Source organism: Macrotis lagotis, chromosome X (genome assembly GCF_037893015.1).
Source record: "Macrotis lagotis isolate mMagLag1 chromosome X, bilby.v1.9.chrom.fasta, whole genome shotgun sequence".
Lineage (NCBI taxonomy): Eukaryota > Metazoa > Chordata > Mammalia > Peramelemorphia > Peramelidae > Macrotis > Macrotis lagotis.
Window position 1 is genome coordinate 603,447,805 of NC_133666.1, and position 576,716 is coordinate 604,024,520.

The window sequence follows — 576,716 nt, forward strand, 5'->3', positions numbered from 1 at the left end:
GGTTCCTTCCCATGCCTTCTGCAAAGTTACTTTCCCATCCCTTTCTTTTTTCATTATATTAAGAGCTGATACTATGTACAATCCTATATCCTCTTTTATCAAAATATTTTTGCAATGAACTGGTATTCAAAACTGGTATTTTGTAGACTTTTAGAATTCTTTGATCAACAAGGAGATCAAATGTTTTCTGAGCAAGACAGATTTTTGGGTTCCTTTGACCTCCTTATTAATTATTAATTATAATAAAAATTAAATATATTAATTTTCTATGAAATTTCAATGATAAGAGAGAATGCTTTTTCTTTCATTTATTGGCTATATTTTCAAATTTTGCAGCAGATTTAAATAGCACAGTTTGGTAGTGGAGTCAATACGCAGTGTTTTTTCATCTTGATCCTTTATTCTAATGATATTGGTTTTGACTGTAGCTATCTGATAGTCAGATGCTACATAGATAGTTGATTCAGAAATGATGCACCAGGTATCATTTGTTTTCCTATCTCCTAAGACAGAATCAATTTCATTTTTGTAATGCTTTTCATTGTTCACCATATCTAGTGCTTACTGACTCTTTTCTTGGAACATTTATGTTATATGATAAAAAAAAAAGGTCCTAGGTAATCTACAAACCTTTAATCTTTTTTTTACTTCTCAACAATTTTTCCAACTATTCTCTCCTATATCTACATTCACACTGAAGTCACTTATTACAAAGGCATTTGTGACTAAGTTTGGATAATTCTATCAAGTTATTCATAGTATTTCTCCACTTAATACTCTGACACAAATGCTTGCCAATTAGCTGTACCTATCTTCAAAAAATCTTTTTGTTTATGCTCAACAGAGCACTATGACACAGGACAAGCAGGTATGTCATTAAATGATGTTTCTACTTTCCTGCCAATGAACAATGACATCAACTTTATCAAAATCCATATTCTATTTTCTGAGAAAAATGTGCAAATTATTCCTTCATGTAGCTTAAATTTCTTTATGTCTTCTGAATTTATTTGTAGAAAAGATGTCAATATGGATCCTAGGCCATGAACTGAAATGGTCCTCAGAAGCAATCTAATTCAGTCCTTTCAGTCTTACAAGTGGAAAAATTGAGACCTGAGAAAATTAAATGATTTTTCCAAGGTCACACAAGTGACCTTGAGAGACAGACATGAAACCAGGTTTCCTGACTACAGAATCAGTGCCTTTCCTCATATAATATACTACTTCTATGTCATTCAATTTCTCCAGTCAAGTACAATTCCTCAGTAAATAAACAATGAAGTCACCATTATGGCAATATGAGGGAAAAGCATAAGATATGCCTCTGAATCATGAAATACCATGATGCATCAGAATCACAATTGTAGGCACTGTAAGAATAGTCAAAAAACAGATGGTTAGTCAGAAAAGACTAAAAGAGTAATATACTTAAATACATGTTACCTTAATACATATTGCTAATGCCAAATTGCTTTGAAAAAGTAACATAAAAACATCATTAAGACAATATGAAATCAGAGTTAAAGAATGAACAAATAGAAAGGCAGTGAAGTGGTGATACATAGCACTGGAATCTCCAAAATTTTAAAAGAAACACAAATGGGGTTAAAGCAGATTGAAAAATACTCTTTGGCATTTTATGGAAAGACATCAGCAAGAATTTTGTAAAATAAGCATGGATAGGCCAGTATCAATGAGTAGAGGGAGAATCAACACTAAGGAAACCATGGCTCTATCTAAGTGTAGATGCAATAAAGCCATTGCAGGGTTTTCCCATTTTCTCTAATTTCAAGTTGTTCAAATTTCAAAATGTTCAAATCATTGTTCAAGTCTGCTGAGATCTTTATGAGTCTTGAATCTATACCTTGTTGTTAAGTCTAATATCCAGGTATGAGAATGGTTAATAAGACAAGACTTTATTTTTTTTAAGAAAAAGTTAGATGGTGTGTTATAAACTAGGTCCAAACATGCATTCTGTGGTTATAGATAACTTTGAATCTTCCTAAACCCATTAAGACCCATAATATCCTATCACTTGAATCTAGAGTTTTTTGGAAATAGAATGAAGCTAAGCAAGCAGCTAAAACAAAACAAAAGTCATTTTTTTTATTTTGAAAGTGATTTTAAATAGTAATATAATGATCTCACATAGTTATAAGTCTTCACCTTTCTGTTGAGTATTCTTCAGAGGTTTAAATATCTGTAATCTTCTGTCAATTCTTCTTCCTCCCCTCCCCCCAACTTAGAAGAAAATAAGTGCAAGCTAGCATTCTTTATATGAGACCTGGATATTTTTATTTTTGAAGTGTTCTCTTAGAACTTCATTACCCCCTTGGTAACCATTCCAACTGTGTGGGTAACTTGACGCCATAAAAAATGTTTTGTTTCTGATAATTTTGCAGAACCTCAATGTCTATGGTTTTATTGTACAACTTCTGTTAATGTGGGAGAAATTGCTTTGTATGAGACTCTATGCTGACAAAAAATAGTGGATTAAAAGTTGGACACATCACTTTATTGCTGTTGCAATAATGTTTTACATTTCTGCAGGGCCTTTCAGATCAGAGCACTTTTCAAATCACAATAGGCAAGGATAAATAACTTGATTCACTGTTGAAATAGAGCATATACTTTAATATTCCACAATCACAAATAACCTTTAAGGGCAGGAGGTAAAGGAACAGAGGATTATAGTTCCAGGCAAAACAGTGAACCATTTTATTTATATGATGACTATTACAAGAGCTGAAATCACTTTCCAAGGTTCTCTTCTATCCTCACCCCCAAATTTTTACTATATTTGTCAGTCTGTTGAATAATAGGTAGAATCACTGTTATTTATATGTTACAGACCTGGAGAATCAGACTCAGGAAGGTTCTGACTGACAAAACCTAAAGTAGTCAGTGATATGAACAAGGAATAGCTTTGAGTCCCTTTTCCCCCAATCCCCTACCCACAAAACCATGCAGTAAATAAGTTTAGTTCTTATACATAGTTTAGTTATGAGAATCCTTGTTAAATATGTGCTAAAGAGAACTGTGCTGTGTTCTAGAGAAGTGAAAATTGTACATAAAACACAGTCCTTATAAAATTTATAGTTTAATTGGTAAAGATAATAACACAGATAACTATAATACAACTTCTGGGTCTCCTTGGTTGCAATTTCACTTTATAATCTCACCAACTCTCATGTTACTATGTCTATGTTGATGATTCTCAGATTTATCTTTCCTGCCCTATCCTCTCTGATGACCTCAAACTAGATGCCCAGAAGACATCTTAAACACAACCTGCCCCCAACTGAACTCATTCTCCTTCTCTCTAAAACTCCCCTACCTACTATGTTCCTTTTCCCTAGAGAGATTATCAAACTCCAATGGCTTCCTATTACCTATAAGACGAAATACAAAAACCTCTGTTTGGTGTTCAAAGCTCCCTCTTGTCAGTCTAGACCACCTGCTTCTTAACTACTTCAATCTCAGGGCATAAGCTTCCTTTCTGTTAAATATACAAATGACACCATTTCTCAGCTCTGGTCCTTTCCTCTGGCTATCTTCTATATCCTCACCTTAGTCCTTTGATAAGTGCCAATTAAAATCCTGTCTTCTTCAGGATGTATTTTTTCAATCTTTCTTAATTCTAATGCCTTTTTCTCTTTTTTTAAACTTATTTATCCTTTATATAGCTTTTTTTGTACATATTTGCTTGTTACCTCTCCTACAAGACTAAGCTCCTTGAGGAAAGGACTGTCTTTAGTCTCTTTTTAACAGTTCTTGATGCATAGTAGATACGTTATGTCTATTGACAACAATATAAAATACAGTAAGACATGATAAATTTAATTACAGTAATGCAAGGTACTTCTCTATAGTAATGTCAGTCATCCTCTCTGGCCTCTTACCCCCTCCCTATGGAACTAGTCTCAGATTGTGGAGAACTTGTGAAATGTTGATTTGGGGAGGGGGAGCACCTCCAGTCACAGAAATAAGAATTTTTAAATGTGAGATGGAGAAAAGCATTCTTATTATGGAACTGGAAGAGTTGATGACTTACTGGATATTAAACTGTGAGCTTAACAGAAGGGACTATTTTCATGTTTCTTTGTATTCTCTGTGTTTAGCACAATACTAGATAACAAATGTGTCTTGACAGTTGATTATCGACTGATTGAAGATACAGAAGCTAACTACTCGCCCCCTTACTATTTTTTCCTTTTGTTGTTAGTAGTGCAACATTACTTTATTGAGCACCTGTTTATATGAGACCCCACCCCTAAATATGTACATGGTCTGCCTAGATAAACTTGATCCTGGGTTTGAATTCTTCTCATCAGTTGATTGTAAAAGTATTCAAGTTAAATTTTGTCATTCTGTTAATTTATGCTCTGAGACTTCAAAGTTCAATATTCCTTTTGTGTGTAACAAATTACCTGTCCCATACCTGATTCACATTATCCAGTAAAAACCTTGTTTTATTCCGTCTTTGGGGGAAAATTCTAGTTCTTGTCCTTCATTATTCACAATACTATGTCAGAGATAAGTGATGTTGTCTCTACTAAGGCTGATCAGAACAACACAAGTTCCGAATGCTCTACTACAGATTGGTTACAAATAGTATCTCACATTCCCTTTGAGCTACTTCAATACTACCTTCCTCATAGCAGCACCCTCATTGATGAGGCCACCCCATGCTGGATGGTCCTGTGCCAGTGTCTCCTATGCTGCATAATCAATTCCAAAGTTCTTAAGAGAGAGACCTTCAGGGTGTCCTTATATCACTTCTCTTGAAAACCCTCCCTCCCTTTCTTCCCCTCAATCCTCCCCGCAACTCACCCAGCACTTGCCCTGCTTGAGTTCTCAAGAAAATAGCCCTTGTGGCAAGTGTATGTTTAGCAACCTAACAATGTAGCCAGCCCTTTGGAATAATAAAATTTGGATACAAGTTAGCTTGAGAAAGGACTTCAGTATCTGGTATCTTCGCCTGCCAGGTGATCTTCATAATCTTCCTAAGACACTTTATTTTATTTTTTTTAGGTTTTTGCAAGGCAAATGGGGTTAAGTGGCTTGCCCAAGGCCACACAGCTAGGTAATTATTAAGCTCCAAGGCCGGCGGGTGCTTTATCCACTGCACCACCCTAGCCACCCCCCCCCCCCCAAGACACTTTAAATGGAAGCAATTCAGTTTCCTGACATGGCGCTAGTAGACTGTCCAGGTTTCACAGGCATATAACAATGGCTATGTAGACCTTCAGTTTGGTAGTCAGTCTAATACCTCTTCTCTCCCACACTTTCTTTCAGAGCCTCCCAAATACTGAGCTAGCTCTGACAATGTGAGTGTCAACTTCTTTGCCAATGTATATCTCTCTTGGAAAGGACACTACCAAGGAAGTGAACCTGTCCATAGTACTCAAAAACTTCTCCATTTGATAGCTGATGGAGCACCTGGATTTTCTTGGTGCTAACTGTTAGATCAAAATGAGCATAAGCAGCAGAGTATCAATCAACACTTTGTTGCATCTCAGCTTCAGAGGCTGCATTGAGTGAACAATCATCTGCAAAATGAAAATCCAACACCAAAACATCCTCCACTTTGGTCTTGGCTTGTAGCCTTTTCAAGCAGAAGAATTTATTGATAGTGCAGTAATTGCCCTTGATGCTTCATCCTCAGTGAAGGCGTTTAATAACATGACCGAAAACATCATGCTAAAAAGTATGGTAGCAAGGACACATCTTTGTTTTACTCCACTTGGTGACTGAGAAATCTCGAGAGCAGCAGGGGGAAATTCTAGACAAGCCTAAACCTAAACTTATATACTTTTCCTTTGGGGTTCTTGGGTGAAACATTTAATGAGTGAATTAATTTGAAAAAGGAGCATTCCTCTGCTCCCCATTAAATGCAGGAATCTCCAAGTCTAAATCTGGTCCAACTACATGCCTGAGTATAGAACAGGAGAGGGAAGTGTTCCAGCCTCTTGAGCCAAGCAGTGGTGCCTCATTGTCAAACTAGTCTTGTTTTCTGGGAATTTGTCTTTGAAAAATAGAAAGTTTTATTGTAAATTGAGGAAAAGAATAAATCTTTATTAGGTACCTATCATATGCTGGACATTATGCTAATCACTTTCCAAATATTATTTCATTTGAAATAATGCTATGAGGTAGGTACTATTATTACCTCCATTTTACAATAGGGACAATAGAGACAGAGATTAGATGGTTTGCCCAGGGTTACACAGGTGCTAAGTTCATGGGACTTCATGGCCTCAGGTACAATATTCTATAACTATATGATTTCCTCTTCCCCCTCCCTCCCCCCTCCCTCATCCCTCCTTCCCTCCCTCCTTCCTTCCTTCCTTCCTTCCTTCCTTCCTTCCTTCCTTCCTTCCTTCCTTCCTTCTTTCATTCCTTCCTTCCTTTCTCCTTCCACCCTTCCTTTCACCCTTCCTTCTTCTACCCTTTCCCCCATTATTCTTTATTCCCCAAATAAGACTTGGACCCCAGATCTTATAGATCTAGTTGCCTCTTTCAAAACCACCCATATCCACTCTAAGTGTCTAATGCCAAAAAGAATAAGGCAGCTCTCTGATCCACTCCCAATTAAAGGATGCCACAAACAAAAGTTAAGAATTTTTTTATTAACTTTCAGAGTGTGTTTCCAATTTAGCCACAAGGGGGCATGTGCGTAATATCGGTAGTTGCATTAGCAGCTGGAACACTCCTTGGTATCTGCCGGCGAATTTGGCCAGAGTAATCTAGGTAGCCAGTTGTCATAGAGAATAAGGAAGAAGTTTAGATTTATGGGGTGGGAGAAATTCAGGAGTAGAGACTGAGTGATAAACATGGAACTTGAACAGCGAGCCGGAATAATGGTCCATGGAGACCAAGAAAGGCTTGTGAAGAATGGGGCTGAGGGTGAGATTGGTAAAACCCTGCAAAATCTCATGCATCTGACTTTGGTGGAGCTCCCTTCACAGGAAAAATTTGGGAACTTCTCTAGTGATATGAGTCATCTTTGTGGTGCTGTGGAGGTTTCATGGCATGTTGTTTGTTCCTCCTTCTTGTAAAATTGGTGCTGCCATGGCATGCATGGGAATTGTATTTGATGGATATCAGAGAAGTGATGTAATCCAAAGGTGATGAAATCCAAGTGAATTGGAGTTCAGTAAGAGGGTGCATGTTAAGTTACCAGTCTCACTTTCTCCTCCGGGACCCTCTGGGACCAGTGGTCAGATATGAATCAGGACAGATTTAAGTGATTTACCCAAGATGATACAGTCAGTGACAGAATCCAAATTTGTACTCAGATCCTCCTGACTTCAGAGGCTTAAGCTCTAACCACTGTACCAAACAGCTGTACCCTCTGCAAGATCTCATATATTTGGCTCTAGTGGAGTTCCCTTTCAGAGGTCAACTCCAGTGATATGAGTCAGCTTTGTGGTATTTTGGAGTTCTATTGGCATGAAGCACTGAACTAAGATTGGATTTAAATCCTATGTCATTATGTAAGCCTTTGCAAATCATTTAACTTTTCTCTGTTTCAGATTTCTCATCTTATAAAATGGGTATAATATCTCACATGGTTATGAGGATCAAATGAAATAAGCTAGGTGCTTAGTAAACTTAGTTATACGCATGAAAATATGACTCATGACTCTTTTGAAAAGAACATGCATTTTTCCAAGATTTGGTCCACAAATTTAGAGCTCTAAGGAACTTTGGGAATCATCTACTCCAACAGCTTCATTTTTCAGAGATGAAAATTGAGAACCAGAGTGACTTTCAAAGTCAGATAGATAACTGTCAGAACTAGGATTTCAGTTCTGATTTTCTGATTTCAAATTCAGAGTTTTAGCTTTTATTCATAATAGGAATTTGATGATATCTCTAGTGTATCTTCTCTTTTTTTCTCCCTCTCCCTCTAATTTAGGTGGAAGTCTTAGATTAGACTACAGGGTCAGTCTTGCAATTGTGAGATTTTTATTTGGAGTTTGGCATGGTTGTATTCCTATATATGGAAGTATGGTATACCTCAAAGTGCTCTAGGCCAAAGGTCAGGAGATCTGTGCCCAGATTTTGACTCTTATAGTTAATTTCAAGATGTGATCTTAAACAAATTCCTGAATAATTCTTGGCCTTTGTCTCCCATTCTGATGAGCAGGCTGAATTAGCTTGCTCAATGTCATTTCCAGAACTCTGATTCTATAAACTGAACATCTGTAACATTAGGAGATGTTGCAAATACAGTACAGCAAGAAAGAACAACAGATCAATCACATTAGTCCTTATAAAAGGAGATATTTATTTATGGAAGTATTTTCTGCTTTCTGAGGTCTGAGAACTTTAAAAGGTTTCTCAGTGTCTTTCCTTAATCTCTTATAAAGTATTTTCAGAGTTTTTTCACCTGTCTGAAAAATATAGTCTCTTTTCTAACAGACTTTAGCCAAAGACCTGATAGAACATTTTCTTGATTTTTTTCCCCACATATCAATGACTTATTTCTAGGTAAGGTTGTGCCATCTTTTGGTGTTTGTCCTGCATGACAAACTTATTTAATGGATTTATTGTTGACCTAAAATATGTGCAGAATAAAGGGTAGTAGTACCCCATTCTCTGTTTCTCCAGCCAGATCCTCAATCTTTTATAGTGGGTGTTCTCTGTCCTTAGTCACCCCCTTTTTCTCTCTACAACCTTTTTCTTTGTCATTCAATTATTGCCTTACCACAAATGACTTTCAAATCTTTATTTCTCATCACCAATTCTCTTTGGAGCTCCACACCCATATTTACAATCCAATATAATACATTTCCATTTGGATTACCTGACAACACCTCAAAGTCAATTTCCCAAACCTAGCATATTAGCTAATTTATCATTTACTATTTCTGTCAGTATATGACTATTTACAGATGTTCAAAATCTACCTTTGGTTCTTTTTCTTCTTCACTGTTGATACCCAATCAGTTGAAAGATTCTACTTGTACATTATCTGCTGTATTTGTTAAGGGGACATCCTTCATACTCTATTTTACATTTCCTCTCATATTTCTATTGTTTATAGCCTCATAAGGCTGTTATTACCTTCCACCTATACTATTTCGTTAGCTGCCAAACATGATTTTTGCCACTGCTCTCTTCCTACTACAATCCATTTTTTCTTACTGTTATTAAACTAAACTTTCTTAAGATTAGCCTTTAGATCTAGTCTTCATTTGTTCAAAAAAGGAAACTCTTAATAGGATTTCCATTGCCTGTTAATAAAGTTTAAATAACTTAGCCTACCATTCAAGGCTCTTCACAATTTAATATTACTCAATCTTTCTAGCATTATTTTCCTAAAACCAAAAATTCCATCCAAACTGTATCACTTATATAGGATTCTTGCATTTCTGCTTTGGTTCCTAATCCGGGACCCTGTGATCTCCTCTCTCCTTCAGTTCTACCTGTTACAGTCCTACTTAACTTTAAGATCCACTTAAAATTCACTTTCTTGGGGAATATTCTCTGGTTTTCTCCAATTCCCCCCCCCACCTCTCTGTCTCTCTCTCTCTCTCTCTCTCTCTCTCTCTCTCTCTCTCTCTCTCTCTCTCTCTCTCTCTCTCTTTATATATACATATATATATATATATATATATATATATATATATATATATATAAAATGCTCTTGTCATGCCCTTTCCCTGTCAACTCCCTTCAACCCTCTATGCATGTTATATTTTTTCCCTATGGAGATTTTCTATAGAATTACAATCTTCCCAAGGTTTCTGTGTAATAAGTACCTCTCTCTCTATATATATATATAGTCTATATGCAAAACAAAGGCAGATTTAATATTTTATCTAAACTTTATATCTCTCCTAGTTTCTAAGATAATACTCTCTTATATGATAGGCACTTGACACATTTCAAAAACTGAATTTAGTTGATTGGCCTATGACCAGAAGTTTAATGACAGTTGACAGGTGTTAGGAAAATTTGGTTGGAGCTTAATACACTTCTGAAATAGAAGAGAGGAAGAAGTGTTTACAAAAATGTGGACAGTAGCTTCTATGGTACATTTTTATAAATATATCTTTTTATTTTGGCCAAGTAATTTACACAGATCAAAAATTTAGCTCTGCAGAGGTCATCTTGGTTTATGCCCTCACTTTATAAATGAGGAAACTGAGGATCAGAAAGATGAATTTGCTTTATGATCATACAGGTAGGAAATGGCAGGAACTAGGATCAGAACCCAGATTTTCTGACATCACTTCCATTACTTATTCCATTATAGGATGGCAATTGAGGAATGGAGTTTAAAACAACAAATACACAATAGATTACAGGCAGATGATTTTCTTCTGTGTCCTCTGATGGCTCCCAGAAATGGAAGTAAATTCTCCAGAAAACTCTAGGTGCATTAAGTCTGTGGAGCATATGGATCTGAGGAGAATAAAACAGCCAGAATTTTCTAAGTGCATTTTAGAATTCCCTTTAGCATAGAGAAAATTCATTTCTAAACTAGGATTCATATTCAGTCTAGAATGAATACTCATCCCAGCATTGAGCCAATAACATAATCCTGTAAGACTCCAACATAGTGAAGTCAGAAATACCTTGCTGTGAGAAGGGAATTGCAGGGGAGGTGCTCCACAGCCAACAACTTTGGCAGGTTTGTGGGTGGAAACTATTTTCTGGCATCTCAACAAGACATTTATCACCTTCTCTCCCAAAGGGCTTGAGACTGGTCATTAACACACTGTTGGGTACCTGCCCTTTTGGAGGGAGCAAAGAGAAGGAGGGTCAGGAGCATAAGATTCAGTGTCTCCACTGACAGTTTCTCCGTGTATATAGCCCTCCTTCCCAGCTGCTTTCAGAACACTAATGCCAAATACAATGTAGAGATAAGAGAACAAATAGCCAGTTAGAAGGCTCAAGTACAATGCTCTGAAATGTTTACCCGTCCTTTGGGATTCAATGTCTATGGCAGAAAATCTGGATACTTAGATGAGGTAGGGAAAAGGGAGAGGGGAAAAAAAAGGGAAAATGGTGCTGGCCAGAGATGAGATTAGCTATGGCCTTGGAAATACGATGTAGTCAGAGAGGCTGTCATTGGGTCCCTCTTTAGGGGGCCCTAACCCGTTGTTCTCTTAAGCTCTTTTTGCAGCTCTTTTTTCTTTCCCTTTCCTTAAGATACTTTGTCTTGCAAAGCTTGCCGTGGAAGAGATCCAGTGTCTGTCTGTCTGTCACTTCGACCTTACTTGGTGAGCGCTGAAATCTTTGTGCTTTCCTGGACATTGCTATTCATTTACAGTATTGCAACACACACCGAACCCGAAGTGCTACTATCTATGAATGAATGAATGAACCAAAACAACATTCCCGAAGCCAAGCGCTATGCTAAGTGCTAGGAATAGGAATATAAAGCCCTAAAGCAGGACCTTAGCTGTGCTTCGGGGAGTGACAGATGAGGGAGCCGGGCGCAGGAAGGGCGGTTTGGTCCTAAGAATTATGACAGTCAAAGACAGGGATCCAAAATGACGCATCTTCTCCGGGAAGATTGATAAAGTTCCACAACTGGACATGGGGGGAAGAGAAGGGAACGGAGCAGGGAGCGAGGCGGAGTCCTGTGGGGGCCAGGAAGGCGAGGGGATCAGTCCGGGCGGCGGGACCCAAAGGGAAGCTCCGGTCCCAGAACCTCGCAGGCGGACCCGGCCTGGCCCGGAGGGTCCGGAATCTGCTTGGGGCCCGGGGAGGGCCGTGAGGGAGAAGCGGGGGCCGCCCTCAGGCGCAGGCGCTCCGGGCTCCGGGCTCGCCAGGCCCCGTCCGTGCCGCGGGGCGGGGGCGCGGCTCCCCGGACCAGAAGCCTCCAGGGCGCCCCCTGCAGGCGCGGGGCCGCCAGTGCCAGGGCACCGGGGGGACGACGGGGGGGGGGGCTCCGGCTCGCGGGGTGACTGTGCCCGCCGGCTGCGCCGCGGCCCGGAGCCCGGGAGGGGCCCGGCGGGGGCGGGGCGGGGCGGCACTGGGCATGCGCGGCGGCGCCGGCGGCGGGGGGCGGGGCCGGGAGGCGGGGCTCCGGGGCGGCCGCTCGGCCGCCTCAGTCTGCGCGGGGCAGGCGCGCGGGGTGGATGTGGCTGCGGCGGCCGCGCGGCGCGGGGGGCGGCTGTCGCTGACTCGGGGCCGGGGCCGGGGCCGGGGGCGGGCCGCGCGGCGAGGAGCCGGGCAGGGGGCCGCGGGCCCCGAGGGGGCGGGCGCTGAGTGCCCCCGGCCGGCGCTCCTCTGCTGCTCCTCCCGCCCCGCCGGGTCCCCGCGCGGCGCCCACTTGAGCCTCGCGGGCCCGGGCTCCGGGCGGCCGGCGGGGCTGCTCCCCGGGGCCGCGGCCGCTTCCCGCCGGGACCCGAGCCGCGGAGCCGAGCGGCGGCCGCAGGGCGTGCGGGCAGCGGCCGCACTTCTGTCCCTTCCCGGAGGGCAGGGCGAGCGGGCTCGCAGGTGGGCGCCGCCCCGCAGCCCCCGGTCCGGCCGCGCCGCCGCCTCCTGCCAGCCCCGCCGGGGTCGGGCCGGCAGCCCGCGGGAGCCCGCAGGATGGAGGAGAAGTACCTGCCCGAGCTGATGGCGGAGAAGGACTCGCTGGACCCCTCCTTCACTCACGCGCTGCGGCTGGTGAACCAAGGTGAGTGTCGGAGTCGGGGTCCCCCTCCTGCGCCTCGGGGGGCCGGGCGGGGGCTCGGCCGTTAACGGCGCGCCCTGGCCGTTGGGGGGCGGGGGGCCGAGCGTGGCCGGCAAAGGGGCTGAGGGGAAAGCTTGGGGGGACCCGGAGAAACTTGGGGAAGCGAGCGGGAACCCGCCGGGGGGGGCGTCGGGAAGGAAAATCCGGGGAGAGGGGCCCCGGGACCAGGAGACATTTGGAGGAAAATGGGAAGGTGAGGCTCAGCCTAGGAGATGCCCGGCAAGCCGGGGTTGTGCAAAACTGGGGGACAGAGGGGAGGGGGAGCCGTCCGAAGCCCGGGACCCGCATCCGGGAGCTCGGCGTTGGGGGGCAGGCAGCGAGCAGCCTCCTTTCGAGCTGGGGATGGAAGGAGGGGATGCTGAGGGTCCCTGGAGGATGAAAGCGGTGGCGGACCCCCCAAGGCGGACAGACCTTAATGAATTGATTCAAGGGTCTGGGACTGCACGGAGCGGGATGAAGTTTGTGTCCCTCCCGGCTTCATCCCTGCCCCGGGTTTTCCTTCTCGGGAATTAGAGATAAGGGGTCTGCTCCTTAGAGGGGGGCTGATGGAGGGCAGGTTAAGGGCAAGGGAGACCCTTTTCTGATCCATCTTTTTCACCGCTTGAGGTTTGGCACATCGCGGAAGAAATTGTTTTAGATATCCTTTTAGTAACACTTCAGCTTAGGACAGGGGTGGACTTGAAGGGACTTGGAAGGCATAGGAAGAGGAGAAGGGATTTTTGAACACCTGCTAAGGACAGAATTTTCCCTGGCAGTGTTCATCCAAAATGTTTTTTTTTCCAGGCAGTCTGCAGGGATGAATGATGAATTAACCCTTCATCAAGCAGCCCACTTCACTTACAGCTCTTTGTGCTCTGTAGTAAAATATACTGTCCATAAAGAGGGGTTCTGGAACCACAGATTTTTCTTCTCTGTCTGTTGACATACATTTTCCCCCAAGTAGTTTACATTATATAAGATTTGTCATGTCCAAAGGGCGATTGTAGTGCCTGTGTAAAATGTCATCTGTTGAGTGCAGTTCTGGTTGTGTCTAATTATCGCAACTGTTTCTGTCGTGTCTCTGATGAAGTGACTGGGAGGGTTCCAGGCGAAAATGACAATACTAAGAAATGGGAAAGAGAATATTTTGAGCTGATGAACAAAGCGGCATTGCAGAACTTAATTTCTTGTTCTTTGCAAATGTATTTTTCTGTAACAAAGGACTCATGTTAGAAATGTTACATAAACATTCTTGAAGGAAATGTAAATTTCCCAATTAAGTTTTTTTATATTAATAAGTTCTTTGTGATTTAAGTAAATCTATTGTTGCCTGTACTGGACTATCTTTTTGTGAAAAAAAAAATTTCCTTGTATTGTGTTGACTGAGCCATTAGAGACATCTTGGGTTTCATAGTCAGAATACAGTTTTCTTACAAAGAATCTCCATCAAAGTACTGTCACAATCAGTTAACAAGATAAGTTTGGTTAACTAAAAGTATAATGAGTTGGTTTTTTTTGAGTCTTGATTTATTCTTCCATGCCACATTACTTTTCATAAGCTGTAATCCGGATTGTTTAAATTTCCAGTATTCAATATTTTAAAAACCTTCGTCTTAACATGAAAGTGTTTGTTCTAAATTGTCCTGTAAATATAGCTATCTAGTTTTATGTAGTCTTAATTATAGTTATCTAAACTAGTGAGCTTCTCTGCTAAAAATGAGATTGCCATTCTCAAATTGCATATTTAAATGAAGGTGATAGAACCCAGATGTTATATAATATAGATCTTGTTGCTGTAAAGTGTGCTTTTAAAAGTCCACCATAGATTTGGTAAAATATTTTTAAAAATAGTACACTAAAAATATCATTTGTCTGAACTTTATTTTTTAAGTAAGATATGAATATGTTCTGTTATATGAATCTCAAGTTTCTAGTTAATGACCAAATATGGTATCTTTAAAAAGGATATTGATTTCCAAAAAAGTTAAAAAAAAATTTGTCTGACTTCAGATAATCATTTTGTCCTTGGCTTTCTGAAAATTTTTATTTATTTAAATACTTGAGATCTTTGAAAACTGTTTCATATCAATTCTTTTTAATCTCAACACTTGAATCACTGTTAGTAGAACCTGTCTCACGAGTGATTATACAGTCAAGGTAGAGAATGAAGATGCCACAGGTTTTGTTGGCTTCTGTGCTTTGATGATAAATCAACGTAGGAGAACTAGCTCATATATTAAAAGCTCTAAAACTTGAACTAATTATTACAATTTTAAGATGAACCTGTTTTGTGAATGTGTACTCTTTGAGTTTTTGTGCTATTTATTTTTAAAATTTTATTTTAATAATTTGTCATTATTGTTAGAATCTTTTTTTGGAGGACATAATGGTTCATGGGGGACTTTGGCTAAAGAATAAAATACTTTATCAGAGTATCCCATTAGATTCTTAGCAGTTGTATGGAAATATTTTATAACTTTTTCAAAATAAAGTCATTTATTATACTGGAAGCACTAATTTGTAAATAAGTCTTAGCTAAGTCATATAGTTCTTATAATTAGTAATTTTTATTTTAGGACTATGTTATCCAACTTTTATAACCCTGATATCATAATTCATTCCTTCCCTCTCCTTCCCCCATCTCCCCAATACCAACACCATCACTGAGTTAACTTCACATGAATTCTCAAAGAATTGATGCAAGTCTGACTTGAAGTTATGGAATGGCGTACATGATGGAGTTTTTCATATTTTAGATAGTATCATCACTCTTCTGGTCAAGAGGTGATGTACTTGAAGTACAGGGAGAACTAAGCATTTTGGTGCTTGTGGGAAGTTTGTTTTGCCAGACCATGTGGATGTTTGTTGAGGGATCCCCCCCCCCCCCCACAGTGTAGGTAAAGGATGATGATTTGAAGGACAGACTGATGGAAAAATAGTTCATTTGAAAAGTGAATTGATAATTAAAATATTTTATATGGCAGATGCATATTAGATTTTGTGTTTTTTAAAGTATATACATTTACAATATCAATGATACATTAGCTTCATGTGTTTTCTGGCATTCCCTTTTTTTTTCCCCTGGAGAAAAATGTAAATGTGTGTCATTGTTTTCCTGAGGCATTCTAATAAGAAATCAAGAAAATGGAGTTTTAATAACATGGAAACTCATGCATTTCATCACTTGTTAGATATTTGGAATATCTAGGTGGACATATATCCCACTTTTAGGGAATAAGTTACTTATGGAATGAATAAAGTATTGTAGGGGCTTTCTAGGGGGAAAAATTCTTATATGAATGCTTCGATTCCTTGTACTATTTCGATAGTGCAAATGAAGATGGATAGTAAGTTGCATATTTTGTATTTATTGGTGGGGCTACTGACGCTTGCTCAAAAACATTTTCAAATATGCCTTACGTGAGTTCAGCTCTCCAATATTACCATTTGATGACTTTATACTCAAACCAAGTAACCGTTAAATAAGATTACATAACCTCTTATTTTTAATTATTTAAAATAACCTATGGATTGGTATCTGATTCTCTGCCAAGTTATACTCATTTGCTATTAGCTGTTATAAGGAAATGGAAAATAGTTAAGGTTAAATTGTTTTTTTTTTTGTTTTAGATCCAGGAAGGTTGTGTTTTTGCTTTCACAATGGAAATTCAGTTGCTGTTTCGGGAATAAAACTTTTGCATTGATGCAACTATTCATCAAATATTTGGATTCTCAATATGATTTAGAACCTCTTCTGTGCCAATTGCTAGTTTAACATAAAATGTTTTTAGTTTGAAACCTTGGCACAGTGGAAAGATTTGAATTCAAATCTGTGTATTTTGTGTGTGTGTGTGTGTGTGTGTGTTTTCTCTCCATAGACCTTAGACAAGTCTCCTAACCTTTGTGGGTCATGGTTTCCCCATATATTAAATTTAATTTGCTCTACATGACTCTTTGAAGTCCCTTCCAGTTCTCACTGACTTTTGATCTTAACCTCCTGGTTTTACAGGGATTATTAGTAACCTAATCAGAATGTAAATTTACTTAGTTAAGAGAGAGAGGGGAAAACTGATTTTAAATCCTTTTGAATTAATATATTTTTAAGGAATCATTGCAGCTTGTAAGTAATAGTGAAGAAGGCTAAAATTGCATAAATGTTACCATGAACTTAAAAAAGCATATGATCTATTTCATCCTATGTGGAATACTTAGCTTTATTCAAGTTAGCAAAAATCTTTTTATTAAAGCAGCTGACGTTTTCTATTTTAATAAAATATTTCTTGGTTTAGGTTTAAAGTGCATAGTCATTCTGATAACACAGAGATTACTGTGGTTTAAGGGTAACAAATCAAAGCAACAATAAAATTTTGACAAAACAATTTTTAATTACTGAATATTGGTGATGTAATTTATTATTTTGAGGTCAAATCTACTCTTTACCTTCCCAAAGGAAAAGGGAACATCTTCAGAAATGTCTCTTTGAGGTGCATTAGTGTCTATTTGACATTTAAATAAATTAGTAGTTACAAAATTGGTCAAGGTTTGATGGAATATCTAGTTAAGTACAAACTGGTTGTGAAGATATTTCCCCTGCCCAAAATGGAAACTACTTGAGGACTGGAAATATTTTGTTTGGCTCCTTTATCCTTAATGACCTGTATTATATCTAGAGAAAGTCAGTGCTTAATAAATATTAAGTGAATTTATATTAAGATATGGTAGGTACATAGTCTAGTATCTTATATTGATACACCAGATCCTATGTAATCTAGTGCCACTTTACATACCATTGGAATGACAGTTGACACCAGCAAACTCATAATCTTCATGCCATTTTGTGGCATAGGATCACTTATTTAACAAATATTCTTTGATTGTCTAATATCTGTAATAGACAAGATTTCTCTTGGGGAAGGGTCTCAAATAAGATTTTTCCAAGTTTAATAGTAGATTTTTTTTGCTAAAGTGCAGTTTTATTAAACAAGCTTTAGAGCAATGCATTACTGTTTAAATGGGGTAGAATAGTTGGGGTTCTTCTGTGGGAAATGAGAAGATGGTGTCATATCTGCTTTGAATCAGATGTTTCTTTACTTTATTCTTGAATTTCTTAAGCCCATGCACTGTAATGCAATTAACTTTTGCTCAATAAAATCCTAATTAGATTTCAAATGACAGATTTTTTTTTTTTGCAAGGCAAATGGGGTTAAGTGGCTTGCCCAAGGCCACACAGCTAGGTAATTATTAAGTGTCTGAGACCAGATTTGAACCTAGGTACTCCTAACTCCAGGGCCAGTGCTTTATCCACTGCGCCACCTAGCCGCCCCCAAATGATGGATTAAAACCAGAAGCCTAGAGATCTTACCACATGCAAATAAGTAAACTTTGTTGAAAGAGTTAATCTAAACTTTTTTTTCTCTATAAAAAATGGAAAATGGGTTGTCACTTGAACTATGAATGACATGGTATTCTTTGTTGGCTCTTGTGTTCAAAGAACTTGTAAGCTAGTGGCTACCCTGAATTAGGAGAGGTGAGGTTTTCCCAGGAGGCAGTAATTTTGGAAGGAATTTGAGTGAAGCAGGACTTTTATGATAAAGATATTGCTAAGAAAGAGAAAATCAGGATTTAGCATTTTTAGAGTTAATGGAATCATAGAATGTTGAAATTGGAAGAGCAGAAAGATCATTTTGTCTAACACCCTTGATTTTATGGAGAGTTGAAATGACTTGCCCCAAGGTCATATAAAAATTTAGTGGAATTCTGACTTCCAGCCTAGTGTTGCTTATATCAAACCACACTATTTCCTTTAAAAAGTTTCATTTTTTTAGCTAACTTTTTTATTAGCAATAATACATTTTAAAATACCCAATTAAATTTAACAAACATTTATTGATCACCTAATATAGTATTTCTTACATAGTACTACTGCCTTTGGTCACATAACTATGCTGCTTGATAGGCAAAAAAAAAAATTACCTTAAGGTGATGTTTATTCTGGCAAAAAAAAAATGCCACTCTTGTTTTAGATGTAGAAGATGCACTTCTTTAAAAAAGTAGATTTTGAATTTTTGTATGGTCTCTGGTAGTATGCTTTATAAGTCTCCATGAAGAATTCAAAGCAAGTACTTTAATTGTGTATTTTAAAAAGGCAGGCAATAAAATATGAACAAGTTTATTCCTTTCTATAGTATAATTTGATACTAAAACTTCTATCCTTCCCCACCCCCGAGACGCTGTTGGAGAATTAAAGAGAATCTTCCTATTTTAATAAAGTATTTCTTTGATGGTAGAGACTTAGTTTTTATATGAACTAAATGATTTTTTAATGTAATCATTGTTTTGAACTGTGAGGGGCAGTTTTATGTCATAGTAAATTTTCTTTCTCAGAAATACTCAAGAAATTTGATTTTTTTTAAATACAGTGAAACAAAAGCATACCCCTTTGATTAGCATTTCAGTATCAGATTAACAAGATTTCTAGAAATAAAGGAAACAACAATAGTGCTTTATGCAAAATGGCATATTAGATACAGAGAATCAAAAGCCAACTTCAAAAAATTAAGTTGAAAGAGTTTTAGAGCTAAAATGAACCTTGGAGATTGGAGCAGTGTGTAGCAAATAGAGTGCTAGACTTGGAGTCAGAAGGGTTTCAGTTCTGATATCAGCTTCATGACCAATTTATCTGTAAAATGGGGATAACTGTAGTACCAATGTCTCAAGATTGTCATGGGCCTTAAATGATATCTTATTTGTTAGGCATTTTGTGATATACAATCTAATTATTGTTTTATCTCTAAAGAGAGTATAGGACTATGACAGAAAATAATTGTATCAGAAGGATCAGAAGACGTTTGTTTGAGTATTGACTGTGTCCAGCTTTTGTTAAGTGTGTGTCTTGGGTGAGTTACTTGTCTCACTGAGGAGTGTTTCCTTCTTGTAATAATAAGAAATTTCCTATTACTGATGAAGGTATTTTCATCCTAGTTGCCCAGATTTACAACCAGGTGTCATCCTCACTCTTTCCTCTCGATCACAACCCCCATCCCTACTCTGCCCCCCCCCCCCACACAGTGGCCAGGGGCTAGAGGGCTATAGATTTCAACTCTGCAACATCTCTTGAATAATCTGTCATCTCTTTTTTTATGGGGGGAGGGTTGCAAGGCAATAATGGGGTTAAATGACTTGCCCAAGGTCACACAGTAAGTATCAGGCTTCTGGTGCTGGATTTGAACTCAGATCCTCTGGACTCTAGGGCCATTGCTCCTATCTGCTGTGCCAGACTAGCTGCCCCGTCTCTTTTCTGTGTTTGCTTCTTCACTGTTACAGATCCTGTTCATCTGGACACTTTTGCTGACAGGCCTCCCACATCTGGAATGCTCTTCTTCTTCATCTCTACCAGGTTTGATGACTTCCATCAAGTATCAGTTAAAAATTGAACCTATTCTAGGAAGGCTTTCTTGATTCTTCTTAATTATTTGGACCTCCCTGCTTTGATTTTCATGATGATTTCTCATTTAACCTGCATAGATTTGGTTTGCATGTTGTCTCCCCCATTAGATTGTGAGCTCCTCTTCAAAAGCAGGTCTATCTTTGCTTTTCTTTATAGATCCAGCCCTGAACAATTATTAGCTTAATAAATACTTACTGACCAACTGACTAAAACAGACAATAATATTTGCACTATTCTCCTCACAGGGTTATTGTGAAGAAAATACATTGTAAACCTTAGAAAGACCTTTAGATGTGTGTACTACTATTATCAACATATGTAGTCCTACAACCACCTCATTTTACCTAAGGGATGAAGCTGGGTCCAAAACTAGAGAATTAAATTGCTCAAAATCACACATCAGGGAGCAGCTAGATAGAGCACCAGCCCTGGAGTCATGAGGACCTGAATTCAGATCCAGCCTCAGACACTCTTGGAAAAAACGGAAAAAAAAATTGGCAGAATAGGGATTGAAACTAGGTTCTCCTGGTTCTCAGCTCAGGCCTTTTTCTGTTTATAGGAAGGAAATCTTAGTCAAGTAACATTTGGGATAATAAAAGAGAGCAAACTGCTTAATTCCTGTGGGATACAGTTCAGCTTTCTAAAACTGTGTATTATGCCTGTCTTTCAGCTATGCAAATTGGCAAATATCCAGGGCCTACAATAACTGAAGTAGCAGGTATAAATGAAAACATAATAACTCAAGAGTCTTATTTTCTATTTGCTTTTTGTTAGGTTTTCATGGGAATTTTGTGTTTTGTGTAGAACCATGAATTAATTTGTTGCACTAATTCCTAGTGATCCAGTAAGCATAAAGGAATGTCTTTCTCTGAGGGGACGGAAAGTGATTTTGCAACAATTTGTAAAGAACCATCCCATATTTAGCCATCTGAAAAAATTTGTTTTGAACCTATTTGTAATACTGTTACATGAGCTTGTTTGTATGTTTACCCCTCTGTACACTTAAAAATCTTTTATTGTATAGCTCTTTCATGTCAGTAGAACTTCATTATCCGTGCTCATGAAATATTTAAGGAAAAAATAATTGTTAAGTTATTGACTTTAATGTAGTTAATATCTGGCAAAATAAATCAGTAACATTAATTGACTTATATTGAAATGAAGGTTTTACAACTGTATCCTAAAACATGTCTGGACAATCACTAGTCTTTTTTTTAAAATAAGTATGAGATAGTTTACACTATCAGTTTTGTATATCCCTAACTTTTCATATTTCTATGATTTTCCACTAGACAACACTTCTCAACACTTTCAGAACTTTTTAAAAAGGTGTTCTTGACAAATTTTTGATGTAACTAGTCAGTTTGATAGTGAGAATCTTTTGGGAGCATCATTTCTGAATATCATTTTTAGATTTAAATCTTACACTTGAGGTCACTGTTGGCTCAGGCACCCACAGAGAAAACATAATGGAGATAAGAAGTGATAGATTTTTTTTCTTTCCTTTTTTTCTTGTATCTTTTAGTGGTTTTTTTGCTATGTTTTTATACTATCTTTCCACTAGATGGCCCTCTTTGTACCATTGTTAACTTCTTTAAGGTAGAATTAAAAGATATTTATAATCAATTTGCAATATCTAGATTTTTCCTACTTTTGTGCTATTTTTATAATGCTTTAGATACTTAGTGAAAAATCAAGATTCCCTTATTTTACAGGAAATGTAAGGGTTTTTGCTTTTTTAAGAAAATTTCTGTGAGAATGAGTTTAGCTATGATTAAAGTCATCCTTAAAGTAAAATTTAGGGAATAGTTTTTTCCTCCTTTGGATGTTGATTTAGAAAATAAATCTGACATTCAGATTTTTGTAAGTTCCTCCTTTTTCAGTGATTCATGTTATATTTTTCTGGCTGTGATCTTAAAGGGGGGGGGGGTAGGGAATGTCACATAATGGATTTAAAATTGACCACTTTGTCAAGGTCAATATCTGGTTCAAAATCTTTCTAAATCCAAATCATTGCCTTCACTCTTGAGGACTTCAGTATATCTGTTACTCTCTCCTTTAGTACCATGGCTCCCCGGGTTTATTAGCCTCTGAAGCCCTCCTGAATTCTAGGTACAACACACAGGTGTTGATTTGACCATCAGCCACAACTGCTGTACAACTTTTCTTTCACTCTTTTCTGCTTTCTTAACATGACCCTAATTGTCATCCTCACTGTGATCGCCAGTCTCTGTACGCATACTTTTTATTCCATTACCCATGTTTTGTTCTCTCTACACTATTGAACCTATTTTTGGTTTTTCAGATATACCCCGATTACCTTTGTTTGACCTTTGTCCTGCTTGGGCCGTTTGCCAAAATACAAACCTGGATTATTTCCATGACTTGCCTTTTTTTTTTTTTTAAATGTGCAAATGCTGTTGAGGACTGCTTGAGGAAAAAGCAACTGTAGACAGGGTTCATTACAAATTCATGTTATCTCAAGTGGACAGAAGTTGAGGACTAGCAATGATTCTCTCTCATTCTCTTAATAGTAGCTAAAGGACCTTCCTCTTTGTAAGATACTTCATCTCCAACTTTATTGAGGAAAACAGTTGGGACTAGGTTGGTTAGTGGAGTCAGGAAGACCTGGGGTCAGAGTTAGCTTTAGATGCTTGTTAACTGTGTGACTTGGGGAAATCAGGACTTCTGTTTACTGTTTGCTCATCTGTAAAATGGGGATAATAATAATATCTCCAAGGGTGTTTATTTTTATGATCAATTGAAAGAATAATGTAAAGCAATTAGCACAATGCTTGATACATATGATAAAAATACTAGCTTACTGCCTCCTCTTCATTAATGCTATTATCATTATAATCATCATTATTTATTATGACCATCTTCTACTTTGAGCTTCTGCTTCTTCTGTCTGCTTTTCAAAACATTCAGCTAGGGTAGGTAGGATGTCACTGGAGGGGTGTGTGTGTGTGTGTTTGTGTGTGTGTGTGTGTGTGTGTGTGTTTGTGTGTGTGTGTGTGTGTGTGACATGATTATGCTTTCTCTTCAGGAAAATCCCTTTTATTGACTGAATAGAGAATGGATTGGAGTTGGCTGAGATTTTAGGTAGGCAGATTATTGGAGTAATCCCAAGTCTTGAGGGGATGAGTGCCTGCACCTGAGTTGTATAGTGTGAGAGGAGAATAGGGGGCATACTCAGGAAATACTCTGAAAATGAAAGCTGCAGACCCAGGCAAGAGATTGGATATGACAGGAGGAGGGTAAGGGATGGAAACATAGTAAGTTCTGTTTTGGACCCATGAGTTTAAGATATCTACTGATTTGAGATGTTTAAAAGGCATTTGGAGATGTGAGATTGTAGGTAATCAGAGAGATTGGGGCAGGAAGGGTAGATTTGTGACTCATCATTATATAATCTATACTCCTATCTATGTATCTATGGAGAAACAGAATCCAGGAAAGATGCCTGTGATTAGAGGAACTGAACTGGAAGAGAATCCAGCAAAGAATACTGAGGAGGAATGATCTGACAGCTTGATAGGCAGAAAACCCGGAGACAGTGATGTCACAAAAAACTAGAGAGAAGGAGGGTATGGAGGAGAGAAATTGATCATTATTGCTCACAAGCAGAGAGGTCAAGGAGAATGAGCAACTGAGAAAAGACCATTGGATTTGGCAACTAAGAAATCATCAGTAACTTTGAAGATAACAGTTGCAGTGAATGATAAAACTGGAAGCCAGATTCTAAGGGGTTAAGAAAAGACTGAGAGGAGAGAAATTGGAGGCATAGATTATAAGTGACCATTTGGAAGAGTTTAGTTAAAAACTTCAGAAAGGATATTGCATGATAGGTAGGGATGGGAGAATCAAGTAAGGATTTTTTCAGCATAGGGGAGATATTTCTGTGGGAGTAGGAAAAGAGCTACTAGAGAGGAGAGGTCAAAGTAAATGAAAAAGTGGGAATGACAGAATGGGACTGTTTGAACAAGGAGAGGAGTTAGCTTTGGTAAGAAGTCACTTCATCATATGAGACAGGTAAAGAAGAATAAAGTCTCAGAAAGGTATCTGATAGTAGATAAGGGAAAAGAGGGAGTTCACAGTGAATAGCTTCACTTTTTTTTTTTCCTTCTGTAAAATATGAGGCAAGGTTCTTACCTGAGAGAGAAGGGAGAGAGCCATAGGAAGTTTGAGGAGATATGAAAAGGATTTAGAAGAGTCACTGTGGATAGTGAATTGATAAGGGAGGTATAGTAGGATTGCTTAATGGCAGTTGAAGGCCCAATTGAGGTTATGTAACATAAATTGTAGTTGACCTACTCAGAATGGTTGTCTTTTTTCAACAGCATAACATGTAAGGTGAGGAATGATAAGTCTGACATTTGGCTGGTTGAAATTGGTGATATAAGGGGGCTCTCCATTGAAAAGAAGGAGACAATATAGAGTTTGAGTTAGTTCACCAAGTAGTTAAGATGAAAAGACAGTAGCTGGTATAGAGGAGATGGTTTTAGAAAGAATTAATGGGTCAGGGGATTAGAGGTCAGAGAACTGAGGTAGAGAGTTACTTAAGATATGGGAGAGAGTGTAGGGTGGGGAGAATCAATAGATTGTGATTGCATAAGGGGATTTTAAAATTCTTGTAAGTTTGGAGGTGATGGCAATATCAATGATATGAACCTTTTTGTGTGTGGCTGACTGAAGTAGGGTGAAGGGACTTCATTGGAGTTGAGTAGGGTAGGTTGAGGAACTGAGTGGTTAGGATATTTAAGGGAAAAATCATTATGAAGGTGGAAGTCCTCTTATATGGAGATAGGAATTGGGGAGAAAAAAAAGCTGTAAACCATGTACAAACTCAATGAGGAAAGAAGGGAAGTGATCTGGGGATTTTGTAGCCCCAGGATTTTGATAAGGTGATAGGCATGAATATCATAAACCTCAAGTTATTAGTGATAGAGGAACAGGGGAGAGGTTAGATGTGGCCTTGGGGGACAAGGAATATTTTCATTGTCCCATTTTGATCAATGAACTAAGGAGAATGAGTGAAGGTGCATTCTCTAATGGAAAGGGTAGCCAGGGAGGCTGTGTCAACAGGGGGAAAGCCAGATTTCAGTAAGAACTAGTTGATGGAAGGAGTAAGAGAAAAATAGATTAAGATAAAAGAATTTTGTTGAATATGTAACAATCATTTCAGGAGGGACACAGTGAAGGAATGGGTTGGAGTTAGGATTATATTTTGGAATGGGAGGGTTGGAAGGGGACAAGAATTGAGTGGTAAGACATGTGGAATGACTTTCTAAGCATAAATTCCTTAGGGGGAACAGATTGGCAGATCCTTTTTAGGAGTAATGGTTGTGTTGATTTGATTATGATTCCAGTTATAAGGGAGCATGAGGAAGGAAGAAAGTGAATTGTAACATGACCAGGTAAAAGAATAAAATGTTACAGGACAAGGCCCCAGGAGCCTCAGACCAGTGGAACCTTAAGGTAAGAGTAGCAGAGATGAGAGGTTAGTGGTTTCTGGATCTGTGACAATGCAACTGTTGAGAACAATTGATTTTATTTGCATTTCTCATATATATATGTACATACACACACGTGTGTATATATATATTATATATATATTCACACACATATGTATATATAGACACATACTTATGATTTGGAGCATTCTTTTATAAATATTTTTATTTTTTTATTTTGTCTTTGCATTGCTCAGATTTCCCTCAATGTTTTTCCCCTTCTTCTTCCCAAAGAACCATGCAAAGACTTTTTTCCTGAAGAGGAAAAAATAAATTCTGTATTATCAATCAATACATTTGAAAAAAAATTCAATGTTTTAGGAAATGCTCTACACCGTTGAATTTCAACTCCAAGAAGTTATCTTTTCATATCTCCTCTTTGAGGCTTGTTCTTTATTAGTAGTAAGATGTTGTCTTCATTGTTTTCTGATGGTTGTTTTTGACATTCTGTAATTATTGTTTTCCTGATTCTGCTTACTTTACTTTGCATCACATCATGTATTTTCATGTCTTTGTAGTCAGCACACTTATTTTTACAGCACAATAATATTCCATTATTTCATTAAAATATGCCATAATTTTTCTTCAGCTACTCCTCAATTAATGAAATTAATTGTTATAAATACTTTGGTGGACATAGTCTTTTAAAATTTTTTTTTAATCATTTGTAGCTTCTGTATTCCACTTGCAACAGAATCTCTGGGACATTTTAGTAATTTTTTTTTGCACGACTCTAGGTTACTTTTCAAAATGATTCTATCAACTTGACTCCAATGCAATTGTATGCCTGTCTTTATAAGACCTCCCTCAGGGACTTCTCATCTTTTATCATTTCTGTCATATAATTCTTAATAGTTTACAATAGTTTCAATTCTTTTGAGAACTGCTTGTTCAAATCATTTGGAGAATGACTTTTGATGTTTTGATGTTTTTGATGTTTTATACATACATATATATATATATATATATATATATATATATATATATGTAGTAACTTGGACATCAGTTCTTAGCACTCTCTTCCTCTTGAAACTAAATTAACTTACTTCCTTTTACTTATTTTTATGTTTTATTCCTTCAGTAGAATGTAAGGGCAGAAATTATTTTTGTCTTTGTATTTTTTTATTATATATTTATTACTGATATTTAACTGTAATTTTTGAAAAGCTTGGAGAGTCATAATTTCTGGTTAATTTTTATCATTTTATTAATAATGCCAGCATTTAAAAAAAAGGATGGTTATTTGGGTCTTCTCTTTGTTATCAGAAAATCATGGTGGCAGCTTTATGGCTTCTATGCCCATTTGAAGAAGGGTGGCAGTCAGGCTGATTGGTTAGCAATAGTTATTTTCATTAATTATTATGAGGTACTAAATCTATTCAAATGAATATTGATTATGCCTTCTAAGTCACTCCCTGCCTTGGGCAATTTATTCAAAGAATTTAATTTCACCAAGGACCCAAGCACAGTCTTCTCTATTTGGGTGAGGTCTGGATAGAAAAAGTTAGTTTAGCTTTCAGAGACTTGAAATGAGGATGATAAAAGGGGGATTCTGAATATCTCTCAAACATTGGTGATTAATAATCATTTCTCTCAGATGGAAGGCGTGCTGAGATATTGGATGCCCAAGACTTGGTTAGCACAGTGTATTTAGTAAGCCCTGTGTTGTAATTGACAGTTTGAGGACTGAATGGTTGATTTCTGATAGGAATTAAGTCCCCTTCCTCCCCCCCCCCCATTTGAAACTTATATTATCAAATTTCATCCTGCTTTATTTAAATGAAAAATCACTTCCATCTAGAGTATCAAAAGTACCAAACCAGTAAACAAATAGTTTTATAGAATAATGAAAGAAGCTCAATCACTTTTCTGTTTTCGCATCTTATACTTAAGAGACCAAAGTCCTGGCCATCAGGGTCAAGACAGCAAAACAGAGGACACAGTTATGTTAGAGAATCCCAGAATATGAAGGTGGCCCTGCCCTGGAGAGGTGAGCCTCCCTCCTCCTCTGGGCCACGCTACAGAAAAACGGGATCTTGAGATAATTCCAAGTGGTTCTAAGGGTTTTTACCATACCTGGTAAAACCTAATGATAGCAGGTTCCAGAGATAATTGTAAGTGTGCTGCAAAGAAATTCGGTTATTTTGGCAGGAGAAATGGATTTAGAATTGGGGGTAATGAGCAGGAATCTCAGGTCTGCTGCTTGCTTGTGTGACCTTGTACAAGTCGCTGAGTTGTTCTGGGCCTCAGTTCATCATCTGGACAATCTGAATAACTGGCTTTTAGTATTGTGATGCAGTTCCCCAAATCACTCTTCTAGGGGCTTATACTGGGTTGTGTTTTCTATTCTGAATTTAGGAATTTTCCAGTGCTTGTGGGAGACAGTTTTCTAGGTTTCCAGGGGATGAAGCCACATTTCCTTAATAGTTCTTGATCATGGAAAAAAATAGAAGCTGGATGTTAAAAAAGTAGACACAGTTCTGATGAGTAGTAGATATTCAAATGTGGGGGGGGCGGGGGGAGGTGAAATTTGAATTTTCAGTGCCTCCCTCATCAAATAAATGTTTTTCTCATGAAATTTATGATCTTCCTAATCTAAACATCAAAGGATGAGTTCTAAGTCTTATTTAAGTGTTTATTCTCATCTTCAGTCTTTTATAAAATTTAACCCTTTGCTACTGGAGGAAAAACAATTTCTGGCATTGAATGTGGCAAACAGCAAGACATATTTGAAGTTCTAGAAGTTGAATTATGATAGTTATTAGTATATTTTGATGATTTTTCCTACTGCTTTATATTTTAACCACAAAGTCCTGATACACCTCATCAAGGTGATCAAATTTTACAATCAACTGCATTTCATCCTAAATTTACCCTTTCTTGAAATATCTATCAAGAGATTCCCAACACAAGAACTGCTTGGTAAATTCAGACGACTTTCCATTGAGGATAGTTTTTTTTGCAGAACTATTAATTATTGGGTCAGAAGGTGATCATGTTATCTTTATCGTGCTATATGTAATGTGTATATATAGGAAATATTGAGAAGAAACATTAGCTTGTTAACCTGAACTTCTTTTTCTGATAATGAAAAGACTCTTAATGGGCATGTAACATATGTAGATATAGATAGTAAAAAGATAGTCATGAACTGTCAGCTAAAGAGATCTTAAAGGTCATTTAGATTCCAGTAAAAAAGCTATTTTTTATGTTGATTAGGAATCTAAAACTCAGTGACATTAAATTATGACAGACAAAATAACTGACCTTATAAACATCTATCTTCATTGTTGTGACTAAGAAATCTTAATTAAGAAATAATATTGGAGGTGTTGTCACACAATTATAACCTTTCAAAATTATTTTCTTTGAGTTCAGTAATTACATATACTTGTTCAAATTTTATAGCTTATTTTATGGGAATTTATGATAGTTTGTTTTTGTTTTTTTAATTTTCTTTAAAGAAGATATCACATTGAAAGTCTGCTAGTCTATTTTTTTATTATTTATTGCTAACAGATCAGTGGTACTGGATAGATGTCTAGCCTTTCCCATGCAATTCTTTTAAAAGGCTGTAGTTGAAAACATAAAACCTCATGTTTAAGTTAAATTTTTCTTAATTCAACCAGTGCTTGTGATGAGTAAGTTCATCTGGGGTTTGCCCTGCTCCCACAGTCTTATTTGCCTCTCAAGGCCTCTCTTGATCAGTAACCATATCTGATTCAAAATGACTTTCATTTGACTTGTAAATCTAAGATTGCACTTACTGAGTGATTATTTCTCAAGATTTTAGATTTAAAGACATTTTATTAGTTCTAATCCACTCTAGTGGATGGGCATCAAAACTATAATCTCTTGGTTTTCATTTTTTGGTGTTGGGAAAAGGCAGCAGAAATAGCTAACTTATATTTATAGTCCATACTTTATTTACTGTACTTTTTAATTGGTATGTTTTCCTGAGAAATATTTAAAAAAAAATATTTTCTTTGAAGTTTTGCTATCCCCTTGAAAAATGACCCCTTATCTCCTCCCCCAAAAAGCAATCAACTAAGACTTTGATTTAGTTTCTTAGTGGAAACATTGACCACAAGGTGTAATAAAATTCACACTCCGGCATTCTGAAAACTGGCATAATAATAATATAATAAAAGAAATGTGTTCATTTTGCAGCAAAACCGTAATCAGATTCAGAATACTAATAGACTTCAAACCAATGATAATTTTTTCCTTGGCACATAATAGTATTTTCCTTCTTATTTGTGAGGGGGGGGAGGCATTTGGCAGTGGGATGGGCCTAAGATTTTATTGGCTTTTTGTGAGGCAACTACTTCTGGATTTGAGCAGTAATTTATAGTCTTAGAGAATTTCCTGAAACACAAATTCTGGTCTAATATCCCACAACTATCATCAGAAGAGGAAATTTAATTTAGATTTTTCTTAAAAGGGTATTTGGTCTTCTATCTATTGATTCAAGGTTCTTCTCATACTGTGTTATAATCTAAAGAATCTTTATCTAGATACATTCCAGAGGGGCTTGTGTTATAGGTGTTTCCTACCCTTCAAAATTCCTCCTTTTTTAAAAAATTTCTTAAAAAGATAGCATTTTGAAAAGAATTTCTTTTGAATATTTTATTTAATGTCCTTGCAAATAACTAAATTGATGATAATTTCTAACAATTTCTTTACAGTGGAGGTTTGCAAACTGTTAATAGACTTAAGAAAATATCTATATTACTGATTAAGTGCAGGGAGATTAATTTAAAAATGGAACCATTTACAAGTATTTTTCTTTATGTTGTGAATTCTGACTTTAGCTCTGACTAGTCAGTGGTTCTGATGATAGGGGAAATGGATGGTGGTGTCAGAGGAAGAGTACAAAGATCAGGGTTCTTTAAGTGAAAAACCCATAAATTGACATCAGAGATGGGAAAGGTTTAATTTACATATCTGCAAAGTACAGATATTTTATAGATGACAAAGAGTTCACAAATTAAACTTCTTCTGGAGAGGGAACTCCTTAAGGACAGACTGAGGGAAAGAGAGAAAGGAAAAGAAACCATAAGAAATGACTGGGTTCAGACCTAAGAGAGTTCATCAGCTGGAGGGGGATGTGGGCCAAATTATAGAGTCCTACCCACTTCGGTGCAAGGAGGAGTCAGGAAAGTAGGTCAAAGAATGACCTCCTCTATGACACTGGGGTCAGGTACCTACTCTGGAAGACTGAGAGCCTGGAATCTGGAGGAGGGCCTCAGAAAATATGAGACAGGCATAAAAGATATTTTCTTAATATATAAAAAAAACTAGAATGATATTCTTTCCTTCCTGACATTGCAGGCAAGCTGATCTTGTCAAAATATAATGTTTATTTTCTTTTGTGATATTATTTGATGATCTCTCTGTCTGTCATGTAGGGGCAACTAGATGGTACAGAGGATAATAGAGTGTTGGGTCTGGAGTCTGGAAGACCTGAGTTCAAATGTGGCCTCAGACACTTAATAGCAATGGACCCTGAACAAGTCACTTAGCCTTCTTTACCTCAGTTCCTCATCTGTAAAAGAAATTGGAAAAGGAAATGGTAAAGTACTCCCAATATTTTTGATATGAACACCACAAATGGGCTCACATAATCAGAAATGAAGACAAAACGACTAAATTAAAATATGTTTGGCATCAATCATTTTTTTTTCTTGAAGAAACTGTTCAAGATATAAGGTGTGAGGCTTATGATCTAAGTTTTTGATTTCTTTCATTCTTCCTGAATTTTATTTTCTCATATATTTATTCCCATCCTTATATTTTCCTGCTTTTTCATTAAAGTTTCCAAGTTTAGTTAAATTTTCTACTAGGTTTTTTCTTCCTCTTTGGGGTTTAAGTTGCTATTATTTTTGTGATGGACCTTTTAAAATTACATATAGTATCTCAGTATGAGACATGAAATAATATTGCTTGTTTATTGACTTGCTTGCAATAAAGCACACTGTGCCAACACTTTTCTGCTTTTCTCTAAGGAATATCTGGGAGCTATCTTTTTAACTGCAACTTCCTTCTCTTTTTGTTTATACCAAAAATGTAAGAAAATGTTTATGATTCACTTCTTCCTGTGTAATATGACCATTAGCTGGTCATTTAGAGTGTTAGTTTTAAAATAAAAGTTTTTATCATCTTTTTTGCATCTTCTATCCCCATTCTTCCCTCTCTACCACAATCATTGCAGAATTAGAAGGGTACTGCACAGGACTACAGGGCAGCTGGGTGGTGCTGTGGCAGAGGACCTGGCTTCAGATCTAGGGTCAGACTTTTACTAGCTGTGGGACCCTGGGCAAGTTCATTCATCCCGTTTGTCCAAGTTTTTCCTCTGTAAAATGAGATATAGAGGGAAAGGGCAAAGCACTCTTTACCAAGAAAATCCCAAATTGGGTCACATAGAAGTTGGACCTGGCTGAAAAAATGACCAAACAGATACAGGTCTGAGCATTCTATAGATTTAATTGCTTGTGTCATAGTTTGCCATTTTAAAAGTATTTAGGTTCTCCTTAACCAGACTTTTCACTGGAAAATGGTCATGATAAAAACATGTTTAAAAAAAAAGTTCAGCAAATCAGCACCCCCCCCAAACAAATTTATCCTCAAAACACTTAATGATAAAAATGGAATATTGACAACAACTGTAAGAAAAATGGATGATTGTAAGTCAATGCATTAAGTACCAGAGTTTTGGGTGTGTTATAGGAGCAATAAGTGCACAAAAACCAGAAAAACGCTGGATTAAAACAAGTCTATATAAAGGCAATTTATATTAGTTGTAATGTAATAGCTTGGTCACTGAGGTATTGATATATCCACATTCTTGAGACAAGACAGGGGAACATCCTAGGACCTTATTAATATTGAAAAAAAGATTACTGTAGGAATGCTAGTAAATACCAGTTGAACTCAAAAGTACCAAAGAACAAAATTCTGGGTTCTGATAGATTCAAGGGACAATTTTGTCAAATTTTAGAGAATCATTAATGTCATCCTTATCAAGTGTATTAGCAGGGAACTAACTACCAGACTTTTGCAAGTCTCATTCAGCAGTGGACTACATCTTTATCATTTCACAATTGACTTAAAAGAGAGAATATATAAAATCCACCTGTCTTTCCTATTCACAAAGTGAAATTATTTAGGATTTGAATAACAAATAATTCTGATATAACTATTCAAAATATAAAACAGGGCAATATTTGTGCAACAAATGAATTCATCACTTTGAGAATGAAGGTTGAGGATAGAGAACAAATTGGATTTTCTATGAACAGTGCATTATTCTAGATGCTCCTATTTGAGGAAGACATTATGTTAATTATGTCAAGCTTTGAAACCTTGCACAATCTCCTGGAGTTTGGCTTCATCAGGGACACAGGAAATGCCAAGGATACCTTATAACATACATTTGCATTTATAGTATTTGTAATCTGGGGCTCATACAGTTCAAATGGACAACCAGTGGGTCCCAGAGTTGAGTAAGAAGAAAAGAGCCTTCTTGAAATTGCAAAGTGTTTTGAATGCTTTAATGCTTTTTATAATGCCTGAAAGTAAAGGCCCATCTTTTAATTAAACAATATTCTTCTAGTATTTCGCTCTGATAGCTGGTCTCCACCAAGCCTAGTTCACGTAGTCTAGTGATTGAAGTGCAGTGAAACATTAGTGGATCACATAAAATTCAATAAAAATGAATTTGTTTTCAATAGATAACTAGGAGATATTTGTAGATTTCCCCCAATCATCAAAAAAGGGGAGTAATTGAATCTCTTAGACCACCTATTTTTGACCACATAGCTTGATTTTAGATATACCTCCCCTCTAGGCACACTCTTACTTCATTTGCATTGAAAAGTGGAAATTGCTTATAATCAGGTACTTATAAAGTTTATTGTGATCCCACCTGCTTGGAGATATTTTGCTCAACCTATATTTTAATGTTTAGGACTAGGCTCCTCAGGGGTCTCACTTGGTTCTCCCTTTACTTGGGAGAAGCTTATTTATGCAGATTGCCATTAAAAGCTCTGGATCCACTTGACTTCATTTTGCTAGACCAGAAATGAGAATCTCTAGCCTATGAAGTTCTTTATAATCAAAAACTAGGACCACCCCTTATGTTTGCATTTTCGTTGCCATGAAGACTGAAGTAAGGGAGAGCAATTGTGTTTTTTTCTAGAGAAAGTTAAGAGTTGAGGTAAATAACAGGTTAGTAAAAGGAAACAATTAAGATTTAAATCTTTGCCAATTTTGACCAAAAAAAGTGAAGCGGGGATAGAGAGGGAGTCAGTTCATTAGTTGGTTGGGATTCCTTAGGAAAGACCATTCCTATTATTCCTCAAGATTTTCATTGGATATATAGTTGTAAACTTTTGATGGCATCTACTTAACACATGTGTGGGATGAGTCTACCCACTTAAATAAAATTTGGAGATTTCTCAAGGTATGAAGGGAAAAGTTTTATTCAATTCATGAGAATCAGACCTCTCCTGAGAGAGAGAGAGACAGAGGGACCCTGAACTAGAAATTCACAATCCTCCCCCAACTGACCCATCCTCCTTAGTGAAGAATCTATATGTGTAAATTATTCTAAAGAAAAAGCATATAATTCAGAGACAGGTTCTCCCCCTCCAGGACAAGGAATGTAGAACCATCTGTACTTGTCCAGATAAGACAGGGTCGGTTTACTTTTTATATTCTGGTCAACGTAACATTAAATTGCTTGTCAGGGGAGGAGGGGCAGAAGTGTCATAACTATTTAACTTAACTATTTAATAATAACTTAACTAGTTCTAATCTATAATATTCTACTGAAGAAATCTCAGACTTTATTCCATTTATACATACCAGTTTCTTTTCAAAGTATCTTCCATCCTAGTTACTCTTGGATGTTGCTGTTTTGTTTTGTATTCGATTTTTTTTGACATTGCTATTGTCACATCCCTTCTAGTTTCCCAGGTTGGCATAACCCTACCCATTTTTGTCCAAACTATGTAAGAGATACTTTCTTTTCTCTGACTTGGAAGACTGTTTCTTTGAGACTTTGGACTCCAGGATTTCTTAGGTTCTTTAGCTAGAACTCACACCTATTCACAAGAGAGCCAGTCAAATTCCCAGTTACAAGTAAATTATTAAAAAGATGGATATTGCTTACTTATTCATAATGTATATTGCTTTCTTCATCTTCTGAATTTGCATGGGCAGAAATACCAGGATAAATAATATGAGCTTCAAGGCATAAGCAGCAGCAACAATTGATATTTTGATGGTGCCTTCTATGTACTAGGGACTGTTTTAAATGCCTAACAACATTTTATTATTTGATCCTTACTGTGGGAAAGTGTTTTGCTTTCACAAGGGTGAGAAAGGGTATTGCCAGAATCTCACAGATGTCTGTGAGGATAATACATTACAAAAGCTAGGCTGTCTGGTCTTTGTGGAAACCCAAAAGATGCTAAATCTGTTTACATGAAGGAGAGAGTTAGACAAAGGGAAAGCTAATTAAAGAAATAACTTTGCAGCTCTTGAATGAGTCTGTGTTATTGTCCTTTCCACCTGCTCAAGGAGGTAGGTAGCTGTTCTTACTCATCAGTTTATTGAGCAGGATGGGGTGGAGGGGCATAAGGAAGTGATTTTATCAATTAGATTGTGACCCAGCACATGATTGGCACGAAGGGGGAGGAACAGACCTTTCAAACTGCTTATAAGTCGGTGCTTTGTTGTTATTTTGGTGCCCCTCTCCTCTTAAGAGAGAGGTGGTCCTTTTGTTAAGAGTGATATCTTAAGTATTTATGAGCTATTTATAATATTTACTACACTCCTGTGAGTTAATTATCCCCATTTTAAAGACAAGGAAACAGGCAAAGAAAGATTAACAAAAATAAGGGAGTAGTTTGCCATTTTTTTAAATTGACTTTACAGATGAGAAACTGAGGCAAAAAGGGTGAAGTGACTTGACCAAGGCCATATCTTTAGTGTCAGAGGCAAGATTTGAACTTAGGAAGTTGAATCTTCCTGACTCCTGGCCTACTTATTATTCTATCCATTAAGCCACGTAAGTGTCTTGTCCTGTCCATGAAAAATTAATATTTCTCTAGTTGTTTATATCTCTATTTGTATGAAGATGTTTCATATTTATGTTCATATAATTTTTGTGTTCTATAGATGGCAGTTTGACTCCTGTTGGTTATTTTAAATGGTATTTCTCTTTCTGTCTCTTTTTTGTTGTTTTGTTTGTAGTATGTAAAAAATGTAAAAAAAAACTTTCTGAATTTATTTAACTAGTTCTTTTAGTTGATTCTCCAGAGTTATCTAAGTATATCTCATCATGTCATCCACAGAAAGTGATAGCTTTGTTTCCTTCTTTCCTAATTTTATCCTTTAATGCCCCCCCCCCCCCCTTATTGCAATAGCTACCTTTTCTAGTATAATACTGAATAGTAGTGTTGACAGTGGATAATCTTGATTCAGTCCTGATCATATTGGTATGATTTCCTTCTAGTTTATCCCTGTTACAGATATATACCAGATTTTAGATAGATACTATTTATCATTTTAAGAAAGACTCCACTGATTTCTATACAATCCAGTGTTTTTAATAAGAATGCATATTTTAGTCAAAAGTATTTTCTATATCTATTGATAATAATTACAACAAGTATCATATGGCTAATTGTAAGTGTCCTAATTTTGAACAAACTTTTTGCCTGGTATAAATCCTGCTTGGTCATAAAGAATAATCTTTGTAATATTTTGCTGTAATGTCCTTGGCTAGTATTTTATTTAAATTTTTGCATCAATGTTGATTCAATAAGAAAATTGCCCTCTAGTTTTCTGTCTTTTTTTTGATCTCTGGTTTACATATCAAAACCGTATTTGGGTCATAAAAGGAGCTTTAGAGGACTTTTTTTTAGCAGTTTTCTCAAATAATTTATGTGGTATTGGAATTGTTCCTTAAATGTTTGGTAGAATTAATTTCTGATTCTATCTGGTCCTGTGTATTTTTTTCTTGAGGAGCTTATTGATGTTATGTTTCCTCTTCTGTTAGTCTAGGGAGTTCATGTTTTTAAATTTTTAAAATATTTTTAAATTTTTAAAATATTTGCCCATTTCATTTAGTTTTTTTACTGGCACGTAGTTAATTGGGCAAAGCAGCTCCTGACAAATCCTTTAATTTCATCTTCATTGGTGTGCCTTTACCCCTTTTCATTTTTGTTATTAATGATTTGCTTTTCTTCTTTCCTTTTTAAAATAAAATTAACCGGTGCTTTGTTCTTCCCAGTCCCTTCCATTCTCAACTCCCCACTATCCCATTGGGTAAAATTAGGTTTTCCATCTGCATTGCTTTTCTTATTTTTTATTTTACTTTTTTTTTGTTTACATTTTTGCAAGGCAAATGGGGTTAAGTGGCTTGCCCAAAGACACACAGCTAGGTAATTTTTAAGTGTTTGAGACCAGATTTGAACCCAGGTACTCCTGACTCCAGGGCTGGTGCTTTATCTACTGAACCACCTAGCCACCCCTGCATTGCTTTTCTTATCCTATTCCCATCCTGCTTCCATTTTTGGTAAGATACATTCCCTACTACCAATTGAATATGTAGATATATGTTTTGCCCTCTTAGAACCAATAAAGAAGTAGTTCAATAATTCTTAAATTATCTTTTCTCTATTTTCCAAGTCCATTCATTTTCTAATGTGGTATTTCACATGTTTTTTTTTCCTTCATTCTTTTGACTTTATTTCTTGATGTCTCTTGGAGTCATTAACTTATTTTACGTCTTTTTTTACAATTTGTTGCCTCTGCAATTTTTCCTTTTTGCTTTCATTTCTTAATTTTTCCTATACAATTCTTTATTTCATTTTGAAAATCATTTTTAAATCTTTTCCCAGGAATTCTTTTGGGTTTGTGTCTAATTCACATTTTACTTTGGGGGTTTTCTTGACTTTGTTTTTCTTCTTTTTGAGAGTGTTTCTTACTCCTTCTCATCAGAGAATGAAGACTCGCTCATTTCCCCTCACATTCCCCAGTTCCACTCCATTGTGGAAGCTTTTTCTTGACTCTTATGTGAAATATCTTTTGTCCCTTCTTCCTCTCCTTTCTCTTCCTCCCAGTACTTTACTTCACCACCCATTGACTCCATGTTTTTACTGTATTATACCATTATGTTCAGCTACTTCCTGTGCCTTATCTACATATGTTCCTTCTAACTGCTCTTATAAATGAGAAAGTTCATCTGAGTCATCAGTATCTTCTTCCGATGCAGTTCCCATGGAGTTCAGTATCATTAAGTTCATCATAATTAGTCCTTTTCATCCTCCTTCAATATAGTTCAACAGAGTCCTGTACTTGGAGATCACACTTTCTGTTCAGCTCTGGTTGTTTCAATAGAAAAGTTTGAAAGGCCCCTGTTTCATTGAAAGTCCATCTTTTCCCCTGAATGAGGATGTTCAGTTTTGCTGGGTGGTTGATTCTTGATTGTAAACCAAGATCTTTTGCCTTCAGAATATCATATTCAACGCCCTACAAGCCCTTATTGTAGATGCTGCCAGATCCTGTTTAATCCTGACCATAGAGCCATGGTAGTTGAATTGCTTGTTTCTGGAAGCTTTTAGTATTTTCTCTTTGACTTGGGAGTTCTGGAGTTTGGCTATAATATTCCTGGGAATTTTTCTTTTGGGATCTCTTTCAGGAGGTGATTGGTGATTCAGGAGAGTCAGGAGGTAATTCCCTCAATTTCTATTTTATCCTCTGCTTCTAGTATCTCAGGGCAATTTTGTTGTATTATTTCTTGAAAAATCAAGTCTAGGCTCTTTTCCTGGTCATGACTTTCAGGTAACCCAATAATTTTTAAATTATCTTTTCTGGATCTGTTTTCAACGCCAGTTGTTTTTCCAGTGAGATATTTCACATTTTCATCTAATTTTTTTTGGCATAGTTTTATCAGCTTCCTTTAGTTCTATTCTGCATTTGAAGGAGTTATTTTCTTCAGAGAGCTTTTTTATCTCCTTTTACAGCTGGACGATTGTGCTTTTTAAGGCATTCTTCGCCTCATTTGACTTCTATGTTGCTTTTTCCATTTGGCCTAAACTGATTTTTAATATATTATTTTATTCAGTATTTTTTTGTATTTCTTTCACCAAGTTGCTCACTTGGTTTTCATGATTTATCTGCATCATTCATTTCTCCTCCCAGTTTTTCCTCTACCTCCTTTAACTGCTTGTCAAAGACTTTTTTGAGCTCATCCATAGCCTGAGCCCATTTTCTATTCTCTTGGAGGTTTTGGATTACAGAAGCTTTGATTTTTGTCTTCATCTGACTATCTGTTTTGATCCTCCATGGGACCAAAGTAATTTTCTATGGTCACATTCTTCTTTTTTTGTGTTTGCTCATTTCCTCAGCCTATGACTGATTTACTGCACTTCCAAGGCACTGGGGAGGGGTTTGGGAACTTAATTCCTCCAAGGTCATATGAGAGGCTCTGACTGCTCAGGTTCTCCTGCTGGGCTGCTCTGACACCGGAGCTCCACCCCACATTCACTCCAGTGCGACAGGGTTCTCTCACACCCCTTCCAGCTGGGCCAGGAGGTCTGGAAACTGCCCCCTCTCTCCCTCTGACCTAGGTGTCTGGCTATGCTGAGCTGCAGCTGTGCTGTGGCTTTTGCCAACCCCTGGTCCCAGTAGAACAGACCTTTCCTGCAGGATAGTTCTCTTGGACTGGTACATTATATCACTCAGCCTTTCTGTGCGTTCTGCCCATCTAAATTTTGGCTAGAGTCATAATTTGACAGCTTTTGGAGTTTTTTGGAGAACGCATGTTTAGAAATTCCTGCCTTCATGCCACCATCTCAGCTCTGCCCCCTGCTTTCTGTAATTGCTTTCTTAAGAGCTTTTGAATTCGTTGATGCTTCTTCTATCTCCACCATGTGATCCCATCACTGGTATTTCATCAGTGCAGACTCTGGGCCATCTTTCTCCCTCATGTCAAAGATTACTCTTTCTAAGAAGACAATGATATTAGGGAGGTGATGTCATGACAAGCACATGAATTAGATTTGAGGGGGGAGGGTGCTGTGCTCAGTCACCTGCCTCACTTTCTCCTCCAGAGCCATCTGGGTCCAATGGCCAGACATGAACCAGAAAGACTGGAATTAACACTGGATGTGAGACAATTAGGGTTAAGTGCCTTGCCCAAAGTCACACAGCTAGCAAGTATCCAGTGTCTGTTGTTGGATTCAAACTCCTATCTTCCTGACTCCCAAGACCAGTACTTTATCCACTCTGCCATCTTGCTCATCTAAGTTCTAGTAGGCTGCATTATAAAACCAATATAAAATCAAGAATGGGAGTAAAAAATGTCTTAAAGAAAATATATAGTAAGAAGAGAAGATTGACTGGTTACATGATGAAAGAGAAGGATGATTGGTGTGGTTAGTTAGTATTCCAGTGGTAACTTTGTGATGTCAGGAAGATCTGAAGTACATTGGATATTTCATCTATGGTTAAGTATAGAAGGTCATTGTTAAAGAATCACTCAGAAGAGGCAGCCTTTTTTTTTTTTTTTTTTTTTGGCTTACTTCCTGTACTATGGGAGGGAAGTTCCAAACAAATGACTATAATATAGTCCATTTGAAGTGAGTTTGACTCATGGATGAAATGAATAAGAATTAATTTTGTTTTTGTTTTTTTTGCTGAAAAATAGTCAGTGAGATATGTAGAAATAATGAGCAGCATCTATTCTCCATCTGCATTTAATGAGTAGTCATCTTCATCTTATATTTAATATTCTACAAGTGAGGTTTCAGTAATATGTGAACTAAGAAGTACATTTTTGAAGAGGCAAATAAACTAGAGAGAGATCAAATGGTCAACATTTACTAACCATTATGGGGAAAGGAAGGGATTGACTAATTGATCAGTGCTCTAAAACTTTTGACTTATATAGATCACAGCAAAATGTGTCAAGTCTCATGAGCCTATATGTGGACCACGAAGCAATAGTTAGAACTGAACACGTGTAGCAACTGATTGGTTTAATTGGAAAAGGTATATGACAAGGCTTATATTGTCACTTTATTTATCTAAAAGATATGCAGAATACATCATGCAAAATGACAGACTGGATGAATCAAAAGCTGGAATGTTCCTGGTAGAATGCCAACTGTGTCTGCTATGCAGAAGATGGTGGAAAGTGAAGAAGAATTTCAAAAAATTCTTGATAAGGGTGAAAGAGGAAAGTTTAATATATTTAAAAAAACAAAGCAAAACTAAACTAAGATCCTGGTACCTGTCCATTACTTCTTGACAAATAGAAGTGGCAGAAATAGGAGCTGTGTCAGATTTTATAGTGTTGGGCTGTATATATTGTAGACAGCAACTGCAATTATGGAATTTGAAGCTATTGAAAATCTGAATAACAAAGCAATGAAAATTCTGGAAAGAATTTGCAAGACATCACCTTGTCAACAAAAGTTCATATAGTCAAAGCTATGGTTTTTCCTGTATCTGTGCACAACTGTGAGAATTGGACTAAATGTAGCATTTTCAAATTGTGGTGCTGCAGAAGACTTTTATAGTCCTTTTGAGAACAAGACTATCAAATCAGTCAATATCTAAAGAAATTAATTTAGGCTAATAGAAGGTCAAATATTGATGCAGAAGCATAAATACATTTACCACACTATGAAAAAATGGGTCTCGATGGAAAAGGGGGTGGCAGAGGATGAAATGGTTTGATAGTGTCTTGGAAACAATGAATATGAACTTGGAGGGACTTTGAGTGATACCACCCCAGACCTGTTTATCCTCTCCTATGCCTCCTGGAATCATGAAAAATCTGACATGACTGAGCAGCTGAATCAGCATCATCTCCATCTAGCTTTTGCTTGAAAGCTGTCAGTGTGGGGGACCCAACTACCTCTTCAAAATGTTTGTACAGTACTTTAAATGCCCTAAATTTAGCTTTATGTAAATGTAACCCATTATTGTTACTAAAAGTAATATGAATCTAGAGGTCTTTTACAATTTTGAGATTCTGTGATTCTGACTATATCTTAGTTTTTTTTCCTAGCTCTGTACATAAAAATCAATGTTATTTATATTGATATATTAAGTATTTTAGTATTTTAAGGTTTGCAGAGCCCTTTACACTTCTCATTTGATCCTTCCAATGCCATTATATAGATTCTACTATTATCCTCATTTTTTGAAGCAGAGGTTAAATGACTTTCCCTGAGTCACACAAATAGCATCTGAGCAGGACATTCCAAATTAGAAGTCAAGTCCTTCTCTACTGTACGACTTTACTGCCCCAATCTTAATAGGAACTTAAGAAGGTATCTCTTGAGATAGCTTTCTGTGTTCCATTTTTGTTATCTGTTTGAATATATATTTAATGGTAATATCCACAAGATGGGGCTTTTCAAATTAGATTTGAGGCAATTTGTATTATTATTGCCCAAGTGGATGTTTTGGGAGTAAATTATACTGGAGTTTGTTGTCAGGCTTCTTATGTTTTTCATGAAGACTGGTAATAAGGTCACAATGCATCAATTAGATATTTTTCTTTTCCTCTTATAAATTGAATTTTTACTTAGCATTTAAAGGTTGCTTGATTGCTAGGATAAGTAAATATCTTTCATTGACAAAATTAATACAATTATAGGTATACAAAGAATTAATAATTCTTCAGAGCCTGTGAAAAGCACCTGTAGACCTTTTCATTATTGCTTTGCATTGTTCAGTAAGAGGTGTTAATTAAAATTGTTGTGCGTGTTTCATTAATCTTTAACCTCAAAGTAGCTGCATGTATTTGAAGTTGTTAGAGTGGAGAATCTTAATCACAAATAAAACTAAAATAATTAACCAGAGTGTGTGGAATTTGAAGACTTTAATTTAAAACAACTTATGATTAAATTCCAGAATTCTTCCTATTGTCACTTTTCTTTTCATATACAATAACTTTTTTGTTTTATTTTCCAAAAACTATCTGTTTTTCCACTTACACTGACCAGTAGTTTTTCCAGTTTTTTTTTTTGCAAGATTTTGAGTTTTATATTTTTCTCTTCCTCTTCCTTCCCTCTCCCCTTCCCCGTGACAGAAAGTAATCTGATATAGAGGTTCTAAATTTATAACCATGTTAAACAATAGATCCATATTGATCATACTATGAGAGAGGAATCAAATATAAACAGAAGAGAGAAAACATTAAGAGAGAAGAAAAATGACATAATACATATGACAACTTTTAAAAAATTGAAGATAATAAGCCTTTGGTCTTAATTTACTCCACACTTCCTTCTCTGGATATAGATGGTATTTTCCATCACAAGACTTTTTAAATTGTCTTGATTATTGTACTGCTGAAATGAACAAGTCCTTCATGGTTAATCATCACCACATGTTATTGTTCATTTGTAAATGTTCTTCTAGTTCTGCTCATTTCATTCAGCATTGATTCATGCAAATCTTTCTAGGCTTTTCTAAAATCCCTTCCCTTGTTTTTTTATTATAGAACAATAGTGTTCCATCACATGCATATACCACAATTGAAGACTGAATTTTCAATTCTTTGTTCCTATTAAAAAAAATGCTACTATGAATTTTATACGTGTGAGATTTTTTCCCTTTTTCATGATCTCTTCATGATACAAACCCAATATTGCTTTTGAGGCATTAAGGGTATGCACAATTTAATTGCCCTTTGGACAATTGTGTTCTCTAGAACACAATTCCACCAACAATGTGTTAATGTCCCAGTTTTCCCATATCCCCTCCACACTGATCATTTTCCTTTCTAATCATATTGGCCAATCTGAGAGGTATGAGGTAGTACCTCAAAGATGTTTTAATTTGCGTTTTTCCTATCAGTAATGATTTAGAACAGTTTTTCATTTGACTCTAGATAGCTTTGATTTCTTCATCTGAGAATTGACCTTTCATATCCTTTGGGAATGGCTTGATTTTTTAAAAATTTAATTCATTTATATATTTTAGAAATTACTCCTTTATCAGAAACACTGTTAAAATTGTTTCCCAACTTATTTACATTCCTTGGGTACAGAGAGTGGTTGGTTTGTGCAAAATCTTTTCAAGAAATTCTCCAGAAAAATTGCCCTGATAGCCGCAAAGCAGAGGGTAAAAATAGAAATTGAAGGAATCTATCAATTACCTCCTGAAAGAGATTTCAAAATAAAAACTTCCAGGAATATTGTGCCCAAAGGGTCATAAACCTGTGCCCTTTGATCCAACGATATCACTACTAGCCTTTATCCCAAAGAAATCACAAAAAAGGGGAAAAAGCCCCACATGTGCAAGACTCTCAAAGCAGCTCTTTTTGTGGTGGCAAAGAATTGGAAGTTGAGGGGATGCCCATCAATTGGGGAATGACTAAGCAATTTTGGGTATATGAATATAATAGAATATTATTGCTCTGTAAGAAGTGAACAGATTTCAGAACAACCTGAAAAGACTTACATGAACTGATGATGCTGAGTGAAGTGAGCAGAACTATGAAAATGCTGTGCAAACTAACATCATTGTTGTATGATGATCAACTTTTTATAGACTTAACTTTTTCTCAGCAACACAGTGATAAAAGACATTTCTAAAAGTCTTGTGACAGAAAATACCTCATTCAGAGAAATAACTATGGAGTCTAAAGGCAGACCAAAGCTTACTATTTTAATTTTTCCAAAAAAATTTTTTTTGCCTTTTCCTTCTTGCAATTTTCACCTTTTTGTTGCAATTCTTCTTTTACACATATTTTCGTATTAGTTAAGTGGTAACATGCTTGTGCATCTTTAATTTATGTCAGATTACTTGTTATCCTAGGTTAGAAGGAAGGAAAGGTAGGAAGAGAAAAAATTTACAAAATGAATGTTGAAAATTATCTTTACAAATAATTAGAAAAATAAGAAATGGATTCTTAATATTGATAAATGACAGAAATAGCTTAATCATTCCCAAATATAATCAGAAATTGTTGGAGGGATTATGGAAATTATTTAAACACACTTTTAATGGAACTACCAAGTCTAATTATTCTGGAATACACTTTGAAATTATCCCAAGAAAGTAACTAAAATGTTTATAATTCAGACATTTCAGAACTAGACACTTTCATAAGAAGAAAGGTTTTATAGACACCAGATATTTATAAGAAAACTAGGAACTAGAAATTGTAGAAGCTCATCATTTGGTTGAATGACCTAACATTATTTTTTCATTCATTGTTTTGCTATATAATCAATTATGAATATTTAGAAAGTTTGATATGGAAGACTGTATGAACTGATGCTGCATCAAGCAGAATAAGAAAAAAAAAACCAATACAAACAGTGGTTATGATAGTAGCCACCTTTTATTTAGCTTTTACCATGTGTCAGGCACTGTGCTAAGTGCTTTGCAAATATTAGTTGATCCTCACAACAGATCTATGATGTGGGTTCTATTATATCCCCTAGAATACAAATGAGAAAACTGAGGCAAAAAAGTGACTTTCCTAGGTTCACCTAGCTGGGAAGTGTCCTAGGTTGGATTTGAACTTTGGACTATCACTATATGTACTGCACCATCAGCTTTCCCGTATAAATGAAAAATCTTCCTTTCTGTGATTTTCAGTTATCCATCATTACTAGTTATACCCCCTGTGCCAAGTAGAGTAACATTAATTTCTTTTTGGATGTCAGACCTTCATATATTGTAAGACAGCTGTCATGGCTTCCCTGAATATTCTCTAGGCTAAACATTTCTAGTTCTTTACATTTATCCTTTTCTGTATGATCTTCAGTCGCCACTCTGGATTCTCCATTCTGGATCTTTTGTAGGTTGTTAATATCTTCTAATTGGGGATGGTGGTTGGGGTAGGGCAAGATCACAGATATGTTTTTTTTTCTTCATGTAATTTAAGGACTCTGTAGCCTAGGAAGTTTTGTGGTTGAGGTGTACTAATTCATTACATTCCAGGCATAGGGAAATTAACTATGAATATAAGCTATTTTGAGAAAATTTGAGAGCAAAACTCAACTTTCTTAGTTCTTTATGCAACATCTAAAGGTGATCTCTTGAACTAAATCAAGAGTCAGCAAATAGGGTGGAGTTGTAAATAAGGGAATAGAATATTAATAGAAATTCCATTCTGTAGAGACATGAATGGGAAGCCTGCCTGTTAAATTGTTAAATATAACTTTGAGGGCTTATTTTAAATGTATTTGCAAAATAAAAATGTATATTTAATATCACCATGAAAGAGATGGTAGAAAATATCATATTGTTAACCCTTAAATGTAGACTACAAACACTATGCTAGTTTCTCCTCTCCTATTTCATTATAAATGAAGTTATGGTAAAATGATAAATAACTATCCACAAATTATCTTTACATTTTAGCTTCAACAATTTCATTTCTAATTTTAATATTTTAAAATTCAGATAGAACTAACAAGTTATGTTTGTTTAAAAATTTGCTCACCTACTTCATGGTATCAGTTACACATATATTTAATTGCTACCTTTAAAAAGTTGTTATAAAACTTTCAGGATTCAGACATTATTTTCTGTATGAATTCTCCATTATTGACTTTTATAGCAACAGGCTTAGTATATGATCTGCATTTTCATAAACTAAGTTAGTTTATCCATGAAGTCTTTTCTTCTTCTAGGATCTTAACAAATCCAATGAGTAGATGGTATCCTTAAAGATATCAATCCTGATAAAAAGTTTGGGGAACATATTTATACAGAAAGGACAAAGAATCATAGAACTGAATTAGATGACCAATGAGAGTTCATATAGATGACATAGTTAAACATTATGATCCTCTCATAAGTTATATTTGCCTCAAATTTCTTTTGCTAAGAATTCCACTTAAACTGGAGAGGGAATGTTTATAAAATAAGCATAAAATTTCTCTTCTCATGCAAGATTTATCTTTTCTCAGTGCAAAAAGGGTTTATTCATAAACTCAGTGCAAAAAAACTCTTTGTAACATAGGTTTGCCAAGAAATATGGTTAGACAATATAAGGGTCACAAAAAGTACATAAAAGTGGGAGATACAATTGCAGTATCAAAAAGTAAATTATATAGATCAAAACAGGGCAGTTTCCTTTGTGCTTCTTTTCTGTTTGGTCTTTATAATTAAACAACAAAGATAAATTCAGGTCCATTTCTTCTGGAATCAACTGATGAAGTTCAGTGGCTTTGGATGTTGTTTCAGAGGCCTTCTTCAGTCTTTGTAGTTAAAGAACTTAACATAAATTTTTTTTTCAAATTAAGAGTTATATTTAAAATAAAATTCTGAAATCTCTTAGATCATGATGATTCACAATTTGATTTGCCAATTGTCCTGTTACTATTCAAAGAAAATTCAGTTACAAATAGAAATCAATTGATATTTTTAAAATTTTTTATTTGAAACAGCTATTTCACTTAATAAAATAAGAGCTTCCCTTAGGATTCAACTTCAAAAGTGAATTCATTAAAGATTGTCAAATTAATTAGAGCTTCTAACATATACATTTGATAATCATTTTAGCCGTTAAGTGATTTACAAATAAAAAAGTTTTAACCTTTTGGTAATGTTTAAAATGAAATTAAAAATCCTTAATTGAAAAATGAGTTTGTCTCTAAAATGATTTTAAAATGATCATCCTCTTCATATACATAGTTGACTAATATTCCTTTCCTTAAAACACAACTCGAGACTGTTATAATACAGAATCATATCTTTGTATCATAAAAACTTATTGTTTCAGTTTAATGTGTTCCCATGGTATTGTTAAAAAATTAAATGATTTTAATTCTCATAGAAACAAATGCCAAAGCTTCTACACTAGTGTACTGGGCTGTTATTTCTGTATATGACTTTTTTTTGGCAAGGCAGTGGGGTTAAGTGACTTGCCCAAGGTCACACAGCTAGACAATTATGTATGTGATTTTAATATTGTTTATCTAATATAATTACAGCAATTTGGCATAAAGACCTGGTACATAAGAAAGGAAAAATTCTCTTATTTATTTAAATGCCCAGCCTATACACATGATCAAATGCTTTGAGACAAGACTTTAAATCTTCCAGGTGAGATATTTTCCAAATTTACATTTGGGAAACTGAGTTAGGAAAAATAATGTCTTAAAGCTAATTAAGAGCCATTTTCCCAGTTCCCCCCCCCAATGAACCTGTTACCTGCAGTGTCCATATCCCATATGGTTACATTGACCCCAAAACATTTATTTTGCTGATCATATGTGGTGTCTGACACAAAATAATATCTATTAAACAATCTCATAAGATCTTAAATATCAAATTCCAACAGTCAGACCTTTATGTGGGCTTATAAGGATCAAATTTTGATAATTTTTGTGATAATCTCTTGTGATTTCCAATGTAAGATTATAATCACAAAAAATTACAATTTATTTTCATCCATGTTGCACAAAGTGATTTTCCTCAAAAGCAAACAACCAAAGATTTGACTTGTATAAATACAATAATTCCAAAGTTCATATAGAAATAATTTTCTCTATTAATATATCAGTTATTATTCATTTTCAAATACACATAAACAGGCAAACTATTGCTTCCAGAATTCTTTAAAACAAGCAAAATATTTTTCGATGATTTTTTAAAATAATTTACATATTTTTGCAGGTTTTCTGGTTCCAAATGTAGGAAGGATAAGACACATTAGATTCCAAATAAGATGACATATGAAACATTACCCTTCATTAAACATAATGCTTCCATGCTGAAATCCTATTTCTTAGATCTAAACACAGCAATAAAAAGGTTTCTTAACTAAAGTTAAAATTAATTAGTAGATTTTACATTTTGTTTCATACCCCCAAATTCTCTCATTCTTAAGAAAATGAGATTCTTCAGGAATTTAATATTATACATGTGATAAGTTCAAAACTCTGAAGTAATTCTTATTTATGCTATGAAATGACAATTTTAGTCTACTTGCAATTACCATAGTTAATTTAAAATGCTTTTAATAGTAACTCAGTGCCTAATTGATTTTGTATTTTAATGAAAAGCTTCCAATTTGAAAATAGATATTTTGCTATGAGAGTTATAATCAATGCCATCACATTGTTGCAATGAATTAGCTTACAGATTTGAAAATTTAGTAGGCCCTACTGCATAAATAATACATTTACAAAACATTTCTCTTGAGAGTGTTTTTTTCTTTGTTAAAAACAGCAGCAAATATTCCTCTTGTTAAAAGGACAATCACAAAACCTTCATGAATTACATTAGTTGGAAACTTGTAAAATGATAGGTATCTCTTTATTTTTTTTTATATTTTTGGTTTTTTTATTTAAGACAATGGGGCTTAAGTGACTTGCCCACGGTCACACAACTGGGTGATTATTATGTGTCTGAGGCCAGATTTGAGCTGAGGTCCTCCTGACTCCAGGACTGGTGCTCTATTCACTGCGCCACATAGCTCCTTCTTATTCAACCTTAACACAAAAATATCTTTAAAACTGGAATTTATTAAATCTAAATTCGTATTTATTTTTAAGTATCCTAAATAAATCTCAAAAGTTCTTAAGCCACAAATAAATCCCAGTTATCACAAAGTTTTTACTACTTTCCTTGAGCCAAATGGCTTTTACAATATTGGGAGAGCATACCTAATTCACTTCCTTTTCGTACAAAATAACAAAATTTACTAAGTCCTAAGGATTTACCAAATACAGTTTTCTTTGTCTTTACCTCTATCACTGGAAATAATCTCACATTAAATCTTCAAATATATTCTAGGTTAATTCTCATGCAAAGCTTTCCTCCTTTTACTTTCTAAAATTATGCATCATAGAAAATTCTTGATAAAGTTTTATGACCAGAAATTTTTAGAAATCTTTTCATGGTTACAAGATTTTCTTTGAACCTTGCTGTAATAGCCAAAAAGTTTGTTATAACAAACAATAATATTACATGAGTTTATTTTGCTTAAATTTTCTTAATTCTTTCATTCTGCTTTGTTTTTAACAGCACAATTTTAAACTCCTAAATGTTAGTTTATAAGAGTGCTTCTCTTTACTAGTAATCAACTTATCAATTATTGACAAGTATTTCTTAATATTAGAACATAGAGGAACATCTTAATATAATCAAAATTATACATTTTAAAAACTTGAAAACTCCTTAATCTAGTTACATACATTTTTAGATTACTTTATGCAGATCAGCCCATATAGATTATCTAATTGAAGAGATTATATAGAAATTAACATTCACATAGCAATTGGTTTCATGCCAAACACCTATTATAGCCATGAGTCTGTTTTTTCCTTACAGATGAATTACCTTAAGTAGAGAGAACTTTTTTTGTATTGTGTAGTTTTAAAATTTCTTAATAGCAAACACAAATTATTAGTAGATGTATTCTTGTTCTCTTCAGAACTAAATTTTTGATTAAATTAAACTAAATTTGGACTTAGAAATCTCTGTCTTATTAACTTCTAATAAATATATTCGTCTCTTCTTTATGAGAACAGTTTGAAAAATCCTATAAGCACACTTTGCAAACTTTTCATCATTTTTTAACTGATCACAGACTGACCTCTAAAACCTCTTCTTTCTGCAGTTTGCTGCTAAAGTTAAGCCACTACATTTTTTGTACTCTAGCATGAAGTAGTCTCTGAAATCTCAATTCAAATGATAATCTTCTCCACGTTAGTGTTTTATAAACTTCAAGAAAATAAAAAGGAGTTCACATTTTGATAAGTTTTCAGTATTTCTGGACTTCATTATTTCCCAGGATATATCCTTTGTTAGAAATGTGCACATATCTATCACACTAATTTTTTTTGTTAGAGTTTAGTTATCCCATAAAAGATAAAAACATAACCAAATTCACTTAGAGAAATTGAGTTGGATAGTTGATTCACCCCTTTCAAGTCCAAACAAAAACTTCTTCCAAGCTCAAAATCTGCCCTTAATGCCCGGACCCTTTCTGCTGCGTGGTTAGGAAAGTATCTTAATGTTTGCAAGTTATATGTCCATCTTAACTAAACTATGAAACAAAAGTTCTGTTTGAAAAGCAGCAGGGATTTGAAAAATTACAGACCTCTTTCCTTCTAATGAGGGGGATAAAAAGTCTGTCCTTCTTTTTAAAATCTCCATTCATCTGAGTCACAGCACCATTACTGTTAATTTTTATTTTCTTAGGCTAAAACTGAAATAACAACAAGTTAATACGTTCACCTATAATTCTCAAGAATCTTGATGAATTCATGAGTAGATGGTATCCCTAAAAATATCAACCCTGATATAAAGCGGCATATTTATACAGAAAGGACAAAGAATCATAAAATTGAGTTGCACAACAAATGTGATTTCATATGTAGATGACATAATTATAAGTTATAAAAGGTCCATCCAGCCTTTTAAAAATTTTAATTGAAACAATAGACAATATATTTTGATTTGCCATTTTAGTGAGAGTTCTGCAGGAACTGGGCTTCGTTTATTAAAGAATTTAGTAAACCCACAGGTGGGCCACATGAATTCACACTGCAGGCAGCATGCAGCCACATTTTGGACAGCTCTGAGTTATGTTTGCTCCAAATTTCCATTACTAAGAATTTCATTTATATTGGAGAGGGAATATTTATACACAAAGGATTTCTCTCTCCTCATCCAGGATGTCTCCTTATTTTGTAATTTGTTGACTCAGGTAAAGGAATTTATTGGTGCTATTACACTGCTGACCAGGTAGTATTGAAAGAGATCAAGTCAACATTGAAATGGAGAAGAGTAGGCCTTGACATATTAGATTGACATTTTTACACACAGAGACAGCATTCAGATTTATAAACCTTAATTAGAAGCTGAGAAACCATTTTTGATCAGAAATATAAGATTTAAATTCTTAACTTTCCCAGTTGATATAACCTTCCCATGATTAGTAAATCATGTAATACAGAGCAGTACATCAAATTCTTGCAATTAAAATAAACAATGCAAAGAGGTTAAAACTTAATTTTATTGCTTTTTTTAAAAATTTAGACACTGTCTTAACAATATTTATTTTGGTTCTAAATCTGGTGTCTTTAAAAGCTTGATTGCAATCTATAAATAATGTTCCGTTCTTTTGAAAAGGTAGTTTATTTGAAGAATATATTTTTGATTTGGAAGGGGCATGAATTTACGTGAATATTTGCAATTATACTAATGAAAAAAAATTATAATATAATTTTATATAACATTATGATGATAGTCTGTGTTCACTACTAGTTATTTTTTTCTATTTTTCTATTTTTCTCCTTAACCAACTAAGTTCCATATTAGGAATATTAAATGGATTATATCATAAAGCATGACTTATATAAACATGTTGTATCATTCTGGAATATTAATTGGGAATAATAGGTTGAATTCAAGAAATATACATATAATTGGTAGTTTTTGTTTTTGCATTATTCTGATAGACTACTTAGTACATTAGAATTGCACAAACTTTTAGGGCAGGGGTATTGAACATTTTAGCTCTTCTGGGGCTCTTGCCTAACAAAAACCCTCAAGGTTTTCAAACAGAATTCAAAACCCATTCATGAATACAATATAACCTACCACAACTGAGCACCATAATAAATGCTATGAGGCCCACAGAGCCCCTGAGAGGCAGGTTTGACACACCTACTTTTGAACATTTTAGAATGGCTAGGTTTTTAAAAGCCTTAGGTGCTGCTTTCCATTCTCTTCAATTTTCTTTTTCCAAACTTGACATTTTACTTTTCTTTGTAGATATATATCACCAGAGAAAACCTGGACTAAGCTCTGAATGAAGTCAGAGAACCCCCCGTTCAGTTTCAGCCTGGGATTCTGAATAATATGGATCTGATATTTACTTACTATATGACCCTGAGAAAGTCATACCCTTCTTAGACCTCATTGTGTTCATGGATAAAGTGAGGGGCTGAAGTGAATAATCTGTGAGGCCCCTTCCACCTATGATGAATTCCAAGAATTCAGAATAAATGATTGATTATGAAAGTCTTCTAAAGTGGTTTTCCTCAACTGTCCTTTGAGTTCCTGTAGTGTTAGACTAATTCTAATTCATTTATATGTAATCAGGCTGAGTAATGTTATTGATTTGCTTAGGGTCATATAATTAATAAGTGGTAGAGTCTGGATTTGAAGGGTAAAGCATTTACAATGTGTTTTTAGTGTTATTTCATCAGGATGCATGTATATTATTTTCATTGTCATATGTCACTTTAGAAAATGCTGGTGAGATGTTTCTGTTTCTAAAGAGGGTAGAGAGACTGTAATGTCTTTTAGAACATTGACTCTAAATTTTTATTTTCATGTCTAGTAGGAGATTTTTTTAGAATGTGTTACAATCACACAGGAATTCAGGAATTCAAATTGGAAAGGATTTAGTGTTGTTATAAATGGCTCAAGAATACTTAGTCTAGAGTGATTAAAATGGTTTTTATTAAGATATCTTAACAAAATGGCACACCTCTCTCATGGTGGGAGGGAGGGTCAGGGAAATCCCAACATACGAGCTCTTTTATGCATTTTGAAAGATTTTTTTCGTGCCCCTTCAAGCCAGCCACAGACCGGGGTCACAAATCTAGTTGATACATTGGTTCCTATACATTTCCCCACCCTGCTCAATAACAGGCAGATCTCCTTGAGCATGTACAAAGCAGAAGGTCAAGACTCCAGGTTACTGTTGACCAGTTAAGGATTTCAAAGGGGCCCCCTTCCACACACTGTGAAGACCAACAATGCCCTTCAATCCTCACAGTGTCCTTGTAATTGAAGACATTGTTGCAGATGAGATTTAGGAATCTCTAATTAAAGATTGAGGGTTACTGAAAAATAAAGGAAGTCACCTGCTCCCTGGAATTTTAAAAACTGCTCAGGATTTATCACAAATTATTACAAAGTAGGGGGCGGAGCCAAGATGGCGACAAGAGAGGTTCTTCTCTTAGGCGCTCTCTCATAAAACTTACAGACTAAGGACTCTAACTAAATTTTCGAGAGACAGAACCCACAGAGGGACCCAGTGAGGCAGTTCTCCTACTCAAGGTAACCTGAAAAATTGTAGAAAGCCTTGGGTGGCCAGCAAGAGCAAAAGAACTTCAGATGCCCAGAGGCAGCCCCAGGGTGCTGGGAGCCACAGCACAGCAGTGGGGGAGTTTCCTGACCTACTGGAGGGGGAGAGAACTCTGCCAGAGGGAACACGTCAAACCCAGCCCTCAGGGCACACAGCAAGCAGCTTGGCCATAGCAGCCCAGATCCAGGAACAGGAAGCAGAAACCTGTAAGCAGGAGCCTCCAGGGCATGAGCATACTGAGCCTAGGGAGGGAGCAGAGAGAGCTGTCTTCTGTCCCTGGAACAGTATGCTGGGGTTCTGACCACATTCAGATCCTGATCACAGTCTAGGCCCCCCATAGAACAACAGGCCCCCCCCCCCACCTCAGCCCCGTGGCAGAGGGGTGTGCTTGTGGTCATTCACAGACCAGGAGGGAGGACAGAGCCTGACACACTGAGATCCTTGTGGGAGTGTCTCAAAATCTCAGGAAGCACCCCAAAACCAGGCTCAGGCTGGGAAAATGAGTAAGCAGAGAAAAAAAGAGGAACACCATTGAGAAATACTTTGCCTATGAGCCCAAGAAGGATCAAAACACCCAGTCTGTAGATGAGGAAGCACAAGCTAATGCATCTAAAGACTCCAGGAAAAACAGAAATTGGGCTCAGGCTAGGACAGAGCTCAAAAAGACTGAAAATCAAATGAGGGAAATGGAAGAAAAATTGGGAAAAGAAATGAGAGAGATGCAGGAAAAACATGAAAGTGAAGTCAGCAGCTTAGTCAAGGAGATCCAAAAAAATGCTGAAGAAAATAGCATGCTTAGGTCAAATGGATAAAACAGTTCAAAAAGTTATTGAGGAGAAGAATGCTTTAAAAAGCAGAATTGGCCAGATGGAAAAAGAGATAAGGAAGCTCTCTGAGGGAAACAAATCCTTCAGACAAAGACTAGAACTCAGGGAGATTGCTGATTTTACAAGAAATCAGGACTCAATGCTTCAAAACCAAAAAAAAAAATGAAAAATTAGAAGAAAATGTGAAATATCTCATTGAAAAAACAACTGATATGGAAAACAGGTTTAGGAAAGATATTTTAAAACTTATTGGAATACCTGAAAGTCATGATCAGGAAAAGAGCCTTGACATCATTTTCAAAGAATTACTACAGGAAAATTGCCTTGATATCCTAGAAGCAGAGGGCAAAATAGAAATGGAGAGAATCCACCGATCTCCCTGAGAAAGAGATTCCAAAAAAAAAACCCACCCCCCAGAAATGTTATAGCCAAGTTCCAGAACGCCCAAGTCAAAGAGAAAATATTACAAGCAGCCAGAAGGACACAATTCAAATACCGTGCAGCTTCAATCAGGATCTCACAGGACTTAGCAGCAACAACATTAAAAGCTCATAGGGCTTGGAATGTAATATTTTGGAAGGCAAAAGAGCTTAGAATGCAACCGAGAATCAACTACCCAGCAAAACTGAATGTCCTCTTCCAGGGAAAAAGATGGGCTTTCAATGAACCAGGGGAATTTCAAATGTTTCTGTTGGAGTGGACAGAACTGAACAGGAAGAAGGTTTGATCTTCAAATGCAGGTCTCAAGTGAAGCATAGAGATTGGAGGAGAAGGGGAAAATATGAGAGACTTGATGATGAACTGCATGTATTCCTGCGTAGAAAAAAATGACACTGATAATACTCATGAACCTTCTCAATTAACAGAGCAGGTAGAAGAAAGCTGAATTTGAAGATAAAATATGGTGTAAAAATGGAGTCAATAGCAAAAAAGGGAAATGTAATGGGAGAAAAAAAAGGAGAGGGGGAATAGACCAAGATATTTCATATAATAAGATTTTTCTTTATTACAATGAGCTATTGCAATGATATGGAAGGGGGGAGGCAAGGGGGAATGAGGGAATCTACGCTCTCATCAGAGGTGGCTAGGAGAGGAAACAGCATATATACTTAATGAGGTATAGACATCTGGAGTAAGAAGGAGCGGGGGGGGGGGACAGGGGGAAGAGGGGGGGATGTGAATGATGGAGGAGAGGATGGACCATGGTGCGAGAGTGGTCATATATAACACATTTTCTTTTTGACTTCTTGAAAGGGGCTGAGATTGGATGGCCTGTCCAGGACCATAAGGCCAGGTAGATGCTGGACCTAAGGGGTGGTATGGGGGCTCAGGGCCTCTTGGCCCCAGAGCCAGAGATCGGTCTGCTGCACCACTCAGCTACCCTACAGCAGAGTCAGAATGAAAGGAGAGAGAAAAATAAAGTAGTGGAGAAATATGAAAGGAGGGAGTTGCGATCAACAGTGGCAATGGTGGAAAAATATGAAAGTAACTTTTGTGATGGACTTACCATAAAGAATGTGATCTACCCGCGACAGAGTTGGTGGTGTTGGAACACAGAGTGAAGCACATTTATTATTATTGTTATTAATTATTATTATTATTTTGGGGGGTGTAGGGCATATGGGGCTGGGTGGCCTGCCTGTAGTTGCATAGCAGAGTGATCGTTGGGTGTCTGAGGCCAGATTTGGACCTGGGTGCTTCTGGCTCAAGGGCTCTATCCACCACCTGGCCACCCCTACTATTATTACTATTTTATTTTATTTTGAGTCTTTTCCTTCTTTTTTTTTTTTTTTTTTTTTTTTTTGGTTTTTGCAGGGCAGTGGGGTGTAAGTGGCTGGCATGTCACACAGCTGGGTGATTGTTGGGTGTATGGGGCAAGATTTGGCTTTGGGTGCACCTGGCTCCAGGGCTGGTGCTCCATCCACTGCGCATCCTGGCCAGACCTACAATTATTACTATTATTTTTTAATTTTTATTTTAATTTTTTTTCTCCCCCCTTTACTTTATCGCTCAAGTGAGTCTATTTTTTGGGGGGAGGGGGTATTTTGTTTACTCTTAAGAATATTTTATTAATGTATATAAATCATTATTTGTACAAAATGAGAATAAATAAATACTAAATAAAAATGGAAAAAAAACAAAAAACCAAATTATTACAAAGTATACAGATTAAAACTCCTAGAAAAGCAGTAAACACTTTGAGGACAATGAATAAAGTTTGAGTAGAGTGAGAGTGAGGGGGGGAACGGGGGGATGGGGACAGGCAGCCATGAAAGCTGGCTTAGTCCACATGGCATGGGGACCCACAATGAAGTGTTAGCTTGGGAGCTTGGCGGGGGGGCAGTCCAGCACCTGGACCACGTATCCTCCAGTGGCACACTACGTACTGGTCTTTCCTGTCCCAAAGTGTATGACTTCTAAATTCAACATGTCACTTCCTGTAATGACAGCATCAATAGGTAAGGTCAGGTAACTAGGAACTAGAAGCTGGGTGAAGGGGAATGGGGAGATAGACAGTATACAAACAGCCGGGTCAGTTTACATCTCAGGAGCAAACACATTCCACAATTGTAAAATTTAACAGCATAAAAGATTACAGAATTTGTTTCTAATTATAAATTTCCTATATTCACAATTCTCTGCATCAGTATTGCATAGTGAATTCCCACTGCAAGACCACTGAAAAATAATTATTAGTTTCTACTTGAATTCTCCTAGAGAGGATGGCTCCACCATCTCTTCCAAGATGGTCTGTTCTCTGTATGGTTGGTTCTAGTTGTTAAGAGTTTTTTTCCTACTTCAAATCTAAATTTCTCTCTGCAACATCCATTTATATTGTCCTTTTTTCTGCTCTCCCAGTCTAGCCAGAAGAAACCCAATTATTCTCTTCATATGACAACTACCTCTAATTTTGACAGTAGTTATCTTAGTTCATAAATGTTTATTGAATTGAATTGATTTGAGATTTATGACTAGCAGGATCCAGAATGCATGGTTCTCTGCAAAACTCAAAAGTCCACAACAGCATAACATTTAGAAGTGTTCCAGATGTATTAAAATCACATCCAGAATAGGAGGTGAGAAACACTTTCACATACTACTGTAAAGCTTTAAAATAACCCTGGAGAGTTAAGTGAATGAATCACACTCCCCAGGGAGGAACTGCCTACCCTACCTTGGACAAGCCTCTAAAGTTTGCATCAAAATAATGTTTTGTGAAATATTTAACTACTAGATTGGGGGAGGGAGTGGAGTTTATAATACATTATTAACACTTTAAGTATAGACCACAAAACAAATTAAGATTGAATTATATCTATTTAGGATTTCTGAGGAAAATTTAATAATTATTGGAGCTGGTTAGAACTAGTTCTAGTCCACCTCTCCTCTTACTCTTCTCTGAGACCTGGAACTGGTGAACAGTTTGATAGAGAGGTCCAGCAGTGAAGGTTTGCTTTTATTCCTGTATGAAAGGAAATGAAGTTAATGTAGTGAAAAGAATGGTGGATTTGAAGCACATGACTTGTGTTCAGATTCTGATTCTGCTACTTAATAGATAGAAGAGAGGAATCTATTCATAGCCTGATAATACCTTTACATTTTGAGCAAACAGATTCCAAAGGGTTGAGAAAGATATCTAGTTTGTCATAGACTAAAATGCTTTTGAGTAAGTCAGGTCAACTCAGGAAGAAGAGTCTAGGAATAAACTTCTAAAGACAGAAAAAAAGGAAATAATTCCAATGAAGAGGAAAAATGGCATTTTTCTGATGAGTTTAATGTAGATATACAGAGGAAATTTTAGAAATGTACCAAAAATGGAAGTTAAGACTAGATTAAGAGTGGGTGAAGGTAAGAGTATGACATGATTCTATAAAAAATAGCATTATGAATACCAAACCTCAGATTGAGCCAGAAATTGGTGAGGGGAAACTAAAGACAAAAAGTATTGATTTTTTTTCCTATGTTGAGAAAAAGGAGAGAATTAAAGAAGGGCTTAGTGAAGATCTATAGAGAAGATTGCCAATACAATGTCAGTCATAATTGAAAGAAGAGGAAAAAAGAAAATATATCACAAAATTAGAGAATGGCAAAAATATCTTATCTTTTCAAATAGAAAAGAGAACAGAATCTGCAAACCATAGGGACCAGTAAGGTTGAATTTTATTCCTGGAACATTCTAGAAGGGATGAATAGCGAACCTTTAGGAAGATAGTGAAAGTTAGAAAGAATGACTTTTTGAAAATCAGACTAACATTTTATTTTTGGTAAGAATAGTAAATGAGAGGATTACTATGAATAAAGTTTACTTATAGAAAAATCTGATAAATACTGGAGAAATGGAATACCTTGGATTAAGTGATAAAATAGTCAAGTGAATTCAGAACTAATTAAGAGATCAAAAATAGTTTTTAGTAGTTGAATGTCATTTGTGTCAAGAGATCTGTAGTAGGTTACCAAAAAGGATCTTTGTTTGCCCTGTGTTGTTTACATTTTTTTTCAATATTTTTGATGCAGGAAGTTATAAACATAGGAGATGTTGTGATTGGCAATAATATTCTTAATCTTTTACACTATTAAAAATTTGATCTGTGGGGGTACTTCCTTTTCAATCTGACCATGGCCATGCCCTCATTGATGGGCCAAATTTACACAGGTACCACAATCATCTTAATAATAGCCTGTCCAGAACCAAACTCTCCAGTACAAGACCATTCCCAAAAAGGCAAGCTCTCTAATGCAGGACTCTGATATTTCCCAAAATTGTCTGATGGGGAATATGTAGAAGGAGAAATGTCTAAATGTAGGAAAAATATCTACCATATTTCCCCATGTATAAGATACACCTTTATTTGGGGACCTGAAAGTTGGAAAAAATGTATTACATAAAGTTATTGAACTCAAGCTTTATTCATCATAAGAGTCATATAACTCCTCATCACTGTCAAAACTTCCATCCATTACTTGTCCTCATCTCTGATGATGAATCAGTGCCCTAGGAGAGGCTTTGACTGCTCTCCTGCCTGTGTTCTGGACTGTGACTGACCACAAGCACTCTCTGGGCAAGTCTGGTGCATGTGCACATGCTTAATCCATTCTGTTTCATGAACCTGAAGCACCAGTTGTGTCCTTTGAAATCAGTCACTTCTTTTCCATCAGCAGTTCTTCTTGCCTCATGCTGAACCATCTTTGTGGATTACAGGAATGCCAATTGTCCTTTGACCTTCAATCCATTTCTTCAGTTCCCTCTCTCAGGCCATTTGACTGAGTTGCCTCTCATGGCCTTCTTCTGCTGGGGCCTTTTCAGTAGGGTATATTCTTCTTGAAGCTAGTCTTAGATTGTTTTCTCAATCAATTTGGTCCTCACTAACATTCAGCAGCACAATTTCCATTCACTTTCGCAAACTGGATCACTTTGAACTTGAATTCAACACTGTAGAAAAAAAAATCTTTCCTGAGCCATTTCTGGGCAGAATGTAGCAAAACCTAACCTAATAACCAGTAATAAATGCGAAACAATGAGTGCAAAGACAAGAAGCAGGAGAAAGCAGCAAATGCAAGTAAAAAATTCTATAACTATTATATATGATAATACCAGTTTTTGGCCCCAAATTTTTTTAAAAAAAGGGATCATCTTATACATAGAACTTGATCAGATATAAATTGGCTCCTATTGCTATTGAACTCCATTGTTAAATGTAAATTGGACAAGATAAGGGTGGAATACCACCCCCCCCCCAGCTTCCAGTCTTGACCCCAGTCATGGGAGGGATTTTCCCCTTTGACCAAATTCTGCTCAGGAAGTGGGCACAACTATAAAAGTCTGGCCTAAAGACACTGGCATCAACTCACTTGAGTCTAAGCCCAGTCAGCTGCCTGGCTACCTTCCTTTCTCTCACCTGGTCATACTTGCAAGTTCCTTGTGCTTATTCACCCCTCTCCTCAAGCAGCTTTCTGTCTCTCTAGAGAAAAATTATAATCTGTAAACTTGGCTTATAAGAAATCCTGAGCTGTTTTATTAACTCTAGGATTAAATGTAAATTCATTCACTTTCACCAACACTAAATTTTAAATGGTGACACTGATCTTTCCAGCAACAGTTTGGATAAAGACAGTTTTCTCAACTAGTTCTTATTTAAGGCAATACTCTTATAATTTAGGTTTGATATTGCAATAAAATGATTCACTACTAGGTCATGCAGTAGTTAATAAAAATTGATTTACTTAGCCATAGTATAGGCATTGAAGAAGACACATTGAGTTAATTGAGCTCTCAGAAGCTCCCATTCTTTCTGATTTACTACCCAAACCTTTAACACTTTCTCCCCTAAACCTCCATCAAAATCTTTATGGCTCATCATCTGAGGGAAGGATATCAGCAATCTGAGTCCTTAATCTCCCGAATCAAGCAGGTCTTGAAGAATGTCTCCATTTTTAAAAAGTAAATGTTTTGTTTTCAAACTATATACAATGGTAGTTTTTACCAGTAATTTTTTTATTGTAAGGCTTTGAGTTTTACAATTTTTCTCCCTCCCTCCCTCCCCCCACCCCTGAACAGAAAGCAATCTATAGGTTTTACATTTGTAATTATATTTTATACATAGATCAAAATTGTATGTGTTGTGAGAGGAGAATCAAATCTAAACAGAAGGAAAACATTAGAAATAATATTACATAATATATAAGACAATTTTTAAAAATTGAAGATAATAATCTTTGGTCTTAATTTAAACTTCCCATTTCTTTCTCTGAATCTGGATGGTATTTTTCCATTTTTCCATCACAAGTCTTTTAAAACTGTCTTTATTCTATTCATGAAAGGAACACATTCATCATGGTTGATCATCACTTCATATTGTTGTTAGTGTGTATAATGTTCTTTTGGTTCTGTTCATTTCATTCCACATCAGTTCATATAAGTCTTTCCAGGCTTTTCTGACATCCTATCCCTCATGATTTCTTATAGAAAAATAGTGTTCCATCACATACATATACCACGATTTGTTCAGCCATTCCCCAATTGATGGGCATCCCTTTAATTTCCAATTCTTTGCCACTACGAAAAGAACTGCTATAAATATTTTTTACATGTGGGAGTTTTAAACCCCCTTTTCCATGATCTCTTCAGGATACAGACCCACTAGTGGTATTGTTAGATCAAAAGGTATGCACATTTATTTTCCTTTGGACATTAAATGTCTCATTTTTAAGGAAAATCTATCCTTACCTTCCTGTTGGGAGATACCATCCCATAGTCATAGATTGTAAATTTATTTGGGAGGAATAGCTAATACTGATGGAATTAGGATTGTGGAAGATCTCAATAGATTAAAACATTGGACTGAATGTAATAAGGTGAAATTGACTAGAGATAAATATAAAGAGAGAGATATGCAATATAAAGATAGAAAATTTACTTCACAAATATAAAATACGGAGGGAAGAAGCATACTTAGCAGTTGTTAAAAAGTATCTTAATTTTATTGAACTTACAACCATTATCAGTCAAAAGTGTGATGTGGCAGTTTGAAAACTAAAGTGACATTGAACTGTAATAAGAATGTCATATATTTTAGGAAAAAAACCCTGATTATTCCACTGTATTCTAGCTTTCTTAGACCTAATGTAGAGTATTGTGTGTGGAATTCTAGGAATTGCTATTTAAGAAGGCCATTGACAAACTGGAGAATGTCCAATGCAGGGAAGATAGGGTGGTGAAGGGCTTGAATTCATTATATATGAGTATTGGTTAAAGGGACTCTGCATAGTGTATTTTGTTTGAGACTAGAAGACTCATAGGGTACGTGATAGTGCTATTGTAATCCCTTTGATTGAATAGACTGACTTTTTAACTAACATACCTTTAATATTGAATTTACAACCACCACCAATATTTTCTCATTGTCTATTGTAAATGTCCCTGTAGACAGACGGATGTATCATTTGGCAAGTGATATGTAATATATAGATATTTCATGGAAATAAAGGATAATGAAATTTTAGATTTGAATCGGAATGTGGCCTTCATATTATAGATAAAGAAACAGGCCCATAGTAGTGCTATGTATTATATCCTTTCTTTTCTATTTTCATTGTCATTACCCTATTTCAGATTCTTATTTGTCTATTTTATCTGTTATAGCTATCTCCTAACTAGTGTTTCTGTTTGTAGATTGTAGAACATTTGTTTGAATTTTTAACTAAGTATCAATTAGTACTCTGGAGTTAAGGTTAATCATTTTATTTATCTGAATTATTATGTCTTATTTTCATTTGTTGTAGTCATTGTGTACTATTGATTCTGTTTATTTTTCTCTAAATTAACTCCTAGAAATCTTCTCATGTTTTCTTAATTCCATATATTCATCATTTCCTATGGTGTGCCTGTATTCTGTTAACATCTTATGGTTGCATCAGTTCATATCTCTACCAACAGTGCATTAGTGTCTAAAGTTTCCCACATCTCCACCATTATTTTCGTTTTCTGTCCTATTAATCTACCTAATAGTTGTAAGACAGGATCTAAGAATTGTTTTAAATTGCATTTCTCCAATCAATAGTGGCTTGTGATATTTTTATACGACTGTACATAATGGGAAAAAATAATTTCTCATTACTATATTGTGCTCTTTAGAGAATACTAGGACAATAGACTTGAAAGATGAACAACTTTTGTTACAAGAGAGCTCAGCAGATTGTGTATATATATATATATATATATATATATATATATATATATATATATATATACATATATCTCCAAATGGCAACCCTGGCTTGTCTGGTAATCTGAGCCTACTCTAATATCGAAGTTATCCAAAATTATAAACTTGGTTTCTTTTGGTACAATGATGATAAGGATCTCCAGGTCTTCATAAAATTTTTCTTTTAACTTCATCAGTGTTCCTCATGGTGCGAAGCATAGGCCCTGATGATGATAGCATAGCATTTTCCTGGGAGTGGCAATCTCATTGTCATGAGTCTGTCATTCACTCCTTTTGGTAGACATTCAAGAATGCTGATTGGATTAGTTTTGATTGCAAAAACCTACCCCAGCTTCATGACCTTCCCTTGCTTTCACTACGGCCATCCCAGAAAAAACATGTATCCAGTTCCAACCTCAGTAAGATGGCCTTCATTTGCAGCCGAGTTTATAATTTTGGGTGACTTCAATGCTCGAGTAGGCTCAGATTACCCGACAAGCCAGGGAGTCCTTGGGGAAGAATGGAGTTGGAAATAGCAACTACAGTGGTCACCTTCTACTGAAGACTTGGGCATCTCATGACCTTCTCATGACAAACACTGTCTTTTCATTTACCTAAATGCAGTAAACTTTCTGGATGTATCCTCATAGCAAATATTGTCATCCATTAGACTATGTGACTATAAGGAAAAGAGACAGATAGGATGTGAGAGTGACAAAGGCAATGTGTGGTGAAGAGTGCTGGACTGATCACAGACTCATCCTCTTTATGCTAAATATTCACATTCAGCCAAAGTGGTAGCCCCAAGGCAAAATGAATGCTAGAAGAATTTCATGTCAGAAGACTCAAGTGTCTCTGAGTGGGAACAGTTTGTTGCTAATTTGAAAGGAAAACTGAACCAACACAGTTGGCAACAGTGGAGCAGAAAAAAAGAGTGGACAGATTTTAGGGATCTGGTCTACAGCACCTCCATTTGCTCATCTGGGCCAAAACACTGACAAACACCAAGACTGTTTTGATGAAAATGAGGGGGGAAATAGAGAAGCTGCTGGATGAAAAATAAGAACTCCACATCTGTTTCTAGGAAGGCAGCATTTAATTCCTTCAAAGTAAAGTCCAAGCAAAGCTTAGAGAGCTGCACAATTCTAGACTTAGTAAGAAGGCAGATGAAATTCAATTTTATGCAATACCAACAAACTAAAATGCTTTTATAATGCCCTGAAAGCTGTTTATGGGCCAAAGATGATGGTGCTTCTCACCTACCCAGTACTGATGGATCCACATTGATTAACAATAGGAACGTGATCCTAGAGAGAGGGACTGAACCATGTCCATGGTATTCTTAACAAACCATCATTAATCAATGCAGGCCATTTATCTCAAGTCAAAGTCCATCAGACCCTAGCTGAAGTTCCAACTGAAGAAGAGGATTTAATGCCATTAGACTCCTTTCAAGTGGCAAAGCACCTGGTGCTGATTCCTTTTGAGTTGAGATCTGCAAGGTGTGTGGGGGGGGTCCATTGCTCATCCAAAAACTGACTGAAATTTTCTAGGTTATATGGTATAAAGAGATTATCCCCCAAGGATTCAAGGATGCCTCTAATCGTTCATCTCTATAAAGGTAAAGAGAATGGATTGTCCTGTAACAATCACAGTAGTATTTTTTATTTAGTCATTGCTGGTAAGATTCTTGCCAGAGTCATTCTCAATAGGCTGATCCTTTGTCTGGAAGATGGTCACTTCCCTGAGAACCAGTGTGGCTTCAGAAAAGGTCAAGAAACAGTTGATATGCTGTTTGTTGCTGGACAACTCCAGGAAAAATGCCACGAACAGTACAGAGATCTCTATACAACATTTGTAGATTTGACCAAGGTCATTGATGCCGTCAGTTGAGAGGTTTTATGGAAAATTTCATCAAAATTTGGTTGCCCGAAATCTCATGATCACATGCATACCCAAATTCTGGATAGTGGCTGATGCTCTCAAGATTTCCCAGTCACCAGTGGAGTAAAACAAAGGTATATCCTTATTCCTATATTTTTTAGCATGATGTTTTCAGTCATGTTATCAAACACCTTCAATGAGTATGAACATGGCCTCAGATAACTACCTTCAACTTGAAAAGACCACAAACCATGACCAAAGTGGAAAAATGTTGGTGCATAATGTTCTGTTTGCAGATGATTGTGACTGCAATGCAGCCTCTGAAGCCTGAGATGCAACAAAATATGATTGACTCTGCTGATTGTGCTCATTTTAGTCTTAACAGTTAATACCAAGAAAACCCAGGTGCTCCATCAACCAACCCCACAACATCCACGTATGAAACCATTGATTACAGCAAATGGAGAAGTTTTGAGTACTGTGGACAAGTTTACTGACATTGGCAGTGTCCTTTCCATTGACAATGAGGTTGATACATTGCCAGAGCTAGTTCAGTATTTCAGAGGCTCTGAAAGAAAGTGTGGGAGAGAAGAGGTATTAGACTGACTACCAAACTGAAGGTCTACAGAGCTGTTGTTCTAACTGACCTCTTGCCTGTGAAACCTGGACAGTCTACCAGACCCATGGCAGGAAACTGAATCGCTAACATTTAACTTGTCTTAGGAAGATTCTGAAGATCACCTGGCAGGAGAAAAGATAGCAGACACTGAGATCCTTTCTCAAGCTAAACTACCTAGCATTTCAACATTACTACAGAGAGTGCAACTACGATGGCTTGAGATGTTGTTAGAAAGCCAGACATATGCTTGCCAAAAAAAACTTTCATGGAGAATTCACAAAGGGCAAGAGTGGGGAGGGGTCAGAAGAAGCAATGCTTAGACAGCCTGAAGACCTTATTGAAGAACTTTAAAATTGATTGTGCAGCATGTGAGACACTGGCAAAGGACTGCCCAGCATGGGGTGCTCTTATCAGTGAGGGTACTGCACTCCAAAGACTGCAGAATTGAAGTAGCTCAAAGGAAGTAAGACATCTAAATTTAGAGGACCCACCCAGGTGTTCACATGGACTATTTGTGCCCAACCCTCTAGTAAAGCATTCTCAGATTATATTGGTCTGATAGGCCACAGTCAGACACACTGCAATTTTTCTCAAATATAGTGATGTCATGTTGGGCTTATTCAATACTGGAAAAGAATCAGTCAACTAGGCTTCATGTCAGATTACCTTGCCTCTCTAGATAGAAATTAAATGCTCTGTGTTAAATACAAATCTAGGAGAACAGTGCTCAGGATTTAAGGAGACCATCCTCACAGAAAGAGGCAAGAGAAGAATTTCAGAAGAGATCCAAAGAAATAATCTTTGTAGAGATCAGTTTCAGGTAGAGATATTATGCAAATTCCTTTGTTTAAACCACTAAGAATAGTCAATAATTTTCCCCTATTATTCGTTTTTGGATAAATTTGCCTGTGTTTCCCTCGGTGTCCTTGTGCAGATAACCACCCCAGACACCTCAAAACAACCCAGTCATGTGGTTTCAGGAAGGCCTCCCAAACCTTGCAAAAAACAAAACAAAACAAAATTGTGTTGTATCTGACTACCCTCTCCCTTGATCTACCCTTTCCTCTATCACCTATGACCCCCTTCTTGTTACCTTTCTCCCATCCCCTTCCTCTTCTTTTTCCTCTAGAATATAATAGATGTCTATACCCTATTAAGTGTATATGCTGCTTCCTCTCTGAGTCATTTTTTTTAGGTTTTTTTAAGGCAAATGGGGTTAAGTGGCTTGCCCAAGGCCACACAGCTAGGTAATTATTATTAAGTGTCTGAGACTGGATTTGAACCCAGGTACTCCTGACTCCAGGGCTGGTGCTTTATCCACTACACCACCTAGCCGCCCCTCTGAGTCATTTCTGATGAGAATAAAGCTCCCTCATTCCCCCTTACCTTCCCCCATTCCACTCGATTGCTAAAGTTTTTTTTTTTATATTGACCCTTTTACATGACATATCTTAGCCCATTCTACCTCTCCTCTCCCTTTCTCCCAATACATTCCTTTTTCACCCATTGACTCCATTTTTATACTTATACCTCATATTCAGCTCCCTCCTATACCTTATCTAAATATGCTTCTTCTAACTGCCCCAACAAATGAGAATGTTTATGTGAGTTATCAGTATCATCTTCCCCCTGCAGGAACATAAACCAATTCAACATCATTAAATTCCTCATAATTAGTCCTTCCCATCCATGCTCTCTTATGTTTCACCTGAGTCCTGTACTTAGTATCAAACTTTCTGTTCAGCTCTGGTCATTTCAGCAGGAAAGTTTGAAAGTTCTTTATTTCATTGAATGTGCATCTTTTCCCCCTAAAAGAGGATGTTCAACTTTGCTTGGTGGTTGATTCTCAGTTGAAATCCAAGCTCTTTTTTCCTTCCAGAATATCGTATTTCAAGCCCTATGAGCCCTTAATGTAGACACTGCTAAATCCTGTGTTGTCCTATGGCTCCATGATATTTGAATTGTTTCTTTCTGACTGCTTATGATATTTTCTCCTTGATTGGGAGTTCAGGAATTTGGCTAAAATATTGCTGGGAATTATTTTTTGGATCTTTCAGGAGGTGATTTTTGGATTCTCTCAATTTCTGTTTTACCCTCTGCTTCTAGGATATCAGGGCAATTTTCCTGTACATATTCTTTAAAAATGAAGTCAAGGCTCTTTTTCTGATCATGACTTTCAGGTAGCCCAACAATTTTTAACTTATCTCTCCTGAATCTGCCCTCCTGGTCAGTTGTTTTTCCAATGAGATATTTCATGTTTTATTCTAGTTTTTCATTCTTTTGGTATTGATTTATTGTTTCTTGATTCTTCACAAAGTCATCTACGTCCTTTAGCTTCATTCTGCTTTGAAGTTGTTTTCTTAAGAGAGCTTTTTTTAAAATTTCCTTTTCTAACTAGTCAGTTCTGCTTTTTTAAGGCATTCTTCTCATTGATATTTTGGACTGTCTCTTCCATTTAACCCAAACTGGTTTTTAAGATGTTATTTCCTTCAGTATTTTCTGTATCTCCTTCACCAAGCTGCTGACCCAGTTTTCATGATTTTCCTGCATTGTTATCATTTCTTTTCCCAGTTTTTACCTCTACTTCCCTTACTTGATTTTCAAAATCTCTTTTGAATTCTGTAATCTGTGATCAAGTTCTATTTTTCTTGGAGATTTTGGACACAGAAGCTTCAACTTTGTCATCTTCTGAGTGTCGTATTTTGATCCTCCATAGGACCAAAATAATTATCTATGGTCAGATTATTATTTTTTCTTTTTGCTCATTTTCCCAGCCCCTGACCTGGTTTAATGCACTCCCAAGCTTTTGAGTGTTTTGGGAACAACTCATCATGGACCTTAGCTCCTTCAAGATCTTCTGAGAGGCTCTTAACTGCTCTCCTTCTTGAGCTCTGTTCTGGGGATGACCACAAGCACTCCCTCTCTGCCCTGGAGCTGGGAGCTGTGAGGAGGGGCCCTGCTCTGCTATGTCAATGGGTGGCCCCAGACTGTGACTAGGGTCTGAGAATGTGCAAAACAGTAGGATAACCTGTCCCAGGGATAGTCTCCCCTCACCCTGGCACCTTTTCTGGGCTGAGACCTCTGGGAGCAGCTGCTGGGCCATTCCCTGCTGGGCAGTTCTGTGGGCCTACTCTCTGGACTGGAGCTGCGCGGAGGGCCATGGCTATTCTGAGGCCCCAGGCTGACCTTGCCTTCGCACTCACCCTGGCAGGGTTTTCCCCACTGACCTTCTAAGTTGTGCTTGCTTGGGTGGGCAGGTCTGGTACCTGCTCCACTTCCAGGTACCTGGGGTCCCCAAGGATCCAGGCACTCTGAGGGCTGTTCCTGGAAGGCTGTGCCTGATCTTGGTTGTGCTGCTGCCTCCTCCAACCCCAGTGGAATAGAACCTTCCCATTGATCTTCAAGTTAACCTGGACTGTAAAATTGTTTCACTGGGTCTTTTTGTGCATTCTACCCCTTCTACCCTTCTAAACTGTGGTTAGAGTCATAACTTGAAGATTTTTAGAACATTTAGGAAGAGAACTTCTGGTAATTTCTTCCCTCAAGCTGCCATCTTGCCTCCGCCCCCTGAGAATGTATGTTTGAGACAATTTGATGAGAATATTGGTAGATCAGGCTCAAAATTAAATATCCTTCCTCTACCTTTCCTTCAGCTCTTTCTTTCAAATCCTGCTTTACTTCTCCCTTCCCTTCTCTCCCTGAGTTTTTCTTTTTCTCACCCCTTAATTTTATTTATTTTTAAAATTTTTGAATGTCATTTTTGTATTTATATGAAGATAATTTTCAGCATTCATCTTTTTGTAACCTGTTGAGTTTCACATTTTTCTATTTCTCTCCCTTCCCTTCCCCTCCCCATGACAGAGAATAATCTGATATAAAGAATAATTTGAATATGCATATTCAGTTATATTTAATATATTTCCATATTAGTCATGTAGAAAATGGAGAATTAGAACTCAAAGGAAAAACAATAACAAAGTAAAAAAATCATAAAAAAGTTTTAAAAGGGTAAAAATAATATGCTTTCATCTGCATTCAGACACCATAGATTTTTTAAATCTTTTTTAATGTTAATTATATTTTATATTTTCCATAAAAATGTAAAAACAGTTTTTAGTATTCTTTTTGTAACTTTTTGAATTCCACATTTTTCCACCATCCGTCCTTTCCTCCCCCCCATGACAGCGAGTAATCTGATATAGTTTATACATGTTACAATTATTTTCAATGTTACCATTTTAGTATTGTTGTGAAAGAAGAATCAGAACTAAAGGAAAAGAAAAAAGCATGAAAAAACACATAAGAAATTTAAAAAAGTGAATATAGTATGTTTGTTTTGCTCTGCATTCATAGTCCACAATTTTCTCTGTATTTGCACAGCATTTTCAACAAGTCTCTCAGGATTGTCCTATGTCTCTGAACTGCTGAGAGGAATGGAGTCCACTATAATTGATCATCTCATAATGTTGCCATTAATGTGTCCAATGTTCTCCTGGTTCGACTCAGTTCACTCAGCCTAGTTTAGGCAAGTCTTCTCTCTTATGATTTTTTACAGAGTAGTAGTACTTGTTCAGGCATTCCCCAGTTGGATATTCCCTCAATTTTCAGTTCTTTTCTATTACAAAAAGAGCTGCTATAAATATTTTTGTACACATGGATCTTTTCACCTTTTCTTTATGATCTCTTTGGATTCAGTAGTGCTATTCCTGGATGAAAGAATATGTACAGTTTATTGTCCTTTGAACATAGTTACAAATTGCTCTCCAGAAGGGTTGGATCAGTTCACAACTCCACCAACAAGGTAAAAGTGATGGTTTGAGAATGACTTCGTTAACATGAGGAGAAGGCTGTTCAGCTCACCCCCTAAAATTTCAGGGTCAGAGTTCAGTGTGCTGAGGAGATGTGTAGGGATGAAATAGAAATTGTGGAAAACTGACAGATTTTGTAGTAAATAGAATTTCTTTAAAATGATTACTAAAAAAAATCAGTTAACCTGAGCAGTTATGTATGTAGGTTTGGTGGTAGGTATGTCACCAAAGTAGTTACAAGTGGTTATGTTGTTTTGAAAAATTTTATAAAGACATCAGGTGATTTAGTATCTCATTATAGTATGTTACTTTAGGTAATTTTTGTTTTTACTCTTTACTTGACTTCATTTCTTGAGATCTCGAATTTTGAGTTTTACTTAGTATAAAATATTTGAATGTGATACCTCTAAATTCATTTTCTCATCAGAGCAATAACTACCAATATGATTTGTACACATAGTGCCTTCTGGTATTCACAGCACAGTTTGTAAGCTTAATTCTTTGAATAACAAATGTTTTAAGGATGATAAAGACTTTTCCTCCAAATAACATAGGCAATGTTTATCTTTTCATAGAAACTAGGTATATGTTATTCAAATTAAATGCCAAGAGGTATACTAAAAAGGCAAATAGTGTGTTTTATGGTATGTATTGAATCTTATTGTCTTCTTAATATTCTAATTGGGGAAATAAAAACAAAACTTAGTTCAGGTAATTCATTATCCAGGAATATTCATTTTAGGTTTTTTAGCATATTTGATGATATTATATTGATGACAGTTTTTTCAATAGGATGAATGATGTTAGAATTTATATTGAGATCAACCTTTGTTTTATTTTTCTGACAAAAAAATGAGGGTGATGATACAGTAACACCCTACTTATGTTTTTAAAATTTATTTATTTTCACATTACCTATAGTAGTAGTCTTGTTGTAAAAGTAAACAGCTCTCCCTCACTCCACAAAGATAGAGAAACCCCAAGAAAAATAAAGTGAGAGAAAAAGAAAAAAAATGAACTTCAGTCTATGTTCAGAGGCCATCAGCTCTGTCTCTGGGATGGATCACATTCTTTATTATAAGTCCGTCAGAGAAGTTGCTTCAATATTTTTTCTCCCATAGTTCCTATTGCTTAACTATTTCCCTGCATTCTATTCCTTCCTACTCCCACTTATTCTTTTCTCTCTCTCTCCTTTCACTTTATCCCTCCTCAAAAGAGTAACACCCTACTTATGAGAAGAATTATGTTTCTAGCAAGTTCAATCAGAGAAAATCTAGTTAAGAACCAAGAAATAAAACAAAAAAGTGAAGATTTAAGAGATATCAGTTTCCACATACCAAAAGTTTAATTTACTTTAACATGTAGCTCTTCAGCTTCCCCAATTAGAATCTATTTTTTCTAGTTGACACAAAATGTTTAAAAGTTGGTCTGCTTTCCCATTCCACAATAAATTAGAACCAAGTTATTAGATGGGATGCATGTATATTATGGTGGCAAGGCACTATTAAGATTTCAGGACAAATGGAGAGGAGGTAACTCTGTAACAGTTTGTTAAATTGTTTATGTCAATATGATAGATATATGAACAGCAGCATGTCAAGCGGTTTCAACTGCTAGCAAAGGAATGGAAAAAAAGCATGGGAAATATTAAATAAACATACTTAATTGAGCAAAATAATAAACACCAAGTGAATGCTGAGTTGTGGAGTCCAAAAATGTCCAATTTGCAAGAAAAACCACTGGGGCAAAACCATAGATCCTCCTTAAGATCTGAGATCCTTTGCACTCCAGGACCTTGTTTTTATAGGTTCTATCTATTTTATAGGTATCTATCTGTTTTACCAAGTTCCATTTATACTTGTACAGTCTGAAGAGGCAAATCAAAATAGAAAATCCCATTGGTTGACAGACTTTTTTGAGTGCCAAAAAATGATATATCAGTCAAAATATATATATTAGCAAGGAGGGGGTCATAGATTGGGTGAAATCTGTATTATCTCTGCTGACTAATTGATCATATAAGATGGGCAAAGCAAGAGTCATCACCAGTAGCTAAATGGTTGCATGAGATGGCCACCTTCTTAGATTGGACACGAATGAGTGGTCTGGAGGTACAAAAATATTCACAGGGACTTTCCAAAGAATCAAGGTTTATTCCAACTACACTGGCATGTCATTTTAACATGGGATTTGAGCAAAGTGGATGGAGAGATCTTGTAAGCATTCTTGGGGTTGTGCAAGTGAGCATCATAACTAGTAAACAAGAGGTGAATGCTGGATTAAAGTATGATGCTTGTTATAAAGGCCTACTATTAAAACCTGTCTTATCTAAATAATGCTATAGTTTATGCAAATATCAAACTGATTAATCTTGATTGGATTAGAGTTGGGGTCCAAGTGAATAATTTTCACAGGGCACTATATCATAAGCTAGGAAAATACAAAGATTATTATGGGATGGGAGTATATGACAGAAACAAATATAATTATTCCAGAATTGAATATGAGTTCAAAAGAGAGATACAGGTAAAGTTCTGTGATCAGCTCTAATGGCAGGAAGATAATTAATAACTGATGTTGGAATAGAGAAATCCTGAAAGGAAATCTTACTAGAAGTGGCATTTAAACTGTGTTTGCAAAGACAAATTCAGCAGACAAAAAGGGAGGGACCAAGGCACTCCCAAGTATGATGAATAGAGTGAATAGGCAGATGTATGATGTGAGTAGGTCAGGGGGACAGCTATGAATGTCCATGTGATTGGAGTATAGAAAAACACAAACTTGAGATTAGATGTAAAATTTTGGTTTAGATATTTTTAATTTTTCATATTTATTTGTTCCTCATTAACTTTATTAAAAATTTACTACCTTTTTTGAGTCATTATGGAGCTTTTGATGCTCCATGCTTTTTTGGGAGTCTACAGGGTTTGTATTTTACCAAAACCATTGGTTCGTTCACTTTTCTTGTTTTCAAAGGAGAGATTTGGATTTTCTTTTGGACAATTAGTAATTATTAAAGTATTGAATGTGGAGTTAGGATCTGAGTTCGTGTTTTTTTTCATGTTTTCCTAACTCAGTTTTTAGATGTTGTGACTCTGATCCAGTCACTACAGTTCTGTTTGTCTCATTTTTCATCTATAAAATGGGGCTAATGATACCTATTCTCCATGGTTGTGAGGATAAAATGAAGTAGTAATAGCAAAGCAATTTACAAACTTTAAAGTAATATATAAATCCTAACCCTCTTTTCTGCTTCCTCTCCTTTTCTCCTCTTCTTCCCTCTTCCCTCTTTTTCCTTCTCCCATCTTCTAGAAGTTACAGCTCTTGTTCTCTTTTGTTTCAGATCTATTTATCTGTGGTGTTCTGAGGACTTTTTCTCTTTTTTAAAAAATTTTTTCTCTTAGTATCTCCTTATTACTTTTTTATTTTTAAAATTATTTGTACCCCTCCCCGTTTTGTAACATTCTGCTTTGTGCCTCGATCCTCCCCCCATGAATTAGCTTTAAGGTCTACATAGTGGCCTTGATTGGAGCAATGCAACTTTCTAGTTCTCTTCTTCTTGAAATTCTTTAGCATTTTTAAAATATTTGCTATGAATTTACTTAACTTGTGAGAATATTTGATTCCTCTATCAGACTGCAAATGTTTCACCAGTAGAGGCTACTCTTTTTCTCTTTGCATACCCAGTATTCTGCTCATATTAAGTGCTTGACCTGAAAATGAAGGTTAAGGGGCAGCTAAGTGACGCAGTGGATAGAGCACCGGCCCTGGAGTCAGGAGTACCTGAGTTCAAATCCGGCCTCAGACACTTAATACTTACCTAGCTGTGTGGCCTTGGGCAAGCCACTTAACCCCATTGCCTTGCAAAAAAAAAAAAAATCTAAAAAAAAAGAAAAGAAAAGAAAGGTTAGCCTTTCGTTGGAATTTGGCATATTTGGAATGTTATTGTTTTTATTTGCATGTTGTGAAGAATTCTGATTTGGCCACAACAAATGATCAGGTAGAATTAAGTAATGGGGGGAAATTTGTGCTTTTGAGACATACAATTTGCTAGATGTAATCATACACTATATAGAGTCACTTATAAACATCATTATATCCATTTATTTGTGTGTATGTGTTTTAATATATACATATATGTATATATTATCTCATAACCATGCTTTTTAGTTATTCTTGTTCTGATTATTAGTCTGTTTATGAAATAACTTCTCAGTTAATAGTAGATGCATTTTAGTTAGGATCTAATTGAATTCTTTCATATTTTATCCTTGGAAGATTGCAAAAAAGTCATTGAACAATAATACTTCCAATACTTTATCTTATTTTCAGTTTTCTGACAGTTATACTATAGTAATCATTTCTGATATTAAAGACTGAACAGAAAATTCATCTATTAAAATATAGGTAAATGATTTATTTGTATCCTCTTTATAGTTTCCATGGGTTTGACATATAATCTCTTTTATCATAGAATTTTCCAAAGGATACTCAATTTTCTGCTGATAGATATTGATGTAGTATTCAGTTAGATGAATTTATTATATGCTTGTTATAGAATATCATTAGAACAGTCATATTTCTATCTCATAGTGTGATAATGCCAGCAGGACAAATGAGAAAGACTTTGAATCTTCATACAAAGGAAATGGGTTTTATAATGAGTGCAGTCTGAACAGAACTAATCTCCTTTTTTGGATCATTACTTCACCTAATCACAAAGCCTTTTTTAATTCAAATCCTTGCAGGGTTCTAATTGGTGACCTCTGGAGCCTGATAATTGTATAAGATAACTGGTCTTTTGCAGTATTGCTAATGATATTGGCAATTAAAAGTGAGATCTGTAGCTTAACCCTTAGGCCAATATAGCTTGAAAGGTGAATTCTGGCTTCATTTTTCTAGATTTAATAATACAAATATATTCAGGTAATTATTTGAATTTTTACTAACTTGCTTATTCTATTAATCTCTAGTTCTCTATAGTACTCATTTCATAAATACTTTGAATTTAAAATGTAATAGAAATGAATAGTTTCATTTAAAGAATGTTTTGATAAAAAAGAAAACTTGATAGCTTTCCTGTTTCATGTCATTTTTATGAACATAATTTTCCCCCAATCATAAATATGTTTCTATTACAGTCAAAAAGAATCCTTTCTTTAATGATTTGCTCATAACTCTGTGGCCCTGGACTAGGCATATCTATGTACTAATTTTCTAATCTGTAAATTGCGGAGGTTGGACTAATATGATTTCTTTAAATTCTCAATCTAAGATCCTATAATCTTATTATCCATTGTATAGAATATATGAGGTTCCTCAAATAGTAAATGAGAAACTTGCAGTGACTATTGAAGTATGTCTCTAGGCAGACTGTCACAATGATTTTCCTCCTCCTTCTACCTCCTCACTGCCCTCTCCCTAGGAGAAAGTCTCAGTCATTTCCTCTTTTTTTGACACTTTAAACTGCATGGCTTTAATTCTCTCATTCACCCTTTTTTGGGCACAATCATAATTTTGATTCTTTGTTGAGAAAAAGTTGGGAATTTCTATCTTATTGACTTGTTTCTCATTGCTTATTATAAACTGTCTGTAGTTTTTAATATGTGAGTATCTTATGTATCTTTATTGCTACACATAAAAATTAGACTAGACACATTTGAATTTAACTATTAGACTGACAAAATCATTTTAATGTCATCCAAAAAGTTAATAGGTTGTGGGGAAACCAAGGTTTTTACTCCCTGCAAGGATAATTGCCATTGTTGGAAAATCCTCCAATTTTGGCAGTTAATTGATTTATGTCCATGTGTACTTTAAAATATGTAGGGATAGAGTGGGTAGAGTGGATAGAGCACAGTGGATAGAGCACTGACCCTGGAGTCAGGAGGACCTGAGTTCATATCTAGCCTTAGACAAATAATAATTACCTTGGACAAGTCACTTAACCCCATTTCCTTGCAAAATCAAGGGGGAAAAGTGTGACACACACACACACACACACACACACACACACACACACACAGTTTTTTCCTTGGTATACATATATGCATGTATACATATATATGTGTGTATATATATATATATATATACATATATATATACATATATATACATGTGTGTATAGATAGATAGATAGATAGATAGATAGATAGATAATTCTCATACTTCAGTAAGTCTGCATTTATTCCAGAGACCAGAAGTTATTCTCTACTCAATGCCATATCCTTTCTATATGTTTAGTATACTGCTAGAAAGAGCATTAGTTCTGTGAGTCTACCTGGATTGGTTGGGATGTATTACAGTATACTCTGATTTTAATGTAATTGGTTAAAATAATTCTATATTCAAAACATTTGTAATTTTTAGTTATTAGTTTCTATTCTTACTAATAACTACAATAGCATTTTAGCAGTATTTACGATAGCTGTTCTATTGTATTATATTGTAAATACTTGTGATATCTTTTGAGGTAAATTTCAGTCCTTTAGCCAGATAATTTATTATTTTGAAATAGATTTCAAATTATTGAACATGTTTAAATATTATTCTAGTATGAACTATTCATTTTATTTAGAATTCAAACAAATCTAATCTATTAAGATGATAGATAAAAGGGAATTCTTTTGAATCTATTAAGTAGAGATAGGCAGCAATGATCTTTTCTTAAACTAGTGATATAAAAATTCTCTTGAATTATTAAATTATCTGCATTTTAAGTAAGCTATGGATTTTATTAAATTTCTACTTATTGTGATAACCAGCTTTTCAGAAAAATGATTCAGTAATAATTTTTCTTTGAAAACATTGGTTTTAATTCATAATATTCTCTGAGAAATTATTTTTGAATGGAGTCCTAAGCCTTTAGAAAGAATTTATTATTTATTAGCAATTATTTTTAAGACACTGACAAATTTAATTGATTAAATTAAATTTTCCACTTATGAAGAAACAAATGATTCAGTTACCATTGGCAGTTTCAGATCCACATGGGAGGTAGAATTAGAACTTAAATATACTGTTCTCATTTCAGAACTGCAGTGTTGCCACCTAGCCACTACCCTTTCCCTTCATTTCTAGACAAATGAAATATCTATTAACAGGAGAATAACATGTATTAATGAGATTAAAATGAAATAAAGCAGCAGGATAGCCTAAAATTGTTCAGCACACAAGGTCCACAGAGTATTTGTAACATGGTGATTTGCTATGAACATCACTTCTGAACTTTTGAATGTTATCATTAATAACATCTATTTAACATTTTGACCTAAAGTATCAGGAGCTTTGCATTGGATAGATGTAGCTGAAAATGTCTGAACTTTTGAACTGTGGTACTAGCTGATAGTATCAGGAAGCCTTTGATTAAAATGTTTGTTTTGATTCTTTTTGAAATTGAGATTCATTGAAACATTAGAGAAGACATTAAAATAGCTCTTTGAAAAGTTCTTTTTTGTAACTGTCTTTAGGATGTATTGAAGTAGGGAAAGATTAGGATGAAGAGGTCAATCAGGAAATTATACAGTAATGTGATACTAAAACCTAGATAAATACTGTCTGTAGAAAAAAATCTTTGGGTGATGTGTAGGTTATTTTTTGGAAAAGGTGTTTACAATGATTCTCTTTTGTAGATACTCTAGAGAATTGCCATCATGTTTAATAGTATTTAAATGTGATTATGACCAAATGTATTTTGATGACTAAAGGAAAAAGCCATAAAAATTTGTATTATATTAGAAAGGATGGAATTTCAAGAATACTTCTTCTAGGCTATACATGTACATGAGCACAGACACAAATAAAAGACACCCAACTTACATAACTTACTATATCCATTTTCATACATGGTGTTACAGGTACTATTGTTTTCCTCTTATTTTTTCAAATTTATGTTAGTTTATAGTTGTGTTGAATAAAAATGTCATAGGTTGATTTATGAACAATATATTTTTTTTTGAAATGGTAACTGGCAAAATCTAGGCCTCAACATAGAAAGAACCTTAAGAAGTACTTACGATCATTTAAGGGTGTAGATTACCCAAATTTAAGTCCTGGAGTACATGTTCATGAAGTACACATGTACCTTTGTGTTTCTGATTCATAGAATCCAACTATGACTGGAATAATTTATTTGTTAAGTATGGTTTTCATGATTCTTAAATTTATAATGTCCATTTCTATGACATTTTAAATATAATTGTGCTAAATTGTGTTGCTTTAAAGTAAACAAGTTTATTTGTTAAAGTTGTTTTGATAAAAGAATAATATATTTTCCATTAAAATCTATTTTGAATAATTATTTATGTTGGCAAAAGTTTTGCATTTTTATCCATATCTAGTTAAATTCTCCATTGAGTGAAAACTAACTTAAATAATACTCAGTGCTTTATTGTTATTCATCTTGTAGGTCCTAGTTAAATAGTAGAAAACTGAATTGAATTATTGATGATAAAAAAAACTATCCAGGACTCAGAGCCAATCATATTTTTAATTAATCTCCCTCCCTTAATATCACACTATGTTTTGAAGACAGGTCTTTTAAAAAATAAAAACAACATAGACCAGAGAAACACTTGTCAATTCACTTTGTAAGTTACTTATAGTCAAATGTAACATTGGTTATTATTTTTAAGAGAATTTTTATCTAATGGGGCATGAAGATTCCTAGACCTGTGAATTTATTAATACAGGGAGAAACTCAAGGCCTCAGTGTTAAAAACCTTGCATAGAAGCAGGAACTAGCAGGCACAAAAAGAATACGAGAAAATTCTTGAATTCCACAATGCAGGAGATAATTCAGGAAAAATACTCAAAATTTCAAAATAAATAGAAAAATCCTTAGATCACTGCCACAAACAAACCAGCACTTCAAGTCATGTAGTGTTTAAATTTAATCATTTGAACAACATATTCTGATGGATACACAAGATTTCTTAGCTTCCAGAAATCATAAAAGGAAATAGAATAGTGTATTGCAAAGGCTGTCAAGCTGCAATCCAAAATAGACTGACATACCATTCAAGCCTATGGTTAATTATCGATTTAAAAAAAAACATGAATGCTCAAAACAAGACATTTCATGCATTCCTATTATTTTTATTTTGAATCTGGTGGATGCAGAATCTTTGATTTAGAACATTCAAAACAGCAAAATATAAAACAAGTGTAAGTAAAGAATTATGGAAAATGAGGAGTGTTAGGACCTAAAAGAGCTCAGATCTTCCATACATACCTCTGTAAAATACTATATATTTCCCAGAAAGGACCATGATGAAGAGAACCAAAAAGAAGCAGTTACAAATTCCTCCAACTTTTTCAGGACTGAATAAAAATAATTGTAGAATTTTGAAGAAATATGAAAGACACGAATCAGTATAGATTAAGCAAAACAGCCTTGTTTTACCAGGAGCTGGAAACTGTGCTTACAGAAGCACCTAGCATAGGACCCCATGACTAACATGAGAAGGACAACCCAGCATAGCCCCTTTCGACTCAGTATCCAAGCAACCCATCCCCAGCCCTGCATCCAGAATGCATGGACCTGAAACTCCCTTTATACAAGGCCACTAATGTTCTATAGAAAACAGGAACTAGTATTAGCCAGAGAGCTAGGGGGTCAAGAGGACTTCTTAAGGAGAGCGGTGAACATTACTAGGAGCCACAAAATCAGAAACTAGGGCTAGCAACATGGTGATGCACGTCTTCCACCAGAACACATTTCCTAATACTTTGTCTTTTCAGTGAGTGACCCAGGCTTTGAATGCTATCCCTCTTTACCTCTTGTTTATTAGCCTCTCTGGCATTCAAGATTCAGTTCAAATAGCAGCATCTGAAATAGATCTTTCTCAGTTCCCCTCACAATTGTGCTTTCCTGCTGAGATTCTTTCCCATTGATTAGTTATATTTTTAATATACATAATAGTCTGTATATTGTCTCCCTCCTTAGAATGCAAACTCCTTACTGGCAAGGACTGTATCTCTCTATCTTCAGAGGTTAGCACAGTATCTGGAAGGTTACTGTAAATACTTAGCAAATTCTTGTTGACTGAGTAACCAAATAGAAGAAATTGTGAAAAGAATGAAAAAGTACCTGAGACTTGAGAGAAGTCTAAGGAGTAAAAACTCCAAGGAAGAAATTTATTCCCAAAAAATTGCATAGAGAGCCTCAGAGAAAATTCACTTCAGTAAATGTCATTCCTTTGTTTTATTTTATTGTCTTTAATGTTATTTCATATAAAATTTCCCCATTTTCTCTAAAATGCTCATCTTAATCATATCTAATAGTAGAATAGAAATTCTATCACATTTATTTACTGTCATTTTTTCAGTCATTCCTCAATTGTTGGGCATATCCTCAATTTCTATTACTTTTCTCATTGAAAAAATGAGCTGTAAATATTTTTTTTGACAAGGAATTGACTTTTTCCTTCAACATTTCTAAACATTTTTATTTTGGAAGTTCAGAAGTGGATTCTATTTCTACTTTTCCTCTGATTCTAAGGGATCTGAGCAGGGTTTTTGCTTTTGCTTTTTTATGGGGGGTGTCTTAAACGATTTCCTAACATATGATTCTAGACATTTTTGAATAGTCATGGTTTTTAAGAAGCAAGTGATAAATTTTCTCTTATCTGTTCCAGGTCAGTTATTGATATGAGATAACTTATATTGTTTTCAATTTTCATTCTTTTGACTTTTCCACAAAGCAAAAAGAAATATTCAGACTTTTTGTTCCTTTATTTTTTGCTTAATAATGTTTTGTACTTCTTTTGTCACACTGTTAGTTCTTTTTCTTTTTCTTTTTTTTCTTTTTTAGGTTTTTGCAAGGCAAATGGGGTTAAGTGGCTCGCCCAAGGCCACACAGCTAGGTAATTATTAAGTGTCTGAGACCGGATTTGAACCCAGGTACTCCTGACTACAAGACCGGTGCTTTATCCACTACGCCACCTAGCTGCCCCTGTTAGTTCTTTTTCAATAACTTCTGTGGCTCTTGTTTCTTTTTCTTTTTCTTTTCCATTCTTGTTTCTTTTCCATTTATTCCTCTTGTGCTTTCATTTCATGTATTAAAAAATAAACTCTAGTTTCAACTTTGTTCCAGAAATTTTATTTAAATTTTATACATAAGCTGGGTTTTTCTTTTAGGTTTTGCTTGAAGGTATTTGTAGTCATTGTCTTCTTCTGGGTTTTTCTCTTCATCTCCCCTGACTGTATATTAACTTTTTACAGTAAAATTCTTTTTTTACTTTTTTTTATACATCCAAACTTGCTTCCCGAGAAAGTACTTATTGATAGACCCATACTCTGTATTTTGATGAAGAATGTGTAGGTTGGTCTTCTCTTGCTTTCATGGAATATTGACTGTTTTGGTTATTCTAGGACCTCAGAGACAGCATTGGGGGGTAAGGAAGGATCTGCAAGCTTTAAGTGCTCCTGAGCTGTTGTGATCCAGTGTAAAATCGTATTCCTGCTCCCACAACTGTCCTTACCTGTTCCTGTCCCTGGACTTGGGTCACACTGCTACTGGATTCAGCCACAGTCACACAGCTGGACAGCTCTGCTTTGGCCTGCACTCCCAACTCTGTTGTTCCAACATAAGTTTCTGACTTGACTGTATAAAAGGAATTGAGTCTTGCTCAGCTCCTGGAGCCTGAGCTACACACTTGATTCTTCCTTATGAACTTGCTACTCTCCTAGTATTTAGCCTAAAATCAAAACCACTCCTTCCCTTGGAATGACTCTTCCAGATTGAAGACCCCTCTACATTCTATCCAGGATCTGTGACTTTAAACTGTGTGGTGGAAACAGAACTCTCAGTTGGCAGTGTCTTTATTGTATCTGAAAACCTTCTTATCACAGTGCACTTTATCTTTGCCTGCATTAGCTTAGTCTGAGAGGTCCAGCAGGACTGCCCCCAATGTCTGCAGACTTCTCTGCCAACTGAGCTGAAAAAAAAAATGATCATGTGTGATTTTTTTTTCTTTGATTTCCTAATTAGAAATCATTCTGATTTTCTGGATCTGATTTGAGTTTGTTGTTGTTGCTTTGGGGTGTGGCTTGCGAGAACTATGGTTTTTTTTCTGTACTCTTAACTCTGCCTCTAGAATTCTTTATTAATAGTAATTTACATAAATAAAAATAATTTTTCATTTATTGTAAAATAAAGAATATGTTCCCATTAGAAAGTGAAAATAATGTATAGCCAAATTGGTTGTGTAGAAAGAAAAACTCCTCTCTTGTCCTTTTATAATAGTAATAATAATAATAATAATAATAATAACAATAATGTGTTCCTATACTTAAGAAAACCCAAGAGAATAAGACTTATATTCATTGAATTTCTTGATGATGACAATCTTCTAAATTCTCATTCTATCAAAAATTTTATTGAGAATAACACTAAAATTGACTATATAAATCTTGAATTTAGAGATTTCTAGGTGGCAATAATTAATTCTATATTACCTGGCACAAAGTAGGTTTTTAATAAATACTTGTTCAATACCTGAATGATTTATCTTAAGCCTTAAATTTAATAGTTGAATTCTTATTATGTGACAAATAACGGCATTACTGGTGAAGTGTCAAATCTATGTCCAGGTCTATCAAAGATAAGTATCCAGATACTTGTCTTTTTCCAAGATTTTTAGGCAAAATACTTTAACAATGCATTTTTTATTTTATCATATTTTACAGGGTGAGTGTAATTATGCTGTTTTATGGTGATTTTCAGGAAGAAAAATTAGCATAAATTTGCCAATATTTATCTTGAAATTTCTTTTGCAAGGATGTATTTAGCTAATCTAACAGGGTATTGATTTTATTCTTTTTTGACATCTAAAGAACACTATTGTATTCTTTGGGAACCTATTGCAAAATCAATGATTGCCAAAATTTATAACATTTTATTGCATTGCATATATTGTGATTTTGATATTCAGAAAAAAACTTTTAATTCGCATTTTATGAATCAAGGATAGCTATTCATTCTTGATATTTACAATGGAAAACTATCCATCAATAATGGTGATTGCGGGGGCAGAGCCAAGATGGTGGAAGGAGAAGAGCCTCTGTCTTAGATGCTTTCTCCAAAATATTTCAAAATCCTTAAAATTATGACTCTAATTAAATTTTCAAGAGACAGAACCCATAGGAAGATTCAGTGAGACAATTCTCCAGCCCAAGGTAACCTGGCAAATAGTGGGAAGGCTCTGTCCACAGGGTTGGAGGGGTACCAGAGCAAAAGAACTTCAACTTCCCAGGAACAATCCCAGAATGCCTGGGAGTTGTCAGCTCCTGGAAGCAGAAGCAGTTTCCTGGTCTGTACCCCAGGGAGCACCAAGCACAATTTGGAAGATCAGCAGGGAGACCTCTGCCAGAGCAAGTGCAAACAAAGCTCAGGAAATGGAAGCTGGCCTGTAGAACTGCCTAGGCCCCCACATAGAGCAGGACTCCCCTCCACACACATACAGCCCCATGGCAGAGAAGTGAACTTGTGATCATTCACAGACCAGGAGAGCAGTCAGAGCCTCACACACTGAGGTCCTTGTGGGGAGGGGGCCAATAATACTCAGAAGCTCAGGAAGCACACCAAAACCAGCCACAGGCTGGGGAAATGAGTTAACATAAGAAAAAAAGAAAAGGAACGTGTCCATAGACAGTTATTTTGGTCCCATGGAAGAGCAAACTACATAATCAGAAGATGAGGAAGTCCAAATTTCTGCATCTAAAGACTCCCAATAAATGTAAAAGTTGTGCTTAGACTATGACAGAGCTCAAAAAAGATTTTGAAAATCAAGTAAGGGAGAGAGAGAGAGAAGAAAAATCAGAAAAAGAAATGAGAGAGATTCAGGAAAAACATGAAACTGAAGTTCATCAGCTTAGTCAAGGAGTTCCAAAAAAATGCTGAATATAATAATATGTTAAAAAACCAGCATTAGGTCAAATGGATAAAACAGTTCAAAAAGTTAATGATGAGAAGAATGGTTTAAAAGGTAGAATTGACCAGATGGAAAAGGAGATAAGAAAGCTCTCTAAGGAAAACAAATCCTTCAGCTGTAGAATGGAGGTAACAGGAGCTGATGGTTTTGAAAGAAATCAAGACACAATAGTTTGACACCAAAAGAATGAAAAATTAGAAGAAAATGTGAAACATCTTATTGAAAAAAACAACTGATCTGGAAAACAGATTCAGGAAAGATAATTTAAAAATTATTGGGCTACCTGAAAGCCATGATCAGGAAAAGAGCCTTGACCTCATTTTTAAAGAATTTCTACAGAAAAATTGCCCTGGTATCCTAGAAGCAGAGGGTAAAATAGAAATTGAGAGAATGCACTGAGCTCCCCCGGAAAGAGATCCAAAAAGAACAATCCCCAGAAATATTATAGCCAAGTTCCAGAATTCCCAAATCAAAGAGAAAATGACACAAGCAGCCAGAAGGACACAATTCAGATGTTGCGGAGCTGCAGTCAGGATCCCAGAGGACATAGCAGCAACTACATTAAGGGCTCATAGGGCTTGGAATATAATATTCTGGAAGGTAAAAGAGCTTGGAATGCAACTGAGAATCAACTACCTGACAAAATTGAACACCCTCTTGAATTTCAAATGTTCTTGTTGAAACAACCAGAGCTGAACAGAAAGTTTGACCTTCAAGTACAGGACTCAGGTGAAGCAAAGAGAGTGGAGGAGAAGGTTAAATTATGAGGGACTTAAAAGATAATGAACTGTGTATATTCCTGCATGGAAAGGTAATACAGATAATACTCATGAACCTTCTCATTTAATAGAGCAGGTAGAAGGAGTTTTTATAGGTGAGGCACAGGAGAGAGCTGAACTTGAAGATATAATATATTGTAAGGGAAATGTACTGGGAGTAAGAGAAATGAGAGGTGGAATTTCAGGCTAATATTTTATGTAAAAGATATTTCATGAAGCTTTTGCAATGTATGGAAGGAGGTAAAGTGAGGGGGAATAAGTGAACCTTCATTTTTTTCAGGAATGTTTTGGAGAGGAAACGGCATATACACTCAATAGGAGGAAAAAGGAGGGGGGGACAGAGAAAGGAAGGGGGGGATGTCGGTGATAGAGGAGAAGGTAGATCTTAGGAGAGGATATTTAGATATAATACATTTTATTTTTTTATTTTTTGCTAGATGTTGGGATTGGGTGGCCTGTCCAGACAAAGGGGCCTGATTGTGAGGCAATCAGGCTTAAAGTGACTTCCTGGGTCTCTGGGGTAGAATGTAGGCTCCTCTGCCCCACAGCACATTTTTGAAGAGGGACAGAGAGAAAGGAGAGAGAAAATATTATAGATGGTAGTGGGGAGGAATGGATGGAGGGAATTATAATCAGCAACAGCAACTGTGGAAAAATATGGAAGTAACTTCTATGATGGACTTATGATAAAGAATGTGATCCACCAGAGACAGAGCTGATAGTATCAGACTGAAACACATCTTTTTTCCTCTTTCTTTTACTTTATTTCTCATGAGGTTTTATGTTTTTTTGTGAGGGAGAGGGAGCATTATGTTTACCCTTAACGAAGAATATTTTAGTAATGTGTTAATTAAAGAAAAATAAAAAAAAGAAAAACCAGGATATTATACTTGAGATTCAGAGCTTTATGCAAAATCTTCATTTTTTATGTTTATGTTCTGTACATAAAAATGCCCATATTATTTGAAAAGTTCAGAGTATTAAACATAATATTAAACTAATAAACAATAATAAATTAATAAATTAAAAAAGAATGGTGATTGATAGATTGATTTCCCCAGGTATATCTGCCTTTTTTTTTCTGGCTAAACATTGCATAAAATAATTTTTAAAGAAAACTCATTTTGTTAAGTTTCATATTTTATATTACTGATTATATAAAATGAATAATCATATTATATATAATAAATGTAACATATTTTACTTCCAAAGATGTGTTTATTTTAGTTAAGGGTTATATACCTGCTTTTAGAAAGTCCTTCTTAGAGGGAACAGGGGCAAGGGAAGGGGAGTGTAGCTGATAGAAGAGGGTAGAGGGTAGTCAGATAGAACACACTTTAGAGGAGGGACAGGGCAATAGGAGAAAGAAAATAGAATAAATAGGAGTGGGGAGGAATAGAATGGAGGGAACTAAAGTTAACAATAACCACTTCTCTAATGGACTTATGATAAAGAATGCTATCCATCCCAGGGAGGGATGTTGTCTGAACACAGACTGAAGTACACTTATTTTTCTCTGTTTATTTCTCTTGAGGAATGTTTACTTTCACAACAAAATCATTGTAGTAATGTGAAAATAAATAAATCATTAAAAATAAAAAAGCTCATCTTAAATCATAACTTAAAGACACATTAAAAAGGTCACTTGATATACAAAAACCAAATAGTGTTTCTTTGCTTTGTAGAAATATTCCTTGGTGGTAACATTCACTAGGGAATGTAATTGTTTGTAAAATATTATTTGAAATGAAATCATATATATTTTATTTTCTAGAAACACTTATCCTTTAAAGTGAAGCACACAATTGCTCTTGATCAGATAGTTTCCCCTAGAAATGCAAAACACAAATATTTTTTTCACACACAAGTAGCGTCTGTCACATGAAATACTTTATTGTTTTAAATAAAAAAATTCTGCTTCTTAAGCTCCCTAAGTTCTTCAAGTGTGTGCATATTTATATATATGTGTGTGTATAGATATACATAATATACATAATATATATATATATATATGTCAGAGAAGTTTTTGATAATAATTCATTATTAGAACTTCCCATCTTCTTAATTTGCATCAGGGTACCGAATAGAAAGTTTGCAACTATGATGGAAGAGAATTTTGTCAATCAGTTAACCAGAGATGATGATGATAATGGTGATGGTAATGTTTGTTCTTCATTCTCAAAGAAGATCATGATTTCAGGAAGGTGATGGATGCCATGGCAAACACCTGAATTGGATTTGAGTGAGGGGTTGCTGTGCTGGATTACCAGGCTTACTTTCTCCTTCAGAGCCATCTGGGGCCAATGACCATTGGAAATGGCTCTTGATGTGAGGCAATCAGGCTTAAGTGACTTGTCCAAGATTTGTAAGCAAGTAAGAGTCAAAGGCCAAATTTGCACTCAGAACGTCCTGACTTTAGGGCTGATACTCTACCCATTATACTGTCTGGTTGTCCTAAGCATTTTATTAAGCACTTACTATGTCCCAGACACAGAGTGGTTGGAACAAATGACAAAGGAGAGTCCAACCTCTGAAGGGCTCATCTAATGGATTAATATCATAAAAATGCTGTTTTTTGACAAAGTAGTTGCTCATTAAATATTTGTCAAAATGTATTAAATTTTCTGACTTTTCAGAACTTCAAACAATTATTAATGAAAATTTTGTTCTCTTTAGATTTGCTTTTTGAAATAAGCACCTCAAGCTAAATTCTCTCAACATTTCCCTTCAAACAATTTTAAAGTAACACTTAATGTCAAATTTTGGAGCATAAGTGTCAACAAAAAGTTGGGGTGAGATTTTTTTTTTACCTAAGAAATCATAAGAGCTAGATGGAAGTTTGTATATAATACTGAGGGTGGAAGTTTAGTGACGGTCTGGTGACTACCTTTGGTGGGGATAATAACTACTGCAGCAGCAGCTTTGGGAACACTCAGCCCAGAGATTGAGAATGTTGAAAAACAACTGATAAAGACATTAGAGTGTAGTTTACTGATTGGTAACTGTTGCCTATATGCAGTTCTGGATTGCATTTACAGGGTATAGCAGAACTTGGGGAGAAGTCACAAGGGAATAGAAATCCTGATCACAGTACCAAAGCAGTGAAGAGGTTTAGCATTTACTGCTTTAAGAGGTCAGTAGTTCTTGCTTGGTAAAGACCAAAGTGGATCAGGAAAGAAGTGGTCTCCTAGGATCATACCATCTTGAAAGTATTAAAAGCTATTGCAGACTCTCTAGAACTATCTCTGAAAAGAGCAACATGAAAGAATCTGAAGCTGATCAGAGTCCAACTTTGCATAAAGTTCAAAGTCAAAAAATAGGCAAACAGGAATTGGGAGTAGGGGGCAGAACCAAGATGGCAGCATGAAGGCAGCATTCCCCTAGAACACCAAACCCCCCCAAAACAGAGGATGGCTGTAGCCAAAATTTAGCAGGGCAGAACCCACAGAAAAACGTGAGTGATACATTTTCCCAGTCCAAGATAACTTAGAACTTCTGTGGGAAAGGTGTGCTTCACCAGGACTGGGGGTTTGGCAAAGCCCAACACAGCCCAGAAATCACTGGGCAGCAGCTTGAAGGGGAGGTGAGAGAACTCTGCTCCACCTGGGTGAGTGTGGAGTGAGGAGTATTGGCCTTAGAACCTATATGAAGAATCGGTAGAAAGCAGCCTGCACCTTCAGAGACAGAAGGGAAGTCTGCAGAGATTTCTCTGCTCTCCCTGGGGTAAGACTCTGCTGTTTGCTTACACTCACATATTGCAGTTTGGGCTTCCATAGTAAGATAGCTGGACCCTTCCTTAAAGCCCCAGGGCAGAGGGCAATGCTGTGGTCATCTACATATCGAAACACAGGCAAGAGGGCATAAGACTTTGGAGGATTAACGGTGCCAGTGGGGTGTCCCCCCCAAAAAAAAACAACCCCAAAGCTTGGGAAGTGCTGTAAATTAGCCTTGGGCTGAGGAAATGAGTAAACAACAGAAAAAAGAAGAATCTGACCATAGAGAATTACTTTAGTCCCATGGAAGATCATAACACATACTCAGATGATGACAAAATCAAAGCTTCTGTATCCAAAACCTCCAAGAGAAATAGAAAATGAGCTCAGACTGTGGATGAGCTCAAAAAAAAAGACTTTGAAAAGCAATTAAGGGAGGTGAAGGAAAAATTGGGCGGAGAAATGAGAGGGATATAGAAAAATCATGAAAACCAAATAAAAAGGTTAGTGAAAGACATACAAAAAATAGGCAAAAAACAAAATTAGAATTTGGCCATAAAAAGCTGTTATAAGGGGCAGCTAGGTGGTACAGTAGATATAGCACTGGCCTGGAGTCAGGAGTACCTGAGTTCAAATGTGGCCTCAGACACTTAATTACCTACCTGTGTGGCCAGTCACTTAACCCATTGCCTTGCAAAAAAAGAAAGAAAAAAAAAAGAAAAAAGAAAAACTTTCTATGGTGTCAGGGAAGAACAAAATGCAAACCCAGAAGACTACAATGTGAAAATATGTACAAAAACCTTTATGGTTAATGCTAATTGGATCCAAGCCCAAGAAGAATTACTGGAAGAGTTAAAGAGATGTAAAGGGAAAATTGGGAAAAGAAATGAGACTAAAGCTAGAAATTATGAAAAGAGAATTAAATAGTTTTGTAAAAGAGGCACAAAATTACTAAAGAATAATAGCCCTTTAAAAAAATAAAATTTCTGCAATGATGAAAGAGGCACAAAAAAAAATCCCTGAAGAAAGGAACCCCTTAAAAAGCAGAATTGGCTAAACCAAAGATTCAAGCATAAAAGGTAAACATGAAAGAGTAACCTTAAGGTACTCAATAAAATTAAACTGTTTACATTCCTACATGGGAAGATGATACATGAAATAACCCAAGAATTTTTATTACCTTATAATGATATTCACATAAACGGGAAGAACATCAGTATGAATAGATTGTTAGAATTATTTTCTAAATAAAGAGGGATGGAGAAAAGATATACAGGTAAGGGAGGAGAAAAAGGGAGAATATATTATGAACTTTTATAGTGGGGGGTAAATTGGGGGAGGGTAGAGGTAGCAAACAATGCTTGAACTTAACTATCATCAGAATTGGCTCAGAGGAAATAACATGCACACTCCTGAGTTCAGAAATGTTAACATGCCCCATAGGGGAAAAAGTAGGGGAAGGGAATAAGATATTTGGGGGGGGGGTGATGAGAAAGGGGAGGGCAGATGAAATGAGTCTTAACAGTTAGAAGCAAATAGTGTGTTTAGGGGGGGAAATGGAGGAATTCACCCATATAATATAAACAAGAGAGCAGAATGGATTAAAAACTAGAATTCAATAATACATTGTTTGTAAGAGATGCACTTGAAACAGAAAGACATCCCACTTCCCCATACACAGAGTTAAAAGAAAGGATTGGAGCAGACTATTATTCTCCCAGTAAAATAAAAAAAGACAGAAGGTAGCAATCACGAACTCAGACTAAACAAATGGAAAAACAGACGTAATTAAATGAGGTAATTATGGAAGCTGCATTTTGCTAAATGGTAACTACTGACAATGAAGTGATGTCAAAAAATTTTCTAGCAAGTTTCTCATAAAAACCTCATTTCCTTAAATACATACTGAGTTTAGAACTGAGTTGATTTTATACAAATAAGAGCTGTTCCTCAATTGATAGTCAAGGTACGGGAAGTTTTCAGAAGAAGAAGAAATCAAAACTCTTATAACCATACCAAAAAATACTCTAAATCACTATTGAAGCAATTCTTAGCTATAACTTCATACTTGTCAGATGTGACAAATGTTGGTTGGTATTCAGGAAAATAGGTACACTAATAAATTGTTCACAGATTAGTGAACTAATTGAATCATTCAGGAGAAAAATTTGGATCTATGCCCAAGGATTGTAAAACTACGTACTCTGACCTAGCAATGCCACTGCTAGATGCGTACCCCAAAGAGATGAAAGAAAAAGAACTATCCATTCAAAAATCATTTAGAGCAGTCATTTTTGTGTTGACAACGTGTTTAGGAAATCAAGGGATGCTGATCAATAAGTAATAACTGGACAAATTGTGGCATATGATTGTCATGGAATATTGAAGTGTTATAAGAAATGATAAGTGGGGGTGGCTAGGTGGTTCATTGGATAAAGCACTGGCCCTAGAGTCAGAAGTACCTGAGTTCAAATCCAGTCTCAGACACTTAATGATTACCTAGCTGTCTGGCCTTGGGCAAACCACTTAACCCCATTTGCCTTGCAAAAAAAAAAAAACTAAACTAAAAAAAACAAGAAATGTTAAGTGAAGTGGTTTCAGAAAATACGTATCATGCATATGAACTGATGTAAAATGAAGTGGGAAAATCCAAGGAAACAGTGTCTACACTACTAACAATGTTATATTGATTATCAACTGTGAAAGACTTGGTTCCCCTGAGCCATAGGATTGTAACTACAAAGGATTTAGGATGAAAAAATATCGATCTATAGAGAGAGAACTGATGAAACTCTGAGTGAAATTAAAGTATAATTATCATATTTAATTTTTCTTGATTTTTACCGTATGACTAATATGAAAATATGTTTTATATAATTTCACATATGTATTTGATATATGCTTGCCTTCTTAATGAATGGGAAGCAATGGGAGGGAGCAGGAGAAATTGGAAGTCAATTTTAAAATATTTTTTAAAAAGGCAAAAATGTACCTTGTTATAATAAAATTATACAAATCTTGTTTTTTGCCTTATGGATTGAATGTGTTTTTAGGTTAAGAGGAAAGCAGTAATTGTTTGACATTCTATACCTAAATGAAAACAATGTAATTATTGTTTTTGCTTTCTTTTTGAATTGCCAGAAATTTGCTAGTTACATCCCTCAAATCTGTGATTTTGCCTGTATTATATTAAATTTTAGTCATATATATATATATATATATATATATATATATATATATATATATGCTCAAAATTTCTGAACTTGAAAATTACATTGTTATATAAAATCAAATAGTAGAAAATATAATTTGGTATTACAAAAAATGTATACTTCCCTAACCATCTGACCTGGAAAATCTGATTGAATTTTCTCTCTTCTGCCTTCAGTTTCAGTATTTAAGGAAAGTTTGTTTGAAATAGTTGTCAAATGATTTCTCAGTCTTTCTCCAATTTTACAACTTTCTATTTCTTTGAAAAGGAATGTAGTATTTGAAAAAAATCTACTTTGTAGAATAGTAAAGCAGATTAAATTCTAGATACCAGTTGGATGTTTTTTCCATTGCTTTAACCAAAATATTAGTTTTTGATTAGTAGCTTCTCTGGTTGCTATCATTTTACATTGAAGTTCAAGATTAAAGGTTTCAGAGGTTGAGATATCTAACCCAACACCCGAATTTTGTACATGAAAAATCAGTGACCCCAAGAAAGTAAATATTTTATCTAGTTTGTCAAATCAATTAGCAAAAATTTTCTTTCAACTCAGGTGCCTCACTGTATTTGATAGAACATTCTGATGGTATTTCAGATGGTGGTACATAAATGGCATTATGAATGAAGAATGGAACACTGTGAGGTTGAAGTAAGGAAGAAACGTATACTAAGCATTCAAAGGGAACAAAGACCAGGAAATGGAGAAAGTCATGAGTAAGGAATAGAGAAGACAGTTTGGTTGGATTATAGATTAATATCTGGTAAGATTACTATCTGGTGAAGTTAGAAAGCAAGATTGGAGTCAGGTTGTGAAGAACTTTAAAAGTTAAATAATTTACTTTTTATTTTAGACTGGAGGCAATAGGAAGCTACTAGAGTTGGTTGAGTTTGGGAGTCACATGGTTATAGCTTTGCTTTTTTTTCTTTTTCTTTTATTTTTCCCCCCAGTTACATAATTTTCAAATTCAACCTTTTGTAAACTTTTGAGTTCCCTCTTTTCTACCATCCTCTGTTCCCTTCCCTTCTTTCCATGGTAACAATTTGTATTTGTCGATTGTATATGTGAAGTCATGTTTAACATTTCCATATTATTCATTATTATGAAAGAAGAACTAGAACTAGGGGGGAAACATGAGGAAAAAACATAAAATAAGTTTTTAAAAAGTGAACATTTTTTGTTCTCCATTCAGGCTCCATAGTTTTTTTTTGGCAGATGTGGTTGGTATTTTCTAAAACACATCTCTCAGGATTTTCCTTGATCACTTAACTGTTGAGGGGAGGAATCCATCATAACTGATCACCCATCTCACAATGTTGCTTTTAACGTGTACAGTGTTCTCCTGGTTCTGCTCACTTCACTCAGCAAGTTCACAATTTCTTTTTTTTTTTTTTTTTGGCTTTTACGAGGCAGTGCGGCTTAGTGTCACAGCTAGGCAGTTATTGAGACAGGATTTGGACTTGGGTCCTCCTGATTCCAGGGCCAGTGCTCTATTCACTGTGCCATCTAACTGCTCCCTTTGCCTATGATTTCTTATAGAAAAATAGTACTTCTTTACATTCATATACAATAACTACTCATGAATATGAAATATCATATGATTTCTGTAAATTTGGTGATAGTTTTCCTAATGTTGAATCATCTCTGAATACCTGGCATCACATGTATCTGATCATAGTGTATTATCATAGTGATGACTTGATAATAATAATCCCTTTGATAAACTTTCATTAAAAATTTTTTGATTAGCATTCATTAGCAGAATGTTCTATATTCTTTGTTTTGACTCCTGGTTTAGGTATGTTGTTGTTGTTACAAAAGGAACTACCAGAACTTCACATATTTTTTAAAAACAATTTATATAGAATTAGAATTAATTTGTCTTTAAATGTTTGGTGGAATTCACTTGTAAATCCATTTGGCACTGGAGATTTTTTCTTAGTGATTTTATTGATAGTTTATTCAATTTCTTTTTCTAAAATAGGGTCATTTAATTATTTAATTAATTCATTTCCTCTCATTAATCTGGGTGATTTATAATTTTGTAAATTTCATCTATTTCACTTATATTGTCAGATTTAGTAGTTACATTTGCAAAAATAATTCAGAATTATTTAATTTCTTATTGGTGCAAGTTCATCCTTCAATTTTGATACTGGTAACTTTGGTTTCTTTTTCAATCATATTAAACAAAGGTTTATCTAGTTATTCATAAAACCAACTTTTAATTTAATTTATTCAATGGTTTTCTTTAAATTTTATTAAGTTTTCCTTTGATTTTCATAATTTCTAATTTGGGATTTAATTTGGAATTTTAATTTTTTTTTCTAGCATTTTATTTGCATACCTAATTCTTTTATTTCTTCTTTATACTGAGATCCTCTGTCCAAGTATATTCCCTCCAACTGTCCCAATAGAAATAGAACCCTCAAGAGCTAAAGCATCATCACATTATAATCAATTTGTGCCTACATAATCTGTTTTAAGTTTGCTCCCTTTAACTGTTCTAAGAGCAATGCAGTTCTTAAGAGTTACAAGTATTCTTTTCCTTTGTAAGGACTTGTAGACAGTTTAAATATTTTTTCCATTTACCTTTTTACAGATCTCTTTAGTCTTTTATTTGAAGACCAGATTCTCTCTTCAGTTCTCGTTTATTTTGTAAGGAAAGTTTGAAAGTCCTCTATTTCATTGAAAGACTGTCTTTTCCCCCTAAAAGAATAGGCTGCATTTTGCAGGATAGTTGATTTTGGGTATAATCCAGCTTATTTGCCTTTAGGAATATCATATTCCAGGTTCTCTGATCCTTTATTCTTTATTGTTGAAGCACTTAAGTCCTGCATAATCTTTTTTTTTTAGCTTTTTGCAAGACAGACGGGGTTAAGTGGCTTGCCCAAGGCCACACAGTTAGGTAATTATTAAATGTCTGAGAGCGGATTTGAACCCAGGTACTCCTGACTCCAGTGCAGGTGCTTTATCACTACACCACCTAGCCTCCCCAGTCCTGCATAATCTTGACTGTGACTCCCTGTCATTTAAATTTCTTCTTTTTGACAGCTTTCAGAATTTCCTCCTTTAGCTGACTATATAACTTGGAGTTTTTAATTTGGGGATCTATTTCTGGGGGTGATTGATGGATTCTTTCCAGGACGTTTTCATCTTGTTCTTAGATATAAAGGCAGTTTTCTGTAAAAATTTCCAAAAAATTTCCAGATATTGACCAAATTCTTATTTTCTGATGATAATGTTCAAGTGGACCAGTAATTTGTAAATTCTTTCTCTAGGATCTATTTTCCAGGTTGATCTTTTTTTTTTAAAGGGTACTTACCTTTATTTTCTATTTGTTCAGACTTTTATGGTTTTGTTTGATGGGATCTTGGTATTTCCTAGAATCATTACTTACCATTTGTCCAATTTTAAATTTTAGGCTTTTATTTTCTTCAATTAGCTTTTGTGTTTCCTTTTCCAGTTTTCCAGTTACTTTTTAATGACTTGTATTTCATTTCCAGTTGGTCAGTTTTACTTCATGATAAGTTACTTCCTTTTCTTGTTGGCCTTATTACTTTTGAAAGAGTAAATTTATTTTTCCATTTGACTGGTTTTACTTTTAAAAGTATTACTTGGGGCGGCTAGGTGGCGTAGTGGATAAAGCACTGGCCTCTGGTCTCAGACACTTAATAATTACCTAGCTGTGTGGCCTTGGGCAAGCCACTTAACCCCATTTGCCTTGCAAAAACCTAAAATAAAATAAATAAATAAAAGTATTACTTTATTCAGTCAATTTTTCATAATTCTCTTCTATGACTCTCATTTCTCCTCAATTATTCTTCCTTCTTTAAATTTGAAAATCATTTTTGTGCTCTTTTCAGAATTCTTTTTGGATTTGAGACAAATTGATCAACCTTGATTAATGCACATAAGCATTTTGTCACTGATTTCTTCTTCTGAGATAGCCTTATCTAATGTTTATCTAATGTTTAATGCTCTGTTCCCCTTCCCCCTCATTTTTTGAGATCTAGTCCTAAAGCACAAGGTATATAGTCCCAAGTTTTGTTCTGTGGTCTGGGAGTCTGGTCCCTGGCTTTCCACTGTAGTGTCTCAGACTTTCAAAACTTGCTTCCTCTCTGAGTGTAGCCCAACCCAGTACCATCTGCTGCATTAGCATTCTCCTACTTGGACTTTACTTCCCAGCCTGGGGTTGGGACCCTCACTATTGGCCTACTGTACAGCTGGCCTGCTGTGGTTAATTGCCTCCCACTGGCTCTCCAGCCTATGCTGAACTGTGCTTTCATTTTACCCACATGAGACAGAACTTTACTAAAGTTGATCATTGAAAAGTTGTTTCATTCTGATTTTTTGTTTATTTGTTTGGTTTTGTAGGTTTTGTTGCTGTAGGGCTTTTATAGAAGTTTCACTTAAAGTTGTTTTAGGAAAAAACTCCAGGAGCTTCCTAACTTGAGTGATCATGTTGGTTCTGCCCGGGCAGCCTCCAGATCTGTTCTTAATGGAAAATTACTTGATAGAAATGTACAGGATAAACTGGAGTGGTAGTCTAGCACAGTCAATTCTATGTTATTGCAATTATCCATTTTGTGAGGAGCCGAGGAGCTGAATGAAATAAGTTAACTGTATCTAGCTTCTGCTTCAATTATATGCTACTAATTTTCTTCAACAGCTTGAATTTCTGATCTTCTTTAAGTTATTTTTTATTTTATTTTTATTTTTTCATGTTATCTCTTCATTAGATTGTGAGCTCCGTGGGAGAAAGGATTTGGGTTTTTTGCCTTTGTATTCTCTGTATTTACTATAATGCTTCAGATGATTAATAAATGTATGCTGAGCTACCAATTGACTGCTTTCTCTAATCTGTGTTAGCACATATAGTTATCTTCTTAATTTCAAGAATACTTGAATTTCATTTCAACTGAATTTCATTCAGGTTATCAGATTTATTGGTATACAGTTTGGTAATATAGCTCTGAATTATCTTTGTACTTTCCTCCTCATTGAGTTAGTTCACCCTTTTCATTTTTGATACTGGTAATTTGGTTATCCTCTTTTATTGTTTTTTTTATAAAACCAACTCAGCTTTATTATATTAATGGTTTTCTTGCTTTCAGTTTTGTCTGTCTCTCCCTTGATTTTTCAGAATTTCTAATTTGATATTTAATTGGGGATCTTTAATTCATTCTTTTTCTAGCATTTGAAGTTGTAGACCCAGTTCATTGAGACCCTCTTTCTCTATCTGATTCTCACAGGCATTTAGAGATAAAAAGTTTCCCCTCAAAACTGTCTTGGCTGCATCCCATAAATTTTGGTATGATGTCTCATTGTTAACATTTTCTTGGACATAATTATTAGTTCTATGATTTCCTCTTCGATCTACATGTAATTTTTATTGCACCATGATCTGAAAAGTATGAATTTATTTTGTCTGCCTTTGCATTTGGTAATAAGGTTCTTATGCCAATTTTGGTATAGGGGCCAGGTACTGCAGAGAAGAAGGTATATTCTTTTCTTTCTCCATTAAGTTTTGTCCAGAGATCTATCTAAATTTTCTAAGATTTTTATTCACCCTCTTAACTTGCTTATTTATTTTGTGGTAAGATTTATGTAGTTATGAGTGAGGGCAGTTCAGGTCTACCATTTAAGTTTTGCTGTCTATGTCTTCTTGCAATTCATCATCTTTTCTTCTGGGAATTTTAATGCTATACCAGAAAGTGCCTGCCTACAGGTTTAACAATTATAGCTTTATTAACTTTGGGTGCCTTTTAAAAAGATGTAGTTTTCATCTTTATCCCTTTTAATGAATTCGATTTTTGCTTTTTGCTTTATTTGAAATGAGGATTGCTACCCTGTTTTTTTATTTCAGCTGAGTGTATATATATCTATATATGTATATACATATTTTGCTCCATCCTTTTACCTTTACCCTATGTATATCTCTCTGCTTCAAATGTGTTTCTTATAAACAATGGATCATGGGATTTTAATCCATTCTGCTCTCTACTTCCTTTTTTTTGGGGGGGAGTAGTTCATCAAATTCATGTTTACAGTTAAGATTACTAATTCTTTATTTCCCTGTATGCTATCTTTCCCATTTATATTTTTCTCTTTCCTTCCTCTTATTCCTCCTCACCAAAGTTTTATTACCTTTAATTTTTCTTTTAAATTTTGAGTTTGTCTTTCCCTCACCCCCTCCTCCCCTCTAGAGTAGTATAAGTTTTTAAACCCAAGTGTAAATGTGTTTTATTCCCTCTCTGGGACAAATCTCTTGAATAGAATTTATGCAGTGTTCACATCCTCCCTTCTTTCCCTCTACAATAATAGATCTTTGTGCTTCTTCACCTGGTGTTATTTATCTATAGAAGTAATGTCAATCAACTATCATCTATGAAATTACCATCAATCAAGGGTTGATTAATTGATTGCTTGATTACTTGATAAGCCACATTGCCTCATAATCACTTAGTACCTTACCTTTTCTGCTTCATTAGAAATATACTTCTCAGCTGTCATGAGTCATACCAAATTATGATCATGTTATACCATGTCCATGTCCCCCTTTCAAGTGCCTTCCAAGGATACATAATCCTCAGGAGCCAAGGGATCATGCAAAGTCAAATCTAATTTGGTTATGCTATTCCTAACACTAATTATCTAGCATTTCCTGGAAAATCCCTGCTAATAAGGAATTTACTAACCAACAATAGCCCATTCTAATTTCATGCATTTTAATTTTTAGGGAGTTTTTTTTTTTAGATTTTTCAAGGCAGTGGGGTTAAGTGGCTTGCCCAAGGCCACATGACTAGGTAATTATTAAGTGTCTGAGGTCGGATTTGAACCCAGGTACTCCTGACTCCAAGGCCGGTACTCTATCCACTGTGCCACCTAGTCGTCCCCTAGGGAGTTTTTAAATAGGCAGATTTGCCTTCCAATAATTTCTATCCATTTGTCCTAATTCTCATTCTGTGTCTTAATTCTTACTGTAGATTCTGTTTTACAGTATGGGAACAATCAGTAAGCTGATTTTTTTTTTCTTTCCCCTTCTTTGATCTCCTTTCTTCTTTGATCTCTACTGGAATTATCCTATTTCACTTCCAGTACCTTTCCTAAAAACATAGTAGTGGACTGGAATGTATCTTTGCCTAAAATAATGAAACTAGCCTGTTTTTTTTTCTTCTACTGGGAATAGTAATTTTCTTTTCTGAGATGTAAATCCTTTTCTATAATGATGTCACTTTCTTCCTAAACTTTAGAGTGATAGTTTTAAGCCTTCCCTGGATCTGCCTAAACTTGAGAATATGTCTTCAGTGCTTGTGAATACGCCTTCAGAAGAATATGCTTCAGAAAATGTCTTCAGAGCCATTAGAGCAGATCTAATCTAATTCAAATATCACCTATCATACTCTGTGATCTTTCTTGGTACTTCCAAAGATCCCATTCATGTTTCCTGAGCCTTGTGTGTCACATTGTTGGATTACATTGACCTTATATTATAGCACATGAAGACATAATTGTTTTCCTTTGTCTGAATTTCATTTTCTAGCTTCCATTTGTCCATTCTATACTCGGGTATTTGATAATTTGTACGGTCTTTCGTTATATAGAGCTTTAGGTTTTATAAAGCATGTTATTTAAACAATCTCACTTTTTTCTCACATCTCCTCTGTAAGATAGGTACTATTTTCTCCATTTTACTGATGAGAAAAGTGAGACTGACCTGGAGGCTGAGTTACTCAAAAGGAGAGTAGTACCTGAGAGAGTTTGAACTCATTTTTCTTTTAAATTTTGAGTTTCAGTCTTCCCCCTGCCCACCTAGAGTATTATAAGTTTTTAAACCCAAGTATGAATGTATTTTATTCCTTCTGTGGGCCAAATCTATTGAATAGATTTAGATTTTTTCTAAAGTGCAGCACTATACCACCAAACTTTATTATGAATTCTTAAGAAATTATAATTGTGAGTTAAAGAACAATATAGAGATGCATTGTGAATATTATATATAGATTTCAGTTTGTTAGCTTTTGTGCATAAAAATTGCTTTAAGGGGTGGCTAGGTGGCACAGTGGATAGAGCACTGGCCCTGGAATCAGGAGTACCTGAGTTCAGATCCAGCCTCAGGCACTTAATAATATTATTACTTAGCTGTGTGGCCTTGGGCAAGCCACTTAACCCCATTTGCCTTGCAATAAAAAAATGCTTTAAGGAAATTTAAAGGTGGGATGGTCATGTATCTAGATCTAAAGTGACATAGAATAGCCTGAGTCCTACAATGATAACCATAATGATAAAATGTAAAAGGTTGAGTCAAATATATTCTAAGGGAAAAATTTATGGGATCACAGGGGACAACACTTGCTCAGTATGTGAATACATGGATGGATTCTTTTTCTTCACTCTGTAGTGATAGAAAGTAATACCCATTTTTAGATGATGTTATTGCTAGATTTCATCTTTGCCAAATATTTCTACATTTTGGTTTATTTTAGTTCCTTATTATCCTTTCTAAATTATGGCACAAGAAAGTTTGAATTAGAGTGCCATTCATGGCTTCATCTTATTAATTGATTCAAAAACTTCTTTTATGAAGGCATATGTTTGCAACATTTATATTATTGTTCTCCCTTCATATTGATTGATCTATTCATCAACACATTTCAGGTTAGCTAGTTTTGAACCCATCTTGTCTTCATTTCATCCCTGTTTCCTCAATATAATTTGTGAGATTCTTTTGACAGCTTCCTAATGAAATATAGAATTAATAACCAGATACTGGGTGCAGGTAAATATTTTTTGAAAAGATAATACATTTTATAACTCTATATATCATTTATCTACATTTCTAAACTCAGAACTTTTTATAATAAAGAACTAGGATTGTCTGCAGTATTCCAAGCTGTGGAACCCAGGGGTATAGTTAAAGACAACTTGATCTTTTAAAGCAGTAGTATCAAACTCAAATAAAAATCACTCTTCAGGCTCATAATGACTTATAAAAATGCAAAAGTTAACAGCATTTCTTACTTTTATTTATTTAGCCAAACATTTCTCAGTTATATTTTCATCTGGTTGGGAACACTTGGGAGTTTAAAAGTATGACAACTTGGTCAGATGTAAAATTCTTGATTATTGGTGAGAAATTTCTTTAAGATTTCACCATCTAATGACTAGCTGAGAAACTGGGCGTGCTTATTCTGTTAAAGACTATTTAAAATTAGGATATATAATATTTATTTTCAACTATTCAAAAACCCTAATTTTGAATGAATGATTTAATGGATCAAAAATTGTCAATTACTATATGTTAAGGCACTGTGTGAAATGCTAGAAATCCAAAAGAGATACGGATTAGACATTCTTTTTTTTCCTTAACAGGCATAACTTATATCAAATTCTAAAAGTTAAAAATGTGGGTAAACTTATGGATTAATGTTCTTTATGGTTCTGAATGTTTTGTATATGAAGTTCAGGAAATTCCTAGGAAAATATTTTTCTGTATTATTCATATTAATGTTGTATATTACAAGGAATTATTGCAGTTAATCTGATTATGTGGATTCTTGTTCTTTGATACTTTTATTAAAGTGTCCTTGAAATTAAATATCAAAGTAGACATCTTCTATAGACACTTCACATTTTGGTTTTTGAATATATATTTTGAACCATGATTAAGATGATGAAGAAGTTTCCAACTCCATCATATGTAATTTTTTTAAATCTCCTTTTAACCTATAGAAATTGAGAAATTTCAAAAAGGAGAAAGCAAGGAAGAGGAAAAGTACATTGATGTCGTGATTAATAAGAACATGAAGCTGGGGCAAAAAGTGTTAATTCCTGTAAAACAATTCCCCAAGGTAAGTGATTCAGTTAATATTAAATGAGCTATAATTTTTCTCATTAACTTTTTGAAATATTTTAATTGTTTCATTTTAGGAATTTAGAAACTATTCTTTACATTTTCGCATCCAAAATGTTGTTTTTATTATTAATGAATATTTATTTTATTATTGTTATTACAAATTATTTTATCATTATGTTATTATATAATAACAAATTTGTTATTTTATTATTAACAAAACTGTATCAGGGAGCAAGTACTTAATAATTACCCAGTTCTGTGACCTTGGGCCAGTCACTTAACCCCCATTGCCTTGAAAAAAGGAAAAAAAAAACTGCTTCAGATCAACTTTTACTCAAAGATCAGTAGGTTGACATTGTGCTTCTGAATGGTGAGTTGTATTAAAATAAAATTATAGGAATTTATATTTAGAGCTTGATAGAATCTTAGACATCATTTAGGTTCTGCTTATAATTATTCTGCATGAAAGTTGCTAATCAGTTTTGGATAGAAGGTGAAAATTTGCCAAAAGACTGCTCAGTTAAAAAAATAGCCATAAAAGCTTTGGTGTTCCAAATAAATAAACCTGAGTACAGGATATTTAATAGCCTAAAACTGTTCTCTGACTTTTGAAATACTCCATATTTCTAATCACCCACCGCACTCTGTTCTAGGAATCATACTAGGTTCTTTCTGCAGGGAAAAAAAAGTAGACTTTACCTCTCAAAGATATTATATTCTTCATTTATAAATACTACAACATTTAATAATAAAATGGAAAATACCATTATGGATTTTTCATTTGCATATTCTCTCCCTTATTAAATATGAAGCTCTTTGAGTTCAAATACTGTCTTTGGCCTCATTAAAAAAAATATCTAGAAGTCTGCTAGTCAGCACAGTGAATAGAGTGTTGGCACTGAAGTCAGGAGGACCTCAGTTTAAATCTGGCCTCAGAAACTTAACTGGCTGTGTAACCTTGGAGATGTCACTTAACCCTGATTGCCTCACATCTGGGGTTGTCTCCAATCAGGCTGTGGAGGAAAAAGTGAGATTTCTGACTTAGCACATCCCCTTTTCAATTTAAATCACATTCATGTGCTTGTCATGGTGTCACCTCCCTGAAGTCATGGTCATGGTCATCTTCTTCTTTTTCTTTTCTTTTCTTTTTTCAAGGCAGTGCATTTAAGTGGCTTGCCCAAGGCCACATAGCTAGGTAATTATTAAGTGTCTGAGGCCAGATTTGAACTTAGGTACTCCAGACTCCAGGGCTGGTGCTCTATCCACTGTGCCACCTAGCTACCCCATCTTCTTCAAGAACAAAGGACAAACGTCAAATCTCTAGTATTTAGCACAGTGTTGGCATATAGTAGATACTTGATCAATGTTTATTGATTTATTGAAGAGAAATGGACTTGGGAAGAACAATTATAAATTCAATTTTAGACATATTTAGGTTAAGGTCTCTCTTGAACATCTAGTTTGATTTGTCCAATATGCAATTTATGATGTGGAACTGAAAGTCAGGATGGAATTATAGATCTGGTCATCATCAGGAAACTAAAGTTATCAGGCATTTATTAAGCACTTACTATGTGGTAGGTGTTGTGCAATGTGCTGGGGATAAAAGAAGCATCTGGAGACCACATTAAAGATACAGTGTAACATACAAGAAAAATTTGAGATCTACTCAAGAGAATGTTGCGATGTAGGGTGGACTTGGAAAACAGAGTTCAGATTTTAGCCGAGTTGTGATGGAAGTTGTATTATAAACAAGAAGAACAGCTTTTACCAGTAAACAAGAAAGTCAAAAGAAAGAGTGTGGGGAAATGGAGTGTCACATGTGAGGAATAGCAAGAGGGCCAAAGCTAGTTAATGAGAACATATGGAGGGAGCCAAACAATAAAGAATCTATAAAAGTCGGTGGAATGTTGCACATGATGAACCAGGAAAGAGATTGAGAAGAACAATTTGACAGAGCAGACAAAAACAGTATCACAAAAACTCAGAAGAGAAAGTGGTCAAGAGAGTCAAAGACAACAAATGTATCAAGAAAGCTGTTTTGGCAGTTGAAATTATTAAGCAAAAGTGGGGACTTCCAGTGCCAGTAGGGTCGCATGAACAAGGAACTTCCTCAAGTTCTCCTCCCAACACCTTGAAAACCATCTCAGAACTGATCTAGGATCTAAGATCAAGCAAGCACCTTAATAGCATAGAAGAAAAGGTCAGTATGCAAGAGGTGGGAAGTGGGAGAGAAGGCCATGAGCAGCAACCACCAGCCTCACAATAGGGGCCCTGCAGTAAAGTTTCAAATTGGGCCCTATTCTGATTGACAGCAGTCATTTTTTAAAAGAAATTATTTTTTCAGTGAACTTTTGTATATCTTTTTCCATGTTATTGACTCTTTTTTCATGATTATCCTCCTCCCCAAAGCAAGCTAGCTGTCCATATTGTACAGCAAGGCCTTACCCTTAGTACAGACCAGCAGTGAGATCCATTAATTGTAAACCTGCCACTCCATCACCTGGCAGCTAAACCAGGCCCTCTAGATCTCTATCAGAAAAGTCTGTAGCCTGCGGCCAGCCAGCAACAAAATCCCTCCCACAGGGCCAGCCTGCCAAAAAACCTTGTTTCCATTTCAATCAGCAGCAAGACCCTATCCCTGGGGACAGACTAACTGAGTAACCCCAAATCCAAAGGAGGCCAACGGGGGAAACTTCATCCCCCACCCCCAGTAGAAACCTGTCCTCTAGTGCAGGCAAGCAAGTCCCTGGAATCCGGTGAAAGTCAGCAACAGAACTCTGAACCCCATCACAAAAAACTTACTATAGAATCTGAGACTAACTCTTACGTAAAAATACCAAGTCACAAAATAGGCAGAAAAATGAACAAAAAAAGAACTTGGTTATAGAAAGTTACTATGGTGACAGGGATCTTAGAAGAGGACTGCAATGTCAAAATGACTACATGTAAAGTCTCAAAAATATCATTTGGTCTCAGATCCAAAACAAACTATAAGAAGAGTTTTAAAAGAAATTTTTTTGGGGGAAGAATAATTATGAAAAGTCAAGAACTTGGAAAAAAAGATATAGAAAAGTTCAATGAAAGAATAAATCCCTTAAAATGAATTTATCAAATAGGGATATATGAAAACTCTGAAGAAAGTTCCTTAAAAATTAGAATTGGGCAAGTGGAAGCTAATGACTCCATAAAACATTGAAATATAAAGCAAAATTAAAAAAAAGAAAATAGGAGAGATAATTTATGCATTATCAGACAGCCTGGAAGGCATGATCATCTCCCCTGACACCCCTGCCCTGCCAAAAAAGCTTGAACAACATCTTTCCAAATGTTGGAGTTCAGTGACTTGCTCAAGATCACATAGCTAAGTAAGCGTTAAGTGTCTGAGGTCACCTTTTGAACTCAGGTCCTCCCAACTCCAAGGCTGGTGCTCTATCTACTGCGCCACTGGGCTGCTCAGCAGCTAGATTTTGGAAGGAGAAATTGAATGATAGTAAATGTAATTCTTTTCTAATCATAATTTATATTCAATAATGGAAAATAGAAATAATAGATTAAAATTAATTGGAAGCTAAATAATGTAATTCATAAAAAATTTTACTTTTGTTTTATTTCCTTGTGTTCCACATGTGCAAACTGAAATTTCTTCCTCTTGAAAGCTTTTAATGACTCTCCGCCCCCACCACTCATCTTTATTCCTTTAACATTGACAATTTACCTTCAACTACCTCTACTTTATTGTCATCCTGACAGCTGGACCTCAAAGCAATCTCAAGTTTCTTTTCATGTTGGAAAACTCAGATTTCCCACCTTTTGTTCTCCCAGGTGAATCAGATTAGGTCCCATGTGGATTTTTGAATAACCCATTTTCTCACCTATTCCCACCCTTATACCCAAACTCCTCTTCTTTGGGATTGTGGATTGGGGGAGGTTACCAAATGAGTGGGCAGAGTAGATGTTGGCTCCTTGTTGCTAAGGAGTATGAGTTGATAACAAGGAGTCTTTATTTTCCAGTTGAAACTAAAGTGACTTCAGAGAATTTACTAAGTCTGTCTCATAGTAAAGTCCATTGATGTACACACAGCAAGTGCAGAGACAAAAAAGAGTGACCTGGTTAGGGAGTGTTATCTATTTTTAATTGATAGTGTTATTGGGCTTCTAAAAATACTGAGACCAACTGAAGTTGCTTTACCATTTCCCCATGATTATTATTTGTGGGAGTTTTTGAAAGTTTATGAAACCGAGAAAACATGTCTAACCCCTCTAGTAGTTTAACCGTATTAGTTATATGTATCAGAAGAAAAGTTTTTATGAAAACTCGATTCTTTATATTTAAGTGGCTGAAATATTTTTAAATGCTGAGTGCCATTTTTCTTGCCTTTCTTAAAAAATAAAACAAATACATTTTATTGATTTTTAAAATTATTTTTGAAATGCTTTCATTTGCTATCATGTCCTTTACTTCCATGTATATTCCCTGTGACATCATGAGGGAAGAAGGAGGGGAGAGGAGCAGTTCAGCAAAACCAGGCAACATCACAAAAAACATCTGGCATTATTTGTAACTTTCCACACCCAGAGTCCCCAACCACTACCCAAATGAAGGAATTTATCTTCACATCTCTTTATATTTCCACATAGTTCAGTTTCAGTTGTTAGTGTTTTTCCCTTGTTGTCATAGTCCTCTTTATTGTTTTCCTGGTTTTTGATTCCTTCATTTTGTATTATTCCCTATGTTTTTCCATGTAGTTTAGCAGTAATTCTTTAAGATCAATATTTTAAAAATTGTCTATTATATTGATATTGTGCTTCCTTTTTGAGTCATTCCTCAATCATTACTCATTTGCCTCATTTCCAATTGTTTGCTGCCATATAGTGCTAGGATACATATTCTAATATCCATAGGGCCTTCATTTCCATCATGGAAATTTTTTTTCTGGGGAAGGGGGGGTGCATGCCTAGCAGAGGAATCTGAGTGAATATGTGTAGTCATTTTACTCTATCCCTTTACCAGTGTCTGGAACAATAGATACTTAATAATTACATACTGAGTGATAAACTGGTTTTAGAAAGGATCATTAGATTTCAAGAGATCAACAATATAAACACCCCATTTTAAAGAGAACATCAACAGACTTGGGTGTAACAAGAAAAGGGGAAATGGAAAGCTCAATAGTCATTAAAATTATTTTATATGGAGAGTAGTTAAAAGAATTGTCCTTCTATAATCTGAAGATAAGAAGGCTTAAAGAGCACATGATTGCTGTCTTCAAGTACAGCAGTTTCCTTAGGAAGGAGCATTAGAATTATGGTTTGGGTCACTGTTCTTGCCTCATTATCTATATTGCTTTGGAAATTTTCCAAGGTTCCTATAAAAAAGATAGATTTTTCAGAGAGCCTTTTACACACTTGCACATCGCAGCCCCTGTTCTTATTTACATGACCCAAACTCAATGTTCTTTGTCCCTCCTGCTTTTGCACTGGTTAGATACCTCAGGTCAGGAATAGCCTCCTTCTTCACCTCCATTTCCTAGAGCCTCTGATTCTATCTCGATCAATTCATGTTCCACTTCCAGTGGGAATCCTTTCTTTCTCCTTGTAGTTTTTAGCATTTTCTTCCTCCTCATAAAATTATATATAGATTTTATATGATTGTTATATCTTTACCTATTATATGTGTATATATTAATCTTGTATATGTCATTTCCTCAATGCATTGTAAGTTCCTTGAGGGCAGGGATTCATTTATTCATTTTTGTTTTATTTTTATACCCTCTCTGCATAACATAATTGCTTTCTCTTGAAGAACTACTAATATTATTTGTTTGGTGTTCATTTTTAATAACAGTAATGTCTAACTTGTGGCAAACAACCTGTTTCCTACATCTGTTCCCTGAGTTTAGGACTCAGTGCTCTGTCACCAGGGATTCCAGTGAAGGTTAATTTATTTAGGGCAAGCTTCCTCTTCTTGATGATGGGGTAGATAACTTGTTCATTTTATTCTGCTTGGCAGTTAGAATGATCCAACTGTACCTTAATGCAAACAGAATTCAGTTGTCTTCTTTAGTCTTTTTCCATCTTATTTCTCTTTGTTCCTGATCTCTAGATATCACCTTGTATTTATAACTTTGAATGGACAGAGGAAAGATCTTAAAATGTGTGAAAAAGATTTTTTTCTTGTAGGATAGTTGAGCATAATAGAAGTTCATTGATCAGGATATGAAGACACAAATCTCAATGCAGATGTTAACTGTAAAGGGAAAAGTACTTCTTAGTCATAATTAGACTAATTAATAATTCTCCTTTTTTGTAGTAAACAGTCATAGAAACTCAGGTTCAGAGTTGAATGGGACTTTAGTTTACTCATAATAAGAATCCTTAGGTTCCAATTAGAATATAAGTGAAAGAATATTAATGAGAATACTGATAGGGTAGTAGCCTCTCTTTCCACAGATGCAGTACTTTAAGGCATAAATTCTTATGAGGTTAATTGGAAATTCTGAGCTTTTATTAGAAGTGATGTTAAGCAAATTTTGCTTACATAGACTCATGGCCCTGCTCTTATCATGGAGATGTAGTTTGTGTAGCACCTGAAGAACTACCAAGTGAGGGTAAAAAAATGGCTGAATAGGTATTAATAATCCTAAATGTTTTCCTCAAAGTATAGAAAATCACTTTTTCTTCTTTTCCTGTAATATCAAGGAACTAAAAGTTATCTGAATTAAAAACAATTAATTCAAAATGTCATGGAAACTAAAGTAGACATACAAGGTCTTAATATAAAGTATATACTGTTTTAAGAATTTTTTAAAAATAAAGTTTTTGAAAGAGTTAGTTGATCAACATATCTATTTTTCAGGAAAGTGATTTTTCTTGACTATTCAGTGAAGATGATCAGAGTATTCTAGAACAAGTGGTAGTTTATTATCTCCTTGAAGATTTCTAGGAAAATAGATTATTACAGATAAAAAGGTTTTTATTTGGTCCTTAAAATTGACCAAAGGACAGATAGGTGCAGTGAATAGAGTGACAGGCCTGAAATCAGGAAGACTAATCTTTATATGTTAAAATCTGACCTCATACACTTAGTCACCATATTACCCTGGTCAAATCACCTAACCTTGTTTGCTTCAGTTTCCTCATCTGGAAAATGAGCTGGGGAAAGGAAATGGCTCCTCATATCTTTGCCAAGAAAACCCCAAATGAAAACATTAAAAATTGGGTGCAACAAACAATGTAATATGCATGCCATTGGATGCATCCTACAAATAGCAAGGGGAAAGTGGATCTAAAGGTCAGTGAGGAAAGTGGATTTTGAATTTTCTTTGGCAGGGTCATGGATGGTGAAAGGAGTCTGTCTTCTCTTCAAAAGGGTGAAAAAAGGGTAATTGACAGGATAGTTGAGAAGGGATTTCTGGAATAGGAATAGGAAAAAAATCAAGGCAATTCTGCTTGGTTTGATCTCAGTTTCTTGATTGAATACAAGTTATTTCCTTTGATCCAGTTCAGTTTAGAGTTTCATTGGATAAGACTCATTATTGGTTCATTTTTTATATATATATATATATATATATATATATATATATATATATATATATATATATATATTATAAATGAGTGACCTTTTTCTGACCTTTTCTGCTTTTACTTTTTTCCCTTTAATTAATTGTTACAATTAAAATTCAAAGACTGCTTGAAAAATAACCTTCTTCTTGCATCACTTTCCAGATATAGTAATTTTAATGTTAAGTATGAATGAAAATTGAACTCTTGATATAAAGATACCATTTCCATGAAGAATATTTCTCAGTGATATGACATTTTAATTTCAATTTCCCCCGAAGGATTGGTATTATTTTGACTTTAGTATAGTATGCCAATTAATGATAGTTGAGGAAAACAACTTACCTTCACCAAATGAAAGAAATAAAATCATGTGAGCTTGAAAATAATGTGCAGTAATTGTATATTTTTAAGTTACTACATATTTGAATATTCTTAGTGGTAATTAAAGAAATCTTCCTTTGAAATTCTTAGTTTTAACTGTATAAATGAGTTATATAAAACAACAAATCCACACTGTTGAATGATTTTTCTGTGTTAAATAATTCTGTGAGTGTACTTAATATTTTTTTCATTAAGAATAATAGTGGAAATAAAAATTGCCATAGAGAAAAAGTGAAGGTAACATTCCCTAATAATCAGAAACTAGTCAGGGATAAGAAGCTCACTGGAAAGCAATAGGTGTTGCTTAATATTTTTTATTTGGGGTTTTTGAATCCTTTTTATTTTTGTTATTATCTGGACTTCTGACAGATTGACAAAATTTATGCATCCCTTCTCAGAATAATGTTTTTAAATGCATAAAATAAAATATTTAGGATTAACAAGTAGCTGGTTTCATTGAAATATAATTCTCTGTCTCTGTAAATGGTCACAGACTCTAGATTGAACACCTGCTCTATCAATTAGTATACATTCTAGGTGTTCTGGGCACTGAAAAATTCTGGGGATATAAAAAGGCATAAGTCCATCAGGAAACTTAACATTTAATGGGAGTGACAACATGCAAAGAAATATATAGAGGGAAAGCTATATACAGGATAAATAGAAAATAATAACAGTTGTAAAGCACTAAAATTAATGGGCTAGGGAAGACTTTCTTCATGAACATAAATTATTTATAATATAATGTATTGATATGCCTAACTTAATACCATTTATTCTTTTCTGTTAAGCAGATCTTACTTATTCATCAAAACTCATGAAACTTTAACTTACTCTAGTTCAAAGTTTTCTTTTTTTGTGCATATGATATCTTAGAATATTCTTAGTCTATATTATGACTGTATTATTACTTAAGCTCTTTTGACCACTTAAGCTCTGAGACAGTGATTCCCTTCACCATCCATGACCCTTGCCAAAGAAAATTCAAAATCCACTTTCCTCAATGACCTTTAAATCCACTTTCCCCTTGCAATTTGTAGGATGCATCCTACGGCATGCATATTGGCCTCTCAACCAGTTCTGAACATGCAGAGAAGACACTTTGATATATTTTGTTAAATTATTTTCAGGTCATCTTTTCCTAATAGAAGTCTGTAGATTGAAAAGAAAGATGTATTTTACTTATAACAGAAAGGATAGACCAGTAAAATCACCTAAATTACTTGGAATACAATTCATTGAGTGCAAATTTACTTTAATATTATATATTAGAGACCTGCTATGGACAAAGCATGAATTTGGAACAATGTATATAAAATGAAAAACAAAGTAATACTTAGAACCTGGGAAGAGTAATATAATGAGGAGAAAGAGTAGCAATGTATAGAAATATTTAAGATAGTAATAGAATGGGGTCAAACCAAAGAGGGGATTAGGTAAAAGACCTTATAAAATTAGAGATAGGATCAGGTATTTTTAGCTAGACTATTAGAAGGGAAGGTTTTATGAAGTAGCTGAATAAAATTGTTGGCCATGAAAGGTGTGAATTTAGAAGCAGTGCATTTCTAGGAATGAAGAACTATTGAAATAGGATACTAAGGGGAAAAGAGGATAAGATCTGAAGACACTTAGTGATGCAATTGACCATAGATTGTATGAAGTAGAATAGAAAGAATTAAGCTTGCAGTGATATATTTGGAATTATACCAAATTATCTTAAATTAGAGACTTTTTCCTGTAAGTGACAGGAACCAAAAAAGGTTTCTGTGAAGGACACATTGACAGATTAGCAAATAATTATTAATCAATGTAGAGATATAAATTTAAACTATAGATTTTAGATTTATTTATAATGCTAAAGGAAACCTAACTTTAGATAACTAGTAAAACTTTGTTACTTTTTGATTGTGTAGTTTTAATTTTGTTTGAGATGTTTAAATAATTGTCATTAAATGATTTTCTGGATTTCTGGATTTTTTTATTGTTTACACAACTGCTTCATATTTTTAAACCATATACTTCACATAATATAGTTGCCACGTTGTTATATGTATAGACTTTACAGAGTAAGAGATGGAAATGAGGAGGAAAAAGTCACATATAAAATTGAAGATGATGATAATAGAATGTGATAAGATCAAAAGTGAGGGCAAGGTAAGGAACTACAGCATTTAAGGAGGATGAGAGCACTTGCAACTTGGTGGCACAGTGGACAAATTTTTGGAACTGGAGTCAGGGGGACCAGAATTCGGATGTGGATTTGGATACTTACTGTGTGATCCTGGGAAATTAAATTACCTTCTGTTTACCTCATTTTCTTCATCTCTAAAATGAGACAATAATAATACCTATCTCTCAGTATTGTTGTGATGATAAAAGCAAGATAATTTGTAAAAAACTTTGCAAACCTTAAAGCCTGTATAATTGCTTTTATCATCATCATATAATTTTCTATTCAGGTCAGTCTGTATGTTTTAAATTGTAGCTTGTTTGTTTCTTATTTCTTTCTTTTTTTTCTAGTTTAACTTCGTTGGAAAACTCTTGGGTCCACGTGGAAATTCACTAAAGCGTTTACAGGAAGAAACTTTAACCAAAATGTCCATTCTTGGAAAAGGTTCCATGAGAGACAAAACAAAGGTAATAGACTTAGATAGAAGGAGTCTTGGAGTTCATTTATTATTCCCTAATTATACAGATGTCAAACACTAAGACGCAGAAAGTAGATTTAAATTCCTAGATCTAAAATGTAATAAAATCCTTATTAAAATTAATCCATCATTTTCACTGTACTGCTCTTTTCATGGTATTAGGTCAAAATAAATGATGAGTTGATTTTTTTCACAGTTAAGTATTTGTCTTTTTAATCTATAAATTAAATTTTTGGATCTTAAATCAGGAATACTTGAGTTCAAATCTGGCCTTGGATACTTACTAGCTTGCTAGCTTTGTAACTTTTAACAAGTCACTGAGTCTGTTTTCTGATCAATATATGGTATTTATTTTGCATGGTTTCTATGAGAATCAAATGAGATATTTGTAAAGTGTTTTAGAAACCTTTAAGATATATATATATATATATATGTATATATATATATATATATATATATACTAGCTCTTGTTGTGTTTTTTATTATGTTCTTTCCATTATGTCATTCTTAATTTCATTTCTTATTGTCCTAAACCACTCTTAGAATTTTCTGCCCCATTTAATATAATATATCTGTGTGTGTCTTTATAAATCCTGAATGAATTCTGAGGATTAAATTTGAATTAAACCCAGGGGAAACTGAGGAAGAGGTGGTTTGCCTTTTGTGTCTCCAGATCTCTTATTCCTTAACATTCCTACCACCTTCCAGGAGGCACAAGTGATCAGTGAAGACTAATTTCTTTGGTTCTCTTGAACCATTTTTTCTGGGGTACCACCCAAGTCTTTTTGCTCTAAGAAGCTTTAGAATGTGTAACAGACACAAACTGTTTTGCTGGACAGGTAAAAAAGGTTGAGGATATCCAAGGAACCTCAAAATCCATTGGTGAGTTAGGTTAGGTGTCTTTCGAAGGCTACTGTAAAGAGGTAGCTGTGAATTTGTTCCAACAGTGGCAGCAGGTGTTATGGAGAGCTTGAAACTTGGTTAGATTTTTTTTTAAATTTATTTACGGCATTGAGATTAAGTAACTTGCCCAGGGTCACACAGCTAGGTAATTATTAAGTATCTGAAGCCGGATTTGAACTCGGGTCCTCTTGACTCCAGGGTCACTATTCTATCTACTGCACCACCTAGCTGTCAAGTCTTATCCTGAAGTTCCTGTCATTGGAGATATTCATGGAAAGTAAATCACCATGTGTCATTGATGATAGGCTACAAGGATTTAAAAAATATTCAAGATGAATAGTTTAACATGATTATATAAAATGACAATGAACCTCAGAAGTTTAGATAACTCAGCCATCACATAGGTAGAAATACCTGAAATACAATCAAGGTCTTCGGATATATATAAGGAAAGTCTTGCTTCTGATATAAAATAAAATAATAATCAATATGAAAATAAAAGATGGTGACATATCTTGGACTTTCAAACCATGCTTAACTGAGAATCCATTCTACAACTTATCTAAATTATCATTCAGCTCAACCTTGCAAATCTCTGGAGTGGAAAAAACCTCCACTTGCTGAGGTAGTTTAATCCACATTTGTATAGCGTTCCATTGTATAGCAAGACAAAATCCCCCATTAATAAAGTTCCACTCATTCTACCCTCTAGGCCAAAAAAGATGAGATCCAATTCTTCTTCAGTAGAATAGCCTTTTAAATTCTTGAGAGTTATTTTGTTACCATCAACTTTCTTTTCACCTGGTTAACAGCCGATCTTTGAATAAACAGCATCATCTTGGTTCCCTTTGCCAGTCTGATTGCTTTTTCAGTATATTCTACATACTATCAAAGACTTTCCAAAGTGTGCTATTTGTAAATGAGTACATATAGATGTGTTTGGACAGAAGCAGAGCAAAAAGAATTATCACCTTTCTCATCCTGTTTAGCTTAAGATTCCATTAACTACTTTGAATTTTATATTTGGTTCATTATTCTACTTAGGATTCTTTTTTTTGGATCCGGTTCCAATTGTATAATGGTCCCTATGGTTTGTAGAGCTGCACTAACTTTATACATTTGATAATTTCCCCATCAAAGTATTTATATAAATCATTGTTATACTGCATGGGCTAGCCTAAAGACTTTATACTAATGACCTCCCTCCAAATTTTCACAAACTCTAAATAACTACTTTTAGAATCCAGGCATTTAACCAGTTCCAAACCCTCCTAAATGTAGTCAATTATGCTCTCTTGACAACAGTACTACATTTTGTTTATAAGGATAATGTGCGAAATTTGGTCAAATTTACATTTGTAAAGTGCTTTAATGTTCTGAATGTAAATTGGTGGATATAATGTTGGACTTGGAAACAAGAAGTCCTGAATTCAAATTCTGCCTCAGACATTTACTGGCTGTGTGAATAGCCTAGGCAAGTTAGTTAACCCCTCATAGCTTTAATTGTGATAGTATTTACTGCAATAGATTAATTTTAAGACCCCAAAGAAAACATATTATATATATATATATATATATATATATATATATATATATATATAGAGAGAGAGAGAGAGAGAGAGAGAGAGAGAATAGATATGAAATACTCTGTAAATATTGATGCTCTATAGAAGGCTTTTTGTCATTATTATTAATTTCATACACTGACATGTATTAATGCAAAATTGTGGCATAATTTTTATAAAGTATTCTGTAAATTAAGGTTATGCATTAATTTAAAAGATTTTTGTCTGTTTTAAAAGCTATCATTTATCATTAGGCAAGAAAACTTTGGGTGAGGAATGAGGAAATTGTCTTCCTCCTCTACCTTATAATATCAATAGACCACAGTCTGATTGCCCTAAGTGAGTTCAGTTTCCTAATCCCGGATGAAAGAAATCCCTAGGTATCAAAAAGAACTGATTCTTATGATTATTGATCTGCTTTCATTTATCTTTGACAGATTTTTAGAGAATGGCAAAAATGCTATAGAGCTTGAGCAGGGTAGGTATACTAATTTTGAATAAATAATAAACTGGATTCTGTAAATTATAAACCAAGTAAGTTTATCATTTTGTTTCTGACAAAATTCTTGACATTATTTAAAAGGATAATAGTTAAGCAGAGATCAAGACATATTAGATTAATTTCATTCACCTTTTTAATGGGGAAACTAGTAAATAGTCGACACAGTGACAATATACTTTTTCAGTTGTTTCAATAGTGTTCAATTCTCTGTGATTCCATTTGGGGTTTTCTTGGCAAAGATATTAGAATGGTTTGCCTTTTCCTTCTGCAACCCATTTTACAGATGGAGATATACCAAGGTAAAGTACTTGCCCTGGGTTACTTAGTTAGGATATGTGAGACCAGATTTAAATCCAGTTCTGGACTATAGACTCAGTACGTTGTCCACTGTGCTACCCAACTGCATCAGTAGTGTTTCCAGATTTACTCTTAATCAATTTTTGGTCTGAGAAAGATAAGTAATAACAAATGACAGGATCCAAAAACTTCTCAGTAAGACAGATTGATGGAAAAAATTGAATAAGATGAATTTTATAGGGATAAAGGTAAATAAAGTCTTATGCTCAGCTTCTAAAGAAATAACTAAGCAATTTAAGATACAGGAAATTTAATGGCCAGCATTTATTCTGAGAAAGTTCTCCAGTTTTATTGTATTTGTTTTATTGTAAATTAGACATTAATGTGAGTTGTGACATGATGACAAAAAATGCTAATCTTACTTTAAATTGCATCAACAAGCATCATTTTCAGAGTAAGAAAATAAATCTACCAAGTCAGACCATATTTGAGTTGCTATATTCAAGTTTTGGGATCAAATCTTTTAAAAATGATTCATTAGATGAAATAAACTCAGAGTTCCAGACGATATTCCATAAAAAAAATCAATTGAAAGAACTGCAGATAATTAGTGAGGATAATAGAAGACTCAGGGAAGCATGTCCTGAAACCTGTTTTGGGGGCAGTAGTATTAGACCTATTTTACATAGACTTTGAGTGTGATGCATTTTCTATGATTCTACTGTGATATCAGCAGACAAATATTTTTCAATATTAATCCTGAGGTCTCAATTTAAAAGAAAGAGAATTGAGGTAAAACCAGTCCCTCACTTGATTCTTTTACTTAACTTTATATTTTACTATTTCAGTTAACTTTTGTTCTTTCAAAATATTTTTTTGAAAAGCAATTAGGTTAATTCATGGGTATACAAAATCTTTTGTAGTTATACCTAATTGTGTGTGTGTATCTGTGTGTGTGTGTGTGTGTGTGTGTGTGTATATAACATATATATAGTATATATATATAGAATCTCTAATTTTTAATAAGATTTTGTTGCATACAAAATGATTTTTGATTAATTGATTTTCATTAATCTTTTACAACATATTCCATGGATCTATGTATTTTAATCATAATTTTTCTCATAATTGCACATTATCAAGAATTATTTCTTTTTTCTTCAGGAAGAAGAGTTGAGGAAAAGTGGAGAAGCAAAGTACTTTCACCTAAATGATGATCTACATGTTCTCATTGAAGTTTTTGCTCCTCCAGCAGAAGCATATGCTCGAATGGGACACGCTTTGGAAGAAATTAAAAAGTTTCTCATTCCTGTTAGTATAGTAATTTTATTTATTTTGAATAATATACTTAAGCGAAAGTTATGTATGAATTCCTTCCTCAGTTTCTTTACGAGATCCTTATTTTTATTTTGTATCTTTGTTTGGCATAAATTTCTAAGCTCCATGACAGTATTTATGGATAATAAGGGATTTGATAACCAGCATATTGGGGGAGGGAAAGTTTGCCATACTTATTATCATCATTTTTTCCTAGAAAAAATTATTTGTCATAACTTTTTGATGACTGTGTTTTGATACCTTGCTCCCAGTAACTCAATCCAGCCAAAGTTTATTTGACCTGTGATATCATATCTCCATCTTGGAGAAAAAAATGACCAACAATTTACCCTGATTTCTTTTCTATACTTAAAGTCTTTGATATTTTTCTAGAGCTTATTCTCTGCTGTTCTATAATTGGACTACAGAATGATGGACTTGATAGATATCAATATATATCTAGATAAATATCTTTATAGTCATCTAGCAGAAAATGAAGAGACATATTAAGCTGAAAAGGAGTGTAGAAACAGCTCCAGGAAGCAAAAATATAGATATAATTGCATGATAACATAGTCCTGGAAAATAGTGTCAGAAACACTAATTCTAAGAATGTACTACTACTACTACTTGTCATGGCCCTGATGACAACAACAAAATGAAAATTTTTTCTCCTAATATGCTCACCTAACAAACCAAACTTTCTATTTTTTTCTATCCCATTAACCTGGTAACAAATAAAAGGAGCCTTTTTTCCTTCCCATTAACTATTTGAATCTTGGATTTCCTCACATATGTTGAAGATTTTTTTTTATTACAATCATGAACTTGAAAAGCAGCAACAAACATTTCACTACTTAAAAAAGAGAATTGCTTAATGAAGCCACAAATCCCCCAAACCTATGATTTTTATTGTTGTTATTTTAGTTTATTTTTCCAGTTACGTTATGAATATTTTTTCAACATTCATCTACCTGTATATTTATGTTACATATTTTTCTACCACCCTCCCTTCCCAGACCCTTCCCTGCATTGGTGAACAGTCTGGTAAAAGTTGTACATATACCATTTATGTTTAACATGTTTACATAGTAGTTATTTTATATATGAGGAATTAGAACTAAGGGGAAAGAAAGAAAATCATGGACTAGAAAGGGAAAACATAGAAGTTTTAAAAATGTGAACATAGTATCTTCAGATTCTGTGGGGGGTTTTTTTGTTGTTTTGTTTTTATTATTTTACTTTCTGGATGTGGGATGGTATTGTCTATATATAACAGGTCTCCAAGGGTTGTCCTATGTCAGAAGTGTTGGGAAGAGCTGCATCCATCATACTTGATCATCTCACAGTGTTGTTGTTAATAATGTGTTTAGTGTTCTCTTGGTTCTGCTCCCTTCTCTCAGCATCAGTTCATGTAATTTCTTGACCATTTATGATTTTTAATAGTAAAAATATTGCTCCATAGCATTCTTTTTTATTATTTTAATATGTATTTATTTATTCTTATTTTGTACAAATAATTTTTTATGCATTAATAAACTCTTCTTGTGTAAGAATAAACATAATACTCCCTCCCCTCCAAAAAATAGACCCACATGAGCGATAAAGTGGAGAGAAAAAAATTAAAATTAAAACTAAAAAAAAATAATAGTAATAATTTTGCGTATGTTCAGGTGGCATGGTAGACGGAGCACCAGCCCTGGAGCCAGAAGCATCCAAGCCCAAATCTGGCTCCATACACCCCACAATCACCCATCTGTGTGACCCCATGCATGCCACCCCAACCCCATTTGCCCTGCAACATCCCCTGAAAAAATAACAATAAAAAATGTGCTTCACTCTGTGTTCCAACACCACCAGCTCTGTCGTATGTGTATCACATTCTTTATGATAAGTCTATCACAAAAATTACTTACATATTTTTTCACCGTTGCCATTGCTAACGCAACTCCCTCCTTTCATACTTCTCCACTACCATGTACTATATTTTCTCTCCCCTTTCACTCTGTCTTTGCTGTAGGGTAGCTGAGTAGTACAGCAGACAGATCCCCGCCCCTGGGGTCAAGAGGCTCCGAGCCCCCATACCACCCCTTAGGCCCAGCATCCACCTGGCCCTATGGTCCCGGACAGGCCATTCAATCCCAGCCCCTTGCAAGAAGTAAAAAAAGAAAATGTGTTATATCGGACCACTCTCCCACCATGGCCCATCCTCTCCTCTATCACTCACATCCCCCCCGCCCTCTCCCTGTCCCACTTCTCTCCTTCTTACTCCTGTTGTCGTCACCCCATTCAGTATATATGCTGTTTCCTCTCCTAGCCACCTCTGATGAGAGCGAAGATTCCCTCATTCCCCCCTTGCCTTCCCCCCTTCCATATCATTGCAATAGCTCATTGTAATAAAGAAAAATCTTGTTATATGAAATACCTTAGCCTATTCCTCCTCTCCTTTTTTCCTTTCTCTATTACATTTCCCTTTTATCTATTGACTCCATTTTTATACCACATTGTATCTTCAAACTCAGCTCTCTTCTGTGCTTCATCTATAAAAGCTCCTTCTACCTGCTCTATTAAATGAGAAGGTTCATATGACTATTATCAGTATCATTTTTCTATACAGGAATACATAGAGTTCATTGCCATTAAGTCCCTCATATTTTTCCCTTCTGTTCAGCTCTGGCCATTCCAACAGGAACATTTGAAATTACCCTGGTTCATTGAAAGTCCATCTTTTTCCCTGGAAGAGGATGTTCAGTTTTGCTGGGTAGTTGATTCTCGGTTATATTCTAAGCTCTTTTGCCTTCCAGAATATTATATTCCAAGCCCTATGAGCTTTTAATGTAGTTGCTGCTAAGTCCTGTGTGTTCCTGACTACAGCTCCACGATATTTGAATTGTGTCCTTCTGGCTGCTTGTAATATTTTCTCTTTGACTTGGGAGTTCTGGAACTTGGCTATAATATTTCTGGGGGTTGGTTTTTTTGGATCTCTTTCTCAGGAAGGTGGGTGGATTCTCTCCATTTCTATTTTGTCCTCTGCTTCTAGGATATCAGAGCAATTTTCCTGTAGTAATTCTTTGAAAATGCTCTCAAGGCTCTTTTCCTAGTCATGAGTTTCAGGCATTCCCATAATTTTTAAATTATCTTAACTAAATCTGTTTTCCAGGGGCAGCTAGGTAACACAGTTATGGATAAAGCACCGGCCCTGGAGTCAGGAGTACCTGGGTTCAAATCCACTCTCAGACACTTAATAATTACCTAGCGGTGTGGCCTTGGGCAATCCACTTAACCCCATTTGCCTTGCAAAAAAAAAAACCTAAAAAAATCTGTTTTCCATTATCAGTTGTTTTTTCTATGAGATGTTTCACATTTTCTTCTAATTTTTCATTCTTTTGGTTTTGAAGTATTGTGTCCTGATTTCTCATTAAATCAGCTATCTCCCTGAGTTCTGTTCTTTGTTTTCCTCAGAGAGCTTTCTTATCTCTTTTTCCATCTGGTCAATTCTGCCTTTTAAAGCATTCTTCTAATTACTTTTTGAACTGTTTTATCTATTTGATCTATCCTGGTTTTTAACATGTTATTTTCTTCAGCATTTTTTTTTTGGATTTCCTTGATTAAGCTGCTGACTTCATTTTCATGGTTTTCCTGCATCTTTCATTTCTTTTCCCAATTTTTCTTCTATCTCCTTCACTTGATTTTTAAAGTCTTTTTTTGAGCTCTCTCATAGCCTGAGCCCAATTTCTGTTTTTCTTGGAGTCTTTAGATGCAAGAGCTTGTACTTCTGATCTTCAGATTGAGTGTTTTGATCCTTCTTGGGATCACAAGCAAAGTATTTCTCAGTGGTGTACCTCTTTTTTCTCTGCTTACTCATTTCTCCAGCTTGTGCCTGGTTTTGAGTATTATTGGGACACCCCCCACAAGGATCTCAGTGTGTGAGGCTCTGTCTTCCCTCCTGCTCTGTGAATGACCATAAGCACACCCCTCTTCCACAGGGCTAAGGTGGGGGGGGGGGCGGCTAGACTGTGATCAGGATCTGAATATGGTCAGAGCCCCAGAGTCCTGCTCCAGGGACAGAAGACAGAGCTCTGCAATCTCTCTCCACTCCCCTCCCTAGGCTTAGCACTCATGCCCTGGGGACTCCTGCTTACCAGCTCTGCCTGCTTCTGGTTTCTGGATCTAGGCTACTGCAACCAAGATGCTTACTGTGAGCCCTGAGGGCTGGACTTCACTCTAGCAGAGGTCCCCCGCTGATCCCCCAAGTTGTGCCCTGTACTACCCAGGGTATAGGTCAGGAAACTCCCCCGCTGCTGTGAGCCAGGGCTCCCAGTGCTCTGGGGCTGCCTCCAGAAGGCTGAAGTTCTTTCATTCTGGCAGGCCACCCCTCTGGTGGACCATACCTCCGACCCCATGGAGCTGAGCCTTTCTGCTCTTTTCCAGGTTACCTTGGGTTGGAGAACTGCCTCACTGGCTCCATCTGTGGATTTTGTCTCTCTAAAATGTAGTTAGAGTCCTTAGCTTATAAGTCTTAAGAGACGATCCTCTCGTTGCCATCTTGGCTCTGCCCCCCATAGCATTCTTAAACCATAGCATGTTTAACCATTCCTCAACTGATGGGCATTCCCTCAATTTCTAATTCTTTGCCACTACAAAAAAGAGTGGCTATATTTTTAAACATGTGAGATTTTTCCCATTTTTGTGATTATTTTTTCTAGTATTGGTATTGTTGGGTCAAAGGGTTTTTATTGCTCTTTAGGCCTAGATACGGTATTGTTGGGTCAAGTGGTTTTTATTGCTCTTTGGTCCTAGATCCATATTTCTCTCCAGAATTGTTGTACTAGTTTACAAATCAACCAAGAGAGCCTTAATGTTTCAATCTTCCATTAACCTCTCCAATATTGATCATTTTCCCTTTTTTTGTCATCTTAGTCTATCTGATAGAGTGTGAAGTGGTATCTTATAGTTGTTTTAATTTATATTTCTCTAATCAATAATGATTTTTCTTATGATCTCTGTATGGCTTTAATTTCTTCATTTGAAAAATACCTGTTCATATTCTTTGACCATTTAACTATTGGGAAATGACTTATAACCTTATAAATTTGATTAAGTTCTCCATATAGTTTAGAAATGAGATACTTATCAGAACCCTATCTTTGAAAATTGTTTCTGCTTTCCTTCTAATTTTGGCAACATTGCTAAAATTAATGAAAAACTTTTAAAATTTAATAATACTCAAAATTATCCATTTTGCCATTTATGATATTTTATTTCTTGTCTGATTATAAATATCTCCCCTTTCCACAGATCCAAAAGATACTTTTTCCTGATCTGTTAAGTGGTCCATGGTATCACCTTTTATATCTCAATCCTATATCCATTTTGACCTTATTTTCATATGGGGTATAAGATATGGATCTGTGTTTTGTTTTTGCCATATTATTTTCCAGCTTTTCCAAGCAGATTTTGTTGAATAGTGACTTCTTATCTCAGAAGCTAATACATTTGGGTTTGTCAAAAAATAGATCATCATAATCATTTACTGCTGATTCTTCTGTACCTATACTAATCCATTGGTCCATTACTCCATTTCTTTCTTTCTTTTTTCTTTTTTTTGTTTTTTAGTTTTGGGCTAGACAATAAGGTTAAGTGGCTTGCCCAGGGTCACACAGCTAGATGATTATTAAGTGTCTGAGGCCAAATTTGAACTCAGGTTCTCCTGATTCCAGGGTTAGTGCTCTATGCACTGTACAACCAGTACCAGGCAGTTTTGAGGACTGCTGCTTTATAGTATACTTATAGATCCAGTACAGCTAACCACCTTCCTTTGCTTTGTTTTCCCTTCAATTTCCTTGATAATTCTTTTCCCATTTTTTACAATTTCTTCTGGATATAGTCATAGAATTGGAATTGCTGGGCCAAAGGGTATGAACAGGTTTTTTTTGCTTTTTGGGCATAGTTATATATTGCTCTCCAGAAAGTTTGAATCTGTTCACAACTCCACCAGCAATGCATCAATGTCCCAATCTCCCACAATCTCTCCAAAATTGATCATTTTTGCTCCAGATGAATTTTGTTAGTATTTTTTCCTAGCTTTGTAAAATAGTTTCTTGGAAGTTTTATTAGCATGGTACTGAATAAGTAATTTAATTTGATTAGAATTGTCATTATTATTATATTAGCTTTACCTAACCATGAGAAATTGACATTTTTCCAGTTGTTTTGACTTAACTTTATTTGTGTGAAAAGAATTTTGTAATTGTGTTCATATATAGTTTTTGGATTTTTCTTGAGGCAGATTCTCAATATTTTATATTGTCTAAAGTTACTTTAGATGGAATTTCTCTTTCTCTTGCTCTTGGGCTTTGTCATTCATATATAGAAATGCTGATGATTTTTAATGGGTTTATTTTATATCCTACAATTTTGCTGAAGTTATTGTTTCATGTAGTTTTTTGGTTTATTTTCTATATTTCTTTGAGTATACCATTATATATACCATTATAAAGAGTGAAAGTTTTACTTTCTATTTTCAATTCTAATTCCTTTGATTTCATTTTTGTATTACTAAATATAATATTTCTTTACTGTATTGAATAGTAGTGGTGATAATTGGCATTCTTATTTCACCCCTGATCTTACTTACTGGAAATGCTATTAGGTTAAACCCTTTCCATATGTAATGTTTGCAGATGATGTTTAGATAGATATTGCTTATTATGTTAAAGAAAACTATTTTTAGTAGGGATGGATGTTATATTTTGTCAAAGACTTTTTCAACACCCATTGAGATAATCATCTGATTTATTTTGGTGTGTTTTTGATATATTCAGGTATGTTGAGTGTTTTCCTAATATTTGAACCATTCCTGCCTACCTGGTATAAATCCTACCTGATCATGGTGTATTATCCTTGTAATAGCTTGTTATCTCTTTGCTAGAAGTTTATTTATAATATGTACCTCAGTGTGCAATAAGTAGATTAGTCTAATTTTTTTTTTGTCTTTTTGACTTTTCCTGGTTTAGGTATCAGCACCACATTGGTGTCATAAATGGAATTTGGCAGAACTCTTATTTTTATTCTTTTAAATTATGTGGAATTAGAGTTAATTGTTCCTTAAATATTTTATAGAACTCACTTATAAATCCATCTGGACTTTTTGTAATTCAGTGGGGTTAAAGGACTTGCCCACACAGCGAGGTAATTATTGTCTGAGGCCGGATTTGAACTCGAGTTCTCCTGACTCCTAGGCTGGTGCTCTATTCATTACATCACCTAGCTGCCCCCTTTCCCCACTCCCCCCCGAGACTTTTTTTTAAAGAATTTGTTGGTTTCTTCAACTTCTTTTTCCTGAAATGAGGTTATATTTTTGAGTAGTTTATATTTTTGTAAACATTCATTTCACTAAAGTTGTCAAATCTTAGGCAATTGTAGTTGGGAAAAATAGCTCTGAACTACCTCTTTAATTTCTTCTTCTTTGGTGATGAGTTTATCCTTTTCATTTTTGGTATTGGTGATTTGGTATTCTTTCTTTTTTTAAAATCAGATTAACCAAAGATTTATGTATTTTGTTGTTTTGTTTTGAAATAAAACCAACTTTTAGTTCTAATAGATCATTGATTTTCTTATTTTCAATTTTATTAATTTCTCCTTTGATTATCAGAATTTACAATTTGGTAGTTAATTGGCAATCTTTAATTTGTTCTTTTTCTAGCTTTTTTAGTTGCAAATTTAATTCATTAATCTCTTTCCTTATTTTATTAATATAAAATTTAGAGATATGAAATTTTCCCCAAAAAATTGCTCTTGCTGCATCCTGTAAATTTTGGTATGATTTCTCATTGTTGCCATTTCTTTGATGATTGATTATTTCTATGATTTATTGTTTGATCCACTTAATCTTTAAAGTTAGATTATTTTAATTTCCAATTTTTGCTTTATCTTTCCATGATCCTTTATTAAATTTAATTTTTATTACATCATGATCTGAAAAATATGCATTTATTATTTCTGCCTTTCTGCATTTGATTGTAGAGCTTTCATGTCCTCCTAGTACTTGATCAGTTTTGATATAGGTGGTATGTACTATGGAGATCAAGGTATATTTTTTTCAATTCCCATTCAGTTTTCTCCAGAGGTCTATCATATCTAAGTTTTCTAAGATTTTATTCACCTTCTTAACTTCCTTTTTGTTTATTTTGTGGTTAGATTTATTGAGTTCTGAGAGTGGAAGATTGAGGTCCCCCATTGTTAAAGTTTTTCTGTTTATGTTTCTTTGTAATTTATTTGACTTCTCCTCTAAGAATTTGGATGTCTTGCCACTGGGTGCATACAGTGATTTAACTCCAAATATGGTGGAATAGAAACAGGAATTCCCAGAAACTCTTCTCCAGAACATTTCAAATGCCCTAAAATTATGACTAACCAAAATCTAGAATGGTAGCATCTGCAGAAAGAGTGTTTTCTGGCACAAGCAGCTTGGAAGATCTGTGGGAAGGTTGTTTCACGAGGACCAGGGTTGGAAAGGGCCACAGTACCTCCTGGGCCACAGTACATCCCAGGCCACAGTCATGCTGCACCTTAACAAACCAACTTCAGCTTTCCAGGAACAGCCATGGGGCACTGGAGTCCCTGGGGACACCTGGCAATTTCCAGGGATTCTTCTCAGCCTAGGGATTAGTAAGGATAATTTGGAAGGTCAAGCAGGAAAACGCTGCAACACCAGGGTGAACTCGGAGCCCAGTGCAACTCAGTAGTGCAGCCTCATCCTGAGAACCAGAATCAGCCTGTGGGGTTACCTGGCTGATGGTAATGGGGGATGGGGAGACTGAAGAGGTCTCTCTTCTATCCCTGGGACAGAACTCTATTGCTCTGCGCAAGCTCAGATCCAGGTTGCAGTCTGGGGCTCCGTGCAGCCATAGCAGAGCAGGTACCTCCTCCTCACAGCCCAGGGCAGAAGGAGAACCTGTGGTTATCCACAGACCAGAGCACAGGCCAGGAGAGCAGACAGACCCTCTCATAAATCCTTGAAGTAATTGAGGTCCCATGGGGGGGGTGTCCCCAAAATACTCAAAATCTTTGGAAACGTATTAAATCCAAGTCATAGACTGGGGAAAAGAATAAACAACAGAAGAAAAGGAACCTGGCTATAGATAATTTCTTTGTTTGGAGGATCAAAACACATTCAGAAGATAAATTAGTCAAAGCTTCTGTATTCCATAGCCTCCAAGAAAAATAGTAAATGGTTTCAGGTTATGGAAGAGCTCCAAAAAGATTTTGAAAATCAAGTAAGGGAGGTAAAGGAAAAAGCTGGGAAGATAAATGAGTGATGTAGGAAAATCATGAAAACCAAGACAGCAGCTTGGTAAAAGAGATACCAAAAAATACTGAAGAAAAAACATGTTAAAAATCAGTTTAGGTCAAATGGGAAAAGGACAATGAGGAAGAATACCTTAAAAAGAAGAATTGTTTAGATAGAAGAGAAGAAAAAGCTCTGAAGAAAATAATTCCTTCTGTTGTAGAATGGAATTCTGCGAAGCTGATGACTTTGTGAGAAGTCAAGAAATAATAAAACAAAACCAAAAGAATGAAAAACTAGAAGAAATGTGAAATATCTCATTGGAAATACAACTAACCTGGGAAAAGTGATTCAGGAGAAATAATTTAAAATTGTTTGGTTTACCTGAAAGATATGACCTAGATTTCCTTTTTAAAGAAATTCTCCAGAAAAATTGCCCTGATATCCCAAAAGTAGAAATAGAAATTGGGGGAATCTACCAATTACCTCCTGAAACAGATCAGCCCACCCACAAAAACAAAACAAAACTCCCAGGAACATTTTAGTCAAATTCCGTAACTCCCAAGTCAAAGAGAAAATATTACAAGCAGCCAGAAAGAAACAATTCAAATTTCATGCAACTACAATCAGGATTATACAGGACTTAGCAGCATCTGTATTAAGGGCTCTTTTAATATGATATTTCAGAAGGCAAAAGAACTTGAACTATAACTGAGAATCATCCAGCAAAACTGAACTTCCTCTTTCCGAGGAAAAGATGAACGTTTAATGAAATAGAGCACATTTAAACCTTCCTGTTGAAATGACCAGAGCCTAAGAGAAAGCTTTGTCTCTAAGTACAGGACTCAGGTTAAGAATAGAGGATGGACTGGAAGAGCAAATTATGAGGGATTTAAAGATGTTGAATTGTTTTTATTCCTGCATGGGAAGATGATTCTGATGATATTCATATGAAGCTTCTCGTTTATTAGAGCAGTTAGAAGGCACATATATAGAAAAGGATAGAGCTAAATATGAAGGCCTAATATATTAGAAAGATGGAGTTAATGAGTGAGAAAGCAATGTCCTGGGAGAAAGGGAAAGGAGAGGTAGAATAGACTAAGATATTTCATTTTAAAGAATCAAGAAAAATCTTTTGTAATGGAGTGGAATGGGGGGAAGGTGACTGGGAATGAGTGAGTTTTCATTCTCATCAGAAGTAACTCAGAGAGGAAATAACAAAAAACTCATTAGTGTATAGAAATCTTTCTTACCCTAAAGGAAAAACGGAAATAAAAGGGATGGGAGAAAGGGAACAAGGGGAGTGGAGGGGAAGGTGTTGGTGATAGAGGAGAGGGTAGTTCATGGGAGGGGGTAGTCAGATACAACATACTTTTGAGGAGGGACAGGATAAAAGGAGAAAGAGAGAATAGAATAAATGGTAGTAAGGAGGAATAGAATAGAGATAAATACAGTTAGCAAAAGCATCTGTGGGGAAACAATATTGAAGCAAGTTCTCTCATGGACCTATGATAAAGAATGTAATTCATCCCAGAGACAGAACTGATGGTATCTGAACACAGAATGAAGTATAAACTTTTTCTCTTTTTATTTTTCTTGAGATTCCTCTATGTTTGTGGGATGAGGGGGAATTATGTTTACTTTCACAAAACAAGACTGTTAAAATAAGATGAAAATAAATTTTTAAACATGATGTAACTTTGTTTCCTAAGGTACCTTTAAAGGTGATGTAGTTTCCTTCATTAAAACTTTTTAATGCGATCTCTTTTTGCTTTTGCTTTTTCTGAGATTAGGATTGCTTCTACTATTTTTTTCTTCCACTGAAACATAATATATTTTGTTCCAGCCTTTTAGCTTTACCCTATGTGTTTCTCTCTACTTCAAATGTGTTTCAGGTAACATAGGATCCATTCCACTCTGCTTCCATTTTATGGGAGAGCTCATCCCTTTCATAATTACCTTTAAGATTAATTCCATATTTCCCTTCATACTATCTTTCTCCATTTATTCTTTTCTTTTTTTTATCCCTCCTCACTAATGTTTTGCTCCCTTTAACTTTTCTTTTTAATTTGAGCTTTAAACTTTGACTTTTGCTTCCTTTTTATCAGTCCCTTCCTCCCCCCCCCCCAACTTCCTTGTGGAGTAGAATAGATTTTTAAACTTAATTGGGAATATATCTTATTTCTTCTCTGGGTCAGATCTATTGAGAGTAGCATTCTTTCCCTCTTCTGTGGAGGGTCTTTGTGCCTCTTCATATGTTGTTATTTATCTACTAATGCCTAGCCTTCTCCATTATGTTATTTATCCACTAATGCCTAGCCTTCTCCTCCTATTGTTCTTTCTTTTATGTCTTTGTTGTTTTAACCATTCTTAATATCTACAACCCCTTTGTCAAAATATTCTCCTTTTATCTGTCCAGATAAGAGGTACCATTCTCAAAGGTAAATTGATTGATTACTCTATTGACTGATAAATAGTATTGCCTCATAGTCACCAAGTTCCCTCCCTTCTTCTATCTCATTAGAAATACTTTTCTCAAGGGTCATAAATAGCATTGAATTATAATTGATTTATTCCACCCCCATTTTCAACTACCCTTCATGGACACAGTCTTCATGAGCCAAAGCATCATATAAAACAAAATGATTTCATCAACTCTTTATACCCCTCCCTCCTTGTCTTCCTCTCCCCCTCCCTCCTCCCCCCAACACACCTCCTCCAATTGGAGCCAAAGCATCAAGCAAAGTAAAATCATTTCAGGATCTTTTCATGTCCAGTCCCCTAATTATATTCTCCCCCTCATTACTATAATACTTCCTCCATAGCTCTACAGCCCTCCACAGCCAAAGTATTGGGTGCATTCTCTTCCTCTGTCTCTTTAGCACCCCAGCCATAGTACTCCAACCTTTGTTAAAGTATGGATTAATGCAGCATTACTTCCAAATCTGTTTATGTCCAGCCCTTCTAAGAATCCTTGCCCCTCTGTCCCTGTTGTACTACAACCCTCTTTAACTAAAGATGGAACAGTGGATAGAACACTGGTCTTGGAGTCAGTACAGAAGTGCCAATCCAGCCTCAGATAACTGACTCTTCCTAGCTTTGTGACATTCAGTAAGTCACTTAACCATGATTTCTTCATATCCTGGGTCATTTCTAGTCACTCTGATCCATTATCTGGCCACTGGACTCAGATGGCTCTGGAGGAGAAACTGAGGCTGGTGAGAGTAGCACAGCACCGCCCTGCACTCAAATCTAATTCACACACTTGTCATGACACCTCCCTAATTGGTGATTTGAGAAGGAAGCACCTCCCTGTACTCTTTGAGAAGAAAGAACAATGTTTAGTAAAATAAGGTCACTTCCTGATTTAATTATTATAGAGTCTCTAAGAACCTTCCCTCCCCTTTTCTCTATAGGAAATAAATCAACATTGCATTTATGTCCCATTTATACCCATGTGCTCTAAGTTACAAGACCTTTAACTTTATTCAACCCTTTAACTATCCTAAGAGAAAAACAATACTGAAGAGATATTGGTGTTATCTTCCCTTGTAGGAATGTACACAGTTTCATGTTCTTGACCAGTATTTTTCCCCCTTTCTGTTTACATTTTATGCATTTTTTTGAGTCTTACATCTGAAGATCAAATTTTCTGTACCTTTCTGGTCTTTTTATGAGGAAATTTTGGAAGTCATTTCATTGAACATTCATATTTCCAGAACATACTGAATTTTGCAAGGTACTATATTTTTGGTTGCATTCCAATGTCCTTTACCCTCTGATATTATTTCAGGTCCTTGGATCCTTTAATGTTGAAGCTGCTAAGATGCTGATTGTGCTTCCTTTCTATTTAAATTGCTTCTTTCTCACTGCTTAAAGTATTTTCTCCTTTAGTTGAGAATTCTGGAATTTGGTTGGGATATTTCTTGGTCTTTTTATTCTGGATTCTCTGTAGGTGTTCAGTGTATTTTTTCAAGGGTTATTTGTCTTCTTGAATTAGTGCAGTAGAACAGTTTGACCATTATAATTTCCTGAAAGATATTTCCCATGCTCTTTTATTGAGCTAGACTTTTTTGATCTCCTGAATCTATTTTCCAGATTGATTTTTTCCCAAAAGCTACTTTATATTTTCTTGAATTTTTTCAGCCTTTTGATTTGGTTTGATGGAATCCTGGTTTCTCATCTTTTTGTCCAATTGTAATTTTTAGTTATTTATTTTCTAAAGTTAACATTTGTGTTTCCTTTTCCAGCTGGTTAATTTTACTTTTAAATGAGTTATCTTCCTTTTCCAGGTGGTTGATTTTACTTTTTGCTGAGTTAACATTCCTTTTCCAGTTAGTTGATTTTATTTTTTTTATGAGTATCATTCTTTTTCCACTTCATCATTTTTTTCTTTTAAAGGAGCTGATTTCTTCAGTCAATTTTTCATAATTCTCCTGCCTGACTCTCATTTTTTTATTTTTATTTTTCCTTCTCTTTTTTGGTTTTTAAATGTTTTTAAAGCTCTTCCATGAGGTTTTGGATTTGAGTCCAAATTAATAAACTCCTTTAAAACTTCCCATCTAGTTAATTTTCATTGTTTTCTTTTTCTGAGGTGGCCTTTTTATCTTCTATTTCTTATAGTAGTTTTCTATGGTTAATGTACTTTTTTGTCTTTTTGTTCATTTTGAATGTTTAAGCTCTGCTCCAGGGGTAAAGAGAAAATAGTTTCAAGCTTTTTGCATTGTGGCCAGGATTTGGATCCTGGCTTATCACTTGCTAAGGTGTTGTCTGTGGAACCTAGGCCTTGCCTAGGCAGAGGTTTGTCCCTTCCTAGTCCTCTCCATTGCTTCAATGTTCCAGGGATCAGCCTTTTTTCGGGAGTTGGAACCCTCTCTGGCCAGCTCTCTAGCTGAGCTGGGACCTGGGCTGTGTTGTGGCTAGAAACCTCCCTTGGCTTTCCTGCTCTCCTGAGCCAGGCTGTATTTTTCCTTTTTCCCCCAAAGAGACAGACCTCCACTGAAGATCCTTTATGTCTGGCGTTGTGAACTTATTTTGTCCTTTTTTTGTGGGATTTATAGTTTTAATATCAATGTAGAGGCTTCATTTAACATTTTGTAGGATAAAGCTCCCGGGAGTGTGCTAGCTTCATGCCAGAAGCTCCATCCTAGAAGTCTAAAGCTGAGATTTCTATTACAATATTAATAATGGTGGTGATAATGGGCACCCTGGTTTTTACCTCTTAACTTATTGGGAATACTTCTAGTTTATCCCCATTACATATAATGTTTGCTCATGCTTTTACAGAAAAAAAATATCATATAGTTATGATCACTATTGCTTTAAAAGTTGCTTTAAGATACATGTCTTTCCTGTGCCATTTTTTCTGGGTTTTGTTTTGTTCTGATAGATGAATTTTATTTTTTTTATTCTGTTGTTGCTCATTTTCCCTTTTCCCTTCATTTGTTTTTTTTTAATATTTTATCCAACTCTTGTTAAAGGATTGATTTGAACTCATTCATACTAGAAAGAAGCCTTTTTTCTTATAGAATATGCATAATTTTGAAGGCATATGATTTTAGGTTGCATTTTGTTTCTTTTCACGTTTTTAATGATTTTTCAGGTTTTACTTTTGTTTCAAGTCGAGGGAATTGTACTGAATGATTCTGGAATTTCTTGTTATGTGATCTGAACTTTTCAAGCAGTTTGTTTGCATTACTTTGCAAAGATTTTTCTGAATGAATAAGTCCAATTTCCTTTTCAAGTGATGTTCCATACATTCTGAAAATTTGGATTATATCTTTTGAGAAATATGTCTCTGAAAAGTATTTCAGAGGCTATAAATCTCTCTAATCCCTTCACTTTTAGATGAAATAATTTAGGTCAAGGGAGTACAATTACTTGTAAAAATAATCAAGTTATCAGAAACCTGATTTGAACCCATGTTCTCTGACTGCAGAAATGTGTCTTTTTGTTGTTGTATCTTCAGTTTATAATATATGTAATTTTTATATGTTTTTTGAAATATTGTAAATAAGCCTTTTTTTCCCATCACAGTTTTCTGGGGAAAGTGAATTTGACTCTGTGTTTGAGACCTGTCTTCCAAGTCAGGTGACAATAGTGTTTGGATGATATTAATGGTAGAAGTAATAGTTGTAGTAGTGATCATTGTTTTTTTTGTTATCTAGACCTCATTTTTTCTCCCAATTTTTTCCATCTCTTGACTTTACACAAATTATTCTTTTTTTTCTTCCTGTATTCTATAATTCTGCCTTAATTTGTGTCATTCATATGGCAAAGTGGAAAGGCACTGGCCTGGAGAGAGATAGTGTTTAATTCCAATCAGGTCTCAGATTTGCTAGTTGTGTGATCCCAGGCCCTACAACCTTTTAGCCTCAGGATCTTCAGCATCTTATGTGGTTAAGAATAGCATGTTCCCAGGACTGTGTGGAGAGCCAATGAAATACTCTTTTCAAAGCTTTCAGCACTGGGCATGGAGTGTGGTGAACCCTTAGTACCTCTTGCCTCCCTCTGATCCTTTTTCTTTTCAATATAGCTAAATGAACCTCTTAATAATAAATAACCTTCCTGCCTACTTGAGTGAATTAACTCCAGGTCTGTTGATTTTAATACAAACTAATGAGAGTATAGTAGGAATGTTTCTGATTTTACAATGTATCGTTTTCTTGTTGCAATAAATTAAATCCCACATTTAGTTAAGCAGTAAATTTTATGGAAGGAAATCCAGTACAGTTGAGCGATTGCTGTACTGAATTCTTGTCATTCATTTCCCTCCTCAACCTTTCTAGTAGTTTTCCTCCTTTTTCCCTTTTCTCATGAACAAGACATTGCCTGGGAGTTATGTATTTTTTTTCTGAGCTCTTTTATTTTTGGTTTGACACTTAAGAAGATGAAGTGTTGATAGTTTTTATGATCTATTAAAACGTATATGTAACTATGTTCTGATGAATTCAGCATACAGAAAGTATGTTTTCTTTAATATTTTAATTAGCTTTTCATAGATGAGAGTAATTCTTGGAAATATTGTTTATATCTGAAGGACTTAGGGCTTTCAAAATATGGTTATGCTAATTCACTACTGTAAATAGGATTGAAATATGGTTTCAAATTTTATTTTTTAAGATCAGATATTTTCTTACTCCATTATATACTCTATAAAGTATTATTTTAGTTGGTTGATTAAGAAAATAACATTTTCATTTTATTGGATTTGTTTTTGCATGAATACTGAATAGTCCTCACTTATTTTTTTCTTTTAGAGTATTTAGGGTATATTGTATATATTAAAGGATTTCATTTGCATTAATAGTGTTTTTTTCATTTTCTATTTATTTTGAAGTGAATGCCCTTTCTTTTTGTTTTGACTTTGTTCAAATATAATTTTTATTTTTTGCATGCTCATTATATAACTTGATATTTAACAGTAGTTGATTGCTGCCATTGTTTCCTTTGCTAATTCACTATAGTTTTCTAAGCAAGCCCTCATTTTATCAGAAAATAAATTTTATTTCTTCCATAAATACATACACACATCTATAATTATATACACACACACACATACTCATGCTTAAATCTCATATCTAGTGGCTGTCACTAACATATCTAGAAAATATCAATTAAAATGGTGAAAGGGAGTATACTTTTTTAAGAGTTTTTTTGGTTTGTTTTCCTCCCACAGCTCTTAGGAAAGTTTCTAATATTTCCCATGAAAAATAGTATTAGCTCTTGGTTTTAGAGGTTTTTAAACCAAATTAAAAACTGGCCTTTCTTTGCTTTATAAGGTTTTTCTTTTTAGGCAAAATTAAAATTTGAAATTGAAAGTAATGGGATTAATTTTCCCAATCTTGAACCTTCTTTATATCCCTAGAAGAAATCAACCTTCATTAAAATAAAATAAATTTTTCTTTAACCTCATTTAAAAATTATTCATTCAAATCATTAAGAAAATTGGTCTGGGGGTAGCTAGGTGGCGCAGTGGATAGGGCACTGTACCTGAGTTCAAATCCAGGCTCAGACAATTAATAATTACCTAGCTGTGTGGCCTTGGGCAAGCCACTTAACCTCATTTGCCTTGCAAAATTCTAAAAAAAAAAATTGGTCTGTATCTCTCTTTTTATTCATTTTCCCCTACTTTTGTTATTATGATTAGGTATAATGATCACTTAACCTCAGTCTGCTTTAGTTTCTGTAAAATGAGGATAATAGCATCTGTTTCCTAAGCTTGTTGTGAGGATAAAGTGAGGTATTTATAATATTTTAAAGTTCTTTGCAAACCTAAAAGAATTATATATGCATTTTTCTATGGACATATGTATAGACATACATATCTATGCTAGCTATTATTATAATAATGATTATGCAGTAAGTCCTAATGTTTTGACCTTTAATAGTTTAAAACTGTTCTGAGAATTTAGAGATGGTCCTTTGTTTCATATGTTTTGTTTTTTTAATTTTCATTTTTATGAATAATTTATGTAAGTATACTTACAAGGTTGTTTAAATTTTTGATGAAATCAAATGGAAATCCATTTGGACCAAGTTCTTTCTCTCACTCCTTTGGTGGTACTTCTTATATTTGTACTTACATTTTTCTTTTTGATGACATATTAAATACCTTATTTTATTTTTTTGTTAATTTAGTCATTTTCATGTTTCTTTAGACAATATTTCATTTCATTTACACTTTCCCTTTTTTGATAACATATAACTATATAAATAACACATATTTCATATATTTTATGTTGGGAATGTCATTGTTTAGAATTATGTCTGAAATCTGTTTCAGGGACAAGTAGGTGGCTCAATGGCTCAGAACCTGCATTCAAATCCAGCCTCAGACACTTAATAAATGACTTGGACATGTCACTTAGCCCATTGCCTTAAATAAAATTTTTAAAAAATGAAATGTTTCAAGAATTTCTGAAAAGTTTTTTTTTTTTTAGTTTCTTTGCAAGGCAATGGGGTTAAGTGGCTTACCCAAGGCCACACAGCTAGGTAATTATTAATTGTCTGAGGCCATATTTGAATTCTGGTACTGCTGACTCCAGGGCCAGTGCACTATTCACTGTGCCACTTAGCTGCCCCTGAAAAGTTTTTTTAACCTTATTTTTATTGGGTTTTTTGTTTGTTTGTTTTTTGCAAGGCAGTGAGTTTAAGTGACTTTTCCAAGGGCTTCTTTGACTCTGGCTGGGCAATTATTAAGTGTCTGAGATTGGATTTGAACTAAGGCCCTCCTGATTCCACTGCTCCTCCTAGGTACCACCGAATAGTTTTGACTTACAAAGATATCTTTTTTTGGAAACATTTTTTGAGGAAGCCTTATGATCTCGCGAATATTTTTTTCATTTTTTGCATATTTTAGTTAATTATAAAATAATAAAGATGTTGTCCATTGTTGAATATCATTTGGAAAATTTTACTTTCCTTATCAATTTCTTCCTGCTGTTTTAGGCATGGTTTATGTATTGTATAAAAATTTTATAGAGGTACGAGATGGCATATCAACATGAATTTGACATTTTCTTTATAACCAACAAAAGTATTCACTACTAAGATAAAGTGATTAAATCCATATTTGCTGTTTAAGGGGACTTTCTCTGCCAATCATGATGTATTTCAGGTACTTTGTTTGCATATATTATTCTGATGGATGCAACAAATCCTGGAACAATATACAACATCAATCAATATTTATTAAAGATGTATTAATTTGGGGCGGCTAGGTGGCACAGTGGATAGAGCACTGGCCCTGGTCAGGAGTACCTGAGTTCAAATTTGGCCTCAGACACTTAATAATTACCTAGCTGTGTGGCTTTGGGCAAGCCACTTAACCCCATTTGCATTGCAAAAACCTAAAAAATTGATTTTATGAATTGAGAGTAAGCATTTAAGGATAATGTTGATATTATGATCATCTGACACTGGAAGGATGGCCATATTTTCCAACAGATACAGGGAATTTTGAAGGAGAATTTTGGGAGAAAGATAACGATTTTAGTTTTAGTGATGTTATTTTGAGATGTCTCTGGGACATAAGTTTGAAATGTCTAATAAGACAACTGATGACATAGAGCTGAAGTTTGGAAGAAGTTTAATGTGTAAATGTTGAAATCATTAACATAGAGACAATCTTTAAACTTCCATGAGCTACTGAAATTACCAGAAGAAAAATATATCAAGGGAACACAGAAGATAGGGAATCCTCATCCTTTTCTTTTATTTTTAAAACCCTGAATTCCATTCTTCCCTCTCTTCCCTTCCTACCTCCCACTCATTGAGAAGGAAAGCAATTGAATATGAGTTATACATGTGTAGTCATGCAAAACAACTCTAATAATCATATTGTGGGAGAAACCATAGACACCCCCCCAAAAAAGTCATGATAAAGTTTAAAAAAGTATTCTTCAATCTGTATTCAGACACTATCACTTCTTTTCCCTGGGACTGAGTAGCATTTTTTAGCATAAATCTTTCAGAGTTGTTATAGATCATTATATTGCTGGGAAAACTGAGTCATTCCACAGTTGATCTTCTTGTGATGTTACTTTAATCTTGTACATAGTCTATTTCCCTTTGCATCTGTTCATAGACTCTCCATCTTTTTCTGAGTCCATCTTGCTCTTCATTTCTTATAGCAGAATAGCATTCTATCATAACAAAATAACCCAATTTGTTCAGCCATTCCCCTAATTGATAGACATCTCCTCAGTTTTCTTATTCTTAGTCACTAGAGAAGAACTAACTTTAAATATTTGTGTATACATAGGTCCTATTCCTTTTGTTTATTAACTCTTTTGCTATATAGCCCTAGTAGTCATTATCTTCAATTTGATCAATTCTAATTTTTAAGGAATTATTTTCTTCAGTGAGATCTATACTTTTTTCCATTTGCCTACTTCTGCTTTGAGAGAGAGTGTTTTGTTTTTTGGCTACAGTGAATTTTTCTGTCTTTTTCTATTTGGCCAATTCTATTTTATAACGCATTTTTCTAGTCTACTTTTTAAGTTATTTTCTGTAGTATTTTTTATGTCTCTTTTACCAAGCTGCTTATTCGTTTTTTCATAATGTTCTTATATCACTCCTATTTCTTTTCCCAATTTTTCCTCTATCTATCTTACTTGATTTACAAAATCCTTTCTGAACTCTTTCATGACTTGAGGTCAATTTGTATTTTTCTTGGAAGCTTTGGATCTAGAAACTTTGACTTTATTATCTTCTTCTGAGTGTGTTTTGTTCTTCTTATCATAGTATCATTTTATGGTCAGAAATTTTTTGTTGTTGTTTGCTCATTTTCACAGCCTTTGACTTGAATTTTAAAGGACTCTGCTTCCAGAGTGGTGGTCTCACAGCTTCAGGATTCAGGGGTTTTGTGCAGCTGTTTTCAGAGATATTTTTAGAGACCTTAAATTTTTATTTCTCCCAAGGGGGTATGACCTATGAGAGGTATTTCCTAAAGTTTCATGGCCTGGGCTTGGGTCTGTCAGGGATCACAAGTTAGACCTTGTAAGGTCCCTGCTCCCCTGTGCCCACAAGTTCCTCCTCACCAGTACTGCCACCCAGGGCTGTGCCTGGTTGCCAGTATGTGCAAAGCAGCTGATTTGACTCAGGGCCAACAAAGAGATCCCTGAAATCTCCCTCTTGACTACTTGGTCAAACCCCCTCACCCTCTGCAGATGGCCCCCATGACCTACTCTGCTTCTCGTCCTAGTGCAACACAATTTTTCTGTTTACAAGTTGTCTTGGGCTGTGTGTTCTGCTTCTGTAGAATTTGTTTAGTTGAGGCAGCTAGATGGCACAGTGGATAAAGCACTAGCCCTGGAGTCAGGAGTACCTGGGTTCAAATCCGGTCTCAGACACTTAATAATTACCTAGCTGTGTGGCCTTGGGCAAACCACTTAACCCCATTTGCCTTGCAAAAACCTAAAAAAAAAACAAAAAAAAAACCAATTTGTTTAGTTGTCTCTGCATCCACTTGTAATTCTCCTTGATGCTTGCTCCTCTGGTTTCTCCTGTTGCTCCTTTCTCTTGCTTCTCCTCTCCCACGCACCATCTCTCCTTCCCAGGCTTACTTTGCTGGAGCTTTTCTGGATTTTTGACAAACTCTTGAAAACCAAAAATATTTCCGAGCTACTGTTGAATGTATTTAGAGTTGGTTTTAGAGAACTTTCTAAAAACGAAAGCATTAACACATGCATACACTCAAATGGTTCTTTAAGGCAAACAGATTTTCCCCCCCTCTTGATCTCATGCTCCTTGATTATTTATTTACTGTTATCTATTAGATGTTTTCCTAAACTGTTTGGGTTCCCTAAATCCTGGTCATTTACTCCTTTTACTCTAAACAATATCATCTCCTTGTCTTATTGACTCCAATGTCTTTTCCCACATTAGCTTAAACTCTGTTCTTCTGCCAAATTGATGCTGCTTAAAACAGAGGCCTCTCTATAGATGCCAGCCTCCCCTCCCCATTCATTAAATTCCTCTGGCTCACTATTACTTGTAGGATCAAATATAATCTCCTATCTGATCTTTAAAAACCCTCATAATCTGTTCTGCTTTTCTAGTCTTCTAGTTGTTAAGTCATTGCACCAATTTTCTTTCACAAAGTGTCATTTGTAAAGTATATGAATTATTGATTCAAATTTGTAGGAATAAACCATTCTTCATCTGATAAATGATCAAGAATATAATTAGACAGTTATCAGTGTAATAGATCTGAGTTATCTACAGCGATATAAGAAAACATTCTTTGTCACTAATTACAGTAATGTATGGGGGCGGCTAGGTGTCCTAGTAGATAAAGCACCCGCCCTGGAGTCAGGAGTACCTGGGTTCAAATCCAGTCTCAGACACATAATAATTACCTAGCTGTGTGGCCTTGGGCAAGCCACTTAACCCTCTTTGCCTTGCAAAAAAAAACAAAACCTGAAAAAAAAGTATGTTAAAATAATTCTTAGGTTTCACCTTACAACCATAAAATTGGCAAAGTTGACATAAAAAGGAAAATACCAAATATAGAAGGAGTTGTGGGAGTAAAGATTAAGAAGGTTAGAAAAGCAGAAGACCAGATAAGACAAACACATTATTTCCCTCTTGTTCTCATACTACTTGATTATTTATACACTATTATTGGACATTTTCCTTAATTGTTTGAGTTCCCTAAATCCTGAATCATTTTCTCATTTTACTCTAAACAATTTCATTTAGTGATCTTATTGCCTCCTCTGGATTTAATTATCATCCATTCATAAATATTTCTCAGAGAAGTTTGAAGATCCTAACCTTCCTCCCTCCAATGAATATCTTCATTTTGATCTCAAACTGAATTGACATGTTAAATAATATGTCTAAAACACTATAGTTATTACCCCACCCCACCCCCTGAAAATCCAAACTACCTTTTCCTTCTCTATTGTTCAGGACAGTATTATTGTCTTAATCACCCCAGCTTGTAGCCTCAATGCCAACCTTGCCTTTTTATTCTTATCCACATAACCCATTCTTTTGCCATCCTGCTGCAGACCCTCATTACCTCATTCCTGACTGGCTATTGCAGTAGGCTTCTGGTTGATTTTCCTGTCTTAAGTCTTTTCCCACACTACCTCAAGCTCTGTTCATCTGCCAAATTGATTTTGCTTAAAACATAGACCTCACTACCTATCTATCGCTGTTTCCATCAATCTCTCCTCTATCTTATGTGTGTGTGTGTCTATGTCAGCCCAAACTAAACCACAATTTCCTCATTTACCCTCATAATCAGATAGCTCCTCCCCTCCATAAGAATCCTCCTTGAACAACATTTTAAGTTTGAGCTATACTGAAGTCTCCAGATCAATTTATGCTACTGTTCAGAGTAAGATGCTGATGTATGAAATGGAAAAGGAGGATAGGCATGATGTCAGAGCAAAGTGTGAGAAGAGTTAGATGTATTTGCATAGTTCTCATAATAAAGGAACTCTACAAAGCTAGGCAATGTGGTTAGATTGATGTTGTTTTGCAAGTTATAGAACTTTTTCATTTCAATAGGAATTATTGACTTGTGATTGCATTTTACTGTCTTGCAGATTATTCAACTTTATGTGTAAAAAGTGTCTTTCTCGTAATACAAATGAGCAGAAAACTGATTTGTTAAATATTTCTTCTATTCAGGATTATAATGATGAAATCAGGCAAGCACAGCTCCAAGAACTGACATATTTGAATGGTGGTTCAGAAAATGCAGATGTTCCTGTTGTTCGTGGAAAACCACCAATAAGGGCACGGGGAGTGCCAACTCCTGCATTATCCAGGTTGGTGCTTCCACATCTCACTTAATTTTAATTAATTTTATTTTATTGACTTCTTTTCATATTTAAAGGTTTTTAATTTTTTTCTTTTTTAATCTTAACTAATATCATCCTTGTCCTTTGCAATTGAAAATGATAGTGCTTGTTGACCATGGTTACATAAAGTCCCATTTGATTTGTTATTTTTTTCTAGTTGTGGTACACCTGTGTTAGAAAATCCTTACAGCTCTTTCCATTTTTGGAGAGCTCTAATCACCAGATTTTCCTTGTATCATACTTAACTTTTTTCTCTTTATGATTTGAACCTATTATTCCTAGTTCAGTGCATCGGGAGTCAAGCAGAAAAAATCTAATCCCACTTTCATATGAGAGCTTTTCAAATACTTAAGGCAACTATCACCACCCCCCCTTCTCCCCCATTGCCCCCAAGTCTCTTAGCATAGTGAATAGGGCTCTGAGCCAAGAGTTGGGAAGAACTGTGTTCAGATCCATCCTTAATTCAGTCTCTGGGCCAGTTATTTAACATCTGCCTTAGTTTTGAAATCCAAAAATGGGAATAACTCTAGCACCTATTTTACAGGGTTGTTATGAAGATAATTAAAACATTAGTTATGCACTTATCATGGTGCCGATGATTCTTTTCTCTTCCCTCTGCAGATTAGGCATCTTCATTTCTTTACAAATCCTTTATATTACTTGAACATTCCTGGTTGTCTAATTCTGTATGCTTTCTAATATATCAGTGTTCATTGGTAACATATGTCACGGGAACTGAACTGAATTAATGACTTACGAGTCAATTTTTTAAAAATAAAATATTTATTATATCTGACCTCTGGTAACAGATAAAAACTTGAAAAGTCTCTGCCCTCATGGAATTTAAAGTACTCTTCCAGGTGTTAATTACAGGAAGATGGCAAGGATAGTTTACATTATAGAATGTGAAACATTAGCTTATTCTGGTCTGAGATTGCATAGACATTTTGGAGTAATTGAACATAGTATTCTATATGTGATCTGAGGGTACAAAAAGACTCATTCATTTCTGAACATTATTCATCTTTTTAAAAGAATTTTCATTTTTTGTTGTTTTTACTTTCTAAATTTCTCTATTTCTCCTCCCTTTCCCTTCCCAGCATGCCATTCTGTATGACAAATTATTTTAATAGAAAACAGGGTGGGGAAGGGAGAAGAGAAGACAAAATTAGTAAAACTTATCATTCTATTAGAAAAAATGTGGAAAGTATGATGATCTCCATGAATTTGATCATTTAGTAAAGAATTAAATTAAACATGGTGTTAATCTCCAGAAGTGTCCTAATAAGGGATAAATGTCTTAAGAAAGTACAAACAAGAATTACGTTAACATTTATTTAAATTTCTCTAAAGTTTGCTGATTATTTTCAGGCATACTAGAAAGTTGGACCTTCAAAATGAAGTTTTAAGAGGAATTTTTATATAATTCCACTATTAGAAGACAGGATCTGAAAGATCTGCCTGTCCCTCAAGGCAGTGGCCCTCAATCCAAAGTGGAGTTGGATAGCAGACATTCCTAAAATGTATGTCAGGGGGACATGCCAGGGAATGACTCCAGCTCAGGATTTTTGTGTATTAGTTATCCTAAGTCTCCATAAAGCATATGCATCTTACCCCTCCTGGATGTCGGTGCCCAGTGATTTTTAATTTGTTATTAGAGGTCAATAAGCAATATTCCATTCCTAGGGATCCACTGCTCAACATTTTCTCATTTCTCTTCTTTAAAGGCTATTGTTGTTATACATTCTTGCTTCTCAAAGAGAACTAGTGGCATCAGACCCATGATGTCTTTATTTGTATATGAACTGGATTTAAATGAGACAGAGTAGTACAAAGTCATCAACCTTATTCTCTCCAGAATTTTTTTTTGTGAAAACAAAATTTATGACCCTCAAAACAGAAATAATTGGCAAAATAGAAAACTTGAATCTAGAATAGCAAGTTTTGCCAAGTAAAGAAAACAGAGGAGACTGATAAGGAATGTATTATGTAAAAGTGATGGATAATATGAAACTAGAAAAGAAAAAAACAATGTTATTTTAAAAAAAATAGGATCTCCATTCAAACAAAATATGTAGATCTTGAAACCAAGATGTATAGACATAACTTAAGAATTATCTCTCATGGGGCAGGGGAATAAAACAAAACATGAAAAATAGAAAATTTAATATTATAAAGCAAGAAAATTATCTCTTCTGCTTAGAATCCTGAGGTAAAGCAGAAGTAGAAAAAAATCCACTTATCACTCCTGAATGAAACCCCAAATTGAAAATACCAAGAACATCATAGCCAAATTCCAGAACTTCCAGGTCAAAGAAAAAAGTACTTCAATTAGACAAGAAAGAAGAAATTCACCTATCAAGGGGATATTGTGAGGATCACGTATGATTTCAGAATCTGCCATTAGTGAAGAACTTGATAGATGATTTTTCCAAAAGGCAAATATGGGTTTACATTCAAGAATGACTGACTCAGCAAAACTGAGTAGAATTCTATAGGAAAAGAATAATCATTAATTAAAATAGAGTACATCCAGGTATTGCTGATGAAAAGACCAGAGTTGTTGGCAAAATTTGAAGTATAAGCAAGCGTAGAAGTGAAGAAGAAAAACTTAAAAAGGTAAACACAAATGAGTAATGATTAAACACTTAACCAAATTATTTCTTTTATCCAAACATAGGGAGATGATACATATGTCTTCTATAAACCTTAAAGAGTCATACATAAAGGAAAACTAATTAAGGAAGACCTGGGAATGGTTCTATGAGATCTTAAGATAAGCATGGAAAGAGAGGGATAAAGAAATACAGTGTAAAGTAAGATAAATGAAGGTTGGGAGATTTCTCAAATGATAAAGTAGATAACTACAGACAAGGAGGTGGGGATGAGGCAGAGATGCTGACACTTGAACCTGGCTCTTGTCTGGACTGATCAAAAGAGGGAAAATGCTTAGCTACACAGTTGGATGTAGAAATACATTTCTATGTATTTAACAGTGATGCAATAATAATAACATTTATATTGTGTTTACTATGTCCCAGTAGATACTTATATTATTATTCTCATTTTACAGATGAAGAAACTGAGGCAAGGTCACACAGTTAAATAACCTGAGCCCAAATTTGAAATCTAATCTTCCTGACTCTAGGCCCAGTGCTCTATCCACTGTGCCAGCAAGCTGCCCTCGAGTTGATGTCCTTGGCTTTTATGTCTAACAGTGGCTTCTCTGGATCCTTTTCATGACTGTGTATTCTCCTGATTGTCCTCCTGTTTACCTGATACTCCTTTGCTGTATCTTTAAAGGTTATACTTACTTCTGTGAGATTACCCAGGGTTCAGTCTTTGTCCGTTTTTTTCTTCTTGGTCTATACTGTATCACTTGATGAGTTCTCATCAATTGCCATGGATGAAAGTTATAATCCCCATCATCTAGATAATGTATAAGATCTAATTTTCCATCTCTTAACTTCTTTACTTACCTCACCTTACCTTCACCAACTGCCTTTTGCCTTATAATCCCGGGCAACTCACCTAATCCCATCATACCTCAATTTCCTCAATTGTAAGTGAGGGTAATAACTACCTAACAAGGTTTTTATTAGGATTTAAATGAGACCACATTTGTAAAGTTCTTTTAAAAATTTTAAAGTACTAAGTAAATTTTATTGTTTTTATTTATAAAAATAGTAATTTTGGATGCCTCAACCTGGGTGTTTCTTAAGACATCTTTAAATTCTGCATGTTCAAAATACATTACTCCCCCCCCCCCCATACATTCCTTTTCCAATCTTCTCTTTTACCATCAGGGACACAACTGTTCTCCCATTCACTGAGACTCATAATCTTGCTTTACATCTTTACCTCCTTAGTGACTAGACAGTTAAAGGAGGGAATATTTTCAAAGAGAATAGATTATCTTTTATTCTTGTTAATGTTTGTTGGAACTGATTCACACTGATATGTTGTTATTATTGTTGTTGAGTTTGGTTATGTCAAGCTGTTTGTAAAGCCCATTTGGAATTTTCATGACAATGATCCTGAATTGATTTGTCATCACCTTCTCCAGCTCATTTTATCTCTCATGGGGCAGGGGAACAAAACAAAACTTTAAAAGTAGAAAACTATCTCTTCTGCTTAGAACCCCAAGGCAAAGTGTTAATAGAAAAAAAAAATCCACTTATCACTCCTGAATGAAATCCCAAAATAAAAATAGAAAGAGCATCATAGCCAAACAAGACTTACCCAGGGTCATTCAGCTAAGTAAAGGTCTGAGGATAAATTTAAATACAAGAAGATGCTTTCCTAATTCTAGGCCAGTCACTCTTTCCACTATCCACCTAATCGCCTCAGCTGACTTCATTAGTAATGTTTAATTCCCCTAGTTGTTATTTTATTTGGGAGTACAAAAATAATTTCATCTGTCTTTTCTCTAAATTCTTGCCTCCATATTCAGAAAACTGCAGCATTTAAAGTAATCTTTCATAGGAGTCCATCAATTTATCCATGGATTTCTCTTTGTCTTATTTAGAATTGGCCTGTACAATAAGGGCAGCTAGATGGCACATAAGTTAGAACATTAGTCCTGAAGTCAAGAAGACCTGAGTCAAAATTCAACCTCAAACATTAACTTGTTATGTAACTTAAGTCACTTAACCCTGATTGCCTCATATCCAGGGCTAGCTCCTGCTGACTTGATTCATATCTGGTCTTTGGACCCAGACGCTTCCTGAGAAGAAAGTATGACATAGTTCAGCAACCTCTCCCCCGCCAAAAAAAATTTTTTTTAGAATATTCCTTTTGGATTTTATAAATATGGCAGGCATTGGCAGGCATTTGCATGTATTTGCCAAGGTGCTATTAATTCCAAAAAAATGATATATTTGACCGTTAATTATTTAAATTGAATATAGTAGTTTTTCTAGGGACTTCAATTTAAAATAAATTTTGGGGAAACTTGAATTTTCAGTTTTTCATTTATAAAATTTAATGTAGATGGGGAAAATTGCCTTAAAATAATCAAAATTATATTATAATTATAAATGAACTTTGAACACATTGAATTAGATCAGAGATTTTTCAGTCTCTTGCTTATGACTGTATTCATCCAGATTTGATTTTATGTAAAATTGTTAGAGAATTTTATTCCTTTAGATAATTATAGTTGGTTGTTTCGCAAATCGGACTGGTTGCCACACCATTGAAAGAATGATAGTGATGGAAGAATTGTTAGTAGGACAACAAAAAAAATAATACACAAGACAAGACATGGCTATTTTATTTTCATTTTTTCTACTCCCCAAGTTTTGTAATTTATGAATCTTAAAAAAAAACTGAGAGAAATTGAATATTGGAGGCAAACTAGCATAGAGGGGAAGGAGTAAAAATTTCTGGACTAGGTTAGATTTGATGTACAACTTTTCAAATCTGGGAAATCCAAGAGCCAGAAGACAGCAGGAAGAGCATTTCAGGTATAGTATATAAACAGTAAAAAATGCATAAAGTCAATATATAGCTTTCTATTCAAAGAAAAGCAAGGAGTTCACTATCACTGATTCTTGAATGGTAGTAAAATGTAAGAAGACTGATTAAATAGGAAAGGAGCAGAAAAGGACTTTAAAATACTCACAGTGGTCAAAGAATAGGAACAAATAGTCTTCAAAAAATGTAAACTTATTAACAGCCATATGAAAGAAAACACTGAATCTATATTAAGAGAAATTCTGGGGCGGCTAGGTGGTGCAGTGGAAAAAAGCACCGGCCCTGGAGTCAGGAGTACCTGGGTTCAAATTCGGTCTCAGACACTTAATAATTACCTAGCTGTGTGGTCTTGGGCTAGCCACTTAACCCCATTGCCTAGCAAAAACCTAAAAGAGAGAGAGAGAGAGAGAGAGAGAGAGAGAGAGAGAGAGAGAGAGAGAGATTCCAATCAAAATAATCCTAAAGTTTCTCCTCATATCCTGCAAATTGGCAAAGGTAATAAAAATAAGAATTATCAAATTTGAAGGGATTGTTAAGAGATTTCTTTTTTTTTAGGGTTTGTTTTTTTTTTTTTTTGCAAGGCCAATGGGGTTAAGTGGCTTGTGCAAGGCCACACAGCTAGGTAATTATTAAATGTCTGAGACCGGATTTAAACCCAGGTACTCCTGACACCAAGGCAGATGCTTCATCCACTACGCCACCTAGCAGCCCCTGTTAAGAGATTTCTAATGATGGTGGACCTATGAATCAGAATAGTTACTGAATAACAATCTTAAATTATGCTTAATAGTGATTAATTGTCCTTACCCTTTGACCAAATAAGTCATGTAGTGAACGTTAAGTGCTTACTTTGTGCCAACAATTGTTTGAAGTGCTGAGTATACTAAGAAAAACAAAAGATAGTCTCTTTGTTCCAGGAGCTCACAGTTGAATTCAGGAGACAACATTTAAACAATGAATACAAGCAAGCATTATGCAGGAAAAATTACAAATAAGCAACAGAGGGGAAGCACAAACATGGTGCTTGTGAAAGGCCTCTTGCAAAAGGTGAGATTTTTAACTGGGTCTTGAAGGAAGCCAACAAGACTGGGATATAGAAATGAGGAGGAAATTGTTCCAAGCATGAGAGGTAGTCAGTAATGCCTTTAGTAGAACAGCAAAGATTCCACAGAGTTTCTATTAGAACCCAAGAGTATGTAGTTAGGGAAGTGCCATAGAGAGAGGGGACTGGAATGGTATGAGAGATCTGGTTATAAAGAGTTTTAAATACCAAACAGGATTTTATATTGATCCCAAAGGTGAAAAGGAGCCACTAGAGTTGGATGGGGGTCTGTTGAGGAGAGGCTGGCATTAGAGAATTGTGACATGGAGACCAACTATCATTCTATTGTAGTAGACTAGGTCTGAGGAGATGAGGCACTGGACCAGGATGGTAGTAGTTTCAGGAGAGAAGAGAGTTTACAGAGATGTTATGAGAGTAAATTGGTCAGGGTAGAGCAACTAATGGGATTTGGTTTGGGAGGAGGTGAGGAAATTGAGGGTTGCAAATCTGGTTGCCAGAAGAATGATGGTACACTTTATAATAAGAAAGAAACAGTGAAGAAGGAGACTAATAAGCAAAAGGTATTTTGAGATTTGGTCTCACAGAATTTAAGATCTCTATAGGACATCTAGTTCAAGATGTTTAATAGGGAATTGGATATTATTACAGATAATCAGAATGGGGGCTAAATAGATAGATTTGAGAATCATTAGCATAGGGATGATAATTGACTTCAAAAAACATGTTGAATCATCATGTAAAACAATACAGAAGGAGGAGAAAAGAGTCCAGGATATCCCTTTGAGATACTCTTAATTATTGAATGCACAGTAATTAAGACTAAGAACCCACAAAGTATTCTGAAAACTGAATACAAAAGTAGAAGAAACTAGGTAGAGTACTATCCTAAAAATCTATTTAGAAAAGTGTTAAAGAGAGGCGGCTAGGTGGCAGTGAATAAAGCACCGGCCCTGGAGTCAGGAGTACCTGGGTTCAAATCCGGTCTCAGACACTTAATAATTATCTAGCTGTGTGGCCTTGGGCAAGCCACTTAACCCCGTTTGCCTTGCAAAAAAAAAAAAAAACCTAAAAAAAGTGTTAAAGAGAAGAGGAAATATGTCAAAAAGGCAGGTGATTGTGAAAATATCATTGGAGATCATTGCTAACTTTGGAGAGGGCAGCAATGGTTAAATGATGAGGCTAGAAACAAGACTCATAGAATTAAGATTATAAGTAGAAAGGAAAATGGTAATGGAACTATCCCAGATAATCTTCCCAAGGCATTCAGCCGCTTAAAGGAAATAAATGGAGTAATAGATGTTGGGAGACGATTGTTATCAAGTGAAATTTTTTAAGGATTGGAGTGGCAGAAGCATATTTTTAAAATTTAATTTAATTTTTAAATTTTTACCCTAGCTACATGCAAAAAGCAAGTTTTCAGCATTTACTTCCCAAACCATGGGTTTCATTTTCTCTCCCTTCCTCCCACTCCACTCCCCTCATTGAGAAAGTAAGTTATTTGAAAAAAACATTACTATATTACTACATTAGTCATGTTGTAAAAATAAACAACCTCCCCAACACACACACACACACACACACACACACACACACACACACACACACAAACATATGCACATACAAGCACAGACACGCACACACAAAGGAGAAAGCTCAAGAAAAATAAAATGAAACAAAAAAAGTGTGCTTCTCCCTGTATTCAGATAACACCAGCTCTTTGTTTGGGGTGGATAACATTCTTTATCATAAGACTAACAGAGAAATTGTTTATTTTTTCCATAAGTTGCTATTGCTAGTTCTATTCCCTCCATCCTGTTACCCTCAGTAACCCTTCAGTGTATTGAATCTGATTCCCTCTCCCATGATCTTCTTTCTCTTGTCACTTTCATTCCTCTCTACTCCCCTCCCCTGTCTTTTTCTCCCATCCTTTCTTTCCTCCTTTCCTGTAGAGTAAGATAGATTTCTCTGCCCAGTTGAGTGTGTATGTTATTTCCTTTCTGAACCACTTCCAATGAAAGACTCACTCACTCTCCCTCACCTCTCCCTCTTCCACCCTATTGCATTAATTTTTTCCTTGCCTCTTTTAGGTCCATTCTACCTCTCTTTTCCCTTTTCTCCCAGTGTATTCCTTTTTCACCCATTAATTCCATCTTTATATCTTATACCTTCATATTCAGCTCCCTCTTGTGCCTTGTCAATATAGCAACTCTAATAAATGAGAAGGTTCATTTATCAGTATCTTCTTCCCAAGCAAGAATACAAGGAGAGTTCAAAATCATCAAATTCCCTCATCATTTGCCCACCCTCTCTATGCTTCACCTGAGTTGTGCGTTTGGATATGAAACTTTCTCTTCATCTCTAGTCATTTCATCCAGAAAGTTTGAGAGTTCCCTATTTCATTGAATGTTCATCTTTTCCCCTGAAAGAGGATATTCAGTTTTGCAGGGTAATTGATTTTCAGTTGCAATCCAAGCTCTTTTCCCTTCTGGAATATCATATACTCCTATGTATCCTTGATGTAGATGGTACCAAATGCTGTGTTATCTTAAGTCTCCATGATATTTCAGTTATTTCTTTCTGGCTGCTTGTAATATTTTCTCCTTGACTTAGGAATTCTGGAATCTGACTATAATATGCCTGGCAGTCTTCATTCTGGGATCTTCTTTCAGTTTCTATTTTACCTTCTGTTTATAGGATATCAGAACAGTTTTTCTGGAGAATTTCTTTAAAAATTTTTTGCATAATGACTTTCAGGTAGTTCAATAATTTTTAAAATATCTCTTCCAGTTCAGTTGTTTCTCCAGTGAGATATTTCATTTTTTCTTCTGATTTTTCACTCTTTTGTTGTATTGTTTCCTGATTTCTTAACATAGTCATCCACTTCCCTTAGCTCCATTCTTCATTTTAAGGAATTATTTTCTTCAGAGAGCTTTTGTATCTCCTTTTCCAACTAGATGGTTCTGGTTTTTAAGGCATTATTCTCCTCATTTACCTTGTGGACTGCTCTTTCCATTTGACCCAAACTGGTTTTTAAGATATTCAGTATTTTTTTTATTTCACCAAGCTGCTGACTTGATTTTCATGATTTTCCTACATCACTCTCATATTTCTCTTCCCAGTTTTTCTTCTACCTCCTTTACTTGATTTTCAAATTCTTTTTTGAGCTCCTCCATAGCCTGAGACCAATTCATAATTTTGCTTGGAAGATTTGGATTCAGAAACTTTGACTTTGTTATGTTCTGAATATGAGTTTTATCCTCCAAAGGACCGAAGTCATTGTCTATGGTCTGCTTTTTTTCTTCCACTGTTTGCTCATTTCCCCAGCCTATGACTTGATTTTAACTCTTTGTAAAGGTGGGGCTCTGCTTCCAGGGTGGAGGGCACATTGTCCCAAGCTTTTGAAAGATTTTGCAGTTGTTTTCAGGGACACCCCCCTAGGGATCTCATTCCTCCAAGATCTTATGAAAGTCTCTGACTGCTCTCCTGGCCTGTGCTCTGGTCTGTTGATGACCACAGGCACTCTGCCCTGGAATCATGAGGAGGGGCCCTGCTCTGTTGCAGGCAGTGAGATCTGTTGTGCTTCTGCTCCTTTTCCTGGGCCTGGTGCCTGTATGAGACCTGGATCTGTGTATGGTCAAAACTACAGAGTCCTGCCTCAGGGAAAACAAAGAGACCCCTGCAATCTCCCCCAAACTTATTTCCATCTATGGGCTGAGAGTGCCTTGGGAGCCCAGGGTTGATTCTGCACTGAGGCCTACACTGAACTGGGCTCTGTGGTGCAGCAGAGTTTTTCTGTTGATCTTCCCAAATTGTCTTTGGCAGTTCTTAGGCTGAGAGGTCTAGAAACCACCACTGCTACCAGGACCACATCTGGACTAAGGGCCCTTTCTAACCCTGGTGCAAGAGACCTTTTCCATGTTGTCTTGGGCTGGAAAATTCTTTCTCTCAGTCTTTATGTGGGTTTTGCCACTCTAGAATTTGGTTAGAATCTTTATTTAAAGGTATTTGGAGTGGTTTGGAGGAGAGTTTGTGGAGTCCTTGCCCTTACTCCACCAACTTGACTCCTCCCACAAGAAAATGTCAGGGATGTAGCCAATAGATAAAAAGAGATTGAAAACAAGTTGGCAAGAAGGCATGGTTAAGGGGCAATTATTTGGAGAAGATGGGGGGAATGGAATCACGTGGAAACAAATCCCTTAGAACAGTTTGTCTTGATAAAACGAAGAGTGATAGTTTCATGTTACACACAAGTGAAGACAGAGTGGCAAAAGCCTTCTGGTTGATTTGAGAAGGGGTAAAAAAGAACTCTAGATGAGGGCTTAAATTTTTTCAGGGAAATCTGGGAAAATGTTCTCAACTGAGAAAGTGGGTGGAAGGAAGCCCAAGAGAGGTGCGAGGAGGGTTGGAAAGGTTTGTATTGCAGTAATTTTGTAGGTGTAATAGGATTCCCTTATTGGAGTAATGGCCCAGTTGGCATTATGCCATTGATTTGTAGAGGATCCTAGTCAACATGGTTTTGTGATTTTTCTCCTGCGTTGTTCAACTGTTCATAAGAAGTACAGTAAACAGATATTGGGGAAAATCCAAGGTAGAGGTTTATTTAATAAGAAGGGCAAGATTGGTGAAAGGATAAGGGATAAGGAATTCCAAGAGAAATGGACAGTGTAGAATTGAACTGGTTCTCCAGGATAGATAGGGAGGTAATTGTATATTGTGCTAGGCTAATGTCCTGGAAAATAATTAAATGGTCTAATATGTTTATTGATGGTTACAGTGAAGATGAACAGAGTATGTGCTGTAAGGCAGAGGGAGAGGTAGAATGACAACTGATCTTTTAATCCAATAATAGAATTTCAGAATTTATGAATATGGTGCATTTTGAGTGATGGCAAGATCCAGAATATGTACGTTTGTTGATAGTTAAGGTGGAATGAATGAGTCAGTTGAGGAAATGAAAGGTGTTTTATTTGAGAGCATATCAATGTGTATGTTGAATAACTACTAAGCTAATAACTCATAAGTATTTAAGTAAATAGAACTTTTATGTTAGTAAGAATTGAAGGAGATTAAATACCCTTCTATTATGTAAGAACACATAAATTATAACATTGTGGTCCATGAATATTACAAATTGAATCATTGTGGTACATGATTATTATGTAACATTAATGTCCTGCAAGAAATTATGATTAATATGATTAATACAAAGATGTGTAAACAATTTCAATGATCTGACAAAAATGCAAATAAACGGATGAGTGAAAAGTGTGCAAAAACATAAATAAGTTATGAAGAATGTTTTCCAAAAAGATATTAGAAACACCCCACTCTATTCAAATCTCCTTGTAGAGGTGGGAGGACTATAATGAACGATATAAATACTTTTTTAATGTGTTCAATCAGTTTTTCACTTGCACTCTCACATGCCCAACTGTTGTGGTTTTTCAAAATCCATCCCAGATTAAACTCCTTAATCCTAATTTGAAATTATTCCCAAAGGACAATAATGATAATAATAATAATAATAATAATAATTATTATTATTATTATTATTCCCCTTTGATCTAACAATACCACCACTAGGTCTATATCAAGAGATTTGTAAATAAAGGGGAAAAGATGTATGCAAAATATTTTATAGTGGAAAAGAATTGGAAAGTGAAGGGATGTCCATCAGTTGAGCACTGAATGGCTAGACAAGTTATGGTATATAATGATTAAGTATTACTATTCTGTAATCATGAATGGGGTTCCATGGGCAAGATGATACTGTGAAGCTAGGAAGCTCCTGATGCTTTTCCCAAAACAATTTTAAATAAATCCTCTAAACAGATTCTATAGAAAAATTCTATAGAAAAATCAGAGGGGAAATAAGATATCATGGAGAAATTTCTATAAAGGTATTTCTCCAGTGCATAAAAGGGGAGTGTAGCCCAGGTGGGAAAGCCCTAAGAACAGCATGAGGCTATTAGCCCCAGTCCAGCTCAGGTCCAGGCTCAGGAGGTCAGTAGTGCAACAGATCAACAGGGGCTTGAACCTGTGTCTCGGAAGACAAAAACTTGGAAAGCTGGTTCAATAGGTGATATTGGATTTGGCCTCCCTAACACGCTAAAACAAACCATTGGTACCTGAAATGTCCTAGGCAAAGACTAAGTCAGGGACCTGACCCTTGCCCCCCTCCCCTCACCCCACCCCCTGCACACACAAATCTTGGGATTGTGTCCTTGGAGGAGAGTTCAACTATTAAAATGATTTTTAAAAAAAGCAAAAATGGCATTATCCATTGACAGCTAATATTCTGATAAGGACAATCAAAATGCCATATTAGAAGAGGAAAGGAGTGACAAAATACCTACTTATGAAGTCTCAAAGGAATCTTTAGATCTCAAATCCACAAAAGCTGAAAAAAATTATTTTTCCCCAATTTATATGTTATTCTATTTTTTCATTTGCATGTTATGAAAGTTTCAATATTCACATGCACATACACATTTATAAGTTACATAATTCCTTCCACCCTCCCTTCCCACTCCCCTCCCCTCAACAAGCAAACAATCTGGTAAACATTATACATATACATTTGTGTTTAACATGTTTACAAATTAGTCATTTTCTGTATGAGGAATTAGGACTAAGGGAAAAGAAAAACAATGAGATTAAAAAAAAACTTGGGAAATTTTTTAAAAAGGGAACACAGTGTTCATTCAGATTCTGTGTAGTTTTTTGTTTTGTTTGTTTTGTTATTTCTTTCTCTGGATGGGGATAAAATTGTCCATTGCAGGCTCTCAAGATTTCCCCATCTCTCTGAACTGCTGAGAGGAGCTGCATCCATCAAGGTCGATCAGTACACAATGGTGTTGTTAACATGGACATTGTTCTCTTAGTTCTACTCCCTTTCTCAATATCAGTTCCTGTAATTTGTCCCTTTCTACTCTAGAGTCCAACCTTCATAGTTTCTTATAGAACAGTAGGACTCCAAAACATTCATCTAACCTAACTTCTAAAGCCATTCCTCATTTTCCAATTATTTGCCACTACTGAAAGAGCTGTATTTTGGATCATGTGGGACTTTTTCCATTTTTTTTATGATTCCATCTGGATATAGCCCTAGGATTTGCTGGGTCAAAGGGTATGAACAGTTTTATTGCTCTTGGACATAGTATCATATTGCTCTCCAGAATGGTTGGATCAGTACACAACTCCACCAACCATGCATCAATGTCCCAATCTTCCCGCAGTCTCTCCAACATTGATTGTTTTCCCTTTTTGTCATTGTAGCCAATCTGATAGGTGGGAAGTGAAACCTCATAGTTGTTTTAATTTGCAGTTTTCTAGTCAATAATGATTTGGAGCATTTTTTTCCTATACTTATATATAGCTTTACTTTCTTCATTTGAAAACTATTCATATCCTTTGATTGGGAATGATTTGTAACCTTATATATTTGATTCAATTCTATATATGTGTATATATATACATATATATTATATATATTTATATATTTGAAATAAAACCTTTATCAGAACCCTTAGCTATGAAAATTGTTTCCCAGCTTTTTGTTTTCCTTCTAATTTTGGCAGCATTGATTTTATTAGTGCAAAACCTTTTTAATTTAAAATAGTCAAAATCATCCATTTTACAATTTATAGTGTACTCTATTTCCTACTTGCTTGTAACTTTCTCCCCTTTCCATATATCTGACAGATATATATGTCATCAATGTCACACTTTTTGCCTAAATCTTATATCCATTTTGACCTTATTTTGCTAGAGTCTGAGATTTGGGCCCATGCCTACTTTTTTCCCCCATATTATTTTCCAGTTTTCCTAACAGTTTTCCTAACAGTTTTGTCAAATAGTGACTTCTTATCCCAGAAGCTAATTTCTTTGGGTTTGTTAAACTTTAGATTACTGAAGTGATTTACTACTTTCTTTTCAACCTACTGGTCCATTACTCTATTTCTTAACCATTACCAGACAGTTTTGATCACTGCTGCTTGATAGCATAGTTTTAGATCTGGTAGAGCTAGGCCACTTCCTTTACAATTTTTTTTATCAGTTCCCTTGATATTCTTGACCTTTTGTTGCTCTTGATGAATTTTGTTATTATTTTTTCTCACTCAGTAAAATACCTATTTGGTAGTTTGATATGGCACTGAATAAGTAATTTAATTTGAGTAGAATTGTCATTTTTATTATGTTGACTCAACTTAACCATGAGCAATTGACCAATTATTTAGATCTGACTTTATTTGTGGGAAAGTTGTTTTGTAATTGTGTTTATACAGTTTCTGGGTTTGCCTTGGGAGGTAAATTAATCTAACCACAAAATAAACAAGATGGAAGTTAAGAAGGTGAATAAAATCTTAGGAAACTTAGATAATGATAGATGAATGAGGATTTAAAAGAATATACTTTTTCTCTTCAGTACATGACATCTATATCAAAATTGTGACTATGTATTAGAACATAAAAACCTTATAATCTACTGCAGAAAGGTAGAAATAATAAATGCAAACTTTTCAGATCATGATGCAATAAAAATTGCATGCAATAAAGAGCCATGGAAAGATACATCAAAAATTACTTGGAAATTAAATAACTTAATTTTAAAGAATGAGTGGATCAGACAATAAAATGTAGAAATAATCAAAGAAAATATTAACAGTGAGACCTCAAACCAAAATTTATGGCATGCAGCCAAATCAGTTTTTAAAGGACATTTTATATCTCTAAATGCTTCTATGAATAAAATGAGGAGATCAGTACATTGGGTACACCCCTAAAAAGCTAGTAAAAGAACAAATTTCAGGGTGGCTAGGTGGCGTAGTGGATAAAGCACCGGCCTTGGAGTCAGGAGTACCTGGGTTCAAATCCGGTCTCAGACACTTAATAATTACTTAGCTGTGTGGCCTTGGGCAAGCCACTTAACCCCGTTTGCCTTGCAAAAAACCTAAAAAAAAAAAAAAGAACAAATTTAAGATCTCCAATTAAATACCAAATTAGAAATTCTGAAAATCAAGGGATAAATTAATAAAATTGAAAGCAAGAAAACCATTGACCTAATAAAACTGGGTTGGGATTATGAGAAAACTAATAAAATAGATAGATCAGTGGTTAATCTGATTTAAAAAAAACAAAAGAAAAAAACCAAATTACTGGTACCAAATATGAAAAGGGTGCACTCACCACCACCAACAAGGAGAACATTAAAGAACTAATTCAGAGTTGTTTTGCCCAATTGTATGCCAATAAATTTGATAAACAAAATAAAATTATTGAATATTTACAAAAATACAAACTGCTCAGATTAACAGAAGAGGAAATAAAATATTTTAATATCTCCATTTCCGAAAAAGAAAATTGAAGAAATCATCAATAAACTCCCTAAGAAAATGTCTCTAGATACAGATGGATTTACAAGTGAATTCTACCAAGCATTTAAGGAACAATTAATTCCACTTCTGCATGAAATATTTAAGAAAATAGGAGTTCTGCCAAATTCCTTTTATGATACCCATATGGTGCTGACACCTAAACCAGGAAGAACCAAAACAAAAAAAAATTCTAGACCAATCTCCCTAATGAACATTGATGCAAAAATCTTAAATATTACTAGGATAATACACCACCATACACCAAGTAGGATTTATACCAGGTAAGCAGGGATGATTCAATATTAGGAAAACATTCAACATAATTGATCATATAAGTAACCTGATCAAGAGAAATCATGATTTTCTCATTAAATTCTGAAAAGGTCTAACAAAATATAGTATCCATTCCTATTAAAATCAATATGCAGTATAGGAATAAATGGAATTTTCCTTAAAATAATAAGCAGTATCTATTTAAAACTATCAACAAATATTATCAGTAATGGGGGTACATTTATAATAGGATCAGGTGTGAAACAATGATGCCCATTATCACCTTTACTATGCAATATAATATTAGAAATATTAGCTTTAGCAATAAGAAAAGAAAAAGAAATTGAAGGAATTAGAATTGGCAATAAGGATGCAAAACTTTCATTCTTTGCAGATGATATGGTGGAATATTTAGAGAACCCGAGAAAATCATCAAAACTACTTGAAACCATTAACAAATTCAGAAAAGTAGCGGGACATAAAATAAACCCACAAAAAACAACAACATTTCTATATATGAACAACAAAGCCCAAGAGCAAGAAATCAAAAGAAAAATTCCATTTAAAGTAACTGCTGATAACATTAAATACTTGGATATCTGCCTCCCATTACCAAGTCAGAATTAAAAACAAAGAAGAAAGGAACAAAAATGGAGAAATGAAATGAAAATCATGCAGAATTATTTTTAAGAAATGACTGAAGAAATCAATACCTTTAAAATTAAGATTGAGTGCTTCAAAAAATCAACTCCTTTATATGTGAAATTACACAATTGGTGTAAGGAAGCAACAAAGCTAATTGAAGAATACAAAACCTTAAAAATAATAGTTGGATAAATGGAAATAAAGGGTTGTAGATTCCATCACACAAACCCAAAAGACTGAAAAAATAGAAGAAAATATAAATTAACTCTTAGAAAAAAAATGACTGACCTAGAAAATAGATCCATGAGAAAAAAAGCCTGGAAAATATCTTTGAAAAAGTTATTATGCCACACTATCCTAATAGCCTAGAAAACACGGATTGATAAATCCTTTATTTCACTTTATTTTTTATTTTTATTAAAGATGTTATTTGAGTTTTACAATTTTCCCCCAATCTTGCTTCCCCCACCCCCACCCCACAGACAGCACTCCATCAGTCTTTACTGTGTTTCCATGTTTTACCTTGATTCAATTTGGGTGTGATGAGAGAGAAATCATGTCCTTAAAGAGAACAGAATTCTCAGAGGTAACAAGATCAGACAATAAGATATGTTTTTTTTTTTCCCAAATTAAAGTGAATAGTCCTTGTACTTTGTTCAAACTCCACAGCTCCTTATCTGGATATAGATGGTACTCTCCTTTGCAGACAGCCCAAAATTGTTCCCAATTGTTGCACTGATGGAATGAGCAAGTCCTTCAAGGTTGAACATCACTCCCATGTTGCTGTTAGGGTGTACGGTGTTTTTTCTGGTTCTGCTCATCTCACTCAGCATCAGTTCATGCAAATCCCTCCAGGTTTCCCTGAAATCCTGTCCCTCCTGGTTTCTAATAGAACAGTAGTGTTCCATGACATACATATACCACAGTTTGCTAAGCCATTCCCCAATTGAAGGACATTTACTTGATTTCCAATTCTTTGCCACCACAAACAGTACTGCTATAAATATTTTTGTACAAGTAATGTTTTTACCCTTTTTCCTCATCTCTTCAGGGTATAGACCCAGTAGTGGTATTGCTGGGTCAGAGGGTATGCACATTTTTGTTGCCCTTTGGGCATAGTTCCAAATAGCTCTCCAGAAGAGTTGGATGAGTTCACAGCTCCACCAACAGTGTAACAGTGTCCCAGATTTCCCACATCCCTTCCAACAATGATCATTATCCTTCCTGGTCATACTGGCCAATCTGAGAGGTGTGAGGTGGTACCTCAGAGAAGCTTTAATTTGCATTTCTCTAATAATTAATGGTTTAGAGCATTTTTTCATATGGCTATGGATTACTTTGATCTCCTCATCTGTAAATTGCCTTTGCATATCCTTTGACCATTTGTCAATTGGGGAATGGCTTTTTGTTTTAAAAATATGACTCAGTTCTCTGTATATTTTAGAAATGAGTCCTTTGTCAGAATCATTAGTTGTAAAGATTGTTTCCTAATTTACTACATTTCTTTTGATCTTGGTTACATTGGTTTTATCTGTGCAAAAGCTTTTTAATTTAATGTAATCAAAATCATCTAATTGGTTTTTAGTGATGTTCTCCAACTCTTCCCTAGTCATAAACTGTTCCCCTTTCCATAGATCTGACAGGTAGACTAGTCCTTGATCTTCTTATTTGCTTTTTATGTCTATGTCCTGTAACCATTTGGATCTTATCTTGGTAAAGGGTGTTAGGTGTTGGTGTAATCTAAGTTTCTTCCATACTAACTTCCAATTATCCCAGCAGTTTTTATCAAAGAGGGAGTTTTTATCCCAATGGCCAGACTCTTTGGGTTTATCAAACAGCAGATTACTATAATCCTCTCCTGCTTCTACACCTAGTCTATTCCACTGGTCCACCACTCTATTTCTTAGCCAATACCACACAGTTTGATGACTGATGCTTTATAATATAATTTTAGATCGGGTAGTGCTAAGCCACCTTCGTTTGCATTTTTTTTTCATTAAGCTCCTGGCAATTCTTGACTTTTTATTTCTCCATATGAATTTACTTACAATTTTTTCTAACTCATTAAAGTAATTTGTTGGAATTTTGATTGGTAGGGCATTAAACAGATAGTTTAGTTTTGGTAGAATTGTCATTTTTATTTTATTAGCTCTCCCTATCCATGAGCAGTTGATATTTGCCCAGTTATTTAAATCTGATTTAATTCGTGTGAGAAGTGTTTTATAATTGTTTTCAAAAAGATTCTGAGTCTGTCTTGGCAAATAGACTCCCAAATTTTACACTGTCTGAGGTTACTTTGAATGGGATTTCTCTTTCTAGTTCTTCCTGCTGTTTCTTGCTAGACATATATAGAAAAGTTTGAGGATTTATGAGGGTTTATTTTATAACCTGCAACTTTGCTAAAATTGCTAATTGTTTCCAGTAGTTTTTTAGATGATTTCTTGGGATTCTCTAGGTAGAACATCATGTCATCTGCAAAGAGTGAGAGTTTTATCTTTTCCTTCCCAATTCTAATTCCTTCAATTTCTTTTTCTTCTCTAATTGCTGATGCTAACATTTCTAATACAATATTGAATAGTAGTGGTGATAATGGGCACCCTTCTTTGACCCCTGATCTTACTGGGAATGCCTCTAGCCTCTCCCCATTGAATATAATGCTTGTTGATGGTTTCAGATAGATACTGCTAATTATTTTAAGGAACAGTCCATTTATTCCTACACTCCTCTAGTGTTTTTAATAGGAATGGATGCTGTATTTTGTCAAAAGCTTTTTCAGCATCTATTGATATGATCATATGATTTCTGATAGGTTTGCTGTTGATATAATTGAGTATACTAACAGTTTTCCTAATATTGAACCATCCCTGCATTCCTGGAATAAATCCTACTTGATCATAATGTATTATCCTTGAGATGACTTTTTTTGTACCTCTTAGTGTAATGAGATTTGTCCCATTCAATCCCCTCCCTCCTCCCGTCTCTTTCCTGTCCCCCTTTTTAGGGAGGGAGTGTATTTTTTTTAGATCATTCTATCTAGGTCATAGAAAATTCTGAGTGTCTGTCCCTTCTAGTTCAGTATATTCTATTGAATAGAGTCAAAATTCCTGAGAGTTATTAGAGTCTTTCTCCCAAGTGGGGTTAAAGCCAGTTATATCCCATTAGATAGCAGTCTCATGGATAGGTCATGGATGTCCATCATTTCTGGCTAGGTATATTCTCTCTGTTAGAGTTACATTTTTCAGGATTTTTGAGAGTCTCTCCCCCCCCCCCCATGCTGAGATATAGCCAGTTTCAACTTACTGGATTGCATTTTTTTCCTTTTACCGCCCCCCCCTTTTTTTACCTTTTCATGTGTCTCTTGAACCTCCTGTTTGATGTCCAAATTTTCTGTTTAGCTCTGGTCTTTTCATCAGAAAATTTTTGGAATTCTTCCATTTCGTTAAATGTCCATCTTTTTCCCTGGAAGAGAAGGCTCAGCTTTGCAGGAAAGTAGATTCTTGGCTGCATTCCAAGCTCCCATGCGCTTCGAAATTCCTTGTTCCAGGCCCTTCGGTCCCTTAAAGTTGATGCAGCCAGGTCCTGCGTGATCCTTACTATGGCTCCTTGATATTTAAATTGTTTCTTTCTGGCTGCTTGCAGGATTTTCTCTTTTATCTGATAGTTCTGGAGTTTGGCCACAACATTCCTTGGTGTTTTCATTTTAGGATCTTTTTCTGGTGGAGATCGATGAACTCTTTCAATAACTACTTTGCCCTCCGATTCCATGATATTGGGGCAGTTTTCCATTCCTAGATCCTGTAATATTAAGTCCAGGCTTTTTTTCTCTTCAATGTTTTCAGGAAGTCCTATAATTTTCAGGTTGCCCCTCCTCAATCTATTCTCGAGGTCAGTGGTTTTGTTGATGAGGTATTTTACATTTGCTTCTATTTTTTCTATTTTTTGATTTTGTTTAACTGACTCTTGCAGTTTCATGGAGTTATTAGTTTCTGTAGACTCCATTATTTTTGGGGGGGAGGAGTTTTCTTCATTAACCTTTTGCAACTCGTTTTCCAATTGGTCAATTCTACTTTTGAAAGAGCTTTCCATTTGACCAATTGAGGTTTTGAGAGAATTAATTTCTTTTTGCATTTGCTTGTTTGAGGATCTGAGAGAATTATTCTCATTTTGTAGTTGTCCAGTTGATGATCTGAGAGATTTATTCTCCTTTTGTGTTTGTCCAATTGTACTTTCTAAGGTATTAATTGTCTCTCCCAAATTTTTAAGCTCCTTCCTTATTTCTTCAAGGAAGTCTTTCTGTGTTGGAGACCAGATTTTATTCTCCTCAGAGGTTCCAGGTCTCTCTGTCTTTCCCTTCCAGGAATTTTTCTATGGATCCACCTTTCTGCTGACCCTTCTTCATTATGCTAAGACCTTGAGTTGGGGGGGGGGGGTGGTGCTGGTTCACCTGGGCTTGAGATTGCTGAAGGCTTTACTGGGTGCAGTTTCTCTGGCTGGCCAGTAGGAGGTGCTGGTTGCCCTCTCTGGGGTGTCTGTGATCTTGGTTGGGAGCCCTTCTCCCTTTGCCCAAAGGCAGGAATTGGAACTATTGAATTCTTTTGTCTTCAATCAATGGTGGGCTTTACCCTGGCCTGAGGTGATTCCTCAGCTGTGCAGGTTCTGCTCACACACCTAGGCCTGAGGCAGAAGTAATTTGCCTTTGTTTGAGGAGAAGCCTCTGGGCAGTGGAGGGTGCCCACAGAGTTTCTCAGACCAGAGAAGCCTAGAAGTATAGGGATGGTGTCCGCAGCTCTCCTGCACCAGAACTCTTCCCCCAGCCTGGTCCCTGAGCTCTAGGGGGACAACACCAACACCAGCACCTCTGCTTCCCCACAGACCCAAGCCCCTTTCATCCAGCCCTACCACTGATTCAGCAGGTCTGGCTCTTGGGCCCTCAGAATCCCAGTTCCAATTCAGCTGTTAATCTGGCTGATCCCAGGCTGCGTCTCCCTGGGAGTGCAGACTCACCCTCCGGTACTCAGCCAAGGCTGCTGCAGGAGACAAATCCTGAGATAGATTTTCCTCTCCTGGCTTTTCTTTCTGGGTTTCCTGGTTCGGCTTACTTTTAAGAGGTTTGTTTCATGTGATAGATGGGGAAGAGATCAGGAGACTTTAGAGCTGTGCCTGTCTTCTCTCCACCATCTTGGCCAGAAGTCTGGATTAATTAATCCTTGAAAAAAAATCCAATGATGTCAGAAAGAATTCTAAAATAAAAATTCCAAGGAATTTTCTAGCCAGATTTCAAAATCATCAGCTAAAGGAGAAAATGCTGCAAGTTGCCAAAAAGAAGTAAAATAAATACTAGGGAACTATAGTCAAGATTACATAGAATTTATTAACTTCAAGGAACTGAAGACCTGGAATATATTTCCTAGGGTAAAGGAGCTTAGATTACAGCAAAGAATCAACTACCCTGTAAAATTTAGCATATTATTTTAGGAGAAAAGATAAACTTGATAGAAATAGTAGACTTTCAAATTTAGCCTTATCAAAAGACTGGAATTGAACAGGAAATTTGACCTTCAAATAAGTGATGTGTAAATAGGTAATGGAAAGAAAAAAACAAGTCAATAAGATTAAGGAAAAAAAATATTTGTCAATTATATTAAATGGGAAGACAATACCTGTAACTCTTGAGAATTGTATTTTTCTCTTAGGACAGTTGAAAAGAATTAGAGTTGTGGGTATAAATTGATCATGATGGGATGATTTACTTTAGCTCATGAGGAATATATTTCTATTGGGTCAGTTGGGGAGAGTGTACTTGAACAGTGGGTATAGTTACAAATTGATCATGATGGTGTTTAAACGTATGACTCTTGGGAATTGGACTTCTATCAGGATAGTTGAAAGGAGTATATTTTGTGGAGGATTGTGGTGCAAGACTGGTAAAAAACAATTAAGACATGAAAAAAAAGGATTATACTGGGAGAAGGCAGAGGCATTAGAGGTTAATTAAAATCACAGAAAGGTACAAAAGACTTTTTATAGCAGAGGGAAGGAAAGGAGAATGTAAATACTTGAATAAATCTTATTGTCAGCAGATTTGGCTCAAAGAGGAAATGAGAAACATTCTTAGTTGGTTTTAGAAATTTATCCTACACCACAGAGAAGTAGAAGAAAAAAGGGGAAAGGATACCCATGTGAGCAGGCTGCAAAGCATTGGTGAGGATGGGGTTACAGGGAAAGGAGAAAGAAAAATACAAATGGGGGAAGACAGGAAGGAAGGAAATAAAAAGTTTTTTCACAAATAGATTCAATAAAACAGAGTTTAGAAGGAATACTGTAAGCCAGAAAACGATTTTCACAACTAGTTTCTAATAAAGGACTCATCAACCGAGTCAAATTTATTTAACAATACAAGTCATTGCTCAGTTGATAAATGGTCAAAGCATATGAACAGATAATTTTAATATTAAAGAAATTAAATCTTTCTATAGTCATTTGAACAATGCTACAAAATCATTAATGAATAGAGAAATGCAAAGTAAAACAATTCTGATGTATACTACCTCACATCTATCAAATTGGCTAAAATGACAAAAGGAAAATGATCAATAATGGAAAGGATGTGGGAAAACTGAGAAACTGATGCATTGTTGATGGAGTTGTCAACTGATTCAACCATCCCTGAGAACAATTTGGATCTATATCCAAAGGGCAACAAAACTGTGCATACCCTTTGATCCAGCAATACTACTACTGAGTCTGTATCCCAAAGAAATTTAAAAAAAAAGGGAAAGACCCATATGTTCAAAATTATTTATAGTCTCTCTTTTTTGTAGAGGCAAAGAATTGGAAATTTGGAGGATACCTATCAATTGGAGAAGGGATGAAGAAATTATGGTTTTTGAATACTATCAAATATTATTGTTTTGAAAGAAATCATAAGTGACTGAACTTTAGAAAAGCCTGGAAAGCTTTGCATGAATTGATGCTGAGTGAAGTGCCTAGTACCAGTAGAATATTGTGCACATTAGCAGCAATATCGTGAAATGAACTGCCATGATGGACTCAGCTCCTCTCAGCAGTTCAATGATCATGGACAATCCTAAAAAAATTTGTGATACAAGATGACATCTGGGGGCATCTAGGAGGCACAGTGGATAGAGCACCAGCCCTGGAGTCAGGAGTACCTGAGTTCAAATCCGGCCTCAGACACTTAATAATTACCTAGCTGTGTAGCCTTGGGCAAGCCACTTAACCCCATTTACCATGCAAAAACCTTAAAAAAAAAAAAGAAAATGACATCTAACATAGAGTTTACATTGTATTTAGCATATTTCCATAATAGACATGTTGTGAAAGTATTAGAACTAAGGGGGGCAAATGTTATAAATGTATAGTTATGCAATTTATGAAAAAATATATAGTCCATCCCCAAGTGAAAGATGGATTAAGAAAAAGTGTGCTTCAGTCCATATGCACTGATGTATGGTCTTCTTTGTCATAAGTCCTTCAGAGTTCTCTTGGATCACAATATTGCTGAGAAAAGATTATCATTCATTACTGATCATCCCACAACATTGCTTTTCCCCTCTGTATATAGTCTATTTCCCATTGCTTTGGCTCATAAAATTTTTTTACTGTGAGTTTCATTTCTTATCACAAATAGTGTTTCAACTAAATCCACAACTTGTGCAATCATTATATACACACATAGATGTGTGTGTGTGTATGTGAAGAGAGAGAGAGAGAGAGAGAGAGAGAGAGAGAGAGAGCGTAGTTCCAAATTGCTCTACAGAGTTGTTGAATCATTTCACCACTCCTTCAATAGTGCATTAATGTCTCATATTCCCAACATCTGTCATTATTGTTAGTATCTCAGAATTGTTCCAATTCGCATTTTTCTTATCAATAGTGAGTTAGGGCATTTTAAAAATTGTAAGGACAACATTGAAAACCAACTAAAAGTATATTATTCCCACTGTGAGCCAATTCTGATGGAAATAAGATTCATATTCTCCCCTTCTTGTTTCCCCTACTGAAAAACCTCTTTCAGCCCTTTTATGTTGGACAATTTATGCCATTCTACCTCTCCCTTTCCCTTTCTCCCAGTACATTCTTCTTTCCCATCCTTTAATTTTTTTTAAAGAATCATACCACCACACTTCTGCTTTCTCTATACTCCTAATTTTGCTTTTTCAATAAAATTTTTAGATGTTATAAATATCATTTTCCCATGTCAAAATTAGTTAAATTTTATTGAATCCCTTACGAATTGTCTTTCCTGTTTACCTTTTAATGCTTCTTTTGCGTCTTGTATTTGAAAGTCAAATTTTTCTATTCAGGGATGCTTGAAAGTCCTCTCTTTCATGGAATATCCATTTTCGCCCTAATAAATCATTACTCAGGTGTGCTGGGTAAGTGATTCTTGATTGTAATTCAAGTTCCTCTTTTACCTTCCCAAATTTCATATTCCAAGCCATCTGATATTTAATGTAGAAGCATCAAAATCTTGTCCTATCCATATTGTGGTTCCACCTTTTGACTGCTTGCAATAGTCCTGTTGACCATTATAGAATTTGGTTACAATATTTATGGGACTTTTCATTTTGGAATCTTTTTCAGGGAATAAGTGATGAATTCTTTCATTTTCTATTTTTATCCTCTAATTCTAGATTGTCAAAAAGTGATTTTCCTTGATAATTTCTTGAAAGATGATGTCTAGGCATTTTTTTATCATGGTTTTCAAGGAAGTCCAATAATTTTAAAATTATCTTTCCTGAATCTACTTTAAATACCATGTTGTTTGGTTTTCTACTGAGATTTTTTTCATTCTATTGATGTTTTTTCTTGATGTCTAATAGAATTATTAACTTCCACTTAAATTTTAAGATATTTTTTCAATGAGTTTTTATACCTACCTTTTCTTTTGGTTAATTCATCTTTTTAAGGACTTAACTCTATTCAGTGAATTTTTTATTATCTTTGTCCATTTGGCCAATTTTGCTTTTCATATCATTCTTCTCTTCATTGAATTTTTGTGTCTTTTTTACCTGGCACAATGGTTTGAATCCAGCCTTAGACACTTGACACCTACTGTGTATGACCCTGGACAACCCTGATTGTCTGTCATCCAGGGCCATCTACAGTCATATTATCCATATCTGGCCCCTGGGCCCAGATAGCTCTGGAGGAGAAAGTGAGGCTTGTCACTTAGCACAGCACCCTCTAACTCAAATCTAATTTATATGCTTATTATGGCATCACCTTCCTGATGTCATGGTCTTCCTCAAAAACAAAGGACAAAATATCATCATCATCATCATCACCATTTGACCTATTCTATATTTTCAGGTGTTTCCTTCAATTTTTTTGAATGTTGCCTTTGCCAAGTCGTTGACTCTTTTTTCATGATTTTCTTGCATCACTCTCATTCTTCTTCCCAACTTTCCTCTATATCTCTTATCTGATTTTCAAAATTCTTTTTTAACTCTTCCATACACACAGACCAATTCATATATAACTTTAGAGACTTTAGATGCAAAAATTTTGACTTTGTTTTGTCTCTTTTTTTGTCTTCAAGTGTTTATTTTGATCTTCCATGTTACTGTAGGAACTTTCTGTGGCCAAAATTTTTTCCTGTTTGCTTATTATCTAATCTATTTCTTGACTTTCAACTCTGCTAAAATGGGGCTCTGTTTCCCAAATGCAGGGTACGGCAGTTTTCAGAGGTATTTCTGGGAAACTGTAAGTTTCCAGCTCTTTTAATGAGATATTACTAGGAGAAGTGTGTTTACTACTATCAAGGTGCACTGGTCACAAGCAGTCTTTTCTGTTCCTGAGCTGTGATGAGGGTCCCTGCTTCCCTGCAGCTACACATATTGGTGTGCTCATGTTCTTCCCTTGCTCTGGACCTGAGACCCAGTTCTGGGTACAGGCAATGTAGCAGAGTTTGTTACTGGTGCCAGTAAAGGTACCCCTGCAATCTCCTCCTGACCAGTTATTCTACTCCCTAAATACCTGTGGACTGAGAACTCTGGAAAATAACAACTGCTACTTTGACTTAGTGACTCCAACAGCTGGCTCCCAGTTTGCTGGGGCCTGGTCTGCACAAGTGCAGCTTGTGCTGGAGTGTGCTCCTCTCTCACCTTGGTACCACCCTGCTGTTTACCTTCGAAGTTATCTTGGGTTGGAAAATTCTTTCACTCTGTCTTTTAGTCAGTTCTGTTGCTCTAGAATTTGTTTAGAATCATTTAAAGTAATTTGGAAGAGTTTAGGGAAGACCTTAGGAAAGTTTCTGCCATTGTTCCACCATCTTTTTATTGCCTCAGTATTTTCCCCTTAATTTTTTGAATTTTTTGTTGAAACAGAATTATTGTTTATCAAACATTTGGTCTAAATTACTTGAATATTTGTTAGAACTGCATTTTCCATACCTGTCCCCTAATCCTTTGTAATAATTCTTTAATTCCTTGTTAAATTTCGTTTTCTGAAATTTGATGTTTAAGATTTCAGTTTATTATTATTTGGAGTATTTTATTTTTTAAAATAATCTATCACTTTCAATTTCTCAGTTTTATTAATATGTAATTATATAGGATTAGTTCTAATTATTCTTTTTATGGCTTTTCTTTTTTATAATTGCAGCTTTACATTTTTTTATTTTGCTAATTTGATTTATGTACTATATTCAGTACATGCATTAATGCTAGTTGCTGATAGTCCTAATGTGAATGCTTCATATGACATATCTAGGTTTGTTATGTCAGGTTATGTTTTATATATGTTAATGTGTACCTAGATAATTTGCCTGGCTCTCAAATTGTTTACCTGGGGGGAAGTATAGGAAAACTGATTTTTATTTACCAAAATATAGTCAAGTTTTGCTGTTAACAATAAAAGTAATTAGCCTCATTTACCTTTTGCCCTGGCTAAAATTCATTTGTGTTCAAACCTTGGACCACAAAGTATGTAGGAGTTGGAATTCTAAATTAGATCTCTAATGGAAGATTTTTATCTTTAATGAATATAGAAGAATTAAAAGGTAAGACCTAATGACATTCTGAGAAAACTCTTTTGTTTGTCAGATGCTGTGGCTCTTCATCTTTAAAGAACTTTCATATACCCTGTCAGGACACTGGACCCTTTGTTGTCCTTGTTGTTTTATCAGTTAGTCATGTTTCTTTGTGAACTATTTAGAATTTTCTTAGCAAAGATTCTACAATGATTTACCTTTTCTTTCTCCAGCTCATTTTACAGATGAGGAAACTGTTAGCAGTGACTTGACTCAAGGTTAAACTTGTTTTTTAAGTGTCTTGAGGTCAGATTGCACCTTAGGTTCTCATGACTCAAGACCAGCACTATATCTACTGTGCCACCTAGCTGCCTTTAGTTAGCTGTTTATATTATAATTTTAAGCACTATTAAGGACTGAAACTGAGATGACTTGAATTGTCAGACATCACTTGGATCTTTGAAACTGGTTTCAAAGAACAGTGCCCAGAAGAGACTGGAGTGCTCCAAGGAACTAAAGGAGCCCATTGGACAGCAAACAAAGCAGAACTTATCCAGAATAACAATTCTCAAAGCGTTTTCAACAGTAACATCTGTTAGTTCCTGCTCTCTGATAGTTTAACATTTGTAAATCTAAGGTGACTTCTACTATATAATGATATATCACCATAGGATTTCTTGGAAGATAAGAGAACTAAATCAGTTAGCGAACATTTATTAGATCTGTGCCAAGAACTGTGCTATGCTTTGGTGTTACAAAAGGAAAAGCAAAAATACCCCCCTTACCTTAAGGAGCTTATATTCCAATGAAGGAGGCAAGATTTATATGTCTCTTTTTATAGGTAGGTCGGTAGATAAATAGATGAATGAGTGGCCAATCAGACAGAGAAATCTTAAAGTAAACCTTTGTTTTCAGTTCTTCAACAAGCATTTATTAAGTCTTTATTGTGTTTCCTACATGGCTGAGTGTTGAAGATATAAAGGCAAAAATATTGTCAGTGTGACCTGAAATTTCACTAGTGCAGGGAACTCAGAAATGAGGAATAACTCCTTTTACCCATGAAAGTCCTCAACTGCCCTGAAAATCTTAGAACACTGAGAAGATAAATAATTTTCATAAAATCACACAGCAAGTATATGTTGAAGGTAGAATTTAAACCCTGAGCTTTATGGTAGAAATCTTAGAACTTTGCCCAGAACACTAAGAAGATAAATAATTTTCATAAAAAATTATTTAAGATAGAATTTAAACCCTGAGTTTTATGGTGTATTATCCAGTTCTCTTTTCATTATGCACAAGAAAAATCATTATGCAGCCCAAGGAGCTTAGAATTGTGACCTAGCTCACTAGAGTTCATTGTTTGGCAAATTGTTTGGCAAATGGCAACCACATTTCTTATTTGTTTCTCTAACTGGCATTTAAACTGAAAACCCTTTTCAGTGAATATTAGAACTCTTATTTATTTAATAGTATTTGTACATTACTCGCCATTATCCTCAAGTGATAAAAACCACATGTTTTCCTTCTCTGGTTAACTTAAATGTGGCAGTCTACTACTGGAGACAATACTTAATAGTAATTTAATATATTTTTATTTTTATATATATATATATATATATATATATATATATATATATATTTGGGGGTTTTTAGGGGGTTTTTTGCAAGGCAAACGGGGTTAAGTGTATATATTTGTTTTTGCAAAGCAATGGGGTTAATTGACTTTCCTACAGTCTCACAGCTAAGCAAGTATTAAGTGTCTGAGATTAAATTTGAACTCAAAGCCTCCTAACTCCAGAGCTACTGCTCTAGCACTACACTATGTAGCTGCCCTCAATAGTAATTTTATATTGCCAGGAAAACCCCAAATGTGATTGTGGACATTTAAATAGAATTAAAATGACTCAACAGCAATAATTTTGAGATCTCCAAAAATAAATTGAATTAGGAAATAGAGTTCACAGCTTAGTGTTGAAAAAGCAAATAATGGAGTTTAATCTCAAAGAAAAGTTCTGCCATATTCTGCTCAAGGACTGTGACAATGCCCAAACTCAAAACTTTAATAAAGAGTTGAACTAAAAAATTTGTATCAGTAGCAAAATACAAGAAAATTAGTATATTTAAAATTTATTTACAATGTGACCAGGAAACAGATTATGTTTTACAAACAAATAACAGAAAGTTAAGTAGATTTAGCAAGGTATCTTTACTTTTTGTTTTGTATTCCTTTGTTAAGTAACAAAGAAAGGAAAGATATAAGAGAAAGCAAAACCTTGGTTAAAATTAATTTTATATAGGTGTGTGTGTGTGTATATATATATATATATATATATACTGAGATTTAATATTAACATTATTATAAGATATTCATTACACTGATTTTAAAATTTTATGGACCATGTGTTAACTTATTCTCATGTCTCTCCTAAGTATTGCTATAAAGTTTTTTAAAAAATCACATTTTGTATGTTTTAAAACCTAACACTGTAATGTTCAGAAGCATCTCAAACTATTTTAGGAGATAGATTTGAATTTACATTATAGAGAATATGTTTATGCTAGAAAACAAATTTTTCCATGTTTAAAGGAAACACTTTTGAGAATACGTTTTAATGATTTGACAGGAATTTTTACATTTTATTTTTTAATTGCTGAAAAAAACATTTTCAGATTACCATTATATAGTATGATGTAATGAAAATGCACTAGACTTAAAAAATGTAGAACTGTTTTTGAAAGACATATCAAACATATTGCAAAGTTGCTTTATCAATTTGCTAATGTTTTAAATTGCTCAGTTCTTTTCAATAGTTGTGAATCTGACAGAAGACTATAATGTTTCAGACTTTGGTGAAATCAGGAAAATATTATCTATAGGTAGAACCATAGAAAGGACCTCAGAGGGGATCTTTCTCATAAATTTGAAATCTTTCCTTATATCTCTTTCATTACCATGGCAAATAGACATTTGGCAAGCCTACATCTCTTTCTTTTTTGTCTTTATAATCAGACAATCATAATCTCTTATTTTATCTTTCAAAACATCTTGAATATTTTGGTGTATAAGAAGGAAATCACCTTTTTGGTTAAAGCCTTTAAGGCAGAAAAGCATTTTTCTCTACCAATTAAAATACTTTTTATTGCCAACAAATTAATGAGTTCAATATAATTTTATAGTTAATCGTATATTGATAAAGATATGATCAAATGTAACAAGATTCCTTTTATTTACAGTACTTTCATATATTAGGCACTATATAAATGCTAGCTAGTGTTATAACTCTTGATATTGTTAATTGTTAGAAATTCTTCATCCATCAAAATTTTATTTTTAAAGTATATAGTTAAACTCTTAAGTCATTCTTCTCCATTCAGGTGATCTTTCATTATGAAATGTACAATGTTTCTTTTAGTTGCTGTTTCTGTTTAAGAAGTTACAAGGTAGGGCTGCCAGGTGGCACACTGGAGTCAGGAGTACCTGAGTTCAAATGCAGTCTCAGACACTTGATAATTACCTAGCCCTGTGGCCTTGGGCAAGCCACTTAACCCCATTGTGTTGCAAAAACTAAAATTACAAGGTGCTACTCTTGCAGTGGTTTCCAGCTTCTTTTGGATTCCTTGTTGTTAGAATTAATTTCCATTGATTGAACTTCAAAAACTCTTAGATACTCCGGTATACGTTTCCATCCATTTTTCATTTACAAGTATTCAGACTTAAGTAATTCATTTTAAAGTTGCTTTAAGTGATTAATATCCTGATTTGTGTTATGATTTCATATTAATTTTTTTCTTGAATAGCAACAACTCCTTAATTTCTTCCTCAATGAGAGTCACACTATTCTTTCATTTTAGTAGAGCTTCATTTTGCCATCTGTTTTTATTTAAAACTAAAATATAGATGAATTCAATGCATTATCCTCAATAATGTTAATGTTAATCCTCAAAAATGTTAATGTTCACTCATTATTCAATTCAATAGAAGCAGACAAGCTCATGGATATTTTTTTTCCTTCAGTTGTTTCCATTGTATCACACTCTGTGATGCCATTACAAATTTTCTTGGTTAAAGATACTAGAGTGGTTTGTCATTTCTTTCTGCACCTCATTTTCCAATTCAGGTGGCAGATAGGGTAAAGTTGCTTGTTCAGGCTTACACAATAGTAAATGTGTGAAGCTAGATTTGAGCTCAGGGAAAAAAGTCTGATCATAAACCCAGTGTTCTATCTTGTCCCTAATAGTTATAGGGTGTGTTCAAGGCAGACTAGTATCTTGGTGTGAGGGCTGCAGAGCCCTCTTCAGGACTGCTTTTCACCTTTGATGTCCACCTGAGCTACCTCACTCTCACCTGTAGTGCCAAGAAGCTGTAGCACATACAGCAGCCACACCCCAGTACACTATTTCAGCAGCAGTCTAAATCAGGTTGAGGGTAACTGAGGGAGTCTCAAACTCATCTGTGAATTGTGGGGAGTGTCTGTCCCAAGCATGTAAAGTCTTCCACTGTAGAATGAGTGAAAGAATAATTTCTTATAATGACCATGAAGGCAGCTGAAACAGGTGCTATGGAGCCCTCATCCTCTCTAAGCTAGATATTCACATTCAACCAAAGCAGCACATTTACTGGAAGAATTGTCAAGAGATTAGATGTCTCTCTGAGTGTTGCTAACTTGGAGGGAAATCTGAGCCAACACACAGTTAGCACCAGTGGATCAGAAAATGAGTGGGCAGCTTTCTCCTCTGGACCAGAATACTCACAAACACCAAGACAGGTTTGATGAAAATGCTGGGGAAATACAGAAGCTGCTAAATGAAAAAACAAAATTTCCATAGGTTTTACCAGCAGGATAGTTCATTTCTATGAAGGCAACATTTAATTCCATTAAAAGTAAATTTCAAGTGAAGCTTAGATTGATACTTGGACTCTTGACTAGTAAGAAGGCAGATGAAATTCAATTTTATGCAGACAGTAACAAACCAAAATGCTTTTATGATGCCCTGAAGGTAATTTATGGGCCAAAGGCATATGGTGCATCTCAACTACCCAGTGCTTATGGAGAGCCACATTGATTAATGATAGGGGCATAATCCTAGAGAGATGAGCTGAACCATTTCTATAATGTCAGTCCCTAGCTGAAGTTCCAACTGAAGAAGGTATTTTGAATGTCATTAGACTCCTTTCAAGTGTCAAAGCATCTGGTGCTGATTGTATTCCAGCTGTATTCCAGGATCTACAAGATGGCAGGCGGGGGGGGGGGGTTCCATTGCTCATCCAAAAGCTGATTGAAATTTTCCAGGTTATATGGCATGAAGTGGTTATCCCCCAAGAATTCCATTGTCCATCTCTATAATTGCAGGGATATTTCTCTTTTAGTCATTGTCAGAGTCCTTCTCAATAGGCTGATCCTTCACCTGGAAGATAGTCATCTCCCTGAGAGCCAGTGTAGCTTCAGAAAGGGTAGAGAAACAGTTGATATGGTGTTTGTTGCCTGACAACTCCAGGAAAAATGTCAGGAACAGAACAGAGGTCTGTATACAACATTTGTAGATCTGACCAAGGTCTTTGATATCATCAGTTGTGAGAGTTTATGGAGAATCATATCAAAATTTGGTTGACCAGAGAAGTTCCTCAGTATTGTATGCGCAGGTGTTCACATAGACTATTTGTGCCCAGCCTGTGGTAGAGCATTCCAAAGTAGTATTGGTCTGGTCAGTCATAGTCAGTAGGACACACTGTAATTTGTCTCAACCATAGTGATGCCATTTTGGTCTTCTTCAATTACGAAGGACAAGAATCAACCATATCTGTCCCCTTTTCTACTGCTCTGACAATTTTGACACAGATATAGGGAGGCCTTACAGGACAGAGATGGATTTTGCATTCATTGTTTTATGGATAAATAATAACCTATAACTAGGTTCTGGATAGTGGACGATGCTCTCAAGATTTCCCAGTCATCAAAGGAGTGAAACAAGGATGTGTCCTCCCATACTTTTTAGCATGATGTTTTCAGCCATATTATCAAACACTTTTCACTGAGGATGAACCTGGTCTTAAGGTCAGCTACTGCACTGATGGCAAATTCTTCTAACTTGAAAAGGCTACATGCCAGGACCACAGTGGAGGAAGAGTTGGTGCATAATCTTCTGTTTGCATATTGTTGTGCCCTCAGTGCAGCCTCTGAAGCTGAGATGCAACAAAGTATGGATCGATTCTCTGCTAATTTTGGTCTAACAATTAACACCAAGAAAATACAGGTGCTCCATCAGCTAGCACCACACCATCCATATGTGGAACCATCATTTAGAACAAATGGAGAAGTTTTGAGTACTGTGGACAAATTCACTTCCCTTGGCAGTGTCCTTTCCAGGGAGATACATATTGATAATGAGGATGACACATGTACTTCCAGAGCTATCTTAGTATTTGGGAGGCCCTGAAAGAAAGTGTGGGAGAGAAGAGGTAGTAGACTAACTATCAAACTGAATGTCTACAGAGCCATTGTACTACCTCTTGGCTCTATGCCTGTGAAACCTGGACAGTCTACTAGAGCCATGTCAGAAAACTGAATCACTTGCATTTAAATGGTCTTAGGAAGATTCTGAAGCTCACCTGGCCCAAAGACACCAGATACCGAGGTCCTTTCTTGAGCTAAACTGTCTAGCATTCCAACATTTCTAAAGAGAGGCCAACTAAGATGAGTTAGACATGTTGTTAGAATGCCAGACTTAAGCTTGCCAAAAAGACTACTTTGTGAAGAACTCACACAGGGCAAATGTTCACTGTTGCATCCCTTTCTGAACTTTTATGTTGAGTCCCACTTCTGGACTCCCTCGATCTTCCCCAGGTGAATGTTGGAGGGGCAGGAGACAAGTTCTCCAAGATCCCCAAGTACTCCATTTATTGAACCAAATACCAGTGCCTAAATATCCTTCCCAGTCTCTAATCTACTCCTACTCCCATGGCAATCAGGAAAACAAGGCTCTGATGCTCAAGGACACCAGGTGAAGATAATTTACAGTGCTCCCATACACAACAGTTCCTAACAGTTCATAAGGGAGTCAGAAGAAGCAATACCGAGATACCCTGAAGGTCTAATTGAAGAGCATTTAATTGACTGTATAGCATGGGAGTCACTGGAACAGGACCACCTAGTATGGTGTGCCCTCATCAGTGAGGAGGGTGCACTCTATGAAGGTAGACAGAATTGAAGCAGCTCAAAGGAAGCATGTCATCCATAAGTTTAGATTGCCCAGGTGTTCACATGGACTATTTGTGCCCAACCTGTGGGTAGAGCATTCCAAACTAGTATTCGTCTGGTCAGTCACAGTTGGTAGGACACACTGTAATTTGTCTCAACCATAGTGATACCATTTTGGTCTTCTTCAATTATGAAGGACAAGAACCAACCATATCTGTCCCCTTTTCTACTGCTCTGACACTTGACACCGATATAGGGAGGCCTTACAGGACAGAGATAGATTTTGTATTCATTGTTTTATGGATAAATAATAGTTGATCATCAAATGACCATTTGAATGACCATAATGAATTTTTCAATATTTATGTGGACTGTAGTACTCAGAAAGCAAACAAAAATGTTTTAGATAACCATCTTGGAAAACATTTAAGAATGGTAGACCATACCAAGGCAAGGGCTTTGTTTTTTGGAAACGGGGTTGCCCCAGTAGGATGTCAGCAGAAGCTAAAAGTTTGCCTTGTGAAAAAAGGTAGATGCTAAAATGAAAAGAATAAAGGAAGATAGACATGACCCATCCTAGAAAGCATTGGAGGCTTTATAACTTAATCACCTAGGAAGAGGCTTTTGTGAATTTTGATCCTCACGGGCCCTTTGATTCCCAAAGTCAAATGGGAGATGGAACTGCCTGAATGGATGCAGATTGTAATAAGGCAGCATGGGGAAGTTTAGGGAAGGGGCTGCTGAACTAGAGAAGTCCTACCTAGAGAAAACCCCCAAATATTGGAAGAAACTGAGAATATCATCAGGGTAGACTTCTGCTGTTTATCAACAGAAAATTGTTTCTTCTCCAGTCCAAGGTGAAAAATGTAGTCTAGATTAGGTAGTCTGAAAGATGGAAGTTAACAATTCCAACTGTTCGGGGGCAGCTAGGTGGCATAGTGGATAAAGCACCGTCCTTGGAGTCAGAAGTACCTGGGTTCAAATCTGGTCTCAGACACTTAATAATTACCTAGCTGTGTGGCCTTGGGCAAGCCACTTAACCCCATTTGCCTTGCAAAAACCTAAAAAAGGAAAAAAAATTCCAACTGCTCAGTGAGTAATGACCACTTTAAATTTATGTTCATTATTCCTTATCTTATCCATCCCCTGAATCAAGTTGATCTTTGTGGAGACTGTGCTCCTGATTTTGTTACTTTGGTTCAAGCAATTCTGTTTAAGTAACTTTTGTTGTTGTTCAGTCATTTTTCAGGCATCTTCAACTTTCCTTTAAACTCCTTTAGAGATTTTTTTCTCAAAGATACTGCAGTGAGTGGATTTCTGTTTTCTTCTGCTTATTTTATAGATGAAGAAACTGATGAAAATAGGACTAAGTGATTTGCCTGTAGTCCTGTAGTCACACAGCTAGGAGGTGTCTGAGTGCAGATTCGAATCTAGGTCTTCCTGAATGCATGTGGCCCTCAATCCACTGTGCCATCTAGCGGTCCGGAACCAATAAATTTCCTATTCTGGCTTTAAATGAGATACAAAGATGCAAAGTAACATATATATTATACTATTATCAAAAGCTTGTGAGTAAGAGATCTCTGTACCCTAACTATCCCTCCAAAAGTATAAGTGACCTTTGGATATAGTAAAAAATCCTTCTATTATACCCGTTTGTTTTTTTTCTCAAAAACAAACTAAAAGCTGTGTGATGGGCAATAGTTATTTCTGCTTTTCTAGTGTTTTATAATTGATAAATTGACGGACAAAAACTTTTCAAGAGTTCCAAATTCACTTCTTCTATTAGAGTTTCCCTTCCTAGGATAAAAATAACTTGAGAATTGTGGTAGATTTGATGCTACTGTATACTTACAGAGTACATTTAGTCTTTAGTTTTTCCATTTCTCTTTACTCATATTATTTTGCTTATCATATTTGTCCATGAATCTCATTTAATCCTCACAATAACCTGCAAAGTAAATGTTAGTATTATCATTCTGCATCTTAAAGTTTAAGAAACACAGAGGTCAAATGATTTTTCCCAGTAAGTATCTGAATCTGCATTTGAATTCTCATCTTCACTGTAGATACATCACTCTCTCCACTTTTCCTCCTGATTCCTGAAAGTGTAGAAACATGGCTTAAAGAGATGATCATAATAGTGCACATGTGTGCACATGCACAAACACACAAACCTCATACATGTATGGCATGCATGTGGACTTGGTCATTAGGAATAATTCAGTGTGTTTGGAACCATTCAAGAGGTGAATGACTTGCCTTGCAGATAGTGGATGCTATCTCATAAGATATTAAAGGGAAGTCTAAACAACTATTTCTGGAATATTGGAAAGGAAATTTTTTTGAGAAGTTATTTAGATGGCCCTTTAAGGTTCTTTAATGACTTTGAAACATGACTATCTCTGCTTTAGATTTTATAGGTTTTAAAAAATGTTAATTATTTTGATACTTTTTCATATCACCTCAATTTCCAAATACATCCTTAAATTATCTTTTAAATAAGAAAAAATTAAACAAGGAAGATATAAATGCCAGTTCAGCAGAATGACCCAATTCTTAACCTGAGTCTACCTCATGTTACTCACCCATCTCTGCAAAGAGAGGCAGATGCTTATTCTCAATCTCTTGTTCAGAACCCATCGTTGTTACTATAAGTGCATAATATTTAATTTGTATTTATAATATATTAGTTTCCTGGTTATGCTTTCTTAACTTTGTATTAGTCATTTTAATTGTCAAACTGAATTTTTCAAATCCATTATTTTTATGCTAATAATTGCACATCATATACAGTTATACTTGTATATAACAGTTTATTTAGCTATTACCTAGCTATTACCTCATCTATTTGGTTTTCCCTTCTATGCTATACAAAGAAGTACTATACTAGTTTGGATAGTTTGGTATATAGTGAGTCCTATCTGTCTTGAATCTCTGTGGATGATCTACCTAAAAGGGAAAATCTCTACCTTCATGATTGGATAGTGGTGCTAGTGATGGAAGTGTTTTTATGACAGTACAAATTAGGAGAGTTATATGTTATTGAATATTTAGAAAGATTGAAGCAAATAAATTTTTGGAAATTAAACTTTTATTGTAGTGAAAGTGAAATATTCTTAATTCAAGAGTGTCTAATATATTTCTCAATACAAAAATCTTCAAAAATGACTTGTTGGTTATTGAATTGTTGAAATTTCTATTGCATCATATAGTCCTTAGTTTCTGATGTCCAGCAGAATGCTGCTTCATTCGGTATATCATGAAGACTTTTACATGTGTACTTTTTTTGATATTGAGAAAGGAATACCTTACAACCTAGTTGGCACAAAAATAACATACTTGTGCTATTCTTTAAGAATTCCTGTCCAGTGAATTCCAACTATTTATGGAAAAGTCAAAGGAAATAATGTGTGGCTGATATTTTAGTCAGTTGGACATAATATCACTTAGAGGATTATTAAAGAATATATGTTGTTTTCCTTTTTTAATTTGTTGATTGCCTGAACTTATTTATCTCCACTGTCCATGCAGTGTATTAGAACAAGTATTTTAAGAGTATGAACTTATGAACCACTTTAACTATAATAGTCATGCATCTACATTTACATTTTAAAGTATGCATTGAAAGGATGTTTCTTTTCATGTTATTACATTAAAATTCTTAATCCATTTGTCCTTTCCTACCTTAAAGGTCTCCAGGTGCTCCCGGTGTTAGTTAATCCAATGACTTTGACCTCCTTAATATTCCTCTCACAGGACACACTCTCTCCCAATTCCATGAATTTCATTGACTCTCCCTTTTGCCTGAAATCTCCTTCTTTATCATATCTTGTTTTGGACAGATTTCTCCCAGATATTTAAAATACTTTACTTTCCTTCAAAACCTACCTCTGGTGCTACTTCTCCAATTTTCCCAAGGAGTTATATAATTCCTCCTTGTATTTTGGACCTCTATATTGCATTTATATATTCCTAATTTTTGACAAGACCAGCAAAATTCTAAAGTATTCAGTGCTTTCCATAATAGTCAGTTTCTTCATTTCTCTACTGCTTTTTATAATGTGTATAAAGGTATAGTTTTGCTTCTTGAAACTATGTAACTTCAGTCTTCCTCACTGAATATGAGTCAGTACTGTTACAATAGAATATGTGCATCTAAAAATTTGTGCATAGATAAATAAGACCTTTGACTTATTTGTGTTTGAAATTTTATTCCTCACCCCTGAACTCTCCCTAATCTCAATTAGCATATCAAATATTTGTTTCCCCAACACCTTCAAAAAAAGAATGAGGTCCCTGAGGGACAGTCTCCCAGAATTTCCCTCTTCTTTATCCAATAATAACTTCTGCTAGAGGACACACTCACCTTGTTAGCTTAAACTTGTATAAATCAGGGAACATTGCAGTTGTATAAGTTAAATCCTCCCATAAACAATTGCTGTCCTCAAAATTCCAAACCATAGAACTAAAAGTAGTTAGCAGATAATACCTTTCTCCTCATCAATCACCATCTAACATCTTACATGTCAGAAATGGCATTTTTTCTATTTAAAGGGAGGGGGCGGTTAGGTGGTACAGTGTATATTGCACCGGCCCTGGAGTCAGGAGTACCTGAATTCAAATCAGGCCTCAGACAGTTCATAATTATCTAGCTGTGTGACCTTGGGCAAGCCACTTAACCCCATTGCCTTACCAAAAAAAACAAAAAGAGGGAGGGAAAAAGCTAGAAATTCCTCTTTAGAGCTGTCATACCACCAATCCAAAGGGCTGCCACATTACCTGAATTGCTACTCAGTACCCATTCCCATCTCCAGCTGGCTACTAAAAATAGAATGTGTGTGTGTGTGTGTGTGTGTGTGTGTGTGTGTGTGTGTGTGTGTGTGTGTTATTTAAAGTATAAAAATATACTCTAAAAATCAGCTTTGAGCATATTAAGTCTTGGGTGTGGGTTTTTTTTCCCTGATATGGGCACATCATAATCACTGAATTGGAGAGTCTATGCAGCCAAATAACTTGAAAGAGGTGAATGAAAGAAGTCAATCAAATCTCTTCATTATTAAATTACTCAAATTTAGGAAATCCTCATGCCAAATACTTCCATGGATGACAAAGATATAACATTGCATCCTATTTATTTGAACTGATAGTTTATATTCCTTTAAATAATCAGTTTCTTGAGGGAAGTTGCTTTTTTTTTAACTATGTATCCTCAGCCATTGGAAAATGATCTTGCACTTAACATACTCCTCTTTCTTTTAATTGATTTGTAGAAGTGACATCTAACTAATTCAATATATCCTTTCATTTTGTGACAACCACCTTGTATTATTACTTTCATCATATTTCTATCTTGCATATAGCTATATAAAGTAAAATGATTCTGTATCTATTGTTCTAGTTTTATGGTATGTTTTTACTCTGTCCATTATAACAAGCTGAACTTTCCATTATCAATCTATATTCTTCATTTGTTATTTATGTAGAACAGAAATATGAGATATCTGGAATTCCTATGCAGAAAAATTTCAGTTACAAAAAAAGTCGAATAACATGAAAATTCAAATTCTGATTATTATCTAAGTGGAAATATTAATATCTTATTCAAGACTGAAAGTCACAAAAATTAAACTCCAAGTTTCTTAAAGTATAAAGATCCTCCTCCTCTGTGCCAGGTTGTATATTAAATGCATACATCAACAGGAGGAGATGATGGTAAATGATTTCAATAAATCTCACCAAGTTTTGGCCAAATTCTCAATCCCATCTCCACTACACTCTGTACACTCATTAAACTTTTATTCAGTACCTATGAACCAGACAATGTGCTAAACACCAAAGATATAGAAAGAAGCAAAAGATATTCCCTGCCCTCAATGAACCTACCTTCAAATGGAATGATATAACATACATATACAAAAGTATGAAGCAAGTTATATACAGAAAAAATATATAGGCAATAATTAGAAGAGGGAAAGTAGAATTGGAATTCAGATGGGATTAGAGAAGGCTTTTCGTGTGACAGGATTTTAACCTAGTCTTAAAACAAACCAGTGAAGATATGAGAGACAGGGACTGTTTTTGTTTATGGAAATATCAAAAGACAGTTTTAATGAATGGAAGAGTATGCATCAGGAAGTAAAGTGAAAGAAATCTGGAAAGATAGAAGACTAGGTTTTCAGGGGCTTTCAACACCAATTACAGGTAATAGAGAACCCCTGGAGTTGAAGTGTGGGAGGATTGGACTGGGAAGCAAGGCAAGGATATGATTAGATCTGTTGAGATCACTTTAGTGACTGAATGGAGAATGGATGAATTGAGGAAGGACGTAAGGCAAGCCTGTCCCCCAGTAACTTATGAACAAGGTGTGAGATAATGAGGTGGCAGTGTCAGAGGAAAAATGAGGAGGCGTCATATAGGAGTGGCTTGCCAAGGTGAAATGGACAAGTCTTGGCAACAACTTGGATTTGGGATGGGAAGTGAGAGGTGATAAGAAATCCTGGATGACTCAGAGATTATAAGCCTGAAGGTTCTGTTCTTCTCTATGTTAATAGGTTGGAGGGTTTTAAGGGGAAAAGTACTGAGTTCTGTTTGAATATGAGTTTAAAATATCCACTGGACATCTATTTTGAAAAGTCTGAAAGGCAGGTAGGAGATACTCATGGTTAATGACCTCAATTTTTTTTTTCTGTCATCGAGACAAAATTCTCAACTGAGAAAGTAGAGGAAGGGAAAAGGGAAACCATAACAAGTTTGAAAAGGGATGAAAAAGATTGGAAAAGCCACTATGGAGAATGAATAAAAGAACTAACAATTTCAATGGAACCCTAAGTCCATTTAAGAAAGTTCATTTTTGGTCACTCTCCTCCTGTGGTGCGTATGCCTTGCAGGGAAGTATCTGGGTCTAAAGAAATATACATTTTAGTCACTTCCTTAGCATAATTTCAAATTGCTTTTTAGAATAGTGGTACTGTTTCACACCTTCACAAACAGTATGTTAACTGTGCTTGTCTTTCCACAAACATTACAATATATATTCCATCTTTTGTCTGGTTCTTTTTTTTATTTAATAAATAAGAAGTAAATCCTCAGAGTTGATTTGATGTGCAGTTATTTTATTATTGATGATTTGGAGTAGTCATTCATATGATTGTTAATATTAAAAAAATTGAGATCAGTTTCTTCAAGTACTCTGATCCCTTTTGTTAATTTCCTTATATTTTGGATATGAAGTCTTGATAGAATGGACAGAATGAAATAATATTTTTGTTGTTGTTGCATCCCTTTACACTGAGCTGTGAGAGGTGAATAATTTGGTTTCTTAATAATTTTTAAAGTTACTTGACCGTAAGCATTCAAGTCATATGTCTCTAATGTGGTTTATGACATAGGATGTTGGTGTAAACACAATTTCTGCCAAACTATCTTCCTACAGTTTTCTCAGTTATTCAAATAAGAAGCTCTTCCCCATTTATGTATTTTCTGTGATTTATTGAATATTATGTGATTGATGTCAGTTTTTAAAAATTATTTCTAATCTTCTTCACTGAAGTTTAACTAATCTATTGTCATCTAATTTTGAACCAGTATAAATGTATTTACTTTTGATAGTATAATCTTATATCTAGAGGTGCTATTTTGGCCTTTTTTCCCCCCTCCAAAATAATTGTGTTTTATGTAGCTCTGCATTTCCTTGCAAATTTAGTATATCACTAAATGTATAAATTAATGTAGTTAGTATTGACATATCTATTGTCAAGATGCATCTATAAGCATAGAATATGCCTCCTGTTTTAAATTCTTTTATTTCTTTAAGTAATGTTTTTTATCTATACTAGTGTTGAAAGTGACTTGGCAAATGGATTCCCTTTATGCATTTTGTGGTAATTTTTGAATGAAACTTCCTTTCCTAGTATTTTTCCTAAATTATTGCTATATAGAAATATTGTGGGAGTGGGGCATGATTTTTTGTGCTCCTACTTTATAGTTTACATTTCTATGACACTTAAAAGTTTGCAAACCAGTTTAAATTCATACTTTTATAAGATCTTACCTGCAAACACTATGAGTAGGTGATATTATCTCTTATTTTACAAATGATGAAAATGATGCTAAGAAGTGAAAATGAATTAACACAAAAATGTATTGTGTCAAACTATTTGTAGAAAACTTGAAGATCTCTAGGTCTCTGACTCTTGAACTATAAAAATGAAAGGAATTAATTCTTTCCTCTCTGGGGTCATTTTTAAAAATAAAAATGGTATTCCATAAATTTTTAAAAAATGTTAAGAGAAGAAACAAAGAAAATAGCTATATCCATTAAACAATCCTTTTTTTAAAAAACAACAATTGGAATAATTCTGAAAATAGAGAGCATAATTTACAATGAGTCCTTAAAAGTAATTTGAAACTCAGAGAACTTAATCACCTTATGGTTATAAAGTCAAGTCAAAGGTGACTTGAATCCAAATAGTAGATTAAGATAACTGTCTAATCTGGGAGATAACTGATACAGTGGAAAGAACATTGACTAGAGTAATGGAACAGGAGTTCAAATCTAGTGTATAGCCTAAATGACTTTGGAAAGTCACTTTTTCTTGTTTCTTCCATTTTGTACATATCTCTTGAGTTTTGTATTTGAAGATCAAATTTTGTGTTAGATTCTGGTTTTTTAATCAGCTAAGCTTGAAAGCCTATCTTTTCCTCTGAAAGATTATGCTAAATTTCACAGGTTAGTTTGATTCTTGATTGTAATCCAAGCTCTTTTGCCCTCCAGAATACCATATTCCAGGCCCTTTAATGTTGAAACTGATAATTTCTGAATAAACCCAATTGTGGCTCCATGATATTTAAGTTCTTTTTGGCTGCTTTTAAAGCCTTAGCTGAGAATTTTGAAATTTGGGATCTCTTTCTAGTGGTGATTCATGGATTCTTTCAAGGACTGTGTTATCTTGTTGTGGTATATTAGGGCAATTTCCAAGATTATTTCCTGCATGATATTATCCCAGCTATGTTTTTGATTCTGGCTTTTCAGGTAGACTAGTAATTTGTACATTATCTCTCCTGGATCTATTTTCCAGGTTGGTAGTATTTCCTAAGAAGTAATTTACATTTTTTTCCATTTTTTTTTCAGCCTTTTGGTTTTGTTTGATGGAATCATGGTGTCACATGGGAACATTCATTTACATTTGTCCAATTCTAATTCTTTTTTTGTTTGTTTATTTGTTTGTTTTGCAAGGCAATGGGATTAAGTGACTTGCCCAGGGTCATGCAACTGGGCAATTATTGTCTGAGGTCAGATATGAACTCAGGTCCTCCTGACTCCAGGGCCAGTGTTCTGTCCACTGCATCACCTAGCTGCCCCCCACTCTTAATCCTTGAAGTTTTATTTTCTTCAGTTAGATTTTTTGTTTCCTTTTGCAGTTTGTTCATTTTATTTTCTAGCTGGTCAAATTTACTTTTAAAATTATTGTTTTCTTCAGTGAATTTTTCATAATTCTGATACTTGATTTTCATTTCTTTCCTCCAATTTTCTTCTTCCACTTTTCTTTGGTTTTTAAAATCCTTTTTGAGCTCTTTCCATAGCATCTATTTGGAATTAATTCATCAACCCCTTCAAGACTTAACATCATGTTGTCATTGCGTTCTTCTTCTGAGATAGCATTTTAACACCTTTATCATAATAGTTTCTGTCAGATTTTAGAACATTGGGGGGCAAGGGGTTGGTCATCTTGTCATTGAACTCTGTTTCTGTGATAATAGGGAGTACAATCCTAAGCTTCCCCCCCTTCCCGCTGGGGGTCAGGGTTCTAGACCCTCCAATGTTTCTGATGTTCCCAATTTGCTAGCTTCCCAGGACTTAAAATCTTGCTCTATGAGCTGGGGGTTAGGACTCTCCTGGCTGGTAAAACTGGGCCGAGACCTTAGCTGTGCTGTAACTAAAAGCTTCTCATTGACTTCAGAACAACAGAACACATGATAAAAAAAAAAAAAAAACAATGAAAACAAATTTTCAATGTTATTTCTTAGAGGAACTTCAGGGAAAAGTCTGTGGCATGGGTAAAAGGGGGAGAATAGTCAAAGTTGTTTTAGGAAAAGCTTCAGGAGTTCCCTAGCTTCACTCCACCATCTTGGTTCTGCCTTGTGGTCTTTCTGAAGTCCTTTGTAAGACTCGATCTGTTATTTCTATGATTCTATGAACCTTTGGAAATCTGTCTTACCAAAATCCAGGGCAATTGTCAGTTTGGTTGACTTTCTTATAATGTTATGTTACAATTTCGTGTGTGTGTGTGTGTGTGTGTGTGTGTGTGTGTGTGTGTGTGTGTAATTTTTGTCCAAGATTCAAATTATTTGTTTCAACAGTAAGCTTCCTTTTTATGGTTTATCCTAAAACAAATTATCAAAAAGTGAGGAAGTATTCTGTTTTCAGTTAGACCCCTTCAAATAGAAGTTGGGTGATTCAGGTGATCCACTGTTGTAAATATAGAGATGATTATTGTTCAGGTATACGATGATCCCATTTAGACCTTGGCTTCTGTGTTGTACTATATGGTCACATTTCAGACATAGGATCATAAATTGAGAAAGACAAAGAACGGTTATTGAGTCTTATTCCCTTATTTTACAAATGAAGTAATTGAAGCCTAGAGAGATTAATTTTATTTGACTGAGTTCACAAAGATACATTCTCTGGGGGCAGCTAAGTAACACCAGTGGATAGAGCACTGGTCCTGGAATAAGGAGGATCTGAGTTCAAATCTAGACTCAGACACTTAATAATTACCTAGCTGCATGATCTTGGGCAAGTCACTTAACCCCATTGGCTTGCAAAAACCAATTTAAAAAAAAGAGATAAGTTCTCTAACTCCAGATTCAGTGTGTTGTTTTTTTCCTAACCATATTTTTCTAAACCCTCCAAAATAACTTTTAGCTTTCTCCATCTTTAAATAAATAATAATAATAATAATAATTTCACTGAGGTAAGTCAAGAATTGATCAAATGCTCTACATTTGACTTGAAGACCTCCAGTGAGCAGGAATCCATTTCATAGAGAATACAAACTTGTACTTTACTCATTAATTTTATTTGGTAGAGGAACATGTTTTGCTGCCCTAAAGGCTTTATTTCAAAACAGTGACTTTGATCAATATCTTAAAACATTCAAGTTTGTTTTGGATAATATTATAATTCTAATATAATAACTTCAAAAAGAAGTGTGATATCAGATATTCCTGAACAACAACAATGAAAGTCTTTTAATTTTTAAAATATTTGTCATCAAAATATAATGTGATGTAAGGATAATATCCTTCTAAAGGGGAAATTCAAAGTAATGTCAAAGATGTAATTTGAAAGTTTTCTAATTAATTAAAATTATTATTTATTTTTTCTCAAATTCATAAATAATGTCTAAATTAGGATGTAATATGCAATTGCAAAAATAACCTATAGAATCTGGTCACTTGTACGTCTTCTCAGGACGGATGATATGAATTGACAATGAACTGGGTCTGGAAATAAACTGAAGAAGACTGTACTGGATTGCCTTAAGTCAAATATAAAACCCCCTTTTAATATACAAAACTTTTCCCTGAAAGAAAGGTCCATATCTTATTATCAGTATTCTGCCAGTTATTTTTATTTTTTACCTATGTATCTAGCATGGGACACAATTCTTAGGGTCTCCAAAGGTGGGTGGAGTCAAGATGGCAGGAAAGGCAGGAAGGTGCCAGAACCCTCCACAGTCTCCCTTGAAACAACTTTAAGCCATACCTCAAAACAAATTCTGGAGCAGCATAACCCACAAAAGGAGTGAAAAGAATTTTTCAGCCCAACATAACTTAGAAGGACTGCAAGAAAGGTCTGTCTCACATTGTGAAAGGGAGCTCAGGCATTGTGCAGATACGCCAGCAGAGACTGCTAGCCCGGCACAGATGAACCCCAGAGGTCCCATGATAGCCCCTGCACAGCAGGCTAGTGGTTAGCTCTGGGAGGTGGGCTGGGAAGCCCCTGCACAATAGGCTCGATTAGGCCAGGCAGCCCCAGTGCAGCAAGGGAGCCCTCAGGCCCAGAGACTCCAGCGCAGAAAGCCAGTGCCCTAGCTTGTGGCCCCTGGTTCTTGGACAGTGCTCCCTACAACCCAGAAGCAGAGCTCAACTTTAAAAGTCACAAAATAGACTGAAAAATGAGCAAAAGAAAATAAAAACAACAAAAAACCTACTATGGCCAAGATCAAAATACAAACTCAGAAAAGGACAGCTATGCCAAAAGGTCTATATATGCAAAGCCTTAAAGAAAATATAAATTGGCCTTAAGCCAAAAAAGTCCTCATGGAAGAGCAAAAAAAGAGATTTTTAAAAATCAAATAAGTGAAGTAGAACAAAATTTGGGAAAATGAGAGTTCTGTAAGAGAATCATGAAAAAAAGGCTGCTTGTTAAAGGAAGCACAAAAAACTGGAAAAAGGAAAAATTATTTAAAAAGTACAATTGACTAAATGAAAATAAGATATAAAAGCTAACTGGAAAAAATAATTTGTTAAAAAGTAAAATTGGACAAGTGGAAGCTCATGACTTCTTGGAATATCAAGAGACAATAAGACAAAATCCAAAGAATGGGAAAAAATGGAAGAAAATGCAAAATATCCCATTGAAAAAAAACACCTGACCTGGAAATAGTTACAGGAGAGATAATTTAAGAATTATTGAACTAGATAGAGAACATTATGGAATGCAAAATGGATAATTTTTATCATATTAAATTTAAAAGGTTTAACACAAGCAAAATCAATGCAACCAAGACTAAAGAAAGCAGAAAACTAGGAATTTTTTTTTTAAATAACAAGGGTCTCTGATAAAGGTTTTATTTCTTAAATGTATGGAGAATTGACTCAAATTGATAAGAATATACTTTATTGCCCAATGAACAAATGGTCAAAGAATATGAGCAGGCAATCTTCAGATGAAGAAATCAAAGCTATCCATAGGCAAAAGAAAAAAAAGTTCTTAAATCTCTATTGATTAGAGAAATGCAAATTAAAACAACTCTCCCCTTATACCTATCAGATTGACTAATGAAAAGGGAAATGATAAATGTTGGAGAGGTTGTGGGAACATTGGGATACTCATGCATCGTTGTTGGAGTTGTGAACAGATCCAACCTTTCTGCAGAACAATTTGAAATTATGCCCAAATGACAGTCTATGTGTATGCCTTTGATCCATCAATACCACCACTATTTATATATCCCAAATTATTATAAGAAAGAGGAAAGGACCTATATGTACAAAAGCAGTTATTATAGAATGTCTCATTGTAGTAATAAAGAATTGGGAATTGGGTAGAACAGCTGAAAATTTTGTGATATATGATTACAGTGGAATGTTTTTATGCTTCTAATAGCATGATGAGGAGGAGACTTTCATAAATGTTGAAAAGACTCATATGACCCAATGCAAAATGAAATAAGCAGAACCAGGAAAGTATTTTACCCAGTAACAGCAAGATTGTGTGATAAACAATTCTCACATTGTTCTCTCAGCAATACAGTGACCCAAGACAATTCCAAAGGACTTAAGATGAAAAATGCTTTTTAAACTCCAGATAAAGGACTGATAGTAACTGAATATCAGTAACTGAATATAGATTGAAGCATACAGTTTTCACTTTTCTCCTTTTTGTTCTGTTTCACAAAATGATTAATATGGAAATACATTTTACATGACTGCATATACATATACACACACACACACTCTTGTATCTAATTGCTTACCATTTTAGGGAGGGGGAGAAGGGAAGGAGGCGGAGAAACTTTGAAACTCAAAATTAAAAACTAGAAAAAATTTAGCAAAAAAACCATGAGTGTCTATGGAAGAGTATGGTCTCTGAGGAAGTTTCAGCATATTAATAGTTAACAACTATAAAAGAATAGGAAAAGAAATTAATTCTCATTGATCTATGACAATAATAATTAAGAGATCAAAAGTTAACATGTTGATAATCCTTCACTAAGCAATCGCTTAATTTCTGAAGAAAGCAAGGAAGTCCTCTGGTATCCTGTTAGGATAATCTTCTAAAGCAAAATCATGAGCAGAAAAACCAGCAAAGTAGAGGAAAACCAACCCCATAAGAATAGCAATCTGTATAGAGGGGAGATCCAAATTGATGAGATGACATATTTGAGTTTTGAAAAATTAGGAATTTTTTGTTTGCTTAGTAATTAATGGGTTATAGTTCTACTTAACTGATATACTAGTGTCAAGCACAATTATTCACACACATGGGAAATCAGTAAATAATTGCCAAATGAATGAAATCTCATTGCTTTTTTGATAGAAGACACAAGTAATTGTTAGGTTTTCAAAAACTGATTACAGTGTATTCCTGATTTTACTTGAGTAAAAGTTAGGGAGAATACAGTTTAGATGTACTTGGATGCAATATTATGAGACTAAAAATTTCTATCCATCATTTTGTTCACAGGGGAAGGGGAGGTGTTGCACCCCGGCCAGCAGGTGTACCAAGAGGTGCCCCAGCTCCCAGAGGAGTTCCTCCCAGCCGAGGTCCAGTCAGCCGTGCTAGAGGGCTTCTTACACCTAGAGCAAGAGGAGTACCCCCAACAGGATACCGGCCTCCTCCACCACCACCCACACAAGAGACATATGGAGAATATGTAAGTAAAAGTGTTTCATGTGACAAATTTCTTAACTCACTAGGGATTAAGTGACTGTAAAAGGCAAATCATTTGTCATTCACTAATTTGTTAGTATAGTTAAAAGAAGAAGTAAATATAAATGTAAATGAAAGGGGAGATAACTTTACAAGAATGCCTACCCACTGATATCATTAATATGTCTACCTAATTGTAAATGAGAAAAGGATGTAGCTTTGAATAACTCATTCATAATATCAGACTATTAGAGACATAGTAATATGAGTTGTAAACAACTCAATAGGGGGAAATAAAACAATTTGTAAGTCTTCATAATATCTTACCTTAATTATATAGGCCTTTAACAAATAAAAATTAATGTACATAGTAGGATTTTCATAACAACCCAGTAGGGTAAAGTAAGCAAATAACAGTATTCTCATTTTATAGTTGAAGAGACTGAATCTCAGGAAAGTTAAATGACCTGTTAAGAGCAAATAACAGTATTCCCATTTTATAGTTAAAGAAGTTGAATCTCAGGAAAGTTAAATGACTTGTTAAGGATATATACAGTCAGGGAATGCAGCCAAGTAACAATTTAATTTAATTTAATTTAATTTTTATCCTTTTTAAAAATTAAACAGTTTATTCATTTGTTTTTCTCACTTCATACAATGATGGTTTTTTACCAATCATTTTTTGCAAGGTTTTAAGTTTTACAATTTTTTCCCTCCTTCCTTTCCCTCCCCCTCCCCCTGACAGAAGGCAATCTGATATAAGTTCTGTATTTAAAATCATGCAAAATTTAGATCAACATTGAACATGTTGTGAGAGAAGAATCAGATCCAAATGGAAGAAATGAAAACTAGAGAGGAAACAGTGATATAGTACATGACAGTTTTTTTTAAAATGAAAGTAATAAGTTTTGGTCTTTATTTAAACTCCACAGTTCCTTCTCTGGATATGGGTGATATTCTCTACTATAAGTCCGTTAAAATTGTCTTTGATTATTGTACTGCTGAAATGAACAAGTCCATTATGGTTGACCATCATCCCATATTGTTGTTGATGCATATAATGTTCTGGTTCTATTGATTTTACTCAGCATCAATTCATACAGATCTTTTCCAGGCTTTTTTGAAATCATATCCCTCACCATTTCTTCTAGAACAATAGATTCCATCACATGCATATACCACAATCTGTTCAATCATTCCCAATAGATGGGTGTCCCTTCAGTTTCCAATTCTTTGCCACTACAAACAGATCTTCTATGAATATTTTTTTACATGTGGGATTTTTTACTCATTTCATGATTTATTCAGGTTATAGACCCAGTAGAGGTATGACTAGATCAAAGGATATGCATATTTTATTGCCCTTTAGGCATAATTCCAAATTGCTCCCCAGAAAGGTTGGATCAGTTCACAGAACCTCCAACAGTGTATTAGTGACCCAGTTTTCCTATATCCCCTCCAACATTCCTTTCAAGTCCAATCTCAGAGGTATGAGGTAGTAACTCAAATATGTGTTTATTTGCATTTTTCTATTGAATAATGTTTTAGAGCAGTTTTTCATATTACCACAGTTAATTTTGATTTCCTCATCTGAGAATTGGCTTTCCATGTCTGTTGACCATTTATTGATTGAGGAATGATTTGGGTTTTTTTTATAAATTTGACTCAGTTCTCTGTTTTAGAAAAGAGTCTTTTGTCAGAAATCCTAATTATAAAAATTGTTTCCCAGCTAACTACATTCCTTTTAATCTTAGTTGCAATGGTTTTGTTTGTGCACAGCCTTTTTAATTTAATATAATCATAATCATAGTTTGTTTTTTTATAATGTTCTCTATCTCTTCTTTGGACATAAACTGCTCCCCTTTCCCTAGATCTGAAGGTAAACTATTCCTTGTTCTTCTAATTGATTTTTATGTCTAAATCCTGCACCCATTTCAGCCGTATCTTGGTATAGGGTGTGAGGTGTTGGTCTGTGCCTAGTTTCTACTGAACTACCTTCTATTTTTCCCAGCAGTTTTTTTTTTTATTGAAGAGTGAGTTTTTATCTCAAGAGATGGAACCTTTTCGTTTTGCACCTTATCTATTCCACTTACCCACCACTTCATTTCTTGGCCAGTACCAAACAGTTTTGATGATCGATGCTTTATAATGTAATTCTAGATCTGGTATGGCTAGGCCACCTTCCTTTGTAATTTTTTTTTCATTAAATTCCTTTATATTCTTGACTTTTTATTCCTCTACATGAATTTAGTTTCTACTTTTCCTAGCTCATCAAAGTAATTTTTGGAAGTTTGGTTGTTGTGGCATTAAATAAGTAGTTTAATTTAGGCAGAATTGTCCTTTTTATTATATTGGGTTCGGCCCCTTTCCATGAGTGGTTAATATTTACCAGTTATTTAGATCTTTATTTGTGTGAAGAGTGTTTTATATTTGTTTTCATAGAGTTTCTGAGTCTGCCATGGCAGGTAGACTCCCAAGTATGTTATGTTGTCCGAAGGTGTTTTTTGGGGGGTTTTTTTTTAGGTTTTTGCAAGGCAATGGGGTTAAGTGGCTTGGCCAAGGCCACACAGCTAGGTAATTATTAAGTGTCTGAGTCTGGATTTGAACTCAGGTATTCCTGACTCCGGGGCCAGTGCTCTCTCTATCCACTGCGCTATCTAGCTGCCCCATCTGAAGTTATTTTAAATGGGATTTCTTGCTGCTGTATCTCTCTCTCTCTCTCTCTCTCTCTCTCTCTCTCTCTCTCTCTCTCTCTCTCTCTTTATATATATATATATTAGATATAAAATAAACCCTCTTAAATCCTCAGCGCATACTGTGCTGAGGATTTAAGAGGGTTTATTTTATATCCTGCAATTTGCCTACTGTTGTTAATTGTTTCCAGTAGTTTTTATATGATTTTCTAGGGTTCTCTAGCTATAGCATCATATCATCTGCAAAGAGTGAGAGTTTTCTTTCTTCATTACTGATTCTGATTGCTTCAATTTCTTTTTCTTCTCTTATTGCTGAAGCTAACCTTTCTAATGCAATATTGAATAATAGTGGAGATAAAGGACATCCTTGTTTTACCCCTAATCTTATTGGGGATGCTTCTAACTTATTCCCATTAACTGTAATGCTTGTTGATGGTTTCAGAGAGGTACTGTTTATTGTTTTAAGGTATATTCCATTTATTACTATGTTCTCTAGTATTTTTAGAAGGAATGGATGCTGTATTTTTTTGAAGGCATTTCAGCATCTATTGAGATAATCATATGATTTCTGTTAGGCTTGTTATTGATATGGCCAATTATGCTTATAGTTTTCCTAAGATTGAACCAACCCTGCTTTCCTGATATAAATCCTGCTTGGTCATGGTGTATTATCCTAGTGATAACTTGCTGTCATCACTTTACTAATATTTTATTTAAAATTTTTACATCCATATTCTTTAGGGAAATTGACCTATGATTTTTTTTCTCTGTTTTGACTCTTCTGATACTCTAGCTATTAGCACCAACCACGTTAGAATCATAGAAGGAATTAGGTAGAGTTCTGTCTTCACCTAATTTTTAAGTAGTTTATATAGAATTGGAACCAATTGTTCCTTGAATATTTGGTAGAATTCACTTGTGAATCCATCTGACTCTGGAGATTTTTTTCTTAGGGAGTTCATTGATGACATGATGAATTTATTTTTCTGAGATAGGGTTATTTAGGTATTTAATTTCCTCATTTTTAACCTGGGCAATTTATATTCTGGTAAATATTCATCCATTTAACTTAGATTATCAGATTTATTGACATACAGTTGGACAAAATAGTTCTGAATTATTACTTTAATTTCCTCCTCTTTGGTGGTGATTTCACCTTATTTGTTTTGATACTAGTAATTTGGTTTTCTTCTTTATTTTTCTTAATCAAGTTAACCAAAGGTTTATCTGTTTTCTTGGTTTTTTTTTTTCGAACCAACTCTTGGTTTTATTTATTAGTTCAATAGTTTTCTTGCTTTTGATTCTATTAATTTCACCTTTAATTTTCAGATTTTTTAATTAGATATTTGATTGGGATTTTTAATTTGTTCTTTCTATAACTTTTTTAGTTGCATGTTCAGTTCATTGATCTCTTCTTTCTCTATTTTATTCACATTAGCATTTAGAGAGATATAATATTTCCCCTAATAAAAGGCAGGTAGGTGGAGCAGTGAATAGAGCACTGTCCTTGGAGTTAGAAGGACAAAGTTCAAATCCAGCCTCAGACATTTGCTATGTGAGTAGCAAGATATGTGCTGATAGCCAGTGGCTGTGATCTTGGGCAAGTCACTTAACTCTGCTTTGCATCCAGGGCCATCTGCAGTCATTCTGATTTCATATCTGGATACTGGATCCAGATGACCCTGAAGGAGGAAGTTGGGCTGGTAACACCCCCCTCACTCAAATCCAATTCATGTGCTTGTCATAGCATCACCTCCCTCATGTCATGGTCCTCTTTGTGAAAGAAGTACAAACATTATTTCCCACAATAACTACTTTGACTGTGTCCCATAAGTTTTGATTCATTCATTATTTCTATGATTTGTTGTTTGATCTATTCATTGTGTAAAATTAGGTTATTCCAATTTGTTTTAGGTCTGTCTCTCCCTGATCTTTTATTGCACGTGATTGCATCATGGGCTGAAAAGGATGCATTCAATATTTTTACCTTTTTACCTTTCTGCATTTGATTATGAGATTTTTATGCCCTAGTAAATGGTCAGTTTTTGTATAGGTGCCATGTACCACAGAAAAAAAAAGTTTTTATTCCTGGTCCAAGACCCATCTGGGTTACTAAGTTACTAAGATTCAAAATCTCAGTTATTTCCATTGCTCTAACTCTCTCCCATCCAATCCATTGCCAATTTTTGTCTATATTATTACTACAAAAATCTCTTATATTGGTCCCCCTTTATTTAAGGATACAATGCCTCCCTGATTGAAATAATCCTTGATATAACTGCCCAAGTGATTCTCTTAATTTTATATATCTTACCATGTTGTTGAGGTTCCTCATAGAGGAGTCTGGGAAAAAATTAACTGTCATAATTCTCTCTCTCAGTTCTCTTGGGTGCTGAAGGTCAGCAGGGCCAGACTGAGAGGGGCTTGGGCATTGGGAGTGAGGGACGGGAGGAAGCAAAATGTTTTGAGCAGGTGATGTGGCACATTTGGACTGTGGACTTAGAGGAGACCTCAAAGCAAAACTTGTAAATGTATTTGTCAAAGAAGTGGAACTTGTGCCAGAGTCATAAATGTAAACCAAAGTTCTGACTTTAACAAAGGGATCAGAGCAGAGAGGGTTGGGGTCTCACCAAATCTCCCCTAAAGATATATGGGAATGAAATGCATTTCATGGGAGGAAGGACTGACTGTCCATCCTCCTTGGGCTGAGTGTCCATCTTCTGTAAACTGACACAGGGACAAAGATGAAGAGGGGAGAGAATTCAGATCTTCAGGAAGGGATCTGAATTGATGACCTGTAGAATCCAAGGAAGTAGTCAATGTGTGCTGATAGCTTTTACAAGCCATCATCTGGAAATGGAATGCCTGAATCCTGAAGCCTGGAACTGACAAGATTAAAAACATATGTGCCAAAAAGAAGTAAAAGGAGGGGCGGCTAGGTGGCATAGTGGATAAAGCACTGGCCCTGGAGTCAGGAGTACCTGGGTTCAAATCCAGTCTCAGACACTTAATAATTACCTAGCTGTGTGGCCTTGAACAAGCCACTTAACCCCATTTGCCTTGCAAAAAAAAAATCTAAAAAAAAAAGAAGTAAAAGGATTATGAGTAAGGGAGTAATAATAGGGAGCAAAAGAAAAAGAATTGAGGCACCTCAAGGAGAGAGAGATGGAGAGGCCAGATTAGAGTGAATATTTTGCATCCAAGAAGCCTCTTGTAGTATTCTCTTGGTGTAGAATTCCACTTTAAGGGAACTATTGATATACAAACAGTGCAAAATATTGACTGAAGCACAAAATCTACCTGAGAAAGTCAGGAGATAGTTGAGAACAATACAGTTGTCCAGAAAAATGTAAAAATGTTGGCTAAGTCACTCTTGTATGTCAGCAGGGGCATGAGACTTCTCATTTGCAGGGAGTGAATGACAAGTGTTAAGTTGGAAGAATAGGTTCATGTATTCAGTGATCATACAAAGAGAGTGAATACTCAGCCCCCATGGATTTATATCAAACAACATTTTCCCCAGAATCCACATTTGATACAGAAATGATTATTATTATAAATATTAATCAGAGGAACTCTCTGGTGAAGGCTGCACTGACTGAGAGGTTGATAAGGGAAGAGACAGCGAGAGCTCAGGGTAACACCATGGGGTTGTGTGACATTGGGGTTGTCCAGTTCCCAGAGTGAGAAAATTCCAGTGGAGTATAAAGGGAACTTGTGGTCTGATATAGTACAAAAGGAACTGCGACCTAGTTCTCTGTGATAGTGAAGTGTTACAGGAACCAGGGAAATAACCTGAACCAATGTTTGGTAATGTTGTAGGAATTTGCATGTGAACACAAAGATATTTGATTGGGTGTAAAAGAGAAAAGAGTAAAGTCACGTAGTACTTTTGCCAGTGCCACTCAAATTGGTTGTGATGAAAGTGATAAAGATTTCCTGATCATCCCCAGCCCAAAAACAAGAGTCCTGAGGGTGCTCAAATTTGAGAGTGGGCAGGCTATAACTAAACCTAGGAAGATCCTCTGGACTCTTTAAGAGGTAAATTTCCATCTGGTTTCTCAAAGGATAGGGAAAGGGCTAAGGGTAAGTGAGTGAGTGCCCTGTGGATGGTGGTGACATACCCTGCAGTTATGGTCCCCAGCCCATCCTATAGAGTTCCCTATTTGGACCAAAACATTATAATTCCAGTTCAGGAGAAGCAGCCTCAGCCTTAAACAAGGGGAGAGGTGAGAAGCAATAATGGGGGTGGGGGGAATAGCATGATTATACTTTCTCCTAAAGCAGTAAAGCAGTTTAGAGCAGGGTACAAAAGGTAATTCAAGGGGTGGCTAAGTGGCGCAGTGGATAAAGCACCAGCCCTGGAGTCAGGAGTACCTGGGTTCAAATCCGGTCTCAGACACTTAATAATTACCTAGCAGTGTGGCCTTGGGCAAGCCACTTAAACCCATTTGCCTAAAAACCTAAAAAAACCAAACAAACAAAAGGTAATTCAGATTATAAGAGGTGTAATGTCACAACCGATAGGGAGGGAGGAAATAATAAAATTGCCAGCAATTTTTCCCTGGTCCATGAGAGTCCTTTCTGAACAGCAGTTTCAGGTGTTCTAGTTGTTCAGAAAAAATGTAGTTGTAGTTATCTGGATGAGAGGCTAGGTAGAGAACAGATTTAATCCTAGAGACATGTATCCATCTGGAGTGGTCCTCTAATTTCACAGCAGTTGTAGTAAGAGTAACCTTTTAAGGGACCTTCCATTCTAGATCTAATTGGTCACTTTCACTGTTCTTCCAGAATTTCAGGTACAAAAGATCTCCTGGGACAACAGAGGACTCCATGTTTGGATCCTTGGAGGGTTTGGGGAGGTGTTGGTTGGCATATTGTTTGAATGCCTTGTGAATTTGGCCTAACTGCAGAGCAAACTGGGTAACTACATAATCTCCCATATAGTAGTACAAAGAGACTAAGTTTAATGTTATCTAGTACAGTGATTTGGTTTCACAATAGACCAGCTGGGTGAAGTTTGATTCAATCTCCCTTTTCTCCTGGCAAAATATTTAAAGGCTCTGTTTGAGACTATATATCAATTCTCTCAACTTTTCCAGAGGACTGAGGATGCCAGGTTTAGTGCAAGTTATATTTGTTGTTGAAGGTGCCAGCAATGCACTGGGTAATTTGGGAGGTAAATACAGGCCCATTATCAGTTTGCAAGGAGTTAGGGAGTCCAAAAGACAGGTATTATCTCCTTGAGGAGGGCCTTAGCTATTTCTTGTGTTTGTTTGGACCTGCATTGGAAATCCTCACCTCATTGAGTTATGGCATCAACAAGGACTAAGAGGGATTTGAAGTCTCTATAAAGTGGCTTATGGGTTAAAGTTAAGCTGCCAGTCTTTATCTGTAAAGGTACCCTCTTCAGAACAGATTTTTTAAAGAGTTGGGGAGTGAACGCCTTCTGGGTTGGTTGAGCATGCCATGTACAGGATCTGCACACCTAGGAAGCATTTTCTGTAGATAGACTTTATGAGACTAAGGAGGACCTTCTTGCCCAAGAAACAGTGATCTGATGGAGTCCCAAGAGTAATTTCCATTGGACACTGTAGGGGACTGAGAACTTGCAAAGAGGGCTTGTTCATGGACTAGTTAGAGGAGCTGTAAGATCTCTTTACTCTCCATTTAATAGTGGCTTTGCGAGTTATTAGTTATCACCTCTCTTTCTATATCACCCCCTGGACTCAATTCAGATACTGAGGCATTTATTCTTGACTAATTCTAGTGTTGGGGTAAGAGCAATAAACTCAGTTTTTTGACCTTAATTGTTAGAATATAAGGGATCTACCTCAGTGGTGGTATGTAGAGAAACCACCACATAAGACAGATTTCCTGATGTCTTTTTCAGCAAAACTAGAGCCATTGGTGTATCACTCCTCATCAGGATTATCTAAAGGGGTATCTGCTGGAGCAGGCCTAATCATTGCAGCTGTGCAGGGCTTCCATGGTTCCCTCCTCAGTGGAAAAGTGAGTGGCTGGGTTTTAAGATTTGACAGTCATAGAGAGAAAGGCCTGTTACTTGGTGAGTTGGTTGTTTCTTGAAGGGTGAAAACTCAGAGATGGGTTCAGAGTTAGCTTAGAGACTTCTGTAACAGCTCTCAAGCAAGGGGGGGCAACTAGAGACCAGAATCTACCTTTTTGAGAAATAAGCAATGGGGTGGGGGTTGGGCTAAAGATTGGGTAAGGACATCAAGAGCCTGGCCTTGATGCTCTTATACATAGAGGATAAAATACTTAACCAGATTGGTTAGGGTGGGGGCAGAGACAAGAGGTAAGAGTGGTATTGACAGATTTAAAAGCCTTTTCTTGGTCTAATCCCCACTTTAGGGGTAGGGAGTTAGGACCTTAGGTGGAGAGGATTAATTTAGATGCCAAAATTAGTAATCCAAATGCAAAATCCAGCCATACCAAAAACAGTTCAGAGTTGCTTCTTGGTGGCGAGGGACAGGATGGAAAGGATGGTTTGTTTCCTTTAGATTGCCAGAGACCAGGATGTAGGGTTTAGTTTATGGCCTAAATATCTGACAGATGGACATGAGACTCTGTCTTTAGAGGTGGAGACTCTGTATTCCATTTCCCCAAAAAGAGTTTAAGCAGTGACCTTCAGGGAAGAGTCCTGGGAGGGGCTGCTGATCAGGATGTCACTGACATTGGATTAGAGTATCATTAGAAAGATTTAAATCACATATGTCCTTCCCAAGGGTTTGATCTCTTTGGTCTGACTTTGGGAAGGGCTATCCAATTAAACTGTGAGGGATTGAGTTTCCTGGGAGAGGCCCACTCAAAGATAAAGAGGAACTGACAGAGGGAAGGAGTATGCAAAAGAAGGGATCTTTTTTTTTGATTTGATAGAGTTTTTGATAGAGAACCTGGGTATTCCTGGGAATTTGGGTTAAAATGGTATATGGATTTGGTGCTATAGATTTCAAGGCAATGATAGCTTTATTGGCAGTGCATAGGCCTTAGACCTTGTGCCAGTCTCCATTGAATTTCCTCACAGGTAGAATAGGATTGTGGCAGGGTTGTGGACATGGGACCATGAAATCATGTTTTAAGAATTTGAAGGGACGGCTAGGTGGCGCAATGGATAGAGCACCAGCTCTGGAGTCAGGAGTACCTGAATTCAAATCCAGCCTCAGATACTTAATAATTACCTAGCTGTGTGGCCTTGGGCAATCTACTTTAACCCCATTTGCCTTGCAAAAACCTAAAAGAAAAAAGAATTTGTCAATGAGAGGTTGGAGCCCACTGTGAGATTGGGCTTAATTAAGTATTTCCAAGTGTTGGGGGAAGACATTAGGGAAGACAAAATATGCTTGGAATGGCATGAGTGGCTAGACCAGGCACACCAGTATCCCAAACCATGGATTTACAGACTTGTAATGCTGGGGGAATATTGACATGGAGGAGTGAGTGGACATTCATGACCAGTACTGGGGTTATCAAAATGAAACTAGAACCTGCTTTAAGCACGAGGTCCTGCCTAAGCAAAGGGAGGGGACAGGAAGGGAAAATGAAGAACTAATGGGTGAAGGAAATACCATCTTATTGACAGGGCAGGAAGGTACATTTACTTACCTGTTCTCAGTCCGCCATGTAGATAGTGACTGTTTGGAAGGTCTAGTGGGCCTGGAGTGCTGGACTCCATATATCAAACAGGAAATTAACAGGTTTACCTGCCACCCCTGATTCAGCCACAGAGATAGTTAAGGAGGAAGCCAGGCCACTCCCAAGGCATTGTCACTCTAATCTGGGAGAAGAATAAAGTGTGGCGATATTGAGGGATTCTACCACCTGAATTATGTTGAGAGAAGTTAACCTTTCCAATGACTTTGCTGATGACAAATGGGGCAGTGGCCCAGAAGCTTCCTCTGGTTATTCTTCATAGGGCACTCCCAGGACCAGTGGCCAGGCTGATCCCAAGGTCTGCTAGAGCAGCTGCCAACATCTGAGCCTTAATCTTAGTCCTGCAATCCTTTTCAACGACACTGACAGTCCTTTTTGTTGAGACCTTAAAGACAGTCTCCATTAGTTCACAGAGTAGAGTTTGAGGTTTAGTTTCTGGAACTTCCTACATATACCAGGGCTGACATGCCTAAGATGGCAGGGTCAGCTCGGCTGTCTAGGTCCAGCTCAATGAATTCCTCATTGTTTCTACCAAGTGATTGCAGAAAATGTCAGGGTTTCTCATAAATCCTCAACTATTCTATATATGTCTAACAAGATACAGCAGGAAGAGCTAGAAAGAGAAATCCCATTCAAAGTAACCTCAGACAATATAAAATACTTGGGAGTCTATTTGCCAAGACAGACTCAGAATCTTTTTGAAAACAATTATAAAACACTTCTCACACAAATTAAATCAGATTTAAATAACTGGGCAAATATCAACTGCTCATGGATAGGTAGAGCTAATAAAATAAAAATGACAGTTCTACCAAAACTAAACTATTTGTTTAGTGCCCTACCAATCAAAATTCCAAAAGATTAAAGAATTGTCAGGAGCTTAATGAAAAAAAAAGTACAAAAGAAGGTGGTTTAGCCCTACCTGATCTGAAATTATATTATAAAGCATCACTCATCAAAACTGTTTGGTATTGGCTAAGAAACAGAGTGGTGGACCAGTGGAATAGACTAGGTGTAAAAGCAGGAGATGATTATAGTAATCTGCTGTTTGATAAACCCAAAGAGTCCAGACATTGGGATTAAAAACTCCCTCTTTGATAAAAACTGCTGGGATAATTGGAAGTTAGTATGGAAGAAACTTAGATTAGACCAACACCTCACACCCTTTACCAAGATAAGATCGAAATGGTTACAGGACTTAGACATAAAAAACAATACTATAAGCAAATTAGAAGATCAAGGACTAGTTTACCTGTCAGATCTATGGAAAGGGAAGCAGTTTATGACTAAGGAAGAGTTGGAGAACATCATCAAAAAAACCAATTAGATGATTTTGATTACATTAAATTAAAAAGCTTTTGCACAGATAAAACCAATGTAACCAAGATCAAAAGAAATGTAGTAAATTGGGAAACAATCTTTACAACTAATGATTCTGACAAAGGACTCATTTCTAAAAAGCCATTCCCCAATTGACAAATGGTCAAAGGATATACAAAGGCAATTTACAGATGAGGAGATCAGAGCAATCCATAGCCATATAAAAAATGCTCTAAATTATTAATTATTAGAGAAATGAAAATTAAAGCTTCTCTGAGGTACCACCTCACACCTCTCAGATTGGCCAATATGACCAGGAAGGATAATGATCATTGTTGGAAGGGTAGTGGAAAATCTGGGATACTATTACACTGTTGGTTGGAGCTGTGAACTCATCCAACGTTTCTGGAGAGCTATTTGGAACTATGCCCAAAGTGCAACAAAAATGTGCATACCCTTTGACCCAGCAATACCACTACTGGGTCTATACCCTGAAGAGATGAGGAAAAAGGGTAAAAACATTACTTGTACAAAAATATTTATAGCAGCCCTGTTTGTGGTGGCAAAGAATTGGAAATCCAGTAAATGTCCTTCAATTTGGGAATGGCTTAGCAAACTGGTATATGTATGTCATGGAACACTATTGTTCTATTAGAAACCAGGAGAGATAGGATTTCAGGGAAGCCTTGAAGGATTTGCATGAAATGATGCTGAGTGAGAGGAGCAGAACCAGAAAAACACTGTACACTCTAACAGCAACATGGGAGTGATGTTCAACCTTGAAGGATTCGCTCATTCCATCAGTTCAACAATCGGGAACAATTTTGGGCTGTCTGCAAAGGAGAGTGCCATCTGTATCCAGATAAGGAGCTGTGGAGTTTGAACAAAGTTCAAGGACTGTTCCCTTTAATTTAGGAAAAAACATATCTTTTTGTCTGATCTTGTTACCTTTCAGACTTCTCTCCTTTTCTTTAAGGATATGATTTCTCTCTCATCACACTCAATTTGGATCAAAGTACAACATGGAAACAAAGTAAAGACTGACAGATTGCTTTCTGGGGGGGGGGGGGGAGTAAGATTGGGGGGGGATTGTAAAACTCAAATATTATCTTTAATAAAAATTAACTTAAAAAAGAAGAAAATGGCTATCTTTGGGATCCTCTGAGTATCTGTTTAGTTGCTCTTTAAATTGAGATTGTCTGTCTAGTTGCTCTTTAAATTGGGATTAGGATTGGACATGGAAAAGGGGACATGGACTTCCTATCTGGGGAGTGTTGAAGTTGGTGGGAGAAAGGGGGTTCTGATTCTGGTGTTAGATGAACTTAAAGTAAAGGTCTCTTTCTTTTTTTAGTTTACGGCAATGGGGTTAAGTGACTTGCCCAGGGTCACACAACTAGGTAATTATTAAGTGTCTGAGGTCGGATCTGACTTCAGGGGTGCTCTATCCAATGTGCCACCTAGCTGCCCTGTAAAGGTCTCTATAGAGACCTTAGTTGGAAGGTCATTGTAGATCAGAACCCTTTATGAAGGTGGTCTTGGGCAGCCTGATAAGAGGTTAGTTTAGGCAGACCTTGTTTAAAGGGGGCTTGTCAAGGATGTTGGGTCCTTAGATCCTTTGGGTCCATTTGTCAGGCAGAGGATCGGGTAGAGCCATAAATGCCCATAAACGTACAGCACCTCAGTCCATTTCTCTTCCCTTCAGCAGTAAAGATCTAATTGCAAAATAGTATTGTAATTTAGAGACCCATTAACTGACCATTAACCTCAAAGTTATATTCCAGCCAGGCTGTGTTGTAAAAGAAAACTAAGCATTTTTTTTAAGTTCTTCTTGACTGAAATGAGACCAATTCTTTAGACATCCCAGGGAGTTTGGGGGAATAAAAGGAACCTGACACATGGTAAATTGGATCCTTGACTACTCACTGCCCTCTGCATCTGAACAGAGAGAGAGAGAACAAAAAAGAAAAACTACTCAATCAAGAAGCACCCATCACAATTGACTGCCTAGTAAGCAATTGAATCTGGGTAGCCATCAGGATGCTTAAGTTCTCATGGGTCTCTGTCAAGGAGTAGGGCTTACCTTGGCTAGAGAGTCTGGTCTTCCAACAAAGATCTAGTCTAGGCCACAATAAAATGTTGAGATTTGTCAGATAGTACATGAAAGAGTTCACTGATGCAAGACTGTCTCTTGACCCAGCCAGCTCTCTTGGACACTGAATCTCAGCAGGGCCAGGCTGGGAAGGGCTTGTGCACTAAGGATGACGGACAGGAGGAAGCAAAATGTTCTGAGCAGGTGGTATGGCACACTTGGACTGTGGACTTAAGAGGAGGCCTCGAAGAAAACTTGTCAAAGAAGCAGAACTTGTGCCAAAGTCATAAACATGAAGCAAAGTTCTGATTTTAACAAAGGGATCAGAGCAGAGAGGGTTGGAGTCTCACCACTGTTGCACCCTTCAGTAACTTCCTCTTGTGTGTAATTTACGAGGCACGCCTTAATGCTGTCAGTTCAAGACTCTCCAGATGTCTGCTTCAAATCTGCCTTTACAACTTTTTTTTTAATTACCCATTTTCAATGGTTCTTCAGTCTCAGTGAACAAAGCTGCTGGTTATCTATTCTCTGATCTACTGGAACATCTCCTGCCAGGCCATAGGAATGTAATTACTAGCATTTGCAATGCTCTTTACATGTTATATCATTTGATCCTCACATTGTCCCTCCATATTCAGTGCTGTTCTGATCCCTGTTTTACAGATGAGTGAACTGTGGTACAGAGGATTTAAATAGCATCCTCAAGTTCACACACTAAGTACCTCAGGAAGGATTTGAAATCTGATGATGTCCAATGCGCTGATCCACAGCACCAATTTAACTGATATGCTACCTTTTTTAATCAGAATGCTTCTCTGACTTCAAGTCAGCCCAATGTCATGGCAAGCCTTTCCGTGGACCACCATAGGACTATTCTGCAACTGAAAATGTTCACTCATCACATTTTTTCTAGAGTATGTTCATCTGAAGTGTGCATTTAATTGTAGTAGCAGATTTATCTAAACCACCTTCCTAATTTTTTTCTTTAAGATTATATGATGCTTTATCAGATACTTAGCTAAAATTGAAATAAAAGTTGCCTGTAGTCTTCCAACCTTTTCAAAAAGACTTATTTTTGCCTTGCTAAAGTGGAGTTAGTTCTTCCATTTTTTTATAAACCCATTAACTATCTCTTTAATAGCATATCCTAGTTAACTTTTCCTCTTCTAATCGTAATTATATTGGACATGATTGTGGATATTTTTTAATTTTATTTTACCTTCTGTGATCTGCATTATTTAATCATGAATGCTTTTCCATATTTATAGATCTGAAAAGTACTTTTCCTTTATTCTTCCCATGTCATTTCCAATGTGACCTGTTTGTCATACATCCATTTAGACCTCCTTATTTTGGTATAAAATATGAGATGTCTATCTAAATGTAATTTCTGCCATATGACTATTCAGTTTTCCCAGTAATTTTTGTCCTGTAGTGAATACTTCTCTCAGTAACTGAAGTCATTGGATTTATGGAATGGATTTGTTTGCTTCTTAAATGTTGGGTACTTAATTGGTTCCCCTGATTAATTGTTTTCCGGATTATTTCTCTTGGGATTCCTTACTTCTTTGCCTTCAGGTGGATTTCATTATTATTTTTTCTACCTCTATAAAATAATTCTTTAGTATCTCTGTATTTTGAATGGTATGACACTGAGTAAGTAAATTAATTTAGATAGAATTATATTTTCTTTTTTATATTGGCTCATCCTACCCATGAACTAAGAACATTTCTCCAACATTTCTATAAACAATGTTTTAGTTGTATTTAGATAGTAAATGTCTCCGAAAAAGGTCTCATTTCATATATGTTTTATAAAAACATGTATATATACATATGTACATATTTATACACATATATGTGATTCAAATTCATTAGAGTAAGAACCATTCTCCAACTGCTGAATGTTTAGATATGAAAAAGTCTTTATTAAAAGAAAAATCTAAACTATAATCATATGAAAATGCTCCAAAAAACTGAGAATTAAAAAAAGAAAATCAAAGAAAATCTGATAGAAAAATCTCACACTCATCAGATTGAGGAAAATAATGGGGGGCGGGTTAAGAGAGGTAGAAAGATTGAAAATATGACATTTTGGAGGAGCAACAAAGAAATAAAAAAGGAGCTTACTTTCTAATTAAGATAACATGTAAATAAATAGGTACATACAATATGTCAAAGAACTGCATTTTTATAGGTCCTGGAAATAATAGGAAATAATAATCTATAGTTTATTTTGTAGTGGCTGACTTGATCAGAGGATATGTTGGAAGTAAGTACACAATAAACAGTCATAATGATTGTGACTGGGGACAACATACCCATAGTGTAGAAGAGAACATCAAAATGGATTAGAAAGCAGAATGCAATAGGAGTTATACTTGAATCATCAAAGGTTTACACAGAATTTAAATAATGATATATTTACTATACTTCAGGCGTATTCTATAAACAGGTAAATGTCCATGTTATTACACAAAGCAACAGTAAAAAATAGATAATAAAAATATAAACAGTGAAACAGCATTATATCTAAAGATATAAGAAGCAATGTATTGATGTGTCAGTACTTTTATCTTATTTTATTTATTTTATTACTTTATACACATAGACACAAACTGGCATGACATCTAAGTACTTAAAGGGAAATATCAAATTACAGGAAGAAATAATCAACTTCTTAATAATTTGGGACCATACCCTCTTCAGAACTACATGTATCATCAAAAATACAAAGTATCTGAAGTATCTGAATAAAATTTTAGACAAAACATTTGTGTGAAATAGATTTATAGTGATTGCTACTAGTAATAAAGTAATTACATATTGTTAAGTTGTGTACATAGCACCTTTATAGAAGTACACTTTTTACTAGGATTTGAAGATCTCATAAAGAATGTAGAAAAGAATCCTTTATTAAATCCAGCACAATAAAAATGTATTTGTTAAAAGTTGATTGGAAAACAAATAATCCTAAATAGCTAGTATTTATAGCTAGGTCATGATAAATGCAAATTCAAGTAATTCAAAATTTGATTAAGGGCAAGTTATAAAATAATACTAGGTCACAATAAAGGTGAGCCAGAATTCAGTTAATGTGTTGCCTGTTCACTAGTCAAGAGCTTCAACATACTGTTATGAGTCTTCATTTGCCTGTCATCTGATGTGGATGTGATATAAATGTAGTGCTGTACATCACATAAATGTAGAGCTGTCCACCCCTTTCCTGCTGTGGAGTTTAAAGTTGTCTATCCTATGATTAAAAACTAACTGAAGCAGCCAATGGAACTTTATTAAAAGTTCCATGATCTCCTCTATAATGAAGTGAACATCAGCTCTTCTCACAATCTGAGATATCCCTAGTCCCAGGATTTGTTTTGATGTGATTTGATAATTATAAATGTAAAAGAGGCATTGTCAAATACAGTTGATAGATCTGACTCTTGAAAGCCAAAAATTAAGATTGGCAAGGCAGAAATCTTCTCTTGTCATAAGATGGTCATTTGCTCATCTTAGACAAAAAAGGATTATCCTGAGTTACAAAAAATAAGTTGGGAGATTTTCCAAAGAATCAAGGCATCCATCCACACTCAGTTTGGACATGAAATCTGAGCAAAATAAAATGGAGATATTTTGGTCATCATCACCCAAGCGAGCTTCATAATTGACAAACAGATTAAAGTTTGAGGCTTAATATAAGAACCTCTCTTATATAATTATCCATATATGATTGATGTAAAATGTCAAACTGTAATGTTAATTGTAGAGTAGGGTTCAAATGAATAATTACTCACACTGCACCACTGTTATCAACAGTGTGTTGGTTCAGCTTTTCCTCCAAGTCAGTAACAAGGTGGCTATCCATAGAGAAGTGCTCTAATCTGTTGATTTTGATTCTTCTGGTAATAGTCATGCCTTAGAGCCACAGGTTTTGTTGAGTTTGAAAAAGTTTAGCTTGATTGACCTAACACTGTACCATACATTGCCTTCACCTCTTTCATATCCTGTTTGAAATAGTTTATTAAATACCAATGTTTTCTATAAAGGTGCTTTTATTTAATTGTGTTGCACTTAGGAAAATGGAAGACAACACTGATGATGAGATCATGAAATTCACAAGACTTCAATAATAAGTGACCATTGCTATTTCTTTTTCCAACTCCATTCCTCCCCACCGTGTGTGATAATCAACCTACTGTAGTGTTAGTCATCTAGATTTATAAGCTTGTCCCCTTTTTATACACTGATGATGAGGGTCTCCAGGTCATTTTAAAGTTTTCCTTTTACCTCATCAAGTTTCATCTTGATGAGAGCATACACATGATGACACTTCCCTGAAAGTGGTAATCATATTGTCATGAATCATTGCTGTTCCATCTTTTGGGAGGCATACAAGCTTGTTAACTAGATTAGATTTGATTACAGAACCTATTAGAGCTTCATAGTGTACCTCATCTTGGCAACCACTCCAGAAAAATGTGTAGCCAGCTCCAAGTTCAGTAATCTGATTCAGTAATTCATTTGCCAGCTTTGTTTCATTTAGACCTTCTATTTGACTATGAAACCTATTGAGTTCTCACTGGGTAATGGATTTCTTATTGTCCATAAGCATGCACATATTCCATGTAACAATAGTGAGTGGAATCATCTTCACAAAAGTTTTTGTTGATTTTTTTTTTTCTTTCAACTGCAGAGTAGTCACCTGCCACAGTAACCAGAGCATGGTTAAGTGAAGCAAGCAATTTTTAGATGACCATTTCTAGCCCCTTCCTCACTCCAGGAAGAAGTGTGGTCCTTAAGAGGCTGCTCAGGTGTCTGGATCTCACTGCTGCTTCAGTACAATGAAAAGGTGCTCCTATGTCTTGGGCTGCTTTATATGCTACATAAGGTTGTGACTAGAGTCCCCAGTGTACTGCTACTTCATCACATAATAATAACATAATAAAATAATAACAAAATAGTTGAATAATACATAAATTGGATTTAAGTGAGGTGGAGTTGCACAAAGTTGTCAACCTCTCTCTCGCAGAGTCATTGGAGCTAATGACAAGACAAACATTTGTCCACAGTACTCAAAACTTCTCCATTTGTTCTAAATAATGGTTCCACATATGGATTGTGTGATGGAGCACCTGTGTTTTCTTGGTGTTAATTGTTAGACCAAAATGAGCACAAGCAGAGAGAATCGATCCATACTTTGTTGTAACTCAGCTTCAGAGGCTGCATTGAGGGCACAATAATCTGCCTACAAGATGATCATGTACCAAAACTCCCTCCACTTTGGTCTTGGCTTGTAAGCTTTTCAAGTTAAAGAATTTGCCATCAGTGCAATAACTGACCTTGAGACCATGTTCATCCTCATTGAAGGCATTTGATCACATGTCTGAAAACATTATACTATAAAGGCAGCTAGGTGGTGCAGTGAATAGAGTACAGGCCCTGGAGTCAGGAGTACCTGAGTTCAAATCCTGCCTCAGACACTTAATAATTACCTAGCTGTGTGGCCTTGGGCAAGCCACTTAACCCCATTAGCCTTGCAAAATCCCCCCCCCAAAAAAAGTATGGGAACATTTACTTTATTGGTGACTGTGAATTCTAGAGAGCATCATCTACTATCCAGAATCCAGGTATGCATGCTATCATGGAACTGATGTACAATACTGATGAACTTCTCCGATTAACCAAATTTTGACATAATTTTCCATAAGCCTTGCAACTGATGGTATCAAGGGCCTTGGTCAGATCTACAAATATTGTATACAGACCTCTGGTCTGTTCCTGAGATTTTTCCTGGAGTTTTGGGGCAGCAAACACCATATCAACTGTTTTTTTGACCCTTTCTGAAGCCACACTGACTCTCAGGAAGGTGACTGACTTCCAGGTGAAGGATCCAGCCTATTGAGAATGGCTCTGGCAAGAATCTTACCAGGAATGACTAAAAGAGAAATACTCCTGTGATTGTCACAGGACAATCTATTCTCTTTACCTTTATAGAGATGGACAATGGAAGCATCCTTGAATTCTTGGGGAATAATGTCTTCATACCTTATAACCTGGAAAATTTCAGTCAGTTTTTGGATGAGCAATGGACCCCCCCCCACCTTGTAGATCTCAGCTTAAATAGAAACAACACCTTGTGATTTGCCACTTGAAAGGAACCTAATGGCATTAAAACCTCTTCTTCACTTGGAACTTCAGCTTGGGACTGATTGCTTCAACTTGAGATAAATGATCAGTGGTTTTCGCATTGATTGATGATCTGTTAAGAACACTATGGAAGTATTCAGTTCATCTCTCTAGGATCATGCCCTATTGTTACTCAATGTGGGTCCAACAGCACTGAGTAGTTGAGAAGCACCATAATCTTTGGCCCATAAATAGCTTTCAGGGCATCATAAAGCATTTTGGTTTGTTAACATTGAAAAATAGAATGTCATCTGCTTTCCTACTGAGCCAAGAGTCCTGCAGTCTCTCTAAGCTTCGCTTGGATTTTACTTTAATGGAAATAAATGCTGCCTTCCTGGAAATGGATGAACTATCCTGCTGGTAAACCCCATGGAGTTCTCGTTTTTTGTTTAGCAACTCCCGTATTTCCTCATCATTTTCATCAAATCAGTCTTGGTGTTTGGCAGTGTTCTGGCCTAGATGAGCAAATGCAGTGCTGTATGCCAGATCTCTGAAAGCTATCCACTCTTTTTCTGCTTCCCTGTTGCCAACTGTGTATTGGCTCAATTTTCCTTCCAAGGTTGCAACAAACTGTTACAGCTCAGAGAGACACTCTAATCTCTGGACATTACTCTTCTAGTGTTCATTTTGCCTTGGAGCCACTGCTTTGGTTGAATGTGAATATTGTATATCTTATGTTGTCTATGAGTATACACACTGATTGTCAGTGGAATCTTCTCTGAAGAAGTTTTTAGACTTTTTTGTGTCTCAACCACACTGTCACAGTAATCAGGTCAGAGTTGCATAAGCAGGCAATTTTTTGCATAACTTTTATAGCCCCTTCCTTGCATCAAGAGGTGAGCAATGTGATCCTTAAAAGGCTAGTCACCCAGGGGCTGCTGAATCTCTACTGCTTTCAGTGGAGAAAAGATCCTATGTCCTGGGTCCTCTGCAAGATTGTGACCGTAGCTCAGTATCTCTACACTTGTTGCTTCATCACTTCACCATAGGACTCTGAGGAATGGTTATGAGTGATCTCCATTAGATGCAGTGAATGATCTTGGCATCTTTGATGTCTAACCAAACTCTAAGCAGTCCACAGCACCTGTTTCAGCAGGGTTCATGGCTGTTGGAATGTATTGTTCTCCTCCACCCATTCCAACAATTGAAGACTTCACATGCTTGGGATAATGTACTTGGGGTAGATAGCCCAAAATCATTGATTTTTTTTGAAGCCTATTACCATCAATCTGATTTAACCTGTCTACTAGTTCATGCTGCTCACACTACAGCTTCTTGAAGCCACAGGTGAGAGGTAGGTGGCAGGTGGATACCAAAGGTGGTTGTATAGCCCTCACAACAAAGTTAATAGTCTTTCCTGAAAACAACCTACATCACAAGTAAAATCCTACTGAAGAATAAAAATGAATTTATTTATTTGTTTGTTTGTTTATTTATTTTAGTTTTTGCAAAGCAGTAGGGTTGTGACATGCCCAAGGTCACACAGTCATGTAATTATCATGTATCTGAGACTAGATTTGAACTCAGGTCCTCCTGACTCCAGGGCCTGTGCTCTATCTACTGTGCCACTTAGCTGCCCCTAAAAATGAATTTTAATGAAGTAGCAGGAATGCTTGATGAAAAGAAAGTTATCAAGAAACTTTTGGCATTGTCACAAAGCAGTTAAGAGAATAGAAAAAAGTTAAACACAAATGACAAATGATAAAACACTAAACAAGGGTAGCTAATAATCTGGAGCAGTAATTATGTCACCTCTAATCTTCTCTTTTTCTTTGTTATTGTTTCTAAGGACATGAGTTATTCCCTGAGAACTGCTTTAGCTACATATGTTTTATCATTATAATTTTATTTTACATAATTAACAATTTCTTCTATGATTTTTTCTTTGAAAGATGCATTACTTAATATTTTGGTGTTATTTCATTTGGGTCTCTATCTTATATTTATGGTCCTTGAACCAATTTCTGTACTTTTCCTTATGTTCTATAAAATATTTTTCTGCCTTTATGTATTTATTTGCAGTATGTCTGTGCCCTAGTACAAGGTCAGTTTTTGTATAAGTGTCATGTAGTATTGCAATATATATGTGTGTGTGTGTGTGTGTGTGTGTGTGTGTGTATCTTTTTTCCTGTTCCAGTTACCACACACGCATAAGTCTTTTAACTCTAGTTTTTCAAGCAATTTATCCAGTTTCATATTTTCCCATTTGTTTATCTTCCATTAAATTTAGCCAAAAATGTAGAACAAAAATAGTAATTCCTGTCCTTATTATGTTACCATCTATGTCTTCTTGAAAATCAGATTGCTCCCTTTATAAATTTGGCACTAAGACAATATGTGTGCATGTGTGTATGTGTATGTGTGTATTCATTCTGTAATTCTTTTTAGAAAATATAATTTCCTTGTTATACATTTTATTTTTGGATATTTGTTTTTACATTGTCATATTGCATGATGGCAACTCTGACATTTTTTAATATACTTAATACATATTTTTTTCCATCCATTCAGTTTTACTTTATATGTTTTCTTTGTTTCTTAAATGTCTTAGAAACATCAGATAGTAGGTTTCTGGTTATCCAGTCTGTCACTTTTTTTGTTGTTATTTATTGGTTGTTTAATCCATTCATATTGAAAGTTATTGGTTAGGTTTATATTTTCCTGTCTTTAATATTGAGAGTTATTTATTATTTTCCCCTCTTCTGTTGAAACATAACTATTATATTATTTCATTTTCTTTTCCTTAGTTTTCTTTTAACTGCCTTTCTTTTCTCTTGTTCTCTTCCCCTCGTCCCAAATAACTCCTTTAATTTTTTTAACCCCTTTCTTGCAGGGTTTTGCTTATTAATTCCTTTTTCTCTCTCTCCTGTTTTTATCTGGTTATATAATTCTTTCCTTTCTTTTTCCTCTCAGTCACATAGATTTTTCCTTCCTCTCTTCCTTTCAGTTAGTCTTGTTCATTAGTTTTAAATTTCATTTTTGTATCCCTTTCCAAAAAAGGATATCTCTCACCCTCTTCATTATACATTCTCTCTTTTTGTATGCTCTATACCCTCATTCTTTGATTCATGATGCCTATAATTATCTTGACTCTTCTTTTCTCTGTATTCCTCACATAATCAAAACTTTTAAGGTATCTATCCTAACCTTTCCTATTTAGACACTTCTGATACTGTCTTGCAGGCTTATATGGATTCCCCTTTTCCATTGTGCTCCACTCCCAAAACACTGCCAGTTATTGTAAATGGTGAAGAGGACATTGCCCCATGATAGTGCCCCTCATTCATTTCATTCCTGATTATACAGCCTACCACTAATCCATATCCTTGGTTCCTACATTGCTTCAAAACTGTATTCATGAGTCCTTGTTCTCCCACTCCCCAGGTACCAATTGACAGTAGGGCTTTTAACTTCCCCCAACCCACATGAAAGATGAGTAGATTTTCAAGCACCCAAGTTTCCCATCCCACACCCAGCATAAAGCTCTTTATCTCCATTCACAGACCATCTTTCTTCACCTGTAGAGCATTCATCAGTAGAGTTGATAAATCCTATTGTCTCCTTTTTCAAACTTTACCCCATCTTTATCACCAATTCCTTCTTGACTCTTTGCCCTTGCAACCCCAGCACATCAAAGATTCTGCTTTCTCATTTATGCTTCCCCTCCCTCATTTTCATGTACTTTTTTTGTGTTGTAATGTAGTACCATAAAAACTAAAACCAAAAAAACATGAATTCACCTGTATGGCAGGGTATTACCAGATTCTCTCCATAAGAACTTATCTGTCTCTTCACTGTTGCCTCCAAGATATATCTGATTATCTTATCTCTTACTAGTTTCTCTTCTATCACTCTGTTGCTGTTTCTGTCCTGGACTACTGCATTTATTTAGTTTATTGCTTTTGTTTTTGATGTTCATGAAATACATGATTAAATTTTGGTTTTCTTTCTAAAAATGATTCAGAAATTCCTTTATTATTAAAATTCCATCTTTATCACATATAGTTAAGCTCAAAGTTAGTGAGTAGTTCATCCTGGACTGCATCCTGAGTTCCTTTAACTCTTTGGACTTCATTATTCCAATCCCTCCTATATTTTCTAGTGAGTCCAAAAGTCTTGTATACAAATTTTCTTTCTTTTGTATTTGAAGGGCTTTTCCCTGATTTTTTGCAGAAGCTGTTCATGAATTAAAGTAGTTAAATTTGCCTAATATGCATCTTGAAGTTTGCAGCCTTAGGATTTTGTCTTTTATTTTTCTGGAGGTAATCTGTCAATTCTTTAATTGAACTTTTTTTTCTGTTCAGAAGTTCTGGGCAGTTTTCTTCTTTAGTTGCTTCCTTATGATGGTATGGGTTTTTTGTCTTGTAACATATTCTTTTTAGAGAACAGTGATTTTTGGTTGTCTCTATAATCCATTTTCAAGGTCAGTATGTTTTGTTTGTATAGTGAACTTAGTTTCTTTAAAAATTAAACCAAAACTCTTGCCATACTGATACAAGTCTCTTTTCTCACATATTATTTTTGCTGTGCAGTCCATAATTTTGCTCTCACAATTCTCATTTTCCTTTTATACCACTCAGCAAGAGTGTGCTATGATTCCATGTTTTCAAATTCACAAGGTCCTCTATCTCATAAGTTGAATCATTTCCCTTTGTTTTGCAATATTTATACATATATGTCTTAACTTGTTTACTAGATTTGAAGATCATAGTTCTTTCTCATATTAACTCACCGTTGATTCATCTACCTATGTTCAAAATCTTTGAATTTTCTTCTAGCCAAAGGCTTTGGTAATTTGTCTTTTCCCCCCTATTTTTCACTGTCATTCATTCTTTCATTCCTTCCTCTCTAACTAGGGTTTCCTTGGGGACTGGCTCGTACAGAAGCTCTGTCTTCTCATATGTTATGGTTCCATAGCCCAAATATCTGCTATCAAGTTCCTTTCAGTTTTCATTTTGAAACTTTCATATTTTCAGGAGGTGAATTTTTTCTATTTCTTTTTTGTACTCTGATATTAAGAGAATTGGGTAATTTTCTTTCAAGATTTCCTAAATTAGAATTTATAGACCCTTTTTTGTATGTATGGTCATGGTCTTTAGTTATTCAAGATAATAAAAATTAGGCTTGATAACAAAACATATGTGGCCGTTATAGTATCTGCAGAAAGTATTTACAAAAAGATTGCTATTTAAATAATTGCTGTTAATTCACCCGTATCAGTTGCTGAGGACAAAATGAAAGAGAAATTCTATGACAAACTTACTGAGTATACACTCTGATGTGTGACAACTTTAATGCAAAAGTGGGAAAAGATGAGGTTGGGGAGAAATGTAAGAGGAAAATATGGATCAGGAGATAAGTTCACAGCTTTTTATCCTTGGTAGCACTTTATTTAAATTGAAATCAAGGAACCAAGATGCCAGAGTAGAGGAACTTCTGCAAGTTCTCCCCCAAATCACTCCAAATACCTTTAAATAATGACTCTAATCAAATTATAGGGTGACAGAATCCACAGAAAGACAGAGTAAAACCATTTTCCATCTCAGGACAACTTGGGAGATCTGCAGAAAGGGTTTGTTTCACTGGGGTTAGAAAGGGTCCACAGCACAACCCAGCCACACCAGAGCGAACTGGCTTCAGAACAGCCCACAGGACACCCGGGCCCCTGACAGACGGGGAGGTTTCCAGAACTCTCAGCCCAGGATTGCCAAGGAAACTGGAAAGGTCAGCTGGAAAACTCTGTTGCACCAGAGTGAGAGCAGAGGACAGACCAGCACAGGCCTCAGAGCAGGCCCGGCCCCAAGGGACCAGGAACAGGCCTAGGGAGCCTCCTAGCAGCTGCTTCCAAAGTGCTTAGCCCATGGATGGTAAGGGAATCAGGGCAGATGACAGAGGTCTCTCTCAGATCCAGGTCTGAGGCCTTGTACTGCCACAGCGGAGCAGGGTTCTGCTCACAGCCCCATAACAGGATGGAATCCTTGTGGCCACCCACAGACCAGAGCACAGGCAGGAAAGTAGTCAAAACTTCCCATAAGACCTTAGAGGAATTGAAGTCCCAGGGGAGTGTCCCTGAAAACAGCTACAAAAACCTTCCTTCACCCTGGAAGCAGAGCTCTACCTTAGCAAAGAGTTAAAATCAGATCTTAGACTGGGGAAATGAGCAAACAACAGAAGGAAAAAAATGTCCCAACTATAAACAATTACTGTGGTCCTTTGGAGGATCAAAATACAAACTTTGTCAGAAGACAACAAAGCCAAAGTTACTGTATCTAAAACCTCCAAGAAAAATAGGAATTGGTCTCAGGCTATGGAAGAACTCAAAAAATATTCTTGAAAACCAAATAAGAAAGGTAAAGGAAAAATTGGGAAGAGAAATGAGAGCAAGGCAGGAAAATCATGAAAAGAAAGTCTTGGTGAAGGAAAATACAAAAAATTGGTAAAAAGGGAATGTACTAGGATAAAGGGAAAGGAAAAGTAGAATATGGACTATGGTATTTCATATAAAAAGTCAAGAAAAAACTTTTGTAATGGAGTAGAAATAGGAGGAAGGTCAGAGGGAATGAGGGAGCCTTCATTCTCATCAGAAATGACTCAGAAAGGAGACATCATATATACAGGTAATAGAGTATAGAAATCTGTCTTACCCTAGAGGAAAAAAGAGGAAAGGGATGGGAGAAGGAGATAGGGGTAGGGGGATGTAGGTGATAGAAGGGAGGGAAGCTCTTGGGAGAGTGGACTCAGATACAACACACTTTTGAGGATGGGCCAGGTAAAAGGAGAGATGAAATAGAACCAATGAGGGTGGGGGAATAGGATGGAGAGAAAATACAGCTAGTAATAGTAACTGGAAAAAATATTGGATGGACTTAGGATAAAGAATGTTATCTATCCCAAAGAAAGAGCTGATGGTGTTTGAATATGGACTGAAACATACTTTTTCCCCCTACTTTATTTTTCTTAAAGTTTCTCTTTCTTTGTGGGTTATGTTTACTTTTTTTTTAGATTTTGGCAAGGCAATGGGGTTAAGTGACTTGCCCAAGGCCACACAGCTAGGTAATTATTAAGTGTCTAAGACCGGATTTGAACCCAGGTACTCCTGACTCCAGGGCCTGTGCTTTATTCACTGTGCTATCTAGCTGCCCCGGGTTATGTTTACTTTTACAATATGACTATTGTAGTAATGTGTTTCATGGCTACACATTTATAATCTACACAAAGTAACTGGTTTACTCATTGAAGGGAGTGGGATGGGAAGAAGAGAGAATTTGGAACTCAGGGTTTTGAAAGTAAACATTGAGACTTTCTTTTGCATATAGCCAAGGTTTAAAAAAATGTAAAAATAAAAATTTAAAGAAAAAAAAGTAATCAGTAGGCCCTGACCATGTCAAACCCTATTTAACATCATAAAGATTTACACTGGCAATATTTTAACTGATGAGAAATGATATTATTGTTGTGAGCTTTAGAGAAAAATGTTACCATTGCACAGATTACCAGCTCATCTGGGGTTAAGATCAGAATTTTTAATAAATAGAAAGTTAATTTAGCCCTGAATTATGTAAGCAACTTTTGAAAATGAGACTTGAATAGCAAAAATGACATTAATACTGATACACTAAGCATTACTTCCAAGATTAGAAGAAAAACAGAAAACTTGGAAACAATTTTCACAGATGGGTGTTCTGCTAAAGGTGTCATTTCTAAAAATATTACAGAGAATTGAATCAAATTTATAAGGTAGCAAACTCATTCCCCAATAGATGAATGATCAGAGGATATGAATTGACAGTTTTCAAATGAAGAAATTAAAGCTTTAAAAAATCCTCTGAAAAAGTGCTACAAATCATTAATGGTTAGAGAAATGCAAATTAAAACAACTATTTGGTACCACCTCACACCTAACAGATTGACTAAGATGACAAAGGGAGAAAGGTCAATGTTGGAGATGTTGTGGGATGATTGGGACATTAATGCACTGTTGGTGAAATTATGCCCAAAGAACATTAAAACTGTTTGTAATCTTTGACCCATCAGTACCAATACTAGGCCTATTTTCAGAAAAAAAAAAATCTTAAAAAAATTAGAAAAGTCCCACATGTTCCAAAATATTCATAGCAATTCTTTTTATAGTGACAAAGAATTTGAAATTCCCCATCAATTGGGGAATTACTGAACAAATTATGCTATATCAATGTTATGGAACACTTTTGTTCTAAAAGAAACCATGAATGGTTGAACTTTTGAGAAATGTGGACTGAATTATCAAAACTAATAGTGAGGAAGGGAGCAGAAACAAGACAATATTGTACACATTAACAATAATTGTAAATGATGGCTACAGCTCCTCTCTGCAGTCTAGAGATCTAGGACAACCTTGGGAGACCTATGATCAATACTATCCACATCCAAAGAAACAAAACAAAGAAAAAACTACAGAATCTGAATCAACATTTTGTTCACTTTTTCTTTTTTTTCCCTTAGTCGTAATTCCTCATACTGAAAATGGCTAAGTTGTAAACATGTTAAATATAAATGTTTATGTACAGTGTTCACCAGACTACTGTTGAGAGGGGGAGGGTGGAAGGAAATTATGTAACATATAAATATGCATATGCATGTGGATGAATGTTTAAAAACTTTCATAACTTGTAATTGGAGAAATAAAATATCAATTGGAAAATATAAATGAAATAAAAATATTGATACTAATAATTTCATTGAAAAAGGTTAACTAGTGCAAATTAATTGCTTTAACACCAAATGAGTCCAACATTTGCCTTAGTCAGAAAACACTTAATGTACTATCCTAAGAGATATAACTTCTAAAGACAATATAAGGTTAGAATATAAGTTCATAAATAAAACCTTGTGAAGAAAGATGGTGGATGATCTCATCATATAACCAAGAGAAGTAATGGATGGTAAATTTCAGAAAGCTTAGTAAGATCTCCAAGTAAGTAAAATCATCCTGAAGACAGTAGAGGCTACAAGAAGTCTAAAAGAAAGAAAAAATTTGCAAAAACCATTTCAACAATCTTTTTTTTTTAATTTTACTCAAAACTAGTAAAACTACCACACTAGGATCCTAAGATAGCAATTTGTACTTACAGTCCCTGAGGTACTTGCATGGAAGATAGAAATATCACTCACTGAATATAAAAAAGTGGGAAGGAGCAATTGAAAATATCATGTGCAGGTGTTAGGATTCTGGGATTACACTAGGAAGGATCTGAAGAACAAGGGGAATATACAAAAAAGCTTAGAAAAAGAAGTTTTGAAGCTTAGTAATAGGTAAAAATGTGAGTAGAAAGCATCAATAGCTACTGACTTTATGCCTCCTTGCCCAGGGTATACAACCATTATGTGTCAGAGATATTCTAACTCCATGGAATCTTGAGGTTCATCTATATATGAATTGATGGTAGTTCATCAAAAACAGTGCTTAGAGATTAAGGAGGGGTTGAGATTTAAGGATATGAGGATAATAGCATGCTACCCCTTCTCTAGTCAAGACAGTCACATCAGTTATTATGGTGAAGAGCTTTACACTAATTCTTTGCCTTACTGGGTGTGTTAGATCAAGACTGGTGGAGTTAAGGAATTTTGAACTGCAGTTCCAGTAAAGTCAATGAGTTGCCTTCACTAACACATGACCAAAATGACTATCCTTTGGGAGTGGGAACCACCAGGCTTCTGGTTAGTCCTGGGATCTGGCCAGGAATGGCTGATGTAAAAATAGGAAAACCTAGCCCCCCCCCAAAAAAAAAATTCTGGAACATGTATGACTCATTGTCTCTAAGCACTAAGCATTGGGGGACTGGGTTTCTTAACTAGTATCTTAAGTAGCTGTTTAATATACTTACTTTCTTAAGGGGAAGAAAATGTCTCAAAATTCTGTTGTGAAAAGGTTCGTTATGCTTTGTTGTAGCATAAATGAAATTCATACTATATCACATAGAGTTGGTAACTTTGGATAGATACAGCTATACTCTCAATCTGTTCTTTTTCTCCTACCTTTTGGCAAACTATCTTCTCTTAATTAAGGCTTTTTGATACTTTCTTTACTCATAAAATGCATGAAGCTCATCAGTATTCTACTCTTACTTATTTTTACACAATGTTTTAAAGGAGTTGCTTTTCTCAGGGTAACTAATCTTATTAAGCCACTTGCTGCTTAAGCAGTTCTTTTACTGGAGTAAATCCCTAGAAATTATTAAAAATTATTACAAATTATAAGGCAGTAGACCCAAATCATTTCACTTTAAAAAAAAATTCTGGTTATCAAGCAGGGTGAAACTTTATTCTAAATTTTAAGTCACTTTTTCCATTCAAGAAATTGTGTGTGTGTGTGTGTGTGTGTGTGTGTGCTATTTACATACACTTTATAGCTATATTAGTTATAGGTATAATCCATGTATACATATATATGTATATGCATATTTACATGTGCATATATGTGTTTTGTTTGGGGACTTGACCTTTCATTTCATTTTTTATGAAATTCCTGGTGAGAAAATTTCTTTCCTAGGATTTTACAGCCCTTAGAACATTAGAGGAGGGCCTTGAACCAGGTATTTTTGATTCCAAGTCAAGTGGCACACTAGAATAAATATGAGCAAATGTTGTGTGCATGTGTGTGAGACAGAGACAGAAAAGAAGGGAAATCTCTTCTAAAATGCTTTCCTATCTGGTAAATCATATGTATTGTATTATTTTTAAAGACATAATTGGTGGCAGTGTTAAGCAGTGAAAGGACACTTGATTTAGTTCAGAAGACCCAAGTTTCAAATCATGGCTTCTCAATAACTTTGAAATCACTTTTTATCTTCAAGCTTCAATTTCTCATCTATAAAATGGTTAAAATAATAGTCATATTAGTTAACAGGTAAGTCTGAGAAAAGCCACTTGGCAAATTGTAAAACCCTATCTAAAAGTGACTTAGCATTATATACCAACAATAATGATAGGTTATGTGATTCCTCATAGCACATCTTATTGGTTGCATTGCTCTGTTTTAAATGGCTAGATATTTGGGTTTTGAAAAAATTTTTGGATTCCTAAATATGTCACACAAAACTAAAATATAGTCTTTGACCCTGTGGTTCATTATTTCAGTACTGAGGCATTGTAAAATCATGAAAAGAGCACTTAAGGATAAGAAAAAATTTTTTGCCTTGCCTACTTATATGACCTTGAGCAATTTATTTCATATGTCTGGGACCCTAGATTCGTTATCTATTTGGTTTCCCATTTTTCTTCAGATACTAAGTCCTGTGAATTCATAATTTTATTATCAGTATGAGGTGTACTAGGAAGGGCACTGGATTTGGAGTTCAAGAACCTAGATTTGACCCCAGTTTTCCTATTACTAGGCAGCTAGGTGATACAATGAATAGAGCACTGGGCATGAAGCCAGGAAGACTCATCTTCTTGAGTACAAAAATAGCATCATACATTTACTAGCTATGTGAGCCTGGGCAAGTCACTTCACCCTGATTACTTTAGATTCTTCATCTGCAAAATGAGCTGGAGAAAGAAAGAACAAAACCACTCAAGTATCTCTACCAAGAAAATGGAACAGGACTGAAACGACTCAACAATACCACCAAACTCCAATGCTTCTCTTTGTGACTTTTGGCAAGGTAGCTTCATTGGGCTTTGGTTTGCTCATCTATAAAATGAGGATGATTTCTCTGTTCCTTCCCACTCTTATCTCTAACTTATTTGTCCAAATTATAACTACAACCCCTGCTTTTTCATTTATTCTGATTCTTGTCCAAATCTTCACAAAAGTTCTCTTCAGACAATCTATATTGGACTTCACAAATGATGGAAACTTGTTTAAAGTTAAGTGAACCTTTTGTATAAATTATCCTATTTATCTATAAAATGTGCAAATTGTTTAGAATTTCAAATAACTAGACATTAAAGATGGTTTTAGTGGAATAGCTTATTATGTCCCAGCATCTAACTTTTTGAAATATGGAAACTTCCATAGATGAGCCAGACCAAATGAATGATAATAAAAGCTACATTAGGTCTTTATTATAGGTCCATTTAGCATCACATAAAGCAAAGTGTTTAATTTTAGGGGAAAGAGAGGAAGGAGTGTATTAGGAGAGGAAGAAAGGAAGAAATAGGCAAAGTGGCAGTCAGAATAACATTCATCAGAGGGATAAGATACAGCTAGATTTTTAGAGGGACAAAATATATCACCAACTTAATACATGTTTAATTATGACTGAGCCTGGGATGAGATCATCTTGATGCCATAGCAAGAAGAGAAAGATGTAAAAGTCTCTGCAGGTCTCAGCCCTCAGATTATATCAAACTCTGTCTATTCCTCATTCAGTCACTGCATAATGAGTTTAACCCCTGGCTTGATCCATACAATAGGGCAGCTTCACAGTATGGTATGAGAACCCAGAGTTTGATAGAAAGAGGGGCTCCATATGATTTAGATACATCTAACTGCTTTCCTACCATGAGCATCAGTTAGGTTATAAATAGTTTTAGCAAGGAAGGCTATATAAGGCATCAGAGTAGTTACAAAATGTAGCCTGTCATCACAAGAAAAACTAATCCCTCCTTTCCATCCACGCACTTTTTATAGAACTGGAGGTTCACATGTTAAGCCTGTTTGATAATTGTTATGTGTAGTCTTTGTGAAACCTGACTCCTTTTTTGCATCTTCCATTCTGTGAAAACTGCAACACACCTGAGACTATAATTCTGTGCTTTTTGAATGTTTCACTGTAGTTAGTGATTCATATAAGGTTTGTACCAATGGCAGAATTTCCCAGTGCAGTAACTATTGGCATGATATTTAATTGTTAACTTATCTCTAAACTGCTGCAATTAGCTTGTTTTCCATAGTGGGAAATTTAATTATGACAGAATGCTGACTTTGGAAAGAATGTTTGTGAAAATGTATTATGAATGTGCATTGAAAGGCCTAGGGACCCCTTTTAATTTTAAATAAAAGATGTTCCACAATTCCTAATCAAATGCAGGTATAAGGGTCGAATACAATTTATTTTAAATGGTTAATAGGAGCCTCAGAAGTAGTTCTTTTCAAGAATATTTAATCTCCTTCATAAAATGTCTGCCATTATGGAAATCCCAAATTCTAACTATTGACTTCTTACATTTCCAGTTTTAAAAAATAGTCTGACCCCACCAACAAAGATGAATATTTTATTAAACTTACTTTCACATCATATGAATATTAGTGTTTTTGTTAAAAAAGCATTCTAACAGGAACAGCTTGGTGGCACAGTGAATAGAGCACCAGTCCTGGAGTCAGGAGAACCCGAGTTCAAATTTGGACTCAGATACTTAATAATTACCTAGCTATATGACCTTGGGCAAGTCACTTAAACCCCACTGCCTTGCAAAAACTAAAAGAAAGTATTCTAATGCCCCTTTATATCTTGCATTAGAAATTAAAATATAGTTCACATTTAACACTTATATTTCCAAAGAATGCCCATCACAGCTCTTCTTGGAAGATTTTGTTGTTCTTATTTTGAATAGACTGTGATTTCATTGGTTTAGTGAAGAACTTAGTCTATCAATGCTTTCTTCACACTTTATGTTCTAGTATGTGACAAAGGTAGAACCTGACCCCAGGTAAGGGTTGGAGTGAAGATTCTTAATTACAGATACTACTTTTTACTCACTGGGTAAGGAAAAGGAATTATAAACCTCAGAACCTATAGGGGCAGCTTCTAGATTTCTGGGTAGCTGAGGTTACATGAGCCACAGAGCAATTACTACTAACTCCTGGCCAGTAAAGGTCTTTCTTTGCAGCAATACTCCACTTGTACCAGCTACCATCTTATATTCCGTAAAAATATACTGCTTCTTTTTAAGTGAATAGTGTCGAATTATGTGGATACATTGAAAAGAAAAGGAGCATATATTGCAAATCTTTATTACATCTTGAGGAAGGGATATTAGTGAAATGAGGCTGTTGCTGATGGATCAACACATATAGAATTTGTTATGAATTATTGCTATGTTAAGAATTATTCCAAGAATCATAAGCCATATATTAGATAAAATTTATATAAAATGCTTTGTAAATGTTAAAGTGCTCTTTAAATGCTACTTATTATCTTTTAGTTAAAATTATTTTTCATATGTTCCTTATAAACTTTGTAGAGCAAGTTTAATTAAATGACTGAGACACTTGAAATTCACAGGAGACAAAATCCAAGAAAAACATCAGTAGTAAAACTTCATGTCCTCAAATATCATTGACATAGATGCCCAGAGTTTAAGCAACATACAAGAGGAATCAGATAAGTCCTATTGTAAGGAGCCAAACTTGATCTCCTAGGTAACACTAAGACTTGATGGAATGAAACATGAGTGCACCATGGTTCTAGATGAATATACCATATTCGAAAGAAACTGGGTCAGCAAAAGCTGGGAAAGAGTGAAATAGTCTTGCTGTTCTTTTGTTCAAATTTATATCCTCAGCATTTAGCACAATGCCTGACACTAAATATTGATTGATTGGTTGATTGATAAGATGCACCATAAAGAATATATTTCAAAATAAGTCTTTATAAGTTGTCTAGGTGCAGGGAAATTCTCTAAATCAAGCTTAGCTGTATTTGTGAGCAGGAAAAAAAAAGTGAGTTAAACCTCAGTTACACTCATAAATTCAAGTCCTTGATCTTGCCTTCTCACACAAATATTTTTCCCTTTTCATATTCATTCATTATTGTTTCACATGACCACAGTCTTTTATTATTCCATTTTTCTTTTTTTCCTTAAAAACCTTAATCCCTCTTCATTGTCAGCACCACTTCTCACTTTGTTTTCCTCATTCTCTTTCCTTTTCTCAGCCCCTTTGTGAATCACTTCAGCTCTACATTGTTCCTTGAGCTTGTGTACAACACCCTCTCCTTTTGCTTATCACAACTGGATAAATCTTATCCCTAGGTGACTTCTGCCATAGTTAAGCTACTGAATAAAATTAGAGGAAAAAAAACAGAAGAACCACACTGATTGGGACCACTATATTTTGATCTTACATAATCCCAACTGAATCCTTATTAAAACAAGACAGTGTTTTGGTACCTCCCAAATCATTTATTTTTACATCCCTGGTATTTATTTCAAAGCTTTCTCTGCCTTCTCAATTTTTTCACTTATATATTCCCTCTTGATGTGTTCTCAACTGAGGATTTTGTTCAGACTTCACTGAAAAAAAATGCCATTCATCAAAAATTACCTTTCTACCCTTCTCATTGTATACTACTGAGACATCTTTCCCATTATCTCCTTCATCACTCCTGTCTCACTTTAAAAGGACCTTTCTCCTTGCCAGAGCAAACCCTTTTATATGAACCCTTGCTCTTGATCTCCTTTCCTTTTTCTCCTGTAGATTGTCCCCTCTTAACATCCTACAGTCTCTTATTATCCTCACCCTCTCTCTGTTATGGTTTCTTCCCTTTTGCTTAAAAAATGTATTCATGCCTTCCTAGCCTTAAAACAAATCAAAAATTCCACAACCTCACTTGATCTGACCATCTTCACTAACTATTGTCCTTTCCTCTTCTTCTTGGCTATGTGCTTTGAAAAGACCATCTATAATAAGTACCTTCAGGGGCAGCTAGGTGGCACAGTGGATAGAGCACTGGCCCTGGAGTCAGGAGTACCTGAGTTCAAATCCAGCCTCAGATACTTAATAATTATCTAGCTTTGTGGCCTTGGACAAGCCACTTAACTCCATTTGCCTTGCAAAAACCTATAATAAGTACTCCCAACTCTTTTTATCCTCTCACTTAATATTAAACATCACAGTTCATCTGAAATTGAACTCTTTAAAATTGCCCAGGATCTCTTAAGGGCTTTTCTTATCCTTTTTTTTTTTTAAACCTATTTCCAACATTGATCACTCTCTTTTCCTGGATACTCTTGCCTCTCTAGGTTTACATGGTACTTCTGCCTGCTGGTCCTCCTCCTTGTCTAATGCCTTCTCAGCTTCCTTTGGTGTTGGATCTTAATCAATGTCATGCACATTGACCATGTATATCCCTTAAGGCTCTATCTTGAGCTGTCTCTTCTTTTCCCTCTACTGTCTTCCTTAGTAATCTTATCAGCTCCCATGGGTGTAATTATTATTTCCTTGCAGATGATTCCCAGACCTATTTTCAGACATAATAGCTCTCCTGAGCTAGTTTTACATCACCAGGTGCCTTTTGGCCATTGGTATTTCATGGCCCATGGTTTCTGAAACTCATTATGTTTCAAACAAAACTTGTTGATTTTTTTTGGCCTCTTCAGACCTTCTTATCTTCCCAACTTACTGTTTTCAAGGTACCATCATCCTCTTGGGTAACTTCTATTAGATTGTTATTATTCTTAGTTTCTGCCTCTTATTCACTATACATATATGATCTTTTGTCAAGTTTTGTCATTTCTTCTCATATCTCTTATAAACATCACCTTCTCTTCACTTTCACACTTAACCACCCTTGTGTAGACCCTTTTCACCTGTAACCTGAGCTGTTTCTGGTTGGTTTATCTGCTTTAAGTCTCATCCCATCCCAGTGATTGTCCTAAAGTACATACTTATCTCACTTTATTAACCCACCATCACCACTACTTAGTTTATTACAGGCTGTTCTACTTTGCCTCTGTAATCAAATACAAAATTTTCTGGCACTGGAAAACACCCTCAGGATTAAACTTAAAACCCTGAAATAAGATATAGCTATCTAAGTTCCCAACCTGCCACTGAGAGTGACAGGTTTAAGAAGATCACTGGCACTTACATGTGCTACAGCTTTCAAAGCCTTGTGCTTTACATAAGCAACTAAGAAATGTTTTAGGGGTGGCTAGGTGGTGCAGTGAATAGAGCACCAGCCTTGGAGTCAGGAGTACCTGGGTTCAAATCCGACCTCAGACACTTAATAATTACCTAGCCGTGTGGTCTTGGGCAAGCCATTTAACCCCATTGCCTTAAAAATCTAAAAAAAAAAAAAAGAAAGTTTTATATATTGATAAATTTCACTGTAGCATTATTAATTTGGGAGTAATATGTTGTAATATGTATCCACTACCAGGGCAATATCACATGGGAAGTAATGGTTTCTGAGTATGATGATATAAATAAAAATTTCATCCAAAAGCATAATCTTATTGAGAAATTATCATAAATTAAAATCTTTGAAACACCCAAGCTGAACTTTCCACTTCTTAAAAAACTTAGATATGCAGAATCCAGTGACCAAAATAATCTGCAAATTATAATTAAATTAAATACTTCCATATACTACCTGACATTAAGATTTTGTCTTTTGCCCATAAAGCAACTTACTCTACCAAAGCAAATTGTAGTCTGTCTATAATTCAGTTTTGTAGAGTTGATAGAAGCAGAAAGATTATAGATTGCACATTCTCCTGGTCACACAGTCACTGTCATATATAAGAGTTCGTTTACATCCCTTTCTCTGTACTCACACAGCCAACAGTAATACAAATTCTCATTAACTCTTTCTTTGCATAGCCTTTATATTGGTCTTCCTGCAAAAGCTATCCCTTCACTCCAATCTATCTCTCTTTGGACTGCCAAAGTAATTTTCCCAAATCATCTCACTTTTTCATCACACACAGACACACACACACACACACACACACACACACACACACACAAACTCAGTCAATACAGTACTCCCTGTTAAAATCAGAATCAAATGTAAAAATTTTCTCTTTTCATTCAAACTATACAATATGGCTTCTTTGTATCTTATTGGTGGTCTTAAACTATTTAACCTTCTACATGCACTTTAGCTTACTACACTGGCTTTCTTGCTATTCCATATAGAACAGCTAGATGGCATAGTGGATAGAGCACTGGCCTTGGAATCAGGAGGACAGGAGTTCAAATTAAGCCTCTGACACTTACTAGCTCTGTGACCTTGGGCAAGTCTTTTAAACTTGATGGCCCAGCATCCAGAACCATCTCCAGTCATCCTGGTTCATGTCCAGCTACTGGATCCAGATGGTTCTAGAGGAGAAAGTGAGGCTGTTGACAGCCCCCCTCACTCAAATCCAATTCAGGTACTTGTCATGCCATCACCTCCTTGATGTTGTGGTCTTCTTCAAAAATGAAGGATAATATTAGTAAGCTATTTCTCTTAATACCCCTGACTACTCACTCGGATCTTTAATGTTTTCCCTCCTTACTTCTTCCTTCTAATTTATTTCAAGAGTTATCATTACTCATACCTTCTTTCTGTTTTGTGTCTGAGGTCACCTTCCTCTAATTCTATTTGCATTTTGTTTAAACACTGTTGTATCATATGGTGTCCCTCATTAGAATGTTAGCTCTTGGAATAAAGAAATGGTTACTATTGTATCTACAGTGATGGACAAGTAGTTGATTGGTTCTAGAATATGATAACTTGATTTCCAGAACTCAACACTCCTTGACTTGTTCAGATGTATCTCTTCAGAGCTACTTCTTTCTCAAGGTCAACTAGGTTCCTCCAATCACTCTTCCATTTTTCAAGTTCTCACAATATCCCATACCCCAGAAAAATGAAGATAAAAACAGAAGGTAACCTCATCCCCAGATCCAGGTTTGCTTAAGAATCTATGCACTCACAGGCAGACATGGTGAAGAGAATGTCCCCTATCCCCTTCCCCTGAGCTTTAGACTCATCCTAATACTTCTTAGCCAGAAGGAAGGAGAGACCTATTTTTCATTGTAACACTCACTGGTGAGTAACCTTTATTTAAACATAATGTAAGTGCTCAGCAATCATGGTAAACTTGTACCATATGCTCTGACTGGGGGACAGAGTCCCCCATTACAAGTTTTCATTCATTTCCAGGAGACTCAAATCCCTTAAAGCGTTGGTCTATCTTGAACTTTATACCCAGGACAAGAAAACATTGGCCATTCCTTCAAAGTACCTTTTAAAAAGGCGGGGCCTGATATGTAAAGATCCTTGTACTTGGAATCCGGAGACATCAAACCAAATGGTATTAGTTCAAGTCCCAGTTCTGCTAATAGCTGTGTGACTCTCATTAAGCCACTTTACTCCTCTTAGTCTTAGTTTCCTCATTTATAAAACAATTAATACTTAAAATTTTTGACACTCTTATGCAAAATTGCTTTTTAAACTTTAAAAACATCTCAATGGTTAATATGGTTCTAATGTGCATGGTTATATATGGATTCAGAGGGAAAGTAATAATTTGTTCTTTTTAACCTATATTAGGTTGTTTTCTGTCAGGAAGAGGGGGAGGAAAAAAGTAAAACTGAAAACCTTGCAAAAAAATGATTGTTGAAAACAACTGTAGTATCTAGTTATTTGGAAAAATAAATATTTAAATAAAAATATATTAATAGATGCTGCTGTTATTTTGAGATTTTTGTTCTCATGCTATTCAAAATGTAATACAAAGTAATAGACTTCAAAATAAACATAGAATTTAATCTTTGCAAAACTAATCAGTTTGTTATTTTGTATAATAATTTTTGTTTGTTTTTGTGGACTTCATTGTAGAAATAAAGGTTATCATTTAAATTCAGTCATATTCCCCAAGATGTAAAATCTCTTATTTATAATCATTTTGCATACTCTTGATATTTGTTGATATATTGTCCAAAGACTTTCTTGACTTGGATAACAATAAGATATATCTTTGGGACAATGAGATATTGGGAGCTGAGAAATTGAAAGTTGATTTAAAAATTAATAAATATTCAATAACAACTCAGTTTATTAAATTTAACTATATTTGGTAATACTTTTTAAATTCAAAATTTCTGTTAGAAACTTAGATTAGACCAACACCTCACACCCTTTACCAAGATAAGATCCAAATGGTTACAGGACATAGACATAAAAAACAATACTATAAGCAAATTAGAAGATCAAGGATTAGTCTAACTGTCAGATCTATGGAAAGGGGAACAGTTTATTATAACTAAGGAAGAGTTGGAGAACATCACCAAAAATCAATTAGATGATTTCAATTACATTAAATTAAAAAGCTTTTGCACAGATAAAACCAATGTAACCAAGATCAAAAGAAATGTAGTAAATTGGGAAACAATCATTACAACTAATGATTCTGATAAAGGACTCATTTCTAAAATATACAGAGAACTGAGTCATATTTTTAAAACAAAAAGGCATTCCCCAATTGACAAATGGTCAAAGGATATGCAAAGGCAATTTACAGATGAGGAGATCAAAGTAATCTATAGCCATTTGAAAAAATGCTCTAAATCATTAATTATTAGAGAAATGCAAATTAAAGCTTCTCTGAGGTACCACCTCATACCTCTCAGATTGGCCAGTATGACCAGGAAGGATAATGATCATTGTTGGAAGGGATGTGGGAAATCTGGGACACTGTTACACTGTTGGTGGAGCTGTGAACTCATCCAACCCTTCTGGGGAGCTATTTGGAACTATGCCCAAAGGGCAACAAAAATGTGCATACCCTTTGACCCAGCAATACCACTACTGGGTCTATACCCTGAAGAGATGAGGAAAAAGGGTAAAAACATTACTTGTACAAAAATATTTATAGCAGCCCTGTTTGTGGTGGCAAAGAATTGGAAATCCAGTAAATGTCCTTCAATTGGGGAATGGCTTAGCAAACTGTGGTATATGTATGTCATGGAACACTATTGTTCTATTAGAAACCAGGAGGGATGGGATTTCAGGGAAACCTGGAGGCATTTGCATGAACTGATGCTGAGTGAGATGAGCAGAACCAGAAAAACACTGTACACCCTAACAGCAACATGGGAGTGATGTTCAACCTTGAAGGACTTGCTCATTCCATCAGTGCAACAATTGGGAACAATTTTGGGCTGTCTGCAAAGGAGAGTACCATCTGTATCCAGATAAGGAGCTGTGGAGTTTGAACAAAGTACAAGGACTATTCCCTTTAATTTAGAAATAAAACCAGATATCTTATTGTCTGATCTTGTTACCTCTTAGACTTCTCTTCTCTTTAAGGATAAGATTTCTCTCTCATCACACCCAATTTGAATCAAGGTACAACATGGAAACAAAGTAAAGACTGACAGAGTGCTTTCTGTGGGGGGGGGGGAGGGGGGAGGGAAGCAAGATTGGGGGAAAATGTAAAACTCAAATAATAACTTTAATAAAAATAAATTTAAATTAAAAAAATTCAGATTTTCTACATGATCACTTTGTGGAGATGTTTTGAGTTCCTTTTTTGTTTTGTCAAATATCTAATGATAACCAAGGCATTTTGTTTTATTTTATATATGTCTGTGTGTGTGTGTGTGTGTGTGTGTGTGTGTCTTTTTTTCAGGATTTTATTTTATTGTTAGAATTTTTATCTATACTTTTCCTGCTAATATTTTTCAGGAGTATGATGATGGCTATGGCACTGCTTATGATGAGCAAAGTTATGACTCCTATGATAACAGCTATAGTACCCCAGCACAAAGGTAAGACTCAATCCCTACTTTTACTCTTCCTAAAACTAAGTACTATCCAAACCACATTTTTTGTCTAAAGTGGGAAATAAAGTAAATGTAAACTACAACCTTAGAATTATGATTCCTATATGCTATTACCTATGAAATTGAGGTAATTAAACTTGTTCTGCTCCTCAAAACATTTTTCTTAAAATATACTAATCTCATTAATCAGTCAACAAAGATTTTTTAAGTGTTTACAATATGCCAAACTCCTTTTTTAGGAAAGGCAATAGCAATCTCTTCCCATAGCTAGGTTAGAGAAAAGTATAGAGGGGAGAGTAAATTGAAAGGACACTGGGAAAAGTAGGAAGGATTCAGATTGTGAAGAGCTTTAAATATCAAACAAAGAATTTATATTTGATTCTGGAGGCAGTCGGGTACCACTTATTGAGTAAGGAAGGGACACTGGTAGCTGAGGGGAGAGAAGATGGATTGAAGAGAAACTTAATTCAAGAAGACCAATCACAAGTGTACTGCAATAGCCCAAACTTGAAGTAATGAGTATCTATAATAGAATGTTGTCTTCTGTGTCAGAAGAAAGAAAAGGATATATAGGAAAGCTACTATGAAATTTGAAAGGATTTGATAACCATGTGATATGTTCATTGAATTCAAAATTGGAGTCGAAAATCACATCTAAGTTGTGAACCTGGTTAACTTGTAATTCCTCAAATAGGAATTCAGAAAAGGGTGTGATTTTCAGAGGAAAGGTAATAACTTACTCTTTTGAGCTTGAGATTCTTACAAGAAAAAACAGTTTAAGATGTCTAATGTTTAATGGAGTTCAAGAAAAAGACTAAACTGGATAAAGGAATGTCAAAATAGTCTGCATAGAGAGTAACTGGTAAAATCACTAAGTGAAAGGATGTATCAAAACTTAATAGTTACCAAAGTCTTTAAGTTGGATATCCTTGGTGGATATTTAGGGGTAGAGGCTTTGTGCCTTCATGAGGGATTTGACTAGCTGACTTCTGAGATTTCTTTTCAATTTAAGTCAGTTTTTATTCAGTTATTAGTCAGGTCGGTTAGTAAACATTTATGGAATACTAGTATGTGTCAGGTGTTGTGCTAAGTCTTGAGGATACAAAGACAGACCAAGGACAGCTCCTGCTCCCAAGGAGTGTAACACAAAGAACTGTGTGCAAATAAACTAGCTATAGAATCAATTAGGGATAACCCAAAGAGGAAAAGTACTACAAATAGGGGAGATTTATTCCAAATGATTTGAAAAAGTCTTATCAGAATTAATCTGGATCGGGGCAGCTAGGTGGCACAGTGGATAAAGCACCGGCCCTGGAGTCAGGAGTACCTGGGTTCAAATCCAGTCTCAGACACTTAGTAATTACCTAGCTATGTGGCCTTGGGCAAGCCACTTAACCCCATTTGCCTTGCAAAAAAAACCCAGAATTAATCTGGATCTAAAATAAGACAGATGGTGTTACTTGTACAGTGAATAGAATATCAGGCTGAGAATCAAAAGGCCCATGTTCAGATCTGCCATCAGATTATCTCTGTGACCCTGGGCAAGTCACTTAACTATGTTTTTCTTAGTTTCCTCATCTGAAAAATGAACTGGAGGAGAAAATGGCAGACTATTCAGGTTTTGCATGGGGAAAAAAACCCATATTGCATTCTGAGTAGTCAAACAACTAAAATGACTGAGCAACAACAATTAAAATATAGTAATGCCCTCCTGAGAAGCTCTGCCATTCTGAACTTACATTACATGATCCTGTAGCCTGGTGAAAATACTGAAATGTACAGCATTCCCCTTATCATTTTCATTAATCTGTTAAAAAAAAATACTGGACATTTGATCTCTTTGTTGAAACTATTCTAGCTTTTTGTAATCCCTGCTTCCTTAAGATTGCTAGCCATTTATTTTATAATATATTCTAGAATTGTATAAGCAATACAGGGCTATAATTTGCAAGTTCATTTCTCTTCCCTATTTTGAAAACCAGGACATAACTAAGATTCTTGACTGCTTACCATCTCTCATACAGTGCGTCATCTTTCTACTCTCTTCCCTGTACCTGGAATGCTTTTCTCAACTCCACCCCTTGGCTTCCCAGGTTCCCTTCAAGACTTAGTACAAATTCTGCCTTCTTTTGAAGAGTTTTCTGGTTCTTTTCCGCCCTAAGGCTCCCAACTCTCAATTCTCATTGCTAGAGTCTTTCCTCTGAGATTATCTTAAATCCTCTCTCCCTCCCTCCCCCTGTGTGTGTAAACAGACACACACACACACACACACACACACACACACAAATATTTACATATATATAATATATATAAATATATATTCATATATGTACTTTATGTTGACTGACTGAAATTCTCATCTCCTAAATTACCAGCCATCTCTTAAATTGTCATATTTCATGGGGTTTTTTCCTCAGTCTGCATCCTTCCTAATCTATCATGCTTCATATAGTATTGATGACTCTATTCTCTTACAAACTATCCTCTCTGGCTTTTTCTGATAACATTCTCTCCTAGTCTTCCTGACTGACCACTCTACAGTTTCCTCTGATGAATCATTGTCCACATCATGATATCCCTTAATTGTATATGTTCTTCAGAATTCTTTTTTTATTGTTTTTTTATTTTTAAAATTTTACCCCAGCTCTGTGCAAAAGAAAGTTTCAACATTTACTTCTAAAACCTTGAGTTTCTCTCCCTTCCACCCACTCTGTTCCCCTCATTGAGAAAGTTACTTGGCTTAGGTTAAAAATGTGTAGCCATAAAAACATTACTTCAATAATCATGTTGTAAAAGTAAATATAATCCTGACACAAACAAAGAGGAAAAACCTCAAGGAAAATAAGATGAAAAAGAGTATATTTCAGTCTATATTTAGACATCATCATCTCTGTCTTTGGGGTGGATAGCATTTCTATCATAAGTCCATCAGAAAAATCACTTCAATATTTTTTCCACAGTTGCTAATGCTAGTTGTATATATCCCTCAAACCTACTCCCCCACACCCTCATTTACTCTATTCTTGCTCTCCTTTCACCCTGCCTCTCCTCAAAAGGACCAAAATAATTGTCTATGGTCAGATCTTTTTTGCATTTTTTGCTCAGTCTGTGACCTGATTTTAACTCTTTGTTAAGGTAGGGCTCTGCTTCCAGAGTGAAAGAAGGTTTTTGCAAGCTGTTTTCAGGGACACTCCCCAAGGACCTGCAAGTCCTCTATTACTTCAACATCTTAGGAGAGGCTCTGACTGCTCTTCTGCCTGTGTTCTGGTCTGTGGGTGGCCACAAGCACTTACCCTGTCCTAGGACAGTGAGCAGGGCCCTGCTCTGCTGCAGCCTTGAGCTCTATTGTGCTTCTGCTCCTCTTCCTGAGACTGGAGCCCCAGACTCTGACCCAGATCTAAGTGTGGACAAAGTCACAAAGTCCTGCCCCAGGGAGAACAGAGGAGACCTCTGCAGTCTCCCCCTACCTAACCCTTTATGTCCATGGACTGAGTGCTCTGGAAGCAGCTGCTAGGAGGTTCCTAAGCCTGCTCCTGGTCCCCTGGGGCAAGGCCTGCACTGAGGCCTGTGCTGGCTTGGCCTCCACTCTCACTCTGGTGCCGAAGACTTTTCCTGCTGACCTTTCCAGTTGTCCTTGGCAATCTTGGGCTGGGACAGACCCAGGTGCCCCCAAGTAGCTGGGCCCATGTTGTGGTGCAAAGACCCTTCTTGTGGATCTTTAAGTTGTCTTGGGCTGGGAAATTTGCTTCAATCAATTTTTTTTGTGGGTTCTGCCCCTCTAGATTTTGTTTAGAATCAGTATTTAAATGTATTTGGAATGGTTTGGAGGAGAGTTTGCAAGAGTCCCTGCCTTTACTCTGCCATCTTGAATGCGCCCCCATTCCTCAGAATTCTTCCCTAAATTCTGCTCCTCTGTGCTCTTTTAATATCTTCCATAACTTCCATGTTTTAATTACCATCTCTATGCATGTAATAGTAACAGTAACAGCAATAACTGATATTTATGTAACACTTTAAATTTGCTAAGAACTTTCCATGCATTATCTCAGTTGACTCATGGATCTATCTAACCTGGGGCTTTCTGTTGCATTTCATAGAGTCCTGCATCCTAAATTAGACATTTCAAACTGACTGTTGAAGATCCCTCAAGCCTAGCCTGTCCAAACCTGAGTTCATTGTCATCTCCTCTTCTTCAAACCTTCTCTCTTCCATATTTCCTTACACCTTTCCAAAGCCACCCACCAGTGTCCTAAATTCATAACTCCATTGTTATTCTCTGCTCCTCACTCACCCTCACTTTACATACTGGGTCAGTTGCCAAATCTCTCTACTACCTATACCTGTGCAAAATCCAGTGATGCAGGGTCCATGGCTAGGAGGCAGGAGCAGTAGCAGAGTCAGGATTTGGACTGTATGAACCCAACAGAGAGAATCCAGGCACACCCCTTGAGGTGGCAAGATCATCAATACTAAATATCTTATACACATTCATTAAATGCACCATCTAGACCGGAAAATGTGCATATATAATAAAAGGATCTGCAAACACTAAGAGAATTGGAGCAGGCACCTGCTTCATGGATACACTCAGCCCGTTTTTGAGGGATTGGGTAATCTGAGGTAAAACAGCTCTCTGTCCCTTCACCTCACATCTTTCCCTATATTTGAAGCTAAAATACACAAATTCACCTGTATTTGTATATGAAAATGACTAGAATCATACAGAAATTACATATATAACAGATCAGTGAACAAGTATTAATTTTTTTTTTACTTTTTGTGATATCAGGGCTGCCTGTCCTTTGCCTCTCCTGACCACACATCCCTGGCAAAATCTATCTTATCCTGTCCATTCACTCCAGTCACACAACTACCACCTTGGTTCAGTCTTTCAGAAATTCTGATCTAATTTGTTGCATTGGCCTCCTGAATGGTCTCCTTACCTCAAATCTTTCTTCTCTTAAAGCCATCCTCCACATAGCTAGCAAAGTTTTCCTTATTTGCATTTCCAACCACATTACTCCCTTACTAATGTAATTTCTTAAGCTCCCAGCTACCTCTTAGATAAAATTTTAGTTTTGAAGTCCCTCACAAGCTAGCCCCAACCTGACTTATCTAGCCTAAATGAATATTATTCTCCCACTGTATAATCTCGTCATATTGACCTTCATTTTATTCTTTGCACATAACTCATCATCTCCTGTCTCTAGTCTTTACAGTCTTCTGTTTCTCATGCCTGTGTTCTCTCATCTTCTACTCAAAATCCCTTTCTTCTTTCCATATGCTTATGAAGAATATCTTTACCACATTCCAAACTGGGCAAAATGTTGTTGTTTTCCCTTTCACACTACCTTGTATTTAATTAATTTGTATTTATTTGCATTCAAATTCTTCTGCATGTACTGTTGTATGTACTTATCTTCCCCATTAATATCTAAACTCCTTGTAAGAAAGAATTATTTCATTCTTTATACTTATATCTCTAACTACTAATACAATGACACACTGTTGAATGATTTTTTCCTTTACAGTCCAAAGATCATTTTCCTTAGAAGAGAAAATAAAAATAAGAATTGAATAGAACGATAGTCAGTTATCATCATCCTTTCTGTCTCAGGCAAGTTGTCTCTTTTTCTGACCATTAAATTTCTCCCAACAGAGTTTTGTTTCTGTTTTTCTACTGTAAATCTCAAAATAAATAAAATCTTTCCCAACAGGAGTTTTTTTTTTTAAAGGATAAAATTAAAAAAGCAAACAAACCCTTTTTGTTATCAGTACCTTTCTTTGACCACCTCTGTTCATTATGAGCTTTAACATTGCTGGTGTCATTCTTACCCTACCAAGCCAAACTGAACTGGGAAAAAACTTAGCTATGACCATAAGAGTGGAAAATGATTGTTATGAAAATAAAATTCCAATATTAGAATACAATCTTTTCCTTCTTAACAGAGATGGGGAAATACTGAGGTAAGATGTAATATGTACTAAGAGAATTGGCTGATATATTCGTTAACTTTGCTGAACTGCTTTTCATTTTCATGTTTTTATAAAATTATATCCTTATGAAAATAATGGACAATGAAAATTTTTTTAACATTTCAAAGTCTTTATGTGGACTACTTTTTCAGTCTGAAGAATGTTTGATAAACATGGAAAGTTAGAATTGGAAGCGATGTTAGAAATCACTAGTCTAGAAACCTCCTTTTATATTTGAATGAATTTAGACTCAGTGTATCAACTTGCTTGACTTCTTCACAGTCATAGAGCTACAACTAGAAATTAGGCTTCTTGCTCTTTGCTGTAACCTTTCCCCTTCACCATGATGTATAGAAATCAGAAATATGGAGTTCATATGCAAAATGATCTAAAGATCGAGTGACCCTCAGGTTCTTAAAATCTCTTAGAGTAAGCTTATGTTTTTTATGTCAGGTCCTTTTCCAGATATCTCTTATCCTTCCCCATCAAGCAAGCATTCCTGTGTAAGATTACAAAAAGAAAAACATAAAAAGCAATTACACCAAAAACAACAAATCACCTGGGCCTGACTGTGTGAGCCTTTTTCCTCTACCTAGGCAGCTGCAGAATAATGAGAGCTAGGAGTCCTTGAGTTCACAGCCTGCTTCTGGCACCTCTCTGACCCCGGGCAACTTAATCACTGTCAGTCTCAGTTTCTTTACTGTAAAATGGAATTAGGAATATCACCTATGTTAAAAGACATTAACTAGGCAAAAGAAAGAGGGGAAGAAAGAAGGTATATTTTCATGACTTTTCCTGAAGACCAACCTTAATCATTATAAGTTTACATTCTTTCAAGAATGCATTATAGACATAGACATTGTTTTTTTTCTTTTTTTTTCTTTTGGTTTTTGCAAGGCAATGAAATGACTTGCCCAAGGTAATTAAGTGACAGAGGCCAAATTTGAACTCAGGTCCTCCTAACTCCAGGATCAGTGTTCTATTCACTGCACCACCTAGATACCCCTAGTCATCTTTTCTTGGAGCACAATTATATACCATTACATTTATGTACCCCATTTTATTTATTAATCCAGGAGCAACAAACATCTTTTTGTTAAAACTTTCTGGGAATATATTATCTCGTGGTGGCATCTCTAAACCGAAAAGTATGAACATTTTAGTTACTTCCTTACCATAACTCCAAATTTTCTTTCAAAATACTTAGACCAGTTCACAGGTCCTCTAATAGTATTTTAGTAGGCTTGTCTTCTTCAAATACCTTATTAAATATATTTCTGCCACTTATTAAATATATTGCCAAGTATTGCACTAGGTACTAGGTACTTGTACCAAGACCTAAATCAAATTTTCGACACACATTTAAGTCTGTACAAAATAAATACAAAGCAGTTTTTCTGCTGAAGGAACCAAGAGGGGCCTTCTCATTTATTTATAGTCAATGTTGACTTTTATGGTGATATGGTCCATTTCATATGGTCTATATAAGACTTCCCTTGTTTTTCAAATTATCATTTACTCTTTCTTAGAATCCATTAGCTATTTCTATCTTTTGTCATATATATGTTTGCTGAATATGAAGAAGCATCTGAGAATCATTTAGACTTGTATTTATTTTATTATAAATAACTTAGACTAGACTTCTGATTATTCATTGTTTAACAAGGAAGAGGAAAATGTTCCAAGAAACCCTTTAACCCGAAACTTGCTCTGGGTCGATTTAAGTTCATTATACTTTAAGCTGAGAACAAGATATGCAACCGAATGCTATTGTTTCACCATAAACAGTAGCACCATAAGGTATGGCATTGGGTTTAATTTATCAAATTTGAAAAGCCCTTCCTAAAACTTAAATATAAGCAGTTTTAACTCTACAAGATTTATTTCACTTTATATGTCATTTAGACCCACTTCTGCAGTTACTTTTCTAAGTTATTTTGCTTCTTCCATTTCCATTGAAAGTTTTTCAGCATTCATCCACTTGCATATTTATAAGTTACAAAATTTTCTTCCTCCCTCCCTCCCTTCCTTCCCAGAACCCTTCCTTCATTGAAGAACAATCTAGTGAATGTTGTATATATGTACATTATCATGTTTACATATTAATCATTTTGTGTATGAGAAATTAGGAGTAAAGGAAAAGAAAAAACACAGGATAGGATGAAAAACATGAGAAATTTTTAATAAGTGAACATAGTGTTCATTCAAATTCTATGGGAGTTTTTTTGTTGTTGATTTTGGGGATTTTTTTTTGTTTGTTTCATTTTGTTTTTCATCTGGATGTCAATCACTTTGACCATGACAGGTCTCCCAGGCTGTCCTAAATCTCTGAATTGCTGAGAGGAGCTGCATCCATCATAGTTTATCAGTTTATAAAGTTGTTAATGTGTACAGTGTTCTCTTGGTTCTGCTCCTTTTGCTCAGCTTCAGTTCATGTAATTCTTTGCATGCTTCTCTAGAGTCCAACTATTCATGATTTCTTATAGAACAAAAATATTCAATAGCATTCATATACTATATCTCGTTCAGCCATTCCTCAGTTGATGGGCATTCCTTAAATTTCCAATTCTTTGTCATTACAAAAAAAAAAGCTGCTACAAATATTTTAGAATATGTGGGACTTTTTATGATTTCTTCTGGATATAGCTGGATCAAAGGGTATGATCTGTTTTATTGCTCTCTCCAGAACAGATGGATCAGGTCACAACTCCACCAAATGTGCATTAATGTCCCAAACCTCCCATAACCTCTCTAACATTGATCATTTTCTCATTTTGTCATCTTAGCCAAAATGAGTGAAGTGCTTACCTTATAGTTGTTATCATTTGCATTTCTCTAATCAGTAATGATTTGGAGCATTTTTTTATTTGATTATTTATAGTTTTAATTTCTTCATTTGAAAACAGCCTGTTCATATCTTTGCCCACTTATCAATTAGGGGAAGGGCTTATTATCAATTGGGGGAAGGGCTTGTAACCTTATAATTGATTCAATTCTCTACATATTTTAGAAATGAGGCCCTTGTCAGAACCCCTAGCTGTGAAAAATATTTCCCATCTTTCTTTTGTCCTTATAATCCTGAGTACATTGGTTTTATTCGTACAAAATTTAATTTAATATAGTCAAAATTATTCATTTTGCAATTTGTAATGTACTCTATTCTTGTTTGGTCATAAATTTCTCCCTTTCCATAGATCCAACAGATAAATATTTCTTGAACTGTTAGGTGGTCTATGCTGTTACCCTTTTATGTCTAAATCCTGTACCCATTTTGACTTCATTTTGGTAATAGGGTGTGAGATGCAGATATATATATATAGATATAGATATACATATACATATACATATACATATACATATATCTGTATATCTATTTTTTACATACTATTTTCCAGTTTTCCCAACAGTTTTTGTCAAGTAGTGAGTTCTTTTCCCAGAAGCTAATGTCTGTGAGTTTGTCAAACAATAAATTACTATAGTCATTTACTACTGGATTTTTTGTACCTATCCTGATCCACCAGTCCATTATTCTATTTCCTAACCAGTACCAGGAAATTTTGATTTTGGAACTGCAGAAGCAGTACTAGTTCCCCTTTATAGTATAGTTTTAGATCTGGTACAGCTAGGCTTTACAATTTTTTCCATTAGTTTCCTTGATATTTTTCATCTTTTGTTGCCTCAGATAATTTTCTTATTTTTTTTTTTCTGTATCAGTAAAATAGTTCTTTGGCAATTTGATTAGTATGGCACTGAATAAATTATTTAATTTGGTTTGAATTATCATCTTTATTATATTAGCTTGCCTACCCATGAGCAATTTGATGCTTTGCCAATTGTTTAGATCTAACTTTATTTGTGTGAAAAATGTTTTGTAATTATATTCATATAGTTTCTGGGATTGTCTAGGGAGGTAGATTCCCTAGTATTTTGTGGTTTTTTCAGTTACTTTAAATGGAATTTCTCTTTCCATCTCTTGCCCTTGTGCTTTGTATTTCATGTATAGAAATGCTGATGATTTATGTGGGTTTATTTTTATATCCTGCTACTACTTTGCTGAAGTTGTTGATTGTTACAAGCAGTATTTTAGTTGATTTTCTACAGTTCTCTAAGTATAATATAACATCATATTAACTGCAAAAAAGTGAAAGTTTTACATCCTCGTTGCTAATTCTGATTCCTTAAGTTTCCTTTTTCTTCTCTTACTGCTAAAGCTAACATTATACATACATACATACATACATACATATATATATATGTATATATATGTGTGTATATATATATATATATATATATATATATATATATATATATATATATATATATATATAATAGTACTGGTAACAATGGGCATCCTTGTTTCACCCCGATCTTATTGAAAATGCTTCTAGTTTATCCACATTACATACAATATCTGTTGATGGTTTTAAAAAGATAGTGTTTATTATTTTAAGGAAAACTCCATTAATTCCTATAATCTCCAGTGTTTTTAATAGGAATGGATGTTGTATTTTGTCAGACTTTTTCCATATGATTTCCATTGTTTTTATTATTGATATGTTCAGTTATGTTGAGTGTTTTCCTTTTACAGAACCATTACTGTCGACCTGTTATAAATCCTACCTGATGATGGTGTATTATTCTAGAAATAATTTGTAATCTCTACTAAAATTTTATCTTAAGATTTTTGCATCAGTGTTCATTAATTTTCTATCTGTCTTTCCTTTGACTTTTGGAATTCTAATTTGTTATTTAGTTGGGGATCTTGAATTTGTTCTATTTCTATCTTTTTTTAGTTGCATACTCAATTCATTGATCTCCTCTTTCTCTTTTATCCATATAAACATTTAGATATAAAATTTCTGCTAAAAACTGCTTTGGCTGCATTCCAGAAATTTTGGTATGATGTGTCTCATTTTTTGTCATTTTCCTGTATGAAATAGTTGACTTGTTTTGTTTTTTGATCCTCTCATTCTTTAAAATTAGATTATTTAGTTTCCGGTTAATTTTTGGATTATCTTTTCATATGCCTTTATTTATGTATAATTTTTATTGCATCATGAAAAGCGTGCATTTATTCTGCATTTGACTGTAAGGATTTTATGCCCTAATTTATGGTCCATTTTGATACAGGTGCCATTTATTGCAGAGAAAAAAAGTATATTTTTTTCTATTGCCATTCATTTTTCTCCAGAGGTTAATTATTACTAAGTTTTCTAAGATTTTTATTCACCTTCCTAACTTCCTTCTTATTTAATTTATGGTTAGATTTATCTAATTCCTAGAAAGAAAGGTTAAGTTCCCCCTAACATTTTGCTGTCTATGTACCCTTGTAATTTATTCAGGTTCTGCTCTAAGAATTTGGATGCTATATACTTGGTGTATATATGTTTAATAATAATAATATAGGACTTCCAGGCGAGATGGCATCAAGAAGACAGGGACTGTGTTAAGCGCTCCCTGTATCCCCTCAAAAATAACATGAAAGAAACCTTTTAACAGAAACTCAATCAACAAAACCCAGAAAAAGAAGCTAGGAGAAGAACACCTACCAACAAGGTCAGTCTCAGGGGACTATGCGTGAACCAGGAAAAGAGACCAGAGAATCAGCACAAGGACAGCAACTGGGGGGAAGCCAAGGGACCAGCTTTAGCCTCAGAGAATTTGGTGAGAGGAGGGTCAAGAACCAACTTTAGCCTAGGAGTCTTTGGCCATGGGGAGGGAAGGTCTGCAGCCTGGAAATCATCCAGCTCAGTGCAGAACGTGAACTCCATACTTTTGGAGCATTCTTCTAGGAACAAAAAGTAGCTGCCCCATCCCCTCAAGTACGAGCATGGACTAAGTAGCCCACTCAGCTCAAAGGGAGATTGGCTTCCAGCCCATTGTTCAAGGTCAAACCAGACCCTGCTGGAAGAGGGCTTCAATCAATCCAGAGGAAGCAAACAGCACCCCCTACTGGCTGACCCTTGGTATTACTAAGCCAAGTGAACAAAGCCTCTAGGATGTTCAAAAGCAAACCTCTGAGAGCCAGCCCCCCCCAACACAAGATCCTAAAAAAATGAAGAAAAACCTGTGTAAAGGGGAACCCATGGAGAAATATTAGAAGGACCAGATTCTAATTCAGAGAGATCTAGCATTTTTGAGGAGAATATGAATTGGTCTCCAGCCCAGAAAGACTTCTTGAAGAATTCAGGAAGGAGTTAAAAAATAAATTGGAAAAGCTGGGAAAAGAAACTCAAGAGAAAATTAACACTTTGCAATAAGAAAACAAAACATTGGAAAATAAAATTGTACAAATACCAAAAGAAAATAATTCTCTCAAATCATCAATTGGAAAAATGGAAAACTCACTCAAAAGTACAACTGACCAACTGGAAAAGGAGTTGCCAAAAGTAAATGAAGGCTGCGTTCAGCGCGGGCTCCTGGTGAGAGGTGGGGCCAGAGCCGGGGAGCGAGGGCCGAGAGCCAGCGTGCCATGGCGGCCATGCCACCACCCCCGCCACCCCCCTCCCACAGCCCCAGCGGGCTGCAGCCTCATACCGGCCGTTCAAGCCACAGGCGCTGGGGCTGAGCCCGGGCTGGCGCCTGACGGGCTTCTCGGAGCTGAAGGGCTGAGGCTACAAGGTCTCGCCAGAGACACTGCTCACGCTCCTGGCAGGCCTGGCCCGGGCCCTCGGCACCCAACTGCAGCCATGGCGGGGACCCCGGGCCGCCTCCGTGGGCCCTTGGGATAGGAATGGATTCTTGCGTCATTCCCCTGAGACATGGAGGCTTCTCATTTGTGCAGACCACAGACTTCTTTTATCCTTTGGTTGAGGATCCTTACATGAGGGGACGGATTGCCTGTGCCAACGTGCTCAGTGACCTCTATGCCATGGGCATTACTGACTGTGGTAACATGCTGATGCTCCTCAGCATCAGCCAAAAGATGAATGAAGAGGAAAGAGAAAAGATCATGCCCCTGAGGTTTTCAGGATGCTGCCGAAGAAGGGGGAACCTCAGTGATGGGAGGACATACTGTGATAAACCCTTGGATTATCATTGGAGGAGTTGCCACTGTGGTGTGTCAGCCCAATGAGTTCATCATGCCAGACAATGGAGTTCCAGGGGATGTGCTTGTGTTGACCAAACCATTAGGAACACAGCTTGCTGTCAATGCCCACCAGTGGCTGGATAACCCAGAGAGATGGAATAAAATAAAACTGGTGGTATCCAAAGAAGATGTTGAATTAGCCTATCAAGAAGCAATGTTTAACATGGCGATGCTGAACAGAACTGCTGCAGGCTTAATGCACACATTTAATGCCCATGCAGCCACTGATATTACTGGCTTTGGAATCCTGGGACATGCTCAGAACCTTGCAAAACAACAGAAGAGTGAAGTGTCCTTTGTCATTCATAATCTGCCCATTATTGCCAAGATGACAGCAGTCAGTAAGGCCAGTGAGTGTTTTGGGCTTCTCCAAGGAACATCAGCAGAGACCTCAGGAGGGCTGCTGATCTGTCTGCCTCGAGAACAAGCAGCTCACTTCTGTGCTGAAATCAAGTCTCCAAAATATGGAGAGGGTCATCAAGCATAGATCATTGGCATTGTGGAAAAAGGCAACCAGACAGCTCGGATAATTGACAAGCCATGCATTATTGAAGTGATGCCCTGGGGAGCCAGTCTTCATCACGACAACTCCAATACCAGCCCTGAGACTACTTCATGAAATGGCCCACTTGTTTGAACCTCAGAGAACCCTGGAAACAATCATGAATGACTATTCAGAATGAGTCAGTGATTTGGTTTGGGGAAGGACAAATTTCCAAAGAAACATGATTAAACTGCTAGATGAATTACTTATTCTAATGAGACACTTAAAGAAAATAGCTGCTTTTACATGAGTTTCAAATGAGATCCTATCTCACATTTTCTACTTTATGGGGAAGTCTGACCCATATTGCCCTTTCTAGTCAAGATGAGGTCAATTGCTGAAGGATTTTTCTCACAACTGGATTTCTAGAGAGGACAGGTGATTGAACAGATACACTTAGAAGAAACAAGATTATTTATTTAAGATAAGGCGACTTTGACCACCCACTTAGATCATTAGTGACTAAGGCTGAAACAAGAACTCTGTTAAACCTGGAATGGGAGATATGGTGTGCTTAGGAGTAATCTGGGGGTGTTGATTTTTGCCTCTGAAGCTATCAGTTCTTCCTCATTCTGGCCAAGAATTGAGCAACTTGTCCAGAAATGGGGAAGTAGACCCCACAGCAGCACAAGCCTTGGCTCTGTTTATGATGCTTCTCCCATTAAACCTCTCAGAGGGTTGGAAGAAGCTGAGCTGATTTTCCAGAGTCCAGGTTTTGGCATCATTAAATCTGTGTGTAATCTTAGGTTATGGATTCCTGGTGACTTAATTAATAAAAAGACTCCTTTCACAGTAGGTTTGCATTCTATTCTTTCAGCATGGCCATGGCCCCTAAACATACACATCTGAAACAACAATAAAACTATGGAAAGTTAAAAAAAAAGTAAATGAAGAAAATTCTTCTCTAAAAAAAAAAGAATGGAATCTGTGGAAACTAATGACTTCATGAAACAACAAGATTCTGTTAAATAAAACCAAAAGATTGAAAAAATAGAAGAAAATGTAAAATACTTCATCAGCAAAACCTGAGAACCAATCAAGAAGGGACAGCCTGAGAATTATCAGCCTTCCTGAAAATATTGAAGAGAAAAAAAAAAGCCTGGACTTAATATTACAGGATTTAGTGATGGAAAATTGCCCTGATATCATGGAACCAAAGGGCAAAATAGTTATTGAAAGAATACATCAATCCCCTCTGGAAAGAGATCCTAAAATGAAAACACCAAGAAACGTTGTGGCCAAATTCCAGGACTATTAGATAAAAGAGAAAATCCTGCAAGCAGTCAGAAAGAACCAATTAAAATATCAAGGAGTCACAGTAAGGATCACACAGGACCTGGCTGCATCAATATTAAGGAATCCAAGGGCCTGGAATGAGAAATTCCAAAGAGCAAGGGAGCTTGGAATGCTGCCAAGAATCCACTATCCCACAAAGCTGAGCCTTCTCTTCTAAGGGAAAAGATGGACATTTAATGAACTGGAAGATTTACATTTCTTGATGAAAAGACTATAGCTAAATAGAAAATTTGGACAGGCTCAAGACACACATGAAATAATAATATGAATAATAATAAATAATAAAATGAAACAAGCTAAATCCTCACCTTAGGGAAAGACTCTATTTGTTAACTCTATTGGAGAGTTAGCCAAAAGTGATGGACATGCATTACTTTTCTGTGCCTCAGATAGAATGATTTAAAAACAATAGTTCCTTAAAAAGGAAGATGGGAGGATGGAGGAGAGTGAATGGGGTAAATCTCATTACATCAAGAGGTACAAAAGGCCTATTGTAATAAAGGGGAAGAAGGGAGGAGTTGAGAACTACTTGTATCTTCATCTCCTCAGACTTGACTTAAAGTTAACTTACACACATTCAGTTAAGTTAAGAAACTTGTTTCAAGTATTAAAAGGGGAAAAGGGGAGGGGTGACGGGGAGAAAAAGGGGAACTAAAGGAAGGGAAGGAGAAAGGGGAAAAGGGAAAAGGGGAAAGAAAGGGGAAGGGGGTTGATATAGGAGGGCAAACACACTGAAGGTGGCTGTATTCAGAAACAAAATACTGGGGAATATGGATAAAAGGGGAAAATACAGTCATAGGGAAGATAGTATAGAGGGCAATAAAGAGTTAGTAATTATAACTTTGAATGTAAATGGGATGAACTCTCCCTTAAAATGTAAGTGAATAGCAGAGTGAATTAAAAAACAGAATCCTACAATATACTGCTTACAAGAAACTCATTTAAAGCAGAGAGATACATATAGATTAAAAGTAAAAGGTTGGAGCAAAATATACTTTGTTTCAGGTGAAGTGAAAAAAAGCAGGGGTTGTAATCCTTATCTCAGACAAAGGCAGCTGCAAAAAATATATAGCATTCAAAGAGATAAGGAAGGATTCTATATCATCCTAAAAGGTACCAAAGAGAATAAAGTAATTTCAGTACTAAATAAGGATGTATCCAATGGTATTTCATCCAAAATCTTAGAGGAGAAGTTGAAAGAGCAACAGGAAGATATGGACTGCAAATCTCTTACTAGTGGGAATGGCTTAACAAACTATGCTATATGTTTGTCATGGAACACTTATTGTTCTATTAGAAACCAGGAGAGATTGGGCATGGAAGGATTTGCATGAATTGATGCTGAACAAGATGAGCAGAACCAGAGAAACATTGTACACTCTGATGGCAGTGTGGGAGACTTTCTCATTCCATCAGTGCATTAATAAGGGACAACTTTGAACTGTCTGTGATGGATAATACCATCTGTATCTGGAGAAAGAATTGTGGAGTTTAAACAAAGACCGAAGACTGTTACCTTTAATTTAGAAAAAAAAAGTTATCCTATTATATAATTTTGCTATCTCTTATACTTTATTTTTTCTTCCTTAAGGATATGATTTCTCTCTCATCACACTCAACTTAGATCAATGTATACCATCAAAGCAATGTAAAGACTGCAACAGACTGTTTTCTGTGGGGGATGGGGGAGGGAAGCAAGATTAGGAGAAATATTGTAAAATATTGTAAAACTCAAAATTAATAAAATCTTTTGAGAGAGAGAGAGAGAGAGAGAGAGGATTGTGTAAGCTCCCTGTGGGCAGGGACGACTCTGTTTTTCTCTGGCATAGTGCCTGGCTCTTACTAAGTACATAATCAATGCCTGCTGATTGACCCATTGTTTTATCTTTCCCACTTTAGTGCCCCCACATAGCAGCCACTTCATAAAATATGGCCAGTTGTGCAATAACTCAAACTGCAAATTCCTAAAAATCACCTCCCTACACAAAATTGATCCATAAAAGCCAAGAGTGATATGAGGGAAAGGAAATGAAGGTGACAACATTCAAAAAGTTTGGAAATAAAAATAGGAACATAAAAAAACATACAATATCATTGCCTATAATCCCTTTTAAGAAGATGTAGTTTCAGGGACCAGTTAGGTGATGCAGCGGAGAGAGAGGACCTGAGTTCAAATTTAGCCTCAACCACTTAATACTTATTAGCTGTGTGACTTTGGCCAAGTCATTTAACCCCATTGCTTTGCAAAAAACAAAAATAAAGTTGTAATTTCCTCCCTTCCTTCTCCCTTTTAATGATATATTTTTTTGCATTTCCTTTGTCTTAGATCAGAATTGCTACCCCTGTTTTGTTTTGTTTTTTACTTCCACTGAAGCATAATCGTTATTTTGCTCCAGCCTTTTACCTTTACCCTGTGTGTATCTCTGCTTCATATGTGTTTCTTGTAAACATCATATTATAGGATTCTGGTTTTTTAATCTAGTCTGCTCTCTGCTTCCATTTTATGGGGAAGTTTATTCCATTCACAGTGACATTTAAGATTACTAATTCTCCATTACCCTCCATGCTATCTTTGCTCATTTATACTTTTCTCTTTTCTTCCCTCTTATTCTTCTTCACCAGTGATTTGCTCCCTTTCCCCTTTAACTTTTCTTTTAAATTTTGACTTCAACTTTACTGTTTCTTTTACCTTTGTCTTCCCTTTTATCAGTCCATTTTTTCCCTTTCTTTCCCTCCCCCACCCTCCAATTCCCTGTAAGGTAGGATTGATTTTCAGTCCCAATTGGGAATGTATATTCACCCTCTGAGCCAAATCTCTTGAGAATAGAATTTACTCAGTGTTCACTCCTTCCCTACTTTCCCTCAACTATAATAGATCTCTGTGTCTCTTCACCTTGTGTTATTTAACCACTAATTCCTAGCCTTCTCCTGGTATGGTACTTCTTTTTATGTCTTTATTGTTTTAACCCTGTCTTGTACATTTCAACCCTTTTGTCAAAATAGACTACTTTTATCTGCCCTGATAGAAGTACCATTCTCAGAGGTTGATTATTTTGTTGATTGATAAGTAGCATTGCCTCATAGTCACTGAGTATACTCCCCTCTTCTGTACCATTAGAAATATACTTCTCAAGAGTCATAAATCCTTTCAAATTATAATTGAATTATACCACCTCCTTTTTCAACTACCTACATGAATGCATAATTTTCATAAGCCTAAGTGTCAAGCAAGGCCTGATCATTTCATGAGCTATTTATTACTGCCCCACCCCACCCCCAAACACACTCCCTTCAGTTCTATCCAAAACATCAAGTAAAGCAAACTCACTTCAATATCTTTTCATATCCTGTCCCCCTTAAGTATCCTTTCTCCCTTTGTCCCTTTTGTAACCCTTGTTTACTAAAGTATGTATTAAAACAAGATCACTTCTTAATATATTTATATTATCCTCCGAATTGTACTACAGCCCTCCTTAACTAAAGTATCTTGACCAATATAATTCATAAACTTTCTCTCCTGGATCTGTTTTCCATGTCATTTATTTTTTGTAAAAGGTACTTTGTTTCCTTTAATTTTTTCAGCCTTTTGATTTTGTTTAATGGAATCTTGGTGTCTCACATATTTATTAGTTTCTATTTTCTTAATTTTGCTTTTGTATTTTCCTTTCTAGTTGGTTAATTTTACTTTTCAATGAGTTGCTTTTCTTTTTTCAGTTGTTTAATTTTACTTTTTGCTGAGTTGCATTCCCTTTCCAGATTGGTGATTTTGACTCTTAGATGAATTGCATTCCTTTTCCAGGTGTTTGATTTTACTTTTTGATGAGTTTTATTCCTTTTCCATTTGGTCAGGTTTTTTTTTTTTTGATTAGTTGTATTCTTTCTTCATTTGGTTATTTTTATTTTTAAAGGAGTTGATTTCTTCAGTCAATTTTATATAATTCTCCTGCATGGCTCTAATTTCCTTTTTCCATTTTTCTTCTTCCTCTCTTCTTTGGTTCTTAAAATCTTTTTCTTAACTCCTCCATAGGATTTTGGATTTGAGTCTAATTCATAAACTCTTTTGAGACTTCCCATGTAGGTTTGTCACTGCTTTCTCAGCTTCTGAGATGGAATTTTTATCATCTCTATCTGAATAATAACTTTCCATATTTATTACTCTTTTAGGGGTTTCTTTTTACTTGTTTTGATTGTTGTGCTCTACTCCTTGGGTATAGGGAGTCTACTCCTGAGTTTTGTTTTTTTGCTGGGACTGAAGTGTGATCTGGTTCATCTCTGGCCAAGATGTTACTTGTATAGTCCAGGTCTTGCCTTTGCAGAAGCTTGTTTGACTTCTTTATGTCCAAGCTCTGCCTATGCAGAGGTTTGCTCCCAACACAGTCTTCTCTATTGCACCAGTGTTCCTAGGACTCAGACTTTGTCTGGGGTTGGGACCCTCCTGCTGGCACTTGTCTAGCTGAGCTGGGACCTGGTCTGCACTGAAGCTAGAAGCCTCCTGTTGGCTTTCCTGCTCTTCAGTCTTGCTGCTTTACTTCTCCTTTTTCCCTGAGGAGTCAGACCTTCACTGAAGATCCCCCATGATGTCTTGAGTTGAAAATTTGTTTCAGTCTTTTTTGGGGGGGATCTATAGCTTTAATGTCAATGCAGAGGCTTCATTTAGCAACGTTGTAGGGAAAAGCTCTAGGAGCATGCTAGGTTCACGGAGACACCTTGGTCCTGCCCCAGAAGTCCCTTTCTAAATATTTTAAGATTTGGGGTTCATTTCCCCTAATTTTAAATCATCAACAGTAAAGATAAATTGAGCCAGTCCTTTTCTGTCCACACACAATAGGGAAAGCCCTTAAAATAGGGACAGGCAACCTCAGACCCATAGGCCAAATTCATCTGGCATTGCCAAGCAGCTATGAATGTGACTTGAAATTTAATTGATTTAGGAGCTTTTTAGGGGTGAATTAATTAAATGTTTGATTGCCTGTGAATCATGTTACAAATTTTCAAATGGACCTTGTCAGAAAAAAAGATTTCCCACTGCTACTTTTATAGTCATTAAGTATTTCTTTAAATACCTGCTTTATGCTAGGCTCTCTGCTAAATGGTGGGATGACATGAAAAGTGAGATAGTCACCGTTCAGATCGCCCTGCCAGTGCACAGTCATACTTTTGTGTCTGACAGCAGTAGGTCTAAAAATTTTTGAATACTTTCACTTAATGTTGTGAACCCATTTCAATTTTAGTAGAAACCATTTGTTTAGATCTGTGGGCATTATTTTGAAAAATTAGGAAAATGTGCCACTTGATAGTCCTTGTTTCTATTTAAAAATAGCATGTATCAGATCATCTTATTCTGCTCAGCCTCAGGTAGGTGTAGGAGGATGAATTCTAAGATGTGAGGGCCTCTGAGGGTTTGCACTTGTTTGACTTTATATTCAAAGCCAAAGGATTAAACTATATAAAATAGAATTTAAGATTATTCAGAATTTTATCAAGTAAGAGAATGTTTAAGAAAGAAAAAAAGAATCTTAACTTTGGGAAATTACAGTATCTGTAAAATATATACCTCAGTTAAATTTAAATATAGAATCAGACTAGAATTGAAATTGCCAGGATCTGATCATTCTTGGTGTATTTTCTTTACATAGTTTTTTGAAAACAAAAACATTAAAATTATTATTATATGCTATGCTATATTTTACTGGCAGTTTTAAAATTATTTTATTATTAATTTCTTCTTAAAAACTGTCATGCATAAGTCTGAAAATAATCATTTTGAACTTTCTGATATATAGGGAATTATGATCTATAGTTTGAAATATATATTGATCATTTTTTTTCAGGATTTTAACATCAGTGATCACTATGCTTTTAAAATAAAATAATGATGTCACATTTATGTTGAATTTTAAGGTTCAATATAATGCAAAGTGCTTTCCTCACAATGACCTTATTAGAATCTAAATTATTAACCTTTCTATTTTATATGTACGCTGAGATTCAGAGAAGCTCATTAAAAGACTTGACCCTAATAACTCATAATACATATCAGACCCGGGATCTGGATTTCTCCTAATTCCAAATCAAAATTTTTTGACATACAATTTCACTTCTGTAAGTTATTTTAATATATCAAGAGTTTCTCTGTTAACAATGATCAAACAAGGACTTTTTTAGCCAGATCTCCCTTTCTGATTTGCAGCTATGCTTATCCCTGTGGCAGTTCAATGCTTTCAAGAATGTTTCTTTAAAAATAATTTTTTTTCACCTGATCACACAAGACTGATCAGACAAATTCCCAACATTCTTAAAAACCTTGATGCTACTTTGCAGATTTTAGTGCTGTGTAGATATCACAATAATTGGTTTAACTCAAAGCTTCTGTCAGAATGGCTCTCATAACTGTTTCTGTGCTCGTATAGATGAAGCCTTAATTTTCTCCATCTTTTTTTGAGCAAGAAACTCAGAAATAGTTATTAGGACTTTTTTAATATTAGAAGTAATTTATCAGGAAAATCCATGTAATTCAAATATCCTATTATTAAACAAGATTAAGAAAAATATTTCACTAAAGTTTATATCAGGATTCTCTGCTTCAACAAATGTTCTGCATTGTTAGGTACAAGGCATTGGGCTGGTCCTGAGGGGTTACCAGACATTGCAAGTAAATCTTGTACTGCCCACAAGAAGACATTTGTGTTCTCAGATTGAAATATAGTTATTTTTAAAATAAATCATATTAATTTTCCTAAAAGCATTGCATAGGAATACTAACTTGTTTCTTTTACCACTTGAAATCTTCATGCAGGATCTACACAAGTGTTTAGGAAGACAATAATAGGGCAAAGGCAAGTGAGTACTAATAAATCAATTGCCACTGTCAGTTCCCTATTTAATGTTCTCTAGAATACATGAGATTTATCACTAAGGAATTGTAGAATAATGGTAGTATATGGAAACAAAGTCCACCAGGGATGTGTACTACATCATTTGGATTTAGCGCTGCCATCTGCTTAATGGCATCAAGATGACTACAGAGGTACTTATGATCAACCATTCATAGCAGTGACAGATGCTGCCGAGAGTTAACATGCCAAGGAAAGAGGTTTGTTACCAAAATGCAGATTGTGTGACAAGGTTGCTGAAAAGAGCATTATTTTTTTACCTGTCCCAACAGCTAAAGGTTTTAGGTTTTTTTCCTTCTCTTTTCTGTCAAGGCCTATATTTAGAGGGTGTTTATTGAATCACAGATCTATATTCTTTTCTCTATCAAATTTGTGACTGCTTCTTATAAGAAGCTATTAAAAACATTGATTCAAACATTTGTTTATATGGTCTTATCATCCAAACAGAATGAAAATAACATTTTTTTAATTCTTGACCCATTCTATAAAAAATGGAATCTATGAAGCTTCCCTCAATTACAACTAATAATTAACTGATGACATCTCACCAAGTTAATTAGCAAAGTTAGATGTTACAGTGCACATATACCTTTTCTAAAATACAATATTATTGAGAATTTATTTAGGTTATCAATATAATTCATAACTCAGAGCTTCAAAGAACCGTTGGAGGTCATCTGGTTAAACCCCACCATTTTACAGATAAAGTTGAGGCTCAGAGAGAGTAATCTCATAATTAATGAGTAGCGGAGCTTGGTTTTTGAAATCCAAGTCCTGATTCCAAATCCTGAAGTCTCTCCTGACTGAGGAGCAGGAAGATCACAAGACTTATCTTGAGCCCAGAACTTGATTTGCTCTAATATCATTTGCTAGATCTATGATAAATGACAAAAATCATTTTACTTGCCTTTAGTATGTTTATCTCTTCACAAGGCACAACTTCATGGATTGTCTTTAAGAAAATGCTTTGTAAATTAAGGCAGAATAATGGAAGCAATGGTACTCAGTACTGGGTCAGGAGGCCTGAATTTGATCCTCAGCTCTAATACTTAGGATCTTTATGACCTTGGACAAGTCATTTTACCTGTCAAAGACTAACTTTTCTCATCTCTAAAATGTGTTTAATGAAGTCATACTGCTTTACATTTCATGTGGAGAAAGTTCTATGTGAACCCTAAGTTTTACTATGAAATTGTGAAATTAATCATCAAAATGTTTTTATTTAAATGGATTTATGATCACATACCTGTTGGTTTGCTTTCAGTTAGTATTCATTAATCACCTACTCTATTCTTGACACTCTTGGGAACTCCTCATGCAAAGTCCAAGATGAAATAGCCTTTTAAGGGGGATTTGTATTCATTGGGTAGGGGACAATGTAAATATATGCAAAGATTAAGTTAATAACAATAAAACAAAGTAATCTTGTGAGCTGGGGGTACTAAATTGGAGGATGAGAAAAGGTCTGTTGAGCTAAGCTTTGAAGGGAGTAGCTGGGAGACAGGGACACTGGGAGACTGATGTGATAGAAGATAGTATTCCATACATAAGAAGAGCCTTTGGAATACACAGAGGTGGGAGATAAGACTGTAGAGTAAAAGAAAGGAGTAATGCAAAATCAGTCTAAAAATTGGAGCTTCGGAAAGGCCTTTAAAATTTAAAGAAGGATTTGTATTTTATCACTGAGGCAAATATGAAGTCAACAAAACTTGTGTGAAGGGATTTATATGATCACATCTATCAAATATGGAAGTTGTGTGAGACTGACTTGAATACAGGGAGACCAAGCAAGAGACTATTGAATAATCTATTTCCAGGGGGAAGCTAGGTGGCGCAGTGGATAAAGCACCGGCCCTGGAGTCAGGAGTACCTGAGTTCAAATCCGGTCTCAGACACTTAATAATTACCTAGCTGTGTGGCCTTGGGCAAGCCACTTAATCCCGTTAGCCTTGCAAAACAAAACGAAACAAAACAAAACCTCAAAAACTTAAATTGTAGCTCCTACATGCCTTCAAATCCTATGGGATTTTTACAGATTGTACTTCTTAGAACATGATCTCAAAGTTTGACCCTGATGCTTTAATAGATCTTCATTTTCATTAGATGTATTACACGATTTTTAATGTTATTTCATTAAAAATAAAATATGCCTTAACCTTAAAGCACATGAATATTATACAAGATAGAAGATATGGAGAGGCTATGATATGTTTTAGAATTTCTCTCATGCTCTCTTTTTTTAAGGTTTTTTTTTTGGTGGGTTTTTTGTTTGGTTTTTTTTTGGCAAGGCAATGGGATTAAGTGGCTTGCCCAAAGCACACAGCTAGGTAATTATAAAATGTCTGAGGTTGGATTTGAACTCAGGTACTCCTGACTCCAGGGCCGGTGCTTTATCCACTGCGCCACCTAGCTGCCCCCAATTTCTCTCATTCTCAAATAATTTCTCTTCATATAAAAAATAGAAACTACAGTTACTCAAATCTCTGTTTTCATTGTGCCGCAATTCCACATAACAAAGGACACTGCAAAAATGTTTGGGAACTGCTACTGTGGAGAATATACCCAATATGCTGGAGGCTTTCTTCTGGTTTTTATAATGCCTCTAATGTACCAGCATTAAAGAACCACAGTATTTGGGAGTAAAAATACTATCAATACATCACAAGGAGTCTCTTCTAAAATGTAGAGGTGGAACCCATCGATTCTTGAAATAACACATTTGAGAAAGCTCTATTTCTGAGACAGTGAGGTTTTGTTGTTTTTTTTTTTTTGGTTGTTTATGCCCCTCTAATTTCTGTCCTAAATTTGACTTTATTCAGTCATTTTTTTAAGTCATGTCTGACTCTTTGTGATGCTATTTGAGGTTTTTCTTGGCAAAAATACTGGAATGGTTTATCATTTACTTCTCCAGTTCATTTTACAGATAAGGATACTGAAGTAAACAGAGTTAAACAGCTTGCCCAGGATCACCCAAAGAGAGTAAGATCTGAGGCTGGATTTGAACTCAGGAAGATGAGTTTTCCTGACTTGCTCTAACTACTGTACTACCTAATTACCCATCCTAAATTTGCTTCCTTGCAACTTTACCCATTGTTCCTGGGCTTGCTCTCTCTGGGACAAATATAATCTTGCCTCCACATGATAGCCCTTCAGAAATTTGAAAATAGTTATCATGTCAATCAATCAATAAATATTAAGTGCTTATTATGTGTGAAGCACTGTCCTAGGTACTGAATGAAACTTCTTGAAAAGAGAATATTTTAATGGAAAACAAGTACATAAAAGTGAACCTACAGAATAAATATAAAGAGATTAAAGACAAATGCAAAATAGTTTCGCACAACGTAGTTTTAGAGTAGTTGAGGGAATAAGAGAAGGTTTGTGTAGAAGGTTGTGGTTCTTGCATTCATATCCTGAGGAAAGCATTGGGGTTCTAGAAAGGTATATGATGAGGGAATGCATTCCAGGTATGAATAACAGCTAGTGCAAAGGCATAGAGATCAAGATATAAAATATTATGTATAACAAAGTTTGTCTTGACTAAAGAGAATTTGAAAAGAAAGTTCTATATAAAAAGAATGGAAAGGTAAATATGGAACAAGCTTAAGAAAGACTTTAAATGCTATCAAAGAGGACAATGACATCAGGAAGGAAATGCCATAGTATGCAAAAGAATTGGTTTAGGTGGACTCGGAGGGCTGTGCAAAGTCACCAGGTTCACCTTCCTCACCTTCTCCTCTGGAACCATATGTTTCTAGCAGCTAGTTATAGGTCAGGGAAACTGGAGATGAACCTGGATGAATTAGGATTCCACTGGAGTCTATTAAGTAGGGAAGTAACAAAGTCACATCTCTTCCCTTGAGTCTTCTTTAAGAAAAAAAATGTTGAGTTCCTTCAAAAAAATCCTTATAAACTCAAAGTCCTTTCCCATCCTGGTTGCCTTTTGTTTCCAAAAGACTAAGAACAAGTAGACAAACAAGTAGAAGAACTAATAGAAAAAAGTGTTGCTAAAACCCAGAAAATAGAGAATATTTGGAAGAATAGCAGTGCCATATGCTTCAGAGAAGTTAAGAAGGATGAGGTCTGAGAAAAGCCCATTGAACTAGGCAATGAAGTTGTCATTGAGAACTTTATAGAGAGCAGTTTCAGTTTAATAACGATGTTAGAATACAAATTGCAAAGTATTGAGGATGTCAGAGAAAGTAGTGAAATTGAAGCAGTGAATAAGTACAATTTATTCTAAGAGTTTGGTGTTAGGCAAATAGATAGTATATGATAGCTTAAGGGGGTATTAGACACCACTGAGGTTTTACTTTTTATTTTTCTTTAAAGCTGGGAGAGACAAATTATATAGAGATTTCAGGTTAGAGAGTAAGGTGGTAGAAGTGTGGTAACAATATGCAGTAGAATATGTGAAGGCATGAGATAAAGAGGTTTGATGATCAAATAGCAGAAACATAACAGCAACAACACTATTGATAGCTAGTATTTATCTAACATCTACTCCATGCTAGATTGTAGGTTAAGTACTTTGTCAGCTATTACTCATTTGATCCTTACAATAATCCTGGGTGAGAGATGGCCTGTCTGTCTCTGTTTCTTATTCACTTAAGTGACTTGCTAAAGTCACACAGCTACTAAATGTCTAAAGGTGTTTTTATATCATGTCTTCCTGACTGACTCCAAGCCCTACAGCACCTAGCTGCCTTTGTAAAAGACTAAAGGATGAGAGAATGGAGGAAGGACATCAAGATGAAAAGTGAAAAAAAAAAATAGAGAGATCCTGTTATATCGGGTTTTTGGAGGATTTGGGGTTTTTTTTCCAATGAAGTATATAGGGACCCCAACTGAAGGGGGCTAGACTATAGAGGAAAGAAGAGGGAAAAAAGTCAAAAAGCAGACTATAAAAGTGAGCAAATGACAATAAAAACAAATAATCTTACCATAAAAATCTATGGTAACAGGAAAGCTCAATAAGAAACTCAGAAGATAATTTCTTGAAAACATTCACGTAAATGGTAGATAGAACACAAGCCCGACAAAAATTTCTTCGGAGCTAAAACAAGCAGTTTTTTTTAAAAAAAAAAAGAACCAAAAATAATTTTAAAAATGAAATAAGAGCAGTGTGGGGAATGAGACATGAAATGTTATATAAGACAATTATGAAAAAAATTGAATAGTTTTGGAAAAAAATTTGAAAAAATAGCTCCTTAAAAATCAGAATTGGACAGATGGAAATTAGTGAATTCATGGGAAACCATAATGCAAAAATATAAGGAAATGTGAAATCATCACAGTAACAACAGACCTGGAAAATAGATTGAGAAAAGATAATTTATTAATTATCGGGCTATGTGTGAAAACCATTATTTTTTTAAAGTCTAGACATCACATTTCAAAAAATCATGTTTTGAGAAAAATTTCCCAAGTATCTTAGAACCAGACAATAAAGTAGAAATTGGAAAAATCTACCAATAACCTCTTGAAAAATCTCACATGAATATTGAAATGAAATGAGATGAAAACTCACATGAATATTATAATCATATTCCAGAATTCCCAAATCAAGAAAAAACTATTTCAAGGAAAAAGAAATAATCCAAATACAATGGAGCTACAATTTGGTCAGTACTAGATTTAGTAGCTGCCACTACTCTTAAAGTAGTAGGAGGCTTAGAATATGATATTCCAGAAGACAAAAGAGTTTGCAATCCAAGGTTAATCTAGCCATTTAATGAAATGGAGCAATTCCAGGCATTCCTGTTGAAAAAAAATCAAAACTGAAGAGAAAATCTGACATACAAACATGAGAGAGAAAGGATAAAAAATTTAAACATAAGTGAGAAATAATAAGGTACATAATAAAGTTAAACTATTTACATTCCTATATGGGCTGTTGATAGACATAAACCCCCCCCCCCCCCCCAGTATTTAATCATCATTAGGGCTGTTAGAATGAGTATTTTTTTTTTTAGATTTTTCAAGGCAATGGGGTTAAGTGGCTTGCCCAAGGCCACGCAGCTAGGTAATTATTGTCTGAGGTCGGATTTAAACTCAGGTACTCCTGACTCCAAGGCCAGTGCTCTATCCACTGCGCCACCTAGCTGCCCTTAGAATGAGTCTGTTTAATCTGTGGTGAGTGTCTTCTGTTGGGTAATCTCAAAATAACAATGGAAAGAAAAGAAAGATGCAGGTGTTTGGGGGGTGGGGAGAATGGGAAGGGAGAGGAAGAGTGGGGAGATGGGGAAAGAAACATTCAAGAAAGTTTGTACAACAGAGGAAAAACAGACAACATTTGAACCTTGCTCTCATCTGAACTGATTAAAGAGGAGAAAAAAAATTATACAATTCTATATTGTATTGAGAGAGGAACAAATTGAGAGAAAGTAAGGGGAGAGGAATATGAGTAAGGGTAGATTCAAGGAGGCAGTGTTCAGAAGTAAATGATGAGAGGAGAGGGTAAAAAAAAAATAAAGTGAAGATGGAGAGAAATACACACATAGCATAACTCTGACTGTGAGATGACCCATCCATAAATATTGAAGTGGATGGAAGAATGATTTAGAAACCAAAATCCAAATAATATGTTGTTTATAAGAGAAACACTTGAAATAGAAACACATAGTATTAAACAAGGAAAAATATGCTTCAGCTAGAATAAGTCAGGAGCAGCAGTAATGATCCAGACAAAGCAAAATCTATATAGATCTAATCAAAAGAGATAATCACAGAAATTCCATTGGTACTCTATGGGCAATATCATTGCTAAACAAATGAACACCAAATGGATTATCAATCAAATCCGTGAGGAAAAAAGAATTACACAAGGAACTAAATAAGTAAAACTACACTATTTGGGGGACCTCAATTTGCCTCCCTCAAACTTGAATGAAGTTGAATAAAATTTGAGAAAAGTTAGTTGTGATAGCTCCTTTAGCACAGGGAAAACAAGACAATAACCTTTTATTAAGCATGCTCTGTGTTCCAGGTTGTGTTCTAAGCAAGAGTTGAGCAGACTCTACACCAGATACTACCTCTCCTCCTGCCTTTTGTATGTAACTCTCCTTATCTGAAGCTTATACATATTTGGAGCTATTAGGTATATGAGAAAACATATATATAATGTGTGTGTGTGTGTGTGTGTGTGTGTGTGTGTGTGTGTGTGTGTATTGCAAGAGATACAGCTGTGATGACCATTTCTGAGGGTACCACTCTTTAACACACAGAGTATGACCAAGAAATCATAAATTCACTTAAATGAGAATACCATAAGAGGGGCTGTTGGGGAATGCCATTAGCATGGTGAACTCCCTAATCAACCTGATGAAAATACTTAGCTCCCACCCTACTGCTTCAATGAAGAGTATAGGTAATAAATTCATTTGGTACTCTTTTGAAAATTTCATGTCTCTTTCTTTCTTTTTCTCCCTTTTTTCTTGTTAGGAAGACAGATGAGAGTATATAACATAGTTGGACCCGTGTTCTTGTACAGGAGTTAGGAGAGGGTCAGTAGAGTCACCTGCATACATGCAGTCTCTTCAGAAACTGTCCCTGATTGCCTTTTGGGCTTAGAAACATGTGTTTCTATTGTGTTGTCCCAAATTTCTTTCCCCCATCAGACCATTAGAGAAGTAAGTACATGATATTTAATCTTCCTCATCTAAGATATGACAGTAGCTTAAGCAGTGATGAAGTATTGCACACATAAGGAAGAACCTTGTCTCCTTAACCTCAACATACTTTGTGTTTCCTACATAGTGTGTTCAAACCAGGAAAAAAAAGCAACTCACCAGCTCATGGGGTGGACCCCTTGGGTGAGTCCCAAATATGGTGATGGTCCTAAAATCTAGCCTTTTGTCCAGAGAATAATTTCTTAGCCATTGACAGCTTTAGGGACTCCCTTGATTATTAGTCCATATTGGAGATTTGGAACCCAGCATTCCAGAAAGATGAAGTTGATCAGAAAATTTTAGACACTCCAAATTTCTTCCATACACACGCACAAAAAGGAAAAAATACAGAACATTGCCTCAGAGCAGCAGAAATAAACATTTAGGTAAAGCAGTTGTTCTCCCCATACCTTGGAATTGGAACTTAATCACACTAATAGATTCCAAAAAATATTAATAAAACAAAAAGTTAAAATGAACAAAAAAAAGGAGAAAGAACCCAACCATACATAGTCACTATGTGGATAGAGATCTGGGTTCTTATTCAGAGGTAGATAATGGAGCTAAAAAAAAACTTTGCTTATTGAGAAATATTAGATGGTTCCAAACACAAAAGGTTTTCCTAAAGAGCACTTTAGAAGGAATTTAAAAATCAAATGAGAGAGATTATAGAAAAATTAGAAAAAGAAAATAAAAGCAATTCACAAAAATTATGAAAAAAGCAATTAATGAAGCAGAGAATGGAAAATTTAAGGAAGAAAGTAATTTCCAGGAAGAGAGAAGCTAATGATGTTCAAAGATACAAAAATAATAAAACAAAATTAAAAGAATGAAAAAAACAGAAGATAATATGAAACATCTCATCAGAAAAACAACTGATCTGGAGGATAACACAGCGAAAAATAACATAAGAATAATCAAACTGTCTGAATATTATGAAAAAGAATCTTGGTAAAATATTACAAGAAATCATTCAGGAAAATTGCACTGAAATTTTAGAAAAAGAAATCAAAGTAGAAGTAGAAAAAAATTCATTGATCAGCACCAGAAAGAGATCCTAGGAAGAAAAATTACAGGAATATTATAGCCAGGTTTCAAAGTTTCAAGAGTAAGGAGAAACTTTTGGGAGCAACAAGAAAAAAATTTTTAAATACCCTAGAGCCAGAATGAGGCTTATACAAAACTTAGTAGCTACTGTGTTGAAAGAGCAAACCAAAAATACTGGGATACATATTTTTTAATGCTAAAAAGTTGGTGTTACAACCACGAGTAACTTGTCGAGCAAGATTAAATATAATTCTGAATGGAAAAAATGTACAATTAATGAACTGAAAGAATTTTGCAATAAAAACAGAACTTAAGGAAAAAATTCAATGTATAACATTCAGGAAAAATATAAAATAAACATTAAGGGTGAATTATAAGGGACAAGATCAAATTATTTTATGTATGAAAATATCAGTTCTTTTATAAGTCATTTTTATTGAGGAAGTTTAAAAGAAAGGTTTGAACTGAGCTGAGCATGATGGCATGAGTCAAAAATAAAAGTCTAGGGAGAGATAGGAGCAGTTATACAAGTGAGTCAAAATAAAAGGAAAAAAGATATAGAAGCTAGTAGGGGGAGGGGGAGTAGTGCTGAAACCCTACTCTCATCAGGTTTGGGTTAAAGAGGGAACAATATCTTGAAAGAAATGAGATTGATGGGTCAGAAGGGACAGGTTGAGGGGAGGGAATAAGGGAAGGATTCTAGATAAAAAGGAGGTTATGGTAGCAAGTAGAAGCAGAGGAGAGATAGGAATGGGGTAAAAAGATCATTGAAAAGAATAGGAAGGAGGAAAATATATATAACAGGCAATTACCATTAAGAGTATGAATGGGATAAATTATACCTTATAGGGTGGAAACTGCTTTCAGATCATTATAATTCCCTCCCCATTAAATTACTAAAAAATTATCTGAGTTAGAAAAAAATAATAATAAAGTTCATTTGGAAGACCAAAGGATCAGAAACTTCAGAGACCAGGGGGGAAGAAAGATGTGAAGAAAACCAATTCAGCAGTACCAGACCTTAAATCATATTATAAGGGGAGAACTTTGTTGAAGAGTAAAGAATAATTTTGGCTGATTTAAAGTTTACTTACATAAATAAAACATGCAGCTAAGAATAGAAAGAATGCAGGAAATTGGGATAAGACTTTCATGGACAATCTTTCAGAAAGTAATTGGATTGGAATATTGCTTTGGTGTAGAAAGTGATGAACTGGTTGATTTGCAAAAGCACAGAAAGATTTGGACTTAGGAAGGAGGCTGCTGTCCACCATCAGAAAAATAGATGGGTGGAGATAAACATGATATGGACTTAAATAAATGCATATGATTATACATATATAAATATACATGTATACTTCTACATAAATATGTGTGTGTGTGTGTGTATATATATATACATATATATATGTGTATATATATATATATATATATGCACTTAATTGTATCTTTCCCTGGGTGGGTGTGAGGAAGGGGGGAGTAAAAGAAAAATAAAGTAAAAAATACATAGCAGCAGAGCACAAAAGAAAATCTTCAGGGAAGAAAAGAAAAGCTGGATACTTGAACACATGTGTAGCATTTACTATATAAGCTATCTTGAAATGTAAATTTATTGTTTTATATTGAATACTCTCCTATGGTCTGCAATGTTCATGGCAATGTTGTTTTTTTCTTATTTTTATTTGTTTAAAATTTTTTTTAAAATTAGCAAAAAATAGAGAAGGCAGTTCCTGAGCAGAGTTTTGTCTCTTAAAGAAGAATTAACTCCCCCAGAGTGTTAACTCCCACATGACCCCTCAGCCAAAAGAGCAAAAAGAGATATTGCTTCTCCTCACTATTACTATTAATTAATTATATAGACAATGAAGATCTGATTGGAAGAATGTTACAGTATTTAGTAGTTCCAAAATTTGTTTCTTTTCTAGGGGAGTCCAAACCATAAGAAGCACTGTCAGTTTAGGAAAGGTATATGGGACTCTGAGAATACAGTGGATTAACCAGAATGTTGGAGTTTTGCCCTGCTGAAGATTTGAATTTAATGCTTTCTGAAATATTGCGAGTACATTTTATTTTCTCTTTTTATGAGAATCCTGTCTATTTGTATATTTTTATTATATTTTTATCTTCTGTATTTCCAGTGAGATAACATGAAGACTGTGTTATGTGGATGTTTGTTATCTTGAGCCAGAGACTCCTATTCACCACACATGTAGAAACTTAAAATTCTGTTTGGAGATTTCCCTAGTATCAACTACAACTGAGAGAAGTAACTAAAGAGCAAAAAAAAAAAAAAATTATCTTGGCTCAACACAGTCTCACATCTGAAAGGACCCAGTCCACATAAATCTATAGTCTTGGTGGAGCAGAGAGGATGGAGGGATGAACCGTGGTTTAATAATGAAAAGGTTATTTTCTCTAGGGAGAATAATTAATATAATGAACCTTGATGTGTGGTATCAAATAGGTTAGATATTCTTGGCCTTTATTTTCGTATTTCTCAAATGAGAAGATTGAACTTTCGATGTTTAATAATCACCAAAGTCTGTGGTATAACAGTCTGTCAAAAATTTTTACCAATGTGGAAGATTTTTACATTCAAAAATCTTTAAAATAAAGGATGGCTAGGTGGCGCAGTGAATAAAGCACCAGCCCTGGAGTCAGGAGTACCTGGGTTCAAATCTGGTCTCAGATACTTAATAATTACCTAGCTATGTGGCCTTGGGCAAGCCACTTAACCCCATTTGCCTTGCAAAAAAAAAAAAAACTAAAAAAAAAATCTTTAAAATAGAAACACTTTTACAAAAATGAGCTTTCACTTGATCCTGTTCCTCAGAATCAGAATTCAAATGTGGAAGCTTAAGCCCTGAATCACAGTGCAGTATTTAGATGCTTTACCCATCTTAAATGGATGTAGTCTGTGGCGTATATGACCTATTAAGTCCCTCTAAAATGTATTAATATTCTATAATTTCACCCTCTTAGATTGAATTTCTTATATTTGAATTTAAAGCTAGCCTGAATTAGTTAAAAAATTAAATTCTAGCTGTTTTTATGTATAATACTTGTAAGTATATACATGAATTGGAATTAGTCTGTCCCAGTGTTCCTTATATAATCATTCATGCTGTCATTTTCAGTAATGTCCAACTCCTCATGACCGCTTTTTAGCATTTTCTTGGCAAAGGTACTGGAGTGGTTTGTCATTCCTTCTCCAATTTATTTAAAGATGAGGAAACCAGAGGCAAACAGGGTTAAGTGATATCTCCAGGATCACATAGCTAGTGTCTGAGGCCAAATTTTAACTCAGGGAGATGTCTCTCTTATAGATTATCTGCCACTATCTACTGTATCACCTAACTGCCAGATAGATAGATAGATAGATAGATAGAGCAATTTAATTGTAATTATTAATGCAGTATTAATAATTCTTAATTTATTTTAATAATTTTTGATGTAATTTGGAGAATTCTGAATAAGTATAGTTTGGGACATAGAAGAAGTGCTTCCAGAAATTTTTTTTTTAATTTTGGTTCTTTTCACTCTTCACATTAGTTATATACCTATTTACAGTATTAAACTTTTCTTTTTAATATAAAACTTCCTTTTTCCAAAATTTTTCTTTGTGGTATAAAGTCAAAGATGACTTTTTGATGGAGTCATATTGAATTCAAAATTAGCTTGTGTGAAATAATAATCTCTTAGTGAATAAAGTCAAACCTTTACTCTGCAAAAGTTTTAATCCAGTGCTCCTTCATGTAGATTACAATACCTTCTTTTTCTATGCTATTCTTAACTGTATCTTTCAGTAAATTCTCTGTAGCAAATCCACCCATTATATTTAGAGACCCGCCTCTGGTTCTTTTAATCATTTGGATATACCATCATTCTACCCTGTTTCTATCCATGTTTTTGTCTCCTATTCTTGATGAACAACACATTTTGTCTCTGATAACTTTTTTCTACCACTTGTCAAGTAAAGTCACAAATAATAACATGTGCAGCCAAAGTATGGCATCATGAATCTTTCTCTTTGCTTTGAGATTATTTGATACTTCTAAGATCTTGTTGTATTCTTATAACACATCTGGGAGGATATTATTGTTGAGAGATGTTTTTGAGGGTCTAGCCATCACTGATATCATAGCATATTTACCCAAGTAAAGCTGAACCTAGTCTTTTCCTCTTACTGAATTATGGTCCTACCTCATCATTATCCTTATACAATTCATTAGCATTTCTAGCATATGCATATTTTAGAGTACTGCTCTAGCTGTGAAAATTCTATAGTTTTTCCTTCCATTTGGTGAGTAGGCTTTGTAGTAATTTGATGATCCTTGCAAATATTAGTGTAATCCACTATGGGAAGAATTTGGGCAACTGTGCCATCAATAGTGATGCTTTTTATTTAGACTTTACTCAGAAAATCTTCCATGACAGTGATTTTACACTTCACTTCATGTCAGTTAGCAGCAGGTCTTTAAGCAGAGATTCAGTTCAGTTAATTTCATTAGGTGTTCCTAAGTACCTGTTATGGAGCTAGGGCTGCTGTGGTAGGCTGGAGGGATTCAGGCTCTCTACCCAACCACACAGAAGAAACTCCCTACCTTCAAGGAACTTAAATTCTACTGGAGAAAAACTTCAGGGATAGAAATAAGTGAAAGAATATTTAGAAAAGAAGCAGAAATTGGGGCGGCTAGGTGGCGCAGTGGATAAAGCACCGGCCCTGGAGTCAGGAGTACCTGGGTTCAAATCCGGTCTCAGACACTTAATAATTACCTAGCTGTGTGGCCTTGGACAAGCCACTTAACCCCCTTTGCTTGCAAAAACTAAATAAAAAAAAGAAGCAGAAATTAATGGAGGAAGGGAAATACTAAAAACTGGAAATGAAATAAGGATCAGGAAAATCCTCTTCTGGCACATGAGTCAAACCTTAAAAGGGATCTGGGATTATAAGTGATGGAGATGATGAGGACACATTCAAGGCAGGTTAGAAACAAAATATTGAATATGTGAAACAGCGGATAGGCCAGTTTTCCTGGAAGACTTGATCCTATGCAAAGGAAGCTAATAGCCAGAATGTCTTTTAAAATGTTAAAGAAATCTGTATTTCTTCCTAGAAGTAGAAACCGCTAAAATGTCTTAATGAAAAGAGTGACGTGATGTTACTTGAACTTTTAAATGATATCAATTTGTGGAAAATGAATTATAGCAGGTACATATTAGAGAAAGAATAACAAATAAGGAGGCTTTTACAGTGGTCCAAATGAAAGATGATGAGGGGTAATAGCTCTGTGAATAAAAAATTTAAAAGTTTCTATGAAGAACTATTCATAGAAAGATTGGATTCACCTTTATTGAAAGTCTTTATTTAAGGTCTTATCAGGATATTGAAGTAGATATGCTTTGTTTGAATCTGGGTTGGTTTTAATGAGTGCTTAGTGTCCTTCCAACTCTGAAAATCATAGCATGATCCAAAACCAATAAAATTAAGCAGCCATAATTCAAATAATAGCCATTGCATTTTTAAATTCTTATTTGTGTTCCCTGCCATGGTTGAAGACCAGTCAGATTGTATAGTTTGTCCTCAAAGTTGAAAGATAACCACAATAGCAAAATAAGTAATAGTATAAATATAATTGTCCTGTTCAGATAATTCAGATTATGAGAAGTTTCAAAACGCAAAATTTAAAAGTAATGTAAGTTACCAATAACAAAAGAAGCATATTAAAATGTATTCTTATTCAGGATATAAAGACAAAAAAAACCACAATAATCTCTACCCTCAAGAAGCTTAAATTGTATATAAAGGATACAGCATATGCCCAAATAGTAAATTTAAAAAAAAAAATAGAAAGTAATTTCAAGATGAATTGCTAATAATGTAGGGAAAACGAAGACATAAGAAGGTAAAGGGATTTCCCCAGGGTAACATAAAAAGTTAGTTTGAGATTTAAACCAGGCTCTTTCTCTCTACCTCGTTTTCTTTTCATTATAATGCAGTGCTTTTCATGACATTCATGTTGTTCATGCTAATACTAATTGATAAGGGGGGAAAAGAAGCAGACTAGTATTTTTCCTCTTTCCATCACTTTTGGGGAAAATCAGTGTCCTTAGTCTTTTCATTTGTTTCCCCACCAGCTGGCATGGTTTCTATTCCTTCCTCTCCTAATAATATGATTGTTACCAGTGAACAGGTAAAATATACAAACTGCATTCAGGAATAATAAGATATGCATAGGTTTGTCTCTTGGAAAATCATTGTAATAGGGAGCTTACTTATTAACCTGTGACTTTACCCATTTTAAATTGAAATTATTTTAACATTAAAAAATGCATTACTGTTTTCAGTCACAAATTTATATAAAATTTCTGATTTCTATACTTTCTACAAGCAATTCTTTGGTCTTTCTACAAGTCAAGTTCATTATTGTTTATAGATACTTGAGGACACAAAGAGAAAACAGCAGTCGAAATCTTGTCTGGAGTAAGTTTAAATAAGTCCTATTTGATTATAAGGTAAAGGTATCAAGATTCTTAACAAAAAGCTAAAAATTTCTTATCATTGAACTTCAAAATTGGATATCCACAAGCAGTAGATCAGCCATGTTTCTAGTTTTATTCTGAACTAGTCTATACAGTTAGGTCTGAATTACTTAATCAGCATTGTTGCCTCTGTTGTAATTAGCTAGTAAGTAAATCGGGCAAAAAAGTACTAAAAAAATAACTTCTCAAAAGAGCTTAAGAATAGCAGGTTCAGGGGCAGCTAGGTGGCACATTGGATAGAGCACCGGCCATGGAGTCAAGAGTACCTGAATTCAAATTCGGCCTCAGACACTAATTACCTAGCTGTGTGACCTTGGGCAAACCACTTAACCCCATTTGCCTTGCAAAAAAAAAAAAAAAGAATAACAGAGTACACAGGTGACCCCTATCAACTCAAGGTCTGATAAAGGGAAGACTTTTCTCAGGACAGTTTCTGAAGATATATTAGCAAGGGAGATTACAAAAAACATTTTTCCTCAGAATAACTAGGCCAGAATGGCTCATGATACAAAGGCACAGAATTTAATTAGATGCTTTATGCCTAGCATTTCCAAGTAAACCAGTGCTGTAGGCACTTCATAAATGCGATACCATGAGATAATACTTACATAGTCCTCTAGAGTTTACAAAGTGCCTTCCTTACCATTTTAGATAAGGGGGAACCAGGACCTATAAAGAGGGTGGGGTTAGATCGCCAGGCTTAGGACTCCAGATCCAGGTTATATAGACTATACCATTTTAGTGACCTCAGTTTTATTTTGTAGCCATTTTACACAATATTTGAATTACTGAAATGCATGGATGGATATTTTTAAACTATAACTACACAATACCATTCCTGGAAACTTGCTATTTCCAAAGTAAAGCAAAGAGCAATGTATTATACCATTTTGCAGAAGCTGAAATTCTGCACAAAGTTTAACTGACAGGTATAGGCCTATTCAAAACACAGTCTTGTTTAAAATGAAAGATAAAATGTATGTAAAATATTTATCAATAAACATATAGCTAAGTTATGTAATTAGCCTTTTATGTAATCATGTTGTAACATTAACTGCTTTGTTTATCTTTTGGTAACTGATATTTTCACTCATCTATTCTCCCACAATTTTTTAAAAATTCCTTTACTTAACTTTGCAGTCAAATAACATCTTGCATTTTTTACTTTTTGCTATTGTAATGGAAATAAACATTTAAATTCTTATTTCAATACACTTTAAATATTTTACTAGATTATGTTCTTAAAGAAGGAACCATATTTTCTTTATTTCTATGTCTACCTTGAGCTATCCCTGTGTTTGACACAGAGTACTACACAAAGTGGGTCTTTGAATAAGTGATTTTTCTTATAGGAAATATGGGGGAGGGGAGGAAGTGGAGCAGAATAAGAAAATATAAAAGAAATACTAGCTAGATTAATGGACTTCTGTATGGCATTTTAAGATTTGTAAAATGTTTTCTAAATATCAGCTTAATTTATTCTCACAATAATCCTTTTCTATAAGTATTATGTTGTCATCCTCATTTTACAGAGGACGAAATTGAGGCTTAGAGAAGTTCCGTGACTCATCTACAGACACACAATTAGAAGCGTCAGAAGCAGGATCTGAATCCAGTTCATTCTTGCCTTACAACTCATTTTTCAACTGTACTAAGATACCTCTCTCATGAACTTCAATTCATCAAACATTAAGTGATCATTCTTTTCAAAGACAGCCCTGTATACAAAGACAAAAAGGTGACAGTCACTATCATTAAGATGATTTTCTGTTCTGGAAAGTATAACACAGTCAAAATAAGTTTAATCTAAAATTGTATGCAAAAGAAACTAAAGAGAGATCCGAACCAACTGCTCCAGGCAGATATGAGAGAGAAATTTCAAGGGAGAAAATAGGGAAGACCATAGATCTACTTTTCTTAAGACTATCAAAGGACTTTGGGACTATTATGAAATTTAGAAAAAATATTCTTTCAATATTTATTAATGGGCAAAATGCTAGAGGTGAGCTATTTCAAGTCAAGAAGATCAGGAAAACTGTAGGATTTACCCAAAAAGAAGATTATCAGGGAAGATTTTTTTTTTCCTTTTGAGGAACTTTTTTTAACACAAGCTGGAAGAAAACATGAGGGCTTGCTGTCTTGGTAATACTAATCTCTGAATTGAAGTAGTAAAATTATTCTAATTTGGGCTGGCAATATAGTGATAAAATAATCTTAGTTTTGACAAGTAAAAGCTTTTAAACTGACTTTTGCTACCATTTTACTCACTATCTGACAAACTGATAACTTTCAGGGTTTTGTTTTTTTTGGTGATTCTACATATTACAGGAAGGATTATTAGAGTTGTCTTTCCCCCAATGTTTAGAAACTTATATGTATTTATTGTCTATCAAAACAAACAAGTCCACAAAAAACTGGCTCACTGGTGAGCTAGTGTCTGATCATAGAACAGTTAAAATTAGAACGCATTTTGCCAAAACAATTTAACAAATAATACCTGAAAATCTGGTATTAGAGAAAATGAACCTGTCTTTCCAGGAAAGGGTAACACTTTCATCCTAAGGACTCTTTGTATAAAGCTTTAGTGTTCTTGAGAATTTTATCTTTGTCCTTTGGATCAAATGAGGTAACCTACTCATAACACTGAAGGTAAATCTTTCTCTTTGGAAACAACTCCTGATTGCTTAATGCTGTATAGTAAAATGACAGCTGCTGAGAATAATAATCATATAGGAATATAACAATTGCTTTTTGGCTAAAACAAAGACTTCTTTATTAAACATTTCAAGCAGCTGGCTAGGAAACAATTAATGTAGATCCATATTGAAAATTTCCATCTTTCGACTTATTTAACAGAGAATATAAAAAGGGGAAAATCTACCCTCTTTCTTCTTCTACCTTACTCCCCAACAAATTCGGGGATAAAAGTAGCAGATTTTGGTCTGGAACAGTTTGGTGATAAGACAATCTTAGTTTTGACAAGTGAAAACTTTAAACTGACATTGCTATCATTTCACCCAGTTTCTGATTATTTATTGCAAGACTGTCATCAAGTCTGGAAGCTTAGAGCAGCTGAGCCCCATTCTTGTACCTGTCAGTTCTGTCTGAATTCCTTTTGCAGCATTTCATTTCGTAGACTTTAAATGTCTATTAGACAAAGATGCATTACAATTTCAAGATATAAACTGCAAGCCCAACATATGTTGTATGGGGGAAGGGAGAAGAACCTATTGATTTTACATAAAAATATATATTAAAATGCCTTTTAATGAGAATCTCTCATAACTCAATTAAAAAAAACAGTGAAAAGAAAATTAAGGTTCCTGATCCAAACTGGTTAGAAATCATGGGGGCAGCTAGGTGGCGCAGTGGATAGAGCACCGACCCTGGAGTCGGGAGTACCTGAGTTCAAATCTGGCTTCAGATGCTTAATAATTACCTAGCAGTATGACCTTGGGTAAGCCACTTAACCCCACTGCCTTGCAAAAAAAAAAGAAACTATTGCAAGACTCTTATAGACAGGCAAAGTGAAACAGTCCAAGGTATATAGTGCACTAGTAAACAATGGAAGACTAAAGGTTCTTATAGTAACTATCCTAAAACAGAAAAGGAAAAAGAAATAATTAGATTTGAAAACAGCATTTAATGATAGGATATGGTCATTCAGTCCATTTTTTCCTGCTACAATATTACATATCCAATGGAGAACAAAAGAGGGCATACAACAGTCCTGTTTATTAGTGAACAATTGCTACTCATTAAGTGTAGGTGACCAAGCAGAGAGCGGTGCTTTTTTCAGGGCTGTGTAGAAATGGAAACTAAACTACAAGTAAGAAAGTTATTTGACTGAGTTGACTAGTAAATTCTCATTTCAAAACTAGGACTCATTCTATAAATACCTGTAAATCAATGGGATCCTATTATTGTGAAGGGTTTTGAACACAAAGCCATTTTCCAAATCCCAATAGATGGAGCATAAAATCAATTCTTTGCTAATCAGGTCATAACAACCTCTATAATGAAGAGCTTCTGAAGGCTGCAGTAAGACATATATAGCCTATGGGTTTAATAATATTGTGATGACTTGGCTGAATGACTAATACCAATGTTTTAAAGAAAATCTCTAATCATAACATCACAAAATGCATTGTCCAAGTTGACTATTTCTCACCAATTTTCTCTTCTGTTTAAGGAAATTTTTATAATCAGGTGGCTATAATTTGATTTCCCTATAATTAGGGGTTTTACTTTTATAACGAGTTCTACATTTTCTAATTCAAAAATTGTGCGATAAGCTTATAAGTGAACCAATTTTATTAATAACTTTGATTAAAACAGATATAACTATGAGTAGAAACAGGATTTGGAGATGGAATAAAGTAGTCTGAGTTGTAGCTCTGAAACTACATTAACTGTTTAAAGTCACTTAGCCTCTTCTATCACCTCTAAAATGAATACTTGATGGTCTGAGTTCCTTTTTACTTCTAATCTATTGAAAATACATTATATGGAGTAGAAGTAATGTGTGTATTATTGACTAATCATATGTTTAAACATATTTAACAGGAACAATAAATTATAAAAGTCCATTGGGAGCATAAAAAATAAAAGTATCTCCTCTTATGAGATTACTTCTAACTATTCTCTCTATATTTTATATGAACCTATTCATTTATATGTTTGTCTCTCCCAACAGAATATGAGCTCCTTGAGAGAAGGGGGCATTTAAACAAACTGCAATCCGCAGCCCTGATCACAGTGCATAACACATAATGTCTGCTTTAACATGTCACAGCTGATATAATGACAATGTTAAGCATGGGATTGGATAAAGGGAATTTCCCAGCTCCATCCTTTGCCTTTGAATCTGTTATTCTTTTTTTTTTTTTTGCAAGGCAAATGGGGTTAAGTGGTTTGCCCAAGGTCACACAGCTAGGTAATTAGTGTCTGAGGCCGAATTTGAATTCAGGTACTCTTGACTCCATGGCCGGTGCTCTATCCAATGTGCCACCTAGCTGCCCCTGAACCTGCTATTCTTAAGCTCTTTTGAGAAGTTATTTTTTTAGTACTTTTTTGCCCGATTTACTTACTAGCTAATTACAACAGAGGCAACAATGCTGATTAAGTAATTCAGACCTAACTGGATAGACTAGTTCAGAATAAAACTAGAAACATGGCTGATCTACTGCTTGTGGATATCCAATTTTGAAGTTCAATGATAAGAAATTTTTAGCTTTTTGTTAAGAATCTTGATACCTTTACCTTATAATCAAATAGGACTTATTTAAACTTACTCCAGACAAGATTTCGACTGCTGTTTTCTCTTTGTGTCCTCAAGTATCTATAAACAATAATGAACTTGACTTGTAAGACCAAAGAATTGCTTGTAGAAAGTATAGAAATCAGAAATTTTATATAAATTTGTGACTGAAAACAGTAATGCATTTTTAATGTTAAAATAATTTCAATTTAAAATGGGTAAAGTCATAGGTTAATAAGTAAGCTCCCTATTACAATGATTTTCCAAGAGACAAACCTATGCATATCTTATTATTCCTGAATGCAGTTTGTATATTTTACCTGTTCACTGGTAACAATCATATTATTAGGAGAGGAAGGAATAGAAACCATGCCAGCTGGTGGGGAAACAAATGAAAAGACTAAGGACACTGATTTTCCCCAAAAGTGATGGAAAGAGGAAAAATACTAGTCTGCTTCTTTTCCCCCCTTATCAATTAGTATTAGCATGAACAACATGAATGTCATGAAAAGCACTGCATTATAATGAAAAGAAAACGAGGTAGAGAGAAAGAGCCAAGCGGCCTGGTTTAAATCTCAAACTAACTTTTTATGTTACCCTGGGGAAATCCCTTTACCTTCTTATGTCTTTGTTTTCCCTACATTATTAGCAATTCATCTTGAAATTACTTTCTATTTTTTTTTAAATTTACTATTTGGCTACCAGGAAGGATCCCACAAGGACTGAGAAACAGGCAGCTCAACATGATAAACTATTTGCACTTTGTTTCCCAAAATGAGCCTTTGTCACCCCTGAATACCCTGAAATAATCCTCTTCATTATGCCTATGCAGACCCCTCCCCTTTTCCTAATATGTAGGCCATCCACTGTACCCCCATATAAATTGTAGCTTTTTCTTCGGCTAGCTGCTGCTTCTTTAAGTATAAAGCCTGCATGCAATAACCCTTTACCTGAGAAATAAAACCTTAACTGCTCTTTATCACCCTGAGTGTGAGTCAGTGTGAAATTCTTTCACTATTCGAACCCCTCAAACTGTATCTCTGTGGTGAGGACTATGGGACTGCATAGTCATAAGCAGAGACTTCCAGCTAGGGAGGTTGGCTACCTACTCAAGCAAAATCTTTGAAGTTCATAGTAAAATATAATTTAAATTCAATTGAGAATCTTATACTATGACTTATCCTCCAGAAATGCACAGCATTAAAGGTTTTAAGGAGACTCCTGATTGTGCCTTTTTGAGTTGCTATGTTTATCCAGAACCTGCAGGAGGCCCTGAGTGTGCCAAGGACAAACCTACCCCCCCACCCCTAAACTGCCAGGCTGGGAAAACATGCTTGTGCAACTGGTCCTTTGCAGAGAAACAGACCCCCTCCTATCTTCATAGTCTAGTGGTTCCCAAATAAAAGAAATGAGCCTTGCTCCTCCCCTTGGTGAGAGGTCACTGCCCCTTTCTTCTCTCATGCCATGCCCCTTCCTGTGTTCTCCACCTTTTATTGTTCTGTCATAAATTTGCAAACTTCTATAAGAACTGTGAACTCTTTTAAGTTCCACATTCATGATCATTTCTCTTGTAGTAAACCTGATCTGATCTTTGCCTAGTCTCTTGACACTGACTGCGTGATGGCAACAGTCAGCTGGCCCCTGGGCCAGGGTGCAGACCAGAAATGTCCAGGGATATCTATAAAACTGCAAGGCCCGGCACAATAGATTCCATCTTTCCCTACACAGAGCCCCAGAATGTAGACTTTGGAACTCCTCCAGAGCAGTGGAGAATACACCACGTGCCCTTCTGAGATCTGGCCCCAGATGGCCATAGCCCAGGGCAACTTAGCTCCACAACACTGTTTGTAGACACTGGAAGAGGATGTTGAATATCCAACGATGACAAGCTTAGAGCTGGAGGTGGAAAACTAAAATACATCAAACAGAAATCAATGACTCATTGAAAGAATATATATAAATATTAGAACAAAATAAAAAAACACTGACCTGGGAAACAAATCAATATAATTACATACCACAGAAAGCCTGGTCACAGGTAAATGAAAATTACCCAGATCTGATAGTACCAAAGAATCCAGAGAGAATCTAATAATCATTTCCTGAAAAGAACTCCAAAAGGAAAACTTTCAGAAACCAAAATCGAGATCCCATTTCAAAACAAAAACAAAAACAAAAACCCAATACTGCCAGCACACCAAGGAGCTACAGTCAGCATCACACAATATATCGCAATTTCTTCTAAAAACTATAGGATATGTCTAATATTCCAGTGTGTGGGGGAGAGATAGACAAAACTTTAATAGAATTAAGAAGGTTTTCAAGAATTTCTTAAGAAAAGAACAAAAATGGCCACAAACACCTTGGTCCATAAGAACTTTAAAATGAAAATATATTTGAGAAATCAGAAGACAGAGAGAGAGAGAGAGAGAGAGAGAGAGAGAGAGAGAGAGTGTGTATGTGTACTGTGGGAGGGAGAAAAAAGAAACATTGTTGGTTCAGAATCTTTAATTCTTCAAATGTTATTGAGGGAATTAAATAGGAAAAACAAAAGTTTTTGTACTTAAGGAGGATTGTGTTTTTGTAAAATTTTTAAGAGAAGGGAGAATAGGAGGAGTAAAGAGAGGAGGAACTTGGCTCCTTCTCATGCTTTAAAATATACCAAAGTAGCAAAAGGAATTGGTGGAATGGGCATAAAATAGGCCTTGCTCTTATCTGATATGGACCATGGAGTTTTGAACACATACACACATATACACACACAGGCAAATTTGATGTAAAGATATCGAAGTCAAGAGAAAAACAAAAAACTAGGCAAGAGGTGGTTTAGAGAGAAGGTGATACAGAAGAGAAGTCATGAACCAAGTAAACTTACTGTTCTGGAAATGGGGAAAGGAAAAGAGCTCTAAACTAAAGGGATACCATGGATGACCTCTTGGGCAGTTGGGAAGAGTTAAACAAATTGTGGCATATAAATATATGGAATATTATACTATCATAAGAAATGAAGACAAGGACAATTTGAGAAACTCTTTTGAGTAGGAGGAACTGATGCAGAGTGAAATGAGGAGGACCAAGAGAACAATGTATATAAAGATAATATAAAGAAGGGGATAAGCGGGGCAGCTAGGTGGCATAGTGGATAAAGCACCGGCCCTGGAGTCAGGAGTACCTGGGTTCAAACCCGGTCTCAGACACTTAATAATTACCTAGCTGTGTGGCCTTGGGCAAGCCACTTAACCCCATTGCCTTGCCAAAAAAGGGGGGGGCAATTGTAAATAATTTTGCAGTACTCAAGAATTCTGATCAGTTCAATGATCAGCCATGCTTGCTGAGTAAATGGGATGGACACAAGATGCAAAGATATATATTTTGGACATTATCATTATATAAATTTGTGTTGCTTGAATATTCTTATTCATACCAAAAAACCCTTCTCCCTTATTCTCATTTAATGGTGGAGGGAGATCTGGAGATGCTAGGGGAGGGTAAAGTGGTGTGAAAAGAAGTCCATTGTACCTTTTTTTAAAGTATAGAAGGTCAGAAGAAATCACAGAACAGTTTTGAAAATAATATGTAGAATTTATTTTTAATGAAAAAAGCAAGTAGTACTCAATGGACAGTTAAAGTTTTACATAGACTATTGAAGTATGATCTGTGTATATGGAAATAATTGTTTTTGATAATTTCTCAGACAAATACTGGAACATAAACAGAGCACAAGATTGCATTTGCTCTAAGAAAATTTTCAAGTGAGGAATAATATAACTGCATTACACTTCTGCAAGCCCATTTCTAAAAGGATAAAAGGATATATCAGCATTCCAATGTAATGGATATCCTACTTTGTTTTCTAATCCTGGTTCTGATCTACACCTACATAAAGAGTCAAACAAGTCTTTCTGTGAATTTCTTATGTAAGAATTATTTTATTAGATTTGAGAAAATGAAGAAAACATTTAATTATACCCAGGTACTAGTGCAAGTATTCTCTCATCGCAACTAGGGAACTTTATTTTTTCTTTTAATCAGTCTTTTATTCTGAATTTTCTGTTGAGTCAGAATAAATAATTTGCTGTACTTAGACATTCTATAAAATAATTTTACCCATTTTGAACTTTGTTTTTTGTATGTGTGTGTTTTGTTTTGTTTTTGTTTAATGCAGTGGTGCTGATTACTATGATTATGGGCATGGACTTAGTGAAGAGACTTATGATTCATATGGTGAGTAACTTGACAAGATGAACTATGAGTAGAAAAGAAAAAGACAAAGATCTATCTTCCAAGAGGAAATCTCTAAGACCTGCATAAAATAAAAGTTTTCTATGAGTTCATTTATACTTACCTAGAAATTTTCATAAAGCCCTTTAAGTTGATAAACCTACGCTAGGTTGTATTTGAAATTCCACAAACATAGAAACAAAATTTATTCTTTTACTACCATAAATTTGCCAGTTTTATCAAATAGCTCACTTGACTGAAGATATTTAATGGTACAGTTCCTTTGAAGTGTCTTTGTCCCTCAATAATAAAAGTGAAATGAGAAATTTTGAGTTAAAATGGTTTCCATTTTGTTTTTTTAATGGGTTAGATGGGGGGGTATACACATAAAGACATTCATATGTGTATGTTTGTGCATATACAGAGGTGTGGGGGTATGTGTATACATGTATACATATATAATATGACTATATACCTATGTATGTACATATTTTTTAACTTCCCATTTTTTTGGATTCTCAAAAAAAGTTACAGTGATAATCATTATATAAAGGCTACAAAAGCTTTTAGAAAGATAAAAGGCTTAAGGAAATGGGGATACTGATGTAGAAACAACTAAACAACTCTTGGTAAAATCATAATAATGGTTGAAATTATATTTCAGAACGATCTATAAGTGTAGCAATGACAGGTTTAATTAAAAGAATCTGTAGTGACAGCAGAATGCCCATTTTAAAAAAAGCACCTTTTATTGAAAGATGAATGTTAAATCTTTGGCGAAAGATCAGAGGACAAGAAGTCTTCAATTAGTTGAAGAGCTCAAAAACCCATGAATTTCTGGTAAGCAGTACAAGTGAATCAGGATACCAGTTAATGGATGTTATGACATTTTTCTGAACATAACTGGAAAACCATTTTCTGGTGTTCCTTTTGAAGTGCATTTTGTTATATCGCCTGCCTTAAGCAATGATGACCTCAACTAGGATTTTTGTTTGTCGTAACAAACGCTTATAAAAATACATTGGTTTGCTGAATGCTGTCTACTTAAATTGATGCAAGTTAGCTTGAGGGGATGTAGCTGATTGCATGTTTGTATCAAAAGAAGAGGTCATTCTAAGCATTTTTCCCCTCACAGCTTTTTAAATTGGTCTCTGTGGACAGCAAAGCCTTTAAATTGCTGTATGTTGCAGTACAGAAGTTAACTCTTTGATGCATAGTACTAGAATTCACTGAGGAAATTGTTGAAAGAGCAGTGATTCACAAACAACTCAGTAACAAAACTTATTTTTTCTATTACATTAGTATAAGAATATATACAATATATAGCATCTTGATAAGTACAAGCATTTTCTTCCAATATAACTTTGATTTTCATATTCATCCATAAAAAAGATTCATTGAAGGTACATTATCCCCTCTTCCTAGAGTACCTGCCCATGTCTTGTGACATTTTATTTTATTTTCTTTGTCTGTTCATTGGAAAGGACTTTGATTCTTTCTTTTATTTTTTTTTTGAATTTTTATTAAGGCAGTGGGGTCACACAGCTGGGTAAATTATTAAGTGTCTGAGGCCGGATTTGAATTCAGGTCCATCCTGACTCCAGGGCTAGTCCTCTATCCACTGTGCCACCTAGCTGCCCATGATTCTTTCCTTATAATTTATACACATATGTATATATTCTTATTCATCCTTATTTATATAATATATATCTATACCCTTATATATTACTTATTAATATACAATATGTAATATATAAAAATATAAATAACTGCACAATTGGCAAAGGTTTAATTCTCAGCATATAAGCTTCTCTTAAATGAGTACCTGTAAGGGTATAGTAGTAGAACTAGTTAGAGGGATTTTTTTTGAATACTTAAAAGTTTTAGTTAATGCAGTTTTGATCCTCATAGTGGGATATAAAAGATCCATAGACTCCTGATTGAGAAAGCTCTCTATAAGACCTAGAATTGCCACAGCCATATAACATACATAGACAAGTAGCTTCCTCCATTCTGAATCTCAGCTTCCTTATCTGTCAAAATTAGAACATGATGATCTCATAAAGTCACTTCTAGTTCTCATGTCTGTAATTGTTTTCTTGAAATTTTGTTTATTTTAATAAATTGCCATAGAATTTTCAGTTATTCTATGCAAACATTTATTTTTTATGCTGTGTGCTAACAGATTGAAAAAACTAGATAAGATGAAATTATTGCTCCTCTGGAATTCATTCTGGTACCATAGAATAAGTTATATATAAATGATTGGCATTTTTTCTTTTCTTCCTTTCTTTAGTGAATGAACACTTACTAAACACCTTATCTTTGCAAGACACTGCATTAGGTATTCCAGATAAAAATGAGAACAGTAGATAAATGCTTCCTACATTCAAAGTTAAATACATCCTACTTCAATTCTTCAGAGTGAAAAATGTCTGTGTATATTCATACATGCACATGTACATGTCTACATTATCACATAAATAGCTAGTAATTTCATCCCCTCACAATCCTATGAAATGCTGTCATTATCCATATTTTACAGATGAAAAAACTGTTATAGAGAAAGGTTCAGTGACTTTCCCAGGGGTCACACAGCTAGTAGTAACCATGCTCTTCCCTTTGTCTACATATATATTTCAATCTAAACCATACAGAAACTAAATTTAAAAAAACAATAACAATCTCCCAGCACAGCAAGGGGTATCCTTGTATTGGTAGTGTCAATTGACCTGAGCTTTGTAGGAATAGCTGAGAAGAGAGGGCATCCCAAGGACAGGAATGCTAATACCCTCCAAATAAACAAGAAAGATACAAACCAAATATTTTGTAAGGTCTTCTAGGAAAAAAAATACAATTGCTGAAGAAGAGCATTATAGAAAATTTATAGATGCATCAGCATTGGAATTGGGCCTTAAAGAACAGATTGACTCCTCAAACAAAAGACACATTCAAGATGGCATTTATCCATTGGTTCAATGTTAAGTTAGACTCTAAAAAATTAAACCATACTTCTGTCAGTAAAAATAATTAATTATAATTACTCTTACCTTTTCTAGGACAAGAAGAGTGGACTAACTCAAGACATAAGGCACCTTCATCAAGGACAACAAAGGGACTCTACAGAGACCAGCCATACGCCAGATACTGATTGTACTCTCTGATGTTGTGAAATATCCAATCTCCACCAGTCCTGTATACTGTTCAAAGTAATTTTTTTCTATGAACAATCCCTTTTTAATAAATCAAAGCGCTTAAAATCTGAATGGATGGACTGAACTTAAACTACTTTGTTGAAACAACAAACTGGGCAGAAAGACATGTAAAACAAGGAACTCTGTTATTGCCAGTCTGTATATGACAAATAGGAGATCAAAAGAAAAAAATAACCTTTGATTAACTAGTGTTAAACAAAAAATTAGGTTTACTAAACATGTTAATCCATTCTTTTAACATAAGCCTCACCTTTCCTTTTAAAGGTTGTCCACAGAATTTAGTTCTTTCAACCATATGCTAGTTTTTTTTTCCTCTTGCAAAGATGTGTAAAAAGGGAAGCCAATTACAAATGCAAATAATGTGGTATTCTTTTGTAACTCAAGTCTTGAAATGTTCTGTAGTGTTAAGCAAAGTCTCTTCTTGCTTGATACTAAATAAACTTTTGAAAGAAAAGCCGTGTGTGTGAGCTAACAATTTTTTCTTATTAATAAAAAAGCCTTCATAAATAGTAGTAAACAGGGAAAAACATCCTTTAACCATGATTGTCATAAAAGGGTCACACTAAACATTGTACACCATTTAAAAATGGTATAAAATTAAATGTTCAGTCATATACTCACAGTAGGTTTAAATGCTGTTTAAAGACTCCAAATGGTATTGCTCTGCCTGAGTGCCATATTAAAACCAAATCTTGTTTAAAACTGGTTTTAAAATCTAACTACTGAATTTTCTGAAAAAGATGTGATTAGTTTTCATCTTGTTGAGCATTTTTTCACTAGTGCAACTTTGGAATTTTTATGAGACTTTTGGTACCTTAATGAACACCTCGCTCCGTGCTGGAAGTAATAAACACAAAGCTATTAAAGACATTCTGACTTGACTAATTGAGGTCGCTTTCGTCAGAGGCTGAGGATGTGTAACCCTTAAAACGGTCTTCATTTTCAAAGGTAAATAAATCAAATCAGATTTTAATCTCACTTAATTTATCTTAATATAACTAATAAAATCAGGAAGAATACAACTTAGAAATTTTTATGATCAATTTTAGAAAGGCTTGAAGATCACCTAAATTATCATTTTAAAAAGTTTAATTTGTTTTAGTAATCTAAAAAGCCTTAGTTGAGTCCATTTAATTGGGGCAAATTATTCCCTATTAAACAAATGTAAAACCTCATAACTAGTAATTTGTAATATATTATTTGTTCATAAATTTTAGTAAATAAGGACAGTACTTAAAATTACAACTGTTTAATTTTTTATTGAATTTGTCTTTTGTGGCATAGATTTATAACATGAAATGTTTAAAATTTGGGGGGGGGGGTTTGTTTCTTTATTCTATTGAAGTAAAAGGCTCTTTTCTTTTGTCAGGAAATACCAACCGTCTTGGGGAGCAAGAAGAACCCATCTCAAACCTAATGCAAACAATGGTACGTAATTTGTTTGTTCCCAATGCTTTGACACTTAATAGAAGATGAAAATAATTTCATGCTCATCTAAAACCAGGTGGAAAATTTCCCATGATGTTTTCTTATTATCAAGGCTAGTGATTATGGCAAATTAGCTCCTAAGGTCAGAAAGAGAGCTTCTGAAATGTAAATAAGTCAAAGTGAGCAAGATTATTAAAATCTTCACTGGTAGAAGGCTCATCCATCCCAGTTGATTTTCACATGTTTTGATTATATCAAGTCAAAGTTATAGTTTAATAGATTTTAATATTGTATATTTAAATATCTCTGAGGGAAAGATGCTATAACATTAATCTAATTTTCTTCCATTCACACTTTAGGGCATCAAATAACTACTTTGTCAGACTTGATCAAAAATTCTAAAAAGACTAAAAATAACTTATAAAATTACACATATAAGGTACTTTAAGGTTTTCAAAGAACTTCATACATCTTTGCATTTGATCTTCAAAAGATTATAATCAAATTTTAAAGACACTGATTTTAGAGCACCAAGGTACATCTTAAAAATATCATTAAATCTATTCATTCAATAGGAACTTAAACTGTTCTTATGTTGTACATAAGCCATAGTATCATGGTATTTACAGTGTCATTAGGAAAAAACGAGATAAACTGGATTGTAACCAAAGGAAAATGGCAAAATTGATTAAGGAGCTAAAAGAACTCAGGATGTTAAGCCTGAAGAAGAAAAGTCAGGGTGGAGAAATGATAGCTATCTTAAAGCATTAGACTTGTCATCTCGTCAAGGAGAAAAAAATGAAATAAAGGAAATAAAAAACATTTATATACTGCCTTTGATGTGCTAGACACTTCATTTGATCCTTACAACAACACTACATAAGGTAGATGCAGTTCTTATCATCATTTTACAGTTGAAGAAACTGAGGCAGACAGCAGCTAAGTGACTTGCCTAGGATCTCACAGCTAGTAAATATCTAAGACCACATTTAAATTCAGGTTTTCCTGACTCCAAACCCAGGGCTCTAGACAATAGAGTAGACATTTTTTTTTTTTGCTTAGTTCCAGTAGGTAAAAGCCACAGGGATAGCTCGCCTAAAATATCATGGGATGTTTTATGAAGTGGTGAATTCGCCCTCACTTGACATCTTCAGGAAGAGGCTGATGAGTATTTTTCAGGGAATTCTTATTCAAATACTGAGTTTGTTTCTAATTCTGAGATTCTGTTGAGAATGTTCAGAATAGGAACGCAGCTTGTTCTCATCATTCTTTTTCAAAGAAGATCAGTGACAATGTGAAGTGAATTCTTGAATTGCACAGGGATTGGGTTTAAGGGAAGTATAGTTGGCTTGGTTTTTCTTCTTCATTCTTCCTGAGTCATCCAAGTTCAGTAGCAAGACAAAAGTCAAATGATGGTTTAGGATGGGATAGAGGACCTGGGAATCATTGGCATCTGGCCAAGCTCAAGTTCTTCCCAGGGCCTACTTTAGCCACCTTCATGGCCATTAGAACAGATTGCTCTCATCTGCTCATGCAGTTTATCCTTCCTCTGATTTTAATAATGTTTGTCTTTCATTTTCAAAGAAAACCATGACTTTTTTTTGAAGGATGTATTTATTTATTTTTGAATTTTACAATTTACCCCAATCTTGCTTCCCTCCCCCTATCCCCCTCAGAACTCAGTCTGTTAGTCTTTACATTGTTTCTTTGGTGTATATTGATCTAAGTTGAATGTGATGAGAGAGAAATTATATCCTTAAGGAAGAAAAATAAAGTATAAGAGATAGCTAAATTGCATAATAAGATAATGGTTTTTTTCCTCTAAATTAAAGGTAATAGTATTTGGTCTTTGTTCAAACTCCACAATTCTTTCTCTGGATATAGATGGTATTCTCATCGCAGATAACCTAAAATGGTCCCTGATTATTGCACTGATGGAATGACCAAGTCCATCAAGATTGGTCATCATCCCATGTTGCTGTTAGGATGTAAAAGTTCTTCTGGTTCTGCTCATCTTACTCAGCATCAATTCATGCAAATCCTTCCAGGCTTCTCTGAATTCTCATCCCTCCAGGTTTCTAAGTGAACAATAGTATTCCATAATGTACATATACCACAATTTGTTCAGCCATTCCCCAATTGATGGACATTAATTCAATTTCCAATTCTTTGCCACCACAAAAAAAGCTGCAACAGTGACATTTTTGAAGAAAATCATGCCATTACAAGCACATGAATTGGATTTGAGTGAGGGGGTGCTGTGTTAAGTCACCAGCCTCATTTTTTCCTTCAGAGCCATCTGGATCCAGTGGTCAGATAATGAATCGAGACAACTGGAGATGGCCCTGATACAAGGTTAAGTGACTTGCCCAAAGTCACACATATAGTAAGACTCAAGTCTTGCCTTGAGGCCAGATTTAAACTCCCACCCTCCTGACTACAAGGCCAGTACTCTATCCATTGTACCACCTAGCTGCCCTTTCTTCTCGTTTAGTCCTTCTGCCAAGATATTTTACCAGGTTGTGGAGACTGAACAAGATACAGCTTCTTGGAACAACAGGGGAGAATTGCATGTAGGTGAACCCCAAAGGTGGATGAACAGCCCTCACCCCAGAGGTGCTTAGTCCTCTCTGAACACCCCATACTGTACACCAGATCTTAGATGATTTAATGCTCTTCACAATCATTCTCCAACCTATTAGTCATGGATTTCATATGACTTCCCTTCATTCACTCTACTTTGCACCAACTGACCTTCATCTTGTTCTGGAAATTTGACATTTCTTTTCCTGCCTGACCTTTCCTCAGGTTGTAGCTCATGTCTCAAACTTTCTTCTCATCTTTGCCTTTTGGAATCTTTCTCTTTTTTCAAGTCTCACCTTAGGCATCACTTTGTAACCAAAGTTAACTAATCATTTGTGTCATGGATTCCTTTGGCTGCAGATGTCTGAAGCCAGACTGGAACTCAGGAAGATGAGCTGTCCTGACTCCATACCCTTCTTTCTATCTACTGTGCCATGTAACCGTCCCTACCCTCATCTCTATTGTTTCATTTATGTTTTTTTTCCAACTTAGTATTTTATTTTTTCCAATTACATGTCAAAACAATTTATAATATTGATGTTTTAAAAGTTTGAATTCCAAATTTTCCTCACTTCCATGTGTACTCCCTGAGACAGCAAGGTGTTAAACATGATCAAAAAGATATATTTTCATATTGGTCACATTGTAAAAGAAAGCATGGAGGAAAAATCCCTCCCAAAAAAAATTAAAAAAAAATAAGTTTGATTTGCATTAAGATTCCATCATTTATTTCTCTGGAGATATACAGTATTTTTTCATCATTAACTCCTTAAGAATTTTCTTGAATGTCTGTATTGCTGAGAAAAGCTAAGATGTTCACAGTTGATTATCATACAATATTTCAGATACTATATTTGTAGTGCACCTGTGGTTCTATCACTTCATTTTACATTCATTCACGTACGCCTTTCCAGGATTTTCTGAAAGCATCCTGCTCATCATTTTTAATACAACAATAGTACTTTTTCACAATCATATACCACCATTTATTCAGCCAATTAATGAGCATCCCTTCAATTTCTAGTTATTTGCTACCATAAAAAGAGTAGCTCTAGTTATTTTTGTACATGTAGGTCCATTTCTTTCTTTCTTTGTTTATATCTCTTTGGGATTACCGACCTAGTGGTACTGTTGCATTACAGGGTATGTTTAGTTATAGCTCTTTGGTTAGAGTTCCAAATTGCTCTTCAGAATGATTGGGTCAGTCCACAGTTTCACCAGTTGTTAATTATTGTCTCAATTTTTTCCATATCCCCTCCAGAATTTGTCATTTTCTATCAACCAATCTGATAGGTGAGAGGTGGTACCTCAAAGATGTTTTAATTTGCATTTCTCTAATCAATAGTGATTCACAGCATTTTTTCACATGACTATAGGGAGCTCTGATTTCATTTCTTTTGTATTTAGTATTTTATTTTACCCTAGTTACATGTAAGAAAGAATTTTTAGCATTTGTTTTTAAAACTTGGAGTTCCAAATTCTCTCCCTTCCTCACACCTCACACCCTTCCCAATCCCCCCCCCCCATTGAGAAGGTAAGCAGTTTGAAATAGGTTATAAATGGGTGGTTTTGTAATTTATGAAAGCAAACATAGTTCCCCCCCCCGCGAAAAAACAGAAATCTCAAGTAAAAGTTTTTAAAAAAGTATGCTTCAGACACCATCAACTCTCTCTCTGGGGATCATAAGTTCAGAGTTGTCTTGGGTCACTGTATTGCTGAGAGAAGCTAAGTCATTCGTAGCAGATCATCCTAAAATATTGCTGTTAACTTTGTACATTTCACTTTGTGTCAGCTCATATGACTCTATCCAAGTTTTTCTGAGAGTAACCAGTTCATCATCTATCATAATACATACCACAGTTTGTTTAACCATTCCCAGCTGATGGACATCTACTCAATTTCAAATTCCTTGCACCAAGAAAAAGCTGGTATAAATATCTTTATACATATAAGGCCTTTTGCTTCCTGTTTTTCATCTCTTCCGGACTATAGATCTTTGCTAGGTCAAAGGGTAGGCATGGTTTTTTAAGCCCTTTGGGCAAAGTTCCAAATTGCTCTTCAGAATGGTTGAATTACTTCACAGCTTTTATCAACAGTGCATTAATATGTCTTATTTTCCCTACATCAACTCTAACATTTGTCATTTTCTTTTTCTATCCTATTAGCCAATCTAATGGGTTTGAAGAATTTAACTATTGTGAATTAGAGTATTTTTTAAAATATGGCTTTAAATAGCATTACTAACTCCATCTGAAAACTGTTCATATCTTTTCATAATTTATCAGTTGGAGAATGTCTCTTATTCTTTTAAAAATTTGATTCAATATTCTGGGAAATGAGGTTTTTTATCAGAGAAACTTTCTTCAAAATTATTTTTTATATTTTAAAGATCCTGTTATTTACCTCCATCCTAGTCTTCCCATTTCAATTTATTCTACTCTCACTTTCCTTTCACCCTGTCCCTCCTCAAAATTATTCTGCTTCTGAAGAGTCTCTCCCCCAATCTGCCCTCTCTTTCGTTACCCTCCCCTCCCTTTCTCTTATTCCCCCCCCCCCACTCTCCTGTAGGGTAAGATAGATTTCTATAACTAACTGTGTGTGTATGTTATTCTCTCTTTTAACCAGTTCTTGGTGAGAGTTAATTTCATTTACTCAGCCTCACCTCTCCACTCCACTTAACCTCTTCCACTCCACTGTAAAACCTTTTTCTTCTTCTGAGATAATTTGCCTCATTTTTGCCTCTTCCTTTACCTTTCTCCCATACATTCCTCTTTTGCTCCTTTATTGTTTTAGATATCATCCTTTCATGTTCACATGAAACTCACACTTGTGTCGATATACTCCTTCTAAGTGCCCTGATAATGATAAAATTCATATTAGTTATCAATTTCAACATCAATAAATACTTTATTTCCTTTTCCTGTTTACTTTTTATACTTCACTTGAGCCTTTTCAGAACTGTTCATCCTACCTTTGGTGTCTACCTGGCACTCAGGTCCCAAATGCAACTCCAAGAAATTGTAGCATGATCAGTGTATCTATACCCTGGTAAACAGATCAAATTTTTTGCTCAGCTCTGGTCTTTTCATCAGAAAATCCTGAAAATCTCCTATTTCATTGAATGTCCATCTTTTCTTCTGAAAGACTATGCTCAGTTTTGCTGGGTACTTGATTCTTGGTTGTAATTCAAGATCTTTTGTTTTGGAATATCATATACAAGGCCCTATGACCCTTTAATGTAAAAACTGCTAAATCTTTTGTTATCCTGGCAATGACTCCATGATATTTGAATTGTTTCTATCTGGCTACTTGTAATGTTTTTCTCCTTGAGCTGGAAACAACTGAAATCTGACTGTAATGTTTCTGGGAGTTTCCATTTTGAATCTCTTTCTAGAGGGATTCAGCAAAATCTTTCAATTTCTAATTTACCCTCTGGTTCTAGAATATTAGGGTATAGTGTCTCTTTGATAATTTCTTTAAATTGTCTAGTCTCTTTTTGATCATGACTTGCAGATAGTTCAATTTTTTTAAAATCATCTCATTTGGATCTATTTTCCAGATCAATTCTTTTCCTATATTTCACATTATCTTCTAGGTTTTTTTTATTCTTTTGGTTTTGTTATTTTTTGATTTCTCAAAAAGTTATCAGTTTCCCTTTGCACAATTCTAATTTGTTTTTGTTTTTGCAAGGCAATGGAGTGAAATGACTTGCCCAAAGTCACACAGCTTGGTAATTATTAAGTGTCTTGAGGTCAGATTTGAACTGAGGTCAACCTGACTTCAGGGCCAGTTCTCTGTTCACTGCACCACCTAGTTGCCCCCACAGTTCTAATTTTTAAGAAATTATTTTCTTCAGTGAGTTCTTATACCTCTTTTTCAATTTTTTAAGGCATTCTCCTCATTAACTTTTTATACCTCTTTTATCATTTGACCTAGTCTAATTTCAGTATTTTTGGTATATCTTTTTAACAAGCAATTGACTCATTTTTCATTATTTTCTTGCATCACTATTATTTTTCTTCCTAAATTTTCCTCTACTTCTCTTACTTGATTTTCAAAAGATTTTTGAGTTATACATGACCTGTGATTACTTCATATTTTTCTTGGAGGCTTTAGATGTGGGAAATTTGACTTTTGTTATCTTCTTCAGTGTGTGGGTTCTAACATAATTTTCAATGTTTAGAGGGGGTTTTTTGTTTGTTTGTTTTGGTTTTTTTTTTGCTTTTCCTGTTTACTAATGACTTGATTTTAACTATCAATTATAAGTAAAGCTTTGCTTCCAGGGTGAAGGGCAGAGTGTCCCAATCTTCTAGGGTTTTGTGAAGCTATTTTCAGAGATACTTCAGGTGCCTGCAAATTTTCAGTTCTTCTAAGGTAGTATAATCTAACAAGTATTAATAACTCTCCTGCCCTGTCCTCTGGCCTGGGAGTGACCACATGTACTCTTTTCTTCCCTGAAACTATGAAGAGGGTCCCCTGAAGCAGCAAGCTCTTGTGTGTGACTGGTCCTCCTCTCCCTAGAACTGTGACCCAGATGCAAGCAACAGAGTCCTGCCTCAGTATTAACAAAAAGACCCCTGTAATCTCCTTCTTATCCTCTAACTGTAGGCTAAAAGCCCCTACTGATTTGGTGCCTCCCAAGGCCTGAATATCTTTGATTTCTTCATCTGAATCCTATTTGTTCATATATTTTGATAATTTTTTTATAATTGAGTTCTCTATATAATTGAGAAATGAGCCTTTATCAGTGAATCTTACTAGAAAACTATTTTCCCTGTTTTCTTTCTAATCTTGGTTGCATTGCTTTTGGTTATATAAAGAAAATTTTAAATTAATATAATCAACATTTTCCATTTTATAACTTGCAGTTGTCTTATTTTCTAGATCTGATATCTAAACTATGGCCCCCCCTAATTTTCTTTTGATATCTTTTATTCTAAATTTTGTACCCATTTTGACCTTATCTTGGTAAATACTATGAGAGAACGGTCTGTATCTGGTATCTGCTAAATTGCTTTCTAATTTTCCCAGTAGTTTTTGTCAAATAGTGGCTTCTTGTCTCAAAGCTGGCATTATTGTTTTTATCCAACATTATATTACTGTGATCATTACCTCCTATTTGTTGTATACCCAGGATTAGTAGAGTTTTGAAGGGGTCTGGCACCTCTGGAGTGAGGATTTGCTGAGCCTTTTCAGGGCTGTTCATCACCTTTGGTGTCTACCTGGCACTCAGGTCTCACTTGTAGCTCCAAGAAACTGTAGTATGCATAATGTGACTGTACCCTGGTCAACAGTTTCAGCAGACAGTTTCAACCAGGTTGAGGTAACTGATGGCCCTCAAACCCATCAATGAATTAGGGAGAGCAGCTGAAGATTTCCTGGTGAATGAACAGATGATAATGTTTTTTTCCCACTACCAATGAAGGTGAGTGAAGTAGGCACTGTGAAATGCTTAGAACTTAGGCATGGAAGCTGCCAAGGTCATCCACTACATCCAAGACTATGGCCAGACTCTGGAAGAGTGAGTGAAGTTGATAACTTTGTGCAACTCTTTCACTTAAATCTAATTTACCCATGACTTGAGACATCACCCCAATATGAAAACAAAGGACAAACAACAGAATTGTGTACTCAGTATATTTTCTTAGCCACCTTCCTTCACTTTTTTCAATTCTTTAATATTCTTGAACTTTTATTTTTCCAAATAAATTTTGTTATTGTATTTTTTACCTCTATAAAATAATTTTTGATAATTTGATTGGTACAGCACTGAAAAAGTAAAAAATTTAAGGAACTTTGTCATGTATGTTTCAGTTCACATCCAGAATCTTATCAGTTCTTTGGATGTGGATAGCATTCTTATCAGGAATACTTTGGGATTGTTATAGATCATTTTATTTCTGAGAGTAGATGAGTCTTTCACAGTTGATCATCATGTAATATTGCTGTCAATGTGGACTATGTTCTCCTGCTTCTGCTCACTTCACTTTACATCATTTCATGTCTTTACATATTTTTTTCTAAAATCATTCTGCTTGTTTTATAATGCAGTAGTATTCCATCACAATCGCATACCACAGTTTGTTCAGGGAATGTCTAAACTTAATGGGCACCCCCTCTATTCCTTGCCACCACAGACAAAATAGCTATGGTTTTATACATATGGGTTCTTTTCCTTTTTTTTTCCATCTCTATAGGATACAGACCTAATAGTAGAATTGATTAATCAAATGATTTACTTGCATCTACACAATGGTAGTTTTTAACCCATATTTTTTTAAAATTTATTTTTATTAAAGATATTATTTGAGTTTTACAATTTTCCCCCCAATCTTGCTTCCCTCCCCCACCCCACCCCCGCCACGGAAAGCACTCTGTCAGTCTTTACTTTGTTTCCATGTTGTACCTTGATCCAATTTGGGTGTGATGAGAGAGAAATCATATCCTTAAAGAAGAAAATAGAAGTCTCAGAGGTAACAAGATCAGACAATAAGATATCTGGGGTTTTTTTTCTAAATTAAAGGGAATAGTCCTTGCATTTTGTTCAAATTCCACAGCTCCTTATCTGGATACAGATGGCACTCCTCTTTGCAGACAGCCCAATATTGTTCCCAATTATTGCACTGATGGAATGAGCAAGTCCATCAAGATTGATCATCACCCCCATGTTGCTTTTAGGGTATACAGTGTTTTTTTGGTTCTGCTCATCTCACTCAGCATCAGTTCATGCAAATCCCTCCAGGCTTCCCTGAAATCCCGGCCCTCCTGGTTTCTAATAGAACAATAGTGTTCCATGACATACATATACCACAGTTTGCTAAGCCATTCCCCAATTGAAGGACATTTACTTGATTTCCAATTCTTTGCCACCACAAACAGGGCTGCTATAAATATTTTTGTACAAGTAATGTTTTTACCCTTTTTCTTCATCATCTCTTCAGGGATTGCTGGGTCAAAGGGTATGCACATTTTTGTTGCCCTTTGGGCATAGTTCCAAATAGCTCTCCAGAAGGGTTGAATGAGTTCACAGCTCCACCAACAGTGTAATAGTTTCCCAGATTTCCCACAACCCTTCCAGCAATGATCATTATCCTTCCTGGTCATATTGGCCAATCTGAGAGGTGTGAGGTGGTGCCTCAGAGAAGCTTTAATTTGCATTTCTTTAATAATTAATGATTTAGAGCATTTTTTCATATGGCTATGGATTGCTTTGATCTCCTTATCTGTAAATTGCCTTTGCATATCCTTTGACCATTTGTCAATTGGGGAATGGCTTTTTGTTTTAAAAATATGACTCAGTTCTCTGTATATTTTAGAAATGAGTCCTTTGTCAGAATCATTAGTTGTAAATATTGTTTCCCAATTTACTACATTTTTTGATCTTGTTAACCCATAATTTTTAGCAAGATTTTGAGTTTTACAATTTTTCTCCCTCCCTTCCCTTCTCCCTCCCCAACAGAAAGCAATCTAATATAAACTTTTTATATATATAACCATGCTAAACATAGATCGATATTGAACATTTTGTGAGAGATGAATCAGATCCAAACAGAAGAAAACTAGAGAGAAAAAAGTTATATAATACAAAGACATCTTTTTTAAAATTGAAGATAATGGACGGCTAGGTGGCACAGTGGATAAAGCACCCACCCTGGAGTCAGGAGTACCTGGGTTCAAATGTGGTCTCAGACACTTAATAATTACCTAGCTGTGTGGCCTTGGGCAAGCCACTTAACCCCATTTGCCTTGCAAAAAAACCTAAAAAATAAAATAAATTAAAATAAAATTGAAGATAATATGCTTTGGTCTTCATTTAAACTCTACAGTTCCTTCTCAGGATATGGATGGTATTTTTCAACACAAGCCTTTTAAAATTGTCTTTGATTATTGTACTGCTAAAATGAACAAGTTCATCATTGTTGATCTTCACCCAAGTTGTTGTTGATGTGTATAATGTTCTTCTGGTTCTGCTCATTTCACTCCACATCAATTCATCCATGTCTTTCCATGCTTTTCTGAAACCCCATCCCTCATGATTTCTTATAGAACAATAGTATTCTATCACATACATATACCACAATTAGTTCAGCCTTTTCCCCAATTGATGGGCATCCCCACAATTTCCAATTCTTTGCTACTTCAAAAAGAGCTGCTATGAATATTTTTACAAGGGGATTTTTACCCTTTTTCCATGATCTCTTCAGGATACAGTACCATAGTAATTTTGCTGGATCAAAGGGTATGCACATTTTTATTACCCTTTGGGCATAATTCCAAATTGCTCCCCAGAAAAGCTGGATCAGTTCACAGCTCCACCAACAATGCATTAGTGTCCCAGGTTTCCCACAGCCCTTCCAACACTAATCCCCTTTCTGGTCATATTGGCCAGTCTGAGATCTGGTACCTCAGAAATGCTTTAATTTGCATTTCTCTAATCAGTAATTTAGAGTAATTTTTCATATGACTATAGAGAGCTCTGATTTCTTCACCTGAGAATCGCCTTTCCATATCTTTGGGTCATTTATCAATTGGGTAATGACTTAGGTTTGTTTTTTTTTTTATAAATTTTTCTTGGTTCTCTATATATTTTAGAATTGAGTCCTTTACCAGAAACACTAGTTGTAAAAATTGTTTCCCAACTTACTATATCAAAAGTGTTTTACTTCTGACCTCCACATCCCCAAATCCAATCTCTTTTCTTTTTAACCCCCTTCTTACCTACTTCTTTATAGCATAAGATAGTTTTACCTGTGCAAGTAACAAATTATTTGACAGAGTAAGGTTTAAAAGTTGCCCACCACCACAACCTCATCTTCCACTCCACTATAAAACCATTCTATGTCTCCCTTCCCCTTTCTCCCCTTCTCTGGGGTTTTTCTGTATATCATCCCATCATAGTCAACTCACACCTGTACTTTGTATCTTTATATTCTTCTTTTAACTGCCCTAAAAATGATAAAGCTCTTAGGACTTACAAGTACCATCTTCTCACATAGGAAAGCAAACAGTTCAATCTTGCTGAATTACATGTGATTTTTCTTTCCAGTTTATTTTTTCATGCTTTTCTTTCTTCATTTTAAATTATATTTTCTGTTCAGCTCTGATCTTTTCATCAAGAATGCTTGAAATAGGGCGGCTAGGTGGCACAGTGGATAAAGCACCAGCCCTGGAGTCAGGAGTACCTGGGTTCAAATCCAGTCTCAGACACTTAATAATTACCTAGCTGTGTGGACTTGGGCAAGCCACTTAACCCCATTTGCCTTGCAAAAAAAAAAAAAAAGAAGGCTTGAAAGTTCTCAATTTTGTTAAGTATCCATTTTTTCCCCTTAAGGATTGATGCTATTTGTCCTTCATTCGTGAAAAAGACCATGACATCAGGGAGGTGATGCCACAATAAACAAGTAAATTGGATTTCAGTGAGGAAGTGCTAAGTTAAGTCACCCCCCTCACTTTCTCCTCCAGAGCCCTCTGGTCCAGTGGCCAAATATGAATCAAGATGACTAGAGAAAGCCAAAATGCCAAGCAGGTAGGGTTAAGTGACATGTCAAGTGTCAAGGTTCTGAGGCTAGATCAGTTGTCCAGGCAATATATTGTCTGTGAGCTCCAGAGCTCACCATTTACCAATTCAAACATGCCCAAGGCCTATGCTGCTTACTGGAGTACCACCTGCACTGAACTTTGCTCCATTCTCACTCCAGTGAGACAGATCCTAGCTATTTACTTTCTAAATTTTTGGGATAGAAAATAGTTTCACATTGTCCTTTTGTTGGGTCTGTCACTACAGTATTTTGAGGCATTATTTTCAAGGTTTGGAAGGGGAATTTAGTATACTGCCATCTTGACTCTGCCTCCTCTTTCATTTTTCTTAAATCTTGTCCAGTTTACCTTCTGCTTCCCTACTACATACAAACATTTCTTTGTCTTTCTTATCCTCAAAAACCCATTTCTTGATCCATGTTTCCCATGATGTCTCATGCCATTCCTCCTTTTTGTTGCTAAATTCCTAGAGGCCATCATTCATAGCCTCTTCCACTTCCTATTCACTCTCTTCTTAGTATCTGTAGGGTACCATAGGTATACTACCATCCCTGAAGTATAGAGGGCCTAAGTTCAAATTCAGCCTCAGAGACTTGACAAGTACTAGCTGTATGGCTTTGGGAAAGTTGGTTAACTTTGACTGCCTCTCATCCAGAACCATCTCCAGTTGTCCTGATGCATATCTGGCCACTGGACCCAGATGACAGGAGGAGAAAGTGAGTCTGGTAACTTAACCCAACTTCCCCTCACTCAAATCCAATTCACATGCTTGTCATGACATCACCTCCCTGATGTCATGGTCTTTTTTTGAGAACAATGGACAAACACCATCATCATCATCATCATCACCTCAGTTTTTCCTTCTTTCTTCCTTCCTTTTACTAGAAAATACAAGTCCCTCTCTTATTAGCAATCATCTTTTTTATTTGCTTAAAGTGAAGTTTGTAGGGTATGTCACTTTGAGTTGCATTTGAATTCCTTTGCTTTTCAAAATTTGCTAATCCATCCCTTATGTAATTTCTAGAGATGATGTCATTTGAATTTCCATTTCCTTTGTTGTTGGTCTCTACAGAGATAACTTCTTAACTAGGAAAGAAAATGCTCTAGAGTTTCCAAATGCAGGAATGCTAACTGAAGAAATTCAAAGATATCTGGGGGAAATAAGGGAGGAAGGAATGGACATATACTTCAAAGCTCAATTCACATTGTGCTGAAATTTATCAATTCTAATGATGAACAATTGTTGCAACTTTTTAGAGAAAAGAACGTCAAAGTTTTTGTGCTCTGCTAAGTATTTATGCATAACAGGCTATAAGTTGTATTATTTATTATCTTCTAAGTTGCTCTTTCATATTTTTCATTTGTCTTTTGAATCATAATGGAAATCTTTTAATATTCTGTATTCTTGGAATTCCATAGAGTTCCATGTATCATCAAAAGTTGTTGCAACAGCTTCCTTTGGTTTGTAACATTTATTTAGTGAATCATAATTTTTTGAAATTTCTGTACCCATCCTTCTAATTATATTATCTTCTCTGTTGATTTATTTGCCTGTGCTCTTGTTTTTTAATTGAATTTTCTTCCTCTAGAATTCTTAGGTGGATGTAACCTTTTTCCCCATTACATTTCCTTGTTACTCACTTTCTATTCCCTTCTTGCCCCCCATCTCCGGTTTGAAATGTGCCAACAACTCAGTATTGTAAAGCTGGTGAAGGAAGGAACAAGTGTTTGAGGGGAAAAGTTGAATCCTGTTTTGTATCAGTTGAATGTGAGATATCTAAGAGACATCTAATTAGAAATGCCAAATAGGCTATTGGTGATGTGGAATTGGTGCTCTGGAGAGAGACTGCAGATGGATATATAGATCTGGGAATTCTATTCATAAGAGATAATTGAACCCAAGAGATCTGATGAAATCAGTTATTTAGACAAAGGCATAGGTGGGAACCATAACAGATTTTCAGTTGACACAGAGTTTAAAGTAGGTAAATACTTTATATACATAAGCCATGATTGACCAAGTTAAGATCTGTAAAGATCTTAGCAAGGTTAAGCATTATACTGAATCTGAGAAGATGATACTTAATAGGAGTAGAAGTAAAGACTTACACTTAGATTTAAAAAGTTACTTTACAAATATGATGTAAAGGAAACATGATTAGACACAAGTGTGTACAAAAAAGATCCATGACTTCTGGTATCATGCAAGTTCCATATTAGTTAGTAGTATAATGAAACAACCAAAAGATAAAATTAATGTTGACTCATTTATGTATTTAAAAAGACAACTTCCAGAAATAAGGTTATAACACTTCTGCTCTCTGCCCAGGTTAGCCTGTACCTGGAGTATTTATTCATTTCTGTATTTCCACTGATAAAAATCTAAAGGTGAAGGCCAATCACAGTGAAAGTCATTGTATCCATATCTTAGTAAGTGAAATTTAAATTATTGAGTTTCAGGAAACATGGTAGCTGTATTTAGTCATGTGAAGGATTGACATTTGGAGAGATTAGATGTTCTGTTTGACCCTAAGAGACAAAAAATAACTAAGGGAAGAAGTTTCAGATTTAAGTTGAGCTTGCATATATAAGAAAAAATTTTCTAACACAAGAATTAAACAAAAGTATAATGGGCTTCCTTGGATAGAGTATAAATTCAACCTCAGAATTCTTCAAAATAGTCACCAAATTCATTTCCCATAATTCTGTGATTGCATAATCTGAAACTTGGAGTTCAAGGAGATATTGAAAATGGATATATAGGGGATGGCTAGGTGGCGCAGTGGATAAAGCACCGGCCCTGGAGTCTGGAGTACCTGGGTTCAAATCCAGTCTCAGACACTTAATAATTATCTAGCTGTGTGGCCTTGGGCAAGCCACTTAACCCCATTTGCCTTGCAAAAACCTAAAAAAAAAATGGATAGATATTGGTGTCATCTGCCTATAGTGATATTTGAACCTGTGGCATCTGAGTCACCAAAAGAAAGAGAAAAAGAGATAAAAGGAAATGAAAATGCTTATAATAGAACCTTAAAGGATGCTCATATTTAGTGGGAAAATAAATAAGATTGCAATCTAGCAAGGAAGAATAGAAAATGATCATTAAAATGTAGTTACTAAACTTACAGAAAAAGGGAATATTGATTACAAAGAACCAACATAGTTTAATAAGAGATCAAGCCAAATTAATCTATTTCTTTATTTGACAGGGCTACTAAACTTTTAATTAAAAGGATTGTGATGGATGTTTTACCTAGACCTTGAGAATGAATTTCATGAAATGAATCAGACTGTTCTTTTGGAAAAGATGTGTGCTAATGAATTATTAGTCGAGTTAAATGAGTTCTGAATGGGTTGAATGATTGTACCCAAATAGTCATTAGAGGTTCAATGGTAATATAGCTATCAGATTCTAGTGAAGTGTTCCTGGGAGCTGTGCTTGATTCTGTACCAATCATGCTCATGAAATTTGCAGCTGTCACTAAGATGGGACGTATAATTAGTAAACTAGATGGCAGAATCAGAATCCAAAAATCAGCTAGATATGCTAGAATATTGGGGTTGAACTTAAGATGAAATTTGGTAAAAATAAAAGAATTATACTTGTATTCTAAAAATAAACTTTAAAAATCTAGGACATGGAATATATACATATATATATATATATATATATATATATATATATATATATATATATATGCCTACAAACCTATTTTTTAGCATATGTGATATGGCAGTCAAGGAAGCTGATGTGATTTTGGGATATAGTATTTGAAGCATAGTTTCTAGGAATAAAGAGACAATAAACCGTCTGTACTCTCTACCCTATTCAGATCACATCTAGACTATTTGTAGACACCATAGTTTAAAAAGGCCATCATTAAGGTAACAATAACTGTAAGAGGGAAACAAGAATGATGAAGAACCTTGGGTCTATATCCTATCAGCTTCAGTTGAGAGGAATTAGATCTAGCCCAGAGAATATAAGTGTGTATATAATCACTGTAAAATTTACAAGCTATTTTCATATCTCATTGATCCTCACAATAACCCTATGAGGTAGATGTTCTTACCTCTGTCCTTACAGAGGTTTGCACATACTAAGGATTTAAATTTCCTCATCATCATAGGGATAATAATAATGAAGCAATAGGCTACCCATTGGTTATTCCTTGGCTACTATATGAACAACCTACCTTCTTTTTCACTTACATATATCTTTGTGTTCTTTACTTTTCCTTTGTAATTTGAAGTTTGTAATTTAATTGAGCCTGCTCACACTCACAGCATCCCTCTACATTATCCTTGGAATAATATTTCATTTAAAATTCCTTGGAGACTGAAGAGCTGTATGATCCTTAACCATATAATATCACCAGTAGAATATTGTTTTTAAACAGATGGACCTTTGTTTCATGGAGAAACTTGGGATCATTAAAAGAACTATTTACCTCTCCAAAGGTAAATCAGGCCCTGTCAAATTCCTGATGAGTTTAGGGAACAACTTATTCTTCACTACATCACCTCTAAAATTGGAAAATAATTTTGTCAAACATATTTCTTTGTTTTGTGCTTTATTTGATAGTAATTATCAGAGGGTCACCAGTTCTCTTTGTTAGGTCTTTCAAGGAATCCTTTATAATTTTGACCCTGTTTTACAGTCACCAAAGGATATGGATTCTGGGGAATTATGTCTTCTCTGCATCTTTTATACAATTGGATCAGAGTAAAGAAATGATTAATTGAAATATTGCTTGTGAAGCCTAATTGTTAACCTTCTAATATCCTCATCAAGGATGCCCTCTGAGCACTCATAAAAACAGATAGATGGGAAAAGGCTGATGGATCTGTAGTTATTGTTGGGTATTTGAACTTTTCTTTTGGAATAACATTTGACACTTTTAAAAATAGCTTTTATGTCTTAACCTCCTTGAGAATTCATCAGTGCCCTTAAAATTGTCTTGCTTCCTCTTTGTAGACCTGCTCTAGTTCCCCTATTTTCTGTGTCTGAGACCCGATTTGAACTCAGGTCCTCCTGACTCCAAGACTGGTGCTCTATCTGTTGCATCATCTAGTGGTCTCTAATTCCCCTATTTTTCTCTGTTTCTTCAACATCATTTCTCTTTCCTCTATAAACATCCAGAGATATTGAATAAAAGTCTTTGATAATAAGTTAAATGTTCTGGCTCCATGGCCTTCTTGATGAAAAGTATTTGTTGTAGAAATCTTTGTAGATCACTTCATCTTTTGTCATTTTGTGAACCTCCTTTTAGTTATATACTTCAGTGGTCTCAAGATAATTACTTAGCTGGACAACTCACTGAGTGGTTCTTTCTTTCACTACTTCTCATTTTATGAGATAATTTTTCATCATCTATTAGAATTTTTAAAAAATTATTTAAAAATTCATGTTGCATTTGGATGTCATCTTCTCACTTGGCAACTCAGATCAAGTGTTTGCTAATTAAGGAAACACTTTAGATTCCTTTGGGTTTTTTAATAACAAGGGATTTATTTTAGTTTGAACTTCTTTTGAAATTGGCATAATTAGTGTTGAGGTCCTCAAGTACAATCACTTCATTTTTTTCTGACAAGTTTTTAAATACTTAAAGTTGAATGTGTTTTAATTTCATGGAATATCTTTTTCTTTTTGTTTCATATTAATTTTTATCTTTTCTCTGTCAACCAAATGATCTAAAAGTAAAGTGAGAAATGATTCAGGAATAGCTCCCACAATGGATATCAATGAATATTCATTGAGCATCTACTATGCTCAAAGCACTTTGTAAAGCTGTGAGGATACAAAAAGAGGCAAAAATTCTCCCTAAGCCTCAAAGAGCTTATGATCTATCCAAGGAGGCAAATATGGAATGAACTATAAGATACACTCAGGGCAGAGTCACCAACATTAAAGGAGACCCAGCAAAATTTCTTGTAGAAGATGGGATTTTAGTTAAAACTTGGAAGCAGGCAGAAGCCAAGAGGCTGAGATGAATCATTCACTTCCTAATATGAACAGTGCTTTTAAATTATTTTCTCAAAGTACACATGCTGTTTTGACTTGAGGCTTCTGGACAATCTACATAATTTGAGTATTTTTCATTTCTTATTGCTGAACTGTATTTTTCAGTATACTCTCCCTGTCCACTTACTCATCTTTTTATTGAAGTCACTAAGTATCAAAGTGTGTGTGTTTGTGTCTGTGTGTGTGTGTATGTATTTACTTATTTTGAGGGAACATAAGTTCTTCAAAAAATTTTGCTCTCTCTATTCTCTGCAACAGATTGCATAAGCTATGATTATTTTATTTTGGTCTTTTTGAAAAGACTATCAGCAACACAAGAAATCCGAATGTTTCATGAAATGATGTTTATTCTTGTGCCTTGCGTGCATAAAGCCAAGTGTACCATGTAATTTATTTTCCTCTCCAAAGAGGAAAATTCCATTTATTTTCAACTTCCTTCTTCTAGTTGAACTTACAGTAAAATATCAAATATGATGAAAATACATTCCTCCAGTAGTACATAACCTTGATGACCATTAGACAAGGATATCACATTGAGAGTACTAATAGCTAAAGTATTGTTTATAGATGATTGTAAAGCCCTTGTGATTTATAGAGCCTTCTGCCAGTTTTGGAACTAGAGACAGAAGAGGCCCACATAGGACTTGAGCATATAATTTTTTCTTTGTTTTATGGGTTACCATGGACCAAGAATTTATCCTTAAATGGTTAAGTTTACTGATAATTGAGCTTTTCTGGATTTAAGTGGATTTATCCTTGAAAAGGTAACATGGGATAGCTAGGTGCCGCAGTAGATAGAGCACCAGTCCTGGAATCAGGAGTACCTGATCTGGCCTCAGACACTTACTAATTTTCTAGCTGTGGGGCCATGGGCAAGCCACTTAACCCATTTGCCTTGCAAAAATCTTAAAAAAGAAAAAAAAGAAAGAAAGAAAGAAAAAGGTAACACAGTCTGTTACAAGAATCATACTTCTGAAGTCTTTTTCAGGATGTTTTGAATTATTTGAAATCTTCCAAAGGTTATGCTCTTTGAGAACATATCTGTGATATGATGAGGTATCAGAGCAGCACTTCTTTGAGGATCCCTAGTAAATGTAAAATAAAATTAAAATTCAAGACATATTAGACAAGGAACATGATTACTCACAAAATATAACCCTCAGGATATTAATTTCCCTTAAACCTTCTCTTCTATCCTCCCCTTTACCATAATAATTACTACTGAAAATTAAATACCAAACTTATTTAGAAGATTTAATTATCCCGGGTAATCACAACAGAATTTTTCACTCTTAAAAATGACAAAGGATAGGAAGTGGGGAAGTGGTTTCTATTGAAAGAGGAATACACTCCTCTCATCAACATCTATCCCAGAAGATTAATTTTCCTTCAAAGTAGTTTAGATGCCACCTTAACCACAATGCCTTCCTTGATTTTTAGTTGTTAATGCCTTCTCTTCAAATTATCCCTATTATCTTTATCTGTATTACTATTGTACATAGAATATGAGCTTCTTGAGCACAAGAACTGTTTTCATTTTTTTGTGCTTGTGAGACTAGTATCTAGAGCATTATTTTGCACATTTATTTTTGGCAAGTAGAAGGTTCAGGACGTATGATGTTGACAGAATAGGGAACTCGTGGTGTGGATACTCCCTTCAGTTATAATCTTTAAAAGTTCAGCACACTGTGTTAGAAGATATCAGAGACTTATAGAATCTTAGTTAGAGGTGGCCTCAAGAATAATACCTTCTGTCCTGTTCCTGGACAGGAAATCCACACACCAGCCCTCTCCCCAGTCCGCCAACATCAGTACTTTAAGGAAACATATCAAAAAGGCAATTTGAATGTAAGTTGCATCAATGGAATTCTAAATGCTTACTTGTCACAAAATGCCAGCTCATACTAGGGAATTATATGGCCAAGTCAATTTGAGACTAACTTCATATTTTGATATTAGATGTGCTATGAGTAAAAAAAGTTGTATTACTATTTTGAATATGAGAATTTTCTCTGAAAACACCCATAAACAGCCTATAAATATCCCAGTGAATAATCTTTCAATTGCTGATTAGTTATATAACTATGAATTTCTCTTTACTGAAAAAAAAACTATTTTACTGTGTGCATTTAAACAACTATGATTTTTTACATTTTCCATAAATTCATATATATCTATTGTCTTTTTTATTGCTGTGTTATTTTGCCTGCTACAAGCCAATACCAGAAATTTCATAATAACAATTCATTTACAGATAAGTAAATTTGTTTTTCACTTTTTTCTTTTCCAGAGACTTCTTCATTATGGACTGTTTATGAGTATTCAATACACTGGAGTACCTAGGAAGTAATGAAATTCATTTTGGAAGTCTACAACTTCAATTGTTGAGGTCTTTCTGTTTTGTTAAGCATTTTATAAAATGTATGGTTCTTATTTAGAACCACTGTTAGAAAAGCCCTCGTTTTTAACAGTCTGGTAATTAATAAAGTATATCCGTTGAAACCTACATTAAACAAGTGGAAAAAAAAGAAGATTCTTGTGTAGTTTCTTCTGTTTTGCCCCAATTATAGCCATATTTAAAACACAAAGCACTGCATAAAGACAATTCTTTCTTTCCTCTGATTCTGAAAATTATTTATCCATCTATGTTATGGGCCGATAAATATGACATTTGACTAAAATAATTCTGTGGTGCAAAAGGTTAATTATAAGCTCTTCTACCTGAAGCAGGTATTACTGACAAGAAGAGTAGAAACTGTTTTTCATTTCTTTCTGTAATTTGTTGGAGAATGTAAAGGTCATAATCCCCATGGACCATATTACATTGTTCATTCTCTTTTCATCGTTTCCTAGTGCATTGTGGTTTTAATTTAATAAGCCCCAGGAGGCTGTGTTTTATTTCTTCAGATAAGAACTCACATATGATGTTTTCCAACCTTGGAATTTCAAGACAGGTTTTATGTGTTGTTAAATCGTCACTTTCATACCTCTAATCCAATGTTTCCTGAGGCATTCATTCACATCTTTTCACCAAGCCCTGTTTTAGAAAATTCTGTTAACCACAAAAATAATTTCTGATAGTTTTAGTTGTTCTTATGCTTGTATAATGAGGCCTAAAAACACAGTTCTCTGCTTCTGCAGTTATTAAAATCAGTTTTATCCAAAAGACTCCCTTAGTTGTGAAATCCAAGAACTACCTTCAAAGTTGGGGTTTTTTTCTGATAGGTATGATGAAAATATATAGGGGGAAAATCCATTTATTGCAAATTCAGATAAATTTTTTTTAATGTTGAAAATAATTTAATTGTGGCATTTCTAGCTTATATTCTGCTTTTGTGGAAGATTAATTTTGTTTCTGTATTCCAAGGACCAGCCTAGGAAAAATTCAGGGCAGGGCATTCATTACCAATGTATTGGTCATAAGATGTCAGGAAACTTATGAAACTTCATCAATGGGTATAGTGCCCACATTCATAAAATCAAAGAAATTTGAACCTTGAATTCCTGAAGTATGCATTTTGTACCATAACTTAAAGAGTATGGGTCAAGGTCTAATCTTGAAATTTTGTGATTATAATGGTAAGCAGTGCCATCTTATCCAATAGCATTATTAACTATACCTTGGACCATGATGGATGACATCTTTCCTATCTTTAAAGCATTACTTAGGTATCTTATGTTCTGCAGGCAATTATGGGGCAGTGTATTAGAGTGCTAGGCCTGGAGTCAGGAAGACCTGAGTTCAAATGCAGCCTAGGGTGCTTACCAATTGTGCAACCCCAAGAAACTCATTTAATCTCTGCCTGCCCCAGATTCCTCAGCTGTAAAATGAAGCTAATAACAGCATCTACCTCCACTGATGGTTCATCAGTGGTCTCTTGATCCCACCGACTTTTTTTACCATAGTGGCCATGAAATAATCATTTTGCTGTTTGACACTTTAAAAGTCCCACTATTTGATTAGGTTTCCTTGTGTTTATTAAGAAAAGAATCCTCAGGTTACTTTCAGTGGGAGTCCTTCAATGCATTATCAGAATTGTGGTTACTAGAGTCAAAGGATGTTCTGTCTCCCAATGGACTAAACTATTATTCATCCATTCTACATTTAAAATCTGCTTTGCAGCCCAAATGGTGTAAGAAAAGTTATTTTACAAGAACAATTGGGAGCATTGATAAAATGATGCCTCAAAGAAGAAGAGCTTACATTCTAGAGCATGTTTTGTTTACATACCCATTTGATCTTCACAACTGAGACACATGGAACAAAGATTTACTTCATTTTATAGTTGAAGCATAAAAGAAATCCAAAATTATAGTGCTTGTGAGGGAAATAGGGAACAATAAATGGAGTTAATGAACATAAATCTCAACATGGGAAAAAAACATCTATTCAAACATTCAAACAAAAAATGAAAAATTATCTGATGATCAATACCAGGAATAGAGAAAGTCTTCACAGTTCCATACTTAGGGGCATAAGAAGGGTTGGCTAAGCCTACAAAATGTGACTCAAGCATCAAGATGAGTCCAAAGTGAGGCTCAGGGAAAATGCTATGAAAAAGGTCACTTTCGTATGGAGGAAGGAACTTGTGGGTTGAACTTTGATTGGAGGGTGAAGAATGCAACAGGTGAAAAGAGGGGGTGGGTAATTCCAAATAGGACACCTTGAGCAAAGGCATAGAGGAAGAAGATGACCTGACCAGCTTGGCAGCAACATCTACCTCCGCATATTCAGCAATAAGATGAAATGCTTGGGGGGGGGGGCACAAGTAAATCCATTGACTCTGGAAATATTCTAGCACAAACTGTAAAAGGGATTCGTAATGATAGTGATGTTTGTTCTTCATTCTCAAAAAAGACCATGGCATCAGGGAGGTGATGTCATAAGCACATGAATTGGCTTTTGAGTGAGGGGGCTGTGCTAAGTCATCAGACTCACTTTCTCCTCCAGAGCCATCTTGGTCCAGTGACCAGTTAGGCATCAGGATGATGGAGGACAGCCCTGGGTGTGAGGCAGTCAAGGCTAAGTGACAAAGCTAATGAGTATTGTGTCTGAGATGGGATTCAAACTCACACCCTCCTGACTCCAGGGCTAGTGATCTATCCACTATGCCATCTAACTTCCCTAATTCACAATATACAGGTGAGAAAAAGTGACCACCAAGACAACCTTTTGGTTCTCTGATACTCTAATCTGGCCCAAATAGAGGAATCTAGGTTTTCTAGAATTTAACCCAGGTCTTTGATATTTGATATATTTTCACAACCTTGGTAGTGAAAAAAAGCCTTCCCCAGATAATGCTCAGAGTATTCATGAACAACAATATCATTTTTAAATCTCAGGGAAATGATTGGTGAGATTTAACTGGGTTCCATATCCCATAAAACTTGATGTGGTAGAAAATCCTGGGTTTGAAGTCAAAACCTGGATCTCAATCCCAGCCCTGGGAAGTCACCATCTTAATTCCTTATTCCTAGTCTATGAGACAATCAAATAACTAAAAACCTTATCCACAGATTCTTGGAGGCCATCTGTACAAATCTATACCTGAAAAATATTCCTCCCTACAACATCCATGAGTGACTCAGTATGATGGGAGCTTGGGGCACCTGGAGGATGACAAACTCCTGACTTCTTTTTTCCAGTCCTATATGACTAAGCACATAGGATGATAAATCATAAACCTAGTGAACACTGGGAAAGACTGACCCAATGGTGAGTAAGTGTCCAGATGCTATTTTCCTCTGACTTTCCAACTTTAAGAATGCTCTCTCAATAGACTTCTTGAGGGAAGGGAGGAATGGTAGCCTGCCCTGTACTCTAACTCATCAACATGTGCATGAGAAACCATGGCAACTGGACAAATCTGACCCTGGGTTTGGGCTTGTCTCCTCTGTGTTGACTTTTTGCTGATTTTAGGCAGAGGAGTAGTAATACAGAGGTAGATGTCTTCAGACTTAGAGGGTAACTTGAGTGAGTCTGAAATCACCCTAGGACCTTTGGTTGGGACTGATCGTTGACAAATCCAACTCTTACTGTACTCTTACAGCAGATGAAAACAAACGAGGGTGAGCAAAAGCCTTTGCCTATTTTTTCCAGAAAATCTGGTCTGGGAGTTGTTTAGATAATGCAGAACCAACAGGAAATGTGGAATCTTTTTTAGCGGTCCTACAAAAGGCTTCTTCTACTAATCTGTTGTCAGAATTATTCTAAGCTTTTAATTGTATAAAGTTAGTAGTTACTGACACTGTTTTAAAAACAAAACATCCTGTCAATACACATTGTGTAAAAGGCATACTTGTGCCTTTCAGCATTTCTTGTATAAGAAACAAACTTCTGCCCCTTAACTGACTCTTACAGTTAGTACCTTTCTAGTTCCCCATTCCAGGGAAACCTTTGAAATAATCCAAAACACAATTTTTAAATAATTTGAGACATATTCATGTTGAGGACTATGAGTCAAACTATGTGACAAAATAGACCATAGTCTTTTCCTTAGAGATTAGATGCCCCTTGGGGCACCTAGGTGGCCACAGTCCTGGAGTCAAGAGGACCTGAGTTCAAATCCAGCCTCAGACATTTAATCATTGCCTAACTGTGTGATCTTGGGCAAGTCATTGTCTTAAATAAGTAAAATTTTAAAAAGGGAAAGGATAGGCTCCCTCTCTAGAACTAATGCTGGTTCAGATAGCATATGGAGGTCTGGGGCAGAGGGGTCCCAAAGGGTAAGAGAGAAAACTGAGGGCTCCAACCCCTTGGGATCAGCAGGGCTATTTAATGTTAGTCTAAACTTTCCTTAAAATCAATTGGGAAGAATAGCAACATTATTGGACCCAATTTTGTTGATGACAATTCCCTCAAAAAGACTTTTTCTTACAGGAAATCAGTTTTTATTTCTGACAATCCTTCCTCTCTACTCCCACCCCATTCCCTTTATACTATATGCAAAAATGCTAAATAGATTGCTACTTTGCCTCCTAACTGACCTCCCTACTTGTTTCATCTAACCCAGGAAAGGCATAACTCTTTGTATAACCATGTCTAGTATTATGAGAGTGGGATTAAGGAGATCTGGTTCCTAGTCATGATTCTCCACCAACTAATTCTGGCTTTAAACAAGTTACTTTACAAAGTCATTTCTTCAAAGCAAATTAGTGAGGCAGGCAAAACAACATTATTTGCAGATGAAAGAACTAAAGTACAGAGCTGTTAATTCAATGACTCACCCAAAAACACATAGAAAGCAAATGACAGTCAGAAATAGAGTCCAGGTCATTGAACCTAATACTCTTCCCATTGCACTAAGCATTCTTCATATGTTTATAAAAGAAGCTGTGGACCATGACCATTGTCCTTTACTTCTTAAACATGAGATAGCTTCATGCTCTCTTGCTAGAACATTGACCGCCTTTCATTTTCTTTCTTGATTTCATACTTTACCTTTCTTGTTAAGGTCACTGAGTATATTCAGACTTCAAAACCCATTATTTTTGAGGTCAATTTTCTCACACCTTTTAAACAAGAGGAGCAAGTCTCATCACCTATGTCAAGATGGCTATTTTTTGCTTAACACCAGAAATCACATAAAGTCTCATAAATTTCCCTTAGGGAGGCTGAAGGTACCAGCTGTATAAAGGTTCAAACATCTGACCTTCAGAAATCTAAGATAAATTGTAATGAGTTTTAAAAAAAAGGAAGAAAAATCCTTGAACCCTCTCATAAGTCAGAATCATAAAATTGTAGAGATAGAATGCATCTCAGGAATGATCAAGTTAAAATCCATATTCCAAAGGAATATTCACCATAGCAAACCCTCCATGTGGTCTCCACCTTCTGATTAAAGTCCTCTAATGAGGACTTCACCTCCTGGGTAATAACTTCTACTCTGAGATAATTCTAATTGTTATAAAATGGTGGTGAGTTTTTTTTAAACCAATCAAAATAAGTTCAATCCCTCTTCCATATGATAGCTTGTCAACCAACACAAAGATATGCACTTGCTGAGTAATTCTGATCAACACACTTAGCCTCCTTATACCTCAGTTTTCTCATTTTAAAAATAAACATTAGAATAAATGATCCTTTCCAGCACTAGATTAATAACTGTCTTTTCTTCAGACAAAACATGTCTATGTCCTTCAATGTGATTCTGATACAACAAGGACACAAGGCACTTTATCAATCCTGGTTGCTCTCCATCCGAGTATACTCCAACTTATGAATATCTTTCTAACATTACTCTATATAGCCACACCTGGAGTCAACATCTTGCATAGAAGATGTAAATCAGTGATTTGCAAACTACTGAATTTGCCATACTAGAAATTAAAAAAACTAAAACTTTAAAGTATTTATTGATTCATTTAAAAATAATAATTCTATTACCTGTTCATATAACATATTTATGAAAAATATATTTTATAAATTTAAAGCATAATAAGAAAATCTTGCTTCACAGGTATGTAACTGAAAATGGAGAAGTATATTAATAAATAATATATTAATATTATTATGGAAATCATCAAACTCAAAACTTCATGGTTTCTTGAGGACCCTTCAGAAGTCTGAAGGGTACATATTGAGTACTGCTAATGTTGAAATATGAAGTGACAATGGTAAACTAAACAGTATTTAATGGTCTTGACAGCTGTCCTAAGTTGTATAGCCATTACTTAGCCCCTGGACTATAGCTAATTTTTTTCTAATACTATATTCATTGAGAGAATCTCAATCAACCTCCTGCAGAAATAAACAAAAAAACAGCAGTATACCAACCTGGGAAAAGACGAGTGGGAGATACCCACCCAAGCACATCCTGTTTTCCAAGAAAATCTGGGCAGAGTGAAGCTGCAAGTTGTTTCTATCATAGCAGAGGTGGTAATGTAGAATAAATATGCTTTTCCTGGAAATTTTCACTCATTCACCATCAATTTTAGGTAAAATTAATTTTGCTTTTAACCTAGCTGTGTATCCATGTGTGTGTTTGTGTGTGTTCTTCCCTTCTTTGAACAATTCAGATGAAACTTTAGGTTCAAGTGTTACCTACTATGCTCACCCCTGCAATATATATCCACTTTGGCACTCTATCATAACCCTGAGAATATTCCTTTCCTCCCTTTTTTCTATCTTTAAGTTAAACTTTTTTTAAAATACAAGATTTCCATCTTATTAGACTCCCTCTATGTCATTATCAATGATATGGTTGTGAAGATCAAGCTACTGATCAATCTATCTACTTATCTATATCATTTTCTTATATTAGAATGTAAAATATTTTCATATTAAAACATTAGTCTCTTATGATTGCTTTTTTAGTTTTCATTTGATTTCTGTATTTTATTGGTATTTCAAAGTTTCTACACAGCTATGATATTTTCAGTAGGAATGCTTTAAATTCTTCCTGGAAGTTCTGCATTAAAGGTCTACCAACTCCCTTCCTACCACCCAAGAGTTGTACTCTGTTTTACAAGATAAATTATTCTTTCTTGTAAACTTACGTATGGGCTTACACACACACACACACACACACACACATACACACACATGTACATACATATAATTGTGTCTATATAGATTATATATATATATTTATATATAAGATGTGTGTCTGAATAGCATATTGTGTATAAATACATGCATATAGATATCCTATATGTGAATATACATATTTTTATTTATATATATATATGCATGCATACACAACACACACACACACACACACACACACACACACACACACACACACACCTAGGTGTCACAAGGGATTGAGTGCTGTGTTGGAGTTGGGAGGATCTGAATTCAAATCCAACCCATGACTGAGCAAGTCACTTCACCTCTGTCTCCTCAGTTCCCTTATCTGTAAAATGAGGCTAATGAAAGCATTATTGTGAAGATCACATGAGATAATAATTATAAAGCAATTGGTATAGTGCTTGTCACACTGTAAATGATATATAAATGTTTGTAATTATAATTATTACAATATAAATGCCCAAACTTATATGTAAATATTGCCTTCTAGAAAATCGTATATGCAGTTTGGCTGAATAAATTTTTCTAGCTTGTAAGTCAACATATAGACTGCGTGTGTGTGTTTACCTATGTACACTGGTGGATTGCTTCTAAACATAATATTCCAAACAATTTTCCACTCCTTCATTGAACTGGTTATTAAATCTATCCTATCATTACTTGATACAATAACTTATTCTTTTTGCTTAAACTATTTTTTCTTTTTTCTTTTACCTGAACATTCTGATTTGGAATATAATTTGGATTCTATTTTCATTTTGCTTCTAAGAAATCTCAGTGTTTTTCTTGAAACATGCATTATAAATACACACACACACATGTATATTTATATGTAGGCTTTTTTGGTCAAGATATCAAAATTGTCATCTATTAAATTATCCTTATCTATTTACTAGGGTAATTTTTTGTTATGACATACTTAACACTATTTTTGCTTTCATTCTTTTAATGTTCATATCTCTTATTTCATGGATTCATTAATTTCTACTTAGTTCATTCTTAGTACTTGGATAGCCAAGTAACCCATTTTTAGCAATCAGATAATTCTCTTTCAAGGTTATTTTATAGCTCTCATTTCCTTTACAGTTTTCCTCCTAGTACTTCCATTCCTTTTCCAATTGCTTTCTCCACCACTTTCATTTCAGTAATAAAACCATTTTAAGTTCATGTTTTAAACTCTTACTGTTTTTCTTCTAAGAATTCAAGTTCAGTTTATGTCCAGGATATGTTTTTTCTTTGAGATGTTGCTCGTAGATGTTTCGGCATCCTTTTCTTCTTCTGAATTTGTCCCTTGAATGTCCTTGTCCACTAAAATAACTCCCAATGGTGGAATTGTTTTTAGTTTTTGTTTCTGTTTGCTCATTCTTTCCATTTTACTTCCTGACTGCACAATGAGTATTAAGACCAGGTTCTGGACAATTTTAGAGGGAATATCTGGGTCAAACATGGTTCTATTTTGTAAGCTCTTGGATCTTTCAGCTTTCTCAGAGGATTTACTGTTATGATATTCCTGGATCTCAGGGACATCTAAGGTTAGAAATATGCAAGCTATCAGTGTATCCAAAGTGATCTTATCTAAGGCAAAATCTGAGTACTACCCTCCATAAGTTTCTGATTTGACTTGGGTCACACAAAATCAACACAAATTAGGCGTAATATGACACATAAATAGAAAGCAATGGGCTTATGTGGTAAAGATATTTGCTAGAATCAATAAAATATTGATTATTTCATGATTTTAGCTCTGCTATCATATGTTCTAAGACTTTTTTCCCATTTTAAACTTCTATGTTTAAAAAAGTCTGCTGTAGATATAATGGAGGGAATTTTTTTTTCCTAAGACAGATTTACCCAGGGGTTAAGAGTTCTAGTAGACTGCTAGGAGCTTCATTCACTGTCAACCACTTGGAAAGCTCTGCAGGTTCAGAGGGAGAGAACTGCAGATTACCCTTTGATTTGGTCTTGCAGCCCTCATTATTCTGCTATGAGCTTCACACTGGACTGGGGGCTAGATCTGAGACCACATTTGACTCATGGAGTCAGAGCCATACAAATACTTGTGGCTTCAGTATTTGCTACTTCTCAGCACACAGCCTAGGACCCTCTTCCATTCCTTACCCTAAAATATTCCAGCTAACTGTGGATCCCCTCCTCAGTCAGGGTATGTTTGTATATGTGTGTAGGTGTATTTCTTTCAAAGACTTGTCATTTCAGAGAGGCTGCCTATATTTAATTCAGGTTAACAGGAGGTGACACAATAAATAAAACCTTGGATATTCATTAGCTGTATGACCATGAGACAATTACTTAAATTTTCTGAGTTTCAGATTCCTCAACTGTAAAATAAGATTAGGTGAAATCGTTTCTTCATTTCCTTCCAGATATGATTCTATGTTATCTTCAGTATATATTTTCCTTGCTTCAGAATTCCAGAATGTGCAGATCACAAGTACCTGTGATCTATACCTTTGAAGACAAATAGCTCTTCATGAATTTGTGAAAAACAAAACCAAAGTAGCAGCAACAAAAACCCTTATCATCTATTGAACAACCTTCTGATAATGAATGTTTTCCTATTTAGCTAAACTATTTTAGAAGCAAGTTCATAAATAGTCTACAGCCAAATTTATATTCAAAGTTGGGGAAAGGGTAAGATAGGTTTCAACTTGACATATGGTACAACTGTCTAAATATAATTAGAACTGAGATCAATAAAACATGTTGTCCTAGAATGAGTTCCCCCCAAAAGAAAGAATTTAAACATAAGACCAGGATACTGTAAAGGAAAGTCGTGATTTTTTTCAGGATAGATTGGCTCAGACTTTCGAAGATACTTTTTATCTCTGAGATTTTATCTCTGAGACTCAATGATTGAGTTAGTTTTGGGTTTGGGGGGATTCATTGTTGTTGTTGTTGTTGTTTGGGGGGGTGAAATTGAGGAAGAAAGAAAACAGAAATTGTACCAGACCTTATGGCATAAACTCAGACACCTGTCTGATCCATAATAGCTTTCTATTTTTAGATGACAGGTCTCTCTGTTTGTGACCTAGTTTGTAAATAGATGCTTTGCAGAAATAGATTGGGCAAAAGAAAGGGGAGGAGGGGAACAGGAAAGAGAAATGAGAATGAATAGGAGTGAGAAAACTGATTAAGTTTCCTTTCTTTTCTTGCCTGAACAAAAACCCAAACCAAGTGAACACTTGCATTGACAAATGAACCTTTGGGTGGAAAGGAGACTTCCAGTGTTTTACCCTTTTCCCTCACCAATCCATGAAAATCATGTGCAGAGGAAATTGTCTTGCTTGTCTTAAGAATATTTATGTAAATGAAAGGTTCAAGAAAGATGTGAGATGTTAGGGGTATAAAGACAAAATGAAGACAAGGAACTTGGGGGACAGGAGGTCAACAAGGTGCCTATGTAAGTAACAAAATACACAAAGAAACATGACAAATTAGGGACAGAGGTTTAGGATAATTAACAAGTTCAGGAAAGGCCCACGTGGTGCCTACTATTTGAGCTGAGTCTTGCTCAATTCTAAAATTCTAAAGAGATTCCAGGAAAGAAGGATAACCTGTTGTAAGTAAAACTGACAAGACGTGGCACCTGATTGTTCATGGAAGATGAGAAAAGGTAAAGGATTTAGAATGATTATAAAAAAGGAACTAGTGGGGTCAGAAATATGGTGACATCCTCAAAGGAAATAAAGATGTTAGAGGAAAAGTGGGGCTCTTTGAGGGTACAGAAAAGGAAAAAGAATAAATTGTGTTTTGAACTGATTTTATCAAGGATAATTTTGTCTAGGATGTTTTGAGCATCCAAGTAGAAAGAAAGTTCTAACATTCTATTCTCTGAGGGCAAAAATCTTTCTGCCTTGGACAATCCATGTTCTCATGTGGAATAGCTAAAATCAAAACTAAAAACCCAAAAACCAAAAAAAAAAACCAAATTAGGCATAATATGACACATAAATAGAAAGCAGTGGGCTCATGTGGTAAAGATATTTGCTAGAATCAATAAAATATTGATTTATTTCAGAATTTTAACTCTGCTACCATATGTTCTAAGACTTTTTTTCCCACTTTAAACTTCTATGTTTAAAAAATTCTGCTATAAGATATATTGGGAAAATTTTTTTTCCTAAATATGTTAACATAGCTCTAGTGGTATGAAGAGATAAGACCTGGGATTTGGTCTATCTTTGCAAAGGGGGAGCAGGAGGACCTGGCTGGTATTGCTAACAGTTTAGATGGATGGACGATGGGAGAATAGGCAGGAAGAGTCTAGGACAATGCCTTTTCCAGTGTCCAAATAGGGAATCAAATATACATCACATCAGAAATCTATCTGCCACTCCTCAAATATTTCTGTTCTTTGGATACAATACTGGGGGTTCAGAATGAAATGTGTTTTCCTGCTCATTTGAGGGGGGAGGGTACCACTTAGTTTGTACTTACCCTTCTTATTTATAGTGCTTATATTATCCCCATTTTACAGATGAGGAAACTGAGGCAAATAGAGATTAAGGGTAGCATTTGGCTTACATTTGCCTTCCTAATTTTTCTACCAAATGATGATTACATAGAGGCTATCAGGAATAACTTAACAAAACCTCTTTATCAAAGAAAACAACAAGCAATAATCAGTTAAGTTTTTACAAACTAGATTAAACCAAAAACCACACAAAAGTAAAGACTTTCTTCAGCTAAGAGCAAAATGAAACAACTTTGCTTAGCCAAAGATAGACCTCATTACAGGTACTTTGTACTTTGAGAGTGTGAGCCCAAAAATCAAGAGACATTATTGGGGTAAGCTTTCCAATGGTTGCCCCCCCCCGATTTATCTCAAAGAGATAAATCTCTAAAGAGAGGATTGCCAAGATTTATGGAAACCAGTTTATTCTCCCTCCTGACTGTTCCTTAAGAAAAAAAAAATCTCCTGGCTTGTATGGAAGCAGAGTTTTACTGTATTCTACGGTCCCTTATAGCTCTAATATTCTAAGACTTTATGATTCTATGACACAGTCCCTGGTCACTTCTTCCTTGTAACAATTTGCAGCAGAAGGGAGAGAAGACACCAGCTGTGATGGTTCCTAATAAGCAAAATAAAACAGGAGTATAAAATCAGCAGGACACAAATCAAATAGCTTCTTGGTAAACAAAGGTGCTTACTAATCGAGCCTCTAAGTCTTTTGTTTGGTAGAAATGCAGGAGAGGAGAAGGTTGCATTTCCAATTATACTCTAGCCCTGATTCTCTAATAGGTTTTCAGCCTTATTTAAGAAGGCGAACTGGGGGTGGGAGTGGAGGGGTGGCTGACTGCAATTTATTATTTGTTTCTCCTAAATACTGGAAACGCTTTACATTTCTATAAGTAACAGAGAACCACTTGGTGTGATTTCATAGCTAGAGAAATGTATTGTTCCTATTAGCTCAGCGTAATGGGCTTTAAAAATCAGTTTGGTTTTCCTTACCTCAGCTCTGTATAAAAAGGCCTCAGCGGCTGATCCCCTGAGACTGATAATATCAGGTAAAAGGCTTGTTTAGGCCCAAGGTAGCCTGGGTAGGGAACAAAGACCCCAGAAGGAAACTAGAACACAGGTTAAAGGGCAGGGTCTACCCCTTCCCTTTGGTTTTCAGGCTTGGCAAGGGAAAAGGAGAGGTGGGAAGGGAGCCTTTTCAGAGCAAATATGTTACATTTCATTCCTTCCTTTCCAGAGCAAGGTTTTATTTAAGTTGGGTTTTTAAATAGTAAACCCTTTCCAGAGTGATACCAAAATTTGTTCATTTGGAGACAATTTTGAGTCAAAGAAAGGTAAGGATAGAAGAGATCTTAAATGGCAACATGTTAGAACATAAAATAGAAAAACTGAAGGAAACATTAGGCTATGAAATAATGTTAATGATGGTGGTAATAGCCATAAAAGCTAAGTTTACATAGCACTGACTACGTGACAGGCAGTTTCCTAGAGTTTTACAAATAACAAATCATTTGTCTTTCACAAACAACAATCTGAAGCATGATGATGATAGTGATTGATGAAATATTGTTATTATTAATATCCTCACTTTATAGATGAGGAAACTGAGGCCAACAAAGATTAAGTATAGTCACACAACTATTAAGTGTTGGGGCTGCATTTGAACTCAGGTTGGCTCAGCTGCTCTATCTACTACTACTCCACCTAGCTGCCCTGATGATAATAGTAAAGGCACCAATAATAATGATGATGATGATGATGAGCAAAATAGTAATAATAATAATAATAATGATATTTATTAGCACTTCAGACACATAAATCCTCAATTATGTGCTATTGTTACACAGATTTTACAGATTAGGAAATTGAGACCTAGAGGAAGGAAATTAAGTGACTTGTCTTGGCTCACTCAGTAAATATCCTAATATTTGAACTAAAGTCTTCCTAACTGCAAGTTTATCCCTCTACCATCTGACTGCTGGAACACTATATTCTAAAATTGAAAGAAACCACCCAGCTCATTTCATCCAACCCTTCCATTGTATAGATGAGAAAACCAAAGCCTGGAAAAGCAAAGTGACTTAGCCAAGATAGATGAGTTGTGGTCTGTTTTAGTTAGCATACAAGTTCGTTCAGGAAGCCTAGGCTATTTGGAGTGTTCTCTTTGAATTTCTCTGTTTTTTTGAGATAGTCAAATGAAAATGTAAAAAAAACAAGCAAAAAAAACTATAACTGTAACATGACAGGTCAGCAAAAGCTTACCAAGTTCTCTAATAACACATCAGTGCCTCTAGGCATGTAATACCTGTGTGACCTTGGACAAATCACTTGCTTTTTGTTTGCCCTTGTTTCCTCAACTGAAAAATGGGGATAGTAATAATATCTCTTTCCCAGGGTTGTTGTGAAGATCAATTGAGTTGATATTTGTAAAATGTATAGGTTCTGTCACTTAATAAACCTCAGCTATAATTGTTGTTATCATCATTATTACCATTATTCTATGTCCCAAGGTTCCTTTCAATGTTCTAACATTCTACTATCTAAGATCTCTTCCATTCCTGATTTTCTTTGTCTCTTAAAACTATATTGTTTCAAAACAAACTATCCTTTCTTTCTGTCTGGGGCTCTTGGGGAAGGTTTTTCTCCTTTAGTATCTTGTGGTCTGACTTTGGGGTTCCTCCTCTGCTACGACTGCTCCTTGTTGGACCCCCTACTTTACTCCTCTCTGGGTTCCAGCTCTTTCTATTGTCCCACACATCTTGACATGAAGGGAAAAGGAAATCTAGTGCCAGCCAGATAACTGCCAGGTGTTTGATGTTCCTTTCTGTTTATGCAGTAAAGTTCCTATGGAGTTGCAAAAACACAGAGATAGGTGTGATTTTGGGAGATGGGATAGAGTACATTAAGGGGAAGCATATGAAATAAAAGTGGAGAGGAAAGTTGACTTTGCATTCCAAATTTAAAAGCCACTATCTTGGACCCCATTTCCTAAAGACAAGATATGTTACATTTCACTCCCCTACTAGGTATCATGGCCTTGTAGAGGGTTGGAGGGAGCCTCAAGCACCATTGATGATATTCTCACACTTTATGGGTCTCTTACACTTCATTTAACTCCAGTTGCATTTAACCTTTTTTGAAAGTCACTTTTTAAAGGAATATTTATTTTAAAAGTATATCAAAAATAAACATATAAACATTATCTCACTCAACACCTGAAAAGGGTAAAAATCTCCCCTTATAGTGGGAACAGAATATTAGATTTACAGCTTAGCTTGCTTCATATATCTTGCATAGTTCCACTGAGTTCCAAGTCTAAAGCCCCCTTGGGACACCCTGGCTTCTCCAGGATTCCCTGCTAGGATGGCAGCACCATCTGTCTGAAATCTTGTCTCCAAGGTCATCATGGTTCCAGCTTCCAGGAGCCTGCCTGGGGCTAGAACGAAAAGGTATAAATAAAACAGTCCAAAACCCTAAGCCAGATTCATAGGGCCCAAAGGGGGGGGGGGGGGAGTCTTCCCTGACACCCTGCTTATTGTACTGTGAGTAAACAGATTTTTTTACTTTCCAGAAACAAAATGAAAGAGAGAGAGAGAGAGACAGAGAGACAGAGAGAGACAGAGAGACAGAGAGACAGAGACAGAGAGGGAGAGAGGGAGAGACAGAGAGACAGAGACAGAGACAGACAGACAGATAGAGAGAGACAGACAGAGAGAGACTCAGAGAGACACAGAAACAGAGACAAGAGAAAGAGAGGAGAGACAGAGACAGAGATAGACAGTCAGAGACAGAGACAGAGAGACAGAGAGAGACAAAGACAGAGAGACAGAGAGAGACAGTGATAGAAAGGGACAGAAAAGGTCTTTGCAGGCAATTTTAAAGGTACAACCTGTTTCTGCTCCTTAATCAATGAATAGAGGCTGCTCAGAATGTCTTTTCCCAGAAACAACTCCTGGCATCTCCCTCATGCTTGTCTATACACAAAAATCCTGTTAAACCCATTAATGGTTTTGTATTTTATCCTGGAGGAGAAAAAGACCTTTACATGGTCAAACATGTACCTCAGAGATTTGAAGAGATGAGAGAACTGATCAAGGAGGGCAATTAGGGAGTTTTCTTTTCTGAAGGTTTCCTTTAAAAATGAAATCAGTTCAGTCCAAATCCTATCCCTATTACAAAGATCTATTCTTGGCTTCATATTATGATGTTGTGTCATTTCAATTATGTCTGACTCTTTGTGACCACTTTTGAGGTTTTGTTGGCAAAGACACTGGAGTGGTTTGTCATTTTTTTTGCCAGCTCATTTAAATAAATAAGGAAACTGAGGCAAATAGAATTAAGTAACTTGTCCAGGATCACATACCTAGTAAGTATTTGAATCTTCAGTCTTACTGACTTCAGCCTGGTGTTCTCCCCACTGTGCCACCTAGCTGCCCCACTCTTGTCATCATGATCCAACTCTTTCTCAAACTATGTATTTGGGAGATCCTCTCCCTTTAACTTAGAGACCTATGTTTGAAACAATATCCTTGCTCTCTGCCCCTTCCTCAAGCTAATAGTGAACAGTGTTTGGGCCCTTTGGGCACATGTTTCATCCTAGGATGGTAGTAAGGAAGTAAGAGATTAAAGGACCCCTGATGAAAACCTGCAAGAGCAGAAAACCCTCCCTGCACTTGATATAGAATATTTTAGCATCCTTGATTCACTACCCTGACAACTCTTCTAACAGTTGCCCAGATTGGAAACCAAGTCTTGAAAGAATTATCCCTTTTTTCTCTAGAACTCCTGCCCTGGAACATTGAAGTCCTGACTGGTGATGGCCTCAGTCACTACATTTATGGCCCCTCTCCATTTATACACCCTCTTCCCCCAAACCTTAACCCTATTTTCCAGTTCTGGAACCATGATCAAATCAGCTTTGTTACTGTTCCTGGAAAGTGTATGTCATTCTACCCCAATATGAGTCTATTCACCATCCCTGTAACTTTTTAAAACAAAATGCCCAGGGGCGGCTAGCATAGAGCAGTGGATAGAGCACCAGCCCTGGAGTCAGGAGTACCTGAGTTCAAATCCAGCCTCAGACAATTAATAATTACCTAGCTGTGTGGCCTTGGGCAAGCCACTTAACCCTATTGCCTTGCAAAAACTAAAAAAAAAAAAAATGCCTATACTTGACCACCACTCCCCTGTTTGTGTTGCTTTCTCTACTCTTTGAGGATTCAGTGGGAGCAGGGACTATCTTTGTTTTTGTCCTTGTATCCCAGGCCTTGCATACAATGCATGTCACATGAGAAGTGATTCATTCATTCATTTACTCATCCCCCTCTATGCTACCACTCAGATTGCTATTTTGATGAATCATTAATTTGCTCATTCAGGTTTTAATTGTTTTTATTCATTCACTTGCTAATTCTTGCATTTATTCAACAAACATTTAAGTACTTATCATTCTCTCCTCCAGTCTCACCAAGTCACCAAGTCAGTATTTTACTTTTACCTAAAATCTTTTCTCCTATCTGCTGTGATTACAGAAAACAGTCAGCTTTCTATGAAAAGACCAGAGGTCCTGAGAGACACCTTGAAACAGGTGCATGGTCAAGGCTGAAAAGCTTGACACTTGGATAAGGTCTGGGGAATGGCTCAGCAGCACATATAAACAAACAAATGAAAAGAACCCCAGCAAAACTGCATTTCATCCAAAGACCAGAAGAGTGAGAGAAAAGCCAGGACTATATAGAACACAGGTAGCAAGAAGATGAGACAGAAAAAAGGAAAAAACCAAATGAATGTAATTATCAAAGGAATGTAGCAATGTAGGAACATTGAACCATACAGACACCTGGACTAAAAATCATCTACACCTTATGCTCTTTAGATGACTTACATGGGAAAAAATATCAAATGTTAAAACATTTCCCAGTGAGAACCACCATTTCTTCCCATCAAAACACATCCTTGGGGCAGCTAGGTGGTGTGGGGGTAGCTAGGCGGCATAGTGGTGCCCTGGAGTCAGGAGTACTTGAGTTCAAATGCAACCTCAGACACTTAATAAGTGCTTAGCTATGTGGCCTTGGGCAAGCCACTTAACCCCATTGCCTTGTAAAAAACAAACAAAAAAAACCCCACACCCTTGTAACAATTAAGTACAATCAAGCAAAATAACCACCTTGCCTTTATCTGAAAATATACCCTTCATTTTGTATCTAGAATCTATCATATTTTTATTAAGAAACAGAAGGTGTACTTAACTTTTGAGTCTTTGAGATAAGATGGAATCGGGGGAGAAAAAGGGCGTCTGTATCCTCCACACCTCTCCTGAATCCCTAAACCAGAGCAGAAAATTATATCCTTTGAAAGATCCTAGTGTCCTGGTGGCATCTCCCAGATGGCAGTTCCTGCATTAGAAGTCTGGGAACAAGTAGAAGCTCTGAGAAAAGGCAGCTTCAGGAATCTACAAAGAACTAGGGGGGGAAAATCCTAGACCTTGACTAGGGGGAACTTTTTGAGGGCTCCATGGAGGGGGGTAGGGAGGGAAAAAGACTTCCAGAAACAAGCAAAGGTAGAAGTTCACTTGGAAAAACTGCAATCAGTTAACAAAGCTGGAGGAAAGATTGGTGCTACCCTTGATGCAGAACCAGGGCATGGGAAATATTAAAATCAATTGGAAACAAATTTTGTAAATCTTTTGTTGACATTGTTTAAAAAAAAAATCTTACTTCTTCCTTTATCCCTCTGTTAAAATACTCTATCCTGACCTAGTTGAACCTAGGCCATGTTCTCTTTTGGTAAGGAGCAGCTAGGTGGTGCAGGTGCTGTAAACAATATCTGACACCACCCATACCAGAATCTGATCTTTGATCCCTCCCCAAAAGGCAAACTCTCCAGTGCAGGACTTAGGCCATTCCCAGGTCACCACCTTTTCCCATGGATCCAGAGGGGGAATTTAAGGAGGGGTTCCTACTTTTTCCAGACTTCTGTGGGAGATTAATTAGCAATCCACAGCTTTTTTCTTTAATCTCTTCTTAACTTTCCTATTTCTTTCTTTTGTGATGTAATTTCTTTAAATAAATCTGTTTTTTTTTTTTTACAATTACATTCCCGGGTCAAAGAGTGATTCCTCCCAGGTGGATAATGGAACACAGGGCAACACCCTTCCATATAGATGAGTTTAACAAATGTGATTGATGCCGAGAAACCTGGGCTAGGGAATGATGAGATCTTTTGGAGACAAAGTTTGTAAATCTTTTGTTTGCATTGTTAAGGGAATCTTCCTTCTTTTATAGTCTAATTTAGGCCACACCTGAGGGCCTGACCTTCAAACTGATTTGGGTTGCATTGTTTTTTGGTGGGGCAGCCAGGGAGTACAGGCCCTAGAAGACCACCCAAAAGAGACCCCTCCCCCAAGAGGCACACTCTCCAAAGAGGGATTTGGGTCATTCCCAGGTCACCACCCCTTCCCTTGGATTCCAGGAGAGAATTTAAGAAAATGAGAGATGGGGGGGTGCTCTTCCCTTTTACCTTCCAGTCTTCTGCTGAATCCTGGCCAACTGGTCCGACCAATTCAATCAGCAATCCACGTGGTCTTCTCTTTAAACTTTCTAACTTTCCTATCATTTTCTTAATATGCTGTAACCTCCTTTAATAAATCTCTATATTCTTTCCAAATCCTGCATTCCTGAGTCTGAGTCACGATTGTTGGTGGGGTAGAACCGAACCCAAGAAACAAATTCGCAGTGACATGATTACAGATGAAACGTTAGAAGGAAGGTATGCCATGTACCTTTCCTCTACTCAGAGACAGTTTAGTCCTCAGGAGTTCTTGGAAGAGCATGCTCTTCAATGGATTCTAGATTGATCTCCCTGTGGCTCCTTCCTCTGATTGGTCAGTTCCCCCAAGAACCTTCATTTTAAGGAAATCCCCAGGTCAGTCATGTTCACTTCTTCATTTCTCTCTATCATCCACTCTTAAACCTCAAGACTTCTTTCTCCATTATGCCCTTCTCCCCCATTCCCCACCTTTTCAACATCCTTTCATTATTTGTCTTCCCACTTTAGAATGTAAACACCTTGAGGGCAGAGATAGTCTGTCTTTTTGCTTTATTTCTAGGTCTTTGGATCAAATCTGGTACAGAAAGAAGTGAATGAATCCTTGTTGAACTGGCTTGACCTGATAATGACTGCCTTAATCAAATCTTACCCAGATCTCTCTGAGTTCCAGTGAATTGTTCCATCACTATTAGTTTTAGACAATTAGTATTTAGTGGTTACAAATATAAATTCTTCAGTCACTTTGATGTTTCTGATTTTGTACCTCACCTTCCTACCTGGGAAAGTCTGACTAGACTGCCTCGGAATTGTATGTGTTATTATCTTCATTTTGCATGTTATTTTATATTTAATTGCTCCATTTTACAAGCAATGAAATTCAAATTCAGTGAGATTGAATGACTTGCTTAGGATCTCACAGCTAGTATTTGTGGCACCCAAGTCCTTATCTCTTGAGGATTCTAGTTTTTCCAATGATGCTCAAAAGATTCCAGAGTAGCAGGACACACTTCATACTCTCAAGCCAAGTCTAAGACTTGCTTCTTGTGTTGAATCAACCTAGTGGAAAGGTAGCATTGACAATAAGTGTTCTGTCACTAATGACTGACCTGTCAATTCATATCTGACCAGATAAAGAAGAGAATAACATCCAATTAAAAGGGAGAGGTGGAAGAGCACTAATTTACCTGATGCTAATTAACACTTTGACCATCCAATGACATTAGTAGAAAATGGAAAGTGTCTCAGTGATTCATCAGTCTCTTAAAAATTCCCAGTATTGGAGCAGCTAGGTGGTGCAGTGGATAAAGCACTGGCCCTGGAGTCAGGAGTACCTGGGTTCAAATCTGTCTCAGACACTTAATAATTACCTAGCTGTGTAGCCTTGGGCAAGCCACTTAACCCCATTTGCCTTGCAAAAAAATCTAAAAAATTTCCAAGTATCAAGGAGTATTTGGTGCAGTTGCAGAGCAGTCCATATATGGTATTGTTGGAGAACTGTTTTCTAGATCCAGAAAGAAGAAATTTATAAATGTTAGTACTTTATATTTTAGTGTGTATGAGAGTTCTACTTAGAAAGCTCTGTTGTTTTTTTTCATAATGTAACATTAGTCTAATTTCAATAAACATTCAGCTACACCATTTGATAGATATTTCTGATTTTCCCTTAGTCTCCCCATCAGGGCTTGGTGCTGAGTTGTAGAGGATAGTAGATCAATTAGTTAATGGAAATTTGTTGCAAAACTTTGATTTAATTTATTTGAACAACATCCAGTGGGTATGCAATTTGTGGAAAAGTCAAAGATACATGGATGATTCAAAGATGACTCTCAGATTGGAGTGAATCTTAATGTGCCAAGAGTGTAGCCTAGACCCCAAAAGATATTCTACTACAACATTCTTAACAATTTATTATTCCATTCAGCCTTTCCTTGAAGACCTCCAGAGAAGGGAAATCCAGTCCCTCCTGTGCCAACTCATTTCACTTTTTGAACAACTGGAAATTTTAGAAAGTTTCTGCAGAAGAAAGGAAGGGAATGAATACTTTTTGAGGATTTACTGTTCAATTTGAAGAATTTCCAGTCCACTCGACAGGATTATAGGGCATGTGTCTGTTGCAAGAATGAAAGGGCACCTCCCTGAGGAAATAGAGGCATTGCTTTGGATGCTATATTGCTAAGACACAGAAAACTCAATACTGTCTAACTGAGATGACTGTCATGGGTATGGACTGCTGCTTCCCATGAAATATAGAAATCCAAGTTAGAGAATTCCTAAATTTGAGAGTTCATGGATCAGATCATTTAAAGAGGTTTTCCTGGCAAACCACACTTATAAGAAAGAAGATTGTATATATACTCTCTGCACAAAATCCTGCTATCCAAGATACCAAAGACAATCTTTGTAGAAAAGAAGATTCTCTATATAATTTCCATGTATCAGCCTATATGTTCAGAAAAGTCAATGGGTTCCTCAGACAATGAAAATTCCAATGGAAAGGGGATTTCTTGTTTAGCATCTCCAAAGCCTTTTTTTTAATCTTCTAGGTGATGTCTAAATCAGAGTGACAACATGTGCCTGGCAGAGGTGGGGGGGGGGGGGGATTTATGATCCTGTGGGAAAAAATGAATGTCAATAGAATATCAGGTTCTTGGCCTAATTACAACCCCAAGTTCAATTCTGTTTTAGGGGAAAATTTTGAGTGCTTTATATATGTCTATAACTGTTTGAAGAATTCTGTGAGACTTCTGTTGACTTTTGTACTCCATGGAATGATAAAAAGTCTGTTCTATATTTAAAATGCATTTTGTACTTTCAATTATCATAAAGGATTTGAGGATCATTTTATGCACATTTGAGTTAAATACAAGTTCAAATTAAATCCTGAGTACCTTAGAATATTTTCCTGGATTGACTCCCAGTTGAAGCAATAACTCAAGAAGAGACAGTCAGTAACACTTTGGGGTTAGCAGTCCAGGATCAGATCCAGCCTGTGGAACTCCAGAGTTTTTTGGTTGAATGTGACCTTTGGGTTGCATGTAAAACTGAACCTGTCTCCTGTTCTTCCCATAACTTGCATCCATCACTCTTTGTTTTGTTGTTGACTAAATAATCCCCTTTCCCTTAACTAATTCTCTCAGGTCATGCTCACCAGTCCCTTTACCTAAACACATTCCAGCTTTTCCATATTCTTTCTAAAATGTAATTCCCACAAATATCACTATATTCCAGATGGGGTTTGTCCAGAGGACCATCTTCTCCTTCATAAGCTGTCACAGAATAAGAAATACACTGCCCCATTTCTCAAGAAGTTTAGTCTCAAGGGATTTGAGATGAACAATTATAATTATGATAAATCATAGAAGTGATTAGAGCACAGGTAAGATCCAGATAAAGTCCTATAATAAAATCTGAGGCAGAGAGAATAATTTTAAAAATTGGAGCAAATCATTTCTAGTCTAATAACAATTTCTCACATTGGCACATTTTGAAAAATGCTTTTTATCCATCATTTTATTTGTTCCCTATAGAAACGTTATATGATAGTGAGGATAGGGCTCATTATCCCCATTTTACAAATAAGAATTGTAATGAGTTGTCCATGAATATGTAGTGAGTAATAAAGTCAAACAGACTAGACCTAAGCTTTCCTGATGTCTAGTGCTCCTCTATCTGTAACAAAATGTTTTCATAAGGTTAAAAAGCAGGTGCTAAGAAATGAGTAACTTCTACAGTTAAACTGGTTAACTATATGATCAAGACTGGTCATGGGAGGAAAGAATTTGGAGTAAACAAAAAGTAGTAAGGGAAAAAAGTAGAGCAAAAAATGACTTGAATAGCTGGAGATCAGGGTGTATAAGAATAGGTTTTGGAGGAATGAAGCAGAGGAATATCTAAGATCTTTTTCTAATTCTTTAATTCTGTGGAAACTAAGTATTAATAGAAGGGAGTAAGATGGTAGCTGATTTCAGCTCAATATCAATTAACAAACATTTGTTAAATCCCTATTAATTGCTAGAAATTGTGCTAGATGCTGGGGCTGCTAAGACAAAAGCCAAATAGTCTCTTATCTCAAAGTAGCTTAATATGAGTATATGGGAAGGGGAGGGAAGTGAATAAATTTATATAACCTTCCTATGAGCCAGACATTGTGCTGTGTTTTTACTTTTACAAATATTATCTCATTTGATCCACACGCAAACCTAGGTACTCTCATTATCCTCATTTTATAGTTAAGAGAACTGAGACAAATAGAGGTTGAGTGTCTTGCCCAAAATCATACGACTAGTAAGTGTTTGAGGCTGAATTTTGAGCTTCTGTTTTCTGGACTGCAGGCCCAATGTGCTAACCACTGCACCACCAAATGCCTCTAACACACACACACACAGACACAGACACAAACACAGACACAGACACACACACACACACACACACACACCCTGCATCACCACCACCATCACCTCCACCTGCCTTTAATGCATGCACACATACACACACACACACACATATACAGAACACTACTGGATGCCTCTAATATACACATATACATAGTGGATAGAGTACCAGTCCTGGAGTCAGGAGGACCTGAGTTCAAATCTAGTCTCAGACACTTAACACTTACTAGCTATGTGACCTTAGGCAAGTCACTTAACCATGGTTGCCTCACATCCAGGGTCATCTTCATTCATTCTGATGGCTACTGGACCCAGATGGTTCTGGAGGACAAAGTGAGATCGTGACTTAGCACAACACCCCCTTACTCAAATCCAATTCGTGTGCTTGTCATGGCATCGCCTCCCTGATGTCATGGTCTTCTTTGAGAACTAAGGACAGGGGCAGCTGGGGAGCACCTTGCCCAGGAGTCAGGAGGACCTGAGTTCAAATGTAACCTCAGACATTTAATAATTACTTAACTGTGTGACCCTGGGCAAGTCACTTAACCCCATTGCCTTGTTAAAAAAAGGAAAAAAGAAGACTAAGGACAAACGCCATATATCATGTAAAGTATTTTTGTGGGGTAGAAAGTACTAATAGGTGAAGGGATCACAAAATATTTCATTAGAAGGTAGCAATTGAGTTTTAAAGGAAATTAGGGATTCTAAGGAATAGAAGTGAAGATGGAATATGTTTAAACAGGTATACAATCTGTGGAAGGTCATGAATACAGGAAATGGAGTACTCTGTGGGGAAAATATAAAAAAGTCAGTTCAGTTAGACTGAAAAGTAAGGGGAGGGAGGAGAAGAGAAGGGTTTTAAGCACACAACAGAGAAATTATATTGGATTCCAGAGGTAACGGGGGACTATTAAAATTTCTTGAGGAAAAACAATGACATGCCCAGTCAGATCTAAGTACACAGTATAAGTATTAAGAAGACTCTGGAGGATCAACACATCCCTATAATAGTTTTGTCCAGAAAGGCATCTCTGAGGTGGAAAGTTTTGAAGGGAGTTATGGGAAAACCTGGTTAGAGGAATGGAAAGATAGAAATACCCAACTTTTTTATAATACCAAACTTTTAGACACCGGCATGATAAGATGGTGGGAAGTGAAGGAAGTTCCCTTGTTTCTACTAATTCTGAGCTTTGGATGGGAATGGCAGTGACAGGGGCAACTAGGTGGTGCAGTGAATAGAGCACCAGTCCTGAAGTTAGGCGGACCCAAGTTCAAATCTGGCCTCAGATACACACTTAAAAACAAAATTACTTAACTATGTGACTTTGGACCAGTCACTTAATCTGATTCCCTTGCAAAATAAAAAGCAAAACAAAACAAAAAGAATGGAAGTGACTTCTACAGATTACTAAATATAGCATTCTAAGGACAACTTACAGACATGGAGACTAAAGCATTCCCATGATCATGGTCAAGATTTCAATCCACTTTCCTTCTCCTAAGGTGAATTCCAGCCTTTTAAATAGTGGCACAAGGTTGGGTGCCTTGTGGGGGGGGCCTTTTTGGACTTGTAGTGCTCAACTCCAGGAAATGGAAGTTAAATTACTTTGTTAAACCAGTAGAGTTGGGGAAGTGTTTGCTGTTTATTCTAATTCTCTGACTGTTTTCCCTGCTATCTGCTTTAAATAAATAATCCTTATTCACCACTACAATGTGGGAAATGTGAATATTATCAACCTGTTATTGGTATAATGGAGGAAAGTATTTACAGAGGTAAAATAATGTAACCTAAAACAATAATTGGAGTATCTAGGAAGCTAAATTGGGGTACAAATATCGAAAGCTAACAAGGGTCCTGGTATATATAGGGATAAAATTGCATTTCAAAGTATAATCTGTTTAGCAAAGAAAGGGGTTCAAATATCCTAGCTTAGTGGTACCCCTCCCCCAACCCTGAACCCAAGGCAATCCAAGGAAACCACAGAGATCAATAGTCAAGAGAGTAGTGCTATGGATTCATTTAATTATCCCAGTTACTTTGGAGAACTCACTTTAAACATGGTCACTCAATATCACTTAGCAAAATATGAGCAAAGGACAAGAGAAGGTTATAAACCCTGTTTCACTAAGTCACAAAGAAAACTCCATATAGGAATGGTCACCCTGACATGAAATTGTAGCAAATGAGACAGATAGGCCCAGAGGCCCATTTCTATTTCCTTTTGTCTAAATATTGCATTTCCATTAATAAATGTGCAATTAGAGAAAGAGTGATTATTTTGAATGAATAATATCTATAGAATGCAGAATCAGCAATTCTACAACTGAAAATTTAGAGGAGAGCTCTGGAAGACTGAATTTGAGAACTTCAAGAGACTTTAAAATAAAGAATATAAAATGCAACTTGCAAAGTGTTTTTTTTCTTTTGAGATAGCCAATTATTCCACCCAGGGTTGTTCTACAACCTGTATTGTATTAGGTAACAACACATCCACTTGAATAAGTCAATTAGAGGTATGAACTAGGTGCAAAAGAAAGTCTGAGTAGATTGCTTGTGCAGAAGAAAGTCTGAGAAGTTTGCTTGAGTGACCTGGTTATGTCCTATGAGGCTTGTATTAAAAAAACAAAACTAGTCAAGAACCTGTGAAGGAATCACTTGAAAGAGGAGGATAAAAGCCTTGGACTAAGTCTGCTCCTCATACCCCTTAACAGAGGAGATCAGAATCATGAAATTTGGAAGCTGTAGGACTTTTCTCATTAATATCCTTGTCTAAGCAACATCCCTGGGACTGTGGATGCAATGTCTACTCTGGCAGACAAGGCTAAGCTAATCCCATTAAAGAAATACATATTCAAGATCCTCTAAGGAATCCAGTGTCCAAGGGAAGTTTCATAAGGATCCTGAAAGGAGGAGAAAAGCATTTTTAGCCATCAGAAACTATGAGTAATTCCTTTGCCACATATACTCTCTAAACTTTAATCCACTTTCCCTTGAACTTCATATATACTGCCAGGAGAGTGAGTCATAAACTTTTAGGTGATTTATTATCCTAATTGTACCTACATTAGTATATGAACATATACTATATATAAATTAAAATGCTAATTATACCACTATAGTCAAGAGTGATCTCTAAAAGCTAGCTAAGTCTGACTAATTGATACTAGCTAACAACCATGGACAGAAGCATACCAGTGAGGGTTCATGAGCTGTAATTGAAAGATGACCTTATATCTCTCAGAGTTTATCTTAGACCTCTGAAGAAAGATATAGTGCCTATCCTCTGGTGACTTAGCCTGTCTGTGTAAATGGGAGTTGGAAGAAACATGCTATATTACCTCATTCAGGGATGCTACTGTCCAAGTGTTTGCCCATGTTCAGTAATCAGGGTTCTACACTGGCATTAACTCCATTCACTTTGGAGGTTATGTGCTTTATAAAACACCAGGAAAACTCTAAATGGATTTCAGGGAGATGGTTACTGGTATCCTTTAGCTCTATGATTTTGAGGATGAAAACACTAAAATTATTAATGTAGACATATGCAATATGTTGATTTATCTAACTAGACTTATAGCTCACAGTCAACCAAATTGAAAAAAAAAAGCTGTTCTTTGCCCTTACATGATATATTTTCAGTGCAACTCAATCATACTCTCCTGGCTTAGCTATATAATTCTTTATAAAGTTTTTTGATTGAGTACCTATGACTCCTCATAGACCAAGCAGCAAAAAATCCTTTCCTTCATTAGGCAAGCCAACACAATGAGCATATTTCAGGTGCTCAGGTTCAGCTTTCCAATCCCACCTGACTGAAAGAAAGATGAATCTGAGAATCTCTATTATAACCAGTTTGGCAAGTATTCTTGAAAATGCCAGGGAGGAGTAAGTCAGCACTTCTTAAGGTTATCCATTTTTATAAAATCTTATCTATTAAAAATCTTCTCCTGATATCAAACCTAAACTGACTTATAACTTAACAAATCTAATTCCTCTTTCACAAGACAGCCTTTCAAATATTTGAAGACAACTATTATGATGTCCCCTACCCACTCTGAATCTTTTCTTTTCCAGCCTAATCAAAGTCACATTAAAAACATTTTATTAAGTTTCTACTATATGTTGAATATTGTGTTAGGTGCTGTAATATAAGGAAAAGGTTCTTTTCTCAAGGAGCCCATACAGGAGACAATATACAATCATGTATAAATTAAATATATATACATACTAAATTGGAGATAATCTCAGAGGGAAGACATTAAGGTAGATAGGGAATGGCTTCTTACAGAAGATGAAATATTAACCAGGACTTAAAGGCATGAAAAGCTGGGGATAAGCATTCCATGCATGGGGATAGTCAGTGGCAGTTCAGGAATCAGCTCATTTCCTTCATCTGATCCTTCTATGATTTGAACTCAGCACCTTTCACTCATGGAGTTGACAATCTTATGGTGTTCACTAGCATATATCCAACCAAATCCTGTATTTTGACAACATGAGTGATGAAATACTATTGAAATGTAAGAAGATATGAAGGAGATGGTTTCAGAGTAATCTGGAAATATCTATATGAACTAAAATAGAATGAAATGAGCAGAAGTGGAAGAACGATTTATACAAATGACAATATGGTAGAGATTGGAAGGTTCTAGGGATTCTGATCAAGGGTAGCTAGGTGGTACAATGGATAGAACACCAGCCCTGGAGTCAGGAGTACCTGGGTTCAAATCTTATCTCAGACACTTAATAATTACCTAGCTGTGTGGCCTTGGGCGAGCCACTAAACCCCATTTACCTTGCAAAAACCTAAAAAGGACAACAACCAACCACAATTCCCAAGGATTCATGATGAAAAGATAACAACAACAACAACAACAACAACAAAAGAATAAGAATAAGAATGCTAACTAGGTTTGCAAATGCCACTTCATTTGATTGTCACAATGATGCTAAGAGATAAATGCTATCAATAGTCTCATCTCAGAGTTTAGGAAACTGTGGCAGACAGAGGTTGAGTGACATGGTTACACAGTTATAAGTTTCAAGACCAGATTCTTCCCGCCTCCAGGCCCAGAAGTCTTTATACTTCACCGCTTAGTTATATGAAGCATGCCTCCATGATAAAAAGGTGATGAATTCAGAGAGCAAACTATATGTATACATGCATATATATTTGTTTCGCCTGACTACACATTTTTATACCATGTTTTTAAAAACATTTCCTTGATGTGTGGGAAAGGGGAAAATTGAAGGGAAAGAATTTGAAATTAAAAAACAAAATTGAATTGAACAAGGAAAGATCATGGACCAATTGTATATTGCAACCTATTTCTACTTCGGGAAATCTTGACATTTTTGCTCTTTCTTCCATGAAGACTTTCTTTGCACCTATTACCTTCTCCCACCCTAGTACTGAAACCTATGTAATTTCTTATTTGTATTTCTTCAATCTGTATATCATGATAATTATAGTGACTTGTCCCATTATGCATACTAGACTGAAAACTCCAGAAGGGCAGGGATTGTGTCATACAAATTTCTTACCTCCTACTCTAACTAATAGGATATCTTGATGCATAAGATACTTAATAAATGAGTATTGAAGTTGAAGTTGATCATGCCCAAAGTGACCTCAATAGTAGATCAGACTCTCAGGGACAAAGCAAATATAGGAATTCAAATCAGAGTGACAGAGAAGGGATGAAAATGGATTTTTAAAGTTATCAGGTGATAAATGAGAGAAAGAAGAGAAAGGAATGAATTAATGAGGTGGAGCATAAGCTGAATGATGGTCCTTCAAGTGCCTACAATATTGACTTCTTTCTTTAAAGCAGGCTTTAACAAGACAACTGAAGGAAAAATATGGCAATAATTTGGAGGCAATGAAGACTTTGCAAACACTGTTTTCAATGGTTGTCAGGTGAGGGAATCTCTGAGACATCTGAGTGGTATGTAAAGCAGCAGAATGAGCTATCAGACATTCTGGAGGATGAAGAAAGTCAGTTAATTAACAAGCATTTCTCAAGTGTAACTGTGTGCTAGACACTGTGCTTCTAAACTAACAAATGACCTTTACCTCATTTGAGGAGCCCAGTCACAGAATCAGATAAGTTTTAGATCCCAAGGTCAAAAGATTTAAGGGCATAGAGGAAAAGACATTATTTAGTTTAATTCTCACTTCTCTTACTCCCATGGGCAGTTTGGATTCCCAGCTAATTATTGCTCTCTTTAAACTTTTAGTGGATCATTCTAAGGGGATGAGGTCTCTAACCCTCTTACTTCCATTTGGTGTATATCCCAACAATGATCAATCAGTAAATAACTCACACTGGAGGATCTGGAAATTGTTCAGGCTAGAAAGGAAAAGACTTATCTCTGTAGATAGTTGTGAGAAATTGCAAGAATCTTAAATTATTACAAAAATCATTATTATTGCTATATCATCAACATCATCATCATCATCATCATCATCATCATAACATGATTATTGATTTCAACAACTGTTAAAGGGATGTCACATGGAAAATTACTTTTTCTGTTTGACCCTAGAGGTCAAAGGTAGGATTAATGGGTGGATATTATGGAAAGATGGATTTCATCTTAAGAGAAGAAAGACCTGTCTAATATTTAGAATTGTGTAAAAATGTATGCCATATACATAGTGAGCTCCATGATGTTGGTGTTTAAATGAAGGATGAATGACTACCTGTCAGGATATTTGAGAGGAAATGCTTGTAATATGAACTCTTTAAGACTTCCAACTTTACATACAATATTCTTTCATAGATTAATTGAGCAAGCCACAAGCATTTATAAAGCATTGCTCATGAGGTACTGTGTACATAGGTATCTTAGTGGTGAAATAGATAAAGTGTTAAATCTAGAATAAAGAAGATCTAAATTCAAATCCACTATCAGACACCAACTTTATGACTTGGGCAAAATCACTTAAACTCTGGCTGACACGTTTCTTCATATATATGGAATGGAAACAATAATAGAACCTACCTCCCAGGGTTGTTTTGAGGATCAAATGTGATAATATTTAGAAAACTTTGCAAACTTTAAAGTGATAAATGTTTCTCTGTTTGTGTGTGTGTGTGTGTGTGTGTGTGTGTGTGTGTGTGTGTGTGTGTGTAAATACTGCCTTGATTTGCTTTCAGGAAGCTTAAATTCTAATGGAAGAGAATAAAAGTGAAAAGATATATGAAATGTAGATATATGAAAATATGTATATATGAATACACACACACATATTGTTCAGTCATTTCAGTTGTGTTTGATTCTTTGTGACGTCATTTAGGGTTTTCTTAAAAAAAAATACTGGAGTGCTTTGCCATTTCCTTCACCAGCTCATTTTATAGATGAGGAAACTGAGTCAGCCAGTGATTAAGTGGTTTGCCCAGTGAATGTCTGATGCCAGATTAGAACTCAAGAAAATCAATCTTTATGATATAAAAAAGAAATACAAGATAGTTTTGGAAGGAGAGAGCACTAGCACCTTGGGAAATCAAGAAAGGTTTCTTGTAGAAGGTTGTGCTTGAACTGAATGCTGGAGGAAATCAAGATTTTCCTCTTGCTAACTATGCTTCAGACTTTCTGGATCTCAATACCATGCCTCTCCTTAAAACTTTCCTCAGAGACTGGAATTCTATTCTACACTTCCCCCCCACCCCCACCCCCACATACATACACATTAGGATATAAGTTCTTTCTGACTTGGGAATGTCTTTTGCCTTTCTTTCATCACCAATGGTTAGCACAATGCTTTGCACATTGTAGGTACTTAATAAATGTTGATTGATTATATTACTTTCCTCTATTAGAATGTAAGTTCCTCAGGGGCAGTGAATATTTTTCTACTGTATCTATGCCTTAAGCACAATGACATAAGTGCATAATGAATGCTTGTTGCCTAACTGTATTTTAAGAAGCAAAAACAGAAGTATGGAATTGGTGCAAAGGCTCAGAGAAGGGAGAGGAATACTATGTGTCTGGAAAGTGGGCTACTATGTAGCTGGTTCCCAGAATGTGAGGAGGGTAAGAATATGTAAGCAGATTAGGAAAGTAATAAGGCATCAATTTGTGAAGAGATTTAAATGTCCAAATTAGGAATTTGCATTTGACCCCAGATGGAAGTGGAAACCAATGGAATTGACTGGGCAAAGGGCCAACATGGCCAGCTCTGTACCTTCAGATAATCATTTTAGCAGTTAAGTGAAAGGTGGGTAGAAGTGGGGAAAGGCTGGATATAGGAACACCAGTATGAAGCTATTGCAGCAAATTCAGGTATCTGAACCATGATGGTGGCTATAGGAGTTGAAAGAGGAAATGTATTTTAGAGGTGTTGTGGAAATAGAAGTGACAAGATTTGGCATCTGATTGACTGGAAAGTGATGAAGGGAACAATAACATTAAGACTGTGAATCTGGGTGACTGAGGATGGTGGGGACTTTTACAGTAATAAAGAAGTCTGAAAGAGAAGTGTATTTAAGGGAAAAGATAATGATTTCCATTTTGGATAAGGTGAGTTTGAGATGCCATGAGACATATAATTGCAGATATATATTAGGAGTTTCGTAATGTGGGAGTGGATTTCAGAATGACTAGGGCTGGTGATGTATATTTGGGAATTATATACAAGAGATGAGCAATGAGTTAAATTAAAAAAAATGTTTTGCTGAATTAAAAAAAATTAAAACAAAATTCAATTGGAAGAAAAAAGTTAAAAATATCAACAAAAGGAAGTTTATTAGTATAAGATCTTACACTATATTATAAGGCTGAAATTATCACTGGCTAAAAAATAGAAAGGTAGATCAATGGAACAGAATAGACATACAATTTACAGCAGCAAGTAAATATAGTAATCTTATATTAGACAAGCGTAAAAACTTAAGATTTGGGGATAAGAATTTCTTATTTATAAAAAAAAGTGTTAGGAAAACTAGAAAGCTGTTTGATAGAAATTGAGGATAGTTCAATTCTTAAACAATTTACCAAGATAAGGTTGATATGGATATGTGACCTAGATATAAAGAGAGATATTACGAGAAAATTTGAAGCACATGTAACATTACCTATCAGACTTTATTGATAGGCAAACAATTTATTAATAAACAAGAAATTAAGAACAGAGTGAAGTATAAAATGGATGATTGTAATTACATTAAATTAAAAAGTTTTGCATATGGGGTGGCTAGGTTGTACAGTGGATAGAACACTGGCCCTGGAGTCAGGAGTACCTGAGTTCAAATCCAGCCTCAGACACTTAATAATTACCTAGCTGTGTGGCCTTGGGCAAGCCACTTAACCACATTTGCCTTGCAAAAAAAAAGTTTTGCATAAAAAAACCAAATATAGCCAAGATCATAAGGAAAGAAGAAAAATTGGGGAAACTATTTTATAGACAGCTTCTCAAATAAAGGTCTCATATCTCAATTATATGAAGAACTTTGTAAAATCTTTAAGAATACAAGTCATTTCCCAAAGGATATGATCAGGCAGTTTTCAGTTGAAAAAATTAAAATTTATTGTCATATAAAATTCTCAAAATTGATTAGAGAAATAAAAATTTTAAAAAAATCCTTGCGATATGTTACACCTATCATAATAGCTAAAATGATTCATCAGGAAAGTGACAAATGTTGAAAGGGATGTGGTAAAATTGGGATACTAATTCATTGCTGATGGAATTGTGAACTGATCCAACCATTTTGGAGAGTAATCTGGAATTATACCCAAAGAGTTATTAAATTGCTCATACCCTTTGACCCAGTAATACCACTATTAGATCTATTTCCAAAGATGATTAGGAAAAAAGGAAAAGAATCTTCTTGTTCTAGAATATTTATAGCAGCTCTTTTTGTGGTGGAAAAGAATCAGAAATTGTGGGGATGCCCAACTGGGGAATGACTGTTCACATTATGTTTTATAATCATGATGGATACTATTGTGGTGTAAGTAATGATGAACTTAATCATCTTAGAACAACATAGATAGACTTACATGAAATAAAAAAGAGTCATTTGAGTAGAACCAGAAGTATATTATATATGGCAACAGCAATATTGTTATAAGAACAACGTGACTAAGTCATTTTGACTTGATAAATACTCAAATTAACTCCAAAGACATGGAAGGAAGACGCTGTTGACATGCAGAAAAGAACTGATGAACAGAAACATGCATAGAATGATATTTACACATATATGTTTATGTGTAATAAACAAATATACATACATTTGTATCTATCTATTTCTAGAGTGTGAGGATGGAGATGAAAAAAAGAAATGTGTATTATATATTATTTATTTTAAAGTATAGAAAACTGTGCATGACAGGTCTGAAATTTCAAATACAATCAATTTTTAATTATATTTTGTTATGGAAATGTTTATTTTAGTCCATAAATTAAAAATAAAATAAATTTTTAAAAATAAAATATTTAAAAAAGGAATGAGCAATGAAACCTATGGAGGCTAATCAGGTCACTAAGTGAAAAATGGTAGAGAAACAAGAAAGGAGCTACACAGCGCCAATGTTCTCTCAAAAAAGAGCTTGCTCTGTTTTAAGATATGAATGTTCTGGGACAGCTAGGTGGCGTAGTGGATAAAGCACCGGCCCTGGAGCCAGGAGTACCTGGGTTCAAATCTGGTCTCAGACACTTAATAATTACCTAGCTGTGTGGCCTTGGGCAAACCACTTAACCCCATTTGCTTTGCAAAAACCTAAAAAAAAGAGATATGAATGTTCTCTTACAAATGGAAGTGTTCAGTCACAACCTGCAATGATCTCCTTGCTCTAAGGGGAGCTAGCTCCCTCCTGCTTCAGGGAGTGCAGTGAAGAGGGGAGAATTTCTCACCTAATCTGTCAGAAGCCAATATACTTACCTTAGGCTGGGATTTAGCAATACTTTTCATCTTTCACAGTTACTGGGCCTGATGTCACTAGCTAAGCATGACCCACTGTACTAGGAACCCGGCGCCAGTCTCACTCCCCGATCGATCTCATCAAGCCCTGCCTGCTTCTTTTAATAAGAAAAATGCTGCTCGAAACTGAATCTGATCTTCTTAAAGACATTATTGGCTTTTTGAAAGGTGTGCTGGATTATGATGAATAGGGGAACTTGGGTAAACCTAATAGAGCCCATGTTTCTTTATAACCTGTAAAAAGACCTAGAATAGAAGGAAAGGAATGGTGTGTGTGTGTGTGTGTGTGTGTGTGTGTGTGTGTGTGTGTGTGTGTGTGTGGAAGGGGTATCAAATTTACATCTGGTATAGGACATTCCTCTGATAGAAGTATTGTAGGGTCATATACTCCTACTTCAGTTGGGGCAAATTCACAAAACGCACAGTAACAGCTTACTTATCTGGAACTGAGCTTTTCACAAACTTCATTAATCCAGAGCAAAGCAAAGAATCAGAAATTCAGCAAGAAAATAAAAAGATCTCTGAGAAACCAAAATCCTTTGGGTGGCATTTAAAACTCTCATCATTTAGCCTCCTCTGTTTCCAGTCTTCTGTTATCTTCTTCCCTAACATGTACTCTTTCATCCAGTGACACTGGCTTCCTGATTGTTGCACAAACAAGACTCCATCTCTCAAGTCTGCACATTTTATCTGGCTGGCTGCCCCCATGCCCTCCCTCCTCATCTCTGCTTATTGGTTTCCTTGGTTTCTTTCAAGTCCCAATTAAAATTCTACTTTTATTAGAAACCTTTCCCAGACTTTCTTAATTCCAACTGTTAATTATTTCCTATTTATTCCTTATGTAGCTTGCAAATATATATATATATACACATATGTGTATATATGTATAAATATATGTATATATGTGTATATTTGATTGCATATTGTCTTTCCCATTAGATTGTAAGCTCCTTGCGAGCAGAGACTATCATCTGTCTCTTTTTTGTAGCCTTAGTGCTCAGCATAGTGCCTAGACATGATAGGTGCTTAATGTTTATTGGGTTTTTTAATTGACTGATTGCCAAAAACCCATGTTCTTTATTTATGCAAGAGCACCACAGATTCTTACATGGAATCTATTTGCTCCCATTTTGCACATATACCTAATAAAATTGTATATTTTAATTCAGAGATTAGAAGCAGATAAATTGAAGCAATATATGCTACCCTATCACACTAATAACAGATAAAAAACAGTTGGCTTTTTGATGGCCAAGGAAGAAATAGAAAAATTATTTAAAAAAAAAGAAGATGGATGCTCAAGTTCAGGTCACAGCCTCCTGAGGTAATTTAATGAATATTCTTATGAAAACACAAAATTTGAAGTGACCTCACAGTGTATATTATATAATATAACATCTACTTGAACGTAATGTAACATCTATTTGAACACAAATCCTCTCCTGTTAGATATTGAGGGGCAACTCCTCCCTTCTTTAAGTATTATGAAACTTTTTTTTTTCTTTTTATATCAGGCTGAAATCTGCTTTTCTCTACTTGTACATGTTATCAGTCAGGCACACAATAAACACTTATTAAACTCAGACTTTGTACCAGATACTGAGTTTTGGAAATACAAAAATAAAGAAGGCAAAAGACAGTTAAGCTATATAGGATAAATTGGGAATAATCAACAGAAGGAAGGGACTAGCATTGAGTGATCAGGAAAGATTTCTTGGAGAAAAAGGGATTTTAGCAGGGACTTCAAGGAAACTAGGAAAGGAAAGAGGCAGAAGTAAGGAAGGAGAATATTTCAGACATGGAGGAAGTCAGTGAGAACACTCAGCATCTAGAGAGGAAGCGTTTTGTTCCAGTAAGAGCTAAGAAGCCAATGCTATAGGCTGATGGAATATAGACAATTCTCATTGCATGAATTTAACTTTTGAAACTAAAAACCATTTATATGATTTTATGATTAATCTCATTTTGGTTCTCACATTGGTACACACATTCTGGGCTTTGCAGCATAAAGAAAAAAGAGGCACAACATGTGCAAGTCTGGGAGTGACTGGCATCGTACTGGGTGGTTCACTGGTCTTGGTCATCCTATTATTGTAAAGAGCTCATGGCATTTTTCATTGTTTGCCTTTAAAACTCAAGTTTTGTGTTGTAATCATGTCACAAAATATAGGGCAAGTCCTTTGGACACTAAACCAGAATGTGCAAAGTCAGTGATGTGACTTAGTGAGAAAATAAAGGTATTAGATTAACTTTGTGTTGGGATGTCTGCAGTCCCTGTGGGTCTAATTGACCATTGAAGCCTCAAGGGTAAATATCAACTTGCCTCAGCTATGCTTCTATAACTTGAGACCCTTAAGAATCTCAAAAAGTGCAGGAAGCAGACATAACTGACAGAATATTTCAAGCTTATGTGTCCTTCATGATCTCCAAAGCCACCCATCAGCCATGAAGGACAGAATATGGGAGATGATTTTGAGTTCTTGCCAGACTTGGAGTCTTCTGACAAAAGTGACTAAAGTTCCATTAGCCATTCCCTTGGTTTTTAGAGGGCAGCAGTAGAGAGCCTAATGCCCTCATAATGCCATCTGACAAAGTACAAGGTATTATTCAGGTTAAAAATGTTTTAATTTTAAGAATTTTGTTGTACTGTTTTTTGGTATTATAGATTTCATGTGTTATGAAAAGTAAATATTGTCTGAAAATCAATTGAGATATTAGCACAAAACCTCAGAAAACTAGGGAATTACTAAGGACTAAAATGTATGCATGTTACAATTTTATTTTGTGTACTTTATTTTATAGATTCTTTCATGGTTATTGTCATAGGAAAATTTCACATTATATAAAGAATTACATATAGAAAAGTGTATTTTCAGCCACCTCTACTGAAAGATGACATCAATGTATCAACATTTGTGGGTTTTACATTCAAACAAGTTTCTAGAAAATTTTCTATGAAAATTGAGGATTGTCTGTAAATAAATATATATACAGAAGGGGGAGGGGAAGTGATAGAAGAGGAAGAATAAGATGTAAGAAGACTGGAAAAGTAAGAAGAGGCTTGTAAAGAAGAATTATGAAGAGATTTGAATGACAAAAAGAGGAATAAGTTTAATTCACTTTCCAAAATTTACCCTTAAAATGCTTAAAGGTAGTTATCATGTCTCCCCTAAATTTCTTCTTTTTCAATCAAAGTATTTTCAATTCCTCTAAATGAATTTCCCCCATCCCCATTGTCCATTCTCAAATGATTTGTCCCTCTCAACACATTCCAATTTTGTTACCTGCTTTCCTAAACTATGATACTTCAAACCTGGATAAAATACTACAATATATTTTAGTCTGAGCAGAATGAAATGAACCTATTTACCTTCCTCACGCCAACTGGGCACTGCCATTTTGAATGTAGCCTAAGACTGTTTCAGTTGTTGGTTCACAATGAGCTTGTAGTCCATGAAAACATGGAGATCTTTAAAAAAACAAACAAAAAACAAAAAGTTATTGTCTAGGCACAATTTCCTCATCTTGTACTTGTGACATTGATTTTTTTTGAACTTATGTTGGACTTTATTACATTTCTATTCAATTCATCTTATTAAATTTAATTCAATATTCTAGTCTTTTGAGATAGTTTCAGATTCAGAATCTTACATCCAGTATTTTAGCTATCTCTCCCAGGTACATATACTCTACCAAACAGATAATCCATGATTAGCCAGGGCAGACAGCACTTCTTTTTTCAATAGACCCTGAGGTTTTACTTATGCTATAGCCCATCACTATAACTATTGGTCATAATGATGACTTTAAGTTATTGGAGAGAGGTTAAATGATTATCAGTATCCTCTTCTTAGTAAGGTGGGGATGTATGGGATATTCTTGAAAATGTTTCTATCTCAAATCGTTAAAATGAAAATAAATTGGTCTTAAAAGGATGAACCCTCAGCTATTCAGAAACATTGCTACCATTTATTTTAAATTTTATATGCCCCCTGCATAAGGTCTTGCACATAATAAGTGATCAATATATGTTCATTGAATATACACGTAAATGTTTAAGTGACTTATTTTTTTAGGTTTCAATGATCAGAAATCGGAATATTTAACTAGAATTGGAGAATTTGCCACTCTGCTGCCTTATCTTTTCTCTAGAGAGATAACCAGTAATCTGTTAAATAATTCAACAAGCAATTATCAAGAACCTCCTATGTACAAGTCATTGTACAACTCCAAAATAGAAAAAAAAATGCACTCCTTGGCTATGAGGTCTTTACAGTCTTCTGGAGGCTCAAGACACAGACACAGTAACTTCAAGATAAATTATAGTATATGTATATAAGGAAAAGTTCAGACAAGGAGTCCTGAAGCACTTGAGAAGAGAGATTGGATAGCTGGAGATATCAAGGAATGCTTTGGGGATAAAACAGTACCTAAGCTGGTTCTAGAAACTGGACATATAGGTGAATGTATAGAAAGGTTGCTATTTTAGGTAAAGGCTGGCAATATGATAAATGCAAGGGAGGTTAAGGCTAGATTGAGGAATCTGCAATTTGATATAGTGAGTATGAAAACTGGAAAGGTAGATTGGAGCCAGGGAGTGGAAGACTTTGAATGTTAGACTTTGACTTAGTAACATAGAATATTATTCTGTAGGCAGAATTATTTTAAACAGGGAAATGGCATAAACAGGCCTGTAAGAACATTTAGGCAGTTGGGTCAAATATAGATTGATGAAAATAAAGTCAGGGTCCAAGGAGATCAATTTGGAAGCTATTACAATACAATAGCCAAAAAGTACTGAGGGTCTAAACTATGGAGCTGGCCAGCAGCGTGAATGGAAAGGAGGGCCAATGTCAGAGTTAATGTAGCGATAGAGGTACAGAACTTGGAAGTGATTATATTCCAAGTATAATATTAGACCCTGGGCATGAGCATAAAGTAGAAAACAATGGCCTTTGATGAGCAGATAAAATATCCAAAAAAACTAGAGAAAAAGAAAATTAAGTAAATAGCTAATAATTGGATTTTTGTTGAAGTTAGAGGTTAATATTAAAGGATATATCCCTGAAGGAGACAGGACTAGGCATAGGTGTTCAAAATTAGCAGAGGTGAAGAGAAGAAAGAATTGATCCATTTCCTTTGGGACATAATGATATGGGGTTAGGGTTAGGTTGTAAGTTCCTTGAGGGCTAGAAATATCTTCTGCCTTTTTTTGTATCTCCAGTGCTTATCAAAGTGTTTAGCAGCTACTACACACTTGATAAATGTTTATATATTTATTTTAATTTAAATATTTAATTTGTTTATTTTTCCAACTACATGCAAAGATAGTTTCTTTTTCTTTTTCTTTTTCTTTCCTTTCCTTTTCTTTTCTTTTCTTTTTCTTTTTCTTTTCTTTTCTTTTCTTTTCTTTTCTCTTCTCTTCTCTTCTCTTCTCTTCTCTTCTCTTCTCTTCTTTTCTTTTTCTTTTTCTTTTCTTTTCTTTCTTTCTTTTTTTTTTTGTAAGGCAATGGGTTTAAGTGACTTCCCCAAGGCCACACAGTTAGATAATTATTAAGTGTCTGGGGCTGGATTTGCACTCAGGTATTTCTGACTCCAGGGCTGGTGCTCTATCCACTGCACCACCTAGCTGCCCCTGACAATCATTTTTTTACAAAATTTTGAATTTAAAATTTTTTTCCCTCCCTCTCTTCCCTTCACTCTTCCCCAGACAGAAAGCAATCTAATAGTCTCTATATCTATAACCATGATAACATAGATCCATAATAATTATGTTGTAAATGAAGAATCAAATCCAAACAGAGGGGAAAAATTAGGAAAACAAGACAATACATTAGACAACTTTTAAAAACTGAAGATAGTAAACTTTGGTATGCCTTAAAACTCCACTGGATATAGATGATATTTTCCATCACAAGTCTTTCAGAATTGTCTTTGATTATTGTATTGCTGAAATGAACAAGTCTAGCACGGATGATCATTATCCCATGTTACTGTTAGAGCATATAATATTTTTCTGATTCTACTCACCTCACTAATTCATGCAAGTCTTTCTATGTTTTTCTGAAATACTGTCCCTCATGCTTTCTTAGAGAATAGTAGTGTTCCATCTCAATCATAAACCACAATTGATTCAGTCATTTCCCCAATTGCTGAACATTCCCTAAATTTCCAATTCTTTGCTACTGCCAAAAGAGCTGCTAGAATATTTTTGTACATGTGAATTTTTGATCCTTTTTATGATCTCTCTGGATGTAGACCTAGTGGTAGTATTGCATGGCTATAATAATTTTAATTTCTTCATCTAAGAATTACTTTTTCATATCCTTTAACCATTTATCATTTGGGGAATGGTTTGTATTCTTAAAATTTTGGCTCATTTCTCTATATATTTTAGAAGTGAGTTCTTTTTCAGAAACACTAGTTGGAAAAACTGTTTCCCAACTTACTGCATTCCTTTTGATCTTGGTTGCATTTATTTATTTGTGCAAAACCATTTCAATTTAATGTAATCAAAATTATCCATGTTGTCTTTTATAATGTTCTCTATCTCTTCTTTGGTCATAAACTGCTTCCCTTTCCATATATCTGACAGATAAACTACTCCTTATTCTCCTAATTGACTTATGTTATCACCTTTTTTTTTTGTTTGTGGTTTTTTCAGACAGATTCATTCATTTTTATTTATCATTAGACTCCAATTTGTTATTAATAATTCAATTCCATTCAACAAATATTTCTTAGTACCAGCCATTATCTTGAAAACCCAAGCCTAATTTATTATTTTTAAATTGAAATTATTTAATTTTTCCAATTACATGCTATGGTAATTTTTGATATCACCTTTTATGTCTAAATCCTGTACCCTTTTCTAATTTATCTTGTTATAGGGTATGAAATGGTGGTCTAATCCAAGTTTCTCCCATACTAACTTCTAATTTTCTCACAATTTTTATCAAGGAGAGATTTCTTATCCCAGAAGCTAGAATCTTTGGGTTTAATCAAAAATCAGATTGCTATAGTCATTTACTATTTTTTCTTTTGCATCTAATCCATGATCCACCACTACATTTCTTAGCTAGAACCAAATGGTTTTGTTGACTGATGCTTTATATTATACTTTTATATCTGGGTATGGTTGGCCACCTTCCATTGTTTTTTTGTTATTTTCATTAATTCCCTTGATATTCTTGACTTTTTTGTTTTTCCATCTGAATTTAGTTTCTATTTTTTCTAGCTCAATAAAGTAATTTTTTTGGAAGTTTGATTGATATGACACTAAATAAGCAATTAAATTGAGGTAGCATTGTCATTTTTATTATATTAGCTCGGTCTACCCATGAGTAATTAGCATTTGCCCAGTTATTTCAATCTGATTTTATTAGTGTGAAAAGTGTTTTATATTGTTTCCAAATAGTTTCTGAGTCTACCTTGGAAGATAGTCTCCCAAATTTTTTTTATGTTTTCTACAGGTTTTTTTTTAGGTTTTTGTAAGGCAAATGGGGTTAAGTGGCTTGCCCAAGGCCACACAGCTAGGTAATTATTAAGTGTCTGAGACCGGATTTGAACCCAGGTACTCCTGACTCCAAGGCGGTGCTTTATCCACTATGCCACCTAGCCACCCCTACAGTTTTTTTAAATAGAATTTATCTTTCAGTGTCTTTTTAAGTCATATTTGAAAATGCTGATGATTTACGTGGGTTTATTTTATAACCTACAACTTTGCTAAGTTGTTAATTGTTTCAAGTAGTTTTTAGATGGTTTTCTAGGATTCTCTAAGTTTACCATCATATCATCAGTAATGAGTGAGAGTTTTGTTTCTTCATTACCTATTCTAATTCCTTCAATTTCTTTTTCTTCTCTAACATTTCTAATATAATAATTGAATGATAAGGTTGATAATATGTATTCTTATTCCACCACTGATCTTTTTGGGAATGCCTCTAGCTTATAACCATTACATATAATGCTAGATTACATATAATGTTGATGGTTTTAGATAAATACAACTTATCATTTTAAGGAGCACTCCATTTATTGCTATGTTCTTTAGTGTTTTTAATAAGAATAGGTACTGTAGTTTGTCAATTTTTTTTATAGCATCTATTGAAGTAATGTGATTTCTATTAGGTTTGTTATTGATATGGTCAATTATGCTGATAGTTTTCCTGATATTGAACCAATCTGGCATTCCTTGTATAAATTCTACTTGATCATGGTAAATTATTCTAGTGATAACTTGTGATTTCGTTGCTAATATTTTATTTAACATTTTTCATCCATATGCATTAGGGAAATTGGTCTATAATTTTCTTTTATGCAAGGCAATGGGGTTAAGTGACTTGCCCAGGTCACATAGCTAGCTAATTATTAAGTGTCTGTGACTGGATTTGAACTCAGGTCCTCCTGACAACAGGGCTGGTGTTTTATCTATTGTACCACCTAACTGCCCCAGGTCTATAATTTTCTTTCTCTATTTTGACTCTCTTTGGTTTGGGTATCAGCACCATATTAATGTCATGGAAGGAATTTGGCAGACAGCTTTCTTCCTATTTTTTTCAAATAGTTTATATAGAATCAGAACTAATTGTTCCTTGAATGTTTGTGAATCCATCTGACCCTGGAGAGTTTTTCTTAGGGAGTTCATTGTTGGCTTATTCAATTTCTTTTTCTGAGATGGGGTTATTTAAGTAATTAATTTCTTCTTCTTTTAACCTGGGATATTTATATTTTTATAAATATTTATATATTTCAGGTAGATTGTAAAATTTATTGGTATAAAATCAGGCAAAATAGTAAATGTTTATTTATTGATTAATTAATTGATTAAATGAGGAGGCACAAAGTATAGAATACTAGTCAGAAATCAAGAAGATCTAAGTTCAAATTAAGCTTCAGAAATGTCCTAGTTGTATGGCCTTGGTCAAGTCACATAACTTTTCTCTATATTCTAATCCACTCTTTTTTTTTTTTTTTTAGGTTTTTGCAAGGCAAATGGAGTTAAGTGGCTTGCCCAAGGCCACACAGCTAGGTAATTATTAAGTGTGTTTGAGGTCAGATTTGAATCCAGGTACTCCTGACTCCAAGGCTGGTGCTTTATCCACTGCGCCACCTAGCCTGAGTTCAAATCTGGCCTCAGACACTTAACAATTACGTAGTTGTGTGGCCTTGGGCAAACCACTTAACCCCATTGCCTTGCAAAAACTTAAAAAAAAAAAAAGAAATGGTCTCCAAATCACTGAGAGACCTCAGGAGAACTATCCACAAGTGCTAGCTTTCTTTTAGGATACTTACATATGCCTAAGATTTATCTGATCTTATTGCTTTTCTTCTTGAATTGATATAATTCTATTTCTGGAGCAGTTTGGAATTCTATTCTGATTGCTCTCGCAATGGCAAAGATCCATTGGGAAAATTGCCTAGAGATATTTTTGATAAATTCTGTAAAATAGAGACAACTAGAATTTTGATCAGACCCTACTTGAATGGGCCTATTAGTGAGGAAATCTTGAAAGAACTTTTGCTCAGGGCTGACAGCAAAGAGCTGACTTAAGTCAAACTCAGGCCCTAAATTCCTATAGAAAATTTCTTTGCTTCTGAGATAGAAAGTAAAGTATTCTTTTCCTTTTTATCCTTTCTTGAATTACCTCTGGGTTGGAGGAGACTTTGGAAAACAATGTCAGGACTTTATTTAAGTATTGTTGGTAGAAATTGTTGGGACCACTATAAAGCCAATACCAGAACCAGAACTAAAATTCCAAATCAAAGCCATAGGTCAAACCCAATAATGTAAATTTGGGAACCATGAGGGTTTATTGACTTGTCAGCAAGAGAGCCCCACAGACTTCTAAGAAACAAAAGGACAATTCATAGGTTTCAAATTAGACTAGAGGCAAATTAGGCATGGAGTATCCTAGAATTGCAATTGGACATTGCTGTTTCTGGGGGCTTGTGGGGTGAGAGTAAGGGATATGATCTCCCTTTATTGGACAGCGCCTGGTGCTGAGCTAGTAGCAAGAAAGGTTCCTCTTCAGGTTAGCTATCTCCTGTATCCCTATATTAATAAATAGGACTCTCCTTGCTGTTTCAGCAGTAAAGAAAGTGGCGATTGGGGGGAAGGCAGGCTGCAATACAAACAGGGTCAGAGGCAAGATAGAGGAACCTCAGACAAAGTGAAAGTGCTTTAGTTTTCTCTTCTACCCACAATTTTGTCCTTTGAGGCTATTAATAGTTTCAGGATTTTCTTGAACTATTTTCAAATGAGTATCAGTTCAAAAAGAAATGAAAAGCAGTTATGGAATAATTAATAGGTCAATAACAAACATAAAATAAATAAAACATTAGAAAAAATTGCAATAGGGTGAATAAAGAAATCCAATATAGTTGTAGCTTTAGGGGTCACAAGCTTTTTAGTAGTATCCATAATCTTTAGTTGTCTGACAAGCATTTTCTGTGTGTTTCTCAAGCAGCTATGAATGGATGAGGTCAGGTCAGTGAAGGTGTCTCCTTGACCATCTACAGGTTCTTTAGATAAAATTGCCAAAGTCTGCTAGTGATAAGACTTACATAATTTAATAAAAACTGACAAAATCCCAAGCTAATTGACTTCCAATGCTTAGTTCCTATAGGAAAAACAATTGAGACTTTATGGAGGTAACATTATAAATAATAGCATTACAGAGAGAGCATCAAAGTGACTGTACAATAAGATATTTATACTTTTATCCCATTATAGTAATTCAGAGGTGCTCAGGTATTAATTATGTTAAAAATTATAGTTTTACCTATCATGTTTTCTAATTAAAGATTTTATTTATTTTGAGTTTTACAATTTTTCCCCATCTTACTTCCCTCCCCCACCACAGAAAGCAATTTGTCAGTCTTTACATTGTTTCCATATTGTACATTGATCCAAATTGAGTGTGATGAGAGAGAAATCATATCCTTAAAAGAAGAAAATAAAGTATAAGATAATAAGATCAGACAATAAGATATCAGTTTTTTTTCTAAATTAAAGGGAATAGTCCTTGAACTCTGTTCAAACTCCATGGTATTCTCCATTGCAGACAGCCCCAAATTGTCCCTGATTGTTGCACTGTTGAAATAAGCATGTCCATCAAGGTTGGTCTTCACCCCCATGTTGCTGTTAGGGTGTACAGTGTTTTTTCTGGTTCTGCTTATCTCACTCAGCATCAGTTCATGCAAATCCCTCCAGACTTCCTTGAATTCTGGTCTGGTTTCTAATAGAACAGTAGTGTTCCATGACATACATATACCACAGTTTGCTAAACCATTCCCCAATTAAAGGACATTTGCTTGATTTCCAATCTTTGCCACCACAAACAGGGATGCTATGAATATTTTTGTACAAGTGATGTTTTTACCCTTTTTCTTCATCTCTTCAGGGTATAGACCTAGTAGTGGTATTGCTGGATCAAAGGGTATCACATTTTTGTTGTCCTTTGGGTATAGTTCCAAATTTCTCTCCAGAAAGGTTGGATGAGTTCACAGCTCCACCAACAATGTCATAGCGTCCCAGATTTCCCAAAACCCTTCCAACAGTGATCATTATCCTTTCTGGTCATATTGACCAGTCTGAGAGGTATGAGGTGGTACCTAAGAAAAGCTTTAATTTACATTTCTATAATAAGTAATGATTTAGAGCAATTTTTCATATGACTATGGATTGTTTTGATCTCCTCATCTGTAAATTGCCTTTGCATATCCTTTGACCATTTGTCAACTGAGGAATGGCTTTTTTTTTTTAAATATGGATCAGTTCTCTGTATATTTTAGAAATAAGTCCTTTGTCAGAAACATTAGTTTTAAAGATTATTTCCCAGTTTACTACATTTCTTTTGATCTTGGTTACAGTGGTTTTGTTTGTGCAAAGGCTTTTTAATTTAATGTAATCAAAATCATCTAGTTTGTTTTTAGTGATGTTCTCCATATCTTCCTTAGTCATGAACCTTAGATCTGACAGGTAAACTAGTCCTTAATCTCTTAGTTTGCTTATAGCATTGTTTTTTTTTACTTCTAAATTCTGGATTCATTTGGATGTTATCTTGGAATATGGTGTGAGGTGTTGGTCTAATCTAAGCTTCTTCCATACTAACTTCCAATTTTCCCAGCAGTTTTTATCCCAATAGCTAGACTTTGGGCTTATCAAACAGCAGATTTCTATAATCATTTCCTGCTATTGCACCTAGTCTATTCCACTGGTCCATCACTCTATTTCTTAGCCAATACCAGACAGTTTTGATGACTGATGCCTTAAAATATAATATTAGATCAGGTAAGGCTAAGCCCCCTTCTTTTGCACTTCTTCTCATTAAATCCCTGGAAATTCTTGACTTCTTATTTTTCCACATGAATTTACTTACAACTTTTTCTAACTTATTAAAGTAATTTTTGGGGATTTTGATTGGTAGGGCACTAAACAAGTAGTTTAGTTTTGGTAGAATTGTCATTTCTATTATATTAGCTCTACCTATCCATGAGCAGTTGATATTTGCCCAGTCATTTAAATCTGATTTAATTTGTGTGAGAAGTGTTTTATAATTATTTTCAAAAAGTTTCTGAGTCTGCCTTGGCAAATAGACTCCCAGGTATTTTGTATTGTCTGAGGTTACTTTGAATGGGATTTCTCTTTCTAGCTCTTCCTGCTGTATCTTGCTGGTCATATATAAAAAAGTTGTTTACCTATCATTCTTAGAAAGAAGGAAGGACATGGTTGTAACAGTATGACAACTGGTTCTAAGGACACAGAGAAACCTAAGATAGGTATAACAGGTAAAACATCTTTAGTTTTGTTTGATTTCAGATAAGTATCATAGTTAAATTTTTGGAACCATCACTCATATAGCAAAGTTCCCCATTATTGGCAAGGCATCATTACCAGGATCAGGACTAGCATGTAAGAAATATTTCTTTTCATAAAGAAAATATCAAAATAGGGAAAATAATTCTAAAAGATTCGACCATCACCTGCACAAAGTCATCCCCTCAACTTTCCCAGACTATGCACTTATACTAGTTCTTTGGAACTTGGATCATACTCTCTTTGAGTAGTCCATGGTATTTCTTTCAAATGGAGTACTACTGACAATGATAATTCAGACATTTATAACTGAATTAAAAACTCAGAATAGTATCAAATTATAATCCAAAAGATTTTACCTTGGATAGTAAATTTCATTATTAATAATTTAGGGCTAGATACAGTTATTATTTTTTCATATTGTTGCAATAAAGTTTACCAAGTCCTTCAAAAAAATTTTACACAACATTCTTTTCTTCTTTTTCCCCCCCTGAGTTTAAATTCATGCTAATATAAAAAGATATCATCAGAAATTAAGAAAATAATTACATTTTGGAAATTTCATGTTTTAAATATCAGAAAACTTACTCAAAACACAGAAAAACACTTATTGCTTACTGTAAGCATCCAGACTAACAAACATCAATCTTTTAGGGTATTGTACATTAACCCCCTAGGGAAAAAATAAAATTTAAGCCTAGAGTCTGTTGGCTTAAGATGTACCTTCAAAATATACTATTATATGTATAATTTAATAGTTTTCATAATTATATGAAGTCATTGCTATATTAAAAACAAATTTATAAGTCCTCTCACCTCTTTTACTTTGACTATGAATGTTGTAATGGATGAAAGAATTCTGTTTCTCAGTCAATTGATATATTATTTTACAATTTCACAGCATTTAACAAGTTCTTTCACAGGGCCAATAAGATTTTGTGACCTTGCCCAAGCAGATGGCCCCAAGGAACTGGAAAGTTTACAGACAAGGGAACTTTGCAAGGTCTCTTTTTTGCAAAATAGAAGATCATTTTTCTCTTTTTAATTTTACAAAATAAAATACTTGATCAAATTTATTGTTATAGTTACAGTCTCTGATAATTCAATTAATAATTTCATAGCATCCAGATCAAAAGGAGCTAAAAGTTTCAATGATTCAAATGTATCATCCTCTTAATTGTATTTCTTATGCAATTGTTTTCCAAAATTTGCACTATAATAAAATTTAGTAATGTAATAACATATACTGTTGTCCTGTATTTCAAGCATGAAACAAAATTTATTGTCAAATAACATCAATTGTACTGAATACATCTGAGTTATCTTATGTAAAAATGACTTTATTCTTGTTACCGCTTTTGGCATTCTGTATTGAATGCATTCAAAACCAGAGTAATTTATATCCAACTATACTTTTACTAAACTTACTTTTGTAGTTTCTAAATATATTGCTATAATTGCAATAGTAAATGTCTTGTCCATTATGGCCTAATTTACTTATAAATGGTCAAATATCACAATTATCCTAATAGAAGAACATATCTCACTTAAAAATTAGATTAGAATATCAATTACATGTGAATCCATATGTAAAAATGATATCAAAAAATCTCATTTTTCCCAAGGGCCATTTATTGCTAATACTTTAAAATATAGGGCTCCTACTTTTAGTTAGTCTACTGCAAAAAAGATTTAATGTGGCAGTTTTGAATTCTCAACGCCCTCTTAGAGTTTATGAAAACTTTTAATTCCTCACATATTAGCTAAAATATATCTTATTAAAGGCTGAGTTGCACAGTGGAAAGAGCACTGGCCTTGGAGGCAGGAGGGTGGGAGTCAACCCTAGACACTTGACACTTATTACTGTGTCCCCTTGGGTAAGTCACTTAACCCAAATTGCCTAACAACCAGGGCCACATCCAATTGTCCTGACTCAGATCTAGCCACAGATAATCCAGCCTCCTGGCTGCAGAGGAGAAAGTGAGAATGGTGACACTCAAATCCAATTCATGTGCTTGCCATGGCACCTCCTTGATATCATGGTCTTCTTCATGAATGAAGGACACACATCATCATCATCATCATCAATTTCATACCACAAATACATTTTTTTTTAGTTTTTTGCAAGGCAAATGAGGTTAAGTGGCTTGCCTAATGCCACACAGCTAGGTAATTATTAAGTGTCTGAGGTCTGATTTGAACTCAAGGTACTCCTGACTCCAGGGCCGGTGTTCTATCCACTGCACCACCTAGCTGCTCCCACAAATACATTTCTATATGTCTATACCATAAAGAAAAACCACTTTAAGTTTAACATATCCTTCTTATCTCAATGAGATAGAAAAATCTCCCTCAAATATCTCTTTCCAAAATTGCAAACCCTTTTTTAAACATTCCATTCACACTGTGTCAGTGTAGACTGCAATTTTCTTTAACTTTTTGCCCATATTTTTCTCATCCTTACTTGCTTAAGTCTTCTTCTTTCTTTTTTTTAATTATTCTTCCTGTGGACTTTGATTCAAGTCCTTCAAAACTGACCATTTCTTGATTCTCTAATATTCTGATCCAATTTTTCTTACTTTTTCCTACTTACTTCCAATCATATCCCAGACTACTTATAGAACTTATCTTTACAATGCTGAATTTCTCCTTTGCAATTTTAGGAAAATTTTATTATACAAAATAATTAATTTCAATACTGTTACCTTTTTTCCTGAGGGAGGGCCTGAATTTCTCTACAAACACCAAAACTAACACCAAAAGGTATTAGCACCTTGACTCAAGGTCAGGTGTGGCTGCAGATCTCCCCCAGAGGTGATTGCTGATTAAGTTGATTAACTTTCTAGCCTGAGGGCCCAGTTCAGATTGTGTGAGGACAGCCCAGATCCCCAAATTTAGAGAGTGGGCCACTAATCTACAACACAGACAATCCAGAGAAAGATTCTGGCATCCCTTACAGGACTGTCCACTGAGTAACCCCTGGGAATTCCTAACCCCACTGAGCAAGGGCTCCAAGGATCTCAGTACCAGAGGCTTGTGAATCAGTCCTTCCCCCAACATAAAACCCTAGAAAAAAGGCCTAAAGTGAGGAAAGCCCAGCAGAAAGTAGGGTCCATTGAATGTTACCTTGAAAAAAAGGATTCAGTCTCAGAGGAGAATATGAATCAGTCTCTAGTTGAGAAAGACTTCTTAGAAGAGATCAGAAAGGAGATTAAAAAACCAAGTGGAAAAATTGGGAAAATAAACACAAGAGAAAATGAACATTATGCAAGAGAAAATTAACATCTTACAAAAAGAAAACAAATCCTTTGAAAACACAATTAGGCAAATGTAAAAAGATAAAAACTCTTTCAAAAATAGAAATGACCCATTGGAAAAGGAAATGCAAAAGGTAAATGAAGAAAACTCTTCTCTAAATAATAGATTGGAATCTGTGGAAATTAATGACTTCATGAGACAAAAAAATTTGTCAAACAAATTTAAAACAATGAAAAAATAGAAGAAAATATAAAAAAACCTTATTGCCCCTAGAAAATAGATCCAGAAGATACAATTTAAGAATCATAGGACTTCTGGAAAATCTTGAAGGGAAAAAACCTGGGACTCCATACTTCAGGATATAGGATGTATCTGGAACCAGAAGGCAAAATAGTTATTGAAAGAATCTATCTATCCCCTCCTGAAGGGCATCCCAAAATGAAAACACTAAGGAATATTATGATCTAATCCCAGAAATATCAGATCAAAGAGAAAATCCTTCAAGCAACCAGAAAGAAACAATTCAGAGACCAAGAAGCTATAATAAGGCTTACACAGGACCTGGCTGCATCAACATTAAGGGATTGAAAGACCTGAAATATATTTCAGAAAACAAGGGAGCTTGGATTACAGCCAAGAATTCATTATCCAGCAAAATTGGACCCTCTCTTCTAGGGGAAAAAGATGGATAATTAATGAAATAGGAGACTTTCAACTTTTCCTGATGAAAAGAATTAAACAGAAATTTTGGTTTTCAAACAGGAGACTCAAGAGAAATATGAAAAATTAACAGAGGAAAAGAAAAAAATATTGTTATCCAATTATGATGAAATTAGCTATATCCTCACCTGAGAGATTCTCATAACTCTTGAGAATTGTAACTCTTTTAGAGGGAATATACTTAACCAGAAGTAATGGACACTCATGAGTTGTCCATGACTCCGATGGAGTGATTTAAAAATAATATTTCCTTAAGAAGGGGAAATAGCAAAGAGATGGAAGGAAGGTGGAGATTGAATGGGGGTATATTGTATCACATGAAGAGGTACAAAGGACCTATTGCAATAGAAGGGAAGAAGGGAGGAGGTGAGAGCTGCCTGAATCTTATGCTCCTTATATTTGACTCATAGAGGGATTAGCACACACACTCATTTGAGTTTAGAAATTTATCTTACCTTTCCAGTATTAATAGGGGAAAGAGGGAGGGGGGAGGAAAGGAAGAAGTGACAGAAGAAAGGGAAGGATGTAGGGGCAAATGGAAAGGGAAAAGAAAGGGGAGGGGGTTGGATAGAAGGGATGTAAATACACTGAAGGAGGTGGTATTCAAAAATAAAATACTGGGGAATAGGGATAAAGTGAAAAAAAGGGGCAAAATGCAAATGGAAGAAAGATAGGAAGGAGGGCAATAAAGAGTTAGTAGTTGTAATTTTAACTATGAAGAGGTTGAACTCTCCCATAAAACATATTTTACTGTTTTCCAGAACACATTTGAAGCAGAGAAATATATACAGATAAAGTAAAATGATGGAGCAGAATATATTATGCTTCAGCTGAAGTGAAAAAAGGTAGGGGTAGCAATCCTTTTCTCAGACAAAGCAGCTGCAAAAATAGATCTCATTAAAAGAGATAAGGAAGAAAACCATATCCTTCTAAAAGGTACCATAGACAATGAAGTAAATTCAGTACTAAATAGTTATGCACCAAAATGGTTTAGCATCCAAATTCTTAGAAAAGCTGAATGAGTTACAGGAAGACATAGCAGAATTCTACTAGTGGGAGACCTCAACCTTCCTCTGTAACCATAAAATAAAAGAAGGAAGTAAAGGAGGTAAATTGAATATTAGAAAACTTAGAAATGATAGATCTTTGGAGAAAAATGAATGGGGATAGAAAGTAATATTACCTTTTTTTCCTGCTGCACATGGCACCTACACAATAATTGACCAGGGCATAAAAACTTCATAATCAAATGCAGAAAGTCAGAAATACTGAATACATCCTTTTCAGACCCTAAGGCAATAAAAATTACATGCCATAGTGGACCATGGAGAAATAGACCTAAAACTAATTGGAAACTAAATGATCTCATTTTAAAGAATGAGTGGATCAAACAACAAATCATAGAAAGAATTAATGATTTCATCCAAGATAATGACAATAGCAAGACAACATATCTGAGCATGCAATTAGAAAAGAGAAAGAACAAATTACAAATCCCCAATTAAATACCAAATTAGAAATTCAAAAAAATTAAAGAAGAAATTAATAAAAGCAAAGGCAAGAAAACTATTGAGCTAATGAATAAAAGCAAGAGATGATTTTTATGAAAAAACCAATAAAATAGATTATTTGATCAAGTAATTACTAGCATCAAAAATGAAAAAGGTGAATTAACCACCAATGAGGAGGAAATTAAAGTGATAATTCAGAACTACTTTGCCAAACTGTATGCCAATAAATTTGATATCTAAGTGAAATGGATGAATATTTGCAAAAATATAAATTTCCCAGATTAAATAAAGAGGAAATTAAATATCCAGATAACCCTATCTTAGAAAAAGAAATCAGCAAGCCATCAATGAACTCCTTAAAAAAAAAATCTCCAAGTCCAGAAGGATTAACAAGTGAATTCTACCAAATATTCAAGGAACAATTGGTTCTAATTCTATATAAACTCTTTTGGCAAAATAGGTGAGGATGAAACTCTGCCTAACTCTTTCTATGACACCAATATGATGCTGATACCCAAACCAGGAAGAGTCAAAAAGAGAAAGAAAATTACATACCTATATCCCTAATGAATATAGATGCAAAAATCTTAAGTAAAATCTTAGCATAGCGATTACAGCAATTTATCATTAGGATAATACACCATGACCAAGCAGAATTAATTCTTGGAATGCAAGGTTGGGTCAGTATTAGGAAAACTCAACATAATTGACTATACCAATAACAAACCTATCAGAAATCTTATGATTATCTCAATAGATAAAAAACCTTTGGCAAAATACAGCACCCAGTCCTACTAAAAACACTAGAGAGCATAGGAATAAATGGATTGTTCCTTAAAATGATAAGCAGTATTTATCTGAAACCACCAGGAAACATTATATGCAATGGGGATAAGCTAGAAGCATTCCCAGTGAGATTGGGGTGAAACAAGTGTGCCCATCATTACACTACTATTCAATATTATATTAGGAGTTTTAGCTTTAGCAATAAAAGGAGTAATAGAAATTGAAGGAATTAGAATTGGGAAGGAAGAAGATATGATGGTATTCCTAGAGAACCGTAAAAAATCATCTTAAAAACTTCTGATAACAATTAGCAAATGTAGTAAATTCGCAGGATATAAAATAAACCCATATAAATCTTCAGCATTTCTATCTATTACAAATAAGTTACAACAGCAAGAGTAAGAAAGAGAAATCCCATTTAAAATAACTTTAGACAACATAAATACTTGGGAGTCTACCTGCTATGGCAGACTCAGAAAATCCATGAAAACAGCTATAAAACACTTTTTACACAAATAAAATCAGGTCTAAATAATTGGGCAATATCAACTACTCATGGATGGGCTAGGCTAATTTAATAAAAATGACAATTTTATCTAGATTAAACTACCTATTTATTTAGTGCCATACCAATCAAACTTCCAAAAAATTACTTTAGTGAGCTAGAAAAAAATAGTAACTAAATTCATTTCGAGAAAGAAAAAGTCAAGAATATCAAGAAATTTAATGAAAAAAGTGTAAAAGAAGGTGCAACACTCATCAAAACTGTTTGGTATTGGCTAAGAAATAGAGTAGTGGATCAGTGGAATAGACTAGATGCTAAAGAGACAGGAGGAAATGATTTTAGTAATCTGCTGTTTGATAAACCCAAACTGTCTAACTTCTGGAATAAAAACCTCACTCTTTGATAAAAACTGCTGGGAAAATTAGAAGATAGTATAGCAGAAACTTGGATTAGACAAACATCTCACACCCTATCCCAAGGTAAAATCAAAATGGGTGCAGGATTTAAACACAAAAGAAAATTAGGAGAACAAGAAATAGTTTACCTGTCAGATCTGAGGAAAGGGAAGCAGTTTATGGCCAAGGGAGAGATGTAGAACACTATAAAAAACAAACTGGAAAATTTTGATTACATTAAATTAAAAAGCTTTTGCACAAACAAAACCACTGTAACAAGATCAAAAGAAATGTAGTAAATTGGGAAATATTTTTTTACAACAAGTGTTTCTGACTCATTTCTAAAATATATACATAACTGAGTCAAATTTATAAAAAAAAGCCATTCCCCATTTAACAAATGGTCAAAGGATATGCAAAGGAAATTTTCAGATGAGGAAATCAAAGCTATTCATAGTCATATGAATAATTCTCTAAATCATTACTGATTAGAAAAATGCAAATTAATTTCTCTGTGATACCAACTCACACCTCTTATATTGGTCAATATAACCAGAAAGGAGATCAATATTGGAGGGAATGTGGGAAATTTGGGACACTAATACATTGTTGGTGGATCTGTGAACTGATCCAACCTTTCTGTAGAGCAATTTGGAATTAAAAATGTGCATAAAAATGTACATACCCTTTGATCCAGCAATACCACTACTGGGTCTATATCCTAAAGAGATTGTCAGAAAGGGTATAAATCCCACATGTTCAAAAATATTCACAGATGCTCTGTTTGCAGTGGCAAAGAATTGGAAATTGAGGGGATGCCCATCAATTGAAGAATGGCTGAACAAATTGTGGTATAGGTATGTGATGGGACACTATAAGAAATCAGGAAGAATGAGATTTCAGAAAAGCCTAGAAAGACTTGCATGAATTGATCCTTAGTGAGATGAGAACCAGAACATTGTACATCCTAACAGGAACATGGGGATGATGATCAACCTTGATGGACATGCTATCTTCATCAGTGCAATGATCAGGGACAATTTTAGGGGATCCATAATAGAAAATACATCTGTATCCAGAGAAGAAAATGTGGAGTTTCAATGAAGACCAAAAATTATCTTCAATTTTTAAAAAGGTGTCTTATGTATTACATAATTTCACTATCTCTAATACTTGCTTTCTTCCTTATGGATATGTTTTTTCTCTTAATGCATTCAGTTTTGATCTATGTATATCATGGAAACAAATGTACAGACTGTATCAGATTACCTTCTGTTTTGGGGAGGAGGGAAGGAAGGGAAGGAGGGGGGAAAATATTGTATAATTCAAAACCTTACAAAAAAGTGATTGGTAGAAGCTGCTACTGTATATAATTGGAAAACAAATAACAATATTTATATAATTAAAAATAGTCAGAGGCAAGATAGAGTAGCTACAGATAAAGTGGAATTGCCTTAACTTAACTCTTGCTTATCATGGCATCACCCACCCTCCCCATGTCACAATTCTCTTCAAGAACCAAGGACAAACAACAGAAACAGCAATCCACAATGATAATCAAGCTGTGACCTAGGATAAAATTTGTAATATAATCTTTATTGTTGAAACTGCATAACTTTAAATTTAAGGGGAAAGTATACCAATGCATTTTGAACTGTATGTAGGACCATAGAAGACCTGAACTACATTGACTATTTTCAAATTTTTTCTTGTATGGTACTATGAAAGCTGGAGAAAGGACAATTTTCAAGTCTTATCAGGACTTGAAATAACTATTCTGAATTGGGGCTATGGTCAATGAGTTTTTAAAAAGCAACACCATGATTTGATGAGGGCAATAATGGAGGAAGTAGAATGTAAACTCCTTCCCAACCCTACCCCCTTCCTTGGGACATGTTTAATTGAAATTCTGGCAAATTATATGGAAGCACGGAGTAGGAGTTGCTTCTGAGTATGCATATGGAGACAGGCTTCCCAATACTTTAGGGCATATGCAATTGTCTATCTGCTCTGCCATGGTAGCTTGATTAACATTTTTGACCTGAGTAATTAAAGGATTGGTTCTAGTAAGTGATCAAAAGAGCTAGAAGAATTGATGATGCAGGAAAGACTGAGCCAGAACTAAATTCTCACAATCCAAGTGGGAACTAAAAATCTCTCTCCCTTGGACCAAGATGCTGTGTCCTTAAAGGAGCTTGCAATGCCCTGCAAGAGAGTCTCTCACCCTGAAGTGAATTTGGTAAAGTCTTTTCAAAGGGAGGAAAGGATTCCTATAGTAAGAAATGTTGAATTTGAGGAATTTGAAATTCCCCTTGGTCCTAAATGTTCTCATGTAAGCTTTGATATAATGGTGATACTACACACACACACACACACACACACACACACACACACACACACACACTCACAGACACAGTCTTCCCAGGGACTATGTGTATCAAAGTTCAATATCACATAACCTTGTCTTTGGAGAATTGTTTTGTATCCGCAACTCTTGGTAAGACTTCTTATTAATACCTTTTTGTAAAAACTAACGAATATCATGTCTATTAGTTGATTAATTTTGATGAAAACCTTAGGTTGTCACTATGAACAATAGTATTAGAATATCCTAGCCCCTCAGGATTGCATGGCAATAGAACACTAAAGGAAGTTTAGTCTGACCACTGAGATTCAGGCTATACAGTGAACAAATTTAAGGAAATAATCCCAAAGACACTGCTACAGGATAATAGTATCTATAATAAAAACAATACAGTACATTTGTTTTAAAAACCATTACAGAGAACAATTCATATCTAAATGGGCTCTGCCATCCTTGCCAATACCAACACCAAATTTGGACCAACTGCTGTAAATGAGCAAGTAAACTTAAGGTCCCAAGGAAAGACCACCAACCTTACTTCCAGCCTAGCCCATGAAGTCATTAGCTAAGAAATAATCTTGGTGGAGATTCAGCCTGGTTGACCAATAGCCCTCATTATCCTCTCCTAAAAAACTCAGAAAAGAAAATTCTTATCATCAGTTGTCTTTGGCACAGTCATATGTCTCAACATCAGAAATAGATATGATCTTATAAAAGGAAATAGCACTTAATAAAATATATAACCATCTGCTTTTCTATGGCATCTTGAAGATAACGGGACTTTTCCATCCAACTCACAAAAGACACAATATTATCTGCTACATTAGAATGTGAGTTCCCTAAGAGTGAAGATTATTGTTTTTCTATTTGAAATTATTAGTTTAATGTATCACACACAATATTTTATTCGCTTATTAATTTGAAAATAATGATATGATATATATATTATCTCATAAATTTGCATCAAACATGTATAATAGGTACAACAGAAAATTCCCCACTGCTCCATTGCTATATATGGAAATTGAGACACAGAAGGATCACATGACTTGACTATGGTCACACAGATTGAAAACAAAAAAAGGTTCTGTCATAAACCCCTAAAGAGGTTTGTGAAAATTAAAAAAACCTAGATAATTAAATAACTATAACTTCTTTTAACTCTCACCCTTAGTTTTTGCTGGTTACACAATCTTCTCTATGCTAGCTAGCCCTGTGACTGACAACCTTTCTGGGACAGTACCTTATTTTATATGTATAGTGAGACCTGCTTGAAATTTCCCTTTATTTAAGTTTCACATTGTTAAGCTTTTTTTTCACTCTGGATTCCTTGAAGCATACTAGGAGCCATTTCAACAGGAGTCTGTGAAATGTGCAGGTATTTTTATTTTAGTACATAGGAAACTAGTTTTTTTGATCACTCTACTTCACTATGGAATAGAAGCAATTCTTTTCATTGTATAGTGCTTAGAATACAAAACATTGTTCTCACAATAACCTTATGGGATAGGTAGTGTAATTTTAAGTAACATTACCTACATTTTATAGATATAGAATGAAAACATGGAGAGGAAATATGGCTTGTCCATTGTCACCAATAAAAATGTTGGAATATAGAATGGAACCCAAGTTTCTTGACTCTTTTTTAATCTTTTGAGGTTTTAAGAACAATTTGAAAATTTCAAATCTGAACCTTATGGAGATAGATTCTTGGCTACCTTTTTGTTGTTATTCAGTCATGTCAGTCATGTCTGATTCTTCATGGCCCCATTTAGGATTTTCTTGGCAAAGATAGTAGAATGGTTTTCCATTTTTTTCTTCAGTTCATTTTCCAGGCTATCAGGCTAAAGTGATTTGCTCGAAGTTGCAGAACTAGGAAGTATTTGTGGATAGATTTGAACTGAGGAAGATGAGTTTTCCTGACTTCAGGTTTTGCTACCTTGCTGACTACCTTCACTATGAACTATTTCTGAAGTCAGGTTTTTTACTTTAATATTCTTGTTACTCTTCACTTGAATTCAGCTCTTTGGGTTAAGATTAGATATTCTTTTCACTTTATAGACTTTGGGGACATTCAAATAAAATCCTTTATATATATATATTGTTCTGGAGGCTATATATATAGCCTCCAGAACAATCTCCTCAAAGTACAAATCTTATCAAATCTTATCTTGTCATCCTGTCAAAAACTTTTACTGATTACCTGTTACATGATTAATAGGCTCATATTTGGTTTCTGAGTCTTGACACCCACTAGTTGCATTACCTTGAGCAAATCATTTAACCTCGACGGTCTCCCATCCAGGGCCATCTGTAGTCATCCTAATCCATATCTGGACCACTAGACCCAGATGACTCTGGGCATCGCCTTCCTGATGTCAGGTCTTCTTCAAGAATGAACAGCAACAACAACAATAAGACTAATGGCCTTAATCATTCAATCTGGAAGGGATCTTTGATAACAGCTAAGGTAAATACCTTGTTCTATAGTTGAAGAAACTAGAACCCCAGAAGTTCAAGTAATATATATATATATATATATGATGGAGGGAGAGACAGAGACAGAGAGTACTTCTTAAGCATTTTAAAATTTAAGCATTAAAAAAAAGATAGACCCTACTCTCATAGGACTTAAATCTTAATAGGAGAAAATTAAACATTAAAGAGAGTTGGAATTAAGTGGATAGAGTTGGGAAGGACTAATGAGAAGGGGGGAGAGTGGGTTGAACTGAGTGTAAAGCAAGAAAGGTTGCCAGAGACTCACCAATGACTTCATATAGTAGAGAAAACACTGGCTTTGAAGTTAGGTGACTTCAATTTGATCATAAGCTTTGCTTGCTGACCCTGGGGAAGTCAAAACCTCTGCATTTCTCTCTTAGCTAAACTGTAGGCTATTCCTGAGTTTATTTTCAAAACTTTCTCACCTTGGCAGGATTGGCCAGGATTTGAAATCCACTGGCATTAGAGAAGTACTTTATTGGAGTTGATTATTTCCCATTCCATGTGAGGAAAAAAAGAGAGAGAAATGTTTCCTCACTGTCAATGATTCAAAAGATTCCCAAATTTATTCACGTCAATGGCAACTTCCTTCAAAGATTTCTTTGGCAAATGAAATGCTTAGCATACTTGAACATGAAAAGAAATGAAATATAGACCCTAAATGGTACAGATGTATGCATGCATGTGGATCTATTTGCCCATACATATATATGAATATTACACACACACACACACATGTATAAGTAAATACTTATACATGCATATGAAGTCAGGAGGACCTGAGTTAAAATCTGGCCATAGACACTTTACTAGCTGTGTGACCTTGGGCAAGTCACTTAACCCTGATTGTCTTACATCCAAGGCCATCTCCAGTAGTCCTGATTTATATCTGGCCACTGGACCCAGAAGGCTCTGGAGGAGAAAGTGAGACTGACTATGGTCACACAGATTGAAAGCAAAAATTCATTCTATCATAAACCTATGAAGTGGTTTCTGAAAATAAAAAAAAAAACCTGGATATTAAATAACTGTGACTTTGCACAGCAACCTCCCCCCCCCTTACTCAAATTTAATTCACGTGCATGTCATGGCATCTCGTCCCTGATGTCATGATCTTCTTTGAGAATGAAGGATGATCATCAATCAGTGTATATATATATATATATATATATATATATATATATATATATATACACATATATATTATATATGTAAAGACATATGCACATAAATTAAGTACCTATATTGCAGCTATTTAACAATTTCTTGTTGCTATATTGTTGACTTTATTGAAGGACATAGATAAGAGCCCAACATGTTGGGAGATCATTGAAGGAAGTAGATTACCTAAATGATTGAGTTCCTAGATTTATTGCAGTACCAGCTACATAGGGTGATTATGAGGCTCTAATGTGACCAGTGTATTTAAAACACTTCTCAAAGCTTGTAATGCTCTACTAAAAATAATCTACTATGCATTGTAAGACACAAAGGAGTGACGCACATCCAACTCATCATGTGACCCAGAGAATTTGTACTTTTCCTTTAGCATCTCTGTAAGTTGTATGGGACAAATATTATCATCCTCATTTCATAATTGAGAAAATTGATGTTCATCATGATGAAATTACTACCACAGTATAGGGTTGCTATTCCCAAACTGTATGCTGCTTAAAGAATTAGTTCAAAGTAGTTCACTAATTCCACCTTAGACCATACTACATTCTTTTTTATATTATGTTATTTTATTTTTTCTGGCTACCTTCTTCCTATAATGTTCATGAATGTTTAAGATATATTTTTAGCTACACCAGGAACTTCTCAAACTTTTTTTTTGAAGTTGGGTTTGTAGCAGTTGTTAGAATGGAAAATAAGTGCTATGCTAAAATTGGTAGGGAAAGGGAATGAGGGCACTGTTGTCCAATCAGCTTCAGTATGCGACAAACTGTGCTTTGACCAACTAGTGGACACATCTTATTTGTAATTGTCATTACTAAGAATAAAATAAAAAATAGTGTTTTCATTTTAACTTGTTATCTTTCTTTTTTTTTTTAGGGCTTTTTTTTTGCAAGGCAAATGGGGTTAAGTGGCTTGCCCAAGGCCACACAGCTAGGTAATTATTAAGTGTCTGAGACCGGATTTGAACCTAGGTACTCCTGACTCCAGGGCCGGTGCTTTATCCACTTCGCCACCTAGCCACCCCTTAACTTGTTATTTTTCAAACAGTTCCTATGTTGTTATAACATAAATACTTACAAATTGTTTGGATTTACTATCCAATAAATGGACCTAGTAAGGATTTCTTTTGCTTAAGGACATCTTGAAAAAATTACTAAACATTATGATGTCATAAACTATGAAAATCTAGGAATATCTAGGAACCTTTAGAGACAGTATACCTGGGTTCAAGTTCTGATTTTTGCTTATTATTGACTTTGGGAAAGTTATTATAACTCTGCGGGTCTCATCTGTAAAATTAGAGGATCTCTCAGATGATTATGAACCCATGCCTTATTCAAATAAGCTTATTATATAGATAATAAGTGGTAAAATTGCAATTAAAGCCAAGATTTTCTTACTCCAAACTTTATTCTTTTCCTACAATACCACTTTTCTGTTAATATTTTCCCTGCCCATAAGAAGCTTATCATTTAATAATGGGAATAAGCACACATCAAACAGTTAGATAATACTGGACATTTACTTGACTTCCAAATCATGGTTTCTGAAGTTTCTGCCAACTCTAAGATCCTGTGTTTCTGTCATTTTCCATGTGATCTTGGTAGACAATGATGACATATGAGTTCAAAATGGGAGGTTCATCACGAACCACCTGTTGATATATTCATGGAAGACTTAATGAATGAGTTAGAATTTGACTTTGGTCATGAAAGATAAATACAAGTTGCACATTGAACATGAAGACAAAGGACAAGAGGACTTTGTGACTCCCAATTTTATTATATGACTCCTATTCTCAAGGCTACTGCTGATATTCAGTGTCCTTCCAGATCCAGATCCCATCCAAGATTGGTTGTACCCTATTCTATTTGGTAAATGATGGAATTCAGAAAAATGGTCCCAGAATAGATATTTGTATTCCGATTGAGAGAAGGACCTAATAGAGGTCAGCTCTGGTCAGATGTAACAGAACCAGTAGAATTCACTGTTTTCAGTGGTCCAGGTAAGAGGAGCTATGAAAGCTGAAATTCCAGGTGAGCTTTATTGGGTGAAGTTAGATGTTAAATTAGTGACAACTTCCACAGAAACCAGAGATTGAAGAGAACCTGGTTTTCTCTAGATGTAATCCCTTCAGATCAATTCAATTTCATAAAGATTTGCTAAAGATCTATTAGGAAATGGGGAAATGAAAGGAGAAGGAAATAAATATTTCTGATGGGTCCACTTTATGCCAAGTAAGCACTTTACAAAAATCTCATTTGATCTTCACAATAACTATGAGATGAATGTATTGTTATTCTCTCCAATTTTTACATTGAGGAAAAATTGAGTTAGATAGCAGTAAAAGTGACTTGTCCAGGATCACACAGCTAACAAGTGCCTGAGGCAAAAATGAACCAGTCTCTCTATAAGAAGTTTATTCATATATGTGTGTATGTAGGTGTATATATAGAATGATATATATTTTATATTATAAACAAAATGCACATAAGCAAATGAATTCATAGTATATGCAAAAGTACATTGCTACCATAGGTTAGGACTGAAAGCCATGTTTTCTTATTATTATTGCTAGTGGGTTGTCTAGATTTATGACAGAGAAACTAGGGAGACTGAAGTTTAATGAGTTCCTTGTCACCAGGAGTCCCCAAGTTGAGGCTGAATGACCATCTCACAGAGTGGTCGTACAAAGGATTTTTGTTCAGGTATGGTTTCAATAATTAGACAATCCCTTCTAGATTGGAGGATTTATATTGAGAATGTGGTAAAATATGAGAATCCAAGATACATGTGATTCTGAAAGGAAATGTCAGTAATTAAATTTCCAATACATGTGTTCCATGAAATCAGAAAGGAACAAAATAATGCTATATTACTGTATTATTCTCAATACACCTTTAGTGTCCATCTGAGCCATCTAACTCTCACTTGTGGTTCCAAGAAGCTGTAATATGAGCAGTGGGAATTTGGACCTGATCACCTGGAGAATTTTCCTATGTATTCTAGAATGCTGATTAAATCTAAGTATCACCAGTGGTTGTATTTACTGGACAGAAAACCTATGCTGTACTAATCAATCTCATAGCCACAGGCATCAACTAGAATTATTAAAGCACAACTATGTGCCAGGTTTGCTAATAAAAACTAAGCCATATATTAGAGAGAGACTGGATCTGAGTTTGAATCTTCCCTTGAACCTTTCATCACTGGTGTGACCCTGGATAAGTCACTTAACCCCTCAGTTTCTTCATCTGCAAAATGAAAAATAAAAATTGTACCTAACCCATGGGGTTATTGTGACCATCAAATTAGATAAAATTTGTAATGAGCTTTGCAGAGTGTGAAGCTTTATATAAATCATGACAGGGGAGATATTATGTATAAATATAGCTACATGCAAATTACATAAATTAATTTTCAAAGTAACCTTATATGTAGAGAAATGAGAATTTCTGGGGCCCATACAAAGCCTTATGCACAAAATTCTATGTGAGTTGAATCTTGGAGCAAATAATGGATTACAAGAGGCAGAGGTAAGAAAGGAGTACATTCTAGGGATGGGTAATAACCAGTGCAAAAGTCCAGGAGATACAGCATCATGTTAACTAACTTTTGGCTAAATCATAGAATTTATGGACTTACAAGGCAGATAAGGTTCTTTGGGGTCAGGTTGTGAAAAGACTTAAGTTCCAAAGAGAAGAGTTTTTAATTGATCCTAGGAGTTACAAGGATCCATCATCACTTGCTTAATAGGGTAGTGAAATATTTCTACACTGTGCTTTAGGAAGATCACTGTGGCAGGGGAGAGTGAAGAATAAGTTGGAATATGTCAAGGCTATAGGCAGGTAGAGCATTTGGAACATTGTTGTAATAATGAGGGAGAGAGAGAGAGAGAGAGAGAGAGAGAGAGAGAGAGAGAGAGAGAGAGACAGAAGAACAAAAAGAGACAGAGACGTGGAGACAAGAGTAGAGTGATAGAGAGACAAATGACAGCAAGACAGAGAGAGATAGAGAAAGAATGATAAATACTGGGCTAGTAGTGGCATATATAGAGAAATATTCTACTTTGGAGATGTTGAAGTAGCATGACAAAGTTTGGTAGTTGAATGATTGTACGATATAAGTGAGTAGAGGATGACAATAAGATTGTAAATCTGAGTGTCTGAAAGGTCAGTGGTACTTATGACAGAAAAAAGGGAGTCAAAATGAGTAGTGAGCTCTGGAAGAGAAATAATGAGTTTTATGAGTTTATTTTTGGATATAATTGAGTCTGACATGCTTCTGGGATAGTCAGTCCAAAATATCCAATAGACATTGGATGATGTAGGACTGGAGATTAGGAGAAAGGCTAGGGTTGGCAAGATACATCTTAAAGTCATCAGCACAGAGATGATAATTAAAACCAAGAGTTATAAGAGATAATGAGGTTATTAAGAAAGAGAAGAGAGGGGCAGCTAGGTGGAGCAGTGAATAGAGCACCAGTCCTGGAATCAGGAGTACCCAAGTTCAAATCTGACCTCAGACACTTAATAATTAGCTACTGTGTGACTTTGAGCAAGTCACTTAACCCCCACCGGCCTTGCAGAGAGAGACAGAGAAAAAGAGAGAGAGAGAGAGAGAGAGAGAGAGAGAGAGAGAGAGAGAGAGAGAGAGAGAGAGAGAGAGAGAGAGAGAGAGAGAGAGAGAGAGAGAGAGAGAGAGAGAGATAGTAGTGTCACCAAAATTCAGAGAGGCAACAGTATCCAAGAGCAAAGATGATTAAAGTGTCAAAATCTCCACAGAGGTAGAGAAGATAAGCCAATGACAATTAGATTTGATGATTAAGAGACCATTGTGAACCTTAAAAAGATTCCATATCGTTTGTCTCTAAATATTTGTTAGAGATAAATTTCCTGAATAAATGCTCAGTAAGTTACTTTAAGTGAGAGACACAGACAAAAATGTTTCCTGATTGATTGCCACTGAGATAAAATTTTTACAAAGACCATCTTCTTCCCTCTAGGCAACATACATAACAAATATATGTGCTTTGGGGGAAAAAATAAAGAATCCAGTTACCCACTATCTTCAAATTCTTTTATGGATTAAGGACTAGGATGACTCAGGTCCTCATATTTAATTAAAAAATTATAGACACAAGGAGAGTTATATAAAAAAAATTACTCTATATAAAAAGAGTGACTGGGTTTTAGTTCTGGCTCCAGCATGTCCTTAATGTGTGACCTTCACTCAACTTCCTTATATAGCAGAGATAATTTTATATGTACTACCCACCTCTCAAGATTGTTTTGTAGAGAGAACTCTGTAGGGGTGGCTACGTGGCACAGTGGATAAAGCGCTGGCCCTGGAGTCAGGAGTATCTGGGTTCAAATCTGGGTTCTAATTACCTAGCTGTGTGGCCTTGGGCAAGCCACTTAACCTCATTGCCTTGCAAAAACCTAAAAAAAAAAAAGAACTCTGTAAACTCCCAAATAATACATAAATGTGAGTGACCATGCTCAGTCACCTTCCAATACTTCTGAAGTGTGGATATCCAGTGGGTATTAATGTTCAAAGTGAAATTGTCAGGGGGTCTCTAGGAGAGTATTATAGAACTCTTTGATGGATTCTCTGCTATTTAAGATATTTTTTTTAACAGTGACTTGGATAAAGGTATTACATGCCTGCTCATTAAATTTGCAACTGACAAAAATCTGGAAAGGTGAATAAATTTTCTGAATGGTAGAGCTAGATCCACAAAGATCTTCATGGGTTAGATCATGGATCTGACTCTGTAAAATGATATTAAGTAGAGATAAATATAAACACTTACACTTGCATTCAAAATATCATCTTCACAAATAGAGGATGGGAAGGCACGATTGATTATCAGTTTGTCTGAAAGAATATCCAGGGGTATTTAGTAGATCCAAAATTCTATGAGTTAGCAATGTAATACACTCATGACTGTGAGCTGCATCAAGAGTCAGAGTCTACAGTGATATGGAGAGTGTGGTGCCTTTGTACTCTGCTCTGGTTGATGACATCAAATCTCTCAAATTTTGTGATTTTGTTGTTCCAGGATTATTATCATCTCTATTTCTATGGCATTTTAAGATTTACAAGTCATTTTCTTTGCAACAACCCTGAGAAGTGGTCAATGCAAATATTATTATCTCGATTCTATAGATAATAAAACTGTGGTTCATTAACATGACTTACCTTCACACAGTTAATATTTATCATAGCTATTATTTGTAACTTAGGATTTCTGATTCCAAGTCTGGATTAGTTAGGTATTATGTACACATTTGATGTATGAGGGAATAAAGGCTAGGGGAGTTAGAAGCAGGGTCAATAGTTAAGATCTCCTGATGACTAGTCCAGTGATTTTCCTATTAAACCAAACTACCTCTTGTAAGCAGAAGCAAGTAAGACTGCTTCAAAAACCTTTGGCATGAGATCACAGCCTCTCATTGGGATGCAGAATAAGCCAGTGGGTGATTATTAAATTTTTAATTAGTGGTAACAAAGTATGACGGAGTTCAAAATATTGACAGTGTCTGTAATCCTTGAACCTGAAAGAACATGAGCAGTCTGGGTGTTTGCAGTTGGCATTAAAACACCTTCTGAGAATCCCATATTTGCTGTTTTGAGTCCTATAAATCTTTCTGAATAGTAATAATAATAATAAACACTGGCATTTACATCACCCTTGGAGCTTTAAAAAGTGTTTTTCATACATTATCTCATTAGATCCTCACAATACCCTGAAAAGGTGGATAGTACAGATGCTATTTTATTCATTTTACAGATGTGGAAATAGAGGCTCAAGGTGGAACAGAAACCCATGTTATCTGGCTCCCAGGCTGATGCTTTTTCCTTTCCAAAGACCCAAATCACAATTTTATGATTATTGCAGTAATACCTTGTTTATGGAGCAGAGTTGGGAAAAGAGCTTTTCCACATACATGAATTTATCAGATAACTAAAGTTTACACTTTGCCAAACCAAGCCAATTTAGTTTTATTCATTTTGAGCTGATAGATTTCTTTTAAAAATATTTTCAAAATATTTAATTGCTATCTTTTGCATTAACTTCAATTCTGACTATATTCACTGCTCTCTGTATTCCTTGTAACAAAGAAAATAAAATTAAGAGGAAAAAAATTAGTTCAGTCTACCTAATCACACACCTACTTTGTGTGTGTGTGTGTGTGTGTGTGTGTGTGTGTGTGTGTGTATTTTCAATCTACAGTTGAATTTTGGGGAGGCTCTTTCTATTGACATTATTGTAGTGATTGTATATATTGCTCCACGTTGCATCGACTCCTCTGATCCTAATCACATTTTTCTGATTCTTCATTGAATATATATCTTTCTAGAATAGATGGTCTGATCCTCTGCTTTCTTAAGCTGTGGATGTTGACCATTATTTCATCTTTTCTTCATAGCATTGGATCATTATGACTGTAAAATGTTGTCCTGGTTCATGACATAGTTCATGTCCTCATTTACTATTAAGGTGAGTGAAGCTCTTTGCCTATCATACTCGAAACTATTTTGTCCTGCATTTTAAGTTCTTGCACCAGCTTCTTAGAGTTTTTTCCCCTTTTCTCATTTTATTACTGCTGACTATGAATCCTTATTACAATCAAGGTGCCTGTCTTTAGAAACCTTTTATTGTTATTCTGGTTCACTCTTCTTATCTCCTGTAGGTAGAATGATGATATAATGGACCAAGGGATTCAGAATTAGGAAGAATTAGAAAGAATTAGATTCAAGTTCAGCCTCAAACATATACCAGATGTGTGATCCTGCTCAAGTCATTTGACATCTCAGTGTTCCTGGCAACTTGTTAAGCTTTTAATTTGCCAAACAGTTGCTTCATTGCTTTGGGGACCAAATGATCTAAAAGAGCAAATCTGTACATCTCAATAAACTACTTGTTATAGTCAGGATCAATGAACAAGACAAGACAAAAACCTTGTTTTATCTTTAAAGTCCTTCACAACCTGACCTCTTCCTACTTCAACATTTTTCTTATACTTTATTCTCCTTGACATATTCTATAATGCAATTATACTCTTCTTGTCTTTTGAACAAGACATCCTTCAGGAAGTCCTTCAAATCCTACCATCTGCAAAAAACCTCTTCCCATCATCCTCAACATGAGTACCTTCCCTCTGAGATTACTTCTAATTTATCTTGTATATATTTTGTGTGCCCATACTTGTTTGCATATCGTTTACCCTATTAGTATGTTACTTCCTTAAGATTGGGGAAATTTTTTTTTTGTTCTTTCCTTGTATGGATCATGCTTTGCACTAAGTCTGGAACATTGTAAGTACCTAATAAATGATTATTGATTTAATTTGACTTGTCTTGATTTGAGGGACTTTGTTCAATTTATTCATTCAAATCCAAAGAAATTCCAGAGGATAAAAAAATTTCCTGTGGGCTTGATAGAAGATGAGATCATTTTATCACAAATAAAGAACCTGTAATAACTCCTGAAAGCAGTCTTTACATCAAACCTTCATTTTCAATTGTAAGTTTGAATGCAAATATACCTTATGACCATAAGTTATTTCTTGCTCTGGGCTGGGCTATTTGATTTTGAAAGTTCCATCTTATTATGATATTTTATATTCTAAGACCCCTTTCTTCCTTTGACATTCTATGTTCTATGGTCCCTGGCAGCTCTAACATTCTCTGATTCTATGAATCCACTGGAGTTTGACATGTCTCCATAACAACAGAGGAACATTGAGCAGGATAGAATTTCAACTGAATAATTGCAAAGTAATAAAATCATCATAAAACTGTAGAAGCTGCATGCATAGAAGGCTCCCAGGTAAATTACTTCTTATTCAGTATAATAAAAGGTGGCCGACGGCAGCACAAATATCTTTGGGTCCAAATACAAAATTGTGGAAATTGACAATTCCATTTCCTTCTCAAAAGCCAAAAAGTCAGCAAAAAAAGAAAATAAACAACTTTCAGGAGAGCAAGAGTGAACACAGTTGAACATATCATAATAGTGTATATATATTTTGAAAACTATTTTTCCTTTAAATAGAAAATAAGAGGCTTTTTTTTCTCCATGAAGCCTTTCCTGATTCCCCTCACTCAGCTGTGGTCACTCAATTAATTCCTAAAGCATTTCCTTTCACAAACATGCTGGTTCTCCCCAGAGTCCTTGCACATTTTTCATTTTTGAGGATGTAGGTTGTTGGTAGGAAAGGAATAGCATGTAAAGGGCATTTTGCAGCAAATTCATTAAGTTTCAGACAAGTGCATGACACTGTTGTACATGACTGTAACCTCCCTAAGTCTCATTTCAGATCTCTGACAGATGGAAAAAGGCCATTGCAGATAAGGTTGCTTATGTCCCATGCAGACAATAAGAAGGCATTTAGCACTTATTTATTCAACAAAAATTTAGCCTAATATACTGGCAAAAGCTCTCAATTTGGAGTTTGAAGACCTGGATTTGGATTTGAGATGTGGTATGTTCTTCCTGGTTATTCTTGACCAAAGCACCTTAACTCTCAGAATGCCTTTTTCCTCATTTTTTAAACAGAGACAGAGGTGGACTCAAAAGTTCATTCTAGCTCTACCTATGATCTCATGGTTTTGATTCTATGTGTTTAATGTAGGGGGAGTTATATAAAACTTCGAATCAAGGTTCCTGCCCCCATTGTTCCCACAGTCTACTAGCAGATTCAAGTGACAGATACAAAAGAAGATTATTATGCCATAAGAAATGATGAGTGTCACCAATTCAGAGAAAGCTGGGAAGAACTGTATGAATTGAAAAAGACTGAAAAGAGCAGAACTAGCAGAAAAAATTTTACAAAAACAAAATGAAGGAAAACAGTGGTGAAAGACTTCAGAACTTCGATCAGAGCAATAACTACAAAAGACCAGCAATAAACTCCTTAACAAAGAGGTAATAGACTAGATATGCAGGAAGAGGTATGAAATCTCAGACACTATTCAGGATAAATTTGCTTTGATGGAATTTTAATTATGAGGGAGTGATAGTCGATTAGTGGGAGTGGGGAAAAGAGGTGACAAGTTAATGAATGATAATGGAAAATGAAAAACAAATAAGTATATTTTAAATAATTCACAGCTAAAACCCTCAAATAGAGAAGGGATACAAATAGAGCTTTTGTTACTCTGAATATTTATTATATGTGGAGAGGGAGAGACAGAGACAGAGGGAGAGAAAAAGACAGAAGACCAGAAGAGGTAGGCAGAGAGAGAGAGAGATGGCTAGAAAACACTTTCAGTGAAGATCTTGGAGTTTTAATGGATTGAAAAGTCAAAATAAATAATTTATTTATGCAATGTGGAAGGCAAGCAAAAAATTTTGTATTAAGAGAAGTGTAGAATACAGGAAAGAGACTGCTTAGAATTGGGCAGATAGGTGGTATAGTGGACAGAATGTTGGGCCTGGCATCAGAAAGAACTGAGGTCAAATTTGACCTCAGATACTTGCTAGCTGGGTGACCCTGGGCAAGTAATTTAACTATAATTGCCTCAGTTTCTCCATGTACAATATGACCTGGAGAAGGAAATGGAAATAGTCTCCAGTATCTTTGCCAAGAAAACCCAAAGAGGGTCATGATAAGTTGAATACAACTGAAAATGACTAAACATCAACAACAGACCAAGAATCTAGGAAGGAAAGAAGGATTTATTAAGTACTTACACTGTGCCAGGTACAGTCTAAGTACTTTATTATTATAATCTCATTTCATCTTCACAAAAACTATGGGAAGAAGGTGTTATTTTCTCCATTTTATAGTTGATAGACCTGAGGTAGATAGGTGTAAAGTGACTTGACCAGAGTCATACAGCAAATAAGTGTATGAGGCTGGTTTTGCAGTGCTCTATGCACAGAGCCAGCTAGCTGTGTGAAAGGGTAGATGTTGCAAAAAAGGTAATTTTGATTCAAAATTATGAAGACCTTCATAAGAGATAAAGCTATTTCTGAGTATATTTTCCTAGTAACTGGAATTCCTAGTCACTGTAAGTGTTTAAGTAGAAGCTGGATAGATATCCACTTGTCAGGGACAGTATAGAAAATATCCATACTTTGGGTAGAAATTGTAGTTAGTTCGTCACTGATGCTCCTTCTACTTCTGAGATTTTTAAGAAAAATTTAAAAGTCTAAAACTTTCAGAGAAAAACCAAGGCCCTGTGTATTAGCCTTGGACTCATTAGTCTTCCCAGTCAAAGCAATTGCTCTTGGGAGCTGTCCAAGGTTCCAAACTGTCAAGACCTGAAACTATCTGGTTGTCTTCCCTTGCCTACAGTTCTTTAAACCTTATTCTGACAACATTGGCTGCTCTGTTTTTTTGTTTGTTTGCTTTGACACTACTTTTTGTTTATTTCAATAAGTATTTCACAATGACATTTTCAAGAAATTTTAATATTCACTTAAAAAATTTTGAGTTTTAAATTCTTTCTTTCAATCATGGCTCTTCCTCATCCTTTTATAATATAATTGATATGATATTAATTATACATGTGAAGGCATGAAAATCATATTTCCATTTTAGCAATGTTGCAAAATAGGAGAAACACATAAACAAGAACATTAAAGAAAATGAAAATGTCTTAATCTATACTGAAAGGTCATCAATTCTCTCTAAAAGTGGATAGTTATCATCATGGATCCTTTGGATCCGTGGGTCTTTCACAATTATTATCATATTGCTACTATTGTACAACATTCTTCTGGTTGTGCTTACTTTACTTGGCATTAACTCTTATAAGACTTCCCAGGATTTTCTGAAAACATTCTGCTCATCATTTCTGATAGGACAACAGTATTCCATAATAATAATAATCATACACCAAAATTGTTCAAACATTCACCAATTGATGGACATCTTCTCAATTTCCTATTCTTCTAATTCTCCACTCACACAGTGAATGAATTTTTACACCTCTCTCCTGAGTCATGGAAATAACTTCATTATGCCATAATTTGGTACCTCCCTCCTGCCTTAGCAATTAAGAGAATCCTAAGCTAAAAAAAAGAAGCTACAGAAAAATGTTATTTCCCTCATCTATAGAAGAGCTAGGTTTTCCCTGCCCTAAACATGTCTAGTCTCTTCCCTGCCTGTTGCTTTTCCAGCAGCAGGATTATCCTGGCCTTAGGGAAAATGTGTTTTCAGGGTATCTGTCCCTCCCATAAACCTTGATTTTTCTCTCTCCTCCTAGATGTCCTATCTGTGGGTTTGATTTGTTTTGTTTTCCAATTTGATCAGATATCTGGCTTGAATTCCAGTAAGTCAGTGTGTGTGTGTGTGTGTGTGTGTGTGTGTGTGTGTGTGTGTGTGTGTGTGTGTTTGTGTATGTGTGTATTTGAAATGAGTCTCAATCTTTCCCTCAAGGAATCTCTAGAGAAACTTGAATTCTGTTTGGGTAGAAGATGGATGCTGTCCAATCCTTTAAGACAATTTTCCCATTTGGCTTCAATCTCCTGTAACCTCTCATTCATGTAAGTGTTGAATATATTAGGAACTTTGAGACAAACAAAAAGCTCATTTGGGTCAACAAGTATCATTTCTAGGACATGTATACAACTCCAGAATGACCAGTTCTAAGGAATTTGTACAATTAATTGTTCATGTTTGAAGGAGAACCACATTTACCATTTTACTTGGTTTTTTTTTTTTGTTTGTTTGTTTCTGGGTTTTTTTTTTTTGTAGTTTATTTCAAGGAGATGATGCCAAAATTAAAACTCAGTGAATTTTTCTGGTGAGGGAATTAAGAGGTGCATACCAGCTAGTCAAAGTTTCATCTCCAAAGAACTTATTATGCTTTTTTTGAGCCTTATATATGAAATTCAAAATATCTATTCCACTCTGGTCTTTTCATCAGGAATGCTTGTAAATTCTCTATTTCATTAACTATCTGTTTTTCCCTTGAAGGACTGTACTCCATAGAGAGTAAGCCTGTAATAATCTGAATGTTCTCAGAGACAGTAGTCACCAGTCACAATTATCTGCTTTGCTGAATGTTTTAGGGTTAGATATGTTTTCCCAAGAAAATCTTTAGTAGATGGAATATTTTCAGAGACAGTGTCCCCAGCCACAATTATCTTCTCATCTTAGTGTATGAGATGTATTTTTCTAGAAAGCAAGTCTATATTAACTGAAATGTTTTCAGAGACAATGTTTCCATCCCCAAGTATCTTCTCTGCTGAGTATTCTAAGGCTAGATGTGTTTCCCCAGAATGCAAGCCTGTAGCAACCAAAATGTTTTCAGAGATGATGTTTTTGGTCATGAGTATTTTCTCTATTAAGTCTTCTAAGATCAGATGTTGTTTCCATAGAGAGCAAGCCATGTTCTTAGAGACAGAATCCTCCAGCCCTAAATAAATTCACCTCTGAATATTACAGAGTTCCACCTTTCTGGAGGTGAGAGGTCCATAGGCATTGAACACATTTTCCCAATTCATTCTTTAGCTGTGCTGACATTTTAGTCCACCATTGATGATGGAGGAAGAAATCTGCAGAAATAAATGATGTGAGAACTTTTACTAGTGTGTATATTGAGTTAAATCACACCTCCCCCATGAATGCACATGTAGGATCCTCAGGATCTGTCAGGTGAGGGGAGGGTGGTAAAGTAGGTAAGAGGTGGGGGGAGAGGGGAAAAGAGAGGGGAGAGGAGTAGGAAGCAATCTTTGGCTCTGTCTCCTAACACAAGTGAACAGGGAACTCCCATTGTCTGCTGTTGATAGCAGAATACAGATCTGATATGTATGCTTTAAAACAAAACAAAATATACTAAACCTTATAGCACGTACTCAATTGACTTTAGTCTGGTATGGCATTGGTAACTTGGTGGAGAGCTAATATGGGTAGCACTTACAGATGAGGGGAGGGAGTTAATTTGTTATAATGGAAAGCACATCAGATTACGCTTCAGAAGATAGGTTCAGCTCATATATTTGTCATTTAATAACTGTGTCTTTGGACAAGTTGCGGACCTAAATTTCCACATATCTAAAATAAGGAGGTTGTTCTAATAATTGCTAAGGAAAGATGTTGTATGTTGTATCTTTGGGAGAGTCACATATTGTGGGGGCAGTTAGGTGGTACAGTGGATAGAGCACCTGAGTTCAAATCTGGTCTCAGACACTTAATACTTAGCTATGTGACCTTGGGTGAGTCACTTAAACACACATTACCTTTCAAAAAACAAACAAACAAACAAAAAGAATCACACATTGCAGGGCCATACTAATGTACAACTGCTCCATCTTTCCCATTTTATCAGCAAAACATCTATGGTACATGGTAAGTTAATCAATTAATGCCACATTTCACCTTCCTTGATCCAGATGCTGTACATTTGTCTATGGGTAAAGATTATGTAAGTTTGGAGGCAATTGTGTGATTATCATTCATTAACCATTGATTCAACAAATTCTTATTTAATATTCCTTAATTTTTATTTCTTCCCTCTGGTGACTATCCAATGTATCCTGTATATAACTTATTAACACATAGTTGTTTGTATATTTTCTGCCCCTTTAGACTATGACTTTTGTGAGAATAAGAGCTGTCTTTTGTCTTTCCTTGTATCCCTATCATTTTGCAAAGTGCATGCAACATAGTGAATACTGAATAAATGATTATTTGTTGACTGTTTCTTGCTAACTACTATGTGTGGGATTGAAGCTAGGTAATGTAGTAGATAGAATGCTGGACCTAAGTCAGATGACTTGAGATCAAATTTGGGTTCAAATACTTAGCACCTATGTGACTCTGGAGAAGAAAATTACAAACTAATTCCTTTGCAAAAAAAAAACCCTCAAAAGGGGTCATGAACAGTTGGATATGACTGAAAAACAACATATCCTGTGTGCAAAGCCCCATATTTGGTTTGGGGGAATGTATATATATATATATCAGAAAAGGCATAGTTCTTATGGTACTTATTTTTAATGGGGGAGAAATCATGTATTGTACACATATAGTTATTGTAAATGTAATAGCAATATCATATAATAGATCTGAGGTGCAAAGCAAAATATTATGAGATGTGTCAGAGAGAGAGAGAGAGAGAATCTATTATTAACAAGAAGAAAGTCACTGAGTTGTGTTGAATTCTTTTGGCAGATTACTGACTTAAACTCAATCTTGAAGCTACTAGTTTTGTCATTCCCTTCTCCCATTCCCCTGCCCTGAGTTTTTATATGTTGCTTTTTGTAGCCTAACATTTTCTGACCCAACCATTGTGTATGTAGTTTATTTTTTCAGCCTAAGTTATGGGAATTAAATGTATGTCTATAACATTCAATCTTAAATCATTTAGCATTTGCTTCTAGCCTGTTGAGATCTTTTTGGATCTTGATTTTTTTTTTATTTTATGATTTATGATTATTTCATAAATACATCCTCTGTTCTTCCATTTAAGTCAGTTATCCCCCTACTCCAACCTGAACCCCCAAAAGACTGTATTCTATAGCATGTCCCTAGAGAACTCTCCCTAAGATAACATAAATCTATGACTCCTTGAATTATAGTTGTTCAACTATCAAGTCTATGAAATTTATATTTGTCCATCTTGTCTACAATGGTAGATTTTCTTCTAGATATAATATAAAGTTCTTCCTATCTTTTTATCTACTAATATTGTAAAAAAATTAGTTTAGTCTTACTGGACTTGTTTTTAATGGTTCCATGCTGTCTCTTGGTGATTATTACTTCTTCCCTAAATGCTCACAAACCAATAATTTATTGGTTTGTTTTAAAATTTTTCAAGTTATAGGTCAAATCACAGGCTTATAGTTTATGAAATATGCCTTAACCTTTAGAAAAATAAGAACTGTATTTTCCCGTTTCTAATAATCTTCCATTTCATTTATTTCCTTTGGATTATAGAGGATAGTTTAGCATTTATATCTGCAAATTCTTTTAAATCCTTGGAATGTAAGTTTTTCTCAGTGAAGTGACTTGAAATCATTCAGAACAGAAAGGTGGGCTCTTGCTTTATCTTTATCTCTCTTGGGCTTCAATGTTTGTTTTGTCCTTTACAATATGAATGTCATTTTCTTTGACAAATGTGATATAGGAACCACTTTTTAACCTCCATGAACATTATATTTTATTCCCCAAGCAGATGGTTTATACTTTTCCTTCCTTTTCTTCTTGTCCTTAATACCACTTTAAAATAAATTCTCTTAGATGCCTTTGGTATTAATCTCAAACTTCAGTTCATATTATATTTTAAGGTTGCTGACACTATTTTTAGGGAGAGGATGGGGGGAGAAGGTAACCTTTTTATGCTTTATGTACAAGTAGCATAGATTTACAAAGGGATTTTTGGTTCCTTAGATCAGATAGTTGTTTCAAGTTCAACAAATTGATATCCAGAGTGATCACAGAAACAAATATATATACATATAATTATATGTATATATATGTATATATATATATATATATAATTTAATATAACTTGATGTAGCCTATATTTTTTATGTACTACTGTAAGAACTATTGTTTTGTGCTAAGGCTATACTTGCAGGGCTTACTATACCAGTTAAAACAGCCATAACATAAGTTGATTTCTTTCCCCCATTTTGCTCTAATCTTCTTTCACAACATTATTAATTTGAAAATAAGTTCAACATAGTTGTTAATCTATATCAGATTACTTGCTAATGAGGGAAAGGGGAATGGAAAGGAGAGAAAGGAGGGAAAGAAGGGAGGGAGAAAAAGGGGGAACTCAAAATTTTGAAAAAAAATGAATGTTGAAATCTATCTTTACTTGTAATTGGAAAAATTATAAATAAATTTTTAAAAAATCTTGTCATGACATCAGGACAGCCCAGATGCCATTAACAGCTGAGAGTGCAACTTGACTCCCTCTTAAATGTTGCCCAGTGTCTCTAAGTTGTACAAAGACTTGGTGATGCCCTTATGTCAACCTCTGTCCTAAGAAGAATCTCTTAACACTATTCCTATAAGATTGTGTTACTCATATTAATCTTTAGTTACCTGCCCTCAATTCCATTTCTTATACAAGTTCTTTTGAAAAAATCTCAGTGCATCAGAGAACACCCTGGTTAGCTATATCATTCCTTTTAACTTCTTCCCTTCTGCTTCCTCATTAGGATAATTTTTGAAGACTGGATAGTTATTTCCTTCCTGAGACCACTTATTCGTTTTCATCCGTGTTCCCTTTGTACCTCTCCAGAATTTGCAGATGTGAATGCTAAAACATAGCAAGCCTATCTTTTGTTTGAATTTGGTAAAATCTGCAGATCTTCCCCAAAGCATATTCCCACTTTCCAATTGTACTAATTGCACGGTAGGTGAATTTCTGTTGGCAATTACCTAGCCTAATTATGTCATTAATCGCTCTGCTTGCATGCTCTGCAGTATGTGAAAAATGAATGATAACAATGGGGCTCAGGGTCTTTAGCTATCCATCCTCTTGCTAGGGAGAATTTATTTTTAAAAGCATGGAGAATGAGGACAGGTCAGGTTGGATCATTCAGGTCTTCTCTTTCATTTAGAAAGTTGCTTGTCCATGAATGTGTGTGAGGAAGCTTAATCTGGTATTCCCTCTTCAAATTTGCTAGCTGGTACAACAAAAATCATATACATTCAGAAAGAGACTAATGGAAGAGGTTTGCTGCATAGCGTTTCACAATTTCTAAGATATTATTGGATCTATTTTTTAGAAGGGTCAACTGAGGAAAAGAAAATATGGATTATTAATCCTATTTGACTGATGAGGAAACTGAGTCTCATAAAAGTGAAGTCACATTATACAAACTCACATTTATATAATATTTGATATTTATAAAGTGACAAAGATTACCTGTACCATGAAAATGAATAGTCAGTCTTGGACCTTTACTCAAATGGGTCCTGTGACAAAGTTTAGGTGATTTGTCCTAGGTCACACAACTAATAAGATCAAATTTGAATTCAAGTTTTCCCCACTGAGCCACCTAGCTACCTCAAAGCATTCATTAAACATGGTAGGTATTTATGTGGTTCAGGAGAAAGATCACTGGAATTGGATCCACAGAGCTTGAGTTTGAATCTTAGTTCTGCTACTTTCTTCCTGAATGAACTTGGAAAGTCATTCTGGGCCTCTATTTCCTCATCAATAAAATGAGGGAATTGAAATAAAATATCTCAAAGATGACCTTCCAGCTTTTTATCTATGATTCTACTTGCCCCAGGTCACTTTATAAGTTGGAAAGCAAGTGTGAATCTGCATTGTTGGAGGGAATTTAATCACTGACTGTTTTCAGTATCAGTAAAATCACAGGTCTGGTTTCAAATAAAACAAAACAAAGCAAAAAAAAAAAGGCCTAAAGGCTCTGGGTATTTATCTCTGAGTTCCAATTTCATCTAGCAAATGGGGTTAATGTTATATGTTATCTTACCTCTGGGGTTGGTTAAGAGGCTTAAGTCAGATAATTTAGGAAAGGGCTTGGGTACCCTTAAAACCACATGATGTAAATGTAAGATATTATCATTATTATTATATTATTATATATTAAAACACTTTAATAATCAATCAATAACTGATATATTGGGACCCAGGATCATAGATCTATACCTGGAAATGACTTTAGAAATAATCTATTTCTTCCTTTTGAGAAAAGAAAAATGAATTTTAAAAAGATTAAATGTCTTTTCCAAGATCATCTACATAGAAAGAATCAGACATGAGATCTCAAAAATCAGTGTTCCTTTTAGAGGGTCATCTCCCTGAGTCTTCTAAAGAAAGCCTAGGAAATGCACCAACCCCCATGTTACACATAAAGAATGCAAAAGTGAGAGAGAGAGAGAGATGGAATCGCTAATTATAATCATATAACTATGCATATATAGTAGAAACTGAACTTGAATCTAGATTTTTTCCACTTTGGCCCGATTGCTCCAATGCACCACTCTACTTTTAAAGGATGAATTAATAGGAAGGATCCTATGAGTCAGACAAACAGCTGTCATTTATTCCCTTCTGGAAAGGAGCTGAGTCCTGTCTTTCTCCTTGGTATAAATATCCTGTAATTATTGATATAGGTGGTGATCACAATTCTTAACCTATGTCAAGAAGATCAATTAGCCAATCTCTATGGCTTCATTTCTTTTCAAACTTCAATCATATGCCAATTAGTGAGTCTTTCGGTCCTTTAATTATTTTCCTTGCTCTTCTCTTTAATTTCCCTAGTTCTCCTACAGAGGCCATGTATCAGTATGGTGATGAGGTTGCATGCCCAGATATTAAATTTCATCTCCCTAAGGGTATGAGTGAAGCAGAATTAGACATGAATTGGAAACATAACTAAGTAACATATTTTCACTGGCTCTTTGCTCCCTAACAGAGAGTATGTATGACCTGAGAGATGAGAGGTTAAATTGTGAAGCTAGCAATCTCTGTGAGGTAGAGTAATAAGGGAGAACTTTTCAGAAGAACTGGGATTGGAGCTCATACTATATTTAACCCCCCCCCCCCGACTTTTTATTCTTATCCCTTATTTTGGTCATTTGATGTCATGTAATTGTAGTAAGAATCATATTTGTAGTGTGTTTTATGGCTTACAAAGTACTTTCAAACCATCCCCTGAGATAAATTGGATAAATGTTACTATATATATCTCTTCATTTTCCATCCAACATCACTCATTTTGGAATTCTTTGGGTTTTTTCCAACAGATCCCCAGTAAACTCAACATTGGAAAATATCTTCTTGCAAGATCCAACGAATCTTATTAGCACACACACCTTATTAGTACCGTCTATTTCTCTGTTTGAAGAATGGATTCATGACTTCCTCAACTGCCATTTGAGGGGGTACAGCAGGGATGAGACACAATACATATTCTTATTTCTCATCCCATTCCATCCATTATCTACTTTTTCCTCTTCCCTTAGATGGTAAGCTCCTTGAGAGTAGGGACTGTTTTTTCTTTTTCATATATATATATATATATATATATATATATATATATATATATATATACATATATTCATTTTATTCCAAGTATTTAGCATAGTGACTGGTACATAGCAAGTGTTCAATAAATATTTTTGAATATTGACTATACCTATTTCAGAAAAGTTAATTGTCCTGTCCCAGTTTACACAGCTGGTAGAAGTCAGAACTTGAGTTTGACAGGTTTCCCTTATTTCCAAATCTAGTATTTTTCCTACTAGTTGACTGGGAATTGAGGGACTTGAGTTCTAGTCTTGGATCTGCAATTAACTAACTAAATGAGTTGGTACAAATCATTTTTCTTTGATAAAGAAATCTAATGCCATATGCAAAGAAGTAAAATGGAAGATTTAGGATAGCCCTATTAAAATACTTGAAGGGTCATCATTTAAAAGATTTGTTTTTCTCTGTGCCAGATACAGAAATTGCTTGGTAGTTTCAGAGAGAAAGGGTTGGAATTTATGTAAAGGAAAACTTACTAACATTTCCAACTATCCAAAAGTTCAATGGGCTGTCATAAAAAGTAATTGTTCTGCATTAGTAGAATATAAACTAATTGAGGACTTCCAGGGAGCCAAGATGGTGATGTGAAGTTAAGAAGCTTCCAGAGCTTAAAATGAAACAGATCCTAAAGTGACAGACACAAAGAGAGTGAAACAAATTCTCAACTTAAGATATTGTGAAGGAACTTCAGCAAAAGTCTTTCTCATATAGTCCAGTATAGTTAGGAAAGCTGAAAAGTCAATGGGAAGTCTTAATTACTATGCAATTCAACTCTGGGCTCAGCAAGCCAGTGTTTCAGCAGACCAGTGCAAAGGGTTCCAACCCCATCTCAAAAGACAAAGTTTGGGCCCCACGAAATCTGATGTAACAAGTGGGACAGAGTTGGGACTAGTTTTCCTATGCTAAAGTAGAAAACAAACCACTAACCACTGAAATGTCATAGGCAAGTGGCAGGCCAGGAATCAGACCTCCTGGCCCAGCACAAAAAAGATTGGGACTGTGACCCTTTGCCCCAGTAATAGTTGCTGAAATATCAAAATGAGCAAAAAAACAAACAAAAAAAACCACCTAACAATAAAAATTCTGATAGGGACAATAAAAACACCATCTCAGAAGAGGAAAGCAGTGACAAACTACCTTCATGTGAAGCCTCAAAGTGATCAAGTCTAAAAAGACCTCTTAGAAGTTCTCAAAAAGAATTTATAAACCAAAGAAAAGAGAAAGAAGAAAAAAGGAGAAAAGAAATGAGAGACTTGCAATAGAATTAAGAAAAATTGACTGAAGGAATAAGTACTTTTAAAAGTAAAATGAAAAAGAAATCAACTCCTTTAAAAGTAAACTAATCAATTGAAAAAGGAAGCACAAAAACTAACTTAAGAAAACAAAACTATAAAAATTAGAATTGGACATATGAAAATGAATGACTCTATGAGGTTCCAAGATTCCATTGAGTAAGCCATCAAGCAAACTTTAAAGACTAGAAAAATGCAAAGTACTCTTAGGAAAAAATGACTAACTTGGGAAATAGATAAAGAAAAGATCATTTACAAATTATTGGTCTACATGAAAAACCATGCTCAGAAAAAGAACATGAAAATATTATGTAGGAAATTGTAATGAAACTTTGCCCTAATATCCTAGAAGGAGAATATAAAATTATCCTTGAATGAATCCATTGATAACCCCCAGAAAAAGATCCCAAAATAAAAGCTCCAAGGAATATTTAGCTAAATTTCAGAATTATCATATAAAGCAGAAATATTGCAGGTGATTTAAAAAAAAAGCAATTTAAATGCCAGGGAGCCACAGTCAGTATTACACAGGCTTTATCAGCTTCAACATTAAAGCATTGTTGGGCCTGGGATATGATGTTGGAGGACAAAGGAACTTGAATTATAATCAAGAATCAATGGCCATGTAAAATTCAGCATATTCTTTTAGGAGAAAAGATGAATTTTCAACAAAATCGAGAACTTTCAAACTTATCTGATAAAAACACCAGAACTGAACAGAAAATTTGATCTTCAAAAATAAAACTCAAGAAATGTGTAAAAAAGGTAAAGGTAAAGATAAAAAAAGTTGGTCAGTAAGACTAATAGGGGGCAGCTAGGTGATTCAGTGGATAAAGCTTTGTTTAAATTAGGCCTCAGATACTTGATACTTAATATCTGTGTGTCCTGGGCAAATCACTTAACCCCATTGTTCTACAAAGACAAAAAATAAAAAAGGACTAAACAGGACAACAATAGCTGTAACTCTTGAGAATTGTATTTCCTCTTGGGAAAATTGAAAGGAACATAATTAGACAGAAGGTATGGATATAAATTGATCATGCTGTGATGATATACTTTAGCTTATGAGGGCTGTATTTCTATTGGGATAGTGGAAGGGAGGGTTCTTGAACAGAGGGTGCAGGTACAAATTAAACATGATGGTGATAATACTTATGGTACTTCAGAATTGTACTTTTGACTGGATAGAAGCTGGGGGTATAAGACAGGTACAAAACAATTAAAACAAGAAAAAAGGATTATACTGGGAGAAGAAGGCAGAGCCATGAAAGAAGATTACATGAAGAGGCAAAAAGTAGAGGGAAAGAAGGGAGCATGTAAACACTGAATAAATCTTAATATCAACAGATTTGGCTCAAAAAGGGAATGATATGCATTCCCAATTGAGTTCAGAAATTTATCCTACCTTAAAGGAAGTAGGAATCAAAAAGGGAAAGGTCAGTATGAAGCAACCAACAAGTCAGAAACAAAACATTGGTTAGAAGGGATAAGAAGAAAAGAGAAAGAAAACTACAAAAGGGAGAAGATAGGATGGAGAAAATAAAAAGGTTTGTACAAATAAAAGCAATGCAACCAAGATTAGAAGGAATTCAGAAAGCTGAGAAATTCAGAAGAGTTTCTGATAAAGAATTCATTTCTAAAATATTTGTAGAATTGAGTCAAATTTATAAGAATGCAAGTTATTTCCTAATTGATAAATGGTCAAAGAGTAAGAATAGGCAATTTTCAGATGAATAAACTAAAACTATAGTCATATGAAAAAATGCTCTAAATCAGAGAAATATAATTGAAAACTCTGAGGTATCACCTCACACCTATCAGATTATCTAAAATGACAAAAAAGAAAATGATCAATGTTGAAGAAGGTATGGGAAAAACAGGAAACTAATGCACTGTTAGTGGAACTGTGAAGTGATCCAACCATTCTGGAGAACAATTTGGAACTGTACTCAAAGGGCAATAAAAATGTGCATACCCTTTAATTCATCAATACCACTACTAAGTTTATATCCTAAGGAGATCATTAAAAAAAGGGGGAAGTGCTCACATGTACAAAAATATTTATAGCAGTTCTTTTTATAGTAGCAAAGAATTGAAAATTGAGGGAATGTCCATCAATTTGTGGAATGGCTGCACAAGATATGGTGCTTGAATGCTATGGAATATTATTGTTCTATAAGGAATCATGAGTGGCTGAATTTTAGAAAAGGCTAGAAAGACTTGCATAAATTGATACTGAGTGAAGTGAGTAGAACCAGAAGAACACTGTGCACACTGACAGCAACACCGTGTGATGATCAGCTATGATGGATGCAGCTCCTCTCAGTGATCACGCATAATCTCAAGAGACTTGTTATGGAAAACACCATTCACATTCAGAGAAAAAATTATGGAGCCTGAATGCAGAGCAGAGTACATTGTTTTCACTTTTTAAAACTTCTTTTATATTGTTTCTTTCTCATGATCTTTTTTCTCACTTTTAATCCTTTTCCAGTATGCCTAATATAGAAATATGTTAAACATAATTTTACATGTACATCCTATTGTAAATTGTTTTGCTGCCATGGGGGAGGGAAAGGAGGGTAAAATAAAAATATGGAATTCAAAAGTTTTCAAAAAGATGAATGTTAAAAATAATTTTTGCATATAATTTGAAAAAAATGTAAAACTAAATAAAAAAAGAATATAAGCTAATTGAGAAGAAGGAATTGTTTGTGTTACTACTGTTTTAGAACTGGCTAGGACTTTGAAGTTATATTAGTCATGCATAAAGACTTGCTCAAGGTTATATAGCTAGTTTTTGTGGTAGCATTTGAAATCAGGTCTTCCTGATTCTTAGTTTCATTCTTGAACTTCATGACATAAGAGAATTCTTTGCACTGCACAATTCTATCCCCATTTCCTTTCTTCTAGCGGCTAAATGTTTATTTAATAGAGGTAATTTAGTTAGTGAAATGAACATTGAATTTGGAGTAAGAAGAATTGTGTTCAAATACTGACTACTTGTATGTCTTTGTACACATTCTTTCCTCATCTCTGAATATCGGCTTCCTCATTTGTAAAACGGAGTGGGATGAGATTAAATGATCTCTAGTGTCTTCATAGCATTAAATCAAAAGATCATATGAGCAAAGTAAAATTGAATTAAATAGGGATTTGGATTAGATGGCCTCCAAAATTCCAACTGTGAGATTCTTTGAGTCTAGAATTCTGATACATCAATTGAGCTAATGACTTATTCCTAAACAGCTAGGCTAGTTTAGTTTAAATAATAATAATAATAATAGTATATGCTTGTTAAATGCTTGCAGCAGCCTCATAATATAGATAAAGCCATTACAAATATTGTCGTTCATCTTTCATTCTTCAAGAAGACCACAGTGTCCTGAAATGTAAGTGAATTGGATTTAAATGAGAGAGGACTGTTTGAAGTCACCAGTCTCTCTTATGATGACTGAAGATGACCCTGGATGTAGTGGAATACCAGAGTGACTCTTCAGTTGGCCAAGAATAGGTTCCAAGCTAAGCCCTACTTTATCATTGGGCCATGATAGTCTCAGAGTAAGCAGCACTTTTTTCTGTTTTGGTCAGAAACCATCTAAGTATTCCCCTCTCAGACTGATTTTTTTTTAAAACTATGCAAAGGAGGGCATTCTTTGATTCATTTCTTACTAGCCTTAATCATTGAATGAATGACTTGTTAAAAGCCTTATCTTAAAAAGACTAACTGCATTCACCCTGAGAGTGAAAGGAAGACAAACAACAAGCTAATTTAAGTAGTTGGAGCCACTCCACTGATGGTCAGTTGTAAAAGAAATTTGAAGGAATTCTAGCTAAATTTCTCAACCAAAGATTTTGTGAAAGAAAATTCCTTTGAAGACTTTTATGCACCAATGCAAACTGAAGTGATCACAACAAAAAGAATATTGTCCATGAACTAAGCTATACTGTAATTATGTTCACCTGTGAAAACTTAACTACTCTAATTAAGTCAGTTCCAAAAGACTTATGATGAAAAATGCTATCCACCTTTAGAGAGAGAACTGATAAATTCTGAGTGCAGATTGAAACATTTTTTCACTTAATTTTTCTTGCTTTGTTTTCATGTCTAATATGGAAATATGTTTTGCATGCCATTGTATGTATAAGTGATTTATTGTTTTCCTTCTCAATAGGTGGGGGAGGGGCTGGAAGGAGGAAGAAAATTTGTAACTCAAAATTTTATCTCAGGGGCGGCTAGGTGGCACAGTAGATGAAGCACCAGCCCTGGAGTCAGGAGTACCTGGGTTCAAATCTGGCCTCAGACACTTAATAATTACCTAGCTGTGTGGCCTTGGGCAAGCCACTTAACCCGATTTGCCTTGCAAAAAAAAAAATATCTCAGAACACATTCCACTATTCTTCAGTGCCTCTAATCTACAATGTAAGTGGTCTACTTATCCAATTCCTTGTCTCTATCCCACACAAATTGATATGATATGATATATGTGACTATAAACGCTATATTATGGGATCCTCTGGGGCTAGATAAGGGTAGTAGATAGAGTGCTGGGCCTCCCAAGCTCAAATTTGTCCTCACACACTTTCTAGCTCATTTCACTCCATTTGCTTCAGTTTCATCATCTGTAAAATGAGTAGGGGAAGGAAATGGCAAACTACTTCGGTATCATTGCCAAGAAAACCCCAAAAGGATTCACAAAGAGTCAGACATGACTGAAATGACTGAACTACAAGAATGCAAGATAATAAAACAACAAATATTTATCTGGTGCCTCCCATGAATATTGCTATATTCTAGACCCTAGGGGAGATACAAAGAGTATATAGGGGGATCTGTACCCTGTGCCCAAGAAATATTTAGTTGAGGAGACATGAGACAACATCACCCATAACTATAGGAAGCTAACTTTAAACTCTGATTAGAATATAGATAGATTACAAATAGGGAGAAAAACTAGAGGATCACATATTTATAATAGACTTGGTTTAAAGTTAGGGTTCTCTGGTCTTTATTATAGGAATGGCACTAGATTTCGATTCAGAATTCTTGGATTGAAATCCTTGTTCTGTTACTTGCTAATATATGATTACAGATAAGTCACAATCTCCCTGGACCTCAATTTCTACAATTGTACAATAAGAGCATTGAAATACATGACTTCTGGGGTCCTTTTCAGCCTTTTCTCCATGATACTATTATCCTTTTATTTGTGAAATGAGGGGATGGGACTAAGTAACCTCTAAGGTGACTCCAGCTTAAAAATATTTAATAAATGAATGAAGGTATATTATTATTATATTTAGATGTTAGAAATAGAAGTAGAAACAGTACTTATATCTCCAGTAAATATTTGACAGTACTTGCTGTCAAGGAGCTTATATTCTAAGACATATAGAGAAAAAGTGTATAGGGAAATGAGTTTTGCTTTGGTGAGCTACATGAATAATCTATGTATTAAAAAAGAGGTAATTTTCATGATCTTTTGAGTGGTAAATGTAATACTAAGTTAATTATTAGAGCAAGAACAAGGATGGAAAGTGGGGAGAGAAGGGTGGTGAGACATGAATGGAAGGAATTATGATGGATAAAGAATCAATACGCAGTAAACATTTTTAAGTACCTACTTTTATGCCAGTCATTGTGCTAAGTAATGGGGATGCAAAAAGAGGCAAAGGACAAATTCCTGCCCTCAAGGAGTTTACATTCTAATGAGGAAGATGTAAACAAAATATATGCAAAGCAACCTATATAAAAGATTATTAGAATTTAATTAAAGCAGAAATCACACTGAATTAAGAGGTGCTGGGAATGACACTGTAAATGGTAAAATTGTAGTTGGGACTTGAAACCAGGGAGGCCAGTGTTTGCATGGAAGAGGGAGACCATACTGAGCATGAGGAACAGTCATAGACAATGCCCAGAGCTGAGAGATGCATTCTTCTTGTTCAAGGAAGACAGTAGGCCAGTGTCAATAGTTCATAAAGGACTTGTTGGGGAGGATAGTATAAAAAGACAGGAAAGGTAGGGAGGGACTGTTAGGGAAGGCTTTTTGAATGTCAAATAACATTTTATATTTGCTTCTGGAGGTAAAAGGATAGTGGTGGTGTAAACCAAACTGCATTTTAGGAAAATCACTTTAGTAGCTGAATAAAAATGTATTAATTTGGGGAGAGACTTAAGGCAGACAGACCCATCAGCTGGCTATGGAACAGTTCAGATGTTAAATGATAAGAGCTTGAACCATAGTGGTGGCAGATGAGACAAGTGGACAAGTTTGAACCATGCTGTTGCAAAGGTAAAATTAATAAACCTTGGATATGGAGGATGAGAGATAGTGATGAATTCAGGATGAGTCTTAGGTTGTGAACCTGAGTGACTGGGCTATTGTATTGCTCTCTACAGTAATAGGGAAGGTAATAGTGGGGAGAGGGAAGGTTTAGGGAGAAATATGTTTCCTAAATATTGATTTTAAGATATTTACTAGATGTCCAATTTGAAATGTCTGAAAAACAGTTGGAATTGTGGGACTTAAGTTCAGCAGAGAGATTGGAGTGAGTTTAGGTAGATTAAAAAATCTTTAGCATAGAAATGACCATTAAATCCATGGGAGCTGATGAGATCACAAAGTGAAGTAGTTTAGAAGAAAAAGGGAAGATGGGAACCCAGAGGGACACATATTTAGAGGATGTGATCTGGAGGATAATCTAGCAAAGGAGACAGCAAAGATAAAGAAGATAGAAAGATGCCTAGAGAAGTCTTTTTTTTTTTAAACTGGTTGTTGACAGGATGTGAAATGTGATTTGGGACAACCAATTAGAACAGTTTATTCCCAAGGTGGCTTCCCAGATTTAAGTGAATTAGTCACTTCTTCTAGGTTTGAGAAGGTGACAGGGACATTTCCAGAAGCTGATGTACCAGGAAAGCAGGTAGGAATTGTGCAGGATTTTAATAATACAGAGAAGAGAAAGTTCAAAACAGGGCAGAGGAAGATTGTATAGGATTCAGTGAGGGAGAGTCACTAAGTTTCTGTTGCATTGAGACTCAATAACACCCCTGTTGGATGAACTTCAATTATTTCTTCTTTACTTAGGATTTAAGGTTCCTCTAAATGCTTAGGGCTTTCTGAATCATTCTACATTTGAACCAGCATCTCTAATGCAACTTACTTGATAACTGATCATCAACTCCTTGTTTGAAAACAGTGAAAGTTTACTCATTACCTTCCATTCCACTTCTGGATGGTTCTCCTTTGTAGGAAATAATTTCCTTACAATTAATGCAGGCCATGGAATATTAGATTTAGAGGTAGAAGGAACCATAGAAATTAACTTGTCCAAGTCCCTCATTTTATAGAAAAGGAAACTGAAATGTAGGAAGAAGAAATGACTCTGTTGGCTCTATTTTTAAAGAATTTTTTTCTCTTTCTAATACTGAGGGTTTTTCCACAAATGGAAATGTGCCTTCTCTCCAATGGGATATTTTTGATGTTCTCATGTATAAATGCATCAAAAAAAAGAAAGAAGATCCTTTTCATACTTCATCTACTTTCTTGTCAGTCTCAACTTCATTTTCAATTCCCTCCTTCAGTGTCCTAATTTCCACCTTGATGGATTGCTTGATTTTTCTTTTGTCTTGCTGCTGGAGGGAGAATATTTTCTCCTTGGGTTTTTGTAGCCCATGAACAGTGAAAAAAATACGGTGAATTTGTGCTGATTGCCAGAGTCTGGTCTCAAGACTGCTTCAGGAGAAGGGCTTGTTAAATCATGATGATGATGATGATGTTAATGATGAGGATGATGAGTCTGACAACTAGCCTTTGTTAAATTCCTACCATGTGCTGGCCACTGTCCAAAGCACTGAGGACACATGTCAAAAAAGGTTAAAAAAATTCTGTTGTCAAGGAACTCACAATCTAATGGAGGAAACAACCTGCAAAGAATTATAAAAACAAGTTCTCCCCTGGGATTTTAGGAGGATGTAGCATACACAGTGGCCACACCCTGGGTTACCTGTCTTAGCAGATGGACTAAACTATAGAAAGCTATTAAAGTTTTTGTGGGTTGGGGGAGGGGGTGTCTGACATGGTCAGATCTTCACTTCAGAAAGGTCAATTTAACAGCTGAGTGAAAGCAAGATTGATGTATTGAGGTTTGAGGCAGGGATATCAACCAGCAGGCTCTTGAAATAGTTCAAGCATGAGATGGTCAGGATGGTGGCAATGTCAGAGTAGAGAAGGGGGCATAGATGAAATGTTTCAAAGGTAAAATCAACAGGATTTGTCAACAGAATGAATTTAGGAATGAGAGAGAGGAATTGAGGATGACATAGAATGGTCCTTCTACATTTATATAGTTCTACATCATTTTAAAAAAAAAATTGCATGCAATGTTAATCAATTAGTTTGAATTTACACATTATCTACTATGTGAAAGGTGCTGAAAATAAGAAAGAATAAATAAAATATCCTCAGCCCCTTAAGAGATCACATTCTGGGGTGGCTAGGTGGTGTAGTGGATAGAGCACCAGCCCTGGAGTCAGGAGTACCTGGGTTCAAATCCGGTCTCAGACACTTAATAATTACCTAGCTGTGTGGCCTTGGGCAAGCCGCTTAAACCCCATTTGCCTTGCAAAAAACTAAAAAAAAAAAAAGAGATCACATTCCATTGGGGTCAGTATGAAATTATATATGAAATATATTACAAAATATTAATTTTTGGAAAAAAACATTAGCAATTTGGGGGACCAAGAAAAGCTTAGCGTAAAAGTTATAACCTTTCTCTACTTTGTATATATTTTAAATTCAATTTTGTCTATGCATATTATTTCCTGAAGTAGGATCAAAGCTTTTTGAGTGCAGGGATGGTTTGCTTTATGTTTTTGTATTTCTAAGATATAGCACAATTGAAATTTCATAAGTGTTTATTAAATAGAATTGAGTTTTATTGAATTGAATTGTATTGAAATGGGACTATAGTGTAATATAAAGATGGCTGGATATTTAGAAAGAGGATTTATAGTTGAATCCTTTTCCTGCAACTTAGTACCATATTACCTTTGGCAAATATTTGACTCAGTTTCTCCATCAACCAAATGACACTTGTGTGAGACCTAAAATCACAGAGTTGTTTTAAGTAGAAATATTTTGTAAAGTGGAATGATATCATAGAAATGTGAGCTAATGGAGCAGCTAGGTGGTACAGTGGATAGAGCACTGGATCGGGAGTCTGGAACAACAGCATTTAAATCCAGCATCCAATTTATTAGCTATGTGATCCTGGGCAAGGTACTTAACCCCAATTACCTGAGAAGGAAGGAAGGAAGGAAGGAAGGAAGGAAGGAAGGAAGGAAGGAAGGAAGGAAGGAAGGAAGGAAGGGTGGGAGGAAATGTGAAATAATGCTAAATGTTTCTCCTTCATTTCCCTAATATCTTCTTTAGACTATTCCTTTTTAAGATGAGCTAATGAATGAGTGGAATGGTAATGGTAATAATAGTAATTCATATTTTTTGTGCTTTGAGCAAAGTTCTTCTCTCATATCAGCCCTGTGAAAGAGGTAGTACATATATTATGATTTCACAACTAAGGAAATTGAGGCTCAAAAAAGTTAACCCTTGGCTATCCTGATAATGCAATAGTATGCGGAAAAAAGGAAAAGAATTTAGTTAGATCTGGATTTGAATCCTGTTTGTTCTATTGATTTCTTGTATGATGGGGGGACAATCACTTCACCTCAACAAGTCTTAGTTTCTGTCTCTTTCAAAATAAAGGATAATTCTTCTAAAATCAATCAATCAATCAATCATTCAATCTCCTAATTTATTAGGACCATAAAGCTAGAAGTGGAACAGATCTCAGAAGCCACTTAATTCAATTGCTTCATTTTACAGATGTGAAAACTGAGACTCTGGAAGATGACTCACAGTGAATTGGGGTCTGTACCAGGGTAGACTAGACATTCCTCTGACCAGTGCAGATAAATAGGATCTTCCTGAAATTCAAGTTTTATTGGATTGATGGGGGAACTGTTTTCTCTTGCATGTCTGTTTTAATACTAGCCAATCGGTTTTTATCCTTAGCTGTCTAACAACACTGAGCTTTGGATGTCTTGTGGGCATTTTTTGTTTGTTTCTTTCTTTTGCGGGGAGAGAGAATATTAGCTTCCTGGCAGTTACAAAACAAACACTTCAGAGTGGGAAGGAAAAGAATGCTCTGCCCTAGTGCTTCCAGAATGAACTGGTGCCTGGCATTGTGTGCCGGTTTCTACCTCCTTGAGGATTGGATACTGGTGCCAGAGATGCTGTTAGTGCTGGGCCCCCCACAGCATCACCATTAGCTTTTCTTTCTCCAAACCATAGTGGAGTGGGAGAGTATTAGCGACATGCTGGCTACAGGGCCTTAGGAGAGCTGTCTAATGATCCACATATCTAGATGCCCAGCGTTTCTGGGAAGCTGGAATGGGGAAGGGACAGAGGAGACCCTGTGGGTTATTTATTATTGAATAGCATGGCTGGTTTTCTCTCACTGACTTCTTCCTTCTGGCAGAAGTGCCCCCTGTTTAGAGTGCTTGGGGTACCAGATCCCTGCCAGTCTCCCTGGTCCTCTCTTGCAAGTTCTAACACTTTTCCTGGTCTTCCTATTTCATATCAGTAGGCATCCTTTCTAGATTGGAACAATTTCTGCTCATCATAAGCTTCGTCCTTCAGGAGTGACAGCTGGGAGAATTAGAGAAATCTAAGATTTATCTAGTCCAATTAGATCATTTTAGAAATAAGGAAATTGAGGCCCAAAAAACCCAAATGACTGGGTCCAAATCACACTGGTATAATAATAACAAAGACAACAATAGTCTTAATTACTATAATTACTTATATGCATAAACTTTTAAAGTTTACTATCCACATTCAGGTTATAGTTAATGTACTTTCACACTAAGAAATTTTTGTTTTCTTTTTTGTTTTTTGTTTCTGCAAAGTAATGGGGTTAAGCGACTTTCCCAAGGTCAGACAGCTGGATAATTATTAAGTGTCTGAGGTCAGATTTGAACTCAGGTCCTCCTGACTCCAGGGCCAGTGCTCTATCCACTGTGCCACCCAGCTGCCCCCACACTAAGACTTTTGATATATTCTGCATGTCCTCAAAATAGTCCTTGAATATTAATCCTCTCCTTCTTGGCTGACCATCCTTCTTATTCTCCTTTACCAAATCTTCATCAAATTTATGTCCAGGAAGAGTGGGCATTACTCAGGGCTAAATCATTTGCCTTCTTCTCTTTTCCTCCTATACCATTTGACATGGTTATTATCAGTTCATGATATATCAGTTCATTGGATTCAATGATCATTTTTGTGGTGATGATTCTCAAACGTACTTAAATAGTCCTAACCTGTCTCCTGATCTCTAATCATACATCTCCAACTACTTATTGGAATCTTATGACGGATCTCTTGTAGATGTACAGCTATCCCTTTCACATTATGGGGGTTATGGATGCAATGTCTGTAAGATCTCAAAAATATGCAAAATGGTTTGTGTCCCCCCATACCAGAGGAAAAAAATCTGTATTATTATGTCATTGAAAGATAAAATATGTTGATATTATACTATACATATATTTTGTGCACTCCTGAGTTCCTAAACTTTTTCTGTGTCACCTTTATATGTTGTCTGCAGCTTCCATAAAACTCCTAAAAATTCCCATTTAATTTCTTATGTTAACCCATGATATATCAAAACTGCAATGAGGAAAGTTGAAATGTGAAAGACATAATTATATTAAACTCAATATGTCCTAAATTTAACTCATTATATTTTCTTTCTAAGTCTTCTCTTCATCTTAATTTTCCATTCCAATATAACTATTCAGTACTGTCTCCTATATCACACTCATTCTCCAAACCATTCAGGTTCAAAAACTCTAGATCATCCTCAACTTCCCACTTTCTCTTATCCTCCATATCCAGGCTGTTGTCAAATCCTTCCAATTCTACCTTCACAACACTCTTGGATATGTCCCAGGTCCTCATCACTTCACATGGATTGTTGCAGTTCTAGGTGGTTTCCCTGCCTCATGTCAGATGTCACATTGATCCTAAATTGATCAGATCTGACTATGTCATATGCTGCTCCCCCATTTAATAAATTGCAGCAGCAGCACCTTTTTGCTTCTAGGATCAAATATGGAATCCTTTGGTTGTAGTTTAAAGACTTACCTTTATCATCTTCTTACTCCTTGTTTATTCTCCTCTCCTGCTACTTTACAATCCAGTCACCCTGGCCTCCTTGCTATTCCTTATCTAAAACATTCCATCTCCTAACTCTGTCCCTTATTCCTGGAATTCTTATCCTCCTCATCTCTGTCTTCAAGCTTCCATTGCAGCATATTTCACTTTCTACAAGATATCTTTTCTCAGTCTTCCTTATTGCCTTCATTCTGATATTAAACTCCTTTTATTTTCTCTGCATCTTATTTGTACATAGCTGTTTGCACACTGTCTCTCTTATTATATTAGGAGCTCCTTAAGAGCTGACTTTTATTTTTGCTTTTCTTTCTAGTCCCAGCATAATGACACATAGTAGGTACTTAAAAAGTCATATTGATTGGTTGAATTATTTATTGTCCTTCCCATTGGAGTGTAAGGTCATTGTGAATAGGAATTGTTTCATTCTTTGTTTTAATAGTAATGATTTAATAAATGTTTGTTGATTAATTGATTCACCTCCCTTCTTTTCTATGCGATTCTATCCACTAGCCCGTGTTAACACCCCCTTCTTCCAATAACCTTGTATTTATGATGCATATAGTTATGCATTGTTATTATTGTTGTTTCACTTGTGAGACTCCTTTTGATCTCATTCAGCAAAGATACTGGACCTATTTGCCATTTTCATCTTCTCTAGTTCATTTTACAGATGAGGAAGCTGAGGCAAGCTGACTGGTGCCCTTAAAAGGTAGGGCAAGATCAACATTTATTAAGAATTTTTTATATATCATGCAACATACTGAATTCTAGGGATACAAGAAAAAAAAGAAAGATAACCCGATGTTCTCAAGAAGCTTCTACTCTAATGGGGAAAGATGCACCCAAAAGAGAGCAGAAATGTGATGGTATTGGGGAAGGTAACCAAGGTTTTGCATGCCATGAAAGTCAAAAGCAAAGTTGAGAGAATGATATTTGGATGAGTTCAATTGCTCTTAAAAAGTGGAGATTTCCCCTGGAAGAACTCACTAATGGGGGAAAGAGAACAAAGTGGTGAAACAATGTTCCTGTATGAAAAGACAACTAAAATATAGTGGCAAAAACCCAGAAAGTCATAAGTGAGAGGGAATAAAGAATGATAGGTTTGGATTCTTTTTCAAAACAGACTCCCTGAAGGAGCTCAACAAGGAGATAAAAGAGTTGGTATGGTGAAGGAATGCTACATAGTGAAAAGTTCATAGGAGTCAATGGTAGTGCAATGGTGGAAAGCATCAGGTACTGAGATAAGTGAGACCTGATCGCAAAGTCCAGAAAATCTAAAGCAAAGGAGGGGAATGAGAATGAATTGTTTATAGAATGTAAACTCCTTGAAGATTGAGGATCTTTCATTTTTTATTTCTTATCCTCTTTATGTTATCTCTAGCAGAGAAGAGCATATAGTATACACTTTTGCTTAGTGAGTGAGTAGTATGAAAATTAGAAATGGCAGCATTTTAAAGAGCCTATACAGCTTCATCAGTAACAGGCTATCCTCTATTAACTTCACTTCTCTTTTGATAGAGTCCTCAAGACCAGTAATTTGGGGGTAATTATTTTGCTACAGGATATATGGATTTCAACAAAGTATTTGGCAAAGTCTCATATGATATCCTTGAATATATGAGATAGACATGAACTCAACTATTGCATAGTTAAGTGTTTTGGAGCTTGTTATATAAAAGAATCCAATAAATGAGCAAGGATAACCTGAAGGTAGACTTTTGATGGAGGGTTCCAATAATTTGTTTTAGGCTGTTACCCTGTTTAGTATTTTTGTGATTGACATAAAGAATAAATGGAAGGTTTTTCTAACTTTCATATAACATTAAGATAGGAAGAGTGACTAAAACTTTTGAATAATTTCTTAGGATGAAATTTAATAAGGATGAATATAAATCCCTGCCCTTGGGTCTTAAAAAAAATCAAGTACAAAATGGGTTTATGAAAGGAACCAAGGTCAATTTATGACAGAAGTTTGACAGATTGAAGAATGAAGATTGAAGAATGATATTTCTCACTTTCACTTTTGTTCTTTTATTTGAGTCTTCTTGTACAAAATGATTAGTATGGAAATGTTTTACATAATTACATATGTATAACCTATATCTGATTGCTTACCCTCTCAGGGAGAGGAAGAGAGAGAGGAAAGGGAGAAAAGGATAGAATTTGGAACTCAAAACTTTAAATAAAATTTTACAAAAATAACCTTAAAAGAAGAACACCCTAGAGAATATTAGGAAAGTGTGCATGTGTGTTTGCCTTCTACTTATGTTCTTCCTCTGTCTCACCCCCACTTCTGGTCTCCTTCTGCCTAGTGTAGCGTGTCTCAGTATAGTTTTAAACTTTAATTACTTTAGAAATATAAGTGTTACAAACTTATAATAATATGTGGAAGGTTAATTATTTGAGATCTTAAAATATTGATGTGTTTCTTATTAAAATTTGACATTACCACCACCAGAAAAAAAGAAGCATGACATGGAAGTCAAAACACCTAAACAAATTTTAGATTGTGTTAAAAGAAGCATAGAAAGTTTCTGTGAAATAATGGAAAATTCAGAAGAACCCTCAGTCTTATGCTGCCCATTTTTCTTTTTTTCAGTAACAATTGCAATGGCAAAAATAGAAGCAAGGACGTATTAACATTTGTACAGTTTTTAGACCATCTATAAACAACTGCTAGTCTTTTAAACACAAGATCCATATCCACTTATCAATAAGGAGACATGTTATTAAAAGCATTCAATCATAATATGGAAACATATGTTTAGAAATGGATGAAACCTTAGAAAAAATCTAAGTTTATTATTTCCTTTTTATAGTGGAAGAAACTGAGCTTCAGAGAATTTAAGTGACATGTTTAAGTACTGAGATTTGAACCCAACACCCAAATCTCGTGTTTTTTTCTAAAACAAAAAATCCTTTTATTCTGATATTCTTGTTCAGTATTCTGCACAGGTGTCTGGGGAGAAAAAAATGGAAGCAGGTTAGGACAGAATCACATTCCATAGAGCATATATTGGGATGGGATTTCAGAGACCATCCTCATATCCATTAAATCGTTTTTATTTCTATACAAGGGATAGAAAATACAGGGTCCCACTCCTAAAGGAAATCAATTAGAATACAAATTTAAATAGCGTTCTAAGGTACTCTCCTCAATAAACATCTGAAGTATGTGACTATAATGATGATGATGATGATGATGATGATAGTAATATTCTTGTTGAGTAGTTTTAGTCATGTCTGACTCTTTACAAACTCCCATTTTGGGTTTCATGGCAATGATACTGGAGTGATTTGCCATTTCCTTTTTCAAGTCATTTTATAGATTAAGAAACTAAAGCAAGTAGGGTTAAGTGACTTTCCCAAGGTCACATAGCTTGTGAGACTCATTTTGAACTTGGAAATTGATTTATCACTCTATCTACTGTACTACCTAGCTGCCCAAATACTAATATCAGCTAACATTTATGTAATGCTTACTATGTGTTTGCATTATGCTATTTAACAGTTATTATCTCATTTGATCCTCTCAATATTGTTGAAAGAGAGATATTGTTATTACCCTCATTTTATAAATGAGAAAATAAGACAGAGTAAATGACTTGGCCAAGGTCACACAGTGAAGAAGTGTCTGAAGTTGGAGTTGAGCTTAGGTTTTCCTGACTCTAGCCCCAGAGCTCTATCCACTGTGTTATCTAGCTGCTCATATATATCTCTATCTCTGTCTCTGTCTCTATCTCTATCTCCATCTCCATCTCCATCTCCATCTCCATCTCCATCTCTCTCTCTCTCTGTCTCTCTCTCTGTCTCTGTCTCTCTCTCTCTCTCTCTTTCTCTCTCTATCTATCTCTATCTAATCTATCCATATACCACATATACATATATGATTTGAGCTTGAGAAATTGCTAGCTTAATTTATATGATACAATTAGTATAGAAGCTAAACTCTGAATTTGTCTGTATTTCAGGGCTCTTTCCACTCTGAGGAGTATCCTCTCAGAGCAATAAAACCTCAGTAAATATTTGATATTACATATATATATATATATATATGTATATATATATATATATTGAGTTTTGAACATAGAAAATAATACTGTAATTTCCCAAAAGGAAATAAAAGTATTTCTTTAATTAACCATAACATTTTATTGTACTAACAAGGATCAGAAAATAGATGTTTGTGTTGGATTTTTTTATTGGTTTCATCATCTGCTTTCATTTGTAAATGGGAAAATGTGATTGTCAATTAAAGCTTAGTAAAGTGCTTCTTTTCTTTAAAAAAAATCAGCATCATATTTCTTGCAAAATCAGAGCTACTCTTGGGCTACCTGAAATTTACGGCTGCCTGTCCCCACAGTGAAAATTTGCAGTGAGATTAATGCCCCTTTTGCTGGCACTAAATCAATTCCATACATATGCTCGTATTTTCACTGAAGTGACGTGTAGCAAAGTCTGCTATTTTGTAGTCACTCTAAGAAAACCCAAGGATGTTTCCTGAACCTCATAATCTCTTTCTACTCCTCCTCTTTTAATATTGCAATCTCATAGAATTTTGGAACTGGGAGGAACTGTATACATCAGTTAGTCCAACCCGCTCATTTTGTCCATGAAAAAGTGAGGTCCAGGAAATGGAATTTATGTATTCAAGGTAACATAGTTAATTTCCTTGGCACTATAATCATGAAGTTCTTTAACTACATCTAGAGTATTCCATTCATTTTGGAGAACCGATTTAGAAAGGATGTTGATAATCTATCAGAGTATTCAGGAGAGGCAGATAAGAATGGAGGAAGATGTCAGATCTATGTATGCCCTATGAGAATTGGCTGAATGAATGGTTGAATAAAGAAAAATTCATTTATTAAATTACTTTATAAAATCACCATGCTAAGTGTTAGGGATACAAATAGTAAAGCAGAGATAGACCCTGCTCTCAAACCATTCACATTCAAATAGTGAGAAATAACATATATATAAGAAGTTTCAACTACTAGTCAGAGTGGAAGAGACACCATCAGTCCTTTGAGGTACAGCAGCAAAACATATGGTAATGCATCTTCTTTAATGTAATTTCTATTAATAAAACCATATCTGTTTCTGATGTGAAAAAATTTGACAGTGCCAGGAACTTAGTTGAAAACATCTTTCTTCTTTAAGTCTTTTGTAACTGTGACTGCTGAGGAGGCAAGGGGTTGCAGCACCTACAGAGACAGTTGCTAGATTGAATCTCCACTGGGATTGTTTCCCTAGATGATGACTGTGATTGCTAGACTAGATGAGAACTGATGCACTTGCAAGTTTTGTTATTTTCTTGACTGTTTCTTACTTGTCCACTGGCATCAGTTTTTTGATGGTGGATGTTGATGATGGCAAGGATGGAGGGCCTTTTTTCTCCTCTGAATGTTTCCTCTAGGACTGGCATAGAAATGAGAAGGACTAGTGTCTGGGTGCACTGTTATTCTCAGTGTTTTTGGTTCTAGGCTGATTCCATTGAGATCTGACAGGAAATATTTGTCAATTTGGTGATGACTTCACTCATCTGGCATATACCAATTCTTATTTTTTTCCCTCAAGGTGTTTTATTTCTTTAGCTAGATTGGATTTCATGCCCATTAAATAGCAGCCAGGCTGAAATTAAAGTTTGAGGATATAGGGATTTTTAGACTGGAATAAAAAGACCCAGAGGAATTATAGCTGTCTTCAAAGGTTATCATAGAGTGGAGACTTTAGGACCAAACAAGCAATGTAGGTGGATATTTTAAGGAGAAAATTGCTATCAGAAAGAGCTTCCTAAAAATCATTACTATCCAAAGTGGTAATGGATTGTTCTAGAAGTTAGTGATGAGAAAGAGAAATTCTCTCTCACCAGAGACCTTCAGCCAAAGAAGATGTCTGCTTGAGTTCAGTAAAGGAGATTTATTTATCAAATATGACTTAGACTTGATCAAAATAGTTTCTTTTAAAAAAAATATACATACATTGCATTCTTATCTTGTGAGTTGTACAAAAGCAAGCAATGAGATAGGATTTAGTCCATGGGTGGTAGTTTGTTAACTCTTAGACTAGATGACCATTGTCATTCTCTTCAGCTCTAAAATTTTTGTATGCTGTTATTCCTAACTTCAGGTCAATGCTACTTTCATTGGACAAGGTTACTTACAACAGAATCATGGTTTTTGAGAAATTGGAACTGATTTGAATGTCATCTGAATAACTTCCTATCCTACGAGATCCTAGACCCAGGTTTCACTCATTCATGAAAATATTTATTACCCACTAATTCTATGAAAAGCACTCTGCTACCTTTAAAGTCCATTTTAATCATTAAACAGTTCTCCCAAAGCTGTCCTAAGGGTAAATTGAATTGAGGCCATGAGCTCTATATAGTGCCATGAATGTAAATGCCCACTTGCCTACAAAGGTGAGTCATTTTTTATGAAGCCCAACAATTTCATCCTTCTAGAAGATCAAGTTATATTATAAAAATCAAAAAGAATCATAATTTTAGAATTATATGTACTAAAACCCCTAGACACACTAAAGTATTTCAGCAATTTGCGCATGACCTAGCATGACTTGGGAGAAGACAGAGATGTTATGCATATCAAGCTTATAATTGAAACAAAACTACTTGAAACAGTTGATATTGGAGTCAGGATCTAAAAATATCTTGTTAGAATATTAGGGGGAATCTAATAAGATTAAATTTAAATATAGTCCCATATCTGGGACCAAAACCTCAACTTCAAAAATAGGAAATGGATAAAGTAAAGTCAAAGGGCAGTCAAATGGTATAATGATTAGAATACTGTGCCTGGAGTAAAGAAGACTCATTTTCCTGAAGTCAAATCTGATCTCAGAAACTGGACTCACACTTTCTGGGTGACCCTGACCAAGTCACTTAGCCATGTTTGCCTCAGTTTCCTCAACTGTAAAAATATGAGCTGGAGAAGGAAATGGCAAACCACTCCATCATCTTTGCCAAGAAAACTCCAAATGGGGTCAAGAACAGTTGGGCATGACTTAAATGGCCAAACAATAAAGAGTGTGTCTAAAGAGATTGAAGGTTTTAGTGGATTACATGTTAACAATATAATATACTAGTAAAAAAAAACTTTAATGCTTTCTTTTTTTGTTGTTGTTTTTGCAAGGCAATGAGGTTAAGTGACTTGCCCAAGGTCACACAACTAGATAATTATTAAGTGTCTGAGACTGGATTTGAACTAAAGTCCTCCTGACACCAGGGCCGGTGCTCTATCCACTGTGCCACCTAGTCACCACTTTAATGTTTTTTAAATTGCATTAAGGAAGGCATGTGAAAGAGTAAGGAGATGGTAGTCTTGCTGTCAACTTCCTGGTCAGACCATATTTGATATATTGTATTCAGTTCTGGGTTTTACATTTTAGTAAGAACACAGAATACCTCAAAAGTATTTGGAGAATTGTAGCCAGAATTGAGAACAGCATGAAATCATATCATAGGAACATCTATTGAAGGCAGTGGGGATGGAGAAGAGAAAACTCTTAGGAAATGTGATAGTTGGATTAAAATATTTGAAGAACTATCAAATGACAGATTAAGCTTCTTTTTTTCCTAGAGGAGGGACTTGAAACAATGGAAGCACAGAGGGAGAAGATTTAGGCTTAATTTTAGGGAAAATATTTCCAATAATCAGAGCTATCTCAAAGAGGAATGGGCTGTTTGGAAGAGTAATGAGGTCAACTCTGTGATCACTTGTTGAATATGTTACTATGGAGATTCTCTCTCTCTTGTATGGCATTGACTCCAGATAGTCTCAGAGTTACTATCTAATTTTAATATTCATTGATTTTGCTAAGCATTATCAGTATTCAGAGTTTTCCAGAACTGAAATTTCAAGAAGTCATTGTGAATTAAGATATTAGAAAGATTGTGACTGATGCAGGGTCTCTAGTGGAATATTCCAAGGATCTGTCCTTGAGCTTATTTTGTTCAGCAATGGATTAAGGCATATATGACATGCTTATTAGCTTACCAGGATAACTAGTATAGATAAGTAAGACATAGAATGAAGGGCTCAAGATTAACAAAGTAGTCCCATTTATGAGAGGTCCTTAGAGAGGCTGTCTAGTTCTGTTCTCTCATTTTTTGTAGTTTATTTTTTGGAAATATTTATTTCACTCACGTTATCAAATTTATTGACCTACAGTTGGGCAAAATAGCTACTAATTAACTCTTTAATTCCCTCCTTGTTGGTGAAAAGGTGACTCACCCTTTTCATTTTTGACACTGGTAATTTGGTATTCTTTTTAACACTTTTTAATCAGATTAGCCAAAGGTTTATCTATTTTATTGGTTTTATCATAAAACCAGCTCTTAGTCTTATTTATTAGATCAATGATTTTCTTGCTTTCAATTTTAGTAATCTCTCCTTTGAATTTTCAGAATTTCTAATTTGGTATTTAATTGGGGATCTTTATTTTGTTCTTTTTATGGCTCTTTTAGTTACATTCCTAATTCATGGATCTCTTTCTCTATTTTATTCATATATGCATTTAGAGATATAAAATTTCCTTAAAATCTGTTTTGTTTGTATCCCCAAAATATGGATATGATGTTTCATTGTTATCATTTTCTTGGATAAAATGAATGATTATTTCTATGATTTGTTGTTTGATCACTTATTCTGTAAAATAAAGGCATTTAATTTCCAACTAATCTTTAGTTTATCTTTCAATGTCTCTTTATTACAGGTAATTTTTATTGCATCATGATCTGAAAAGTATACATTTATTATTTCTGCCTTTCTGCACTAATTGTAGGTTTTTTAATGCCCTTGTGCATGATCAATTTTGGTATAGCTGTCATATACTGCAGAGAAAAAGGTTCATTCTTTTTCATCCCCTTTCAGTTTTCTCCCAAGGTTTATCATATCTGTTTTCTAAGATTTTATCGACTTTCCTAACTTCCTTCTTGTCTATTTTGTGGTTAGATTTATCTAGTTCTGAGAGAGGTTGAGGTCCCCCATTATTATAGATTTTCTGTCTATGTCTCTTTGTAATTCATTCAGCTTCTCCTCTAAGAATGCAGATAATTACACTAGATACACATATGTTTAATAATAATGATATAGCTTCATTGCCTAAGGAGCCTTCTAAGAAGATGTAGTTTTCTTCATTATTTCATTTAATGAGATATATTTTTGCTTTTGTTTTCTCTGAGATCAGAATATCTACCCCTGGTTATTTTACTTCTGCTGAAGCATAATATATTTTGCTCCAGTTTTTCCCCTTCTACCCTGTATGTATCTCTCTGCTTTAAATGTGTTTCTTGTAAACAACATATTGCAAGATTTTTGTCTTTTAATCCATTCTGCTATCTGCTTCCATTTTATGGGGGAGTTCATTCTATTCACATTTACAGTTAAGATTATTAAGTCTTTATTTCCATCCATGTTTTTTCCCCCATTTGTATTTTTCTCTTTTCTTTCCTCTTATTCCTCCTCACCAATGTTTTCATTCTTTTTCCTTTTAACTTTTCTTTTAAATTTTAACTTTAAATTTATTTTCATTTATACCTTCTCATTCCCTTTTACCAATCCCTTCTTCCCTTTTCTTTCCCTTTCCATTCCCCTCCCCCACTTTTCTGTACAGTAGGATAGATTTTTAAATACATTTGAGAATGTTTCCTATTCTCTCTCTGGGAATCTATTGAAGAGAATTTACTCAATGTTCATACCCTCCCTTCTTTCCCTCTACCATAATAGGTCTTTGTGTCTCTTCATCTGTTTTTATTTATTCACTAATGCCTAGCCTTCTCCTAGAATAGTCATTTATGTTTTTATTGTTTTAAAACCCTGCCTTGTACTTACATCCCCTTGGTCAAAACATATTCTTTTTATCTGACCTGATGGAAAGTCTCAAAGGTTGAATTGAATGCTTGATTGATTGATAGATAAGTAGTATTTCCTCATAGTCACTTAGTATCCTTCCTTCTTCTGTCTCATTAGAAATACACTTTGCAAGAGCCATGAATGACATCAAATTATAATCTCTTTATACCTTATCCCCTTTTCAAGCATCCTCCATGGACACATAATCCTCATAAGTCAAAGCATCACGCAAAACTAAATTATTTCATGAACTATTATGCCTATCCCCCTGCCTCCCTAAGCATGATGGAAGTGAGGCTAGGAAGGTTATGACTTGATAAAACTCAACTAACTAAGTGCTAGGAGTGATAGTTGAATCCACACTTTCTGACTCTACAGCTAGTATTCTCTGAACTATAGCATCCCATCTTGTAATGGGATTTAATGTAATGTAATTTAGCAACAGGTTGTACCAGGTAATCTCTAAAGTACATTTTATTGGTGAGTTTCTCTGCTTATATTATCATTATGGCATATTCTCCTCCCTTATGTCATGCTCCAGTTTGCCAATATCTTTCCTAAAATTGGAAGTGGTGTAGCAAAGGAGAATGGTCCTAGATTTGCTCAGGAGGGATCTGGGTTTGAATCCTGTTTGTGGATCTTGGTAGTAACTATGTGATCATAAGGAAGTCACTTAATTGCCTCTGAGCTTTAGTTTCCACATCTGCTTTTAAAAAAAAGATAAAATCAGGGGCAGCTAGGTGGTACAGTGGATAGAGCACCGCCCCTGGAGTCAGGAATACCTGAGTTCAAATCTGACCTCAGGCACTTAATAATTACCTAGCTGTGTGGCCTGGGGCAAGCCACTTAACCCCATTTATCTTGCAAAAACCTACAAAAAGAGATACAATCTTTAGTACCCACTTCATCAGATTGCCATGATGATCAAATAAAAAATGTACATAAAACACTGTAAATGTCTGTTACTCTTATCATTATTAAGAAGCATAGTGTAGTGGAGAGGAGGCAACCTTAGAGTCAGAAAGATCTGAATTCAAGTCCTGCCTCTGACACAGTTTGACTTGGTGACTATGGCTAAGGTACCTAACCACACAGTGTCTTAGGTAGTTCTCTAAGACTAGAAGTAAAAAAGCAGTTGCTGATTTATATTGGATAAGGGAATTTCCTCACTGGGATTCCAATGCCAATGAAATCACAGATCTTGACTATAACAAATATATCAAGGATAATTATAATCTGACCAATGTAGACTCATGAACTCTAATGCTCTTTTATTTTGGCATTTTTTATTCATGAAACTTATGACAGAATTCTTTTGTTTTTTAACTACAATAAAATATTTTTGAAACATTTAACTTTAGGCTTTTTCAAAGACTTGCTCCTATTCATTTTCTGGACTTGCTTCTATCTTTTACAATTCTTTATTAAAAGTCCAAATTTGTTGATGAGTTCATTGTGTATCCACATTAGTCTCCTCACAAATGTCATTTTACTTCCTCATTGGAATGGTTTCCCTTTGTATCTTCAAAATGTCATTCTTTATTGTCTCCTAGGCCAATTTAGTTCATGGGTTCCAATCTATCTTCTCATTGAAATCTACTTTCCCAAAATCTGGGTACATGTCAGATTATTACCACTTTTCCTTTCTTTTGCTTGTAAATTCTCAAATAAAATGGTCATTTTCTTAATTATTTCCACTCTAGCAATCAATTGCTCTTTGTTAGTAAGAATAAGATTCAGAAGAGAATTTTCCCTCATTGGTTACTTCACTTTTTGAAGGACAAAATGTTCACTAAGATAAAGCATCAAGCTGCTTTGCTTTTCACAGAAATCTCTCCAGCAGATGTCTAGGTAATTGAAATTCCCTAACATTGCTGTGATCATCCCTGTGTTCTGGCTTGATATGTTCCACACACTCTTCATCTATTTCTTCTTTCTGCCTAGGTGGTCTCTAATCTACACTGACAAAATAATTTTTATTTCTTCCTGTTTTGACTTTCATCCAAATATTTTCCTTCGTTCTTTCCACTGTTTGGTTCATTGAGTACGCATAGACAAAAACGAACAAAAACAAGCAAAATAACCCTGCTTTCAAGGAGTTTGCACATCAACCACTAAGCTAATGCAAGGTAATCAGAGGTGGAAGGGAGCAATAACACCCATGAGGATCTAAAAAGACTTTATGGAAGAGTGACATCTATAACTGAAAGGAAAATAAGCAATATTTGAAAGATCTTCCTATTTAAGATGGCAGAATTAAATTCAGTTAGATTTCTGACCATCCTAACAGTTTACAAGCAATGAAATGGCATTTCCCAGTAGTTCACCATCTGTCTATTCAATTATAACATCTAGGTATTATCCTCAACTTCATACTATTTCTCACCTTCCCATATTCATCAGTTGTGTAGGTCTGCTGATGCCACCTTCACAGTATCTCTCACATATGTCCTTTCCTCTCTTCTGAAGTCATCACCTTTCTGGTCCCCTTATGCCTCCCCCACCCAGCCCAGATTGCTGCAATAGATTGCTGGTTGGTCTGTCTGCCACAATTTTCTTCCCACTCCAGTTCATTCTCTCCACTCAATTGTCAAAGTGATTTTTTTAAAGCATACATCTGAGTGATAAAAAGCTCTACGTTTTGTAGGGGGGAAAAATTGAGCAGAAAAGCACACTAATCTATTTCAATTACCTATGCCTAGTTTCTGAATCCCTGCTCTTTGGAACGCAATAATAATGCATATTTATATGGTCATTCAGGTTTATTGACTGCTTTCTTCTCAACTACCCTATAGTACATATAATGGAAAGAGTACTAAATTTGGAGTCAGAGGATTTTTAGATTGATTTCCTGACTTCTTTTTTTTTTTTTTACTTACTAGCTAAGGATCTTATCTACCTTTCCTGGATGTCTCTTTCCTAAACTGTAAAATAAAAGAGTTGGACCAGGGATCCTTTTCAGATCTATAATTCACTATTCACATTTTATAGATAGGGAAATGAGATTGAGAAAGCTTAATCACTTGTCAATGGTCATACAACTGAATGCATCAGAGCTGGGATTCAAATCTTGATACAAGGTCAATACTGTTTGTACTACAAGATGTTACCTCTGTAGTTATGAGACTATAATAACATGACTGTTATGACATGACTTATTTGCATACAAAGCACCTTAGAGGAAATGAAAGTCTTTTTGAGCATTGTAACAAATAGACTAAATTTATAAACTGATAGCTTTACCTCTACCTTTTTTTTTTTTTAGATTTTTTTCAAGGCAATGGGGTTAAGTGGCTTGCCCAAGGCCACACAGCTAGGTAATTATTAAGTGTCTGAGGCTAGATTTGAACCCAGGTACTACTGACTCCAAGGCTGGTACCCTATTCACTGCGCCACCTAGCTGCCCCCTCTACTTTTTCTTTATATCTTCTACTTATCCCTTCCTCTGAAACATTCTCATCTTTATGTTTTCTCTGTTACCTAATCATTAATGTCCTTCTACTCTTTTCCCTTCTTATTTTCTCCATCATCTTTTCCATCTTGTACTCCCATGCTTCTTTTCATTTTTTTCTTCCCTTTTCTGTCTTCTCCTTTCTCTTTTTTCCCATTGACTCTAAATTCTAAAGTTAATGCTGATGCTGTGAGTGTGATAAGCAAAAATTAACAACATGGTTAGAATTATTTGGGGCTGTAATTACATCTCCTTTATTGATTCCTAAACTTTTTGCCCTTCTCTGGTTCTTAGTCTTCCAAACTGACAATCCTTTCCCAACATGAATCTCTAAATTTTTCTTAGATTATGTTTTACTATCAATGTCTTGACTACTAGTCAAGTCCATTAGTCAATGCCAAAACCAAATTGTCCTATACTAGTTCTGAGGATTTTTACCGGAGACAGGTAGGAATGGTTAGAATGTCCATATCTTCTTACAGTTGAGGGATGATATAGCAAACAGTTTCCCCAACATTCTATAGAATATTTTAAGAAAAATAAGAGTTCTAAGACCCTGGAATTGAAATGACCCATTTTGACTGTGAGAATCTAGGAAGATCAGTGAAAGATTTACAATACCACACAAGCTATAATGTTTTCTTCATGGCTTCTGACTTTTCATTCTGCTTGTAAATCTCTCGAGTTCAACTTGGCACCTACAAGATTTTCTACCTCTCCTCATATGGCATATCTTATCTTTTGCTCCAGGGAAGATTTAGTCACTTTCAAATCTCAGTAAGAAGACTTGGTATTTTCAAAGGTTTACTTCTTCCCAGTTTCCATTCAGAGCTTCAGTTGCTCAATACCCATATCACCCAAACTGCTCTCTATCTGGAGAAGGCATGAAGAGTTAGAAAAAAAATTGACAAAGCAGGTCTTTTGTGAATGAAAGATACAGTCACAAAATCACTAAATCTCATATTGGAAGGAATTTGGAGAGGCCACGTCAACCAATTCATACTTGAATGAAAATCCTGTTCAAAATATCTTTGATGAGTGGTCAATTGTAGTATGTTTTAGAACCCTTAGTGAGTAAAAGCCCATTTCTTTCAGATATAACTGCTATTGCAACAATATAATATCTGTAGTGCTTTAATGTTTGCAAATTGTTTTCCATATAATTTTTTTTGAATAACTGGCAGGATAATTCGAGCTTTTACTGCTTGGAAGGACATGTTTAGTCTTCTTTGCACTCTATAACATGTTGTTGTTATTGAGTCCTTTCAGTCATGTTCAATTCTTCATACTAGTTGTGTAGTCCAAGGTAAGCCACTTAATTCTACTTACCTTAGTTTTTTCATTTTTAAAAAAAAATAATCAGATAAAGTAATGGCAAACCACTCTAGTATCTTTTCCAAGAAAACCCTAAATGGGTCATGAAAAGATGAAAAGTCAGACTTGAGTATTTGAGTATTTGAGGACAATATTTACTTTCTTTTTATTTGTGTGTACTTCCCATATATATATATATATATATATATATATATATATACTTCCCATATATATATATATATATATATATATATATATATATATTACTTCCAATGGTACAGAGAGGGCACCTACACCATAGCAAAATAAGTAATCAGTTTAATTAGTTGAGCAATGAAAAAATTAGTCAAGTTGTTTGATCCCATGAAACCAAATGCCATTGGATTTCATGCTTACTATTCTTTATTCTCAAAACCAGGTCTCTTGACTTCCAACCCAAAACTCACTCATATCACCTACCTTACATTATTATTGTGAAGTTCAAATGAAATAAGATATATGTATATATGTATATGTAAATGTCCTTTGCAAGCTTAAGGTGCTAGCTACATAAGTACTAGCCATTTTTTTTTTTTAATTTATACTAGCATTTGATCAGGACTAGTAGAGGTATTATTACTCAGAAGTTATGCCTCAAAAATTCACAAAGGCTACAAAATGAATTTTATTTTATTGGTCTAGGCTTAAGAAAGTAATAGAGAAAAATTGCTAAATGAAGATTAAATTAAAAGTGTTTTATGTATATTTTTTAAAGTTCATTTGGTAATCTTTAGTAGTGTTTAGAAACATCGAAGATGGAAATTCAGGACTGAATCACTCTGAAAAATTACTTTCTCAGTTTCCTATGGTGATTAAAAAGTAAAAACCTTCTGGCTATTTGAAATGAAAGATCTTAATCTAATTTTATATCTTATTGATAAGTGTGGTTAAATATGGCTGCCTTGTCAATAACTAGGCCGTCTATTTTTAAGAGTTTTCTGTCCTTGTCTCAGAAATGTGGATATCTTAGAGCCCAGAAATCCTGGAAATGGAGCTGGGAGCTGTCTCTGGAATTCCATGGGTTTTAATGGCCCCCACATCGATCAGAAATATTGAATTTTCGGTTTCATATAACTGACATAGGTTTCTTACAGAGCTAGATAATTAAGCCCTCTCAAATGGCAACTAATAATTTGCATTTTCAGTGTGGTTTTCTTCTACACCTTGGGGAATATATATTGATCTTACATGGGCCTGAATGATTCTGCTCAGGGTTAGCCCTTTGCCAATGTCTTCTTGAAAGTTGTTTAGCTTCTGATGTACATAACTTGTAAGCAATGTCTGGATCTGGAAGATCATCTGCCAGAAATAAAATAGAGGGGATTTAGATAATCTCTAAGATCTCTTCCAGCACTAAGCTTTAGGTTACATTTTCCAAATTGTCTTTACCTTTAGAAGTTCATGTTTGATATGCTGGTGTATCCCACTCACTCCTTCTCTATGTTCTCAATCTCTTCCCCAAACAGATTAGAATGAGGTCAGAAAATGACAGATTCATATACACACTTATGAGAAAAAAATCTGACGAATGGCATTTTATCTTCCTGTGTTAGTATATATGTTGGTGGTGGGGGGTGAAGGTGTAGTTGAGGGGAGGGTGATACTAGAATCCATACCATCCCGTTACATTCTTATTTGAGCTTAGGGCAGCTAGGTGTTGCAGTGGATAGAACACTGGGCTTGGAATCAGAAGGAAAGCAGTTTGAATCCAGGCTCAGACACTTGCTGTGTGACCCTGGGCCAGTCATTCTTTCTCTTTCCCCATCTGTCCCCCTTCCTCTCCTGTCTCTCTTTCTCTCTCCTCTCCCTCACCCTTTCTCTTTCCTTCTGTTTTTCTTTACCATTGCTGCCTCTTTTTCTTTGTCTATATTTGTCTGTTTCCTGTCTATTTTTCTTTCTGTTGAGATGTGATAGCTTATTCCCCAGAGTTCATTCACTGTATGTGCTGCACAGTATATTCTAATCTATGTAACTCCTATTATTTTTGTTTGCTACCTGCCTGTATTAAAGGAATTACTTCTTATTCATGGTTTATGATGGTCTTTTGTTTAACATAAATTTGATGGGAAGGAATAAAACCTTCCCATATAAGCTTTGGGCATTCCTTCCTTCTTAAGTCAAGCAGATGGAACTTGGTTTTTCTTAAGTTACCCCTTAGATTAGCAATTTCTAAGGAGATAAAATCAGATAGACTCACCATCTTGAGTTCAAATCTGGCCTCAGAAACTGTGTGATCCTGGGCAAGTCATTTATTTGTCATCTATAAAATTAACTGGTGAAGGATATGGCAAACCAGTCTAGTATCTTTGTCAAGAAAAACCCAAATGGAGTCATGAAGTTGATACTAGTCATTGGAAGTTGATACTTCTAAAATGACTGAAGAAAAGATAAGGGATATCTATTTATTGTTCCAGTGAGCCACATTTAGATGTGGACATGCACATAATCTACATGGGCAACCCACATTCTTTACATTTAGAATAAAATATCACTTCTATAGAAAGTCTTTTTTAAATACTAATTTGCATTTTAACAAGAGACCAGTGTACTTGCATGTCATTGCTATGCTCTGTTTTCAATTGAGGGAAGAGAGGAGGTGAGGATGCTACATAACCTGGAGCAGGAGACAACAGCATGTGATGTAAAGCATCAGATGGACGTCACCTGGAGCAGGTGACAGCATCGTGGCTGATTCAAATTGCTGTACTGAGGAGTCGATGAACTGGACTATGTACGTCGCAATTAGAGATGGAATACTGGCTGCTGTGGGGAGAAAAATGAACAAATATATGAATTAGGAGGAGTGGGTTTTCCCTTCTGCTGTCAAGAATTGATTATTCATTTGTTTTAAGTAAAATACTTTGCTTTCACAGATCCATTCTAGCCCATGAACAAATGGAAATGTGTTTGAAGAGGTAGGCATTGAGGGATGCAGGATCAGTAAATACATTCAGGGATTGATATGACAATTCAAGAAAGAGAAAATCAATAATTATCCATCTCAGAAGAAGAACGTACAAATAAACCCATGCTTCATTAATTTGTTCATGGTCTCTGCCTTCTGAAAAAAACTTTAACTTAATTCAGCAAGCATTTATTAAGCACCTATCTTGCCTCTGACTCTTACCACCTGTGTGACCTTGGGTAAGTCACTTGACTTATCTTGGTTTTCAGTTTCCTTATCTGTAAAACAAAACTGTAGGACTAGGTGGAGTCTAAAGTGCTTTTTAGCTCTAAATCTATGATTTTTTGATTTGATTACAAAGTCTGAAAGAAGCAAACTTTTCTCTTAAACTTCCATTCTACATTGAAAGTAAAGACTCCAATGACCCCATTACTTATGTACCAAACAACAATTTAATTTTGTGTTTAATGATGCAGTTATTAAGTGTATAAGACTATATTTGAATTTAGTTCTTCCTGACTCCAGGCCTTGACTCTAACCATTGTTGTTGTTTGTCCTTCATTCTGGAAACAGACCATGACATCAAGGAGGTGATACCATGACCTGTATATGGATTGCATTTGAGTGAGAGAATGCTGTGCAAAGTCTCTTCTCTGGATCCTTCTGGGTCCAGTGGCTAGTTATGGATAGGATGACTGGGGATGGTCCTGGATGCGAGGAAATCATAATTAAGTGACTTACTCAAGGTCACACAGCTAGTAAGTTTCAAGTTTGTGTGGGGTGAATTTGAACTCAAGTTCTCCAGGGTCAGTGCTCTATTCACTTTGCCACTAGACTAGACCAACTCCTTTTGAAGCCATACATTTTTGAATGACATTTTTATTTTACTCTTCTGATATAGTTCTTAATTCATAATACATTTCAGTCTACACACATTCATTATGTGCCTCTCCATTGTACTCTGGAGGAATTTTAATTCTAATATTTTGTAGATTGTGGCATTTTATACTTCACAAGCATATAAAATCAGAGAGCAGATCAGATTTTTTTAGTATTGATCTTTGTTTCTCAGAAAAGTTTTTGTTTCCTTCTCAAAACTTCTTCAAGGATATACCCTTGATACATGGACAGTATTCATAGAAATATTTTTCAGAGAAGAAAATATAAATTTGTTATTTTTTCAATTAAATTTTTATTTTCAGTATAATATTATGTCTCTCCAAAACTGGTATCTTCAGTTCTTTCTTGAAAATCTTGAAAACTGATTTCGCAATATCCTTAGAATTTTATTTCTTACCCTGGGTCTCTTCTGTGCAAACTTGGTCTAGTTCATCTTTTCTCTCTGTCTCTGTTGCTTTTAGCACCATTTTGACTTTCTTATGAGGATCTTTGATGGAAAAAGTTTGAAAATGGTTCAATAGTGCTGATAGAAATAAAGTTTGGTGTTATAACATTGACACATCTCTTCTATTTTTCTTTTGTTTGTTGTCTGAATTTTACCCTTAGGTACTTTTGGGAAAATCTAACTTAATTAAATTCTTTGCAAAGATATCTGAAGGCTTATTCATTCCTCCACTGTTTGCTGTTTTATAAAGTAATACTGTTCATAATCTACCAATTTTGCTTGTAAAATTTAACAAAAGAGTTTGCATTTTATACTGGTGTCCTTAGTTATAACAAGGTATTATAATAGGACTTTGGTGGAGGGTACATATGAGTATAGAGATATACCTACATACACACACACATATACACACATTATGTACACATACATGATACTCTATCCATCCATCAGTCTATCAATTTATCCATCTATATGTCCATCTATCTATCTGTTTAGGTCTGTCTGTCTATTCTTCCATCAGTAAATTTCACTGTAGAATCTCAGTCAAAAGAAATATCAGTTCTCTATCTGAATGAGGATCACTTTCCACAATCTATCCCCAAATGGACATTCAACCTTTGTTTGAAAATTTCTAATGAAAAATCACTATATCCTGGAACAACTTGTTCCATTTTGGAATAGCTCTAGTTGATCAGAGTTTTTATTTACATTAAGCCTCAATTTTATTCTTTGGAACTTCCTCCATCTGTGCTAGTTTTTTTCTCTAGTGTGACCCAAAATGGATCTAATCCTTTTTTTAGACCTTGAAGACAGTCTCCAGGTCCTCAATAAGTTCTGTCTCTCTCAAGGCTAAACAGCAATCCTTTCAACTGATTCATTATATGGCACCATCTCAGAACTCTTCACCATACTTAGTTGTCTTCTTCTGAATATTTTCCATCTTATCAATGTCTTTACTAAAAATGCAACCTGGCCAGAACAAAACATTTCCTATAAATTTAGAGAGGACATCTGGATAGATTTCAAAATGCATTAAGTTATTTGTCATAATGTTGCTCTTTTTCAGTATTGTCAGCAGTGAGAACCCTGCAGCAGAAGTGGTTGACAGTCACCCAACATTCAATCCCTCAGTGTTAAACTTGGAGATTTTCACTTAGTAATATGTATAAATAATGAGCTAATTTACATGTAGAAATCATGAGGCATCACTCATAAGACTCTGTGCCTACAAACTGACTTATCCCTTCATTTCCAGACGTAGCATTTTGCTTTAGTCACTTAATTCCATTAAAAGTCATAGTTGATAGCATGGATCTAGGTTTAGCATGATTATATATATGTATGGCCTATGCTGGATTGCGTTCTGTCAGGAGGAAAGGAGAGGGAAGGGAGGGAGGCAGAAAATATAAAACTCAAAACCTTGCAAAAATAACTGTTGAAAACTAACTAAATGAATAAATAAAATATTTAATTAAAATTTAAAAAGTTAGTTGAGCAAGAAGTTTTGTTTAATTAGAGAGAACAGTAAACTTAAAACTAAAGCCACAAAGAACAAAATTAGATAGCACAATAAGCTTAAAAGTATAGTTATATACAGCAGTCTATTTGTTTTTTATTTGAACTAGCCAGGGCAGACAACAAAAATAGTAACAAACACTCTCAGTTTGGAATCTCCCTTTTCAGTCACCCTGGCATGGGATTAGAAAAGAGTCAACCTGGACCTTTATTTATTTAATAGAACTCTTCTACATCTTAGAAGCAGAAACTGACTATCTAGCTAACTCTATATAGAAACTTGTTCTTAAAACCCCAAACCACATCTCAGTTCAAGCTTCCAAGGCATGGTTTATTTGAAATACCAATATCTGTGATCTACATGAGGGTCCCTCCATACACCCCCATTATAATCTACTGAAGCAAAGACTTTCTCAGTTTGACACTGCAGGCCTGCAAACATGCTTTGACACCTGTGTTGTCTCTGATTATCTTATTCCTTCAAACCTCGGTGTCGCTGTTATGCTTATGTCTAAGGTCAGCTTTCTTCATTTGGCATCCATGTCTGCCTACCATTTCGAAGAAAAAAAGGGCAAATGAAGTTAAGTCAGCATCTCAGCTTCCTCTCATATTAATAATACAATTATTTGTTTCCCCCTTAGTTCTAGTTCTTCTTTTACAACATGACCATATTAAAGAAATATTGAATATGATTATACATATATAACTTATATCAGATTATTCCCTGTCATAGGGAGAGGGAAGGGAAAGGAGGATGACAGAAAATGCAGAATTTAAAAGCATGCAAAAGGATGAATGTTGCAAACTATCTTTACATGTAATTGAAAAAATAAAATAAAAACTTTGTTGAGCTGAAAAAAAATTAACAATGACAATCATTTTGCTATTATTTTATCTTCTCAAAGTTTATTTCCTTTTATTCAACAATATTTAACGAATATTTATTAAGCATCTAAAATTATTTCATTAAATTCTCTCAATAATACTCCTAGGTAGACAGTGTAAGGTGACAGATAAGGAAATTGAGGGATAGAAAGGTGAATGATTTATCCATGGTTATAGAGCTCATCATTGCCAGAGACTGGACTAGAATCAAAATCTTCTGCTTCCCAGTTCAGTCCTGCTTCCATTAGATGCTCCTGATCATATAGCTTTGTGGGAGGTAGGTAGTGGGATCATTGGCCATTGAGCTTTGTCTGGATGACAGCTTGCCCTTTCCTTCTGTTGTGCTGGAGATTTATTGCTTTAATTTGTTTCAGTTTTTATCTACTGAAGCCATATTCTTCTTTCTTCTACCTTAGCTCGAACCCTCCCTGAGGGTAGGGAAAGATATTTTTATATTTTACCTTTTACAATTTTTTCTCTGCTAATAACAAGTGGTTCACACAGAGATTTTCTTTGGGAACTAGTATCAACTAAATGTAACATCATTTGTTTTTGTTGAATTTGGACATGCAGTTGCAATCTCAGGCTTGAACCCACTTGACTGGCCTCTTTGGACATAACCCATGCCTTTCCTGCTGGGCCAAGGTCACAGGCTAGAATTGGGAGGGAATCTCTTAAGTTAGCTAGTGCAATCTCTACCCCAAGGTTAAATCTTTTCTTTCTGTGTTCCTAATACGTTATCATCCAACTGCCACCTCGACACTTCCAGGAAAAGGAAATGCAATAGCTTAGGAGATAATCAACTCCATTGCCAAATAACTGTCAGTTAGGTCACTTAAAAAATTATATTGAGCCCAAATCTGTCTTCTTGTGACTTCTACACATTCATGACTTCTAGTGTTGGCCTCTGGGCCCCCACATAGAACAAATAAAGTACAGCTTGTACATGACAGCCCTTCTAATGTATAAAGTCAGCTTCATACCCTTGTTTTCCCTTCTTCAGGCTAGATATGCTCAGTTCCTTTAGCCAACATGCTTTGCAGTCTTCTCACTCTTGTCCGGTTGTCTCTTCTGAACTGTGTTTGTCAATATTCCTTATCAAATATGATGGCCAGAAAAGAATAGACTCTGTTAAATATGCTCCAATCCATGCAGAGGAAAACTGGACTCAACTCCATTATGCAGGAAGTAGAGTCAACACAAACACATACACACAAAAACAGACACACAGAAGCATTTTAATATGTCAATAATTCTGTGACTTCACTGATCTAGGTACTCCCTTCAATGCAGATCATAACCCCTTTTATAACCTCTCATCAGGTGCAACTATTGTCTATGTTCTATCATAAATCTTCCATTTTTGTCTGTTTATGAGTATGTACATATGTATGCATGTGAATATTTACATTCCTATTAAACTAATTGTAAAAACAGTATTCTTCAGTCATGTTATATTTTTCTTACCCCCCATGGATCACACTGTCCATGGGATTTTCTTGGCAAAGTTAATGCTATTCCTTCTTCAATGAATTAAGGCAAACAGAGGTTAAGTGACTTGTCCAAGATAACACAGCTAATAAGTATCTGAGGTCATATTTGAATTCAGGGCTTCCTGATTCCAGGCCCAGTGGTCTATCTACTAAGTTATCTAATTGCCTCCAATAAAAATATGATTCTTTTAATCAATCTTCTTGCCTTCTCTATCCTTGGGGCAAATTTCTGGCTTTTTGAGAACTCTCTGACTTTATATTCATTCTGTGGACATATCCCTAGTCTCCAGTTCACCTGTGGAGAAAGCCACAGACTGGTTGCAGCCAGACAGGGGCTAAGAAGAGAGAGAAAGAGAAGTACTTATGTCAGTAAGATAAAAAAAAATTGTGTTCTTATTCGGTGGGATAGCTTGGAGTCAAAGTGACAGGAATGCCAGGTCTGTAGTCAGAAAGACTCACCTCCCTGAATTCAAATTCAACCTCACACGCTTACTGTGTGACCCTGACATGTTGCTTTGTTTTCCTCAATTTCCTTATCTGTAAAATAAGTTGGAGAAGGAAATGGCAATCAATTTCAGGATCTTTACCAAAACAACAAACAAACAAACAAACAAACCCAAATGGAGTTTTGATGAGTCAGTCATGACTGCAGACAACTGAGCAAAACCATTTTTTTGGAATCAAAATAATCTCAGAGTTGGAGGGACCTATAGTGACATGAAGACTTTCCTTGAATACTTCTAATGATTAGAAACTTACCATCTCCCAAGGCATCTCATTCCACACTGAAAGAACTGTAATTTTTGTCTTTGTTTCACCTTCCCTAAAGTTAAGCCAGAATATGTCTCCTTGTAATTTCCAACTTGGATTTGGATTCTCTCTCTCTCTCTCTCTCTCTCTCTCTCTCTCTCTCTCTCTCTCTCTCTCTCTCTCTCTCTCTCTCTCTCTCTCTCTCCCTCCCTCCCTCTCTCTCCTCATATTATGACTCTGCTTTGTTTCTTTTCTATTCTGGCCCCTCATCTGATCCTTGGCTTCAGTTTTCTCAACCACACAGATATCTAAGGGTCTCCACCATCCACATTCACTGCTGTCACTCCTGCTTCTGTGGCCACTACTGTGATCCTTAAACTTGTATGTTGCTAATAAAACTAATGTGACTTCTTTCTTGGCAGAGTCAAAGCTCCTTTAAAATGATCCTATCCTAGAAAGCATTCTTCAGGATCAATCAACAACTCTTGCTATTTAGGGTCTCAGCCCAGCTTGTATGACATGTATAAAGACTCCCCAGGTTATTGTACAAACCTCTTAACTGGTCCCTAGTTCTTATCCCTAGTTGTTAGGGTATCTGGATTTATTCACCTCTTACCTGCCTCAGGAACAGGAAGTATGTTCTCCAAATGGTTAGGACCCCTCACTGAGTATTTTTGAGGTTGAGGAAAAACATTCTCACCCCTTTCTATTCACCATTTCAATTTCTATTATTTCTATGCCCTCCTCTCAATATTCTCAATTTTCTTCTCTGATTCTCCTACCACAGACTCTCATCAGTTCATGCCTGGACCATTACAATAACCTCCTGGTTGATCTGCTAGCCACAAGCTTCTCTTTGCTCCAGTCTGTTTTATATCCAGTTGCCAAAGTGATTTTCCTAAAAGCATAGGACTGAGTAATCCGCTCTGTCTTCCTCCCCAAATCTCTTGCTCCTGCCACAGTCATGAGCTCAATAAATTCCAGTGACCATGGGATCATATACAAATTCCTCTATTTGATATACAAAACTTCTTATACCTTACACCACTCTGCCACCCCCACATCATCTTCCAACCAGTGACCCTGGCAGCTTGGGGGGCTAATGGATAGAGTGCTAGAACTGGAATCAGGAAAATAAGGAGTTTAACTCCAGACTCCATTGCTTACTAACTTTGTGAATGGACAAATTCTTTGTTTCATCTTCCTCCACTGTAAGAATAATAATAACACCCACCTCCCTGGATTGTTGTGGGGATAAAATGAGTTATTTGTAAATATAGTAAGTGTAAATAAATTCTGATTCCTTTCCTTTCACTGACCTCCTTGTTGCTCTTTGAATACAAATCATCTCTTGGTGAAGATGTTTTCTCTGACTATTTTCCTTGCTTGAAATGTTCTCTTTCCTCATCTCTGATTTCTCTGGCTTCCTTCAAGTTTCAACTAAAATCCCACCATCTACAGGAAATCTCTTCCAATCCTTCCTAATTTTAGTGCCTTTCCTCTGTTGTGTCCCATTTATTCTCCGAATAGCTTGTTTGTACATTTGTTTGCATGTTATCTCCTCCAATATATGGTGAACTCCTCAAGGGCAGGGACTGTCTTTGAACCTCTTTGTACTCTTTGCTTATGGACTGACAATGACTATGGCCAGACAACATAAATTGACCTGAGGATCTAAGAAGTTTCTCATTATCACTAGAATAGTGGGGTGAGAATTGGGAGGATTGAAAAAAGAGAACAGTATGCTTCTGCTGCAAAAACAAAGGCTTCCATTATCATGGCAGCTATAACAAGGACGCAGAATGTTAGTATATAAACCATGGAATTTGATCTGGAAGGGCAGCATTCATCTAGACCAACCTCATCTTTTCATTGATGAGGATGCTGAGTCTCAGAAAGGGGAAGCAGTTCTCCCCAAATCATTCAGTGAATCAGCAGCAAAACTAAGTTTAGACCCTGGAGATCTAATGCAGTAGATTGTGAATAAACATTTCCCATCTGATTTGTTGAAATCCAATATTTTCCATTGACTCCTTCATAATTTCTCTGGAACGAGAGCAGTTGCCACCATACTAGGATTGGGACAGATGTACCTCCCACCCCAATTCACGACCGACACTCCCACCCACTCCTACTACAGCTATTTTTGGTTCTTCTTCTGTTCAGTTCTGAGGCACATTGATGGAAAGTGAGGTGAAAAGATAAGGTTCTCATTTGTCTGATAGCCACAGTACAATGCACCTTACGATTAGTCTGAAAAGGTTTTTAATAAAGCCTTCTGGGATTAGAAAGTGGCAAGGAGGGCCGGGGCTAGGGAATCTGATTCTATCTGAATCGATTTAGGTGGCTGTAATTCTCCTTCTCTGATTATAGACTTTTTATCTTGGAGTGAGTTTTCCCAGAAAGGGTTTTTAAAACAAAGGTCTAAAAGCTCTTTGTGAAAAACCAAACCTAAAAACAGAAGCCTTTCCACTAGTTATCTTGACTGGCTTTTTGGTAAGGAAAAACAAAATAAAACAGAAAAAAAGAAGATGAAGGGAGAAAAGACAAGAATGAAAATGGTATTTACAGGGGTACAAAACAATGGTCATGACTCAGGAGATGAGTTTGATCTGAGATTTGTAGAAATGGAAAGAAAAATAAAGGGGAGAAATGTTGAAAGCTATATTTGATGTGTTCATCATGTTCCTCTGTTTCTGAGTGAGTTCAAATATTCCACACAATCCTCCTATCATCTTTCCATCTTTCCTCCTCTTCTCTAGTTCTCCCACTTTTGTCTCCTTTCTTTTTTCAACTCCTTTCCAATTCCTCATTTTTCTTTCTTTATTCTCTCTTATTCTCCAGTGGTCTAATGAAGTCAATAGAATATAGAATGCTATGGCATAGAACAAAGACTGAGTCACATAAGGCAGGAAAAAATTTGCTAAGCCCTTACTATGGGTTAAAAAAAATGTACTAAATCCTAGGGATTGAAGAAAAGATGAAAATATTATCTACCCTCAAGGAGTTCACATTCTAATGGAACAGACAAAATGTGTACCATGTGCAAGATATCTGCAGGATTGTTTTACAGCACCAGCATTAAGGGTGAACTGTGAATAGAAAGTGTCAGAACATAGAATGCATCATGATAAAACTGGAAGGGACCTTAGAAGGCAAGTAGTCAAGAAATCACAAAATTATGACTGAGAAACTCAGAATAATTAAACAAACAAATAAAAAAATATTAAATTTTTCTAGGTGTGAAGTCACTGTGTGCTAAATTTTGGAGCTACCAATACTTATGACAATGTCAGAGACGCAGGGATAGAACAAAAGAGAGAGACAGAGACAGACAGAAATAGAGAGAGAGAGAGAGAGAGAGAGAGAGAGAGAGAGAGAGAGAGAGAGAGAGAGAGAGAGAGAGAGAGAGAAACTGAGAGACAGAGAGAGAGAGAGACAGAGACTAAGACTGAGAAAGTTCTGGACAACATGTCAGCAAGGCATTTACATTCTAATGGGAAGAAAACATAAAAGAGGATGGAGTTTTCTCTAGGTTGTGTGTAGGGGAGGTGGTAGTGGTAGTAGTGGGGTTTTGTATGTTACTGACTGGTTATTGTATGGATGACTAGATGGGATATGAAGTTGAGACATTTTATGATGTCTAAAGTCAGCCATGAGATTCAATGGACTTTGTTGACTGCTGTGCATGCATCCCTCATCAACTGAACTCTAAGGAAGCAATTTTAAAGAAGAGTAGATCAACTTCCTTAGAGACTGTGGCATGAATTCAGGGCCAAGTCTTTGAAGGGCCAGGTCTCATCTCTAGCCTGGAGCTTGGTGGTCCAGGTACATAGGAAAAAGCTAAGTAATAGAAAGGAGTTGGTGAGATGACCTGAGTGGATGACTGGATTGGATGTAAAGATTAGTATGATCACAGAGAAAGTAAATTCTGGGTTTATGAATAGAGTTAAATATAGGATGGAAGGTATTACATTCCTCTGCACAAGTCCCCCTTTAAAGTTCTGGTTCAATGTAGTTCATTAGTTCTCATCAATGGTGAATGAAAATACTACTTCTGTCTCTCTTGCTATCATTGTAACAAGCTAATATTAAATGGAAACAAGTGAATCCCCTAACATTTCTTTTACTGCTTTGTGGATATGAGGTTTGCTGTCTGTACAGCGGAAAAGCAATAAGTTTGGGTTCTCTTTCTTCAGAGATCTATTTTCTTTGTCCCTGTATCTGTCCCTTTTTATGTCAATCAATTCTTAAATGCAAATCTGGGAGTCCATAAGTCTAACCTGCTTTTATCTAACTAGTCCCTGCTCAGGCCAGCTCTAAAGTAGGGCAATTGGATGAATACTAAAAGAATAAAGTAAAATAAAACAAAATGTTTCTCTTTATAATGAAATGGGTATTCCAACCCAGTGGAGCAGTGTTCCTTCTTAGCCAATAAATATTAATAAGAAAAATAAACCAATCTTTTAGCCCTCCTCCCCCAGCAGCCACCCAAGGGTTATAAATTATGTACTGCTTGAGTCTGTTTTGACAGTTATGATAAAGTAGGCTTCAGATATAAAGAGAGTGTTTCTCCTGAAAGAATATGCCATTGTGATTCGTGGGTAATGTCTTTCTTTCTTTCTTTCTCTTTCCCTCCCTCTCCCATTTCCTCCCTTTTTTCTCTTCCTCCTTTCTCTTTTCCTTCCTTCCTTCCTTCCTTCCTTCCTTCCTTCCTTCCTTCCTTCCTTCCTTCCTTCCTTCCTTCCTTCCTTCCTTCCTTCCCTTCATTTCTTCCCTCCCTCCCTTCCTCCCTTCTTTTTCCTTCCTTCCCTCCCTCATTCCCTTTCCCTCGCTTCTTTCCTTCCCCCTCTCCCTCCCTCCCTCCCTCCCTGCCTCCCTGCCTCCCTCCCTCCTTCCTTCCTTTCTTCCTTATATGAAGATACATGGACCTTGAGATATCATTGGTAAAAGAAACTTTACAGTGAGGAAACTCCTTCTATAATGTATAGTCTTATGGAGCTGCCTAGAACACATAGATTGAGTGTCTTGTCCAGAGTCACACAGTCAGTATGAGTTAGTGATAAAACTACAACCAAGGTCTTCCTTCCAGTCTATGCACTATGCCATGCTGCTTCTCAGGAAGATTTAAAATGTTGTTTTAATATCAGGATCCAAAAATTAATTTCAATTAATTCTATTCAACTTAATTTTATTCAACTCTTCCATTCAACTTTATTCTACTCTAAACAGTAAGAATTGTTTTGCATTAGGTATTTAGAAGATAAAAAGTAGGGGTTGTAAGAGGCTGACAGGTAAGTACAAAGCATGTACAAAATAGAACAGAACAATTTACCCCTGAGGTGTGGGCTCATCATGAAAGATTTTCAGAGAATTAACACAATCTCCATAGAATCAAAATTGAAGGTAATAGAGCAATGGATGCAAGTAATCTCTAACATATTCCCCATAATGATCCACACAGAATAATGGGCATCGAGTATGTTCTGTTTCCTCCCTCGGGGGAAAAGGCAGTGGTCACATTTTCTTGATATGCCTTTGTAGCTGAATTATGCTAGAGTTTGTCCACCTGGATAGCATATCCTCATGCTATCTTGATTTAAAAAGGAGAATAGGACAATTATATAATGGAAATGAGAATAACCATATCAATGGTATTCTGATTCCCCCCAAATATAAGCAATATCTAGAGGAAGACCCAAAGGATGGAGAGATGCATGGATAGACGTGGACAAGGGTGGCACAGATGGAGGTGGTGTGGATTATGTAGTTGCACTTTTTTATACAGTCTAGACTATTTTCCCTTTAAGGACTTGGGGAGGCAGGCCGATTCTAGGTTTTGGTTGGATTAGGGACTTAGAGGTTCAATCATTGATTTTGTCTTCTTGATCCTAAGGCATTAAAAACTCAACCCAGAGGGAATTAGAGTTCCAGGGTCTAGTGAAATTCTCACTTCCCTGCAGGGAGGCCTTTCTGACCTAGTTTTGTTATTGTGGTGAATGAGAAGGCACAGGGAAGTAATGTTTTATTTGAATCATTAACTAAGAAATGTAGCCTTTTAAATCTTTTTTCTAAGTAAGATTCTTATTTTTTAAATTGTAATTTTTGGTCTGCAAGTATGGCAATGCATTCCAATGCCAAACTGAATCCTTCCACTGGTTTGAGTTAGGCCTGGTCCAAAATAGGTACATTGCTAGGAAATTCTCACATCAGTGAGATCACAGATCCACTGAAGTATTAAACTGTCGATTTTTTCTTCTCAATTAGACTCCAAGCTGCTTGAGAGAGATCTTATGCAATGATGTTGGATATAAGCAAATCTTGACAGATTAATAGGAATTCTGTTCTCAATCTCTTCTCTCCTAACTTCAAACTCTACAAAGGAGGGTCCTGTGCTTCTCTTCCCTCTGGGTCTCTGAGTATCTGACTTGGATGCTGAAACATCTCTACAGGAATCCATCAAAGAGAAAAACCTATGTCTTTCAGATCATAGCTCCACCCATCCAAAGGTTATCCAGTCTCTGCTTCAAATCCACAAGTGATGGGGAACTTACTACTTTAGTAAATAGCCAATTTACATTTTAGAATGCTCCAACTGATAATGCTCTTTTTTTCCCTAGGGCTAGCCTACCAAGTAGCAAATGAGATATGATGCCCCTTTGCTTCTGGGTGAATAGAATACATCGCTACTCACTGCCTAGGCTGAAAGAGTGGGGCCAGGACTTTCAAATTTTCATGGTCAGACATGTCATCAAATGTCATCAAAAGGAGTAATTTTCACATTATTCTCAAAGTGGCTTTTTTTTAAAATTATTTCTTGATTATCATAGAGGAAGATAGACTCCCCCAGGTAAGGTCCTTTTGATCAGAAACCACAGCAACCAATTTAAGTATAGTTAAAACTACAGGCATGTGGTTCCTTTTAGTTTTACATTCTCCAAGTCAACCACAGTTTAGTCACCAGAGAAGACAGCCAATGAATGATACAGCTGGTAGGAATTATCTAGTCTTAAGGGAGTGAAAAGAATACCAGATTTGGAGTCAGACTTGGCCTCCAAACTCAGTTCTTCTACCTACCTTGTTATCTTTGGCAAGACACTATCTGGGCCTCAATATTCCTTTCTGTAAGATGTAGTTTGGACCTTAGAAGATCTTTTTTCCTTCTCTCTCATTTTACAGATGAGGAAACTGAGTTCTCCTCCACTTCAAATTCTTTAATCCTGTGTACCTCTTACTTCTACAGATGAGGAAGCCAAAACTCATAGAAGTTAGATGACTGAGAAAGCTAAGTTTAGCGACCAAGTCTACTAATTTCTAATTCTGTGTTCTTTTCAAAATGCCAAAGCTGTCCTGCTAAAGATATTTGCATTTTAAGACTCTGTGAAATAAAAGGATATAGATCTACATAAAGATCTTTCATACATTATTAAATATATAGGAGAGATACTAAAGAAGACCATAGCCCCTTCCTCTAATGTCTGAAATATCACAAATATATTATCATATTGTAGAGAGTGCATTGTACTTAGAATGAGGAGAGACCTGGTTTTGAATCTGAAGTCCTACATTTAGTATCTGAAGAATCATGAGCAAATCATTTCCTCTGTGCCTTCATTTGCTCATCTATTAAATGGGAATATTCTTAATAATTAATTCTTTTATTTTTAGGTTTTTACAAAGCAATGAGGTTAAGTGGCTTTCCAATGGCCACACAGCTAGGTAATTATTAAGTGTCTGAGGTCGAATTTGAACTCAGATTCTCCTGACTCCAGGGCTGGTACTCTATCCACTGCGCCACCTAGCCACCCCAATAAGCTTAATAATTCTTAATAAAATACTTGTCTCACAGGATTTTTGTGAGGAATGTATTTTGTATACTTTAAATGACTATAAAATATTAGGAAGTACAATTTTTTGATAGATTATCAGAATTGAGTGACTTACCTCTGTCTGAGGCTAGTTTGAATTCAGATCTTTCTGACTTCAGGATTGGAGACTGTTCTACCTATCATGTCACCTAGCTGCCCCAAGCAATTACTTTCACTAGGGAGTCATATAGTCTGCCTATATGTAAAAATAACTCTGCATTCTTTTTCCCTGCTTGGGTGATGGATACACATTCCAAATGGCTGAATGCCTATTTAATCTGACAAAAAAATGAAGTATTTACTCACCTGTGTACCTGTGAGCACCCATCCCTCTGGGCAGCAGGTGCTCCAGGCAATGACGTATGTGCAAACAGTCTTGTTTTCTTGATCTTTTGAGTGCCATTTCAAATTACTCATATAGCACATAAGAGCCTAAGACGTTAGGGTCCAAATCTGTTGGTCCCACTCCCTCCGAAGATGAAAATAGATCAGTATATGAATATAAAAAAAGCATTTCTTTTTTCCAAAGTTTGTTGTCCTTCTGGTTTCAACTGTGAAGATTTTTGGGGTGAAGTGGTTCAGATGCATCTCCTGTCAAATAATTTGAAATTTGTTTTAGTTTCTAATATTTTGTATTTTTTAGTGAGATGAAATAGCAAAGAGTTCCCCACCATCTTCTTTAGTATTGTTGTTTTATAAATGATGTTACACTCTAAAGTAACATTTGCTTTAGTTGTCCAATATCTCCAAAAGCAAGATTAAGTGTTTGCTTATTAAGGGGGCTTTTGGTCTCTTTTGTTTTCTTATTGTGTTGATTACACTGTCAGAATTATCATTATCATAAAAAAAGCATTTCTTGGGTACTGATTATGCTAGGCTTTGTATGGGATACAAAGAAATATGAGATTTAGTTCTCATCCCTAATAAACTAATTGCCTGATGAGGGAGATAGGAAAGATTAATGTAGGGGTAAAGCTGAAAACACCCCATCCCATCTTAGTCTGGATATCTTAACTAGGTGAGGGAATGTTCCATTCCATCAGTCATACATAGACCTTAGGCTAAATACTAAAAGGGCTTTGAACTAAGAAGATCATTGGGTAAGGATCACATTGAGATAGACTGAAGAAAGTTGTCCAAAACCTCAGGATTTGTCTATAAATTGTAGATAACTTAAGAGAAGCAAATTGAGTTGTTGATTTCCAGAAATTAGACCAAATGTGACTTTCTGGTACAACTCTGAAGAGGAACTGCTGGAGCAAAAAAAAAAAAAAAAGGTGGGGAAGAAGTCTTGTTTTCGACATTTACTAGTCACCTTCCAGGTCCCCCTCATCTTGACCAGAGGCAGTGTTTTTTTTTTTTTTTTTTTTTTTTTGGTTTGGACATATGTTCTCTTTGGTATAGAAATCTCTCTCTACCAAAGAAGATTAGCAAGTATTCAACATTTTTAATAGTATTTTCTTTTTCTCCAATTATATTGTGAAAATTCTAGCATTCATTTTTATAAGATATTTGAGGTCCAAATTTTTCTCCTTCTCTTTCTGCCTCTCTTCTGCAAATGGCTTATTTTATTGATTTAGTTTATACTTAGGTTATCATATAAAACATATTTCCATATTAGGCTCAATTATAGAAGGAATGGATCAAAAGGAAAAAATAACCATGAGAAAGAATAAAATAATTAAAAAATATTCTTTAATCTGTATGCAGAGTCCATCAGTTCTTTATTTGTATATGGATAGCATTTTTCTTAATGAATCCTTTGTCCTTGTCTTGGTTCATTATGTTGCTGAGAAGAATTGGTTCATTTGTAGTTGATCATCACTCAAAATGTGGTGGATGCAGTTCATTGTTTTCCTAGTTCTATTCATTTTACTTTGCATCAATTTACACAAATCTTCTCGAGTTTTTTTCCTTCTGAAAGCTGTCTGTTCTTCACTTTTTATTGCACAATAGTATTCCATTTTATCCATATATCTCAGCTTGTTCAGTCATTCCCCAAGTGATGATCCTCCTCTCAATTTATAATATTTTTGCCACCATGAAAAGAGCTGCTGTAAACATTTTTTCCCATGTGAATCCTTTCCCTGTTTTATGATCTTTTTGGGATGAAGACTTAGAAGTGATATTTCTATGTCAGTTTTATAGTCCTTTGAACATAGTCCCAAATTATTCTCTGGAATGGTTGGATTAGCTCACAATCCACCAACAATGCATTAGGGTGCCAATTTTTCCACATCCTCTCCAACATTCATCATTTTCCTTTTTTTTTGTCATCTTAAACAATCTGATTTTATAGAATTGCCTGGAATGTTAGGTGACTTGTCCAGGGTCACAGAGATAACAGGTGTCAGAATTAAGACTCAAATATAAATCTTCCTACCTCTGAAGGGAAAAAGAGTAAAGGAACAAATGTTTATATAACACCAACTGTATGGGGAAGTGCTCTTACAAGTATTATCTCATTTAATCCTTACAACAGCATATGATGAACATGCTAATATCATCTCCATTTTTCAGTTGAGAAAACAGACAAATAGAGGTTAAATAACTTACCCAGGACCACTGGGTAAATATTTTTCATCATTAAAATGTGAAGAGTAACAGGTTTGACAAATTATGAACCCAATGAATACCAAGCCAGCATGTACTAAGTATCTGATGTTAGACTTGAGTTTGGATTTTTTGGGGGGGTTTTGCAAGGCAAACGGGGTTAAGTGGCTTGCCCAAGGCCACACAGCTAGGTAATTATTAAATGGTTGAGACCAGATTTGAACCCAGGTACTCCTGACTCCAAGGCCAGTGCTTTATCCACTATGCCACCTAGCCACCCCGAGTTTGGATTTTCTAGCTAGATACTAACTATTGGGTAAAGAAATTCTCTTCAGAGACAACACTGGACAGATCCCTGGATCTGAGTTCAAATCTAACTTCAGTTGCTTACAGTAGTGTAAATGTGGACAAGTCACTTAACATCTACTTGTTTAAATTTTTCAACTATAAACTGGTGATAATAACACCTACCTTGAAGGATTGCTGTGATGATCAAATGAGATAATATTTTTAAAAACAAATGCTTAGAGCATTGACCTATTCATAGTAGGTGCTTAATAATACTTTCTTCTTTCCCTCTATTATGCTTCATTACCTCTTGCCCAAAGTTATATACAATTATAGAATTATGGTTTAGAAGCCATCATATTACCTGACTGGGAATATCTGCTTGCTCATTCCTTTTCTCCCTCTACAAATATATATGTACCTTCAAAAGTTTCCAGTTGGATCACAGATAATAATACTTCTCTAAAGATCTAATTCCACAGCAAAAAATCTTACTTTTTCTCTGGTTATTTGATCTTTTTTTCCCCTAGGAACATGAAAAACTTTTGTCCACTTCTCTCCATCATGTTCTTTGTATTATTTATGTACAGTCATTTCTAAGAAAATAGTAAGTCTAGGTTCTTTTTCCACCATAGACCTTCAAGAATTGTGTATAAAGAGAATTTATTTTTTTTAAAGTGCTTTGTTTCTCCTAGGAAGCACAGTCCCATACTGACATGAGACATCTTCAAATGACTGGACTGTCTATCAGGTAGCAAGCACCTGAAACTTCAGCAAAGTTCCCTTTATGGAGAGAGTTTCTCAGACCAAAGGGTTAGAAACCTCTTCCTGATGATTTGAAAGAAGTAATGGGGAGAAAAAGAATATGTGTACTGGAAAAATTGTGGAGTAGGCAGGGAGGGGAATGGGAGTGAGTGAGTTACAGGAAAAGGAAAAGAGGAAACAGAATGAAAAAGACAATATGGAAACATACCTACAAAGGAAGACAGTTCCCAGAGATAAGAATGTCAGATATTTTTCTCACTAGCACTTTTTTGAAAGTTATTTTTTTCACTTACATGCAAAGATAATTTTCAACATTTATTTTTTCGTAAACTTTTGAGTTTCACATTTTCGACCTCCTTCTCTTCCCTCCCCTCTTCCCCCATGACGAGTAATGTGATATAGGCTATAACATGTACCATTATGTTTAACATTTCCATATTAGTCATCACAAGTGTTTTGGGGTACATATGTAGGCCTGTATGTTTGCAGCATTTTCAAAAATACCCGATTCCATCTTTATAGTCTGTTCCCCTGGAGAGTCTGATTGTGACCCTCTTCACATGTTAGTCAATGGTATTTGTGATTTGCTTTGCCCCCCCCCCCCCAAATGTCATTCCTTGGTGCTGGAGATTCCAGTGGTCAGACTTTCTGAATTTCACTGACCTCATTCTCAGCTGATAGACTTGAGCCTTTCCAGATTAGTAAAATCATAGGGTCAGCTAGATGACTCAGTGGATAAAGCACCAGCTTTGGAGTCAGGAGGACCTGAATTCTAATTTGACCTCAGATACTTAATAATTAACCTAGTTGTGTGACCTTGGTCAAATCACTTAACACCGCTGCCTGCAAAAAAAAATCATACTGGAGTTTGTTCACTTCAGCCATAGATTTCAAGAAACCAGGGTTGTCTTCAGTCCAAATGGAGACATTGGAATAGGAGCATGGGTGGAAGAGTCTTGTAGGGTGGTTGTTTAATGATTTCGGAAGGACAATTACATGCCAGCTACTGTATATGATGTAAGCTTCATCATGCACATTTCAACCTTGCACAAAACAAATTATAAAATTATTAGGTCTTTCATATCTGCTTCTATATGTGTACCCTTTTCCCAGACCTCATCTACCCAACTCTTGTTATCCGATTTGGACCAGAGGAATAGTGCAATTGCTATAGGAAAGGAGAGCTCTTTCTATTCCCTGTGGTTCTTGCTACATGGCTATTACTGCCTAGACCCCAAACTTATCCTTCTCGACCACCATTCTCTATACATGTTATCTCCCTCCTGAAAGGTGGGGACTGTCTTTATTTTTGTATTTATGTTCCTAAAGCTTAGCACAGTATTTAGTACAAAATAAGTGCTTAGTAGATGCCCTTTCATTCATTTGTTCATGTATGTAATGATGATTATGATAACAATAGCATTAATTATTATTAATATTTGGCATTTTTGTAGTTTGCAGGATTGAGTGTGCTTTATACTATATTGCCTCATCTGAGTCTAATAATACCCTGAGGCTTCTTATAGAAGAAGAATATCAACTAATGAGGCAGGTATTCAAGATAAGACACACTGAACTTCTTAAAATCTGGTTCTGTATTTCACCTTTCTTTGTATTTCTATTCCCTTAGCACAGTAAGCACTCAATAAACATCTGTAGATCTACTTCTTTAATAAATAAAACAACTAAAGATCAGAGAGATTAAGCTATTTGCCTAAGGTCACACAACCCTTAAGAGGCAGGATTTGAATCTGGGCTTTCCAAAGTCAGAACTCTGTCCACCATACTGTGGCAAGATGGACAAGAAAGGGAAGGGTTCAAGAAGGAAGGGAATTAAATATCTTTCTCAATCCCTTCTTAAATCCTGCCTTGAATTGTACTTATTTTTATATGTAAGATCTCAGTCTGTAAGTTCCTTGAAGACCTCGTACTTCTGTCATTATTCATATACACTAAGATACAGTTAGTTGAGAACTTTATATTCTATTTTGGAGATGAAATGAAGATAAATAAAACATCCAGGAAACAGTCCACAATCACAGTCTAATTAGGGAGATCAGAAACATATAGACGAGAATAATTTTAAAAAACTTATTAGTTAAAAAAAGATGTATTTCAAATGTAGAATGTGCTATCTTAGGAGACAGTGAATTTTCTATTGCTGAAGGTGTTCAAGCAGAGTCTAGGGGAATTTTTCTCAGGGGCTTTATTTTGAGTTTGCTATTTTGAGTATATGACTTCTGAGGTCCCAGTTAGTTCTAAAATTCTACCACGACAAAAAACAATATCAAGCTCTTCTATGTTTAATCCACCTTACCACTTCATATAGGGTCTAGCACATGGTAGTCTCAACACGTTTGGTGAATGAATGTCAGATGTTAGAATTAGAAGGGATATCAGATTCATCTAAACCTAACTCATGTCTTAAAAAGCAAAGAAATAAACATCCTGAAAGTTGATAGGATTGTTTCAAGGTTACCCAAAGAGTGACCATAGTGGGATCTACCCTGTTCTCCTTTCTTCTATTCCAGTGCTCTTTTGACCACATTATATTGCCTTCTTAGGATTCTATTCTTGCTTAGATGCTTTTGTTCCTAATCCCTTGTTTCTTGAACACTCAGGAAGTTGATGGACTTGAGAAAGTTGAATGCTCACTAAATTACATGGGTAGACGAAAATACTCAAGTTAGAATCAGAGGACCTGGTTTTGAAACTCAGCTTGGCTATGCAACCTTAAACAAATCCCTGAATTTCTCTGGGCTCAGTTTTCTCATTTGTAAAATGAAATAGGGAGGGTGGGCTAGCTATTCTCTAAAATCTCTTCTAACTCTCAATTTTAGGAAATTAGTTTTTATGGTGGAGAAATTAGATAGGACTTCCAAGAATAACGAGCCAGCAATAATACAATGTACTCTCCCTGCCTGCCTCTTGTTTATTAAATATTCTTATTGACTCTAGATTTTCACTGCTTTGTGTTTTGTAGGCACTAAATTACAGTAACTGGATATCTTGCCTACACATGCTGACTGGCTATTTGAGGAATGATTGTACTTCAAGAAATACTTTCCCATGGGCTGCATATCATTGTAAAGCCAATTGTCAGAAGTACTGATGTGGCAAGGCCTTTTTGTGCAGAATAGCATATTTTCGGGGAAAAGCAAAACTGAATCCCTCCCCTCTCCAATCTCTATAGTGTTTAGCCTTGGATTTTTTTTTGTCCTGTTTAATTTTGCTTGGTCTTGTTTTTGAAACTGATCTCATCTCTCCCAGGCTGGATATATAGGGGTAATTCAATACTGATCAGCACAGAAAGTTTGTCCCATTTTTTTTTTTTCAGATTGAGACCCATTTGCCCATGCTTGGACAGCCTGGTGACCCTTTGCTCCCTAAATTAGAGCCAGACTTAGAGCTAATATCTGCTGTGTTTTAGCTCTAGTGTAATGTTGAATATGTGACATCAAATGATCCATGAGCTTTAACTTCTCCAGAAGCAGGGACTACAATTGTGTCATCAGGTCTGGGACCTTTGGTTCCATGTCTCACTCCACCATGGCAGTGAAGGTAGCTACCCTGATCCTCCATGAAAGTTCCCTAAAATAGAGGTATCAAGTTTTTTTGGGGGTGATTTAGAAGCAACTTCTTGAACCTGTTGAAAGGTAGTTTGATTTAGGGTTATAGGTTCATAGGATGCAGATCTGGAAAAGAATGTAGAAGGCAAAAATTTTTTAATTTATTTTTTTTAAATTACTGTGGAAGTAATAGAGGCCCAGAAAGAAGTCTTCATTGTTCAGAAGATTTCACAAGATTAAAAAAATAGAAGAACTCAAACTTGAACTCATATCTTCTTGTTCCAAAGTTAGTCTTCTTTCTACATATAAAACATTGATGCAGAAAACTTCTACCCTTATATTCCAATAGCGTATTAACTTCTTGAAGGAAGGGACTGTTTTTGATTTGGTATCACCCAGAGCATCTTTCAGTCTGGCATACAGCTGACTAAAGGCTTGTTGAATTGAATTCCTATTTGAAAGGACTGAATTCAAATCCTGATTTACTATTTTGTAGCTGTGTGGCTTTGGACAAATAATTTCACATCTATGAGTGTTAGTTTTTCTAACTTGTAAAAGAGGAATAATTATGATTGCAATTACCATTCTCATAGGGTTGTTATGAGGAAATTTAAAAAAGAAACTGTAAAACACCAGATAATTACATCCTAATTTTGAGGGTCAATCAAAGAAATGAGGGAATGTTGAACCTGGAGATGAAAATGTAGGCTTCTTGATGGCAAAGTTTAATTTTTAAAAATTTTTTTTACACTTAGCACTTAGAAAAAAGCTTTGTATATGTGTGGGTATGTATATGTATACATATACATACATACATACATACACACACACACATATATGTTTTCTATAAGGTGTGAAATTTGGACCAGATTGGTTCCAAGAAGATTGTATAAAATTTTTCTTAGCTGGTTTTTATTCTAGTTACAAGAAAGTCCACAAAATGCTTTAAATTCATTATCTAATTTGAACCTTAAAATGACCTTATAAGGTAGATTATCATTTTTATTATCTTTATCATTATTAGTAATAATACCATTCTTTTCACTTTTTTCTATAAAGTTCAGATCAAAATGATCTTGGAGTAAGTTGTGAAATTAACATTTTCTTTTATAGTTAATATTTTGAACACTTTTTCACAGAAGGATTAAATGACTTGCTTTTTATAGCTGAATAAAAGTGCTAACATACAACCCCCCTTTTTTTGGTAGGCTTAATTAAGGCATCTTTATTCCCATTACCACAGTAGAAAGAATGGGAGGAGTGATATGTGCCATATACTGTTGCCACATGATTTTGATTTCTTCTACTTGGTGTTTATATTTTTAAAGTTTTTTTGTTTTTTTGTAGGTTGGAGATGATTAGAAACATCTTTTAAAAACATTGTTAAATTTTTTATGGATGAATGCTTTATCTGAATGGTTTTGGCAACAATTCAACTTATGGAAATGGTTGACTTCAGTGTAGTAAGTTCTGAAGGTTATTTAAGTCTGTATTTATAAACATGGAAATGAGTAGTTGGAAATTTATAAGCATAGAAATTAATATTTTGATAATTAATAAAAGGATTATGATATTTGGTGATCACTAAACTGATGAAAAGTTTCTGTTGTTTTTAGTTCCTGGGACATTTTGATTTATCCTTCATTTTTTCCTCCTCAGTCAAAATATTGTTTTCTTGTCTTTGTATATTATGGGAAGATAAAATCCATGAATGCTTTGTATAAAATATACATAAATGCATAATTGATCTTTATTTGGAGAAATCACTCATGATAGTAGATGTATAATGTTAGGAATAATGGGACCATGGGAATTAGCTAAGAATAAGATGGTATATAAATGTATTGGAAAACTATTGTGCCATAAAACATAACAAAAAGGATAATTTCAGAGAAACCTGGGAAGACTTTTATGAAATAATGTAGTGAAGTGAGCAGAAAGTGGAGAACAATGGATGCCATAAAATCTTTGTAAAAATTAATATTTTGTGACTTAAGGACTGTTAGTATACAATGATTAGCCATGATAATGAAGAACTCTACTCATTTCCTATTTATCTCCATATATATGGGAGTGAAGGGCGAAAAAGATACTTATTAATTAAAAATAAATTAAAATAAAATGTAAAGAATGAAGGGATAAATATTGTTTTAGATTATGTAAAGTAACTAGACAATATAAGGTTGAAATATTGTTGTGTTGTAAGAAATGATGAGCTGATAAATTTAGGAAAATATGGAAAACTTGGACCTGTGATAGAAGATGCTAACTTCCTTCAGAGAGGAAAAAGAAGACAAGTGAAAATAAACATAGAATGGTCTTACATATGTGTGTACAAATATATTTGTATATTTGTATATATATATGTATGTATGATTATAGGTATCTATATATACAACAAATGTATATATATATCATCCATATATACATCTGTCTATCTATCTGTCTGTCTGTCTGTTTGTCTGTCTGTCTGTCTATCTCTTCGCTTAAATGTAGGCTTCTTAAGGGAGAAGGGGAAAAATAAAGTAAAAAAAGATGAAAACCTACAAGGAAGCAAAGAAAAGATGGACAATTTTGAACACAATATCTAGTACTTTTATATAGGTTTTCCTATAGTGGAAATTTATTGCTTCATTATGAATCCTGTCATGTTCTATTGTGTATATGGTAATTTTTTTCTTTTCTTAATTTGAATTTGAGTATAAAATGTTAAAAAAAATAAAGAATGATGGTATCAGACTTCTATCAGAGAGGAACCTGGCAAAACACTTTGATGGTAATCTAATTAAATGTTGAAGTGCCTGAGCCAATAATTAAGAAATTTCTCCATCCCTTCTACATTCCAATTTTACAGAAAATTTGAGTTTTCTCTAATGAAGTTGTTTTGTTGGTGATAATTATTAGTCTTTTTTTTCTCATTTGATGCCATCATCATTATTTTTACTGGGTTTGACTTCTTTTCACCAAGGAGATAAAGAGCTAACCAGAAATTTTCTATATTCTTCTTCTTTGGAGATTACCTCTCTGTCTGTCTTCTTTCTTTCTCTTCTCTTGTTTCTCAGTACACTGTAGTAAAGTTTTTAATTGATGTTGAATTGTTCATTTGATTTCTTGTGTTGTTTTGACTCCTTGTATTTCTTTAACATTTTTACATTTGTTTTGATGGGATCTGGTATTTTGAAGGGGGGAAAAACCATGCTTTTTTTGGACTCAGTTATATTTGTTTTATTGTCTTTAAATTTAGCAATATTGCATTCATGTTTTATACAAAATATAACAGAAATTCCAAAATCTGTATTACTCTGACATGTTGGTTTTGATACCTATAATTAAGCATATTTTTTGTTAACTCCATTTTTTTCTCATCTAATGGTTCTTACTGTGGCAAAGATTATATTGAGCATACTATCATGCACAAATTCTGAGATATTGCCATATTTTGTGAAATAACATATTCATTAATGATGGTCAGAACAAATGTCAGCATTCTTAGGAGCTCCAATCATTGCAACGACCAACCATGCTTCTAGAGAACTGATGATGAAGCATACTATTCATTTCCTAACAGAAACTTATGAGCTCAAGATGCAGAATCAGAAATATATTTTGGGGCATAGCCAATGTGAGAATTTGTTTTCCATGACTATGCATATTGGTTACAAGGGTTTTTTATTTTTAATGTAATTTAATTAATTTTATTTTTTATTTTCTTTTTCTTTTTTCAGTTTGTCAGGAGTGAGAAGTCTAGATTTCGGGGAACAAAAAATTTGTAAAATTCATAATAAAAATAGACTAAAAAATAAAAAACAAAATGGGATTAGAATTAAAATAAATTAAAGGTCATTGAAGTAATTTTTAAATGCCAAAGAGAAAAGAAGAAGGCCATAAGGAAACAGAATTGAGCAGAGCAATTTTAAATATGATGATGTCCATCAATTGGGGAAATGACTGAATAAGTTATTTTATGCAAATATGATAGAATATTATTGTGCAGTAAGAAATGATGAAAAGAATGGTTTTAGAAAAATCTGGAAGACTCATGTAAACTGATGTAAAGTAAATTGAGCAAAACCAGAGGAACAATTTATATAATTACAACAATATTGTAAAGATAATCATCTTTGAAAGATTTAATAACTTTGATCAACACAAAGACCAACTACCAAAGGATTTATGATGCAATAAGCTATCAACTTCTAGAAAGAGAATCAATGGACTCAGAGTGAAAATTAATGCATTTCTATTTCTCTCTCTCCCTCTCCTTCTCTTGATATATCCTCTTAATAGAAATAATACAGGAATTTGTTTTGCATCAATATACATTCTTGTGATAATTTTTTTTATTTTCCTCTCTTTTTCAATGGGCAGAGGAGAAAGATAATTTGAAACTGAAAATAAAATTGAATTAAAAATAGTAACATGACACTACAAAAATAGAAAATAAATGTTGGATTATACATTTTAAAAGAAAAGCAAGTTGCACGTAGTAGATATTCAGAGTTTCATGTATAAATCTCTTTTCTGTCTTATGTTTGTGGAAATGTTTGTTTCATTTGGTATTTGTAAAATTCATAATAAAAATAGACTAAAACTAAAAAGTAAAATAGGAGTATTTTTGAATTTTTCTGTTTTGGTTACTTGGACTGCAAGTAAGATTCACATTATTCTACTCAAAAGGGTTTTTTGAAATTCCAGTTTAAATACATCCTTTTTCTTTAAGAAATCATGAGATATGAATATTATTTATGTCATTAATTTCATTTTTAGATAAAATTTTTGAAGCTTGCATTAAGTAAAGATTTTCAGTGGTTTCAATTCTTCAGTTTTTCCTTCTTTCTTCAGATGTTAATAACTCTTGATTTCATTTCTACTTTCATCTAATTTTACTTAGGGATGAAGTGTTTTTTTTCTTTATCTTGAACTGGTCAAAAATATACTATCATACAACGTGTAGTAAAGAGTATTTTTGACAAAAAGCAGTGTGAATCCTTTGCCTGTTATTAGGAAGATCTCTTTTCATTTTGGTTATAACACTGAACTGGTACATGATAAAAGCATTAATATATTCAGTCCATTTCCTGTTCATTTGTGGTTTGCCTATTTTAGAGGTCAGCACCCTCTTCACTAAATCATTTCTAGTATGTAGAATATTGGTGCTTCTGATTCATTCTGGTCTAATCTTTTCTTTTTTGTGGTATCTTAATTAAAAGGAGCATTATTGTATCCTATGTCCTCTGAGTCAAACTGATTGTTATGATGGTTTCAAATAAGGTCAGCCTGCAACCCTATGACATCCTATCTATTTATTTCCCTCCCATGAGTAATCATAACACATTGAACCTCGTGTAAATTGTCAATGAAATTCTTAGATACCAATTATCCAAAGTCTCTCATTTCCTCTCAGGTCTTCATTACTATCTTGTAGGATTTAGGATAAATGAAATGGTATTGGAATAAATGAATTTGCTTGCTGTACTTCATCTTGGTTGGTATACTTCTACTTTGATATTCATTTCCTTCCACGCATTTCTGACAATGGCTTCAACACTGAAAATATTGACTTTAATATGTTTACATTTGGTAGAGATTGAATTAATTGATTGATTAAAATTGAAAAACTGATGGCTTTATCAAGCATATAAAGGGTGACCATGTGTACTTTTCCTTGGGCTGAACTAGGAGTATGTACAAAGAGTGGCAATCTTTGACATTATAGCCTAAGTGGCATATGAGTGATTCAAAGAAGAATGGTAAAGAACATCAAAAGAACAATTCTAAATTTCAAAATGGAAATCAATTACTGTAGTTTTCCTTATCTCCAATTTTATTTTGAGTTTTTTTTTCCTTCTTAGGAGAAGCATGGAAAGTAGTGCAATAGAAAGAATGCAAGATTTGAATCAAACAATTGAGTTCCATACCCTGTTTGGTATCTTGCTGTTTATGTGATTTTTTTCACAGGTTGCTTAATGTCTCTGTGCCTCCATTTTCTCCACTATAAAATGAAATATTTAGGGTTTATCAACTTTAAAGTTCATTTCCAGATCTGCATATATGCTCTGCTTAATTATTCCATTACCTAAATATATGCTGTGCAGGCTGGAAAGATGTGACTGAACAATAGCTTGAAATCAGAGAGTTTTGTGAACTCTGTGATTGATAAAAATCAACAGGCTTATCAAGGCAGGTAGAAAAAAGCAATTAAATCCTAGACTTCATTAACAGGAGTCTAACTCTGACTTTGGACATTTTCACTGACTGTCTCCTTGGAATCCTCTCCCTTCTCATCTCCAACTTTTGGTTTTCTTGGCTTCCTTCAAGTCTCAGCTGAAATTTCATTTTCCCTTTTGGAATTGGAAGCCTTTTCCAATTGCTATTAATCCAGGTGCCTTTCATCCATAATTATCTCCATTCCATTCTATCTATATCTTTTTTATGTACATGATTGGTTAGTTATGATCTTCTGCCTTAGACTATGAGCTCCCTGAAGGCAGGGACTTTGTAACCCTAGTGCTTAACATTCAATAAATACTTGTTGACTTGGCTTGTTGATGATTGTGGTCAAGCAAAATAGGTTTCATCTCTCTTCCACATGAAAGCTCTTTAAATGCATAAAGGCAGATATTGTGACTTTCTCTATTTTTGTTTTATTCATGTTTTTCTCTTCTTATCTTAACACTGACTTTTTAAACAATTCACATATAGAATCATCTCAAGGTTATTCCCCATCCAACTGATCCTATTTTGGGGATCTTATATCAGAACCTCCTTTAATGGGTGAGAAATAGGCTTTGATAACCTTTGAGAGTCCATGATAAGATGTTATGATTTTAGTATTCAATGAAAACACACTTTCTCTTCCTCCACTTTTCTCTTTACTTCTGTGAGAAAGAAAATGGCCAGTGAAAAACATTTACTATGATTTGAAATGCTGGTTTTGATTGTGGCAATTTATGGCAGTAATTTAAAATAGTGTCTCCCTTCTAACTAATCTGTCCAGTGCAGTACAGGTGAGAAGGACTCCTACTCCTCATTTTTTCAGAGAGGGAAGATAAATTCTTTTCTTAGTACATAATTCCATGGCAAATTTTTATCCATTAGTTTTTAGTAGTTTGACTTGTCCACATGCCAGAGCATCCCATTGATCCTGGGGTCATTATGCTAAAAGCACTGGGGTTAATTAGCCCCAAATCCTCAAAGATAGCAGCAGTGATGCCAAGAATTGAATTTAATGATCAAATTTGGTGTGGTCTGATAAATAACAGGTACTTCTGGATGAGTGATGGGATATGATTCTTAAGGACAGAGAGCAGTTCTTAACTCTCAAAGATGCATTCACTATACGGGGAATATTGTGTTCAAGGGAGTTCCCTGGTTGCCTTTCATTTTTCCAGTAGATGATGACATCTTGAAAAGAAGAACAAAACAAAAATCTTATTTGATAATGCAATTGTGTATTCTGTAGTAGCTGACTATGATACCAGGGGAGTCAGGCAGCAAAATGATAATAACATCAATTATGATTAGTAATTATATCATACTTTAAGGCTTATAAGACATTTTACAAATATAATCTCATTTTGATCCTCACAACAATCCTGAGAGGGAGGTGATATTATTTTATAGATGAGAAAACTAAGAAAGATAGTTAAATGACTTAAGCAGGATCACACTGCTAGTAAAGGTCCAAGAACAGATTTGAACTCACTTTTATATGGAAAGTGAACAACATTTGCAGTATAGAGAGACACAAGTAACTAGGCAGTGAAATGAGGAAGGGGGCTGGACGTAGATTTAGGGAAGTTCTGAATTCAAATTCTGCTTCAGACACTTCTTATCTTGATTACTCTACCAAGTCAAGTAACCTGCCTTAGTTTTGTTTTTACAGCATAAAAAGATATAACAAACACCAAACTGTGCAAATGTTAAAACACTATATGAATGTTAGTGATTATTATTATTATTCTAGTTTTAGTTCAATTACTGGAGAAGTATATAACATTGAGCCATCAAAATTATGAAGAGATATGAAAAATAGTCACATGAAGATATGAGAACTGGGAGTGATGACATTTATTTTGGAAAAAATGAATCATAAAATTGCAATATTTTAGAGTTGAACCAAATCTCAGGGGCCACCAAGTTCAAATCATAACTGAAAAAAAAATATACAAACTACAACATAACTAAGGAGGGAGAGAATATGAAACTCAGTTGTTTTTTTTTTAGGTTTTTGTAGGGCAATGGGGTTAAGTGGCTTGCCCAAGGCCACACAGCTAGGTAATTTTTAAGTGTCTGAGACCGGATTTGAACTCAGATACTCCTAACTCCAGGGCCAATGCTCTATCCAATATGTCACCTAGGCACCCCAAAACTCAGTTTTAAAAAGTAATGTTGAGGGGGCAACTGGGTGGCACAATGGATAGAGTAGCTTTAAAGTTTCTTTCCAGATCTAAATATATGCTCTGCTGAATTGTTTGGAATAGATAAATGTCAACTCTTTCACAAAATCGACATCTCAAGTGCAGGATGGAAAGATGTGACTGAACAATAGCTTGAAATCAGAGATGTTTGTGGACTCTGTGATTGATAAAAATCAACAAGCTTATCAAGGTAGGTCGAAAAAAGCAATTAAATCCTAGACTTCATTAACAGAAGTCTAATTCTGACTTTGGACATTTTCACTGACTGTCTCCCACACCTGGAATCCTCTCCCTCCTCATCTCCAACTTTTGGTTTTCTTGGCTTCCTTCAAGTCTCAGCTGAAATTTCATTTTTCCCTTTTGGAATTGGAAGCCTTTCCCAATTGCTATTAATCCAGGTGCCTTTCATCCATAATTATTTCCATTCCACCCTATCTATATCTTTTTTTTATGCACGTAATTGGTTAGTTAGAGCAGTGGATAGAACTTTAAATAGCTGGAAGTCTCAGTACTTGGGGTTCACTGTCATGGCCTCTCTCATCTGTATCCTAGCTTGCAAGATGATAATTTCCTTTGTACTAATCTCATTGACTGAATCTTCAGTTATGGATTAGTGGACCCTATTCTTCCCATGGCAACCAGAAAATCTGAATTTCAGACTTTGGAAGGAAAAAGAGGCACCCAATTCTGAGAAAACAGATTTCAAGTCCCTCTAGCCTATAACATAATTTCCTGTACTTCCCAAGACTCCCACTAATGGTTGGAGAGCAACCAGTTGTTTTGATTGTGTGTGAAGATCATAACAAGTCATTTTACCAGCTATTCCTCAAATCATCATTCTTCAAGTCATACAAAAATAATAGAGAAGATGAAAGCAAGAGTTACAGGGGATAATTAATGAATTTCCTGGTCTTTTTCTGCTACCTTGAATGAAAATTAGGATAACATCTGCCTGACCTGCCTTAGTGTATTTTTGTGAAGAACGGATTTTCTAAACTAAGGCTAAATACGAACTGTCATTATTATTATTATTATTCCCATTTGAGAGACAGGAAAACTGTTACTTCAAGAGTTTATCATTTGTCTATGGCCCTGCTTACCACCCAGAATGTTTAACACAATTTCAGAATCTTCAAATTAGAAGACAATCATCTAATTCAACTCCCTCTTTATGTAAATATGGAAACAGAGATGACCAGGGAGAGCATCATAAGTACAGAATGTAAGAATGTCAAAGAAAGTTCTTTTACAAAGGAGAAAGTCATTTATTAATAGGAGTTATTAATGTAATCGTCTATTATCAAGAACCAGCTTCAGAGTTAACAAGACCTAAGTTCAAGTCTTGACCCTAACACATACTAATTATATAACCTCTCTGCAGTCACATAAATTCATGCTGTTGGTTGACATCTGTCTAAAGCTCTAAGTTATAGAACAATTTCAGATCTGCATTGGTAGGGAAAAGTCTCTTTATCAGTATTTTCTATAACAATGAAATCACAGAACCAGAACAACAACAAGAAAAATTATTATTATGTAGTAGCTAAAACTATAGCTTAATGCATTTTCATAGAGCATGAATGAGCATTGACAAAAATTTCCATGTATCTACAGATACTATAAAGGGATTTTAATTATGGTTCTCTTTTTCTCCCTAAATAAACAGGTACCAAACCATCTGATCATCTGATTCTCTCCCCGCCCCTTTCCTTGCTCTTAAATCAAAGTGGCTGCTTCCCTGTATCCTGCTGTAGGAAGGTCAGAGACTACCCGAGCATGGACTTTGGCGGATCTTTATATCGATGCTTGCTCAAGCCCTCTTCCATTCTCCATGTGTCGCTGGTTTCCAACCCTGCCTCCATGCAATTACAAACCAAGGTGACCTGTGCTTCTCACCTCCCCCAGTTGCCAATTGTTCACCCTGGAAACTTTTTGTCAGCTCTTAGATAATTAAAGTTTGAAAATTCACTGGCTCTGGAAGACCAGAGTCCCACCATAGAGATTTCACAAAGGGACAGTGGGGTTTAAGGCCATGTTTTTCATTCAAAACCATTCAGTGGACTGGAAAATCTTAGTTCTCCAGACAGTTTTGCTCAAAGGCTCTCCCAGGTTCAGCAGGTGGACACTGAAATCTGGGGTAAAGAGGGGAATGTGGTTTGGGGATGAACTGGCAGTAGTAGGATACAGACTTTTGAGTTTATAGATTCTAAAAAATAGAACCCTTCAAGAGGCAGTATGGTGAGGTGAATAGTGTTAGATTTTTTCAGTTAGGAAAATCTGGGTTCAAATCTTTTCTTTGATATTATTAACAGGTTATAGAACCTTGGCAAATCACTTTATTTATATGAGGTTCAGTTTCCCCATCTGGAAATTGGAATAATAAAACACTTATCTTTCAGGGCCATTTTGATTATCATAAGAGTGAATGTATATAAAGCACTTTAAAAAATCTTGAAGTCGGGGCAATTAGGTGGCACAGTGGATGGAGCACTGGCCCTGGAGTCAGGAGTACTTGAGTTCAAATCCGGCCTCAGACACTTAATAATTACTTAGCCATGTGGCCTTGGGTAAGCCACTTAACCCCACTGCCTTGCAAAAACTAAAAAAAAAAAAGCTTAAAGTATTTATTAATATAAGCTCTCATTATTGTGAAAAATTTAAATAAATAATGATAGCTTATGGAATAAATGAGTGAGTGACTAGAAAAGCTGCTATTAAGAATGTACTCTGTGATTATGGAAGTCTGATGAAAGCGGTAGACCCCTTCTTAGAATGATATTTTTAACTGAATAAAATAAAATACATATGAATCCAAAGGAAACCAAATATGTTGAAATAGTTACCAATATAGTAAAAAAAAATACATATGATGGGTAAAAGAGTATAAAATCCAGCTCTAAGAATATAAACTTCAGCACTGGTGGAGGGAATTTCCACATAGGGAGCTCCCAATGAAACCAAAAGTCTGATCCAAATAATGACAATAACAAAAAATTCTACATGACCAATGAAATGAAAACAGATATTGGTTCTATCCTAACAGGGATTTGAATTCTGTACTTTCAAATTAATGTATACATCTCTCCTGGAAGGCTGACTGGGTATGTGATAGTAGTTCTCAGACTATGAGGAAAGGGGTAAAATTTGGTGACTTCCAACCCAGGAATTCTATTGTGTGGTACAAGTTATCATTAGCTTGGCTCTCATCCTGTTCTAGATGCTCAAAACTATACAATTGAAAGCTGATGTTTGTCTTGAAGTACATGGAAAACCAAACCTGAACAAAGAGTCCCAGAAGAGCCCAGGTCTCTGTGGTTTTGTTTTTTTCTTTCCGATGAGATTTCTAGAAGATATAAGAAGGGCTGGCAGCACTACTCATGATCAATCAAGCTCTGTACTCAGGTTTAATCTTCCATCCAGCTTGGCTTTGCAATAATATCTGCCTAATGGAAACCCATCATCAGAATGCCTAGTCACCCTTCCATTGCACAAGAGATGAAGCCAATCATGTTTTAAAGAGACTAAATATTATAGCGAAATAAAAAGGTTCATTATGTCTTAGTCAGGAATATTAAACATCTGTGACCTGGGAGAGGAAAAGCATAGAGATTAAGTTTGACGTTTGAGTGAGAATCCAGCAATAAAAACAATTAGGACATTAATGTAAGAAGATTCCACATTTTTTAATATCATTGACCTTTTAAAACCCATTTTTGTCTTTCTCCTTTCTTCAATTTCAAAGTCTCCTAAAGAACCCACTAGGGGAAAAAAGGATAATTTTGAAAATGCAAAATCAATTTCTTTCTTCTGGTTTAGCGTGGCTGCAACTCTACCATGTTGCTCACAGGAGTCTATTGCTGGGGGGGGGGGTCATTCCTTCCCTTTTCTTGAGTTCCCTGTCAACCTGGCAAAGGGATCATATTGCAGTACTCTGATCCCCATCTCAGCATCCTAGCAAGATCAGCTGTATTTTTGCATAGACTCCAAAGATAATAATCATTTTTTATCTGACATAGGTGGGGGTTTAATGGGGAATCTAATAGTTTGGATATCACTGAGTAAAAAAAAAACTCTGTTTGGGATAGACTCATCCGTTCCTGCAATCCAGAATCTTCTTATACATATGGGACCACATCTGTGACTATAATAATCTATATTTATATTAGAAGTTAAGGTTTTCAAAATCTGTTGTTGGTTGTCTTTCTTTGAGAAGAGGACCAATGGCATCACAGGTGCTGTCTTCATTTGTATGAATTGGATTTAAATGAGGCAGAGTTCCATAAGGTTCTTAGCCTCACTCTCTCAGAGTCATCAAAGTCCAGTGGCAAGATAAAAGTTTAGACAACAGGTGATGGCCTGGGATTCAGTGTATGAACTTGGGGTCTTTGATAGCTGACCAAGCTCTAAGTACTTCACTGCCTGCTTCAGACCACTGGAAAAAAAAAAGGTTCTCATCTGTCCATTTCACTGGGGAAAGTCTTCATATGTTTGGGTAGACATCCCTCTAGCAAAAAACGGTACCTGCAAAATCATTTTTCTTCCAAGAAGCTCTGGAAGGTTGGTAGCCCAGATATTATCTCTAGATTTCAAATGAGATAACTGAGGCTTTTAGAGGATAAATGATTTATACTCAGTTGTCATCTAACTGTATTATGCCCATTATGAGGTAATAAAAAGTATGCTATTTAAAAAATGATAATTTTTTTGAATCACATACATTTCTGAATATATTTTTTCTTATGCCATCATCCCAGGAGCCACCTGATGTAGCAAAAATTTGAAAAAGGATGAAAAAAAGCAGTTTAGCAAAATCAACCAATGCATCAAGAGGTTCTGATGATATAAGAAATATTGCACACCACAGTGTTTTGTTTCCAGCAGAGAAAGAAAGTAAATATTTTATTTTTTTAATTTTTCTTGTTTTTCTAGATATTGGGAAAAAAGATATAAAATATACAATCTTTGAATTTCTTAAAAATATTTATAGATTTTTAAAATTCCATTTGTGAATATATCTCTCACCTTTAGTATCTAGCACATTAAACAAAGAATAAAAAATAAAGAAAAAATAAACTCAAACAAAACTAAGACATCACCTGGGTCTAAAAGAAATACTATGCTCCATCCTCATGGTTCCCCATATATCTCTGCAAATAAGAGAAGAGACCATATTTTTCTCCATTTCTCTTTGAAGTTAAGCTTGGTCAATATATTTGCATTGCTTGATTTCATCTTTCTTTTTTGCACTTCTGAGTTTCAACGTTGTATCATTTTCTTAGATCTGCTTGCCTCACTCTGCATAAGTTCATGTAAATAACTCCCTAGTTTCTAAGATGTCTTACTATTTCTCATAGAATAATAATATCCTGTTACATTTATGTATCATAATGTACTTAGCAATGCTTTGTCACCAGTTCTTTGTTTTCTCAAAAAGTGGATTCTACTCTAGTTATATTAATCTGTTACATAATTCTTTTTCCTTAGGTTTTTGGGTTATGGGAGAAAAAATGATTCCACCAGAGTTAATAACCCATGATTGACATGATTCATTACAATCTATCATAACTGACCTATTATCATTCATGCTATAACTTCGGTCATTTTCTACTTAAATAATCAGAGAATCCACAGGTGGAAAGTATCATAGGATCATGATGTAAGAGTTGGGAGGAGATCACAGGTCTACCCTGATAATCTGGAGATTATCAAGTCCAATTTTACAAATGAATTAATTGAGATCCAGTAAGTTTAAGTTACTCTCTTAGAAACACACAACTATTAAGTATTGTATGGAGGGGGCAATTTGAACATGTCTTCTTGACTCCAAATCTAAAACTCTATACACTATAGCCAACTGCTTCACTAGACATTTCAGAGGTCATCTAGTCCAGTCCATACCTGAACAAAGATTACCCTCTTTATAACATTCATAACAGGTTTGTCATCTAAGCATACATTTGGAGATTTACAGTGATGTGGACCTCCTTCAATACTGAGGTAGCTCATTTCCATTTTTCAGATGTTCTAATTATTAGGAAATTTAGTAAATTCAGCTCAAATTTGTCTCCTGCAACTTCTATCCATACGTCCTAAATTCATCCTCTGGAGACAAGCAGAACAAGTTCCTGACAGCTCTTTACATATGAGAAGACAGGCAATCATGTCCCTCCTAAGTCATCCTTACTTCTCCCTTCCACAGAACTGTTGAAAGGTTGTCCTTGTCTTTCAAGGGAAAGCAAGAAAAACAAATTAAACTACCTGAGAAAGAATTCCTGGATGGTGCTCTGTGACTCAGGTATATTTTTAGATTGTGGATTCTGAGATTTGAGATAAAAAAAACTACATCTGTCAAGGGAAATGGTGGAAGAATCACCACTCATCTAACAGAGCTAGACAAAACCAAAGACACCCCAAAGGGAGCTGTCTTATACAGAGTTGAAGAGAGAAATTGAGATGAAGACATGGAGCCCTGCACTGACAATCAGATGAGCTATTTTCACTTACCAGTACTGCCACAGTAAGATGTGAGTCATTAGCTTCTATCACCTTTTTTTTCCCCTCCTCCCAAAGATATGTACAGTAAAAGCTTTGACACCGAGCATATTGGCAGAGTGGGGGGGAGGTTGCTGGTTAGTCAGAAAATCCAGTGAATTCCCATCATCATTGTATCTCTATTATAACTGTCCTATCTCTCCCTCCAGAGACTTATGAGGGAGTGAAAAGGAGGTGATTTATAGATATATGAAGGTTGTTCAAAAAGAAACTTTACAAGGTGTTTTAGAGAAAGTGGTTTCTTTACAAGGAAAGAAATTGTTACTTCAACACTTCAACTTCAAGGATATATAATTTCATCAATGTGGAGAAATGCCTTTCACCGACCCAAAACACAATCTCTCCATGCCTTATTAGACAGTCTTTATGAGTTGGAATTGCTAACAATCCTATACTGATCCCCTCACCTTCTTAGCCAGCAAGTCTTGGAGTGGGCAGTGGATAATATCATGCTGAATTGTCTGAATCCCACTGAGGAAACAGAAACAATCAAGCCAAGAGGAAAAAGGTGGAGAGAAATATTTATTGGCAATTGCTATGCATGCAAAATTTGGAGGAATTTTCTGACTCAGAACAAACATGCAAATGCATCAAAAATGATTCTATTAAATGGAGATAATAATTCTTATCAGTAATCCTAGAGGCATAACCCAAACAAGAACTTCTGATAAAAGGAGATACAGATAGGTCCATTAAGTCTATCTTGTCATAGCTCCAAACCTCGAAGAGAAAGGAAGAAAGAAAATAAATTATGTTAGAGAAGCTATCAGAAAGAGAAGAACTGAAGGGAAGAATGGAGGACTACCTTCTGCTTCTCCATCTACCAGAGAAGTAGAAATAGAGCCATAACCAATCAACCATTCTGCCCATCAGAGACAGAGCATTTAGAAAAATAAAAGCAGAAAGTCCTTACTTCCATCCCTCCTTTTCTGATAGACAGATTACATATCTATTTTCCTTCATGTGGTATTACCATATACTTTTCTATAGACTTTCACTAAGATCAATTCAATTTTAAATAAAAGAGGTACAGATTTGCTAACAATAGGAAGCCTCCTGTTCAACTCAAGTCACAAGACCTATTGTTAATTCTCTATTTCTTTTTTTTTTCCCTTTCAGACTCATTGTTTTCTCTAGAGGTGAAATGGGGAGAGAAAAGTTTTTCTTTTCAAGTTAGAGATTCTACATATAAATATATAATATTTATATTATATATATTTATATGTAGATATCTTGTACCTCTCTTTCAAGTGGCCAGGATGTACCAGTACATCAACTGATAATAATTATTTTGCCAAGAGTAGCTAGCCCAGTAGGCTTCTAATAATGTGTCTAAATATATTCATCACCTGGCAGCCAATCTTTTGATGATGAGCCTCTTTTCGCTTAGCTCAGAGAGAAATATCCAATCTGTGGTCCAGCCCACCAGGAAGCTTTCCAGTTCAATGGGACCTGACAGGGCCCACACTCTGCTGGCCTGGCCTTTGAGAATTCAGGGTCATTCTCAAACAATGATGAGAAATCAGAGCAGGATTCTAATAGAGGAAGTAGTTATTAAAAGCATTTAAACAGCTGCCTATGGTTACTTTTCTACCTAATTTCCAAATAGATATTTATGCCAAGATTTTGATGTTTATCAAATGAAATGTGAACTCCCCTTGATGTTGAGATAGGGTAGGGGTGGGGCGGCTATACTAGTACTCTTTCTTATTTTGTCATTTGATTTTATTGTAATTACCATAGGTGAGATTTTTGTTTATTGATTTCATTTCAAAAATAAATTCTTGTGTAGTTGTCTCTTTCTTGAACAAACCTTTAAAACCACCATTTTGAGGATGCAGAAGTCTAACCTTTATCAAGTTCCTTGAAAGAAAGGAAAAAAACAGCAATTCTGTAGAAACTGTGAACATTACATCTTCCTAACAGATTTAATTAAATATTGTATAAATATATGATACTAATATTAAATTTTATATTTGAAATATCAGAAATTCCACTTTCTAGAGCTCTCAAGATAATAAAATGAAACAGCCCAATTTCCACTGTATCTAGATATGGTCCTTCCTTAAAAAACAAAGGTGTTTTATGCAACTGTTTTTCAATTTCACTGAGATTGGTTCTTCTTTCCCTCACTCTCTATATGTTTATGCTCTCCACTCACCCTTTATACTGTTCTTCTTCAAATACAGAATCATGGCATCTTGAAGTTGGAAAAGGCCTTCAAAGTCATCTAGTCTACCTTCCTCTCTAATTCAGTACAATTCCCTCTAGAAAAATTACTGACAAATGATGATTGATCACCCCTGTGTGAATGTCTTACTGAGGTATCCCATTCCATGTTTGGACAACTATGACTAATTCTCTAGCACGTTTGTTCTTACAGGGAGAATCTATGAAAATTAGACAGGGTGTAGATCTACCTCAATGCAAGTCTGGAAGAATTGTTTTGAAACTGAGCAGGAATAGCTTCAAGATAGTTAGTCACAGAATCTCAGAGTGAAAAATATGGAAAAGATCAACCAGTAATATGCACACCTGAATGGGAATCCTCTGTTACACATCCTTGAAAAGTAGCTAACTAGCTTCTACTAGAAGTACTCCCTACTTCCTGAGACTACTTATTTAACTTTAAGGCAACAGTGATTATCAGGAAAATTCCCTTATATTCTTAAATTGAATTAAAAAAATCTACCTTCTTGTCCAATTCTATCCACTGTTCTTAATTTTACTCCTGGGGTCAAGGCAAAGTAGTTCAATCCTTCTTTGGTGAGGTAGCTCTTATAATACTTGATGACAGTTCCCCCCCCCTTTCTTTACAGGTGAAGAAACTGAGGCCAAAAGAGATAACTTGTCCAAAGGCACATAGCTAACAATACAGCAAAGACAAGAAGAATGCAGTTCTCTTGGTTCTAGCTCCAGGGCTAAATCAGCACTCTGTCATTAATTTGCTGAGCATTCATCACATGGAATGAAAAGTAGAGGATTACAAATCCTATCCCAGAGGTTCTTAGTTCCTAAATTGATTAAAACACAGACGAAGAGAGAAGATAGTCAATGTGGGTTTCAAAGATGCCTTAGTGCAGCAGTGGACAGTGTCAGACCTGGGTAAGTCACTTAAACCTCTTCATCTCAGTTTCTTCATCTATAAAATGAACTGGAAAAGGAAATGGCAAACCATTATCTCTGTCAAGAAAACCCCAAATGGGGTCCTAAAGAGTTGGACATAACTGAACAATGGGTGCCTTAGATAAATGATAGATACTGTTATAAATAACAAAGAAGAGGAATAAGTCAATAATGGCCTTGTTTTACACTATGGGCAGAGTGATATAGTAGAAAGAAAATTAGAATGAAGTGGAAGAGATCTGGGTTCATAACCTTTGTTTGTAGGTAAAGAAAGGAGAAAAACCTCAAGGCAGATGATCCAATATCTGAGGTAGATGGATGGCAGTTAGAATCCCTTTTAGTTCTTAAATACTAGGAATTTCATCCAGGAGTGTCCTTGCTACCCACAATCTCTCATTGCTCTGCTGAGGTGGTATTGCAGCAGGCCCAGATTTAGCACCTCTTTTCACCCAAATTGTTCCCTTAGGGTAATGGGTTAATCACTTGTTCAATCTGATCATCACTGGAGTCAGATCTAAGGACCTTATATAGTGTGGATGCCTTGCCACATACTAGGCTACATTATAATATGCAGGACCTTTGCCAATTCAATTAAGTTCTAAGTAGCAGAAAACTAAGTCCAAGAACTGGATGGCTTTTGAGCTCAGTGCCCTCCATGCCAAACCATTCCATAGTAATTACATGATGGCTTTATGGTCTGTGAGAAATATCAATTTGAGATGCTCACAGCCAAGAATTCAATTCAGGTCTCCTGTCTCTGGGGAACAAAATACTAACACACACACAAACACACACACACACACACACACACACACACAGACACACATAAACACACCAACAGCAACAGCAACAACATAAAACTGGAAATCAAAAACACTCCAAAACACTTTCCTCCAGAGGTAACAGTGATTAATTAGTATGGAGCTGTGGATAAAGAGTTGAACCGAGGCTTACTAGTTATGTGACCATGGGCAAAGCAATTCCCCTCTGAATATCAGCATCCCAATTTTTAAAATGGAGACAACCAAAACTCCCACATGTAGCATGGGGGTGTCATTGGGGGGGGTAGAATAGATGTCTCTAGTCTCTCTTTTCTTTCTAGGATAGGAAGCAGAAATTTAGGACTGGAGACCACTCAATTTTCCTCAGAGAGAGGGATTAATGAAGATAAAGTTCTATCTACTCCCTTAAATATGAGTCTGTAGTCTAACTTCTGATCTCTGGGTCATTTGGGGGGATGGGAGGAGAAAGCAGGACCTCTAAAAAACTATTTTAGCTGAGTCTTGACTCCTTTCCTATCTAATACCAGTTCCTCTGGAACACACCTAGGAAGTAGCAGAGAAATCCATTTATCCAAATCAGAAACAAAATAGAAATTAGAGAAAGTAAACACATGAGAATATGTACTAGACAACACTAGAGTAAAGTTAACTGAGCTCAATCAAGAGAATCCCAGATCTCACCCAAAGAAGAAATTCCCCAAAGTCTTTAGTGAAGCAATCTGGGAACAGGGAGCCTTATTCTCCTTTCAACAATTTGGAGTGGGATGAGCATCATCCATCTTCTCTGTATAAATTGGGAATCTAAAGCCTCTGAAGTGAATGCAGTTCTTGAAGTCCAAAAATTTGGAGACCTTACCTTCTGACTCTTGGATTCCTATAGCTTGCTCTACAGAGCTTTTGAAATTCCAAAGAGCAAAGACTTGACTCTCTTCACTTTGGACAGATATAAGCAAATGCAGATATCAAATACCAAGTTACTTTCATCTGGACATAGACATCAGTCTCTGAGACTCTAGTTTCCTTTCCAGGTTCTGCTAGCTCAAGAATGATAGACATTCAAACTAGAGGAAATCATCTACAATCTAAATCTAAATCATCTAAATCATCTACTACAGAAATCATCTACAATCTAAATCTAAATCATCTAAATCATCTACTAGAGAAATCATCTACAATCTAAATCTAAATCATCTACTACAGAAATCATCTACAATCTAAATCTAAATCATCTAAATCATCTACTAGAGAAATCACCTGCAATCTAATTTTATAAATGAGGAAACTGATGCCTAAGGAGGTAAGCTATTTTGTACAGTTTCATAGAAATAATAAGTGAAAAAGTTACTTCTTGCTCTGATGTGTCTGGTCACAAGGATCTAGAAAAGAATGAAGAGCACTCTCTCCCACTCCTGCCAACTCCTTCCTGTTCCTCATGCAACTTTTGGGAATTCATAGACAATAATGAGAAGAGAATTCCATTCCCATAGGCTTTGGGACTAAAGTTACAACAGAACCACAAAGATTTCATCTAAGGTGTCTTAGAGTTGACTATGCCCTTTCACAGTCACTATTACACTTAATTCTTAAAATAAACCATTGTCACAAAACCCTATAATATTTCAACCCCATTTTACAGATAAGAAAATGGAAATTCAGAAAAGTGAGATGATAAGTTCAAAGTCACACATTTGGTAAGTGTCAGAGAGAGAAAACTCAAACTAAAGTCTATTGCCTCCAAGTCTTTTGGGAGAGCTACCGTGATTGAAAAGAACAATATTTAGTAGTTCATTGCTTTGTGTTTACTTCTGTATGAAATAAAAGGGTAAGTAAAAGAACTTGCTGTATGATCTTATACAAACCATTCAAATTCTGCTTTGTCTCAATTTCCTCATCAGGGAAAAATAATAGGAATATTGATACTTACCCCATCTACTCACCAGTTAATATACCAATTGAATGATATAATATATGGGGAAGTATTTTATAAACTATAAAATATTATATGAATGACCATTAAAATTATCATTTTTCTTGTTAATAGATGTAAATCAAGATTTAAAGATTCCCAATTTTAACATTTTATTGTTATTTCTGGATGACAGTGAGATATGAAGTACTCTGCCTCCCAAGAATCAAAAATGATTATTACCCAGAGGATAATGGAGACATATGATTGGTGGGAGCATGCTATAATAGATAACCAAAGAGGCACTCTCCAGAAGAATGGCATCTAGGATGTCACCAGAGCGTCAAACGACTGGATGAAGAGCTATGTTGGCTACCTGGTAAGATTGATGGATGACAGGTGCCCAGTTATAGTACAGAAATCAAGGGAGGGACTCTGCAAAAAATAGAGAGCAACAACTATAGTGTTCCACTTCTGAAAGTGATCTTACCAGAGAAGAGTTAGAGTCCAGAGTTTTCCAAGATGACACTAAGATCCCAATGTATAAGGAAAGAATTAAATTAAATTAAATTAGGAGTGGCTAGGTGGCGTAGTGGCCTTGGAGTCAGGAGTACCTGGGTTCAAATCCGGTCTCAGACACTTAATAATTACCTAGCTGTGTGGACTTAGGCAAGCCACTTAACCCCATTTGCCTTGCAAAAACCTAAAAAAAAATTAAATTAAATTAAAACTCTCATCCTCCTTTCTTGTATGGCTATGGGGGTTTCAGTATATCTATTCCACCAGTATCCAGGCTTATTTTTTATTATGTAAATATTTCATTTGTTTTTCCAACTATATACAATGGTAATTTTTACCATTTGTCTTTTTTTTGCAAGCTTTTGAGTTCTACAATTTTTCTCCCTCCCTCCCTCCATCCCTTCCCTCCCCCTGCCCCCAACAGAAAACAAATCTGATATAGGCTTTCCAATTGTAACCATGCTAAATGGAGATCAAAATTGAATATGTTGTGAGAGAAGAATCAGATCCAAAAGAAAGAAAATATTAGAGATAACAAAATTACACAACACATAAGGAAACTTTTAAAAATTGAAAATAATAAGCTTTAGTCTTCATTTAAACACCACAGTTCCTTCTCTGGATATGAATGATATTTTCTATCACAGGTCCCCCCACAGGTCTTTAATTACTGTACTGCTGAAAAGAATGAATCAATAATTGTTGATCATCACCCATGTTGTTATTGTTTCTAATCTTCTACTGGTTCTACTCATTTCACTCAGCATCAATTCATGCAAGTCTTTCCAAGTTTTTCTGAAATCCTATACCTCATGATTTCTTATAGAACAATCATATACCACAATTTGTTCAGTTATTTTCCAATTGATGAGCATCCCCTCAATTTCCAATTCTTTGCCACCTCAAAAAGAGCTGCTATATTTTTGTACATGAGGATTTTTACCCTTTTTGTGATCTCTTTGGGATACAGATGCAGTAGTGCTATTGCTTGAACAAAGGGTATGTGTATTTTATTGCCTTTTGGCCCTAATTTCAACTCATTTTCCAGAAAGGTTAGATCAGTTCACAATTCTACCAACACTATATTAACCAGATTCCCCACATCCCCTCCGACACTGATCATTAACCTTTCTAGTCATATTGCTCAATATGACTTTATGCTTTAACTTGTATTTCTGTAATCCATAATGATTTAGAGCAATTTTTCATATGACTATAGATAGCTTTGATTTCATCTGAGAATTACTTTTCCATATTGTTTGATCATTTATCAATTGAAGAATGATCTTTTCATAAATTTGACTCATTTCTCTATCTATTTTAGAAATGAGTATTTTATCAGAAATACTAGTTGTAAAAATTGTCTTTCCAATTTACTACATTCCTTTTAATCTTGGTTGAAGTAGTTCTAGGCTATTTTTGTGAGGCCCATGATGGTGTGCTAGCAAGAGCTAAAATGAGAGGAGAAAGTATTTTATGAAGAAGTCTGGAACAAAGATGGTATCCTGGGTAATAAGCATGTTTTTATGACTTTCAGTATGCTGTTTCCTATCTTATAAAGAAAGGTTATACTTCACTGAAGAGATTGATTAATAGTGGAGGTTCAATTGGAGAACTATTAGTAGTTGATTATTCAATCAATACCCTGACCTCTTTGGTTGTGTCATTACCCAGGTTGGAGTAATAGACATTCTAAAGTTCCCTAAGTATTGTGAGAAGTGAATGTTTTCTCTTGTATATAATAATTAATTATTGTATTAGGACCATGGTTTTTCCCCTTTTCTACTTCTTCATTCAGAAACCAACCAGTATGAGAAATCTCTCTTAAAGATTTACCCAAAGATCTAATCAAACTGTAAAAGAACTTCTAAATTTGGGCTATTGGGTATATGCCTGCTCATTGTGTTACTCAGACATGTCTGGGAAAATATGTGACCTTCCTGTCAAGACAGGTGATATAGAAATTGATATCTTTTTTACCAAGATTTGAGTCATGTACCTGAAGACTGTCATTTTAATAAAACCTACCTCCCATTGTGTTAACTAATCAGAGTTGATTGGCACCCCTCAGGAATGCCTATTCTTTGAAAGGCATAGGAACTATGAGTCCACCTCTATTATGATTATTTGATCTAACAAAGACAGCCAAATGACCATACTTTTAGTAATAATGTGCTAGCCTTATTTAAAAAAACCTCATGATTAAATTACCTAGAAACTATATCTCTCAAACCTTTTTAATCATCACAGCATACTATTAACCATACCTGAACCACTGACCATGGTGGTTTTGATGACAGAGAACACTTTGAATGAGATAGTAAGTGCTCTCTATTATATAATCAGATTATCTGAAGGGGATGGAAACCAGTATCCAACCCTGTTATTTTTCATTGAAAATCATTATGGCCAAGTGGTACTCTTTTACTCCCTAAAGTTCATTGTGACCGTATATCATAGGCTGAAGCAGAAGGCAGACAACCCTCTTCTCATTCATGTTGATACCAATGCAGACCACGGAGGAGGAACTCACATGTTTGCATTTATAGCATGGTACTTATAGATTTAAATTGAATAAAGGGAATTCTCATCTCCTGTGGTATCCCCCAAATAAACTTCAAAGACTTAGCCACCATTTACACAGAGAAACCAATGGACCTAGTACTTATATTTGAGAACACTATTTCTACATCTAAGAATCATAGTTTTCATTCTTCCAGTGACCCAAACTACTGTGAAAAATTAAACCTCTCTCTCTTTTTAAAAATCATTCCCTGGGATTGACTTTTTTCCTATCATATCCAGACATTTCTTTAATTGAGCATGTTTGGACAAATAGCTAAATTGCAGCACATATTTTGTGAATATTTAGATTTCTGGAATTTTAAAGTAGTGCTCAAACTTTCCATAAAACCTCTTGAATGTTATTTGTACCTATAACTGATTTCAAGTCACCTTGGATAAATGTAAGAACTGGGAAAATATAAAAGCAAAATTTCTTCACAACCATAATGGATGTTATTTAAGAATGGGGGGAAAAAGAAATCAAGCAAGACCACTAGAATATTGAATGTTCCCCTATGATAAATTTTTGGGGCACTATGGATGATAATCACACTGGGTTGGACAGGCATGGATGGATTGTGAGTTGCATCATTGGAGGGAGCTCTTGAATCAAAGAAATCATAGATCCATATGAGTATTTCAATATGAATCAGATTTCATGGCTTTTTGCTCTTGGTTCTACTTACTACTTGCAACTAAATTAAGACTTCACATTATAGCAATTGAGTTCAAGAAGTTAAAGACTGCAATGATAATTTTTCATTTTCATTTCATTTTCAATGTAATAAGTTTTTACCATTCATTTTAATTCCTTAATTGGTTGACCAATGTCTCTCCAAAAGAGTGATTACACAATAACCTTTTATCTGCATAAAGAAGAAGGGGAAAAAAACCTACATACAGTTCTAATGTGTCCATAAAGTATATTCAAGGATGCTCTATATAGTCAAGCAAGATTTCAGGACTAGGGAGGAGAGTGAGGTTCTGTAGTTCTCTATATCCACATCAAAACTGGAATGGTAGTTTGGCGACTCTAAAGAGGGGTTTTCAGTTTTCCCTGTAGAAAAGTTACATCTCTGACATATATTACTTATGTTTCCTCTTGAGGGGTTTCAGAATGTTTATTTCTGAAAAACAATGTATTTTCTTTGTTTTTATATCTATACTTTTAAATCTTTGAGTATAGTATTTGGTTGAGGGAAATGAAAGTTTAAAAAATGAATATTTGCTGATTTGCATTGGATGGGCTAAGAAGAGGATATGAAACATCTTATCTATGATACCACATGCATATGAAAAAAGGCCAAGAAGGAAACAATCTGTAATGCTATTAGTGAGCAGGGGGGCGGGGGGGGGGGGCGGGGAAACTTCTTGGCTAGGTTTAGCAAAATTCAAGGGGTAAGGAATATTTCCGGGATACATTTCAGTGTTTGGAACCAACTCAAACCAACTAAAAAATTGTTAATTTTTTGGTGAGCATTTATATTTCAGAAATCCATGAATGCTTCAAAGTGGGGCTTGACTTATTTTATTGCTTTGCTGATTTACTAAATTTAAGACGGTGATAGAGAATGTGTCAATAATGCAGATTAAACTTAAAAGTGTGTTCACAAAATCTTCTTTTTGGTGGAGGGGAACTGGTTGTTGAAACATTTACCAGCTCATCTCCAGATACATGTCAATTGTTTGGCAAGTCCTGATGCATTTGAATTGTCCCTCAAGTGAAGAATGGAATACCTTACATAAAGGTCTGTTTTTACCCCATCTGAGATTTTACATATGAAATGTTAAATAAAATGACATAGAAGGGGAAATAATAAAATTCATATACATGAAGATCCTAAAAAGGGGACAAAAGTCCAACTTATTAATGTAATATATATTATATATAATATATTCACTGGCATATATAAAATGTATATTCTTATATGCTATACCATGCCATATTAATTCACTTACATTCCTCAGGGTAAGGAAGGAAAACATTTGCATCTGCAAAATTCTAAGAAATAAAACCATATCCTTGAACACATAATAGAAAGGAATCATAAAACCATAAAGTTCAGATATTATTGAAAGCATTTAATAGCTATAGATTTGTTAGCCCTCCTGCACTTGCTCTGAAACTTTCAACAATTGTTTGCCCTAACTAGGAAAATGAAGAGATTGTAGTAGATCATGAGTTCTTACCCTGTGGTCTTTTTTTAAAAAAAAATTTATATAATTACATTTAAAATAACTAGTTTCCTTTGTACTCCTAGATATATTACTTAGTCAAAAAAACAATTTTCTGAGAAAGGATCCATTTGACTTTATCACACTGCGAAAGGGGCTCATGACACATAAAAGGCTAAGAACTCCTGCAGTAAGTAGGTAGATAATCTCTTTGATCCCTTCCAACATTGGCATTCTGCCTTTTATAATGTCCTTTAATTTGAGGATCCTGATCCATTTAATCAGTTTATAGAGAAGTGAACCTCTTTCTGTAAAATGAATCTCTTCCTGTGGAGGATGTGGACATGTCCCCTGACACCTTGTTGAAGGGATGGAAGAGTTTATCTTAGGCCTGAAAGGTTTCTTGATAATTATACACTTCAATGAGACAGAATGATTAAGTCTCAGGAACTGATGATTTGTTTTGCTTGAGGCTGTTGGGATGAGTGCTCAGGGCTAACCATTTCTTATTGGCTGTTAAAAGGTAATTTTTGTTGCAGATCTGAGTTTTTGATGACTTATATATCCAAAGAGGGCTGAGTACAGACATTGTTAAGGTTGTAAGGAATTGGGAACCCATCAGTCATTTTCACTCATTGCCCATACCACTCAGGCTATCATTTCAAATTCCTTCCCTTTGGTACTTTAGCCTTAAACTGTACCCCTTAGAAATACCCTAGCCCTTGAGAGGTTAACTTGAGAGGTCAACCTTTATCTAGTCCAGGTTCAGACTTCTATGGCATTCCACACATAGGTATCTTCCCAATCCACTTGAAACTATCACTCTGGCCTTTTCTAGATCCACTTAATGAATTGTTATCTCCTATTAGAATGAAAACTCTTTGAGGCCAGGGACTGTTTAGTTTACTTGTATTTGCATATTCAATACTTAACACAGTTCCTCACACAAAGCAATTCTTCATAATTTCTCTATCTATCTATCTATCTGTCTGTCTGTCTGTCTATCTATCATCTATCTTTTTATTATCTAGTTCTAGAAATGAACTCTCTGCTGAGATTCCTATTGGGGGCAAAAATGAGGCAGTTATGACTTTGGAAGTTTTCTGCTCTTGGAGGGACAGAAGACAAGACCTCAGCCATGTTGGCATTAATATACAGACAGAATCGTATTTTTGTAAATGAAAAAAATGTCAATAAGAATTTGATATGAAGACAATGCTTTCCATTTCTCCCCCTTTTTGCTATTTTTTTAGTCAAGAGTGAAAGTAACTATGTAGCAAAGAAAAATTACACCCAGCAATGAAATATGTTTCAACTGATGTTTTCTGACCAGTGCAATGAATACCAAGTGCTTTTTTGTGTGTGAAGAGAGAGTCTGTGGAGCTAAACCTACATCTTGCTGGAGTTTGGAGAGTGTATTTGTGCATCTACTAGAATTTTCTCAGACTCTATGATTATGCTAAGAACCAAGCTCAAAGTCAATATTCCTTTGGCTTACTAAATTTGGAACCAAAAAAAATCCTCAGCAGGGAAAGGGAGAATTACTGTATGAAGGTGAGTTGCCTTTCACAGTATCAACTCATTCTGACAACTATCACATATTGCTCTGACATACTGCTAGAAATCACTTCTCAGACACTTTCTGTAGACCCCAAGTTCCCACAGGATAAAGATCCAAACTCCTTATCCTGGCATTGAAAGTCCATCTAGAGATATCAATAACTCTTTGCCTTAAGTCTCCTTCATTTAGTAACTGAGAAAAATTGAACTTCATAGTTTCTCTTTTCTATTCTCACTTGAAGTGCAAGGATCTCTAAACCCCCTACACCTTTAGAAGTCTGGTTTTAATGATCTAACAGCCTATATTCTAAGGTTCTCTCTAGATCTGGATTTAGAATAAGAATGCTTATTTAAAATAATCTTTGACACTTTATTATATTCATGGCCCAGGCAAAGTCATCTATTATTCTGAGCCACCATTTTCTCAACTTTAAAATTGCAGATAACAATGAAACCTACTTCATAAGTTTGTAAGAATTCAATGAAATGATCTATGTAAAGTACTTTCATACCTTAAATTTTTATGTGATTATTATTATTGTATTTCATCTTTCCAGTTTTGTTCCTTATTCTGTTCTTACACAAATGTTATTCACAAATTGAAAGAAAGTATTTGTAGGATCCCAAGCATACCTGAATTTTATGGCCTCTTCATCTTTTTTTTAGGATATTCACCTCTATCAGATGTGCCTTCCATTTTCCTCTCTAGGAATCAAAATCATCATACTTGTCCTTCAATGTCCAACTGAAAAATCTATTTCTTCCAAAAAGTCTTCATGGGTTAGTAGAAGCTTATGTGATATCACTCTTTTGGTTTCTATGGCATTTATTGTTTATCCCACTCATTCAGGTCCAGATAACAGACTTTTTTGAACCATTGTGCCATTTCCTTATGACCTACCAAGACAATTAACTTTTTGAAGATGACAGATTTTTTAACATACATTTTCTTATAACTCTATCTCTTTCTTCCCCCAAGAAATCCTGTTACATAGCAATGCCAAATGACTTGCTAATAACATGTAGTCAATGAATATTTGTGGATTGATTTGCATTGGGAAGATAATGTTTGGGTTGGAAAAGTTATAAATAGTGTTGATTTATAATTTCTAGGATATCATTGGAGGAAGAACTAATACTTTATAATTAAAAGCTGATGAAAAGGACAAACATGAGCTTTATATTGCTTACCTAATGAACTTCTCCCTTCTTGTGAGTTAGATAAATGATAGAAGACTGGAAGCAGCCAAAAATCTTTTAGAACAGTTGCTCAAGACATCTCGTAGTCTCTTAGGTGTTGAGCGGCTTGCAAAATATACCTGAATCTGAACACAGGATCCTGGAATAGAAAGAGACCTCAGATATTGAGTCAAATCCATTCCTTTATTGACACTCACATGGCCAATACCTGAACTCTGTTCTTCACTCCATCTCATCTGGACTAATGCAATGATCTCTTGATGTTTGTTATCTCTGCTTCTAGTCTCTGCCTTCTCTGATTATCTTCCAAATGACTGCCAGACTAACATTCCTGCAGCATATATATATTAATGTGTTGTTCCCTTGGTTTAACATTAAGCAACTCCTCATTTCCTTTAGGATAAAATAAAAGTCTCTCAATCTGCCCCTTAAAATCCCTACAATATCTAACTGTTTATATTCACCATGTATCTATCTTTCCATTAACTTGGGATAAATGAGATTGCTCTAAAATTTTTTGTTCTACATTTGAAGTTATATGGATTAACTATGAGATTGAATTCTGCCTATATTATAATCTTTGGATAAGGGACAGATCTATTCCTGGATGGAAAGATCATGTTTAAGGCATGTAGAATGGAGAGAGAATGACTGAAATGATACCTCAATCATTTGATTATTCATGTTCCCCAGATGCTTGTCTCTCCATCCTCCTAGAATTGAACAAGAAACTGTTTCATTTCTGTTTCTGTTATCTCTAGTGCCTAAAATGTACTTGGTACCTAATAGGTATTTAATAAAAAACTTGCTTATTTCATAATTCATAATCCTACACTTTGAATCACAGGACTAGGGTGATTCCCAGGAGACAGTTCAAGTCAGGAGACATTTATTAATGAAATGTCCAGGGCAGAGCCAAGATGGCAGCATGAAGCTAGCATGCTACCAGACCTTTCTTGACACAACTTTAAATGAACCTCTACGCAGACCTTAGAGCTATTTCACCCCCAAAAAGCAAAAAAAGTTCTCAACTCAAGATATCATGGAAGATTCAGTAAAGATCTGCCTCTCTTCAGGGGTAAAGGAGAAGTAGGGGGGAGAGAAGGAAAGCCAGCAGAAGGCTCATAGTCACAACACAACTCAGATCCCAGCTCAGCAAACCATCTAGATAGCAGGCCAGCAGGGAGGGAGCCAGCCCAGACAAAATCTGAGCGCTGGGAATACTGGGGCAACAGATAGGATTGAGCTGGGAACAAACCATTGCCTGGTTAAGCCTGAAAACAAAAGAGAAAACAAATATCTGTATAGGTAACACCTTGTCAAGCAAACACAGAACACCAGACTCCTCTCCCAGCACAAAAAATTTGGGATTATATTCCCTGTACCCCTGGAGCAGAGCTCAATTATCAAAATGAACAAAAAGACAAAAAGAGTGCTAACCATAGAAAGTTACTATTCAGATAGGGATGATTAAAATACCATCTCAGAAGAAGACAGTGGCAAATTGTCTACATGTGAAGCCTCAAAGGAGTGTATGAATTAGCCTCAAATCTAAAACTTCATGGAAAAGCTCAAAAAGGATTTTGAAAACCAAAGAAGAGAGGATGAAGAAAAATAGAAAAAACATGAGAGTTGTGCAGGATAATTATGAAAAACTGACTGAAGAAATCAGCTCCTTTAAAAGAAGAAATGACCAAGTGGTAAAATAATGTATCTCATCAAAAAATAAAATCAACTAACTAGCAAAGGAAAGCAACTCATTAAAACTCAAATTAATCAACATAAATAGGAAACACATTGACTAACTGATAAAATAAACCCCCTAAAAATTAGAATTGCACAAATGCTAACTAATGACTCTATGAGACACTAAGATTCCATCAAACAAAACCAAAAGGCTGAAAAAATAGAAGAAAATGTAAAGTACCTTTTAGGAAAAACAAGCAACCTAGAAACTACATCCAGGAAAGATACTTTTCAAATTATTGGTCTACTCAAAAGCCTTGATAAAAAAAAAAGAACCTGTAAAATACCTTTCAGGAAATTAGCATGGACAATAACTCTAATATCTTGAACAAGAAGACAAAATAATCCTTGAGAGAATTCACAGATCATTTACAGCAAGAAATCCCAGAATAGAAACTCCTAGAAAAATTGTAGACAAACATAAAAATTCTCAGCTAAAGGAGACAATACTGCAAGCACTCAAGAAGAAACAATCTAAATATCAAGGAGCCACAATTAGAATTACACAAGATTTATCAACTTCAACATTAAAGAATCAAAGTGCCTGGAATATGATATTCTGGAGGACAAAGGACCTTGCATTACAATCAAGAACTAGCTACCCTGAAAAATTCAGCATATTCTTACAGGGGGAAAGATTGACTTTCAATGAAATAGAAGACTTCCAAAATTTTCTGATAAAAAGATTAGAACTGAACAAAAATTCTATTTTCAAATACCAGATCCAAGACATGAGTAAATGGTAAATGGAAAGGAGAAAAAAATCACTACTCAAGAACATTAAACTGTATACATCCCTATAAGGGACGTAATTCTTGAAGATTTTATTTCTCTTAGGATAGTTAAAAGAAGTATACTTAAAGCGAGGGTATGGGTCTAGGATGAACACAAAAGTGTTGAGCCTTTAGCCAATACTTTAGTTTATGAGGGCTGAATATAGCTGGAAGGATTATACTTGGAGGGTATGGGTATAAATCAGTCATGAAATGATAATGATTTTGAGATTTAATCTTTCTATTGGATAAAAGGAAGAGAGAGTACTTAAAGAGTACACAAAGTACTTAGAGTGATATTGCTTTACTAGATAGATTAGTTAGTGAGGATTGTAATAAAATAGGGACAGAGGGAGAAGAGCTGGACATAAAAAATTCTGAAGTGATCTTTCCTTATTCCATCCTTTAATTAAAAATGGTTGTAGTACTACAGTTGTGGTACTATAAGCACGGAGGGAAAGAGTATATACTTAGAGGAATTAGATCATGAAGGGATTCTGCTTTACTTGATACTTTAGCTGTAATTAGAATGAGTGTACTTAGAAGGGAAGGAAATAAATGGATCATGAAATGATTTTACTTTACATGAGACTACAATTCATGAGGATTGTGTACCTAGAGAAGGTACTTGAAATTGGGTGCAGTATAAATTGCTTATAATTTGACTGATTTATGACTCTAGAGAAGTGTAATTTTAATGGGACAGAGGAGGAGGATTTTTTTGTTTGTTTGTTTTTATTTTTCAAGGCAATGGGGTTAAGTGATTTGGCCAAGGTCGTATATCTGGGTAATTATTAAGTGTCTGAGGTCAGATTTGAATTCAGGTCCTCCTGACTCCAGGGCTGGTGGGTACTCTATTCACTGCACCACCTAGCTGTCCCCCCAGAGGAGGACAGATAAAAGGAATATTTTTGATAAAGGGATTGTAGGTACAAGGTTAAAAACACTAAAGACATGAAAAGGATTATACTAGGATAAGGTTAGGCATTAGAGGGTAACTAACTTCACATGAAGAGGCCCAAAGAATTATTAGAGGGGAAAAAAGAGAGAGTATGAACACTGAATAAATTATACTCTCAATAGATTTGGCCTAAAGAGGAATAACATGCATTCCTAATTGAGAATCCATCCTACGCTACAGGGAAGTAGGAGGAGGAAGGAAAGAAGGGACTGATAAAAGGGAAGGTGAAGGTAAAAGTAAAGTTAAAATTAAAAAGAAAAATTAAGGGGAAAGGGAGCAAAACATTGAGGAAGAATAAGAGGAAAGGACAGAGAAAAGTATAAATGGAGGAAATGCAGAGGTAGTAATCTTAACTATAAATATGAACTCTCTTCCCCAAAATAGGAGCAGATAGCATAATGATTAAAAACCAGAATCATGCAATACGTTGTTTACAAGAAACACATTTGAAGCAGAGAGATACATACAGAACAAAAGTAAAAGGCTGAAACAAAATATATTATGCTTCAGCAGAAGTAAAAATAAAAACATCAGGGATAGCAATCCTGTTCTCAGACAAGACAAAAGCAAAAATAGATTTCATAAAAAGTGATTAGTGTCTTCTTAAAAGACACCATAGGCAATGAAGTAATATCATTATTAAACATTTATGCACCAAGTGCTACAGCATTCAAATTCTTAGAGGAGAAGCTAAATGAATTATAGGGAGACAACAAAATTATAATAGTGGGAATCTCAACTCCCTCTTGCAGAATTAGATAAATCTAACCATAACATAAACAAGAAGTTAGTTAAGAAGGTGAATAGAATTTTAAAAAACAGAACTGATAGACCTCTGAAGAAAATTGAATGGGAATAGAAATGAATATACCATTTTCTTTGCAGTATATTATACCCTTACCAAAATTGAACATGTCCCCATAAAAACCTGGCAGTCAAAGGCAGAAAGGCAGAAATATTAAAATCATATTTTCAGATCATGATACAACAAAACAACATGCAATAAATGACCATGGAAAGATAAAAGAAAAATTGATTGGAAACTAAGTAACCTAATTTTAAAGAATGGTTGGTCAAACAAAAAATCAGAAATAACAACAGTGAGATATCATACCAAAATTTATGGAACACAGCTAAATCAGTTTTTAGTGGAAATTTTATTTCTCTAAATGCTAATTTGAATAATAAGAGAAAGAAGAGATCAGTGAATTGAGCATAGAACTAAAAAAGCTGGAAAAAGAACAAATCAAAATCCCCAATTAAATACCAAATTAGTAATTCTGAAAATCAAAGGAGGAATTAATAAAATTGAAGGTAAAAAAATTATTGAACTAATAAATAAGAGTTTTATGAAAAAACAATAAAATAGATAAACCTTTGTTAATCCAATTAAAAAAAGAAAAAAAAAGTTACCAGTATCAAAAATGAAAAGGGTAGAATCACCACTGATGAAGAAGATAATTTAGTTTTTTTTGCCCCACTGTAGGCCAATACATTTGACAATCTGAGTGAAATGGATGAATTTTACAGAAATGTAAGTACCCAGAAAAACAGAAGAGGAAATAAAATTCTCATTTCAGAGAAGAGAAATTAAAGAAATCATCAATAAACTCCCTAAGAATAAATCTCCATAACCAGGTGAATGTATATGTGAATTTTACCAAACATTTAAGGAACAATTAATAGCAATTCTATATAAACTCTGTTAAAAATGGGAGAAGCATTTCTACCAAATTCCTTTTATGTTGCTGATACCTCAAACAGAAAGAGCCAAAACAGATAAAGAAAATCATAGACCAATCTACCTAATGAACATTGATGGAAACATTTTAAATAAAATTTTGGGAAAGAAATTACAAGTTTCAACTAGGATAATGTACCATGATCAGGTAGGATTTATACCAGATAGGCAGGAATGGTTCAATTTTAGGAAATATTCAACATAATTGATTATATAAATTAAAAAAAAAAACTAACAGAAAACACATGATTACCTTAATAGATTCTGACAAAATACAAACCCATTCCTATTAAAAACACTAGAGAGTATAGGAATAAATGAAGTTTACCTTAAAACATTATCTATCTAAAACCATCAAAAGATATTATATGGAATGGAGATGAAGTAGGAGCATTTCCCAATAAGATTGGGGTGAAATAAGGATGTCCATGAACACAAACTACTATTCAATATAGTATCAGAAATGTTAGTTTTAGCAATAAGAGAAGAAAAAGAAATCCAGGGTATTATAATTGACAATGAGGAAGCAAAACTTTCAATCCTTGCAGTTGATATGATGGTATACCTTGAGAACCCTAGGAAATCAAATAAAAATAATTTGAAACCACTTCAGCAAAGTAACTGTATATAAAATAAACCCACATAAATCATCAGAATTTCTATATATGAGCAACAAAATCCAAGGGCAAGAGATAGAAAGAGGAATTACATTTAAAGTAACTGTAGACAGCATAAAATATTTGGGAATCTATTTCCCAAGACAATCCAAAAAGCTATATGAACACAATCATAAAATACTTGTCATACAATTAAAGTCAGATCTAAGCAATTAGAAAAGCATCAATTGCTCATTGTTAGGCCAAGCTAATATAATCAAAATGACATATTTAACCAAATTAAATTATTTATTTGACGACATACCAATCAAACCACTAAAAAAAAAGTATTGCTCAGAGCTAGAAAAAATAATAGCAAAATTCATCTGGAGCAACAAAAGGTCAAGAATATCAAGTGAAATGATTTAAAAAATGCAAAGGAGGGTGGCCAAGCTATATCAGATCTAAAACTTTGTTTAAAAAAATGGCAGTCATCAAAACTGTCTGGTATTAGTTAAGAAATACAGTAATGGACCAGTGGACTAGAATAGGTACTACTCTAGGTAGTAAATGACTGTAGTATTTACTGACAAACCCAAAGACATTAGCATCTGGGATAAGAACTCACTATTTGACAAAAACTGCAGAGGAAACTGGAAGTTAGTATGGAAAAAATTAGGCATAGACCCACATCCTATACCAAAATAAAGTCAAAATGGGTACAGGATTTAAACATAAATGGTGATAGCATAGACTTATTAAGGAAACTAGCAATACTCTGCCTTTTGAATCTATGAATCCATGGGAAATTTTTGACCCAACAAGAAAAAGAGAACATTATAATTTGTAAACTGGATGATTTTTTACTATATTAAATTAAAAAAGTTTTGCACTAATAAAACTAATGCTGTCAAGATTTAAAGGAAGACAGAAAGCTGGAAAACAAATTTCATAGGTAGTATTTCAGATGAAAGACTCATTTCTAAAATATAAAAAGAACTAAATCAAATTTATAAGACTACAAGTCATTCCCTATTTGATAAATGGTTAAATGATATCAACAGGTAGTTTTCATATGTAGAAAATAGTCACTAGAAAAAACTGCTCAAATCATTATGGATTAGAGAAATGCAAATTAAAACAACTATGAGGTACCACCTCACACCTATCAGTTTGGTCATGTTGTGAAGCTTCTATCCCTATGAAGAAGCAGAAGACTTAGAAGATAATAGAAGGCAGAAAACCAAGATTACAAACAAGAATGACAGAAAAGGAAAATAATCAATATTGGAGAGAATGTGGGAAAATTGGGACATTAATGCACCATTGTTGGTGGAGTTATGAACTGATCCTGCCAGTCTGGAGAGCAATTTGAAACTATGCCCAAAGAGCAATAAAAATGATCATACCCTTTGACCCAGCAATCCCAATACTAGGTCTATCTCCAATGGAAATAATAAAAAATGGAAAAATTCCACAGATTCAAAAATATATATGGTAGCTCTTTCTGTAGTGGCAAATAATTGGAAATTGAGCAGGTGATCATCAATTGGGGAATGATTGAGCAACTTATAGTACATGAATGTTATGGAGTACTATTGTTCTATAAAAATCATGAATGGTTAGACTTTAGAGAAGCATGGAAAGAATTATATGAACTGATGCTGAGTAAAGTGAGCAGAACTAAGAGCACATTGTTCACATTAACAACATTGTCAACTATGATGGGTGTAGTTCCTCTCAACAATTCAGAAATCAGGGACAACCCTAGAGACCTACTATGAACAATGCCTTCCACATCGGGGGAAAATAATAAAACAAAATAACAGAGTCTGAATGCATACTATGTTCACTTTTTTAAAACTTCTTTTACATTTTTCTTTCCTTTTTCAAAGTTTTTCTTTCCCCTTAGTTCTTTTTTTCTTTTTTCTTTCCCCTTAATTCCTCTTTCACAACACTACTAATACATAAATTTGTTAAACATGACTGTTTACTTTCTCTGGGAGAGAGGAGGGAAGGGATGGTGGAAGAAAAATGTGGAGCTCATAAATTTTCAAATTTTCAAATGTTAAAATATTACTATTGCATGTAATTTGAAAAATAAAATTTTAATTAAAAAAGAAGTCTTTATTAAGCCCTTATGGCCAGAAATTATGTTATGCACTGTGACTACAAAAGAAGCCAAAAAAAAAGTTCTGGCTGTTGAGTTCAAAGCCTAATCATGAAAACAACATAAAAACAAAAAAAAAATATAAAAGATATTCTTATTTATCTAAGGTCCTTTGCCTTTTAGAAGATAAAAATCCAAGCCCTCTGATTCTTCAGAAGCATAGAAACTAAATTTTCTGTGTTCCTAACAATGGCTAAATGATATTTGAATTTATTCTTTTTGGATACTTCAAATATTTTTCCCCTTAATTTTGGAAACTTTGGAATTTTAATATAATTTCATTTTGGGATCTCTTTCTGGAGGCGATTGGTTAATTCTTTCAAATTCTACTTTGTCCTATGATCCCTAGATCATAGGATATCTAGAGTTTTCCCTTTTAATTTATTGAAATTATAAAATATAGCTATAATTATGGTATTGTAATATAATTTCTTCTAGGATCTTTTTTTTTGATTGTAGTCTTCAGGTAGTCTAATAAGCCTTCAATTATTTCTCCTTTATTTATTTTCCAGATGAATTTTTTTCTGATGAAATATTCTATATTTTCTTTCTTTCTTTTTTTAGTCTTTTGACTTTTTTTTTTAGGTTTTTGCAAGGCAATGGGGTTGAGTGGCTTGCCCAAGGTCATACAGCTTAATAATCTCTGTCCTTAAATCTTCTGGATATTCTTCTTGGGCTGATATGTAACATAAAATTTTCTTTGAAGCTTTGCTTGTAAGTGTTTTCATGTCATTGTCTTCTTTTGAATCTGTGGTTTCCTTGTCTCCAAAGAAGGTTTTTAAATGGCAAAGTCCCCTCCCCACCCCCTTCATTTTCCAGTCATTTCTTTACTTTGGAGTTGATGTTACCATTGAGTTCTGTTCATTTTGGGGCTTTATTGTCTGTTGACTTGATTCTTATAATTTTTGCTTCAACATTGTCTGTGTATATGTATAGATATAGATATAGTATTGTAATCTGCCCTCCATTCCTCTTTTTTGCACTATATTCATTATCTTATTAATTTTTAATTTTTCTTTATTATTAATTTTTCATTTTGAGTTTTACTAAGAATTTATATAATGAACTTTATTTTTTCTTTCAATTAGAATTTTTAAAAAATAATCTATTCTGGTAGGTATATTATAATCTGTTTGTGATGCCTGTTTTAGTAGTTGGAGAACTACTTTGTTTTCTGAAAATTTCTCACTTCATTTGAAAAACTTTTAAATTTCTTCATTTTGTTGGTAGTTTTTAACTCCTCTCCTCTCATAATCCATTCTTCAGTTTCTAGTCTTTTTTTCTTTAGCTATTTGTTTCTGAGGATTTCTTTTCTTTTAAATATTTTAGTTGTTGCTTTACTATAATTTTGGTACTTCCCCCCTTATTAATATAATGAGGTTGAACTGGTCTTAGATATCCCCTCCCATCCTCTTCTCTCTCTCTCTCTCTCTCTCTCTCTCTCTCTCTCTCTCTCTCTCTCTCTCTCTTAGGTTTTTGCAAGGCAAACGGGGTTAAGTGGCTTGCCCAAGGCCACACAGCTAGGTAATTATTAAGTGTCTGAGACCGGATTTGAACCCAAGTACTCCTGACTCCAGGGTGGGTGCTTTATCTACTAAGCCACCTAGCTGCCCCCTCATCCTCTTCTCTTGCCAGAATTCTGTCACCATTTTTTTAACATTAATAATGTTTTCATACATTAATACAATGTTTTATTTATTCCTTTTATTTCAACTAGTGATAGCGAATTTTTGTTTTAAAATAACTTCCAGCTTTTAAAGAAAATATGATAAAATATAACAAGCTTGCAAATCTCAAATAATCTGATGTTAAGATATCACTTTTTGAACCACTGAGGAAGCAATTACTGGTAAATAACAAATAATTGATTCTCCCAAAAACATGAACATATCACATGCTTTTAATTTTAATCTGCCTTAATAAGATTTTCTTTATCACTTTCTTAAGTCTAGACAATTCTCAGGACAATAAATCGAGTTCTGATTTGTAACATTTACTAAATTTGGAGTTAAAAATGCTAACACTAAAAATTTAACATTCATCTTTTCCAAGTCTCTTTGAGCTAGCTCTAGTACACCTATACATTTGGGACTGCAAATCATCTTGGCCTGATCATCCTTTGTTCTACTTACCATTTCTATGAATTTGCCTCTTCTGACGTATGCTCTCTTACCAGAGAACAATGCTGTGTTCTTACTTTCTATCTTTGTCTTAACTCTTCTTTCTTATCTTTCTGTTAAAAGCAGGCGTCTTTCTAAGATCCTTACCAAAACCCTCAGGGATTGGTGTTCCCATTGACATGACAACATCCTTTGTGTGTGTTTGTGTGTATGTGTGTGTGTGTGTGTGTGTGTGTGTGTGTGTGTGTGTGTGTGATTTATGGCTTGAATCCTTCCACTTCCAATCAGAGAATTTAGCATAGATTCCCTGTATTATACAGGTGATAATAGATTCCTAGGATTCAGAGCTCAAAGGGATCATAAAGAACAACAAATCTACATTCAGATTCTGATGTACCATGCTTTGGACATAGTAAGCATTTAATATTTCCTTCATTCATTCCAAGACTCAGAATTTACAGGTGAAGGTGGTGAGATTCAGAGCAGAAAAAAATGACTTGTACAGGATCATCCAGACCCTGTGTGGACCCTGTATTCAAACCAGATCTTCTGACTTCTCAGGATTCATATACACATACAATTATTAGATTAGGGAAAGCTAATTATTATCTTACAGAAGGATCATATAAAGTCATGGGCTTTTAGGATTAGAAAAACATTTCAGAGGTTAACCTGTATCTGAATAATAATTCACAATGAAAAATCTCTGACCTTTTATTGAGAACTTTGAATATTAGGGATGCCATCTCCTACTACCTTTTAATTATTCTAAATAATAGGAAGTCATTTCTTACAACAAACCTTAATTTGCTTTTTTGCAACTTCCCAATGTTCCTAGCTGTTTAGGGGGGCCAAATAAGTGAAGTCTAATGCTTCTTTCATGTGATAGTTCTTCAAACACTTATTGAGAATGATCTTCCTCCATAGATTCCATTTTCACTCTCTACCTTCCCCACTCCCCACCTCCCTGTACTACTAATTTTCTATTTTCCTGGTAAAATCAACCTAGTTCTCTCAAAATATGCATCTATGTAATGACCTCCAATCTTCAAAGATGACCCGACTGGGGAACATGTAGAACTGTGAAATTACTTTGTTCTATTGTTGTCATTGACTTGTCAACAAATTTTAATTTGCCTTGATAAATAAATAGATGTCAGACAATGCTTTGGAACATGGAGACTGAGTGGTGATGACTGTTGGTAAACTGTTCAAACAGCAAGAGGAAGTTACAAGTGCCTAGAGATTTTGGAAACACAATGAGAGGGTATATCTAAGTCTTATTGCAAGACTTAATACTTTACTGATGAACAGTGAATATTATGCTTTTTCTAGTAAAAGGAAATAAGGGGCTTTACTCAGATGCAGCCTATGAACCAATTCTATTTAATTCTAATCATGGAAAAGGGAAAGTAGGTGACTCAATGATTAGAATGCTGGGCCTGAAGTAAAGAAGATTCACTTTCCTGAACTGAAATCTGACCTTGGATACTTACAGGCTGGGTGAACCTGGACAAGGTATTTAACCCTGTTGGTCTCAGTTTCCTCCTCTGTAAAATGGTCTAGAGAAGGAAAAGGCAAACTACTCCAGGATCTTTGCCTAGAAAACCTCAAATGGGGTTATGAAAAATCTAAAATGACTGAACAGTAACAACATGGAAGGAGAAGAACAATGGAGAATACATTTCCAAGATGCAGGCAATAGGTTAAGTCAACACAGATGCTCCCCAAAGGAAAACTAAGGTTAACCAGTCAATGGTGATTAGTGCATTCATGGATATTAGGAGTTGGTTTAGGTCAGGAACTTCTTACCTCATTGTCCATGCCTCTATCCAAAACGTAGCGAGATTCTCTGAAGAATATAGTTCCTTGGAGGTTCCTTATGGCTATACGTATTACCCTTCAGGGACTAAAATTAGGACATGTGCTAAATCATAAATAGAGATCATCATGGTTAATTATAGATGCTTCCATAGGCTCAGAGAAGACATGTCTGGATAAGAGATTTAATAATCTAAGAATGAATATTGTTAGAAGTTAGGGGCATTTTTAGCTTGTATTGTGAGAGGTCAATTAGATATTTTAAGAAAGAACATATTTCTGAACTTGCTTAACCACCCTTGGCCTCAGTTTTCTCAATTGTAAGTTCCTTTTCATATCTACAATACTGTGATCCTTTGATATTTGGGAAGAGGTGTAGATGTGAAATAGGGAAAAGAGAGACAGAGAGGGAGATTAAGAAAACTCACAATAGAGCTGCTATATATTTTTCTTTTCACTTTTTGCTACACTGCATTTCTCTTCTAGGGGAGATAATACTTGGTTTCCTTTCACATTCACATTGCTAGATATCTGGAAGAGGCATCATCTTTTAGAAACTGAGGCATTACTCCTTCTATGAGGTAAGAAGTTGGCCATAAAAACTGTAGATTTTTTTACTTTTGTGCAGACAGACAGCACTCTTTTAGACATTGAGTCTTTAAACATTTGTTTATGAAACTTATCACTAATTTCCTTTCCTGCATGGTAGCTGGCTGCATCTGTTTGAGAATGAACATCAGGTCAATGGACTTACAATCCCCTGTGAATGAAGGCAAAGGAAAAAGTAGTTTTAGAAAACCGGGTAGGAGTGACTGCTACTGATGCTAATTACTCACATTATTTATCTTGTATTCTATTTTAATTTTCTCTTATTTTAATGACTTTTAATTCTGATGGTGAAGGAAAGAGGGAAGAACTTGTGGAAAAATGGGGGATGGGGGTGGGGAAATGTTCAGAAATATTGGTTTTGGAGGCAAGACACACAGTGCTGTGTCACACTACACCATCCAGGCTCATGAACTCAAATAGATTCCATGAGCTTGGATATTATGATGACAGCCTCTCAACATCCCCTTTCACCTCTGGATCTTTGTCTCCACATCTCTACTTTTCCTTTCAAAGGATAAACCTAAGAGAATAGTCCAGGGATGTGAACCACCTAGGAATCAATAAATTACTGTCATTGTAATATTTATAGGAAAACAAGAAGTTCACACACTAACCAGGAGTTTGCCTTTTGGAGGAGTCTGGTGACAATGAGAACTTTCTCCCTTTCAGAATCACAGATTTAGAGTGCAGAGACTCCAGGGATCATCCAATCAACCCCTTCATTTTATAGATGAGGAAAAGAAGATACAAAATAGTTAAGTGACTTGCTTTAGGTCACCCAGAGAACAAGTGGCAGAGTCGGAATTTAAAACTAACTCCTTTGACTACAGACTCATTAATATTTCCACTAGACCACATTGTAGCATTTAGGCAGACAGTATTCATGTCACAATGGAGTTCTCATCAATGGGGTCAATGAGGACCCAGATCAATGCCTAGGCACACCCTCTATAGGTGCTCTCTAAATGGTGTTTGACTTGTGCCTGTGTACCTCAACCCTGGTTCAATAAATCACTGAAGGTAATGGATCCTGCCAAGGTTGACACCATTTAATGAGAGTCAAGAGGGACTGGCAATAAACCACAGACAGCCATTAATGTGTTTTAGGAGCTCTCGAATTATCATCACACCATCCTTGTCCAAGTGGCCATGTAAAACAAATTCAGCTCCTGTAAATACACCCCACTCAAAACTCCTATTCCAGGAGAAGAGATAAGCAGCCCCAGTCCCTAGAAGGCTCCTCGGCATGCCCTGGAATGTCTGGACCATATTTCCTTTCATCCCTCCTGCATCCCCGCCCTTGCACTCTGACACATCGCCATCTAGTTGCCTAGCAACCAGCCTAGCACTGCTGTGCATACTGGCATAATTTGCTGTTCCAGACTGTGAGTGCTTTTATCCCCTCCTCCTCCTCCTCCTCCTCCTCCTCCTCCTCCTCCTCCTCCTCCTCCTCCTCCTCCTCCTCCTCTTCCTCGTCCTCCTCCTCCTCCTTCTCTCTCTCTCTCTGTCTCTCTGTCTCTCTGTCTCTCTCTCTCTCTCCATCTCTCCCTCTCTGTCTCCCTCTCTCACCCTCTGTCCCCCTCTCTCCGTCTCTCTCTCTCTCTCTCTCTCCGTCTCTCTCTCTCTCTCTCTCTCTCTCTCTCTGTCTCCCTCTCTCACCCTCTGTCCCCCTCTCTCCGTCTCTCTCTTTCTCTGTCTCTCTGTCTCTCTGTCTCTCTGTCTCTCTCTCTCTCTCCCTCCCTCTCCCCCTCCCCTTTCCCTCTTTTCCTCTCTCTCCTGGTTGAAAAAACAAAGAACCAGTCTAAAATGGCTATTTTTTTTGACAGACAACTTCGGTGTAAATGTTGAAATCTGTGTTGTCTGTCAAAAGGCATCAATCCGAAAACTTTGCTGAGGTCCATGTATATTTACTTACAAAGAACAAATAGAGGAAGACATTTAGATGTCAATTACTCTAGCAAGTAAATGCAGAAAATAGGTATTTAAATTAAGTCATTTGGAGATGATAAAAGAGAGGTGACTTGGGATACTTGTATTTTGAAAGTCCCGGGTTTGTTGTTTTGCTTTTTTCCCCCTACTCCACAGTTAAGTCTGATGCATATGCCATGGTACTAATTCTCTCAGTATTTGTGGGACTAATATTTTGAGGGTTAGGCACCAGAGGAAAATACACACATAGAATGTTAGAGCTAGAAGAATTACTTTTAAGAAACCAGAAATTCATTCAGCATTGTAAAGTTTATAAAGTTTACTCCTTACAATAATGAGGTAGATAGTACAAGTATTATACCCATTTAGAGATGAGGAAACTGAGAATGAGAAGTTAAATGCCTTGGTCAAGGTCATACATATAGTGTCTCAGGAACAATTCACATCCCTGTCTTCTGACTCCAAGTCCCCATATACTATTCTATCTCATCTAGAAATCATAATAGGAAAGGCAAAACAACAAGTATGTATGACATACTTAGTATTAGCCAGGCACTTTGCAATTATAAATTCATTTTATCCTCAGAGCAACCTTAGGAAGTGCTATTATTATTCCTATTTTATGGATAGGGGAAACTGTGGCAGACTGAGGTTAAGTGACTTGCCAGGATCACACAGCTAATCAGTGTCTGAGTCTGAATTTGAACTCTTGAAGATGAGTCTACCTGATTCTAAGTCCACTGCTCTGTCCATGGTACCACTCCCTAAGGAGTTTTAGGTGGATGCTCACAGATAAGGAAATATAAAATACATGCAAAATAAATGCACCGAGATGTAAGGAACTAAGAATTAGAGGGTATTATCTCCATATATCCCCAGAACTCTATACCCAATTACAAAACAGAGTGGGATTTTAGCCACAGTCAGAGTCAGCATAATGAAGTGGATATATTGCCAACTTTGGAATACTGTGGGACCATGGATAAACAACTTTACCTATCAGTGCCCAAGATGATGCTCTAGATTATAAAATACAAATGAGTTGCTGATCTGTACCAATAGATTAAATTTTCACTCCTGAGATTCCCTAAACTGATAAAATCATAAGATGGAGCCCCTCACCCCCAATATGAGGGAAGAACTGAAAAAGACTTCAGGGTAATATAAGTAGAATTCAAAAATAAGGTGAGTTCACATTTTTGATAAATTTGAGTAACTGTGTATCTATTAACCCATGGGGAATCATTAAACTAATAAAAGGCTATATGTGCTATGCAATATGCCATCTTTAATTGTGATCACACAGAAAGAGTGAGGCATGAATAGATAGTTTGCATTGCCTTGTTACTCTGCATACCATGAAAAGATATCACAAGGGAGGGCCCTATCACATTAAGTATATTTAGGTGGACAAGGACAAAAGGACAGAATGGAAAAGACTGAATGGTTCATAATTTTGTATTGTTCTAGAGAATGGTCACATCAATGACATAACAGATCCACTGGAGAAATAGAACATCTCATCATTTCAGCTCTATCTATTGGTTCTATCTTGGGTAGGCCTAATTTCCCTGAGCTTCTATGTGTGATGTCCCTAAAATGACTAAGTTTTGTGAGCTCAGAGACAATGTATTATACTTATTTTATAGGGAACACAAAGTTCAACGTAGTGAGTTATCCATGAACATTATTTAGTGTTTAGCCTTCCTGAATTGACTTGCCTTTTTTAGTAGAGGAGACACATCTTTCTCTAATGCAACTGGTAACCCTTATCCAGGTCAGTAATTCCCAATCTTTTCAGAGTGCTGATGAATTATCATGGTGTATTTGATTTCATGACATTCTTCCCTTTTCTTCCTGGGAGTGTTGTGTGTCAAGCACAATAGAACTACCCTATAATCCTCTTTGATACTGAAATACTTCTAGGATCTAGTAATTTCTAAATAGCAAAAATCTAGTAATTTTATCAGTGAGGATACTCCTCCAATCAGAGCAGACCACAGCTTCTCTATGATTTAGATAGTATTTAAAAATTGCCAAGGTGGTTGAAAAAATTCATTATCTAAGGCCAATCTATTGATAGGTTCTCTGAATTTAGCTAATCTGATCCTTACACAATAGAGATAGTGTTCATTTCCAGGTCTTTCCTTGAATTCTTATCAGTTTGGTAAGGTCTGCAGGACTTACTCTAAGGTAGCACAACCTTCAGGAACCAAGGGAGTCTTGGGCACAATGGGGATGTAGAAGATGCATGGAGAACAGAGCTCCCAGTGTGTAAAAAATATAGAGGTAACAGCAGGATTTGTAGTCTTTCAACAATGAAGAGACAGTTAAATTCATCACTTAGTAGGCAAAAAATGACTAGTTAAAATAGAAAACTTCAGAATTCTCATCTTCCTGGGTAGATGCATCTTACATGGACTTCTTTCTAGTTTATTTCCATTTTTAGCCTCATTGTGTCCCAGAGTCTGGTTTCTCCCTTGGTGACTCTATATCAAATAAAATCTTCTAAAGCTTCCCTCTTCCCCTAGCATATTCTGTGTATGTGTGTATGTATATATGTATGTGTGCATATATGTAGTGTTCATGACAGTGTGTATGAACATTTTGACTCAGATGCAAAAATTACTGTAGTAATCAACTCTGGTGGAGAAGATTATTTTCCATGAAAATAGAGAATAATAGAAAGCTGGAATCCTGGATCAGATTCTTATTAGTCATATCAATCTAGGTCAGTAATTCCCAAACTTTTCAAAGTACTAATGCATTTTTTTATGTATTTGTTTTACAGCACTCTTCCCTTTTCCTCTTGGGAGAGCTGTTTGTCAAAAACATCGTAACTGCCCTATAGCCCTATTCGGGCCCAAACCTCTCTGCATCTGTCTCGTCATCTGTAAAATGAGGGTAATCATAATTTAAAACATTTAGTGGGCAAAATGAGGAAAAGTAAACCTCTAAGAATTACAGAAATTGCTGAGTAATAACTGAAAGTACTATTTAATTATCAGGAAATTGAACCCCAAGTAAGAATGAAGATAAGGAAAAATTAAAGTCCAGGATTTTTGAATGATGATATATCAACACTCCCCCTTTCCCCCTCCAAGAGATTTTTTTCTTTTTAGAGAATTTTCTGAGACATGGAACCATTCTCCATCAGGAGTTCTATTTGACTCCAAGAATATTATGACTTCTGCTTTCATCGCTGACCCTCTCTACCTTAAAGCTCATCTCTGTGATTCAGATTTGAATAATTCTACAATCTATATCTTCTCAACTCACTTTCAGTTGCCTCTCTCCTCCATTTGGAGGGCTGAAGGGTAGAGCACTAAAGATCTCCTGAAGTCCCCCAAAGCCCCCCAAAGGGACTTCACAATCTTCCTGATCCTTCCATTCTCCACTAGCAACTCTACCAGGCTATGTCTTTAAGGAACCATATGTCTCCCTCGTTCCTCTGGCCAAATATTGCACCGTCCTTTCCTCTTCTCCTTTCAGCTTCCTTTTGTGTGTTGTATTCTTCTGTTAAAATGTAAGCTGAGTCCTAGGGACATACAGTGAATGGGCTGCAGGCAAAGCTGAGCTGAGTCCCTGATTGTGAAGGGTTGAGCACACACACTTATTGAGCTCTCTTCACGCACATCCCTGGCTAAGCTCTCTGAGGGCAAGAATTTCTCTCTCTCTCTCTCTCTCTCTCTCTCTCTCTCTCTCTCTCTCTCTCTCTCTCATTTGCATCCTCAATAGTTAACACAGTGTCTGAGTCATAAGAAAGGCATATTGCACTTAATTGAATTGAAAATATTGTGCAGTTTTATAAAACTAGTTCTGGGAATCATTAGTCAAAGCTTCACTGACTGACAGATGGCTGGTTATACAGCCTTAGGATAGACCCTGCAAAAGGGGAGGAGGAAGGAATAGTAAGAAAAAGATATAAACAAGAGAAAAACAAACAAAAAAATCCAACGCACCAAGAATGTATCTGGAGGAGTGTCAACAGCCTCTATCACTGTGAATTTCTTTATAGTAAGAGGAAAGGGGAAAAACAAACATTTAATAATCATCTGCTATATGCTAAGCAATGCATTGAGTTTTACAAATATTATCTCCTTTGATCCTCTGGAATAACCTGGGAGGTAGTTGCTAATGTGATGCCATTTTATAGCTGAAGAATCTGAGACAAATAAGGCAGTCAATCAATCAGTCAACATTTGTTAATCTTCTATTACGTGATAAGCACTGGGGATATTAAAAAAAAGGAGCAGGGTAGTCCCTACCCTCAAGGAGCTAACAATCTAGCTTGTTCACCTCATAAGGTGGTTGAAGAAGCACTGGATTTAGGGTTGGACACTTAGTGGGTGTGGTGGATGGAGCACCCACCAGAGGTCAGGAAAGTTCATAGTTCAAATTTAGCTATGCTAATCATATAGCCCTAGCATCTGTTTGCCTCATCTTCCTCATCTGAAAAATAGAGATAATAGTAGCACTTACCTCCAAGAGTTGTGAGAATCAAATGAGATAATAATCTTAAAGTGCCTGGAACATAGTAAGCAATATGTAAATATCAGCTACTATTATTACAGCTATTATTGATCCTGGTTCTACCATTGGTTGCTCTAACAGTTGGAATTCTCTCAAATATGTTCCTAAAGTGATAGTGAAGGTTTAGTGCAGTGGTTTGTTTTTAGTTTTTTTCCCCCCTCTCAGTTAAATATCCTAACTGAATTCAAATGACTGCTTCATCACAAACAACCTGCTGCTTAGCTAATACCTTCCTGGAGAGAGAACAGTCAGAATAGAGAAGACATCAGGGTGTAGAATGTGGAGAAGAGAAATGGGCACTCTGCAAGGTTTCTCCAGCTTCCCAGGAGATCAGCCCCTTGGTGAGCACCCACAAGACCCCTGGGTGTGAGGTCCAGTCACAACCACCCCAGCTCCCTTTACTGTGAGCTTCCCTAGATCAATTGGACTCTCATTGCTGATCTAGCTATGTTCTAAGGTAGAGTTTCTTTAAACCATTTTTTTAAATGCATGAATCCTTTGGAAGTGAGGTGAAGCTTACTACTCCTGTCATTTATTGCCTACATTCAGAATCGAAAGGAATGCTAAATTTAAATAAAGGTTTAAATGTTTAAAGTACAAGAAAAGATGGAATATTTTATTTTCTTTGCAAGTTCATTAAATTTCTGATATCTGACTATGGATTCTTTGGGGGTCTGTGGTGCTCTAAAACAACAGAGTGGTAGCCAGGTTACATGCACTGTTGAAAATAATTGAATATTGTTTCCTCTAAACATCACAGCCACATGATGGTTCTTTACATTTCTGATGAATCATGGCCCTTTGTGAAGTTTCCTTCCCCTTTCCTTCTTCTCTGCATGTCACTTCAATATCTCAGAAACTCTGAAGGTCTTCCCCTCCCAGACAGATTTCTTTTGTGAAGGCAAAGGAAGCCATCTTTTGCCTCATTTCTTGCCTGGACTTTAATCACTGAATCAGTTTTGTCTTAGATAAACTGAGACCTGGGAAAAACCTTAGCTCAAAAAGGCCAACATCTCCCACTGTATACTGAGTCATCAGACCTAAGTCTTACCACTGGAATCCAATAATTCTGGATTCTGGATGACTTTCCATAGCTCAGCCTCACTTAAATCCAATTTAGTTGCGAATCAAGATAGCACCCTCTTGATGTCAGAGAATAAACAACAACAACAACCCAGTATCCGACTCTCAGTTTCCTAATCTGCAGCAGTGGAAAAATCACAAATGCCTTACCTACCTCATAGAGGTAAGAACTTTGTAAACCGTCAAATGTTATAGAAATGGGAGTTATTTGATGTAGGGAAACAGCCAACAAGACAAGCAATTTGCCTTTTTCAGAAAACCTCGAAAACGCACCAGAGACCCTCAAGTGCCACAGGGCAAAGAAACTGGTTGCTCAGTCACTCAAGTTCAAAGGTCCATTTATATCAATATAGAATCCCTGTAAACAAAATGCAACTCTCATTATTTGTATGCCCAGCTGCCTGTGATGGTTGAATGAACACTTAAGATGAATGCTCTTATTATGCCCGAATTGTGATTTTATAGTTGTAGAAAGATGGGGAGAAGGAAGTGAAATTGGTTTCCTCAACATTAGCTTGATGGGAAAAATACACACACACACACACACACACACACACACACACACAAACACACACACACAAACACATCATCATCTTGTGCTTTTTTTTTAAACTGCAGAATATGATGTGTAAAACAATAAAGTTTCCGTCTGCAGGCAAGAAGAAATTCACAGAAATAAATTGTGCCCCTGGGTTTCTCATTTCCAACCCTGTTTAACACAGTGCTACTTGGGTATAGTACTCAGTGAATTGCTAATGAGATAAAAAACAGCAACCAGAAAACAGACTGCTTAGTCCAAATGAGTTTCTTTCACTAATTTTTTAAAGCTTACTTTATGACTTTGAGCAGGTCGTTTACTCTCTTTAGATCTCAATTTCTTTATCCAAAAAATGATGTAGTTGAATAGATGATCTAATCTCTACCGTTTCTTAGAGCTTCAAACTTAGGATCAGAGATGTGGTCTTTCAGAATACCATGTTGCAAAGTATTTCCTAACTGATATTCTAGTCTCCAAGATCTTTTCTGGTTCTACTTCTGATGTCCCATTCCCAGACATTCTATCTTCAGAAGACTAGAATCAGAGAATTTTTTTTTTTTTTTTAGTTTTTTCCAAGGCCACACAGCTAGGTAATTATTCAGTGTCTGAGACCGGATTTGAACCAGGTACTCCTGACTCCAAGGCCGGTGCTTTATCCACTGTGCCACCTAGCCGCCCCAGAATCAGAGAATCTTGGAAGGGATATGTGAGGACATCTTTTCCAATTAGAATCTCCCTTTATAGCATCCTTGACAAATTATAGCCAAAAAAAGCTTTTGTAATTGAAAAGCTATTGTAATGGGGAACTTTCTGCCTTCTGAAGCAGTTCAGTATATTTTTTACAAACACAGCTCAGTATTTTTTTAATAGCCATAGTCACAAGGTGAAATTTTCACTGTCGTGAAGTCATAGAGTTAGAAGGGAACATATGAGGCCAACCAGTTCAACCCATACCTGAAAAACAACATTGCAACACAAAGAATCCCTTTTACAACAAAACAAGGTCACATGGCTTCCATTTAAATTCTTCCAAGGAGGAGAACTCATTCCCTCTGAAAGAAGTTTATTCTACTTTAGGATAGCTCTCATTTGTTAGGAAAGTTTCTCCTGACTTGTCTAAATTTACCTTTTTTTTTTTTTTTGCAGCTCATCATTAATTACTCCTAGAGCAAGGCCATTCTAAATGCTTTTCTATAACACAGCAGTTCAAATACTTAAAGACAGTTATAACACCCCACCTAAAACTTCCCTTTTAAATCAATTAACAAAATTTATTAGGTACCTACTATAGAAGAGGAAATATTGGATAGAGAAATATATTCTATAATTATCTGAACTGGCCTTACTTTATCACTGAGCTCTGTCCCATTGCTCAAGGCTATTTACCCAATTATATGCCCCTACCCCCTCACACCATTGTATAAACATTGAAAATTACTTGAAACCTACTCATACTTACATCCCATTGTCCATTTACAGATACCACTTCCCCTCAAACATGCCCTGATCAACAAAATAATCAATCCCTGTTCTGACCTGAGAGCCCCAGTCTACATGTCCTTAATTACCTCATTTTTGCTCTTTGAGCTACACCCTGCTTCTTCATATCCCTAATTACCTCATCTTCCTGCCCCTTTCAAAATTTTTCCTCTCCTCAGTTGAGTTGCAGTCTCCCTTTGGAAAGTCAGTCTGCTCTCCCAAAGCATGATTCCCCAAATAGACTCTCATTCCCCTAAACTCTTCTTTTACTTGTCCCTTTGGACTACTGCTGCTACTGCTAATCCCCTGGGGAGGAGGGTCAGCCCACACCTTTATTTTCTCTCTCCCTTAACTTCTGCTAACCTCAGGAATACTGAATAAACACTTTTTGTCCCAAAAACTACTGGATCAAGAACTGGTCTTTTAAGTGAATTCTTTGATTTTTGCTTGAACCCCTGAAACCTTTAGCCTAAAACCACATTTTCCAGCAACACTAGTATGAACCAGATTTAGAGCTATGGCTTGAATACAAAGGCAACTAGGTAAGGCAATGGATAGAGCAACAGCCCTGACTATGTCTTGGGCAAGTCACTTTTGATTGCCTTGAATTCAGGCCATCTCCAATTCTCCTGATGGAACTCAGATGGCTCCGGAGGAGAAAGTGAGACTGGTGACTTAGCATAGCAGCCCTCACTCACATTCAATTCATGTGCTTTTCTTATGGTCTTCTTCGAGATCCAAGGATAAAGTTGACAAAATGAAACAGTGTCTATTCTCAAGGAGATTACATGTATAGATGGAGAAATCTCTCTCTCTCTCTCTCTCTCTCTCTCTCTCTCTCTCTCTCTCTCTCTCAGCTTGTGCTTGTCAGCATTATCAGCATTGTACTTTCTTCTTATACACTGTTGTATGTTAAGGTACAGAAGTTAACTCTTCAGTACCATGGCCTGAGAAATAATTCTCTAAGACCACAGATGAAAGTATTGTTTGCAAGCTACCAGATGTCAAAGAGTTAAGGGTAAAAGGAACTCATCCTTTATTACTGTTGTCTGTTATGTTCAATATCATAAGGTATGAAATATGGAGCATCTCATTAAGCCTATTTCATAGTAATGAAATATTCATGAAGTATAAATTTCCCTGTAATATAACTTTAATTTTTCTTTATTCATCTATGAAAGGGGATAGTAAAAGTCCCTCAGAATCCTGCCACCCCAGCTGGCAGGTCCACCTCTTTGGGGATTTTATTTCTATTTTTTTTCAATATTTCACATGGGTGTAACCATTCTTCTCCATTGTTCATTTTCACATTTTGTCGAAATTAGAGAAATCTAATTGTACCCTTCCCCCACGATCCATAGAGACAACTGTTCTTTTTACTATTTCATTTTAGGTTCTGAGTCTTACTAAATGAGTAAATACTTATCAACAAAGGAGATCTAGGTTTGGCAACCGTGTCTACCCTTTACCAGCTAAGTAACATACAGAAAATTATTCCTTGTCTATTTGTCTTAGTTTCCCCATATATCAAGTGGGATGGGGGTAGACTTGATGATCTCTAAGGTCCAATTTAGCTTTAGAGACTATAGTCAGTACAACATGACTCCTAGAAAGTAGTTTGAGACTGTATAGAACAGAACACACTGGAAACATTATCTTGTTAGCTTTAGCTGCTATATTTCTATGAATGTAGCCTGGGGCTGCATTAGCTTTTATGACTTCCACATTACACTGTTAACTTACTTTAAGCTTGTAGTCTATTAAGAGCACCCAGATCTTGATCAAATGAACCACTATCTAGCCACATTTCTCTTAGAAGTATGTACAATGCAGATATGTATATATTTACATACAATGTATGTACATGTGTATATTTGTGTTTATGTGTGTATGTATATAACTTTGTGTGTATATAACTTGCAAGCTTTATGTAGTTTTATAAAAATGCATTTTTTCATTTAAGATATGGGAGACTTACATATTCACCTTAAATTTTATTTTAATTCTGTCCCATTAAATTTTTTTGGATGCCTCTTCTGCAGTTATTCAGTATACTAGCTGTCACTTTAAGCTTTTCAGGTACTCACACATCTAATGACTATCCCATCACAACCCTGCAATACCTTCATCCAATCTATTGCTAAAAATAATAAACAGCAGAGAACCAAAGAACTCGTCCCAGGTGTTTTGTTAGAGTATTCCTTCTATCACTACTTGCTAGTTCTTATTGTTCAACCTATTTCAAAGTTCTTCAAAGTCTCTATCTACTATTTCTGTGACTCTCTGTTCATTTATATAACAACCCTTTGCCTGGATTATAATTATTTTTAAAGTCTGATAGCTAAATTTATTTGATAATAGCCATTGAAGGTTTTTCATGTCTAATATTCCTTGTTCTCATATGTTTTGTTCTAAGGTCCTTTCCAGTTCACATAGTTTTAATGTTCCCCCTATTGTAGGTGAGGCAATATGAGTGAATCTGTCCCAGGATGTTAAAATTTAGATTGGTGAGATTTTTTTTTTTCTGAACAGTCATTGGGTCTACTCCATCCATTCTTTCTAGTCCTCCGGAGACCACCCTTTAATTCTAGCCATGCCTCCTGCTTGTTATAACTTCCCTACTTACCTTTTCCCAGAGAATTAAGGGTTAAGGGGTCATCAGCTATTCTTCAAGGATTCAGGCTGAATAACCTGTTGACCATGAATGCTTACACAGAAACCATTTATGGTTCAATGAGGCACAAAGGGCTGACTTAAGTATATCACTGAAAGAAAGAATAATGCCTTTTTTTTAGTTTTTTGCAAGGCAAATGGGGTTAAGTGGCCACACAGCTAGGAAATTATTAAATGTCTGAGACTGGATTTGAACCCAGGTACTCCTGACTCCAGTGCTGGTGCTTTATCTACTACGCTACCTAGTCGCCCAGAATAATGCCTTCTTGAGTCCAGGTGGACTCTATTGCATCTTTAGAATTTACTTTGCCCCTGGTGCCTCATCTTTAAAACTCATTTTCACCAGTAGGCTTTGCAACTCTTATTGGAAAAAAGAACCATAAACTGTTCCATTTAAGAAGGGGAACAGATCAACATCTCAGACATCTCATTTCCCTCCCTTTGCACTCATTTTGGGTGTTTTTGACTTCTCCACCATGCCATGGCACAGGTATGTCCCTTCCCCCACATTCCTCTTTTCATCTTTCTTTATGTATGTTGTCTTCGATTAGATTGTTAGCTCCTTGAGAGCAGACTCTGTTTTTTGTATTTGTATTTCCATTGAGTGCTTAGTAGATGTTCATTAATATTGACTACCCTATCATAGTCTAAGCTCCTTCATAGTTCAATGACTAGTTTGTATTTTTGTTTTGAATTCTAGGGTTCCCTTTCTCTTATTCTTTAGGAGGAAATGTTACACAATATGACAAGAACCTGAATTTATAGACCTGGAAAGTCTGTTTCTAATTTTTCTGATGTTTGTTCTGGAATGAAGAATATGACAAAGGAAAATTTATGAATGATTTCAAGGATAAGGAAGATTTTATTAAACTTCTTCCTTTGACTTTAAAAAGTAAATTGTATTGATGATTCGATAGCCTGGATTGTTTTTTTAAGTGTGTTTATACTTCTAAGTCTCTTAGATATATTCAGAGGCAGCAGAACATAGGACTACGCATAATTAATTGAAAGACAGAGGTCCCGACCCAGAACCAGATTCCTTTCTGATTATTAGCCCTTTGTCCTCAGGGTAAATCACCTCCTTGCCCAGACACTCAGGTTTCTAATGTGTAAAATCACAGGATTGAATTTTTAAAATTTTTTTCTTCCATCTGTAAATTCTATGATCAGCTATCATGTGCTCTTTTGTCAAAGCTTTATACAAAAACCTGGTTTGTATATTTTATAATGCCACAGAGTTTAAAATTTTTTTTAAAAAAAGAATGCCATAATTAGAAGCATTTTCTTAATTCCAATCATGTAAGGGAAAGGTTAGCTTTTTGAGAAATCTCTGTGAGCTCTCCTCACAAGTCATTTTCTAATAAATATGTATCAAATACACAAATGTATACATATGGGTAATATACATTTGTATATGTACTTACAAGGTTTTTTCAACATATATGTATGTAAACTGTCTATTAAGTGACTGAATGACAATAATGAAGCATATTACAGTATATTTTACTGGGTTTAGAGCCACAAAAATCTAGGTTCAGAATCCTGTGTTGAATATTTATTGTGAGTATATGATCGTGTTAAGTAATTTAACTTGTATATTTCACAGAAATCCTCATTCTTATTAGCAATACATGTAGATATGGTGTGATATTTAGGTGACATAATTGGAAGATTTTCCTCTTGTGAAGATATTACATAGCCACCTAGAGCTGGAAGTTTCTCAAGACTCATAAGTACCCTTTGAAGTCTTTCCTTATCCCTATAGCTGCTAATACCTTCCTGAGCTTGATCTATTTAGATACATATATAGTCACATACTTTGTATGTATTTTGCCTGTATGTGTAGATGTAATCTCCCTTGTTACAGTAAAAGCTCCTTGAGAGCAGGGAACTATTCATTGCATCTCCACTGTCTAGTATATTGCCTAACACAACACATTCTGATCAAATGCTTGCTGATTATGTGGTTGTGAAATTGTGTGTTTGGTTGTATTTGTGGTGTGTGATAGGATGGAGAGAGGGGGAGAGAGAAAAGGAGAGAGGAGGGAGAGAGAGAGAGAGAAAAAAGAGATAAATAGAGAAAGGAAGAGAGAGATGGGTATGAAAGAGGGAAGGTGAAAAGGAAAGAGATGGATAGAGACAGAGAGAGATGGAAACAAGCAGAGAGAAAGAGGGAAAAGAATAGGAAGAGAGATGAGTAAAGGGAAAGTGAAAAGGAGACAAGACACAAGAGACAGACAGACAGAAATAGAAGCAGAGAGAGAGGGGAGAGAAAAAGAAAGGAAGAAAGGAGAGTAGAAGGAGAGTGAAAAGAAGAGGGGGATTTGAAAAGGGGGAGAGACAGAAAAATGAGATGAGAGATTGAGAAAGAGACAGAGAGATTGAGATTGAGATGCAGTTATCTTGGAGTCAAGACAGTCACTTACCGAATTGGAAGAAAGGGGTTTAATAAATCGTTACCAGTGAAATTTAGGTTAGTTCCAGAAGGACTTCCTGTCACTGAAGGTTATTGAACACTGGAAAAAAGTTACTGAATAGGTTATGTCATTCCTCCTCCAGAGATCTTTGAGAATAAGGAAGAAAATCACCAATTTGGGACAAAGTATGGCTTAGAGGTAGAGTCTAGGCCTAATGATACATGTGAATTTCTTTCCTGTTCCAGGAGGACATAGAATTCTAATAAGAACAACTTACATTTGTGTGATGTTTTATGGTTGCTACAGAACTCCTGCTAAAAGTTATCTCACTGGAATTTCACAACCCCTTCATAAGCTCATTCATGCAAATATTGCTATTCTCATTTTATGTGCAAGGAAATGAAGGCAAGGGAAATGAATTGCCCAAGGTCACACAATTATTTAGCAATGAACCCAGGTCTTTTGGTTCCAAAAGAGCAGATTGCAAACTGTCCTTGTCTCTATGGGCTATTCATTAAATCCTGTCATAAAGCTGAAGTCTTACGCACCTTCATACAGATCTCTCACATTGGATGGCAGCCAGTACAGCAAGTAGGCTGTCTGCTACAATCCCTCATTTTTTTTACCTCATCACTGATCTCCCTATTTTCAACCACATTTCCAGAATGTGATCTAATATGCCAATTCTTTTGTGCCAACTGTTCTTTAATCCTCTGCAGGATGGTTAAATTCACTGTTGTCCAATCCATTGTTTTTTGAATTTTCCAGAGGATCGGCCCTTTTAAGATTATAGTGCTTGGGTTCTTGAGAGACAGGAAGATGCTGTAATGGTTAGGGTGCTAGACTTGGAGAAGGATGATCCAAGTTTGAATCTTGTCTCACTCACTTAGATTTGTGAGCTGTGGAAGGTAACTTAAGCCCTCTCAAACTCAGTTTCTTCTTTTACTTTTTTGGAAAAAAAATCAAAATAAGTTACAACATAGGAAGACATAGAAAAAGAGAGAGAGAGAGAGAGAGAGAGAGAGAGAGAGAGAGAGAGAGAGAGAGAGAGAGACAGAGAGAGAGACAGAGAGAGACAGAGAGAGAGAGAGAACAGTCAAGTAGTGTTGGCTGGGCCATGGTCAGAGAAGACTGTGGCACAGAGATGGAGTTCAACCCAGTTGTTTATGTCTTGCCTTTCATCTAGAGTGCAAAAGGTGAATTCCTTTTCTTTTACTGCACCAGGAATTAGGTAGAGGGTAAAGTCTAAGGAGATAAGGATACATTAAACAATGAATCAATTCAACCTCAGTTTTTTCATCTATAAAATGGGGATAATAGAATCTATCCCCTATGATTATCATGAGAATCAAATGAATTGTGAGATCTTCATCCATCCATCCATCCATTTATCTATCATCTATCTATGTACTGTTTATACTATACTATATATCTAATATTAGCCATTATTATTCCATTAAAATTTTGATTTAGAAAACTGTGCGTGTGTGTGTGTGTGTGTGTGTGTGTGTGTGTGTGTGTGTGTGTGTGAGAGAGAGAGAGAGAGAGAGAGAGAGAGAGAGAGAGAGAGAGAGAAAGAGATAGTCATTCTAATGGATGATAGTTTTAGGTAATTTCTCAAATATTACCTAATTAATTCTCTTTTGATCACTTCCAGTTCTGATTCATTGTCCTTCTGAACTGCCTGTCCAAGTCAAAGATAATTATGGACCAGTTACATGAACTATCCTTATGATAGTATGTCATTGCCTGGACAGGAGATACCCCCTATTTGTTTGATTTTTTCTTTAGGAATTATTGAATGAATTGTGAATTTTCCTTAAATGTAAAAATTTCCTTTATAAATTTTAAGATTGATCACCATTGAATACTGGTAAATTTCATTGAGGCAGCAATGTAGTCCAGGGCTCTTCACAACTAGTACAGTGCCAACCAAAACACAAATATCTCTATGTCCTCCTTATTCAACGGAATAATTTCTCTTTCTTTTAGACTCTGCACAATATATAATAGCAGTGAAGACCTTAGACAAATACATTTCTATGCTTATGCCTCATTTCGCATTGATAATCAGAGAAGTTTTGAGCAAAGTTACCATTGCATTTGCAACTATTTAGTAATGTTGTATCATCCTGACATGAGATAAGTATATAAAATAATATTTTTCTCTGTAGAGTCAAATGATTTTGAAAAATTAATCAACAAATAAGCTAAGTGGGATCTTGCATTTCCTACATAGCAGTGATAAAACTTTGAAAATATCTTTTGTTATGGAAACCACTTCTGCAAGCTTTCCTGTCCCAAATGGTGTTCTTTGTACATGAACAACTGATTCAAAAAATATGCCCACCTCAGTGGCAAGTTATTCCTGTCTAAGATCTAGTCAATCGTGTGTGTGTGTGTGTGTGTGTGTGTGTGTATTATATTGTTTGAGATCATCTTAATCAGTTCTGACTCTCTTGAAGAAAATATTCATGATCTATCATGGTTACATCTTCTGAGCTTTTGATCTATTTCCTTTTTAAATTCTTGAACCATGTTTTCCATTATTATTAATGTCATTGTCATTATTACCACCTTAATGTCTTCCTGTCTTTATATTCAAGTAGCTAAATAAAATATATTTATTCCTTGACTAGAGTGAAGGATCTGGTCTAATTTTTCATGTGACTTTCCTCTGGCTTTATGCTTTACAATCAATGTTGGTCCAAAAGTTGTAACTATCTTCAAGTTGATCATCTTGCTCTGTTCATCACCAGCACTGTGAGAAATTATAAGAAAGCATTCCACAAAACAATTTCTTATTGCCTTTGGGCACATGATGAAACCAACCTGACCAAACCTAACCTCTAGTTACCTTTTCAGAGAGATCCTCTTACCCTATCACTGAGTAGCAATTTCCTTCCTATTTTCATTATTAGAGAATGTCCGTATTCATAAGGGTAAGCTTCTTTAGTTGAATTCCAGGTGACTGCAAATTGGACAAGGCACTCCCATGGATAAGATCAACATCTTAAATGAAGTTTTGGGCCAGGTTGGAATCCATGTGAATCCCAATACCTACTTTCTCTTCTCTGCCACAGAACTTGGTGCTCAGTGGTACCATGAAGATTGTTTAATCTAAATGCCCCATTTTAAAGATGAGAAAACAGATCCCAAGGTTATCCTCAAATTAAAGAGCAAAAGCAGAGTTTGAGTGAAAGTTCAGTCTTTGAATCTAGATTTCCACCACACCATGCCAAAGTTCACTTTTGTCAGCACTTAATTGGACAGAGGAAATACAGGGATGAAGGCCATAATATATTAGTGGATAAAATGTAACTAGACTCGGGATTATGCTTGCCATAATAATAATAACCCATGCAATAGAGAATCACATTGAGTGGTCAACTGTGCACTTAATAAGGAATATAGGATTCTAGGTTTTAAGTTTAGTGGTATAAGGGATCTCAAAGGTCATAGGGTACAATTTTATAGATGGGAAAACAAACTCAAGGAAGTTAAGTGATTTTCCCAAGATTACACAGGTAATAAATGTTAGAAATGCAATATGAACAAGAGTTAGTAGATTTTTCTTTTTTAAAGATCCATTATCTTCTTGATTCTAAAATGCTTGGAGAAGGGAAGTATACAATTTCTCTCCCACCCAGCTTTCAAATATGTACATATGTGTGTATGTATATATGCATATATATACATATACATACATGTATTTGTATATACATTTATATATGTATTTTGACAAGACATCAAGCACTAGTGCATGGGAGAAGATCTTCTTTAGAGGATTCATGGAAGGGTATTGAACATGAGTCATATAATATAAGAAGACACTAACAGGTTGTGATAGAGAATATTTATATTAAGGGGAATATGGAATTTTCCAAATATTAAGGTAAACATATGGAGAAATCTTCTTAGATTTGTGTTATTTATCCTTCCTCTCTTCCTCCCTTCCTCCCTTTCCCTTCTCCCTCTTCTTCCTGCCCTCCCTCCCCCCCATGCACACTTAGGAAGAAATCTCAGAAGACAATAGATGACTCTTATGGAGTTTTAACATATATCATGCTTTGGGCTTAGTTCAAGACCTGAGACAATTATTAGCTCCCCTGGAAAAGATGGTTTTGAATTTTAAGTTTCAAAAAGAATAGAGGTTCATTTTTCATCTTCAAAGACAGGTGGTGTCTCCTACCCTACATAAGAGTTTATGTTTAGGCCAAGATTGCATTTGTGACTAATCAACTTGACATACTTAAATGAAGGGTCTCCAGGCCTTCAAAAGGGCTCTTCCTTTCCAATTCATGTGGTATATGATTTTGACCATGTAGAAACCTATATCCTACCACAGAACTTAGTGTTCAATGGTGCCATGAAGATTGTTTAATCTAAAGGTTCCATTTTAAAGATGAAGAAACAGATCTGGAGAAGAGAATCAACTTGCCCAAGGTTACCCTCAAATTAAAGAGCAAAGACAGAGTGTGAGTGAAGCTTCAGTCTTTGAGTCTAGATTTCCATTATTCTCTGCTCTGTCTCTTGGACTCATACTTATCCTTAAAGTCCAAGTTAGATGCACAGTGGCTTCATGGATCAGTGGAGAGCATGGCTGACATGAAATAAAGGGAACTTGGGTTCTAATCTCACCTCATATACTTAGAACAATGTGTGACCCTGGATGATTTCTTTTTTTATTTTAGGTTTTTTTTTTTTTTGCAAGGCAAATGGGGTTAAGTGGCTTGCCCAAGGCCACACAGCTAGGTAATTATTAAGTGTCTGAGACCGGATTTGAACCTAGGTACACCTAACTCCAAGGCTGGTGCTTTATCCACTATGCCACCTAGCTGCCCCCCCCACCGATGATTTCTTTACCTAATCTTTAGTCTCAGTCTCATCTGTAAAATGAAACCATTGAACTTTATAGTCTCTAATATTCTTTCCAGCTTTAAATCTCTAAACTCTGAAATGTAATGTAATTATTGAACCTCCATGTTAGGCATCAGTATATATTTAGTATATCTCTGACCTAAATGATAATATATTATATGAAATATTTTATACAAATACATATATATATATATATATATATATATATATATATATATATATATATATAAAATTCCTTAGAGACAGAGTTTATTTTCCTTTGTATTTGTATTACTGTTTTATCCTTCATTTTAAAAGAATGTGATGCCAAGACAAGTACATGATTTGGATTTGAGCAAGGGGGTTGCTGTGCTAAGTCATCAGTCTCACTTTCTCCTCCAGAGACATCTAGGTCCAGTGGCCCAGATATGAATCAGGACCAGTGGAGTTGGCCCTGGATGTGAGACCACACAGCTAGTGAGCACTAAGTGTCTGAGGGTAGATTTGAACTCCTGTCTTCCTGGCTGTAAGGCCAGTGCTCTGTCCACTGCACCATGTAGTTCCCCACACATAGGCACTAATGATGTCCGCCAAAAGGATTCCCAAAGAACTGAATTGAAGAGATAATCCATTCTTTACATGATAGTCTCTGGTTTTTTGAGAGCTCACTCTTCCCCTTCTGCAGCAGAGCTCCCTCTTTGGATACTTCTGTCAGGAAGCTCTTCCTTTCCTCTAACTAGCTTTTCCTCATGATCCTAATTCTTCCCTCGGAACCCTATTAGAAAAAGTTTGGTTTCTCTTCCACATGTTGCCCTTTCTAATGCTTATAGACAACCTTCATGCCCTCACTAATTTTTTTTAGGATAAACATTCTTTTATGACTTCTTTAAGCAATATTCCTATTGTATAATTTTAATGGCCTTTACTATTCTGGTCACCTGCTTCTGTATATTCTCCAATCTATTAATTTAGCATGAAGAACTGGAGACAATGTGGTCTGACTAGTGTAGAGGCTTCTATGTCTCTCTTAAACGAGTTAAAACCTTTATAAATTTTGGCTGACAAGATGTACTATTGACTCATATTGAGTTTTCAAACCATTAATACCATTAGCTTTTTTCTAGGTAGATTGCTATATATTGATATTTCCCCTTTCATAGTGTGTTTCTGGAGCTGATTTTTGAAAGTAAATGTGAGATATTTGTTCTTATTTAATAATATCTTATTAGATTTGGCTCAAATTTTAAGCCTTTTAATATTTCTCCCCCTGTTATCCAATATTCAGAGACCTAGATTTGTATCATCTGCAAGTTTGAGAACTATATTATTTTTATTTTTGATCAATTCAATGTTAAAAATACTAAAGAGTACCTGACCCAGAACTCATTTCTGGGGCTCTGTTCTTCCACATTGACATGCAACCATTAATACTTTTTTGGAGGGAAGAAGGCAGTTTGACCATTCAATCAGTTATAAATAACTATACTATCATCTATCTTGTATTTCTCCATCTTAATCACAAGAATTGAATAAGAAAACATATCAATACTCTGCTAGAAATATATTGATCTTTTCTATCTCTGGCATTCCCTCAATCTAGCAATCCACTAGATCTATCAGAAAAGGAAATGAGATTAGTCTGGCATGACCTAGTGTTAATGGAGCCATTGAGATTTAAGGATCACATAATCCTTTTGTTGATATTTATTTGCCATCCTATTTAACATAAGAGTCACATTTACTGTCTAAAGTTTTCTATTTCTACATTATTTCCTTTTTGAACATTCAGATACTTTCTCTTTTTCAGTACCTCAATACCTTTTTTTTTTTACCATGATACCATCTTTCATAAGTGATTGGCAGTGATTCAGCATTCAAAAGTTCCATTTTTTTTGTTTTTTGGGTTTCAGTTCTTCTTGACTCATTGATGCAAATTCACCCAGGATAACCAGGGACTCATATAATATTATCTTAGCTACTTGGGTATTCCCTCTCTATTGATCATTTTTATTTCATCCTTTTTAGATTGAATCTTTGATCTCTCTGATAAAGAAAACAAAAGAAATTAAGAGTTGAACTGTTTTGTATTCTTTCCATCATGTGGTATCATTGTCTCATCCTGTTCCCTTTGGTTTGTCCTGTTGTCCACAATATAACTTTTCAAAAATGATCCTTTCTATTGTTTTTAGTATTCTTTACCAATCTTGGCTTATTCTAAGAGGTTTTTTAATAGGACCCTGAAATACTTCTGAATCCTCCTTCATTTATATGCTATTCCTTACAACTTTCCAATTGCCTTAAAAATTAGTTGATTAATTCCTTGTGAATCTACACTGGTCTTTCATATAACTTCCTTTTTTTTTCTTTGTTACAATTACTTTCTTTTGCATTTTCAAAATTTAATTATTTCAAAGTTTTCATCTCTCTTGGTCTAATTTTTTCTGTATAATATTGGCCCATGGAGTCCTACCTATCTTTAGTCTTTCTTCCTATAAATTTTTATTAGAAATTTTAAGATACGATTATAATTTTCCATCATTTCCTCTCCAGAAACCAGTTCTTCCATATCAGTAAAAATCAACTAGATTTAGAATATAATTTTTCCTTTTTGGTTTCTCCATCTTTTGAGAATCATGGTTTTATTGTTAAGTGAAGTCAAGAAATTATTAATTACGCAGTTTTAAGCAGAACGAGACAGAGCTCCAGCAGATGTTTGACTAATTGAAGACTACTGTATCATGTCTCCATACTAGTCTTGTGATATGCTTAATGAAACCTCTTTTTCCTCTTTCTATCCTGATTGCCTTTTCTGTCTCCATTGTCAAATACCATACATCATACTTTTCAGAATCAAATTTCAAATATGGTTGTCATTTCACCATGTCTCAGTAATACATACAAAATACTATTATTTCTTATTCATGATTTGAGCATTTCTAAATGCATACCTGGAGTAAGGGGTTTAATTGTTGAATCCTTCTTTTAGAGTGTGTTTCTATGACTTACTTTCACAGATTTTCTCTACCACTTTTCTTTTCCCTTTATTGTTGTTCAGTCATTTCATTCATATTTGACTCTTCATGACCTTCATTTGGATTATTCTAAGTTTTTTAAATTTTTATTTATTTAAGGCAATGGGGTTAAAAGTGACTTGCCCAAGGTCACACAGCTAGGTGATTATTAAGTGTCTGAGGTCACATTTGAACTCAGGTCCTCCTGACTCCAGGGTTGGAGCTCCTGCCACTGTGCTACCAAGCTGCCCCCATTTGGGTTATTCTTGACAAAGATTTCCTTTTCTATCACATTTTACAGATGAGAAAACTGAGGCAAACAGGGTTATATGTGGCTTGTCCAGTGTCATGTAGCTGGAAATATCTGAGTACAGGTTTGACTTCATGATGATGAGTCTTTCTGATTAAAGAGCTGACATTATACTGTACCACCCAACTGCTTTCTCCTTCCTATATTGTAGCTACTCTCCATGGATCAGTAAATATAAATAAGTAGTTTTTTTCCCTTTTCCCTTTACTTTTCAGTTAAAATTCCTTTTGTTTAGATTGTAAGACTCCAACAATTACATTTCTTTGAGCCTTTTTTAGTTGTGGAACCCATTGTTCCTTCATATTTGTTGTGATTAATAAAAATTGAAAATCTCAGATTGCCTAACTTCTATCTGAACAAGAAGAAAACATTCCTAATATCATCCAGTTTCTGTTTGAAAGTCTCCATTGTGACCACTTCTATGTCTGCATCCCAATAAGATTACCAAAACAGATAAAAAGCCGCATGTATAAAAATATTCATGGCAACTATTTTTGTAGTGGCAAAGAAGCTGGGAATGGTTCAACAAATTGTGGTATATGATATGTGATGGAACACTATTGTTCTATTAGAAACCAGGAGGGATAGGACTTCAGAAAAACCTGGAAAGACTTACATGAACTGGTGTTGAGTGAAGTGAGCAGAACCAGAACATTGTATACACTAACAGCAACAATGACTGATCATCAACTATTATGGCCTTGTTTATTTCAGCAACACAATAATCAAACACAATTCTAAAAGACTTGTGATGGAAAATACCATCTATGTCCAGAGAAGAAACTGTGGAATCTAAATGTGGACCAAAGTTTACTATCTTCAATTTTACAAATTTAAGAAACAAAATTAAATATATTGGAGTTAGGTCTGAGACTTAATTAACTTAATGGATATTGTAATTTTAACAATTCATAAAAAACATACACCTTGCTTTAGAACCCTATTTCCCATGGGATCTGAGTTCAAATTTGAACTCAGAAATTAACTAGCTGTGGGAGCCTGAGGTAGTCACTTAACTCTTAATTGCTTCAGTTCCTCATCTGTAAAATGTGGACATCTTAGAGAAGGAAATTTCAAACCATTCCAGTGTCCTTACCAAGAAAATATGGGCAGTTAATTGGATATGATTGAAAGTCTGAATAATAGGTCAAAAAATAAACTGAGGCTGGGTGGTTTCTTGTGCTTGTTGAATAGTGTAGGAGAGGCAGTTAACTATCATAGCTGATAAAGGTCTGGTTTGAAATCAGGATAGTCAAAGTTCAAATCCTATTCTTCTTAGACACTTGGCTCTGTTAACCTGGACAAGTCTCTGTACATCTCTCAGTCGAAATTTCCTTTTCTGTGAAATAGGGATCATAGTATACCTATCTAACAGGCTTGTTGTGAAATTCAAATGAGATATGTGAAGATTACTTAGAAAACCTTAACTCTTTGTTATTAGAATATCACATAGTCCATCTCATCCTATGTAACCTATATGTTTAATATACATGTTTTGTTGAAATTGGCCTTTTTTTTTAGGTTTTTGCAAGGCAAATGGGGTTAAGTGGCTTGCCCAAGGCCACACAGTTAGGTAATTATTAAGTGTCTGGTTCCAGATTTGAACTCAGATACTCCTGACTCCAGGGCCAGTGCTCTTATCCACTGTGCCACCTACCCACCCCAGAAATTGGCCTTTTCAAGAGCAAAGAAAATTATCTCCTTTTTCCATATGACAGTCCTTCAAATATTCAATTCAATTCAATCAAACATTTTCTATGAGGCAGGCACTGCGTTAAGCTCTGGGGATACAAATAAGAAAAAAAAAGTCCCTACCCTTAAAGACCTTATAGTACAATATGGAAAGACATCACGTCAAAGGAAACAAAGTGGGGCACCAAGAAGATATTTAGGTATTTCATTCAGGAGCATAGTATTCCATGGAGTTAAAACTAAGCAGAACTCCTGGTGAAAAATGGAGAGTTACCTGGAAAGGAAGACTTTGGGAGGAATTTATTGATCAATCCTTCAGACCTCCAATCAGTTGAAACAAACAGCTGTGGAAATTAAGAAAGTATTAGAGTATCAAAAACTGAGTCAATTTGGAAATTAGTTGATTCTTGGAACTCAAATATAGAACTTTACCTACTAAATTTCATTTTATTAGCTTGATCTCATTTTTCTAATGTCTTAAGATCTTTCTGACCTTGACTCTGTCAGGAAATGTGTTAGTTGGGTCACTTACCTTTATGTCATCTGTAAATTATATTAGAGCTCAATAGAGGCAAAGCACTCAGTACAGCAAGTTTTAAAAAATTAAAAATCTCATGAGAATCTATCCTTCAGAAAAGAAATTTTGACTGTGTCTACAAAGAGCTCACAACTCAAACATTTTGTACAGAGCTTTTTAATAGTTTTCTTTTTCTCACTCATTAACATAGCTACAAGAAAATGAGTTGGAGAAGTAAATGGCAAATACTCCAGTATCTCTGCCAAGAAAATCCCAAATGGGGTTATGAAGGGTTGGTCACAACTGAAAAATAATTGAAAGTTAAAAATAAATGAATTTCACTTTGAAATATGACAATAAGATTAGGGTAATATCAAATTTCAAATGTCTTTTCTCATCACTTGAGAATTTTGAAATTCTCTGATAATACTATATTAGGACATTCAGTTATATATTTTAGTGACTATTACCATTCATTGAATTTTGTTTTATATAAATGTATGCATTCTGTTTCTCTGCTAGCTTGAGATCTTCATGAGGGCAGACATGTGATTTAAGGTTTAGATCTCAGTATTTTGTACATGCTGTTTAATAACAAATTGCTGAATTATTTTAATTTTCACACATATGATGGCATTAAAATTCACTGTGAAGACATATTTTTCCAAGTGATCCTAGATGAACCATAGGCCACTTCTATAATTGGTCCACTCTTAATCAGTCATGGTTTTTCTCTGATAGGACAGAAAGCTTGTCAGCACTGAGAATCAATGAAGTGAGTTAGGAGGTGATTACTTTGAAAGATAGTGTATGCTCATATAGCTGGAATAAACTATTTTGAAGCCATACTTAAGTCACTTTAGTAATGGACTCAACCTTAAATTAAAGATGTCACTTATGCCCTTAGGCAATGTCAAGTAACCAGGAGAGTTTATATAATTCCCTTTCAGGGAAGACAAAAAAGCAGAGCAAAATCTAGAATTATAGAAATTCAGAGGACCTCAGAGGCCATCTAAGTCAATGGATAACTGGATTAGAATACCACTGACAGAATTCTTACAAGGGTTATTCCAGTCTCTACTTTAGGACAGTTGAAAGCAGTGAATTCACTGCTCCCCAAAGCAGCTTGTTAAATTTTGAAGGCAGATCTAATATTTGGAAAAATCTCACACTTAGACAAAAATCTGTCATGGTAGCATAGCATGACTTGATGATTATAGATGTGATGTCAGAAGGAACATTCAAAGTCATCTTATCCAATCCTCTTATTTCATACTTGAGGAAGCTGAGACTCATAGAAGTGGAATGTGTTTTGAACTTTGATTTTCTCATTCCAAATACAGTGCTCTGTCTGATGGGCAATTCCCTAGGATCCAGTTAATGAATCTATTGACCCTTCCACTTGTTAGTTCTTAAAATCCTTGGACAATTCATATGTTCAGATCTATTAGGCTAGGTTGTGGTTCAAACAATTATGGAACTGCTTGTATTTAAGTTATGATCTAAAAATCAATCCAACAAAATAAACATCTACACTGAGGTGCTTAGCACACACTCTGTGTGTGTGTGTGTGTGTGTGTGTGTGTGTGAGAGAGAGAGAGAGACAGAGAGAGAGACAGAGAGAAACAGAGAGAGACAGAGAGAGAGACAGAGAGACAGAGAGACAGAGACAGAGAGACAGAGACAGAGAGACAGAGAGAACCAGGTAGATGGGGACTGGCGAAGGTCTTATGTAGAAGGAAGGTTTTGAGCTCAGTCAAGTCAATGCCAGTAGTCATTTGTTAAGTATTTACTAATACTAGACTCTGTGCTAATCACTGAGACTATAAATAGGGGGGGAAAGAAAGACAACTCCTCTTCTCAAAGAGCTTGTATTCTAATAAATAATGTTATTTCAATAACATCAAAAAGTTTAAAAGCAAATGGGTGGGGGAGAAGAAGGCATTTAAAAATGTCTGATAAGGGCTGACTGCAAGACAATTGGTGCCTGAGATGAGCTTATATTTCTGCTGACTTATAAAAATGAGCTGTGACATGACTCATCCTTTTGGCCCTTTGCCCTTTTAGACAAGAGACCAGAAAACAGCAATGTGGATGAAGCATATGGTACACAGCCTGTGTTTACCTAGACAAGTCTTAATATGGGGGTTTGAGAAAGAGAGGGCTTAGATGAGATTTGAAAGTTGTCTACATAAAGAAGCTAATTGAACTCATGGGAGCTGATGAAATTACCAAGAGACAGTGAGGAAAGAGAAGAGGGTCTAGGAGAGAGCACTGGGATGTCTTCATGCAAAGAGGGAATGACTAGAATGACAGCCAAAGAAGCCTCAGAAGGAGCAGTTAAATGGCTAGAAGAAGAACCGGGGAGAGCGGTGACACAAAATCCAACCACTCTCTCCCCATCCTTCCTACTGTGGTGGAGGCAACCTACTCAGAGGGAGACAACAAAAGCTGTAGGTTTGCATCAGGGAGTGGAAGATGAGAGACAGAGACACAGAGAGACAGAGACAGAGACAGAGTTAAGAGAAGAAGGAAGAAGTATGAGGAAGAGAAAGGAAAAATGAGAGGGAGAAGGAGAGAGAGGGAAGAGGAAAGAGAAGAGAGGAAGCAGTTTAACAGTTTTGAGCATGACTCATTTCTAGCAACAAAGAGAACCAACCAAGGCTTCAGTGGAAATTAAACCCTGGTTTGGGTTGGTCATTACATGAGAGCATCATAATAAAGGAAAGGACATCAAGGCTTTGCAATTCCAGAGAGGTACATTTTCTTGGCCCTAAGTGTTTCCTTCATGACTCATTATCAATATATATATATATATATATATATAAAATATTTTATTTATTTTGAGTTTACAATTTTCCCCCTTATCTTACTTCCCTCTCCCCACCCCCCACAGAAGGCAATTTGTCAGTTTTTACATTGTTCCAAATCGAGTGCAATGAGAGAGAAATCATATTCTTAAGGAAGAAACAAAGTATAAGAGATAGCAGGATCAGACAATAAGATATCAGGCTTTTTTTTTCTAAATTTAAGGTAATAGCCCTTGGTCTTTGTACAAACTCCACTGTTGTTTCTCTGGATACAGATGGCATTCTCCATTGCAGACATCCCCAGATTGTCCCTGATTGTTGCACTGATGGAATGAGCCAGTCCATCAAGGTTCATCATCACCCCCATGTTGCTGTTAGGATGTACAGTGTTTTTCTGGTTCTGCTCATCTCACTCAGCATCAGTTCATGCAAATCCCTCCAGGCTTCCCTGAATTCCTGTTATACTGGTTTCTAATAGAACAATAGTGTCCCATAACATACATATACCACAGTTTGCTAAGCCATTTCCCAGTTGAAGGACATTTACTTGGTTTCTAATTCTTTGCCACCACAAACAGGGCTGCTATGAATAGTTTTGTACAAGTGATTTTTTTTACCCTTTTTCATCCTCTCTTCAGGGGATAGACCCAGTAGTGGTATTGCTTGATCAAAGGGTAAGCACATTTTTGTTGCCTTTTGGGCATAATTCCAAATTTCTCTCCAGAAATGTTGGATGAGTTCACAGCTCCACCAACAATGTAATAGTGTCCCTGATTTCCCACAACCCTTCCAACAATGACCATTATCCTTTCTGGTCATATTGGCCAGTCTGAGAGGTGTGAGGTGGTTCCTCAGAGAAGCTTTAATTTGTATTTCTCTAATAAGTAATGATTTAGAGAAATTTTTCATATGATTATGGATTATTTTGTTCTCCTCATCCATAAATTGCTTTTGCATATCCTTTCACCATTTGTCAATTGGGGAATGGCTTTTTTAAAAAAATATATATGACTCAGTTCTCAGTATATTTTAGAAATGAGTCCTTTGTCAGAAACATTAGTGGTAAAGATTGTTTCCCTGTTTACTACATTTCTTTTGATCTTGGTTACAGTGGTTTTATCTGTGTAAAAGCTTTTTAATTTAATGTCTTAAAATCATCTAGTATATTTTTAGTAATGGTCTCCATCTTTTTCTTAGTCATAAACTGCTTCCCTTTCCATAGATCTGACAGGTAAACTAGTCCTTCTAATTTGCTTATACTATTGGTTTTTTTATGTCTAAATCCTGCATCCATTTGGATCTTATCTTGGTAGAGCGTGAGGAGTTGGTTTAATATAAGTTTCTTCCATATTAACTTCCAATTTTCCCAGCAGTTTTTATGAAAGAGGGAGTTTTTATCCCAATAGCTGGACTCTTTGGCTTTATCAAACAGCAGATTACTATAATCAATTCTTGCTATTGCACCTAGTCTATTCCACTGCTCCACCACTCTATTTCTTAGCCAATACCAGACAGTTTTGATGACGGATGATTTATAATATAATTTTAGATCAGGTAGGGCTAAGCCCCCTTCTTTTGCACTTTTTTCATTAAATCTCTGGAAATTCTTGACTTTTTTATTTCTCCATATAAATTTACTTACAATTTTTTCCAACTCATTAAAGTATTTTTTTTTTTAAATTTTGATTGGTAGGGCACTAAACAGATAGTTTAGTTTGGGTAGAATTGTCATTTTTATTATATTAACTCTCCATGAACAGTTGATATTTGCCCAGTCATTTAAATCTGGTTTAATTTGTGTGAGAAGTGTTTCATAATTGTTTTCAAAAAGTTTCTGAGTCTGTCTTGGCAAATAGACTCCCAGGTATTTTATATTGTTTGAGGTTACTTTCAATGGGATTTCTCTTTCCTGCTGTATCTTGCTAGTCATATATAGAAAAGTTGAGGATTTATGAGTGTTTGTTTTATGTCCTGCAACTTTGCTAAAATTGTTAATTGTTTCCAGCAGTTTTTTGGATGATTTTTTGGGATTCTTTATGTATAAAATCATATAATCTGTAAAGAGTGACAGTTTTGTCTCTTCCTTCCCAATTCTAATGCCTTGAAATTCTTTTTCTTCTCTCATTGCTGAAGCAAATATTTCTAATATTCTAATATTCAATAGTAGTGATGATACTGGACATCCTTGTTTCACCCCTGATCTTATTGAGAATGACTCTAGCCTCTTCCCATTGAATATAGTGCTTGTTGATGGTTTCAGATAGATACTGCTAATTATTCTAAGGAACAATCCATTTATTCCTACACTCTCTAGTGTTTTTAGTAGGAATGAATGCTATATTTTGTCAGAATTTTTCAGCATCTATTGATATGATCATATAATTTCTTAGAGGTTTCATTATCAATATATTTTGTTTATATACTCTTTCACTGATGCCCTTTATATTTGTTAGGTGACACCATATGGATTGCCCTATTTTCATTTCAAACTCAAAATTTCTAGAGCAATACTCATTCTCTTTACTCCCCAAACCATCCATCTTCTAAACTTCCCTGTTTCTGTCATTCTTCCAATCACTCAGGTTGTCTCTGTTGTCACATCTCTTGCATCAGTCCTCTTCTCTCTATGCACACAGTTATCACGCTTGTTAAGACTCAAAGTATTTCTTACTTGAACTACTAAGTTTTCTTCTTTCTCTTCTCTGATACCTTCTCTTAACAGTTGGCAAAGTGCTCTGATCATGTCAATCCATGGATAAAATACTTCAGTGACTCCCTATTGCTTCTAACAAAACACAAACTATTCAGTTTAAGCATGAAAGACCTACATCTAATCTATTTTTTTCCAGATAGTTCCATTACTTCCACTCACATACTCTGTTTTATCCAAATGAGCCTAATTGATATTCCCCAGAGAAGGCATTCCATCTCCTATATCCATGCTTTGATACAAGCCTTTCCCCATCCTAAGTTTATTATTCCTACTGAACACATTTTTTTAAAAAATTGCCTTGCTCCATTCTAGCCTCAGTTTGTTATCCCTCACATGAAGGCATTCCTGATTCATCAAGTATTTTATATCTTTCATCCAATGTCATATTTTCTACAATTTTGCATTTACTTATCCATCTATGGCTCATTTTCTCCCTGGAGAATTTAATCTTCTTGAGGTCTAGAATTGTTTTTATTTCTATTTTTCTTTAATCCTTCATGCTTAGGACAAGAGAGAGAATGTGCATAATTGGATAAGCAGGTGAATTTGCAGTCAAGAAACCCCGAGTTCAATTCTGACCTTTGATACTTCCTTTGTGATGTTGTCATGTCACTTAACATCCCTGTGCCCTGACATCTCTAAAATGATAGGATGCAGAAGAGTTAACCATCTACATCAGTTGAGGAAATTTTTCCACTTAGGAAATTGAAAAGTGAAATTGCAGGTCAATACTTTCCTTCCTTACCCCCAAAATCTAACTCTTCAAAATCATGTCTATCATAGGGCCTTATAAATAAAAGCACTTAGTAAATCCTTTTTTGAGAAATTTATAACAGGAGCATTTGTTCAATGAATACTTTTCTTATCTGACAGTTCAGCATATAAATATTATTAATCCCCCTTTTTGAAAGGAGGAAACAAGGTCAGAGAGAGATTAAATGTCTTCTTTAATGCAACATGGTAGAATTGGGTCTTAAACTAGGTTGATCTGGCTTCAAGCTTAGTTCTCCCTAAACCATATAGTGACCTTTATATAAATAGAAAAGGTTTCATTTAAATGAATACACGAATAGTCTTCTCAGTAAAAATGATAAATGGGACATTTATTCATTAATTTCCCCAGTTGTTTTTTCTCAGTTCCAGATATTAGTTTTTGTTCTATTTTTATACATTATATCTCTATCAAGGCAGCTTGATGGTACAGTGGATGGAGTGCCTGGTCTGGAGTCAGGAATACACATCTTCATAAGTTCAAATCCAGCTTCAGACACTTGTTAGCTATGTTTTCCTAGGTAAGGCACTTTACCCTTTTTGCCTCAGTTTTTTAATCTGTAAAATGAGGTGGAGAAGGAAATGGCAAACCACTCCAGTTTCTCGGTCAAGAAAATCCCAAATGGGGTCCCAAGGAGTAAGATAGGATGAAAATGTCTGAACAACAACAATCTCCTTTGTCTACTAATATAACTCTCCTTCACGCCTCTGAATTTCTTTGATACACAAGCAATCATGAAGCCCATGCTGTTCTAGAGATCTGCAGGGAAATCAAGCTCTTGGCTTTCTTTAGTTTATTACAAGTACCCTAAGCATTGGTGAGACCAGAATGCAGCACAGCTGGTCCAGATGCTTATCATCCTAAGGCCTATAATAAAGGCAGATGCAGCAGAACAATTTTGTAGGAAAGTCATCTGTTTATGAAAACCCAAGAAAGCAAAAGAGAAATATTATTTCTGTTTTAGTTTATTCACATCCATATAGGCCTTGGGAAAATGTTGATAGCTATTGCTCTCATTGTAGCAGGACTATTCTATAATATTTACTATGGGAAGAGTGTTGACCTTGGTCACAGTCCCAACTCACTTATACCCGTGACCTTGAGCAAGTTACTAAAATATGGAGCATCATATCACTCAACTAAAAAATGAGAGAAAGAGACTAGATCATCACTACAGGTTTTTGCAGCTCTGACATTCTGTGCTTATGTTATTCTAATCAAGAAGATGAAGTGGTCATTTCCTGAAAAGCAAATTGATATACTTGTATAAGAACCATGAAAGATTCTGTCTTCTCTATGTTTCCTTCAGTTCCCACTAGATTATGGGCACAGACTGTTCAATCTTCAATCATTTGAAACTTTTATTTGTCAAAATATCAGCACAGCTGTTATCACCCTTCCCAGATGCTGCTTCTGTTCCCCACCAATGCCTTCATGCTTTGTGAGTGAGTGTTAACTCTACTAAGTCTGAGAAACTAGTTGGATTATCTCCTTTCCGCAGATGGAGAAACTGGACCATGACAAGAGACAGAGACAAGTTCACAGATACACATGGCTTATTATACACCCTTCACCCCCTCCTTCATGCATGATTATGGGAGGAAATATTAGTTTAGTTGCTGAGGGGAAGGGAATCTATCACCAAAAGCTATTGAGCTTTGTTAAAGTTCCTTTCTGTATAATGCTAGATCCAGAAAGGAACTTTAACAAAGAAATTCAGTGTAAGGTCAAGGCAAAAATCAGCATTTCCCTTCCCACCTCTCATGAGGTGAGAACACATTAGGTTGTTTACTAAATGTGGGCAAGATTGGGACACCCCTCAGAGTGCTATTTGAAGTATGTTCAGATTGGCTTAGGGACTTGATGACATCGTTAGCACAAGTAGCTAGGCTTGGAGTCAAAAGTTTTGTTGTTCATTTTTTTCTGACTTTTCCTTCTCCCATTTGGCATTTTCTTGGCAAAAATATTGGAGTGGTTTGCCATTTCCTTCTAAATTCATTTTACAAATGAGGAAACTGAGGCAAACAGGGTTAAATGACTTATTCAGGGTCACACAACTAGTAAATGTTTGAGGCCAGATTTAAACTTGGGCAGATGAGTCTTCCTGATCCAGGTGTGGCACTGTCCACTGTTCCATCTAGTCAGCCTCAGACACTTACTAGCTATGTGATCCTGGGCAAGTCATTTAATCTTTGCTTCAGTTTCCTAAACTGTGTAAAATGGAGACAACAGTATCAATCTTCCAGGGTTTTTGTGAGGATCAAATGAGATATCTGTAAAAGCACTAAACCCAATGAGTGCAACCTATTGGGCACTTCAGCATATAAATATTTATTCCCTTCCATTCCCTCTATTTCAAAATCTATCAGGTTAGTTGGAATCAGAGATTTGGGGCAAACAATAAGCCAGGGAAGAGTGTCCCAGACAAGTACTAGTGAAGGAATCCTTTGGAAATAGGGGCCTCAGACACTCTTCTCTGTCCCCTCCAATGAAGGATTCAGATAGCTGCATCAGTATTCCTGAAAACATCTGCAACCAGAACTGAAACAAGGACAAGAAGCCCCACTTGTTGAGCTTCCAGAGAAAGAGAAGAGAAGAGATGTCTTCCAGTCACCAATGGCCATGAGTTCCATCTTTGCCATATTTGTCATCTAGCTCGGAGCTGCTTTCCTCTGTACTCAATTATTAGAGACTATGCCAAATGATTTTTGAGGAAATTAGGGAGATTCAGGAAACTGATAACTTTCATTTACATTGCACTTTAAAATTTACAAAGTGATTAATAAATACAATCACATTTTATTCTCACAACAACTCTGAGAGGTAGGTGTCATTATTATCCTCAACTTACAGGTGAGGAAGCAGAGGCAGAGAGAGGTTAAAAGATGCATACAACTGGAAAGTGCCTGAGGCCAGATTTGATTTTAGGTTGTCCTGACTCTAGGTCCCTTGATCTATTTTCTGAGCCACCTGGCTACCTGGGATGAGTTGTGATTTGAAAAAAAAATTAGAAGTTGTAAGACATGAAGGTAAAAAGAAAATACATTCCAGAGATAGGAGATCATTTATATAATGAGATGAAATCATGGATAGAAATTCATGTATAGAGCAGTACTAGTACAAACTAGCTGACAGGTTAGTTTGATAGAACTAGAGTTTAGGAAGAGAAATAATATGAAATAAGAGTGGATAAGTAAGTCAGGGTCGTATTTTGAGGCTTTAGATGACAGACTAAGGAGTTTGTATGTTTTTCAGAGGCAACGGAGAGCCACTGACAATCTCTGAGTTAGGGATCTATGTTAGATCTTTGATCAGATCTATGTTGTATGAATATTGATTCAGTAATTGTGTGGAGGGTGGATTAGAGAGAAGAAACTGGAGTGAGACCAATTGGGAGGCAATTGCAATAATGCAGGTGAAATGTTGTAAGGGCTTGAAGCAGGGTAGACCCTATGTGAAAAGAGAGCATTTATGAGATGCAAAATTGTCAAGATTTTGCAACTGAGTTGAAAGAAAGAAAAAAAAAAGAACTCAAGGTTATGAATCTGAGTAACTGGAAGGCTGGTGGTATTATCAATAATGGAGAAAGCTGAGAGATCTTACGAGGGAAAATGTGATGAGCTCAATTTTATCAACATCTTTATAGAAATGACCATTTATTAGGCAGCTAGTAATTCAGAACTTCAAATCTGGAGAAAGATAATTGTCATATAAAAAAAAATTAGAAAGTGATTAGAGGTGATAATCTTAGAGTTGATGAGAACAAAAGATTGCATCATGGACCCTTTCCTTGTCATCAACTCTTTAAAAAAAGGAAAAACCTGTGGACCTCTTCTCAGAATAATATTTTGAAGGCATAAAATAAAATACATAGGCTCAAAAGGAAATTAGTGAAATATAATTAGCAAAATTTAAAAAAAGAATTCAAGAACTCTGAGTTAAGTACCCTTGAACTATTATAAAAAGAGAAGATAAGATCTAAGACAGAGCCTTGTAACATAAAATGTTAGACTATAGAACACAAAATGGTAGAACTGGAAGTAATTTTGGAGATTACCTAGTCTAACCCTTCCATTTCATGGCTAAGGAAACTTTTCAATGTTCAGAACATTTGAGTCACTTATCCAAGGCCATGTACTTGGTGGCAAAGAGAGCCAATTCATTCCTAAGTCCATAATTTAAACCTTTCTAAGTTACTAGTGATTCATTGGGAAAAAACCCATGGAGAGTTTGGGATCATTTCTCTGTCATGTCTTCCTTTCAAAGACAGAAGAAAATTTTAGGAGAGCCACTATTTTGGAACCGATTCAGACTAACAAGGAGGAAGAACTGATTCCTGAAATAGAAATGATAGGAATGCTAGGAAGGGGAAAATATACCACTTAATCTTAGAATCTGTGATAGAGAAAAGATGAGCTTGATATGACTTGCCATCTTCATTATAGAGAGAACAGATTTTCAAAGTTAAGTTAAAAAGACATCATAGGATGCACAAAATTGAAATTCTACAAAGGTAAATGCTAGCCCAGGAAGCATGGGGAAGTCTCAAGAATGAAATTCTGAAGAATGAAACAGAAATGACTCTGACGAGGAGGAAAAGGGTCTAAACAAACCAAACCAAAAAACTCAACAATCAAATTAGATTAAAGGGAGGAAAGGGAGTACAGATGATGGAATCTTAGCTACAAAAGGAGAATTAAATAGAGAACACTTTAAGATTAGTGCCAGATATTGTGAAGTTCAGCATGAGTTGAAACTGATGGAGAATGGTAATGGTATCAAGAAGGCTATCTTCTTGATTTAGCTTAATAAAAGTAAAACCTACTATATTTGAAGAAGGGAGATCAAATTGGTGTCATGACTACTGTTTGTGGTGGCATAGTGGATTGAGTGCTGGTTCTGGAGGTAGGAAGACCTGAGTTCATATCCAACTTTAGACACTTACTAGCTATATAATGTTGAGTAAGTCACTTAACCTCTGCTTGCTTCAGTACCCTCCCTAGCTTGTTATGAAGATAAGATAATGAAATAAAGCACTTACTATGGTGCCTGACTCATAGTAGGGACTTTACTAATGTGAACTATTATTATTATTACTAATGATAATAGATGCTAGAAAGAGTATAGTATTCCTGAAATCCTATTTTGATTCTAATCTATTTTTCAAGGAGAATGGATTTTAGACCTGAAAAGACAAGATAAAAAATATTAATCATAGTAAGTTGAAAATGAGAAGTCAATAAAGGATCCCCAACTATCATTGTTGAGTTGAAATTACCAGGTTTGTATGACTTACATGTCAGGATCCTGAAACAGGTGACAAACATCCTTACTCAGTCATGCCTTTGAACTTTGGAAAGAGTTTAGAATAGAGGAGAGGTACTACTAGAGTCAGTGACTGACAGAGAAGCATGCTTTACATGACATCATGCATATAATGGACATCCTTGACTTACCTTTAAAATGGAAGTAAGGGGGGAGGTTAGAATTTGGAACTGAAAATAAAAATTAAATTTAAAAAATAAAACAAAGATCAGGAGAATATTATAGATATGATTAACCTACCTTTTTGCAGAGTATCTGATCAAATCTGTCATGCTTTTTTGTGTGGATAAACTGGAGACATATGGACGAGAGGATAGTATAATTTAGAGGTTTTAGAACCAGTTGAATTTCAATATACAAAGAGTTGTCATTAATAGAAACTAGGTGACCCAGTACTGAAAGAATGCTTGACCTGGAATCAGAGAAATCTAATTCCAAGTCAGGCCTCTGATACTTACAGATCAATTAAGTGCTCTCTGCCTCAATTTCCTCATCTGTAAACTGGATAGAATAGGAAAGTGCTCCATTTTATGCTTGTTGTGAGGCTAAAATTGGACAATATTTGAATACAACTTTGTGAACCTTAAAGTGTTTTATAAATTGTAGCTATTATTATTTTTGTTATTTAATTGTTTAGTCATGTCTGAAACCCATTTTGGGTTGCTTTTTTTTTTTTTTTGGTGAAGATACTGGAGTGATTTGCCATTTCCTTCTCTCGTTCAATTTACAGATGGGGACAAGGTTAAATGACTTTCCCAGAGGTCACACACATCTATAATGCATGTCTTAAGCCAGATCTAAATTCATGAAGATGAATTCCCCATTCCAGTTCTGGCATTCTGTCTTTTGTGCAACTTAGTTGCCTAGCTATTATTACTATTATTGCTGGCATTAATAATAATAATAATAACAACAAAAATAATAATTCTGACCTGACAGATTTTCAGGTGACCTTCTCAGACAGTTTCATCGGATCTAGATTTATAATTATCAATAATTTGGTCAAAGGCATAGATTACATATTTAGGACATTTATAGATGAAGCAAAGTTGCAAATCAGGTGGAAAGTTTTGTTGCTTAAACTCTTTGGTGTCAGTTTTCATTGCCTCAGGGTTTCCAAGGAATGCTTCAACAGATATATCGTTTTTTAAAATTTACATGTTTTTATTCTAATCAAGGGATGATTCTAGTATATTAGAATGTCATTCTACCAGGTCAACAAAATAATTTAAGCTCATCAGGAGGGTATTTATAGTATTTCAAGTAATAGAGTAGATATAGTTTCCCTGAGCCTCCTCACCACACAATTTCTAGTAACTTCCAGCAACCAATGGTCATAACTCTTAAGGATTGTAGAGTTATTGGGTGCTTTACCCCAAAGAGACAGAAAGTTTCAGGTCGTTCATATTACTTGCAGTCTGTCAACAATTTAGAAACAATTAAATGTAATTTGTAGAAAACAAACAACAAAGGTTAATATAGAAATTTACCAAGGGGATTCTTCTGCTCCACAGTTGTTACACCCCAAGGTAGGCTCCTCCCCAGTCCAACCCTCCCTGACATCCTTCTCCTGGGGGGGGGGGGGCTTTGCCTCATGATAGCTAAGGTCTTTGCCATATACTAGGTTTTTTTCCCCCTTTGTATCTCTAATACTTTGCAGGTTTTTTTTCCCCCAAAATTAAATTTCTCAAACTTGGGCAAGTCATGGCATCTCCCTGAGTCTCAGTTTACCCATTTGTAAAATGGAGTTGGAGGCTGATTCTACATTCTTTTTCAGTTCAAAACTTTTTCATTTCTTAAAATATAAATTGTTGCCCTTTTTTTCTTTCACCCCCACCACACTAGCACTCCAGAGATTTTCTGCATCAGTGATAATTCAGATACATTAAAAGATGGAGCTACTTAATCTATAACTGTGTGGACCTCTGATCAAAAGGGCCATTCTCAGTAGCACTGAAGAGGAGATTGTTTGCCAATATGTCTGATCAAGCATGTGAGGAGAACACCTGTTTCGGTCTCAGAACCAGGTTTTCAGGGATGGAGAGGTAGCAGCTGCTTCAGCATCATTAAAGGAGACTACTGTGCTGATGGATTTATTGAAGGAGGAACAGAGAAACAGTTCAGAATGAAACTGCTAGCTCTGGACAAAATTTTTTCTGCAAAATGTAGACCAGCTTATGCAAAAACAAAGTGGAGGAAGATTTCTCATCCAGGGTCTATATTTGCTCTCTTCCCCTTTCTGATCTCTTCTGCATCATTCCTTTCCTTATGTCAGACTCTTACCTTAACAGGGCACTTTATATATGAAACTTGCTTGATCTTCCTAGTTATGACTCCTGCTTCTCCCATATTACTTTGTGTGGATTTGTTTATGAACATGTTGTTCTCAAAAAACTGGGAGAAAATGGAAGAAATTGTAAGGTACATCATATCCAAGACAATTGACCTGAAAAAGATCAAGGAGATTTGATGAGACAAACATTGGACTACCGAAAAGCACAACCAAAATGTACTTAGATATCATCTTTCAAAAAGATATTAAAAAAAACTTCTTATATAAGAAAAAAGAAGAAAGAATGGAAATATTGAAAGTATCCACCAATCACTTCTCTTAAGAAAAACTCCAGAATTAAAGCTAATGGAATGTCATAGACAAAATCCAGATTACTGAAAAAATATTTTAAATTAATATTCAAAAATATTTCATAAAGAAAATATCAAATGTTAAGGAGTATTATACAGGATCAGACAGTATTATACAAGATTTAGCAGCTAATACACAAAGAAATAGAAGGCATGGTATATAATTGATTGGTTGGTTCTTGTCTTTTGTTATTGGAGAAGACCAAAATGATATCACTATGTTTGAGACAAATCAAGTCTGACTGTGACTGATCAGACCAATATGAGCTCAGAATGCTCTACCATAGGTTGGGCACAAATGGTCCATCTGAACACCTGGGGTCAGTATCCTAACCTTAAGGATGTCATGTTTCCTCTGAGTTGCTTCAATTCTGCCTTTCTTGTAGAGCGTGGCACCCTCACTGATGATGGCATGCCATGCTGAGTGGTCTTGTGCCAGGTTCTCCCAAACTGTACAGTCAATTCTAAAGTTCTTCAATGAGACTGTCAGGCTCTCTCATATTGCTTCTTCTGATCCCCTTGTGAACACTCATCCTGTGTGAATTCTCCATAAAATAGTCTTTTTGGCAAGCTTACATCTGGCATTCTAACAACATGACCAGCCCATTGTATTTGTACTTTCTGTTGTAGATAGTTGAGCTTGAGAAAGGACCTCAGTGTCTGGTATCTTCTCCTGCTAGGTGATCTTCAGAATCTTCCTAAGGCAATTTAAATGGGGCAGTGGTGTAGTGCTAAGATAAATGGATGCTGACACTGTCATGCCCTATCTTTGTAACTTTGGATCTCAGTTTTTTCTTCTGTAAGGTAAGGAAGTTGAACAAGATGACCTTTAAGTTTCCTTATTCTTAATATTCTAAGGGTAGGAACATTCCTGGGATTTCCCAGGTGCTCCAGGCCTCAGCCTTCCTTCCTTCTGATCTCCTGCACTGTTCCCACCTCCTCTCTCCATGTGTTTGGGTCACGGTTCCCGTGGTGGTGGTGCCCCATCTCCTTCCTATGCCACACCATGGACAGGGCTTCTGTTCCAGCCTGTGGGGAGGGGGAGGCACACAGGGAAGGGCTGAGGTCTTTTGCCAATAGATGAAATGAAACACAAATCCATTCCCCAAGATGTCCAGGTTGAAGAGCTGGGGAGAGGATCAAGGTCACACTCATATTCACAACAGTTCTCCCCTCCAGACTCCCCTCCAGGCCAGAAGGTCTGAACTTCGGTCATCCTCGAGGGCCCTTGTGTCCAGAGGCTGAGGTTGCACTGGAAAAAGAGGATGTGGGAGTCTTCTCCCTCCCAGAAGTGTAACCAACTGGAGGCCACCCATTGCATGCATGAGCAGACTTTGGGGCCGGAAGAGCAGGCCTGCCGGTGGCAGCTGACCTGCTTGGGCTCGGCAGGGCCTTAGAACACCAGCCAGCCATCATCAGCTTTCTGGAAGATGGGAAAAGGCTTGTCAAGTGTCAGTCAGGGGGCTGTGGACCCCAGCCTTTCCTTAGATGAGAAGAGTCAGCGTCACACAGGAATTGTGCCCCTGCCTCACTTTTATTTACTTGCTCTGCTGGCATTTTTGTGTGCCACCACAGAGTGATGAAAAATAAAACTACCTTGACCCTCCAGCACCCAGTTTCCTGGCTCCTCTCAGCCCACTACCCACAACAGGAGTAAATAGAATTGTCCATACAGACATGGCCCCTGGAGTCGAGAGGAAGGAAGAACCTCATCCCAAGGCTGCCAGAGAAGTGCCAAGTATCCCACACCTGTGCACAGAAAAGAGCAATCTGTTGTGACAGAGGCCTGGAGCTGGTGGGGGCACCCGGATCCTAGGCAGAGGGAGGGCCTGTCTGGTGGGCCTGCCTGGGGAATCTGCACATGCCCCAGCTCAAAGTCCTGAATAGGAGGGTGCTCCACAGCTCCCAGGGAGCCTGCCACCCCAGTGCCTGCCACACTTGCTGCCTTTGCTACCAGAAGGGCAACCCTTCAGACTCAAACTGGTCACCATCTCCTGCTCCTATCTCACTCCTGGGTCCTAAGAAGCAGAACTCTTATCCTCAGGAGTCTGCAAGCCTGACCCTTGTAAGATCAGAAGGACAAAGGGACCCTTAGCTGGGGGGCTGGTTGACCCCAAGACCTCTGACCTGGTAAACCCCCCCCCCACTCTCACTCTCTGTTGTCTTGGATACTGATTCACCCTAAGCTGGTGGTTCACTAATCACTCCAAATCTGATGACAATTCAGTTTTAAAGTTTCCCTTTCTGCCTCCTGAAAAGTTATCTGATACTGACCTCCAAGAGGATTCAGGGTCAGAGAACGATGCAGCACATAGGACTGAAGCATCATTGGGCAGCCGCTCCACCAAGCCTTCCTCTAGAGCCAGAAGGCTCCAGCGCAGCCACAACAAGCTTACTTCGCAGCTCAGGAAAAAAACAAAACAAAACTGTCATTTGATAGAGAACTCAGACTTGTGGGCACCAAACTTGCTTTGACTGTTCACACTTTCCTCTAAGAGGGTTCAGAAGGTCTGTTCTGTCAGCTCTGAAGTCTGAGGAGGAACACAGTGAAGGAAAAGGATTCCTGCCTTCCCCTTCCCTTTCAGAAGAGATCCAATCCTGCTCCAGAATGCCTCTGCTCTGCCCTATCTCTCTTCTTGTATATCTTCCCCCATTAGATTGTAACGTCCTATAGTGCTGGGACCCTTTAGTGCTCGGTACTAGACAGCATTTAATAAATGCATGCCAGCTGACCAGAAATGGTTGATCCTATTAGAGATGTTATACAAGGTCTAAACAGTAACAATGATTATCCTTGTAAGAGGGGCCGCTCACCTGAGAGGAAAGAAAAACCACACTGACACAGGACCTTCCCTCTCATCACAGTCAGGTTGTTACTATAGGTTGACCCATTCTCAGAAGCCGGTTCAGTTTGGTCAAAATCTGCTGCCTCCAAAGATGGAGGCTCTTACCTTGAACACACACCAGACAGATGAGCCGAGAGAAACTTGGCATCAAACCACAGGCTCCTTTCATATTTCAATGAAGACATGTTCTAAAAAGAGAAGAAAACTACAACACTCCGGGCAAAACCTTCTTTAAAGTTAACAATGCTTTGTTCCCCTGGCACAGAAAAATTGTTGGAATGAAAATCCTCAAAGTCTCCAGGGGCAGGAGGAACACAATTAGGAAGCCTCATCACACAGCTAGATTGCAAGAACTACAGAAAAGAGCAAAGGAAGCTCAGTGTTGGTGGGGCTGTGGGAAATCAGACACATTCCATAACTGATAGAGCCTTTCTGAAGGATAATTGGGCAGCATGTAGTGTGTTACAGAAATAATCATCCTCTTGAACCCAGTAACTCCATGATTGGGATACTTCTGAAGTGTTTTCTAAAGCTCTAGTAATATTATATGAGACTGCAAAGCAACTTAAATACCCAATAAGAAGGGGGGATGTTAAATAAAATGCTCTACATACTCATAATAGAGTACTATAACGTAATTAAGAGCTATAAGTAGAAGGAACATAAAGTATTCTGAAAAAACTTTAAAGGGGAGAAAGCAGAACCGGAAGAACAAAATACATAGTAACAAGGATTAATAAAGACAATGGGAGAGATTGATAAATTAGGACATTTTAAAGACTTAAAATTTAAAAATAAACACATTCAGTGCACTGCCAAAAAAAAAAAAAGATTCTATGTATATAATCCTTCTATGAGTATGACCAGAATAGAGTATGATGGGATTATAATTTCCTTTGTCCTGGGCATACATTTTTATTTATATAACATAAAACCATATTCTCTGCCCTATCAAATTATTTGTTTGATATTTAGTTTAAGATCCAGTAAAATTATCACATTTTATCACATGAACTATTATTTCACATATGTTCTTGAAGTTATTCTTATAAAGGTTGATTTTTTTTGGAATCCATATCCAGGATATTATATTTTCCTTATTAAATTTCATCTTATTAGATTTGGACCATTACTCTAGCCTACTGAGATTTGGGGGGGGAATCCTGATTCTATCATTAAACAAGTTAGTTCTCCTAGTCCAAAGTCCAATGTCCTCATTCAGCGGAGAGTCAATTGAGGTTATTTAGCTATTTAGTAGTAGAACTGGGACAAAAGCCCATGTCTCTTGACATCTAGTCCAATGCTCTTTCCATGGTACTATGCTGATTTCCCATTCTAGAAGGTAATTCTTAATTACCTAGCTGAAAAGAAAAAACACAGTATGCAAATGGCAAAAGAAATCAATCATTGTGCCAGAGGTCAAATGTGCCAGAGCTTTTCATATCTAAATTATATTACAGTATTTTCAAGTTCAATTATGCATTTAGAATCTTTTTAAATGTATTATTTAGAGAATTATAGCACATCGTCTCATCCCCATTTCTATAGCATCTCAGGAAGGCAGCATGATCCTGGATTTGTAGACAGGAACTCTTATCTCTGATCCTTACTCACTTTGTGACTAGAATGAGTCACTTAATATATGTGAGCCTTCTTTTTTTCAAGCTATAAAATTAAGGCATTGGTCTAGGTGGTCTCTAAGACCTTTCTACCTTTGTTCCTTGCGATCTATAATTTTAAGTGGTTATATAGAGACATTTTCTCCCAAGAAGAGTCATTGGTGCTATAAAAAGGTTTAAATTTAAGATAGGATTCATACCCCATTTCAGTAAGTGTTATCACAGAAGGCCCAGAAAGTTTTACTGAATTAATTGAAATTATATACTAGGAGAAAACAAATATTTAATCAACTTGGAAGGAATGAAGTGTTTCAAATATTGAACAAAAACAGATGACTCCATATAGAAAATATCTTGAGATTAGATGAAAGGATCAAACACTTCTGCTGGGTCTATTCCATAAACTAGTTTGGAATCATGAATCCCAGAAGCTTACCATTCCAGTGGTGGTCTTATGTAGTGGTGAAGGATTTCTTTTCTTTTCTTTCTTTTCTTTATTTATTTTTTTGCAAGGCAAATGGTGTTAAGTGGCTTGCCCAAGGCCACACAGCTAGGTAATTTTTAAGTGTCTGAGACCGGATTTGAACCCAGGTACTCCTGACTCCAGGGCTGGTGCTTTATCCACTGTGGTGCTTTATCCACTGTGCCACCTAGCCACCCCGTGGTGAAGGATTTCTAAGAGTAAATTGTTGTCAGAGTGCGATGAGAGCGTTTCCTCTCCTCTTCTCTTCCTTCTCTCCTTTTACCCTCCATGATCTGTCAACTTCAAAATGTTGGGAAATTCTTGTTTTGTAGCTGTGTTGCCTAGAATTGGAAGAGAAAAAAAATCTAAGCATCAGGAAGCAGTTGATAGCAGCTCTTGAAATACTAGTCGAATGAGTTCCACACCAGTCAGAAATAAAACACAATGAAGAAACTCTATCTTACCGATTCTCAGGGCAAGAACATGGAACTACACCTAAGGGAATTTTCATGAGGACTTTCTTGAGGACCACACTAAAGGAGGAAAAAAAGAGGTATCCAATAACAAGGAGTTGTGGGTTTATCTTTTGAACACATAAGTTCTCTAAATATGAACCCATTCTCTCCTGGGACCCTGTATGTGTTTGTGCAAGCATCCAATTTGAGAAGATATTTCTCTTCCAATTCGTTTTAAAAATACCATTTTGAGAAGTGAATTGTCTGCCTAAAATTCAATGGGAAAGTACACTGTTGCTGTTGTGGCTGGTGCAGCTCATGAATATCAGAACTAGGAATTATCCTTTTGAATTTCAAGAGGAAAAGTTGTCACTTGCCGTTTGTCAACCCGGACTACCAATGTGAGTGGGAGTTGGGGAAGTTACATCATAGAGGGATTTTTACAGCTTGAGTGGGTTTAGACTATTTGAATTGGAAGTCTAGGGGAATAATATCCAGAAGTCCGCACTGAGGACAAGGCAGGTCACACTGATGGAAAAGCTCTGAATGAAGGCAGTTTAATGATGATTTCTGAAAAGTGATGACTGGACTGGTGCAAGTCATTGAAATCCTTGTGGAATCCATGGTATTCATATTGGCCATAATTTTTACTCTCTCCCTGATTCCAGATCTTTTGTCCACAAGGTTTGTTATGGTCCAAATCATTGAACCCTGACTTTGTACTCAATGGTACCCATGGTATAATGAGTGGTTAGAATATGAAAACTGAAGCCAATAAAATATAATTTCAAATTCTACAACCAGTATTTGCTATTTGGGCAGCCATGGATTACAGCTTCTGAACTTCACTGTCCTCATCTGAAAAATGGGAATAATGTTTCTAATCTCTAGTTCACAGAGAAGCTCAAATGAATAAAGTGCTTTGAAAACTTTACAGGGCTCTACAAAATTAGATCATTAAAGTGCACAAATATTTGTTAAATACTGTCATGTACTTAACATAAAGAACTAGGTTACGGGTGGCTAGGTTGCGCAGTGGATAGAGCACTGGCCCTGGAGTCAGGAGTACCTGCGTTCAAATCCGGCCTCAGACACTTAATAATTACCTAGCTGTGTGGCCTTGGGCAAGCCACTTAACCCTATTGCCTTGCAAAAAAACCTAAAAAAACCCCTAGGTTAGACATGGGTGATTTTTTTTTAATGAAAATGTACCTGCCTTCCAGCAGCAAGCATTAAATTCCTGAGCATATAACATATTACTAATAAGCATAATATAAGTTCATTAAAGAGGAAGAGTGCATACTTGACTGAAAGAATCAAGGAAGGTAGCTTGAAGGAAGTGACACCTGAGCTAGGTTCATTTCTCTACTCATTTAAAATCTAACCTGTCTTCACTTTAGAGAATTCATTCTAACCCTTAATAGAATCACATACTATTAAAGCTTCTCTTTGATGGAAGGGACCGTATTATTCAATAGTCTTTCAGCATTGTAAACAGGGTCTTACATAATACATCACTAAATCCTATCAATTCTACATCTGAAATATCCTTTGCATACTTTCCTTCCATATTAGCCTAATTCAAAATTTAAGACCTCTTAACTGAACTATGCTAATAGCAATTTTACTAGTTTCTTAGCCTCTATCTCATTTCTAATTCAATTTTCACATGTCAAAACAATCTTTCTACTGCATTGCTCTGTTTGCATCACTTTTCCTCTTCTAAAACTTTCAGTGGCTCCCCATTGCTTTCCAAATAAAAAACCAAAAGCATTATCCTGGCTTGCCATCCTTGATTGAACTCTATCTTTTCAATCTTATTTCATTTTATTTTCTTTCAGGTGCTCCATATTTCAATAAAATTTGAACTATTTATTTTTCCTCCATCTTATCCCATCCTTTTTTGCTTCCATTCATTTCCCCCACATTTATTTTTCCCATGCTAGGAAATAACTATTTCCATCTTTATCTGTCTATATTCCTTACTTCTTTCAAATCTTAGTTTTAGATTGCCAGATCTCCTCCCCATCCTTAATCAGCCCCATTCTCAAATGATGTTTCTCTCTCCTCAGATATCTCAGGCCACTGACTGACCTGTCCTGTAAAGTCATTATAGTTATTTGCATATATATATTATATATTCTTATCCTTATTAGATGTCATCTTTCTTTGAGGTCAGCAGATGGGTCTTACTTACCTTTGTATTTCTAATTCTGAGCTAAGAACTCTGTACAAAGTCTATAAAATGCCTCTAACCATCTGACTGCTCCTTGAGCCCTATTCATCTATTAGGTAGTTCTTCCTAGAGCCTCCATTTTGAGGAAATGATCAAGCAATTCATCCTTCACTCTTTTCTTTGTTACATACCTTACCTTCTAGGGCAGGCAGATGGCATAGTGGATAGAGCACTGACCTTCGATTTAGGAGGATGAGAGTTCGAATGTGACCTCACATATTTGCCATTTACTAGCTGTGTGACTTTGGGCAAGTCCCTTAACTGACTACCTTGCATCTAAGGTCAGTTCCAGTCATCCTGATTCATATCTGGCCACTGGACCCAGATAGTGCTGGAGGAGAAAGTGAGGCTTGGGGATTTAGCACAGCACTCCATGCTTGTTATGGTAGCGCCTCCGTGATTAGTTCTTTGGAAATGAAGGACAAAAAAATTTTAAAAAATTATTGTTATTTACCTTCCTCACTTCACTACCATGCATGATATAAGTTATTTCTTCCCAGTCTTCCTTTGGTTTTAAGCTCCTTTTAATGTGTTGTAGTCTACCATTAGAATGCAAATTACTTCAGGGCAAGGACCATTATAGGGTCCTGAGATATGTAGGGTGAACTAACTATTGCTCTAGTTCCTCTGACTGTAAGACCAATTGCAAGGGTCTGATCTTTTCTACCCTCATATGCCAATTTTCAGAGAGAATCTGAGATACTGAAGAAATAGGTACCTTTGCTAGTTTTGGCAGTATCTATCTATCATTATCTATCTATCTATCTATCTATCTATCTATCTATCTATCTATCTATCTATCTATCTATCTATCTATCTAATGTTATTAGGGTTTGATAGCTTAATTGAGCTGTTTAAGGGAGTTAGCCATGATACTAGTCCTGGGTAGCAGCAGGACAAAATGGTATAATGTACTCCCTTGCCAACCCAGGCAATGTTAACTGTATAGAAAAAGAACAAAGAAGACATAATGCCTAAGATGACCCCGAGTCATGGGCAAGTATTTCCATAAGAAATGTTTACATTTTTTGCTGTTTACATTTACTCAAGGTAATTTGCATTCTTTGTGAGACTAGAAGCTATGCTCTTGGTCTTGCTGTCACCATAACTATGTCTTTATTCATATTTACATTCCCAGAACTTACCTCAGTCTCTGGAACATGGTAAATGTTAAAGAAAGGTTTCTTGACCTGACCTGACCAATGACTCAGGTCTAGTTTGAAAAGTATTCAATTGAATTATTTAATATTTATTGATTGAATATCAGGACTAAGTATTAGTATCAATAAATTAATATTTTTCTCCTTCTTTTCCCATTATTTACTATAGAATAAAAGTGCTAATAAGCAGGAATAATTAAAATTCTAGCAGGTGGGAGGAATAAAAAGAGTTGAGTAGTTAATAAGCATGTATTGGAATGGTAGTAAGGGTTGAGGAAGTATCCTTATACATTCAGTCTTATGCTAGCCCTAAGTGAGATAAGAGAGAAATATAATCCTTGCCCCCCAGGAATTTACATTAAGAAAAAAACAGAACTAAATTAAGTGACAACAGAAGCATTTTGTTCTAATTAGTGAAGCTCTAATTATCTGTGTCGTAGAGCTCAGTGGAATGAGAGATAACTCTGAGGTGAAATAGCCAAGGGATACTTCATGAAAGAGATGGGGTTTAAATTGAACCTTGAAGGATGAGTAGGTTTGAGATAAGTAGAGGGAAAAATAGAGAATGCTTTTTATGGGGTATGAGCAAAAGCACTGAAACTGGAATGAGTCTAGGAAGGCACGATGATGAGTCTAGTATTATTGATATGTATTGAGGAGGAAGGGAAAATGAGATTATAATAAAGAGAGATAGTGTGAATGAGGGTGCTGACAACCAGGCAGAAGAGTTTTACTTTAGGTAAAGTGTCATAGAGCTCCTAGTGACCAGAGTTTTTTCTGGTTGATCAAGGCTCAGAAACCTGGACTATTGTTGAAGGAACTGTCTTTAGGTCACTGAAGATCTTTGTTTCCTTAGTGCTTACCATACTGCTTGGCACTTTGTCAGCTCGTACATTTATTGACTGACTGGTCTCTAAATGTGAGCTGTAACATAACTCTACCCATTTCAATTTTTGCTCTGTATTCTTTGGACTTTCAGAATTGAAGGCAGCAGATGGTTGTGGAGGAGGGGATTTCTCTCTTTCCTCCCTTTTCTCCCTTCCCCCAGTAGCAGACAATGACTACAAGTAGGTTAATGGCAAGGGGAGCAAAAGCTATGATTTTTCTGGGTGAACATGAAAGTCTCTAATCCTCCAGATCCTGCCTGCCTTCATGTATCTTCTATTTCCATTTTTAAGAGCAAGCCATTGACCGCTGATCCTAAGAATGGTGGGAGATTTATGAATTTGAGCCTCCCTAAGTTTGAGTCAGACTCTGACATACTAGAGAGATATTTCCTCAAGAAGATACTCCTTGGAGGATAAGAGGGCCAACTACAGAGGGATATTATAACGCCATGTTATGGGGACCAGGAGATCTGGACTTTACCAAAGTATTGTTTTTGAGTTGCTTAAATGATACAGGTCACATATAAATGGGAAATGTCCGTTCATTGTAAATTACTTTTAAATTTCAGAAAACTCTGATGACTCTACTGGGGTTATTTGGGTGTTTTTATGTTTCCCTTAGTTGCACATATGAATTGAAATTCTTTGAATTTTGTGCATTTTCTATGGTATATAAAATAAAGATTGTTCCATACATGATGCATATATTCATTGTTATATAGTAGTATAAACTTTGTCTTAAAGATTTCCCTGGAGTTTTACTGGGGTAAAGTTGGGACAGAACCAAAGAGTCATATTACCTTTCTTCTTGGCAGCAGACTTTCAAGATCAAACTGGTTCTATGTGAACCCAAAGTACTTTGGTGGGGTGAAGGTATGATGATGGTTTTAAGCTATAGATGTTATAATTAATGTTTGGAGGAATTCTAAAAATGTTCACTTAAGAGCATAAAAAATAGGAAATCTTTGAACATCCTTCTAGTCACCTAGGTTAGGACCTAGGAGTCATTTTTGTGTACTTTAATCTCTGTCATATTCATTTTGCCTAAAATAAACAGGATGATTTGATACTGGGGCAAGAAGTAAAAGAAGCTGAACAGCACAACAGACTAGGTACACAATATATTGAAGTAAATAAGCAAATAAATAACAGTGTTTAATTAAATCCCCAAATCCCAGCTTTTGAATCATGAACTCAATATTTGACAAAAAAACTATTAGGAACAACAGAAAATTTTCTGGCAGAAACTAATCAAAGTTAATTTTCTTACTTCTTACAAGGGAGCCTCATCCTTCTAGTCATCTTCCAGTTGGGGTACACAACAATGATATTCATGCTCAGTTCTTCTTTCCTCTCCATATCTAGTTAACTGCTAAGTCTAGCCACTTGCACCATTAAGGAACCCTGTCATTGTTTGCCTTCTTTCCACTCACATAGCCACCAGTATAGTTTGGGCCCTCATTGTCTCTCCTCTAGACTTCTTGAAGCAGCCTCCTAATTAGTCATCCTGATTCTAAAGAACATATGAGTTCATGTTCAAAAGCTTCCAGTTGGTCCTTATTTTCTCTACCATTAAATGTACTCTCTTCTGTTATTTAAAATCTCTCCTAATTTATTTCAGGCTTAATTTTCTGAGTTTATTACCCATTAGTCCTTTTCCTGCCCTCTACATTCTAACAAAATTGATTTACTTGATGTTCTTCTTCCAGAGAAATTCACCTCTTAACTTTACATTTTCCCACAATCTGTCTGTCCTTCATGCTGTGAATGTACTCCCTATTCCCCTGTGCCTCTGAGAACACTTGCTTTCCTTTAAAGCATTAGTCTTTTTCTTATCCCCCTGAACTGCCAGAGCATTTCTCAACATTATTTTCTATTGAATATCTCTGGGACAGCTAGATGACATAGAGGAGAGCACACTGGCCCTGGAGTCAGGAGGATCTGAATTCAAATCTGACCTCAGACACTTAATAATTACCTAGCTGTGTGACCTTGGGAAAGTCACTTAAATTTGCCAAATTTGCCAAAAAAATAAAAAGCAGATCTATTGAATATCTTTCTCTCCATCTCTATTCCTCTCTCTCCATTTAATGTGTGTGTTACATGCATATATATCTATTATATATGTGAATTATGTCTATCTAAATGAGTACAAATAATTTCCTTCAAATGGATGTGAGACTGGGAGCAAAGACTATTTTATTTTTGTCTTAGGATTCCTAGAGCTAAGTACAATATCTAACATGTAATAGGGGCTTATCACAGTGGCTGGCCATAGTAGGTGCTTGATAAATTTTTGTTTTGTTTTTTGAAAGGCAGTGGGGTTAAATGACTTGCCCAAGATCACACAGATAGGTAATTATTAAGTGTCTGAGACCTGCTTTGAACTCAGGTCCTCCTGACTCCAGGTCCAGTGCTTTATCCACTGTGCCGCCTAGCTGCCCCTTGATAAATTTTTGTTAATTAGAAATTGCTTATTGGTTGACTGATGAAATGTTAAAAACATATTGTGTCAAAACTATATAGTGGCAGATTGGGTTTAATGTGAAATAAAGCGAAACTTTCTACCAATTCCTAAGTGGACTAATTTTACTCAGGATGTAATGGTTTCTTCTTCATTGTAAACTGTCAAGAATAGTTGAATGACCACTTGTCTTCTGTGCTGTAGAGGTGATCACTGTTTAGGCAGAAGTTTTAAAAGATGGTCTTTGAGATTCTTCCAATTCTCAAAGTCTGTGAGAAGTTAGAGGAACGGACCTTAGAATATAGAATGCTAAAGCAGAGAATTGCTGGAATCCTAGACAATAAGAGCATAGAATATAACTAGAAGGAATCCTGGGGCTCAGTTTATCTTGAGCTCCTGAGAATAGAAGTGACTTCTCTAAGGAATAGGGAGCACACTAAGCTGTTGAAAACCCCAGCTAAGTACAGCTCTTTGAGCTATACCAGAAGGCCTTCTAATGACTCAGACTTAGTTTATTAAGCATACTTGAAAATTGGCTGAATTGCTTGATTTGGTAAATAAAAAAAATTATATACTACATTTAATCAGTCCTCCTTTAAGGAACAAATGTCATTAAACACCACTTAATTAGTTGTTTTTGTAACTGGACTGTGTGAAAAATTACAACCTTGACAACTACAAAACAATTTTAAGGTCAAATGTGGTGAATAAAAATACCATTGGGTACCCTCTAGTAATAGACTACAGTAAAGTGCAACCTTTCTATCCACTGAAAAGATTAATTCTGAAATAAGTTAATCAGTCCCTTAAGGCCATTTTCTTGGGTAACTTCAGAAGAAAAAAGTTTGGAGTCGATACCTTTAAGGTTAGAAACAAAACAGCAACAAAAGTCCTGTTAGTGCATTTGTAAACTCCCCAAAACATTCCATCAGTATATGGATTTATTTTCTGATAATAAAAAACTTCCCTTTGTCTAATATATGATTGTATGTTATAGTTTTCTGCTATTGAGAAGTGCAAGGGATTTAGGGAAAGAATCTCAAAGAAGAAAAAGGGACAAAGGGCAGTTAGATGATATAGTAGATAAGAGTACTGGGCTTGGAGTTAGGAAGACTGATCTTCCTGAATTCAGATTTGGCCCCAGATACTTACTGATCCTGGACAAGTCCCTTAACCCAGTTTGCATCAGTTTCCTTACATGTAAAAAGACCTGGAGAAAAAAAAATGACAACTCTCTCTAATATCTTTGCCAATAAAACTTAAAATGATGACAAGAAGAACTAGAGATGACTGACATGAGTGTACAGCAAAAAAAGAAGGAACATAGAACATGAAACTGGCAAGGGAGAAATTTATTGGGAAAACCCAGAAAAAGGAATAAGGTGACCTGAGTGTTAGACCAAATCCTTCTGCTTAACTAAATTGGTGACCATTCAAAAAAAAAAATCACAGGATTTTTAGATTTAAATCTGGAAAAGACCTTAGAGATCAATTAATCCTTTTGTTTTACCTGGAGTTTCAGGAATATTCTGTCGCCAGGGTCAACTGGTTCAAGAGTGCTGTTCGTTCAATTTTCACTATGACCACTTATTCCTTAGAAAATGGCAAATGCCACAAACCAGCAATTGATGTATTATTCCATTGTTTTCCTAGACTTTAGAACCATTGGGAAAATATTAATAATACAATTAAACTTACATTTATAATTAAATTTAAAAAGCCATATTAATTTAATAAATAATAATAATGTAATAATTTAATGTAAAATAAAATTAAAATTTCAAAGTGTGTTGCATTCCCCCCCAAGAGCTGGTTATTAAACATTTACCAAGACACCCCATATATATCTCTCTCTGAGCACCCACCAACCTGTTCTGATCTCTAGGTCTGGAAGATGACTCTTCCAGGTTCTAGGGGCTCTCTACATTCACAAAACTATGGTCCACAGGTCCCCAATAATGCGTTTACTTTTTGATAGCAGCCAAAGGATACAACTAACTCAATGCAAAGGTATTTACTGAAATAGTAAATAAGTGGCATGGTAAGAAAAGTAGCAACAGAACATGCCCCCTCCACACATACTTAAGAGCGCTTTTTCCCATAAATACCCAAAGTATTAGTGGGCTGATGAGTTCACAAGTAGATAGACATGCAGACAAAGAATATGTGGATCACAGAGAGAAAGGGACTACGCATTTTAATAGAACCTACCATGGGCCAGACCTTATTGCTTAACACTTTTATAAATATCACCTTGTTTGGTCACAGCAAAAACTTGAGAAGTTCTTATTATACTCATCTGAGGAAACTGAGGCAAACAGAGGTTAAATAACTTGCTCAGGTTTATGCAGTTAGTAAATGTCTGAGGTAAGATTTGTGGACTCAGGATGTTCTGACTCTAATGCATTAGCTACTAGCTGAAACTTCCACTTCTGATAACTGTCCAGGTCCCTTCCCCACCCTAATGTACATGTTTTGTTCTTTATAAGATGAGTTTTCTCTGCTAGGTATCATTTTCCTGAGTCCTTTGGACCTGCTCTTGACTGAGGTAATTTGCTTTGCTGCATATTACCTCTATTGTATCTAGAGTATGGTTATGCACTTTTGAGAAGACCTGGAACCCATACCCTAGGGTGATAATTAAGAGAGTGATATTTGGTAAAAAATATAATAAATAAATCTGTATATCAATAAAGTAGATATATGATAAAGAATTAATTAATCATTGTTTTCTGGTCACAGGCAACATAGACATAGAATAGTTGAAATTTAATTCACCCCTTTCCCCCTAAATTTCCTTAATCACAAGAGCCACTGTCTTGTGACTCTCAAAATATATTCCGGAAAAACTATAAAGACAAGGTTATTGTTTTCATTTCCAGATGATTAAATTTGTCTCAGTATTGATAAAACTGATGAATCTGATTTTGAAAAAGCATCAGATTGGTGGGATTTAGAAACTCAATCTTTTTTTTCCCCTTTCTAATGCATAGACACTGCAAGTTTGGTCAAAAATACCAACTGGATATTGAATTAGAAGACTAGGGTATAAATCCTGGATCTATCATTTATTATTTCTGTAATTTTCAGCATTCTTTCTGAGTTTATAAAGTTTCCTTATCTGTATAATGTGGGATAATAATACCCACAAGAAGCAACAAAGATAGAAGCCTGGTTCTAGAACCAAAAGTCAAGTTTTGCCTTTGACAGATTCTAGATACATGACTAGACAAATGTAAGAGAGTCGCCAATTTTCATTGAGAAAAGGAGTTTAGCAATTAGGAGTTTCCCAAACCATGAAATCATAGGTCTAGACCAGAAGTAGATAAACTGGATTGGAGGACAGATTTATACAGGCACCCATTTTGGAAAGGCCTGTGAGCTAAGAATGGTTTTTACAATTTTAAATACAATTTTAATTGCATTTAAAAATGTGAAAAAAAATTCTTAGCTTCTGGGGTCTATAAAACTGGTTTCCAGAATATGGCCAGTGGGTTATTGTTTGCTGAACACTGGTCTAGACAAGACAAAACAAAGATATACTCTCTATATATTATTAATTTCATCTCTACAATATCTTTTGTATGGACCCTTCACTCCCAAGCCCAGCTTCCATATTGCCCCCATGGCTTTTAATCCCTCTGCAATCATACTGAATCATGCTCTTATTTTTTTTCTCAACTGGATTATTGCTTTTTGTCTTTCTGCCTCCCAACCCTCTTTACTTTAAACCATTACCTGAGTGATCTTCTAAATGTACTGGCTTTTTTTTTTTTATCATTTCAATCCTTAAAACAAAAATGAATTGCTCCTCATTGCCTATTGATTGAAGTAGAAACCACAAATTAGACTATTAAAGTGTAACAGTTTTTTGGGGAGGCAGGGATCTGTCAGACAGTTTTTACTAAAGTTGTTTTCACAGCCTGTCTCCCAAATATCTTTCCAGATTCATCTTACATATTGCTTTTCATGTATTGTGTTCCAGAGAGATGGAACTGCCAATAACCCCCTACTTATCTTTATGTTTCCATATCCCGATACCTAGAATGTGCTCTCTGCTTCTCTACCCAAGGGCCCAGAGAGAGAGAGAGAGAGAGAGAGAGAGAGAGAGAGAGAGAGAGAGAGAGTCTGATCTAACTGATTCCCCAGAATCTCTAAAGTGACAATGTCTAAATAGGTACATGCTCAATGTTCTGACTTCTCTATATATCAGCATCTTCCTGGAGTTGTTCTCTCTTCCAGGGATCTCTTCTTGAACTGCATGTGTATGTTCTTGAAACTGGAAATCAGAAGATAAGGATTTTTCCTTTTCTAAGGTCTTGCAAACTTCATCCCTCAGCCTCTTACAGAGTAATGGAAGCCTGGAGAATCATTCTCTCCACCAATGAAATCTCAGACTTAAGACATAGGTTACACTTATTGCTTTCTGTGTGAAAATAAATGGCCTGATCTATAATTAATTCATATTGTCCCTTGAGTATCACTTTAGAGACAATATTAGACTTCTCTCTGGGATGAGGGATGGGTCAAATAAATGTGAGAATGGGATGTTGTTTTGTTTGTTTGTTTTGTTTTGTTTTCTCTTATAAGAAGTCAGGCTGCCCCAGAGCCAAGTCCAGGTGAAATGCAATGACTCATTAAAGGACAGATACTGGTGCAGGTGACCAACTATGGGGCCCAAGCCTAATTTAAAATTTTTCACTTCTATGATAGACTTGCACATAAGCAAGTGTTTGACAAGAAATTAGTGAATTGAAGAAAGATCCTAAGGAAAATAGAACTTTTAAAAAAACGACTTTATTTTTCCAATTAAATATAAAACTAGTTTTCAGCATTAAATTTTTGTAAGATTTTTGAGATGCATATTTTTCTTCCACCATCCCTTCCCTCTCTCCTCTCCATGATAGTGAGTGATCTGAAATAGGTTGTACATATTCAATCATATTAAACATATTTCCATATTAGTCATGTTGTGAAAGAGGAATCAAAATATAAGGGAAACATGAGGAAAAAAAAACCCACCATAAAATAAATTTTAAAAAGTGAAAATAGGACTCTTAGGTCTACATTCAGACTCCATAGTTTTTATCTGTCTATGGAAGGTTTTATTTTTCCATTACAAATTTTTTAGAATTGTCTTTGCTCATTGAACCGCCAAGAGGAGCTAAGTCTATAACAGGTGATCATCACACAGTTTTGTAACTGCGTACAATATTCTCCTGCTTCTGCTCATTTCACTCAACTTAATTTATGTAAGTCTTTCCAAATTTTTCTGAAATCTACCTGCTTATGATTTCTTACAGAACAATAGCACTCCATCATATTCATATACCATAATTTGTTTGTCATTCCCCAATTGATGTATATCCTTTCAGTTTCCAATTCTTTGTTACTATAAAAAGAGATGCTATGAATATTTTTGTACATGTTGGTATTTTCTCCTTTTTTGTGATCTCTTTGGGATGCAGACCATGTAAGAATAATGTTTGATCAAAGGGTCTACCCAGTTTTATAGTTCATAGGACATTGCTCTCCAGAATGATTGGATTAGTTCACTACTCCACTAACAGTAAGGAAAAAAGGTCTTAATTAAAATCATGGCTCCATTTACTAACTTATGACTTCTTTTTAGTGGGACTCAATTTCCTCATTTATAAAGTGGGAAGAATAATATCTCCCTCATCTAACTACAGGGCTGCTATGAAGTTCAAATTAAAAAATAACATAAAACACTCTTTAAGCCATAAGCAGCTGACGCTGTACTTTTAAGCTATTTCTCTTAGATTTACACTCATTCTTTTGCCCTCAATGATGATTATATATAAAGACTTTTACTCTCCAGCAATGTAAGCTGAAAACATCAAACCTTAGAATATCTGATTTCTAATGATAGACTCTTGAGGAACAGTTCATTAGGCATGGAAGATCACAGTTACTCCCAAATCAAATGGGAATAGCTTGCAGGCACTGATTTTCTTCAGGGCTTTCATCATAAGAGCCTACATCCTTTTGGGGACTGTGTCAGGAAAGCATTTAATGAAAATAAATTTAGTTTTAAAGAATCTTTTTTTTATTATTTTTTCTTCTGGAAATGTAAGATAAAGAGAATATATTTAGTATTTTCATGCTTTAATTCAACTGAAGATGAATTGAGGAAACTTTGAGAAAAAAGTTTTTTTTAATTTTTTGCTCAGAGAAATAATATTATTGCAAATGCAAGCAGTTCTGGCCTAAGGAACAAAGGAAAACAGTAACTATGCATTAGTTCTGATTGGAAGTGAGACCAGGTAAGAATCATTATCCTACATATGTTCTTCAAAAAATTTACAAAATTATAAGTTCTATCTGTCTCTGATGAGACAACAAGGGCATAGTATCAGAACAATAGATTTGAAGTCACTGGACCCATGTTCAAATTCTACAAGCTATATGACTTGGGACAAATCAGTTGACCTTCCTGAAAAATGATGGGGCTTTTGACTCACCTGCTTCAGTAAGAAACTCAATAAAACCTGTTCAAGACTGTGCCTTTCATTTTCCTCATTTTAGCTAATGACAATCAGTTAATAAGGAATGATTAAGCATCTACTATGTGAGAATCTCTTTGCTAAGTTTTGGAGCTACAAAGAGAAAATTGCCCTTGAGGAGTTCACAACCCTAAAACAGGAGATATGGAAACAAATGTATTATACATCATATGTATGATAAATAAGAAATTACTAAAGAAGCTATTAGAATGAAGAGGAATTAGAAAAGATTCCTACAGAAAGTGGTATTTTAGTGAGTACTTGTAGGAATCCAGGGAATCTAGAAGGTGGAAATGAGGGAAAGAGTTCCAATCATGGATGCAAGTCAGATAAAATGTCCAGAGCCAAGAAGGGGAGTGGGAGGGAGACCTATGTCAATAGATCATAGAGTTTGTAGGAGGAGGGTACAAAGTGTAAAAAACAACCTGGAGAAGTGAGAAAGGGCATGGTGGTGTTAAGTTCAGGACATCAAGATGATAGGGAACCATTGGAGTTTACTGAGTAATGGGAGGGCAACATAATTGAATTTAAACTTTAGGAAAATCACTTTGGCAGCTAAATAGGGGACAGACTAGAGTGAGGAGAAATTTATGTAGCATTTAGAACAACCATCAGGCTATTGCAATTGTCTTAAACATGGAGGAGATAAATGCCAGTCTGCAATATCAAAGGAGAAAAGGGTGCCTATTCAAGAGGTACTGCAAAGGTGGAATCATAGTGAGGAATCAAGAAGTAAAACACTTTAATTTCCATCCTTGGAGACTGAGAGGATGGATGGTAGAACCTTTGACAGTAATAGGGAAGTTTGGAAAGGAGGACAGTTGAGGAGGAGGAAGATAATGAGTTTAGTTTTTGGACATGTTGAATTTAAGACCACTCTGGCTTTGATCTGGGTTCAGCTATTTGCTGCCCTCCTGCCAATTCTAGTTCCCCTTCCCTACCAGCCTTGCAATTACCTCCCATCAGCATCTGAATGGGAGCAGAGCATCCTTTCTTTCCTCTTAGCTTTAATAAACAGCACTTACTGACTCACCCTCCTTGCATGATTGTATAGTATGATCTCCACTCCTACCACTGCCCAGTTCAGCTAGCTCAGCTCATTTTGGACAGGTTTCATTTATCATTTATTTGGATGCACATATTTTCCTAAGGCTAAAGTTAGTTATCAGAAATTATGTTGTTTAAAACCTATTGTATCCCCCCGCTAGCTACTGAATATCAGAGGTCACAAGATCCCTAACTAGATTTTCAAGGACCACCAAAGCAACAACAGAGTCATACAGAATATATCATGATTTCCTTCTCTCTAATTTTTTTTGCAAGGCAATGGGGTTAAGTGACGTGCCCAAGGTCACCTGGCTAGGTAATTTTTAAGTGTCTGAAGTCAGGTTTGAACTCCAGTTCTCCTGACTCCTGGGTCAGTGCTCTATCCATTGTGCTACCTAGCTGCCCCCTTTCTCTCTCTTTTGATAAGACAAGGCAAATGCTAAGAACCTAAGTGCTAGAGTTGTTTCTTGTGACCAAAAGTCCTTCACAAGAGAATTAGAGGTGTTAGTACACATGAAAAGCAATAATGTTTCTTGGTGTGTTTAAGCGAAAGCTGTGAGGCTTAACTGAAAACCCCTGAAGGAGCAAGAGTCATTGACAGAAAAGGAGGTGTACCAGGTCACTTCAACAAATCCCCTGATCTACTCATATACTCCCCTAGGGCTCACATCGACACCCCCAAATTAGAATAGGCCAGCAACCCCCTCACTTTGGGGCTGTCCATACCATTGTCTAACTAAGGGAGATCAATGGTCCCTCTCACTTTGGATTAAAAAAAAGGAAAAAGAGGGCTGGGGTTAAAATTGAATCCTGGCTTAGTTATTTACTATGTGTAGGGCTTTAGATGAGTCACTTCAACCATATGGGTCTCAAGTCCTTCATTTGAGAAATGAAGATATTGGACTTAAAGGACCTCTTGTGTTATTAAACCTATGATGTTATAACCTCCAAAGTAGAACTGGAAGAGACAGAGAATGCTTACAAATATTGATGCCAATGAAGAGTCTTGGAATGTCAGGGAAAGAGTCTGCCCAAAGACCTAAGGGCTCCTGGGATTATGCTTTAACACAATTCTTAAAGCCTCCCAGGTAGCTAGGCTGTTCGAGGTATTTTATAAAAAGCAGAGGGACCTTGATCAACTGAATCTAATTGGATTCCCACTCCTGAGGTCACAGACAAGGAACCTATAATCAATAAGGAAATTGTAATTTTCTAACAATGTTCTGAATTCAAAGATTTTCAGACACAAGAGATTCCAGAGAAGAGACTGACCAGAAAGAAGAGAGAATACCAGATCAGAACAGGCTATTTCAAACCCATTAGAATGGAACTGATAAAGTTGCCATAATGATATTAATGATATTAATAGTTACCATTTTTTTAGTACTTTACTGGAGAGGCAGATGTTGCAGTTGAGGGAGCGCACAAGACAGAAAAGTGACCTTGGAAGGGCTAGAAAATGAGCACATTAATGCCTTCTTGGGAGAGTTGTGGATTTGTCCAGTCATTTTTTTTTTTAGGTTTTTGCAAGGCGATGGGGTTAAGTGGCTTGCCCAAGGCCACACAGTTATGTAATTATTAAGTATCTGAGGCTTGTTTTTTGTTTTTGCAAGGTAATGGGGTTAAGTGACTTGCCCAAGGTCACACGGTTAGGTAATTATTAAGTGTCCGAGGATGGATTTGAACTCAGGTCCTCCTGACTCCAGGATCAGTACTCTATCCACTGTGCCACCTAGCTGCCCTTGTCCAGTCATTTTGGAAAGCAATTTGTACCTATATCCAATACTAATTAGATCCTTTGATCCAATACTAATATCCCAAAGTTACTCTAGTATGCCAGAGAGATCAATGAAAGAGTAAAATGCTTTATATATATATATATATATATATATATATATATATATATATATATAATTATAACATTTACTTATATATAAATGGAACTTGACAAAAGCAACAATTTCAGAATTATTTTGGAAGACTTGTATGAAGTCATTTAGTAAAGGATCAGACCCAGGAAAATTATTTATGCAATAACAAAATTTTAAAGAAAAATAACTTGAGTGAACTTAAGAAATTTGATCAGTGAAGTGATGCACATGACTCTAGAGAACTGATGATGAAATATGTGGCCACCTCCTGACAGAGATGTGATGGATGCAGAATATAGAACAAGACAGATATTTTGGTCATGTCCAATCTGAGATTTTATTTTGTTTATTATGCATATTTGTTAGTTCATTTTAAATTTTTTGTAGGTAGAGGGCAGAGATAGAGTACCGATAAAGTTGGCATAATGATATTAATAATTACCATTTTATAGTACTTTCCTGGAGAGGTAGGTGGTGCAGTTGAGGGAGCACTAATCCTGGAGTCAGGAGGACCTGAGCTCAAATCTGGCTTCTGGCACTAGCTATAGGATACTGGATAGGTCCCTTAAGGGGCCACTAGTAGCACAAGGGATGTAATAACAGGACTGGAATCAGAAAGAATCCTCTACCTCAGTTGAAATCTGACCTCAGACACTTACTAGCTGTATGATGCTGGCTGAATGACTTTAACCTTTTTGTTTATTTGCCTCAGTTTCATCATCTATAAAATGAGCTAGAGAAGCAAATGGAAAAACCACTAAAGTATCTTTACCAAGAAAACCCCAAATGAAAATGAGGTTATGAAGTTTTGGGCACAACCGAAATGATTGAAAAAATGCAAAGCTAATATAGTGATTTACAAATTACATATCAATTTATCCTCACAGCAGTGAGGCCGGTGAGAGTCTGGCAGAAGTTAAATGACTTTTTTTTGTTTAGATTTTTTTTAGTCCAACTCTGATCAGTCACATATCTAATAAATGTCTGGGACTAGATTTGAAATCAGGTCTTCTTGATTCTAGAGTGAGTGCTCTGACCAGTAAATCATATTAAGCTACTTCAAATATAAGAAAAACAACAAAAGGAAGAAAAGGTCATTGACAAATTTTGTTTGTACTACATAGAAAACAACCAAATGGAAGCAGGAACAACAAAAAAGATAGCTGTGTCAGTTACATGATAAATTTATACAACATGTACTATGTTTATCACATGCATAAGTATATTTATTTAATATTTTATTTATATATTTATATTTCAATATAAATTTAATTCATTTGAAAATATATTAAAGAGAAAAAGCAAGCTATATCTAATAGAGATTAATATTTTCAGGTACAATCTTTTTAGTCCTATTTTTTATATTAACATGCTCATTTTATTTGGTGTTTGAATTTAAAAAAATTTTAAGCTCAAAATTTTTATTATGATTTTTTAATATTTCTTTTTTTTTTAGATTTTTTTTATGCAAGGCAATGGGGTTAAGTGGCTTGCCCAAGGCCACACTGCTAGGTAATTATTAAGTGTCTGAGGCTGGATTTGAACTCAGGTACTCCTGACTCCAGGGCCAGTGCCACTGTGCCACCTAGCTGCCCCAATTTTTTAATATTTCTTAAGCAATAAATTGTAAAAAGATTCTTTATACTTCCTTTATGACCTATGAATGGACTTTTTCTATGTCCAAAAAGTGTCTGCACTTTAAGCAGTGGTACTTGCACCACTTAATGTTTGAAAGAGACAAAATTCAAATATCTCAGTGTCACCTACCTGTTGAAAAGGAACTTTAGTTTGCACATGTCCAGATCACTGAAGATGGGTGACCCCAGGGACTTACTTCTGGGAGAAGACAATCTATTTTTTCCCCTTTCGAATGGATGGGAACAGCCTCTTCCTAGTGGTTGCATAGCAGGAATATGATGCATCTTTAAAAATACCAGATAGGGACAATTCCTCTCACTTTTTTCCTGGCAGTTTCTGAGGATTTTAGGCCCTGTTCACCAACAGCATGGGCTCCATGAACTGAGTTGAGTGATAAGGTCAAAGACAACCTTCCCCTTACCGCGCCCCCCACCTTTTTGGCCTTGTGACCTGAGAAATGGATTCTGAATTTTGTTCTGTTTGGTTTTTTTGTTTGTTTTGTTTTGTTTTCAATTCTAGGCACAGGCAGTGGAGTTCTTGGACTCTTAATTTAGCTGTGTTGACCCTGGAGGGAGGATTTCAGGTTAGATGTTGTAACTATCCCAGCAGGGAAGCCTTAACACTTCAGTGCATTGTGATGTGAGAGTGATGGAGCTAGACTTGGAACTTGGTGGGATCATCTTTTATAGGAACTGAATTAAGTTGTAAATTGAATTATTTTCCTCTACAATGTGTGTGTGTGTGTGTGTGTGTGTGTGTGTGTGTGTGTTTTTGGGGTGAGATATTATATGTTTGTTCTTGCTATAACTTTGAACTAGATGTTTCTTTATAAAAGGTAATCTGTTAACTGCAATTAACCCCCTACAATCTAGAGAACAAAACTGTGGGTGCCAGAGACACCTCTAAATTCTGGAGAACCCTGGGGGAGGGGTGAAATGTAATGCACCTGGACTTTAGGCAATGGGGGAGACAGGGTAACCAATGTTACACCTTCTCATCTATTAGCCTGTGGGAAGTAATTGATCTGTGATCCCCAAATCACCTTTCCCCATTCACACAAATATGATTTATCATGTAGTTCTCATAAATTTGTAATAAGAAATCAAAAAAGAGTCATTCCTAGTTTGCAAAGAAGAAAATAACCTCAGAGAGGTTAAGCTGTTTGACCAAGGTCAAACAACTAGTAAGCATTAAGAGCTAAGAGCTCCAAATTCTTCTGAATATAACTTCAGTAGTCTTTCCTCTGTATTATGGTATACCTCATGCCTGTCTTCATCCTCATAGCATTCTTGTTAACTGAGTTATACAAAACTGCCTGATACATGATGGCATAGGTTCCACCAAGGGTTCTTTATGCTTCAGCCCCTACTACTTTTGAGACTTGCTGCTCTTTGGATGCTGTGGTTACAGAAACCACCACTCATGTTGTCACTGTAAATAGGTGAACTAGGAAATAATCTTTCAACAAGCAACATTTTTTTAAATATTTTAAATTAATTACTTTATTTTTGAATTTTATAATTTTCCCCCTAATCTTGCTTCCCTCCTCCCACCCCACAGAAGGCAGTCTGTTAGTCTTTACATTGCATCCCTGCTATATCTTGATCTAAATTGAATGTTGAGAGAGAAATCATATCCTTAAGGAAAAAATAAAATATAATAGCAAAATTGCATGATAAGATAATGTTTTTTTTTTTTTAAGAATTAAAGGTAATATAGTCTTTGGTCTTTGTTCAAACTCCACAATTCTTTCTCTGGATACAGATGGTATTCTCCATCTCAGATACCCCAAAATTGTCCCTGATTGTTGAACTGATGGAATGAGCAAGTCCACTAAGTTTGATCATCAAGGGGTGGCTAGGTGACACAGTGGATAAAGCACCGGCCGTGGAGTCAGGAGTACCTGAGTTCAAATCCAGTCTGAGACACTTAATAATTACCTAGCTGTGTGGCTTTGGGCAAGCCACTTAACCCCATTGCCTTGCAAAAACTAAAAAAAAAAAAGATTGACCATCAACCTCATGAAGCAACGTGTTTTGATGAAGAACTGTGTGAAGCAAATATGTGTATATGCATTTGTGTGTATGAGAAAGAGAGAGAGATGGAGAGAAGAAGGAATGGGAAGAGGGATAGAGTAAAGGAAAGAAAGAGGAATATATGAAAGGAGAAAGCGATGGGGTGAGTGGTAGGGGAAGGGAAAGGTAGGGGAAGAGTGTGGAAGAGGAATGGGGAGAGGGAGAAAGGAGAGAAGAGGGAGAGAGAGAGAGAGACTGAGCAGAGAGAGATGTAGAAGGAGAAAGAGAGACAGAAAGAAGCAGAGAGAGACAGAGAGGAGGAGAGAGAAGAGAGGGGGGGAGAAGGAGAGAGAGAGAGAGAGAGAGAGAGAGAGAGAGAGAGAGAGAGAGAGAGAGAGAGAGAGAGAGAGAGAGAGAGAGAGAGAGGACAACATCAGGAGGCAATTGATATTCCATTTACTTTGAGAGAAAGTTTTATATTTATATAAATTACATATAACCCAACATAGGAGAATCTCTTCTTACAGGCAGACACATTAATAAATATGTGTTTGGGAATCTGTACAGGAAGTAACCCACTGCAGAAGTCACAGAACTTATTCAAATGCCTCTTTGATGAATGGAAATCATAGGTGGCAAGGGAAGTGGAGGAGGGAAAGAAACATATTGAATCAGATTCTTTTATGAAGGAAAAGTTGTAGATAATTTAGAATTTGGAACACATTTTTTTTTGTGGTGGGGTGGGAATGGAATCTTTAAAAATGCTTTTTTGTATTTCATATTTGTAACTAATTTACTTCAATTCATAAATTACTCTTATTTTTTGACTGAGTAGCTTGCCTAAGGACTAGAGTTATATATTATGTTTAGGAAAATATATTCTGATTATTTCTAAGGTAATACCATAATAATTATAATAAAATTTGATATTTAACATATAACACTTTATTTTATTTTTTGTTTTTTTGCAAGGGTTAAATGACTTGCCCAAAGTCACACAGCTAAATAATAAACTATCTGAGACTCCATTTGAACTCAGGCCCTCCTGACTCGCTCCAGGGTTGGTAGTCTATCCTCTGAGTCACCTAGCTGCCCATGAGCTCTGCATTTTAAAAAGGAATTTAATCATCATTATCTCATGAAGTAGTCAGTGCTAGTATTAATGCTAATATCCAATATTCATAGCACTCTTTATATTTGCAAAGAAATTTACAAATATCTCATTTGATTCTCATGATAACCTTGTAAGTTGGGTGCCATTATTAATTCCCATTTTGTAGATAGATAAGGAGACTGAGGCAGACAACAGTTGTGTTATTTGCCCATTGTCATATTAACTGTCTGAGACTCGTTTTGAGCTCAGATCTTTCTGACTCTAAGCACTTTACGTACTGTGCTATATAGTTGGCTTTGTTATTCTTACCAACACTAAAAGAATGAAATTAAAGGATGATAAATTTTTGTCTCCATTTGATGAAAACATTTTCATATTTTGAATTGTCTTAAGTGTAAAACAAATGGAAGAAATGGAAAAGGTTTTTTTATTGGAATCTCTAGGAGAAGGTTTGGTGAGCACCTATCAAGGATGTCATTTAAGGGAATCTTAAGCTGGACTGGATGATCTTTGACATCTCATCAAACCATTTCTATGATTCTAATATCACCATTAGATGGATTTGGAAACTGAGACTCAAATATATAATTTTCAAATCATAAAAAATCTTAGAGATCTAATTCCTTTCATTATACAATTGAGGAAATAATTCAGTGGTAAAATGTCTTCCCACAGTTTACATTGGAGATACCAGAACCAGGATTCAAACCCAGATCTTTCAGACCCCCTCATTCATATCTGGTTCCATTACTTATGCTACTTTATCTTTAGATGATCATACAAGATTCCAAATATGAGTAAATGAGTGAACCAGCACTTAAGAAAAAAATTTTCTGACTCTAGATGCAGAATTCTATTGCTGTTATTCTTTATTTCTAAAATCAACTTAATTTCCTTTTTAAAAAATCAGATGTAATTTTGACATTTCATTAACACAGATTGGCTTTCCTCTAATTTGTCTGAATTAGAGTTTATTTAATCCAAACTTATCATACAATAAATGGGGAAACTGAGTTCCAAAAAAGGAAAGTGAATTGTTTAAACCATCAGAGAGAAAAAAACTAATTCTTTTATTTACTATATCATGGATTATACATCATGGACTAGTCTCTTAATTTGTAAGCCATAGAGCATGACAGGGTTGGATTTCGATGGTCCCTAAGGTCCAGCTCTGAATCCTGTGATTTTTATGACAGGATGGCCATTTTCAAGCTCTTGGACTAATATTAATACGGTAAAATTAATAAAGATGTTCATTTTATTCTCAGGGGATAAAACTAGTATCCATGGGTATGATTCAGATATAAGTTCAATAAAAGATATTTCTGAATCATTAGAATTGTCTTGTTTGAGGAAGATATGGCAACTCAAAAAGACATGTTCAGTGAATTCCTTAACAGAATCTAAATGGAATGAAACAGTACATTTCTTCAGACTAGAGGTCTTTAGCAGCATAATGAATGTTGTTCCAATTCTGGACATGAGTTGTTGATTCTCTAGAGAAACTGCTTGTATATTGTTGTACCATTTAATCATTTCAGTTGTGTTTGACTATTCATAATCCCATTTCAGATTTTCTTGTCAAAGATAGTGTGGTAGTTTGTCACTTCCTTCTCCAGCTCATTTTACAGATGAGGAAACTGAGGAAAGCAGGTTTAATTCATTTGCCCAAGATTACACAGACAGTATCTGAGGCCAGATTTGAACCAAAGAAGATGAATCTTCCTGACTCCAGGCCTGATGCTCTGTCCATTGAGCTGCTTAGTGACTCCTTTATAGTTTAACTAAATGACCTTTACAGTCTTATCTACTTTGAAATTCTAGGATTCCAAGAAGATATATAGCAATAAATTTAACAAATGGTTCTCTAAAAATGTACTTAGAACACAGTTTCACATTTAACCTATATTAACACTTCCTTAAGTCTAGATATTCAACAACAAAAATAACAAAGCAAGCACTGATCCTATTGGATCCTTCTGGAGTTGACCACATACCCCTAGTTTTAAGGGTTATGGCTATGCTTAGTATACTCAGTACTGACTGAGCCTGGACTCGAAGCCAGTGTCACATCTCTTCCATAGTATTCTTTCCACTATTCCTTATTCCTCAACATCAAAGACAACTTAGCGTATAGAATGCTGGGCCTGGAGCCAGGAAGACCAGAATTCGAATCTAGACTCTGATGTCCTGGGTGTGTGACCCTGGCCAAGTCATATAATCTGTTTCCTCAACTATAAAATAGACATAATAGCAGCACCCACCTCCTGGGATTTTTGTGAGGATCTATGAAATATTATTTTGTTCATCTTAGCATAGCTTTGTGCATAGTAGTGTTATATAAAATCTTTTCCCTTCCTATACTCCCTCAGCTATTGAGATTTTAGTTCTACTTGTAACAGTGATTTTATTCAATGGAAAATTAATGGGGATAAATCCTAGGTCTTTTTGGGTAATTAATATAATTAATGTAATCTGAATTGCTATGTAATCATTGTTGCAGATGTAAAAGTTATAGTCTTACTCAGTTCTATTCCAGGTTGGTGAAGGGGGGCTGAGCAGGTGGAGAGTTAGTTCTTATTAATAATTCTGTTACACAGACAGACTCTTCTGTGACAGACGTAGTTGATTTATCTTCAACATGCCAAGTTAAAGTCTGCTGGAGATTTAAAGACTGATTTATTTTCACTGTATTAATATGAGCAGCATCACTTGGTCTAATGATTAAGCATTCATGACTGACTATAAATTACTCTTTCTTTGCTCTAGATAATAACAGATTATTTTTCACCACTTCTATGTGTGAATTATGAAAGATCGTTATTTCTTTAATCTCCAGCACATCTTGCCATGAAAGGGTTTATGTGTTTAATTCTCCTGTTTCAGGAAAAGAGATTTTTTTTTTTTAAGAAGACAAAGTGGAGTGAATGAATTGTGGCTTCCGGAAATCCATTTCAGCAGCATAACATAGCAAGAAGAGGCCTGGACTGAGTAATAAAAGTACTGACTTTTTATTTTAACTCTACCACAAAATACCTATGCCACCTTGGGCAAGTCAATTTGATTCTCTGGCTTTGGTTTCCTTAAATATCATATGGGACTGTTTGTACAACTTCTCCCAGGATAGCATAATGAGATAATGTTATAACAAGTAATGCCAGATAGTCATAGAGAGTCGGACGAATTGAATTTAATTCTCATTTCTAATGCCTGAGATAAATTGTTCGGGTTCATTTACTATTTTGTAACCTGAAAAATGAGGAGGGTGAGCTAGGTCCCTTCTTGCTATAGGCCATTCTGACTTCCTCATATTTTACTCCTTTCCATGAACTCTTTTGTCCAGTTTTACAATCTTGTAGTTATAGTGAATCTGGGCTCCTGTTTGTTCCAGAACAGAGCATTTGATCCTGCAGGCTATCCACCATTCTCTCTTGCCTCTGCTTCCAGGCTTCTCTAACTATATTCAGAGCTCAGCTAAAATCCTTCCTTCTGCAAGAAGCCTTTCCCTGATGTACCTTAGGTGAGAAACTTCGTTCCCCTGAGATAAACTGAAGTTATCCAGTAGACAACTCCCATGTGTTCAGAGTCTTTCATAATAGTCTGGTCTTTCACCTTTCTCCTGCCTACCTGAGAGCCAGTATGGCTTCAGAAAGGGTTAAGGAACAGTTAACTTCCAGAAAATTGCCAGAAGCAGAACAGAGGTCTGTATACATTTGTAGATTTGACCAAGGCCTTTGATACCATCAGTCATAAGGGCTGATGGAAAATTGTGTCAAAATTTGGTTGCCTGGAGAAGTTCAGTGTTGGATATCAATTTCAATGCAGCATGCTGCTCTGGTTTCTGGATAGTGGACAATGCTCTTGGGTTTTCCCAGTCACCATTAAAATGAAGTTTTAAGCATGATGTTTTTAGCCATGTTTTTCAAATGCCTTCACTGACGATGAACATGGCATCAATTTCACTGATGGTAAATTCTTCAACTTGAAAAGGCTAAAGCCAAAAACAAAGTGGCTGGAGTACTGGTACATGATTTTCTTTTTGTAGATGATTGTACACTCAATACAGCCTCTGAAGCTGAGCTGTACAAAGAATGGATCGATTCTCCGCTGCTCGTGCTAATTTTGACCTAACAATTAATACTAAGAAAACACAGATGTTCCCTCAGCTAGAACCAAACCATCCATATGTGGAACCATTGGTTAGAGTAAATGGAAAAGTTTTGAATACTGTGAATAAGTTCACTTGCCTTGGCAGTATACTTTACAGGGAAGTACACATTGAAAACAAGGTTGACACATGCAATACCACAGCTTGTTCAGTGTTTGGGAGATTCCAAAAGAATGTCAGAAAGAAGAGATATTCATCTGTCTACCAAACTGAAGGTCTACAGAGCTGTTGTGCTGAGCTCACTGTTGTGTGTGTATGATACATGGATAGTCTACCAGCACTATGTCAGGAAAATGAATTGCTTCCATTTGAATTGTTTGAAGATCATCTGGCAGGATAAGATACTAGACACCAAGGTTCTTTCTCAACATATCCAGGCATTCAAACATTATTTCAAAGAACACAACTATGTTGGGCTGCCATGTTTTTAGAATGCCAAATGTATGCTTGCCAAAATGTCTATTTTATGGAGAACTCAAAGAACTCAGAGGGGTCAGAAAAAGTGATATTAAGGACACTGTGAAGTTCTCTCTTAAGATATTTGGAATTTATTGTGTAGCACAGAAGACACTATATCATAGGATGGCCAACATGGTGTACCCTCATCAGAGAAAGTGCTGTGCTCTATGAGCAAGGCAGAATGGAAGTGACACAAAGGAAATGTGAGATATGTAAACCTCCAAGTGTTCCCATGGACTATTTGTGCCTGACCTGTGGTAGAATATTACAAATTTGTAATGGTCTGATCAGCCACAGTCAGAAACACTGTACCTTGCCTCTAACAAAGTGATGTCATTTTGGTCTTCTTGCATAACAAAGGACAAGAACTTACCTAATCAACCAACCTTCAAAGCAGGGGTTGTTTTTGTCTTTCTTTGTAGTCTTTGTAGTAGCACATATAGTAGGTATTTAATTAATACTTGCTGACTTAACTTCAAGCCTGGTTCTCTCTCTATTGCACCATCTAGCTTCCCCTTTACTTGATCTATGATCTTCCCATTTGATCAATGAGGAATTTGAGGCTCAAAGTGGGTAAGCAACTTTCTACTCTAAGGCCATACAGATAGTAGAATTAGTACCAGCTCTGCTTTCTCTTGATTCAGAGATCTGTACCTAGGTCTCCAGTACTCTAGAATAATAGATGAGGCACCCTTACAGGAAGAAAATGGGATTTCTAGGTGGTCCAGTGGATTCAGTACCAGAGTTGGAGTCAGGAAGACTCATCATTCTCAGTTCAAATCTGGTGTCAGACACTTCTTAACTGTGTGACACTGGGCAAATCACTTAACCCTATTTGCCTCAGTTTCCTCATTTGTAAAATAAACTGGGGAAAGAAACTGAAAACCACTTCCATATCTCTCCCAAGAAAACACTAAATGGGTTCATGAAGGGCTGGACATGGACTGAAAAATTATCAAAAAGGAAAAGCATTGGCTCAAGAGTAAAGAGACCTGGCTTCTCATTCTATGTCTGCCACTAATGAACTAGGATTTCAGTTAAGTTTTATTACTCCCCTGGGTCTCAGATTCCTCCTCTGTAAAATGATGGAATTGGAGCAGATTATCTCTAAGGTATTATTAAGAATACAGCAAGTGCTTAATAAATGTTATCTCTATCTATCTATATATCTTATCTATCCATTTGTGTACTTATCTAACTTCATTTATCTCTCATCTAGTTTTCAAGTCTGCTGTTCTATAAGCCTACAAAACTCAAAAGTGTTTTGCTAACTTAAAAGTATCATTATTATTTCAACATGGGCCATGAATAAAATTCTCCTGTTTTACCATGTTCTCTAGGGCTCACCTTGCTTCCCAGAACTCTCTGGGGCCCATATGGGGGTTAAAAAATTCTAAAGTCTTGGAGAAAAGCTGACTAATGATGCAATTCTAGCTTCTGGTCTGTTGGAATAGATTATGCTATTTATGTCTATCCTGAAATAACCTAGTTAGAATTCTGCCTGCATGTCCTAAATGAAATATAAACTTGATGCAATTTAAAATAAAGAGTAAAAATGAAGGTAAGAATGGTTTCAGTAGAGAACTTGGCATTTCCTGAATCATTGACACTGATTAATTAGTGATTACTTGTGAGCATTCCAAAGAGCTGATCTTGGGTCAATATCTTTTTTTTTAGAAGTAGAAATTGAGATCTGGGGAAATTCAAATGATAATAACTTACATTTAGAGAACTTGTTATAGTCACAAAGTGCCTTGCTCACAATAGTTTCTTGAATTGAATAATAGAAGTGGGAGACAGGACAATGAGGGCTCAGTCCTGGGGGCATGTGTAGGAAAGGTGATGTCAGAAGTTGCCAGCCTACATGGAGGAAGGGTTGTGAGCCTTTTCTGGAAATATGTCATGGCATGGAAAGGCCCAACTTACTATTTCAGAGCATGTGAAGATATTCTTTGACTTTTCTCTATTAAATTAGTAAATGATAGCCAGGTTTTCATATCTGGCCACTGGACCCAGATGGCTGAGGAGGAGAAAGTGAGGCTTAGCATAGTCCCACCTCACTCAAATTCAATTTATGTGCTTGTCATGACATCACCTCCCTGATGTTGTGGCCTTCTTCGAAAATGAAGGACAGACATCATCATAAAATGATGAAAAAAAAAGTTTCTTGATGGTGAACCAGATCTACACATATAAAAGTCAGTTACTGGCCAAAACCTATTTTTCTCTTGCCATAAAGGCTTATGGTAGTCCTTGCCTTGTTCACTTCTAGGAAAGTAAACAGTTGATTTTGGCTAATTAGTACTTTTTGTATGATATTCATTTCCTTCCTCCCTCTTTCCTCATCCTCCTCCTTCTTTCTTCTTCTTTTCTCTGTCTGTGCCTGTGTCTGTATTTCTATCTCTGTCTCTGTCTCTGTCTCTGTCTCTCCCTATCAGTAGAATACAAATCAGGGAATACAATGTTAGGTCATCATTAGACTGAAGGCCTGGTGATTGTAAACTGATTATTAAAAATGATCATGATAAAAAAGAAACAACTGACATTTATATAGAGCTTTAGGTTTTCAAGGTATTTTACAATGATCTCATTTGAACCTCATAGTACCACTGAAAACCAGTATAAATTTGAAGATTTGATTTGCAAAGGTTAGACCCATGGAATGTTAGAACTGAAAAGACCTGAAAACATTGAATATTATAACATGAAATAAAAGTGTATTGGAATTTGAAGAGAATATATGTGCTACTAAGAATATTTGAATCTAGTTCAAGTGCTACAAACATCTCTTGAAGAAATTAGATCAGTTGTTCTGTCTGGTGGGGTAGGCACTTATGACTGTGGAGAATGAGACAGACACTGAAGTTGGGGAGGCTAGCCACTTTTTCCACCACAACAACTCCTCCTCCTTACCCTCTCACTCCCACCTCCATCAGGGAGGATATTTTGTGACTTTCCATTTTAATTCATTCTTTTTTATAACTAGGTATGGAGATTAACTTATATCTTATAATACCTGATTCCTATGAGACTAGGATAAACCTTGCCAAATAGATTGATGCTTTTGGGGAAGGGGAACTGAAAGAAGTTTAGGAGTCAACAGTTTCCCCTTCACAATACTTCCCTCAAAAATATTATCAGAGTGTCATATTAGAACTTGAGGAGCCTTTAGAGTTGTGTTAATCCAATTTATACATTTTAGAAAGAAAAGGAAAACCAGAGAAGATAAATTAACTTTCTCAAGTTCACAGAAATTGAATCTGAGTTAAGGTGGAGTCCAATGGAGTCCAAATTTCCTAAACTCATAGAGATGGAAGAAATATGAAAACATTGAATATTATAAAAATAATATTTGTTATATTGGACTATATTCCTTATTAGTTGTACCACCTTATTTGTGCCCCCTCTTCCTCTTCTTTATTCAGAGGAGGACACAGATGGAATGCCAGAAAAAACCCTAGAATCATGCTCCTGGTTCCTAGTTCAATGAACTTTGAACTCAGTTGAGCCTCTCTCTGGAAGCACTGTAAATATTAGATATAATTTCTATTCACTTAGGAGAGGAAACTAAGCTTACTGCAACAGACAAATGAGGACATTTGGCTGCTTAGCTGCTGCTGACCTTATAAAGCAAGGGTCCAAGAAGAAAGACCTTCATTTTGCTAATCACTATTCTGAATATTTCACCTTGACCCTCCATTGCTTCCCAATTCATGATGTGTTACTCTTAACTGTACCACTTGACTAAGTAGATGGATGGTGATTGTTTATCCTTCAATCTTGAAGAGGACCAATAAAATCAGGAGGGTGATGTTTTTGACTTGCAAATTAATTGTGTTTAAGTGAAGCAGGGTTACAAGAAGTCATTAGTCTTTCTATCTCCTTCATGGTCATTGGAGTCTAGTGGCAAAATATAGGTCCTGATTACTAGTGATGGCCCTGGGTGAATTGGAAGACCTTGGCCTTTTTAAGCTAAGTTTTTTCCAAGGTCTCAGTTATCTAAGTCAATATATAGTAATTAAAGACTAGATAACAATTGAGGCAAAAGATGGTCTCATTTGCCCAGAATCAATCTGGGAGGGGATAACCTCAGACTTGTTCATATTTTCCAAATGTGGGAAACTAAGCAAGAAGATGGCATAGGGTTGTGCTGCAAAGTTTTTTTTTTAACAACTCCAGGGGGAAAATGTATGCAAGTAACACTTTAAAATTTGCACTATTTTATTAACTTTCAATTCTCCCTCTGAAAATTTAACAACTGACTCTCTTGAACTGGTGCAAGTTGAATCTAGCACACTCCTCAATGAACATATTTTCCTCATTAAAATTTAGTGACAGAAGTGGGAGAAAAAAAAGAAACGAACCTCATTGCTGGTTAATTAAACATTTATAATATAGTTTGGCAATACAGTTTGGCTCAATGGATGCAGTATTTGACTTTCTGCCTTAGACTTTTATTACCTGGGCAATTCACTTAACCTTTTTCAGACTATTTTCTCATCTGTAAAATTGGAATAAAAATAGCACCTACCTCACAGTGTTGTTATGAGGATCAAATGACATAATATCTTTAAAGGTTTGCAAACTTTAAAGCACTACGTAAACATTCTAACACATTCACACAAAGCTGGGACTAACTCAATTTGTGTCTGTACATGTAGAGAGAGCACACAACTCATGATCAAGTTGAATCGGTGTATAGATTTGACTAATTGTTTTATCTCAGTTAACAGAGAAAGCAAGTGAGCCCCAGAGGAACAAAGTGAATTGGTCCAAAGTCACATAGGTAGTTAGTGACAAAATGTAGACTCAATTGCATGTTTTCTGATTGAAATCCAGTCCCTATCATTATCCTCTTTTATTGAAATTTGAATATATACATAAGATTCTGGGGAAGACTGTTACTCAAACTCATGTATTTCTTCAAATAATGCATTTTGAGGAATCTCAAATTTGGTGACATCAGTGTTCATTTTAGTCCATTTCAAACTAAAAAGGTATATATCCCTGTTAGATGGATCATCCCCAATGTGGGGAGAGGAAGGGAAAAGGGGGGAGAGGCATTCAACCTCTGCTCAGAGACTTCAGTGATTTCTTAAATGTTAAATAGAAGCCCAGCTCTTGCTTTTTATGAATCCTCTCAAAGAACTGGGATGGAGGTGGGGTTTACAAAAATCTGTCTGCTTAAGGAACTTTACAGAGAAGTGGTTTAAGGTCATTCCATCTTCTTTTCTTCAGGCTATTCACCCTGCTTAACACAGGGCACAAGAAATAGGCAAATGTGCTGAGAGGGAAGAATGACAGAGTGCCCTAATTAGTTAGCCATGTACAGGCTACACACAAAACCATAGCCTTTATCCAGTCTGACCCTCTCATTTTTTCTTGTCCTTTGTCCCTGTTCTTTCTTTTCCCTGAGTAATTACAGAAATAATCAGCCTCTTTCCCATGGAAAACAAAATAACTATAAAAGTTTCCCAGATCCTGCTTAGGTTTCTGGGGACCTCCTTAAGAGTCAAGAATTGGGATTGTGAGGAGCTTGCCTTGGAGTGTTTTTTGAAATTCAAAGATGCCAATTAAGGGGGCAGAACTATGTACTTGAAAATGCCCTGAAATAAAATGCTGGAGACTTGGGTTCTAATCCTGCCATTGTATCTAACTCACTACTTGCACTTGGCTAAAAGACCACTTACCCTTCTTTAGTTTCTATAACTTTAAAAGGATGTGATTTGAGTAAAAGGCGCTTAAGGTTGCTTTCAGGTCTAATATTGTGTGACTAAAGATGCTAATCTTGGGCATATTGATACCTATGTTCCAACTCTTGAATTCTTATATTTTTGTTTAAAAATAGCTTTTGTATATTCACTTCTGATCTCATCATTCAAATGAAACTGTTCTTTCTGAAGGTACTTTCTAGTGATTGACAAATCGATTGATCCTTTCTCAATTCTCATCCTTTTTGATATTGCTGCAACCTTAGACCCTATTGATCACTCTCTTCTAGATACTACTTTCTAGGTTATCTTGACATTGTCCTCTCTTAATTTTACTCTTGCCTCTATTTGAGTTTTCTTTTCTATATCTTCAGCTACATCAACATTGATAACTGTGGATATACCTTAAGGCTTTGTCTGGAGTCCTCTTCTCTTTTCCTTCTATACTATTTGTTTGGTGATCTTAGCTCCCATCTATTTATCCAGCTCTAACTTCATGTCTAAAACTCTTGTTTCTTTATTTCTAATTGCCTGTTGTACAACTAGAACTAGATGTATCATATACATCATAAACCCACAATGTAAAAACAAAATGAACTCACCATCTTATTCCCCAAATCCTCCCTTCTTATTTTGATGATTTTTGTGGATTATACCATAATTCTTTTAGTCACCTAGGTTTATATCCTAGATGTCATTATCCCCCTCTCCCCCTCATCATATCCAATCTGTTGCTAAATCCTGTCTATTCTACTCTCCTTATATCTTTTGTATATGTTCATTTCTCTTCTCTGCCACTGCCATTGCCTCAATAGTCCTAATGTACATTGCAATTGCCCTACGGCTCATTCTCTCTGTCTCAAGCCCCTCCCCACCTCAGTACATCCTCTAGCTATCAAAGTGATCTTCCTGAATCTTAGATTTGACCATGTAAACACTCACTCCCTCTTTCCCTAAATCAGTAAAGACCAAGAGCTTCAAATCACCTCAAGGATCAAATATAAAATCTTTTTTCTTGCTTTTAAATACCTTCATAACCTTGCTCCTTTCTATCTTTCCAATGTTCTTACACCTTACTGTTCTCCTTATACCCTAAGATCCAATCACATTGACTTCCTTGATGCTTCTTGATTTAGGGATTCCATCTCCCAACTTGTACATTTGCACTGGATGTTCCTCCATGCCAACATTAGCTTCCTCCTTGTATCTGCAACCTGGCTTCCTAGGTTTCCTTCAATTCCCAGCTAAAATTCCACAGTCTGCAAGAAACTTTTCCTGATTCCCCTTATTTCTAGTCACTTCCCTCTGAGATTTTCTTCAGGTTGTCTGGTATAGAGCTTGTTTGCATTGTTTGCATATAATCACCTCCATGGGACAGTAGATTCCTTGAGAATAGGGACAGTTTTTATTTGTTTGTTTGCCTTTTCCTTGAATCCCTAGCATTTAGGGAAGTGCTTGCTCAAAATAATCCCTTAAGTGCTAGTTCACTTGACATATTGGAAAGTCTGTTGAGGCCCATGGATCCTTTCCAAAATGTTTTTAAATGCATAAAATAAACTATATAATAATAAAAAGGGAACTAAAGGTTATTGAAAATGAAAACATAATTTTATCCCATGCAAATTCATGGATCCTCTGAAATTTATGTGTCTCAGTCTGTGAATCCCTGGTTAAGAACTCCTACACTTGGGCAAAATACAAAAAACAAGTTTATAAGAAAAAACAAACAAACAAACAAATGCTGCTTTAAGTATACCCTTCTGGGAGTCAATCAAAATCAAATAAAATCCATTCATTTCGGGGACCAACCATGAAAACAAACATTAACAAAATGGTGGTAAAAAGAACTTTTTCTGTGACCTCGAACTGAGAATTAAGAACAATGCTCCAAATCTAATGGATAAGGATAATCTAAGCCAGGGCTGTCCAAAATACAGTGGGATATTTTACTCAGCCCCCTGTGAGTTTACTAAATGCTTTAGTAAATGAAGCCCAGCTACCACAGAACTCTCACTAAAATGGCAAATACAAACTATATTGTTTATTGTTTCAATAAAAACTTTTAAAAGTAAGGTTGGACATCTCTGATCTAAGCAATCAACATTTATTGTTTTTCTACTCTATCAAAGACCTTGTCTTGGGATGCTGGAGGAGAAAGATAGAGGCAGTGTGTTGTGAATAGTTTGGAGTCAGAAAGACCAGAATTAGAGTCCTTGATACGGTGTGTGATCTTTGGCAGGGGATTAGCCCTTTGGGAGGTAGTGTGATAGAATGACAAACACCTAAGTTTTGGAATGTTAAGACTTGTTCCAGCCATTCATTTCCTGATTCTGGGATTCAGGGTTAGTCAAGTCACCTTTTTTTGAGTTTCACTTTGTTTAGCAATAAAATGGCAATGCCATTACTTGACTAAACATTCAGCTAAATTCAGCAAGCATTTATGAAACCCTCCCCATTTGTGAAAGGCATTGGGCTGGGCCTTAGGGATGTAATAGAGTTCTTGCCCACAGGATATTTAATTTCTATTGAAGTGTAAACTACAGTCATTTCAAGTAATATAGCAAACATTTTAATATTTTAATGGTTTTGAAATCAATAGTTTCAAGTGTAAATATGTTAGGATGTGGAATTGTATATAGAACTGTTTTAGAAACTCATCACTTTTTAAGTGAAAGCTAAACCGAGCCTACTAGCCTTTGCCTACTGTCTTGAATATTTACAAGCTGATGTTTTATGAATGTTATATTTACATATAAATAATTTGAGGATAGGAAGAAGGAAATTAGGAAAAAGTTTTTTTTTTTTTTTTAGGTTTTTGGCAATTGGGGTTAAGTGGCTTGCCGAAGGCCACACAGCTAGGTAATTATTAAGTATCTGAGGCTGGATTTGAACCCAGGTACTCCTGATGCCAAAGCCGGTGCTTTATCCATTACACCACCTAGCTGCCCCAGAAAAAAAGTTTAAAAAGGAGATGTCATCTGAGATGAGCCTTGGAAGACACTAGGAATTCCACAACACAAAGTTAAGGATAGAGTTCATCTCAAGCAAAGAAAGGGAAATGTAGACAACACAGGATTGCCCTGGTGCTTATAAAACACTGAGTTTGAGCTGTGATTATCACTTACTTCATAAAGTTACCATGAGGAAAGCAATTTGAAAGTCATGTGTAAATGTGAATTGTCAACAGAATTGTCAAATCTGGCTTCATATACTCATTGTATATTTCTTGGCAAGTCACTTAAACTATTTTCCTCAGTTTCCACATCTCTAAAATGTGGATAAATAGTAACATCTACATCCTCCAGTTGTAACACTCTAATGAGATAATATTTGTAAAGTTGTAGCACAGTGACCAAATAAATGATGATGATGATGATGATGATTAGTAGTAGTCAAAAATATTTCAAGGGTGTCATATAGAAGGCATAGCAATGTGTAAGAGATAGTGGTGGGTGCAGTGATAAGCAGAGGCTCCCAGGAGCATACAAATGTGGATTTAGTTGTATCAGAAGAAGGGATGACTTCTCTCCTTGAAAATTCTCAATGGAGGATCTCAAGATGTGGTGTAAAGATAGAATTGAGCAGGAAAGCAACTTTCCCTCATCCCAGTGTCAATACCCTAGGTTAAGATTGTTTGCCTCAATCTAGTTACAGTTTCAATTTATCACTATTACTTAAGTCAGATTAGAGGACCAGACAGGCAAGACTGAAGAAAATGCAGAAGTCTCCAGTGACAGGGATAATTTTCATCCTGTTGGAATGCAGTTATGGAGACAAGAGGTATAGAAAGTAATCGAAAAGATAGAATGAAAACAATGGCAAAAGTCACAATGCATATAGATCATTATGATGCGAAACATGTAGACAAAACTTCATTACATTACACTTCTAGATATCAGGTAGTCTTTTCTTGAGCAGTGGAGCTATGCTTCATCTCAGCCTGCCTCCTACATCCTGGGTTAAGGTGAGGTAGTGTTATTTCAAAGGATGAGGGGGAACATAATGTTATATGGAATGAAAAAAAAATAAGATGCTAGTAGTAGCTGCATCAATTCAAAAATGCATTTTGAGAGATATTATAATAATAGTAGCTAGCATTTATATAGTTTTTTAAAAAGTATTTTACTTATATTATTTCTTTTGAATCTCACCTCAACACTGTTAAGTATTTGCTATTCTTATCCCCATCTTGTATGTACATGGAGCTAAGTGGCACAGAAGATAGAGTATTGGATATGTAGCCAAGAAAATATAACATTTTGTGTTTAAATCTGACTTCATAAACTTACCAGCTATGTGACCCTGGACAAGTCACTTTACCCTGTTTGCCTCAGTTCCTCATTTATAAAATGAGCTGAAGGAAGGAAATGACAAATTCTCCAGTACCTTTGCCAAAATCTCTGGAATAAGGTCACAGGGAGATGAACATGATAAAACAGCTAAGCAACAACAAATACATAAGCCTGAGATAAATTAAATGGCTTACTGTGAGGCATATGGATAACAAATGTTATATAGGAATATAATGAACTCTAGGTCTTCATGTCTGCAAAGCCAATCCTCCATCCATGATGCCATATTGCTGCCTTTATAAAAACATTGTAGAAGTTGAGGTTTCTTGGTTAATTCAATCCAATGAAACTCAATTTAGGCACATGTAAGGCTCATTTGTGAAACTGTGGCAGTAAAGGGGTACAGTGGGCAGTGTTAGATCTGGAGTCAGAAAAACTTAAATCCGTATCCTACCTTAGATGCTTATTAACAGTGTGACCTGAGGAAGTCACTTTAACCTCTCAACTTTCTCATCTATAAAGTGGGGATAATAATAGCTCCCAGAGTTGTCATGAGAGATATTTTTAAGATGTTTTGTAAATCTTGTAACACTGTAAATGGCAGCTGTCATTATTAATATAGAAATGAGGATATTTCTTTGAAAAAGAAAGACCTCCAGAAGAAAACATATTCAGCATCAATAAGGACCTGTTCCATTGATTTGAATTGAACTGAATTATGAAGGCAAGATGATGTGGTGAAAAATAACATTGGATTTATGATTAGGAAAATTGGCTGAGGAGCTGTGTAAATTTAGTAAACCATTTAATAACCTCTCTGAACCTTGTTTCTTCCATCCATAACATGAGAGATTAGGATAGATGATTTATAAGGTTGATTTCTAACATCTTTAACATTCAATGCTCTTTAAAATTCTAAGTTTTATGGCCCCTTTCAGCTCAAACATTGTATATTCTAGTCTAACATTCTATAATCTTACTAAATTAAGGAAGAGATGATTTTCCTTAGCTTTGCAAAGTGGGTGAAGTCAGTGCAGATATTATGAGATCTAAACTTCAGTCTTGGCTGGGGGTGGGGGTGTGTGGAGCTAGTGTTAGGAGGTTACTGATAATATATCAAACCAACAAAGAATTTTATAAAGCACCTATCCTGTGTATAGTTACTCTGCATGGTGATGGATTGGATATTGAAGAAATGGTAAGGTCTTTGCCCTGAGAACTTTTCAATCTGACTAGAGAGACAGGAGTACCTTGACACTTCAGCAATCTGTGATAAGGTAACCCTTTTGCAGAAGGGTTTTGCAAATTCCCAGGGTTGAAAAGTCATCACTCTGTTGCTAATCTGTAAACTTAACTTGTGGAAAAAGTAGCAACAGCAAGTAGAGAGAACCTGTTGGAATCAAGAAGATGGATTTTTCTGAGATCAAATCTACCCTCAGACACTAGCAATGTGACTAGCAAATCAATTAATTTTGTTTGCCTCAGTTTCTGCATCTGTAAAGAGAGCTGGAGGAGGAATTGGAAAGCCACTTTAGGATCTTTGCCAAGGAAACTCCAAATAGGGTCATGAGGAGTCGAACATGACTGAAAAAGCTTCTCTAGACTGGTTGGACAGTAGATAGATACAGTCTATCTATAGTTCATACTAGAAACTTGTCTAATGTCTATTGTCTATTGTGGAAGGACCTGCCAGAACTTGTTTTCTAAAGGATAGTTTTTGAGAACTCAGGGTCACCTCCATACCACAATGAATCTTCAGAGGCTGACTTTGCTGTAGGACAAAACTATTCTCTATGAAATAGGGAACAATACAAAACACTATATCATTAAATACTAAATTATATGGTACAGACCAAAAGTATCATGAGAGGACAGACAATGGAGAGATCAGTTTGGGCAAAAAATAGTCAGGGAAGGCTTTAGAGAGGAGGGGTTTCTACACACATTGAAGAGAGAGGGCTTTTGAGGGAGGGGTATGGGAGTGTGCTTGTACTTGAACAATACAATAAGCATATCTTACTGTCTACTATGTGACAGACATTGTACTAATTGTGAGAGTTTCAAAGAAAGGCAAAAGCTGTTCCTCAAATCAAATCAATTCTAATAAGGGGAAAAAGTGAATATCATTTTGCACACCTGAGCAATATTCAAAGAAGATGACAGTCTTAAGTGGTGGGACAAGGGGAACGAACTAAGGACTGGAAAATGCAACTTGGAAAAGGTTAAAAATTGACCTGAATCTTGAAGGAAGCAGGGAAGCCTGGAGGCAGAGGTCTGAATGGAGGACTTTCCAGGTATGGGGGACAGCCACTGAAAGGTATGGAGTTGGGGAATGGAATATAAGTGAGGGGAACAACAAGAGGTGTACATAGAAGAATTTGTGGGGCAAGGGGATAATCAGGGAATTTGAAGAAGACACCATGAACAATCTCAGTGTATTGAGGAGGACATAAAGAATCTGAAAATGGAATGAGCTGCTCTCAACAGTGAGGTTGCCCCCCAAATGTAAATGTATATAAGTGGAAGCTATGTGACCATCTGTCTAGAACTGTATAGGGCAAGAGATGCAAAGAGAGTGGAGTGGGCAGGAAGAACTGGATTAGATATTGTCTCAGCTATCATTGAAATGAAAATTTCTTTGTAATTATAATTGTTTAAAAGATAAATGAATTTCAATTCTCACTCCAAACTCTAGTGTTTATCTTTAGAGCATTAGGAAGGAAAAATAAAGCCAGACAGTTTCACCTGTAGATGATGAAACTGTTTCCCAGGTTAAGTGAGATTGATTCAGGGCTCACTCCTCCCTCTTTTGTGGTTGAATTCCAGAGATTAGGAGAGAGAAGTATAGAAATCATAGATTGCCCTGTCCTTATTGCCTTCTTTTAGGATTATTCCCTCAAATTTCTTTGACCTTGAAAGTTTACAAACTCTAGCATCCTTATAAGGGAAAGAGTATTAAGGACTTCTGTGTTTCTGCTTATGCCCTGTAATCCTGACTCCCATTAATCCTTACCATACATACCTGGAGGGAAGTGTCAAGTAAAGAATGGTATGTATTAGATTCAGTGTCTTGTTGGAGGCCTGGGTGTCTGTCTCAGCTCTTTCACTTAATAGGTGTTTGACTTTGGCAAATACATTGTTGTGGTATTTTGTTGCTTTTGTTTTCTCTACTTTAACAGTATCAGCAGGGCATTGCAACCATAGTGTAATAGAACTGGTAAGGACCTTCTAAAGCATCTCATCTACCCTTCTGCTCTGTTTTAAAGGTGTAGAGATGGGGACCTAGAAAAGTAGAATAACTTGTCCGAGACCCCACAGACAACTCGTGCCAGAGCCAGGACAAGAACATGAGAGTCCTGACTTTTTCCTAGAGTATTGATTCCACATTTGGCCTCTCTCAGGCCATACAAGTTATGAACCATGAGAAAGAGCCAGATAACATGAGTTCAAATCTACTCTCCAATTATTAACTACCTCTGAACTGGAGTAAGTCTCTTCCTCTCATGACTTTCCCTCAGTTACCTCAACTGTTAAATCAAAGTATTGGACTAGATGGTCTCTTAGTTTTTTCTTTTCCCCTGGCTTTAAATTTATGATCCTCGTTGCTCATTAGTCTGGTAGCTTGTAGGATTTCTGTTATAAGTAACATTAAAAAAAACTAAAAGTATAACTATGAATCAGAATGAGAACATATAATTTATTTATTTTAACAATGGGAAAGATGTGACACGGAGGAAGAAACTTCATCTCTTCGGTCATATTTTATGGATTCATTCTAGTCCCTGTTATTTGGTTTCTTCACAGTTCCTTTGTTAAACAATCTTTGACTTCATTAATAGAAGTCCATATTCACAATGAGGAGGTAATAACTTTGAAGGTTTAATTTGAGTGTGAGCATGGAGCCAGTTATGTCTGTGATTCTTTGTAATTTCTTTTGGGGTTTTCTTTGGTAAAGATATTGGAATTGCCATTTCCTTTACCATCTCATTTTATAGATGAAGAAACTGAGGCAAACAGGGCTAACTGCCTTTCCCAGGGTCACATAACTAGTAAATGTCTATGGCCAAATTTGAACCCTGATTCTACCTAGCTGGCCTTGAACCTTAATTTCTAATCTTGCTAATGATAGAAGTTACCTCACTGGGCTGTATTCTGGAGCAAATGAAAATAAAAGTGTCTTACAAACCTTGAAATCCCATATACATGTCAACTATCATTTATGTTATCTTTGAATCATACTGTTAAACAAAGAATAAGTTCCTCTGGATATCTGGATAGAATCCTTCTTGTTCTTGCTGGTCCTTGTGTGAAACTAAAATGCTTTCACAGCACAAAGCAGTATAAGAGACAGCACTATTTATCACTAGACAAATGGAGCAGAGTGCAATGTATTAGGTACAGCAGTGTCTTGTAAAGAACACTGGCCTGAAGTTAAGAGACCTGGGTTCTGCTCTTGGCTCTTCCATTTAATAGATGTTTGGACCTATTTTGGGTCCATTTAATAGACATTTGGGCCAAATGTCTCTGAGTGTCAGTTGTCTGTTCAGTAAAATGAAGATAACATTACCTATTTGAAAGCACAGGGCTGAGACAATTGATCTTTTGAAATTCCTTCCAGCTATTTACAATTTCTAAAGAAATTGTCACTGGGATTTTTTCCCCTTCTTTTTCCTTGCCTTGTTTTAAAATTTTGCTAGAGAATGATGGGGATGAGGAATAGTTAATTAATGAATCAATCAATAAAGACTTAAAAAAGTACTAACTCTGTGCCAAGCTTTCTCTTAAGTGCTGTGGATACAAATGCAAAAAAAGCCAATTTCTACTCATTTTCCAATTGATGATGGAAATGGTGTCACCATTTTTCATTGAGGATTTTATGGTTTACTGAGAGATTTTATACCTAGACTTTCTGCTTATTTTATTTTATTTTATTTTATTTTGCAAGGTAACAGAGTTAAGTGACTTGCCCAAGATCGCCTAAGTGTCCAAGGCTGGATTTGAATTCAGGTCCTCCTGTCTCCAGGGCCAGTGCTCTATTCATTGCACCACCTAGCTGGCCCACCTAGGCTCTCTTCTGATCCTTGCCATACCCCAACTTCAAATGTAGAAATGAAGGCTCCTGAAAGTTAAGTGAAATGAGGAACATCACACAGATCATTTATACAGAACCAGGACTGATTTATTCCAGTGTTCTTTCTCAAATATTGTGAAACAGCTAGTGACACAATGGGAAGAGCACTGACCCTCAAGCCAGGAAGATGAGTTCAATTCCAATCTCAGACACTTACTATGTGACCCTGGGGCAAGTTTCTTAACCTCAGTTTCCTCAAATATAAGATGGGGATACTAAGAGCACCTACCTCACACTGTTGTGAGGACAAAATAAGATATCAGTAAATCATTAACTCAGTGTTCGTTCATAGCAGAAGCTTTATCTATGTTTCTCCCTTTTCAAAAATGGAGACCTAAGTCCCTTCAATTGGATTTCTATTACAAGTAAAATAAGAGAACTAAATGTTTATAACTATGAATCAGAATAATGAGAACATGTGATTTATTTATTTTGACAATATGGGAAAGATGTGATACAAAGAAGACATTTCAGCTCTTTGGTCATATATTATGGATTCTTGTAGGTCCCTGTTCTTTGGTGTCTTCACAGTTAGACATTATTAAAATAATCTTTGACTTCATATAAAGAAATCCATATTCATGATGAGGGAGGTAATAACTTTATTAGGTTCATCTTTGTCAGATTATGGCTAGAGTACTGTGTTTAGGAACACAGTAGCTCCTCTCCCTTCCCCCCCCATCCCCTCCCCTCCTCTCCTCTCCTCCCCTCCTCTCTCCTTCTTTACCTTCTTCTCTCTCTCTCTCACTTCTCTCCTGTTTCTCTGAAAATTAGAACAAGTTACTTTTGAATTCAATTCTGAAATTCAGAACTATGGTGATGATTTTATAGTAGCAAGTATTTCAGTGTTAGTTTTCAAATGACAACAAATCTAGCTTCAATAGTAAATCCAGACATTGGTCTTAACTCTGAATAAATGCTCTTCCCGCTGTTACATACTGTTCATCTCTTCAAACAACCAAACAGAATCAGATTGGGCCAGAATAGAGCTCTATGGTACTTTTGGGCATCTTTCTATTGATCTGTGCTATTATTGTTCAGTTATTTTCCAGTTGTGTCTAATCCTTCATAACCCCATTTGGGGTTTTCATGGTAAAGAAACTAAAGTGGTTTATCATTCCCTTCTCCAGTTCATTTTACAGATGAGGAAACTGAGGCAAATAGGAAGCAGTATCTTGGCCATAACATAGCTAGTTTTGCACTCACAAAGATGAGTATCTTGACTACAGACCCAACACTATATTCTCTTGGTCACATAGCTACCTCTATTGATATGAGAGATTTTAATCATTCTATTCATGGAACGTTTATGTCTAATGTTCTGTGTCTAAGAATGAAGAATCTGCCTTTATAGAATGATTCCCAGGCTCTTTAGTAGATAGTAGCACAGGATGTGGAAAGACACATACAGAAACATGCAGACACATGCTCTACTTTAAAAATAAACTTTCATCTACCAGCTAAAGACAGACTCCTAATGTGCCACATTTCACATGAATTTAATTTAATTTGTTTGCTTTTTACCGGTGATTGCTTTTTAATTATTGCAATGTTGAAACAACTTGTTCAATTTCCAAAAATACATTGGTGTTCAGCAGGAGAAAGAAGTAAAGAGAAGGGTGATCTGGAAAACTCTGTGACAGCTGACTGTGGTGAGTATTCCTAAGTACAGTGATTGATTGAGATGTTCAAGGCTGGTCTTTTTATCTTTCCAGTGAAAATAGGACTGCATTTTATTTTTTAAGTGATATTTTATTTTTCTAATTATATGTGAAAATAATAATTAACAGTTTTATAAAAGTTTTGAGTTCTAGGTTCTATCCATCCATCCTTCTCTTCCTCCTCCTTGAGATGGTAAGTAATCTGATTTAGGTTTTATATATATGCAATTATGTAAAACATTTCCATATTAGTCATTTTATGGAAGAAAATTCAAAATCAGAGGAAGGAAGGAAGAAGGGGGAGGGAGGAAGGCAAGAAGGGAGGAAGAAAGAAGGAAAGAAAGAAAGAAAGAAAGAAAGGAAGATGAGTGTTTTATTTTCAGTTCAGACCCATGATTTACCATGATCAGAGTTCTAAATTCTCTCAAATTTCCTTTTATGGACAATGCTGTTTTTATGAAATTTATGAAAAATTCTTTTTCTTGTATATATAATATATATATTTAAATCTGTGTGTGTGTATGTGTGTGTATGAGATATTCCTTATTGAATACTGGAATTATAAAGACAAAATTGAAGCAGTTCCTGGCTTCAAGGAACTTAAATTATCATTAACTTGTAGAGTTTTTATTCAAAGTGATACAGGAAAGCATAACATTTCCATATCAAAGCATCCCACTGACCACTTCCCAGGCTATGACATTCTTTATCAGCATCTATTCCAATATATTCAGCAGAACATGGGACAGAAACTCACAAATCCACCTCTCAGTGACCTCTAGCTGGAGTCCAGAGAGAACTGCAAAAGCAATTCCCTATGGGTGATCAGATTGGGCAAACAAAAGCAGACTTGCTGATGAAGGCAGAACCACAAGGTGCCCAGGTGGCTCTTATAGATTTCAACTTCTTTTGCCTCCTTGATAAACTGCTCCTTCATTTGATTTCAGGTCCAGGAATCGATTTATTTTAGTACTTGAACTAAGTCTATCCTCCAAAGGAAGGTGCTATCTGACAGTCAATAAGCTTTTATTAAATTCCCATCACAGAGGCATACCCTCAAGGAGCTCACAATCTAATGAGGGAGACAATGAGAAAACAAATATGTACTAACAAGTTATAGACAGGAAACATGGAAATAATTAAGAAGAAAGAAGGTTATTTTTTGCTGGAATTTGGAACAAGGAAGGGAAACCAGGAGGTAAAGGTGAGGAGGGAGAGAATTTCAGGCATGGGGGCAGCTTGAGAAACTTCTGGAGCTGACAGATGGGGGATCTTGTTAAAGGAACATTAAGGAGGCCAGTGTTTCTGAATGGAGAGTAACTGCCAGGGAGAGAGGTGTGAAAGGGGGTGGTGGTGCAAGAGCAGGGACTAGATTAGGAAAGGTTTTGAACTCTAAACAGAAGATTTTTGAATTTGATAGTGGAGGTGTTGAGGTCTTCCTGATTCCCATTTCAGAGATCTATCTATCGTACTACCCAGCTACCCCAAATCACTTAACCTCATTCTCCTCAGTGTCAGGACAGTTAGGTACTTAGTGGATGGAACACCTGACCTGGAGTTAGGAATATCCAAGTTTAAATCCAGCTGCAGATATTTCTTAATTGGGTGACCCTGGACAAGGCACTTAATCTTTTTTGTCTCAGTTTCCATCTTAAGATGACAAAACCACTCCAATATCTTTGCCAAGAAAAATACCAAAGGGGGTAAAGAAAAGTATGACATGACTGATCAACAATAAAACACCTCAGTTCCCCCTTCTGTAAGATGCAGAAAGTAGAAATGATGCCTACCTTACAAGGTATTTGTGAATTGTGAAGATAAAATGAGATATATATATATATGTATATATATATATATATATATATAAAGGGCAAACCTTTAACATATAAATGTTAACTACTATTATTATTTGTTTGCATGTTGCCTTTCCTTTTGGACTATGAGCTCTCTAATAACAGGGACTGATTTCTGCCTTTCTTTGAATCCCCAGGGCTTACTACAATGCCTTGAACAAAGGCTGGGCTGGGCAGGCAGTCTCTAGCTGGAAAGTGTCATATCCTCCATATCAGCATATTTTGGAATATTAAATTAAAATTACAACCAGGTCTAAAATTTTGATTATTAAATGTCTTATAAGAAATTCATTGAAACTCCATGGAATCAGAGCTGAATGCTGCCCAGCCCTGAAGTTATTTAATGTATCAATCAGATACAAAAGGAATCTTTCCATGACTTGCCTAATGTTACATCATTATCCATTTTTAGTTTTGCTGATGCTGTGGATGCTTCTGAATTAGAACCTATAAACCTGATCCTAGCCATCAGTAACCAGAATGTACATTCAGGAAATGAGAGGCATTTGAACCATTTCAAGAAAGGCAGCTTTCTCTCTTTTTATAAAAAAAGCCTCCACAAATAGGGTGAGGTAGTTTTTTATTTATTCTTTTCTTGGTTGATGTATAATTTCTTCTTTTTTACTCTCTTCCTCATTTCAAGTTCTTTAATCATTTGGTCTATTATGAACATTCTGTTGTTAGTAGTCCTTTGTTCTTGAAGAAGACCAGGGCATCAGGAAGGTGATGATATGCATATGGGAAGGCTGTGCGAAGTCACCAGTCTCACTTTCTTTGTAGCCAGACATGGATCAGAATAGCTGGGGATGGCTCTGGATTCAGTGGGAGGCCTTTATTGAGCTAAGATCTTTAACAAACCTTTGGCTGAGGAAATGTCTATTTGGTGTTTAAGGCTAGGTAAGAATGAGATGAGGTAAAGAATGGCCAGTGTTACTTAGTCTATTGGCCAAGATGAATTTTTCAAGGTGTGGCCCCTGAATTTGCTGCAGATTCTTCAAGTCCAAGGTGAGAATGGAGTTCCAGGTAGACATCAAAGGTGGATGAGCAGCCCTGAAAAGGGCTCAACAAGACCTCACATCAGAAGTGTTAGTCCTGTTGCCATTAACTACTCTCATGACATAGATAGATATACACCTTAGCCATGGGATCCTGACTATGGAGCAAGGTGAAAGAGCAGAATTCTTAATGAGGTTCAGATTAGTGGCAGATAATGAAGCACAAGGATATATAACTTCATAATATAAGGAAACAGTCCAAGCTTCTTCAAGGAGAAATCTTACCCTCCCTAAGCTGGAGCTTCTAGAAAGAAGGTCCATGAATATTGGTGTCCTGCTCAGTTCCTCTGAGTCTTCAGGATGGAATTGCCTCCTCTGTCTGCTGAACTTTTTTTTTCTTTTTTAGGTTTTTGCAAGGCAAACGGGGTTAAGTGGCTTGCCCAAGGCCACACAGCTAGGTAATTATTAAGTGTCTGAGACCATATTTGAACCCAGGTACTCCTGACTCCAAGGCCGGTGCTTTATCCACTATGCCACCTAGCTGCCCCATTTGCTGAACTTTCAAAGCACTTTTCTTATACCAACTTTTCAGCCTATGCCAAATTCATCAGATTATATTTATTAGCATATGTGTTGTTTCTTGTCTCAGATTGTAAACTCCTTGAAAGGCAAGGAACAATATCTTATTCATTATAGTACCTCTCTCACAATGCCCAGTATGGAATTCTATGTTTATTCAGTAATAAAATCAAAATGGTGACTGTAGATAAGCATGCTCAGATCATCTGTCATGAATCTTCTATGATACAGAAGCTGTATAAAGTTATATGTTTAAAACTGGTCAGACTGAGATAAGCTCTCTTTCTAGCCATCTTTTCTTGATGAATCTGGAATGTGAAGATTAAAGTTCACCATGTGGCAGGTACCTTGACTGCAACTGGACTAAACAGTTGAGAAGGAAGGGAATGCCTTACCTTGCTTCTTCTCTTTTACTCCAGTTCTAAGAAATGGGTTTGGAGTCTCTGTTCTGCATAGTTCATCCTTTTCAATTTCATGTGTTGGCTCTTTCTTTGGGTGAATAGTTTGAACAATGACAATATTGGAACTGGGATTTTGAGTGGGATGTTGTACTAGTCCATCATGGGAGTTCTGAGAAATTGTGGTACCTGGAATACAAGTCCAATAGAGGTTTTGGGCTTGGAACTAGGACTATGTGAGTTAAACTGTAAGCCTGATTCCCTTTTCTTCACCAGAGACTGAAAGTGGTGGTGGTGAAAGGTTATACTTTTTGAAGGAAATATTTCTTTTTAAAACTAATTTGACTTCATGACTAAATGAAACTGGGTTGAAGGGAACTTCCTCCTAAACATGAAGGAACACTACCAGTAGAGGCTGGTGCCAATGGCAGAGAGCCATTTTTTGAGAATACTGAGGGAGGAGTGAAATCTAATTTACCTTCTTAGGCAGTGTGGACCAGGGTAGGAAAAGTTACCCAAGAAATGAATTTAAAAACTGCCAACCTGGGTTTGTATCCTGGTGTCCTTATTACACTTGCTGTGTTAATATCAAGCAAATCATTTCTCTTTTGACCTCAGTTACTTTATTTTAAAATGTTAGAAGTATGTATGTATGTATATATATATATATATATATATATATGTATATGTGTGTGTGTGTGTGTGTGTGTGTGTGTGTGTGTGTGTGTGTGTGTGTGTAGAAGGAACAGAGTGTTAGGATGGATCAGCTAATTCCTGAGTTTTGATTTTATAAAATCCTATAATCTTCTAATACATATGCATTAGACCTAATTTACTTGAATGCAAATACAGTGTAATGAATCCATAGCATTGGGAATAAAATTTGTAAATCACAGAAATTCAGAATTAGAAGAGACTTGGATGGCTATCCAATTCAAAAAGAATTCCCAGTAAAACCCACATGATAAACGGTCATTCAACTTCTACTGGAAAAAAGGAAAAAAAAAACCTCTGATTAGTAAATATCCTTCTAAAAATATTGTGCTGCAAACTAAAACAAAGACAGTCTCATCACAGAACTCTCACCTGTCTGAGAAGCTATGCCTCCCTCATGTCTCTCCTAATAATTTGATCATTCCAGAGAATTATGAACTTGACAATTAATCTCAATGCTTATATTTGAAAAGAAAAAAGGTGAATTCAAATTCCAAGTATCTCAAGACCCATGAAACATTTGAACTCTTGATAAGAAAAATATTTATGTAGATACTGATGATATGCATATATGTTGTATGTATAATGTATATGTATGCAATGCATATATAGTCTATATGTATATGTGTGTAATATGTGCATGCCTATATGTGCATATGTATGTGCCTATATGTGCATATGTGTATGGATAAAAATATTCTTCTAACTCTCCTAATTAAAATAAAAATGAATGTTTCCATGTTGAGAAAATATTGCTGTAGGCTATGAGTGCCTGGGGATAGATCTAATAGAGGTGGTTGTGGTTATGCACCTGGAAAATTAGCATGTACACCTGGTGTAGAAATAATTTCTCACATTTGCAAATGATCTAAAACTAGGGAAGGGATTTTTCAGAACAAATAATCATTTGCATACACAGGAAGGATGGATGCATTCTTTCCTAACATAATCTTCTGCTCCAGTTCACCAAATGTCCTACCCAGTCTACTCTTCTGGATGTCCTCACAAATAGTCCAGTTTCACTTCCTAAGATGGGGATCCACTTGCACCACCTACAACCAAATCACATACCTAGAAACTACTCGGGGCTCATAAAATGTTCTATTTAGATGAATAGTATCTGATAGGGCTTTCTTACCATTGCTAGTACTACTATGGGGAAGACTAGGGCCCAGAGCCTATATTCACCAAGACTATATTAAGCTGACAGGCTAGTCTTCACCTTTGTCCAAGAAGTCATTATTCAAACTCATTTGAATCAAGCATCATACATAAGCCACCAGAGTTCTAACTTTTGGATATGCTGTCGTTTACACAAAGGATACCCTTCTCCCAGTTATTTTTTCTGACTCTCTCTGTGTGTGTGTATGTCTCTCTCTTTCTAAATTCCTCCCTCTTGTCTCTTGCTTTTATTTCTCCAGTTAGAACGATGGACCTGGTCAGGAAGACTTCAATTCAAATTTAGCTTCAGATACTAGCTGTGTGATTCTGGGCAATTCATTTCATCTTAATTTCCCCACCTGGAAAATGAGAATAATAATTCCTCAGAATACTGTTGGGAGTATTATATGATATAATATTTGTAAAACACTTTACACCTTTATTATAGTAGGTACTTAAAATTAATAAAACAGATGCTTAATAAGTTGCTTTCTCATTCCTTCATTCCTTTGTCCCTCCCTCCTTCCCTTCCTTCCTTCTTTCCTTCCTTCCTTCCTTCCTTCCTTCCTTCCTTCCCTCCCTCCCTCCCTCCCTCCCTTCCTTCCTTCCTTCCTTCCTTCCTTCCTTCCTTCCTTCCTTTCTTCATTTTGCCTCACACAAGAATCACTAGCTTGAGTTGTTATATCTCTTATATTGCCTTTTTTCACACTATTGATTATTGTACCAATCTTGCACACACAGAATTATTCTCTACCACCTTATTTATTTAATTTCCAGTGTCACTGGAATGTTTTGGTGTAGTAAGTGAATGAAAAATAGAAAGCAAAATTTTACTAAGTGCTTACTATATGACAACAGTGTTGGACTTGTTGTTAACAAAGATCTAAGTTCATTTGCCATCATAAATATTTGCTATATGACATTGGGTAAGCCATTATACTCTTCTGATCCTCAGTTTCCTTAAATATAAAAGTAGCAAATTTACCTTACCAGGTTGTTATAAGGAAAGTGCTCTCAGACACGGTCAAACTGGATCATTATAGTTATTAAAATTAAACAGGAAATTATTGTTAAGTGGAGGCATGTGATCATGCTTCTTCTAGAAAGTTTTCTCAGAAATCTCCCCTAAATTTAGAGTCTTTTCATTTATTCTGTTCATCACATTTTGTTTTATCTTTGCTCAAAACATTAATAAAATCACAATCACAAAATAAAATTGCACAGATGTAGAAGGAATTTTAGAGATTACTTAGGTCAAACTATTTTTAGAAAGAGATCCTTCAACAACTTTGCCCCCTGGTATCTATCCAATATTTGTTTTAGGACTTTCAGTAGTAGAAAACCATGACACTTTGAGCAATTTTGAGCCAGTACTAAATGTTGGGATATTTTTCTTAACCTTAATCCTAAACCTGTATCTATCAAATTTCTTTACTGCAGAGAACAGGGGACATAGTATGATGGAGTAAGAATGTTCAGTTTGGAATTTGAAAACCTGGGTTTTAATCCTGGTTGAGGTACCACTTATGTGACTTTGGGACTCTTCGTCATTTCTCCTGGCCCTCAGTCTAATTTCCTCTAAATTGTGGGTATTGCACTAGATAGATTTTTAGGTCCCTTCTACTTCTAAAATTAAGCTCTCAGAGGGCAGGCAATCATTTTTGTTGTATTCCCAATACCTAGTACAATGTGTTGTGTCAAATAGGAGTTTAAAAATGTCTTTTGCTTGGTTGATTCTTTGATTCCTGAGGATATGACTACTGGGTAAAAGATTAGAACTGTGGCCCTTGGGATTAGAATTTTGGAGGGCAAATGGGTTAATAATAGAAATATGGTATTTTGCTAATTAGGTTGATGTTAGTTATAGTGAAATTGGTATTATGTTATAAGTTTGTACAGCTGATAAAGGTTAATAAATTGGAGTTTGTGAGGTTGCATAAACAGTGTTGTAAGTTATACAGTGATAAAATGATAGGCTGCCATGAAGGAATTTGTTGTTGTTAAAAATATTACAATGCAGGAAAAAGGAAAAACTTGAGGCAGAGAATTCTACTTGATTATTAATGGCCAACATTCAAGACCTACAAGACTAGTCTAGGTTACTTGTACATTACTCTTATGCATAATCTTGCTAGTAGGAAGGGGTTAAAGGTTCTAAAACTCTGAGAGGTCTTATGGGAATTTGGGCAGGTTACTCATCACCCTACTTTCTCGGCAGTACATAGGGCCACTAAAGCTTGCCATGATAGATTAGATGTGAGAAACTTTACTTTACTTTGGCAGTCCATGAGACAAATCATGATACAGTCTAAAGAACACAGATTTTAAGTCAGAGGACCTAGGTTAGAATCCTTGCTCTGAACTAACTATATGAGTAGTCATGGGCAAGTTACAACCTCTCTCAGTCTCAGTTACCTTATATACAAAGGATATAACATTTCTATCAAGCTTCACCTCATTAGATTTGATTCAACATTTAGCCCAGTTGGTCTATTTTTGTTTAATATTGTGCATCTATCCTCAAATGCTATAGCTCTCCCTTCTAGCTTTGTAATATTTGTTAATTTAGTAAGCTTGTTATCTTATGCTTCTATCCATGTCATTGTTTAAAATCTTAACTGAATAGGGCCAAGCATAGATCCTAAGGAATTCAACTAGAGATATTTTCCCAAGCATACATTGACCAATTAATGATTATTTTGCAGGTCCACCATTCAAAAAATTATATATATATATATATATATATATATATATATATATATAATATATACATATATATTATATATATGAAACTGTACTTTTGTGTAATCTAGGTCACTTTTCTCTATCTTACCTATTGCAGGGGGACTACTAAGAGAAATCTTTGGTTATTTCAACTGTACAATAAAGAATATACTTTTAAAGGGTCTTAGGTTTAGAGCTTGAAGAGAGACCTTAGAGTTCATGGAATCCGAATCCAATCCCCTCATTTTACAAATGAGAAAAATGAGTCAAGTCAATAAAGATTTATCAAGTGCCTATTACTTAACTGCCAGGCACTGTGCTAAGAGTTGGGGATACAAAGAAAGTCAAAAGATGTCCCCCATCCTAAGATACAGAGAGATTGAATGAGTTTCCCAGGACCATATAGCTAGCAAGAGTCTCAGGCAGAATTTGTACCTAGGTCTTCCTAACTCCAACTCCAATGTCCAATCTACTACACAACACTAGTTCTCTTACTGCTACTTTCTGGCTGGATAATTATAGTTTGGGAAAGCATGCCAATCCAGCATCTGAGCATGATGAACTATACCTGAGGAGAATTACTAGCATATAAATAGCAGTCACTGAATGGTATCATTGAGTGGCTCTTGGAGAGAATGCATTCCAGGTCATGGCTAATTGACTTCTGTCATCCTTCCTTTCTTTATGATGTATTACATTCATATATCATCTCAGGAATATTTTTTCTGATCATTTGTAACTATGCTATGTCTTTAAAGTGACTTTGATGAGACATTAAAATCTGACGTTTTTAGCAGAAAGCACTGTACATTGACATATACTGGACTTCTTAAGGAGAGGAGGGAGAATAGCAAAAAGTTGTGTTTCTGTGTTGCTTAAAGGAGAGGAGAGATTTATATGGTAGTTGTAGTTCTAAGATGAAAGGGAAAGAATGGTCAGTAGGTTGACAAACATTTATTTACAAGGTACTTGATATATGCTAAGTGCTAGGAATATAAAGAAAGGCAGAAGCATTTCCTACCTTCAAAAAATCCATTCCAGTGAATATTTATGCTTGAGTTGGATATTGGACAGTTACTTGGGGCTAGAGGCTGGAAAAACAAAAGAGTAGAAAGTTTTTTTTTTCCTGATTTTGTGTCACCACTAATAATACAGCATGGAGGAGATAAATGAGAAAGATGAGGAAGGATGGGGGGAAATGGATGACAAACTGAAAAGAAGAGAGTGAAATGAAAGAATGGAAAGGGAGAGAGGAAGAAGAAGATAAGAAAAAGAAGGAAGGAGAGAGGAACAAAGTTTAAGAGAAAGAAAAAGAGCAGGAAGAAAGAAAAAAGGGCAGAAGATTATAATAAAAGATCTTGAGAAGGTAAAGGAGAGGGGAAAGAAAGGATTGATAAGGGAATAGAAAAAGAGGAAATAATAGAATCATATTTTCAATGGCACAAAGGACCTCAGAAGTTATCTATTCCCAGACATATATGTATGACTAAGTAAGGTAGTTGTACCAGGAATGGGCATATTGTATATCCCCATGTATAAGATGCACCTTAATTTTGGGGCTTGAAATTGGGGAAAATGTATTACATAAAGTTATTGAACTCAACTTTTATTCATCATTAGATTCATATAACTCCTCATCACTCTCAAAACTCCCATACATTAGCTTGTCCTCATCTGTGTTTGATGATGAGCCACCATCTTAGGAGAGGCTCTGCCTGCTTTCCTGCTTGTGCTCTGGTCTAGGGTTGACCACAAGCACTCCCTGAGCAAGTCTGGTGCATGGACACATGCTTAGGTCATTCCATTTCATGAACCTGAAGCACCAATTGTATCCTTTGAAATAAGTCACTTCTTTTTCTTCAGCAGTCCTTCTGGCCTCATGATGAACCATCTTTGTGGACACAGGAATCCCACTTCTCCCAATCTTCCATCTCTTCAATTCCCTCTCTAACTCAGGTCATTTTGCTGTCTTGCTTCACATGGCCTTCTTTTGCCATGGTGTTTTCAGTAGGGTTTCTTCTTGCAGTAGCCAGTTTCAGATTGTTTTCTCTGTTGGAGAAGGAACAAACTGACCTTCAGCAGCACGATTTCCATTCACTATTGCAAACTGAATCAATTTGAACTTGAATTCAACACTGTACAAAAATCTTTTCTGAGTCATTTCTGAGCAGAATGTGGCAAGATGTAATCTAAAATACTGAGAACAAATGCGAAACAATGAGCGCAAAGACAACAAGCACAAAAAAGCAGGAAATTCAAGTAAAAAAAGATTACAATCATTCCCAGTTTTTAGACCCTGAATTTTTTTGAAAAAGGGTGTATCTTATGCATGGGGAAATATGGTAGATTGATCATATCAAGTAATAGAAAATTGTGTATTGGATAAAAGGGATTTGATTACCATTTTTGGCAGTTATGATGATGGTCAAAACTCTTTACCTCTCTGAGCTTCAGTTTCCTCATCTGCAATATGCATAAATAGACTTGTGACTTCATCCATGTGGGTTTCCTCTCCAGATGTACAGATTACTACTTCTCCAGGTCTCTATATGTTCATCCCATGTCATTCTTCTCTTTACATCACCATAAGTCTTTAATAAAGGTCTACCCAAAGTGTGGAGACTTCATTATCTGAGGCTTCATTCTATGCATTTTAATATGAGAGATTACCATCGGAGAATAAAGACCACAGACCACAAGACAAACCACTCTGTCTCTTGGGGTATATAACTTCTCTCTTTGATTTTTTTAAATTACCCATTTCCTTGATGATCACAACATTTGCTGAAAGCAAATGATCTCTGGTAATATGCTGAAACCTACTTATGCCTACCATACTGTATGTACTCTGTGACACTTTTGGAGACTCCAACTTTTGATCTTCCATGATTCACAGGTATCATCATGGAATGATTTGTGTGAAACAAATGGGATTTTATGTTTCTTGACTGGCAACAGCCATAAATTGAAGATTATTCCAATTCTCAAAAAATAAATTGTAAAACAGTTGCTAATAAGTTGCTAAGGGGCATGATTCCCCACAGAGTTCCCTACTCTTGTAAAATCCAGTGAATTGAACATATAACTACCAAACAAATCTTTCTCTCAAGTTGTTGAGAAGGATGTGCTTTGTAAATATTAAAGCACTATATAAATATTACTTTCCAGTGTTGATAACAACTTTTTCTGAAGCTATAAGGAATAAGGAAAATAGTATTAGAAATGGAATCAGGAGAAGTTTCTGTTCTAATATCAGTTATGATATTTACAAGGTCTGTGATTATAGGTACATCATTATGTGGCTTCTCTGAACACTTTTTTTCCAGCTACAAAATGAAGTAGGAGTGCTTGGGTAGTATACAAATTTGTTGTGAGGATGGTGCTTTGTAAATGTGAAACTTATCACAGGAGAAAAAAAGAGATTTGGTTTTATTAAAGAAAAATTCTTACAGACATTTCCAATAAAAGAGATTACAAAGACATCTCAAACTCAAAAT

At 35.6% G+C, this 576,716-nt stretch overlaps 1 protein-coding gene and 1 pseudogene across 8 annotated transcripts; both read left to right on the forward strand.

Annotated features, from left to right (window-relative positions):
* The first annotated feature begins 12,214 nt into the window (after positions 1–12,214).
* KHDRBS3 (KH RNA binding domain containing, signal transduction associated 3) lies at positions 12,215–303,854 on the forward strand. Of its 8 annotated transcripts, none has more exons than XM_074202590.1 (9): positions 12,215–12,646; positions 101,961–102,079; positions 112,552–112,668; positions 117,111–117,257; positions 140,701–140,840; positions 190,381–190,570; positions 231,909–231,991; positions 264,448–264,577; positions 278,491–278,549. In XM_074202590.1, the coding sequence occupies exons 1-8, from the start codon at positions 12,559–12,561 to the stop codon at positions 264,545–264,547; spliced, it is 984 nt and encodes a 327-aa protein (XP_074058691.1). In that variant the 5' UTR covers positions 12,215–12,558; the 3' UTR covers positions 264,548–264,577; positions 278,491–278,549. The 8 variants fall into 8 exon arrangements, with proteins under 8 accessions (XP_074058691.1, XP_074058692.1, XP_074058693.1 ...); XM_074202592.1 differs by lacking the exon at positions 264,448–264,577 and adding an exon at positions 237,538–237,623 and having other exon boundaries at positions 12,217–12,646; XM_074202589.1 differs by lacking the exon at positions 264,448–264,577 and adding an exon at positions 281,606–281,812 and having other exon boundaries at positions 12,220–12,646.
* LOC141503406 (selenide, water dikinase 2-like) lies at positions 244,688–247,492 on the forward strand (annotated as a pseudogene).
* Positions 303,855–576,716: the final 272,862 nt, after the last annotated feature.

Coding starts and splice junctions, on each gene's coding strand:
- KHDRBS3 (XM_074202589.1), top strand. CDS start 12,559: ATGGAGGAGAAGTACCTGCCCGAGCTGATGGCGGAGAAGGACTCGCTG. Junction 140,841..190,380: donor CCAACTCCTGCATTATCCAG/GTTGGTGCTTCC, acceptor TTTTGTTCACAG/GGGAAGGGGAGGTGTTGCAC. Junction 190,571..231,908: donor AAGAGACATATGGAGAATAT/GTAAGTAAAAGT, acceptor AATATTTTTCAG/GAGTATGATGATGGCTATGG.